Source organism: Hyla sarda, chromosome 2 (genome assembly GCF_029499605.1).
Source record: "Hyla sarda isolate aHylSar1 chromosome 2, aHylSar1.hap1, whole genome shotgun sequence".
Lineage (NCBI taxonomy): Eukaryota > Metazoa > Chordata > Amphibia > Anura > Hylidae > Hyla > Hyla sarda.
The window spans coordinates 177,014,228-177,439,254 of NC_079190.1; the positions used below are offsets into that span (position 1 = coordinate 177,014,228).

General features: G+C 42.5%; 2 protein-coding genes across 19 annotated transcripts; one reads left to right on the forward strand and one right to left on the reverse strand.

Moving 5' to 3' along the window:
* Positions 1-46,790: 46,790 nt before the first annotated feature.
* TUBGCP3 (tubulin gamma complex associated protein 3) lies at positions 46,791-120,560 on the reverse strand. The gene is made up of 20 exons (XM_056560106.1): positions 120,456-120,560; positions 118,515-118,732; positions 117,455-117,535; positions 116,538-116,710; positions 109,159-109,277; positions 100,291-100,416; positions 97,036-97,104; positions 95,219-95,351; positions 94,707-94,873; positions 86,489-86,599; positions 83,519-83,627; positions 81,682-81,871; positions 75,424-75,559; positions 72,642-72,710; positions 66,913-67,048; positions 62,149-62,237; positions 61,918-62,049; positions 60,308-60,448; positions 53,954-54,070; positions 46,791-47,021 (listed from the first exon to the last, which is right to left on the reverse strand). The coding sequence occupies exons 1-20, from the start codon at positions 120,558-120,560 to the stop codon at positions 46,791-46,793; spliced, it is 2,652 nt and encodes an 883-aa protein (XP_056416081.1).
* An 8,966-nt stretch (positions 120,561-129,526) lies between these two features.
* On the forward strand, positions 129,527-397,958 carry ATP11A (ATPase phospholipid transporting 11A). 18 transcript variants are annotated; one of them, XM_056555787.1, is made up of 33 exons: positions 129,527-129,849; positions 141,822-141,949; positions 267,000-267,122; positions 293,023-293,112; positions 298,362-298,442; positions 298,524-298,631; positions 298,816-298,944; positions 301,518-301,621; positions 303,341-303,391; positions 303,493-303,557; positions 305,569-305,650; positions 309,605-309,755; positions 316,468-316,665; positions 320,595-320,768; positions 322,040-322,203; positions 324,304-324,375; positions 326,871-326,944; positions 329,945-330,048; positions 341,084-341,265; positions 343,051-343,302; positions 344,832-345,006; positions 347,208-347,310; positions 348,022-348,167; positions 348,256-348,315; positions 348,431-348,558; positions 357,548-357,683; positions 359,606-359,629; positions 363,955-364,020; positions 366,174-366,277; positions 369,986-370,151; positions 381,353-381,459; positions 382,037-382,101; positions 397,601-397,958. In XM_056555787.1, the coding sequence occupies exons 1-32, from the start codon at positions 129,780-129,782 to the stop codon at positions 382,086-382,088; spliced, it is 3,669 nt and encodes a 1,222-aa protein (XP_056411762.1). In that variant the 5' UTR covers positions 129,527-129,779; the 3' UTR covers positions 382,089-382,101; positions 397,601-397,958. The 18 variants fall into 18 exon arrangements, 12 of the variants coding, with proteins under 12 accessions (XP_056411762.1, XP_056411761.1, XP_056411769.1 ...); XM_056555786.1 differs by lacking the exon at positions 397,601-397,958 and adding an exon at positions 383,667-383,903; XR_008888568.1 differs by lacking the exon at positions 397,601-397,958 and adding an exon at positions 383,667-383,903 and having other exon boundaries at positions 381,353-382,101.
* The last annotated feature ends 27,069 nt before the right edge of the window (positions 397,959-425,027 follow it).

Genomic DNA, 425,027 nt, shown 5'->3' on the forward strand with positions numbered 1-425,027 from the left:
TCAACGATTGAGTGTTTGTTATTTTTTTTTAAATTGTAAATATATCAGAAACCAAATTTAAATAAGTGCCAATTCTTATTCTAGTATGTTTATATTCTGGATGTGACAATATATACGCGCCATAGGGAAGATGAATGAAGAGTGGTTTCATCTAATGAAAACTGAATTGAGGCATGGTCAGACCATTACATGATCCAAATTTCTGACCCTGTGATTTTTCCACGACTCAATATCAGCATGGTTCTTTATAGCATGTTACATTTATACAGTGGGGCAAAAAAGTATTTAGTCAAGGCTCACGTCATCATCCACACAGGCCCAGAGGATCCACCCCCTGCCGTGACCCGTTACAAATGTAAATGTACAGTGGGCAAAAAAAAGTATTTACTCAGCCACCAATTGTGAAAGTTCTCCCACTTAAAAAGAAGAAAGGCCTGTAATTTTCATCATAGGTATACCTCAACTATGAGAGACATAATGAGAAAAAAAAATCCATAAAATCACATTGTCTGATTTTTAAAGAATTTATTTGCAAATTATGGTGGAAAATAAGTATTTGGTCACCTACAAACAAGCAAGATTTCTGGCTCTCACAGTCCTATAACTTCTTCTTTAAGGATACGTTCACACGTACGCAGATTTAATGCCCAGGATTTAATGCACAGGATTTTCTGCTGCAGATTTCAATGTAAACTAAATGACTGAGCACAGCATCTAATCTGCAGTTACAAATCCTGCACATCAAATCTGCGCAGGATTCTGTATGTGTGTGAACTTACCCGAAGAGTCTCCTCTGTCCTCCACTCGTTACCTGTATTAATGGCACCAGTTTGAACTTATCAGTATAAAAGACACGTGTCCACAATCTCAAACACTTCAAACTCCACTATGGCCAAGAGCTGTCGAAGGACAACAGAAACAAAATTGTAGACCTGGGAAGACTGAATCTGCAATAGACAAGCAGCTTGGTGTTAAGAGATAAACTGTGGGATCAATTATTAGAAAATGGAAGACATATGGGGACCTAGTGAATGACCTGCAGAGAGCTGGGATCAAAGTAACAAAGGCTACCATCATTAACATGCTACGCCACCAGGGACTCAAATCATGCAGTGCCAGATGTGTCCCCCTGCTTAAGCCAGTACATGTCCGGGCCCATCTGAAGTTTGCTAGAGAGCATTTGGATGATCCAGTAGAATATTGTTAGAATGTCAAATGGTCAGATGAAACCAAAGTAGAACTTTTTGGTAAAAACTCAATTTGTCGTGTTTGGAAGAGAAAGAATGTTGAGTGGCATCCAAACACCATACCTACTGTGAAGCATGGGGGTGGAAACATCATGCTTTGGGGCTGTTTTTATGCAAAGGGACCAGGACGACTGATCCGTGTAAAGGAAAGAATGAATGGGGCCATGTATCATGAGATTTTGAGTGAAAACCTCCTTCCATCAGCAAGGGCATTGAAGATAAAATATGGCTGGGTCTTTCAGCATGACAATGATACCACACACACTGCCTGGGCAATGAAAGAGTGGCTTTGTAAGAAGCATTTAAAGGTCCTGTAGTGGTCTAGGCAGTCTCCAGATCTCAATCCCATAGAAAATCTTTGGAGGGAGTTGAAAGTCTGTGTTGCCCAGCGACAACCCCAAAACATCACTGCTCTAGAGGAGATCTGCATGGAGGAATGGGCCAAAATACCAGCAACAGTGTGTGAAAACCTTGTGAAGACTTACAGAAAACGTTTGACCTCTCTCATTGCCAACAAAGGGTATATAACAATGTATTGATATGAACTTATTTTATTGACAAAATACTTATTTTCAACCATAATTTGCAAATAAATTCTTTAAAAATCAGACAATGTGATTTTTTTTTCTCATTATGTCTCTCATAGTTGAGGTACACCAATGATAAATATTACAGTCCTCTCTCATCTTTTTGAGTGGGAGAACTTGCACAATTGGTGGCTGACTAACTACTTTTTTTCCCCACTGTACATTTATATTTGTAACTGGTCACGGCAGGTGGTGGATCCTTTGGGCCTGTGTGGATGATGATGTGAGCCGTGCCAGGGAGCAGAGTCTAAGGTGCCACTGGTTTTCACCAGAGCCCACCGCAAAGCGGGATGGTCTTGCTGCGGCTGGCAGCACCCAGGTCGCTACCCCTGGCATGACACATCCACACAGGTTGCTAGGATGTGGTGTGGCACAAAAGGAAACTGGCAAAACATGGTCAAGGTAGCAGAAGGTCAGGGCTGGCGGTGCAGGGTCAGGTAACGGAACAAGGATCAGGAACACAGATATCAGGAACACAGAAACACAGTATGCTTTCTCTAGGGCACAAAGGCAACAAAGATCCAGCAGGGATACAAGGGAGGAGCAAGTACTTATAACAAGAACACAGTTGAATACACTTAATTAAATGAGTACTGACCCTTTAAATGTAAGAGCTCCGGCGCGCATGCACCCTAGGAGGCAGGGGCAAATGCGCCGAAGCTGCCGGAACAGAAAGACCAGGGAGGTGAGTGATGGGTTGGGATTCACATGCGGGCACATGACAAGAGAGCGCCCACGGCTAGCGTGTCTGGCCGGAGCGCAGATGTTACAACATTTATACAGACTATTAAGTGCTTTTACTTCAAGGGATTGTAAAGAAATTGATATTTCTAAAAAGGAAAATGTAAGGTATGACTGTCATCACATTTATCCATTGATGGATGTCATTTACATTAAGAAACCCCATTAAATAAGAACACATTTAACATGTGTGGGTGTCCCGGTACAGGACCTGGTCCTGTCCCTTTGTCTAAAGTCCCCTCAGCCAGAGTCCCTCCATGTCAATAGGGCTCTACTGTAGGGCTAACCCCTAGTCGCCTCATATAAATGGTATTTAATGTATATATATATATATATATATATATATATATATATTTAATATGTTGTATAGGAATACCTCTGTATAGGACCTTAGAGGTCACGTGCCTTTAAATAAATTGTATTATGGTTTAAGGACCTTTGGGTCATGTGATACCCAGAGTTCACTGGGTCAGGACTGAGAGGTTCTGCTGACCAATGAGCTTTGTTTCACCCCCTTAATATATAAGGGGCTGCAGCCACTAAATTCTCTCTCTTAGTTCCGGACTATCAAGTAGCACTAATCTCATATCATCAGCATCAATTCAAGCTAGGCCTGAAGCCTAATACCTGGCAGCCACAAAACCGTGAGTTATTCAAGCTCAATCTACTAAATCCTGTGTGACTACTAGAAACTCAAATCTCCAAAAAATAGTCCCAGCAAACCTGTGAGGAACCTGTACCACGGTTCTCTCTCAAAAGACTTATGTTCCATGCCGTTGCATAAAATATACAGTAAAGTTACTTCAAGTTTGCTTCATAAAATCTGCTGTGGACATTCCATTATTTCTCCCTGCCGTTTGTGGGACGGTTGGCGGTAGGACCATTACATTGAAGAAACCCCACCCTGGCATCACGACATTCAAGGGTTAATACCACCAGACCCTACACCATTACCGCGGCACCCAAGACCCCCACATATGTGTAACAACTTAATTATGAACCTAAAATTTAAATATAAGATATATGTTTTTTATACGTTGTTAGTAGGTGTTGGGAGGGGGTAGCATAGTAGAGGCTGTAAATAAACAATCATGCATGCATGTTGGTAGGTGGTTAGCCAGGTAGGTAGCTATGTTGGTTAGGTAGTCAGGTAGATATCTATATAGGTATGTAGGTAGGTAGCCAGGTAGGTAACAGTGTTGGTTAGGTAGCTAGGAAGATTTGAAAGCTAGGTAGGTAGTTATCCTGGCTAGCTAGCTGCACCCTAAGGGTTTCACCAAAGTGTAGGTATGCCACTAGGTGTACCCCAAGGTTCAGTTCTGGGCCTGCTTTGCTTAACATATTTATCAATAATATAGAGGTTAGGACCAACAGTTCTTTTTCTATCTTTGCAGATGACAACACGCTTTGAAGTGCGCTATAGTCTACAGAAGATGTGCATCTCCCCTGATTAGAAAAAATAAATATCTGTTTTTAGAACTGCCATGGCAGCGCCAAAATGTCATAATAGTGGGACAGTGGCTGATCGTGATCGGTTTGAGGGTGAAGAATCCAGAGTGGGGTCTATAGTGGAGTTAAATCTCCACCTATTACCTTTTACGTATTTTATATATGGAAAAAAAAAGAGACATTACAAAAACTTGTGGTGTTGTCACTTATGATAAAAGCATACCTTATCTAGAGTTTAGGGGGGTTTATTGATCTTTTAAACAAGAATAGTAAATCTGCCTGGGGTCCAGAGTATGTAGAGTATAATAAAAAAAAAAAAGGTAGATTACTGACTTACTAATAGCAGAAAGAACTCATGAAGATTTGTGGAAAATGTGGATGAGAACAGTAAGGATGATTATCATTACTAAAGGCGATATCTTGCACAAATAAAATGTCAGCATGGTTCTTTAAAGCATGTTACATTTATACATACTATAAAGTGCTTTCACATCAAGGGATTGTATAGAAATTGATATTTCTAAAAGGGAAAATGTAACGCTGGACTGTCATCACATTTATCCATTGATGGATGCCATTTACATTAAGAAACACCTTTAACCTGTTGGGGACGAAGGGCGTATGCATACGCCCTTGCGTCCTGGTACTTAAGGACGAAGGGCGTATCCACACGCCCATAGGAATTTTGGTCCCCGCAGCGCGCCGGGCGGGGACCGGACCGGGGTACTGCTGATATCATTCAGCAGGCACCCCGTGCAAATGCCCAGGGGGGTCATTAGACCCCCCATGTCGGCGATCGGCGCAAATCGCAAGTGAATTCACACTTGCGATTTGCGACGATTACAAGCCATACGGGTCTATGGTGACCCGGAATATAAGGGGGATCGCGGTTGTCTAAGACACCTACCATCCCCCTGAAGGTATAGCAGTGAGGTGGCAGGGGTGCCACCCCTCCTATCCCTGCTATTGGTGGTCTAGACGCGACCACCAATAGCAGATCGGAGCAGGGGGGTTAACTTTCGTTTTTCCCCGTCCTGCCCACCCACAATAGGCGGGGCAGGACGGGGCAACCGGCGCCGAAGATCAACTTACCGATCTGGAGGCTGCGGGTGACGGTGATCGGTGGGCGGCAATGACGTGCGGCAGAAGAGGACGGCTCCCTGGATCCTACGGAAGCCGGTAAGTTGCCTAGCAACATCTGGAGGGCTACAGTCTGAGACCATTATACAGTGGTCCCTAACCTGTAGCCCTCCAGATGTTGCAAAACTACAACTCCCAGCATGCCCAGACAGCTGTTTGGGCATGCTGGAATATGTAGTTTTGCAACAGCTGGAGGGCTACAGTTTGAGACCATTATACAGTGGTCTCTAAACTGTTTCCCTCCAGATCTTGCAAAACTACAACTCCTAGCATGCCGAAACAGCTGTTTGATGTCTGGGCATGCTGGGATTTGTAGTTTTGCAACATCTGCAGGGTCACAGTTTGGAGATCACTGTGCAGTGGTCTATAAACTGTAGCCCTCCAGATGTTGCAAAACTGCAAATCCCAGCATGCCCAAACAGCAAACAGCTGTCTCGGCATGCTGGGAGTTGTAGTTAAGTACCTCCAGCTGTTGCATAACTACATCTCCCAGCATGCCCTTCAGCGATCAGTACATGCTGGGAGTTGTAGTTTTGCAACAGCTGGAGGCACACTGGTTGGAAAATACTGAGTTAGGTAACAGAATCTAACTGAAGGTTTTCCAAACAGTGTGCCTCCAGCTGTTGCAAAAGTACAACTCCCAGCATGCACGGTCTGTCAGCACATGCTGGGAGTTGTAGTTTAGCAACAGTTGGAGGCACAATGGTTGGAAAATACTGAGTTAGGTAACAGAACCTAACTGAAGGTTTTCCAACCAGTGTGCCTCCAGCTGTTGCAAAAGTACAACTCCCAGCATGCACGGTCTGTCAGTACATGCTGGGAGCTGTAGTTTTGAAACAGCTGGAGGTTTGCAGGGTACATTCACGGGCAGGTTTACAGTAAGTTTCCTGCTTCAAGTTGGGGCTGCGGCAAATTTTTCGCCGCAGTGCAAACTCCTAGCGGGAAACTCACTGTAAACCTCCGCCAGTGTGAATGTACCCTAAAAACACTACACTACACTACACTAACACATAATAAAGGGTAAAACACTACATATACACCCCCTCACACTGTTCCCCCCCCCCCCCCCCCCCCAATAAAAATGAAAAATGTATTGTACGGCAGTGTCTCCAAAACGGAACCTCCAGCTGTTGCAAAACAACAACTCCCAGCATTTCTGGACAGCCACTGACTGTCCAGGCATGCTGGGAGTTTAGCAACAGCTGGAGGCACCCTGTTTGGGAATCACTGGCGTAGAATACCCCTATGTCCACCCCTATGCAATCCCTAATTCAGTCCTCAAATGCGCATGGCATTTTGGAGCCCTGTCGTATTTCAAGGAAACAGTTTAGTGCCATATGGGGCATCTCCGTACTCGGGAGAAATTGCACTACAAATTTTGGGGGGCTTTTTCTCCTTTTACAGCTTATGAAAAGGAAAAGTTGGGGTCTACACCAGCCTGTTAGTGTAAAAATATTTTTTTTTACACTAACATGCTGGTGATGCCCCATACTTTTTATTTTCGCAAGCAGTAAAAGGAAAAAAAGACCCCCAAAATTTGTAACGCAATTTCTCCTGAGTACGGAAATACCCCATATGTGGGCGCAAAATGCTCTGCGGACGCACAACAAGGCTCAGGAGTGAGAGCGCACTATGTACATTTGAGGCCTAAATTGGTGATTTGTACAGGGGTGGCTGATTTTACAGTGGTTCTGACATAAACGCAAAGAAATAAATACCCACATGTGACCCCATTTTGGAAACTACACCCCTCACGGAAAATGACAAGGGGTAGACTGAGCCTTAACGCCCCACAGGTGTTTGACGAATTTTCACTAAAATTGGATGGGAAAATGAAAAAAAAAAAAACATTTTCACTAAAATGCTGGTGTTACCCTAAATTTTTCATATTCACAAGGGAAAATAGGAAAAAAGCCCCCCAAAATTTGTAACCCCATACCCCATATGTGGATGTAAAGTGCTCTGCAGACAAACTACAATGCTCAGAAGAGAAGGAGCGCCATTGGGATTTTGAAGAGAAAATTTGTCCGGAATTGAAGGCCACGTGTGTTTACAAAGCCCCCATAGTGCCAGAACAATGGACCCCCCCACATGTGACCACATTTTGGAAACTACATCCCTCAGGTAATGTATTAAGGGATGCAGTGAGCATTTACGCCCCACAAGTGTCTGACAGATTTTTGGAACAGTGGTCCGTGAAAATGAAAAATTGAATTTTTCATTTGCACAGCCCACTGTTCCAAAGATCTGTCAAACGCCAGTGGGGTGTAAATACTCACTGCACCCCTTATTAAAATCTGTGATGGGTGTAGTTTCCAAAATGGGGTCACATGTGGGGGGTCCACTGTTCTGGCACCACATGGCCCCTGACTACCATTCCAAACTAATTCTCTTTCCAAAAGCTCAATGGCACTCCTTCTCTTCTGAGCATTGTAGTTCGTCCGCAGAGCATTTTACGTCCTAACATGGGGTATTTCCATACTCAGATCGATGGGGTTACAAATTTTGGGGGGCATTTTCTCCCATTACCCTTTGTAAAAATTGAAAATTTTGGGGGAAAACTGCACTTTAGTGAAAAAAATGTTTTTTTTCACTTACACATCCGATTTTAACGAAAAGTCGTCAAAGGTGTTAAGCCTAACTGGACCCCTTGTTAGGTGCCTTGAGGGGTGTAGTTTCCAAAATGGTATGCCATGTGGGGTTTTCTGCTGTTCTGGCACCATAGGGGCTTTCTAAATGTGACATGCCCCCAAAAACCATTTCAGCAAAATTCCCTTTCCAAAATCCCATTGTCGCGCCTTCCCTTCTGAGCCCTCTACTGCGCCCGCCGAACACTTGACATACACTTATGAGGTATTTCCTTACTCGAGAGAAATTGGGTTACACATTTTGGGGTGCTTTTTCTCCTATTGCCTCTTGTAAAAATTCAAAAACTGAGTCTACAAGAACATGCGAGTGTAAAAAATGAAGATTTTTAATTTTCTCCTTACTGAATGTCATTTTGGATACTTTGAGGGGTGCAGTTTTTATAGTTGGGTCATTTATGGGGTATTTCTAATATGAAGGCCCTTCAAATCCACTTCAAAACTGAACTGGTCCCTGAAAAATTCCGATTTTGAAAATTTTGTGAAAAATTGGAAAATTGCTGCTGGACTTTGAAGCCCTCTGATGTCTTCCAAAAGTAAAGTCATGTCAACTTTATGATGCAAATATAAAGTAGACATATTGTATATGTGAATCAATATATAATTTATTTGGAATGTCTATTTTCCTTACAAGCAAAGAGCTTCAAAGTTAGAAAAATGCTACATTTTAAAATTTTTCATCAAATTTTTGATTTTTTTTCACCAAGAAATGATGCAAGTATCGACGAAAATTTACTACTACCATAAAGTAGAATATTTCACGAAAAAACAATCCCGGAATCAAATTTTTAAGTAAAAGCATCCCAGAGTTATTAAAGCTTAAAGTGACAGTGGTCAGATTTGCAAAAAATGCTCCCGTCCTTAGAGTCATAATAGGCTCCACCCCCAAGGGGTTAAGGGGGTACTCCGGTGGAAAACTTTGTTTTTTAATCAACTGGTGCTAGAAAGTTAAATAGATTTGTAAATTACTTATATTATAAAATCTTAATCCTTCCACTACTTATTAGCTGCTGAATACTACAGAGGAAATTATTTTCTTTTTGGAACACAGTGCTCTCTGCTGACATCTCTGTCCATTTTAGGAACTGTCCAGAGCAGCATATGTTTTCTATGGGGATTTTCTCCTACTCTGGACAGTTCTTAAAATGGACAGAGGTGCCAGCAGAGAGCACTGTGGTCGTGATGTCAGCAGAGAGCTCTGTGTTCCAAAAAGAAAAAAATTCTCTCTGTAGTATTCAGCATTATCAACCTAAAATTTAAATAAAAGATATATATCTGTTTTTAATATGCTGTTAGTAGGTGTTGGGGGCAATAAGAACTAGTATAACATTTATGAGTGATGGCCATCTTTACCAGCAATCATTTGAGTTTGAGAGATTTGAGTTTGATATTGAGCGCGAGAGACCATCTATTACTGCTAAGATTGCATAGGGACTTTCAAGGCAAGTGATGTGGAGTTTGTGGAAAACTGTTTATATTTAATCTTTGCTGCATGTGAAGCAATTATGATAAGGGGGACTATTCTGAAAAGCTGTAGAGCCATTGGCAATACATCTGGATACATCAGTTTGTTACTGTATGAGAAGGAAGATATTTTAGCTCTGTTTTGTTGTAGCTTTAGGAATTCTATAGGAGGGATTTATAAAACCCTGTTTAAAGGAGGAGTAATGCATTGGCCCCTAGAAACCAATCAGATTGCTTTTTCATTTTTAAAAAGATCACTGAAAAATGAATGAAGAAATCTGATTGGTTGCTATAGGCAACTGTACCACTCTTCCTCTACACAGGTTGTGATAAATCTCCCCTCTGTACTCAGTCAACAGTGAAATCTAACTGTAAAATTGAGGGAAGAAGTATTTTGAATACTTAAAGGGGTTATTCAGGACTAGAAAACAGAGCTATTTTCTTCCAAAAACAGCACTACACCTATCCTTAAGAATGTGTTGCCAACATTCCTTTTCTTCTCCACCTGGTTCATCCGCCATGATGACTTCTTCCAGCCAAATCTCTATCTCCTCAGCATCTGCAGGACAAACGTGTTAGACTCCATATTTTTCCAATGCCCTCTCCTCCTCTACGCAATGTCCTCATCTATAGGCCCACAAACTGTAATAATGTTCCCCTTGGTGTCCTGCACAATAAAAGTGGGCAGAAGAGTAGGTCCCCCATTAAGGAAGGTATATCACCCCAGTAGGCAGGTAGGAATATCCCACAGCAGTTAGTTCCCTTATTAGGTAGTCCTGGCCATAAGCAGGTATAAAGGCAATAAGGTTAATATAGTAAATAGATCCTTACGTAGGTAGATCGAAACCCACCAACCCCCAAGTAGGTAAATATGTCAGTAGGTGTATAGCCAGCTTTATAGGCAAGTAGATATGTAGATGGTTTGGTAAGTAGGTAGCTATTTAGGTAAGTAGGTAGCTAGGTAAGTAGGTAACCAAGGAGCTAGGTAGATAAGCAGGTAATAGACGTAAAAGAAAAAGAACATCTGCACTCACCGCTAAGTATCGTTAGTAGCGTCCGGGAGTCCGGGATCACAGGCACAGCATGTCGCAGGAAGCACTCAGAGACAATACCGGTATTTCGCATAAGGATGTTCTGCCGGAGATCGAGTAGGCGGCACTAGGACCGCATGGACTACATTGTCGTCCCCATAGATGGCAATGCATTTCTGAGCAGATCTCCCAAAACATCCACCCAGAAATGCATTGCAGTCTATGGGGGCAGCAATGCAGTCTGCTCGGTCCTAGCACTGCTGGCTCGATCTCTGACAGATATTCTGCCCAGAAATTCTGCAGTGTGAACCCAGCCTAAAGGGTATGAATACTTATGTCAATATTTTAGTTTTTCTTTTTCAATAAAATAGCAAATATTTCTAACATTATATTTTCACATTCTAATTGTGGGTTATTAAGCACAGAATTATGGGGGGAAAGCATCAAAGCCGTAAAATAACACAATGAAAAAAAAGGTTTACTCTACACAACCCAGGTTTTACTATTGAGACTTTTTCTAGGGGTATAGTCTCAATGCCTACTTTCAACACAGTTATGCTGCTATAAAATGTCTAAAGGCTTGCCTCCGAACATACAACCTGTTTATGGGTTTGGAAAGATTTTATATATAAAAGGATCCCTGCCGTCTGGATCATCCCTGTTATGCATTAGAGTGCTTAGCCTTGGACTGTGTGGGTTGACATTTTCTAGACTGTGATGTTATTGAAAATCAGCATCTATACAAGATGAAAATCGCATAGATGGATAGAAAAAATATTGAGTAACCATGCATGTGATGTTCGCAATAATTTGAAATGTCTCTACAGTGGTAACAGCTTCTAAAAGTAACTAACTTCTAGTACACAATGGTTTATATGGGATTCATTCCATGGTTCTGTCAACTGATCTAGAGATATATACAATATTGGTTTATGAAGAGCCACCAGCATGTGATCTACTTATTTGCTTGGTCACAATGGTAATTTATAAAATATTCTTTACAGTACAGACTACACAGGATGCCATTAACCCCTTAAGGATGGACCCATTTTTCACCTTAATGACCAGGCTCTTTTTATTTTTTTAAATTGACATGTGTCTCTTTAAGAATGCTTTTTCTGAGTGGAGCAATTCTGATATCGTTTTTTCATGACATATTTATATAAGTGGTGCATTTTTGTTGACACATGCAGCATTTTTTGTGAAAAACTCCAAAATATTGTGAAAAACTGGAAAATTTCTGGCATTTAAAAACAAAAATATTATGGTGTACACTGTGCGGTAAAAGTGAGGTTATATTTATTCTGTGGGTCAGTACGATTATGGCCATACCCATTTTATATAGCTTTCTAGGTTCTTTTCCTGCCATTCATTTTCCAACAAACGTAACTTTTTTTGGTCCGACGCCATTGAGTGAGGGCTTATTTTTTGTGGGATGAGCTGTACTTTTTATTGGTATAATTTTTGCGATACATGCTACCTTTTGATCTTTTCTATGCTATTTGTACCAAAATTGGCAAATTTTGGCATTCACCGTACGGTAAAATTTACATTATAGTTTTATAGTACATGTCATTATGAATGTGGCAATACCTATTATGTATAGGATTTTTGTTTTTGATGACAATACAGGGCTTTTATTGGGAAGGGGGCATTTTTTTTTTTTTTTTTTACACTTCATACTTTTATTTAAGAACTTTTTATAGAATTTTTTTTACAGGTTATACTATGCTGCAATACATTTGTACTGTAGCACAGTATGACCCGATCAGCTGCACACAGTACAGCCTGTGTGATCCAGCCTCTGGCTGGATCTCACAGGCTTCCTAGTAGGCAGGCAGGAGGTCATGATCTGAGCGTGCTCCCCCTCTCAACACCATAGATGCGTGATCAGGCTTGATCACGGCATTTATGGGGTTAATGCTGCCGGGACCGACGCGATTGTGGCCCCGGCAGCTGCGGCGGGACTCCGGCTGTGATTTAAAGCCGGGTCCCGCCGCTGATCTCCTGCTCTGCCCCTGGCTGTGCAGGAGATCGCTAGGACGTATGCATACGTCCCAGCACGCAAATGTGTCAGGTGAAGAAAAAATACAGTATCAATGGTTTAGCTCAGGCAGCTTGTGTCCAGTCTCGACTGTAATTTGAAAGAATGTGTAATAGACAGCATACAATGTTAGGACATTCTAAAAGAAGAGTTAAAGGGGTATTCCAGGATTTTTTTTTTATTTGACTATGCTACAGGCTGTAAATAGTGTAGTTCATAATATAGTGTCTGTACCTGTGTGTGAAGGGTTTTCTCACAATTCTTTTTTGATTTTCACCCCAATATTTATTTTTAACAGCATACAAAATGACTGTTGTTTCAGATGTTTCCCAGGTTGCAATGCGGCCGAGAACTGACTCACTAGTCAGCTGATGACAGGGAGCCTGTCTGCTTCAATGGGTGGAGCGATCTCTTGATGGAAGAGAGATCAATCTGCTAATGCAACAGCTGTAGGCACCCTGATTGAAAACCACAGGTCTTTTGAATGGATGCAGCTAATTTATGTTTCAATGGGTGGGGTGGCTGATGTGTGGGAGGGAGAACATGGAATTATGGGATTTGTAGGCAAAAGAAAAAAACAAACAGGAAATACCAGTTCACAAAATGTTATCCACAGTGTTATGGTAATCTCACAGCATAGCCATTTAGCCCCAAGACAAGCGGAGATCCTTCCTAAGCATGTCCATTACGGTCTGCCAGGTACGTACTAAAATCACCTAATGGTGGATAACTCCTTTAACATACTATTGAAATTCCTGAAAAGAAACCCCATTATCCTCAGAGAAATTTAGTAATAGGAAAAATGGTCACTAACTTTTAATACAACTTATGCTGATTAAACAGAATATGTAAGCATTAGCCAAAGCGGAATTTACTTTCATTTAAAACTTTTCTGTTTTTCCATTGGAGGGTCTCCATTCTACAAAATTTTCTGTTTACTGTCTGTTGTTAGGTTCAGTCTGTCAAAAAAAAAAATAATGCAGTTGTGCAATTTTGTGAGGCAATATTATTTTATTTCCACAATACGGTAAAACTGACAGGCAAACTTTTGTACTAATGTATGGGTCAGTCAGATTCCAATGAAACCCAACTTGGATAATTATTGTTTTCATTTTATGATAATGCTAACTTTATTGTATAGGACAGACCGATTCGAATGATACCAAACTTTAATAATTATTGTTTTCCTTTTATGATAAAAAAAAAAAAGGAAAACTTGAAAAAGAAAAAAAACTTTTCATTTCTATGTTCTAATTCACATATCTTTTTAATTTTCCACCTATGGAGCTGTGAGCTGTAGTTTTCAACGGTACCACATGCGTGTAATTCTGGCTTTTTCTGGGATTTCATGTGACCAAAAATCAGCAATTTTGGCTTTAGGAATTTTTTTTTTGGTGTTTACGCCTTGACCGTGCAGGATCAGGAATGTAATAATTTAATAGTTTAGTTTCTATAATGCTATTTAATGATATTTTTTTTAATGCTATTGCATTACGTTGATCTATGCTATCTGCGTTTGATTGCTAAGGGCTGCCTAAGGCAGCCTTCAACAATCGCTGAGCCAGGCCCTATCGCCCTACTGGGGTAAAGCAAATAATTTATGAGCTTGTATGCATAAAGCAAGGTTCTTCTAACCACTGGGTATGAGCTGCTAGTCTGATGAAAATACAAACATTGTTCATGTTTCCATTGTTCATGATAGCTCAGGTACTTTTTGACTTTTTAAGGCTATACCTGCACCATCGTGTGTTTTGTCTGTATGATTAATGCAGGTAAAAAAAAAAAAAAAGAGAACACTTCTGAGGAATTCTGGCATGAGTGAATAAACACCAAGATTACATTACTTCTAATGACAGGAATTGTATGTTTTTCTGAGCATTTTTGGCACATTGTTTTAAGCTTATATAACTGATATGTCCTGTTTCATTTGTTGTATGCCTATGATAGTGTGTAAAAAAATAAAAAAATAAAAAAAAGGTTTTTAGCCATCCTCATTGGTATTTTTTAACAGCTTCGTTACAATGTTGTAAGTTAGTTTGAAAACGGTCTGTCCTATAAATTCAAAAAATATCCTTAAAATACTGATGCACATCTATCTATTTAAATATGCATTTTAAGTCATTTGTCTCAAATGAATGATCTTTACTCAAGGCAAAATGACCATTAAATAGCTTAAAGGGTAACAAGGTTTGGCTAGAACTCAAAGGCATTAGAATTAAAACACTTTTAATCTACATGTTTGTAAAATAAATTGAGTAGATTTAATAATTTTGTTTGCACCTAGACCTTGGCTTAAATGTTGCATATTTGTGGAGCAATATGTTGTGTCACCCTTTAGACACATGGGGTACATTTATCATTGTTTGCTTTGGTAATTCCACCACCCGTATAGTCTCCAGCCATCAAATCAACCACATCTATTGCCTTCAGACAGCCACCTACGAACCACTATTGCCTCTAGCCACCCAAAACACCACTCCTATTGCCAGGGGCGGACTGACAACACTCGGGGCCCCCTGCACAGTGAGGCCACGCCCCCTCCCTTTGAGAGGAATTCAGACTAGTGAGCTAAATTAAAAGTGTAATAAAATAATAAATAAAGGTGCTAGACACACAAAAATTAGATGTACATGGTCACAATTAGGTACTGAGTGATATATTAAAAATTATTTTTTTGGGGGATCTGACAAGTAGGCTTTAACGTAGGTAAATTTCCATGACCAATAAAACTGGTATACAAGGAGTAAATATATACCACCACACAGTAACTGGCTAATACCACCATACTGTACTGAATAAAACCACTATACACAGACCAGTTTACTATACAGTATCTGTTTACTATATAAGTGATTATATACGGGACCATATAGTGGTAGATACCAGCAGTACACAGGATGTGTATACCATATAAGTGATTACAGTTACATTTTGGGACTCACAATTATGTCTTTCCGTCCGGATCAGACCGACATGTCGATCTCTTAACATCTGCAGGACAAACATGTCGGACTCTACATTTTTTCAGTGTCCTTCCCTCCTCAAAATCTGGCCATCTATAGGCCTACAAACTGTAATAATGCCCTCCTTGGTGTCCTGCACAGTAAAAAGGCAGGTAGGCAATTAGCCAGGTGAATAGGTAACAAGGTAGGTAGATCCGGAAGCCAGATATGTAGGTAGGTGACTAGCCAGGTAGGTAGGTAGGGGGTAGCCAGGCAGCTATGCATCCAGGTATAAAGTTAGGTAGCCCCCCTTTCCCCATAGGCAGCACAGCAGTTAACCCCCCCCCTCTCCCCATAGGTATAGGGGCAGCAGTTAATCCCCCCCCATAGGTATAGGCAGCAGTTAATCCCCCCCCCATAGGTATAGGCAGCAGTTAATCCCCCCCCCCCCCCATAGGTATAGGCAGCAGTTAATCCCCCCCCCCCCCCATAGGTATAGGCAGCAGTTAATCCCCCCCCATAGGTATAGGCAACAGTTAATCCCCCCGATAGGTATAGGCAGCAGTTAATTCCCCCGATAGGTATAGGCAGCAGTTAATTCCCGCCCCCCATAGGCAGCAGTTAATCCCCCCCCCCCCATAGGTATAGGCAGCAGTTAATCCCCCCCCCATAGGTATAGGCAGCAGTTAATCCCCCCCATAGGTATAGGCAGCAGTTAATCCCCCCCATAGGTATAGGCAGCAGTTAATCCCCCCCCATAGGTATAGGCAGCAGTTAATCCCCCCCCCATAGGTATAGGCAGCAGTTAATCCCCCCCCCCCCCCCATAGGTATAGGCAGCAGTTAATCCCCCCCCATAGGTATAGGCAACAGTTAATCCCCCCGATAGGTATAGGCAGCAGTTAATTCCCGCCCCCCATAGGCAGCAGTTAATCCCCCCCCCCCATAGGTATAGGCAGCAGTTAATCCCCCCCCCATAGGTATAGGCAGCAGTTAATCCCCCCCCCATAGGTATAGGCAGCAGTTAATCCCCCCCATAGGTATAGGCAGCAGTTAATCCCCCCCATAGGTATAGGCAGCAGTTAATCCCCCCCCCATAGGTATAGGCAGCAGTTAATCCCCCCCCCATAGGTATAGGCAGCAGTTAATCCCCCCCCCCATAGGTATAGGCAGCAGTTAATCCCCCCCCCATAGGTATAGGCAGCAGTTAATCCCCCCCCCATAGGTATAGGCAGCAGTTAATCCCCCCCCCCATAGGTATAGGCAGCAGTTAATCCCCCCCCCATAGGTATAGGCAGCAGTTAATCCCCGCCCCCCATAGGCAGCAGTTAATCCCCCCCCCATAGGTATAGGCAGCAGTTAATCCCCCCCCCATAGGTATAGGCAGCAGTTAATCCCCCCATAGGTATAGGCAGCAGTTAATCCCCCCCCCATAGGTATAGGCAGCAGTTAATCCCCCCCCATAGGTATAGGCAGCAGTTAATCCCCCCCCATAGGTATAGGCAGCAGTTAATCCCCCCCCATAGGTATAGGCAGCAGTTAATCCCCCCCCCCATAGGTATAGGCAGCAGTTAATCCCCCCCCATAGGTATAGGCAGCAGTTAATCCCCCCCCATAGGTATAGGCAGCAGTTAATCCCCCCCATAGGTATAGGCAGCAGTCAATCCCCCCCCATAGGTATAGGCAGCAGTCAATCCCCCCCCCATAGGTATAGGCAGCAGTTACCCCCCCCCCCTAGGTATAGGCAGCAGTTACCCCCCCCCCCCCCATAGGTATAGGCAGCACAGCAGTTAATCCACCCTTTTCCCCATAGATATAGGCAGCAGTTAACCCCCCCCCTCCCCATAGGTCTAGCAAGCAGCAGTTAATCCCCCCCCCCATAGGTCTAGCAAACAGCAGTTAATCCCCCCCCCATAGGTCTAGCAAGCAGCAGTTAATCCCCCCATAGGTCTAGCAAGCAGCAGTTAATTCCCCCCATAGGTCTAGCAAGCAGCAGTTAATCCCCCCCATAGGTCTAGCAAGCAGCAGTTAATCCCCCCATAGGTCTAGCAAGTAGCAGTTAATCCCCCCCCCCATAGGTCTAGCATGCAGCAGTCAATCCCCCCCATAGGTCTAGCAAGCAGCAGTTAATCCCCCCCATAGGTCTAGCAAGCAGCAGTTAATCCCCCCCCATAAGTCTAGCAAGCAGCAATTAATCCCCCCCCCATAGGTATAGCAAGCAACAGTTAATCCCCCCATTAGATATAGGCAGTAGTTAATCCCCCCTTTCCCCATAGGTATAGCAAGCAGCTGTTAATCCCCCCCATAGGTCTAGCAAGCAGCAGTTAATCCCCCCCCATAGGTATAGCAAGCAGCAGTTAATCCCCCCCATAGGTCTAGCAAGCAGCAGTTAATCCCCCCCTAAAGTATAGCAAGCAGCAGTTAATCCCCCCCCCTAAAGTATAGTAAGCAGCAGTTAATCCCCCCCTAAAGTTTAGCAAGCAGCAGTTAATCCCCCCCTAAGGTATAGCAAGCAGCAGTTAATCCCCCCCCCTAAAGTATAGTAAGCAGCAGTTAATCCCCCCCTAAAGTATAGCAAGCAGCAGTTAATCCCCCCATAGGTATAGCAAGCAGCAGTTAATCCCCCCATAGGTATAGCAAGCAGCAGTTAATCCCCCCATAGGTATAGCAAGCAACAGTTAATCCCCCCATTAGATATAGGCAGTAGTTAATCCCCCCTTTCCCCATAGGTATAGCAAGCAGCAGTTAATCCCCCCCATAGGTATAGCAAGCAGCAGTTAATCCCCCCATAGGAATAGCAAGCAACAGTTAATCCCCACATTAGGTATAGGCAGTAGTTAATCCCCCCTTTCCCCATAGGTATAGCAAGCAGCAGTTAATCCCCCCCTCCCCCCATAGGTATAGGCAGCATTTAATCCACCCCCATAGGTATAGGCAGCAGTTAAGTCCCCCACCCCTTGAATGGTTAAAGAAAAAATAATTCTGCTCACCTGATGTCCCATGCAGCTATCTCCTCAGCAGCAGGAGCCTGCATCTTCTCTCCTCCACAGTGCAGGCGCCGATGAGTGATGTCATTGGCGCCTGTACTGCGTGCTACATGGGGCAGAGGTCATGTCTCCTCTGTGTAAAGCTGCAGATGCGGCTTAGACAGATGAGACGCGTTCTGCTGTATGTGCGTGTACCACACATACAGGAGAAGGCAGCGCTGTCTGCTGGGGACCGGGCAGAGTGTCCCGGTCCTCAGGGGCAGCGGGCCCTTTACCCGCCTGGGCCTTCGGGCAACATCCGATCGGACCGGCCGGTCAGTCCGCTCCTGCCTATTGCCCCCCAGAATCCCAATCAACCACCAATCTACCCATTCTGAATTACCTGTGAGCAGTCAGCCGGGAAGAGTCTAACACCGCCGCTGCAGTGACATCGAAGATTCCCTCCAAGTATCCTGACCTAAGCATGCCAGCTCCTTTCTGGCGGAAGTGTCCAGCAAGTGATGCAAACCCTTCCCTCCAGGAGGAAAATTCTAAAAAAAAAAAAACTGCACAAAACTAACATTTGCCCACTAGAGTGTGGCAGAATCCTAGGGTGTTTGGGTACCCTACATTAATTGATCACATTATTGTGGATAATTTAATAGTTTAGTAACTGTTGCAATTTTTTGCTTTACAATTCTATTTCAAAATCATTAAAGGAAATCTGTTGAAAATGATTCTTATCACGGGCTGATCTGTGGCCCCATCATCCTTCTTATTCAGGCAGCAGGCTTGGTGCACGGCGGCACTAAAGGAACACAGTGAGGTCCGTGAAGTCAGTGTGCTCCTGGAGGGCCGCCCATGCATCAAGCCTGCTGCCCAAATAAGGATTTTATTGGGAGAATGGAGAAACGAATGGCCTGTGGGAAGTATCATCTTCATAAGGGTTATTTATTTTTCCAATATTTCACAAAAGCTGTTGCTGCATCACAGAAGTTCGGAAACCTACATGAATTGCCTAAGCCAAAGACATATTATACCAGAGTAATTTAGTTAACTTGTACCTTATTAGAGGATGAAAGTGAGTTGACCTGGCACAAAGACTATGACCACCTTTGCAACCATCTATTTACAGTGCATCAGAAGTTTTCAAATAATCTTTATGGAACATTTCCTACCGAATTGCTATTGCTGCTAAAATCTAAAAAGTTCATATTCTCCTACCCAGTGGTACAATAATTATAACTTTGCCATTTATTATGAGCTAATAAATGTGCAATGAAAAGGTTTATAACCATAGATAATATCTTGTGTCAGGTGCGAATAAGCTTTATTTGCAGACAAGGAATATAAATAACTTACTATAATGTCTAATCTAATGTATGAACGTAACCTGTTTGAATCTCTATCAAATTTATAAATCAATAGTTATAAGTGAGAAGCCCTCAGTATTAACTCAGTGACATGTTATTTAGTATCTAGCAATCAATGTTCCATTCAATTGGAATGACATTCACTTAAAGTGCCTGAGGAAAATTTGACTAGTACATATGACATGCTATTTAGAGTTAATTATCCTTTCTTACTCACTATCCTGGAAAAGATCTTGACACATGAAATAAATATAATGTTTCTCTGATGGAATTAGTTGCATCCCAATTATCATCTTGTCTGCTTCATCATCCATGAGGAACCTATTCCGCACCACTGCCACTTTAATAAATGTAGCAGAAGTAAAACAAATTAGCCTGGTTAAATAGCGAAATGGGTATCCATTATATAGTATCAATCGTTTCTATAGCATGGTCTACCAAAAGATCACAAACTAGGGAACAAGACTAGAAAAAAAAATAGGTAGCATTGAAGATATATAGGTAGCATTGAAGATAGAAGTAATGTTCTGAAACAAACCATTTAACACACAGAAAAATACACTGGGCAAATGTCTATTTATATTTTGGGTTACATAAATAAATAAAAAAATAAATTGGCAGCACAAACTGATTAATCGGCCTTTTTGTCCCAGGGCACAGTGTTATAAGCTCCTCTCAGTTGTGGCTGATGCAGACACAGAGAAGGAGGCTGACTTACCTATTAAGCTGAGCCACACAGCCAGCCCCCTTCCCCTAACTTACAACACCAGACATCACTGCCTCTCACCGTCCCTAAAAAAGGACCAAGGGACAAAATCCTAGGCTTAACAGTACTTAAAGGAGAACTCCAGACCATAAAAATTGTCCGCCATAGTGCCGGCAGTAAAAAAATAAAGATGTACATACCTTCCTTCCCCGGGGCCTCCGGTAACTGGCTCCGGTCTCCGCCGCAATCCACTTCCTGATTGCCGGTGGTCGGATGAATCAGCCAATCACCAGCCGCAGCGCAGTCTGACTCGGCTGGCGATAGGCTGAGCGGCAGTGTAACGTTTTCGGCCCCGGCTGCAGGTGCCGGTGTAGTGAAGAATTTTGTGTCCTGAAGCGTTTTCACACTGCGCTCAGCCTATCGCCTGTCGAGTCGGACTGCGCTGCGGCTGGTGATTGGCTGATTCATCCAACCACCGGCAACCAGGAAGTGGATTGCGGCGGAGACCGGAGCCGGTTACCGGAGGCCCCGGGGGAGCGGAGGAAGGTATGTACATCTTTATTTTTTTTACTGCCGGCACTATTGGGGACAATTTTTATGGTCTGGAGTTCTCCTTTAACTAAGAAGCAAATGCAAGATCAAACAGAGAAAGAACAGCAACTGCAAGATACCGAAACAAGCACTAACTGGACAAACTAGGATAGAACAAGGTGAGAGAAAGGACTGCTAATGTCCAGGATGTGCTCTATAAAACTTAACTTTTAATGTCAAAATTTAATGTTATAACAAGTGTCTATGTGTTATGACAAGATTAGGAAACAACTCGGTCTTATTTTAGACATCAACAAGGTGTACTCGGGGCTCTGCAGGGCCCAGCCAGTCCCAAGCCACCTATCACTAGAGGATGCAGTTAATTGCATACCTATAGAGAAAAGTAATGAACACCCACCGGGTTTCTGCTCGCTTGTATATAGCGAACGTCCTCAGGGGGTATGAACAAAAGAATAAATCAATGACCGAGAGGATATAAATTATATAGTTAATCATCCATATCCATCAACTGTTAAGAGAAAGGAACATTTCCATATATGTGCAATAGAGAAGTCAAGTACGTACAAAGTGACATCAATAGCATAATATGTAAATAAATACAGTGACCCAGGAACCTAAAAGAAATTTCTATCCATAATAAAACCTGCAAGGTGTAGTATATGCAAGGTATTTATTCCTGTGGGGAAGAAAATACTATCCCTAGGGTCACTTAAGCACACAGAGGTATGAAGCAGTCGGTATGAAGCAGACTGTATGCAGGCGCAGTCCCGCTGTCAGCGGGAGCCAGAGTTGTCCGGCCGCTCTCTCCTCGTGTGGGGAGCGACGCCATCGCTCCCCACACGAGGAGAGAGCGGCCGGACAACTCCGGCTCCCGCTGACAGCGGGACTGCATACAGTCTGCAGTTCGGCTAACCGTGGACCTGGTTCATACCGACTGCTTCATACCTCTGTGTGCTTAAGTGACCCTAGGGATAGTATTTTCTTCCCCACAGGAATAAATACCTTGCATATACTACACCTTGCAGGTTTTATTAGGGATAGAAATTTCTTTTAGGTTCCTGGGTCACTGTATTTATTTACATATTATGCTATTGATGTCACTTTGTACTTACTTGACTTCTCTATTGCGCATATATGGAAATATTCCTTTCTCTTAACAGTTGATGGATATGGATGATTAACTATATAAGTTATATCCTCTCGGTCATTGATTTATTCTTTTGTTTATACCCCCTGAGGACGTTCGCTATATACAAGCGAGCAGAAACGCGTTGGGTGTTGATTACTTTTCTCTATAGGTGTGCAATTAACTGCATCCTCTAGTGATAGGTGGCTTGGGACTGGCTGGGCCCTGCAGAGCCCCGAGTACACCTTGTTGATGTCTAAAATAAGACCGAGTTGTTTCCTAATCTTGTCATAACACATAGACACTTATTATAACATTTAATTTTGACATTAAAAGTTAAGTTTTATAGAGCACATCCTGGACATTAGCAGTCCTTTCTCTCACATTATTTATGCTGGATGAATCAATCGTTACTAGGGGCATGGCGTAGATCCCCCTATATTGTTCTATGTTTTTTTTGTAATTTTTAGGATAGAACAAGGTATTAGAACTCGGTAGGCAACATTTTGGTAGTGCTGTGACAAAGTAAAATTTGAAGTAGCTTTTTCTGCTGGATGTGGTTTATTATGGTTGCGGTTTATTGTTGGTGAGGTTTGTGGGGGTGGCTTAGTCTTTACAGCCAAGGGCTTACAGCATTAGCTCAGTGGCAGACACACATGTATATAGAATATAAGGGCACTTACAGTAAGATTTTTTCTTTCTTCTTCATTTTATTCATATTGCAATTTTTTCCATTTCTTTCAAAGATATAAAAACAGATCTTCCATCAGTGAGTTTCATGCGCTAGCAGAGATTAGAGACTTATCCTGCATAAATTAGTTCAGCCTTCAGGTGCTCCGGTGGGCTGGAAAAGGTGGATACATTCCTAGGAAAGAGTCTCCTAAAACTGCATCCACCTTTTCCAGCCCACCGGAGCACCTGAAAGCTGAACTAATTTATGCAGGAAAAGTCATCAACTGCCGAGCCGAGAAGTTTGTGATGAATCGAATTTACTGTAAGTTCGCTCATCTCTAGCAGAGATCTTACACGTCATATGGAATCCATCAGGGTCTGATGCGATGTTGCAGGGTACGCCACCTTACTCATGCGTCCGCAATCTTCTGTGTCTATTCCTTAAAAACACACATCCATTGCTTACAAAGTAACAAGTTGCAGAGTAAGGCCCTGTTCACACAATGTAAAAGAACAGCAGTTTTGCGGAAGTTTACAGATTTAACCTGTTAAGGACCAAGGGCGTACCTGCATGCCCTGAGCCCGCTCCCTATCTATAATATTGGGTCGGGCCTCTAACAACAGCCGGGACCCGTGGCTAATAGTGTGCGGCACTAGACGCGGTGCCGCATGCTATTAACCCTTTAAACGCGGCGTTCAAAGTTGATCGCTGCGTCTAAAGTGAAACTAAACTACCCCCGGCTAGCTCAGTGGGCTGTTCAGGACTGCCGCGGTGAAATCACGGCATCCCGAACAGCTGTAGGACATGAGCAGGGTCCCCTTACCTGCCTCCTGGTGTCCGATCGCCGAATGACTGCTCAGTGCCTGAGATCCAGGCATGAGCAGTCAAGTGGCAGAATCATCGATCAATGGTTTCCTATGAGAAACCATTGATCAAAGTAAAAGATCAGTTAGCGCAGTGTCATAGCCCTCTATGGGAGCTATAACATTGCAAAAAAAAAGTGGGGGGGGGGGAGTTAATAAAGATCATTTACCCCCTTCCCTAATAAAAGTTTGAATCATCCCCCGCCCCTATTACCATAAAAAAAAAAGTGTAAATAAAAACAAACATATGTGATATCGCCGTGTGCGGAAATGTCCGAATTATAAAAATATATAGTTAATTAAACCGCAAGGTCAATGGCATACGCGCAATAAAATTCCGATGTCCAAAATAGTGCATTTTTGGTCACTTTTTATATCATGAAAAATTTTTTATAAAAAGTGATCAAAAAGTCCTATCAATGCAAAAATGGTACCGATAAAAACTTCAGATCACGGCACAAGACATGAGCCCTCATACCGCCCCATACACGGAAAAATAAAAAAGTAATAGGGGTCAGAAAATTACAATTTTAAACGTATAAATTTTCCTGCATGTAGTTATGATTTTTTCCAGAAGTATGACAAAATCAAACCTATAGGCCAAGACGGATGAGATCACCAGACGATTTTAAACCTCTAGGGCCAACGAGTCTAGCCCCTAGAGGTCTAAAGATGGGGCTCAGCTAGTATGCACTCTGTGCCTCCATGCAGTTATTAACTCTCCCCCTTGTCACTTTTATGTTCAGAACGCCGGCTTCAGTCAGCTGTGGTTGTGACACCACACCACACACCCTTCATTCTTGTCTATGGAGGGCGAGTGACGGCTGTGGTCGCTCGATTTTTACCGTCACACCCCCTCCCATAGACATGACTCAAGGGGGCTTTGCGTCACCATCACAGCCGCCTAAACCGGTCCTCTGAACATAAATATTCAGAAAGCTGGGGTGTTGGGCTGGAGATACCAAGATCAGACATCTTATCCCCTATCCTTTGGACCAAAAAAAAGGGGCCAGAAAATGACGATTTTAAACGTATACATTTTCCTGCATGTAGTTATGAATTTTTCCAGAAGTATGACAAAATCAATCCTATAGGCCAAGACGGATGAGATCACCAGACACTACAAGGAGATGCTTGAAAGCCTCCGAGAGGAGAAGGACAAGGAGATCCGCACTTTAAGGACCCAGATCTCCAAATTCCAGCATGATATGTCTCGGGAAGGAAGCAGCAGTGATTTACAGATGCGACTGCTGGAACTTTCCCTGGAGGAGAGAGACTCTCTCCTTAAGAGACAGCAAGAGGAACTTTTCAAACTCCGCCAACAGAGAGACTCCTCAAGTGTCACCAAGGAGGTAATCACAAGACAGTACAGTAACCATTACCCCATTCTCCAGATGCTCAATGACTATACCCAAGTAGGGTATCATTTTAATAGTATGGACCTACAGAATAAAGGTAAGGTGTCATTTTAACCAAAAAATGTACTGTGTAGAAACGGAAGCCCCAAAAATTTACAAAATGGTGTTTATTCTTCAATTTTGGCACGCAATGATTTTTTTCCGTTTCATCGTAGATTTTTGGGAAAAATGACTAATGTCATTATAAAGTAGAATTGGTGGCACAAAAAATAAGCCATCATATGGATTTTTAGGTGAAAAATGTAAAGTGTTATGATTTTTTTAAAGGTAAGGAGGAAAAAATTTAAGTGCAAAAACGGAAAAACCCCTGGTCCTTAAGAGGTTAAAGAAAGGGGAGGGGCAGTTTTTAAAACATTTAGAGCTGAAAAACAGCTGATTTTATAGCGTGAACAAGAAGAAACATTTCTCATGATGTCAACATGAAAAGGACTTTGTTTAATACAGGATCTTCAAAAGTAATAGAACAAGCTGCTTCTATAATAACGTAAAAGCTTTTTACTAAGCAGAAGACTATATTAAGCATAGAACCAGTTCACGATCTTGTGGGGGTGGCTTTTCACAGGGTTTTTTCCCCCCTGAATTTTACCTTTATATTATCCTCACGGTAAGGTCATAACAGTTAGGATAATACAGGATACGACAGGATACATTAGGATACAACAGCCATTAAAGTTTTTGTTAAGCATGGTTAACCACTTAAATCCAGACCAGACCTGTTTAATACAGACCCCAGTATCAACCCCCCCTCCCCTGCATAATACAGACCCCAGTATCAGGCCCCTGCATAAAACAGCCCCCAATATCACCCCACAGCTCAGGTCCTTGCATAATACAAACATACAATATCATTCTCCAATGCCCCCCTCGGGGAGTTGATAACTGCACAGTACCATCATGTATCTCACTGAAAGTTCTAGCTGAGCCACGATTTTAAACCTCTAGGGCCAACGAGTCTAGCCCCTAGAGGTCTAAAGCTGGGGCTCAGCTAGTATGCACTCTGTGTCTCCATGCAGTTATTAACTCTCCCCCTTGTCACTTATGTTCAGAATGCCGGCTTCAGTCAGCTGTGGTTGTGACACCACACCACACACCCTTCATTCTTGTCAATGGAGGGTTAGTGACGGCTGTGGTCGCTCGATTGTTACCGTCACACCCCCTCCCATAGACATGACTGAAGGGGGCTTTGCGTCACCAACACAGCCGCCTAAACCGGTCATCAGAACATAAATATTCAGAAAGCTGGGGTGTTTAGCTGGAGATCCCACGATCAGACATCTTATCCCCTATCCTTTGGACCCCAGTAGGGTGGCTGTAGGAGGATGGGGCAGTGACATGGGAGGCAACAGAGGAGCTGTTGGATGTAATTTAGGGTTTGGTTTTTGTAAGCAGCATTCAGTGCAAAAAAAAAAACTGTTCGGGAGTACCCCATTAATTCAAGAAGGGGTCTTGAATTGAGGCATTGGTGCAAGATTCTGAAAATCTGCATATGTTTTACTAATTTATAATTGTAAACAGCTTAATAATTGGGTGTCCCCATATAACCCCTTTAGATAAACATGGTAAATAGCATAATGGATGAAACATAGGAACGATATGAGAAATAGGAATGTTAAATAGAAACATTACTCGTAAAGTGAAGGCAGCCAGAGCATATGTTGATTTATACTTCTGTCTAAAGAGAGTGCATGGCAATGTGTACCCTTTCTTAGGGATCCTGTAAAATTCTATTAATTAGAACAGCTCGAACACTATTCAGCAGTCCAGTAATGTTTATACGTACAGTGCAAACTGTAGGACACATTTAAAATTCAAACAGAATTTCAGCAATTTCTACAAAAACCTAACAGATTCAAATTACATTTCACAGCAAATACAAGTAAATGGGGATATTTTATATTTCCATTCATATATAATGAAAAGAATCAAGTGCATAATGAACATGCTGCAGGTTTTAAAAGGAATCTGTCAGCCCTATATCATGCTCAGCGCTGCATACATGGGAAATAAAACACATGCTACTGGCCTATTAGCTAATAGCTGTTTGCATATATGGGCGGTGTCAAGATGCAGGACAGATACCTCCTCCCTCTCCATCATGAGTGATATACAAGGCTGGTTAATTAACCCTGTAGATGCTAGTGTCAATGCTGCTAGACATAAACCATGGCAGGCTAATGTTTCAGTCCCCTAGTGGGAAGAGTGATAAATATTTTCATTTTTTTTAAATCCCCATAATAAAACACTATACCAGAATTGATCTATTATAGAAAAAAAAAAAAAAAATCGTAAAATCAATCACAAGGTCTCAGCTATCTTAAAGGGATACTCTAGTGAAATTTATTTATTTTTTACTTCAACTGGTGCCGGAAAATTAAACAAATTTGTAGGTTACTTCTATTTAAAAATCTTAATCCTTCCAGTACTTATCAGATGCTGTATACTCCACAAGAAGTTATTTTCTTTTTTAATTTCTTTTCTGTCTGACCAGAGAGCTCTCTGCTGACACCTCTGTCAATGTCAGGAACTGTCAAGAGCAAATCCCCATAGGATGTCAAAGAGGTTTCAGCAAAGAACACTGTGGTCAGACTGAAAAGAAATTCAAAAAGAAAAGAACTTCATGTGGAGGATGCAGCAGCTGATAAGTACTGGAAGGATTAAGATTTTTTTTATTAGAAGTAATTTACAAATCTGTTTAACTTTCTGGCACAAGTGGATAAAAACAAGTGGAGTACCCCTTTAACCTCTTAAGGACCCAGCCAAACCTGGGCATTTTTGCACATCTGACCACTGTCAAGTATTAATATCTCTGGGATGCTTTTACTTTTTATTCTGCTTCCGAGATAGTTTTTTCGTGACATATTCTACTTTATGTTAGTGGTAAATTTTCATCAATACTTGCATCATTTCTTGGTGTAAATTAGAAAAATTGATGAATTTTTATTTGAAAATCTTGCATTTTTTTTTTTTACTTCGCAGCTCTTTGCTTGTATGACCCCATTATAAAAACTGCACCCCTCAAAGTATTCAAAATTAAATTCAGTAAATGTGTTAACCCTTTAGGTGTTTCAGCAGAAAATTCTAAATCTTAATTTTTTACACTCGCATGTTCTTGTAGACCCAGTGGTGTCAGAACAGCAAAAAAAAAAAAAAAAAAACACACTATTTTGGAAACTAAACCCCTCAAGGAATGTAACAAGAGGTCCAGTGAGCCTTAACACCCCACAGGTGTTTGACGACTTTTCGTTAAAGTCGGATGTGTAAATTACTTTTTCACAAGGGGTAATAGGGGAAAATTCCCCCCAAAACTTGTAACCCCATTTATTCTGAGTATGGAAATACCCCATGTGTGGACTTAAAGTGCTCTGCTGGAGCACTACAATCCTCAGAAGAGGAGTGCCATTGAGCTTTTGGAGAGAGAATTTTGTTGGAATAGAAGTCGTAGGCTTTGTGCATTTACAAAGCCCCCCTTGGTGCCAGAACAGTGGACCCCCCACGTGACCCCATTTTGGAAACTACACCCCTCACAGAATGTAATAAGGGGTGCAGTGAGCATTTACACCCCACTGGCGTTTGACAGATATTTGGAACAGTGGGCTGTGCAAATGAAAAATTATATTTTTCACTTTCATGGACCACTGTTCCAAAAATCTGTCAGACACCTGTGGGGCGTAAATGCTCACTGTACCCCTTATAACGTGAGGTGTGTAGTTTCCAAAATGGGGTCACGTGTGTGTGTGTGTGTGTGTTCCATTGTTCTGGCACTATGGGGGCTTTGTAAACACACGTGGCCTTGAATTCCGGACAAATTTTCTCTCCAAAAGCCCAATGGCGCTCCTTCTCTTCTGAGCATTGTAGTTTGCCCGCAGAGCACTTTACATCCACATTTGAGGTATTTCCTTACTCAGAAGAAATGGGGTTACAAATTTTGGGGGGCTTTTTTTTCCCCTATTTTTGCTTGTGAAAATGAAAAATTTAGGGTAACACCAGCATCTTCGTAAAAAAAAAAAAAAAATGTCTTCATTTTCCCATCCAACTTTAACGAAAATTCGTCAAACACCTGTGGGGTGTTAAGGCTTACTATACCCCTTGTTACGTTCTGTGAGGGGTGTAGTTTGCAAATTGGGTATTAATTTTTTTCCGATTATGTCAGAACCGCTGTAAAATCAGCCACCCTTGTGCAAATCCCCAATTTAGGCCTCAAATGTACACAGTGCGCTCTCACTCCTGAGCCTTGTTGTGCACCCGCAGAGCATTTTACGGCCACATATGGAGTATTTCCATATTCAGGAGAAATTGCGTTACAAATTTTTTTTTCCTTTTACCTCTTTTGAAAATAAAAAGTATGGGGCAACACCGGCATGTTAGTGTAAAAAAAAATAAAAAATGTTACACTAACATGCTGGTGTTGCCCCATTCTTTTTATTTTCACAAGAGGTAAAAGAAGAAAAAGACCCCAAAATTTGTAACGCAATTGCTCCCGAGTACGGAGATACCCCAAATGTGACCCTAAACTGTTTCGTTGAAATACGACAGGGCTCCGAAGTGAGAGAGCGCCATGCGTATTTGAGGACTAAATAAGGGATTGCATAGGGGTGGACATAGGGGTATTCTACGCCAGTGATTCCCAAACAGGGTGCCTCCAGCTGTTGCTAAACTCCCAGCATGCCTGGACAGTCAGTGGCTGTCCCGAAATGCTGGGAGTTGTTTTGCAACAACTGGAGGCTCCGCTTTGGAAACGCTGCCGTTCGATACGTTTTTCATTTTTATTGGAGGGGGGGGGGGGGGACAGTGTAAGGGGGTGTATATGTAGTGTTTTACCCTTTATTGTGTGTTAGTGTAGTGTTTTTAGGGTACATTCGCAGTCGCGTTGGTTTACGGTGAGTTTACAGTTAGAAGTTTGCGCTGCGGCGGAAAATTTGCCGCAGCTCAAACTTGAAGCAGGAAACTCACTGTAAACCTGCCCGTATGAATGTACCCTGTACATTCACATGGGGGGGGGGGGGGGCAAACCGACTTCCACCGCCGGTCACACCACAGTGCCCCTGTTCTGCCATGACTACCATGGGTGGGCAAAATGGGGGAAGTGAACTTCAACCCCCCCGATCTGCTGTTGGTCGGTCGCTTCTGACTGACCAATAGCAGGGATAGGAGGGGTGACACCCCTGCCACCTCACTCATCCCTTCAGGGGGATCAGGGGTCTCTTGGACATCCCCAATCACCCTTATTTTCCAGGTCACCGGAGACCTGTATGACCCGGAATCGCCGGTCGGAATTGATCCCCCCCAGAGGTTTGCACGGGGTGCCTGCTGAACGATTTCAGCAGGCATCCCGGCGGGGACTGGAATTCCCACAGGCGTACAGATACGCCCTGGGTCCTTAAGTGGGTAAGTCCTTAAGGGATTAATCTACAATGAAACAAAAAAAATTGTGGGGCAAAAATCGAAAAAAAACAAAATGATATCCAATTTATATAGGTATTGTTATATTTTACTACGTTACATAGTTAGTACGGTCGAAAAAAGACATATGTCCATCAATGGACATATGTCCATCCGTTCATTTTTTTTTTTTAACTTTTTGTACAAAAATTAGTATGCTTAAAAAAGTTGTCCTCTTCTGACCTCTATAACTCTTATATTTCCATAAATGGGCTATAAAGAGGCTCATTTTTTTGCACCGTGATCTGTAGTTTTTATGAGCAATTTTTGATGGGACAATTTGATTGCTTTTTATTACTTGAAATTTTGCGATCGCATGCAATGAACATTACTGTTCCATTGCCCTTTTAGTGCAGACTGCTGAGGCTGCCTGTACTATTGGAGCACCGATCAGACAGGCTGGAAGCAGGTAGGGACCCTGCACTTGATTATGTCATGGTGGTCCTGATCAGCCCCCCTGAGCAGGCCGGTAATGTTATTTTCCTATTTTAGACCCAACTATCAACTTTCACAGTGTCTAAAGGGTAAATACCGGACATCTGCCCAATTGGTGATTACCGGCATTAACCACAGCCGCTGAGCACACTTCATACAATGAGAGCGGGACTAGGATGTACATTTACGCCAATGCGCGGAAGGGGTAAAGGGATTGTCTTGTCTTGTATGAAGGTCCACCAAAAATCGGTAATTACATTTATTAGAAATTTTGTTCTCTCAAATTATAACAGCACCACAGTGAGAGAGGCCCGCCCCAGAGGAATAAAACCTGGAAACAGAAAAAGATTAATATTTTGGATTAGTTTATATAAACAAATATATACAGACACACACAGACAGCAGAAGGCCCCTGTGCAAAGAATGTGCTGCCCCCCTCTCATACATCAATTGTTCAGGAATCCCCCCCCCCTTGCTTCCATTAACCCCCCCACCTCTCCTTCTTCCATTCACCCCTTCTGCCCCTGCTTCCATTCACCCCCCTTGCATCCACTAACCCCCTGCTTCCATTCATCCCCCCCTGCCCCTGCTTCCATTCAAATTCCCCCTTTTCTGGCTTCTGCACCTGCATACATTCAACACACCCCTGCTCCTTCTTCCATTCATTCCCCCCCCCACGCCACTGCTTCCATTCAAATTCCCCCTTCCACTGCTTCCATTAAATTTCCCCCATCCCCCGCTTCTATTCAACCCCCCTCCCTGCTTCTGCCCCTTTGTATTTAAAATCCCCACTCCCCACACTCACCTGTATGCTGTTCTGTACGCTGGCTGCCAGGAAGCGTCCCACATCGTCGCTGCAGTGACATGGGCGCTTCCCTGCCCGGACGCAGGATCCTCTCTGGAGGAAGCATTCAGTGCTGCGCTATTATGCACTGCGCCCACTTTAGAACAGTGAGCAGCGGTGGCGCAGCGCCCCTGCTCAAGTGTGTGTCGTGTGAGGGGGCCGGCTGCCCTTTCAAAGGACGATGGGCCCCCTCACACACTGGGCCCTCCTGTGCAGCTGAACCAGCTGCTGCTATATGCTTCTGCAGTATTTTCTTTCCTGTTGTCTGTATACCTCTAATTACCTCTTCAAAAGGAAATTCTCTTCTACTATTACAGTCGTTGTTATTGTCACCAGGTATAAAGTTTTAGGAGTGTTTTTTTAGGAAATGGAACAGGCTCAAATGAATCAGAGATCAAGGCTCTAAGAACTAGGAACAGGTCCTGAGATGGGGTACAGGGGATTTAAAGGAGTACTCCAGTGCAGTAAAACTTATTCCCTATCCTAAGGAAAGGAGATAAGTTTTAGATCACGGGGAGGGGGGGGGGTGTCTGACCTCTGGGATCTTCTGCGATCTCCTGCATGGCACCCTGGCAGTCCCCAGGAAGGGAGCATGTCGACCCCCGCATGACATGCCCCCACCACGTATCCCTATGGGAGAGCCAGAGATTCTCAAACTCTGTATGTACGGCTCTGCCGTAGAGATACATGGAGAGGGCATGGCATCCGCTGTCAAAATGCCCCCTTCCTAGAGAATACCGTACAGGAGATCATGGGGGCCCCAACGTTTGGACCCCCCCCACAGTCTAAAACTTATCCCCTATGCTTTTTGTGTTAGACAAGATAAAACCAAGTTAAGAACCCACAGTGGAGCAAAGTTTGAAATATTTGGTTTTTGTTCTTGAAATTACCTTGAAAAGTGTTCTGATCCAATGATGATCTGGGAATTAAAAGACAAATCCTAGTGCCAAAACTGACAGTCATCATTGCACTAAACCTAATATACTGAATTATAGTGCGGGTGGAATAGCTGTATAAAGTTATGCCTGCATCAACAATATTCAGTCCACAGTCCGCCTCCTCCTGTTAAAGCCTGCGGATGGGGATAACAGCTCCGCTCCAAGAGCAGAGGTCGGTGCCTAGCTAGAGTGGGGTGTGGAGAGGAGCAGAGCCCCCCCCCCCCCCCCCCCGGCTCTCACATTACAGAAGGGGGCAGAATATTGATGAGGCAGGAGAACTGGGCGAGCTGCTTCCCCGCCTCAATAGAAATGGAATTACTAATGGAAATAACTCTGCAAATACCTAACCTAAATATGTAAAGTTACTCCTCTTTTTACAGCTATTCAACAGCACTATAATCCAATATACTGGGTTTAGTGTGGGTGAAACAGCTGTCAGTTCTCTTTAAAGTACTTAGTGATATCCTTTGTCAAAGCCATTTTTGAAAGAAAAAATATTTCTGAATGTATTAGATCTAGGGGTCTTCACACTATTGAATGAATTTATCCTATTGGTTAAAATAGAGTATTTTCCTCTGATGTAAAAGAATGGGTTCTTCCCACACCAGGAATTTTAGCAGGCTTAACCAACTCCATTTTGGCCATACAGGGGTAATAAAAATAATTCAGATGGTAGCCATTAAAAGAAAACCGAGAAAAATCATTTAAAGCCTCAGCACACTTTGTATGATGAAGCTTCTGAATAAGGACCTACAGTCTATTAACATCCAGAGAGTACATACAATAGGGCGTTTTAAAATGTTCTAGATTAGATAGACCCTGCAGGAAGTTTTAGAAATGGCATTAACGTTTTTCTAATGTAGCTTTACAACCAAGGACAAGTAAATAAACTGTTCACAGTAGCCTATATTTCACCTGCTTTTTATCTTTTAGAATTTGGTACACAGAAATAAAGCATGATGATATTATTTAAATAAAGACAAACATAAAATTCTAATACTTTCAAACAAACAACAACACATGAACAGAAGCTATAACCATGAATAAGGCACAAATTTCGCTACAAAACTGTTCTATTATTTGAAACACTGCATTTGCTCTAACCCATGTACATTAAAAAAATCAGATTTTTTTTATTAAGTGAGTTTTTAAGTGACATAGTAAAACATGAAATGATACATGATTTACATATTACAAAAAGATGAACTAAGACAGTTATAAATAATTACAGTGAAAAAATATACAAAGGTAAAACACTTAATTACTTCAGATCACCGTCACCGATGACACAGCTGTTAATTTCCATACTACAGGAGACAATAGATATTACATTTCTAAGTTAGGATTCATTTTAATGTATATGAACTTATAAAAAAAAATCAAAAGCAAAAAGTAAACATGAATGAGGCATGCACTTTGCAGCAAAGTTTTAGTGGCACAGCACTAATAGAACTTTTAACTTGGGGCAAAACCAATTTTTATTTTGTATATAGTTATTAGAAAGAGGTTACTATTAACCTTTGTGATGCCATTATGTCCTCCAAGCCTCTCATAGGCTGCAGCCTAAACCTGTACTACACCAGCATTACCAAGTGACATTGTCAAGCTAAACCTCAGTCTATTTGCAAAAATATTCCATCTCCAGGCTAACTAAAAGAGTATTTAATAGCGAGATTTCAAATGGTTCATGACAAAGCTGCTGGGAAACAATGAACCAGCCCAGCATTAGGCTGTAGCTTAGAAGACAACTACATATTCTCTCTAATGCACTGGCTCTGAAATATGTTAAATATTGGTGGCATATGCAACATCCTAACTCCGGGCAAAAAGTAAACTTTCTGGGCGAGATTTATCAAACCCTGTGCAAAGGAAAAGTTTCTGAGTTGCCCATAGCAACCAATCAGATTGCTTCTTTCCTTTTGCAGAGGCCTTGTTAAAAATGAAAGAAGCGATCTGATTGGTTGCTATGGGCAACTGGGCAACTTTTCCTCTGCACAAGTTTTGATAAATCTCCCCCTTTGTTTTGCTCTGCGGTATGCTTTAAATATAAAATAATTTCCATTAAAAAAAAAGAAATAAATAAGCAGCCAGTAAACACAAAATTGTAATGTTAAGATGTCAGCCAGTATTCTGAGATTAACAGATCTCTTATATTGAACTTCTTAAAAATAAGATCAATGAAAGAATTCATGGTAACTGCAATATGCTCTGATGATTTCTCTTATCTTTACTTTCAAAAATACTTTAAACACAAAATTATAAAAAAGCAAAGAAAAAAAAAAACACACAAATGTACAGTGTAAACCAGTTGCTTCATAAATTGACTACAATGTATAAAAAAGTAGTTTCCCATCAGTGTGTTGTATACATATGAGGACCCCTACTGTCTCAAATATTAGAAAAACACTGCACATTATTTGGCTTGCTTGTGGTTACTATAGGGCAATATTATGGTCTTAAGAATAGCCTAAATGATGGTTTGTGTGTAGACAACACTTAGTGCACTGAAATTGCAAATACTTAACTTGACGTGTACAGAGTCATCTTGTGTATTGCTGTCCATTAGCATTCCTTAGCAAGCAAAGCATCCATTAATAACAAAAACAACCTCCTGATTATAATACAGATGTACTGTACTCGTTCGTACACTGCAGGCAAGAAATTGCTTCTGGTGGAGGAAAGAGTCCATAACATATCTTTTACCACATTACTCAGACTTGTAAGCTGCGTCGGCCTCTTGCACCGAGAGACATACGAAGTCTTGGTTCTCTTGCTTTATAATGTTCATTGAAGTCCAACCTAAAGCTTAAAAATCTCAAGCTTTCATCTGTACTTGTTGTCAGCAAAATTAGAAACTGCTGAACAATACCCTAAAAGGGAAATAAAAACTGTGTTATAAAGAATCAAATACAATAACTATAGGATATAAAAAAAAACCTTTAAGGCCCCTTTCACACTGCCGGTATGCTCCGGCAAATTCGGCCATCAAGCTCCTTTTTTTAATTTTTTTTTTATTTTTATTTTTTTGCAGTTTGCCGGCCGTAGTTTAGCAGGAGCATGCCAGCAAATAATGGGTTCCGATGGATCCAATTGTATTCAATAGCCACCTTTATTTTCAGAGAGAAAAGCTGGAGAAAAAGACTGTGCAAGCACTATTTTTTCTCCGGCTTTTCTCGATCCTAAAATAACGGGCTTCACACTGCCGGAGAGACGGTTGCTGTACACATGTTAAAATACATAAAAATTGAAGGGAGTATAATAAGCATAAATAACATTAAAAGAGACTGTTTTAAAAGGAGAAAAGACCCTGCACACAAAGGCTTACTACAGTCTTCAAGGAGAGGGAAAGAAGACAGTAGGGTAAGAGAAGCTCTATGCAATATATTAATGCTATGTAAATAAATACATACCGTATTTATCGGCATATAACACGCACTGGCGTATAATACGCACCCCCATTTTAACAGGGAAATTTAAGTAAAAAAGATAAAATGTTAAATAAATGACTTGGACTAAATGCCACATTATCCCCCCCCAACTTCCTTTTCTTCTGCACCTCAGTTTGGTCCCCTCCAGTGCCACATCATTCCTTCCCTTTTATTAGTCCCTGTGCCACATTTACCCCTCTCATCGCCACCCCCCATGTTTCATAATTTCCCCCTGTCATAGACCACCACTAGCCATACAGACATTAAGCCTTTAGTGCCTTCCCCACCATCATTTCCCCGTCTCATCATCCCCCCACCCAGTCTAATCATGTCCCCATCATTCCCCCCACCCTGTCTCATCATCCCCCCCTCACCCCCCCCCCCTCATCATTCTCCCCCCCATCATTTCCCCCTGTCTCATCCCCCCATCATTCTCCGCCCTCATCATTTCCCCCCCTCACCCCCCCATCATTCTCCCCCCATCATTTCCCCCTGTCTCATCCCCCCAATCATTCTCCCCCCTCATCATATCCCCTGTCTCATCCCCCTTCATCATTTCCCCCTGTCTCATCCCCCCCCATCATTCTCCCCCCTCATAATTTCCCCATCTCATTCCCTCATCATTCCTCCATCATTCCCCCTGCCTCATTCCCCCGTCTCATCCCCCCCATCATTTCCCCATCATTCTCCCCCCTCATCATTTCCCCCTGTCTCATCCCCCCATCATTCTCCCCCTCATCATTTCCCCTGTCTCATCCCCCCATCATTCTCCCCCCTCATCATTTCCCCGTCTCATCCCCCCTCATCATTTCCCCGTCTCTTTCCCCATCATTCTCCCCCCTCCATTCTCCCCCCTCATCATTTCCCCGTCTCATCCCCCCATCATTCTCCCCCTCATCATTTCCCCTGTCTCATCCCCCCTCATCATTTCCCCCTGTCTCATCCCCCCATCATTCTCCCCCCTCATCATTTCCCCCTGTCTCATCCCCCCTCATCATTTCCCCGTCTCATTCCCCCATCATTCTCCCCCCTCATCCCCCCATCATTCTCCCCCCCCATCATTTCCCCGTCTCATCCCCCCATCATTCTCCCCCCTCATCATTTCCCCGTCTTATCCCCCCATCATTCTCCCCCTCATCATTTCCCCCTGTCTCATCATTTCCCCGTCTCATTCCCCCATCTCATCATTCTCCCCCCTCATCATTCCCGTCTCATCCCCCCCATCATTCCCCCATCATTATCCCCCCTCATCATTCCCCCATCATTTCCCCCTGTCTCATCCCCCCATCATTTCCCCGTCTCATCCCCCCATCATTCTCCCCTCTCATCATTTCCCCCTGTCTCATCCCCCCATCATTCTCCCCCCTCATCATTTCCCCCCTGTCTCATCATTTCCCCGTCTCATCATCCCCCCATCATGTTCCTCCTATGGCATCCAGTGGTCTTCAACCTGTGGACCTCCAGATGTTGCAAAACTACAACTCCCAGCATGCCTGGACAGCCAACTGCTGTTCGGGCATACTGGGAGTTGTAGTTTTGCAACATCTGGAGGTCCGCAGGTTGAAGACCACTCTTCCCCTTTCATTACTTGTCTGCGCTTCGGCTGTCTTGCGGGGTCAGTGAAGCAGGTGAGTTACGTCCTCTCCCGGCTTCTCTGTGCGGCACGTCACTTTTCGGCGGAGACTAAAGGGAATGAAAAGTGACGTGAGTGATGCCGGGAGAGGACGTAACTCATCTGCTTCACTGCCCGCAAGACCCTCCGCCTGACCTGACCTGCCAAAGCGCAGACAGGTAAGGAAAATAAAACTATAAAAAGCAGCAAAGAGGGAATGATGAGGGAGGGGGGGGGGGGGGGGGGAATGAAGTGAAAGTGAAACTCACTTGTTTTCTCCCGCACTATCCACAGGAACTGATGGATAGTGTGGGGGACGCTGATTAAAAGGTAGGGCTCATTTTAATCAGCGTCTCCCGCACTATCCACCACACCAGTACCTGTGGATAGTGCGGGAGAAAACAAGTGACAGTGGGGGAGGAGACGCCGCTGGTCACTGATTTAAAGTGGCCGCGGCCGTGCTGTTAATACTTAACAAGCAGACGCTGCTGCGGCCGCTTTAAATCAGTGACCAGAAGATTTATCGGCGTATAACACGCAGGCAGACTTTTTGCCTTAAATGTAAGTTTTAAAAGTGCGTGTTATACGCCGATAAATACGGTACATACATACATCATGGGAACCGGCCATCAGATTTTACCCTATATAACTGTTAGCGACAAGTTATATAGGGCAAAATTAGCTTCCTTACCATATCTATAAGTTTTTCATGCTCTGAAGAAAATAAATGTTAAAGTTTTCCCATGCTGTATGTAAATTAGAAACAAGTAGTCCCTGTGGTGGTCTTTATCCTGAGCTAGTCACAGCACTCAAGGCTATGATGCCTACCTTGATATGACAGCCCATGCACCGCTGAAGTCAGAGCTTTGTACCACTAAGAAGCTGCTTCTGGGCTAGCGAGACTTTAGGGAGCAGAGCGGTCACAACAGTGGTGCCCAGGCTGTCAATGATGAGGAAGTAGGTGCGATTACAGCCCGGAGAGACGTGGCTACATCAGGATGAATACCATCAAGGGGACTACTTGCTTCTAATTTACATATGGTGTGGGTCAACTTTAAGACTTCTATATCTCCAGGATCGCAGCCAGCCGTAAACTGATTTTAGGGCAAATCTAATGACCAGTTACTGTCCCCAGCATGCACAGTGAATGAAGCAAGGTTTACTCTCCACAGCTTCACCTGAATACTGCACATTCAAGTCTTCCAACTGTAGAATGTAAATGCAGACAAGGATACTCCGGGACATTTGTCATCGTAAGAGAGTTCCATATGCTTTTTTTTTTTTACTTTAGTTTTGCTTATGTGTGACACATTTATTATACTATCACAGGCTAATAAATTTGGCTCACATAAGCAAAAACCAATAAATCACCTATGAATACCATTTTTTACCACACAAGCAAAAACCAATAAATGACTTCAGAACACCACTTTGTAAAGCCACCGCAAGTCACAGCTGTGGTAAAGTTGTGCAATATATGTGTGTGTGTTACATATTTTTTACCACTCCAAACCCCCCCCCCCCCCCCCCCTAAATGGACTAACTAGAGATGAGCGAATCGAAGCTGACAAACCCGAATTAGTTACGAATTTCAGGAAATAGCACATTCCAATTTAAGGAAAAAGCGTATTCCAACAGCGTTTAACATCCTCCTAGTCACTTCAGGGTTCTCGTGGACGGAGAGCATTGCTTTTTTTCACTGAAAAGGATTTTTACTGCAGCTGCAGGCATTAACCTCCCAGTTACTTTCTTCAGCATAGTATTACAGAGAGGGGCACATAGCTGTGTGTTGCCTCATACATTTCAACAAGCTGCATCAACTTCATAAACCTTAGCAGAGGAGACAGGAATAATTTATCAGCGCAATTCAGTGTCTTTGTTCCACACAAAAATCATCTACTGGTTATACCAGTCTGTAGATGGTATAATAACCAGCAGTCCATTCCTAATAGTCTCTGACAGAGTGCAATTTTGTGTTTAGTACACAGCTTTTTTTTTTGGGCAGCAGCGCTGTTGTGTACTGCTGGTGTTTTACAAAAATATATATTTTTTAAGGGTACTGTAGGGCATTTTTCTGCCCTCATCTGTGCATACTACATACCTACAGTACAGACCAAAAGTTTGGACACACCTCATTCAAAGAGTTTTCTTTATTTTCATGACTATGAAAATTGTACATTCACACTGAAGGCATCAAAGCTATGAATTAACACATGTGGAATTATATACATAACAAAAAAGTGTGAAACAACTGAAAATATGTCATATTCTAGGTTCTTCAAAGTAGCCACCTTTTGCTGTGATTACTGCTTTGCACACTCTTGGCATTCTCTTGATGAGCTTCAAAAGGTAGTCACCTGAAATGGTCTTCCAACAGTCTTGAAGGAGTTCCCAGAGATGATTAGCACTTGTTGGCCCTTTTGCCCTCATTGGGTTCTGGTGACTGTGGAGGCCATGTCATCTGGCGCAGCACCCCATCCTTCTTGGTCAAATAGCCCTTACACAGCCTGGAGGTGTGTTTGGGGTCATTGTCCTGCTGAAAAATAAATGATGGTCCAACTAAACGCAAACCGGATGGAATAGCATGCCGCTGCAAGATGCTGTGGGAGCCATGCTGGTTCAGTATGCCTTCAATTTTGAATAAATCCCCAACAGTGTCACCAGCAAAGCACCCCCACACCATCACACCTCCTCCTCCATGCTTCACGGTGGGAACCAGGCATGTAGAGTCCATCCGTTCACCTTTTCTGCGTCGCACAAAGGCACGGTGGTTGGAACCAAAGATCTCAAATTTGGACTCATCAGACCAAAGCACAGATTTCCACTGGTCTAATGTCCATTCCTTGTGTTATTTAGCCCAAACAAGTCTCTTCTGCTTGTTGCCTGTCCTTAGCAGTGGTTTCCTAGCAGATATTCTACCATGAAGGCCTGATTCACACAGTCTCCTCTTAACAGTTGTTCTAGAGATGTGTCTGCTGCTAGAACTCTGTGTGGCATTGACCTGGTCTCTAATCTGAGCTGCTGTTAACCTGCGATTTCTGAGGCTGGTGACTCGGATGAACTTATCCTCCGCAGCAGAGGTGACTCTTGGTCTTCCTTCCCTGGGGAGGTCCGCATGTGAGCCAGTTTCTTTGTAGCTCTTGATGGTTTTTGTGACTGCACTTGGGGACACTTTCCACCTAGAATGAGACATTTCTGTTTCACACTTTTTTGTTATGTCTATAATTGCACATGTGTTAATTTATAGTTTTGATGCCTTCAGTGTGAATCTACAATTTTCACAGTCATGGAAAAAGAAAACTCTTTGAATGAGAAGGTGTGTCCAAACTTTTGGTCTGTACAGTACATCTAGGTAGTGTACTATTTTGTACCTGTTGATCTGTCAAGGGCCTACAGTAGGGGGGGGGCGTGGCCTGATGGCAAGCTGAGCGGTCACACATTTAGGTGCTCCCGCTGACCCGGCTCCTAATTTCCTGTCCTTGATATCCTGACCCGATCCCAACTTACGTGGGGGCCCCTGTGGAGTTGCGGTTCTTCTTCTGAGTCCTTCGGTGCTGCTTGCGGGAGACGGAGGTGCCGTGGTGCGGAGGGAGAGCCCGGGGCTGTGTGGAGCTGCAGGAAGGAGGCAGACAGTCGGAGCTCAGCGCTGGGACAGCGGAGGTGACGGTGCGGGGCTGCTGCTGTGGAGGGTGCCGGCGAGGAGAGCTGTGAGTCTCTTGTGTGGAGGCCATAGGGGGTGCTGAGTGGTTCTCCCTGGGGCTGTGGAGGAGAGGAGCTGGCCGCCATTGCTGGCCGCTTCATGGGCTGGGCTTCTGGTTGCCTGGGGGACTCCCGTGCCCAGGAAGCACTGGGGCTGCTGAGAAGTGCTGCAGTGTGGGTCTCGGACCTCTATTAACCCTCTGGAATCTTGCTGAGAGGGTGCTGTGGAGCTGCAGTGAAAGACTTTTGCCTCTATTAACCCTCTGAGCGCTCTGGACTTTTGCTGGGGAAGTGCTGTGGAGTTGCCGTGAAGGACTTGGGCCTCTGTTAACCCTCTGAGCGCTCTGGACTTTTGCTGAGGGGGTGCTGTGGAGCTGCGGTGAAGGACTTGAGCCTCTCAACCCTCTGAGTGTTGTGGTGCTGCAGCGCGGGACCTGTGCCTCTCTTTACCCTCTGCGCTCTGGACCTTTGCTGGTGCCCTGCTCTCCCCTTCCCCGAGGGGTTGTCCACATCTGTATTCTGTTGGAGACTGAGTGCACTCGGATTGCTGGACTTTGTGGTGCTTGTAGCTATGGGAGGTCCGAGGGGACGCAACAAAAAGGCTAAACCTGCGGCTGATGCTGTGTGCCAGTCTACAGAGGATGAAGTTTCCTCGAATGAGGGACCTCCTCAGGAGCAGGACTGCCCTGATAGGGCCTCCAGTGCACCTACTCCACTGGTCGCTAAGCTTTCTGCACAGACCGCTAAGGCCCTCAGCCAGTTTGCCCGGCCCTCGGAGGCTGTAGCTGCGCTGTCTCCGGTGTCTTCCCCCCCTATGTTCTCAGGCTCTCCTGGCTCCGAGTGTGGTGCTTCTCCTCATCATTTCTCCTGCCTCGTGGATTCCGTGGACCAGAAGCTCACTCAGCTGTTGGCTGCATTCACCTCTTGTCAAACCCTGATGGTCTCCAAGGTTGAGGAGCTCCGGCAGGACTTTGTGATCCTCAGACATGAGACTCAAAAGCTTTGTGAACGTACTGGGGAGGTGGAATGTAGGGTGTCCACCATTGAAGATACCCTACAGCCTATTCCTGCGCAGTTATCCTCCATGCAGCGACAAATTAAGACTGTGCTGGATAGGGCCTACGATCTAAAGAACAGACTTAGGCGCAATAATATCTGCCTGGTGGGTCTACCTGAAAGAGTGGAAGGAGCGGATCCTGTGGCCTTCCTAGAAAAATGGCTAAAAGAACTGTTGCCGCCTGACAACTTCTCACCCTACTATACAGTGGAGAGGGCACATCGGGTGCCGGCCCGGCCGCCTCCTCTGGGGGCTCTGCCTCGACCGTTCTTGGCAAAGCTCCTCCACCATTGAGATAGAGAAGCTATCCTCAGAGCTGTTCACCTTAAAGGTGAAGTGCGTTTTAACGACAATCGGGTGGCATTTTATCCAGATTTCTCAGTGGAATTAAGTACACAAAGGATAAAGTTCACCGAAGTTTGCCTCCGCCTGAGAACCAAGGGATATCGTTATGCTATGCTGTTTCCAGCCCGCCTTCAGGTGGTGGACGGGTCTACCGTCCACCACCTGAAGGCGGGCTGGAAACAGCATAGGTTCTTCACCTCCCCCTCCCCACATGCCAGGTTCTTCACCTCCCTGTCTGAGGCTCTGCAGTGGGTGAATGCGGCTCCTCCGGACTGAGTTCCTGTCTACTTGGTGCTGCTGGACTTAATTGGCCTTGATATTTAGCTAGTTAGTGTTAGGGGGTAGACCCTAGGTTTAGGCCCGGGGTAGTTTCCCACTTAGGTCCTGTCTATAGTTTCTGGCTGTGGCCTCCTGCTCTGGATTTCCGCTATTTGTATTTGCAGGGGTTCCCAGGGAATGCGTCCATTTTAGTTAGCGGAGGTTGGGGGTGGGTGGGTGTGGAATGGTTAGGTCGCTAGTTCTTGCTACCTCCCGTGGGTTTAGTGTTTCAGGGTCTAGGTCTGCACCAGGTTAGTGCTAGACAGGGTTTTGTTGGGGATGCATTTGTTATGCCTTGCTGTTTCTTTTGTTGTGCTGTTCGTTTTCTTGTTGGTCTTGTTGGGCTTTTGCGTTATTTGTGGTGTGTCAGTTGTTCTGTGGTGTGCATGGGTGTGTGTGGTCCCGATGCTTGGCCTCCCCGCGGCCTGGTCCTCCATTGATTTCTCCTGTTAGTCTGTGACTTACTTTGCCAAGATGGGGACACTGAAGGTGGTAAGTTGGAATGTTCGCCAAGTTTAAGAGAGCCTTGTGTCTGGACTTTGTGAAGTGTCTGTCTCCTCATGTAATTTGTTTACAAGAGACTCATGTTACGGGTCAAAAAGTCTTGGCCCTTAACGGGCCTGGATAGCTAGCGGTTACCATGCGGTGTATTCTACATATGCTAGAGGGGTCTTGGTTTTGATTACTAAGGCCCTGCCATTGGCCGTCTCTCAGGCGGTTTGTGATCATTTTGGGAGGTTTGTTATTCTGCATTGCTCTCTGGGGTCTTTTTCCTTTGTCCTAGTCTCTGTGTATGTTCCCCCTCCCTTTCAAGCTGAGTTGCTAAAACTAATCACTAACAAATTGCTTTCCTTTCCTTCCGACCCTCTCCTCATTATAGGCGACTTCAATGTAGTTTCTGATCCAGTCCTCAACCGCACCACTGCTGCTTACCCTGGTTCTGCTTCGTTTAATGCTTGAAGTTTGGCATTGGGCTTGACGGACCTCTGGAGGTGGAAGCACGCTACGGAGACGACCTTCTCCTTTTACTCGGCGGCCCATAGGTAGTTTTCTCGCATTGATCTGGCGCTGGAATGGAAGGATTTCCTACCGGCGGCAAGAGACGTCTCCTACACCACTAGGTGGATCTCCTACCACTCTGCCATATTAGTTGTGTTGCACCTTGGCCCTAGTCCCCCCTCCCGCATTTGGCGCATGCACCCAGGTTGGTTGGCAGCGCTTGGGGAGGCGCTGGAGGTAGCCCATGCTGATTATTGGGATCACAATGCCTCCCATCCTGACCCGTTGGTTCAGTGCAATGCTTGCAAAGCTACGATTAGGGGGGCTTTCATAGCGGGTGTGGCAGGTCAGCAGAAATTGAGGTCGGCTTTGGAGACTAAATTGCTGCAGGAGGTTGGGGTCCTCGAGGCTGCGTATGTTAGGGATCCGTCCACTGAAAACGAAAGGGCATGGGCTAAGGCTCAGAGATCTCTTTTGGTTGTTCAAAAGGACAGGGTTCAGTTGTGCTTGGCAGCTAGGGAGGCGGCCCAGTTTGAATTTGGGGATAAAAATGGTAAATTGCTGGCTTATCTGGCTAGGGATGCTTGCCCTCCGGCCTCTATTCCCTGTATCATGGGTAGCGATAGGGTGGTAGTGGCGGACCCTCAGATGATTAATGCTGTCTTCAGGGACTTTTATTCTGACCTGTACGGTGCTCCCTCTGTGCCTTTTCAGGGAGAGATCCTTTACTTTCTACAGGGTCTATCCCTTCCAATGCTTAGTAGAGCTCAGGCGGAGGCTTTGGCTGCCCCTCTTACGGTGGAGGAAGTGGCCCAGGCTATAAAAGATCTTCCCTGTGGGAAAACTCTGGGCTTGGACGGGATGGTGGCCGATTGGTACAGGATGAGTGAGGAGAAACTGGCCCCTATTCTCCGTAACTTATATCATTCTATAGCTGAGGTTGATGCTCTCCCAGACTCTATGCGGGAAGCTCTCATTGTGGTGCTCCCTAAACCCGGTAAGGACCCAGTACTCCCGGGCTCCTAAAGACCCATCTCCCTTTTGAATGTTGATATTAAGATTCTGGCTAGAGTTCTGGCCTCTCAACTCAACTGGGTTATTGGTTCAGTCATTCATCCTGACCAAACTGGGTTTATGCCAGGTAGGGCCACTGATGTGAATGTGAGGCGCTTGCAGCTAAACATAGCGGCAGTTGGGGAAGGGTTTCCTACGGGGGTGGTTGTCAGTTTAGATATTTTTAAGGCCTTCGACTCGGTCTTGTGGCCTTATCTCTGGGAGGTGTTTGGTGCTTTTGGGTTCGGTCCCCCGTTCTGTGCTTGGGTTAGTCTCCTGTATGATAGTCCCAGGGCCCGTATCCGTACTAATCTTGAGGTGTCTGCTACCTTTTCCTTGGGGCGTGGGACTAGGCAGGGGTGTCTGCTCTCTCCCTTCTTGCTTGCACTGGCGATAGAGCCCTTAGCTGCAGCCATTCGTAGGGATCCAGGTATATGCGGTATTCCTAGGGGGGTCTATAGTCGAGAAAGTCTCTCTCTATGCCGATGATACTTTGGTATATCTGGCAGATGCGGAAGGCTCGCTACGGTCCCTTATGGACCTGCTTGACAGATTTGGTGCGATATCGGGCCTGTGGGTTAATTGGGCTAAATCCTCCCTTATGGCACTTTCCACTGGGGTCCTTCTCCCTCCTTCCCTCCCAGCTGGCGTGCAGATGGTTCCCCGTTTCAGATACTTGGGTGTGGAGGTTACTCCGTCCCTACTAGACTATATTCCTCTGAACCTGGAGCCCCTCCTGCGCACCACAGTGGAGAGACTTAGAGCATAGTCCACACTCCCTCTTTCCCTAGCTGGTAGGATTAATATTTTCATAATGATTTATCTTGGTGCATTAAGTGGTGCTCTGGGATCCTTCTATTGGCAGGGACGGCCTCCCAGACTCTGTCAGGCCCTTCTTCAGGCTTCAAGGCGGAGGGGTGGCCTGGCTGCCCCTGATGCCTATAATTATTTTCTTGCTTTCCAGTTGGTATATGCAGCGTGGTGGATTGACCTGGATCTGTCGAACTCGGCGACCACCCTGGCTGGTGTGCTCATGGGGTCCTATGAAACCCTGACTAACATGCTCTACAGGTATCACTCTCGCTCTTCCAATCCTACTCCTCTGTTGACAATAGCCAAGGTTTGTTCTGTGGTGTCTGGTAGATTTCCGCAGCCCTAGATATCTCCTAGGACTCCCTTGTGGGGAAATATACACTACCTTACCTACAAGGGTTACAGGAGGCTGGCTTTTGGGGTTCGCATGGTGTAAAATTTGCGATTCATCTGTTTCGGGAGGATCAGGTTTTCTTATCCTTCGCGGACATGAGAGAACGTTATGGCATCCCTGGAAATGCCTTATTCCGGTATTTTCAGCTCAGGCATGCAGTTCGGGCACAATTTGTCTCCCTGTCGTTTACCCCTGTTTTTTCAGAGGGGGAGCTCCTCCTGGGTACTACGGATCTCTCCAAGCCTCTTACCCAGTCATATGCCCTTCTGCAGTCGTTGGGGCCTAGCCCCTTCTCCCTAGCTTTTCTTAAGTGGGTAGCTGATATCCCGGGACTTACTGAGGGACAGTGGAGGGAGGTTGAGGGCTCTTATTACGCAACGGTTGTTAGTAGTAGGGATATGTTGATCCAATCCAGATATGCTCTATGGTTGTATTATACCCCTGCTAGGCTTAAGCATATGGGACTGTCTGTCGGACCTGTGCTTTAGATGCTCCTCGGAGGTTGGCTCTTTCTTGCATGCGGTGTGGGAATGCCCTGTTCTTGCCGTCTTTTGGAGGGAGGTGATGGGGTTTTTGGATGCCCACTTGGAATTCCCATTTATCCTTGACCCTGTGGTATGCTTGTTGGGGGTTGTCGATGGTTTGATCTCTAGTCCCCATAGACACCTGCTGTTTCGTTTTCTGCGCCCGCAAAGTGGTAGTCATGACATGGAAGGATGCGTCCACTACCCCGCTGTCCCGGTGGATATCTTTGGTGAATAAATATGTCCCGCTGTTTCAGGTTTTATATATTAGTCGCCAATGCCCTAAGAAGTTTGATAAGGTATGGACCCCTTGGTTGCTGCTAGATGTCCCGGCTGACCCGCCGGATAGACTGCCTCAGTAGGTCACTTTGGAGTGCTGTTATAACTCGTGTGTTGGGGGGCTGGTACTGGGACGTGTGTGTGTGCTGTGTGTGTGGCTGTCTGTCTGTCTGGGCCTCCTTCGATGGGTTTCGGTATTGCTCCTCTACTGTTTGAGTGCCCTTCAAGCGGTACTTTCCCTCCCTGTTGTGATGCTGTCGCTGTGACCTCTTGGGAGTGCTGTTGTCTGTGATTGTATCTATTGTGCCATGTTAGCGATGTTTGTTATTGAAACTTGCAAAACTTAAATAAATACTTTTTAAAAAATAAAAAAGGGCCTACAGTGGGGATCAAAAGTTTGGGCACCCCAGGTAAAAATTTGTATTAATGTGCATAAAGATCACATAGTCACATGCAAGATATGTCGACAGAAGGTGAAGCGTGGCCAGGGTCCCAATATTGGCACCACGGCCCTGCATCAACATATGCTTCGCCGCCATAAAGCGGCCTGGGAGAACCGTGGCTCTGATGTAGTGGTCCAGCCTGCTGCATCACCCAGTGGCACATCGCTCCCTCTTTCAGCCAGCCAAGGCTCCACCACCTCAGCCGAAGGGAGCTGTGTGTCATATCCTCCTTCTGTCGCTCCAGATGCTCCTGCTTCTACCACTTTTATTTAGCCATTCCGCCAACAATCCATCCGCGAAGCCATGTCCAAGAGACAACAGTATGCGCCCACTCATCCAAAGGCGCAGAAGCTGAATGTGCTTCTGTCCAAGTTGCTGGTGCTGCAGTCCCTCCCTTTTCAAGTGGTGGACTCTGCACATTTCAGAGAAATGATGGCTTGTGCCGAGCCAAGGTGGAGAGTGCCAAGCTGTCATTTCTTTGCGAAGAAGGCAGTACCAGCCCTGCACACTTTTGTGCAAGAGAAGGTTGGCCAGTCCTTGAGCCTGTCCGAGCAGCGCCGACGTCTGGAGCTGTAACTACGGTCAGGGACAATACACGTCCTTTACGGCTCACTGGGTGAATGTTGTTCCTGCACAGCCACAACTTGGACAGGTCACGCCGCTTCCTCCTCCACGCTGTCAGCCCGTTGGTCCTGTGACAGTGTGCGACTCCGCCTCCTCATCCTCCACTGTGTTCTCAGCCTCCACTGCCCGAACAAGTCTCAGTGGCCCTTCAGCATACCATGTGTGCAGGGCACGGCGGTGTAACGCTGTTCTTCACATGGTTTGCCTTGGCGAAAAGAGTCACACAGGGGAGGAACTGCTAAAAGTAATTCGTAAAGAAATCGGAGTATGGCTTACTCCACAAAAACTGTAAATGGGAACCATGGTGACCGACACAGGGAAGAACATCTTGGCCGCGCTGCGACAAGGAAGGGTGAGCCATGCGCCCTGCAAGGCACATGTGTTAAATCTGGTTGTCAAGCAGTACCTGAAGTGTTCCCCCCATTTGCAAGACATCCTAACAATGGGAAGGAAACTTTGCATGCACTTCAGCCACACGTACATCGTAAAGCACACCCTCCTTCAGTTGCAGCGTCAGAATGGTCTCCCCAAACATAGTCTGATTTGTGATGTTGCCACCCTCCATATGTTGGACCGACTGTACGAACAGAGAAAAGCCATCACAGATTTCTTGATGATCCAAGCGGATAGGGGTACTATCCTGTGTAACTGCAATGTGAACCAGTGGCAGCTCATACGCGACACCTGCCGTTTGCTCAGGCCCTTTGAGGAAGCCACATTATACATAAGTCAACAGGTTTACTGGATGAACGACGTCATTCTACTGCTTCATTTCCTACAAGTGTTGGAAACGATGGCTGGTCAGGGCAATAGAGAGGTTGCGCCTACATCTTACGGCCACATGAGCCCTGTGGGGGCTGAACTGGAGGAGGAGAATGAGGGGCACAGTGGAGCACAGTTTAGGTTTCATGAGATGGGTGGTGTTTCTAGTCATCTGACAGGAGAGTAGGAGCATGATCAACTAGAGGAGCTAGAGGGTTATGAGGAAGGCGAGACCCAGACACACCGTGGCAGTATGCAGTGGAGATGGAGGCAGGGAGTCCCTCCGAGTCACTTGCACAAATGGCACGATGCATGCTCAGATGCTCGAGTAGTGACTACCGAATTGTCACCATTCGGCAGAAGGAGGACTTCTGGATCTCCACCTTATTGGACCCTCGCTACCGGCACAAAATGGGGGCCTTTTTTACACCCACTGAGAGGGAGGACAAGTTTCCCTAATACAGAGAGATCCTATGTAGTCAGTTGGCCGATGCCTATCGGCACCATCGTCCATACACTCGCAGGCCTGACTCGGGGGGCCCTCTGCGCTCACCTTCCACTGCCGTGGCTGCTGGAGAGGGGAGGGGTGGCAGGAGCAGTACCAGCTCCATTAGCAGCAGCCTAAGTCTACAGTCGCTGATGAGTAACTTTCTTTACCCGCATAGTGAAGAAACTCATCAGCAGCAGGTAGATATGGAGCAGGACCTGAACAAGCAGGTGGTGGCATACCTTGACATGGCCATGCCAACAAACCTTGAATAACCGCTGGACTTCTTGGCAGCCAAAATTGATTTATGGCCGCAAATAGAGTTTGCCCATCAGAGCGGGTGTTTAGTGCAGCGGTGTCCATAGTCACCCAGAGGAGAACTCATCTGTTCACGAAAAATGTGGAGAGACCAACCTTTGTGAAGATGAATCAGGCATGGATCAGCCAGGATTTCAACTCACCAATGCCAGATGCATCAGAGTAGATTGACCATGGTGCTACACCAACACTTCACAAATATGGATAGTGCCAAACAGATTTAAGGCACTGCTCCCCAGTTACAAACATTCCAGCCACCTTCATCCCCAGGTACTGCCCCCCACCGCACCAATCTGTCACCAGGTCACTTTCAGGACTCCTGATGCTGCTGCTACCACCTCCAGGCTGTTTCATTCAGCCACTATTTTGTCTCATCATGCTTCCGCCAACTCCAGGCTGTGTCATTCAGCCACTATATGGTCTCCTCATGCTTTGGCCATCTCCAGGCTTTACCATTCAGCCACTATATGGGCTCCTTATGCTTTCCCCACCTCCAGGCTGTGTCATTCAGCCAATATATTGTTTTCTGATGCTGCTGGGACTGTCTTGGATATTACCTACAATTTTTTTATGGTAGCACTAGCAAACATACATGCTCAATAGAGATTTCAACATTGATCTTTTAATGTTAAAGGGGTTATCCAGGGGAAAAAAAAAAAAAAAAAAATTATATATCAACTGGCTCCAGAAAGTTAAACAGATTTTTAAATTACTTCTATTAAAAAATCTTAATCCTTGCAGTACTTATGAGCTTCTGAAGTTAAGCTTGTTCTTTTCTGTCTAAGTGCTCTCTGATTACACGTATCTCGGGAACCGCCCAGTTTAGAAGAGGTTTGCTATGGGGATTGGCTTCTAAACTGGGCGGGTTCCCAGTGTCATCAGAGAGCACCTAGACAGAAAAGAACAACCTTAACTTCAGAAGCTCATAAGTACTGAAAGGAATAAGATTTTTTAATAGAAGTAATTTACAAATCTGTTTAACTTTCTAGAGCCAGTTGATATATAAAAAAAAGTTTTTTCCTGGATAACCCCTTTAAGGGTTGTGAAACCCTCTTATGTAGGCATCCTGCTGCCTAATCCAGGCTGTGGGGGAGATTAATCAAAACCTGTGTAGAGGAAGCGTGGTGTAGTTGCCCATAGCAACCAGTCAGATCGCTTCTTTCATTTTTTACAGGCCTCTTTGAGAATGATAGAGGAGATCTGCTATGGGCAACTGCACCACTGTTCCTCTACACAGGTTTTTATAAATCTCCCCTGTGTATTTCAGGAACTACTTGGCTTACTGATGCTGCTGGGCCTGTGCCCAATTTTTTTTTATGCTAGCACTAGCTAACATACATCTTCTATACAGATTTCAATATTCACCTTTTAATGTTGGGGGTTATTAAGCCCTCTTGTGTACTTCTGCTGCTGCCTAATCCAGGCTGTGTGTTTCAGCAACTATATGGTTTAGTGATGCTGCTGGGCCTGTGCCTAAAATTTTTTGATGTTAGCACTAGCTAACATAAATCTTCTATACAGATTTCAACATTAACATTTTATTGTTAGGGGGTTGTGAAGCCCTCTTGTAAACTCATGCTGATGCCTGCTCCAGGCTGTGTGTTTCAGGAACTACTGTGCTTAGTGATGATGCTGGGCTTGGGCCTTAAATTCTTTGATGATAGCACAAAGTAACATACCTCTTCAATAGAGATTTCAACATTGATCTTTCAATCTTGGGGGTTATGAAACCCTCTTGAGTACTGCGGCTGCCTGCTCCTGACTGTCTTTCAGGAACTACTTGGCTTACTGATGCTGCTGGGCTTGGGCCTTAAATTTTTGGTTGTTAGCACTAGCTTACATACATGCTTAATTGAGATTTCAACATTGATATTTCAATGTAAGGGGTTATGAAACCCTCTTCCGTACTACTGATGCATGCTCCTGACTATGTGTTTCAGAAACTACTTGGCTTATTGATGCTGCCAGGCTTGGGCCTTACATTTTGGGATGGTAGCACTAGCTAACATGCATCTTCAATAGAGATTTCAACATTCACCTTTTAATGTTAGGGGTTGTGAACCCCTTTTGTGTACTCTTGCTGTTGCCTGCTCCTGTCTGTGTCATTCAGCAACTACATGGTTTAGTGATGTTGCTGGGCCTAGGACAGGGATCTCAAACGAAAGTTTGTGGCCCGCACCAGGTATGTGTAATTTGCCCGACGCCCGGGACATGCAGTTCTGGGCACCGGGCAGGTAACTTCTTCAGGCATTTAGGCCTGCTTCGGGCAAGCAGCGCAAAAAGCCGAAAGGATTCAATTACCCCGCCCTCCTCCTCCCAGTCTCTGGTTGGCCGGCCGGCTGGAGTCCGATGAGGGACATCGTGCATGTGACATCCCTCAGCAGAACCGAACAGGAGGACATCAGTGACGTCACTCGTCAGGCCGCCGCCGGAGAGGAGAAGCGCAGCGCAGGACAGGTAAGCGTGTCTGTGTGTGTGCATGTGTTCGTGTCTGTCTGTGCATGTGTGGGTGTCTGTGTGTGTGTGTATGTGTGTGTCTGTCTGTGTGTGTGTATGTGTGTCTGTCTGTCTGTGTGCATGTGTGGGTGTCTGTGTGTGTGAAAGCCGGTGGGGGGGGCTCAGGAACGACAATGCTACCTAATGTGGGGAACCTGCTACTACCTACCTAATGTGGGGAACCTGCTACTACCTACCTAATGTGGGGAACCTGCTTCTACCTAATGTGGGGAACCTGCTACTACCTACCTAATGTGGGGAAACTGCTACTACCTACCTAATGTGGGGAAACTGCTTCTACCTAATGTGGGGAACCTGCTACTACCTAATGTGGGGAACCCCCAGAAGTAGCACCCCCATCATCCATCAGCTCATGCTATTACCACACGGGGGTAGGGGGAATGGGGGAGTTGCTGGTGGATGATGAGGGGCGCATAATGGGAGCATTATATGTAAGGGGCGCATGAGTGTGGCATTATATGTAAGGGATGCATGTGGCCCAGCCTCACCCAGCTGCTACCTCCAGTGGCCCCCAGATAATTTGAGTTTGAGACCCCTGGCCTAGGACATTACCTATATATGTTAATGGTAGCACTAGGTACCATACATCTTCAATGGCAAAATTAATCTTTTATTCTTAGAGATTGTGAGGCCCTATTGTCTCCTCATCTGCCGCCAACTCCAATATGTGCCATTCAGACACTATATGGTCTCCTCATGCTTCAGCCAACTCCAGGCTGTGCCATTCAGCCACTATATGGTCTCCTCCTACTGATGCCACCTCCAAGCCTCAAAGTGAGAACTGAAATTTGCTTTTGTAAGCTTGTTTGTAGCTTTTTGCTTACAGCCAAAAGTCGCAAAAAAAAAATCGCTTAGGTGCACATGTGACTTTTTGTGCGACTTTTGTAAGCAAAGAATGAGCCTTAAATCCCTTGCTAAATGTCCCCCACTGTTTTCAGTATTATTACTTTTATCATACATATAGGAACCTTGACCAGTGGTTTAAACATAAGTCTTAAGTAAGTCTTTACAGAGGTAATGTTTAGTTTTTTTTACATATCAGCCTATTTCTCTACTCTGAATTCAGTTAGTATGGTGGTTCGGTTATTAGAAGAGAATATCAGAATATATAACAATAGGCTTTATGCACAATGCATTATTTAGCTCAGAAAGCTGCTTTAAGCTTAGTTCTCTCCACAGACATCAATTTAAAAAAAAAAAAAAAAAACTATGTTCATGAAAATAATACAAATTGTAAAATACATTTACTGAAAATGCACGTGATACAAAATAAGCATATTTTTGGTCTTACCGTAAAATCTCTTTCTCGAAGCTTCTATTGATGTCTCAATATATTGCACATGGCAGACTGCCGGTATCGGCTGCTGCATCCCCCCCGAATTGTTGTTAAACAATGATAAAAGAGCTAAGGAGAACCTTTAAAATGGTTCCTCCATCAGTGATGTAGAAGCAAAAAGGTTTCCCAGTACTAGTCTCTTAGGTACCCACAATACTAAAAGGAGCATTAAAATGACAGTCTGAACCTAGCATCATGTACCACTGAAAGCATCATTTAGTGTATAATGTATAGGACAGGGTTATTACTGATGGTAATTTATTGATTCAATTTGAAGTTTATAAGATTATGCTATGGGTCACTCCTATTTTAAATGTCCTTACCTGATAAAAGTGAGTAAGAATTCGCAATTGTGAACGCATTTTTGGTATGGATTCTTGGAATTCCAAAACCCTTTGGTTTTCTTTATCCTCCTCTTCAGCTGTGACTCCCCATTCACCCTATAAATTATGTTTAGAATACTAGTTATTAGGTGGTTACAGACTCATTGTATGTACTGTACATGCTTATATATTAGCCCTGTAGCTTTAATGTTCTTTAACATAAATTAACATAAATCAATAAAGTAATCAGTAGTGCTATGTGACAGCCATGAAAGTCATTTGCCAATGGATTGCATTTACTAGCTTTAACCCCTTATGGACTAGGCAAATTCAGCTTTTTGCATTTTTTCCCTCAATTTTTTCATCTTTGTATTAAGACCATTAATTTTACCACAAACTATACAGAGTAACTGAGGGGGGAAAAAACTTTATTACGCAGACCAGTAATACCGACTTATGTGTTGTTTGCTTTAATACTTTAAATGTATGTTTTTTTTAATTATTTTTTATTTTTATTTTTTTCTGCCTATAGAGCTGTGTGATGGGGGGGGGGGGGTAATTTTTTGTGTTGTGGTCCCTAGTTTATATTCAAAGCAGGTTGTCGTTCAGCTCACCACCGCCGCCTCCGTGCACGGACTCGTGCGGACACCACGTACACAGTCGAAGTAGAAAGAGATTGTCCAGCACTGTAAGCACGATGCAAAAGATGATTTATTGTAAAATCTCACAGCAAACAGCAACAGGGATCATGAAGTGACGCGTTTCAGCGACCTTAGTCGCCTTAGTCGTATGACTAAGGCGACTAAGGTCGCTGAAACGAGTCACTTCATGATCCCTGTTGCTGTTTGCTGTGAGATTTTACAATAAATCATCTTTTGCATCGTGCTTACAGTGCTGGACAATCTCTTTCTACCTAGTTTATATTCATACCATTTGAGGGTGAATGGGACTGGTTATTTAATTTTTTCTGGAATGTGATTACAAACAAACAAACAAACAAAAAAATGAGCAATTCTGTCATTAACCTCTTCCCGCTATTGGACGTATGCATACGTCCAGGCGAACTACACGTTCGCGCAAATGGACGTATGCATACGTCCAAGCGATCTCCTGCTCTGCCGCGGGCAGCGCAGGAGATCGCGGGTGGGACTCAGCTGTCAATCACAGCCGGAGTCCCACCGCAGCTGCCGGGGCCGCGATCGCGCCGGTCCCGGCAGCATTAACCACATAGATGCCATGATCAGTTCTGATCACGGCATCTATGGTGTTTGCAGGGGGAGCGCTCTCCCCCTGCCCATCAACGGCGGCTCCGCGATAAAATAAGGGGGATCGAGGGTGTCCAAGACACCCTCGATCCCCCTTGAAGAGATAGGAGTGAGGTGGCAGGGTTGCCACCCCTCCTATCCCTGCTATTGATCGGCCGAGCGACCGACCAATAGCAGACTGGGGGCGGAGGGGTTAAAGTTCGGTTCCCCCCCGCTATGCCCACCCATCGGTGTCCGGGCACAGCGGGGGGAACAGTGTAGTAGCGGCGGCAGCGGCGGTCACTTACCCGGCGGAGGCTGTGATCATGGCGGGGGTGGAGGAGAGTATGGCGCCGTGTGTCCGGGAGTCTGTTGCCTAGCAACATCTGCAGGGCGACAGTTTGGAGAGTGGTCTCTAAACTGTGGCCCTCCAGATGTTACAAAACTACAACTCCCAGCATGCCCAGACAGCAGTTTGCTGTCTTAGCATGCTGAGGTTTGTAGTTTTGCAACATCTGGAGGGCCACAGTTTAGAGACCACTGTCAGTGATCTCCAAACTGAACCCCTCTAAATCTTGCAAAACTACAACTCCCAGCATTCAGGAACAGCAAATGGCTGTCTTTGGCAATCAGTACATGCTGAGAGTGGTAGTTCTGCAACAGCTGGAGGCACACTGGTTGGGAAATACCGAGTTAGGTAATAGGTTCTATTACCTAACTCAGTATTTTCCAACCAGTGTGCCTCCAGCTGTTGCAAAACTACAACTCCCAGCATGCACGTTCTGTCAGTGCATGCTGGGAGTTGTAGTTTTGCCCCCCCCCCTCCCATGTGAATGTACAGGTTACATTCACACTGGCGGCGGATTACAGTGAGTTCCCCACTACAAGTTTGAGCTGCAGCCACAGCTCAAACTCCTAGCGGGAGACTCAGTGTAATCCGCCGTCAGTGTGAATGTAACCTAAAAACACTACACTACACTAACATAAAATAAAGAGTAAAACACTACATATACACACGTACACGCATGGTGCTCTCACTTTGGAGCCCTGACGTATTTCAAGGCAACAGTTTAGGGCCACATATGGGGTATCGCCATACTCGGGAGAAATTGCTTAACAAATTTTGGGGGGCTTTTTCTCCTTTTACCCCTTATGAAAAGGTAAAGTTGGGGGTCTACACTAGCATGTTAGTGTAAAAAAAAACATTTTTGTACACTAACATACTGGTGTTGCCCCATACTTTAAAATTTCACAAGCGGTAAAAGAAAAAAAGCCTCCAAAATTTGTAACGCAATTTCTCCTGAGTATGGAGATACCCCATATGTGGGCGCAAAGTGTTCTGGGGACGCACAACAAGGCTCAGAAGGGAGAGTGCACCATGTAAATTTGAGGTCTAAATTGGTGATTTGCACAGGGGTGGCTGATTTTACAGCGGTTCTGACATAAGTGCAAAACAAATACCCACATGTGACCCCATTTTGGAAACTACACCCCTCACGGAATGTAATAAGGGGTACAGTGAGCATTTACACCCCACAGGTGTCTGACAGATCTTTGAAACAGGGTTCTGTGAAAATGAAAAATCCGTCAAAGGCCAGTGGGGTGTAAATTCTCCCTGCACCCCTTATTACCTTCCGTGAGGGGTGTAGTTTTAAAAATTGGGTCACATGTGGGGGGGTCCACTGTTCTGGCACCACGGAGGGCTTTGGAAATGCACATGGCCAAATTCTCTCTCCAAAAGCTCAATGATGCTCCTTCTCTTCTGAGCATTGTAGTTCGCCCCCAGTGCACTTCACGTCCACTTATGGGGTATTTCCATACTCAGAAGAGATGGGGTTACAAATTTTTGGGGGTATTTTCTGCTATTATACCTTGTAAAAATGTAAAATTTGGGGGAAAACAAGCATTTTAGTGTAAAAAAAAAAATTTTTTTTTTTACATATGCAAAAGTCGTGAAACACCTGTGGGGTATTAAGGTTCACTTTACCCCTTGTTACGTTCCCCAAGGGGTCTAGTTTCCAAAATGGTATGCCATGTGTTTTTTTTTTTCTGTCCTGGCACCATAGGGGCTTCCTAAATGCGGCATGCCCCCAGAGCAAAATTTGCTTTCAAAAAGCCAAATGTGACTCCTTCTCTTCTGAGACCTGTAGTGCGCCAGCAGAGCACTTTTCATCCCCATATTGGGTGTTTTCTGAATCGGGAGAGATTGGGCTTCAAATTTTGGGGGGTATTTTCTGCTATTACCTTTTCTAAAAATGTAAAATTTTTGCTAAACCAAGCATTTTTGGTAAAAAAAAAATTATTTTTTTTACATATGCAAAAGTCGTGAAACACCTGTGGGGTATTAAGGTTCACTTTATCCCTTGTTACATTCTTCAAGGGGTCTAGTTTCCAAAATGATATGCCATGTGTTTTTTTTTGGCTGTCCTGGCACCATAGGGGCTTCCTAAATGCGACATGCCCCCCGAGCAAAATTTGCTCTCAAAAAGCCAAATATGACTCCTTCTCTTCTGAGCATTGCAGTTCGCCCATAGTGCACTTCAGGTCAACTTATGGGGTGGCTCCAAGATGGGGTTACAAATTTTGGGGGGGGTATTTTCTGCTATTAACCCTTGCAAAAATGAGAAATTTGGGGGGAGACATTTTAGTGAAAATTTTTTTTATTTTTTTTTCATATGCAAAAGTCATGAAACACCTGTGGGGTATTAAGGCTCACTTAATTCCTTGTTACGTTCCTCAAGGGGTCTAGTTTCCAAAATGGTATGCCATGTGTTATTTTTTTGCTGTTTTGGCACCATAGGGGCTTCCTAAATGCAACATGCCCCCCAAAAACCATTTCAGAAAAACGTACTCTCCAAAATCCCCTTGTCGCTCCTTCGCTTCTGAGCCCTCTACTGCGCCCGCCGAACAATTCACAAAGACATATGAGGTATGTGCTTACTCGAGAGAAATTGGGCTACAAATTCAAGTATAAATTTTATCCTTTTACCCCTTGTAAAAATTCAAAAATTGGGTCTACAAGAACATGCAAGTGTAAAAAATGAAGATTTTGAATTTTCTCCTTTACTTTGCTGCTTTTCCTGTGAAACACCTAAAGGGTTAAAACACTTACTGAATGTCATTTTGAATACTTTGAGGGGTGCAGTTTTTGTAATGGGGTCATTTATGGGGTATTTCTAATAGGAAGACCATTCAAATCCACTTCAAACCTGAACTGGTCCATGAAAAATAGCGAGTTTGAAAATTTTGTGAAAAATTTTAAAATTGCTGCTGAACTTTGAAGCCCTCTGATGTCTTCCAATAGTAAAAACACATCAATTTTATGATGAAAATATAAAGTAGACATTGTATATGTGAATCCCCAAAAAAAATAATATTTGGAATATCCATTTTCCTTACAAGCGGAGAGCTTCAAAGTTAGAAAAATGCTAAATTTTCAATTTTTTCATCAAATTTTGGGATTTTTCACCAAGAAAGGATGCAAGTTACCACAAAAATTTACCACTATGTTAAAGTAGAATAAGTCACGAAAAAACAATCTTGGAATCAGATTGATAAGTAAAAGCATTCCAGTGTTATTAATGTTTAAAGTGACAGTGGTCAGATGTGCAAAAAAGGGCTGCGTCCTAGAGGTGAAAATGGGCTGTGTCCTTAAGGGGTTAAGGACGGACCCATTTTTGGCCTCAATGACCATGCTCTTTTTTTTTATTTGACATGTATCTCTTTAAACGGTAACAACTTTAGAACACTTTCTGAGCAGAGCGATTCTGAGATAGTTTTTTCGTGACATATTGTACTTTATATAACTGGTGCATTTTTGTTGACACATGCAGCATTTTTTGTGAAAAACTTCAAAATATTGTGAAAAACTGGAAAATTTCTGGCGTTTAAAATTTTTTTTTTTACGATGTACACTGTGCGGTAAAAGTGATGTTATATTTATTCTGTGGGTCAGTACGATTATGGTGATACCCATTTTATAAAGCTTTCTATGTTCTTTTTTTTTCTGAGCAAAATTCTTTTATTGCCATTCATTTTCCAACAGCCGTAACTTTTTTATTTTTCGTCCAATGCCATTGAGTAAGCGCTTATTTTTTGCGGGATGAGCTGTATTTTTTAATGGTATCATTTTTGTGCTACATGCTACCTTTTCATCTTTTTTATTCCACTATTTGTACCAAAATTGGCGAATTTTGAGCTTTCTTTTATGTTTTTTTTTTTTCTTTAAGGCGTTCACCGTGCGGGATAATTTACATTATAGTTTTATAGTACACGTCATTACGGACGTGGCAATACCTATTATGTATATGATTTGTTTTTTGATCTTTTTGGGTGATAATACAGGACTTTTATTGGGAAAGGGGCATTTTTTTTTTTTTACACTTCATACTTTGATTGAAGAACATTTTATTTTATTTTTTACAGGTTATACTATGCTGCAATACATTTGTACCGCAGCACAGTATGACCTGATGGGCTGCACACACTACAGCCGGTGCGATCCAGCCTCTGGCTGGATCTCACAGGCTTCCGTAGCAGGCAGACCGGAGGTCATGATCTGACCTCCTGCTGCCATAGAAACCAATGGCGATCCACGATCGTATTGCGGCGCCACCATTTGTGAACAGGAGGAGAGCGCTCCCCCTGTCAACACCAGGATTGATCACGGCATCTAGGGGGTTAATGCTGCCGGGAGCGGCGCGATAGCGGCTCTGGCAGCAGGACTCTGGCTGTGATTAACAGCCGGGTCCAGTCGCCGATCTCCTGCTCTGCCCGCGGCAGCACCAGAGATCGCATATGCATACGTCCATTTGCGCAAACGTGTCGGATGCTTGGACATATGCATACGTCCTATAGCGGGAAGGGGTACTCCAGCCCAAGACATCTTATTGATGTCTGATTGCGGGGGTCCCGCCGCTTGGGACTCCCGCAATCTTTCATTCCACCCCCTCCCATAGACTTGCATTGAGGGGACAGGGTGTGACATCACATGTGGGTGGAGTTGTGTCGTCACGATACTCCTGCCCCGTGGTTCACAAAGAGCTCACAAAGGTGGGTGTGGAATGAAATTTTATGCGATGCAGAAACTGGGCAGTTTGACACATCTTACCTCAGATTCCCGCTGTTTTTTCCTTTCCTCAAACTGTAGTCTTCTCTGTAACTCCTCCAGAGCAGCCCTGTACATAGTTTCCTGAGCATTTTGGAATTCTATTATCTGGTCAAATACAGCACGAAGTTGATTTAGCAGCACCTAAATAAAGACAAATTTATGAGTGAATATTTATATATAAATGTATAATTTAGTGCAACAACAACAATGATTGTCTACACCCAAACCGTTAATAGCTTTTACCAACCAGAATATTTAAAGGGCTGCTATTTTTTTTTTCAAAGTTCCTACACTTTGTTTGAATAAAAGTTTTGATCAGTGAGGACTCCTATTAATCTCAAAGACATGGAAGGAGAGCTCAGCTGAGTGCGGACACCCTCCTCCATTTCTGCTTGGCTTTCCTCAGAGAGGAGGCAGTATATAAATTCACTGAAAGTTTATTAAACTTCTATGAATCTGGGCACCAAATACCTAACTTACCAAAAAAGTTGAATTGAAACTAAGGGACACAGAGCTTACAGTGGTGGGGAATCATAGCACCTGAATCTCCAGGATGTAATGCTTCTGACATTTAATGCAGTACACAAGGTGTGTTTTTAATGTATTTTCCCATGATCTTGCTGAAATTGCTGCAAAAATTGCACCATTTTACAGCTATTTACACAACCATGGTAATATGGTGCCATTTTAGTAGAAATGTTGCTGTGATTTGGGGAAAAACTCATCAAAAATGAAGATATCTCTATGTGAGCACAGCCTCACTACAGAATACAATAGAACTTAAAGGGGTAGTCCGCCCCTAGACATCTTATCCCCTATCCAAAGGATAGGGGATAAGATGTCTGATTGCGGGGGTCCCGCCGCTGTAATCCCCCCCCCCCCCCACCGTGATCTCCCTGCTGCACCCGGTGTTCGTTAAGAGCGCCGGGTGCAGCACCGTCACGCACCTCCCACAGACTTGCGTTGAGGGGGCATGGCCGTGATGTCACGAGCCTCCGGCGCTGCACCCGATACTCTAAACGAATGCCAGGTGCTGCAGGAAGATCGCTGGGGTCCCCAGCAGTGGGACCCCCGCAATCAGACATCTTATCCCCTATCCTTTGGATAGGGGATAAGATGTCTAGGGGCAAAGTACCCCTTTAAAGCACATTGATCATACTATGTTGTCCTGTTAAAGGACAGATAGTAAGGTGACTACTAGCAGAAATGGCACAGTCTAATAGTGATTTCAAATACAGCATTTTCTGGCAGTTTTACATTCATTCAGTTTTCTGAGCCGAATCTAGAAAAGCATCTGGCATGAAGACAGAGGTATCCTTTATATTTCCTATCCTTAAGTCCACTTCTGGCTTTGGCTATGGAAACTAAATGAAACTTAGCGAAAAACAGTCAACTATAATAGGGGATTAGAGCCTAACACAGAATACCGCCTCAATTATTATTATATCATATTATTATTACTTGTATTATATTGTAAAATGTTGCAAATTTATATGGTGCATAATCAACACAGCAAATAGGGAATGTCATATTTCATGGGAATAAAAGCAGAGCATCTAGGATTTTGCATATTAAAAAAAAAAAAAAAAAAAACACAAAAAACTGCTTACCCTTGATTCACTATCAAGAAGACAACGAGAAATTATAGTATCTAAAAACACTTCATGAGCAGCAATGATGTGATCCAAGTCCTGTGCTTGTTGTACTTTATTCCATAACTCATCCCAGGAACATTCCAAAACCTGAGGAATCCATGTAGAAAATCAGTGTATTCAGAAGAAATATAACTAATAAACAAGGTAAACTAAATCTGGAGAAAAAAAAATAACTTAACATTGTACCTCAAATGTGATGTAATACTGCATCTGATGAATGAAATGGACCATTTCTGAAGCCAAGATATGACACTGGTGAAGCACCCCAGATAGCTCTGTAATGTAAATGAATAATACAAATATGAATGAGAAACCGTATGTTTTACATAGATGCTGTCATTCAAACAAACAAGCAAGCAAATATAACAAACTTATTAACATTTCTTTATAAACAAATATTCTTCTCTCTTGTTATCAAACTTTTTCCCCTGCTCAAATCTTCTTATCTGAAAATCAGTTTTGTCCTGTGTCAATACAAGTCAAAGAAGGTGGGAGCTCTGCCCACCAGCTCTGAGAGAACTGCAAATTAGAGATTAAGCCTGTAGAGTAGAAGTTTACTGAAAAATACCAGATACAGTACAAGTTATATAATAAGCAGAAATAGTGCTGGTTCTCATATCATTTTAACACAAAGGGCAGTGCTTTAAAGGGGTACTCCGTTGGAGACATCCTATCTACTATTCAAAGGATAGGTGATAATATGCTGGATCACGGGGGTCCTGCCACTGGATCTTCGGGCTGGCATCGGCGGCATCCATAACAAACGAAGTTTGCAGCTTCTGCGTTTGTGATGTCACGCCATGCCCCCTCCATTCATTTCTATGGGAGGGGGCGTGACAGCTAGTACATAACCGTCCCACCTCCTCCCATAGATGTGATTGGAGGGGGCATGGCAGCTTGCATCGCCAGTCATCAGGCACGGCGCAGAGTTTGCTGCGTTCACCGAATGACAGGGGTGCTGCACCAGAGATGGGGGTGGGGTTCCAGCGGCGAGTGGAGTACCCCTTTAAGCCATATACAGACAGCACTAAGTTCTTTAGCTTTAACAAGAAAACATTATTTTTTTTACATCTCATACAGTGATGACATATAGGATGTAGTTTCTCTGTAGCCTATTTCTGCATATATAATTCTAATAAAGGCACAACCGTCTGCCTAACTAGTTGATCCTAGGTAAACAGTTCAAAAATCTGTTTTACTAATACCACTTCATTAAAGTACTCAGCTGTATTTAGTCTTAATGAATCACTTAGTTGACTTTGACATACATTGAATTTCATTCCACTAAGAACAACACAAAAGAGGAGGATTTTAATCTCTTTTCACTCTGCCCACAGCAGTTCCCTGCCATGACCTACTTAAAATAAAAATACATTCTAACACACTTCCCTACATACACATTTTCTAAAGCCTTAAGGGACAAAAAGATCAGAAGGGATCTGATCCAAATAAACCCACATCATTTTACTGCCAGTAAATCAGTTAAAGGAGATCTGTAGTGCTCTAAACTTTATCCCCTATACGAAGGATAGGGGATAAGTTCTAGATGGTGGGGGTCCGAGCGCTGGGGCCCCCGGCGATCTCCCCCATGGCAATGTACAGGAAAAGGGGTGTTCCGTCCCCACATGACTCGGCAGCCGGCACGCCCCTCCATACATGCGCTCGGACCCCCAGCGATCTATAACTTATCCCATATCCTTCAGATAGGGGATAAAGTTTAGTTTAGAGCACTACATATCTCCTTTAAGTCATAATTACACTTCAGTGCTCCAAATCACTGCTATAGCACTGGCTTAAAGGGGTATTCCAGGCCAAAACTTTTTTTTATATATCAACTGGCTCCGGAAAGTTAAACAGATTTGTAAATTACTTCTATTAAAAAATCTTAATCCTTCCAATAGTTATTAGCTTCTGAAGTTGAGTTGCTGTTTTCTGTTTAACTGCTTTCTGATGACTCACAACCCGGGAGCTGTCCAGCTCCTATGGGGATATTCTCCCATCATGCACAGCTCCCAGGACGTGACATCATCATTGAGCAGTTAGACAGAAAACTTCAGAAGCTAATAACTATTGGAAGGATTAAGATTTTTTAATAGAAGTAATTCACAAATCTGTTTAACTTTCCGGAGCCAGTTGATATATAAAAACATTTTTTGCCTGGAATACCCCTTTAAACAGTCTACGGCTAAGTTTACACTTTTTTTGGGGCAAAAAACGCCAAATCTGCCGCATGGCGTTTCTTCAGTGAAAAAAACGCTGCTGCCAGATGTTAGCTGCAAGTCAATAGGAAAACGCAAAATGCCTTTTCCACATGGCATTTTTCAGTTTGGTGTTTTTTCACTCCTCTTTGGCATTTTCCTGCTTGGCAGTTTTTCAAAATCGCAGCATGTTGAGACTATGGCGTTTTTTCACTGAAATTGTGGTGTTTTTGCTTCCTTAGAAGTCTATGGGAGTGGAAAAATGGCAAGAAAAATGCCAAGTGGGTTTTAACTTTGGTGGTTTTGCAGGCGGTTTTTCTTTTTTTTACTTTAGCGATCCAAAAATGGGTTGGAGATCCCTAAAAAAAAAAAAACGCCAAAGGGGCCAAAAATAAAATTTTCACACAAAGGCAAGAAAAACCTCCAAACGCAGGAAAAAGCCATGACTTTTATTTATTTATTTTTCTTACAGGACAGAACAAAGTGATCAGCTGACGTCTGTTTGTTCTTCAGCTGATCACTGGCCCTATTACACAGAGCAATATTAGCCTGTTAGGCAGATAATCACCACATGCAATACGGACCTTATGGAAAGGCAGCATGTTTCACCACTGCAGATTTCTGCCACCATTCCCTGGCAAATCCACTGCAAAATTGCAATGTTTTACTCGTGTTTAATGCAAATTGAACACTATACATCTTAAATTCGCAATGAAAAGGTGTAACAAGCTCATATGAAGTTAAATGTCAAGGAACATAACACATTCTCCTCCAAAGAGAATGTGTCACCTTCCTTGATATCCAACTTCATGCACTAAATAATATTATACTGGTTGCTTCATACAGGAAGGAAGTAACCGGCAATTCTACTTTGCTAAAATTTTCTTTCCATCACAATCAAGTGACGCACAATATTCTTTTTGGGAGTGGCTTAGATTTGGATGCAACTGGGATGATTTGATTTTTGTTGCCAATTCCCAGCATGTGTGTCAACATTTGAAAATTCTTAGATCAAGCTAAATCCAATGAATTTTCTGTAAACTGAGAGAAGAAAGAAGGGCATAATATCAGATAATAAAAGTGCCAGTAAGCATTTGTTTGGTACTCTTTATAGCAGACAATGAAAAGTAATAAAACAATATATTCCCATTTTCCATCAAGATATATTTCGGATGACACTGTGGCACATGGTATACATTTCATGGCATGTAGTGGTACTTATTTTGGATTCATTTTATGTCCTAGTCCTGTCAAGAGGGGATTATAACAAAAATGGATAGGAGCGTTGTATTACATTCACACATGGCAGTTTCTTCATCCTTTATTCTATAGTGACAGGGAAATGTATAGAACATAATCTTTTGAGTATTAAGCACAACAGACAATGCAGGAGAATGGACATGTCCCTTTAATATTTTAAAGCATACCCCTCATATAAATTTTTTTATTACAAACAATTTACAGAATACCTCAACTTTAACTGTGGCCCAAAGAGCTCCTCCAGCATTTTCATAAATGTTTGTAATATACGGTATTAGGCAATTGTACCTCTTTCTGGCCTCACTAGCCCCCTGAAGCTGAAGCCATACCCTCCTCTTAAAAACAAACTTCTCACTGATGTCATCCAAAACATGTACATTTTTGCCAGTCACGTGGCACACACAGTGAGAGTATATGGCGACGGGACTTGAGAAGACAGTGCCAATCAGGGCTGTGGAGTCGGAGTCGAGGTGTCTGAGTCGGACGAAATTTTGGGTACCTGGAGTCGGCAAACAATGCACCGACTCCGACTAAATTTAGATTGGAATTAAAAAAAAAGCAAGTTTAAATGTCCCAATTCACAAAAAGTTATAATTAATGACTTCTCTACTGTAAGAATAAAGACCAATGCATGCAGTGCCTCACGTAATCGCAAAACGAACACGTTAAGTGACTGAAGAAGCATGCTTTTCATGTGGTTCACTATATGGCACAATTAGGAGCGGCAATACTTATACTTTCCATAGTGTTGTGTTCTGGTGTTACAGGGAACCCATGGGTAACCTAGCCTCTCACTGATAAGGGATTAAGTAAATATGTTTTTTGCTGGACTAGAGACGCTTGTATAAGTGAAGAGAATGGAGGGTCAATAGTTCAAGACTGAAGCTGTAAACCATTGGAAAAACTGCTGCCATTCAGCTAAGGCTATAAAAACTTGTAAACTCCGATTGTTAGCTTAAACTTTAAACATGACTATGGGATTCTACTAGGGAAATCATGTTTTATAATAAATGCACCTTCCTGGATCCTCCCACTGCCCTATCTTCAGCAGCAGATCAGCACACAAAAAGGAGAAGGCAGCAGCTTCTGCCCAACTACCTCTCTCTGCTAGCAGAGCTTAGAAAAACTTGGTGGAACAGCTTCTTGGATTCAACTGTAAGTGTTTATAAATACATTTGCATATTAATACAGAGGAGTCAGAGTCGGGAGTACAAAAGACTGTGGAGTCGGAACATTTATCTACCGACTGGTGCCAATACATACAGCTTATTGCTGTGGCCTGTTCCTGGTTATGTCGGAAGCATACAGTCTCAGCTGATCAAACAAGATCATTGTGCAAGCATTAAAGATCGATTACAAATAACTATACTGTATATATGTAAGAGGAAAAATTATGGTTAGTGGAGGAAGATAGGTATTATAGACATCAGTAAAATAAGACACAAATGTGTAAAAGCAATAATCATTCAGATATTACATTTCTATAACATACCTGGCATACTTTTCAGTAGCTTTGCATTGCACATATGCCCTTTCCATATGTCTGTTAGAATGTATTCCATCCTCTTCGCACGCCACAGAAAGTTGAACACTCGGAGATAGTGACTCATACACTCTCTGGTAAATACCTGGATTTAAATACAGGCCAATTATGACCAAGTACAAGTTTACTACCAAGGACTGCTATTCATATAGACAAATAAAACGTTTCAGAATTAAGTATCTAAAATATCAACCATGCTGTGGTCTATAGAAGACATTAAAGAAACCTTACTGATGATGAGACTAATAAAATGTCAGCAGTTTTTAAGTTGCCTAATCCATGGGGCATCAGGATAGTCCCCCTGGCTTTTGACTGCTTGTCAGCCTTGATTTATAGATCTCTCCCTATATCCAGAGAGAGAGAGCCATCGATCAAGGCTGGTGGCGGGAGCAGAAGCTGCCAGGTACCCCCCTCATGACGTGTGGCTACGGCAGCACATATAGTGATGCCAGGTTGTCTTCATATCATGATACTATGAAAATGCATTGAATAGGGCACATTTTCTTCCCAGAGGAATTCCGGGATAAAAATAAGCCCCATAAAAATACATAAAATAAAAAAGGTTTCTAACTCCTTCCCAAAACGAATCACATCACCTGACACCATCCTATAACATGAAAGGGTTTGACATGGGCTCCACATATCTTTAAATCCTTTGTGATCCTGCATGAATTTATAGCTAAATACACTTCATTGTAAGGCTGCAGGTGACGATTATTTTAATAATCGATTAGTTGTCGATTATTTCATCAATTAATCGGAAAAAAATTCAAAATGCCCCCAAAAAAATATATATAATAAAGTGGTTCAGCTGATTCTACTTGAAAAATTATGTACAATGGCCATATTAAGTTTCTAGCATTTTTGGAGTTTTTTTTTTTTTTTTTTTACGTTTACACCAGTTGCTATACAGAATCATTATTAATGATCCTGTACAGAAACCAGAGTAAACTTGATAATGCCAAATGGGTAACTATCTGAACTATTAAATTTTTTTTTTTATGATTTACTAACATTTAATAGTTTAGACAGTTAGCCATGCGGTAGTATCACATATGTAAAAAAAAAAAAAAAAAAATTGCATTTTTTTTGTATAGCAATAGGAAAAGGGGGAGCTAATTTTTATTGGTGGAGCGGTTTACTTTATTTAAATGTTTATTTTTTTTTACTTTACTCTTTTTATATAGCACTCCTTTACACATGGGGGTATGTCCAGACTGCAGATGACTGCGCATATGTGTATAGCAGTGTATATGTACTACATCCACACTACTTCACCCATGGGGGTATGTGCATAGCATTGCACCCTTGTGTCTGTACTACAGACACAAGGGTGCTATGCTCTGCACATACCCCCATTTATTTCATATCAAACATTGACATAGTGCAGGGAGACGACATCGGCAGGAGGTGTATGAAGAAGACTCAACTAACGTGGTGAGTGCGCTTGAGTTTTTTCTTCGGCTGGTTTTAATACACAGGATAACGTTTTAGAGAAGAGTCATGCATGCTGTTTTTTCCTACCCATTGAAGTCAAAGGGAAGGACAATCCGCTGCAGAAAATATGCAGTAAAATAGGGCACATGTGACCCTACCATCCATAATGCAGAGATGTGGAAATCCTATCACCCGACACATGTAGTTCCGGGCGGCGAGCAGGTGAGTTTTTCATAGATTTCGCCCTGTATCAGGCAAGCAGGGCCGAACCGACTTCCCCCTTTATTTTTATTATGCCAGTGTGAGGTGCAGGAGCAGAGGCAGACTTGCATGGGACACAAGTCTGCACCCCTACACCAGCATTCAGGGTGTATGGAGCGGGCTCCTGACTTAAGCCTGCTTCATACTCAGCGGCCCCCAGCTGATTTCAGTGGCCAGGGGCCGCCGCTAATAGCCCGGCATGCGGCAATTGTCGTGGACGGCTATTAACTCTTTAGATCGCCACTGTCAAAGTTGACAGCAGCGTCTAAAGGGACCTTATAACTCGCAGGGGGGGCGATCCACTGTGGGGGTAGCCGCCCCCTTGGATCTGCATGATTGAGCCTGCCTTGAGCAGGCTCAACCAAATGAACACAGATCAACGGAGTTCAATAGAACTGCATTGATCTGTACAAGGAATCTAATGATTCCTCCTAATAAAGTGTATTTAAAAAAAAAAAAAAAATTTTATAAAAGTTTTAAAAAACACCCATTAACCCCTTCCATATTAAAAGTTCATATCGCCCCCCTTTTCTTTTTCCATATAAAAAAATATGTCAACATAATAAAAATAAAGATATTTGGTATTGGCACAAGCATAATTGTCCAAACTATTTAAAAATAACATTTTATATCTAATACGGTCAATGGCGTTAAGGAAAAAAAAGTGTTCAAAAATCTGATCAATACCAAAATGGTACTGATACAAACAGCATATTACGGCCTAAAAAAAATGAGCCCTCATACATCCCAGTATACAGAAAAAAACTAAAAATGATATAGGGGTCAAGAATTAAAAAAAATTTAAAAGTTTTTTTTTTTTTTATGTTAAATTAGTAAAACATGACGGAAACTAAACAAATCTGGTATTGTTGTAATCAGGCGACCTAAAGTATCAAATTAATATGTAAGTTTGACCACAAGGTGGATGTCGGAAAAAAAAGAAAAACCCCAAATTTGCATTTTTCTTTTTCAATTTCACCTCACAAATATATTTTTTTTGTTTCAGAGCATAAGTTATGGAAAAATTAAAGGTGTCATTACAAAGTACAATTGGTGCCGCAAAAAAACAAGCCTCATGAGTCTGTAGAGGGAAAAATAAGTTATGGCTATTATAGGGCGAAGAGGAAAAAACTAATGTGCAGAAACTAATAAAGACCATATTTATGTACTACTTTGGTTGAAATTATTTTATCTACCAGGACAAGTGGATTTTCATGTGGGACAAGTATATTGTGTTCCGTTGTAGTCCCATGCACGAATATTTTTTTTTTTCAATTTCCACACCCCTGCATAATGTCATTTATACCTCATGATGAACACCATAAAGAAATCCTATAAAGCAAAACAGTCGTCTTTTTTAAAAAAAATTTTTTTAAGGCTTTTAGAATGCAGACATGAAAAAGAAGAAAAAAAAAATACTACATTTTCCTGGAAATGAAGCTTTCTGTGATTATAACATCCTACTGCTGGAGGTTCTGGAATTGAAGACAATAGTGATGAGTAGACAGCTGGGACGACTATTTCAAGTGGAGGGGTCAACTATCAACATAAAATGCTGGATTGCTTAAAATTTTTATTTTGAACAAAAGACTTTATTTTGGATTGCCCAATACGTTTTTTGGAAAGCTCACTAAGATGCTAAACACGAGCTATCACAGGCTTAAACATATACATGCACAAATAAATATATACCATGCAAGTATATTGTGGATACTGTCACACATTTACAACAAACACAAGCAATTTATTCACCAGAAAAAAAAAAAATGTTGCAGACTCTTCCAAAATGTACATACAAATTAGATCAGACCCTAGTACAAACATTCTCAAGTAAAAAGATACCACTTGCTCCTTGAACAAAGCAATATAATAAGTTCATTAGGTAAAATACAGATTTTATGTGATAAAACGCTTTTGAACAATAAACCAGCTATTTTCTAATCAAATCTAATGAATCCTTCATCATATTTTATTTTAAATAGTACAAATATAATAGTACTTAAATACATTTTACAGTGCCTGGCAAATTATTTCAAATTAGTTGATAGTCTATGAATAATGGAACACAATGAATGAACTATTTCATTAAGGACATGCTTAAATCTGAAAGGGAACAAATGAATTATTAAATATATAAGAAATGGTTTCAATAAAAGGCATTTATCTGCATATTATAAATTTAGAAATAGTGAGATTGTAACTGGAGTGCTCACAGATGCCAAGTGATGGCTTTAATCAGAAGTTCCATATTTTTTACAGAGAAAAGGGAGCCAAGCCAAAGAAAGAATATTCTTTTGCATACAATGTCTTGGGTAAATATTAATGAAAATATTGTGAATTTACTAATCTGGACTATTAAAAGCATTTTTACACTTCAGCTCCATTTTTTCCATCATGTTTTGGGATTATGAAATTTAGCGATGACCGCCAAAAAGAGAGAGAGGTCTCCGATTCAGAACTTGCACTTAGGAGCTCTTTATAGAAATCTACAACACTCTGGACTACACAGTCACTCTCCATTAACATTAATGCACTTGTGACCACCACTATTGCAGGGGGTCTGACTTCTGGTACATGTCATTAAACTCATTTTATTTTTAGATGCAGTATACCACTAATTTACTTCAATGGGGCTGTGGAGCAGTACTACACACATTTGCATAGTTTATAGCAGGCCAGTCATTTCATAGCATTTTGGAGAATATGTATCAGCAACTGAGGTTACAGACCCAAAGTTTAGGTTTGTTTTCTTTACAGGTGAGATGGTCTATTAGTATAAATAAAAAAAAATAAACTGTATACCCCAAAGTACTCAATTATATACACATGTGCTGCTATTCAAGCCAGATAGGAAGTGTATAGTATTGTATTTGGTTCAGTGATTCTACATATGGTCTCTATGGTCACACTGTACCCATACTGTCGGCAACAGATCGCCAATCCTGCTTGACAAAAAGACTACATAACAGACCTGCATCCATTGAAGCATGTCAGAATTGTTAGGATCTGTTCACATTTCATAACAAAAATCATGACACAGTGCTGAATCAATCATATGATAGCAGCACACCATAGACCCTTTAAAGTACATTGAGATCTATTAGCTTCTACCAAGACGTGAATCATTTTGCAGGAAAAAAAATGTGATAAACTGAGGTTCCAACCAATGTAGATGTGAACATAGCATTACGGTTTATACCAAGAAACCCAAAAGAGGCTTTAAGTGTTATAAAGTTAGGCTGAAAGTTCCCACTGGACTCCCCCTTTAAAGGGTTACCACAAAAACAAAAATAAAACCAGCACCACACTTGTACCTGTTCTCAGATCTCTATGTGGTAATATAACTTGGCTGAATTCACTTCAATGGAACGGAGCTACAATGCCACACACAACTTTAGGACAGGTTTGGTGCTTTTTTTTTTAGAAGAAATTAGCTCTATTTATCCAATCTTTGATGCGCCCATTAAATTCACAAACACTGGCAGATTTTATGCAGTTTCAAGGTCTATTATATGAAAACTGTAGACTGATTTGAATCAGGGATGTTTGTCAGTCTAAAACATTTATTCTGTTTCACTATTTTGTTTCTCTTCTAGTGTAATCTTTTCTTTGTTTTGGAGTGCCAATGATGCCGACTCATTTCACATTATTATCTAAGGTATGTACCTAATTTTTTTTTATTTTTTTTTAAACCGCAGGCACAATAAAGTGATAGTGCTGGAATTCGATTTATTCATTCATATATTTTCAGGAGAAATAATTTAGGAAAAATATAACACAGTTCTAAAAAAAAAAAAGTTACTCCAGCAATGTCTGTTCATATGGAATACAGGTGTAGACAGGCACGTGACAACATGTGACATAAAGCAGTTGTGAAAAATGACCACATTATCCCAGCTGCAACGTCCCAAAAATTGGTTGGAACGGTGCTACAGTAGAGAGATGTGTTTTGAACAAAAACAATTTTTTTTTTAACTTACTGTGGCAATTGGTCCGTCCACATGATAATCTAAACTAAATACATCCCATCCAGTGTCTCCAGGCGATACCTAAATGAACAAAACATAGGATCTGTTATACATTTGGCTATTAAGGTTTTTATTTAGAGAAAATCAAGTACAAAGGACAATGAGATCTTAGCAGTAATAAGTAAACACGGCATATAGGAGCTCCGCTTTTTTTTCATGATTACCATATTTATCAGCATATAACACACACTTTTAAAGCTTAAATTTAAGGCAAAAACCCTACCTGTATGTTATACGCTGATAAATGTGCTGGCCACTGATTTAAAGTGGCAGCAGCGCCAGCTACTTGTTAAAGGTCACTTTAAAACACTGACCAGTGGCAGCTGCTGCTGGCCCGGATGCAACACTTCTACCCGGCTGTTTATTTTCCCTTGCATGGCCGTGCTCCAGAAGGCTCAGGTCAGGCAGGGGGGGGGTCTTACGGGCTGTGCGGTCAATGAAGCATGACGAGTTAAGTCCCCAGCTGGTTGCTCTGTGAGGCGTCAGGGACGTCACTCATCCCAATCTGCAGCTGCCGCTGATCACTATTCTAAAGTGACCAGCGGCGGCTGCAGTAAATGACGAGTGGAGTCTCTGACGCCGCACAGAGGAGCGGGCAGGGGACGTCACTCGTCAGCACATTGAGCCTGCCAGAGCTTGGCTAGGCAAGGCAAAACAAAAGTAGAGGGGAACGATGAGTCGGTGGGAGGCAGAGGGAAATCACAGGGGAGATGAGGTACAAAGGCAAGATGATGAGGCACACAATGGGATCAGGGGTGGGGGTGTATAAGTGGCACAGGATCTGATAAAGGGGGAGGAATGATATGGCATGGGGGGGGGACAAAGCTGAGGAGGAGGGAGAATGATGTGGCAAATGGAGGGGGATGATGTGGCATTTAGTTCAGAGCTTCCAAGTAATTTATTTTACATTTATTTTTCTTTACTCAAATTTCCCTGTAAAATGTACAGTAAAAATACAGTACTTCATTTTTCTCAAAGTACAACTTCCTCCACAAAGTTGCTTAGGTTAGAGTCACAGGTTATGTTCACCCCAGTATTTCCCAGCCTGTGTGCCTCCTACATGCTGAACGTTGTAGTTGTGCAACAGCTGGAGGCATACTGGTTGGAACACTCAGATCCACGACATACACTGGCCATCTTCCAGATAATGGCCTCAATACAAATAAACTCATCTGAACACAGATTACTAAGAGATTAAATGTTGCAAGAGCTCAAATAATATATGAAATAAAAGCAAGCTGTAAATGCAGAAAATATTAAATTATAAAAGTAAAATTGGCTTCTGAGTTTATATATATGTACATCCATTCAGACTATCCATTCCTGCCATAAAGTAGCACATGAAATTATTAAAATCCTAGAATGAAAAAAATATTCAAAAAAGCCATGCTTTTATAAAGTGCTATTTTTCTGTGATCCAAAGCACATTTTCGGCTATTAATTCCACCAAAACAGATTTCTTTTCTAAAAAAAAAAAACTATGCTCATAAAGCTCTGAATTGGAGCAGCCAATTAGATAGTATGAAGAAAGATTTAAAATACAAACAAAACAAAACAAAAATTTGTTTGACAAAGGCTCAGGATAAACAATATGCGCTATAAGCACAGGGTGGAAACTGATTGGTCTTGTGACATATTTCAGTCTCCTCTTTGTGAAAGGCCCGCCTGAGTTATTAGCTTGCAGGCACTCTCAATAACAAGAGAGGTTTATTTTAAAATGGGGCCTTGATTATTTTGATTTTTACAGTGCAGATGAATGCAATAAATAATGTCTTCTTATTTCTCCTAAATGGCCCCATTTCAATCATCAAAAGAAAACTGAGGTTATTATGTGCTCTGTCTAGCAGCACTTTAGTTGCCTGCTCTAAGGATGTTTATTACTTTATATTGGCATGGGAGGTACTGCTAAATTAAACACTGTAAATGTTTTAGGATGCAGTCATTTGTATGCAATTGCCTAGGTATTAGTCTAGTGCATTTTCACACAATAAAATACAAGAAAATTACATTTGATAAATGGGTATTTTTTGCATGACATACAGCCAATTATTCACCAAAAACATCCTGTTTCTGTTAGTTTAACACATACTTTACTGCAAGTTTAGAACAAATAATTCCGCCATGGCAGCACTGTGTCAGTGATATTTGTACATTTTCTCTACTAAATTCAATGATGCTCTGCTATAGATAATGTACATTATACGCTGCAAAAATACAATACGCTTAGAAATAATAGTAATGAAAAGATTTACGTTTTAATAAAAACACTATTGGATCCTGTCCATCTCCAGCAAATAGAAAATGAAAGCGAATTTCACTGCACCTGCTAAAAACTAAAATTATATTATATTTATATATATATATATATATATATATATATATATATATATATATATATATATATATATATATATATATACACACACACACACACACATTTATTTTTTTGAGAATGGCTGTGTTGCCCCACAGCCAACCAGGTGGGTATATCATTGTATATAAAGGTTAACCATAGCTGGTTTCAAGATGCAACTTCAGCCGTGTTGCTTACCAGCCAACTTTCTCAGTTGCAAGTATGACTTAGGAACGGAAACAAAGAAAGTTTTATACTGTGACATAAAAGAAAACTTAATAACTTCGATTTATTGGCAATTTTTCATTTTAGGCTTCTTAACTAGAATATTTAGATGAATATGACATATTAAATGGGATTTGTTCTACAAATACACATTACCTCTAAAAGCCTGACGTCTAAGCGTTTAAGAATCTCAGGATTGTCAAACTGAGCATTGGTTGCTCTCACTGCAGTTTCAAGTATCCCTGTAAGATTATGTTGGTACAATGTTGTTGCTGGACGTACAAGCTCTGGTCTAGCAGAGGAAAAAACAAAGAATTTAATACAAAGAGTTAAATTTGTTCTTTATGTCAACAAGCATGATAAAGAGAACTAATATTTTCATTTAAAAAGCAGATTTCAGATTCAAGATTTTATTAAGAAGGCTGGGAATATATAGATCGTTCAGCAAGAAGGCTCAACACAATAAAAAAGGAATACAAAGATGTCTATTTAAAAAACATAAATTTAAAAAAAGACAGATACTGAAGACAGTTGCTTTTGTTTTCTTTACCATTATAGAGTGTCTGATTTTTACACCCCCCCCTTAGTATATACACTGCTTAAAAAAATAAAGGGAACACTGAAAACAACACAATGTAACTCCAAGTCAATCACACTTCTGTGAAATCACACTGTCCACTCAGGAAGCAACACTGATTGACAATCAATTTCATATGATGTTGTGAAAATCGAATAGACAACAGGTGGAAATTATAGGCAATTAGCAAGACAACCCCTAATAAAGAAGTGGTTCTGCAGGTGGTGACCACAAACCTCTTCTCAGTTCCTATGCTTCCGGGCTGATGTTTTGGTCACTTTTGAATGCTGGTGGTGCTTTCACTCTAGTGGTAGCATGAGACGGAACCTACACAAGCGGCTTAGCTAGTGCAGCTCATCCAGGATGGCACATCAATGCGAGCTGTTGCAAGAAGGTTTGCTGTGTCTGTCAGCGTAGTGTCAAGAGCATAGAGGCGCTACCAGGAGACAGGCCAGTACATCAGGAGACGTGGAGGAGGGCAACAACCCAGCAGTAGGACCACTACCTCGCCTTTGTGCAAGGAGGAGCACTGCCAGAGCCCTGCTAAATGACCTCCAGCAGGCCACAATTGTGCATGTGTCCACTCAAATGGTCAGAAACAGACTCCATGAGGGTGGTATGAGGGCCTGACATCCACAGGTGGGGGTTGAGCTTACAGCCCAACACCGTGCAGGACGTTTGACATTTGCCAGAGAACACCAAGATTGGCAAATTCGCCACTGGTGCCCTGTACTCTTCACAGATGAAAGCAGGTTCACACTGAGCACATGTGACAGACGTGACAGTCTTGAGACGCCGTGGAGAACATTCTGTTGCCTGCAACATCCTCCAGCATGACCGATTTGGCGGTGGGTCAGTAATGGTGTGGCATTTATTTGGGGGGCCGCACAGCCCTCCATGTGCTTGCCAGAGGTAGCCTGACTGCCATTAGGTACAGAGATTACATCTTCAGACCCCTAGTGAGACCATATGCTGGTGCGGTTGGCCCTGGGTAACTCCTAATGCAAGACAATGCTAGACCTCATGTGGCTGGAATGTGTCAGCAGCTCCTGCAAGAGGAAGCCAGACCTGAATCCGATTGAGCACATCTGGGACATCATGTATCGCTCCATCCACCAATGCCACATTGCACCACAGACTGTCCAGGAGTTGGCGGATGCTTTAGTCCAGGTCTGGGAGGACATCCCTCAGGAGACCGCCACCTCATCAGGAGCATGCCCAGGCATTGTAGGGAGGTCATACGGGCACATGGAGGCCACACACACTACTGAGCCTCATTTTGACTTGTTTTAAGGACATTACATCAAAGTTGGATCAGCCTGTAGTGTGGTTTTCCACTTTGATTTTGATTGTGACTCCATATCAGACCTCCATGGGTTAATACATTTGATTTGATTTCCATTGATAATTTTTGTGTGATTTTGTTCTCAGCACATTCAACTATGTAAAGACGAAAGTATTTCATACGATTAGTTCATTCATTCAGATCTAGGATGTGTTATCTTAGTGTTCCCGTTATTTTTTTTAGCAGTGTATTTCAGTGTCCTATATGATGCTTTATTGGGTAGCAGCAAACACAGAATCAATTACCCATAAAATATTAATCTGAATATGGCACAAGACCTCTGAACCTTCATTAAAGGGGTTATTCGGTGGAAAGGGTTGTGAACTATACACACAAAAAATAAACCTAATAACTGGCCAAAACAGTTACAGTTTTATAGTATGTATGGTTGAGGCTGCTTTCACACTATGAGGTTCTCCCGTTAATACATGTACGTTTGAAACACACGTTAACACACGTTAAACTACCCCATTCAAGTCAATGGGTTTTTTCGTTTACCCTTTGTCACACGTTATAGCCCGTCATGACTAACGTACGTTAGTTGTGACGGGAGAAATAACGTGACATGCACTAATTTTTCGCACGTCACAAGAAACGGGTAAATTAACGTACGTTATTTTTAACATTGAAGTCTATGACCGACATACATTAGTAAATACACCTGTTATTATAACGAACGTTATTTTTACTGAGCATGCTCAGAAAAGGTCACATCAGTAGACTCCTGCAGTGCTGAGGGACTACTACTTCTCCCATCATGGAACAGACTTGTTTCCATGCTGGGAGTAGTAGTTCCCTGGCTGCGGGAGTCTGCCGTTGGCTGGGCAGGTTACATTAGTGTTTGTACTACTACCCCCATCATGGAACAGACTCTGTTCCATGATGGGGGTTGTAGTACAGGCGCTGAAGGATTGATCGCAACGGGTCTCACTTCTGACACCCGATGCGATCAGAGGTTATTAAGTAGGGGAGCAGGCGGCATGGTCCTCAACCCTGCAATCACTATGTATTTTTTACTTTCATTTTTAAATTCCCCGCGGGATCCTAAGTACCGGCCATTCAGGGATCCCCGCAGGGTTTTTAAAATGGACAATGTGAGGGGAAATATGTATATTAAAAGTGTTGTGCGCATGAATAAAAATATGACCCCCGCCAGCGCATTAATAAAAATATATACCCCGCCAGCAATAAAAATATGACCCCCGCCAGCACATTTATAAGTATATATCTTTACCCCCACCAGCGCATAATGTGACCCTGCCAGCGCATTTGTCCTAATTTTCTATTGCAGCCCTATATGTGACAACCAAACCTATTCAGCAGCCACTCCGCCGATGATCCTGATAGATATACTATTCATTCATAGCGCTGGCAGCTGTATATGTATATAGATGTGCTGGGGGGGGGGGGGCAGACATATAGCGTTATCTGCCCCCCACAGCGCTTCTATGTACATATGCAGCTGCCGCGCAATGAATAGTATATCTGTTAGGATCATCAGCCGGGCAGCTGCTGGATGCGCTACTGACTTATATACTTGTCATATATAGCGCATTTGTGCAGCATTATGTATGACAAGTATATATGTCAGGAGCACATCCAGCAGCCGCTCGGCTGATGATCCTGACAGATATACTATTCATTCATAGAGCGGGGGCTGCATATGTATATAGAAGCGCTGTGGGGGGCAGATAACGCTAAATGTCTGCCCCCCCAACACATCTATATACATATACAACTGCCGGCGCTATGAATGAATAGTATATCTATCAGGATCATCGGCGGAGTGGCTGTTGAATACGTTCTGATAGGTTTGGTTGTCACATATAGCGCTGCAATAGAACATTAGGACAAATGCGCTGGCGAGGTCACATTATGCGCTGGCGGGGGGTATAAATATATACTCAAATGCGCTGGCGGGGGTCATATTTTTATTAATGCGTTGGCGGGGGCTAGATATATAGCGCTCTATGCACCAAAACACACACACACACAACACTTTTAAATACATGTCCATTTTAAAAACCCAGCAGGGATCCCTGATTGGCTCTTCAGTACTGGCCATTCAGGGATCCCCGCGGGGAATTTAAAAATGAAAGTAAAAAATACATTGTGATGGCAGGGTTGAGGACCATGCCGCCCACTCCACCAGCTTAATAACTTCTGATCGCATCGGGTGTCAGAAGTGGGACCCGATGCGATCAATCCCTCAGCCCCTGTACTACAACCCCCATCATGGAACAGACTGTTCCATGATGGGGGTAGTAGTACAAACACTAATTTAACCTGCCCAGCCAACGGCAGACTCCCGCAGCCAGGGAATTACTACTCCCATCATGGAAGCAAGTCTGCTCCATGATGGGAGTAGTAGTAGTCCTGGCTGTGGGAGTCTGTAGGCAGGGGTGTTAAAACGTCCGTACATGAAGGATGTTTTGTTAGCATCCGTTAATTCACCCGTTATAAAACGTCCGTTAATACATAATAACATACGTTTATTAACGGGTGAACGTGTAAAAGCAGCCTTAAAAAAATGTTAAAAGAGTATCTGTCGCCAAACTAAACTTTTAATATATTGTTCCTTATGTAATTACAAGACACTTTGCTATTTACTTACTGTTAAAATTCTTAACCTTTATACGTTTTTAATGTGATTGAAAAAACGGCCACTAGGTGGCTCTGTTCTGTTCCCTGCAAGTCAAACAGTTCGTTTGGTCTTTCCCAGCCTGGCAGGAGACCAAACTCAGGAAGTGTGTGCTGAGCATGGAGAGGCACAGCTCTTGCAGGCTTCAGTGACATTGTGTCTGCTGGGGAATGCCCACTTTCTTCTGCCAGGAGCTCACACAATGTGAGCAAGGGGAAAGGAATGATGATACAGAGCTTTTTTTAAAGCTCAGAAAATGTTTTAAAGGCAGGAGGGGTGTTAGAAGTAGTTAGGGAATATAATCTGAGTTAGTTTAGAAAATATGGTTTGATGACAGGTACTCTTTAATAACATAAAAGCCAATTTTTATTAAAAAAATTCTCTCTCGTATGTTATTTTATTAAAAAGATAAGTTTTATTCTTATATTTTTGCTTGTTTTTTTGCTCCTGCTATTGTTTGATCACTAGTATAGTACACAGCAGTACATCTCCAGGGATCCTCATGATGTTCATTTACGTAAATTTGTGGCCAGGTTTTTCCACTTATGATATAAAGTATATCATGGGGTGGAAAGGGGCTAGGAATCAGGAAAGTGGAGTTTGAAAAGTTCTATGAAATGACTATAGTGCAGCACTGTGCACATTTTTTTCAAAATCACCAATTTTGAGTTTGGCACTGAAATTCCTTTACAGAGCGTCTGTTGTCCCCGCTGCTAATAACTGTGCATTAAGAAGTCACAGCAGTAGGCTCTGTCTCCTGCTGCACCCTCCATCCTGCTGCACCTCCTGTCATTGCTGGCATCCTTTCTGCTGCTGCAGCTCCTGTCATGCTCCCTCCTGCTGCAACTCCTGTCATGCTCCCTCCATGAAAAGTTAAAATAAATAAATAAACACCCCCAATTAAAGGACTTGCAGCGGCATTACACTTATCCCCTATCCACAGGGGATAGGGGATAAGTGTTTGATCGCAGGGGGGTCCGACCGCTGGGACACCCCCCCCCCATCTCCCTAACGGGGCGCTGCCATAAGCGCTCTTGGTGAGCGCTAAGGCGCGTAGCGTCGACCTAGAGGTGATGCCCCATCTCGACGGTGATGCCCCATCTCCTCCCCATCCCCATACAGTTCTATGGGGGATGCGGGGAGTCACGAATGCTGTCTCCCCGCCTCTCCCATAGAGATGTATGGAGGAGGCGTGCCGGCCGCATAGTCATGCTGCGGCTGGCATGCCCCCTGCACGGGAGAGCCGCGGCCCTGTACAGGAGATCACAATTCTGATCCTACATGGTTAATGGCATAAACGCAAAAAATAATTTCCAAATACCTAAATTTCAGATTTTTGATCATGTCCCGATAAAAGAAAAATAAAAAGAAAAATAAGTTGGAAAGTGATCAAAAAGTCAGTACTAAGCAAAAGTGGCATCGGCAAAAACAATAGCTCACGGCACAAAGACTTAAAAATTGCGCTGGTTGTTTCAAAAATTAAAAAAAATAATGTCCCCTACCATTTTTAGTTTTATTTTCTTTGGCTGACTCAATACAAATTTGTCAAGCCCTAATGTGAAATAAACTTTTCTTTTCTTTACATCCATTAACATTAATTTCCTTTAATATAAGAAACTTATCTGCGTTGAGACTATAAGATTACATTATAACAAATTGTACTGCATTTCGTAGAAAGTGAAATTCTATTTTACCTTTTGGATATGACCTGGAAAATAAATATGAATTTATAAGCAATAAAGAGGATAGACATATTTTCATCTAATGTTTACATGATGCAACAATCTAACACTAGAAGAATTCCTGTCATTTTGGTAGACATAAAAACATTTTATTACACATACGACTTACTTAAGCAAATCCATAAGATGGCGTATAAAATCTCCCTGTCCCAGCAGGAGATAGCGCCTCATGGCCTGTAAGTGCTCGAGCAGATTGTAGTTCTTGTTAAGGACATCCAGCAGATATTTGCTAGTTTCAAAATATGCAGCATCAATTTTAGTCTGGAACGCATTCTCCAAATCTGTGAATAGGTCTGCGGCTACAGAGGAATACAATTACATCGAATAAATGGAAAGCATTTGTTAAATAACAGATGCTGCCACGCCCCCTCCCATAGACTTGCATTAAGGGGGCATGACATCACCAGGGGCGGAGCCATGACATCACAAACTGCCGGTCCCTGTATCGTGAGTCATCAGCCACGGGGCAAACTTATCTCCGTACAGCTGATGACACGGGGTGCTGCAGAAGAGATGGCGGGGGTCCCCAGCAGCTGGACTCTGCGATCAGACATCTTATGCCCTATCCTTGGATAGGGGATAAGATGTCTAGGGGCAGAGTACCCCTTTAATTCTCTGAGACCTAAATAATGCACCCTATGATATAGCTTAAAAACCCAGTGAATGCTCCCCTAACTTTAAGGGGATTCTGCTGTTTTAAGAGACAGGACAATTATAACATTTTAGATCTTCCAGACTAAGGCTATGTTCACATGAGTGTTGTTCAAATCTGTTATGATAGGTTCATTATTGACCCATAACGGAGGTCAATCAAACTGAATATGAAACTGATGTAAATGGTAAAAGATTTTGTAAGACTTGCATATAAAATAACGGACAGTTAATATCTGTTATTAGCCATTAAAACATCTGCATATGTCCATTAATGTCAGTCATTTTATAACCATGACTTTTTTTTTTTTTTTTTACTTCTGAGCTGATACTGATGCGTGACTGTGTCCTACACAACATGTACTACGCACATGCACAAATTCTGCCAGAACTCAAGCACATGTTTGGTATGTAGATCTTATTAAAGGCATTTCTTCATTATACACAACAAGTTGTACATGTGGTAAAATGTACCACATTAAAGGACATCTGAACAGACTGTACCGTTGTGTACCATGGCCGCAGTCTAGCCTTAGGGCATGTTCACACAGACAAACTGCATTGCTTTCATGCAGAGACAGCACCAAATTTGCACAAAACCATCTCACATTAATTTTAAAGGGAAAAGGAAGCAACGTGTCACTTTTTTGGACCACCTAGTCTGCCCAATATCCTGAATACTATAAAATAGTCCCTGGTGGATAAGTGCCTGATCACAAAGGAGCCCAATCACTAGGATCCTCCGCGATCTCCTGTACAATATACCTTCTCCACAGGAAACTGCTGAGTTTTAACACTTATACTCTATCCACATAATAGGGGATACATTTCTGAATGCAGGGAGCTCCGACGACTGGGACTATCTGTGATCTCCTGTATGACACATCTCCTCCATGCATCTCTATGGGAGACAGGCAAGTACATTACTTTTGTGTCTCCAGCGCTCCTATAGAGATGCATGTAGGGGCATGATGACCCTGCTCCGTGCACAAGGAGAATCGTAGGCACTGTACAGGAGAAGATTGTGGAGGGGTCATAGTGGACACATTCTATAAACTGTGGATAGGGAATAAGTGTTTAAACACTGGGATACACCTTTAAGGATAGTCTTATGCCTATCCCATGCATGTTTTACGTTGCCTCACTTTGAAGCTACTACTGAAATTACTGCGAGCAGGACAGACCTCTGTTTCTAGATAAACAGTCAATAGATGCTAGGAATAGGAGAACAGCTGGTTAGGTGGCCGCAAATTTTACGACTGTTAAATGAAATAATCTTCCTATTTGTGACTTACCATCTTTGGGGGACTCAGCTGTTTTTGTTACTGCCATCATCTTCGCAGTGGGAGTTTGATCATGGCACACCTGATGTAGAAAGTTAATGGATTTCCCAATCAAAAGAACCTGAAAACAAAAGAAAAATAATAAAATGAGTGATTTATTGGCCAATATGTTTTCTTAGGTCAGCCACTATGAATAGTGTAAACAATCAAAGAAAAAACAACTATGTAATAAATAGTAAATACTTTAGTAAGGGGTTTAATACTTTAGTAAGGTTTTCACACACAGTATTTTTTTTAAAGGGGGGGGGATGGGGGGGGGGCAATGCAGTTTTTTGAGCTAAAGCCAGGAGAGGTGTAAGTCCTTCCTTTTTATGCCTCATTCACGTAAATGGTATAAAGATTTTAAATGTTACAGTGACTTTCAATGCCACTACTAAAAGTTTGAGTAAGCCATCAATTTTAAGGTTAATAACTCCTTTTATGATGTCTTCCCATATACAATATCTTGGTGTAACATCTCCTAAAAGTTGTGCTTTTCTCTCAGCCAAGCATGACTGATGAAGGGGCTTCTGTGTTTTGAAGGCTTGTAAACATTTTTCTGGTCAGCCAATAAAAGACATCAAACCTTATATATGTGATAATATCTACTTCTGCATTTACTTTCTTCTTTTAATGTAACGCCCGGAGTTACGTAAACAGCGCAGCTCGTAGAGCTATGTTGTTTGTGCAACTCCCATTTAAGTCACTGGAAGTTATACAAATTACATAATGCCCCTGCTTTAGCCACTTTCGCTTTCTGACCACCTCTGGCCATTGCACACAGGCAGGAGCAAAAATGGAATAAACCTCTTTAACCCCTTAAGGACCAGGCCCATTTTGGCCTTAAAGGGGTAGTCCGCCCCTAGACATCTTATCCCCTATCCAAAGGATAGGGGATAAGATGTCAGATTCCCGTGGTCCCGCTGCTGAGGACCCCTGGGATTGCCGCTGTGGCAGCCCGCTGTCATTACTGCACAGAGCGAGTTCGCTCTGTGCGTAATGACGGGCGATACAAGGGACGGAGCAGCATGACGTCATGGCCCCGCCCCTCGTTACATCACAGCCCGCCCCCTTAATGCAAGTCTATGGCAGGGGCGTGACGACCACCAGGCCCCCTCCCATAGACTCATATTGAGGGGGGGGGCGTGATGTCACGAGGGGCGGAGCCATGACGTAACTATGCTCCGGCCCCTGTATTCCCCATCATTACGTGCAGAGCGAACTCTCTCTGTGCAGCAATGACAGCGGGCTGCCGCAGCGGCAATCCCGGGGGTCCTCAGCAGCGGGACCGCGGCAATCTGACATCTTATTCCCTGTCCTTTGGAGAGGGGATAAGATGTCTAGGGGCGGAGTACCCCTTTAAGGACCAGGCCAATTTTATTTTTTAAATTTCCTTTTTTTTCCTCCTCGCCTTCTAAAATTCATAACTCTTATATTTCCATCCACAGACCCATATGAGGGCTTGTTTATTGCGTCACCAATTTTACTTTGTAATTACATCACTTATTTTACCATAAAATGTTATTATTTATGTGGGAAAATTTTAAAGAAAACCGGAATTTCGCAAATTATGGAAGGTTTTGTTTTCACGCTGTACACTTTATGGTAAAAATTACAAGTTTTCTTTATTCTGAGGGTCAATACAATTAAAATGATACACATGATTATATTATTTTCTATAATTGTACCACTTAAAAAAAAAGATTTCAAACAATTTTAACAAAATTAGTATGTTTGAAATTGCCCTATTTTGACCACCTAGAACTTTCTCATTTCCGTATACGGGGTGGTATGTGGGCTCATTTTTTGCACCATGTTCTGTAGTTTTTATTGATACCACTTTTGCTTATAGTTAACTTTTTATTAATTCTTTATTAATAATTTTTTGACTAAAATGTGACAAAAAAGCTGTTATTTTTGACTTTTTTTTTAACGTTTATGCCATTCACTGTACAGGATAATTAACAATATATTTTGATAGTTCAGACTTCTATGCATGCGGCAATTCCAAATATGTTTATTCTTTTTTTTACGCTTTTTGGGGGTTAAAATGGGAAAAACGGATGATTTACATTTTTTTTTAACACTTTAATAGTCCCCATAGAGGACTATGTATAGCAATTTGATTGCTAATACTGTTCAGTGCTATGCATAGGGCATAGCACTGATCAGAGTTATCAGCTATCTTCTGCTCTGGTCTGCTCGATCTCAGACCAGAGCAGAAGATCCAGGAGACAGCCAGAGGCAGGTGAGGGGACCTCTGGCAGCCATGCTGGATGATCGGATACCTGCAGCAGCGCTGCGAGCGATCCAATCATCCAGTACCGCACTGCTGCAGATGCCATGATCTGTATTGACCACGGCATCTGAGGGGTTAATGGCAGACATCTGCAGATGTCCGCCATTACCAGCGGGTCCCTGGCTGCTGATAGCAGCCGGGACCTGCCATGCATGACAAAGCGTAAATGTACGTCATGGTACGATAAGTACCACCGCACCATGACACACATTTACGTCCATTGTCGTTAAGGGTAAGGTGTCATGTACCGTATTCCGCTGTGTATTACCCACCCATTGAATTCAATAGGTAGGAAAAGATGTAGCAAAATATGGAATGCGTGACCCTACCCTCAGGGTACATTGACACGTACAGGATCTGCTGCAGATTTTGCTACCCATTGACTTCAATGGATAGCAAAATTAGCTGCAGAAAATATGGGGCAGATCCTGTATGTGTGAACCTTCCCTTAGTTGTATTTTTATTTATTTATTTTTAAACAAGGAAGCTTTTGGGTGGCAAATACCAGTAAACCTGAGCACCCATTAAATGTATACTTCATGAGATTTCCAATAGCTTTTCATGACATCTGTGAGTGAATTCTTTTAGCAGTACTTTGTATAGTATAGTGTATAGTGTATAGTATAGTAAATTTTTTTTTTTACCTTTCTAGATTGATCCATAGTGATGAAAGATGGAATCATAGATTTCCTTAGACTATATTTGTCATGCCAAAGTCTGTCTGTTTTTACCGTAGGGTCTGAAGCTACAAAAAACTTCAAATGAAAGAAAAAAAAAAACACTACATGGTCAATATACTGTTGTTTCCTTCACTTCTACACACATAAGTGCAAGTCAAAATCATAAGATAGTCACGTTTTAGAAATAACATTAAATTTAAAAATAAAAAAAGAAAACTGATCTGTGGGCAACTGCCAACTGCTGCAATTTCTATTTGCACTTTTCACAAATGAAGCTCGAAACTTTTTGCCATGAACCAAAATCCCTTATTCTTATAAAAAATGTAGGATGCTTTCGTGCAGGAAAAATTACCTCTTATCCACAGGAGATATCGATCTAGTACAGTGTTTCCAAACCAGGGTGCCTCCAGCTGTAGCAAACCTACAACTCCCAGAAGGGAGTTTTAGTTTTGCAACAGCTGGAGGCAACCTGGTTGGGAAACATTGATCTAGTGCATAAAAATCAGCATGTCCGTCATTTATGTTGTTAGGATTTCAGCTAGCCATACAGTAAAGATTTCAGACAGACATTTTCTGAGCAACTTGCAGGTCATGTGTGTTCCGTGGAGGGTGTAGTAATGGATCATAATGCCATCAACAAGTTGCTAGTCTTTACATTCATCTGTGACCTGGTCTGGGTTCACATTTTGCAATTTTACGTGAACCACTATTTAATTTTTGCCTAGGACTTCATCTGACTATAAACAGAAAAATCCAATTGGGCAGATCAGATCTACCACCAATACTTGGCATTGGAGCTAAAATAGTACAGCATATGGCCAAGTCAGTATGCCTCTGATAGTCTGGGATCTCATGTGATCATTACAGGGGATTCTGTCCCTGCATTTGCGGTGCATTCTTAAGATTTAGACTGTACAAAGGTTCCATAAAACATACATTTTGCCAGTTAAACATGTAGTGAAATTTTGAAGCTTTTATTTCCTCTTTAGGGTACGTTCAAACATACGCAGATTTGATGCGCAGGATTTTCTGCTGCAGATTTCAATGTAAACTTAAAGGGGTACTCCACTGGAAAACATTTTCTCTTAAATCAACTGGTGCCAGAAAGTTAAACAGATTTGTAAATTGCTTCTATTAAAAAAAAATCTTAATCGTTCCAGTACTTATCAGCTGCTGTTAGGATCCACAGGAAGTTCTTTTCTTTTTGAATTTCTTTCTGCCTGACCACAGTGCTCTCTGCTGACGCCTCTGTCCATGCCAGGAACTGTCCAGAGCAGGAGAGGTTTTCTATGGGGATTTGCTTCTACTTTGGACAGTTCCTAAAATGGACAGATGTCTCAGCAGAGAGCACTGTGGTCAGGCAGAAAGGACATTTAAAAAGTAAAGAACTTCCTGTGAAGCATAAAGCAGCTGATAAGTACTGGAAGGATTAAGATTTTTTAATAGAAGCAATTTACAAATGTGTTTAACTTTCTGGCACCAGTTGATTAAAAAATAAAATAAAATAAAAAAAATAAAAAAGTTTCCAGTGGAGTACCCCTTTCATGACTGGGCACAGCTTCAAATCTGCAATTACAGGATCCTGTGCAGATTTGATGCACAGGATTTTTATGTGTGAACACACCCTTAAGGTTAATTAGCTTGATGTCCTTCCTAAAGAAAGAATCTGTACACGTCTCTTAGGCTCATGATGAGGTCTATGTTGTGCCACAAAAAAATACTAATTTCATATCCAACCTCTGGTGTTTGAATTCGTTCAGACCAAAAGGAGACAAAAATTGCAATTTCCTTTTGTACACACAGCTATTACACAAGGAATATATTACTAGTAAGAAATGCTTTAAAAATGAAAATTGCTTTCTGAAAAGAAACATTAAAAATATAGAACTAATTACACTCTGGGAACAAAGTATCTCTGCACCTAGAAATCACAAAGAAAAAAAAACATGAAGGAAAAAAATAGGGTCTTATTATTAGAGAATTTATATTAAAAGGAAAAAAAGAAAAAAAGAACAAAAGCAATCAAGGTTATTATACGTGATGTACTGATGCATGTCCTGTTCAAGGCTGTATGATTTTCATCATGACATGCAGAAAAATTCAAGAGCAAGAAAGATAATTGTACTATGATTTCTCATTAATTATTGGGTAAATGCCAAGGACAAGCAAGTAAAATGTAAATAGCAGTCATTTTCACATGTTGTCAGCTATTAAACACCAAAAACGGCCTTACTGCTTGACATGATTATAGGAAATCATTTACGCCTGAGCAGATAGTTATCCAGAGCGTGCGGGCGAAATCTGATGTTCTGATGGCTCAGACACGAATCAGGAAAACTGTCTGCTTAAGTTGTGACCATCAGGAAAACAAAAAAAAAATTGTAAATATGAAAAGGATGCTCTACAATGGCAGGAATAACCTCCTCTACCCTGTGTGTGTTGAAGGTGAACGCACTTGTAGGTGCTGCACACTGCCATGTCCACCCTAACCCCCCCCCCCCCCCCCCCCCCAAAAAAAAAAAAGTTAATAAGCTCTACCCAACTGGAACGTCCACCTTCGAGAACTATTTTATTATCTATCATTTATCTTGGATACTGGATTTTGGTATACATCACAATTATTAGCAACACTTAGGGAGTCCATGTTCTGAATGCGATTGGTTCCCATCCTCACAGGTTTCACTTTGGTTGGAGTGGTCTCTCATACATACAGGATGGTGCAAAATTATAGCCTCAGTATTCATAACTGAGAGCACATAACACAAATGTATTCACTAGAGATGAGCGAACTTACAGTAAATTCGATTCGTCACAAACTTCTCGGCTCGGCAGTCGATTACTTATCCTGCATGAATGAGTTCAGCTTTCAGGTGCTCCGGTGGACTGGAAAAGGTGGATACAGTCCTAGGAAAAGAGTCTCCTAGGACTGTATCCACCTTTTCCAGAACACCGGAGCACCTGAAAACTGAACTCATTTATGCAGGAAAAGTTATCAACTGCCGAGCCGAGAAGTTCGTGACGAATCGAATTTACTGTAAGTTCGCTCATCTCTAGTATTCACATCAGAAAACACACTAAGTTTTATCCATACAAAATTTCCATTTGTTACACGGCATATGCCTTGGCGGTAGTCCAGGTCTGTGCAGATGCCTGCAGAATATCTCCGGAGATGGACTCCACTTTTTCAGTGATGCTAGGTCTTTTAGATCATGTGGCTGTGGTGGCAGAAGCCCCACAGAAAACTAGAGGGTATTACACTTGTAATCTGTTGTTCTGGCGCAGTTCTGTTAACATCCGAATGAAAATGTGGAGATGCACCATCCTGCCCATATGTACGACATCTTTCTCTCTGGCATAAGCCATTGCTTTATTGCACTGCTCAAAAAAATAAAGGGAACACTAAGATAAAACATCCTAGATCTGAATGAATGAACTAATCATATGAAATACTTTCATCTTTACATAGTTGAATGTGCTGACAACAAAGTCACACAAAAATTATCAATGGAAATCAAATTTATCAACCCATGGAGGTCTGGATATGGAGTCACACTCTAAATCAAAGTGGAAATCACACTACAGGCTGATCCAACTTTGATGTAATGTCCTTAAAACAAGTCAAAATGGGGAACAGGCGGGCCAGTCCATAGCATCAATGCCTTCCTCTTGCAGGAACTGCTGACACACTCCAGCCACATGAGGTCTAGCATTGTCTTGCACCGGGAGGAACCCAGGGCCAACCACACCAGCATATGGTATCACAAGGGGTCTGAGGATCTCATCTTGGTACCTGATGGCAGTCAGGCTACCTCTGACAAGCACATGGAGGGCTGTGCGGCCCCCCAAAAAATGCCTCCCAACACCATTACTGACCCACCGCCAAACTGATCATGCTGGAGGATGTTGCAGGCAACAGAACGTTCTCCACGGCATCTCCAGACTGTCACATGTGCTCAGTGTGAACCTGCTTTCATCTCTGAGCACAGGGCGCCAGTGAAGAATTTGCCAATCTTGGTGTTCTCTGGCAAATGCCAAATGTCCTGCACCTGTGGATGTCAGGCCCTCATACCACCCTCATGGAGTCTGTTTCTGACTGTTTGAGTGGACATACACACATTTGTGGCCTGCTGGAGGTAATTTTGCAGGGCTCTGGCAGTGCTTCTCCTTGCACAAAGGCGTAGGTAGCAGTCCTGCTGCTGGGTTGTTGCCCTCCTACGACCTCCTCCACGTCTCCTGATGTACTGGTCTGTCTCCTGGTAGTGCCTCCATGCTCTGGACACTACGCTGACAGACACAGCAGACCTTCTTACCACAGCTCACATTGATGTGCCATCCTGGATGGGCTGCACTACCTGAGCCACTTGTGTGGGTTGTAGGCTCCGTTTCATGCTACCACTAGCGTGAAAGCACCACCAACATTCAAAAGTGACAAAAACATCAGCCAGGAAGCATAGGAACTGAGAAGCGGTCTGTGGTCACAACCTGCAGAACCACTTCTTTATTGGGGGTGTCTAATTGCCTATGATTTCCCCCTGTTGTCTGTTCCATTTGCACAAAAGCATGTGAAATTGATTGTCAATCAGTGTTGCTTCCTGAGTGGACAGTGTGATTTCACACAAGTGTGATTGACTTACAGTTACACTGTGTTGTTTAAAGGGGTATTCCAGGATTTTTTTTTTTGGACTATGCTACAGGGGCTGTAAAATTAATGTAGTTCATAATATAGTGTTTGTACCTGTGTGTGACAGTTTTCTCACAATTTTTATGTGACTTTCACCTCAATATTTATAAACAGCATACAAAATGACTGTTGTCTCAGATTTTTCCCAGGTTGCAATGCGGCCGAGACCCGACTCACTAGTCAGCTGATGACAGGGAGCCTGTCTGCTTCAATGGGTAGAGGGATCGCTTGGTGGGAGAGAGATCAATCTGCAACTAATGCAACATCTGTAGGCACCCTGATTGAAAACCGCAGGTCTTTTGAATGGATGCAGCTCATTTATGTTTCAATGGGTGGGGTAGCTGATGTGTGGGAGAGAGGAAAATTTAATTATGGGATTTGTAGGCAAAAGAAGAAAACTCAAACAGGAAATACCAGTTTGCAAAAATCCACAGTGTTAATGGTAATCTCACAAAATAACCATTTAGCCCAAAGAAAAGCACAGATCCTTCCTAAGTATTACTGTCTGCCAGGTATGTACTAAAATCACCTTATGGTGGATAACCCCTTTAAGTGTTCCCTTTATTTTTTTGAGCAGTGTATGTCTTACAATGGGCAGTGACAGTATCCTTGGCAAGAAAAGGGACCGTAGACTTTGCACCTGCTTTTTGCAACAGACCCCGTTCTTGTAAAAGTCAACATGCAAAAAGCTTTTTCCTGCTTCAATGTCACCATCTTATATCAAACTATAGAAACACATTTTAAATATGGCTCTTGAAAATTAAAGCTGTGCCGTGATTGGTTTTTATGGGCAACTAAACTTCAGTTCACATACGTTGGCACTCCGCCGGAGTCTATGACAAAGCTCCTGAACAGAGCACCGACGCAGATGTCGGCCTAGCCTAAGTCAATGTTGCTTTCATTTTGAGTCACTGGCAATTTACCCTAATGTTACTTTAACACTAAAGTTGAGTGAAGTTGCAGTGATTCAATTCGTCAAGAACCTCACAGCTTGGCGGTTGCTGACTTCAGCCTGCATAAATTTAGTTCAGCTTTCAGGTGCTCTGTGGGCTGGAAAAGGTGGATACAGTCCTAGGAGAGAGTCTCCAGCCCACCGGAGCCCCTGAAAGCTGAACTCCTCTATGCAGGCTAAAGTCAGCAACTGCCAAGCCGAGAAGTTTGTGACGAATCGAATCACTAACTTCGCTCATCTCTATTTAACACCATCCTTTTTGAATCACTTTGCATATATGGCTGGTATCTATACTGGCGCTTGAGGTCATCTATGCAGTTATGTACAATGAATGCATCTGAACAGACACAGTTTGCAAATTAGTCTGAATTCCAGGTCTAACTGCACATTTCTGAAAGCAGAAATGGTAAAATCCTGATAAGAAATGTTAAGGGTTTTTGCTTCTATACAAATAGGGGAAGATAAATTGTGGGACAGTAAGGGAAGTAATAAAGGGGTTGTCCAGAAAGAAAAAAAAAAAGCTAATTTCTACAAAAACAGCGCCACCCGTTTCCATAGGTATTGTGTGGTATTACAACATGTCTCCATTAATTTCAATGGAACTGAGCTGTAATAACACACATAACCCCGAGGACAGGGTGGTACTTTGTTTGGGGAAAAAATTAGTTCTGGTTTTCTAGTCCTGGACAACCCCTTTAAAGAGCTCAAGCCACCCTGTAAATAAGCATCAATCTCATAGATCCTATTAGCCCAAGCGTTGGGCTGGGAGGGCCAAACAAACGACTGCTGGATCTTTTGTGTGTCCCTTACACAAGGAAATTTGTAGCTAATGGCCTATAATTTTTTAGCGGGTTAAAATGACCAATGAGTGAGCATTTGCTCGTTCATAGGCTGTACTTTAGTCCTATTATACAGGGTGACTTCATTCGGTCAATAGGGCTTGTTTTGTTCGCATGTGGCGTTTAGATTTAAAGAGACTTTAAAAACAATCTGATATTAGTTTTATGCTGCCCAAACCAAAGGCGGCATAAAACCTTCACAGAGACCCTAAACACTGATCAATGATGCACTAGGAATTGATGTATGCGTACAGGGAGAGATCTGTCAAACAGGGCCATGAATTGTCCTAATAACTCAGTTCCTGGCCCAAGTTCTATCTATGATTACTCTTAAATATTACAGAAATTCAGATTGCATCAAAGGTCAATGGCCCAGATTTATCAAACTGTGTGAGATAAAAATAAAAAAAAAATTAGTGATTTTCCCACAGCAACCAATCACAGCTCAGCTACTGAAAGTGAAAGCTGAGCTGTGGTTGTTGTGGGAAAATCTCTTTTTCTCTCACACAGTGATAAATCTGGGCCAATGTGTTTAGGATCCATGGCAGTGCTTCATGCTGCCCTTCATGAAATTAGTTAGTGGTTCACTTTAGGGATTTATATGCACTAAAATACAATAAAGAAGCCTATATAGGCTGTCTCCTAGGCTATGCTTGACTTTTGTCACTTCCCTAATAATGGTTTACTTAGTTCTGTCCTCTATATTATATCCTATGGCACAGAACTAAAAAGTCTATTTTTTATCTCTTAGAAACAGTTTCTCTCATGGGTATAAGTTGTGTATTGTAGCTCATACCCATCCAAGTGGTTGGACTTGGCGATAAACACTCCTTTAAAACAAGATAGCATCTAACACTGGGTTCACATCAGAGAAATCTCTATATACTGAATGCTAGCAAAAGAGTGTTCTAACATCCACTGTGGCATGCTCATCGAGATGAACAGTCTCAAACAGACTATGTTCTGTCTGCCTTACCACAGTTTAGTTTGTGGAACAGTAACATAGTCTACTATGCAATACTGTACCATAAATAAAACTTGGAGAACCTTTGATGTATACAATTGTGACTGCTTCACCACAGTTACCCTCTGTGGGTACACCTCTGTATATGTTTAAACACCTCTTTTGCTGTGTCTTTTTTAACATACATATATGTGCAGCATAAATCAGTTTCCGGATGTATACTGCCTAACACATACATACAGGGCCGATTTATCAATATTGTCCAAAAAGTACCATTTTATATGTAGCAAACTGTGCAGACTATCAGTATGGTACAAGTAGAAAGATACATTTAGCAAAATCTGCTTCATGTTAACTTATGTTTGGCATGCTCAACAACTATTAGCACGATTTTTAAGACTTGTCAGAGGCATAAAGTGGAAAAATTATCAAAACTGTCCTTTTAGCCCATAGCAACCACACACCGCTTAGTTCACTTCTCACATTGCTCTGCTAAAATAAAGCCTGAGCTGGTTGCTATGGGGAAAAAGACAGGATTTAATAAATCTGCCCCAAAGAGTGTTCAAAACACATAATAAATTTGGCGCACCAGATACACCTTTTTTTTGGTGCAATCTGAGCCGATTTGTTTTGTAACTTTTACCATCCTCTTTCATGTACCATAGCAATAGTACAGTGGTACAGCAGAATAGAGATACATAGGATAGACAATATATCACACAACTACATAAATGCACACACATTACCTCATGGTAAGTATCCTCCAACTCTCCATCATATATCCAGCGGTAAAGGAAATTCATAATGGGGTGAGAAACTAAACCAAGAATGTGTTGCACCAAAGATCGCATATACGGATCACCTGATTTAGTGTATGCATGGACTGCAGACGCCAGCTCCCCTCCTTTTCTTCCTAAAACAATATTATAATTTAAAGCATTACACCCATTTAAAAAAAACATTTAGATTGTCAGGGTCTTCATGCTGAGACCCCCAATGCTCTATAGGTATAGCAAGGAGTAGCGCACAGCAGTGTGCTTTACTCCCCTTGGCGCAAAATTTAGGCTAACTTCAGGAATCTGGCTCCATAGACTTATATTAAAGCCCACCTCATGTAATGAAACAGGTTGAATGCAAAGCTGGGAAGTAAAGCACATCATATCTAAAGATCATGGGGGGTTTAGCACAAATATGCAGACCAGTCAAAACTTAATACATTTGTGTGACGTGTTAAAAGCAAAAACACCTTTCATCTTACCTTGACAGTGATCAACAAGTGCTGCAAGAGTTTTTAATCTAATCTTGGGATCATAGGTCCACACTAGCAGACGTCTAAGGGTTAAGCTAGTTTCAAGCCCTAAATTTACACCTTGGTCATCTTCAACCTGCAACTTGATTGGAAAAAAAATACAAGATCAATCAATCACAATCCAGGCGTGTGCAACTAAACAAAAAGGGTATTAGAATAAATAAAAGCTGTATGCTTTTAATTTAACTTGTGTAAGATGCTTACTTAATATTTATATTTAAACTAGCTGAGTACCCGGCGTTGTCCGGTTTTTCCTTCCTAATCCTTTTTGGGGAGGAAAATAAACAAAGGAGGAAGCTTTTGACTTCATATGCAGTCTTCATATATTGTTGTCATATCCCAACCCCCTATCCCGTCCTCATATCCTGTCCTCCCATCCCGACCTCATATCCTGACTCGTAATATGTGTACCAGGTAATGAAATCGCTCCAGCCTAACGGAAATTATATGGGAACATACATTTCCCATTGATTTGCATGGGACTTTCAAAAAAAACCCTGACCCTCACAAATGTTGGTAGTTAAGGGTTAAATTAACTATCCTATATTTTAAGTGGACATATAAGTAACATGTGACCAAGTATTATCGAAATATCTCAAGCCGTTTGGAAGTTATGCTGTAACATATATTTCCCATTGACTTGCATGGGACTTTAATCATAAGCCCCGCCCCTGGCAAATGGGGGTGAATAAGGGTTAAATCAGCTATCCTATGTTTGTTGTTGACATATAAGTGACATGTGTGTCAAGTTTCATGTTAATATCTTTAGCCGTTTATGTATGTTCCACAAAAACTTTCAAATACATACACACACGTTGAGTTTTATAATATATATATATATATATATATATATATATATATATATATATATATATATATATATATATATATATATATATACGGTCAGATTCAAAAACTTTTTATATGTTGTTACTGATGAAAATGAAAGACCTTTTGTAGTATGGTTGTTTAAAAAATGTGAAGGTTTTTTTTTTTAATTTATTTTATTTGAATATTTTTATTAGTACACAAAAAGGAACAGACTTATACAACAGTTTACATTCTTATAAATATCATTGTACACAAACCCACCGCTTGGCGTGGAATAAAAAAAAGAGAAAAAAAAAAAAAAAAAAAGGAGGTAGTTTTATAATACATATAGGTGATAGAGGTATAAAAAATGTACATTGTCAGTATTAGGTACTGAGTAACAATTTTTTTTTTGTGTGGGATCTGACGGGTACCCTTAATGGTTATAAGAGAACACCACTATTGATTAAAAAAATAGTAGAATTTCCCAAAGCATTATTAATTAAATGGGTATTCCGGCCAAAGACATCTTATCCCCTATCCACAGGCATTCATGGACATGAATGGAGGGGGCGTGGTGTAACGTCACGAGGGGGTATGGCAGGAAACTGGAGCAGCAGCCCGGCATAGAAGGAGGGTGCTTCACGGAGATCTTGGGGAGTCCCAATAGCGGGCCCCCCACGATCAGACATCTTATCCCCTATCCTTTGGCAGAAATACCCCTTTAAAGGACACAACCCATTTGATTTTTGCACTTTCGTTCTTACTCCTCGCCTTCTAAGAGACACGACTTATTTTTCCATCCACAGAGCCATCTGAGGGCTCTACTCTTAATTCGCAATGAGACCTTTAATTTTACCATTAAATGTACAGCGAAGCAAAAAAAAAAAATATATATATAATAATAAATAATTATTATTATAATAAAGCTATATATGACACTATATTTCTATTACCTGAGAATGTAGAACAGAAAGAAGCCGGTAATATTCCTTTAATTCCTGATGCAAAGCAGCACAAAAACTCTGTTGGGAGATGCAAAGTATTATAATATTGCCGGCTGTTAGAGTCAGATGCAAGATTAAAAGCAGAAACTGCATTGTGAATCGAAAGGATGAGGGACAGTCAAACAGTAAGGCATTGCAACAAACTACATTCCCAAAATGTTAAAACAAGACACATCAAATTTATGAAGAAGCTGCAGTTTCAGCATCAAGGAGCAATGTGCTGGAACACTTTATGGACTCCAGAATAAATGGCCAAGCCTATAATATGCAGTCATCACAAATATTAAACATTCATTTCATTTTTACTTAAAACAAATATATGTTTCCAATGTTTTAGGTTTAGAAATGGCATTAAAGGGAAAACTGTCAGCCAGTTCACCCACACTAAACCCAATATACTGGGTGATAGTATGGGTGAACTGGAGTCCAACAAGGGGTCACTTACTTTAGTGTGTGCCCTGGCCGTTTGAGTTCTTCCCCCGATAAAGCTCTGTTTGTCCTATCTGTAGTAGCGCTTTGAAGGCGGTCCCCCACATCCATATTTCTTTTGGTCCTGGAGGAATATGATTTGCATATTCATTTCGTTCACATGCCCCCGGAGCACAGCGCTCTGTTTGCAGGTCTCACGTCCTGATGATGTAAGAGCTGTGCGTCCCCGGAAAGCGCTCTGCGCAGTGTTACTCTGCGCCCTCACTACTCCCGTCATCTGGTGCATGCGCAGTTACACTGCGCAGAGCGCTCTCCAGGGACGCACATCTCTTTCACATCATCAGGACGTGTGAGCTGCGTAAAATCTTCAAGCGCATGCACGCTGCAGACAGAGGGGTTCCCTTCTGTGGGCATGTGATGAAAATGAATATGCAAACCATGGGGGCAGGCTTAGGCCCCTTCCTCCGGGACCCAAAGAAATATGGATGTCAGGGGACCGCCTTCAAAGAGCTACTACAGATAGGACAAACAGAACTTTAGCGGGGGACAACTCAGCGGCCAGGGCACACACTAAAGTAAGTGACCCCTTGTTGGACTCCAGTTCACCCATACTATCACCCAGAATATTGGGTTTAGTGCGGGTGAACTGGCTGACAGTTTTCCTTTAACCCCTTAAGGACCAACACAAATAAACCTGTACGCCCCTGAAAGACCAGGCCTGTTTTTTCAAATCGGGGATGTCTGTCTTTATTAGAGAATAACTCTGGTAACGTTTTGCCAATCACGATAATTCTGACATTGTTTTTTGTCACAAGTTGTTCTTCATGTACATAGTAAAAGTAAGCCGATATCATTTGTAGTTTTTTTTTTTTTACAATGCAAAAAATCATGACATTTTTTTAAAAATGACGATTTTTTGCTATTTTAACACTAATAGGTTGCATATATTTATACTTACTGACCAAACTTAGTAAGTATACTGACCAAACTTACTATAGTTTATGAAACTTATACTTTCAGATGCCTACTTTATTTTGACAGCATTTTTTTGTTTTTAATTAACATTTTAAATTAATTAGAAGCCTAACAATTTAACTTGAAATTTTGAACATTTTGAAAATTTGAAAAGCACATCTTTTTTTTGTGTGCTATGCAAGGTTTGCAGATATTTTAAGGTATTCGAACATAGGAACACCCCCCCAAATTACCCAATTATAAAAAATAGACCCCTCAAGGTATTGGCTAGGGGGTACAGTGAGTATTTTAACACCATAATTTTTGGGCAGGAATTATTACAATGTCAGTGTTAAAAATGCGAAATTTGCCTTTTTTCACAAATGCATCATTTGTGGGGCAAATTTTTTGTACATAACTTCTGATATTGCAAGAAATGCACCCTATATTTTATTAAGCTGCTCGGCCAGTGTTTGTAAATACCCCCGATTTGGCCATATATGGTTCCTTGGCCGCGTGGTAGGACCCCAAAGGAGAGGAGCCCCCTTTGGCTTACAGGGCATCATTATATGAATAACTCATACTGCGTTTCTGCAGTATAGGTGTCCGTTGTCATGTCAAAAAAGGGATCCAATGTATATTGTACCGTCTCATTCAGAAATGAATGGAGCTGCTACAGTATACGTCAGCATCGCTCTTTTTGACGTGATGCTGACGGATACTGCGGAAACGCAGTATGAATGGGACGCAGTGTAGGGTCACATAGAGCGCATACGCAGCATATTTCACACCGCGGATGCCCCCGGCGAGATCACTGCTGTGGCTGGGTAGCTCAGTGTGTCCGCTCAGGTTATTGTTATTGGACAAAAGCAACTATCGTTTTTCAATCTACCTTTAGGGTAGGGTCACACGTAGCGCATTTGCGCTGCAGACTCATCCCTAGGGTGAGCCTCTTGCTGTGCCCGTGTGTCCTGCACTGTCTGCTCATAGCAGCAACCCGCTGCTACTCACAGACACACAGAGATCTGCGAGTCACGTGCGCAGTTTACTCACAGACATCGCGGTCACTCCCCCTGCTGTCTGAGCTAGGTCGAGAGCGTCCACCATGTCTGTGAGTAAATTGCGCGTTCAAAAATGCAGATCTGTGTGTCTGCTCATAGCGGTGGGTTGCTGCTACGAGCAGACAATGCAGAACACACTGGCACAGCAGGAGACTAACTCAAGGGATGGTCAGTGGCACATCCACACCGTCAAATACTTTGCAGATGTGCTGTGTGCGACAACTTAAAAGGGAAACTGACAGCAGGGTCATCTGCAATAAACTGAATATACAGGCAGATTGTGCAGGTGATGATGAATTAAATGCTTCTTACCAAGTGATAATCAATGGAGCCACTTAGGAGATATTCGTCTTGTTGGTAAGATTGTTTTTACTTCTTAACTGCATGGGGAGGCGGCTGCTGCTTTATGTGCAAAGCTTTCTTCTGCCCCCTCCACCAATAACCCCCACCCCTTCACACACATTCATCCCCTCTTTCTCAGCAGGTATGTGAAGGAGCAGAGTTATGAGATAAAGGGGAGGTGTTATAGGCCGGAGCGGCTGCCTCCCCGTGCAGTTAAGAAGTGAAAACAATATTACGGACAAGATGAATATCTCCTGAATGGCTGCAGCGATTTTTACCAGGTAAGAAGCTTTTCAATAAGCATCATTCACACTATCTTCCTGTATATTTCGTTTAGTATGAGTGACACTGCTATCAGTTTCCCTTTAACAAAAATAAAATAAAAGCACAGTTAATATTAAATTAATCAAATTTATACCTGTCCAACAAGTCCAAATGCTCGATCTAGGCTCCTCTGATCTGTATATTTTCTTACTTTATTATGAAGCCATCCTAATTCTGCAAGTCTGACAGTAGTATCTTTTAAAGATTTAGAAAGTGCAACCTAAATAATAAACAAATATACAGAACAAAATTATACATATGATTAATTTTACAATTCCCATCATTATAACAGGGACTTCAACTGTTTCCTACATATATATTACTAGCCCCTCGCCTTCAGTTATTAACTAAACCTCAATTTAGAGAAAGAAAGGATATAGACACACACACATATACAGTAGAATCTCCCAATAGCAGACACTTATGGGGGTGGAGGACGTGTCCGTTATTTTGAGAAGTCCCCTATTGGGGGGGGGGGGGGAAGGCTCAAAAGTCTTTCTAGATGATTAAATACTGTACTATACTCATTCCAGAGTGTAATTACCTATGAAACACGATAAGTAGCAATAGCCTAAATAATTTATTTTGCACTGTAATAAGGGCTTTAAAAAAGAAAAAAAAATCAACAATGTAAACAATTTGAAAAAGTAATTATTATAGTACAGAATTTAATAAAGTAATCATACTGTAATACTGTAACAACAAAATTGTTCTTCGGAAGGAAGAAAGGGGAAAATGATGTGGAATAGGGGGTAATAAAGGGGGGCATTATTTGGCACAGGGGGAATAAAGTGGCACATGGGGGGGATGATGTGGCACAGGGAGGTGGTAAAGGGGGGTGATGAATTTGCACAGAAGGTAATAAAGGGGAAATTAAATCCACAGAGGGGATCAAAGGGAGATTATGTGGCACAATGGATAATAAAGGGGGGGGGATGATTTGGCACAGTGTGAATTAAGGGGTACGGGGGGGGTGAAAATGATACGGCCAGCGAACGTAGAGAAGCAGAGGACCACTGTTTAAACAGAGGTCTTCTGCTTCTGTGCTGGGGCTGCAGGGGGTGCAGTGGGGGCCAGGGCCCCTTACTGGGGTATTGGTTGTACCCCCATGATTGGGAGTGTATAGCTTCATGTTGAGGCTGTGAAGAAACTATACCTAGCGAAACAATTGTTGCCTGTGTTACACCTGCTTATAATAAAAGAGCGTTGCTGCAGCGATTTCTTCATGACTTTTCCTCTGAATACATACAAGGATTGCAGATGTACAACACTCACAGGTATGGCCTATATTGCATACTTCTATTGTTGACTTAAGTTGCGCTCTCCCTGCTGGCTGATCAGCGATGATGCTCCCAATGGGTATTGAGAGCTTTTATAAAGATGATGGCCCAGATTTATCAAACTATGTGAAAGAAAAAAAGTGAAGATATAGTACCACAACAACCAATCACAGCTCAGCTAACTAGCTCTGGTAAAGTGAAAGCTGAGCTGTGATTGGTTGCTGTAGGAAAACCACTTTCACACAGTTCGATAAATCTGGGCCGATGTTCCTAACATTAGGCGGTTCAGTGCTATCCCTGAAATAATAAGTGTATCTAAACAAAGTCCCCAAATGCTGGCATGACAGACCATGGCAAATACAAATCTTAGTCTGCGGCTTTCTTCTGTCGCGTTTAGGACTTACAATTTGTGTGACATTCATTCTTGTTTAGTTTCAAGCATAAATCTAAAGCCAAATCATTTTCTGACGTTTTCAAACATAGCAGTTTAAGTGAAATTATTTTTATTGGGGTTCTTAATTCTTCTTCAGTGAATAATAGCTATTATTATTCTACCTATTTACCAATCCCATGGATGTTTCTTGTGTTGGCCAAGCACATGTATGTTATGCGATCCTCTTGCTAACTAAATAACCGGGAGGGTCACATGACTGAAGCCTTGTCTAGACTGATATAATTACCCATAGATGTAGTTAACACCGGTTAACTGCACTAAAAGGTATATGAGTAGAATGCATATTATAAGTGTATGAATTCCTATTGTATAAAATTATTACTATTATTTTTAAACAATTTTCAGAGCCCCATTAAGACTAATTTGAACAAATCATTTACTATAAAGTGAACATTAAAGATTAAAACATTAAAAAGATACAATTACAAACCAAAACCTTAAGCAATGATTTATTTTGACCACTAGATGGCAGTACTGATCTGTAAGAAAATGCTCTAGTTTACAGTAGAATCTCCCAATAGCGGACACTAACGGGGAATAAAAAAAGTGTCCGCTATTGAGAGATTTCCCTTATTGGAAAAAAGGCTCTAAATTCTTCCTAAATTACTGAATACTGTCCTGTACTCACTCCTGAGTGTAATTACCTATGTTAAGCATGATAAAAAGCAATATTACAGTAGAATCTCCCTGTGCCATTTAATCACCCCTTATCATCCCCCTGCCCTGTACCATTTCATCCCCACTCACTTACTCCGTGCCACATCATTTCCCCTTGACCCCCCTGTGTCATTTTTTTCCCCCTTTAATAACCTCTTTGTAAATTAATCACCCCCCCCCCCCCTTATGAAGTGGCACAGTGGGATAAAGGGGGAATAAAATGGCACAGAGGGTGGTATAGAGGGAGTGATGAATTTGCACAGAGGACAATAAAGGGGGAATTAAATAGCACAGGGAGGATAAAGAGTAAATTATGTGGTACAGGGGATAATAAAGGGAAATCAGGGAAGGCGGGGGTAATTGATGTGGCCAGCGGACGTATAGAAGCAGGAGACCAATGTATAGACAAATGTATACCACAATGTATATTAGTCTTCTGCTTCTGTGCTTGTGCTGCTGCTGGAGAGTGCAGAGGGGGCCTGGGCCCCTTACTTGGGTATTGGGGTATTGGCTGTACCCCTGACGGCAGCCCTGTGTACAAGGTAGGGCCGGTACATAAGCCTGGTTGTCCCTATTGGGAGTGTTTTGTCTCCTAATGAGAGTGTTTTGTCTCCTATTGGCAGTGTTTTTTCCCCTATTTTCCCCTTTCGGGTGTGTCCACATCCGCTATTGGGAATGTCCCCTATTCGGAGGGTTAACTGTCCCCTATTGGGAGGTGTCCACTAAGGGAGATTCTACTGTACTGCCATTTTAAATAAAAAAATTTTTTATACATCTATCCTTAACCCCTTGCCGCAAATGGACGTTCATTAACGTTCATCTGAGGCTCCCGAGGTAAGACGCACGCTCAGCAGTGCTGTTTGGGACTGCTGCGGTTAAATCGTGGCATCCCGAACAGCTTGCAGAATGCGAGGAGGATCCTTACCTGCCTCCTCGCTGTCCGATCGCTGAATGACTGCTCAGAGCCCGAGATCCAGGCAGTAGCAGTCGAGCGGCGATAACACTGATCAATGCCATGCTATCGAATGGCAGTGATAAGTGTAGGAAGTCAGTGTGTGCAATGTCCCTATGTGAGCTATAACACTGCAAAAAAATAAATAAAAAAAAAGTGAAAATAAAGTGTTAATAAATATGATTTAACCCCTTCCTCAATAAATGTTTGAATCACCCCCCTTTTCCCACTAAAAAAAACAAAACTGTGTAAATAAAAATAAACGTGGTATCGCCGCATGCGTAAATGTCCGAACCATAAAAATATATTGTTAATTAAACCGCACGGTCAATGGCGTATGCGCCCAAAAATTCCAAAGTCTAAAATAGGGTATTTTTGGTCACTTTTTATACCATAAAAAAAACAAATAAAAAGTGATCAAACAGTCCGATCAAATAAAAAAAATCGTACCGATAAAAACTTCAGATCATGGCGCAAAAAAATTAGCCCTCATACTGCCCCTTATACAGAAAAATAAAAAAGTTATAGGGGTCAGAAGAGGACATTTTTCAACGTATTAATTTTGGTGCATGTGGTTATAATTTTTTTTTGTAGTAAAATAAAATCAAATTAAATTGGGTATACTTGCGAGCGTACGGACCTACAGAATAAATGTAAGATGCCATTTTTACTGAAAACTGCACTGCGTGGAAACAGTGGCCAAAATAAAATTTACAAAATGACTTTTTTTTTTCAATTTTGCTCCACAAATAACTTTTTTCTGGTTTCACAGTAGATTTTGTAGTTAAATTACAACGGTATTACAAAGTAAAATTGTTGGCGCAAAGAACAAGCCCTTATATGGATTTTTAGGTGGAAAATTTAAAGTGTTACGATTTTCAGAAGGTGAGGTGGAAAAGACAAAAGTGCAAAAAAGAAAAAAAGCCAAAGAGGGAAAGGGTTAAAGGAGCAGTCCAGTGGTGAACAACTTATCCCCTATTCTAAGGATAGGGGATAAGTTGCAGATCGCGGGGGGTCCGACCGCTGGGGCATCCCGCGATCTCCTGTATGGGGCCCCGACTGACCGCTGGAAGGGGGCGTGTCGACCTCCGCACGAAGCGGCGGCCGACACGCATCCTCAATATAACTCTATGGCAGAGCCAGAGCGCTGCCTTCGGCAATCTCCCGCTCTGCCATAGCGATGTATTGAGGGGGCATGTCGGCCGCCGCTTCGTGTGGTGTTCGACACCCGCTATCTGGCCGGAGAGTCTGGCCTCTGTACAGAGAAATCGCAGGGGCCCCCAGCGGTCAGAACCCCTGCGATCTCAAACTTATCCCCTATCCTTATGATAGGGGATACGTTTTTCCCCACTGGACTACCCCTTTAAGGTAATCACCCTGAAAATAAATACTGACTGAAAGGGATACTAAGATAAGAAGTATAGTATACATTAAGATTACATTTTACCTCTTAAAAGGGGTATTACATAGCAACATAGTTCATAAGGTTGAAAAAAGACCAGAGTCCATCTAGTTCAACCTATATCCCTAATGAGTCCCTACTGAGTTGATCCAGGGGAAGGCAAAATAACCCTCATACTAGAGATAAAAATTCCTTCCCGACTCCAAATATGGCATCAGAAAAAATCCCTGGATCAAAGTTCTGTCCCTAAATATCTAGTATACATAACCATCAATGTCATTATTCTCCAAAAATGCATCCAGACCCCTTTTGAACTCTTTTACAGAGTTCACCATGACCACCTCCTCCGGGAGACTCACTCACTCACTCACTCACGACGTAGAGGATGCCCCCTTGTTATAGATACAGTCCTGGGTATAAATAGATCATGGGAGAGATCTCTGTACTGTCCGCTGATATATTTATACATAGTTATTAGGTCTCCCCTAATCCTTTTTTCTAAACTAAATAACCCTAATTCTGATCATCATTCTGGGTACTGTAGTCCTCCCATTCCCCGTATTACCCTGGTTGCCCGTCTTTGAACCCTCTCCAGCTCCACTATATCTTTCTTGTACACTTGTGCCCAGTACTGTACACAGTATTCTATGTGTGGTCTGACTAGTGATTTGTACAGCGGTAGAATTATTTCCTTGTCATGGGCATCTATGCCCCTATTGATGCACCCCATGCTTTTATTTGCCTTGGCAGCAGCTGCCCGACACTGGTCACTACAGTTATATTTACTATTAACTAAGACTCCAAGTCCTTTTCCACGTCAGTCGTCCCAAGTGTTCTCCCATTTAATATATAACCCCGTCCCTGATTTTTCCTCCCCATGTGCATTACCTTACATTTATCAGTGTTAAACCTCATCTGCCACTTCCCAGCCCAAACCTCCAACCTATCCAGATTCATTTGTAAAAGTGCACTGTCCTATATAGTGTTAACCGCTTTACATAGTTTAGTATCTGCAAAGATTGCTACTTTACTATTCAACCCCTCTACAAGGTCATTAATATTAAATAAATATATTAAATGGAACAGAACCCAAGACTGACCCCTGTGGTACCCCACTAGTAACAGTCACCCAATCAGAATAAGCACCATTAATAACCACCCTGTTTCCTATCGCTGAGCCAGTTACTTACCCACTTATACACATTCTCCCCCAGCCCAATTCTTCTCATTTTATGCACCAATCTTTTATGCGGCACCGCATCAAATACTTTGGAAAAATCCAGATATACGACATCCAGCGATTGCCCCTGGTCCAGTCTGGAGCTCAGCTACTCATAAAAGCTGATCAGGTTAGTTTGTCAGGAACGATCCCTCATAAAGCCATGCTGATATGGAGTCATACATTTATTTTTATCAAGATGTTCTAAAATAGCATCTCTTAGTTTAACCTCTGTTGTATGTAAATTGTTTGAGGGTTTTCTAACAGGTCTATAATTCCCGGGGTCACAATTTGTCCCCTTTTTAAATATTGGCATCACATTTGCCATGCGCCAGTCCTGGGGAACAGTCCCTGAATATTAAAAATATGGGTCTGTCTATTATATTACTTAATTCCTTTAGAACACAGGGGTGAATGCCATCTGGACCTGGTGATTTGTCTATTTAGATTTTTTGTAGGCGGCACTGTACTTCTTCCTGGGTTAGACAGGTGACCTGTACTGGGGAGTTTACCTTATCTCGCTGTATTTCACCTGCCATTTTATTTTCCTCAGTGAATACAGTGGAGAAGAAATTGTTTAGTACCCCGTCTATAATTTCTTCCTCATCATTTTTTTAAGGGCCTACACTTTCATTTTTGACCTTTTTGCTATTTATCTAGTTAAAGAACATTTTATGGGTTAGTTTTACTCTCTTTGGCTGTCTATTTTTGCGGCTTTTATCTGTATTTGACATATTTTAACTTTTTCTCTATAGCTTTTTAATGCTGCTTAACTGCCATCCTGTTTTAGTAGTTTAAATGCTTTATTTTTTGTCATTTATTGCACCCTTAACATTTTTATTCATCCATATTGGTTTTCTGTTATTTCTGAGGGTATATACATCTTACAGTGAGAATTTAAGATATTCCTAAAAGACTTCCCTTTGGTCTCAGTACAGTGGTCCCTCAACATATGATGGTAATTCGTTCCAAACGACCCATCGTTTGTCGAACCCATCGTATGTTGAGGGATTTGTACCTGTCCCTGCCGCTCCGGACCGCGTCCCGCCGCTCCCGATGGTGACCCCGGGCCTCCGCTGGGCTCTTCTGGTCTTCTCCGGTCCTCCGCTGTCTTCCGCAAGGCCTTACTGGGCCTGCGTAGCGACGTCATTACGCCGCTGCGTACGCCGTTCCTATTGGATGACGGGACGGCGTGCGCAACAGCGTATTGACGTCACTGGAGAGGGCCGAGAAGACACTGGAGGACCAGCGCTGGACCCGAAGGGCACCCCGGAGCATCGTGGAGGGGTAAGTAATACTCACCGCACCACAGGGGGAACATTAAGCTGCTATCCGGCAGCAGCTTAAGCATTTTGGGCTGCCGGATAGCACTTAATGCGATGGCCCCGACATAAAAAAGCATCCTATGTCAATGCTGACATTGACATGCGATGGCCTCCGAGAGGCCATGGTATGTCGATTTGATCATATGTCGGGGCCATCGTAGGTCGGGGGGGGGGGGGGGAGGGGGGTCACTGTATTCTTGTTTTTGAGGAAATTGATAAGAAAACTGCAATTTTGCTAATTTTGGAAGGTTTTGTTTTCATGCTGTACACTTTACGGTAAAATAGACCTGTTTTATTTATTCTGTGGGTCAATACGATTAAAATGATACCATGTTTACATACTTTTCTATAAAAATAAAAAATAAAATAAAAATCGCAAACTTTTTAACCAAATGAGTGTGTTTAAAATCCCTCTATTTTGCAGACCTATAGCTTTTACATATTTTCGTATAAGCGGCGGTATTAGGGCTCATTCTTTTGCGCTGTGATCTGTAACTTTTTTTTTTATACCACATTTGCATATATAAAACTTTTAATACTTTAATTTATTTTATTTGGAATTAAAAAAAAGCAGCAATTTTGGACTTTTTTTTTACGTTCACTGTACGGCATAGTTAACATTATATTTTAATAGTTCAGATATTTACGCACGTGGGGATACCAAATATGTTTATTAAAAAATGTCTTTTTTTTTTATTTTTTTTTTATTTACACTTTTTGGGGTAAAATGGGGAAAAACGTACAATTTACATTTTTATTGGGGGAGGAGATTTTTCACATTTTTTTAACTTTTATTTTTACACTTTATTATTCCCCATAGGGGACATAGCACTTATCAGTGTTATCGGTCATCTTCTGCTCTTGTCTGCACGATCTCAGACTAGAGCAGAAGATCTATGGAAGGCAGCAGAGGCAGGTGAAGGGACCGCCATCTGCCATTCTGGATGATTGGATCGTCGTGGCAACGCTGCGTGCGATCCGATCATCCATTTTAGTGACTGCAGCTCACGGCCTCAGCCCGCGGGCGATCAGATTAGCCATTTTAAGTGCTGCACTGCCGCAGATGCCGTGATCTGTACTGATCATGGCATCTGAGGGGTTAATAGCAGACATCATCGCGATCGTTGATGTCCGCCATTACGAGCGTGTCCGCGGCCGCTAATAGCCGCTAATGTTTATCATTATATATTTCTGCTGACTTTCACCCTAACAGCATTGGTTGAAATTCATAGCATAGGGCCAAATTTACTAAAATTGTCTAGTTTTCAAATTCACACCACATTAGGGTTTATTTGCTCATCGTACTTGATTTATTATCCTGACATGTGACTGTGCCCACTTTGAGCCAAACCGCGACAATCATGTCACGAATATGTAAACAGTGCAATTAAAAGTTGGTTAGAAACATCATGTGAAAAAAAATATAGGAAAACACAAAAAAAAAAAAAAAAACACGTCAGGACATATAAAAAAAATACAAAAAAAAAAAAAAAAGGGGGAGATGACATTGGAATTACCTCAGATCCTAGCTGCATGCAAATGTTCATGTATGTAAAATGTCAGGGGTTTAAGCTGCTTCAAGTCTGTGAAACTACAGTGCTTGATAAGTATTTTGTGTATAGATCATGTGCTAATGTATCACGTAACAATAAGTCATGGGCATATAAGCCTACCTTGCTGTCCACCTTATAGCAGTTTTCAGAATTGCACATTTTGATACACTTCCCATCAATCCCTTGAAACACATACAAAATGTCTCTAACAAGAGAGCTTTCTGTTATTTCCACAGACCCTGGAAAGGAAGAACCAATGTATAATGTCAGTTATATAAAAGACAACAGTGTAAAATAAAGATCAACATGCTTTACGTGAAAAACTTATGAATGACAATCAAAATTATCAGAAGCCTGAACTATGAGGAACTAAAGTACTCAGTCCCTATCCAAAGGATCAGATGTCTAGGTGCGGAGAATCCCTTTAAAAGCAATAGAAGATCAGGTAAAATATTCAAATTACTGAAAGTCATTTCTTTCTAGAATTTGGGAAAAGCCTTTTATCGAGTGAATACTTTTTGACATACGCTTTGAATAAATTGGGCAAGAAACTCTTCTCTCCATCTTTGGCCAGCTAAGGAGATAGGGGACCTATGACCTAGACTGAACAGAATGTCAAACAGACACCTGTATTTTACCTTTAACCCCTTAAGGACGCAGAGTTTTTCCACTTTAGTTTTTTCCTCCTTACCTTTTAAAAAGTCATAACAATTTAAATTTTGCACCTAAAAATCCATATGATGGCTTTTTTTTTGCGCCACCAATTCCCCACCAATTTTTGATTTTGTCGTACTTCTGGAAAAAAATCATAACTACATGCACGAAAATTACGGTAATACATTTAAAAGTGTCATCTTCTGACCCTTATAACTTTTTTATTTTTCCGCGTATGGGGCGGTATGAGGGCTCATTTTTTTGTGCCGTGATCTGAAGTTTTTAGTGGTACTATATTTTTGTATTGATCGGACTTTTTGATCGCCTTTTATTAATTTTTTCATAATATAAAAATTGACAAAAAATACACCATTTTGGACTTTTGAATTTTTTTTACGTGTACGCCATTGACTTTGCAGGTAAATTAATGATATATTTTTTATAGTTCGGACATTTATGCATGCGGCGATACCACATATGTTTATTTATATTATGGTTAGATATTTTTTATATGACATTTGGGGAGAGGGGGGTGATTTAAACTTTTAATAAGGAAGGGGTTAATGTGTGCGTTTATTTTACTTTTAGTCCCCTTAGTGGACTTTTAGGAGGAATAATTTGATTCCTCATACAGATCAATGTGGTTCCGATATGGGGGGAGGGGGGGAAATCCACCCCACTGGACCACCAGGGAGCGTTTAAATGGCCCTTTAGACACCGCTGTCAACTTTGACAGCGGCGATCTAAAGGGCTAATAGCCGGCCGCTAGCTACAGGAATCAGCTGGGGGCAGGCCGGTATGACGCGGGCTCGAGTCGGGAGCCCGTGTCCTACAACGGTTGCTGGCTCAGGATGTGCCGGCTCGACCTTCGTCGGCAACCAGTTAAAGGTACTTCAAAGTAATATAACCCCTTAACAACGCAGCCAATTTAAAGTGTCCCTGCCAGATCACCAAAAAAAAGAAAAAAAAATGTTATATGTTGCTCAATATCTCATCCTGATCATGTACATATTTTTATGTGTATATGACCTATATTTGTCTCAGAATTTGCTTTATTTCTGAATTACCTTAATGTTGTCGACAAGATGCAGGGGGGCGGGTCCTTTCTTTTTCTCAGGTGATAACCATTCCCCCTCCTCCCCCTCCCTCACTCTCTTCAGTAACTGGTCTCGGGAGTGAGCATCTGTAACCCTTTCCTTTCTGGTTTTATGCTACACACACACACACACACACACACACACACAGTGTGCTTACAGCTTTTGCAAAACTACAGCTCCCAGCATGCCCACACATCCTTTGAGTTGTACTTTTGCAACAGCTGGAGGCATATGATTGGTAAAACTCAGATTTACAGCAGTGTTGCTGCAGGTTGTGTTCCTCCAAAATTACAATTCCCAGCACGCCCACACTTCAGCTCCCTGTGTAGGCATGCTGGGAGTTGTAGTTTTGCAACAGCTGGAGGCATACACACATATACACACACATTGACTTCACTTATTCAAACACATGCACATTACTTAGACAACACAGATGTACACACATACATATATATCCACACACACACATACTGTATATACATGCAGGGACAGTTACTTTTTAAACAAAAATTCCTCCATTTAGTCCCCATATTTAGTCACTTCTTTCATCATCTGCTCACAGGCAGCAGTGTACTCCCCCCCCCCCCCCCCCCTTCTCCTCACACAGGAGACTGAAGTATACACAGACAGTGAAGGAGCCGATCACAGCAGCTTTATATCTGCAGACCTGTCAATCATAAAGTGGGTTCATGACGTATATGATGACGAGTGGACACAGCCAGGCTGGTATGTATCCCAGGAGGCCGGGAGTTTTTTTGACTGGCTTTTTTAGTATGAAATACTGAAAAAAAAAATTTATGAAAGCAATTGCAAAATGTATTGGTTTTGCATGCTTTACAACATATCAAAAGATTTTATAATTGACAGTGTCCATTTAAGCCTCAGGAACCCAACCAATTTTCATTTTCTCCTCCTCACCTTATAATAACCCTTTTCCCCCCTGATCTACAAAGCCAAAAAAGAGCTTGTTTTTTGCAGGACTGATGGACCAATTGTACTTTGTGACACCTTTCATTTCACCATAAAATTTACAGCGGAACTATATTATTTGTGAGCTGAAACTGAAAACACTATTTAAGGCTGCATTCACATGACGATTCAGGGATACGGCAGCTGGTAATCAAATTCTTTTGCTGGATCTGGCAGCCGTATCCTGGCCGGACCTGTTCTGCATCCAGTAAATTTTATTAGGCCGGACTGAGTCAGCTAGTGGCTCCAGTCGGTTCAATTATGGACCCTATATCAGTTTTTGTTGTCGGTTTTTGGTTTATTGAAATGAATAGGGTGTGGTACAGTTCGGGCGGGCATACGGCAGCAGCTGAATTTCAAATTCTCGGATCAGACTGAGATATCCCCGAATCATGCTGTGAATGCAGCCTTATGGTAAAACTGACATGTTATCTTTATTCTATGTGTCAAATACAATTACAATGTGAAAGTTTTATAGCTTTTGTTTTATTATACTACTTTTAAAAAAAAAAGTGGAAAAAAAAAAAAACTTTCCACAAATAAAATTTTCCTATTCTGCCCCAATTTTTTTTTTCTTCCATTATTGGGGAATTTTGAGGGCTTACTTTTGGTGTTGTGACCTGTAGTCTTTATCTGTAGATGGGAATATTTGATGTGATCAGAAAATATTTGCCACTCCCTTCTCTTCAACAGCACAGTACACCATACAGGATCAACGGCATTATATTTTTAATAGTTTGGACAATTCTGTATGCATCGATAATTTTATTAATTTTTTTTCTTAGTAAAAGGTGAAAAGGTGGGGGCTATTTTATATTTTTTTAAAGCATTTTTTTATTCACTTTTTCACTTCTTTTTTTCAAGTCCTTTTAATAGCAATCATTAGATTGCTCGGACTGATTAATGCTATTGCATAGCATTGATGAGTTAGATCAGTGATCTGCTGGTGCCTGGGGCAGATTGATACTGATCACGGCATTAAATGACCGACATAATTGTGACTGCTGAAGTTGCTTGCTTCATAACTGCATGTACATTTTTGTCACATTGCACCACGGCACCGGCGGCTGTGACAAAAAAGTACCTCATTGGTCATTAAGGGGTTAAAAGGTACTCAGTCTGTAAAACTATATAAGGGATATTTATGTCATAAAAGTGACAACCAAAAGACTCCCCTTCATAAGCAAAAGCAGAGGCCAGCTAACTAATGTGGTCTGCAGCTAGAGTAGAGGATATGCATAGCGACTGCAACTACAGCTTCTTGCCAGTCCTTAACCCCTTAGGGCCTTCGCCCATTTTCACCTTAGGGACTTTTGCATTAATAACTCAGATGCTTTTACCTTTTATTCTGATTCCGAGACAGTTTTTTCATGACATATTCTAGTTTAATATAATGGTAAATTGTTTTATATTAGTTTAATATAATTGGTAAATCCTTTCTTTGTGAAAAATCCCCAAATTTCATGAAAATTGCATTTTCCTAAATATGAAACTTTCTGCTTGTAAGGAAAATGGATATTCAAAATAAATTATATATTGATTCACAAATGCAATATGTCTACTTTATGTTGGCATCAGAAAATTGACATGTTTTTACTTTTTGAAGACATCAGAGGGCTTCAAAGTATAGCAGCAATTTTCCAAATTTTCACAGAAAAATCAAAATCTGAATTTTTTGAGGGACCGATTAAGTATGAAGTGGATTTGAGGGACTTTTCTGTGAGAAATACCCCATAAATGACCCCATTATAGAAAGCTGCACCCCTAAAAGTATTCAACATGACATTCAGAAAGTTTGTTAACCCTTTAGGTGTTTCACACACATGTTCTTGTAGAGCCATTTGTTTAATTTTCACAAGGGGTAAAAGGAGAGAAATCCCCCCAACATTTGTAACCCAAATGAGGAAATACCTCATATGTGGATGTAAAGTGCTCTGTGGGTGCACTAGAGGCCTCAGAAGGGAATTTGGAGAGTGAGTTTTTCTGAAATGGTTTTCGGGGGGCATGTCACATTTAGAAAGCCCATATGGTGCCAGAACAGCAAAAAAAAAAAAAAATGAAACACCCACATGGCATACTATTTTTGAAACTACACCCCTCAAGGAACGTAACAACGTAACAAGGGGTGCAGTGAGCCTTAACACCCCCCCCCACACACACACACACACACACACACAGGTGTTTGAAAACTTTTCATTAAAGTCGGAAGTGTAGGTGAAAATTCATTTTATTTTTTTCCACTAAAATTATGGTTTTCCCCAAAATGTTACATTTTTACAAGGGGTAATAGGAGAAAATGCCCCCCAAAATTTGTAACCCCATTTCTTCTGAGTATGGAAATACCACATGTGTGGATGTAAAGTGCTCTGCTGGTGCACTACAATGCTCAGAAGAAAAGGAGCTCCATTGAGCTTTTGGAGAGAGAATTTGTTTGGAATGGTAGTCAGGGGCCATGTGCCTTTACAAAGCCTCCATGGTGCCAGAACAGTGGACCCCCCCCCCCCACATGTGACCCCCATCTTAGAAACCATACCCCTCACAGAATTTAATAAGGGGTGCAGTGAGCATTTACACCCCACTGGCGTTTGACAGATTTTTGGAACAATGGGCTGTGCAAATCAAAAATCTGTCAAACACCTGTGCGGTGTAAATGCTAGCTGTACCCCTCATTACATTATGTGAGGGGTGTAGCTTCCAAAATGGGGTCACGTGTGCGTGTGGGGGGGGTCCATTGTTCGGGCACCATGGGGGCTTTTTAAATGCACGTGTCCTTCAATTTGTGAAAAATTTTCAAAAAGCCCAATGGCGCTCCTTCTCTTCCGAGCATTGTAGTTTGCCACCAGAGCACTTTACATCCACATATGGGGTATGTTCTTACTCAGAAGAAATGGGGTTACACATTTTGGGGGGGCTGGTTTCATATTTCCACTTGTGAAAATGAAAAAATTAGGGTGACACCAGCATTTTATTTAAAAAAAAAATCTCTTTTTTTTTCCATTTTCCCATCCAACTTTAACAAAAGACGTCAAACACATGTGGGGTGTTAAGGCTCACTATACCCCTTGTTAATTTCCGTGAGGGCTATAGTCCAAAATGGGGTCACATGTGGGTATTTTTTTGCTTTTATGTCAGAACTGCTGCAAAATCAGCCACCCCTGTGCAAATCACCAAATTAGGCCTTAAATGTACATAGTGCGCTCTCACTACTGGTCCCTGTTGTGCGCCCGCAGAGTATTTTACACCCACATAATGGGTATTTTCATACTTAGGAGAAATTGTGTTACAAATCTATTTTTTTTTCCCCCCCTTTTACCTTTTGTGAAAATGAAAAGTATGGGGCAACACCAGCACGTTAGTGTAAAAAATAAAAAAAAAAATTACAACATCATGCAAGTGTAGACCCCAACTTTAACTTTTCCTAAGGGGTAAAGGGAGGAAAAGCCCACAAAAATTTGTTAGGCAATTTCTCCCAAAGGGAGAAGAAATACCTTACATGTGGCACTAAATTGTTGCCTTGAAATACGACAGGGCTCCGAAGTGAGAGAGAGCCATGTGCATTTGAGGCCTAAACTAGGGATCTGCATAGGAAAGGACCTAGATGCAAGAATTACACTTGCCTCCAATATTACCCTATGGCAGTGTTTCACAAACAGGGTGCCTCCAGCTGTTGCAAAACTCCCAGCATGCCTGGAGAGTCAAGGGCTGTCCGGCAATACTGAGAGGAGTTGTTTTGCAACAGCTAGAGGCTTTGTTTTGGAAACTGTGCCGTAATGTGTATAGGGGTATATGTGTATGTAGTTTTTTACTTTTTATTTTGTGTTTGTGTAGTGTTTTTAGGGTACATTCACACGGGCAGGGGTTTACAGTGAGTTTCCAGCTGGAAGTATTATCTGCATCTCAAACTTGCGGCGGGAAACTCACTGTAAACCCCCAACTGTGTGAATGTACCCTGTACATTCACATGGGGGGGGGGGGGAACTTCAGCTGTTGCTAAACTACCACTCCCAGCATGCCCTTTGGCTGTCCGTGCATGCTGGGGGTTGTAGTTATTCAACAGCTGAAGGCACACTGGTTGCAAAACAGAGTTTGTTATCTACCTCAGTGTTTCACAACCAGTGTGCCTCTAGCTGTTGCAAAACTACAACTCCCAGCATGTATGGTCAATCAGTGCATCCTGGGAGTCGTAGTTTGCAATAGCTGGAGGCACACTGAGTTAGGTAAACTCTGTGTTTCGCAACCAGTGTGCCTTCAGCTGTTGCAAAACTACAACTCTCAGCATGCACTTACAGCCACAGGGCATGCTGGGACTGGTTGTTATGCAACAGCTGGAGGCACACTACTGCAACTCCCAGCATGCCCTTTGGCTGCCTGTGCATGCTGGGGATAGTTATGCAATAGCTGGAGGCACAAAAAATGTGCCTCCAGCTGTTGCATAACTGCAACCCCCAGCATGCACAAACTACCAAAAGGCATGCTGAGAGTTGTAGTTGTGCCTTCTGCTGTGGCATAACAACAACTCCCAGCATTCCCTTTGGTGCATGCTGGGAGTTGTTGCTAAGCAACAGCAGGGGCGGAGCGGGTGCCGTTAGGGACACCCCACAGCAGGAGTACTAATTCGGACAAGTCCTGATCAGGACGATCGTGAGGTGGCACCAGTGCATACGCCCTGCGTCCCCAAGAGGTTAAAAAACAAAAACAAAAAACGAATATAAAAACTCTATAACACGCAGTAAGAGTTATGAGCAGCGCTTTTTAGATTGTCATACAGTGTGGCCATACCGCCTGTGTCGCCCTCTCTTCTTGTTCTTGGCACACCACGGGCAACTGTATTAGGAATTGCTTTCGAGGTAGCATTCTGCAATGTTGGTTGTTGACCAGTTGCCAAGGTCCATGCAAGACGTGTGCCCAACTGCTGGCGTAGAGCATCTCCCATTTGTGTTTGATAAGGCTGTCTGGAAAAATAAAATGCTGAATGTTGTCACATGAAAAGATATAATAAAATATTTACAAATTTCATTTGTGTGAGGTACGATTATATATCTACACACACAGGGGGACATTTATCTGGTGCACGTACGTCTAAGTACTTTTTAATGCGACTTTTGTGGATAGGCATAAAGTTGCAAACAGCATTACCAAAGCAACTTTCAATTTTTACTTTGCAGTGGCTTTATGATGTGCGAATGTCATACATAGGTGGCAAACCCCTTCAAAAAGGCTCAAGTCAACTCCAGGTCTGACCTGGCTTACAATACTGGCAGTGGTAAGCACTTTTTAAAAGTCGCAAAAAAACAGACTTATGTTTTGCCTATGTTCTTCAAATTTATCAACCCCTTGTTGGTATGATAAATATGTTGTACATAAGCAAAATTAAAGCAAAAAAATTAAAAATACCTTCAGAACTCACTTGCCAAAGACAGCAATGATGAATGTCCCTCAAAGTCTTTTTGAAAGAAGACACTGATGATTTACTAAATGTCAAAGCCTGACGTTTATAAAATGTGTTCCTCCTCCTTGACCTATCCTATGCCTTTCACAGAGTCATTTACTCCCTCCTGGTACAAACTGTCAACCATACTTTCAGCGTTTCCCCCTCCCACACCACTTCCTCCCCTCCCCATTTATCTGCTGGGTTTCCTGGGCTTAGTCCTGGGACTCCTAATTATCTCTTATAGTTTTGGCCCAGGATAACTTACAGAATCCCATGGCTTTCAGTACCACTTTTACAATCATGACACTCAGATTTACCCTTAATGCTTTCCAGGATTTCCGAGTATCTGAAATTGTGTATGAAGATATAGATTATAGAGTATACCTTACACACAATTTGTAAATAATTAGTTATCAAGAAGGAGTTCCCTATTCACAGGGTATTCTTGATATTAAGCATCTTTCTATCAGTCCTCTATTGGCTCATGTAAAAGTATCATTGAACATTTCACATAAATTTCCAGGACAGTATTTTTGCTGCAGATTTCAATGTAAGCGAAACAAGCTCTCCTAAGGGGCTCAGAGAATAAGTAAAAAAATGTGGGAGGGGTAGGATTTACTGAAAAGCAACTACAAATAACAACAACCTACAGGTGTGGAGAACCACACCAAAACTGTGAATATACCCCAGATAAAATAAAGTATAATAGACGTATACAAATGATTTCATTGGGATGAAAATGTAAAAAATAAAAAAAATTATTTTATATATATATATATATATATATATATATATATATATATATACACACACACATATACATATACATATACATACATACATACATTATATATATATATATATATATATATATATATATATATATATATATATATTACCACAGACTCAATTCGTAAAAAATACATGAAGATTAAAAAAAAAAAATTATACATATAAAAAGGTGGATACTGGGGTGAGAAAGCCTGTATACCGGAGAATAAGTATAGATAATGCAAAAAGGTCTCAATGCTGCTAGTGAATTAAAGGTGAAATGGTTATCATGCACATCAATGGAATTGCACACACAGGGAAGGACAGGACAAAAAAGGGGAGCTGTATATATCCCCAAAACAAATTGTGAAAATGCCACGGTGAAAGGGTTAAATCACACTCCACTCAGTGTTTGGTGAAAAAGAAAGAAGAAAAGAAAACATGAAAAATATATAGAAGTAATGATAAAATGGAATCAATCACGAGACACTGGTGAAAATATAAGTGTATATACAACATAAAGGAAAAAATAAATAAAAAACTTGATAGCTTACCCTGGAACAAATGACTGTGGTGTAGGAGTTGGCCCATTTAAGGAATACATCCCTAAGCTGCCTATTCCACTGCTTCCCAAATTGGCAGTATTTTGTGCAGATGGTATACTACGATCCTGGTAGTTTAACTGTAGGCTCTGTGGCCTGGCATAGTAATACGGTGTAGAGTGTGCATCACGTGGCAAAGCCTGAGCAAACAAAGATGGATAGCTGGAAACCTAAGATGAAAACAACATAATGTTACAGCTTACAACATTATTTCGACATAAAAACATGGAAATAACAGTAAAGATAGGAGAACCTGCATAACTCCTCAGGGCTGGGACCTACTATGTGACTTTTCTTAAATGGGCACTGTCAGATCCAAAAACTTTTGTTACTGATGAAAATGAAAGATCTTTTGTAATATGGTTGTTTAAAATGTTTTGAATATTTAATAAAGAAAACGTCTCCTGAATATCCCACCACTAGGGGTTCCCATACATACTGGAACACTAATCAGTCCTGCAGCAGCATCAGGCATGTCCAGGAGTCATGGACAAGGCTGCATGAGCAGACACACCAATCACCTCTCACCACAAGGAGGGAGACGCCCCCTTCCCTTAAGAGCATATCTAACACTGTGAGCTAATGAAAAGAGGTATTTTTATAATAAATATATGTTTATAGGTGATAGCGGCATAAAAATTAAAATGTACATGGTAAGGATTAGGTAATAATATTTTATTTTTATTTTTAGGGGGAGGGGATCTGAAAGGTATGCAGTAGGCAGTCTACTGATAATAAACACTATACAGTGGTCCCTCAACATACGATGGTAATTCGTTCCAAACGACCCATCGTTTGTCTAATCCATCATATGTTGAGGGATTCATGCAATGTAAAAAGTGCATTTAATACTCACCTGTCCCCGCCGCTCCGGACCGCGTCCTCACCGCTCCCGATGCTGTCCCAGGGGCTCCCGATGCTGTCCCGCTGCTCCTGCATCTTCATCGGGATCCTCCGGCTTCTTCCGCATCTTCTCCGGTGTCCGGGCCTCGCTTTCTGGTGACGTTATTACGTTGGTGCGCCGAGACGGCGTGCGTAGCAATGTAATGACAACGCCGGAAAGCGAGGCCCGGACCCCAGAGAAGATGCAGAAGACGCCGGAGGATCGCAAAGTGGACCCGGAGCAGCGGGGATAGGTAAGTGAACCTGTCCGGGATGCTTACACTGCTATCCAACAGCAGCTTAAGCATTTTGCGCTGTCGGAAAGCAGTTGGGGCCATCGCATTAACTGCTTTCCGACAGCGCAAAATGCTTAAGCTGCTGTTGGATAGCAGTGTAAGCATCCCGGACAGGTTCACTTACCTATCCCCGCTGCTCCGGGTCCACTTTGCGATCCTCCGGCGTCTTCTGCATCTTCTCCGGGGTCCGGGCCTCGCTTTCCGGCGTTGTCATTACATTGCTACGCACGCCGTCTCGGCGCACCAACGTAATAACGTCACCAGAAAGCGAGGCCCGGACACCGGAGAAGATGCGGAAGACGCCGGAGGATCGCAAAGTGGACCCGGAGCAGCGGGGATAGGTAAGTGAACCTGTCCGGGATGCTTATACTGCTATCCAACAGCAGCTTAAGCATTTTGCGCTGTCGGAAAGCAGTTAATGCGATGGCCCCAACATATAAAAGCATCGTATGTCGATGCTGACATCGACATACGATGGCCTCTGAGACGCCATCGTATGTCGATTTGATCATTTGTCGGGGGGTTACTGTATTATACAAAATGTACACTTCTGGCAGGTTTCTAGCGATCTTCTGACAGTTTCCCTAAATTATATGTTTTACTTTAAAACATCATGGCTGTAACAATAGTGTTATTCTGGGTCTCTGGCAGGGGGGGGAAGCACGATAAAATCAGTATGTCTACATGCACCCTTAGGATTCTTACCACTCCATACCTTGCTTGGCTGTTTGCGTGGATCTTCGCTTAAACTAAGCAAGAGGTAGAGAATAGACCACCTGTTCTTTAATACACCCTTGAAGAGAAGCCAGAAAAAGCTCATAAATCCTTCAACCAATACAATGGATGTAGCAAATCAATCATTTCCACCCCTTTTCATAGAATCCACATATAGTTGTATAACAAAGAATACTCCAATGTACACTACAGAAAAACCCAAATAAGAAAAATGAACATAAGTTGTTGCCAACATCATAGAGAATATTACTAATCCAAGTAGGGCTGCAAATATCAATTAAAGAAAAAACAATAGGAGAGTAGAAGATCATTTCTAAGTTAGATAAGAGAGGAAGTTAAAGAAGCACTCTGGGCTTTTTTTTTTTTTTCCGTTATTCGTTCAGCATAGGCTATTATTAATTAATAATGTAGAAGTTATTGGCCCTCATTTATTATTCTAAACCCGACTTGTTTTGTCGGGTTTTTTGGGCGCATCTTTGTCTGCGCCATGTCGCAGACATCGTGCGCCAGTCTGCGACACGATGCAACATTTTTTCCCTACGGACCCAATGTGGATTCTCCCAAACCACCCAAAAAAGGGGCGTAACCTGACATTTCTGAGCTTTCCCACGTATTTATAAAGGTTTCCAACCCGAATTTATTGAATTGTTGTGGATTTTTTCCCGACAACTCAGAGGAGTTGGAAACCAAAACCTACAAAACCCACGTGCGACAAACAGGATGCGACATAATAATAAATACCAGGGGGAAAAAGCAATCGGGTAAGAAAGCAAGATAGACTTACAACCCGATTTTCTAAGTAAATGAGGGCCATTGTGTATGCCTTTGAGATTGGCTCAATGTGGGTTTGCAATTCCATACTGAAATAATTCTGTAATGCAGGTTACAATTCCCATGAATCCTCTTATTGAGGGTTTTTATGACTGCAGCTGGTCATCTAATTAAAAAGGGGTTTACAGTATTAGAAAAAACAGATATTTTCTTAAGAAAAAACAGCACCACACTTGTCCTCGGGTTGTGTGTGGTATTGCAGTCCAATTCCATTGAATTAAGCAAAGTTATAATATCAAACACAACCCGAGGACAGGTCTGGTGTTATTTCTGGACAAAGCAAAGTTTTTTTTTTTTTATTCCTGAATAACCCCTTAACGGTACATTCACATAGACAGGATCTGCTGCATATTTTGTGCAACTGATTTTGCTAAACATTAACTTCAAAGGATAGCAAAATCAGCTGTACAAAATATGCAACAGATCCTGTACCTGTGAGCGTACCCTAAAAGAGTTATGTAGTATAAACAGAACTTAAAGGGGTATCTAAAGCATAGGGGATAAGATGTTTGATCATTGGGGTCCCACCGCTGTGGACCCCCACAATCTCCGGTCTGGAAGCGGCAGCGTCTGGAATACAAAAGCTTGGAGCTTCCATGTTTGTGACGTCATGCCATGTCCCCTCCATTCAGGTCTACATGGGAGGGGGCATGACTGCTAGTACATTGTCATCATGCCTCATTCATTCCATAGACATGACTGGAGGCTGTAGTCGCCGGTCATCCGGCACGGAGCAGAGTTCGATCTGTGCACGGATGACTAGGGTGCCGTGCCGGAAATCTCTGGGGTCCCCAGCTATCCTTTGGATAGTGGATAAGATGTTTTTTGGTGGAGTATCCCTTTAACCATTTGTAACGCTTGCATCCAAGTCCACCCCTATGCAAATCCCTAATCTAGGCCTCAAATGCGCATGACACTCTCTCACTTTGGAGCCCTGTCGTATTTCAAGGAAACAGTTTAGGGCCACATATGGGGTATTTCCGTACTCGGGAGCAATTGTGTTACAAATTTTGGGGGGCTTTTTCTCCTTTTACCCCTTATGAAAAGGAAAAGTTGGGGTCTACACCAGCCCGTTAGTGTAAATAAAAAATAAAAAATGTTTACACCAACATGCTGGTGTTGCCTCACTCTTAATTTTCACAAGAGGTAAAAGGAAAAAAAAGACCCCCAAAATTTGTAACGCAATTTCTCTTGAGTACGGAAATACCCCATATGTGGACGTAAAATACAGTTCTGACAAATGCAAAAATACCCACGCGTGACCCCATTTTGGAAACTACACCCCTCACAGAACGTAACAAGGGGTATAGTGAGCCTTAACATCCCACAGGTGTTTGACGAATTCCCATTAAATTTGAATGAAAAAAAAAAAATTACCTTAAATTTTTCATTTTCACCAGGGAAAATAGGAAAAAAAGCCCCCCAAAATTTGTAACCCCATTTCTTTTGAGTAAGAACATACCCCATATATGAATGTAAAGTGCTCTGCGGGGGCACTACAATGCTCAGAAAAGAAGGAGCCCCATTGGGCTTTTGGAGAGAAAATTTGTCCGAAATTTAAGGCCACGTGTGTTAACAAAGCCCCCATGGTGCCAGAACAATGCACCCCCCCCCCCCCCACGTGATCCCATTTTGGAAACTACACCCCTCACGTAATGTATTAAGGGGAACAGTGAGCATTTACACCCCACAGGTGTCTGACAGATTTTTGGAACAGTGGTCCGTGAAAACGAAAAATGTAAATTTTCATTTGCACAGCCCACTGTTCCAAAGATCTGTCAATGTAGTGTAAATGCTCACTGCACCCCTTATTAAATTCTTTGAGGGGTGTAGTTTCCAAAATGGGGTCACATGTGGGGAGGGGGGTCCACTGTTCTGGCACCACGGGGGTTTTGGGCTTTGTAAAGGCACATGGTCCCCGACTTCCATTCCAATCAAATTCTCTCTCCAAAAGCTCAATGGCACTCCTCTTCTGAGCATTGAAGTGCGCCAGCAGAGAACTTGACATCCACACATTGGGTATTTCCATACTAAGAAGAAATGGGGTTACACATTTGGGGGGCATTTTCTCCAATTACCCTTTGTAAAAGTGATAAATTTGGGGGAAAACTGCACTTTAGGGAAAAAATTTTAATTTCATTTACACATCAGACTTTAACGAAAAGTCGTCAAGTATCTGTGGGGTGTTAAGGCTCACTGCACCCCTTGTTACGTTCCTTGAGGGGGTGTAGTTTTCAAAATAATATACTATGTGTTTTTTTTTGTTTTTTTTCTCTCTGTTATTGCACCACAGGGGCTTCCTAAATGTGACATGCTCCCCAAAAACCATTTCAGCAAAATCCCATTATTACTCCTTCCCTTCTGAGCCCTCTAGTGCACCCACAGAGCACTTTACTTTCACATATGAGGTATTTCCTTACTGGAGACCGCTAGGACCCCCCCCCCCCCCCACACACACACGCGAGCTACCATACAGCACCCCAGCTCCCCTCATGAACGGAGGGGTGTTGACCACGGCACAAAGCTGTGGTCAACAAGACCCTCCATGCATCTCTATGGGAGAGCTTAAGATACAGCATTTGGGTATCTCCAGGTCTCCTATAGGGATGCATGGAGAAAGAGTGTTGACCACAGCTTTGTGCCGTGGTCGACACACAGCATTCATTCAGAGAGCCAGGGTGCTGGGTGGGTGATCATAAGGGTTCCCAGCAGTTGGACCCCCCATGATCTGAAACTAATCCTGCAGATAGTGGATATGTTGTGTTATACTGGACTACTCCTTTAAGCTGCTAGAGCTGGAGTTCACCTAGGTAAATCCTGGTGATTATGTGCAATTTTGATGTGTTTTCTTCTTTAAAGTGCAGTTTTTACAGAAATTTTGCCATAAGACAAAAGTGATAGGACATATCGCGATTGAGTTATCTTATGAAGATTTATAATCTTAAGTCTGTGCTCCATCATTCAATCCTTACTGCATTTTAAATTTTTTTTGTCACAAACTTTAAATGCATTTTTGCTGTGCTTTTTCAAAATCAAGGTAGACATTACATGTTTTACTGTAAGTTGCAAAATCGTGGTTAAGATATCCAAATTTTTGACACAATGTTGGGAAAATCACAGCAAAAACACAAAGAACAAATGCAGCAGAAAAAAAAAAAAAAAAAAAAAAAAAAAGAGTGTGAACACCGCCTGGGAAGTGTATAACTACTATGAAGGAGATTTATCAATCATAGTAGATTATTTTTTTTTGCATAAAAAAAAAGTTGCACGTACTTGCGCACGGGCAACTTTCCTTTACATGCTGCGACTTTTAGATTTTTGCTTATTCCAAAGCGTATTTCTGAAATCTGCTCATGTAGTAATTTTTTTTTGACTTTGCAGTGGTCATGTATTTATCAAATGCGATAGCCGCTATTTATGAAGAGAAAGAGTCGCATCTCCATCTAAAAGTCGCTTATGTATTCCAGGTCCAACCTGGCTTACAGAAAGTGAATACGTCTGCAAAAAAGGACATAAACACCCATTTTAACAACTGTTCTTGTTCTTCATCATGAAACAACGCTACTACATTAATGGTAATTATAGAAAAAATGTATTATATAACTAATTATTAATTTTAAGGTTGAAAATAAACACTGCACACCTTGTTAATTTTAGGACACGTACATGGTGGTGTACCCACTACATTTTAAAATTCATGTGTTAAAATAGAATAAGGCACAATATAGTTGTGTAAAAGTTTTTACAGACTACATAAATAACCCATATGTGGCACTATAATTTTTCCTAAAAAAAAAAATGTGTGTGGCTTCACTATTGTTTATGTGCCTGTTGATGCTGCGCTGTCTTTCTTCCTGATGTAAACTCCGGCCTCAGCGCAGCGACGCAAGACTCCACCCACCCCCCCATCACTCTCTAGCAATGCTACTTGTAATAAAGGGTAGATAAAGAACTTCGGGTATTAACATAAGGGAAAACTTTTCTGCTTTAAAAAATGCATTTGTAAGCGGGTTTCCCGGGTTTTGCTTACATGCGATTTATTTATCATGGTTGTGCGGCTATTTGATAAATAGGTAGCATGTAAGCAAAAGTAAGTTAAAAAAAATTGTCATATAAAAGCCATACGTTTGATCCCATTTATACAACAGCACCATACAGATCTGGGAGGGGTCTGGGAGCTAGCAGGAGGGGGATCTGAAAGTGGATGATGTCATTCTGCAGTTCATAAAAAGTCAGCTGACCCAGGAATGACCTCCTCTGACAAACATTAAAAGGGGTACTCCGCTGCTAAGCGTTTGGAACAAACTGTTCCGAACGCTGGAGGCGGGAGCTCGTGATGTCATAGCCATGCCCCCTCAATGCAATTTTGGACTGTTCACCATATGGGATCATTGAGGTCACATTTTTATAGTTCAGAGAATTCTGCACAAGGCAATACTTTATATGTTTATTTTTATATATTTGGAGAAAAAAAATGGGAAAAGGGGGGCGATTTTCCGCTGACTGATTCCTATGGACCACACTAACATTAACAAAAACCCTACTATGAAAAACTATACCAATAGTGTATGACCATCATTAGAGTGCAGAGACACAAACTTCTGCTTTAGAGCAGAGGTACATCAAGTACTATTTTGCATGACAAACCCTATTATCCCTCAATCTGATGAAGTAATTGTTATTTCGGTCACCGAATCAATAGTGTATTTAACCTTCAGTTTGAAACACAAGCAGCTTAAAAAGCTTGTATGTGAAAAAAGTTCAATAAATGTGTGGCACAATAAACCACATGCTCCTAAAAATAAACCTTCACTGCTCAGGGTAGGCCATAATGTTAAAAATCAAATAAATAAAAAAATCTATTCCTTACAAGTTTCCAATTATCAAGGATGCTAAAAGGGTTTAATGGTTCAAAAATAACAACAGAAAACCCACTGCTTTTATAATGGCAGCTCTGCCCTTCCTATGTCTCCATAAAACATTGCCTATAAGACTTACACTGCAGAAAAATGGAATCTATAAGCCTTTCAACACATCAAACCCCCAACATTTTAAACAAGTTAAAGTGCTTGAACATTTTAATAACCAAAATATCAAAACAAAACATTCTAGCCTCCTTTATATCCCATTTTACTGCATAGCATTGACTAATACCAACATTATACAACAATTTCTGCAGTACACATACAGACCCATGTAATTATTCTGCTGGATTATTTGCATTCATTGGAAAAGGAATTTCACTATTAAAATAACTATTGAAATTAATGTAAGAAAAGGTCTGTACAGAACATCAGCATATGTCTACATTAGTAATATAGTGCAAAGGGTTGGAAAAAGACCAGAGTCCATCAATTTCAACCTATAACCCTATTGAGTTCCTGCCGAGTTGATCCAGAGGAAGGCAAAATAACCCTCATACTAGAGGTAAAAATTCCTTCCCGACTCCAAATATGTCAGAATAAATCCCTGGATCAACGTTCTGTCCCTATAAATCTAGGATACATAACCTGTAATGTTATTATTCTCCTAAAATGCATCCCCTTTTGAACCCCTTTTGAACTCTTTTTCCGAGTTAACCATGACCACCTCCTCCGAATTCCACAGTCTCACTGCTCTTACAGTAAAGAACCCCTGTCTGTTCTGGTGTAGAAACCTTCTAGAAACAGTCCTGGGTATAAATAGATCATGGGAGAAATCTCTGTACTGTCCCCTGATATATTTATACATAGTTATTAGGTCTCCCCTAAGCCTTCTTTTTTCTAAACTAAATAACCCCAATTCTGATAATCTTTCTGGGTACTGTAGTTCTCCTATTCCCCTTATTACTCTGGTTGCCCGTCTTTGAGCCCTCTCCAGCTCCACTATATCTTTCTTGCAAACTGAAAAGATTGTTACTTTACTATTCAACCCCTCTACAAGGTGATTAATGAATATATTAAATAGAACAGGACCCAAGAAGGACCCCTGTGGTACCCCACTAGTAACAGTCACCCAATCAAAATAAGTACCAATAACCCCTTAAGGACTCTTTGCATTTCCATTTTTTCCTCCTTACCTTCTAAAAACCATAACGCTTTCAATTTTGCACCTAAAAATCCATATGATGGCTTATTTTTTGCTCCACCAATTCTACTTTTCAGTGACATTAGTCATTTTACCCAAAAATCCACCCTGAAACGGGAAAAAAAAAAAATCATTGTGCTACAAAATTGAAGAAAGAATTTCATTTTGTAACTTTCGGGGGCTTCCGTTTCTGCGCAGTGCATTTTTTGGTCAAAATGACACCTTCTCTTTATTCTGTAGGTCCATACGGTTAAAATGATACTCTACTTCTATAGATTTGATATTGTTGTACTTCTGAAAAAAATCATAACTACATGAAGGAAAATGTATACGTTTAAAATTGTCATCTTCTGACCCCTGTAAATTTTTTATTTTTCCGCGTACGGGCCGGTATGAGGACTCATTTTTTGCGCAGTGTTCTGTTTTTATCGGTACCATTTTTGTGTTGATCAGACTTTGATCGCTTTTTATTCATTTATTTATGATATACAAAGTGACCAAAAATACACTATTTTGGACTTTTTTTGCGCGTACGCCATTGACCGTGTGGTTTAATTAATGATATAATTTTATAGTTCAGACATTTACGCACGCGGCGATACCACATGTAAATTTTTATTTACACTTTTTTTTATGGGAAAAGGGGGGTGATTCAAAATTTTATTAGGGAAGGGGTTAAATGACCTTTGTTAACCATAGGGGGCTATAGCACTGCACACACTGATCTCTTATGCTGATCCCTGCAAAGCCATAGCTTTGCAGGGATCAGTCAGATAGGGGCTCGATTGCTCAAGCGTTTACTTTCATTTTCAGACGCAGCGATCAACTTTGATCACCGCGTCTGAAGGGTTAACAGCGCGCGGCGCAACGATCGGTGCCGCGCGCTGTTAGCTCAGGGTCCCGGCTATCGTTAGTAGCCGGGACCGACCCGGTGTGATGCGGTGTGATGTGGGGTTTTTCGCACCGGGACCGGGCTCAGGGTGTACTGGTACACCCTGAGTCCTTAAGAGGTAAATAACCACCTTCTGTTTCCTATCACTGAGCCAGTTACTTATCCACTTACATTCTCTTCCGGCAGAATCCTTCTCATTTTTTGCACCAACCTTTTATATGGCACCGTATCAAATGCTTTGGAAAAATCCAGATATACGACATCAAGCGATTGCCCCGGTCCAGTCTGGAGTTCACCTCCTCATAAAAGCTGATCAGGTTAGTTTGACAGGACCGATCCCTCATAAAGCCATGCTGATATGGTATCATACATTTATTTTTATCAAGATACTCCAAAATAGCATATCTTAGAAAACCCTCAAACAATTTACATACATTCTGGGCCTCCACATGTGTGTAGATTCTCTATCATAAAACTATTTTAGAGGTCTGCCATTATCACGGGCAGCCAATGAATTGGGGGAAGGGGGTCCAGATATAACTTCAAATTTATTATTGTAGTGTAAAATCAATCCAGCAATTAGAGGTAACAAACACTGGATCAAACGCGTTTCAGTCACATAGACCGGTCAAACACGCTGAGAAACCGACAACAGAATTTGCAACTTTTAGACGCCACGATAAAATTTGATCGGCGATGACCAGCATTAGTTGTGGGTTCTGGTTGTTGATAGCAACCAAGTACTCACTGTGTATGAAAAGCGCTCAGCTTCTGAGCGTGCTTCATACAGTGGTAGCCGCCAATGAATGTAAACATACACCCATAGTCGTTAAGAGGTTAAGTAAGCCAACGGTAGGTTTGAATCAGACCTATGACTAAGGTCCACCTGATCGAAATGCATCAGATCCGGTGTTCATGTTACCTCTAGTTGCTGGATATAGGGATTTTATACTACAATAATAAAGTTCAAGTGTTATCTGGAACACCCTGGATGGGGTATTGGCTTTTTGCAACTGTTGTTTGTTTGGCCTCACTTTCACCTATCCGTGCTGGATGGTGCATCTAGAATAAGAGGTGAGAGCTGGCAGTGGTGTGCAATTGTACATTCGTCAACTAGGAAGAATCCATGGTAAGGTTTCTGGGTGTGTGGTGCACTGCTGTGGGCTACAGTAATGGGCTGGATGCGGCCCCTGATGCCTCTACCTGACTTCTCCTCTGTGACCAGTAAACTGTATGGGACACGGCTCATGCACTTACAAGCGAGTTGTGCACGAGCCACATACCATGCAGTTTACTGGTCACTGAGGAGAAGTCAGTAAGGGGTGGTCAGGGCTGCATTCAGCCCATTACCAAAGGCTCAGCTGGGGATACAGCCGTCTGCTGTATGACCATCACAGTTCAACAACAGGGTGGATATGCCAGTCACTGTCCAGAAAAGACAAGGGTGGACCCGAGGCTGCTGAAGGTGGCCTACAGACAGGAGATGACCCTCCCTGTGGAGGAAGTGGAGCAGAGATGAAAGGATCTGTGCCTGCCCCAAGCTCAGCTTCTCAACATCCCGGAGCTGGACCACAAGGAGAGAGAGGTAAGGTTGATGAAATTCCTTCCCCTGGCCTGCCGTGCCCTTCATGAAATTCCTTCCCCTGGCCTGCCGTGCCCTTCATGAAATTCCTTCCCCTGGCCTGCCGTGCCCTTCATGAAATTCCTTCCCCTGGCCTGCCGTGCCCTTCATGAAATTCCTTCCCCTGGCCTGCCGTGCCCTTCATGAAATTCCTTCCCCTGGCCTGCCGTGCCCTTCATGAAATTCCTTCCCCTGGCCTGCCGTGCCCTTCATGAAATTCCTTCCCCTGGCCTGCCGTGCCCTTCATGAAATTCCTTCCCCTGGCCTGCCGTGCCCTTCATGAAATTCCTTCCCCTGGCCTGCAGTGCCCTTCATGAAATTCCTTCCCCTGGCCTGCAGTGCCCTTCATGAAATTCCTTCCCCTGGCCTGCAGTGCCCTTCATGAAATTCCTTCCCCTGGCCTGCAGTGCCCTTCATGAAATTCCTTCCCCTGGCCTGCAGTGCCCTTCATGAAATTCCTTCCCCTGGCCTGCAGTGCCCTTCATGAAATTCCTTCCCCTGGCCTGCAGTGCCCTTCATGAAATTCCTTCCCCTGGCCTGCAGTGCCCTTCATGAAATTCCTTCCCCTGGCCTGCAGTGCCCTTCATGAAATTCCTTCCCCTGGCCTGCAGTGCCCTTCATGAAATTCCTTCCCCTGGCCTGCAGTGCCCTTCATGAAATTCCTTCCCCTGGCCTGCAGTGCCCTTCATGAAATTCCTTCCCCTGGCCTGCAGTGCCCTTCATGAAATTCCTTCCCCTGGCCTGCAGTGCCCTTCATGAAATTCCTTCCCCTGGCCTGCAGTGCCCTTCATGAAATTCCTTCCCCTGGCCTGCAGTGCCCTTCATGAAATTCCTTCCCCTGGCCTGCAGTGCCCTTCATGAAATTCCTTCCCCTGGCCTGCAGTGCCCTTCATGAAATTCCTTCCCCTGGCCTGCAGTGCCCTTCATGAAATTCCTTCCCCTGGCCTGCAGTGTCCTTCATGAAATTCCTTCCCCTGGATGTTTGCTGTGCGAAAAAGGGGGGTCAAGGGGGCATGGGGTTTCGTGGTAGTCTGTTGGTGGCGCGAATGGCACTAGCACAATCACTACAGCCCCTTCAAACAACTGATAAGACCTCCAGATGTTGATGGCCTACCTGGGGAATAGGTCATTAACTTTTTAAGGGTGCATAACTCTTTAAAAGTTAGGAGACTGGAGTAAAGTCAGCAGCAAGAACAGAATACAAAGCAAATTTAAGTGTAACTTACTGCTCAATATTTTATAAGCAACCAGGCATCATGTTTACAGGTGAGGCCTCAGACAGCTATCATTCCATTGTGTAAATATATTCACCAGAAGGACAATGGCTGTAATACACAACCACACTGACATTACCCTTGCCAGGATCAGGGAAAACTCTGATTTCAGCAACTCACCTACCTGTTCAGTGACACAGCCAAAAAAAAAAAAAAACACAAAAATAAAATGATTGCCTAAGCTAGCATTACTCTAGAGACCATTTCCGTAAAGACAAAAGGTCCTAAGAGACATCTGTAAGAGCTGCCTGTTCATATATCAATACACAGACATAATAAACTATCATACATTAATATGCCAGTATATTGTACTAAACAAATTAAATTAAAGTGTATGTCCAAAGCTGCTCTCCTGCCCAGATCTGTGCAGAGACACAAAGCTGACGCTGGGCGGTAAAGTTGCCGAGGCTACCATATGACGCCTAGCAAGTTCCATTTATCAGAAAAGGACTCGTGCATAGAACTCTGTGGGCGTCATACAGTTGCATCGGCAACTTTACTGCCCAGCTCCAGCTGTCTCCCTCCACAGCGCTCTGTGCAGAATGGAAGGGAGAATAGTGACGGACTAACTTAACATTTCTTTATCAGGACCCTATATTACTGCTCTTTTGCAACATTACAAGTTATGTGTTCTTGAATTCTGCAATGAAGTACTCAAATAAATTCCTGCAGTGATTTAACTGATTCCCAAAGTAGACAGTATTTTGCCTTAAACTCAGAACAAAGGAGACATTACAGCATATGTAGAAGTAGGACAGTGGTCTGGAAAACCATTATATCAGTTAATCTAAGTGTCATCAAGTTTTTCCCTCTTACCTGAGATTGGAGCTTTCTGTGAAGCTCGGAAAACAGAGCGCCATCTGCTTCTCTTCTCTGCCTCACAACTGCAATAAAACAAACTATTACTCAGAAGAAAGGATCAAGGATTAACCCCCTAAGGACCAGGCCAATTTTATTATTGAGTTTTAGTTTTTTCCTCCTCGCCTACTAAAATCCATAACTCTTTTATATTTTAAATCTACAGACCCATATAAGGGCTTTTTTTTTGCGTGACCAATTGTACTTTGTAATGAAACTTCTCATTTTACCATAAAATGTACGGCGAACCCCAAAAAAAATTTTTTTAGGGAGGAAATTTAAATGAAAAACACAATTTTGCACATTTTGGAGGGGTTCGTTTTCACACTGTACACTTTACAGTAAAAATGACATGTGTTCTTTATTCTGTGGGTCAATACGATTAAAATGATACCCATGGCTAGATACTTTTTTTTTTTTTTAGCGGTACAAAAATATAAAACTAAACTTTTTGTACAAAATCAGTCATCTAATATCGCCCTATTTTGACCACCTACTTTTTAATTTTTCCGTATATAGGGTGGTATGAGGGCTCATTTTTGCATCTGTACTTTTTAATCAATACCACATTTGCATACATAAAACTTAGATAATTTTTTATAAAAAATTATTTTTTTTATAAAATGTGACTAAAAAGCAGCATTTTTGGACCTTTTTTTATTTTTTATGTTTACACCGTTCACCGTACGGGATCGTTAACATTATATTTTGATAGTTCGGACATTTACGCATGCGGCGATACCAAATAGGTTTATAAAAAAAAAAATGTACGCTTTTTGGGAGTAAAATGGTTAGAACGGACAGTTTTATTGAGCGAGGGGATTTTTCATGTTTGATTTAAACTTTTTTACACTTTTTATGTCCCCATAGAGGACTATTTATAGCAATCACTTGATTGCTAATACTGTTCAGTGCTGTGCATAGGGCATAGCACTGATCAGTATTATCGGTGATCTTCTGCTTTGGTCTGCTCGATCTCAGACCAGAGCAGGAGACAGACAGACTGAGGCAGGCGAGGGGACCTCCGTCCGCCATTACAGATAATCGAATCCCCGCGGCCCATACGATCATCTATTTTAACATGCGCACTCCCGCAGATGCTGTGATCGCGGATGTCGCCCATTGCCAGCGCTCCGATGCTCGCAGTCATACACAGGACGTAAATGTACGTCCTGGTGTGCTAAGTACCGCCGCACCAGGACGTACATTTACGTCCGTGGTTGTTAAAGGGGGTTGTTGGACATACATTTGTTTATACATACAGTGGTGCTTAAAAGTTTGTAAACCATTCAGAACTTTCTCTAGGTCTGCATAAGTTTGACAAAACTAAAAATCTAATTTTAGTCCTAAAAGTAGATAGAGAAACAAACCTAAGATATTATTGGGAAAACATTTTACAATATTGCATATCTGTAAGTGGCAAAAGCATATGAACCTTTGCTTTCACTATCTGGTATGCCCCCCCTTGTGCAGCAATAACAGCAATATTCCTGGAAATTGTTGGTTAGTCCATTTCTCTATACAAAACAATTTCAACTCTCTTGCTGGTGTGTTTCCTCCTATAAAACACCTGTGAAAGATAAAAGAAGCAATCTGATTGGTTGCTATGGGCAACTGGTCAACTTTTTCTCAGCACAGGTCTTGATGGATCTCCCCCAGTGTGTGTTTTCACAAGACTCATTTTAAGGTCTGTCACAACCCAGTTTGGTTTGTGTTAACAATTCCTCTTCCAGGTCAGGGGGGGGGGGGGGGGTCATTTGGCTATCCACAAATGATTTGCTACTCAGTTCTTAAACTGTTCCTATTGATGTGGACGTCAGGTACCTCATTCTCTCATGGACAATCTGATAATTAGCCTCATTGACCTTTCTCTTCATGTGGTTCAGGGTACAGTGGCACTATGCGGGTACCTGAATTTTACATAGGATCATACCCTTGATATTTCTACAGGTGGCTTTAGTCTCTCTTATGCTGAGATGAAGAAAGTGAAACTATCTTGTCCAGTTGCAACTGTGTAATTCCTGGTGACTAGTACATGCCTCTGTCAAGGATTATAGGTTTTTCTCCTCCACTCAAGGTTTCTACAGTCGCCTGAACAACATTCTGTTTCAACATAATGCCCCCTCTTGGTTCTCCTCCTCTTCCACTGGGGATATTCTGTCATCTAATCTTTTGCTCCCTCTAATATCCATTCCTGACGCAGTCCGTATGGTCGTAAAAGTTGGAAGAATCCCTACATTAGGATAATGCATGTGCAGCTGATCTATCACTATTGCCAACTTTGTGAGGGATCACATGCTTTGTACCCTCAGTAGGAAGTGCTTAAATGCGTCTTCAGGGGAGTCATAATTAGTCACGGCTCTCGACTTAAAAGGGAAAAGGCCCACTCTTTGCGACAAACTCTACTCAAAGTCTCTTCTCTTAAGCTCTCTAAGGTGAAACGCCTGTTGGAGGCCTCTTGGGGTTGTTTGCTTCAGGCAGGCTGAAGAAAATGTTATGAATATGGAAACAAGAGTGGGCATAGATTGCCAGAAAATTATTATGAAATAGACTTGAGCAATTCCATGCATTAAAACCCCTTCAGGCTTGATCGTCTATAACACTGATGCAATTACATCTTATTTCCATTACTTCTTTTCTGATCTTTATAATCTCCCACCCACCAAGTTGCCTCCTCCCCTTCTCCACCTTCCTATTTCCCTCAACTCCCTCTGGATTCCCCTTAAGTTCTGGAAAGTCCTTTTTCACTAGGGGAATTCTCTTGAATGATAAAAGGATCTTTCTAGTCCAGATGGCTACACCTCCCAATTTACAAAACCTTTTTGGACTCTCTGACCCCTCACATGCTGTAGGCCATTAGTTTTGTGTCCCCCTCCAACCCCCTCCCATTTGCCTCCACCATGGCACATGTGGTGGTTCTTCCTAAACCTGGAAATGATTCTCAATCCTGTGTCAATTGAACACTGGGTGAGATTCATCAAAACTTGTGCAGAGGAAAAGGCGACCAGTTGCCCATAGCAACCAATCAGATCGCTGTCATTTTCAAAAAGGCCTCGGAAAAATAAAAGATGCAATCGGATTGGTTGCTATAGGCAACTGGTCAACTTTTCCTCTGCACAGATCTTAAAGAATCTCCCCCATTGATCTTAAGATGTATTCAAAATAATTAGATAACTGCTTAAATGCTGTCCTACGTTCCCTTATAAATCCAGACCAGGTGGGGTTTGTGCTGGAGAAGGAGGCCAGGGAGAACATGAGCAAGACATTGGATATAATGCATTATGCACAGTCCAGAAAAAAATCCTGATTATTCTCTTCCTTGATGCAGAGATTGGATTTTCTGGCTTTCCCTGGCACAAACCCTACAACATATTGGCTTAGGCGCTCGCTTCTCCGCTAAGATCCTGGCTAGAGATGAGCGAACTTACAGTAAATTAGATTCGTCACGAACTTCTCGGCTCGGCGGTTGCTGACTTTTCCTGCATAAATTAGTTCAGCTTTCAGATGCTCCCGATGGGCTGGAAAAGGTGGATACAGTCCTAGGAGACTCTTTCCTAGGATTGTATCCACCTTTTCCAGCCCACGGGAGCACCGGAAAGCTGAACTAATTTATGCAGGAAAAAAGTCAGCAACCGCCGAGCTGAGAAGTTCGTGACAAATCAAATTTACTGTAAGTTCGCTCATCTCTAATCCTGGCACTTAAACAGTCTCCAGCTGCCCAGTTTAAAATTAATAGTTCTCTGCAGGATACTGTCCCTTGGGCATAAAAACCAAAAAACAGAATATAGAATCAGCGATACAATCATAACCTCAGTAAAGGGAAAGGGATTTATGGGTCATTATTTCAGCAAACTTACAGGTAGGCAGACAATGGCATATAGCAGGCAATGGTAGCAGAATGCTTGGGTGTATAGGAAGAGGTATATCGTACAACACTCATAGAAAGATAGAATAGACCCAGCACTGGCACCAGTGAGAGGAAGCGCAACCCTCCGGCTCTGCACAGCCGATCCAAATACTCCAAATACGGCATGCTGAAGTGGTGGTGCTAATACGCTGAGCACATATACAGGTAGTCCAACATAGCAAAAGAGAAGAGTACGAACAGAGCACTCACTAGAGACCAAGGTAGTGGAACAAGATTTCTTTACTCATACTTCATGTAAGGCAAACGGGAGGCAGGAGATGGACCGAGTGGGGGAGCAGACGCGTCTGCTCCCCCACTCGGTCCATCTCCTTCCTCCCTGTGTGCCTCACATAAAAGTACAAATAAAGAAATCTTCTTGTTCCACTACCTTGGTCCATGGTGAGTGGTCCGTTCATACTCTTCTCCTTTGCTATGTTGTATAAAGAGAGGTATTTGCAGTGGAGAGGTAAGTGCTTATGCCGCTGTACAGAGCACTGGTAAGAAATCACTTGGAGTATTGTGCGCAGTACTGGAGACCGTATCTCCAAAAGGATATAAATATGTTGGAGAACTTTCAGAGAGGAGCTACTAAACTAGTGCACGGATTGCAGGATAAAACTAGATTCAGGGCCAGCCCTACAATGGGTCCCGCTGGGTCCATTGGACACAGGCGGCAACTTCACCTATACATCATCGGTCGGGTGAGATGAATATAACGCTGGCCTGCGGGTCGGGTCTGCATCATAACCAGAAGATCCCCACTGCTATCAGCAACTGATATCTGATGGTAATGACGAACATCGGAGTTGGCTCTAGCGTCTGTCATTTAAATGGTTACATGGCAACCACAGCATTTAAACATTAAATGGCTGTAATTCCTGGGGTCTAGGGGGCCCATCTGCAGCTCTGATGTAATGGTAGGCTGCAGAAGGGTTGCTGGGGAAGAACGGGTATTGACCCTTTCTTCCCAGTGCTCCAAGGATCGGCAATTACTGAAGACTACCTTTGGCAGCCCTAAGCAATAGAGTGCCAGAACATAGAACAATGTAATGCAATAGCATTTCATGGATCTATGTAATCTACTGATGGCTTATGACAGGCCCCATATAAAGTGTTTTAAATATGTTAAAAAATGTTTTTTTTAAATATAACCACCCCACCTCAATAAAAGTTTAAATCACCCCCCTTTTCCCAATAAAACACTGTAAAAAGAATAATTAAAAATATATTTGGTATCGCCAAGTGCGTAATTGTTCAATCTATTAAATTAGGATGTTCCTGATGCTGCACGGTAAATGGCGTAAACGCAAAATTTGCTGATTTTTGGTCACATCACGTCTCAGAAAAAAAAGTTACAAAAAGTGATAAAGTCATAGATTTGCAAAAGAAGTTTCGTTACAAACTTCCGCTCGCGGTGCAAAAAATTATCCCTAACATTGCTCTGTAGGTGAAAAAAAATAAGTTCTAAGGGTCAGAACATGGCATTGAACAAACTCTTTTTTTACCTTATAACGTATCATTGGTATCATTGGAATCATACTGACCCACAGAATAAAGATACCATGTCATTTCATTCTGGACTCTGGGCCAGTCCTGGTTATTTCCTAACATCTATAGCTTGGAAGAAAGACAAGACAGAGGGGACAGAAATGCTTAAATGCATAAAGGTATCAACACCAAGGAGAAGAGTTTATTTAAGAGAAGAAAAACTACCACAAGAGGACATAAATTAGACGGACAATGGTTTAAAGGTAATATTGGCAGATAAGAACCATTTGGCCTATCTACTTGTACACGTACGTAGATTTGATGCGCAGGATTTGATGCACAGGATTTTCTGCTGCAGACTACGTAGACTTGTAATCTTCAGTTATAAATCCTGCGCATCAAATACGCATAGTATCCTGTACATGTGAACGTACCCTCACTGTATTTGCAGCTACCACTTTTACAGGAAGGCTATTGCATGCATCCACTACTCTCTCATACTTCTATTTGTATCTTTGCCTTCTCTGATAGCTCGCCTGTCTGAGTTTGGAACATGGCCCAACTTAAAGATAAATCTCTCCAAATCTGAAGCTTTGAATGTTTCGTTGCTTGGACATTTAGTGAACTCGCTCCATTCCTCCTTTCAATTTGCCTGGCCCTCCCATCATATCACATCACATCATCTGACATATCTTAGTTGTTGCATCCAAACTATTTTCTTTTGCCAACATGTACCTGTACAAATCTTGCTTCTTGGGACCGCAAAGAGTTCTCCTGGATTGGCAGAAACAGTATCCTTCTCGGCACTTGAACTTTTAGTGGTTCATATGGCATAATCACTGTACTCTACTTATATATGTATTTATCTTCTTAGTCACTTTAGAGCCTTTGTTTCAGGCTGGACATACTATTTTGGATATCAATAACTATTAGGTACTATAATACAGTACATGTATCATAGTTGATTTCCCTCCTCATACTTTATGTATAGTTCTTGAGGTTTAACAACTTTTTTGTGATTGCCATTTTCCTAAAATATATTGTGACAATGCAGGCTCTGGTTTAGTCATCTTTTCATGTTATGTATATATTCCTCCTTTTTAATAAAATATGTGATCATTTTAACTAATTGAAATAAATATTTAAGTTTTATTAGAATTGTTTCAGTGGCTCAATTTTTTCTAAATTTTTTGGTATCTGAAATTGAAATATTCAATATATGGAGGACAAAGAGAAACTGACAGCTAGTTCACCCCACTTAACCTAATATACTGGGTTATAGTGTGGGTGAACAGCTTTAAAAACAAATGCTACTCACATTTTTGAGCTGAATATTTCCAGAATTCTAGCCATTTACATGTTCAAATCTATTGTGCTCCTGTGCGCAATGGAGGCAGGGAGTCAGCTGGCCAAGCTCTCCTGCCTCCTCCATATTCACTGCCCGGGCTGCCCTTCTCATGGATATGTTAATTTTTTCACTAGCCTGCCAGTGAGGGGTTAGCACACTGCTCACCAAGCTAAAATAGCAGTGATGTCTTTTTGGAGAGCAACATCTTTTTCCTTGCAATGTTGCTATGCACACCAACATTGTTGAGTGTCCTGATGGTGAAGTCATGAACATTAAAGGCTTTCCATGAAAAAAAAAAAAAAATAATGGCCTATTCACTTCTTTAGGAGTTCAGGCTACAGCACCTTGGTGCCACTACTACACAAAAGTACAGGGCCAACTGTTTCCAGCCCTGTGCTCTCTATATTGTGGGCATGGAACAGCTGATCAGTGGGGGTGCCAGATATCAGAACCCCCATTAACTACAGATAGGCCAATAGCAATTTTTCCCCTGGAAAACCTTTTTAACAGCATGACAGGCTCTATTTATACACAATCTGACTGTGGAGTCCAAACCCTTAAGAGATCGTTTCACAACCTCTTCCAGCCTGATAAGTACCAACTCACTTCAACTAATGTACCCCACATAAGGAGACAGGGTGTTCATTTTAAACTACTGAGCAAAATCATCTGCAGCAGAGTTAAATACGCTGCGTATTCTCAGATGATTACACACAGGGCAAGCGTTCTCAGTGCAGATTGGAGGCGGGGCCGCATGTCACAATCACGCCGGAGTGCGGCTCTGCCTCCAATCTTTACTGAAACACACATGGCTACCAGGCGGCAGCCCTGCGTTATGTTCCTCTGAGAATATGCAGCATATTTCCTGCTGCTGCAGAAAATTTTGCCCAGCATGAAATACGCTGCGTGAGCAGTACCTGGCACCGTAGCCTTAATAAACTTTAATAAAATGAAATTATGTAGTGAAAAGTGAATCACACGAGTTAAAGGGGTTCTCCAGGAAAAAACTTTTTTTATATATATCAACTGGCTACAGAAAGTTAAACAGATTTGTAAATTACTTCTATTAAAAAATCTTAATCCTTTCAGTACTTTTTAGCTGCTGAAGTTGAGTTGTTTTTTCCTTTCCAAGTGCTCTCTGATGACACGTGTCTCGGGAACTGTCCAAAGTAGAAGCAAACCTATTCTACTCTATGCAGTTCTCGAGACAAGCAGAGATGTCAGCAGAGAGCACTGTTGCCAGACAGAAAAGAACATGTCAACTTCAGCAGCTGATAATTATTGGAAGGATTAAGATTTTTTAATAGAAGTCATTTACAAATCTGCTTAACTTTCTGGAGCCAGTTGATATATAAAAAAAAAGTTTTTTCCTGGAATACCCCTTTAAAAATACTCCCTAGACACCAAGTCTTAAAGGAATAATCCGGTACGGACTATTCTTATTCTATCCTGCCTGGTCTGCAAAAAAAGTGAAAATAAACTTTCACTTACCTTCCTACATTCCCCTGGAGCTCCGCCTCAGCTGATCGGTCGGCCGGGCTGTCTGCTTCCTACTTCCTTTAGCCTGGAACGTCACACGGTGCTTCAGCCTATCACCGGCAGCAGCAATGTCCCTCCTCAGCCGGTGATAGGCTGAAGCACCGTGTGACGTTCCAGGCTAAAAGAAGTAGGAAGCAGACAGCCCGGCCGACCGATCAGCTAAGGTGGAGCTCCGGGGGAACGTAGAAAGGTAAGAGTTTATTTTCACTTTTTTTGCAGCCCAGGTGGGATAGAATAAGAATAGTCCGTACCGGATTATTCCTTTAATGTATAGGTGGGAGACACCATGCCACCAAACCTCCATATGGTTAATGACGCCAACGTATACTGCTCCCTTATAATGCAGGTAGCTGCAGACTGCATGAATAGACTGATGTTGTGTATTTTTAAAAATCCTGCCTTTTTAATTATTTTATAAATATACTGATATAACCCATGGAAACTATTCAGAGGTCCTCAGAAATCTCCTTTGTTCATCCCATGATTTGCTTCTACAAAAATGTATTGTAAAGATCAGACGTTGATAAATGCCCATTCTCCCTGCTTCATAGCGCCAGTCTCCAGTGCAAGAACCACCACTGTAAAATCCCATTAATCAATTAAACACCCAATTGTCACCCCACTAGAGTCAAATACCTGACTCTAATTTTACCTTCAAATTATCTTCTAATCATAAAGGTTTACATACTTTTGCCACTCACAAATGTGATATTGGATAATTTTCTCAATAAATTACCTATTCCAATATTTTTTACTTTTTCTTTTTGTCTACTTTTAGGACTGTGAATATTTTATGCAGTTTTAAATAAAAATGATACAGAAATATTGTACATTTGCTGTAACTGGAGGCATGTTAAACATAAGGAAATATGTCACTCACTTATCCTAACCCCCTCCCCCCACAGCTGCTGAACCAACAGCATTTTGTCCCCACTCATTCCTGGTTCCAAGAGGAGTCATCCGAGCAGGAACTGCCTGCACAGCCAATCATTATGGAACCAAAAACAGAGACCAAGGTCTAGGAGTTGGCAGAAGGGCAACTGCCAGGGATCAGGATAGGTGACTATGACTTAGTTTTCCTAAACTAAGAATAATAAATAAAAATTATAGAAAGTGCAAACATCCAATAACTTTCTGGTAATCTACAAAGTAACATGTTGCACATAAAAACTCCTATGTAACTGCTCAAATTGCGATCTGATCAATACCTGCATTTTCTTATAATATTCCGACATAACACGGGGGAAAGAAGCCACAAGACTAGATTCAGGTGTAAGTTGGTAATTGACAGATCTTGTATTATAGTCATCATGAAATGCAGCGGCCATGTACACTTATTCTTGCTATTTAGTGTACAGTGTATGGTGACATCACCAGGGCACTTACCTTTGGTATTTAAGTAGTGGTAACGCTATGTTTTCTTTTACCATTCCCTGCCCTTCACAGAGCAAAAAATATATACATATATTTATATATACAGCCCCTTATAATTCACACTTACATTCCTTCTTAATTTTTTCAGCAACAAGAAATTCATCCCGTTCAACAGTTGGAGCAAAATTACTTCCTATTACACGGACTGCATACTGGAACTGCTGTGCTACATCCGCTGTGGATGAAAGAAAACAGACACAATGTTATATCTATTGTGTAAGTAGGAAAATAATATTTTAAATAAAAACATTTTTCCATTAATTCTTATTAGGCTGGGTTCACAGAACGTTTTTTGCAATACAGTTCTCGTATACGTTTTCAATTTGAAACCCGTATGGAACTGTACTGAAAACCGCATTCATTGACTCTCCATTAAAAACCGTATGCCGAAAGATGCATCAATTGTGTCCGATTTGCATCCTGTACGGTTTTGTCAGTTTTTTTCCTGTACCCAAAACCGTAGCCTTCCACGGTTTTTGGTCCGGGTGAAAAACCGTATTGAAACGTATATTTTTTTATTTTTTTTTTTTAAACATGGGAGTCAATGGGAACCGTACAGAACTGTATGTGCGTACGGTTCCATCCGGTTTTTGACTTTGCACAGTTTTTTTTTCTTGGAATTTCAATCAAACAAGTGAAACTTTATTCATAATGGAAAGAAAAGTAAAAAATGTATACGGTTTTTCTTAAAAAATGGATGCAACCAGACATCATTTTTCAAACCGTATACGGTTTAAAATTTGTACACACGTTTTGATACAGTTTAGTCAGGTTTTGAGGAATCCATTTTTTTTTTTTTAAATCAAAGACTTGATATGGCAACTGTATTGCAAAAACTTGGTGTGAACCCAGCCTTAGCTGGAAGGGGTACTTTAGTGAACCCAATTTACACCTATTGACAAGACTGAAGATAAGTGTCTGAACCCCAAGCATCCAAACACTGGGACCCACCCACAATGAACTTACCATACCCGAGTGCTCCAGCCCCTACCCTTGGAGACAAGCAGAAGAACTGTCCAGAGCAGCAGCACATCCCCATTGCAAGCCTTTTCTGCTCCCGACAGTTCCTGACACGGACAGAGGTGGCAGCAGAGAGCACTGAGGTCAGACTGGCAAGAACTACACAACTTCCTCTGTAATATACAGCAGCTAATAAGTACTGGAGGGATTAAGATTTTTTAAATAGAAGTAAATATACAAATCTGTATAACTTTCTGCCACCAGTGGATTTGAAAAAAAATTAAATAAAAAAAAAATAAGTTTTCCACCGGAGTACCCCTTTAAATAATACAGCCTTACCAAACCCTCCTCTAGGATGATAGTCTCAGGCATCACAATGTGATCTCCCCTACAGCTGTCACTCAAGAGCAGAGGAAAGGTCATAACTGGTTTTATTTTCAATAAATACTGGAAAAGACAACAATGCACATTAGTTGATGTCATTTGAGGCTTTCCACTTTATAATGCATTGTTACTTTGGATCTATGGATGGTGTTTAGCAACCAGGAGGGTTACCGGATCCACAATTATACATAATTTATTAGCTGAACAAACTCAGATACCAAATAGAAACAATGATACCTTTGTATTTACCTGTACTGTACATAAGCCACAAAAATAAGGCGAATTTAGAAATGATCACAACAGTAAGAGCAAGGATAGACCAGACATTGCCCACAAACATAAGCAGTATCATTGCCAGGAGCTGGTTAATAAGTAAACATTAAGTTACTAAGAATACAAAATGACGAAACACATAAAACTCCTAAGATCACAGCTGCACCTCTATCAACTATTACTTACAAGGGAAAACTATAGGAGTAATGTACAGCCGAAGGATTTTGTCTATTTTTATTTTATTTATTTTTTTATTATAGAGGCCCACCCTGTGATTGGCTAAGCGGCATTTGACGTATCCGGACCAGCCCTGGTCTCAGCTGCGCTCTTCTTCCTAGTTCTGGGGCCCAATACGTCAGAATTCTGGTCAGCCATTAACCAGCTGAGTTGGGACAAAAGGCTGTCCTGGCATGTTAGGCGTTGGAGTTCTGCAGTTAAATTATACTTTACCATGATGTTGGTCTAGCGGTAGGATGTTTAAAAGTCCCGGGCAATCTTCGCAGCCTGAGAGTAACACATCCAGGAGAAGTCCCATGCAAGCCTATAGGACTTCCGGTAAATCGCCTGAGTTACTTTCAGGCCGTAGAGATTCCCCAGGAGTTTTAAACATACTGCTGCCAGACCAACATCATGGTAAAGTATAATTTAAGTGTATGGCGAGCAGGTGCGGAGAATAGTTAGTGGGAAGGAAGGGAGAGGGGAGAGAAGATTTATTGCATGAGAAGTCATCAGTGCAGTGGCAAGAGAAGGGCATGGTAGTGCTGCTAAAGTGGGGAGTGTAGGGAGGACGAGCAGCCTCTCACTGCTGGGGTTTCAGCATACTATCTGCCACCCAGCTTTCCCAATCTCCTAAAGAGTGTTGCTCTTTCACAAGGTTTAGGTAGGAAGACCAGGCACTCAGCTAGTATGTTATAATGCTGCCAGTACCAGAACTGTCAGCGCTGCAAGGGGAGCATGTGTGCTGGACTCATCTTGTCCCTGGGATAATAGCTGTCATGGTTTGCAGAAGCCCGAGCCAACGCTAAATCAGCAGAATGGTTGTCGTGTCGGACTAACCTATCTGTTTGTATTATTCCTATTTCTCGGAAGTCTAGGCAACAACAAATAAGACGACTACATGGCTTCTGCGGTGGCTGTCACCCAGCTCTCTCAGACTCCTGAATAGCATATGTTCAGCAATATAATTTTTTGCATAACTAGACAGATTAGCAAAAGTGGGTCTGAAGAAGCTGGACAAGCACTGGAAGCAGTAACATTCACAGCGACCTGGATCTCCTACTTCTATTTTCAGTGTTTTATCCACAATTTAAAGATGAGATCATTGAGAATTTGTTTACAAAAAAAGGTTGAAGTTGAATTACATCTGTATACATATGAATGGCGTGTATTGGCAGAAAGCATGTGGGTTTCTAATAACCCCATTGAGATTTTCAGGAAAGTTACTAAATATTACTACTACAACCAAAGAATAAGTTGGCCAGCACTATTAATTCAGCTTTTCATGTTCTATCTATATACTCATGTTTTATCTATATCTTTGTTCTAGCAGTTTGCTGCTGTATTCTCCTGTTGTTAAATATTACAACTAGAGATGAGCGAATCTAATCTGATAAAGTCAAATTCGTTCCAAATTTCATGAAAATTTCGATTTGGACCGAATCCGGACTTTGACTCAATTCTAAATAACAAATTTCTTCCTTAGCGACATCCCTGCGATCGTCCTGTATAATGTATTGATGCGAGAGGCTTTCTCCTGCGCTCACATCTCTGCAATAGGTAGGATGATCGCATCGAGTGTCAGGAGTGACACCTGCTGTGATTTGTCCTCAACTGCAGGTACTTCTAATCCAAACATAAAGCACACTCTGCTCAATGTTGGGAGCTGTAGTACCTGCATTAATAGACAGATCGCAGCGAGTGTAACTTCTGACACCCGATGCGATCGTCCTGTGTAATGTATAGATGTGGGCAGCCGGCCGCTCTTCTCTGGCCCCTTGCACTGCCGTATCTATACACCTATTCATATTTCCCCAGAGAGTTGTGATTGGCTGGAACCATCCAGCTCCCTGCGGGAAATATGAATAGGTGTGTGTGTGTGTGTGTGTGTGTGTATGTATATATATACATATACATATATATATATATATATATATATATATATATATACATATATATACATATACATATATATATATACATACATATACATATACATACATATACATATACATACATATATATATACATACATACATATACATACATACATATACATACATACATACATATATATACACACACACACACACACACACACACACACACAGCAGTACAGGGGGCCATAGAAGAGTGGCCGCCCGCATCTATACATTATACAGGAGGATCGCAACAGGTGTCAGAGGTGACACGAGAGATCTTTCCATTAGTACAGATACTACTACTCCCATCATGGAACAGTGTGTTCCATGCTGGGAGTAGTAGTACTACCTAAAAAATAAATCAAGTTAAAAAACACACAGACACACACACACTACATTTTTATTATTGTTGGCTAAATTTTTTGTGCACTGCCCGCCCACATAAATTGATCTGTTTCAAAATGTATTACAATTTCGTTATAATAAAGATAAATTCCGTTAAATACAATTTTTCCATCACTACATTATCTTTAAAAAAAATATATAAAAATTTTAATGGTACCCTACGAATTTTTTTTTTTTTTTAAAGTTCATATTTTCTCCATTATTGCTTCCTAAATGGACCATTCTGTGTAAACTTTCATTTTTAAATTCCCCGCCGGGAGCTCTGAATGGCTGGCACCAAGGAGCCATTCAGGGCTCCCGGCGGGGTTTTTAAATTACTACTTTGTCCCCCAAATGTATGCCCCCCCATGCATGTTTATAATCATTCATTGGCCCCAGTGTGCTTATAATAATTTATTGGCCCCAAATTGTTTATAATATTTCACTGGCCCCAATGTGCTTATTCCCCCTCCTGCTGCCTGCTCCTCATCTTCTTGAACCAGTGGCAGTGAATGAATGAAGCCAGCATGTCACGCATGTAGGCTTCATTCATTCGCCGCCGCCATGTCCCCGCTGTTGCCCTGCTCCTAGCACAATCAGCGCACCGCCGGGACAAGTCTATTCTCTGCTGCTCATTTCTGTACCCAATGGTGATGAGCAGCAAAGCATGTCAGCTTCAATCATTCAGTCAACACCACCGGTTCCCGACATGTCCCGCTGCTGCCCTGCTCCAAGAAGATGAGGAGCAGGCAGCAGGAGGGGGAATAAGCACACTGGGGCCAATGCATTATTATAAACACACTGGGGATAATGCATTATTATAAACATGCATGTAGGCATACATTTGAGGGACAAACTAGTAGTTTAAAAACCCTGTCGGCAGCCCTGAATGGCTCCTCGGTGCCGTCCATTCAGGGCTCCCAGCGGGGGATTTAAAAATGAAAGAGTACCCAGTAGTATGTACATCGCAGAGGAGCGGAGCCTGACGCTCGTTCCCCTGCTTTATAACTGCTTATCGTATCGGGTCAAGTGAGACCTGGTGCGATCAATCCCTTATCCCCTGTACTACTACCCCCAACATGGAACAGACTCAATTCCATGATGGGGGTAGTAGTACAAACACTAATGTAGCCTCCCCAGCCACCTGCAGACTCCACAGCCAGGGAACTACTAATCCTATCATGGAAAGAAGTCTGTTCCATGATGAGAGTAGTAGTAGTCCCGGCTGCGGGAGTCTGACGGCGGCTGATACTAACGGATGATAAACTGATGCAAATGGATGTCACTAAATGGCATCCCTTTGCATCAGTTTGCATCCATTATTAGAATGGTCCATTTAGGAGGCAATAACAGAGAAAATATGAACTTACGCGATCCAAAAAAAAAAGTGATGGAGATATCCTATGAAATTTTATTAAAAAAAGGTATCATAAAAAAATGTAAAATAAGATACAGTAGTGATGGAAAAATTGTATTTAACAAAATGTATCTTTATTATAACGAAACTTTAATACATTTTTAAATAGGGATCAATTTATGAGGGCGGGCAGAGCCCTAAAAAAATGTAGCCGACATTTTTTAGGTAGTACTACTACTCCCAGCATGAAACACACTGTTCCATGAGGGGTGTAGTAGCACCTGTACTAATTGACAGATTGCCCCGGGTCCATTGTGATCCTTCTGTATAATTTATAGATGCGGCGGCCGTTCTTCTATAGTTCCCTGCACTGCCGTATATATATACACATCTATTCATACTGCTAAATGTGACTTTATCCCTATGGAAACCAGAGGCAAATACAGTTCTCTCACCACCAGCTCCTAATGTAGTGCGCTGTGATTACACCTATCAGATGGCTGTAGTCTGTAGAGGGCGCCTTTCTTTTCATAGGTATATGGCAGTGGTTTCCAAACTGTGGACCTCCAGCTGTTAATAAATCACAGCATGCTGTGCAATAGTCGGAGGTCCACAGTTTGGAGACCTAGGGTATAGAGCTGCGTTTCTTAACCAGTGTACCTCCAGCTGTTGCAAAACTACAACTCCTAGCATGCCTGGACAGCTAATTCTGTCTGGGAATGCTGTAGTTGTAGATTTGCAACAGCTGGAGGCACCCTGGTTGGGAAACACTGGTATAGAGTAAACAATTGGTTTATGTAGTAAAGAGGGGGAAGGGGGGAGCCCAGTAGACTGGGGCAGAGGGCACTTAGTGAATAAATAGAGTATACTCTAGTCAAAACAAAACCACATAAACTATACCAGTCATTGCCATAGCAACCAGTCAACTGTCATTCCATGGCACTGACATAACCAACACATGCTATACATGGCACTGCCATCTTCTATAGATAGGTGACATGGGCAGTGCTGACACTACATGATGATATTCAGCCTCTAGATTCTGACTGACAGATCCAGCCACTCATGACAAGTGCACCAGGTGCGGCCCACATTACCTTCCCCCTTGCCAAGTATCCGGCAGCACAGGTTCTGCAGCAGCACATTGGGTGACTTCTGGTCCGGGGTCGCCATGGCGGAGGCTGCCGGTCACCGTGCTCTTTCCTGGGCTTGTAATTTTGAGGGAGCTCGCCCGTTAACGGTCACTGCAGAGGCGCCATTTTAACAGAACCCGCCGAAAGCTGCTGTTAGTTCCCACAATGCTCCTCTCTGTGTTTGTGGTGACAGCAGCGGCGGGGGCAGGAGGGCTGCAACGGTAATATGTTCCCCCAGTGTCTCTGCACTATGGTTCCTCTCGTACTGGGCCGGGTACATACAGGACAGCGTATGGCGGCATTGTACGGGGCACTCTGACCGAGATATATACAGTATATACGGGGCACTCTGACCGAGATATATAGTATATATATGTATATGGCGCACTCTGACCGAGATATACAGTATATATGGGGCACTCTGACCTAGATATACAGTATATATATGTATATGGGGCACTCTGACCGAGATATATAGTATATATATGTATATGGGGCACTCTGACCGAGATATATAGTATATATATGTATATGGGGCACTCTGACCGAGATATACAGTATATACGGGGCACTCTGACCGAGATATACAGTATATACGGGGCACTCTGACCGAGATATACAGTATATATATGTATATGGCGCACTCTGACCGAGATATATACAGTATATACGGGGCACTCTGACCGAGATATATAGTATATATATGTATATGGCGCACTCTGACCGAGATATACAGTATATATGGGGCACTCTGACCTAGATATACAGTATATATATGTATATGGGGCACTCTGACCGAGATATATAGTATATATATGTATATGGGGCACTCTGACCGAGATATATAGTATATATATGTATATGGGGCACTCTGACCGAGATATACAGTATATACGGGGCACTCTGACCGAGATATACAGTATATACGGGGCACTCTGACCGAGATATACAGTATATATATGTATATGGCGCACTCTGACCGAGATATATACAGTATATACGGGGCACTCTGACCGAGATATATAGTATATATATGTATATGGCGCACTCTGACCGAGATATACAGTATATATGGGGCACTCTGACCTAGATATACAGTATATATATGTATATGGGGCACTCTGACCGAGATATATAGTATATATATGTATATGGGGCACTCTGACCGAGATATATAGTATATATATGTATATGGGGCACTCTGACCGAGATATATAGTATATATGTATATGGCGCACTCTGACCGAGATATACAGTATATATGGGGCACTCTGACCTAGATATATACAGTATACACGGGGCACTCTGACCGAGATATACAGTATATATGGGGCACTCTGACCGAGATATATAGTATATATATGTATATGGGGCACTTTGACCGAGATATATAGTATATATATATATGTATATGGGGCACTCTGACCTAGATATATAGTATATATATATGGGGCACCTTGACCTAGATATATAGTATATATATATATATATATATATATATATATATATATATATGGGGGACTCTGACCTAGATATACAGTATATACGGGGCACTCTGACCGAGATATATAGTATATATATGTATATGGGGCACTCTGACCTAGATATATAGTATATATATATATATGTATATGGGGCACTCTGACCTAGATATATAGTATATATATATATGTATATGGGGCACCTTGACCTAGATATATAGTGTATGTATATATATATATATATATATATATATATATGGGGGACTCTGACCTAGATATACAGTATATACGGGGCACTCTGACCGAGATATACAGTATATATGGGGCACTCTGACCGAGATATACAGTATATACGGGGCACTCTGACCGAGATATACAGTATATACGGGCCACTCTGACGGAGATATACAGTATATACGGGGCACTCTGACCGAGATATACAGTATATATGGGGCACTCTGACCGAGATATACAGTATATATGGGGCACTCTGACCGAGATATACAGTATATATGGGGCACTCTGACCGAGATATACAGTATATATGGGGCACTCTGACCGAGATATACAGTATATACGGGGCACTCTGACCGAGATATACAGTATATATGGGGCACTCTGACCGAGATATACAGTATACACGGGGCACTCTGACCGAGATATACAGTATACACGGGGCACTCTGACCGAGATATACAGTATATACGGGGCACTCTGACCTAGATATACAGTATATACGGGGCACTCTGACCAAGATATACAGTATATATGGGGCACTCTGACCGAGATATACAGTATATATGGGGCACTCTGACCGAGATATACAGTATATATGGGGCACTCTGACCGAGATATACAGTATATACGGGGCACTCTGACCGAGATATACAGTATACACGGGGCACTCTGACCGAGATATACAGTATATATGGGGCACTCTGACCTAGATATACAGTATATACGGGGCACTTTGACCGAGATATACAGTATATATGGGGCACTCTGACCTAGATATACAGTATATACGGGGCACTCTGACCGAGATATACAGTATATACGGGGCACTCTGACCGAGATATACAGTATATACGGGGCACTCTGACCGAGATATACAGTATATACGGGGCACTCTGACCTAGTTATACAGTATATACGGGGCCCTCTGACCTAGATATACAGTATATATGGGGCACTCTGACCTAGATATACAGTATATATGGGGCACTCTGACCGAGATATACAGTATATATGGGGCACTCTGACCTAGATATACAGTATATATGGGGCACTCTGACTGAGATATACAGTATATATGGGGCACTCTGACCTAGATATATAGTATATATATGTATATGGGGCACTCTGACCTAGATATATAGTATATATATATATGTATATGGGGCACTCTGACCTAGATATATAGTATATATATATGGGGCACCTTGACCTAGATATATAGTATATATATATATATATATATATATATATATGGGGGACTCTGACCTAGATATACAGTATATACGGGGCACTCTGACCGAGATATATAGTATATATATGTATATGGGGCACTCTGACCTAGATATATAGTATATATATATATATATATATATATGTATATGGGGCACTCTGACCTAGATATATAGTATATATATATATGTATATGGGGCACCTTGACCTAGATATATAGTGTGTATATATATATATATATATATATATATATATATATGGGGGACTCTGACCTAGATATACAGTATATACGGGGCACTCTGACCGAGATATACAGTATATACGGGGCACTCTGACCGAGATATACAGTATATACGGGGCACTCTGACCGAGATATACAGTATATACGGGGCACTCTGACCGAGATATACAGTATATACGGGGCACTCTGACCGAGATATACAGTATATATGGGGCACTCTGACCGAGATATACAGTATATATGGGGCACTCTGACCGAGATATACAGTATATATGGGGCACTCTGACCGAGATATACAGTATATATGGGGCACTCTGACCGAGATATACAGTATATACGGGGCACTCTGACCGAGATATACAGTATATATGGGGCACTCTGACCGAGATATACAGTATATACGGGGCACTCTGACCGAGATATACAGTATATATGGGGCACTCTGACCGAGATATACAGTATATATGGGGCACTCTGACCGAGATATACAGTATATATGGGGCACTCTGACCGAGATATACAGTATATACGGGGCACTCTGACCGAGATATACAGTATACACGGGGCACTCTGACTGAGATATACAGTATATATGGGGCACTCTGACCTAGATATACAGTATATACGGGGCACTTTGACCGAGATATACAGTATATATGGGGCACTCTGACCTAGATATACAGTATATACGGGGCACTCTGACCGAGATATACAGTATATACGGGGCACTCTGACCGAGATATACAGTATATACGGGGCACTCTGACCGAGATATACAGTATATACGGGGCACTCTGACCTAGTTATACAGTATATACGGGGCCCTCTGACCTAGATATACAGTATATATGGGGCACTCTGACCTAGATATACAGTATATATGGGGCACTCTGACCGAGATATACAGTATATATGGGGCACTCTGACCTAGATATACAGTATATATGGGGCACTCTGACTGAGATATACAGTATATATGGGGCACTCTGACCTAGATATACAGTATATACGGGGCACTCTGACCGAGATATACAGTATATATGGGGCACTCTGACCTAGATATACAGTATATACGGGGCACTCTGACCGAGATATACAGTATAAATATATGGGGCACTCTGACCGAGATATACAGTATATACGGGGCACTCTTACCTAGATATACAGTATGTACGGGGCACTCTGACCGAGATATATAGTATAAATATATGGGGCACTCTGACCGAGATATATAGTATATATGGGGCACTCTGACCTAGATATACAGTATATATGGGGCACTCTGACCGAGATATACAGTATATATATATGTATATGGGGCACTCTGACCTAGATATACAGTATATATGGGGCACTCTGACCGAGATATACAGTGTATATATATATATATATATATATATACGGGGCACTTTGACCGAGATATACAGTATATATGGGGCACTCTGACCGAGATATACAGTATATATATATATATATATATATATATACGGGGCACTCTGACCGAGATATACAGTATATACGGGGCACTCTGACCGAGATATACAGTATATATGGGGCACTCTGACTGAGATATACAGTATATATGGGGCACTCTGACCTAGATATACAGTATATATGGGGCACTCTGACCTAGATATACAGTATATATGGGGCACTCTGACCGAGATATACAGTCTATACGGGGCACTCTGACCGAGATATACAGTATATATGGGGCACTCTGACCGAGATATACAGTATATACTGGGCACTCTGACCGAGATATACAGTATATACTGGGCACTCTGACCGAGATATACAGTATATATATGTATATGGGGCACTCTGACCTAGATATACAGTATATATGGGGCACTCTGACCGAGATATACAGTATATACGGGGCACTCTGACCGAGATATACAGTATATATGGGGCACTCTGACTGAGATATACTGTATATCTAGGTCAGAGTGCCCCATATATACTGTATATCTCGGTCAGAGTGCCCCGTGTATACTGTATATATGGGGCACTGTGACCGAGATATACAGTATATACGGGGCACTCTGACCGAGATATACAGTATGTATGGGGCACTCTGACCGAGATATACAGTATATACGGGGCACTCTGACCGAGATATACAGTATATATGGGGCACTCTGACTGAGATATACAGTATACACGGGGCACTCTGACCGAGATATACAGTATATATGGGGCACTCTGACCTAGATATACAGTATATACGGGGCACTCTGACCAAGATATACAGTATATATGGGGCACTCTGACCGAGATATACAGTATATATGGGGCACTCTGACCGAGATATACAGTATATATGGGGCACTCTGACCGAGATATACAGTATATACGGGGCACTGACCGAGATATACAGTATATATGGGGCACTCTGACCGAGATATACAGTATATACGGGGCACTCTGACCTAGTTATACAGTATATACGGGGCCCTCTGACCTAGATATACAGTATATACGGGGTACTCTGACCTAGATATACAGTATATATGGGGCACTCTGACCGAGATATACAGTATATATGGGGCACTCTGACCTAGATATACAGTATATATGGGGCACTCTAACCGAGATATACAGTATACACAGGGCACTCTGACCTAGATATACAGTATATATGGGGCACTCTGACCGAGATATACAGTATATATAGGGCACTCTGACCTAGATATACAGTATATATGGGGCACTCTGACTGAGATATACAGTATATATGGGGCACTCTGACCGAGATATACAGTATAAATATATGGGGCACTCTGACCGAGATATACAGTATATACGGGGCACTCTGACCGAGATATACAGTATATATGGGGCACTCTGACCTAGATATACAGTATGTACGGGGCACTCTGACCGAGATATACAGTATATATGGGGCACTCTGACCTAGATATACAGTATATATGGGGCACTCTGACCGAGATATACAGTATATATATATGTATATGGGGCACTCTGACCTAGATATACAGTATATATGGGGCACTCTGACCGAGATATACAGTGTATATATATATATATATATATATACGGGGCACTCTGACCGAGATATACAGTATATACAGGGCACTCTGACCGAGATATACAGTATATATGGGGCACTCTGACCTAGATATACAGTATATATGGGGCACTCTGACCTAGATATACAGTATATATGGGGCACTCTGACCGAGATATACAGTATATACGGGGCACTCTGACCGAGATATACAGTATATATGGGGCACTCTGACCGAGATATACAGTATATACTGGGCACTCTGACCTAGATATACAGTATATACTGGGCACTCTGACCGAGATATACAGTATATATATGTATATGGGGCACTCTGACCTAGATATACAGTATATATGGGGCACTCTGACCGAGATATACAGTATATACGGGGCACTCTGACCGAGATATACAGTATATATGGGGCACTCTGACTGAGATATACTGTATATCTAGGTCAGAGTGCCCCATATATACTGTATATCTCGGTCAGAGTGCCCCGTGTATACTGTATATATGGGGCACTGTGACCGAGATATACAGTATATACGGGGCACTCTGACCGAGATATACAGTATGTATGGGGCACTCTGACCGAGATATACAGTATATACTGGGCACTCTGACCGAGATATACAGTATATACGGGGCACTCTGACCGAGATATACAGTATATATATGTATATGGGGCACTCTGACCTAGATATACAGTATATATGGGGCACTCTGACCGAGATATACAGTATATACGGGGCACTCTGACCGAGATATACAGTATATATGGGGCACTCTGACTGAGATATACAGTATACACGGGGCACTCTGACCGAGATATACAGTATATATGGGGCACTCTGACCTAGATATACAGTATATACGGGGCACTCTGACCGAGATATACAGTATATATGGGGCACTCTGACCGAGATATACAGTATATACGGGGCACTGACCGAGATATACAGTATATATGGGGCACTCTGACCGAGATATACAGTATATACGGGGCACTCTGACCGAGATATACAGTATATACGGGGCCCTCTGACCTAGATATACAGTATATACGGGGTACTCTGACCTAGATATACAGTATATATGGGGCACTCTGACCGAGATATACAGTATATATGGGGCACTCTGACCTAGATATACAGTATATATGGGGCACTCTAACCGAGATATACAGTATACACAGGGCACTCTGACCTAGATATACAGTATATATGGGGCACTCTGACCGAGATATACAGTATATATGGGGCACTCTGACCTAGATATACAGTATATATGGGGCACTCTGACTGAGATATACAGTATATATGGGGCACTCTGACCTAGATATACAGTATATATGGGGCACTCTGACCGAGATATACAGTATATACGGGGCACTCTGACCTAGATATACAGTATATACGGGGCACTCTGACCGAGATATACAGTATAAATATATGGGGCACTCTGACCGAGATATACAGTATATACGGGGCACTCTTACCTAGATATACAGTATATATGGGGCACTCTGACCGAGATATATAGTATAAATATATGGGGCACTCTGACCGAGATATACAGTATATATGGGGCACTCTGACCTAGATATACAGTATATATGGGGCACTCTGACCTAGATATACAGTATATATGGGGCACTCTGACCGAGATATACAGTATATATATGTATATGGGGCACTCTGACCTAGATATACAGTATATATGGGGCACTCTGACCGAGATATACAGTATATATATATATATATATATATATATATATATATATATATATATATATATACGGGGCACTTTGACCGAGTTATACAGTATATATGGGGCACTCTGACCGAGATATACAGTATATATATATTTTTATATATACGGGGCACTCTGACCGAGATATACAGTATATACGGGGCACTCTGACCGAGATATACAGTATATATGGGGCACTCTGACCGAGATATACAGTATATACGGGGCACTCTGACCGAGATATACAGTATATACGGGGCACTCTGACCGAGATATACAGTATATATATGTATATGGGGCACTCTGACCTAGATATACAGTATATATGGGGCACTCTGACCGAGATATACAGTATATACGGGGCACTCTGACCGAGATATACAGTATACACTGGGCACTCTGACCGAGATATACAGTATACACGGGGCACTCTGACCGAGATATACAGTATATATGGGGCACTCTGACCTAGATATACAGTATATACGGGGCACTCTGACCAAGATATACAGTATATATGGGGCACTCTGACCGAGATATACAGTATATATGGGGCACTCTGACCGAGATATACAGTATATACGGGGCACTCTGACCGAGATAAACAGTATACACGGGGCACTCTGACCGAGATATAAAGTATATATGGGGCACTCTGACCTAGATATACAGTATATACGGGGCACTTTGACCGAGATATACAGTATATATGGGGCACTCTGACCGAGATATACAGTATATACGGGGCACTGACCGAGATATACAGTATATATGGGGCACTCTGACCGAGATATACAGTATATACGGGGCACTCTGACCTAGTTATACAGTATATACGGGGCCCTCTGACCTAGATATACAGTATATACGGGGCACTCTGACCTAGATATACAGTATATATGGGGCACTCTGACCGAGATATACAGTATATATGGGGCACTCTGACCTAGATACACAGTATATATGGGGCACTCTAACCGAGATATACAGTATACACGGGGCACTCTGACCTAGATATACAGTATATATGGGGCACTCTGACTGAGATATACAGTATATATGGGGCACTCTGACCTAGATATACAGTATATATGGGGCACTCTGACCAAGATATACAGTATATACGGGGCACTCTGACCTAGATATACAGTATATACGGGGCACTCTGACCGAGATATACAGTATAAATATATGGGGCACTCTGACCGAGATATACAGTATATACGGGGCACTCTTACCTAGATATACAGTATATACGGGGCACTCTGACCGAGATATATAGTATAAATATATGGGGCACTCTGACCGAGATATACAGTATATATGGGGCACTCTGACCTAGATATACAGTATATATGGGGCACTCTGACCTAGATATACAGTATATATGGGGCACTCTGACCGAGATATACAGTATATATATGTATATGGGGCACTCTGACCTAGATATACAGTATATATGGGGCACTCTGACCGAGATATACAGTATATATATATATATACGGGGCACTTTGACCGAGTTATACAGTATATATGGGGCACTCTGACCGAGATATACAGTATATATATATATATATATATTTATATATACTGGGCACTCTGACCGAGATATACAGTATATACGGGGCACTCTGACCGAGATATACAGTATATATGGGGCACTCTGACCGAGATATACAGTATATACGGGGCACTCTGACCGAGATATACAGTATATACGGGGCGCACTGACCGAGATATACAGTATATATGGGGCACTCTGACCGAGATATACAATATATATGGGGCACTCTGACCGAGATATACAGTATATATATATATATACGGGGCACTTTGACCGAGATATACAGTATATATGGGGCACTCTGACCGAGATATACAGTATATATATATATATATATATACGGGGCACTCTGACCGAGATATACAGTATATACGGGGCACTCTGACCGAGATATACAGTATATACGGGGCACTCTGACCGAGATATACAGTATATACGGGGCACTCTGACCGAGATATGCAGTATATACGGGGCACTCTGACCGAGATATACAGTATATATGGGGCACTTTGACCAAGATATACAGTATATATGGGGCACTCTGACCGAGATATACAGTATATATATGTATATGGGGCACTCTGACCTAGATATACAGTATATATGGGGCACTCTGACCGAGATGTACAGTATATATATATATGGGGCACTCTGACCGAGATATACAGTATATATGGGGCACTCTGACCGAGATACACAGTATATATTTATACGGGGCACTCTGACCGAGATATACAGTATATACGGGGCACTCTGACCGAGATATACAGTATATATGGGGCACTCTGACCGAGATATACAGTATATATGGGGCACTCTGACCGAGATATACAGTATACTGTATATTGGGCACTCTGACCGAAATATACAGTATATATGGGGCACTCTGACCGAGATATACAGTATACTGTATATGGGGCACTCTGACCGAGACATACAGTATATATGGGGCACTCTGACCGACATATACCGTATATATATGTATATGGGGCACTCTGACTGAGATATACAGTATATACGGGGCACTGTGACCGAGATATATATATATATATATATATATATATATATATATATATATATATATATATATATACATACATGGGGCACTCTGACTGAGATATACAGTATATATGAGGCATTCAGACCAAGACACAGAATATATATATATATATATGGGGCACTCTGACCGAAATATACATTATATATGGGGCATTCTGACCGAGACACAGTATATATGGGGCACTCTGACCGAGACACACAGTATATATGGGCCACTCTGACCGAGACACACAGTATATATAGGGCACTCTGACCCAGATGCACAGTATATATGGGGCATTCTGACCGAGACACACAGTATATATACGGGGCACTCTGACCGAGACACACAGTAAATATGGGGCACTCTGACCGAGACACACAGTAAATATGGGGCACTCTGACCGAGACACACAGTATATATGGGGCACTCTGACCGAGACACACAGTATATATAGGGCACTCTGATCCAGATGCACAGTATATATGGGGCATTCTGACCGAGACACACAGTATATATACGGGGCACTCTGACCGAGACACACAGTAAATATGGGGCACTCTGACCGAGACAGTATATATGGGGCATTCTGACTGAGACACACGCAGTATATATGGGGCACTCTGACTGAGACACACGCAGTATATATGGGGCACTCTGACCGAGACACACGCAGTATATATGGGGCACTCTGACCGAGACACACGCAGTATATATGGGGCACTCTGACCAAGACTTACAGTATAAAAGGGCCCTATGACAGGAATACGGTATATGGGGCATTCCGACTCCTGATTTTCTAAAAATCATAATGCTTTCAGTTTTCCACCCACAGACCTATTTGGGGGCTTGTTTTTTGCAGCACCAATTTTACTTTGTAATGAAAATAATTTCACCACAAAATCCACAACAAAAAAAAAAAATTCTTTGGGCAAAGTTGAAAAACACCATTTTGTCACTTTTGGGAGCTTCTGCTTCTCCAAAGTGCACTTTTCAGTAAAAATGACACCTTATCTTTATTATTTAGGTCCATACACATTGATGGTTCTTAACAAAAATATATAACTTTTTGTACGAAAATTAGTATTTTAAAAATTGACCTCTTCTGACTCTTTTATTTCTATGTATACAGGGAAGTGTGAGGGCTCGTTTATTGAGCCATTATCTGTAGTTTTTATCGGTACCATTTTTGTTTTGATGGGACTTTTCGATGGTTTTTTTTCTCCTTTTTTTTAGGGGATACAAAGTTACCAAAAATATGCAATTCTGGACTTTTTTTTTTTACATGTACACCATTGAACGTGCAGTTTAACTAACGTTATTTACACACGTGGCAGTACCACAAATCTTTTGTTGATCCTGGCATCTAAAGGGTTAATGGCAGGCATCAGCTCGATCAGTGATGTCCGGCATTGACCCTGGGTACTGGCTGCTGATAGCAACTGGAACCCACAGGGTATGAAGTGTGCTCAGCTCGTGAGCACGCTTCAAACCCTGGTAACAGGACAAAGGTGTACAGTTACGCCCTGCATCCTTAAATAGCCACTATCACCAAAACTATATATATTTTTTAAAACAATAGAGCCATAGAAAATAAGTATATCTCTAATACTATTTAATTATTTTTTTCCATAGTTTCCCTTAGAAAACTGCTCCTATAAAAGTGGCCCCTAGAGATCCTCATAAAATGTCCCACACCTATTACTATTGGGAGGCCTTATACGCCTGTGTGGGCTCCCTATGTGAAGATCTCCGAACACAGAGAGCTGGCAGTGTGTGAGCTGCTGTGATTGGCTGAAATGAGGCCACACCCCCTCACCTCCCCAACTCTCAGGAGCATCGAGTGAGAGAAGGAGAATGATTCAGTGCACAGCTCCATCCATAGCATGGAGCAGAAGTGTGACAGCATGTTCAGCCTTATACAGCATCATGTACGCCAGTAGTAAGGAGATGGGGAGGGGGCTTGTTACAGTGCGCCAGCCCAGTATTAAGAAGATTACATGAGTAGGACAGCTGACAGCTCAGTGACACAGTGAGGGAGGAAGTTTAGTCATGTACAGTAAGGGCAAGAGAGGGACATGCCCCCTGCCTGTGAGAAGATTAAAATTAATTGTGAACTGATATAAGCTGATTTTAAAAGAAATACAGAAGCTAGACACATAAAAGTTATATGTACAGGATCAGGACGAGGTACTGAGTAATATATAACTTTTTTTTTTTCTGTGATATGATAGGTACGCTTTAACAGGTTAAATGAATTGGTCCCAAGCATGTCACAATCATTTCAACATTTGTGTTCTAAACCTGTACAGAGAGTAGAGCATAAATGAAAAATCCCCCCCCATGATCCTCACTTAGGGTATGTTCAGACTATGGATTTGGAACGGAATCTCTGCGAGCAGACCACCGCGAACGCAGATTCCATTTGGCGGCCGCACTGCACCTTCACCATTGACGGCTATGCAGTGCTCGAGGACTTCCGCTCAAAGAAAGAACATGTTCTTTCTTTGCGCGGATCAATTGTCTGAACTGAGCAGTGTGAACGGGTCTCGCGGAAGACCTATTCACACTAATGTTAGCAGTTCACACCATGGAATTCCAACGCGCAATACGTAGAGTGGACATACCCTTAGACTTCTGTCAGGCCCAAGGCCTGAGTATGGAACCATACATGTGTATTATAATTGTATTTGTATATAATGTATAATCTAAGGCATGGGTGAGGGCTCATTCAGATGGTGTATTTGTTTTTGTGTATTCCAGTTTTATTGGGGGGTCTGTCTGCCTGTGTTATACTTCTTTTGAAGTCAAAAGCCTTTGTAGCAGCAGGATATGAGATGTCTCTGGTCCCATCATAAAATCTAAATCGGATAAGGGACCCGGAAGAGAGATGTCCCCTTCCCTCCTAAAAAGCCACTATAAAAATGAGATGCTGGACAAACCTTGGAGGAAGCCGGTGGCAAAAGCTGACAAGATCCTAAGAACAGCTGGAATCTCACTCACAAGGACTGCTATACCATTATGCTGTAAGGACTTTTCTTTTTGTTTCTGAACTTGTCTTGCGGAACTCTTATATATTTTTGTACCTCTATGTCATTTGTTTATTTTATACCTAGCACTATGATACCTTTTTCAGATTAAATGTTTAATTAATCAGCTCTGATATTTGATCTCTAAATATAGGAGCTCACCTTTCTGAAGGAAGCTCTGGTGAAACACGTTTATCAAAGGTTTAATTTGGTGACTTGCTGTGACTAGTAGTGGATACCCAGAGGTCCGGTGGCTTTAACCCCTGCACCATCACACTCTCTCTAGCGTATTAGCTGGACCCATAGGGTGTGATCGTGACAACTGGGGGCAGCGTCAGGATATATTTAAAGATTTTTAGTGCTTGCTGGATTTTACCTGTAAGGAAATCTTAGCACTTAAATAAATTACATACATATTCTTGTGTGTAAATTCCAAAGACAGAGTTCAGTGCTGGTTTAACTCCTTAAGGACGCAGGGCGTATCCATACGCCCCCATGTCCTAGTCCTTAAAGGAGTACTCCGGCGCGCACTTTTTTCCTTTTATCCCGTCCGGGCTGCAAAATAAAAGAAAACACACTTTCTCTTACCTGCCAACGAGCCCCCAGAGCTCCGGTACACTCCGGTACAGGTGTTTGGTCCCCGGGCTGTATTCTTCTTACTTCCTGTTAGTCCGGCACGTCACACGAAGCTTCAGCCTATCACCGGCCGCAGCGATGTCTCGCCTCGGCCGGTGATAGGCTGAAGCTCCGTGTGACGTGCCGGGCTAACAGAAAGTAAGAAGAATACAGTCCGGGGACCGAACACCTGTACCGGAGCTCCGGGGGCTCGTTGGCAGGTAAGAGGACGTGTGTTTTCTTTTATTTTGCAGCCTGGATGGGATAAAAGGGAAAAAACTGCGCGCCGGAGTGCTCCTTTAAGGACTCAGGGCGTATGGGTACGCCCTGCCGCTCGCCGGACAGGAACCGGACCGGGATGCCTGCTGATATTGTTCAGCAGGCATCCCGGCATATCACCCAGGGGGGTCCTAAGCCCCCCCCCCCCATATCGGCGATCGCCGCAAATCGCGTGTCAATTCAGACGTGCAAGTTGCAGTTATTCCGGGTCAATCGGGTCTCTGGTGACCCGGAAAAAAAAGGGTGAAATGGGGCTGTCTGAGACAGCCCCATTCACCCTTACTCAGCAGGAGTGGGGTGGCACAGGTGCCGCGTCACGATCACGTGATTGATCGGTCTAAACGACCGACCAATCACGGACCTGCTGGGGACAGCGATCGGAGCGGAAGTTGGCGCTGGCGGGGGTCTCCTACCTTGCCCTGGTCCGGCGGGGGTCCCCTACCTTGCCCTGGTCCGGCGTGGGTCCCCTTAGGATCGGTGGCGGAGACAGGAGCAGCAGGATCGGTCCTTGCAGCAGGATACAGCGGCGGCGGTTCTGGCGGCAGGATACAGCAGGAGGTGAGGCCTGTTCACCTCCTGCTGTTGCTTAGCAACAACTCTTGGCATGCCAAGCCAAAGGGCATGCTGGGAGTTGTAGTTTTGCAACAGCTGGAGTTCCAACTACAACTCCCAGCATGCCCTTTGGTTGTCTGTGCATACTGGGGGTTGTAGTTATGCAACAGCTGGAGGCACATTTTTTTTCTATGAATAAGTGTGCATCCAGCTGTTGCATAACTGCAACTCTCAACATGCACAGACTACCGAAGGGTATGCTGGGAGTTGTAGCAGTGTGCCTCCAGCTGTTGCAAAACTACAACTCTCAGCATGCTCTTCGGCTGTCAATGCATGCTGATTGTTGCAGTTTTGCAACAGCTGGAGACACATTGGTTGTGAAACAGTTTGTTACCTAACTCAGTGTTTTGCAACCAGTGTCCCTCCAACTGTTGCAAAAATACAACTCCCAGCAAAACACAGAGTCTGTTACTTAACTCAAAGTGTTTCACAACAAATGTGCCTCCAGCTGTTGCATAGCTACAACTCCCAGCATTTACGGTCTGTCAGTGCATGCTGGAAGTTGTAGTTTTGCAACAGCTGGAGGTCTGCCCCCCCCCCCCCCCCCCCTCCTATGTGAATGTACAGGGTACATTCACACTGGCAGGTTTACATTGAGTTCTGCTGCAAGTTTGAGATGCAGCACATTTTCCGGGGCAGCTCAAACTCACTGTAAACCTCCGCCTGTGTGAATGTACCCTAAAAACACTACACTACACAAAATAAAAAGTAAAACACTACATATACACATACCCCTACACAGTTCCCCCCCCCCCCCCCCCCCAATAAAAAAAAATCTTGTACGGCACCGTTTCCAAAACGGAGCCTCCAGCTGTTGAAAAACAACAACTCACAGTATTGCCGGACAGCCACTGACTGTCAAGGCATGCTGGGAGTTTTGCAACAGCTGGAGACGCCCTGTTTGGGAAACACTGCCATAGGGTATTTTTGTGGCGGATTCAAATCCCCAATATAGGCCTCAAATGCGCATGATGCTCTCTCGCTTCGGAGCCCTGTCATATTTTAAGGAAACAGTTTAGTGCCACATATGGGGTATCTCCATATTCGGGAGAAATTGCGTTACAAATTTTTGGGGGCTTTTTCTCCTTTTACCCCTTATGAAAAGGTAAAGTTGGTGTCTACACCAGCATGTTAGTGTAAAAAAATGTTTTACACTAACATGCTGGTGTTGCTCTATACTTTTAATTTTCACAAGCGGTAAAAGGAAAAAAAGACCCCATATGTGGGTATAAAATGTTCTGCGGATGCACAACAAGTGACACCAAAAAGAGAACCATACCACAAAATAAACAGAGAAGTAATAGATTGTAAAAAATAAACTTTATTAATGCAATTTAGTAATAAAAAATAGATATTAGAATTAAAACAAAAAAAGTAGTAGCAATAGATAGGCACTAGTGGACATACAAAGATATAGGACAATGGTAGGACCCAAATACATCAAAATATACAAGTATAAGGAGTAAATGCCACAGTAGCTGGTAGGATACAAGAGTAATACCTGCCAAAAGTATACAATAAAGGGTGCCAAACCATACCTACACCTGAACCCCAACAGGCTCAGAAGTGAGAGCGCACTATGTACATTTGAGGTCTAAATTGGTGATTTGCACAGGGGTGGCTGATTTTACAGCGGTTCTGACATAAACGCAAAACAATAAATACCCACATGTGACCCCCATTATGGAAACTACACCCCTCATGGAATGTAACAAGGGGTATAGTGAGCCTTAACACCCCACAGGTGTTTGACAAATTTTCTTTAAAATTGGATAGGAAAATGAAGAAAAAAATTTTTTTTTACTAAAATGCTGGTGTTACCCTAAATTTTTCATTTTCACAATGGAAAATAGGAAAAAAACGCCCCCCAAAATTTGTAACCCCATTTCTTCTAAGAACATACCCCATATGTTGATGTAAAGTGCTCTGCAGGGGAACTACAATGCTCAGAAGAGAAGGAGCGACATTGGGCTTTTGGCAAGAGAAGGTGTCTGAAATTGAAGGCCATGTGTGTTTACAAAGCCCCCATAGTGCCAGAACAGTGCCCCCCCACATGTGACCCCATTTTGGAAACTGCACCCCTTACGTAATGTAATAAGGGGTACAGTGAGCATTTACGCCCCACAGGTGTCTGACAGATGTTTGGAACAGTGGTCCGTGAAAATGAAAAATTTAATTTTTCATTTGCACAGCCCACTGTTCCAAAGATCTGTCTAACGCCAGTGGGGTGTAAATACTCACTGCACCCCTTATTAAATTCTGTGAGGGGTGTAGTTTCCAAAATGGGGTCACATGTGGGGGCGGTCCACTGTTCTGGTACCACGGAGGCTTTGTAAACACACATGGCCTCCCACTTCTATTCCAACCAAATTCTCTCATCAAAAGCCCAATGGTGCTCCTCCTCTTCTGAGCATTGTAGTTTGCCTGCAGAGCACTTTACATCCACATATGGGGTATTTCCATACTCTGGAGAAAAAGCCTCCCCATTTCTTCGATTACCCCTTGTGAAAATGAAAAATTTGGGGTAACACCAGCATTTTAATGAAAAAAAATAAAAAAAAATATTTTCACGTCCAACTTTAGCAGAAATTTGTCAAGCACCTGTGGGGTTTTAAGGCTCACTGTATGCCTTGTTACGTTCCTTGAGGGGTGTAGTTTCCAAAATAGTATGCCATGTTTTCTTTTTTTTTTTTTTGCTGTTCTGGCACCAAAGGGGCTTCCTAAATGCGACATGCCCCCCAAAAACAATTTCAGCCAAATTTGCTTTCCAAAAGCCAAATTTGACTCCTTCCCTTCTGAACATTGTAGTGCCCCCGCAGTGCACTTGACTTCCACACATGGGGTATTTCCATACTCAGAAGAGATGGGGTTACACATTTTGGGGGGCATTTTCTCCTATAACCCCTTTTAAAAATGTAAAATTTGGGGGAAAAACAGCATTTTAGTGAGAAAAATTTATAAATTAATTTACACATCCGACTTTAATGAAAAGTCATCAAACACCTGTGGGGTGTTAAGGCTCAGTGGACCCCTTGTTGCGTTCCTTGGGGGAGGGGGGGGGTTCCAAAATAGTATGCCATGTGTTTTTTTTTTTTATGGTCCTGGCACCATAGGGGCTTCCTAAATACCCCCAAAAAACCTCTCCAAAATGCCATTGTCGCTCCTTCCCTTCTGAGTCTTGTAGTGCACCCACAGAGCACTTGACATCCACATATGAGGTATTTCCTTACTCAAGAGAAATTGGGTTACAAATTTTGGGGGGCTTTCTCCTTTTACCCCTTGTAAAATTTCAAAAACTGGGACTACAAGAACATGTGAGTGTAAAAAATGAAGATTATGAATTTTCTCCTTTACCTTGCTGTTATTCATGTGAAACACCTAAAGGGTTAACACACTTTCTGAATGTCATTTTGAATACTTTGGGAGTGCAGTTTTTATAATGGGGTCAATTATGGGGTATATCTAATAAGAAGACCCCTCAAATCCATTTCAAAACTGAACTGGTCCCTGAAAAATTCTGATTTTGAAAATTTTGTAGAAAATTGCTGCTGAACTTTGAAGCCCTCTGATGTCTTCCAAAACTAAAAACATGTCAACTTTATGATGCAATCATAAAGTAGACATATTGTATATGTGAATCAATATATAATTTATTTGCGATATCCATTTTCCTTACAAGCACAGAGTTTCAAAGTTAGAAAAATGCTAAATTTTCATTTACAGGATGCAAGTAACAATTAAAATTTACCACTGTGTTAAAGTAGAATATGTCACGAAAAAACCTTCTCGGATTCAGAATAATCGGTAATAGCATCCGAGAGTTATTAATGCATAAAGTGACGGTGGTCAGAATTGCAAAAAAGGGCTGAGTCCTTAAGGGGTTAACAGACATACAAAAAGAGTGCAAGACAATTCTGCCCTCCCCATCTCCTGTTTTACCTTCTCTGTCTCATCTTGGATATATGGAGACATATCACAAGCAGTCCAACCCTGCACTGGAGCTAATGTGCGAAGAAAAGGAGATCTCTACTGTGGGAAAGAACAAGGAATAACTTATTGCTGATCTTGTGGAGTATGATGCCCATGCAGAAGAGCTGAGTGACATGAGACAAAGTCCTACAGCTTGAACTGCCATCCAAGGACTGATATCTCCTGGGGAAAATAGCAACATTACTCCCTATCAGGACAGTCCTCCACATGAGGCCTTGGAGTTTCATATTAGCATCCACATTCCCAAGGTGTTGTAAGGTAGTCCGCATAAGAGTCCAACTGCTTCTCCAGTACCAAACTGCAGAGAGAGAGAGGCACGAGCTGCAGAGAGAGAGGCACAGGCACAGGCCGCAGAGAGACCACAAACCTTGCTTGGAAGATTTCCCCATGTTTGAGAAAGATGGTGATCTGGATGTGTTCCTGAGGGGGTTTGAAAAGGTTTGCCGGCAGTTCCACCTAAGGAACAGTGGGTACGATACCTAACCCCACAGACGTGAGGGAAAGCTTTGGATGTGTTTGCTTCTCTTCCTCTGAAAGTGACCAGGACTATGATGCAATAAAATCTGCCCTGCTAAAAAGATTTAATCTAACTCCATAGGCTTATCGGAAAAGATTTCGGACTTTGCAACAAAGCAACACAGAAAGCTGCAGTGAACATGCAAGTCAGATAAGGACTGCATTCAGGTAATGGACTGGGGGCCTACAAGTCGCTACTTATGAGGCCCTGGAGCACTTGATGGTTCTGGATCAGTTTCTCCAAAGACGGAACGTTGAAGCCAGAGAGTGGATTTTGGACCGCAAGCCCAAGACAGCAGCGGAAGCAGCAGAACTAGGAGATGACTTTGCATATAACCGGGCACCAACAGCAAAGCGTGGATCTGCACAAGCAGGAGCAAGTACCTGGAGCGGAGCCACACAACCACAGAGCACCACTAGGCCAGACGGGAAATTCTTGCCATCATCACCAAAAGCAACAAATGCAAAATTTTCAAATTTACAAGATTCTGGAGCCTCATTTACCTTGGTGCGGCCTGAAGTGGTGGATACAGAGGACATCATCCCTGGAAGAACCATGGCTTTAAAAGGAATTGGAGGTGTGCGACCTGCTGTGCCCATGGCCTGTTTGTACCTGGATTGGGGTACAGGCATATGAAGTATCCAAGCAAGATACAGCTCACTCCTGCAATGCGCACACCTGTGTCTCGGACCCGCCGGCACCGCCCCGGCTTCCACAGTAAATCCAACACAAACGAATGTCCAGCACTTGGTATGCGAATAAAATAATTTTCGTTTATTGAAGTTGCACAGGACAAACAGGTACAAGTGGTCTTTCTAGAAAGACCACTTGTACCTGTTTGTCCTGTGCAACTTCAATAAACGAAAATTATTTTATTCGCATACCAAGTGCTGGACATTCGTTTGTGTTGGGGTACAGGCATAGGTTTGTGGGAGGTGGGGGTCTCTGAGGACATCCCTGTTAATGTTCTGCTGGGGAATGATTTGTGTCGGATGCTCTGTCATTATGCTCCGGAGGACACTACCTGCACACCTGATGGGCTAGGAGAGAGCCGGTTCGTTCTGAGGTACTTTGTGAGACTTTAGGAGACACTGAAATGTGATAACTGGGAGGGAGTGCAGGGGATTGATAAATGTTTATCTGTGACTGAACCAGTGATAATTTCCAAAAGTGAAATGGGGTGTATTGTAAAATGTGATGACAATGAATTACCAATGCCAAAACCTAGTGGAGATGGGCTAGGGGGGGGGTTTGGTGTGCCCCTGCCAACAGAATAACCCTAGGGGGTTAAATATCCTCTAAATCACATGTGCTACAAATATTTAGTAAAACTTAGCTTTTATTAGTCTAATCTAAATGTAACAAAGGTGAGAAACACACGCTTTAAAATTACAATTCCACTAGTGTCATTTAGGTATCTGAGAACCAGCACTTGGGGTCATGGCCGATATGCCATCAAAGGCTCCCAACTGTGATATATGAGGATTTCTAAATCCCTCAGCGAGTGCCAAGCTAAACAACCCTATATCTATTTATTCATTCCATGTTGCTAGATTCGGGGACATGCCTCCCTCTCTTGCATACCAGGCAATATGGGCACTATATTGGATTGTTGTATATCACGATGAGATGGTATCTCCCTCAGGATATTGATACCACTGCTTACATGTAGTTCTCACATGAGAATACTCGTGCCATTTATATATGTGGCTCACAGATGGAAATCACTGTTGGATTGCTACTGGTGGCTGCACGGCAAAACACTGGCCGTAACCTGCTGTGCACCGCTATAAGGCTCACTGGCCTAATCTGACCCTACCTAATTTTTCTTATTTCCCTTTTAGGTTTATTTATGACATAGTGGAATTGCAGTTAAAACTATACACTGTCACCCCCCGAAATGTATCGCCACTAGTGTGGCTTTATCAAGGAGATGGACTGACAGCATTGAATGCTGGAGAGGCAAGATCTCTCTGCCCCATCTTAAGGGAGAGGTGTCAGGCTGAAGGCCTAAGTATGGAACCATACATGTGTATTATAATTGTATTTGTGTATAATCTAAGGCATGGGTGAGGGTTCATTCAGACGGTGTATTTGTTTTTGTGTATTCCAGTTTTATTGGGTGGTCTGTCTGCCTGTGTTATACTTTTAAAGTCAAAAGCCTTCGTATCAGCAGCAGGATATGAGATGTCTCTGGTCCCATCATGCTATCAAAATCAGATAAGGGACCTGGAAGAGATATGCCCCCCACCTGCTGGGATCAGAGGGGGGGGGGGAGTTTTCCCTCCTAAAAAGCCACTTTAAGGGTACATTCCCACACGGCGTATTTGCTGCGTATTTGCTGCTGCGTATTTTATTTTCTCTGTTGAAGTCAATGGGTAGGAAAAAACGCAGCACCAAATACGCAGCAAATACGCAGCAAAATACGCCGTGTGGGAACGTACCCTAAAGATGAGATGCTGGACAAACCTTGGAGGAAGCCGGTGGCAAAAGCTGACAAGATCCTAAGAACAGCTGGAATCTCACTCACAAGTGCTGCTATACCATTATGCTGTAAGGACTTTTCTTTTTGTTTTCTGAACTTGTCTTGCTGAACGCTTTTATATATTTTTGTAACTGTATGTCATTTGTTTATTTTATACCTAGCACTGTGATTTTCAGATTAAATTTTAAATAATCAGCTCTGATCTTTGATCTCTAAATATAGGAGCTCACCTTTCTGAAGGAAGCTCTGGTGAAACATTTATTAAAGAGTTAATTTGGTGACTTGCTGAGAGGTCTGGTGGCTTTAACCCTTGCACCATCACTCTCTCTCTCTACCGTCTTGGCTGGACCGATAGGGTGTGATATTGACAACTGCTTTTTCTTATTTCTTGTAAAAAAAAAAAAACGTTTATGGAGTAACGCATATGCATTTGTCTGGGATTTACTGTTTTAGCAGAATCCACAAAAATATTAAATATGTTGTTCAATGTTTTTGCAGATGCCAAAAACAGGATTTTCACAGCAGATGTTGCTGCTGCGGAAATTCTGCCGTGTGAACAGGACAGCAAAATCCCATTGAAATCAATGGGACTCTGGTGCAGAATGTAGTCACACGTACAGTATCCTGTGCATATTTAATGTGCAGTATTTGAAGTTGCAGATTTTATGCTTCCGATTTTAATGTAAACTAAGTGACTGAACACAGCATCAATACACAGGATACTATATGTGTCAATACACACTAAAGGTATTTAGGCATCAAATTCAAAATCAAAGTAATTTAGAAAAAATATTTGTATGATGAACATTGCAGGTACACATTCAGTATAATATATCTATATACAGTGGGGCAAAAAAGTATTTAGTCAGCCACCAATTGTGCAAGTTCTCCCACTTAACCCCTTAAGGATTCAGCGTTTTCCAGTTTTTGCATTTTCGTTATTTTTGCGCCACCAATTCTACTTTGCAGTGACATTAGTCATTTTACCCAAAAATCCACGGCGAAACGAAAAAAATCTTTATGTGACAAAATTGAACAAAAAACGCCATTTTGTAAGTTTTGGGGGCTTCCGTTTCTACGCAGTGCATTTTACGGTAAAAATGACACCTTATCTTTATTCTGTAGGTCCATGTAGTTAAAATGATGCCCTACTTATATAGGTTTGATTTTGTCTTACTTCTGGAAAGAAATCATAACCACATGCTGGAAAATTTATTCATTTAAAAATGTCCTCTTCTGGCCCCTATAACTTTTTTTATTTTTCCGCATATGGGGATGTATGATGGCTAATTTTTTGCACTGTGTTCTGAAGTTTTTATCTGTACCATTTTTGTTTTGATCGCTTTTTATTAATTTTTTAATGGTATAAAAAGTGACCAAAAATACGCTATTTTGGACTTTAGAATTTTTTTACGTGTACGCCATTGACTATGTGGTTTAATTAACAATATATTTTTATAGTTTGGACATTTACACACGCGGCGATACCACATATGTTTATATTTATTTTTATTTACATAGTTTTTTTTAAATGAGAAACGGGGGTGATTCTGACTTTTATTAGGACATTAACATGGCACTGATCAGTGTTATAGCCGCTTGACTGCTCCTGCCTGGATCTCACGCCGCTTGACTGCTCCTGCCTGGATTTCACTGCGGCGGTCCCGAACAGCACGACTGAGCTGGCCAGATGCTTTCGCCACGTCTGAAGGGTTATTACCGGGCATCACCGCGATCGGTGATGTCCATTATTAGCCGTGGGTCCCGGCCGTTGATGGCCTCCGGGACCAACCCGATATGACACGGGGTCACCGCTTGACCCCGCATTATATCGCGGGAGTTGGCACAGGATGTAAATATACATCCTGTGTCCTTAAAGGAAATCTGTCATCAGAATCACCCGCACTAAACCTGTTACACAGGCTTGTAGTGCGGGTGATCCTGATTAAAACGCTTCCTACCTGGTTAAAAATGGTTCAGCGGTTCTTCAGATATCTTTATTTTTAGTTTTCTGTTATTCCCTGGCTTGGGACTCAGTGGGAGGTGTTATCATCTCGGACTCGGCTACACGTCATTCTAGCTGGGCGGTGCGGCCGCCCGGCTCATGAATATTCATGAACTTATCCACGTAGTCTAACTCCTTTTTCTAGGTCTGGTGGGGAGGGCCGCGCATGCGCCGCGTTCCGTACACCCGGAAGCGGCGTTCTCCCCCCGGCTTCACTCGAGCTGCGGCCCAATACAAGTAAGAAGACGGGCTGCATGCGTGAAAAGCCGGGGGGAGAACGCCGCTTCCGGGTGTACGGAACCCGGCGCATGCGCGGCCCTCCCCACCAGACCTAGAAAAAGGAGTTAGACTACGAGGATAAGTTCATGAATATTCATGAGCCGGGCGGCCGCTCCGCCCAGCTAGAATGACGTGTAGCCGAGTCCGAGATGATAACACCTCCCACTGAGTCCCAAGCCAGGGAATAACAGAAAAATTAAAAATAAAGATATCTGAAGAACCGCTGAACCATTTTTAACCAGGTAAGAAGCGTTTTAATCAGGATCACCCGCACTACAAGCCTGTGTAACAGGTTTAGTGCGGGTGATTCTGATGACAGATTTCCTTTAAGGAGTTAAAAAGATGAGAGGCCTGTAATTTTCATTATGCATATACTTCAATCCATAAAATCACTGTCTGATTTTTAAAGAATTTATTTGCAAATTATGGTGGAGAATAAGTACTTGGTCAATAACAAAAGTTCATCTCAATATATTGTTATATGCCCTTTGTTGGCAATGAAAAAGGTCAAACTGTAAGTCTTCACAAGGTTTTCACACACTGTTGCTAGTATTTTGGCCCATTCTTCCATGCAGATCTTCTCTAGAGCAGTGTGATGTTTTGGGGCTATTGCTAGGCAACACAGACTTTCAACTCCCTCCAAAGGTTTTCTATGGGGTTGAGAGCTGGAGACTGGCTAGGCCACTCCAGGACCTTGAAATGCTTCTTAGGAAGCCACTCCTTTGTTTCCCGGGCGGTGTATTTGGGTTCATTGTCATGCTGAAAGACCCAGCCACGTTTCATCTTCAATACCCTTGCTGATGGATGGAGGTTTTCACTCAAAATTTCACGATACATGGCCCCATTCATTCTTTCCTTTGGCCTTAGTGGAGTTTGGAGTGTGACTGTTTGAGGTTGTGGACAGGTGTCTTTTATACTAATAACAAGTTCAAACAAGTGCCATTAAAACAGGTAATGAGTGGAGGACAGAGGAAACTCTTAAAGAAGTTGTTACAGGTCTGTGAGAGCCAGAAATCTTGCTTGTTTGTAGGTGACCAAATACTTATTTTCCACCATAATTTGCAAATAAATTCTATAAAAATCAGACAATGTGATTTTATGGATTTTTTTTCTCATGTCTCTCATAGTTGAGGTATACCTATGATGAAAACTAGAGGCCTCTCATATTTTTTAAGAGGAAGAACTTGCACAATTGGTGGCTGACTAAATACTTTTTTGCCCCACTGTATATAAAAGGTTTATCATTGATCTACCCCTTTACAATCATGTACAATCATGTCAAAAATGGCACTTCTGAGCCTAGGCGGTAATAGGCTGGCGTTATTTAGGCTGGAGAGGGCCAGTAACAATGGTCCTCACCCACCCTGGTAACATCAGGCTGTTGCTGCTTGGTTGGTATCTGGCTGATAATGAAAAAATGGGGGAACCACACACGTTTTTTTTATTTATTTAAAATAAAAAAAACTCATTGGGTTCCCCCTATTTTCAGTATCAGACAGATACAAACCAAGCAGTAACAGCCTCATGTTACAATTTTTGTTATTCCAGAAAATGGAAAAATAAAGAATTGCTAAAAATAAAAAACACAACACATTGAAATAAAAATGTTATTTAAAAAAACACTCTCCCACAGCCCTTGTTAACCATTTTAAAATTATACCCTACTTATATAGGTTTGATTTTGTCGTACTTCTGGAAAAAAAATCATAACTACATGCACGAAAATTGATACGTTTAAAATTGTAATCTTCTGACCCCTATAACTTTTTTATTTTTCCACGAACGGGGCAGTATAAGGGCAAATTTTTTGTGCTGTGATCTGAAGTTTTTATCGGTACCATTTTTGTTTTGATTGGACTTTTTGATCGCTTTTTATTCATTTTTTATGGTATAAAAAGTGAACAAAAATATGCTATTTTGGACTGTGGAATTTTTTTGCGCGTACGCCAGTGACCGTGTGGTTTAATTAACAATATATTTTATGGTTCGGACATTTACGCACGCGGCGATACCACATATGTTTATATTTATTTTTATTTACACTTTTTTTTATGGGAAAAGGGGGGTGATTCTGATTTTTATTAGGGAAGGGTTAAATCGTGTTTATAAATGTTTTTTTTTTTTTTATACAGTGTTATAGCCCCCTCTAGGGGTTGTAATATTGCATACACTGATTGCAGGTACTGTTCAATGCATTGCCATAGGAATGCATTGATCAGTGTTTTCTGTGCTTGATTGCTCAAGTCTGGATTTCAGGCTTGGAGCAATCAAACGCCGATCGGACAGCCGGGAAGAAGGTAAGACACCTCCCGCTGTCCTCTCAGATGTTCGGGACGCCGCAATTTCACCCGAACAGCTTCGCTGAGGTAACCTGCAGTGTATTCTCCCGTTTTAGACGCAGCAATCAACTTTGATCGTGCTGTCTAAAGGGTTAATACTGAGCATCAGCCCAATCGGCGATGTCCGGTATTAGCCACGGGTCCTGGTTGCTGATAGCAACCAGGACCCCGCAGATACGAAGCGCGCTCAGAAGCTTCACAGATCGGGAGCCGCTGGTCGTTAAGGGGTTAAAGTCCCATACAAGTCTATGGGAAATATTTGTTACAGCATAACTTCCCTACAGCTTGAGATATTTTTCGATAATACTTGGTCACATGTTACTTATATGTCAAATAAAAGTATATAATAGGTAAATTAACCCTAACCTACCCCCTTATTTGAAGGATGGGGTCTTCGTTTCAAGTGTAATGCAAGTATATGGGACGTCTGATACTTTACTCCATAAGCTCCTCTCTGCATCTCCTGGTGAGTGTGTCAGTCTGGCTGGAAAGCCACACCCTCCACGCATGCCACGCTCTATCTTGCAAAGACATGCCCACCTTTTAAGCTACACCGCTTTTATTTTCATCTTACAAGGTTTTTACACCAGCTCAGATGGGGGTTCTTTACTATAAGAGCAGTGAGAATGTGGAACTCTCTCCCAGAGAAGGTAGTCATGGTGAACTCTGTAAAAGAGTTCAAAAGGGGCCTGGATGCATTTTTGGAAAGTAATAACATAATGATAATATCAGCAGAGCTGACTAGGTGTTTATAAGCAGAGTAGATGCTGTGAGAAAAGCTAAGATGACTGAAAGACTGGCTGAAACAAGCTTATGCATAGAAGAGACAGGTCAGGTTCCAGGGAATGAAATTAAGGCAAAAGTCTAGTAAACAGGCAGGGTCAGGAACACAGGATCAGCAAACATAAAGGCTTTATAGACCTAGCAATGCTGAAAATACAACCTTGCTGAGGCAACAGGTGGGGCAGGTTTATGTAGAGAGTGCCAGGCAAGGATTGGAGAAGAATCCATTAGTGAGTGCACACTGTCTCTAGACAGTGCTCGTGGACAGACCCTAGTGGACAGAGTGGAAAATGAATCAGGAGACGCTCCAGAGCAGGAAGCACAGCAGACACATGGCACAGAGAATGTCACCTGACACTCGTAAGAACCAGGACACAGGGGGAGATTTATAAAAATCTGTCCAGAGGAAATGTTGCTGAGTTGTCCATAGCAACCAATCAGATTGCTTCTTTCATTTTTGAACAGGCCTGTAAAAAAATCAAAGGAGCAATCTTTTCCTCTGGACAGGTTTTGATAAATCTATCCCATGGTGTAAAACAATCAGATTTTTTTTTTTTAAAAAGCCAGTTTCTCAGTACACCTCTCACTTGAGGTAGAAGATGGAATTTCTGGTAACTAGCAACATGGCCAATTTAGGGTGTCCTATCTTTGTCCAACAAATGCTAGTCATCCCAGAAGGTGTATACCTTATATATCAGAACGCTACTTGAAAGTGGATCATTAAACTGTAAGTGGCTTTTTGTTAGACCAGTATGATGGCCTTTCAATTCTCCAATGACATCATTTGTTAATATAAAGTTATTAAAAGGGTATGGTCAGCTTAAGTTATCACCTTGTTTCCACCCCAACCTTTGCTTAGCTGTACAGCCTTTACTACAAGGTGATCCCAAGGTCTCGATTCCAGAATAGTCATCAGTTGGCAACCAGATGTAGCAGCATCAACAGGACCCAGGCATTGACGGAGAATGGGTACATGGTCATAGAACAGAAGGGTAGAGTCTAGAAATAGGCTATGATCTAGAACCAGGAACATGGGGAGAGATTTATCAAAATCTGTGGACAGGCAAAGTTGTCACGTTGCCCATAGCAACCAATCAGATCGCTTCTTACATACTTAACAAGGCCTGTGAAAAAGAAAGAAGCGATTTGATTGGTTGCTATGGGCAACTGGACAACTTTTCCTCTGCACAGGTTTTGATAAATCTCCCCCATGGAGTACAAGGTGTAGTATGCAAAAGTCAAGAGACCAGAAACAAGAGACCTGGAGATTGAGCCCATGGTAGCATGTCAGACAAATCTGAATCAAGATTTGAATTATAAGCTGTGTGTTGACTCTTAGACCATGAGTGAGAGATATGGCTGGGCTTAAATGGCAGAAGAAATAATTATTTAAAGGGGTAATCCACTGGAAAACATTTTCTTTTAAATCAGCTGGTGCCAGAAAGTTAAACAGATTTGTAAATTACTTCTATTTAAAAATCCCAATCCTTCCAGACACTTCTGTCCATGTCAGGAACTGTCCAAAGCAGGAGCAAATCCCCCAAGAAAACCTCTTTTGCTCTGGAGCTGATGTGGACAGAGGTGTCAGCAGAGAGCACTTGTGGTCAGGCAGAAAGGAAATTCAAAAAGAAAAGAACTTTCTGTGTATTATACAGCAGCTAATAAGTACTGGAAGGATTGGGATTTTTTAGTAGATGTAATTAACAAATCTGTTTAACTTTCTGGCACCAGTTGATTTAAAAGAAAATATTTTCCAGTGGAGTACTCCTTTAACCTAGCGAGAGCCCAAAAACAGTGTACAGATATTCAACAGACAAGAACAACAAAGAAACTTAGCTGTGCGGACCAAGCCCATTTTGACCTTAACCCCTTAAGGACCAGGCCATTTTACACCTTAGGTCCAGAGCGTTTTTTGAACATCTGACCACTGTCACTTTAAACATTAATAACTCTGGAATGCTTTTAGTTATCATTCTGATTCCGAGAATGTTTTTTTCGTGACATATTCTACTTTAACATAGTGGTAAAATTTTGTGGTATCTTGCATCCTTTCTTGGTGAAAAATCCCCAAATTTTATGAAAAATTTGAAAATTTTGCATTTTTCTAACTTTGAAGCTCTCTGCTTGTAAGGAAAATGGATATTCCAAATAATTTTTTTTATTCACATATACAATATGTCCACTTTATGTTTGCATCATAAAATTGAAGAGTTTTTACTTTTGGAAGACACCAGAGGGCTTCAAAGTTCAGCAGCAATTTTCCAATTTTTCACAAAATTTCCAAACTCACAATTTTTCATGGACCAGTTCAGGTTTGAAGTGGATTTGAAGGGTCTTCATATTAGAAATACCCCACAAATGACCCCATTATAAAAACTGCACCCCCCAAAGTATTCAAAATGACATTCAGTCCGCGTTTTAACCCTTTAGGTGTTTCACAGGAATAACAGCAAAGTGAAGGAGAAAATTCACAATCTCCATTTTTTACACTCGCATGTTCTTGTAGACCCAATTTTTGAATTTTTACAAGGGGAAAAAGGAGAAAATGTATACTTATATTTGTAGCCCAATTTCTCTCGAGTAAGCACATACCTCATATGTCTATGTAAAGTGTTTGGCGGGCGCAGTAGAGGGCTCAGAAGCGAAGGAGCGACAAGGGGATTTTGGAGAGTACGTTTTTTTTAAATGGTTTTTGGGGGGCATGTTGCATTTAGGAAGCCCCTATGGTGCCAGAACAGCAAAAATCCCCCACATGGCATACCATTTTGGAAACTAGACCCCTTGAGGTACGTAACAAGGAATAAAGTGAGCCTTAATACCCCACAGGAGTTTCACGACTTTTGCATATTTAAAAAAATAAAAATAAAATTTCACTAAAATGTGTGTTTCCCCCCAAATTTCACATTTTTGCAAGGGTTAATAGCAGAAAATACCCCCCCAAACATTGTAACCCCATCTCTTCTGAGTATAAAGATACCCCATAAGTTGACCTGAGGTGTACTATGGGTGAACTACAATGCTCAGAAGAGAAGGAGTCATATTTGGCTTTTTGAGAGCAAATTTTGCTCGGGGGCATGTCGCATTTAGGAAGCCCCTATGGTGCCAGGACAGCAAAAAAAAAAAAAAACACATAGCATACCATTTTGGAAACTAGACCCCTTGTGGAACGTAACAAGAAATAAAGTGAGCATTAATACCCCACAGGGGTTTCACGACTTTTGCATACGTAAAAAAAAAAAAAAAAATCACTAAAAGGTGTGTTTTCCCCCCCAAATTTCACATTTTTGCAAGGGTTAATAGCAGAAAATACCCCCCAAAATTTGTAACCACATCTCTTCTGAGTATGGAGGTACCCCATAAGTTGACCTGAAGTGCACTACGGGCGAACTACAATGCTCAGAAGAGGAGTCATATTTGGCTTTTTGAGAGCAAATTTTGCTCGGGGGGCATGTCGCATTTAGGAAGCCCATATGGTGCCAGGACAGCAAAATAACCCCCACATGGCATACCATTTTGGAAACTAGACCCCTTGAGGAACGTAAGAAGGTGTAAAGTGAGCATTTACCCCCCACTGGTGTCTGTCATATCTTTGGAACAGTGGGCTGTACAACATTTTTAATTTGCACAGCCCACTCTTCCAAAGATCTGTCAGACACCAGTGGGGTGTAAATTCTCACTGCACCCCTCATTACATTCCATGAGAGGTGTAGTTTCCGAAATGGGGTCACATGTGGGGTTTTGTTTTTTCTGCGTTTGTCAAAACCGCTGTAACAATCAGCCACCCCTGTGCAAATCACCTCAAATGTACATGGCGCACTCTCCCTTCTGGGGCTTGTTGTGCCCCCCCAGAGCACTTTACGTCCACATATGGGGTATCTCCGTACTCGGGAGAAATTGCGTTACAAATTTTGGGGGGCTTTTTTCCCCTTTACCTCTTGTCAAAATGAAAAGTATAGGGCAACACCAGCATGTTAGTGTAAAAAGTTTATTTTTTTTAACTAACATGCTGGTGTAGACCCCAACTTCACCTTTTCATAAGGGGTGAAAGGAGAAAAAGACCCCCAAGATTTGTTAGTCAATTTCTCCCGAGTACGGCGATACCCCATATGTGACCCTAAACTGTTGACTTGAAATACGACAGGGCTCCAAAGTGAGAGCGCCATGTGCATTTGAGGCCTGAATTAGGGATTTGCATAGGGGTGGACATAGGGGTATTCTACGCCAGTGATTCCCAAACAGGGTGCCTCCAGCTGTTGCAAAACTCCCAGCATGCCTGGACAGTCAACGGCTGTCCGGCAATACTGGGAGTTGTTGTTTTGCAACAGCTGGAGGCTCCATTTTGGAAAGAGTGGCGTACCAGGCGTTTTTCATTTTTATTGGGGAGGGAGGGGGGCTGTGTAGGGGTATGTGTATATGTAGTGTTTTTTACTTATTTTATTTTGTGTTAGTGTAGTGTAGTGTTTTTAGGGTACAGTCACCCGGGCGGGGGATTACAGCGAGTTTCGCGCTGCGAGTTTGAGCTGCCACGCAAAATTTGCTGCATTGCAAACTTGCAGCCTGATACTCACTGTAAGCCCCCTGCCCATGTTACTATACCCTGTACATTCATTGCAAAACTACAACTCCCAGCATGCATGGTCTATCAGTGCATGCTGGTAGTTATAGTTTTGCAACAGCTGGAGGCAGACGGGTTGGGAAACACTGAGTTAGGAAACAGGCAATGTTTCCCAACCAGTGTGCCTCCAGTTGTTGCAAAACCACTACTCCCAAACATTCTCAGGCATGCTGGAAGTAGTAGTTCGGCAACATCTTTAGAGCCAGATGTTGCCGAACTACAACTCCCAGCATGCTTGGAGTTGTAGTTTTGCAACATCATGAGGACTACAGTTTGCAGACCACTAATACAGTGGTTCCCAATCTGTGCCCTTCCAGATGTTGCAAAACTACAACTCCCAGTATGCCAAAACTGTCCAGGCATGCTGGGAGTTGTAGTTCTGCAACATCTGAAGGGCCAGATGTTACAGAACTACAACTCCCAGCATGCCTGGACAGTAAGAGCATGCTGAGGATGTGTAGTTTTGCAACATCTGGAAGGGCACAGTGGTCTCCAAACTGTGGACCTCCAGATGTTGCAAAACTGCAACTCCCAGCATGCCCAGACGCCAAGGGCTGTCTGGGCATGCTGGGAGTTGTAGTGTAAGGGGACCAGATGGAGCAGTCCAGATCGCTTTACGGCGGTCTGGACTGCTGCAAAGGTCCCGCGCCGCCGCCGAAGATCAACTCACCTGTCGCCACCGCCGCCGTCTCCGCCCCCGGGATCCTGGTCTTCAGGGACGAGGTAAGTACTGGGGCCGGGCCCCAGCACTCCCCGTCCCCCGCCGCGTCCTCCGGTCTTCCTCCCGTTCTCTCCGGACTTCCAGGGGCCGGGCAGGGCGGGAGGAAGTAACCACCCCCCCCCATGCGATTGGTCGGTTAACTAACCGACAGATCGCAGGGTATAGGAGGAGGTGGCAGGCTTGCCACCTCGCTCCTATACTTCAGCATGGTCCTGGCTGTCTGTGACAACCGGGATCATGCAAAATTACCGGGCGGTCGGGTCCCAGATCAGCCCGGTATCGCCGCAGATCGATGTTGTGATTTCAGCAGCGATTTGCGGCGATCGCCGACATGGGGGGGCCTACATGGCTCCCCTCGACGTTTGCCCTGGATGCCTGCTGAACGATTTCAGCAGGCATCCGGTTCCGATCTCTGCCCGGCGGAGACCGCAATGACTCAGGACGTATGCATACGTTCTTGGTCGTTAAGTACCAGGGTCCCAGGTTAAGGTCCAAGGTTAAGGACCAGGACAATTTTATTTTTGCATTTTCGTTTTTTCCTCCTCGTAACTCTTTTATATTTTTATCCACAGACTAGTATCTTGTAGGGCTTGTTTTATGCACGACCAGTTGTCCTGTGTAATGACATCACTCATTTTACCATAAAATGTATGGCGCAACCAAAAAAATACTATATGTGTGGGGAAATAAAATTAAAAAAACACAATTTGCTAATTTTGGAAGGTTTCGTTTTCACGCCGTACAATTTAAGGTAAAAATGACGTCTTCTTTCTGTGGGTTAATACGATTAAAACGATACCCATGATTATACAATGATTTTCTATTATTGTTGCGCTTAAAAAAAAAATCACAAACTTTTTAACCAAATTATTTAAAATCCTTCTATTTTGTCGACCTATAACTTTTTCATTTTTCCATATAAGCGGCAGAATGAGGGCTCATTTTTTGTGCCATGATCTGTACTTTTTATTGATACCACATTTGTGTATATAAAACTTTTATAATTTTTTTTTTATTTTAATAACGTGACGAAAAAGCATCAATTTTGCTTTTTTTTTTTTTTTTTACATTCACGCCGTTCACCGTAGGGACCAATAACATAATATTTTAATTAGGGATGTCCCGATACTGGTATCGGTATCAGGGCCGATACTAACCATTTGCATGGTATCGGGGACTCGTTTAATGTCCCCGATACCATGCCCGATACCGGGTGCCGCTCTGCTGCCCCGTTCTCCCGTCCTCCGGTCCGCATCGTGTCGTCCTTTGGAGGAGCATGTGACACACACATCACTCTGCCTCCTCCCCTGTGCCCAGCGTAATGATACGCAGGAAGCAGAGTGACGTATATGTCACATGCTCCTACATAGGACGACACGATGTGGACCGGAGGACGGGAGAACGCGGCAGCACCAGCACCTGACCCGAGGAGGTGAGCTGCCTGTAAGGAGGGGGCTGCTACTAATGTCTAAGCGGGGGGCCCTGCTGCTGTCTAAACGGGGGGGCCCTGCTGCTGTCTAAAGGGGGGGCCCTGCTGCTGTCTAAAGCGGGGGCCCTGATGCTGTCTAAAGGGGGGGCCTGCTGCTGTCTAATAGGAGGGGCTGCTGCTGTCTAAAGGGGGGGCCCTGCTGCTGTCTAAACGGGGGCCCTGCTGTTGTCTAAAGGGGGGGGGCCTGCTGCTGTCTAAAGGGGGGGCTCTGCTGCTGTCTAAAGGGGGGGCCCTGCTGCTGTCTAAAGGGGGGGCCCTGTTGCTGTCTAAAGGGGGGGGGCCCTGCTGCTGTCTAAAGGGGGGCCTGCTGCTGTCTAAAGGGGGGGCCTGCTGCTTTCTAGAGGGGGCCCTGCTGCTGTCTAGAGGGGGGCCCTGCTGCTGTCTAAAGGGGGGCCCTGCTGCTGTCTAAAGGGGGGGCCCTGCTGCTTTCTAGAGGGGGGCCCTGCTGCTGTCTAAAGGGGGGCCCTGCTGCTGTCTAAAGGGGGGCCCTGCTGCTGTCTAAAGGGGGGGCCCTGCTGCTGTCTAAAGGGGGGGCTGCTGCTGTTTAAATGGGGGCCCACTGTCTAAAGGGGAGCTGTGGTCTACGGGGGGGTTGTTACTTATGTCTACAGGGGGGCTGCTACTTATGTCTACAGGGGGGCTGCTGTCTACAGGGGGGGCTGCTACTAATGACTGCCAGGGGGCTGCAGCTAATGTCTGCAAGGGGATACTACCTACTATTAAAGGCAATCTTACAGCAGAGTCACTAACTTGAATTTATAGGTAGATAGTGCAGGTGACCCGGTTTCTACCGTTGCTCACCATGTGATCATCAGCGCAGTCGCTCAGGAGACATCGGTCTCGCCGCCAATGCAAATTCCCTGTCCTGTCCAATGGAGAAGAGAGTAATCTTGGCTCATACTACAGCAGCCGCCTCCATTGTACACAACAAGGACCCACATATTGTACGGTAAACAGTGCCAGAAACCGGGTCACCCTGGTGTCAGATTCCTTTTAAAATATAAGTACTCGTACTTGGTATCGGCGAGTACTAGAATTAAAGTATCGGTACTCGTACTCTGTCTTAAAAAAATGGTATTGGGACATCCCTAATTTTAATAGTTTGGACATTTATGCACGCGGCGATACCAAATATGTGTATTCAATTTTTTTTATTTTATTTTTACACTTTATGGGGGTAAAATGGGAAAAAAGGACATATGACATTTTTACTGGGGGAGGGGATTTTTCAGATTTTTAAAACTTATTTTTAAAACTTTTTTTTTACTTTTTATCCTTACATTTTAATAGTCCATAGGGCATAGCACTGATCAGTGTTATCGGTCATCTTCTGCTTTGGCTTTTACGATCTCAGACCAGAGCAGTAGACCCTGGGAGACGGGCGGAGCCAGGTGAGGGGACCTCTGGACACCATGCTGGATGATTGGATCCCTGCGGCAGAGCTGCAGGCGATCTGATCATCCATTTAAAGTACCGCACTGAGGCATATGCCGTGATCTGTATTGATCACGGCATCTGAGGGGTTAATGGCGGACAACCACGCGATCGCGGATGTCCGCCATTACCGGCGGGTCCCTGGCTGCTGATAACAGCTGGGACCTGCCGCGCATGACGAGAGCACCGGTCCGGTGCTCGTGGTCTTAGTGGAGCGTAAATGTACGTCATGGTGCGTTAAGTACCACGGCACCATGACATACATTTACGTCCATTGTCGTTAAGGGGTTAAATACAGTAGGTCATGTTGTAGAATATCCAGACTTGTAATAATTCGGGCTCAGTGGTGTCTGCCAGGATAGCGAATTCGCAATAGTTGAAAAAACAGACAGACAGAGTCAGTGGTCCAGCAACTGATTTATTCCTCCAGCATAGAAAGAAATCCCTGCGGGAGGTCAGTGTCCGCTTTATTTATGTACATAACAAAGAGGGAGGGGTTACAGTAGCCACTCCCACATATACAGTATCAGGTGTCACACCTACAGCCATTGTATCAAAGGTACTCCCACAGTGGACACAGACAAGTTGCAATATGGTGATCCAGGCTACACACTGTGCACTGAGGCCTATATGTCACTGACCACCAACACATCTGGCTGTGCCAATAGCCAATAACGACAAACCACATTGCACAACATTACGCTCACCATGAAGGCAATGTGACAAACCAGAAAATATTTCCACGACAGTCACTTTTAACAAATGTCTCCCAGTTTCTGTAATGCAGGAAGACACTGTTTATGACAAAAGAGTTATACCTTTGCCATACTTTTAGCAGCAGTGCAGTGAAGGGTACTGCAGTATCCAAGTTCACTTGTGCACATAAGCACCACAAATGCTTAAAACAGATGATCAGCATGGGTGCAGGGAGTTGGAACACACCCATTTAATATTGCTGGCCTATCCTAAGGACAAGTAATGAATTTTACAAGGTTGCATAACCCCTTTAAGGTTTTTAGTGGACATGCCAGCTACTTTCCCACTTTGCTTGCAGACCCCACCACATTTAAGACAGATAAAACACCTATCCAACTGCATCTAAAATACAACCTCTTGAATATTTACTACTTATTGATCTCCCTGCCAGAGCAATCCCACTCTCATATTTACAGAGCTAGGAGCAAGTTTTCTAGACGGATTAAAGGGGAGTTATCAGTCAATACATTCTGCGTGCAGCACTTATAAATATACTGTATCACATCTATATAAATAGATAAAAAAGATGAATCTGTGCCCAAAATACTTTTGTTATGATGTAATGTTTTTAAGCAAATTATAGAACAAATGAAATGGAGGGGAAAAAAATCACAGGGTAATCATGTGCCATATACTTAAGAGGTGATGTTACCTAGAGCTACTTATAATTCCACCAACTCTGCCCTGCTCTGACTGTACACCAGGACTCAGATGCCACTGTGCAGATAAAGCAACTGGGCCATGACCCCAACCAGCAAGGTAATAATTAGAGGTTAGCGCTAGCTGATTTTGGGGCTAATGCTAAGCCCCGGCTTAGTAATGGATTCTGTCTATAAGACAGCTTCCACTACTAACCCTGAAAATTCAATTATAAAAAACAAGACACATTGAAAAATATGTTATAAAAAAAACTCCCCCACAGCCCTCGTTAACCATTTTATTGAAATAAAACAAAAAACCCTGGTCATCATCGCAGTCCACCGAATGTGACGTAGTCCTCTGCATTCAGGTATCTGAAATGAGAAGAAAAGAAAAACAAGAAATATGGGTTAGTAATTTTTTTTTTTGCTCTCCCCTGGAAAGAGCGCACATAATGCAGTGTGTTCATAATAAGGGAGTCTCCAATTGTTGCTAAACTACAACTCCCATCATGGGGGCTGTAGTTAGGCAACAGCTGTTTGGGAACACACTGCCAGAAAGGCTCTGTTCCCATTATGCCCATTCTGTCCCTCTGCCCTTGGACTACTACTCCTATCATGGGACAGAGCCTGTGAGATATGCAAAATTAGCATTTTATCATTGATCAAAATGGATTGTATATATGTAAAAACCATCGCCATTTTTATCAGGATGGAGAAAGGTCATTGACAATACTTTTATAATACATAGGTCACTACTAATAACCATGAATTCTTTTTAAAAAAAATCTCTCTTTTTTGAGTTGTGTATTACAACATATTGTAGGAGTACATTCATATACCATATCTGCTGCGGATTTGGTGCTGCAGAATCTCCTGAAGATTTTGCTGCATATTTGATATAAAAATAAATCGCATCAGATCTGCAGCATCAAATCCTCAGTGCCTATATTTATTGTAAATGTGCCCTAAGGGAGAATTCAATTAACTCCTTGAAAACACAGCCAATATACATTTTTGAGGTTATGTATTTTGTACTTTTGATTGCTTATGTAATTGCAATGCATTGACTTGATTTTTCTGTGCTCTGCTACCATACCCTGCGTACAGTAGGCTGTACATACAGATCTGTCATGGCACACACCGAGGCCTTTAGAAGGCCTCACTGTTATCAATGATCTGTATATAGTGCAGGGAGCACAACAACAGTGATCTAATGGTAACAGCCCATGATCAATGTAACCAGTAACACTTAAAGGGCTATTCCAGGCCAAAACTTTTTTTATATATCAACTGGCTCCGGAAAGTTAAACAGATTTGTAAATTACTTCTATTAAAAAATCTTAATCTTAATCTAATAGTTATTAGCTTCTGAAGTTAAGTTGCTGTTTTCTGTCTAGCTGCTTTCTGATGACTCACGTCCAGGGAGCTGTGCAGTTCCTATGGGGATATTCTCCCATTATGCACAGCTCCCGGGACATGACATCATCATTGAGCAGTTGGACAGAAAACTTCAGAAGCTAATAACTATTGGAAGGATTAAAAATTTTTAATAGAAGTAATTTACAAATCTGTTTAACTTTCTGGAGCCAGTTGATTAATAAAAAAAAGTTTTTGCCTGGAATACACCTTTAATAAAGATCATTTAACCCCTTCCCTAACAAAAGTTTGAATCACCCACCTTTTCCCATAAAAAAAAAAACTGTGTAAATAAACATATGTGGTATCGCTGCATGTGTAAATGTCCAAATTATAAAAATATATCGTTTATTAAACCGCACGGTCAATGGCGCACGCGCAAGAAAAATCCAAAGTCCAAAATCGCGTATATTCGTCACTTTTTATATCATGAAAAAATGAATAAAAAGTGATCAAAAAGTCCGATCAATACAAAAATGTTACCGCCAAAAACTTCAGATCATGGTGCAAAAATATCGCCCTGTACGCGGAAAAATAAAGTTATAGGAGTCAGAAGATGACAATTTTAAATGTATAAATTTTCGTGCATGTAGTTATGATTTTTTCCAGAAGTACGACAAAATCAAACCTATATAAGTATGGAATCATTTAGGTAAAGAGGAAAAAACCAAAGTACAAAAACGGAAAAACCCTGAGTCCTTAAAGGGGTACTCTGGTGGAAAACTTTTTTTTTTTTTTTTTTTATCAACTGGTGCCAGAAAGTTAAACAGATTTGTAAATGATTTCTATTAAAAAATCTTAATCCTTCCAGTACTTGTTAGCTGCTGAAATTCTTTTATTTTTGGAACACAGAGCTCTCTGCTAACATCACGAGCACAGTGCTCTCTGCTGACATCTCTGTCCATTTCAGGAACTGTTCAGAGCAGCATATGTTTGCTATGGGGATTTTCTCCTACTCTGGACTGTTCTTAAAAGGGACAGAGATGTCAGCAGAGAGCACTGTGCTCGTGATTCAGCAGAGAGCTGTGTTCCAAAAAGAAATTTCCTCTGTAGTATTCAGCAGCTAATAAGTACTGGAAGGATTAAGATTTTTTTAATAGAGGTAATTTACAAATCTGTTTAACTTTCTGGCACCAGTTGATTTAAAAAAAAAGCGTTTTTTGAAAGAAATTATCTCTGTTTTTCTATTCCTGGATAACCCCTTTAAGAGAAGACACAGAATATACACTGCTCAAAGGGGCCACTTAAACAACACAATGTAACTCCAAGTCAATCACACTTCTGTGAAATCACACTGTCCACTCAGGAAGCAACACTGATTGACAATCAATTCCACATGCTGTTGTTCAAATGGAACAGACAACAGGTGGAAACTATAGGCAATTAGCAAGACACCCCCAATAAAGTAGTGGTTTTGCAGGTGGTGACCACAGACCACTTCTCAGTTCCTATGCTTCCTGGCTGATGTTTTGGACACTTTTGAATGCTGGTGGTGCTCTCACTCTAGTAGTAGCATGAGATGGAGTCTACAACCCACACAAGTGGCTCAGGTAGTGAAGCTCATCCAGTATGACACATCAATGTGAGCTGTGGCAAGAAGGTTTGCTGTGTCTATCAGCGTAGTGTCCAGAGCATGGAGGCGCTATCAGGAGACAGGCCAGTACATCAGGAGATGTGGAGGAGGCTGTAGGAGGGCAACAACGTAGGAGGGCAACAACCCAGCAGCAGGACTGCTACCTCTGCAAGGAGGAACAGCAGGAGCACTGCCAGAGCCCTGCAAAATTACCTCCAGTAGGCAACAAATGTGCATGTGTCCACTCAAATGGTCAGAAACAGAGAGGGTGGTATGAGGGCCCAACGTCCGCAGGTGGGGGTTGTGCTTACAGCCCAACACCATGCAGGACGTTTGGCATTTCCCAGAGAACACCAAGATTGGCAAATTCGCCACTGGCGCCCTGTGCTCTTCACAGATGAAAGCAGGTTCACACTGAGCACATGTGACAGATTTGACAGAGTCTGGAGATGCCGTGGAGAACGTTCTGCTGCCTTCAACATCCTCCAGCATGACTGGTTTGGCGGTGGGTCAGTAATGGTGTGGGGTGGCATTTCTTTGGGGGCCGCACAGTCCTCCATTTGCTTTACCAGAGGTAGCCTGACTGCCATTAGGTACCGGGATGAGATCCTCAGACGCCTTGTGACACCATATGCTGGTGCGGTTGGCCCTGGGTTCCTCCTAATGCAAGACAATGCTAGACCTCATGTGGTTGGAGTGTGTCAGCAGTTCCTGCAAGAGGAAGGCATTGATGCTATGGACTGGCCCGCCCATTCCCCAGACTTGAATCCGATTGAGCACATCTGAGACATCATGGGGGATATTTATCAATGTTGCCTATGTCCCGCATCAATATAGACCAAACTACAGAGGGTTAGGCCGGTCTATTGTGCGCCTAATTTATCAAAAGGCACAAGGCTCTTGATAAATTCTGTGCACAGACTTCATGATCTATTCTTTAGTCTGTATTTAAACCTGCTCCAACATGGTCTGACATTTCGGCGTACTTTCAGCTTGTCGCTGAAAAGTCGCTTTTGATAAATTCAGCACCAATGCATTTTCCAATGCATTTCAGTCTAAAATAGACTAGCATGCATCATGTTCTAAAAATCCTCTAGAGCAAAAGTCGCAAAGAAGTCGCACATATTTAGACTGCGACTTTCTGTGTGACAAATTTAGACAGGAAAAACTAGTTTAAATCCTTTGATAAATATCCCCCCATGTCTCGCTCCATCCACCAACTGTCCACAGACTGTCCAGGAGTTGGCGGATGCTTTAGTCCAGGTCTGGGAGGACATCCCTCTGGAGACCATCCACCACCTCATCAGGAGCATGCCCAGGCATTGTAGGGAGGTCATACGGGCACGTGGAGGCCACACACACTACTGAGCCTCATTTTGACTTGTTTTAAGGACATTACATCAAAGTTGGATCAGCCTGTAGTGTGGTTTTTCACACTGATTTTGAGTGTGACTCCATATCCAGACCTCCATGGGTTGATACATTTGATTTCCATTGATAATTTTTGTGTGATTTTGTTGTCAGCACATTCATCTATGTAAAGACGAATATATTTCATAGGATTAGTTCATTCATTCAGATCTAGGATGTGTTATCTTAGTGTTCCCTTTATTTTTTTTAGCAGTGTATCTTCTTTGCATGTCTGTAGGCAGACTCTACTGAGGGAAGCCCAGTGATGTCATTGCAGGCTTCCCTTACAATGAATGCAGAAGCAGAGCTTGATATGAGCACTGGTGGGTTTTCAGTGACAGGGAACTGATCAGTTCCCTGTTGCATTAGAGGATTGGGCTGTCAGGGTCTGATGACCTGAACTTAAAGAAGATGTCCAGTGCTAAGAAATGTATCTCCTATTCCCAGGATGCCACTACATGCCAAATAATGTTGTTTTGGCCTCTGTACAGTTGATATCAGCCGATGCATTTGCTGAATCACATGACACATACATTTGTATCATTCCAAAGAGCAGAATTCAGTAGAAAAATATTTTTGCTGCATGTAATTTTTTATTTTTTTTTTACATGGGACCCTATGTATGTCTAATGGCTCTTAGTTGCATCTGATTTCGGAATACATTGGAGGTATACATTGGGGAATCTCTATACATCCTACTAACAAGACACAGGCTCATATTTATTAACCCCTTAAGGAACAAGCCTATTTTGGCCTTAAGGAGGCCAATTTTCATTTTTGCACTTTCATTTTCTCCTCCTACCCTTCCAAAAATCATAACGCTTAAAATTTTGCACCTACAGACCCATATACAGGTTTATTTTTTGCATCACCAATTGTACTTTGTAATGAAACAAAAAATAATAATTCTGGGGTGAAATGAAAGAAAAAAAAACGCCATTTTGTAACTTTTGGGGGCTTCTGATTCTATGCAGTGCACTTTTCGGTACAAATGACACCTTATCTTTATTCTGTAGGTCTATACAGTTACAAGGATACCCAATATATGTAGGTTTTATTTTACTATTTAAAAAAAATAAACGACATGCACCAAAATTAGTATGCTTAAAATTGTCCTCTTCTGATCCCTATAACTTTTTTTATTTTTCCTCATACGAGGCTATGTGAGGGTGGTAAGGGCAGTCCCCCCCGTCCACTTAACTGATCGGGACCCGCGATCAGCCTGTGAGCACGCTTCAAACTTTAGTAATGGGACCAGGGTGTACAGGTACGCCCTTGGTCCTTAAAGGAAATCTGTCACCAGTGTTACCTGCACTAACCTGTTGGTACTGACAGGTTGTGCAGGTGACACTGGTTACAACAGTACTTACCTTGTCCCGTTCCATGCGGTCGTTCTTTGGTAATCCTCTCCGGCTTGGGGCATGGGCGGAGCTTAGTGACGTCACAGCTGTTCTCTAGCAGCAGAGAAGTCACTAAGCTCCGCCCATGCCCCAAGCCGGGCGCGGAGCTGAAGCTACCGGAGAAGATTACTGAAGAACGACTGCACGGAACAGGACAAGGTAAGTACCGTTGTCATCAGTGTCACCTGCACTACCTGTCGGTACCAACAGGTTATGCTGGGTTCACACTTCGTTTTTCTAGAGAAAACTATTGCAAAAAAACGGATGGAACCATATGGGAAAAAGTTAACCGTATGCGTTTTGAAACCGTATACTGTTTTTAAAAGTGCCTACGCGATTCTGTTCATTTTTATTTAAAAAAAAAAGAACATATGGATTTGAAAATTGTCCATTTTCTAATGGGAGAGGTGTTGGTTGGGGACTTTAGGATGCAAATGCGCATGGCCGCGATGTGTGAGTATTCTGCACATGCGCACGGCAACTCGCACATCACAGTGTGTCTGCTTGTAGCGGCGGATTGCCACCCCCAGTAGGCACCTGTAAAGGCAGCATAGAGCGGTCCTTCAGTGGTGGATCCGCAGCATAATACGCGTTGGGGATCCGCTCGTGTGAAGGTACCCTTGGGGTGCGTTCACATGCTTTTTGTTTTTGCCGGTTTTCCTCTGCGTATTTTAAAGGGGGCGGGCTCTTCTCGGCTGTCTGCAGCAGATTTTCCACGGAGAAATTTGCCCTGCGGAAAATCGCCGCAGTCAGTAGGGACTGCGGCGGATTTTCCGCAGCGTAAATTCCGCCACGGAAAATCTGCTTCGGACAGCCGAGAAGAGCCTGCCCACTTTCAAATATGCAGCGGAAAACCCGCAAAAACTAAAAGCGTGTGAACGCACCCTTGGGCTACATTCACACTGCCGGCTTTCTCTGGCAGTGTGAAGCCCGTCAATTTAAATTGTGTGAAGCCCGGTGCCTTTATAATGGGGTCCATCGGGACCAGTTATTGGCCGTTATGACCTGTCAGAATTATGAATGTCAAACTACAAAATAAAAAAAATAGTAGTTTGACGGCGGTATTTGATGGGGCATACTGGCAGTGTGAAAGGGGCCTAAGGGTGCGTTCCCACGTGGCGTATTTCACGCTGCGCAAAATTTACGTCAGCAGCGGGAAATACGCTGCATATTCCTCGCTCACTATACACACAGGGCTTTCCGGCGGTAGCCCTATGTGTGTAGTGAGTTTTGGAGGCGGAGCCACGCGTCACAGTCACACGGCCCCGCCTCTAAAACTCACTACACGCATAGGGCTGCTGCCGGAAAGTTCTGTGTGTATAGTGAGCAAGGAATACGCAGCGTATTTCCCGCTGCTGATGTAAATTTTGTGCAGCGTGAAATACGCTGCTCACACGCCAGGTGGGAACGCACCCAAAGCCAGTGTTTCCCAACCAGGGTGCCCCCAGCTGTTGCAAAACTACGACTTCCAGCATGCTGGGAGTTGTAGTTTTGCAACAGCTGGAGGCACCCTGGTTGGGAAACACTGGTCTAAGTCATTTCTGATTCTTGGAAAAACCTAACACCCACAGGGAAAGCTTGAAATAAATAAATAAATCTATGAACAATAGGTGCCTATAAATCTGGCAAAGTCACACAGGGTTCTAAAATACACAACATGTTCCTGGCATGACATGACATGAGGTAACCAGGCCACCTTGTCCAAACAAGCTCCAGACACAATCTAATGAGATATTTGGGGAGATTTATTAAAACCTGTGCAAAGGGAAAGTTGTCCAGTTGTCCATAGCAACCAATCAGCTCGCTTCTTTCATTTTTAACAAGGCCTCTGCAAAATGAAAGAAGCACTCTGATTGGTTGCTATGGGAAACGGGGCAACTTTTCCTTTGCACAGGTTTGGCTAAATCTCCCCCATTGTTCAGAGAGGCAGCCTGGCCCTGCTTTCTGGAGGTACTATCAGCCCAGCCTGTCAGTCAGGACATAAGCCATCCAGGAGGGGTCACATGGGAATGCATCCTAAAATAAACACATGACAGAGTGCACCTATAGTGTCATTCATTCTTATCTCACATTGTATCCAGATCTGTAAACAAAATATAAACAGCAGCATCTAATCCAAACACGAGGCGCTGGGGATGGCATCTCTGCAGCTCCCCATCATTTATTTGGAGGCAGCTGGATAAGATAAAAATAGCTCAGGATGCCAGTACTAGAACAGATTGATGAAGAGGAGGGGGTGGAGTATAGTGACAGGAGGGAAGGGGAAGGTGGGTGGAGTAGTCAGTAAAGAATTACTTGCAGGGAGGGATCAGAGACAAGGGGTATAGCCTTAGAGTAGTGTTTCCCAAGCAGGGTGCCTCCAGCTGTTGCAAAACTACAACCCACAGCATGCCCGGACAGCCTTCGGCTGTCCGGGCATGCTGTGGGTTGTAGTTTTGCAACAGCTGAAGGCACCCTGCTTGGGAAACACTGCCCTAGAGCGTGGAGAGGGAGGCACCGGCAGAGAGCTGACTGAGAAGGAGGGCTGATAATACATGAGAGGGGAGGGGGTGTGAACGAGCACTCAGCAACCGATCATCAAAGAGAAACAAGCAGCATCTAGTAGAAGGAGCCACAGGAGGGGGCATGCTGGGTGCTGCTTGTACTGACACGGCCAGCCAAGAGTGCCCACCACTACACCTGCAGATCACCACCCGGGGGCACCCAATGCCCCGCAGGCAGCCCGCCATACCCACACAGGAAAGAATGTAGCTACTCGCCTCTTGCAACACCGGTCTCACTTCTTAAATAACACAACCCCATGTGCAGCTTCCCCATCCATTGGGACTTAGGAAAGAACCTGCAGCTTCTGCTTCCACATCCTGATCGCCCGAGACTAGCGACGAGATCGGTTGTGTTGACCCTGTGTATGGATGTAGAAAGTAAGAAGTAGAGAGCAGGCTCTCGAGGAAAGAGGGGAGCAGGCTCTGGAAAGAGGGGAGCAGGCTCTGGAGGAAAGAGGGGAGCAGGCTCTGGAAAGAGGGGAGAAGGCTCTGGAAGCTCGAGGGGAGCAGGCTCTGGAGGAAAGAGGGGAGCAGGCTCTGGAAAGAGGGGAGCAGGCTTTGGAGGAGAGAGGGGAGCAGGCTCTGGTAAGAGGGGAGCAGGCTCTGGAGGAGAGAGGGGGGCAGGCTCTGGAAGATCGAGAGGAGCAGGCTCTGGAAGATTGAGGGGAGCAGGCTCTGGAGGATCGAGGGGAGCAGGCTCTGGAGGATCGGGGGAGAGCAGGCTCTGGAGGATCGAGGGGAGCAGGCTCTGGAGGATCGAGGGGAGCAGGCTCTGGAGGATCGGGGGAGAGCAGGCTCTGGAGGATCGAGGGGAGCAGGCTCTGGAGGAAAGAGGCGCACGAGGTGTCAGGGCATCTACTAGCCATGGACTGCAGCCTGCTGAGACGCCTCATCAACAGATATGTAAGTCCACGATTGTTTACTATGTGTCTTCTCCTTCTGAATGCCAGGAGACCAGGCGATGTATTTATTCCAAGGTGTATATACCTGTAGATGACATAGCTCTTTAAACTTTCACTAACACTCCATACTTTATGACAGTGTTTCCCAACCAGTGTGCCTCCAGCTGTTGCAAAACTACAACTCCCAGCATGCCCGGACAGCCGAAGGCTGTCCGGGCATGCTGGGAGTTGTAGTTTTGCAACAGCTGGAGGCACACTGGTTGGGAAACACTGTTTTTATGAGAACTGGAAGTACAGTATGTGCACAATGATGGCCGAACAAAACACATTTGCCTTTTAACTCTTTAGGGCATGCATTTCTATATAAAACCAGGGAGCTACTGGAAATGACAGACTGAGATCTGTTGAACCTGAAGACGTTATATGTGTTTCTCTTTTTATTTGAATTGCTGCATGCTTTTGTAAGTTGCTGGCTATGAAGCAGGCTTCCGTTTCCTGAATGATACTTCTGGCTGACTGGTTTTGTATGACATGTTAAGTATGTAGGTGTTAGACTTATACATAAGACCTGAACAGGTAGAAACATGCACCAATACATACTTCGTTACATCTCTTTGAGGACAGACACCAAAATAAACTGGGTATATGTACAGTATGTCATGTGTATAGGTTCTTTCAGATGAAATTTGGTTTTATTTTAAAGGGGAGATTCATCAAAACCTGTGCAGAGGAAAAGATGGGCAGTTGCCCATAGCAACCAATCAAGTTGCTTCTTTAATTTTTGAAAAGGCCTCTGAAAAATGAAAGAAGCAAGCTGATTGGTTGCTACGGGCAACTGGGCCAACTTTTCCTCAGCACAGGTCTTGATGTATCTCCCCCTATAGTGTACTTGCGGAGAAGTAAGATTTGTCCGTCACGTGACCTGCACAGGATGTCTCACTGTATAAGGAATGCATCATATGGTTTCTGTCCTAAATCTAGATATGTCACATGATGACCAACACTTCTTGATGGTTGGATCGGATTTAGGCTGCATTCACACCACGTTTTTGCAATACAGTTCCCGTATCAGGTTTTTGATGAAAAACTGATTCCTCAAAACCCGGACTAAACTGTATCAAAACGTGTGTACAAATTTTAACCCGTATACGGTTAAAAACCGTGTACGGTTTGAAAAATGATGTCCGGTGGCATCCTTTTTTTTTTCTTAGCAAAAACCGTATACGTTTTGAACTTTTCACTCCATTATGAATAAAGTTTCTCTTGTTTGTTTGAAATTCCAAGAAAAATAAAAACTGTGTAAAGTCAAAAACCGTATGGTGGGAACCGGATGGAACCGTACGCACATAAGGTTCTGTACGGTTCCCATTGACTCCCATGTTAAAAAAAAACATATACAGTTTAATACGTTTTTTTTTACCCGGACCAAAAACCGTGGTAGGCTATGATTTTGGGTACGGGGAAAAAACGGACAAAACCGTACAAGATGCAAAACGGATGCATCGTTTGGCATACGGTTTTCAATGGAGAGTCAATTAATACGGTTTTCAATACGGTTCCATCGGTTTTCAAATTGAAAATGTATACGGGAACTGTATTGCACAAACGTGGTGTGAATGCAGCCTTACGTAAAAGATGACATAATTATTTCATGATACTATTACACGAGTATCCTTTGTATCAATATTGGCCCAGATATATGAAACTGTGTGAGAGAAAAAGTGGAGTGATATTTCCACAGCAACCAATCACAGCTCAGGTTTCACTTTACCAGAGCTCGTTAGCTGAGCTGTGATTGGTTGCTGTGGAAAAATCTCTCCACTTTTTCTCTCACACAGTTTGATAAATCTCCCCCATTATGATTGTGTAATAACAGAACATCTGCTTACATCAGTCTTTCCCAACCAGGGCGCCTCCAGCTGTTTCAAAACTACAACTCCCAGCATGCCCGGACAGCCTTCGGCTGTCCGGGCATGCTGGGAGTTGTAGTTTTGCAAGAGCTGGAGGCACCCTAGTTGGGAAACTCTGGCCTACATGCTCAGGGTATTCTCTCAGACTGGAATTTGAAATGTTTTGGTGAATTCCAGGTAAAGTGAAGTGTTCACAACAATATCACAGACTACAGAAACGTCCCCCTTCCTTTCAAACAATACACCCTTGTGTCCAAAACTAGTGTAGCCTCTGTGTACAGCCAGAATGAGATGTGACTGCTCACATGGTCCTCCAGGTCTCATGACTTGTATTACTGGCAGGGCTTTGTTTTACCATTTTTTTTTTTTTTTTAAATATGTCTGATATATAGTAATTTTTATTTTATAGTAAGGCTGCATTCACACGGCCGTCTGGACCCGTCCCGTTCTTCTCCCGTTGAAAATAAAAATGGACAATAACGGATGCAAATGAATGATATCTGTTTGTATCAGTTTTGATCCGTTATTGGTCAGTTAATAAACAAAAAAAAAATGTTTTTATTGTTCTGAGCATGCTCAGAAGTGAAAACGCATCAAAAAACGGATGCAGACGGATGATATTAAAGGCTCATCCGTCTTCCATAGACTTCAATGTTAAATTTACTGTATCCGTTTTTTTCTTCAGTTTTTTTGATGAGAGAAAAAATACTGCATGCACCCGTAAAAAAAAATAATAATAAAAAAAATAATAATAAAAAAAAAAAACGGAAATGAAGGCAGATGGGCGCAAACGGATGTGAAAGGATTGTAAAAAAAAAAAAATCCCATTGACATCAATGGGATTATTTTACAACCGTTCGTAATCCGTTTACAAGCGGCAACAACGGAACCTAAAAGGGGAAAAAAACGGGGACAGACGGTCGTGTGAACGCACCCTTAGGGTACGTTCACACGAGCGGATTTACAGCGTATTTTATGCTGTGGATCCGGTGGTGAAGGCCCACTCTGTGCTGGCTTTACATGTGCCTGCTTGTAGCGGCAATACGCCGCGACGATCAGACACACTGCAGCCATGTGCGCGGCATACTCGCACATCGCGGCTGCTCTGAGCTAGACAGAGAGCTCCCGCGAAGTGCGAGTATACTGCGACTCGCACATCGCAGTGTGTCTGCTCGTAGCGGCCGCTGTGAAAATCCGCTGGTGTGAACGTACCCTAATACTGTTTTGATATTCTGTTACCTGTTCCTTTTTTTTTTCAAATTAAAAAGACAAGGACAAGAATTAGGGTCTGATGCAGCCTCTACACCCCATGATTAGTCTAGTTATCTGAGCTAACTGTTGGATTGGTATAGGGGAACTTATTTAAGAAAACACATGCTTGATGTGTTCTCGTGTAAATTTTATGGAACAGGGCCCCCAATGTTTTATGCCATGTACTGTAAGTCCCATTTAGTTTTAAGTAATGGTTGGAAAAAAAAAATTCAAGTAGAAAATGTTAAAGGGGTTATCCCTACCGTGGTCGACCACGTTTTTGCCTGCGGTCGGGAAACCGCATACGGCGAAAACAAAGCCGACCGGAGGCTGCGGTTCACTCCGGTCGGCTCATAGACATACATTAAATACGGTTCCCGAATACGGCTGAGTGCGGGCGCCGCGATTAAGCCCCGCCCCCCCTCCCAACCGTATACGGGAGCCGTATTTAACAAAACGTGGTGTGAACCCAGCCTAACACTGTCCTGTGACTAGGACATGTCTAGGGATACTCTGGTGGAAAACTATTTATTTATTTATTTTTTTTTTTAAATCAACTGGTGCCAGAAAGTTAAACAGATTTGTAAATTACTTTTATTTAAAAAATCTTAATCCTTCCAGTACTTATTAGCTGCTGAATTCTACAGAGGAAATTCTTTTTGGACCACAGTGCTCTCTGCTGACATCTTTGTCCATTTTAGGAACTGTCCAGAGCAGCATATATTTGCTATGGGAATTTTTTCCCTACTCTGGACAGTTCTTAAAATGGACAGAGATGTCAGCAGAGAGCACTGTGGTCATGATGTCAGCCGAGAGCTCTGTGTTCCAAAAAGAAAACCATTTCCTCTGTAGTATTCAGCAGCTAATAAGTACTGGAAGGATTAAGATTTTTTTAATAGAAGTAATTTACAAATCTGTTTCACTTTCTGGCACCAGTTGATTTAAAAAAAAAAAGTTTTCCACCAGAGTACCCCTTTTAATATTAGGGTGGGTGTCACAATGTTACTAGTGCATATGGACATAGCTCCAGTAGAGAGCCCTTATTGAGGGGTTGCTCAGAGATGCTTCTGCACACGTGGGGGGAATTCATCAATAATGGTTTTCATGTGTATGTTTTTACCCCCTTTTTTTTTTTTTTTTTTCGGCTTCATTTTTGGTTGTCCAGGTTCAAATCCATCATAAGGTGTACGTATGCTCCTTGATCAATCTGGTTTCATGTAGTATAATGCGTCCACCCATTCTTTTTCTCTGTCTTTTCCCACTGTAACCATATTGAAATGACATTGGCACTAGGAATGCATTGTACCGCAGTGGCGCTGACTTACTATTGTAAACCCGACCCATTTTGGCGCATAGTGCCAGAATTTGTGACCAGAGAATTCAGAATACCAGAACAACTCAACATTTTACTTAAAATGAAAAAGGGTTGTGGCATCCACAAAAAGAGTCATGGCGGTTGAAAGGGCGTGTCCCTGCCATTTTCAGAAAAATCCCAACATATTTATGTTTCCAGAGAAACCACACAAGAACCCCACAGCTAAGTGCAGATGTAAAAGAAGAAAACATAGGGAAACATTGGTAAATACTAGAGGTGAGCGAACTTACAGTAAATTCGATTCGTCACGAACTTCTCGGCTCGGCAGTTGATGACTTATCCTGCATAAATTAGTTCAGCTTTCAGGTGCTCCGGTGGGCTGGAAAAGGTGGATACATTCCTAGGAAAGAGTCTCTCCTAGGACTGTATCCACCTTTTCCAGCCCACCGGAGCACCTGAAGGCTGAACTAATTTACGCAGGATAAGTCATCAACTGCCGAGCTGAGAAGTTCCTGACGAATCGAATTTACTGCAAGTTCGTTCATTTCTAGTAAATACCATGGAAAAATAAGATGGAGGTCAGAGCAATATGTCGTCACTATCTGTAATAAATGTCAAGTTTTTCATGTCTGATACAGGCCTGTAAAATTTACTTAAAGGGGTCCGCTGCTCAGCGTTTGGAACAAACTGTTCCTTGTGACATCGCGGTCGCCCCCCACCCCCTCAATGCAAGTCTATGGGAGGGGCGTGAAGGCTGTCATGAGGGGGCGGGGCTATGACTTCACGAGCTCCTGGCTCCGGCTCCAGCGTTCGGAACAGTTTGTTCCAAACTCTGAGCAGCGGAGTACCCCTTTAATCTGTAGACTGGAGCTGGAGTTTACTGGTGGGATTATCCATTGGGGATTTTCTAAGCTTCCATAATGATTTTTTTCTGTCTAACTGGTTTGCTGACGTGATGCCCAAAAGGCTTAGGCTATTTCAGCAAGATCATGGACCATAGATGCCAGCACCAGTTCTCTGAACACGTGGAAATCCGTCATTGTCCCTCATAGTAAATGAAACTGAATATCTCTGTATATTATCAGCAATTGATGCTATCAAGTACAATGTGACACTATTATACATTATGAATATATATAAATATCTGATGGTCTTAGTAATTGTAATCGAAGCAAACCTTTGGCTACTATAATTTCATGGCTCTGTTCACATATTGTAATGTGTTATACGAAAGTCTATTTGTTAATAAATAGTGAGCATGCCCATGATTTGCAGCTGTAAATAGGAAATAATGACCAGAATAACAAAATCTGACTGTTAGGGTTTGTTCACACGACCGGATTTCCTTTCAAACTCGCAGCATGTTTCCTGCTGCAGAAGTGGATTCAGCTGTAGAGGAAATACCAAGGAAGATGTTATTCTTCCCCTCCGGTTGAATCCGCTTCTGCTTTTGGCACACTTTCGGCTGCAGAAATTCTATAGAGTATCTGTTACATGTATTCCTACCCTTAGGGCTTGTTGGAGTTCTGTTTGCTGTATGTGGCACCCAAAGCATTGATGTTTGGTGCATGCGGATGTGCACGTCTCATAGACAGCAATGCAGTCCGGCAGAATGATTCTCAAAGAACATGTTCAATCTTTGAGTGGACACCTATTCCACTGACGCAATTTCGCTGCAGTGATTCCACCATATGCACAGAAGAGCAGAATCCCATTGAGAATAATGGTACTCTGCTGCAAGCAAAATTCCACCAGCGGAATTTCTGAAGTGTGGATGGGCCCTAAATGGACAATAGTTGTAAAATACAAAGAGTGGTTATTTGAGAATAGCCTCCAAAGTCATTTTAAATCAGCGAAGCTTCAAACAGAAACAACTTTTGTTTGCCCCTTCATTTTTCTCCTCCGTGATGCAGTTAGTTGTGCTCATAAGTTTACATACCCTTTCAGAATTTAAGATTTCTTAACCATTGTTCAGAGAATATGACTTTTCTTTCACTCATGGTTAGTGGTCGGCTGAAGCCATTTATTGTCAAACTGTGTTTACTCTTAATCACAATCACAACACAAACTACCCAAATGACCCTGATCAAAAGTTTACATACCCCAGTTCTTTATACCGTGTATTGCCCCCTTTAACATCAATGACCGCTTGAAGTATTTTGTGGTAGTTGTGGATGAGGCTCTTTATCTTCTCAGATTGTAAAGCTGCCCATACTTCCTGGCAAAAAGCCTCCAGTTTCCCTAAATTTCTGTGTGTTTGAGGTCTCCCCAGAGTGGGGGTGGGGTCTGGAGACTGAGATGGCCACTCCAGAACCTTCACTTTATTTTGCTGTAGCCAATGACAGGTTGACTTGGCCTTGAGTTTTGGATCATTGTCATGTTGGAATGTCCAAGTACATCCCATGCACAGCTTCCTGGATGATGAGTGCAAATTGTCCACCAGTATTGGTTGATACCTTACTGCATTCATATTGCCATCAATTCTGACCAAATTTCCTGCGCCTTTTGTAGCTCACACATCGCCAAAACATCAGCGATCCACCACCATGTTTCACAGAAGGAATGGTGTGCCTTTCATCATAGGCCTTGTTGACTCCTCTCCATATGTAGTGTTTATGGTTGCGTCGAAACAGTTCAATTTTGTGCCAGATGGTTTGAGGCTTGTCTCTGTGCTGTTTGGCATATTGTAAGCAGGATACTTTGTGGCATTTGTGTAGTAATGGCAATTCCGGCAACTCGACCATGCGGCCCATCTTTCTTCAAGTTTCTCCTTATTGTGCATCTGGAAACAGCCACACCACATTTCAGAGAGTCCTGTATTTCATCTGAAGTTATTTGTGGGGTTTTCCTTGCATTTCGAACAATTTTTCTGGCAGTTGTGGCTAAAAGTTTAGTTGGTCTACCTGACCGTGGTTTCAAAAGAACTACTTCTTAATTAGAGTTTGAACACTGCTGATTGGCATTCTCCAGTCCTTTGATATTTTCTTATATCCCTTATATCCCTCACGCCCCCTCCCATAGACATGAATGGGGGGGGGCGTGACGTCACTAAAAACACACTACACAACACAAAATTCAGTGGTCCCACTTTTATGTTTTAAGCACATAAATATATTCATAGAATGGCCACACAAAAATAGTGTGTATTCCATCTCTCCATACTGACTGCTGCATTGTGGTAAGGTGAAGAATCGAGGCCACGATGCCTAATATTAATGCTCCTGATGAAACTATTACTGAACTTTATTGAAGGTATTTAGAAATTTCACAAAATATAATTAGAGTAAAATGAATACAAAGTCCAGCGACAGACATACTGGAAGGTAGTCCCTGAATGTGCTGAAGTTGCCATAGCAACAGTGGCAGGTAGTGTATGGGGAATGGAAAGGGTCTCTGTTTAAACCCTAGAGAACAGTGATACAATTAATAATTAATATGTTACTACATTTGTACAGGAAGTCTATTTAAATATTCTATCTAGCAGACATTACTTGATCTACTGAGCGACTGCATTCAGCTGATTGTGTTACACACTAACTGCTATGCAAGTAACACACTTTTCCAAACATGCTCCTCAAATCCTTCTCCCTGTAAAATATCGGAAGAGTGAGTTATAGTTTGTTTGTAAGTATGTTAAAGGTTATCTGTCACTAGTTTAGATATAATCTACATAGACAGATTAAAGGTCTTTTTAGGTAAATTACTGTACCTTGCACTAGTCCTGAGTTAAAGGGAAACTGTCATCAGTGTCCCCCGCACTAACCTGTTGGTACAGGCTGGAAGTACGGGTGACACAGATGATAACAATACTTACCGACCCCTGATCCGTGGCCACGTTCGTCAGTTATCATCTTTAATGCGGCAGCAGGCTTGGTGCACGGCAGGGACATGCTGACGTCACTGCTGCCGCTTTCCGCTGGACCCTACTGCGAGCAGGCTTGGGGAAGCAGGAGTGGGGATGTCAGCATTGACGTCATGCACCAATCCTACTGCTGGATTAGAGAAAATAACAAACGAATGGGACCACAGATCGGGGAATGGTAAGTATTGTTATAATCAGTGTTACCGCACTACCAGCCTGTACCAACAGGTTAGTACTGGTGACAGTTTCCCTTTAACCCCTTAAGGACCAAGGACGTATGAGTACGTCCTTGGTCCCGCTCCCGTGATATAACGCGGGGTCCCACGGGGACCCCGCATCATATCGCGGCGGGCTCGGCGTCATAGTGAAGCCGGGACCCGGCCGCTAATAGCGCGCGGCACTGATCGCAGTGCCGTGCGCTATTAACCCTTTAGCCACGCACTCCAAGCTTAGCCACGTGGCTAAAAGTGAAAGTAAAAACTGCCAGTTAGCTCAGTGGGCTGTTCGGGATAGCCGCGGCGAAATCGCTGCATCCCGAACAGCTTACAGGACAGTCGGAGGGTCCCTACCTGCCTCCTCGCTGTCCGATCGCCGAATGACTGCTCAGTGCCTGAGATCCTGGCATGAGCAGTCAAGCGGCAGAATCATCGATCACTGGTTTCCTATGAGAAACCATTGATCAATGTGAAAGATCAAGTGTGTGCAGTGTTATAGGTCCCTATGGGAGCTATAACACTGCAAAAAAAAGTGAAAAAAAAAAGTGAATAAAGATCATTTAACCCCTTCCCTATTAAAAGTTTGAATCACCCCCCTTTTCCCATAAAAAAAAACAACACAGTGTAAATAAAAATAAACATATATGGTATCACCGCGTGCGGAAATGTCCGAATTATAAAAATATATCATTAATTAAACCGCTCGGTCAATGGCGTACGCGCTAAAAAATTCCAAAGTCCAAAATAGTGCATTTTTTATATCATGAAAAAATGAATAAAAAGCAATCAATAAGTCCTATCAATGCAAAAATGGTACCGTTAAAAACTTCAGATCACGGCGCAAAAAATGCGCCCTCATACCACCCCATACGCAGAAAAATTTAAAACTTATAGGGGTCAGAAGATGACAATTTTAAACGTATAAATTTTCCTGCATGAAGTTATGATTTTGTCCAGAAGTCCGACAAAATCAAACCTATATAAGTAGGGAATCATTTTAATCGTATGGACCTACAGAATAAAGATAAGGTGTAATTTTTACAGAAAAATGTACTACGTAGAAACGGAAGCCCTCAAAACTTACAAAACAGCGTTTTTTTCAATTTTGTCGCACAATGATTTTTTTTTTCCGTTTCACCGTAGATTTTTGGCGAAATGACTGACGTCATTACAAAGTAGAATTGGTGGCGCAAAAAATAAGCAATCATATGGATTTTTAGGTCCAAAATTTAAGAGTTATGATTTTTTAAAGGCAAGGAGCAAAAAAACGAAAGTGAAAAAACAGAAAACCCCTCAGTCCTTAATGGGTTAAGTTTGGCATGAAAATGAGTAAGCTGTTGGCCAACATTATGACCTAGCATGCATATTTAACTCATTTTTATTTCAATGGACAGCAGCTTTAAGTTGACTATGCTCATGAGATATCTGTTGGCAAACCCTTATTTAGCGGATAGCTATGTCTCTCAATTCCCCTATATAGATATACATTCAGCCAGAATGTTTGTGTTCAGATTGGGAATGGTGGCTGGCAGGTCTGGGTGTCATTACTCCCAAAATAAATAAACAATAATAATAATTAGGGCTGGGCGGTATACCGGTTCACACCGAATACCGAAATTTTTGTGCCTCACGATATGAATTTTAACCCATAGCGCAATACTGGTTTGGCCACTCCCCCTCAGGAATGAATTAATCAACCCAACGCTGTGCTGTCCTTACATCGGGGAACTAATCCTATGTGACCTGCGAGTGCTGTTCTGCCCCCCCCCCCCCAATTAATTATTAGCCCAGTGCTGTCCCCATCAGGGTACTACTCACATGTCACCCCCATTTGCTGCCCTCCTCGTCCTGTTTGTTTGTTGGCTGTCCGGGCATGCTGGTAGTTGTAGTTTTGCAACATCTGGAGGTCCGCAGGTTGGAGACCACTGCTCTATACTGTGCGGTATCCCTATGCCCGGGCTAAAAAAAGTGAACAAAATAAACTTTAACGTGCCTCCTGTTGGTCTGGTACCGGCCTCACTTGTTTCCTGGGGACGGGAACGTCGGACAGCCGTCAGCCTATCACCGGTTGCAGTGATCTTCCGCCTCGGCCGGTGATAGCCGGCTTCTTACATGACAGTGGGCTCAGGCTGAACATCACTGCGGCCGGTGATAGGCTGACAGCTCTCCGACGTTCCCGTCCCCAGCATAAGGCCGACGTAAGTGCGTTTAAAGTTTATTTTGCGTACCTTTTGCAGCCCGGGCATAGTGATACCGCACAGTATAGAGTGCCAGCGCTGGCAGCCCGCAAAAAACAGGACGAGGAGGGCAGCGCTTGCGGGTGACGTGTGTATTTACCCAGATGGGGATGTGGGCTGATAATTAACATGGGGGGGGGGGGGGGGGTTAGGAAATACCGTTATATACAGTGGAACCGCCAAAAGTTTAAAAAATACTGTGATACACACATTTGGTCATACCGCCCAGCTCTAGTAATAATAATCTATGAAATTTGCCCTAGAAGGTTGCCACTGAGTAAATGTTTTTATTCACTCTTTTCTTTTGACCTACTCACAATTTATTTATTTATTTTGGAACCCTGTTAGGCTGCGCTGCATCCATAGTGGGGCTTCTTGAACTTTTTTTTTGGTTTGATCTACCCCTTCCCATAGTTGTGTATGCACTTGTTCAGTGAGTAAGAAACTGACTCTAACCTTTGAAATGCGTTGACATCAGTTACACTTTAGGAGATGTTTATTGTTTATCATGTTTTGTCATTGTTGTGTTTGAATAAACAAGTGCTGGACTCGCCTACTGTTTCTGCAAGCTGGAACACTATCCAGCAGGGTTAATCCTTCCTTGCCTTGTCAGGTAAAACACATTGGATCCTGATCTACACGCCAAAGCGGTGAGCATGGTGTTTTGCATTTTTTTATTGGACCATTTTTTCCAATCCCACTTCTAGTTTTGGAAGCACAGATTCGTGACCTAGGATTCTACCTGTTCCCCACCACAAGTATGGCTGAACTCTAGTGACCCTGACCCTGTATCCCTGATTGTTTCCTGGAGTTTAGAGGGGAATACGATTATATAGTTGGCAAGCACTGAAAGATACTCCAGCTGCCATTTCAACAAGTTGTCTTTAGTTGCCAGAGTCTCCTGTATCAGGCTTTTACTATTTGTTAAATAATAGAACAGTTTTGTAAAAAAAAAAAAAAAAAATACCAATTACAATAAGACCTGATTGTCCACAACCCTGTATTGCAGTTGTAAAACCTTACATTGTGGTTTGCGCAGATTACTGTAGGTACATTTTCCCAGAATATCATTAGCAAGCAAGTTAATTGAATTCACAGACGGACTTCTGCTATTTCAGTCATGTTTTTCTAGGGAGCTGTCTAACTACACATTGATAAAATGCTGGTTTTATTTACTGGTGCTGCTGAATAATCCCCTTGCTGATGTAGAAAGAGGATTTGCTGTAACCTATTTTACACAGAGGATTAAGGACAATTAGGTTCCTCTCTAGATCTCTAGAAGATGTGGTGTACAATCCCCTACTGCACTGTACTATGGCAGTGTTATTAAGAGTGCTGCACAATCCCTGGGCTGATGCATTTTAATGTCACTGAAATAAATATGTGTGTAAGGTAAACATTTCCCTCTTTACAGCTGCACTATGAGTCTGCACAGCTGGAACACATGAGCTTTCAGCACTGTGGCTGGGCTCACACTGTGGCATTTTGTTGTGTTTTTATGGCTACTTACACACAGCCATTTTTTTTTTTTTTTTTTTGACGGCCATCATTTTGACGGGGCAGAACGGGCAATAGCGGGTCCGTCAGGCGCCGCTGTTTTTCAGCAGGAGTAACAAGAGAAAAAGACGGCGCAAGCAGTATTTTTTCTCCCGCTATTCTCCCCGGCGGCTGTCACACTACCGGGTGACAACGGTAGTGTGTAAGTAGCCTAACATCTTACTTTTTTGTTCTGGTTGAGGAGTTCCTATGTCTCTCAATGTGACTTCATTAACCACAGAAACTGCATGTTAAATGGGTACTCTGGCACTTAGACATCTTATCCCCTATCCAAAGGATAGGGGATAAGATGCCTGATCACGGGGGTCCCGCCGCTGGGGACCCCCGTGATCTTGCACGCCGCACCCCGTTTATAATCAGTCCCCGGAGCGTGTTCTGTCTCGCCCCCTCCCATAGGTTTTCATTGAGGGGCGGAGCCCTGACGTCACACGTGGCGGAGCCGTGACGTCACACGGGGCGTCACACAATGCTCCGTCCCCGTGAACGAAAGTAATCAGACCCGGAGCGAACACGCTCCGGGGACTGATTTTAATGGGGTGCGGCATGCAATATCACGGGGGTCCCCAGCGGCGGGACCCCCGTGATCAGGCATCTTATCCCCTATCCTTTGGATAGGGGATAAGATGTCTAAGCACCAGAGTACCACTTTAAGGGTAGGCTCATGAATGCCGTATTTTGCTGCATATTTTCTTACCTAGTGAAGTGAAAGGGTAGCAAAATCAGCTGCGTATTTTGCTACCCATTGACTTCAATAGGTAGGAAAATACGCAGCAACAAATATGCTGCAAAATGCAGCACATGTGACTCTACCCTAAAAACGCATAGTGTGAAGACAGTCTTCCAATTGGCCAAGAAGTCCTGGATGTTCTAATTGAATACAATTGGGGGGGAATTGATCAACTGATGTGCACCTGCAAAAAAGTGCTTGCAGTGTGTTTTTATTGTGCGCAATGATTATCATCTAACTTTGAGATATTGTTATGTTGTCTCCATTGGCTTCAATATTTTTCTTTTTTGTGCGCTTCCAGGGACTGGTTGATGTACTTAATTAATCACTTGCGCAAAAATATTTTTTGCGCACGTGTACTCCAGTGACCAGCTGGCATTGTAATGTATATGAGCTTTTCACCCTTCTTGGCACTAACCAAGGGCTTACATTTGCACAAATGTATGAAGTCACATGCGCAAGATAATACATTTTGTACAGCACCTAGGATAACTCCAGGCCACAGTCTCGGTGCTGAATGTAGGCTACAGATGTTGCAGGCCACCATCGCCTTCAAATAGGCACCCAGAGGTACCGTAGGGTAGGGGGAAAGTTTGTTTGTGCAAATGTATGAAGTCACATGCGCAAGATAATACATTTTGTACAGCACCTAGGATAACTCCAGGCCACAGTCTCAGCATTGGAGGTAGGCCACTGATGTTGCAGGCCACCAGCGCCTTCAAATAGGCACCCAGAGGTACCATAGAGGGGGAAGACAAAGGGGAACATCTCGGACAGAAGACAGGAGAAATAAGCCTTGCCCCCTAACATCCTTTGATGATTGCCATTATCGATTCTAATCGATTTTATGGATAAATCGTTGCAGCCCTACACTCAATAATAGAATCTGTCACTGGACCCCTAAGACTAAAAATGCAGGGATTTCAATTAATAAGTTAAAAGTTATATTGAATATTTTCTAACAAACTTCTATATCAATCTTCTCAGAGCTTTCTGCTCTACAACATGATGCTGATGGCGTTTTCATGGTGACAGGTTCCCTTTATGCATTGTTATATGGAAAAAAACTGAAGTCTTACTACATGAAACGGTGTGTAAGCAAAGAGAACAAAAAGGTGACCTGTCGAAAGGCACTCTTGAGAAGACGAAAATATGCTGTACAAACATGTTTATACTTGTACAAGTAAAGGGAATGTATCATCAGAAAATGTCATTATTTCAAACAGACTTTTTTTTTTTTTTATATTTCTTTTAAATAAATGTGTGAAGTTTTGATTTCTTTCTATGTATAATTTTTTTAACTGGCGATTAGAACAGCCCCAATGGACTGACACATCTTGTTCTATGTAGCTAAGGCTGCATTCATACCATGTCTGGGGCAATTTCAAAACTTCCTCCTGCCAGACCGGAGCAGTACCCCATTTCAGTGAGGGGACCGGAATCAGCTAGTGTCACCGCTTGGCTCATTATCAAACCATATCGAGTTTCTAAACTGGCTTGAAAAGCGCTGCAGACCATGGTTTTCAATCCAGTTAAAAAAACTACATGCGGTGGGAAAATGAGCCAACCAGAGTCTATAGCTGAACCTGGTCACCTCTTTGAAATAAACTGGGTACGGCTCGGGTCTGGCAGGTTTTGAAATTCCTCTCCTGCAGTAACCCCCAAACATGGTGTGAATGCAGCCTAACATGCCAGCTTTGTTGTGTAAACTGGGACAGGGTCAGTAGAGTTTTGGGGGATTTAGGCTGGATTCACATGGCAGAATTTTGCATGAATTTATAGCCCATTTACTTCAATGGAATTCCTGCAGCAGAAATTCTGCTGTGTGAATTGGACAGCAGAATCCCATTAAAGTGTATTGGCTATAAATTCATGCTGAATTTTCATGCAGAATTCAATGCAGAAATTCTGCCGTGTGAATCCGGCCTTAATGTTTTCTCTACATGTCTACAGATGTTGTACATCTGGAGACATAGATAAGGCAGGATCTCAGTACATAACAGTAAGGTTCTTTATATATTTTCCCTGCCATCACTCCCTGGACACTGTATTGGTATATGACATTTTTCTGTCAATGAACACCCACCCATTCATTTAGGAAGAAAGTGGCCACCCTTTTAATTTGTCTAGACAAGCAATACAGGAATGAAATGTATGTCTAGCAAAGTTTTTAAAATTAAATAAAAAGCTACAACATACAAATAGCAAACACATTCTATCTATCTAAAGGGGTTATCCAGCATAAGGTGATTTTAGTACGTACCTGGCAGACACTAATGGACATGCTTAGGAAGAATCTGCGCGTGTCTTGGGGCTAAATGGCTATGTTGTGAGATTACCATAACCCTGTCGCTATCTTTTTGTGACCTGGCATTTCCAGGATCCCTTGTTTGTAAGTGTGAGGTCACTTTTCTACCTCCCACACATCAGCCACCCCACCCATTAAAACACACCTGTGATCCCTTCCATGCAGTAGACCAGTGTTTTCTGACCAGGGTGCCGCAAGTTGTTGTAAAACTACATTTCACTGCAGAATGATCTCCTTTCCACCCAGTAGTCGCTCCACCCATTTAAGCAGACAGGCTCCTTTCAACACCTGACTAGTGATGTAATGTCTTGGGCTGTACTGTAACCAGGAAAAACCTTAGACGACAGTCATTTTGTTTGCTGTTGAAAATAAACATTGGTGCAAAAATCCCAGAACATTTGTGAGACCACCATGAAACACAGGTACAGACACACTATAATGAACTACACTAACTTTACAGCCCTTGTAGCATAGCCAAATAAAAAATATCCTGGAATACCCTTTTAAGTAAAATCAAATCAGGTATAAGAGGCAGTCCTTTAAAGGGATTGTCTGGTTGTTTTAACATTAAAAACTGCTCAGGTTGGCAGAAATAAAAAATAAAATAAAAAAATAAAAGTAATGCTGCACAGAGCTTTCTGTTTTTAATGCTGAAAAATAAGAAATGGCAATGTGTTGGCATGGACAGCAGGAGTCTCTGGGCAGTGGGATTGCCACTATTGGAATGGCATTGGCAGAGGGATTGATTTTTTTTTTTTTTTTTTATTTACTTTTGCTACCCAGAGCATATGGACATATTTTTCTTGACAACTCAGAAGTAATGTTGGGCCTATTTTTTTTTAATATTACAACAGTACTAACAACAGACAATATAACCCGTGTCTCAATATATTTACAGTAAATAAATGTAGCACTAAAGGTTAACTCTCCTTTATCTTCTTAACAACATTGGACATAAAAGTACATCCTGATTCCTGGATACTTAACGTAGTAGTACAGTGATAGTGAAACATGTAAACAAGAGAATAATTTTAATCACATTGACCCACAGAATGAAGAGAATGTGTCAGTTTTTACCATAAAGTGCACTTACGAAAACAACACCCGTCGTCTCCCCATTTTCTAAATTTGCTTTTTTTTTCTCAATCCCCCTCTAAACAAAAAAGTATTTTTCGTTGGCCGTACATTTTATGGTCAAATGAAAGGTGTCATTATGAAGTACAATTGATTGTTCAAAAATTAGAGCTGGCTGTGTCCTTAAAGGGGTTATCCACCATAAGGTAATTTTAGCACTTACCTGGCAGAACTGGGTATTTCCTGTTGGATTTTGTTCTCTAAACTACACATCCCACAGTTCCATGCTTGAAAGTTTGAGGTCACTTTCCGTCCTCCCACACATCAGCCACACCACCTATTGAAACACAGTGTATTCTAACCAGGGGGCCTACAGCTTTTGCAAAATTGAAGCAGGACAGGTTCCCTCTGATCACCTGACTAGTGCTGTCAGGTCTCAATGCACTGCAACCTGGGAAATCCTGAGACATAAGTAATTTTGTATGCTGTTAAAAATAAATATTGGGGAGATATTCACATAAGAATTGTGAAAACAACACAGGTACAGACACTATATTAAGCACTACACTAACTTTACAGCCCCTGTAGCATAGTCAAATAAAAGAAATTCCTGGAATACCCCTCTAAGGCCAAAATGGGTTGTGTATTTAAGGGGCTAACATAGATTTTTTTTTTTTTTTGTATTTGTTATTTTGATTTATAAATTCTGTTGGCTAAAATCTGATTACTAGTGCCTTCTTTTTACTGCAGTGCTATATAACATTGGTATTTGATAGCTGTGCAACCATGGAGAAATGGAGTAATTATACTTGCCAATCCCACAGTGCTCTCTTGCAGGTGCACTAGAAACTATAGTCTCAGGTGAAAAGAATGAGGTCATCGGAACACAACACTTTCATTCTTGAAAAATTAAGCACAAAAGCCTTTTATGCTTAGTTTACGTATGTCTAGATTTAGATTGGTTTTTCTCCTTGATGCAGATCAAATTTTGTGATAAATGCCAGAGAAAAGATAGGGAAAGGAAGAAGGAGTAGAGTGTTCAGGTGATGGTGAGTATTTTAGTTACAGTGACATGTACAACACAAAAGTTACAGCAGCAAACAAAGTCCTTAAATATATACAGTGACCCCACGACCTATGATGGTAATCCGTTCCAAATGGACCATCGTTTGTTGAAGCCATCGTATGTTGAGGGATCCGTGCAATGTAATGTATAGGACAGTGGTCTTCAACCTGCGGACCTCTAGATGTTGCAAAACTACAACACCCAGCATGCCCGGACAGCCGTTGGCTGTCCGGGCATGCTGGGAGTCGTAGTTTTGCAACATCTGGAGGTCCGAAGGTTGAAGACCACTGGTATTAACGGTTATACTCACCTGTCCCAGCCGCTCCGGACCGTCACTGCTCATCACCGCTGCCCTGGATGTCGCCGTCCATTGCTGTCGCCGCGTCCCCGGGGTGTCCCCGACGCTCCAGCAAGGCCTCTGCTTCCCTGGCATCCTCGCTCTCCGTCGCACGCCGCTCCTATTGGATGACGAGACGGCGTGCGCAGTGACGTGATGACGTTGGAGGAGAGCGCCGACGATGGAGGGGATCCCGAAGAGGACGCGCCGGAGCCCCGAGGACAGGTAAGTGATCGTCAGCAGACCACACGGTGCACCGTAAACGGCTATCCGGTGGCAGCTGAAGCAGTCTGTGCTGCCGGATAGCTGGGGCGACATACAAAAGCATTGTATGTTGATGCTGCCTTCAACATGCGATGGCCTCTGAGAGGCCATCGTATCTTGAAATGATCGTGTGTCGGGGCCATCGTAGGTCGGGGGGTCACTGTATTATACTTTTCAATATTGGCATAGTAAAAAATGGAGGTTCTTAGCATATTATCTGATCAGATAGTGTGTACCATTCCACCACATTAAGATGACCTCATCAGGATGGACCCTACACAATAGACATGCCTCTATTGGGATAGCAGTAAGCCTGCAAATTATGTGCCTGGAGGATTCAGTTATTCTCTGCTAAAAAAAAACATCAATGAAAATTGGTGGAGTGAACAACCAAAATGTAGGTAGCCAACATACAAAAATTTTTTTTAAATCATCATGTCCACATAGATCTGCAGACAGAAATCAGTGCTTATGAATACCTCTGGATGGGGTCCAAAACATGGAAGCCATACACATTTTTTTTGTTACACCTTTTCTCTGGCGATTTATTCCCTCATTTTAGCTTCCAAATACTGAAGTATAAAGCTGTTGGACAAAAGTGGCCTAATATTTTTCTGCATACTAAAATACATTCTGAACTGACCTGAAGTACAGCATTATATTAAACTATATTTAAGATGTGTAGGTTATATTCTAACTTGTGGTATATATGTGTGAGCTATCTAGGCAAGGCAGATCTAGTATTCAACCACACCCAGTACACGTTGCGTAAAAAGGAGAATCTTATATATCTAACTAACAATATAACTAAGATTTTCAGCACTCGATAGTCCTGAAATTCATGTGAAAGTACAGCATTTGGTTTTGACAACTTCTGTTTAGGGAATGCGACCGGACCAGAATCAAAGAAATATATTTTCCTATGTACTTGGAGCATTTAACCCCTGGAGGACAAAGCAGTTTTTGCCTTTAGGCCATGTTCACACGGCGGAAAATGTGCGGAATGTCTGCCCAGAAAACACAGGCAGACATTCCACATATTCACATGTCACTTGGCCCGATCGTAAATGTGCTGTCTCAGTGCACTTTTGGACAGAATCTGCAGAAACAATGAACCTGTTCAGACTGAGGTCTGATGAAGTATACCTTGTATACAAAATGGCTGTAACCACTGACGTCTCCAATGTCCTCGTTACCCTTCCCATGTATGTATTTTTTACTGCAACTACACTAAAGAAATCCCCAAATTCTGGGGAGGGACGTCCATTTTTTTTCTACATTTCTGTTATGAAGTTGGTGTTTTGTTCTACTCCCTAGGTTTGAACACCCCAAATGCATGGACTTACTGTTTTACCTGAGCAGCATTACTGTTAAAAGCCTAAACCTTTCTTGATTGCATTGGATTTGTGCAGTGCCGAATACATCTGTCCAATAGCATGTAGAAAGTGAAAAGAATGCACTCACCTCTGATGAACTTGTAGAACTTTATTCGATAAAAGCAAACATGGTACAGCAGGTAGAAACCGAGGAGCAACCTCACAGCTGTGCGTTCTTTTCACTTTCTACATGCTATTGGACATTTACTCTGTATTAAAGATAGGGCTGGGCGGTATACCGGTTCATACCGAATACCGAAATTTTTGTGCTGCACGATATGAATTTTAACCCATACCACAATACCAGTTTGGCCCCTCCCCCTCGGGAATTAATGAATTGTCAGCCCAGTGCTGTGCAGTGCTGCGGGGAACTAATGATATGTGACCCACCAGCGCTGTTCTGCCCCCCAATTAATTATTAGCCCAGCACTGTCCCCATCGGGGTAAATACTCGCATATGTCACCAGCAAACGCTCCCCTCCTCGTCGTCCTTTTTGTTGCGGCCTCCGGCGCTGACACTCTATACCAGTGGTCCTCAACCTCCAGATGTTGCAAAACTACAACTCCCAGCATGCTGGGAGTTGTAGTTTTGCAGCATCTGGAGGTACGCAGGTTGAAGACCACTGCTCTATACTGTATCCATATGCCCTGGCTGAAAAAGGTTAACAAAATAAACTTTAACTTTCCTGTCGGTCCTGACCAGCTTCCTAGGAAATGGAACGTCGGAGAGCCGTCAGCCTATCACCGGCCGCAGTGATGTTCCGCCTCGGCCGGTGATAGGTTGAGCGCACTGTCATGTAAGAAGCCGGCTTCTTACATGACAGTGGGCTCAGCATATTACCGGCCGAGGCAGGACATCACTGCGGCCGGTGATAGGCTGATGGCTGTCCGAAGTTCACGTCCCCAGGAAGAGCATAAGGCCAATGTAGGAACATGCGTTAAAGTTTATTTTTGTTTACCTTTTGCAGCCCGGGCATAGGGATACAGCTATAGAGTGTCAGCGGCCGCAACAAACAGGAGGACAGCGCTTGCGGGTGACGTGAGTATTACCCCGATGGGGACAGCGCAGCGCTGGGCTAATAATTAAAAAACATTTTTGTGGGGGGGGGGGAATACCGTCATATACAGTGGAACCTCCATGAGTTACAAAAATACAGCCCTAATTATAGAACGGCAACCCTGTGTTAGCCCCAGATCAGGTGAAGCCACAACCATCTATATAAGACGTGTTCATACAGTAGCGGTGGCGGATGTATCTTCACTTTGCTCCGAATACATCTGTATCTATTTTCCACTATCACCATACATATTACTAATACTGTTACTGACCAAGTCCTGTATATTGGGACCAATATTAACAGTAATCTAGTATAAAAAGAGGATTAATATCCCAATACATATTACCATCATACTGTTACTGACCAAATCCTGTATACCAGCACCAATATTACCAATAATTCCAGTGTACAAGGAGAAAATATAATCACCATATGTAACCCCACAATACTGTTACTGACCAAATCCAGTATACTGAGACCTATACTACTAATAATACCAGTACAAAAAAGAAAAATGGTCAGCACTTCCAAACAAAATAAAATATGTGCACAGGTTTACACTGCTAATTTTGTTTATTACCAAAGAGACGAGGTACAAATAATACTGCCATATCATTACCACCACTATATTGTTACTAAATAAAATCCACTATAAAAAAGACCAGTTTCCATATAGTTGTAGAGAAGACCTTTACACGTGATCTGCAGACCATACACTGTAAGTGATTACAGTTACATCTATTGACTCACAGGTGCCATTTTCTCTGATTGCAGTCTTCCCTTTTTTCTTTTCTTCTCAATCAGGATCAGACCACCTTGTCTTCTTCCAGCCAAAACTCCTCTCATCATCATCAGCAGAACATCTTAAAAGGGGTTATCCAGGAATAGAAAAACACAGCTACTTTCTTTCAAAAACTGCTCCCCATCTGTCTCCAGGTTGGGTGTGGTTCTGCAGCTCAGTTGCATTGAAGTGAATGGAGCCAAGTTGTAATACCACACCCAACCTGGAGACAGATGTGGAGCAGTTTTTGAAAGAAATTAACTGTGTTTTTTTTATTCCTGGATAACCCCTTAAGGACCCAGGACGTACAGGTACGCCCTGACATCCTGGGACTTAAGGACCCAGGGCGTACCTGTACGCCCATGGGAATTCCGGTCCCCGCCGGGCGAGCACCAGACCGGGATGCCTGCTGAAATCATTCAGCAGGCACCCCGTTCAAACCCCTTGGTGGTCCTTTGACCCCCCATGTCGGCGATCGCCGCAAATCGATTAATTCAGATCGGCAATTTGCAGCGATTCCGGGTTAATCGGGTCCCCGGTGACCCCGAAAGAAAGGATGATAGTGCCGTCCGAGATGGCACCTATCACCCTTTAGCAGCCGGAGTAAGGTGGCACTGGCCGACCAATCAGGACTCCTGCTGTGTGGGTGTCCCTAATGGCACCCGCTCCGCCCCTATTCCAGAGGGCAAGAGCAGGTGCTGGGAGTCCTCACCTGGACCTGGGGCTCCTGATCCCTGGCATCGGTGGTGGGATTGGGGCTCCAGGAGTGGAGACGCCGGCGTCAGGCAAGATCCGGCAGAGCAGCAGCAGGAGGTAAGGCCGTGCCTTCTGCTGTTGCCTAGCAACAACTCCCAGCATGCACAAAAGGGCATGCTGGGAGTTGTTGTTGTTATGCAACAGCAGAAAGCGCAACTACAACTCCCAGCATGCTGGGGGTTGCAGTTATGCAACAGCTGGAGGCACATTTTTTCTATGAAAAAGTGTGCCTCCCTCCAGCTATTGCATAACTACAACCCCCGTTATGCACTGACAGCCAAAGGACATGCTGGGAGTTGCAGTAGTGTGCCTTCAGCTGTTGCATAACTACAAGTCCCAGCATGCCCTTCGGCTGTAAGTGCATGCTGAGAGTTGTAGTTTTTCAAAAGCTGAAGGCACACTTGTTGCGAAACACAGAGTGTGTTACCTAACTCAGTGTTTCACAACCATTGTGCCTCCAGCTTTTGCAAACTACAACTCCCAGCATGCACTGAAAGACCGTACGTGCTGGGAGTTGTAGTTTAGCAACAGCTGTGGGCTCACTGGTTGTGAAACACTGAGTTAAGTAACAAACTCTGTGTTTTGCAACCAGCGTGCCTCCAGCTGTTGCATAACTACAACCCCCAGCATGCACGGACAGCCAAAGGGCATGCTGGGAGTTGTAGTTTTGCAACAGCTGAAGTTTCCTCCCCAAGTGAATGTACAGGGTACATTCACATGGGTGGGGGTTTACAGCGAATGTACCCTAAAAACACTACACTACACCTACATAAAATAAAACACAACATATACATATACCCCTACAAATTTTTCATTTGCACAGCCCTCTGTTCCAAAAGTCTGTAAAACGCCAGTGGGGTGTAAATGCTCACTGCACCCCTTATTACATTCCATGAGGGGTGTAGTTTCCGAAATAGGGGCACATGTGGGGGGTCCACTGTTCTGGCACCATGGGGGCTTTGTAAACGCACATGGCCCCCGACTTCCATTCCAAACAAATTCTCTCTCCAAAAGCCCAATGGCGCTCCTTCTCTTCTGAGCATTGTAGTGCGCCCGCAGAGCACTTTACATCCACATATGGGGTATTTCCATACTCAGAAGAAATGGGGTTACAAATTTTGGGGGGCAGTTTCTCCTATTACCATTTTCTCCTTTTATCAGGAAAAAAAACTGCATTTTAGTGGGAAAAAAAATATTTACACATCCGACTTTAATGAAAAGTCATCAAACACATGTGGGGTGTTAAGGCTCAGTGTACCCCTTGTTACGTGTCTTGAGGGGTGTAGTTTCCAAAATAGTATGACGTGTTTTTTTTTGCTGTTATGGCACCATAGGGGTTTCCTAAATGTGACATGCCCCCCAAAAACCATTTCAGCAAAATTTGCTTTCAAAAGCCCAAATGTGACTCCTTCTCTTCTGAGCATTGTAGTGCGCATCCACACATGGGGTATTTCCATACTGGGGTTATAACTTTTGGGGGGGCATTTTCTCCTATTACCAATGGTAAATTTGGGGAAAAACATGCATTTTAGTGGAAAAAAAAAAAGATTTCATTTACACATTTGAAAAGTCGTCAAACACCTGTAGGGTGTTAAGGCTCACTGGACCCCTTGTTACCTGCCATGAGGGGTGTAGTTTCCAAAATAGTATGCCATGTAGTTTTTTTTTTTTTTTTTGCTGTTCTGGCACCATAGGGGCTTCCTAAATGTGACCTGCCCCCCAAAACCATTTCAGCAAAATTCACTCTCCAAAAATCCCATTTTCCCTTCTGAGCCCTCTAGTGCACCCACAGGGCACTTTCTGTTCACAGGGCTTTTTCTCATTTTACCCTTGTAAAATTCTAAAACTGGGTCTTCAAGAACATGTTAGTGTAAAAAAAATTGAGATTTTGAATTTTCTCCTTCACTTTGCTGCTATTCCTGTGAAACACCTAAAGGGTTAACAAACTTTCTGAATGTCATTTTGTATGCTTTGAGGGGTGCATTTTTTATAATGGGGTAGTTTTTGGGGTATGTCTAATATGAAGGCACTTCCAATCCATTTCAAAACTGAACTGGACCCTGAAAAATTTAGTTTGGAAAATTGCTGCTGAACTTTGAAGCTCTCTGATGTCTTCCAAAAGTAAAAACATGGCAACTTTATGATGGAAACATAAAGTACACATATTGTATATGTGAATCAATATACACTGCTCAAGAAAATAAAAGGAACACATCCTATACCTGAATGAATGAACTAATCATATGAAATATTTTCGTCTTTATGTAGTTGAATGTGCTAACAAAATCACACAAAAATTATCAATGGAAATCAAATTTATCAACCCATGGAGGTCTGGATATGGAGTCACACTCAAAATCAAAGTGGAAAACCTCACTACAGGCTGATCCAACTTAGATGTAATGTCCTTAAAACAAGTCAAAATGAGGCTCAGTAGTGTGTGTGGCCTCCACGTGCCTGTATGACCTCCCTACAACGCCTGGGCATGCTCCTGATGAGGTGGCGGATGGTCTCCTGAGGGATGTCCTCCCAGACCTGGACTAAAGCATCCGCCAACTCCTGGACAGTCTGTGGTGCAATGTGGCGTTGGTGGATGGAGAGAGACATGATGTCCCAGATGTGCTCAATCGGTCAGGTCTGGGGAACGGGCGGGCCAGTCCATAGCATCAATGCCTTCCTCTTGCAGGAACTGCTGACACACTCCAGCCACATGAGGTCTAGCAATGTCTTGCATTACGAAGAACCCAGGGCCAACCACACCAGCATGCGGTCACACAAGGGGTCTGAGGATGTAATCTCGGTACCTAATGGCAGTCAGGCTACCTCTGGCAAGCACATGGAGGGCTGTGCGGCCCCCCAAAGAAATGCCACCCCACACCATTACTGACCCACCGCCAAACTCTGTCATGTCTGTCACATGTGCTCAGTGTGAACCTGCTTTCATCTGTGAAGAGCACAGGGCGCCAGTGACAAATTTGCCAATCTTGGTGTTCTCTGGCAAATGTCATACATCTTGCATGATGTTGGGCTGTAAGCACAACCCCCACCTGTGGATGTGGGGGTCCTCATACCACCCTCATGGAGTCTGTTTCTGACCGTTTGAGTGGACACATGCACATTTGTGGCCTGCTGGAGGTTATTTTGCAGGGCTCTGGCAGTGCTCCTCATTGCACAAAGGCGTAGGTCCTGCTGCTCAGTTGCTGCCCTCCTACGGCCTCCTCCATGTCTCCCGATCTACTGGCCTGTCTCCTGGTAGCGCCTTCATGCTCGGGACACTACGCTGACAGACACAGCAAACCTTCTTGCCACAGCTGGCATTGATGTGCCATCCTGGATGAGCTGCACTACTCACCACTTGTGTGACTCCCCATTAGAGTGAAAGCACCGCCAGCATTCAAAAGTTACCAAAACATCAGCCAGGAAGCATAGTAACTGAGAAGTGGTCTGTGGTCACCACCTGCAGAACCACTCCTTTATTGGGGGTGTCTTGCTAATTGGCTATAATTTCCACCTGTTTTCTGTTCCATTTGCACAACAGCATGTGAATCAATGCTGCTTTCTGAGTGGACAGTGTGATTTTACAGAAGTGTGATTGACTTGGAGTTACATTGTGTTATTTAAAGGGGTACTCCGTGGAAAACTTTATTTTTTAAATCAACTGGTGCCAGAAAGTTGAACCGATTTTGTAAATTACTTCTATTAAAAAATCTTAATCCTTCCAGTACTTTTTAGGGGCTGTATACTAAAGAAAAATCCAAAAAAGAAATGCATTTCCTCTTATGTCATGACCACAGTGCTCTCTGCTGACCTCTGCTGTCCCTTTTAGGAACTGTCCAGAGCAGCATATGTTTGCTATGTGGATTTTCTCCAGCTCTGGACAGTTCCTAAAAGGGACAGCAGAGGTCAGCAGAGAGCACTGTGGTCATGACATAAGAGGAAATGCATTTCTTTTTTGGATTTCTCTTTAGTATACAGCCCCTAAAAAGTATTGGAAGGATTGTTTTTTTTTAATAGAAGTGATTTACAAATCTGTTTAACTTTCTGGCACCAGGTGATTTAAAAAAAATAATAATAAAAAAAAGGTTTCAACGGGAGTACCCCTTTAAGTTTTGCCTTTATTCTTTTGAGCAGTGTATCATTTGTTTGGTATGTTCATTTTCTTTAGCAGAGAGTTTCAAAGTTAAAAAAAAATTCAACATTTTCAAATTGTTCATCAAATTTTGGAATTTTTCCCCAAGAAATGATGCAAGTATCGACATAAATTTACCACTAACATAAAGTAGAATATGTCATGAAAAAAAAAATCTCGGAATCAGAATGAAAAGCAAAAGCATCCCAGAGTTATTGATGCTTAAAGTGACAGTGGTCAGGTGTACAAAAAATGCCTGGGTCCTTAAGGGATTAAACTGCGCATTTTTCCAGTGCCCTTCCCACCTCTTCACAATCTCATTTATAACCCCCCAAACTGTAATAGTGCCTCCTTGTTTTCCCACACAGTAAAAGTGGAGAGGTTAGTAGGTCCCTAATTGAGTAGGCAGGTAATTCCTTCATTAGGTAGTTATGTTCCGCAGTACTTAGTTCCCTTTTTAAGTAGCTCCCTCAGTGGGTAAATACATCAGAAGGTAGGTAGGTAGATCAAGTCCCCCCCCCCAACCAAGTAGGTAAATACATTGATACACAGGTAGCTAGCTATTTAATTAGGTATCCAAAAATTTCCAAAGGAGCAGCACACCATGTAAGTCAGGGGGTGCCAGCAGCAAGGGAGCCCGGTCAAGGAAATTCACACATCCAATGTAGTAAGCCGCGGCACTCAGTAGATAAGGTGCAAATAAAGTGGTTTATTCCATACTAATGCAAAGCGACGTTTCAGCTGCCATGCAGCCTTTATCAAGCATGATAAAGGCTGCATGGCAGCTGAAACGTCGCTTTGCATTAGTATGGAATAAACCACTTTATTTGCACCTTATTTATTGAGTGCCGCGGCTTACTACATTGGATATTTAATTAGGTAGTTACCTAGTCAGGTAGGTAGCCAGGTTGGTAGTCCGTCAGGTAGATAAGCAGATAGGTAGGTAGATGGGTAGAAATTTCCGAAGAACATCACACTAAAGGAAAACTGCAGGGTGTGCATGCAAGCATATGAGTCTTGGTCAGAGGCTCACATGGAAAATTGCAGCACACCAATGGTAAGATGAAAGCAAGAGCTATTTTTCAACAGCCTTATGCTTGATAAAGGCAGTGAGAGGCTGCTGAAACATAGCTCTGTAACACTACATGTCATGGCATAAACTCACTTGCTTTCATCTTAAAGGGGAATTCCAGGAAAAAACGTATTTTTATATATCAACTGGCTCCAGAAAGTTAAACAGATTTGTAAATGACTTCTATTAAAAAATCTTAATCCTTTCAGTACTTATGATCTTCTGAAGTTAAGGTTGTTCTTTTCTGTCTAAGTGCTCTCTGATGACACATGTCTCGGGAACCGCCCAGTTTAGAAGAGGTTTGCTATGGGGATTTGCTTCTAAACTGAGACGGTTCCCAAGACACGTGTCATCAGAGAGCACTTAGACAGAAAAGAACAACCTTAACTTCAGAAGCTCATAAGTACTGAAAGGATTAAGATTTTTTAATAGAAGTCATCTACAAATCTGTTTAACTTTCTGGAGCCAGTTTATATATAAAAATTGTTTTTTCCTGGATAACCCCTTTAACATCAGTGTGCTGCAATTTTCCATGTAGGTAGACTGCTAGGCAGCTGTCTAGCAATGTAGCCAGGTAGGTAGGTATTTGAGTAGGTAGCCAGGTAGTAGCTGTTCCCCTAGTATCCAGATATGTCTGCTTTGTGCCAGGTTAAAAAAAAAAAAAAACAAGCCAGCAGAACATCTGGGCTGTGACATTCTTTCTCTGGGTTGGGATAAAAGGTCACTGCCTCCTGTCACTGTAAGCCGCAGATCCAAAACGCATGTGTACATAAAGCTAAAGTGGTGCCTACCCACCTGGGGATCCAGGGCAAGTGTTCTGTGCCAGACCCAGGGCTTCAACCCCCTTAGACCCCCCCCAGTGATGCTCCTGCTATTAGTGGTTATGATAAGTGTGTTATTCTTTAAAGGGTTTCTTTCAAGGGTTACTTTTGGATCGCAATTCTGATACCATCTACAATTGATAGTTATAAGCTAGGGAAGTTGGGAAGTGTGTGACTTTGTGCCTGACTCCCCAGACAGCTCGCAGATCCAACCTTTTTGTCAATATTAACTTATGCAGACAAAAGGTGAGATTTGATTGACATTTGGGGAGTGAGGCGTGGACGAACTTCCCCCACTTATCACTATGAATTGCAGTGTGTCTCAGGAGTGAGACCTGGTGCGATCATATTCTTTTATCCTAGTTAGGCTAGGTTCACACTACGTTTTGTACTTACAGTTCCCGTATACGGCTGGGAGGAGGGGGCGGGGCTTAATCGCGGCGCTCGCACTCAGCCGTATACGAGAACCGTATTTAATGCATGTCTATGAGCCGACCAGAGTGAACCGCAGCCTCCGGTCGGCTGCATTTTCGGCCGTATCCGGTTTCCCGACCGCAGGCAAAAATGTGGTCGACCGCGTTTTTGCCTATGGTCGGGAAACCGCATACGGCAGCCAACCGGAGGCAGCCGACCGGAGGCTGCGGTTCACTCCGGTCGGCTCATAGACATGCATTAAATACGGTTCCCGTATACGGCTGAGTGCGGGCGCCGCGATTAAGCCCCGCCCCCTCCTTCCAGCCGTATACAGGAAGCGTAAGTACAAAACGTAGTGTGAACCTAGCCTAACCCTTTAAGCTGTACATTTTTGTGCATGACAAATGAAATGAGAAACTTGTAAACCTGGAGGAACTATAATATACATACCATGACAGATCCTACTCAAATTTTTATATTCAGCTAGAATCCTGTACAAAACAGAACAGTTGAGGCCTTTATGGCCAACACCTTACCCCTATGTACATCTGTGGTTTATCAATAGCAAATAACCTTTTAAATGTGGGATTAAGATATTTGACGCCAATGATTGTGTCTGAAATGTGAATCCAGGCCATTACACTTTGTTTAAAACATATTACCAGAAATATGAGTCTGCAGTACCATTATGCCTGACATGAGAAATAGCCACTTCATCCGTCTGTATTTCACTATGGCTATAGATGAGTGCGTTTCAGAATTGCATTACATGGGGAAACTAGCAAAAGCTAGCGTCAAATGGAGTCTGAAATAGTTCTGCCAATCAGCAAATATTAACTATCTCTCTCTAGTAAACCTTGTTGGAATATCATTTGACTGCTGCCAACAATGGTGGAATACAACGATAAGTTTCCTGTTTATTATAGTCCTAGCTGTTGACATCCAGCATGTAAAGTTGTATGCAAAACCTTTGTTTACCATACTTTCACGCTATATTTTAGGGTGTGTTGGTATTTCTTTCCTATATGGGTATATTAGGTTAACTTTTACTTAACCTTAAAGATCAAGTATTTTTCTTAAAGCGTTCCTGTCAGATCCCACAAAAAAAATTGAAATAGAATATGTTACTTAGTACCTAATCCTGACCATGTACATCAAATTTTTATGCCTCTAAGGCTATGTTCACACATCAGAATTTCCGCATGGAAATTCTGTGTGTGTTTATGGCCTATTATCTTTAAAGGGGTACTCCGGTGCGTACACATCTTTTCCCCTATCCAAAGGATAGGGGATAAGATGCCTGATCATGCACGCGGCACCCCCTTTGTAATCAGTCCCCGGCGCGTGTTCGCGCCGGGTCTGATTACGTGCGACTACAGGGCCGGCGGCGTGTGACGTCACGCTCCGCCCCTCAATGCAAGCCTACGGGAGGGGGCGTGTCAGCTATCACGCCCCTCCCATCACCCACACTATACCCCAGTGGATTGGTTTTAGTGTGGGTGAGCAAGATGTCAGTTTCCCTTTTAAAAGCCCAACTAGAAATAAATGTAATGTCATTTAAACAAATGTTCTTATGAACTTTTTCCTGGTCAATTATGTCCAGGGTACACATGGGTGTCAGTTCTGTCAAGTAAGGTCTACATTCCAGGTGATAAACACTGCATAATAGCTGACCTATAACAATTACATACTGTGAGACAGAAATCAGAGGGTCCCAGTGCTGAATCATACCCATCCAAATCAGTGGTTCCCAACCTTTTTCAGCGCAGGGAACCCCTCAGAATTATTTTTTTCGCAGGGGTAACCCAACTGAATTTGACGAGCAAAAAAACAAAAAATAAACGTTCTGTTCTCTTCTCCGAGTCGTCATAACGATTTCTCCCAGCCACAATTCTTCACAGTTAAACCTGCAAAACAAACGTATTAGGCTTCGCACTTTTCCTGCATCAGCCTCCAGATTCCCCTTTTACACGTGAAGAGGAATACAGGGGTGTATAGGTGTAAAGGGGTAACAGAGGGGTGTAGAATAGTGTACATTTGAGACAGAGGGGCGTAGAATAGTATACATGGGTGACAGAGGGGTGTAGAATAGTGTACATGGGTGACAGAGGGGTGTAGAATAGTGTACATGGGTGACAGAGGGGTGTAGAATAGTGTACATGGGTGACAGGTGTGAAGAAGAGTGTACATGGGTGACGGGTGTTGCGGGGTGTACATGGGTGACAGATGGTTGTAGAAGAGTGCATATGGGTGACAGAGGGGTGTAGGGTGTGACAGAAGGGTTACATGGGTGACTGAGGGGTGTACATGGGGTGCATGGTGTGACAGAGGTGTTACATGGGTGACAGATGGTTGTAGAAGAGTGTACATGGGTGACGGGGGCATAGAGGGTGACAGAGGGGTGTACATGGGTAACGGGTGTTGGAGGTGTAGAGAAGTGTACCTGGGTTTCAGAGGGGCGTTGAGGGGTGTACATGGGTGACAGATGGTTGTAAAAGAGTGTACATGGGTGACGGAGCGTATGGGGTGAAAGAGGGGTGGACAGGAATGACAAGCAGGTAACAGAGGGGTGCTGAACATGGGTGACAGGGGCGGACAAGGTGGACATGGATGACAGGAAAGTGGACAAGGGTGAAAGGGGGTAACAGAGGAGTGACAAAGGGGGGTGGACAAGGGTGACAGAGTGAAGAGGATGCATTAATTAAGCTGAGCTGTTTTTCAATGTCCTTCTGCAGGGGGCCGGGAGGATGGATAGTCCTGGGGCCGGGAGGATGGTCTAAGATGATGATCCAGGGGCCGTGAAGATGGTCTGCGCACCTGTGACTCACTCACAGCGCAGTGCGCACGTACACACAATGCGCATGCAGGCTTCCCTTCCCCAATGCGGCATTGTGATTCACAGGCGTGCAGGCCAGGGTGGAAGATGTAAGAAATTGCCGGAGCGTAGCGGTACCCCCTGTTGGGAATCACTGGTCCAAATGCTGTATACACTAGAGAAGGAGGGGCAGGGAGATTTTTCTCTTCCTGTATCTTGTGTGCATGGCCCATTCTCCTCTCCATCCGCATGTAATGACACAGCACTGCAGTCAGTAGACAGGGGCAGGGCCATTGGTTGTCCAGGCATGCTGGATGTTGTAGGTTGGCAACAGTTTGGGAAACACTGGGTTAGTGTATCTTACATGAGACATAACAGTGTAGTGGCAGGAGGGGCCTGGTTGCAGTTGCGACTGTAGCAACCAATATAGCTAAGTCACTGATAGCAATGGTGGTCAGGGAACACTGTAATTCTTCAATAACCTATCGTATGTGGTAGTCCAGGTTCCCAGCCAAGAAGCTGAAGTCTACTCATTACTAGTGTTGCTCGCGAATATTCGCAATACGAATTTTATTCGCGAATATCGCATATTCGCGAATATAGCACTATATATTCGTAATTATGAATATTCGTTTTTTTTTTGTTTTTTTTTCACAGAACACATCACAGTGATCACCCCTCTCTGCTTCCAGCTTGTGTGGTGTAAAGAAGGCTCTAATACTACTGTGTTAGACTGGTGTGCAAATTTTCGCATATGCGAAAATTAGTATATGCTAATTTTCGTATATGTGAAAATTAGCATATGCGAATTTTCGCATATACAAATTTATTTATGCTAATATTGTTTATGCTAATTTTCGTATATGTTCATTTTCGCATACGCGAATTTGCGCATATGCGAAAATAAATGGAGAATATTACGAATATGCGAATATTCGCGAATATATGACGAACATTCGTCCATATATTCGCGAATATTTGCGAATTCGTAATATGGCCTATGCCGCTCAACACTACTCAGTACTGGGCTTATGAAAGATTGTACACACTTGCAATGAAAGGCAGTCAAGAAACTGGAGCTCTGCTGGGAGAAAGTCTGAGGTCTGCAGCCTCTTCTGGGACATGAGAGGCCTATTGTTTTGGTTGGGTGACTGCTAGGAAGTGACCTGTATAGCTAGTGAATATTATATTTAGCTAGCATCATGACAAGCAGGATTGATTTTGTATTTTTGTGCCTGAATGTGAAGATTGTATTTTATTCTACAAATAATGACAGGAGAAGCCCTCTTTTAAACTTTACTATGGTGTCACTGTCTCTGACTTCTATTTAACACTATATGCTATCCTATCACTATGCGCTAGTCTCCCACAGTGTATGTATGTGTATATATATATATATATATATATATATATATATATATATATAAAATCATGTCTTCAGCTATTTAATATGTAAAGACTTTTAAAAAAGTATTTATTTTATTGCATACATTGTGATGTACATAGTTCTTCTGGAATCTTAGCTGATAAGGACTGGAGATGTTGCTGGTCAGCCTGTGCACAAGTGCAGATAGTGGAGGTGGGAGCTGTTATTCTTGCCATTGGTCCCAAAATATTGCTTTTAAAGGAGTACTCTGGTGCAGACTACTCCTGCTCCGTCCTGCCCGGGCTGCAAAAAAATGAAAATAAACCATCACTCACCTTCCTGGGTTCCCGCGGAGCGCCACTACAGCTGATCAGTCCTCCGGTCCATCTTCTTCATACTTCCATGTGAACGAAGCGTCACATGGCGCTCAGCCTATTATGGGCCGAGGCAGAACATCGCGGCGGCCGGCGATAGGCTGAGCGACATGTGACACTTCGTTCACACGGAAGTATGAAGAAGATGGACCGGAGGACTGATCAGCTGTAGTGGCGCTCCGCGGGAACCCAGGAAGGTGAGTGATGGTTTATTTTCATTTTTTTGCAGCCCTGGCAGGACGGAGCAGGAGTAGTCTGCACCAGAGTACTCCTTTAAGGATATAACTAGAGATGAGCGAGGTTAAAGTGATTCGATTCGTCACGAACTTCTCAGTTCTGCATTTGCTGACTTTATCCTGCATAAATTAGTTCAGCTTTCAGGTGCTCCGGTGGGCTGGAAAAGGTGGATACGGTCCTAGGAGAGTCTCCTAGGACTGTATCCACTTTTTACAGCCCTTCGGAGCACCTTAAAGCTCAACTAATTTATGCAGGCTAAAGTAAGCAACTGCCGAGCCGAGAAGTTTGTGACGAATCGAATCACTGTAACTTCGCTCATCTCTAGATATAACCACAACTATGTAAAACTAAGATATGGATAATAAACACCTAAACCGCTATGCATCTATGTCACACTGTGCAGATTCTCTTCTATAGCAGTCTTCATATATAAACTTAAAGTGCACCTGCCATTAACAAAAACATTTGATATAATGTAGATAACACTATTGTACATTGATTAAAAAATGTGTATATTTTTGGGTAAAAAAATGCTGTCCCTTCTTGTCCTCAGTGCACAGAGCCCTGCTTGTCCTGCCTTCACTTCCTGTATTTGGACTCCTCATAGAGACATACAGACAATAGCTGAAGAGACAAAAATATACACCAATGTACACTGCTCAAAAGAATAAAGGGAACACTAAGATAACACATCCTAGATCTAAATGAATGAACTAATTGTATGAAATACTTTTGTCTTTACATAGATGACATAGACAAAATCACACAAAATCAAATTTATCAACCAATGGAGGTCTGGGTATGGAGTCACGCTCAAAATGAAAGTGGAAAACCACACTACAGGCTGATCCAACTTTTATGTAATGTCCTTAAAACAAATCAAAATAGGCTTAGTAATGTGTGTGGCTTCCACGTGCCTGTATGATCTCCCTACAATGCCTGGGCATGCTCCTGATGAGGTGGCAGATGGTCTCCTGAGGGATGTCCTCCCAGACCTGGACTAAAGCATCCGCCAACTCCTGGACAGTCTGTGGTGTAACGTGGCGTTGGTGGATGGAGCGAGACATGATGTCCCAGATGTGCTCAATCGTATTCAGGTTTGGGGAACGTGCGGGCCAGTCCATAGCATCAATGCCTCCTTCTTGCAGGAACTGCTGACACACTCCAGCCACATGAGATCTAGCATTGTCTTGCATTAGGAGGAACCAAGTCCAACCGCACCAACATATGGTTGCACAAGGGGTCTGAGGATCTCGGTACCTAATGGCAGTCAGACTACCACACCATTACTGACCAGCTGCAAAACCGGTCATGCTGGAGGATGTTGCAGGCAGCAGAACATTCTCGCATGTCTGTCACATGTGCTCAGTGTGATCCTGCTTTCATCTGGGAAGAGCACAGGGCGCCAGTGTTGAATTTGCCAATCTTGGTGTTCTCTGGCAAATGCCAAACATCCTGCACGGTGTCGGGCTGTAAGCACAACCCCCACCTGTGGAGTCTGGCCCTCATGGAGTCTGTTTCTGACCGTTTGAGTTTACACATGCACAATTGTGGACTGCTGGAGGTCATTTTGCAGGGCTCTGGCAGTGTTCCCCCTGCTCCTCCTTGCACAAAGGCGGAGGTAGGGGTCCTGTGGCTGGGTTGTTGGCCTCCTCCACGTCTCCTGATGTACTGGCCTGTCTCCTGATAGCGTCTCCATGCTCTGGACACTATGCTGACAGACATCAAACCTTCTTGCCACAGCTCGCATTGATGTGCCATCCTGGATGAGCTGCACTACCTGAGCCACTTGTGTGGGTTGTAGACTCCGTCTCATGCTACCACTAGAGTGAAAGCACCTCCAGCATTCAAAAGTGACCAAAACATCAGCCAGGAAGCATAGGAACTGAGAAATGGTCTGTGGTCACCACCTGCAGAACCACTTCTTAATTGGAGGTGTCTTGCTAATTGCCTATAATTTTCACCTGTTGTCTGTTCCATTTTCACAACAGCATGCGAAATTGATTGTCAATCAGTGTTGCTTCCTGAGTGGACAGTGTGATTTCACAGAAGTGTGATTGACTTGGAGTTACATTGTGTTATTTGTGTTACCTTTATATCTTTGAGCAGTGTATATTACAAATATACATATAATGGTACTATCTACATTATATATAGTCATGGCTGTAAATGTTGGCACCCCTGAATTTTTCTAGAAAATCAAGTACAGTATTTCTCACAGAAAAGGATTGCAGTAACACATGTTTTGCTATACACATGTTTATTCCCTTTGTTTGTATTGGAACTAAACCAAAAAAGGGAGGAAAAAAAAGCAAATTGGACATAATGTCACACCAAACTCCAAAAATGGTCTGGAAAAAATTATTGGTACCCTTAACTTAATATTTGGTTGCACACCCTTTGGAAAACATAACTGAAATCAGCCGCTTCCTATAACCATCAATAAGCTTCTTACACCTCTCAGCCGGAATGTTGGACCACTCTTCCTTTACAAACTGCTTCAGGTCTCTCTTATTGGAAGGGCGCCTTTTCCCAACAGCAATTTTAAGATCTCTCCACAGGTGTTCAATGAGATTTAGATCTGGACTCATTGCTGGCCACTTCAGAACTCTCCAGCGCTTTGTTGCCATCCATTTCTGGGTGTTTTTTGACATATGGTTGGGGTCATTGTCCTGCTGGGAGACCCAAGATCTCGGACGCAAACCCAGCTTTCTGACACTGGGCTGTAAAGTGCAACCCAAAATCTGTTGGTAATCTTGATATTTTACACATTCAAGGCACCCAGGGCCAGAGGCAGCAAAACAACCCCAAAATATAATGGAATCTCCACCATATTTCACTGTAGGTACTGTGTTCTTTTCTTTGTAGGCCTCATTCCGTTTTCGGTAAAAAGTAGAATGATGTGCTTTACCAAAAAGCTCTATCTTGGTCTCATCTGTTCACAAGATGTTTTCCCAGAAGGATTTTGGCAAAATGTAGTCTTGCTTTTTTTTTGTCTCTGTGGCAATGGGGTCCTCTTGGGTCTCCTGCCATAGCGTTTCATTTCATTTAAATGTCGACGTATAGTTCGCGCTGACACTGATACTCCCTGAGCCTGCATGACAGCTTGAATATCTTTGCAACTTGTTTGAGGCTGCTTATCCACCATCCGGACTATCCTCGTAAACAACTTTAATCAATTTTTCTCTTGCGTCCATGCCCAGGGAGATTAGCTACAGTGCCATGGGTTGCAAACTTCTTGATAATGTTGCGCACTGAGGACAAAGGCAAATCTAGATCTCTGGAGATGGACTTGTAACCTTGAGTTTGTTGATATTCTTCTACAATTTTGGTTCTCTTCTCCTCTTTCTGTTGTCCATGCTCAGTGTGAGACACACAGACACACAATGCAAAGACTAAGTGAACTTCTTTCTTTTTTATCTGCTTTCAGGTGTGATTTCTATATAGCCCACACCTGTTACTTGCCGCAGGTGAGTTTAAAGGAACATCACATGCTTGAAACAATGTTATTTATCCACAATTTTGAAAGGGAGCCAATAATTTTGTCCAGCTTATTTTTGGAGTTTGGTGTGACATTATGTCCAATAGTAGTAGTAGTCAATATGACCTATTTAACTGTAATGCAAGAATTATTATTGTTTGTATGGAGTTAGGCTGGGTCTACACTGCCTTTTTTTTGTGCGTCACATCTCTACATCGGCATCCTGTAAAAATGGGGTGTTAATGTATACCAAGGTGCACAGAACTTGAATTGTCCAAAGTCAGCTGCTGAATACTTTTAGACTACTTCTAGCTCATACACAGTGTGCCATACTCATTATTTTTTTTCATGCATGAGGATGCGGTATATCGGAAGCCCTAGTCCGAAATGAGAGAGGCCCCCCATTAAATCAAACCCTTCGCCTTCGCCAAAAAGGAACCCGCAAGGTTCCAGGTACAACCGCTACTCAGGGACTGAAAGTGCTCCTGGCAAACAACTAGACGTTAGCCAGGTTGTCACCAAGGAGCCAGTAAAACCGGTTTGGCATCACTGCCAAAGCAGGGATACCCAGGGCATGGCAGGGAGGTGAGGAACCTAATGGCCACATACACCTCCCCTAGGCTGGCAGGAGGAACACCCAGAAGGGCTACCGCACACTGACCAATTCTGGTGTACATAAAAAGAACACAAACGTGAGCACAGTGATAATAAAAGTGAATCGGCACAGTGTAATACTGCCCGAATATCCGTCGGATCTATAAAAATTCATCTGCAGATAAACAGCCCAAAGGCTGGAACCCTAGAGGCGAGTGCTCTGAAGCAGGGGCACCTAAGGGTGCCTAAGGAGGCCCCAAAGCACAACTGCCCCATAAGAGATGAGCGTTGTAATTGGCACATGGGGACCTGTTGCAGATTTTGCATCGGAGCCCAGAAGCTGCAAGTTACGCCTCTGCTCTGAAGAGAGATAAAAAAGTGCGTGCTATGTGCCATCTTTCAAGTGGGGTCATTACTCCCAAGTCCATTCCGGCACCCTGAAGTCCCCACTCCCAGGGCACTTTTGCACCTCGACTACCTGAAGCTTAGGGCCAGATCCAGAGGATACAGGTCACATCAGGGTCTGCCGCCAGGCCATATGGCTGACCCTGGAACACCTGTCCCACATGGTTTGGTTCCCCATCCTGCCTTGGTGGTCTACCACACCAGATTATACCACGGAGTACAGCAAAATAAATGTGTACCTGCGGAAAGTGGACCAAAGATAGTCACGATCTGACTACACTTGAGCCATGTAAAAGGACCTGCTGTTCTGAGCCTCAGTATATGTCAGCATCCCTTTTTTGATAGGATTCTGGGGTAAAAATGAATAATGAAGTGTGACCCAGCCTTACCCTCTCTTTAATTAAAATAGTTTTCACTCCAACCTGCACATCAATTCCATTGAATGTATCCAGCCGTAATATTTTGCTGCATGTATTTATTTATATGTTTATTTATTATGGTATTTATAACAAACTCCCTTTAGAAATGTGGTAAGAGATGTTAGGAGAAACAGTAGAGTATTTCCACTACATTCAACCAACCTTCCATTTAATCCGCTGAGGTACTTGTTCTATAAATAAGTTCATTGATCCGGAAGAGAGCAGACAAAAAACTCAAGTAAAACATTTGCCAATTATGTATCATAAGGGAAAAAGCATTCCTTTCTGGCTTCAGTAATGAAGGTTATATGTCTACATAGTTTAACATTCACCTCCATTTTGGCTTGGGTCATAGAGTTTTGGTTTTGTAGTTATAGATTAATATCTTCTGCATGTAGGCAGCCTTCCATATTGTATGGGCACTTACTGTGTGACACTGAGGGATAACTACTAAAAAAATAAACACCATTAAACATTAAAATAGCTTTACTACAAAATATCACAAATATCAAATTCATACACAAACAAATGATTTAAAACCACAAAATGGCACCATTTCATCCCTGATTATTGGTAAAATCAAAAGATCACCTACACAGTATGCACTATATATATATATATATCCAGTGTTCTGTACAACTCCTAGTAGTATGTAGAAAATGCAGTAAAGCACAATTATGAACATTTGTAGTAAATAGAAATGCATATACCATAAGTGATAATACTCTGTTAGATCAAGATGGATGTGATGCTTCATCATTGGTCACTGTGATGGATATTCTGCTATGCGGGACTTGTACACTTAAAAGGGTATTCCGACTTTATAAATCTTATCCCCTATCCTTTGGATAGGGGATAAGATGTATAAAGCCGGAATACCCCTTTATCGTCTATTCACATGTACAGTATTTTGCGCAGATTTGATGCGCAGGATTTTCTGCTGCAGATTTCAATGTAAACTGAATGACCTGAGCACAACTTCTAATCCTGCGCATCAAATCTGCACAGAATACTGTACGTGTGTATAGACCCCTAAGGTAGAAATGAAGTTGATTATTAAAATTGTGGCCGGCATTTATCATTGTAGTGTAAGTGAAGCATTTTTCTACACCTTTTTTCTGTGCTGGTAATGTGTAGGAGAACCAAATTTATTAAATGGTCTCAGAGCATTTTGATAAATTTTGCGCAGGTCACATTTTCAGAAATTTCACTCTTCACATACACCAAAAATCTTATCCCCTATACTTTGGATAGGGTATAAAATGTATAAAGCCGGAATACCCCTTTATCGTCTATTCACACGTACAGTATTTTGCGCAGATTTGATGCGCAGGATTTTCTGCTGCAGATTTCAATGTAAACTAAGTCTGGGCTGGTGTAGTTTTAGAGACTTTTCAGTGGCTTTGCGCCTTTTTTTGCGCCTTTTCACAAAACGGCACAGTTCATATAAGCCTTCTATATCACATGTATTACCAAAATCAGTGGATTGCAACTCAAAATCAGCAGAAATGTGTAAACCAAAAGGTGCAAAAAACCCTGCTTGCCCCTTTTTTGCGCCTTTTGTAGACACAAAAAAATGATAAATATCGGCATGTATTTTTTGTTGGTAATGTGTAGGTGCATATTTGGTGAACTTAGACAAATCTAACACGAAAGCATAAATAACAATATAATATATCACAGTAGTTTCTTTTAGCAGCAGCTGCCTTCTTGTCATATGGAAGGCTGCTGGTAATGTGAAGTTACAATACATTCTATAGGCCCTTTTTTTTATTATGGAGATTAGCACCAAGAGCGGTAAGCAGAGCGGACTCAGAACAAATAGAGACAGTGACACAACATATACAGTCAAGAACAAAGCTTGCCTGTGGTTATTTTTGCATCCCGAAAAGAAACTTTTCTTTACATTTTCAGCAAACTAAAAAATAGATCCTGCTATCCGCCTATGTAGGCAATAGTCCTACCTCTTGCATGGCCACTCCAAAATTGGCCATAAACATCAGAGAAATATTGGCCAAACCCACTCATTTGAGTTTGGCAGGTCAACCACCTGATGTGTATGGCAGCCTCCTGACTCCAAGATGGCATTTGTTGGGCAAGAGAAGGATTAGGGTTATGGATTTCATCTACCTGATCTTGTTGTTCTCAGGGAGATAGGCCACCATCAGAGGTGTCTGGCAACAGCTTTCTACCCTCTTACCAGTTAGAAAGGGAGGATTCAAAGAGAGAGTTCAGCTAGAAGCTATTTTATTTGTTCACCCAGTTTAAGTGGCACTGCCTAGGCTTCTGCTTATTACCGTATTTATCGCATTCCCCCTCCCTCATCATTCCCCCTTTCCTGCTTTTTATAGTTTTATTTTCCTTACCTGTCTGCGCTTCGGCAGGTCAGGTCAGACGGAGGGTCTTGCGGGGTCAGTGAAGCAGATAAGTGACGTCCTCTGCTGGCTTCTCTGTGCGGCATCACTTAATTTCCTGTAGTTGCCACCGAAAAGTGACATCCGTGATGCCGCACAGAGAAACCGGGAGAGGACGTAACTCATCTGCTTCACTGACCCTGCAAGACAGCCGAAGCGCAGACAAGTAAGGAAAGGGGAAGAGTGGTCTTCAACCTGCGGACCTCCAGATGTTGCAAAACTGCAACTCCCAGCATGCCCGGACAGCAGTTGGCTGTCCGGGCATGCTGGGAGTTGTAGTTTTGCAACATCTGGAGGTCTGCAGGTTGAAGACCACTGGATGCCATAGGAGGAACATGATGGGGGGATGATGAGACAGGGGGAAATGATGAGGGGGGGGATGAGCCAGGGGGAAATGATGAGGGGGGGGGGAATGATGGGGGGATGAGACAGGGGGAAATGGTGAGGAGGGGATGAGACAGGAGGAAATGATGAGGGGGGGGAATGAGGGGGGAATGATGAGGGACATGATGAGACAGGGTGGGGGGATGATGAGGGGGGTAATGATGGGGGACATGATGAGACAGGGTTCGGGGATGATGAGACAGGGTGGGGGGATGATGAGGGGGGAATAATGGGGGACATGATGAGACAGGGTGGGGGGATGATGAGGGGGAATGATGGGGGACATGATGAGACAGGGTGGGGGGATGATGAGACAGAGGGAAATGATGGTTGGGGGGAGGCACTAAATGCTTAATGTCTGTATGGCTAGTGGTGGTCTATGACAGGGGGAAATGATGAGACATGCTTTTTTCCTTGTCTGCTACTGATGTTGTGAACCCTCTGCAGCCAACCACGGAGTACACACAAACGAAAGAAAGTAGAGGATGGCACTACAGGCTTCTACACAATTAGCCTTCCTGGAGGTACAGGTGCGATTCCCAGCAAAATCCACTTTCAGCGGTGCTCTAATCCTAGTAGCAAATAGCATTGCACAATGGTCCCAATAGGAAAGAAAGGTGGCTGTCACTCACAAGTGGGATGCAAAAACTTGATTTATTCACTTACATAAGTCGGGCGCTACCCGCCCGACTTATGTAAGTGAATAAATCAAGTTTTTGCATCCCACTTGCGAGTGCCATCCACCTTTCTTTCCTATTGGGACCATCAACCACGGAGTACAGTGAATCTGCAACATCATCAACAGAGCAGGGAGAACGCGTCATCCCAGTTAGTAAACATGGGCGTTGGGGCAGAAAGGAGTGTCGGCACTAGACTGAGCAAAGTGAGCCTACCGCAGTTTATTGTTTGTTGACCTAGCAGGCTGTAGTTTAGTTTTTAAATAAATCAGAATACCCCTTCTAAGGGTTGCACACTTGTTGCTTAATGCTCCAAGCTAATAGTACAAGTCCTGGCCTGAGAGAGATAAGATCTATCTATAGGAGACACGGTCACAGCAGAGGCAGTAGGCCTCAAGTGTCTGGTATATGAGATTATACATCTAGCTTGGCATTCCAGCTGGTCACTTGCAGGGTGGATAGTGTTCAGTGCTGGCTCTCTTCCCTTCCTTGATAGCTATCTATCTAACATTTGCTATATGCTGTATTTAGATCAGTGATAAACAAGTTTTTTCTTGATCTTTTTGTGCATTCACACTGACCTATTCTCATTCTAGTTCTTCAGAAATGAACAAATCCTGACCGTTGTCATCATAAACTTGTAATCTGACGTTTAGATCCATCTGTTATCAATCTGGAATTTGGGCAAAATGACTAGGATTTATAAATAGTTTTCGGATCAGAGTCTCTTGTAAACATGCCTTGACAGGATTAAGTCTGGAACAAGTAGGCCCTAAGGGCAGTGTAGTGGTAGCCATTGGTTTAATAAGATGGGCATATCAGTGTTAGCTTTGTGACTATGTGATGAGAACGCTTTTGACACGGGTCCTCTGTATCTGCTCTAAGACATTACTTATCTTCCTTTTTCCCTTCTCAAAGAAATCTTTGCTTTCCTTTGAGATTTTATGTATGCTGGAAACAGCACTGTTATATCTGTTGTAATTCTGTAAAGGCAGTCCCCCCCAATAAAAATGATATACAGTGGTCCCTCAACATACGATGGTAATCCGTTCCAAATGGTCCATCGTTTGTTGAAACCATTGCATGTTGAGGGATCCGTGCAATGTAAAGTATAAGACAGTGGTCTACAACCTGTGGACCTCCAGATGTTGCAAAACTACAACACCCAGCATGCCCGGACAGCCAACCAACGGTTGTACTCACCTGTCCCCGCCACTCCGGACCATCACCGCTCGTCACTGCTGCCCTGGATGTCGCTGTCCATCGCTGTCGCCGCGTCCCCGGGGTGTCCCCGACGCTCCGGCAAGGCCTCTGCTTCCCCGGCATCCTCGCTCTCAGTCGCCGCCATCACGTCGTTACGCACGCCGCTCCTATTGGATGACGGGACGGCGTGCGCAGCGATGTGATGACGACGATGGAGAGCACAGACGATGCAGGGGATCCCGAAGAGGACGCGCCGGAGCCCCGAGGAAAGGTAAATGATCATCAGCGGACCACACGGGGCACCGTAAACGGCTATCTGGTAACAGCTGAAGCAGTCTGCACTGCCGGATAGCCGTTTATGCGATGGCCCCGACATACAAAAGTATCGTATGTTGATGCTGCCTTCAACATGCGATGGCCTCTGAGAGGCCATTGTATCTTGAAATGATCGTATGTCAGGGCCATCGTAGGTCGTGTACATTAATTCAGATTATATCCAGTTTTATTAGCTGTCCAAAATCTGCTAGTTCATATTGTTGGAAAGGCCATTTGCACCACTAACAACTGTAAATACTCATGTCTAGTCCCAAAACATTTGACCCAGTGTCCCCATCAGAGTTACAGCTACAGTGTCCCAATAGCCATGGCTGGTACAATGCCAAGCCACAATGACATCTTATAGAACTGACAACCACTGTGTCCTGTAATACAGTATTACATGCCAGGTATGTTGACTGTGAACAGTGCCCCCATAACAATGAAAGCTACCATAATAGCGCTCCAGGACTGACTTCTCAAGTGGTCTTTTTTCTACCCACAAAACTATAGATTTAAAAATTGTATAATGGCCTTTTCTGTAGCATAAAAAGGGTAAACATCTGAAAAAACATTAAAGGAAAACTGTCAGCTTGCTCCCCCGGCACTAACCAGCGGTACTGGCTGGTAGTGCAGGGAACGCTGATCAGTTTGATGCATACCATGCCCGGATCCGCCGCGCCGTTCACCCGTTATCTTCTTTCTTCTTCATATACAAATTAGCTGCTAACTGGCACAGGCGGGGTTACTGCCTTCATCTGGCACTGTGATGTAATCGCCGCCCGGATTATGAATATTCATGTTCTCCCTTATCATCTCCCTCTCCTCCCTTCTGATTTCAGGACTCCACTGCACTGAAGCGGCTTCCGGGTGTAGACAGGAAGCCAACAAATGCACAGAGGAGTCCTGAAATCAGCGGGGAGGAGAGGGAGATGATGAGGGAGAAAATGAATATTCATAAGCCGGGCGGCGATTACGTCACAGTGCCAGATGAAGGCAGTAACCCCGCCCGTGCCAGTTAGCAGCTAATTTGCATATCAAGAAGAAAGAAAATAACGGGCGAACGGTGCGGCGGATCCGGGCATGGTATGCATCATTCTGATCAGCGTTCCCTGCACTACCAGCCGGTACCGCTGGTTAGTGCCGGGGGAGCAAGCTGACAGTTTTCCTTGAGGGTGCGTTCACATTCTATTACTAGCAACCGGTTTCCCGCTGCAGGAATGCCGCTGCGAGTTATGCTACCATTGATTAATTTAAATGGGTCCTCAGACAGTCGGCAATAGTGTCAGATTTGCGGACTGTCCGCGGACACATTCAAATGAATGGTAGCTTAACTCACAGCGGGTTTCCTGCAGCGGAAAACCCGCTGCTAGTTACTAGTGTGTGAACGCACCCTTAAAGCATTTTGTTTTTTAAAATACTGAAATGCATGTAAAAAAAAAAAAACTGCTGAAATTTGTACCCAAAAACTGTGTACAGTTTGAGAACAACTTCTTTGCCTAATAAGTTAACATATGTGGACATTACATAGATACGTGCTGATTCATATTTATATGTAATACAGTGGTCCCTCAACATACAATGGTAATCCGTTCCAAATGGATCATCATTTGTTGAAACCATCGCATGTTGAGGGATCCGTGCAATGTAAAGTATAGGACAGTGGTCTAGAACCTCCGGACCTCCAGATGTTGCAAAACTACAACACCCAGCATGCACGGACAGCCAACGGCTGTCTGGGCATGCTGGGAGTTGTAGTTTTGCAACATCTGGAGGTCCGCTGGTTGAAGACCACTGGTGTTGGAGGTTATACTCACGTGTCCCACCGCTTCGGACCGTCACCGCTCATCACCGCTGCCCTGGATGTCGCCCTCCATCGCTGTCGCCGCATCCCCGACACTCCGGCAAGGCTTCTGCTTCCCCGTCATCCTTGCTCTCCATCGACGCCATCACATCGCTACGCACGCCGCTCCTATTGGATGACGGGACGGCGTGCGCAGTGACGTGATGACGTCGATGGAGAGCGCCGACGATGCAGGGGATCCTGAAGAGGATGCGCCGGAGCCCCGAGGACAGGTAAGTGATCGTCAGTGGACCACACGGGGCACCGTAAACGGCTATCCGGTGGCAGCTGAAGCAGTCAGCGCTGCCAGATAGCCGTTTATGCGATGGCCCCGACATACAAAAGCATTGTATGTTGATGCTGCCTTCAACATGCGATGGCCTCTGAGAGGCCATCATATGTTGAAATGATCCATCCTAGGTCGGGGGGTCACTGTACTTTGTTATACTTCTCTGTTATACCGAATTCAATAAAAACGATTTGAAAACAAACACATAACCCATGTCTGCTGGAGTGGTGATGTCTTTTGAACGGCAGCTTGTAAACCTCGGAGTGATGGCTGCCGATGTATCATGGTCTCCTTTTGCTCGGCCTTTATTTAATAAGATAAAATCCAGTCTTAATCCAGCCGCTATATTTACCAATCACAACCCTTTAATGGGAGCTTTCACATCAATCCAGGGAATCGATGAGCTGCCTGTTTGCCTTTTAATAGATTTCATTCTATCGCTGAATCAATAAGGGAACCGTTCAGGCATTTTGTAGCATTAGTACATTTTGTAAATGTATTTTGTGGGATATTATGATGATGATCGGCACTTTATAGTCGCCAATGTGACCTTAAGAGAATTATGTGGAGAAGTGTTTTATTTAGCTTTATATTTGCTCCACTGAGTAATATCGTGAAGCTTTATAATACCCGAGTTGCTTTGAAAATGTTTAGGTAAAGATTTCAGAATGTGGCTGACATAAAGAGCACGTTGAGATATTGTGAACTGTCCTCGCCACAACTATTTAATGTCCCACACTCATCTGAAGCAATGAATCTTCAAGCTATTTCTACAGCATAGATTGTCTATGTGCATTAGGAACGTAAAATGTTGTTATATAATGAGGCAACCTGGCTTCCAGATGATAACACAGTTTACATTATTGTGGTGTCCCGGTACAGTATTGCATACAGTACCTAGTGTAGAGGTCCCCAAAGTCAGAGTAACTATGTTCAGGTAGGGTTCCTCAGGTGGGACAGCCCCTAGTCGCCTCTCCTAAAGTTTATTTTTGATAATAATAAATTTATATAATTAATAATTATATATATTCTATAGTAATTAGAGATGAGCGAACTTACAGTAAATTCGATTCGTCACGAACTTCTCGGCTCGGCAGTTGACGACTTTTCCTACATAAATGAGTTCAGCTATCCGGTGCTCCCGTGGGCTGGAAAAGGGGGATACAGTCCTAGGAGACTCTTTCCTAGGAATGTATCCTCCTTTTCCAGCCCACCGGAGCACCGGAAAGCTGAACTAATTTATGCAGGAAAAGTCATCAACTGCCGAGCCGAGAAGTTTGTGACGAATCGAATTTTCTGTAAGTTCGCTCATCTCTAATAGTAATGTATAGTACTTACCTTGTTCAGCGTCGCAGGACCTTCGGTCATGTGACCATGCTAGTAACCTATATGGTATGTTGTAGGACCTTAGGAGGTCCTTGGGTCACGTGTTACCCACAAATCTCAGTAATGGTGATTGACATCAGTATGGACCAATTAGCACTAGTCCAGCCCCTGCGTCCAATTATTGATCTCTTGGGTTGCTGCTCTCGTGGATGCCGGACTAACAGGATGGTGCTATGCAACTTTCAAAGACACACTAGGCCTCAAAAACCAAAACCGGAACCAAAACCGTGAGTTCAAATCTAAATCCCTGCTAATGCTAGCGTGACTACTGGACTGCAACTAACCCCTAAATCCAGTGGAGCAACGCATAGTACTAAAAGACTCTTAATGCTAAAGTCCCAACCTTTGTCAATCATCAAGGAAAAGCTGTTGTTATACCCAGAGACTGTTATAATATTGAAGCTTGCAGAAAATCTTCAGTAAACGTTAATGCTGTTTCAGAAACTCTCCGGTTGTGGACAATCTATTCTTCTTATCTACCTCCCTATCGCTCTTGGGAAGCGTGGCGGTAGGAAAAGCTTTATTGAGGAGCCCTCACCCTGGCGTCACGAATAGCAAGGGTTAACAAGCACCCTTTAATTACCGCACAGCTACACTCCCCATACCCTACATCCCCCAGGCTATCACATTATTAGTTCACATTTATTATATCCATTTGTTTTTGCATCTATAAGTATTTATTTTATTATTGTGCACACTTAGCATAACTAATGCACAAATAATTATAAAAATAAATAAAGTATATACAGTGATCCCTCAACTTACAATGGCTTCAACATACAATAGTTTCAACATACAATGGTCTTTTCTGGACCATTGTAAGTTGAAACCAAACTCAACATGCAATGCTACGGACAGTCTAGATCTGCAAAACATGTCAATGGCGGGAAGAACTGACCAATCAGAATGGGCAATTTACTGGTAAAACACCTGTATTACTGAAGCGTATGCACTGACTGGTGTCTGATAGCGCCCCCTACAGTAGAGGGAGGTATTACATGTTCTGTACTCTTTACCTGTACCAGGGTTACCTGCTCCCTTGGACACCAGGTGAGAGCGACTCCATGTTACTTTTTTAGGACCTTGCGTGTACTGTACAGGACCCCGAAGAAGATCCTGTCCTCTACATAGACCAGTGTTTCCAAAACAGGGTGCCCCCAGCTGTTGCCAAACTACAACTCCCAGCATGCCCGGACAGCCAAAGGCATAGACAGTGATTTACAGCTCCCAGCAGCTCTTTATTACTTTTATATGTAGGGATTTGCTTTATCTATATTAATTATCTACTTATTTTTCTTTAATCCTCACTTTTTCCTATTTTTAGATGACATTTTGGGGCTTTAGAACCAATTACCAGGTTTCCATAGAGTTCTGGTCTCAACATACAATGATTTCAACATACAATGGTCGTCCCAGAACAAATTAATATTGTAACTTGAGGGACCACTGTACTTTTAAGTGGTACTAGCCTAATTTGTGTCATGTCTGATATGATATGGTACACAGTAAACAATACACCCCTTTACGTCATGAAGTAATCACATCAGAAAGCAGATCTATTTCTTTTAGTGATTTTCTAACTCACACCTTCATATATTATGGATTAGTATACACTGTATACTATGCAGTATCAAGTTTTTAATACTCAGCAGAATCTGGTAGACACTGTCAAAAGAAGAAAAAAAACATTTAAAACCCGTTATATAATAATACAGATAAACAAAACAGATATTGCAAAATATTAGGAGGAATGAAAAAAAAAAGTTGAGCCTGAAAGAAGTATTTGTATTCATACCTTGACCTTTTAACTCTTGCTTACTCAAGGCTATGGTTTTACAAAGTTCTTAAAGTGCAGCATCATATTGGAGATACTTTAAAGGGGTTCTCCAGTGGAAAACTATTTTATTTTTATATTTTAAATCAACTGGTGCCAGAAAGTTAAACAGATATGTAAATTACTTCTATTTAAAAATCTTAATCCTTCCAGTACTTATCAGCTGCTTTATGCTGCAGAGAAAGTTCTTTTCTTTTTGAATTTATTTTCTGTCTGACCGCAGTGCTGTCTGCTGACACCTCTGTCCATGTCAGGAACTGTACAGAGCAGAAGCAAATCTCTCCTGCTCTGGACAGTTCCTGAGATGGACAGGTGCTCATATATGCACTGTAATATTATGTATCACCACAAGTTTGTATGTATGAACATAAACCCTGGTGTATTGTGTCCAAACATCCTTATTCATTAAAATCTATTAATCATTTATTTTTATTACTTAGTAATTTCAGTGAAATTGTGATTTATACACTTGATTTGTTAATTAGATATCAGATTGGTATCCCTATTTAATGTGTGAGATGCACCATTTGTACTGAGCTTGAGAAAGACCAGGCGATCTGGTTGAAACGTTGCTGTGTGACATTCATGTATTGATCTTCACGTTTTTTCAATGATTTGTGTGTTGCGCATATATCCTGCGCATATGTTCTAGATAGATAGATAGATATGGATGACATTTTCCCATAAAAAGTATTTGTTGGATATGTTTCTATGATAATTCTAAAATCATTTTGAGTTTGTAGAACATTTAAAATACCATACAGTAGAGTGGTCCCTCAACATACGATGGTAATCCGTTCCAAATGGACCATCGTATGTTGAAACCATCGTATGTTGAGGGATCCGTGCAATGTAAAGTATAGGACGGTGGTCTACAACCTGAGGACCTCCAGAGTAGTTTTGCAACATCTGGAGTTGCGCAGGTTGAAGACCACTGGTATTGGAGGTTATTCTCACGTGTCCAAAGGTTAGGGGATAAGATATCTGATCACGGGGGTCCTGCTGCTGGGGACCCCCGCAATCTCTCCTGCAGCCCCGTCACGCCCCCTCCCTTAGACTTGCATTGAGGGGACGGGGCATAACGTCATGAGGGGCGGAGCTGTTACATCACAATACTCCAGCCCCTGTATGATGAGTCATCACACACGGAGCAAACTTAGCTCCATGCAGTAATGACTCGGGGGGCTGTAAGAGAGATTGCGGGGGTCCCCAGCGGCGGGACCCCCGTGATCAGACATCTTATCCCCTAACCTTTTTGATAGGGGATAAGATGTCAAGGGCGGAGTACCTTTTTAAAGTGGAAATAGGAAGAAAAGTGCAGGGTTTAGTTGTCCATGAAGAGCAGGGGTGTATAATCTGTCACTGTATGCAAGACTCTCCCTATAGAATAGAAACACAGCTGATTGCTTGTGTTACTGGATGAATCGCCGGGATAGGCTCTGTGGACTGCACCTTACATAGCACAGTAAGCTATGCCGTCTTCATTACTCAGGATAAAGGAAAAATAGCATAAACAGGGTCAGCTCGACTCTTTCTGTAATCTGGGACAAATGCCTATCTGATATTTGTGCTATTTCCCTTGGATATGCATTGAGTGTTGAAGTTGGAAATTCCCCTTAATGGTCTATTCACATATACAGGATCCTCCGCAGATTTGATGCGCAGGATTTGTAACTGCAGATTAGAAGTTGTGCTCAGTCATTTAGTTTACACTGAAATCTGCAGCAGAAAATCCTGTGCATCAAATCCTATAGCATATTTCAATGTAAACTAAATGACTGAACACTGCATCAAATCCTGTGCAGCAAATCTGTGCAGGATACTGTACATGTGAATACACCCTTAAAGATGAAAATAATACTTCTTAGTTAATATGTTACATTTTCAATTTCTTCTAGACTTCATGATAAAACACATCAATCAAATACAGAAACACAGAATTTAGATTTCAAACTCCACAACCATCGAGATTTAAAATACAACTGTAAAACTAATGTAATAAAGCCAAAATTGTAAAGTTAATTAAAAATCAAAGAGTCATATATATATCAGGATATGGGTAAACTAACGAGAACTCATCAGGGACCAGGCACAAGTATGAACATCAGTACTTACACTGAGTGATGTACATTCCTTTAAAATGGGATGGACTGTGTTCCTCTCCTAGAAACAATTACGGTATATAAAAAAGCTATTAGACCAGAAATGTTCAGACCATTTCTAAGCCTGTTTTTGAGTTTGGAGAATGTTTTACTAATGGAACAGTTTTGGTTAAGAATAGATACAGTGGGGGGAATTTATCATTGTATATAGAGCTGTTTTGGGCCTATTTTTTTGTGCAAAAATATGCGCAAGTGTTTTTTTTGCGTCTTTTTTTGCGCACATTTTGATAGAATTTTTCATCGCCTTGTCTACAGTTACGTTTACCGTACCGGGAGACGGGAGCACTGATTGGTGAATAGCTATTGACCAATCAGAGCTCCCATGTCCTGGCAGCGGGGATTATGAATTATGACAGCTGTATATAGAAGCCGGTGGCAGGGCAGTGTAGACGCATGTAACGCCGGCTTTTACAGTTTATAAATGCGGATCGCAGCGGGTCTCTGCAGAATGACCTGGTGCGATCTGCACCTCAGCCCCTGGACTACAACTCCCATCATGGCCAGAGTCTGTCCATGATGGGAGTAGTAGTTCTAAAAGTCCTGCAGCCGGGGGATGTGCAAGTGCCATCCCTCAGCAGCGCCGCAGTACTACAACTACTCCCATCATAGGACAGACTCTGTCCCATGATAGGAGTAGTAGTCCAAGGGCAGAGGGACAGATCTCTGTTCACATTATGCGTTTTGCATAATGGGAACAGAGCCTTTCTGGCAGTGTGTTCCCAAACAGGGAGACTCCAGCTGTTGCTTAACTACAGCCCCCCATGATGGGAGTGGTAGTTTAGCAACAATTGGAGGCTCCCTGTTTAGGAACACGCTGCATTATATGCGCTTTTCCCAGGGGAGAGCGCAAAAAATTTACTAACCCTTATTTCTTGTTTTTCTTTTCTTCTCATTTCAGATATCTGAATGCAGAGTACCATGTCAGATTCGGTGGACTGCGACGATGACCAGCGTTTTTTTTCTTTTTTAACGAGGGCTGTGGGGAAGTGTTGTTTTTCAATAAAAAATTTTTTTCAATGTGTCATGTTTTTTTATAATTGAATTTTCAGGCTTATTAGTGGAAGCTGTCACATAGACGGAATCCATTACTAAGCCGGGGCTTAGCGTTAGCCCCAAAATCAGCTAACGCTAACCTCTAATTATTACCCCGGTACCCACCGCCACAGGGGTGCTGGGAAGAGCTGGTACCAACAGGCCCGGAGCGTCAAAAATGGCGCTCCTGGGCCTAGGCTGTAAAAGGCTGGCGTTATTTAGGCTGGGGAGGGCCAGTAACAATGGTCCTCGCCCACGCTGGTAACGTCAGGCTGTTGCTGTTTGGTTGGTATCTGGCTGATACTGATATTTTTTTTGTTTTGTTTTTTATAAATAAATTTAAAAAAAGTGTGTGGTTCCTTCATTTTTTCAGTATCAGCCAGATACCAACCAAGCAGCAACAGACTGACGTCACGAGGGTGAGCAAGGACCATTGTTACTGGCCCTCCCCAGCCTAAATAGCACCAGCCTGTTACACCCTAGGCCCAGGCGCACCATTTTTGACACTCCGGGCCTGTTGCTACCGGCTCTTCCTGGATCCCCTGTGGCGGTGGGTACCGGGGTAATAATTGGGGGTTAGCGCTAGCTGTTTTGGGGGCTAACACTAAGCCCCGGCCTAGTAATAGATTCTGTCTACAGGACGCCTTCCACTACTAAGCCTGAAAATTCAATTATAAAAAACACAACACATTGAAAAAAAAATTTTATTTAACAAAAAACACTCCCCCCACAGCCCTCGCTAACCCTTTTATTGACATTTAAAAAAAAGCGCTGTTCATCGTCGCAATCCACAAAATCTGACATAGTCTTCCGCATTCACGTATCTAAATTTCAAAGAAAAAAAACAACAAAAAGTTTAGTACATTTTTTTGTTTCCACACACCAGCAAAAACGCTAGGAAAAAAAACGCAAGAAAAACTGACAAAACACAGGAAAAAGCTGGGACAGTTTTTCTGGTGTTTTTTATGATGGACAAAGAAACTCAATGGAATCCTGGCCTCAAAGCAATAGAACAAAATCCTTACGTCCACTTTTCCTGTGAGGTAGAGAAGGAGTGTACGGTAGAGCGAGGGGGGGGGGGGGGGCGTTTCTATATTTGCACAAGATTTATCAAAGGAGTGCACAACCTTAGTAAATTCTGAGCAAGAGTGTACAATAGACAAGAGTGTAAAGGGGTAGAACTGTGTCTACAATAGACACCTAATGATAAATCTCCCTCAGTATCCTTAAAAATATTTTTCTCTTACGAGTATAGTGTTAACATATTAGTATTAGACATATTCCAGGTAATTGGGACAGCATCTGTTTGGGAATAAAATTCTGTTAAAGCCCCAATCACTTCATGTTTTTGGTCTCCCTCTCGGGTATACTTAAGAATACTATCAAACTTTTATACACTGCTCAAAAAAAAAATAAAGGGAACACTTAATGTAACTCCAAGTCAATCACACTTCTGTGAAATCACACTGTCCACTCAGGAAGCAGCATTCATTCACATGCTGTTGTGCAAATGGAACAGACAACAGGTGGAAATTATAGGCAATTAGCAAGACACCCCCAATAAAGGAGTGGTTCTGCAGGTGGTTACCACAGACCACTTCTTAGTTCCTATACTTTCTGGCTGATGTTTTGGCCACTTTTGAATGCTGGCGGTGCTTTCACTATAGTGGTAGCATGAGACGGAGTCTACAACCCACACAAGTGGCTCAGGTAGTGCAGCTCATTCAGGATGGCACATGAATGCGAGCTGTGGCAAAAAGGTTTGCTGTGTCTGTCAGCGTAGTGTTCAGAGCATGGAGGCGCTACCAGGACATAGGCCAGTACATCAGGAGACATGGAGAAGGCCATAGGAGGGCAACAACCCAACAGCAGGACCGATACCTCCGCCTTTGTGCAAGGAGGAGCACTGCCAGAGCCCTGCAAAATTACCTCCAGCAGGCCACAAATGTGGATGTGTCCACTCAAACGGTCAGAAACAAACTCCATAACGGTGGTATGAGGGCCTGCCTTCCACAGGTGGGGGTTGTGCTTACAGCCCAACACCGTGCAGGACGTTTGGCATTTGCCAGAGAACACCAAAATTGTCAAATTCGCCACTGGTGCCCTGTGCTCTTCACACATGAGAGCAGGTTCACACTAAGCACATGTGACAGACGTGATAGAGTCTTGAGATGGCGTGGAGAACGTTCTGCTACCTGCAGCATCCTCCAGCATGACCGGTTTGGCAGTGGGTCAGTAATGGTGTGGAGTTGCATTTCTTTGGGGGGGCAACACAGCCCTCCATGTGCTTGCCAGAGATAAATTGACTGCCATTAGGTACCGAGATGAGATCCTCAGACCCCTTGTGAGACCATATGCTGGTGCGGTTGGCCGTGGGTTCCTCCTGATGCAAGACAATGCTAGACCTCATGTGGCTGGAGTGTGTCAGCAGTTCCTGCAAGAGGAAGGCATTGATGCTATGGACTGGCCCGCCTGTTCCCCAGACATGAATCCAATCGAGCACATCTGGGACATCATGTCTCGCTCCATCCACCAACGCCACTTTACACCACAGACTGCCCAGGAGTTGGCGGAAGCTTTAGTCCAGGTCTGGGAGGACATCCCTCAGGAGACCATCCACTACCTCATCAGGAGCATGCCCAGGCATTGTAGGGAGGTCATACGGGCACGTGGAGGCCACACACACACACTACTGAACCTCATTTTGACTTGTTTTAAGGACATTACATCAAAGTTGGATCAGCCTGTAGTGTGGTTTCCACTTTGATTTTGAGTGTGACTCCATATCCAGACCTCCATGGGTTGAAAAATGTTATTTACATTGAACATTTTTGTGTGATTTTGTTGTCAGCACATTCAACTATGTAAAGACAAAAGTATTTCATACGATTAGTTCATTCATTCAGACCTAGGATGTGTTATCTTAGTGTTCCCTTTATATTTTTTTGAGCAGTGTAATTCTAATCTATTACACCTCAGCGTACGGACAGATGACATTCACCTTAAGACTCCTTAGGCAGATAACACTGAGAAAACCTCTGATTTAAGACGTCTAAGGATAGTTGGGCTGTCTATCCCTGTATACACTAGACTATCCAGAATTAGCCGACAAATCTCTAATGTGTGTCGCCAGCTTAAAGGGGTTCTTCAGTTCACAGCATAAATATCTCAATTCATTCTAAATAAATGGTGGCCATTTTTTCATCCAAAGGGGACATGGAATGGGAGGAATGACAGCATGAACAGTGCAATTTGTACTGTGGACTGGAGAATCAATTTAAAGGGGTTATCCGGGCAAAATAAATTGTTCTGTTTTGTCCACTCTACTTCTAATTGTGGGGATTTTTTTTCTAATGCGTTTTTCTTTTCTTCTGTTTTTAACAACATTTAGTAATATGCTTTTCAGCAGGACTCATGGACATAGAAGATAATGGTCAGGAGCTGTCCCATTAAGATAAATTGCACAGGGTGGGGGAGGCTGTTCTTGGTACAACAGCGATTGTATGTCTCTATCTTACTGGTGTCACATTTCACTTTACTCCTAGTTTGTTCTGTGAAGAAAGGCATTACTGGGAAATGATCTGTACCGAATAGGGAGTCTCCGCTTAGTTTTAGGCTAGAATGGAAACTTGAAGATTTCAGGATTATAAAATCTAAATGGACAATTAGAAAAAACACCAAACATTCTTAAAAAATATGTTTAACATAAAACCCTGATTTAGACAATAGGAATTTTCTGACGACACACTCCTTTTAAGTAAATGTTTCCATTGTAATATCCTAAGAGTATGTTCCCACATTAAATTCAATGGGTAGAAAAATCAACTACACAAAATATGCAGAAAAAATATGCAGCAGATCCGGTGTGTGTAAACGTATCCAAAATAGGTTTGGCCGATATCATCGGCCGATAATCACGATTTTGGGCATTATTGGTATCGGCAATTACCTTGCCGATAATGCGCCCCGCACCTACTAAGGAGGAGAGAAGCAGGAGGAGAGAAGTGGGTGGCGGTGGCGGTGGCGGTCTCTGGCCCCAAAAAAGCCGCTACAGTTCCTTGATTTAAATCACTCACTTTAAATAATTGATCTACAGCGGCTTCTGTCGGGCCGGGGGGAGGGGGGGGTCTGTCGGGCCGGGCGGCGATGGGTGGTGAAATAGCCGGTAACTTATACCAGAATATCGGTATAAGTTATCACTATCGTCCGGAAAGTCCACAGATTATCGGTATCGGCCCTAAAAAATCAATATCGGTCGATCCCTAACCCAAAATATACCCCAAACCAGTGCATCCAAGTTAAAGTTAAAGGGGTATTTTCTATTTTATTTAATTTCCTCTGACCTTTCGCAGTATTCCATGTGACAAGAGACAATGGCCCTCATTGTTTTTGCAAACCCGACCTGATTTGTTGGGTTTTGCGCCAGATTCTGTCGCATTGCGCCAGAAATTCTGTCTGTGCCAGAATTGAAAAAAACGCGTCTAACTCTCCATTTTGCTAGGAAAACCCGAAAAGGGGGTGTGGCTGCCGGGAAAAGGGGACGTGGTCTCTTCACAGAAACCCAACATATTTATTAAGATTTCCACAGAAAATGTGGTGGATTTGAGCTGAGGAAAACCAGACAGATCAGAGCATGTGTAAAAAAAAGCAAAGTGTAGGGAAAGTGGAAAATGTAGGGAAACCTTAGTAAATACTGTGGAAAATAAATTGTAGGGAATTAAAACCCACAAAGAAACCTACACAACGCTCTTAGTAAATGAGGGCCATTATGTTAAACGGGTGTGGCTGTGCAGCAGTGGGTGATTGGATAGCATTACGTCAGTAAATTCCTTCCGCCATGCTATCCACCCACCCACTGCAGCATAGCTGTGCACCCTGGGGACCATATGACTTATGACAGATTGGCCCTGACTTACTATTGTAAACCCAACATGTTTTGTTGGGTTGCGCACCAGCTTCTGGCGCATTGCGACAGAATTTGTGCCAGAATTGAAAAAAAAAATCAAACGACCAACTCTCCATTTTATTGAGAAACCGGAAAAAAGAGGCGTGATCTCCAAGGAAATGGGTGTGGCTATTGAAAAGGGGGAGTGTATCCATCATTTTCACATAAACCCAACATATTTACTAAGGTTTCCACAGAAAATGTTGTGGATTTGAGCTGAGGAAAACCAGACAGATCAGAGCATGTGTAAAAAAGAAAAAAAAAGAAAAACCTAGGGGAAAGTACAAAATGGAGGGAAACCTCAGTAAATACCGTGGAAAAAAAATTGTAGGGTGTTAAAACCCACAAAGAAAATTACACTCCACTCTTAGTAAATCAGGGCCATTGGGGGGAAATTTATCAAAACCTGTCCAGAGGAAAAGTTGCTGAGTTGCCCATAGCATCCAATCAGATCACTTCTTTCATTTTTGAAAAATGAAAGCAGCGATCTGATTGGTTGCTCTGGGCAACTCAGCAATTTTTCCTCTGGACAGGTTTTGATAAATCTCCCCCATTGTCTCTGGCTGCATGTAATGCTGGGAAAGGTGAGAGACAACAGTAACATTAAAGGACTTGCACTACAGCACTTCCAGGTGTCAGTACAGAGGTAATAGAAGAATATGACAGTATTATAACTTGACATCACAGGCTCAAAACCTAAAGTAAATTACTTTTGGGCAGTCAGCTTCCCATTTTCAGACTAAAATCTGACATATTCAGCCTACAACTGTATCTTGAATAAACCAAAAGGAAGGGATGGGGTAATGTAGTGCTGCGTGTGTAGTTTAGCTATTATTCTGAAATGATCTGAAAACCATTAACTTAACTTATTCATGGAGAAGTATTTCTAAAATATTATATCCGTTCCGCCTATCTGCTGCTTTGTGCACGATCTGTAAAAAGAAAAGTCTGTGTAGACAGAATTTGGAATGTCATTATTATGGGAGAAAATCAATTTTATGTATTTTAAAGACGACCTCGCAAATGGCTGTCATTCTTTATGCTGATCCGGCAGGGGACAATATTGCTACTATTAGATTCTGTACACTTCAAATGCTGTATAAGATATTTATCTCTGCACCTACACTATTTTTATGGTCCTGAAACTCAATGGGGGAGATTTATCAAAACCTGTGCAGAGGAAGAGTGGTGCAGTTGCCCATAGCAACCAATCAGATTGCTTCTTTCATTTTCCACAGGCCTCTAAAGCAATCTGATCAAAACCTATGCAGAGGAAGAGTGGTGCAGTTGCCCATAGCAACCAATCAGATTGCTTCTTTCATTTTCCACAGGCCTCTAAAGAGGCCTGTGGAAAATGAAAGAAGCAATCTGATTGGTTGCTATGGTCATCTGCACCACTCTTCCTCTGCACAGGTTTTGATAAATCTCCCCCAATATGTTTAGTTTTCCCTGTGAAAACTGTGGGAGTTTAGCTCGGTAGTGATGGGCAAACATTAGGCTGCATTCAGGTGGCTGCAATATGGCTCTTTATGGGTTATATGGAATTAATTAATGAGATTGTATTAGTATTAAAGGGGTATTCCAGGCAAAACCTTTTTTTTATATAGATCCACTGGCTCCGGAAAGTTAAACAGATTTGTAAATTACTTCTATTAAAAAATCTTAATCCTTCCAAGGATTTATTTTTCAACTATATCTACCAAGTCTTGCCTTGATGACCCAAAACTATATGTCATATCAAAATAATCATACTGTAAGGGAACCCCTTTAAAGGGGTATTCCGCTGCTAGACATCTTATCCACCATTGCAAAGGATAGGGGATGAGATGTCTGATCGCTAGGTTCCTGCCGCTGGTGCCCCCTGTGATCTCCCGCAGCGTATGGCATTCTAAACAAACGCCCGGTTGCAGTGGTCATGACTTCACGGCCACGCCCCTTGTGAAGTCATACCACACCCTCTCCATTCATGTGTGGTGTCCCGGTACCGTATTACATACTGTACCTTGGTTGGGGTCCCCAAAGTCAGAGTTCCTAGGAACCGTGGGGTCCTCAGGTCTAGTCCTCCCTTAGTCACCACTTAAATAATTAATATATTATTCGGTTAAATGTAAATAAATGTATACAAAAAGTGTACTTACCTTGCGCTAGCGTCGCAGGACCTGCGGGTCATGTGACGATGCTCTAGTCTCTATGGTAGTTAAAAAGGACCTTTGGGGGTTCATGGGACATGTGATACCCACAATGCCTTGTACAGCTGATTGACAGATGGTGTGGACCAATCCTAGAACGGCCAGCCCCTGCCCATATAAGGGAGCTGCGGCCATTATTCGGCCTCTTGTGTTGCTGTCACTGAATGAGGTAGGACCTCCGCAACTTTCAACGACAATTACCAGGCCAAAGCCTTGCGGCCTCGGCTGAATTACACAGTGAGTTCTTCTAAATTCCCCGCTAATGTTGGCAAGGACTCTGGACCTAAACATAACCCTAAATCCAGCGGATCTGCACATACTAAATCCCTACAAGAACTTACTAAAAGTCCCAACCAACGGTCAATCTAAGCTAAGCTGTTAATGGACTCTGTTACAAAGACTGTTCTTATGTTCGCATGTTACAGAAAACCTTCACTAAAGTTTACTCAAGTTTTCAGCGAAGCTCTGGTTGTGGACAATACTTTATTGTTTAAAGTTTACTCAAAATCAAAGTGGAAAACCACACAACAGGCTGATCTAACTTTGATGTAATGTCCTAAAAACAAGTCAAAATTAGGCTCAGTAGTGTGTGTGGCCTCCACGTGCCCGTATGAGCTCCCTACAATACCTGGGCATGCTCCTGATGAGGTCTCCTGAGGGATGTCCTCCCAGACCTGGACTAAAGCATCCGCCAACTCCTGGATAGTCTGTGGAGCAATGTGGCGTTGGTGGATGGAGAGAGACATAATGTCCCAGATGTGCTCAATTAGATTCAGGTCTGGGAAACAGGCAGGCCAATCCATAGCATCAATACCTTCCTCTTGCAGGAACTGCTGACACACTCCAGCCACATGAGGTCTAGCATTGTCTTGCATTAGGAGGAACCCAGGGACACCCGCACCAGCATATGGTCTCACAAGAGGTCTGAGGATCTCATCTCTGTTCCTAATGGCAGTCAGACTACCTCTGGCAAGCACATGGAGGGCTGTGCGGCCCCCCCAAAGAAATGCCACCCCACACCATTACTGACCCACCGCCAAACCAGTCATGCTGGAGAATGTTGCAGGCAGCAGAACGTTCTCCACGGTGTCTCCAGACTCTGTCACATCGGTCACGTGCTCAGTGAGAACCGGCTTTTATCTGTGCAGAGCACAGGGCGCCAGTCACGAGTTTGCCAATCTTGGTGTTCTCTGGCAAATGCCAAACTTCCTGCATGGTGTTGGGCTGTAAGCACAAACCCCACCTGTGGACTTCATGCCCTCATACCACCCTCATGGAGTCAGTTTCTGACCGTTTAGACAAATGCACATTTGTGGGCTGCTGGAGGTCATTTTGCAGGGCTCTGGCAGTGCTCCTCCTTGCACAAAGGCAGAGGTAGCGGTCCTGCTGCTGGGTTGTTGCCCTCCTATGGCCTCCTCCACATCTCTTGATGTACTGGCCTGTCTCCTGGTAGCGCCTCCATGCTCTGGACACTACTATGACAGACAAAGCAAACCTTCTTGCCACAGCTCGCATTGCTGTGCCATCCTGGATGAGCTGCACTACCTGGGCCCCTTGTGTGGGTTGTAGACTCCATCTCATGCTACCACTAGAGTGAAAGCACTGCCAGCATTCAAAAGTGACCAAAACATCAGCCAGGAAGCATAGGAACTGAGAAGTGGTCTGTGGTCACCACCTGCAGAACCACTCCTTTATTGGGGGTGTCTTGCTAATTGCCTATAATATCCACCTGATGTCTGTCCACTCAGGAAGCAACACTGACAATCAATTTCACATGCTCTTGTGGAAATGGAACAGTGTGATTTAACAGAAATGTGATTGACTTGGAGTTACATTGTGTTGTTTGTGTTCTATTTGTTTTTTGAGCAGTGTATACAGTATGGTAGGATTTACTAAGTAAACCCCCAAAGTCTACAATTGTTCTTGATTCATCAAGAGATGCTCGCATCCTGATAGAACTAGGCCTTGTGCGCCTATGGGTCAACTCACACGGCAGAATTTCCACCTCAAATGAAAGCCCATAGACTTCTTTTGGATCCAACACTCCCAATTACACTTCGAATTTCCGCTTGCAGAATTTTGCTAGCGGAATTCCACAAGCGGAAATTCAGAAGTGTGAATGGGCGTCTGGAATCCCATAGAAATCTATAGGCTTTAATTTGAGGTGGAAATTCTGCTGTGTGAATAGACCCTATGAGTGAAATCTACAACAGCTTTGGCTTGATTTCATTGCAGGTAAAACGTACACCTGTGTGCAGACGAAAGTTTTACTAAATCCCACAGGCATAAATGATGACAAATTTCCCCCAAGATACATAAAATCCTCAGTTAAAGCATTAGATTAAATTCCTCAACAACCTTGTAAAAGCTTGTTATCAAATTACAGAAGTTTCTGACCACAGGTAGTAGTACAACAATTGTACCTCTAGTTATAAAGAAAACTTCTGACTTGTTAGGCTGGGTTCACACTACGGTTTGTAACTACGGTTCCCGTATACGGCTGGGAGGAGGGGTGGGCGAGGCTTAATCGCGGCGCCCGCACTCAGACGTATTTGGGAACCGTAGTTAATGTATGTCTATGAGCCGACCAGAGTGAACCGCAGCCTCCGGTCGGCTGCTTTTTCGGCCGTATGCGGTTTCCTGACTGCAGGCAAAAACGTGGTCGACATGAAAAGTCACATGCAGTGTGATAAATTTAACGCACATACTCGTATGGGATTTTTGATGTAGTATGCAAGTTTTAAAAGTGAACAAATTGCTGGCATTCATTTGTGACACTTTGAGTCATTTTGCGACATTTCTTAGAATCTCTTTGAAGTCGCACATGATAAATTCACAAGCACTGCAAAGTCAACCTGTCACCAAACTAAACTTTTAATATATTGTTCCTTATGCACTTTGCTATTTACCTGCTGTTAATATTCTCAACCTTTATGTTTTTAATGTGATTGAAAAAAAACGGCCACTAGGTGGCTCTGTTCTGTTCCCTTTGCAAGCCAAACAGTTAGTTTGGTCTCCCCCCGGCCTGGCAGGAGACCAAACTGAGGAAGTGAGTGCAGGGAACGGTAGAACAGAATGCAACCCCCCCATGTCGCCGATCAATTCAGATCGGCGATTTGTGGCGATTCTGGGCTGATCAGGTCTTTGGTACCCGATCGCCCGGAAAATAGGGATAATCGGAGCTGTCAGAGACCATCCTGAAGGATAGGAGTGAGGTGGCAGGGGTGCCACATCCTCCTGTCACCGGCGAATCACAGGGCAAGTGCGGGGGGTGGCAGTTAATTTCCCCTGCTCTGCCCACCCCTGGAAGTCTGGGCAGAGCAGGGGAAGATGGTGGCGACGGCTACAGGGGCCAGCATGGCGGGGGGGGGGGGGGGCAGCGGCAGTTACCTGATCACCAGCGGCAGGCAGCGGGCACCGGCGCAGGCAAGTGGATGCAATTGCAGTGGTGGTGTCAGATGCAGCAGTGAAGATTGCCATAAAGTGATCTTCACTGCTGTTTCTAGGTGTTTCAAATCTACAACCCCAAGCATGCCCAGACAGCCTTTGGCTGCTGGGAGTTGTAGTTTTGCAACATCTGGAGGGCCACAGTTTGGAGACCACTGTGCAGTGGTCTCCAAACTGTGCCCTTCTAGATGTTGCAAAACTACAACTCTCAGCATGCCCAGACAGTCCAGGCATGCTTGGAGTTGTAGTTCTGTAACATGTGGCCCTTCAGATGTTACAGAACTACAACTCCCAGCATACCTGGACAGTCTTGGCATGCTGGGAGCTGTAGTTTTGCAACATCTGGAGGGCTACAGTTTGGAGACTACTATACAGTGGTGTCCAAACTGTAGCCCTCTAGATGTTGCAAAACTACAATTCAAAGCATGCCGAGACTGTCCAGGCATGCTGGGAGTTGTAGTTTGGCAACATTTGACCCTTCAGATGTTGTCGAACTACAACTCCCAGCATGCCTGGGCAGTCTGGACATGCTTGGAGTTGAAGTTTTGCAACATCTGGAGGGCTACAGTTTGGACACAATTATAAAGTGGTCTCCAAACTGTTCTCTTCCAGTTGTGCCTCCAAAAGCCAAATGTTACTCCTTCTCTTCTGAGCATTGTAGTTCGCCCGCAGTACACTTGCGGTCCACACAAGGGGTATTTCCATACTCCAAAGAGATGGGGTTACAAATTTTGGGGGGCATTTTCTTCTCTTACCCCTTGTAAAAATGTAAAATTTAGGGAAGAACCAGAAGTTTAGTGAAAAAATTCATTTACTCATCCAACTTTACCAAAAAGTCATCAAACACCTGTGGGGTGTTAAGGCTCACTGGACCCCTTGTTACGTTCCTTGAGGCATGTCGTTTCCAAAATAGTATGCCATGTGGGGTTTTTTTTTACTGTTCTGGCACCATAGGGGCTTCCTAAATGTGACATGCCCCCCAAAAACCATTTCAGAAAAACTCACTCTCCAAAATCCCATTGTCGCTCCTTCCCTTCTGAGCCCTCTAGTGCACCCACAGAGCACTTGACATCCACATATGAGGTATTTCCTTACTCGAGAGAAATGGAGTTACAAATTTTAGGAAGACTTCTCTCCTTTTACCCCTTGTAAAAATTCAAAAACTGAGTCTACAAGAACATGCCAGTGTAAAAAATGAAGATTTTGATTTTTGTCCTTCACTTTGCTGCTATTCCTGTAAAACACCTAAAGGGTTAACACACTTACTGAATGTCATGTTGAATACTTTGAGGGGTGCAGTTTCATTTGGGATGTCCATTTTCCTTATAAGCAGAGAGTTTCAAAGTAAAAAAAAAAAAGCAAAATTTTCAAATTTTTCATAACATTTTGGAATATGTCACCAAGGAATGATGCAAGTATCAACAAAAATTTACCACTAACATAAATAAGATTATGTCACGAAAAAACAATCTTGCAATCAGAATGAAAAGTAAAAGCATCCCAGAGTTATTAATGCTTATAGTGACAGTGGTCAGATGTACAAAAAATGCTCGGGTCCTTAAGGTGAAATTGGGCTGGGTCCTTAAGGGGTTAAAGGGGTATTCCGCTGAAAAAAATCTTATCCTATATAAGATGTTTGATTGCAGCGGTCCTGTCGCTGTGGACCCCTGCGTTCTCCGCTGTGGCACCCCGTCATTCGGTGCAGGGAGCGAACTCCACTCTGTGCCCGATGACTGGCGATGCCAGCTGCCACACCCTCTCCATTCACATCTATGGGAGGAGGCATGACGGCTATGTACTAGCAGTCATGCCCCCTCCCATAGACATCAATGGAGGGGGCATAGCGTGACGTCACGAAGGTGGAAGCTGCAAACTTCGGCATTTTGAACGCCGCCGCTACCAGCCCAGAGATTGCAGGGGTCCCCAGCTGCGGGGCCCCCGCGATGTAACATCTTATCCCCTATCCTTTGGATAGGGGATAAGGTGTTTAGAGTGGAGGACCCAGGGGTCAAGTCCTGGGGAAAAAAAAGTGCGAGACCCAAGATTTCCACTCAAGGGCTGGTACTGCTAATGGGAATGGTGTTCCTGCTGTGGGAAAAGTGCAGGAACTCAGTTCTCACGCGTTCCTGCAGGACTTGAGCCCTGGGAGTACCCCTTTAAAGTTAACAAGTTTGACAAAAAAAACATTTAGGCACAAAAAAACATCGATGCAACAAACTTGAGACTTTTTAAAAGTTGTAAAAAAAATGCTGGATAAATCTCCCCCACTGTACTTTGCCTAAAACCTCAGTTCCGTACCCTTCAGTAGGAGCTAACCTGCAGTTACCCGACACCACTACTACACAATGTATGACGCCAAGGCTTCTGACTCCCTACACTACACTTACAGCTAGCGCCATGGCTCACCCAAACAGCTGATCAGATAAGGTGCTTGGTATTCTATATTTGGAGGGATGACCCTCTAACATGTCAGAGGTGTGATAGGTGACTATTTTTATAGAAATACATTCAGGAATTATTCAAAACTTTTGTTTTGTAAAGTTTCCCTTTATCTCCTTTCTATATTTCTATATCAAAAACCATTCAGTGTCACGATAATGGAACAATAGCTTGACTAAAGGTAGCATACACTTTTCCCAATAGTGTTTACAGAATACAGACAACAATCAATGACTAGGAACCAAACATATACCGTATATACTTGAGTATAAGCCGAGTTTTTCAGCACGATTTTTCGTGCTGAAAACGCCCCCCTTGGTTTGAACTCTCCGCCTGTCAATCCTTTATCAGTGGTCTTCAGCCTGCGGACCTCCAGAGGTTGCAAAACTACAACTCCCAGCATGCTGGGAGTTGTAGTTTTGAAACCTCTGGAGGTCCGCAGGTTGAAGACCACTGCGGCCTTCGTCATCATCCAGACCCCCCCTTTAGTTTTCTACTCCCCTCCCCTCGGTGGGAAGGAAGGGTGAGCTGGTCCGGGCCATCTATGCTGAAGGGACCGTCCGGTGGGGAGGGTTAGTCGTTCTGGGCTGTCCATTTTCACCGGGGGGACCCTCTTCTTCGCGCTCCGGGCCTGCCCCGGACTGGTGACGTTGCCTTGACGACAACGCACAGGGACGCTGATGGGGGTCTGTATGATGGCGGGGGTCTGGATGATGACGGGGGTCTGGATGATTGCATGGGGGGATGATGTATTTCCTTCCCTAGGCTTATAGTCGAGTCAATAACTTTTCCTGGGTTTTTGGGGTAAAATTAGGGGCCTCGGCTTATATTCGGGTCGGCTTATACTCGAGTATATACGGTACTGTACATCTTTGTTTTAAAGCACTAATCGATAGTTTTATGTCCCAGACAGACTGTACTTTAAGAGGTATTTATTTTATTTTTTTATTAAAACAATAGTTTCTGAACAAGACAGTTTATGCTACCATGTCAGCTGTTACATAGTTACATAGTTAGTACGGTCGAAAAAAGACATATGTCCATCAAGTTCAACCAGGGAATTAAGGGGTAGGGGTGTGGCGCGATATTGGGGAAGGGATGAGATTTTATATTTCTTCATAAGCATTAATCTTATTTTGTTCCAGGAATGTATCTAATCCTGTTTTAAAGCTGTTAATTGTTCCTGCTGTAACCAGTTCCTGAGGTAGACTGTTCCATAAGTTCACAGTTCTCATGGTAAAGAAGGCGTGTCGCCCCTTGAGACTAAACTTTTTCTTCTCCAGACGGAGGGAGTGCCCCCTCGTCCTTTGGGGGGGTTTAACCTGGAACAGTTTTTTTCCATATTTTTTGTATGGGCCATTAATATACTTATATACGTTTATCATATCCCCCCTTAAACGTCTCTTCTCAAGACTAAACAATTGTAACTCCTTTAATCGCTCCTCATAGCTAAGATGTTCCATTCCCCATATTAGTTTAGTCGCGCGTCTCTGCACCCTTTCCAACTCCACAGTGTCCCTTTTATGGACAGGTGCCCAAAACTGAAAAGCATATTCCAGGTAAGGCCGTACCAATGCTTTATAAAGGGGGAGTATTATGTCCCTGTCCCATGAGTCCATGCCTCTTTTGATACATGACAATATCCTGCCGGTCTCAGGACCTAGACCCCTCAATGTCAGACAGCAAATTTATAAGATACTATTTGTATAATAAATGTAATTTGTCGGTTGTGGAGAGCTTTGTAATGGCTTTTAAATGATTTTTTTTGTATTTGTTTTAAAATAGAATGATTTACATTACGCTGTTGTATAGGCTGTAATGCTTCTGTTTATCCTGTGCTCGTGCGCGGAGTGCTTTCTGATGGTAACTGATATGCACTTTTTGTCTGACTCCCTCCCGGAAAGCATTTTATTGCAAACATTAATTTCTTGTTTACAAGTGCAAGACGGTCAGGTCAAACAGCATGTCTCTTCTGATAGTCGGAGCGGGGTAATTCGAGCATTGTGTCTGCTTTCCTCCCAATTGTTATTGTACACTGACAAGATGTCATACGGTAATGGGAAACGGCGTGTCCTGCTTATATCTCCTGTTAACAGGCCAGGTAGCTTTGCCCTTTTTGTCAGTCATACCATTGTAGACTATACATTAACATAATGTATCTTTACAAAGGTGCATTTAAATTATTCATATATTTTATTATATACACTGAATGGCTATGATTTCTCATTTTTTTTATCGATGGAGACAATTGTATTGATACTAAACTATATTTTCATGGTATTTTATTAAAGGAAAACTGTCAGCCTGTTCACCCACACTAAACCCAATACACCGGGTTATAGTTTTGGTGAACAGGAGTCCAATGAGGGGTCACGTACTTAAATATGTCCAGTAGGTCCTGAGACATGTCCTCCAGAAGATCCTCTGCTAAATTTTGTGAATCACATGCAGGGAGCAGGGCTTCATCATTCCTAAATTGGAGTCACAGAAAATGAATATGTAAATTGAGTGGGGCGGAGCCCCGTCTCCTGTGCGCGATTTACTGAATTCAGCAGAGGATCTTCTGGAGGACATGTCTAAGGATCTACTGGACATATTTAAGTATGTGACCCCTCCTTGGACTCCTGTTCTCCCACACTATAAGCCGGTGTATTGGGTTTAGTGTGTGTGAACAGGCTGACAGTTTTCCTTTAATTTTGTTTGATTTTATTTTTTTCAAAAACAGTCTCCACATATTACTAAAAGAAAATAAACAAAACTGCAAGGCAAATTTACAGGCCTTGTGGTTAGTATAAACAAAATCAAGATATAGGGCTTTTACTCTTTGGTTCACTGAATAGTCAGATGGGTGGGAACTTCACTTAAAAAAGGAGTCTAAGGGCTAGGTCCAGGCCTTGTGAATATGAGACTGAGGCTTTGTGAATGAAGCTTGGGAATTGTGAATATGAGGTTAAAGGGTGTTGAATCAGGCTTAGGGTCTATTTATATGGCAGGATTTCCTCATGCTGAATTCTACCTCAAATTAAAGCCCATAGACTTCTTTGGGATTCCGCACTCCCATTCACACTTATGAATTTCTGCAAGCGGAAATTCAGAAATGTGAATGGGAGTGTGAATAGAGTGATAGGGTGTTGATGTTGATGGTGGTGGTGGAGGGGGTTTCACATCCCGCTGAATCTGATTTATTACCCCTCAATCTCATTCACACCATGCGATTATGATCCTGAGGGGCTGTGTAACAGCCTCAGGAGTTGTAAATATGAGTCTAAGGAGGTGTGAATTAGGCTCATGCCCACCAGGCCTAGCATTCACACATCTTTGTGAGACCAAGTTTACACCTACCCCACTATTTAGGGACAAGTGCAGATAGTCAACCAAATATAGTAAAATACCTATATCATGGTAATAGAAGGGTGTAGCAACAAAATAAAATTAGCTTTGGAATCAGAACACCAGAGGCTAACAAAAATAATGAAAACTAATTTTTTATCCTGATCACTTGTCCACTTTAACTGCTAGGAATGTTTGCTTGTCTTTGTATTCAGCATGTAGCTAGAGCATTATGGGCAATTTTTTTGCCTGAACCCCTCCCCCAGCTTGTTTATCAAATGATCATGTGCAAATATTGCTGTTGGTTCCTCCCCACCTTTACCTAAACTCCACATCCATAATGCCTCAGAGGCGAATTATGCTCTCAATTGTATCTCGCATATTTATCGAACCCACACAATAATAGTGCTCTTCTTAGTGCCTTACACAATAATAGCATTACCACATAGTAATAGAGCCCCCTATGTGCCTTCACAGACTAATAATGTCCCTCTTTGTTCCCCACACAATAAAAGTGCAAAAATAATCCCTAATGTTTTCTGTGCCCCCTACACAGAATGTAAGCCCCCATTTGTGTCCCTATACAGTAGTAGTAGTGTGCCCCTTTTGTGCTCCCATACAGAAGTTTATTTCATGCACTCATATAGAAGGTAGGTACACCCCCCCCCCAAAAGAGTTGGTAAATTGCAGGTGGGCAGGTTGACCTCCCCATGTTTAAGTAGACAGATAGGCTGTGCACCCCACTTAATAAGGATTTCTGTGCTGCCAAAAAGTAAAGAAAAAAACATAATGCCCCCTTCTCCTTGTCTTTAAGCTAAATACAGTAGCTGGACCATCTTCAGTTTCTACACGACCCAGTGCAGGTTAGCTGTTTCAAACCTCTTATGCCACAGCCTGTGAGTAAATTATAAAACTGGGAGCCAATAATTCAGTGCCCCACCATCATTCTCACCTACACTTGTGCCCTAAGAATGTGCCCATGATTCTCAATGCTAATGTTGTTACTACCAGGCTCACTTCCCTGCTAAACCCAATCCCAGTCGCCATTGCCTACATTTAAAGTGAAAATACGAAGAGACTAAGAAATTGAATAAAACATTGATTGCTATATTTATTCTTGAGACATAGCAGTCTAGTTTTGGCCTCACAGACTTTATGTCCCCTAACTTAATAAAAAATTAAATTAAAACATAATTTGATTAAATGCCATGGAGAATTGATGTCTTGAGTTTGAAGGAACTACTTTAAAAGTAAATAGTAAACCATAGATTAATTAAAAATGGAGATGTAATCATGGATGTTGGTGAACAGGACACTACAACAAGCCATTTATTTTTTATGGATAAATTTGTCAAAAGTAGAGTTTGTATCTGGAGAACCTTAACTGCTTGCCATAGACATGTTTATTAAAGGGGTACTCCGCACATAGACATTTTATCTTCTATCCAATGGATAGGGGATAAGATGTCTAGGGGTGGAGTACCCCTTTTAAAGAGGGATTTTCACTGGGAAGTTTCAAATATTCATGAGGTATGCCGTACTCTGAGTTAGAGCTGGGCGGTATGACCAAAAATGTGTATCACGGTATTTTTATAAGTTATGGCGGTTCTACGGTGTTTAACGGTATTCCCCCACCCCCAAATCATGTGACCCGTGGGCACTGCTTCTCTAACACCCCCGCTGGTTTATCAGCCAAGGACTGCGCTGTCCCCACATCGGGAACTAATCATGGTACCCGCAAGCACTGCTCTCCTCGTCCTCCTGTGAGTTGCGGGCCGCCGGCACTGGAAATCTGTACTGTACTACCTATTCCTGTGCCCGGGCTGCAAAAATAAACTTTAACTCACCATCCTACGTTCCCCTGGTAATGGCCTCACGCTGGGGATGGTCACAGAGCCGTCAGCCTATCACCGGCTGTAGCGACGTCCCGCCTCGGTCAGTGATAGGCTGGGCGCACTGTCATGTAAGGAGCCGGCTGGCTTCTTACATGACAGTGCGCTCAGCCTATCACCGGCCGAGGCAGGACATCGCTGCGGCCGGTGATAGGCTGACGGCTCTATGACATTTCCATCCCCAGCGTGAGGCAGTTACCGGAGTAACGGGGGAATGTAGGAAGGTAAGTTAAAGTTTACTTTGTTTATTTTTGCAGCCTGGGCACAGGATTATGTAGTACAGTACAGAGTTCCAGCGCCGGCAGCACGCAACTCACAGGAGGACGAAGAGAGCGGCGCTTGCAGGTGACATATGATTAGTTTCCCGACCCTACTAATAGTTCTCTTTTCTCCACTTATAAAACCCAGAGTCTGGAGATTGGGATGGGCAGAGGTCTTCCTCAATCTTACATAAATTACCCAATTTACCCATAGTGATCTGTGTTAACAATATTACAATCATTTGCATCCAGCAGTTTTTAGAATGTACAGGAAATGTTGACATGCTTCACTATTCTCTGTACAAACCTCAGAGGCTTACTATGATAACTGCTCTAGGGTTTCTCCTCATGTTTCTTTTTCTTCAAGTCATCTATGAAGGATTTGCACAACGTGCATGCTGTGTGAACATAGCCTAATACCACTGTGCCTAGTGTGCAGGCTGCAGTAGGCGTTACAGTAAGCAGAGTTGCTATAAACCCTCATGTCGAATCTCATGGGAACAGGCAACTGACCTGTGTGCCAGCTGTGCAGACACAACCAATCAATGGCCTGAATGCTAAAGGGACATGTATATAGATAAATGGAATCGATAGGCTCTGACAATATTGTAGCCTTTTTTGTTTTTCCTAGTCAGGGTTACTGTTTATTGGGATCTGACCAGACATAACCTTGGACACACTACATTTGCAAGCTTGGAAGAGTAACACAGTTGTTGCTGCAAAAATGATTAGTTTGACATTGCTGTTTTAAAATTTCTTGGCTCTAACAAATGTACAAAAAATGTGCAAACTGCAAAATTAGGGGTTCATTTTAGAATATATTTAATCAGAACTATTGGTTTGGTGCAGTCAGTGCTAAAAAGTGCCATTAGGCTGCGTTCACACGGCCGTCTAGACCCGTCCCGTTCATCACTCGTCAAAAATAAAAACGGACTTTAAAAAACAATTTTAATCTGTTTACAAAAACCTACAAAAATTAGCCCGAAAGTAACCAAAATTCAATCTTTATTAATCAATACAATCAGGTAGAAAAACACCCATAAAATCCCCCACCCTTAAAATTCCCCCCCAACAAAAGCCAAGCAGGATAACACCGGGATATATTACAAGGATCACAATATTGCCAATAGTACAAATATGTGCACACTAATGAAAAAATATCTTAGGTCAGTACTTTACCTGATTGTGACATGCTGACAATTCCCAGATGGTTGTCCTGCTACCTCGACACGTGTTTCGGGCAATCCCTTTCTCAAGAGGCGCTCTAAATCCGTTTACAGCCTGCAAGAACGGAACCGAAACAGGGATAAAAAAAAAAACGGGGACAGACGGCGTTCACACGGCCGTCTCTCCCTGTTTTTTTACCCCCGTTTTGGTTCCGTTCTTGCAGGCTGTAAACGGATTAAAATCGGTTTAAAAAAAATCCCATTCATGTCAATGGGATTTTTTTACAATCCATTTACATCCATTTGTACCCGTCTGCACTCATTTCCGTTTATTTTTGAGGGCAGAAAAAACGTCTCATGCTGTTTTTTTTTCCCGTCAAAAAAACGGATACAGTAAATTTAACATCGAAGTCTACGGAAGACGGATGAGCCTTTAATGTCGTCCGTTTGCATCCTTTTTTTCAATCCGTCTTTTGATCCGTTTTTACTTCTGAGCATGCTCAGAACAAAAACATATTTTTTTTTTTGCTTTATTAACTGAACAATAACGGATCCAAACGGACAACATCCGTTTGCATCCGTTATTGTCTGTTTTTATTTTTAAAGTCCGTTTTTAATTTTGCCGGGAGTAGAACCGGACGGGTCTAGACGGCCATATCAACGTTAGCCTCTGAAGTTTCTAATAGTATGATTTTATTTGTTTTTCTTATGACGTGTTCTCTGAATTCAGTACAGAAATATTTACATCTTCTTTAGAATAACAAGCTCATGCCGTAAACCCTTGTTGTTTTCTAGTGTGCTGGAGAAGAAAATTGGGTAGACAATCGCACTATTTATGTCGGTCACAAAGAGCCTCCTCCGGGCACTGAAGCTTACATTCCTCAGAGGTATCCAGATAACAGGATCGTCTCCTCAAAGGTAATCTTGTTTACTATTGTAGAGCTAGTCACCTGTGTAGTTACCTGGCTTACCTACCTGCCATAGCTGCAGCTGCTTATTGTTGATGCTCTAAGCTCTGTGTGGCTCAGCATCGCGGTCACTTGTGCTACACAAAATGTCATTTTCTTCTGTCTCTTATGATCTGAGGGAAATTCGAGGGTGACAAGTGGTGATGGACGACTATCCTAAGCCTGAGATTCTGGTTTGTTTTGGTCATTTGTATAATAAAAAAATGATATTTTCAACAGTCTACAGTATTTGCTGTATATCTCTATTAAAAAGAGAATAAGAACCAAAAATTAAGAAACAGTTTTATGGATATTAAAAACTGAGGAAAATGTCACAGGAAATATATAAACAGTGACCCCTCGACCTACGATGGCCCCGACATACGATAATTTCAATATGCGATGGCCTCTCAGAGGCCATCGCATGTTGAAGGCAGCATCAACATGCGATGCTTTTGTATGTCGGGGCCATCGCATAAACGGGTATCCGGCAGCGCAGACTGCTTCAGCTGCCACTGAATAGCCGTTTAAGGTGCCCCGTGTGGTCCGCTGATGATCACTTACCTGTCCTCGGGGCTCCGGCGCGTCCTCTTCGGGATCCTCTGCATCGTCGGCGCTCTCCATCGTCGTCATCACGTCGCTGCGCACGCCGTCCCGTCATCCAATAGGAGCGGCGTGCGTAGCGACGTGATGGCGGCGACGGAGAGCGAAGATGCCGGGGAAGCAGAGGCCTTGCCGGAGCGTTGGGGACGCGGCAACAGTGATGGATGGCGACATCCCGGGCAGCGGTGACGGTCCGGAGCAGCAGGGACAGGTGAGTACAACTTCCTCTACCACTGGTCTTCAACCTGCGGATCTCCAGATGTTGCAAAACTACAACACCCAGCATGCCCGGACAGCCCTTGGCTGTCCGGGCATGCTGGGTGTTGTAGTTTTGCAACATCTGGAGGCCCGCAGGTTGTAGACCACTGTCCTATACTTGCACGGATCCCTCAACATCTGGAGGTCCGCAGGTTGTAGACCACTGTCCTATACATTGCACGGATCCCTCAACATGCGATGGTTTCAACAAACGATGGTCCGTTTGGAACGGATTACCATCGTATGTTGAGGGACCACTGTGTGTATATATATATATATATATATATATATATATATATATATATATACACTGTATATTAAAGAGGGAAATTTATTTATGAGGTTTAGGTAGTGACAGCTAATCTTACATTCACAACTAAAACTAATTGAGAGCTTCAGTAAAGCCTGATGTAAATAACAATTCTCCTCTATAAGGGGGAAATTTATCTAAACCTGTCCAGAGGAAAAGTTGCTGAGTTGCCCATAGCAACCAATCAGATCACTTCTCTCATTTCTGAAAAGGCCTCTGAAAAATGAAAGAAGTGATCTGATTGGTTGCTATGGGCAACTCAGCAACTTTTCCTCTGGACAGGCTTTGATAAATCTCCCATCATGTTCAAGCATTTACAGTGTGTCAGTGGTTTGAGGGGACTGTTCCAAATAGGCTGCCTTGTGTATACACATGAGATATATATATATATATATATATATATATATTAGTATTTATATAACTTATATTTGTCATTATTCACCAGTTTTCTCCTTTGCCCTGATCACATCTCCAGCATGGTTGGAGACTTACTGTTATGATGTCTCCCATAAACTACACACCGATTGAATCCTGGTCCCCTATCTCTCTTTCTGCCACAGAGATTTTACTGTGTGAGTGGGACAGCGGAATCCCATTAAACATAAAGGCCCTGATTTATCAATCTGTCAGACAGAAACTGGAGTGATTTTCCCAAGCAACCAATCACAGCTCATGTTTTATATCTTAAGGAGCTCTGGTAAAATGAAAGCTGAGCCGTGATTGGTTGCTTAAGAAAATCACTGCGGTTTCTGTCTCAGACAGATTGCTAAATCTGAGCCAATGTTCTTTAAATTTTGTCAGAATTATCTGTGGAATTCCACACAGTAGTTCCGCCGTGTGACCTAATGGAGGGAGAACATGGGGAATTCAAAGAGTGTATTTTTGTGTGTGAATGAACAAAATAACATTGACGAAAAAAGGGAATATCATAGGGCATAACCATGTGTAACAAATTAAAGTTTAGCACTTTATTATAGATAGGATTATAAAAACTAAGCCTAATATTTGAATGCCACAATACATATTAAGGTGAGACAACCCAACTTTCTTATTATTATGGTGTGACTTCTGATTCTCCCTTAAAGGAGTACTCTGGTGGAAAACATTTTTTTTTTTTAAATCAACTGGTGCCAGAAAGTTAAACAGATTTGTAAATGACTTCTGTTAAAAAATCTTTACCCTTCCAGTACTTTTTAGCAGCTGTATGCTATAGAGAAAATTCTATACTTTTTCAATTTCTTTTTTGTGTTGTCCATAGTGCTCTCTGCTGACACCTGCTACCCGTGTCAGGAACTGTCCAGAGCAGCATAGGTTTGCAATGGGGATTTTCTCCTTCTCTGGACAGTTCCTGATATGAACAGCAGGTGTCAGCAGAGAGCACTGTGGACAAGACAAAAAAGAAATTAAAAAATAACAGAATTTCCTCTGTAGCATACAGCTGCTAAAAAGTTCTGGAAGGATTAAGATTTGTTAATGGAAGTAATTTACAAATCTGTTTAACTTTCTGGCACCAGTTGATTTAAAAAAGTTTTCCACCGGAGTACCCCTTTAACGGCACATGTTGGGGTGAAAGGAGGATTAGCCATGTTTAAATTCCCTTCTCCCTATTGTGTACACTTGTATACTTCACTAAACTAAATATGCATGTACTATTGGAGTCAGGAGGAATAGCTCCATGCCAACAACTTATGAAATACACCTTGGTGCCAGAAAGTTAAACAGATTTGTAAATTACTTTGTTTAAAAAATCTTAATCCTTACAGTACTTATTAGCGGCTGTATATACAGTGCTCTCTGCTGACTCCTCTGTCCCGGTCAGGAACTATCCTGAGCAGGAGAAAATCCCCATAGCAAACATATACTGCTCTGGACAGTTCCTAAAATGGACAGAGGTGTCAACAGAGAGCACTGTGGACAGACAGAAAAGAAATCCAAAAAGAAAAGCATTTTCTCTGTAGTATTCAGCAGCTAATAAGTACTGGAAGGATTAAGATTTTTTAATTGACGTAATTAACAAATCTGATTGAATACAAGTAGAAACAGCAATGCTGAGCACCAGCGGCAAGCAGATCAATCAGTAACGGTAGCCGGTATAAATGGACCTCAATCACAGTATACACGTGCATGCGGGGGGTGCTATCCTGAAGTGCATATAGTGCGGTACAACATCATATCCAAGTAGAAGAAAGATGCACTCACCCCGTGTCTGTATAAAAACACTTCTTTTATTTTGCAGTGTGGAACAAAGCAAGACCCTGACAGCTTGTGTAGGGATAAGGTGCAGGACGCTTCAGACATCTAAGGTGTGACAGCCGTTTCACCCGCGCATGCGGGCTTCGTCGGGTGAAACGGCTGTCACACCTTAGACGTCTGCAGCGTTCCTGCACTTTATCCCTACACAAGCTGCCAGGGTCTTGCTTTGTTCCACACTGCAAAATAAAAGAAGTCATTTTCTACAGAGTGAGTGCATCTTTCTTCTACTTGGATATAATTTACAAATCTGTTTAACTTTTTGGCACCAGTTGATATAAAACAAAAACATTTCCACCGGAGTACCCCTTTAAGATTTTTATTAGCTTTTGCTCTCATTGAGCTGTCCCTATTGTTCCTTGTTATCAGGAATTTCAGAAAGGTCAACAAGTGGCAATAAATAAAGGTAATGGCTTCATCAGAAACCTAATCTACACTTCCTGCATTTCGGTATTTGTGCTTGTGAATACTGTTGGTACACTTTACAATAAAGAACATTTGCTGTTAGTATTAGACATGAAAAGACCAGTGTGTGAACAGATGTAACAAAGGCTTTATTCTCCGCCCTTGTCTTTATGACGGGCCCCTGATTTATGTTGTTCCTAAACTTTATCATTAGAGAAATTATTGATTATGTAGAATAAGTTGTCCAGTGTTAATGAGATACTTTCCTATTGAAGCTAATGAAAACCGGTGCAGCTGCATGCTCAGCTGTTTGCTCCACTACTATTAAGTCCGCTAGCCATGCATAGGTAATCAGAAAATCACCGTCTTTAGCCAATTTTATTTTATTTAATCTCCGTTGCATGGAAATGTTTATTAGATTAGATAATTACATTTGGTTTGAAAAAAAAAAAAAAAAAAACACTGTAATGAATTTATTACTGAGAACTTCATCCAGGCATCCGCTAACATTAGGCATTATGACCGTATTGTATTGTGCATATTAGCATTATCTAGCATTAGTGATCATTATTAGTTAATGAAATAATCGGAGTGCTGGTTTAAATTACTGCCAATCAGCTGTCATTTTAGGACACAGACTGGAGTTTTAGAATTTTCTACAAGAGGCTTTCATCAGCTTTTGGTTTACTTTTTACTGCATCGTTGCTGACTGTAAAGATGTCATATTTGATGAAAATGATTCATTTTTATAGAACTGGAAAGTTTGCTGGACTACAGGAAACTCAAGACCAACCAAAAAAGCTAAAATTTAACAACTTTTATTAAATCCAGTTAAAACCTATAGTTACTATAAAATGGATACAGAGTCATCGGTCTATAATACAAAAAGACTCAAAACTGCTGATTTTATTATAATAATAATGCTTTATTTATTGTTGTCCTTAGTGGGATTTGAACCCAAGTCCCCAGCACTGCAAGGCAGCAGTGCTAACCACTGAGCCACCATGCTGCCCTTAACATACATCTGCTATGCATGGTTGCTAAAATGGACAGAGATGTCAGCAGAGACCACTGTGTTCGTGATGTCATCAGTGTTCCAAAAAGAAAGGAATTTCCTCTGTAGCATTCAGCAGCTAATAAGTACTGGAAGGATTAAGATTTTTTTAATAGAAGTAATTTACAAATATGTTTAACTTTCTGCCACCAGTTGATTTAAAAGAAAAAAGGTTTTCACCGGAGTACCCCTTTAAGTGGACACTTCAAGGGCTTATAATTACTTTTTCCTACAGTACATAACAATTGGTTTCCTGTAGTCCACAAATCACTGATATATGGAACATAAATCCAATTTAGCTCATTACTAACTCAAGACCAACCAAAAAAACAAAAATTTAACAACTTTTATTAAATTCAGTTAAAACCTATTGTTAGTATAAAATGGATACAGAGTCATCGGTCTATAATACAAAAAGACTCAAGACAGGGTAGATCCCCTCTAGGGTCGATCCCCTATTTAACACCCTTATCAAACCCGACGCGTTTCCCCGTGGGTTAAATATATCCACGGTTCATCAGGGGCTATAATTAAACCCCGGACACACCAGGAGAGCCTTCAAGAAACGTGTGAGGGAGCATATCTGTGATATTGAAAATCAAAGAGATACTCCCCTTGCTCTACATGTTTCTGAGGAACATGGAGGTAATGTGGGGGAAATCTCGTTTTGTGTTATGGAAGTTGTCCGGAAATCCCCGAGAAAGGGGAAATGGGATAGAAAGATATTACAAAAGGAGGCAGAGTGGATCCACAGGTTAAAGTCAGTGACACCACAAGGACTAAATGAGCAACTATCGTTTAGTTGCTTTATTTGAAATGTTAATACGTCTCCAGCATTCAAGTTAATGCATCCTGTTCATTTTATATTGAAGGCCTTAGTCTTAGGGATACTTAGAGTAACGACATTTGGCAATTTTATCATATACAGACCCTTTTCTCTGTCTGAGTGAGTTAGCTGTAATAATCGGCTCTAATGAGTATAAATCAGAGTTATAGTGTAACTTGTATCGATACCTTTGAGGGTGGGGAAATATAAAATTACACCCCAGTATATCATAGTTTTATATTAATACCTATATGCAAGTTGGCTAGGTTGGTGTGGAGAGGAGCAATTAGGTTTTAAAGCCCTCTCGCTTCTATATGTACAGTATTTAGTATTTGGTATTTTTGTGAGTCAATGTCACTATTTGTGCTTCATTTGTGATCATCAATGGCCCCTATACTCGAATTATTGTAACTAATTACCTCCTTGTGTCTATAACGATATAGCGAAATTTGGATGAGTCATTGGATTATACTTAACCATTGAGTCAATCCGAAGTAGTGAAACACAAATAAATATGGTGTGGAACGCACATAGTTCATTTGACACGCAAGTAACCATGAGAGGGAGGTGTGGAACGCATCAGTTCATTTCTGATGCGGAAACCGGAAATAGAGATCTAAGTAGGATCGAGGCGTGGAACGCAAGCAGGCCAGACATTGACACGCGCTCATGATACACGTCCGGAAGTGACGCAGTTGGCGTCCTTGGTCCGGTGCGTGTATCAACACATGGAAGGAGGCATATATAAGGAGCAGGTGTGCTCCGCATAGATGCCGCCAGCCTGGATCGGTGTCTGGTATGGTCATTATCCGTACCCGGATCATGGTGGAGGTGAGGATTATTTTCGCTTTCTTATTGTAGAGTTTTTGTACCATCTGGCTTTATTACAGTGTATGTTCTATTCAGACAGGATAGACATTAAGCAAGCAGGGGAGATTTACCTGTGTGGATTTGTGGCAGTCAGGGATATATTGAGGTAAGAATGAGCTCTGCTTATCTCTGTGGTACCATGTTGTGGTTTTTTCTATAGATCCCTAGTAATAATACAGTTTGTGTATACTACCTTTTTTTCTTCAGCCTCTCTACTGTGAAGTATAGGAAGTATGGGAATTATTATTGGTTACATAATCCCTCACATAAAGGAAACCTATCTTTAAAGGTAATGTTGTATTGTCACCTTACTTGGTACCTAATAGTATATTATTATGTGGTCTTATTGACGAGGGGTCTGTCTATCTCTAGTGTGGATTCTGTGGGAGCTATAACAGTACCCAGTATATATACACGGAGGTAAATTGAACGTAATGGCACATTTGAGTTAATATGCGATTTTAATTAATAAATTATAGTTCATCAATTTATATTATTGTATTTTCTTAAGCTAATAGGGGCCATTGCTGAGGAAGAAAATAATTGTACTTATTAGCCTATTTTATATCATATGGGCGTTCTTTGATGTACTCTGACATTCAGGTACTTTTCAAAATTACTCTATTCTCTATGTTTAATGGTCTTTGTATTTGTATCTGCATTCTGCTATCTGGTTTCTTTTGCTGTATGTGCTTAATGTGCCTGAGCCACATGTCTGTTTATTATTTATTATTATTTTTTATTCTTAGTCTGTCTGCTCTGAGTTTGTTTGTTTATCAACAGCCATATGTCTTTTTGTCGTTTTCCTGCCTGTTTGCTTTTTGCTTTTCAGGAAGTGGCACTAAACCTGGAGGTCATATCAAGGACCTTGGGTCTATTGGCTATCAAGACACTATTGGAGATTATCCATAAAGAAGAATCCCACAGAAACTATATCGTACATTTATTAACCCTGCATGCTTTGTGTTTTATGTTTTCTTCCTGCCTGTTATACATTGAATGGAATAAGTTATAAGATATACTCCTCCACTGTGTGTCTGGGGTTTAATTATAGCCCCTGATGAACCGTGGATATATTTAACCCACGGGGAAACGCGTCGGGTTTGATAAGGGTGTTAAATAGGGGATCGACCCTAGAGGGGATCTACCCTGTCTTGAGTCTTTTTGTATTATAGACCGATGACTCTGTATCCATTTTATAGTAACAATAGGTTTTAACTGGATTTAATAAAAGTTGTTAAATTTTTGTTTTTTTGGTTGGTCTTGAGTTAGTAATGAGCTAAATTGGATTTATGTTCCATATATCAGTGATTTGTGGACTACAGGAAACCAATTGTTATGTACTGTAGGAAAAAGTAATTATAAGCCCTTGAAGTGTCCACTTAAAGGGGTACTCTGGTGAAAACCTTTTTTCTTTTAAATCAACTGGTGGCAGAAAGTTAAACATATTTGTAAATTACTTCTATTAAAAAAATCTTAATCCTTCCAGTACTTATTAGCTGCTGAATGCTACAGAGGAAATTCCTTTCTTTTTGGAACACTGATGACATCACGAACACAGTGGTCTCTGCTGACATCTCTGTCCATTTTAGCAACCATGCATAGCAGATGTATGTTAAGGGCAGCATGGTGGCTCAGTGGTTAGCACTGCTGCCTTGCAGTGCTGGGGACTTGGGTTCAAATCCCACTAAGGACAACAATAAATAAAGCATTATTATTATAATAAAATCAGCAGAGAGAACTGTGGTCATGATGTCATCAGAGAGCATTCCAAAAAGAAAAGAATTTCCTCTGTAGTATTCAGCAGCTAATAAGTACAGGAAGGATTAAGATTTTTTAATAGAAGTAATTTACAAATATGTTTAACTTTCTGCCACCAGCTGATTTAAAAGAAAAAATGTTTTCACCGCAGTACCCCTTTAAAGGGGAACTCCACTGCCCCAGCATTCAGGACATTTTGTTCTGAACGTTGGCTGCTCTTGCTCTCTCCTTTGGTTAAGGTTAGTTCCATGGTTCATAATGCTTTATAGGACAATATAGCGAGGGGTTGTCCAACGGAATTATCAAAAATCAGTGTATATATAGGCAGGTGGGGCCTTTTTGTTGACACATGCAGCCTTTTTTGTGAAAAACTGGAACATTTCTGGTGTTTTTTCTTCATAGTTTTTTTATGGTGTTTACTGTTCGGTAAAGTGATGTTATATTTATTCTGTGGGTCGGTACAATTATGGAAATACCCATTTTATATAGCTTTTTATGTTTTTTCCTTTTCTGATCAAAATAATTTTTTTCCCTTTTATGTGTTATCACTTTCCGACAGCAGTAACTTTTTTATTTTTCGCCCGACGCCATTTAGTGAGGGCTTAATTTTTGTAGGACAAGCTGTAATTTTTATTGTTATTATTTTTATGATACATGCTACCTTTTGATTTTTTTTTTAATTACACTATTTGTACCAAGATTGGCAAATTTAGCGCTTTTTTGTTTTATTTTTTTCGGTGTTCACCATGCGGGATAATTTACATTATAGCTTTATAGTACACGTCATTATGGATGTGGCAATACCTAGTATGTACAGTGCCATGCAAAAGTATTCACCTTTCTTGACTTTTTTTCATATTTTGGTACATTACAGCCTTAAGTTCAATGTTTTGTTAATCTGAATTCTATGTGATGGATCAGAACACAATAGTATAAATTGGTGTAGTGAAATTAGAAAAATATATAAATAAAACTATTGTTTAGAAATAGCGGTTTCCGAAACTGCAGACGCAGCTACGCATAGAATGCAGGCTGCTACAGGGAGATAGTGGTGGGCCCCCGCGATCAGACATCTTATCCCCTATCCTTTCGATAGGGGATAAGATGTTTTGGCCCGGAATACCCCTTTAACTTGTCTGGCGCAAATCCAACACATGACATCATCCAAAGAACACCATCCCCACAGTGAAACATGGTGGTGGCAGCATCATGCTTTATTTATGAACCGTTTCTTATTTTATTTTTCACTTTTTACGGGTTACACTATGCTGCAATACATTTGTACTGCAGCACAGCATAACCTGATGAGCTGCACACACTACAGCCTGTGCCATCCAGCCTCTGGCTGGATCTCACAAGCTTCCATAGCAGGCAGACAGGAGGCCGTCACGCCCCCTCCCATAGACTTGCATTGAGGGGACGGGGCGTGATGTCACACGGGGGCGGAGTCTTGACGTCACGAACTTCCGTTCCCGTGGACGGGACCCAGACCCTCCTGCGTGTCCAGACAAGAAACAGGTGGGTGCCGCATGCTATATTGCGGGGGTCCCCAGCGGCGGAACCCCCTCGATCAGACATCTTATCCCCTATCCTTTGGATAGGGGATAAGATGTCTAGGGGTGGAGTAGCCCTTTAAAGGGGTTATCCGCCATAAGGGGATTTTAGTACGTACCTGCCAGACAGTAATGGACATGCTTAGGAAGGATCCGTGCTTGTCTTGGGGCTAAATGCTTTGTTGTGAGATTATCATCTTTTTGCGAACTGGCTATTTCCTATTGGAGTTCGTTCCCTCAAACGACAAGTCCCATAATTCCTTGTTTGTAAGTCAGCCACCCCACCCATTAAACACACATGATCCTTTTCATTCAATAGACCAATGTTTTCTAACAGGGTGCCTCCAGCTGTTGCAAGACTATAATTCTTGCAGAATATTCTCCCTCCCACCCAGCAGTCACTTCACCCATTAAACCAAAGACAGGCTCCCTCTGAACACCTGACTAGTGATGTAATGTCTCAGGCCACACTGTAGCCTGGGAAAACCTGAGATGAAAGTAATTTTGTGTGCTGTTAAAAATAAACATTGGTGCAAAAATCACAGAAGAATTGTGAGCCCACCATCACACACTGGTGCAGACACCATATCATGGACTACACTGTAGCATAGTCCAGGGGCGTTGCTAGGTCTCCAAAAGACCTGGGGCTAGAGCCCATAGCCAAGCTACACCCCCTAACCAAACTCTCAAACACTCCCATAGCCACGCCCTAACCACACCCTCAGACACACCCCTAAGAGACTGCATGAAGCATTATCAGGGACATTACTACTTCATTCTGGTGATCGGTGGGTGTCCCAGCAGGCGGACCTCACCTATCACCTAGCTATCCCCTATCCTGTGATTAGGGGACCATTTAACATTTTGGGAATACCTGTAAAGCTGCTTTCTCTGTTTTAAAGACCTGTTATAATGTTCCATTAAGGAAACCCTTAAAAACGTTCGTTAAACGGCCGTTACAAAATCCCAGTCAAGTCTATGGGATTTTGTGATTAGCCGTTATGACCTTTTGATGCCCGCTATGAATAATGGACGTTACCGTATTTTTCGCCGTATAAGACGTCACCCACCACCCCTGCTATGCAAGTCTATGGGAGGGGGCGTGCCGTCACAGAAAAGAAATTCAAAAAGAAAAATAACTTCCTGTGTATTATACATCAGCTGATAAGTACTGGAAGGATTAAGATTTTTTTAAATGGAAGTAATTTACAAATCTGTTTTAACTTTCTGGCACCAGTTGATTTAAAAAAAGCTGATTTAAAAATAAAAAATAAAAAAAAATGTAGCTAGAAAATAGCATTTTTCTAGATTTTACATTTTAAGCTCGTACAATAAATAGTCATGCCGCACCAAATTAATGATTAATTCACATCTACAATATGTCTATTTTATGTTCCCATCATTTGATAAACATTCGTTTACTTTTTTAGAATGTTAGAAGGTTTATAAGTTTAGCAGCAATTTTCCAGATTTTCACGAAAATTTCCAAATCTGATTTTTCAGGGACCAGTTCAGTTCTGAAGTGGAATTGAAGGGCCTGTATGTTACCCCCATAAAATCAACCTGTTTTAAAAACTGAATCCCTTAACCCCTTAAGGACTCAGCGTTTTTCAGTTTTAGCATTTTCATTTTTTTCCTCCTTACTTTTTAAAAATCATAACCCTTTCAATTTTCCACCGAAAAATCCATATTATGGCTTATTTTTTGCACCACCAATTCTACTTTGCAGTGACATTAGTCATTTTACCCAAAACTCTGGGGCGAAACAGAAAAAAAAAATAATTGTTCGACAAAATTGAAGAAAAACGCAATTTTGTAACTTTTGGGAGCTTCTGTTTCTATGTAGTGCATTTCTTGGTAAAAATGACACTGTATCTTTATTCTGTAGGTCCATACGATTAAAATGATACCCTACTTATATCGGTTTGATTTTGTCGTACTTCTGTAAAAAATCATAACTACATGCAGGAAAATGTATACGTTTAAAAATGTCATCTTCTGGCCCCTATAACTTTTTTATTTTTCCACATATGGGGCGGTATCGGGGCTAATTTTTTGCGTTGTGATCCAAACTTTTTATCGGTACCACTTTAGTTTTGATCAGACTTTTTGATCGCTTTTTCTAAAAAAATTTATGGTATAAAAAGTGACCCAAAAATACGCTATTATGGACTTTGGAATTTTTTTTGCGTGTATGCCATTGACTGTGCCGTTTAATTAATGATATATTTTTATAGTTTGGACATTTACGCACACGGTGATACCACATATGCGTTATATCGCGTCACCCAGTAACTATACGTCCTGCGTCGTTAAGGAATTAAGGACACAGGGCGTACAGGTACGGGCAGCCAGGACCCGCGGCAAATGCCGGGCAACACTGATCGGGCCGATGTCCAGCATTAACCCTAAACTGAAAGTAAAACTCAACCGGCAGCTCAGCGGAGCTGATCGGAACTATCGCAACAGGATCGCGATGTCCCGATCAACTTACTGGACGCTGGGAGGGTCATTACATGCCTCCTCGTCGTCCAATCGGCAATCTACTGCTCCATGCCTGCATTGCCATGGTATAGCCTCCTAAATAAAAAAAAATTAAGAGAAAAATAAATAAGAGAATAAATGTGAATAAGCCCCCCCCCCCAATAAAAGTTTAAATCATCCCCCTTTTCCTATTTTTTAAAATAAAATAATGTAATAAAAAAAAATTATCATATGTGGTACCGCCACGTGCGTAAATGTCCGAACTATAAAAATATAAGGTTAGCTAAACCGCACGGTCAATGGCGTACATGTAAAAAAAAAAATCTACGTCCAAAATTGTACATTTTTGTTCACTTCATTTACCATAAAAATATTAATGAAAAGCGATCAAAAAGTCCCATCAAAACAAAAATAGTACCGATAAAAACTACAGACCACGGCGCAAAAAATAAGCCCTCATATAGCCCTATATGCGTAAAAAATAATAAGTTATAATTTTTTTAAAGTGGTAAAATAAATAAAACCTACATAAATTGAGTATCCCTCTAACTGTATGGACCTACAGAATAAAGATAATGCGTCATTTTTACTGAAAAGTATACTACGTAGAAATGCAAGCCCTAAAAATTTGAAAAATTGCGTTTTTTTTCTTTTCATTTCACCCCACAAATATATATTTTTTTGTTTTACAGCAGATTATGTTCTAAAATAAGTAATATCATCGCAAGTACAATTGGTGACGCAAAAAACAAACCCTTATATGGGTCTGTAGGTTCAAAATTGAACGCGTTATGATTTTAAGAAGATGAGGAGGAAAAAACGAAAGTGCAAAATCGAAGATTGAAAGTGAAAACGGGTCCTTAAGGGGTTAAAGTAGTCAGAATGATATTAAACAGCCCTGTATAATCGGCAGCCATATTGCGGCCAGTCACTGCAGCCTTTCACTGCAGAGAGAGAGATAGGGACAGACAGCAGTGTGTGTTGCACAGAAAAGCTTTTTTCCAGCAGGGATTCACCTCCCAGTCATATCAGTGTTCTGTTGCACAGAGAGGGACAGAGAGCAGTGTATGTTGCACAGAAAAGCATTCTTACTGCAGCAATTCACCTCCCAGTTACTACAGCGTTCTATTACTGAGAGGGACAGAAAGCAGTGTGTTGCACAGAACAACAGTGATTCACCTCAAGCTCAAATGCTGCCTAGAAGCACTGATAGGGAAGGGAGTTAGATAGAGAGAGTGCAATTTTTGGTGTAGTACACAGCGACTGCGTGCTGTAGCACTGGTTTGTACTGCTGGTGTTGTACACAAATACTTTTTTAAGCGTACTGGAGCGCATTGTCCTCCCCTCGTAAGTGCATACCACATATGGACATATAAGTGGTGTACAATGTTGTTGCTGTTAAAGTCTCAAGGGCCTAGATACTTTGAAAGGCCAGGCAAAAGTACTCACCGCCTTGTGTCGTACACAAATACTTTTTTAGGGTACTGTAACGCATTGTCTTCCCCTCATAAGTGCAAACCACATACGTGCATCTAATTTGTGTACTGTTTTGTTCCTGTTAGGCCTCTTTCACACTAAAGGTATCATCCTGCCGTTTTTTTAACCCTTTTTTTTAAGGCTGTAATAACTTATTTTTTTAACATCAATTTCGCATAGACTTCAATGTTAAATTTTAACGTCCGTTTTTTCACCATTATTTTTGCTGGACCAAAAATTAGTGCATGCACTGTCTTTTGTGCCGGTAAAAATAACGGACATTAGTAAAAACAGACATACCTGATGCAAAAGGAAGGTAAAAAAATCCCATTGACATAAATGGGATTTTTTGATGGCCTTTTTCAGGACTTTTTGCCGGGAGTAATAACAGAGGTTTTTACAGGATGATACCTGTAGTGTGAAAGGGGCCTTAAAGTCTCAAGGGCCTAGATACTGTGAAAGACCAGGCAAAAGTACTCACCGGTTGGTGTTGTAGACAAATACTGTTTTAAGCATAGTGGAGCGTTTTATTCTCCCCTCATAAACGCACTAAGTATGTCAGGCAGAAAAGTGTCAGGACATGCACAGAGGAGTGGCAGAGGCCTAAATTCATCAGGCAGAGTTTGCAGCAGACTAGGGGTGAGTGGCAGCAGGGGTTTCAATGAGAGGCCTGAGCTCACAGTATCAGCTAGCAGTCGTATCTCGACCAGCAACCCATCTGCCGTCATCGATTGGTTAACACGGTCATCCACTTCATCACAAGTGACATCTGACACCCCTAGTCAACAGTCGGTGGGTTCCTCAGACATAAACCTCAGTTGACATGGCCCGGGAGCAGTCTCTGTCCTCCCATTGCCTCTGTCCTATGCTGTTCCTTCCGCCACAGAAGTATCTTATGCTGTGGGTTTAGCTCGACTATTTAGTGAGGAGGATCTAGAGGATAGTCATCAGCTACTGCCCAGCCAAGAAGTGGAGGAGACATCTGCCGCTTCCTTTGCTAGGTGGGCAAGCAGTGATGAGGAGAGTGGCATGTGGAGGTGGTGTTGCGAGCATTCAGGCTCCTTAAGCAGACACTGTTGAGGAACCTGAGGGGGTCTGCAGTGACGTGCAGACACAACTCGATGATTATGAAGCTGATCGCACTTGGGTGCAGAAGGGGCTTCATCGTCATCATCATCAGGAGAAGAGGGTTTCAGGTTGCCCGTGAGGCAGCAGCTGAGCCAGCAAGGTGATAGCATGGTTGGCAGTCAGCATGGTGGCAGAAGTGGAAAGTCTGGAGCCAAACGTGCCACCTGCTTTGCGGCAGCCTACCTTCCCGGGAGGTAGTGGAACAGGGGTTCCTGGTGTCGGCGTCAGTAGCAGTCAACCAGTGCGGATTGTTGGTGGGAAAATCAGCTACTCGATGGTGTTGCAGTTTTTCATCAAGCATCCGGAGGAGGTTACCATGGCCACATGCAAGATGTGTCAGCAGAAGGTGAAGCGTGGCCAGGGTCCCAATGTTGGCACCACGGCCCTTCATCAACATATGCAGCGTCACCATAAAGTGGCATGGGCTCCGATTGTGGTGGTCCAGCCTTCTGCATCACCCCAGTGAAAGTGGTTCCTGCACAGCCACAACAGCAACTTGGAATGGTCACGTCGCTTCCGCCACCACGCTCTCAGGTCTTGGTCCTGTGACAGTGTGCGACTCCGCCTCCTCATCCTCCACCATATCCTCAGCCTCCACTGCAAGGACAAGTCTCAGTGGCCCTCCAGCATACCATGTGTGCAGGACACGGCGGTGTCACACTGTTCTTCACATGGTTTGCCTTGGCGAACGGAGTCACACAGGGGAGGAACTGCTAAAAGTCATTCATGAAGAAATCTGAGCATGGCTTACTCCACGAAAACTGTAAATGGGAACCATGGTGACCAACAACGGGAAGAACATCTTCTCTGCGCTGCGACAAGGAAGCCTGAGCCATGCTCCCTGCATGGCACACGTGTTCAATCTGGTTGTCAAGCCGTTCCTGAAGTGTTTCGCCCCCATCTGGAAGACATCCTAACAATGGGAAGGAAACTTTGCATGTACACCAGCCACTCGTACACCACAAAGCACACCCTCCTTGAGCCTTGAGCTGCAGCGTCAGAACGGCATCCCCCAACATAGTCTGATTTGCGACGTTTCCACACATTGGAATTCCACTCTCCATATGTTGGACCGACTATACGAACAGAGAAAAGCCATCACCGATTTTTTGATGATCCAAGCGGATAGGGGTACTCCCCCTGTTTAACTTAAATGTCAACCAGTGGCAGCTCATACGTGACACCTGCCATTTGCTCAGGCCCTTTGAAAAAGCCACATTATTAGTCAGTTGCTAGGATTACGGGATGAACGACGTCATTCCACTGCTTCAGCTACTACAACATGTGTTGGAAACGATGGGTAGTCCGGGCACTGGAGATGTGGCGCCTACATCTCATGGCCAGATGAGTCCTGTGGGTGCTGAACTGGAGGAGGAGGGGCACAGTGGAGCACAGTTTAGGTTTAGTGAGATGGGCGGTTTTTCTAGTCATCTGACAGGAGAGGAGGAGCAGGAGCAGCTAGAGGAGCTAGAGGGTTATGAGGAAGGTGAGACACAGGACCCAGACACATTGTGGCAGTATGCAGTGGAGATGGAGGCAGGGAGTCCCTCCGAGTCACTTGCACAAATGGCGCGATGCATGCTCGCTTGCGTAGTGACCGCCGAATTGTCACCATTTGGCAGCGGGATGACTTCTGGCTCTCCACCTTATTGGACCCTCGCTACCCGCTCAAAATGGTGGCCTTTTTCACACCCACTGAGAGGGAGGACAAACTGTCCTACTACAGAGACATCCTACGTAGTCAGTTGGCCAATGCCTATCTTTGCCATCGGCCATCCTCTCGCAGGTCTTACTCGGGGGCCCTCTGGGCTCACCTTCCACTGCCATGGCTGCTGGGGAGGGGTGGGGTGTCAGGAGCAGTAACAGCTCCATAAGCAGAAGCCTGAGTCTACAGTCGCTGATGAGTAGCTTTCTTCACCCGCATAGTGAAGCAAATCATCAGCAGCAGGTAGACCTGGAGCAGGACCTGAACCAGCAGGTGATGGCAAAGCTGGACTTCTGGGTAGCCAAAATTGATTTGTGGCCGCAACTAGCAGAGTTTGCCCTGAAAAAGCTGTCCTGTAGTGTGCCATCAGAGCGGATGTTTAGTGCGTCAGGGGCCATAGTAACCCCAAGAGAACTCATCCGTCCACGAAAAATGTGGAGAGACTGACCTTTGTGAAGCTGAATCATGCATGGATCAGCCAGGATTTCCACCCACCAATGCCTGATGTAGATTGACCATGGTGCCACACCAACACTTCACAAATATGGATAGTGCAAAACCTGTTTAACCCCTTAAGGACCACGGGTTTTTCCGTTTTTGCACTTTCGTTTTTCCCTCCTCACCTTTTAAAAGTCATAACCCTTTCAATTTTGCACCTAAAAATCCATATGGTGGCTTATTTTTTGCGCCACCAATTCTACTTTGCAGTGACATCAGTCGTTTTACCCAAAAATCTACGGCGAAACGGAAAAAAAAATCATTGTGCGACGAAATTGAAGAAAAAAACGCCATTTTGTAACTTTTGGGGGCTTCCGTTTCTAAGCAGTAAATTTTTCGGTAAAAATGACACCTTATCTTTATTCTGTAGGTCCATACGATTAAAATGATACCCTACTTATATAGGTTTGATTTTGTTGTACTTCTGTAAAAAAAATCATAACTACATGCAGAAAAATTTATACGTTTAAAATTGTCATTTCTGACCCCTATAACTTTTTATTTTTCCGCATATGGGGCGGTATGAGAGCTCATTTTTTGCGCTGTGATCTGAAGTTTTTAGAGGTACCATTTTTTATTGATCAGACTTTTTGATCGCTTTTTATTCATTTTTTTCATGATATAAAAAGCGACCAAAAATACGTTATTTTGGACTTTTGGATGATATATTTTTATAGTTCGGACATTTACGCACGCGGCGATACCACATATGTTTATATTTATTTTTATTTACATGGTGTTTTTTTTTTATGGGAAAAGGGGGGTGATTTGAACTTTTATTAAGGAAAGGGTTAAATCACATTTATTAACTTTTTTTTTACACTTTTTTTTTTTGCAGTGTTATAGCTCCCATAGGGGGCTATAACACTGCACACACTGATTGCCAGGACTGTTCACTTTAAAGCCATAGCTTTGCAATGATCAGCGTTATCGGCGGTCGATTACTCAAGCCTGAATCTCAGGCTTGGAGCAATCAATCGACGAGGGGACACGCCAGAGGCAGGTAAGAGGACCTCCGCTCGTGTCCTTGCTGATCGGGACACCGCATTTTCACTGTAGTCCCAATCAGCCCCGTTGAGCAGCCGGGCAGCTTTCACTTTCGGTTTAGATGCGGCGTTCAATGTTTGATCGAGATCGCTGCCGCGCTATTAGCCCTGAGTCCCGGAATCAGATATATGCCGGGACCGACCCGATATGACACGGGGTCACCGCGTGACCCCGCGTTATATCGCGGGAGCCGCCCAAGGACGTAAATATACGTCCTTGGTTGTTAAGGGGTTAAGGTGCTGCTCCCCAGTTACAAACATTCCTCGCTATCAGACCACAAGTAAGTATTGAGGATATGCATTAGCCAAAACGTAACTTTTCTTAGGATAAAATTTATGTACAATGTATGGTCCGTTGTAACAGGTGGGGGTAAAAACTTCCCCTGTAAGGCCCTACTCTCGCATTATTAATTCCCTTCTAGGCAAGTGCTACTCGCCCTAAAAAGGGCGGCCCCACACAGTAACCTCTCCCTATTTCCACCTACAAACACTGCCATTTCCCAGGGTTTTTAGGTGGAAATAGAGTTTCCTGTGTGGGGCCACAATTTATAGTGCGAGTAACACTTGCCAATAAGGGAATTTAATAATGCGAGAGTAGGGCCTTACAGGGGAAGTTTTACAATGGACCATACGTTGTTCCCTTCCACCTTTTTAGAGGTCTTTGCATCACATCAATACTTGGTGGTGTAGGTGGCACGTTTTGTTTTTTGCACACCTTTCCTTTTGTTTGATTTAAAAAAAAATGTGGGTCCATATATTTTATCCTAAGCATATTATAAAAAGTAACGTTTTACGTAATGCATGTCCTCAATACTTACTTGTGCACACTAACACTTTTACAAGAGACCATTTTCTCCTGCCTACCTTCCTCAGCTTCTATTCTGATCCTGCCACCTGCCTGATGCCACACACAAGTTCTCCTTTTTTTACCCACCTTTGTCACCGGGTACTGGTATTGCCACCCCCCGCACCACTCATGTGTAACAAGGTCACTTTACGGACTCCTGATGCTGCTGCTGCCACCTCCACCATATGTTCTCCTCATTCTGATGCTACCTCCAGGCTGTCTCATTCTGCCACCATAAGTTCTCCTCTTGCTGCCGCCAACTCCAGGTTGTGTCATTAAGCCACTAAAGGGTTTCATCATGCTTCTGCCACCTCCAGGTTGTGTCATTAAGCCACTATATGTTCTCCTCATGCTGCCGCCAACTCTAGGCTGTGTCATTCAGCCACTATATGCTACCGCCAACTCCACGTTGTGTCATTCAGGCACTATATGGTCTCCTTATGCTGCCGCTATCTCCACGCTGTGTCATTCAGGCACTATATGGTCTCCTCATGCAGCTGGGACATTACCGACAAATTTTTATGGTAGCACTAGCTACCATTAACCTTCAATTAAAATTTGAAAATTTATATTTTAATCTTAGGGATTGTGAGGCCCTATGGTCTCATCATGCTGTTGGGACATTACCTAAAACATTTTTATGGTAGCACTAGCTACCAAAAAACTTCAGTTACAATTTGAAAATGTATCTTCTAATCTTTGGAATTGTGAGGACTTATGGTCTCCTCATGCTGCTGCCACCTCCAGGCGGTGTCATTGTGTCACCATATGGTCTCCTTATGCTGTTGGTACCTTAGATTAAACTTTAACAATGTTCATGTATCTAAAATCTTCAATTTAAATTTTACAAAATATCTTTAATCTTTTCTATTGTGAGGCCCTATGGTCTCGTCGGGCTGCTGCCACCTGTAGGCTCTGTCATTGTGCCGCCATGTGACTCCTTGTTAGATTGGGTTTTGTGGTCATACAGTATTAGTTTAAAGTAAACGCCAGAACATGTACCGACAGACCAATAGCAGCGATCATCGGCCGGGGACCACTACGATTGGTTCCTGGCCGTCTTCAGAGAGGCTTGGCTGTGCAGTACAGCCAAGCTCAAGAAACTGTCCGGCGCCGCTGTGACAGTTTTATTTCCATAAGGTAAACATACATGGTGATGCTGGAAGTCATCCCTAATCTCCATGTACATGTACCTGATTTTGTGGGAACAGGTTAAAGTGCAATTGTCACCAAAATACGAGGTACAGAGCTGCTGGCTCCATTAGTTAGGGCATAGCAAAGGCAAACAGGTGGTACCTTAGTATCCTTAGCCTGCAGCTTGTAAACTTTTATCTGTGGCTGTTTTGTATTTCGGCTAAACAGTTGGAGGGGCCGACCAGCCTCTCCAAAAGTTTGGCCGAGGTACAAGACAGCCTGAATATACAGTAAGTTTGCACCCTACAAACAAATGAGCAAAGGTGCCGTCTGTTTGATCTCCCTATGCCCTAACTGCAGGCATCATTAGTTAGGGAATAAGGAGATCAAACAAATGGTACCTTTGTTTTCATTTGCCCGCAGTGTGTAACTTTCCTGTATATCAAGGCTGTTTTGTACTTCAACTGAACAGTATTTTGTTGTTGGTGTATAACAGATTGTTAATACACAATACATGTAAATAAAATATTGGGTGAAAAAAATATATATTTCTGTAAAAATTACATATTTGAAGGTTTCATGTTGTCATACACACAATCACCAGCCTTAGGCTATGTGCACACATCGTAAGAAATTGAAAGCTTTTTTGATTTTCCTACATCTTAATAGCTGTTTACGTTTTTTTTTTTTTTTTTAAGAGAGAAATTTTTTTGCTTGATATTGGAATTGTTATTTTTATTTTATTTTGGCTTTTAAGGAGAGTTTCGTACACAGTGTTTGATGGCAGTTTTCATGTCTGGAAGTGATTGTTTTTTAAGCCAAATCCAGTGGATTCAAAAGAAATGGATAATAAAAATAAGACCTTACCTTTCCCATTCTCCTTCTTCCTGGATCCACTTCTTCATTGGTCTATATTTGCACCCCATTAAGATATCCAGCCTGTATTTTTTCTCCAGGCAGTATTGTTTTCCAAACTTTATGGAAATAATAATAATGGTTTCTTCGCCCTACAATGAATTGTTGATCACTAATTTTCCTTAATTTCAGTATTTCGGTTGTATTGGGTACACAACCTTATCCGACACCGGGACTTGTTTGTTTAGTTCCCCCTTTTATTCTTTGCAAATTCCAGTATTTAGCTGAACTTGGATTCATTTCTAGTTTTATCTTTTTCTTTTTGGATTCTGAGATCTTTTTGAATTCTGAGGCCTTTTGACCTTCCTGACCTTACATTGTCCAGTACTGTGAAATCAATTGATGGGTTTAGCCACAATGGTTAGAAGCACTTCCAGAGTTATTGCTGTTTGTCTGTTAGATTGAACAAAGACTTTCAAGGAAGAGAGGGCTTGTACGGCACTGACCAGGACCAGAAGCGTAAGGTAAAAACAGCAGGTTTATTGGGATTTACCCACAATGCAACGCGTTTCACCGCACCTGGGCGGCTTCATCAGGCATGACAACACAAGTAGGGGAGGAGTATATATATTAAATAAAATTAACTCTTTCATGACATATTCATACTATAGAGCTAATTAAAATACAGGTGGCGCTGAAGCCTCGAGCAGTTCAATACTCGAACCAACTGCACCACCCACATAAAAAATATATATTAATAAGTCAAACAATATATAAATATATAAATTATAAAATACACATATACATAAACAATAAACAAATAAATAAACACATACATGTGTGCATAATTCAGCAGACATTTATCCGGACCTGAAAGGTTCAGAAAGAATTCTAATTATATTTAATTTTCATATGTAATATATCTATATAATCATTTTGTATTAGATGAAAATTATTTGTTTTGTCAAAACTATATCTAGTAATATTCCAGACTACTAGCGATCTCTTTTTACATGTAATGTAGTCATGGGTATTTTCCCACATGTCAACCGTATATATCACAGATGTATATATAAATACATAAAGAACTTTTAAAAATATTGTAACATCAAAAATAATCATTCTCCTTTAAATATATAATATAAACTATAAAAGAATTTAACAATTCTACAATTTTTAAACATATCCAGAATGTATCCGAGTATAAGACCGAAAGGGTAGCATCACTAAACGCTGTGTGTGAATGGGGTTTAACGGACAATAGAAATGAATAGTATGAATATGTCATGAAAGAGTTATGAATATAGTATGAATATGTCATGAAAGAGTTAATTTTATTTGATATATATACTCCTCCCCTACTTGTGTTTTCATGCCTAATGAAGCCGCCCAGGTGCGGTGAAACGCGTTGCATTGTGGGTAAATCCCAATAAACCTGCTGTTTTTACCTTACGCTTCTGGTCCTGGTCAGCGCCGTACAAGCCCTCTCTTCCTTGGAAGTCTCTGTTCTCTCTAGTTCTGTGATTGGGAAGGCTGCAGACCGGGAATTATTACCCCTCCACGCTTACCATTGTTGTGTGTGGGGACACGCAACCACCGATGGTAAGAGTTTCTAGTTAATATACTAGATTACCCGAAGGTGGTTTTACGCTATGGAGCGTTCTCCTTTTTTCTCTTGTCTGTTAGATTGACCTTTATTCAAAGTATAGTAATGATATTGCATATTTTGCTATACTCTGCTATGTTACCTTCTGAAATGTATTCTTGTACTACCCACTGTATATTTATAACATGTATGGACCTATTAAATAAAAATGTACTTGTGTTTAAGGGGTAGTCCGGATTAGGAAAATGTATCCCCATCCAAAAAAGGAAGGGGAGGATCCGATCTTCTGCATGGCATGGGGGTCGACACACCACTTCCATGCTTCTCTATGGGAGAGCCAGAGATACATGAGTGCCATACAGTCCCTCTGAACAGTCATTATATTGAAGGTTTTCCAAATTGAATAATTTTCCAGGGTTCAGGAAAATGACAGTGGCCCAGATTTATCAATTTGCCTGAAACTAAAACGGTCTGGTTTTGCTCATGGCAACCAATCAAACAGGCTTGGACAGGTTTACCTTACCTTAAATACTGATGGTCATCAGTATCAGTTGAAGGTCAGACTCTTGGAACCCCCTGACAATAATTCGATTAAAGAGGCCACAGTGCTCACACATGTACAGCCGCCTCCTCATCGCTTATCAGCTATATAGACTGTTATCAAATGAACGGCATTGTGCTTAGTAAGAGATGATGAGGTCGCAGATTCAGTCAGCTGATTGGTTTGATGGCCAGGAGTTGGACCCCCAGTGATCTGATATTGATGACCTATCCTAGGCATAGGCCATTAATGTTTCAGTCTTGGAAAACCTGTTTTGCATGTAAAAGCATTATGACCGGTTTCTCACAAGCGTCCTACGTGTGCATTTTGTGTCCGTATGATGAGTGGCTTATCTCCCATGGATCAGGCATGTTGAAATCTTTGTAGGGACACCCCCATACACTCTTTAGATGACTAATGTGTATGGACATCTACAGATTAAAGGAGTACTGTGCTACATACTGTGCTACTTTTCTTTTTATCCCCTATCCACAGAACTGTGGCTTAGTACAGGATAGGGGACAAAAAAATAAAGTAGCAGAGTACTCCTTTAAGTGGGTTATCACCATGATCCCTATTTATATTGACATCATAGAGGCCTTAATTTAAAGCATTGCACACAGGGATCAGCTCATTGTCAAGTCGGCTTCAGTTTATTTACAGGTTGTCATGATGAGACAACCCCTATAGTTAATTTTATTATTGTTAAAGGCAAATTCCATTTTGTAAAAACATATTCCCTATCCTGTGTGTGTCCCACCTCAGCCTGTGATTGGCAGAGCGGCTGTCACTTCTATGACCAGTTTGTTTTTTAAGTTATGGCCCAGGCTCAAGTTATGGAGATCACAAGGGTCCCAGCGGTCAGACCCCACGATCAGCAACTCATCGCCTATTCCTGTGGACAGTGCTTTAGATTAAGGGGTTTCTGTGTATACAAACTGGAGTTCCCCTTTCAGAAAGACAGTGCTGCATGGGAAAACGTTTGATGCTTTTATGAGTGTTTCCCCCTAAAATTTAAATAAAAAAATTATCTGGAAATATAGATTCAGCTGTTTCTTGGTTATCTTGGTCTTTGACACATGTAGCATGTGCAGGGTAATAAGCAAAGATGGCGGCCATTAAAGCGTTTTTGTGATAGTTACCAGCCAACTATTAACAGGGCCTGAATGGAATGTAAAATGACATTATAATTCTTATAATATGCTGGTAGCATTGAATTGTGAAAACTCCAGGGGATATTTGGCTTTGTGGCTTCTGTTTGAAGTTAAAATTTACAGATTCCCAGGATAATCTAGAAACTGATTAGAATAATTCACAGATGACCCTGGATCTTACTTACAGGTTCATGTAAAAAAATAAAATCCTTTTTAAGTTTAAAATGTTACATTTTTGAAGTGTATTGTAATTTAGCAAGATGTAAGTGATTTACTGAATGCATACATAAGAAATGCCAGAGATTTGTTCTATGATAGTGTGCAGTCAGTCTGCCATATTAGGGTGTGTAACCACGAGTGCATTGACCTAGATAACACCACTTAAGATATGGCAGTGCAGAAACAATAAAATCTATTGCTGGACCCTATACAAGTAAATTATAGAGTGGTAAGAGTTAAAACACTTCTCAGTATGAAAGCATGTAAGTGTTTACCTTCCTAGATGGCACAGTACATTGTATCAGTACTCAGTGTTGGTAGGTGCTCCCATTCCTATTGTCTGATACTGCAGTTATGTGCACATTATTTTAGGGTCCTTTGTTGAACCGGGAAAGTGACAAATAAGGGATAAATAAACAGTGGTCCCATTTTAAGAGAAAATGTGAAACTATTAGTATGTTTAGTTTGCTGCTAAAGAATTTCCATGCAGTGCTGCAGGTTTATTGATGAAAGAAGTGTGTTTTATGGTACGAGATGAGATATGTCTGTGTGTAAGGAAGCGCACCATAATTCCTTCCATTATAACAGCAATAGACATAGTTCATTTATTCACAAGCTTCATGCAATCCATAGTTTACAGTGGGCCGAATCCACATACTTATTATGGCTCCCAGCTGTTCTTTTGATTCCCTCTCAGAATGTCTACATAACGTCTCCGATACAAACACACATGCTTAGAAGCTTAGTCACACTGCATAGAGCCTCTCGTATATGGGTAGTGAAGACATTTTTGCCATGGTTTAGGACAGCCAGTACAATTGGGGCACTAGAGGCGTCTTCTTCTCAATAGTATTCAATACAATATGTGGAGATTCTAAGGTGGAATCAAACAAACAGGGGGGGGGGGGGGGGGGCACTATAACAAATTAGACACAGGTATTAAAAAAAAAAAAAAATCCTTATCCAATTGATAATCTTTAATCTAGAGCAACCCCTACAGTTTGATGGCTTCTTATGATCTTGTATTGTAGCCATAGTTCTATTGATTTGTAAAACTCCCTTTAGGGCTGTCCACACTAGGCACATTCCAAGGCCCATGTGGCCTAGAGGGCATATTTATCTGGGTAAATTCTATACGTTTCTCAATCAGTAGTAAATGCAAAACCGGTTGAACCATTGATCACAAATTTTGAATTCTTTACATAATTGATGTTGGTGTTACATTAATCTTGTGTATCAAGCCAAATACATTAATACATGTTTTGTGTTGTTTTTTCTGTTCCTTCAGTATACATTTTGGAACTTTATACCGAAGAACCTATTTGAACAGTTCAGAAGAATAGCAAATTTTTACTTTCTAATTATTTTCCTTGTACAGGTAAGTTTTTGGGTGGCTTTTAACATTTGTACTATTAACATTGTACTTATATTGTACTATTTTTTTTGTGCCACACAGTAGGGTTTTATGTTGAACTCGATGGACTCTTCTCTTTTTACAACCTTACAAACTATGTTACATTATTCTTATATCAATTTCTGTGTCATATTTAGAAATTAAAACAATGAAAATGAAAAAAATTGGCTTCATATTCTTTTAGCAATGAAAGAGGGCATGTAGAGGTCACAGACTGGGGCTGATCATCCCGGTGGCCTCATTTTAAAGGAGCTGTTCTCTTACAACTGTGTTTTAGTGTTAATGTTTTATGCTATAAGCCTTGTCCAACACACTTGGTAGAAACTAGGGATCGATTATCGGCCGATAATCACAATTTTGGGCATTGTCGTATCGGCAATTAACTTGCCAATAAGCCGATAATGCCCTGCCCCCCGCACCGCCCCCACCGCACCGCAACCGCCCCCCACCCTCGCCCACCCTCCGAGTCAATGAAAAAAAAATTAAACTTACCCGTAATGGGGGTGGTCCGGGCCATCCATCCTTCCTGTAGTGTCCGGCGGCATTCCGGGTGGAGGGTGAACCGGTCCGGGCTGTCCTTCTTCTCCAGGGGTCATCTTCTCCACTCCGGGCAGGCTCCGGCCTAGTACGCTGCATAGACGCCGCCACTACAGGAAGGATGGATGGCTCGGACCACCCTGACAGGTAGGGGGAGAGAAGCGGGTGGTGGCGGCGGCCTATGGCACCGCAAAAGCCACTGCAGTGCATTGATTTAAAGCGCCCGCTTTAAATCAATGCTCTGCAGCGGTGTCGAGGGGGGATAAATAGCCGATAACTTATACCGGAATATCGGTATAAGTTATCGGCTATCGGCCCTAACCTCCACCGATTATCGGTATCGGCCCTAAAGAACCGATATCGGTCGATCCCTAGTAAAAACTTACAGAAAATGATTTCTGACCTTTAGACTTCAAAAACTACACATTCCAGTTTGGTTTCCTATCAGTATAGTAGATTACAATAGGAACAATCCATCTGTAAAAAAAAAAAAAAAAAAGTATGTTCCGGAAAAATCATTACAATAGATTGCCTGGAAGGTATTGAAAGTCTCTTATGATTCTGGTAACTTAACCACAATATTTTGATAATTTTCCAATTACTCAATATCTACACTTATGTTTAGATGGGAATTTTGATCATGTAAAATGGAACATCACTTGGTTTGTAAAGAACTATAATGGGACAAGAATAAATGTTGGGTCACAAGCAATGATCTTTGATGTTCTGTGCATTGCATGTTGATTGACATACTTTCTGGGAAAGATCATAGATTTTCTTTTTTGGGATGCAAAATGTATCGTCGTCTGGAACACTGTAAAGAACTTAACTCTTCACAAGATGGGACAGTAAATGTTATAATGATAATTAGCAACATTATTTTTTTAATGATCTATTCAGTAAATATTTCATATATTCAGTATATATTTGATGCATAGGATTTGAAGATGCAAATTTTATGCTGCAGATTTCAATGCAAACTAAATGACTGAACACAGCATAAAATCTGCAGCTTCAAATCCTGTGCATTAAATATGTGCAGGAGGCTGTACGTTTAAATAGACCCTTGGCCTCAGTGTCATCTTGGAAGTTTAACTTCCAAGACAGGGGGTGCAGCTATTCTATCATTGCATGTGGGCAAAACACACATCCATTGCTTAAAAAGTAACCAGTTGCAGAGTAAGGCCATGTTCACACAACGGAAGAAACAGCAGTTTTGCGGAACTTTACAGATTTAAAGGAAGAGGAGGGGCAGTTTTTAAGACATTTAAAGGAGTATTCTGGCTTCCGCACCCTCCATTCATGTCTATGGGAGGGGGCGTGACGGCCGTCACGCCCCCTCCCATAAACATGAATGGTGGGGGCGTGGCTGTGATGTCACGTCCCCGTCTCGGGGGCAGCGTCTGGCACAGAATGCTGGAGACTGCACCGGGGTCCCCAGCGGCGGGATCCCTGCGATCATACATCTTGTCCCCTATCCTTTGGATAGGGGATTGGATGTAAAAAGCCGGAATACCCCTTTAAAGATGAAAAACAGCAGATGTTATAGTGTGAACAAGAAGAAACCCTTTCTCAGGATATCAACATGAAGGGACTTTGTTTAATACATGATCTTCAGATTTAATAGGACAAGCTGCTTCAATAACAATGTAAAAGAGCACTTTACTAACCAGTAGACGATACTAAGAAGTAGAGGAGTAGACAGGAAACTCTGTCTACGATGGATTTTTCACTGAGCATCAAATACAGTGTTTCTATTAATGTTGCCGGAATTCCTGTGAAACGCCCTCTGCTTTGTTTCTTAATACAAGAGATTAAACAGTTGGGATGTAAAGTTACCTACACGACTGACCAAGATAGCTAGACCGTATGAATCCTTATGTATATGGTTTTATGCTTTATGAAATATGGATGGCCAAATCAGAATAAAGCTATTTCTATTTGAAGATTATACTTTGAATAAGTGGCTACCAAGGTAATGAACAAAAAGAAAGGAAGAACATAATCTAAATTTATTGTACATATTGTGTAACACCAATAAATAAAATAATGAACCAAATAATGGAGATCTGTTCCTGTCAATTAAAGGGGTTATCCTTTCCAGCACCTTCTCATTTTTTACACAATAACCCTTATCAGGGATCACAAATACCCTTTTATCCTTGTCCCCCACTATAAAGCTTAACTTGTATTAGCATATGGTAAAATCAAACACAAGATGACATTCTTAAAAATACCAATATTGCCAATGTGCAATTGTAAAGTGTCTTTAGTGCATCTCTGGTGCAACTGACCTTCAATCGGACAGTAAAAAGTTTATTGCACAGCGTTCCTGGTGCCTCTGCTTTCAGATTAGTAAGTCTAAAATGCCCCAGCCCCCTGCCCTTTATGTGAGGTGTTATTGATAGTGGCTTCAAATCCTTTAAAACGTGGAGAAAAATAGCCCCTCTGACATGAATTGCCCCCAAGAGCTCCATCAGAGATCCAGGCCAATGGCACTATAGGCTGTAGATACTTCACAATAGCATGTTGGCAATATTTGTGTTTTTAACAATATTATGTTTCATTTTACCAAATACTAAGTAAGTTTATGGTGGGGAAAATGGATAAAAGGGTGTTTGTGATCCCTGAAGGGTTCTTGTGTAGTGTTCGTTTATAACTTACCTTTGTCTCCACTGGGGTATTGTGTAGTTTTGTCAAGTAGTGATAGTTGCCTTGATGCTAATAATGACCCCTTTGGTTTCCCAGACAGTGATAGTACCTCACTTTTTTGCCCCACACAGTAATTAGGCCCTGCAAACAGCAATAGTTCCCCCTTCAGGCCCCACACTATAAATGTTCATCTTAGTGCCTCAGACAGTCATGTCCCTACACAATAATAGTACCCTTTGGTGCCCAAACATAATGCTTCCGGTATTGTCCCAACACAATAATAGTACCCTTTGGTGCCCAAACATAATGCTTCCGGTATTGTCCCAACACAATAATAGTACCCTTTGGTGCCCAAACATAATGCTTCCGGTATTGTCCCAACACCATAGTATTCCATGGTTGTGCCTCCACACAGTATTAATCCACTTTTGTGCACCCATACAGTAATCCACCTTTGTGCCAAATTGTAAGTATTTTCTACAACCTCTTACCCACACAAATAATGACACCTTTGTGCCAGGAAAAAATCTAATCTTACTGTTCCCACAATGAGCTGCTGGGGCCTCCGTCTATCTCTACTTCCTGCCATCATGTGAAAATATAGCGGTAAAGTGAGATCATACTGCAGCCTGCAATGTGCGCTGACTTCCGCAGCATGACCCAAATGTCTTGTAGGCTGTAGGCCTAAGGCTGTGTTCACACAGTGTTTTTCAGCCATTCATTGGTAGAAGTGCATCTGCAAAATTGCATCTGCATTTTCTTAACATTAATGTGCTCTATGTAAGTCTGTTGGACAGAGGTTGTCTGTGCACACAATATGTAAAAATGCGGTTACATTTTTGCAGTCGCATAAATAAGTGACATGTCACATATTTACGCAGTTTAAAAAATGCGGGAACATAGCCTGAGGAAACCTGTAGTTTATGAGAGTAAGGGAAGAGAACCTGTATCACTCTTCATTGAGAATCTATTGGTTTCTAGATATGGTGCACCCAGTAATTTTTCTATGTTTCCATAAGAATAGTGTCTGACTTAAAGGGGTACTCCAGTGGTCAACAATTTTTTTCAAATCAACTGGTGAAACAGATTGGTAAATTACTTCTATTAAACAAATCTTAATCCTTTCAGTACTTATCAGCTGCTGTATGCTCCACAGGAAGTTTTGAAGTTCTTTCTAGTCTGACTACAGTGCTCTCTGCTGACACCTCTGTTTGTGTCAGGAACTGTCCAGAGTAGTAGCAAATCCCCATAGCAAACCTATCCTGCTCTGGACAGTTCCTGACATGGACAGAGGTGGCAGCAGAGAGCACTGTGGTCAGACTAGAAAGAACTAACTGCCTACACTATTAGATGGCTTTTAGAACAGGGAGACGCATGGTACCTTTCATATATCTTTCTGTGCTTGAATTACGTCTAAAAACGTAAATTATCTGATGCTAAGCTCAGACAGTTCCCAAGCTCCTGTAGTGCTGAGGGCTGAAACACCTCCTCGTTCCCCTTCCCATCCCTGTCCTTGTTTGACAATCAGTCAGGGTTTTTTCCCTAAATCTTGTAGCGGTGTGCATACCAATTGTGCACATTTGTGAGATTTGAGAACAGGGCTTGGCTTCCAACTGACTAACAAGCAAGGGATAGGGAAGTGAGGGAGGAAGAGTTCCAGCTCTCAGCACTACAGGGGCTTGGGAACGCCTATTTGACTCTTTGAACCAGAGAATAAATATTTTTCTATGTTATGGAAGCACCGACCGATATATGTTGGGCCCCAATATGTCTCTTCTTGTCCTTAGTGTCAGCAGTATTAAGCAGGAAGTGCAGCTGACAGATTCCTTTAAAGGGGACTTGCCACCATCATATTTAATATAAAACTACTGGCACCATGGTGTAAATCTCTTAACATAAACATACATGGCCATGTGAATAATATTTCTCCTCCTATTTTACTTTGTCTGCAGTGCATGCCATTGAAAAGAAGTAGTCATTTAACAATCTTATTTTCTTTGACTCTATTTTGTGGTGTCTTGCAGCTTATCATTGATACCCCAACCAGTCCAATAACTAGTGGCCTGCCACTATTCTTTGTCATCACTGTGACTGCAATAAAACAGGTAAGTGATTATGGTAACTCTTGAGATCCAACGTTTTATAATGAATGCGCATATCCTGTAACTTTCTTAATCTTATTTAAGGGCTATGAAGACTGGCTAAGGCACAAAGCTGATAATGCTATGAACCAGTACTCTGTCCATGTTATCCAGCATGGTAAATTAGTCCGAAAGCAAAGTCGGAAACTTAGGGTAAGAGTCAGTTTGTTATCGTAATTTCTGTACAGTAATAATGGGTCATGTCCATACTGCTATGCATTCTTATAATGTTGGACTTGTATGGTATCTTTTTGTCATATATTTGATAGGATTTGATATTGATAGCATAGCCAGCATACACTTTTACCTTATGACACCTCTCTCTACCCCTGTCTAGGTTGGAGACATTGTTATGGTTAAGGAAGATGAAGCTTTTCCATGTGACATAATACTGCTTTCCTCGAGCAGGGATGATGGTACATGTTTTGTTACGACAGCTAGCTTGGATGGAGAATCCAGTCACAAAGTAAGCAAAAATGTCTTTCTGTATTATAAGGATGATATTGGCTGCACTATATTAATGGGATACAGTATACTATATTGTGTGTGTTTATTTTTTATTTGAAATGTGAGTTTTATGCTGCCCAAACCACGGCCATAGGCAGTGCAATGTGTATCAATTCCTCTCAAGTGCTCGGACATTTCAGAGAAATTGTAGTTTAAAAATGTAGCTGGGACCCGATAAGTAGTCAAGGGGGGGGGGGGGGGGACCTATACAGTTGCTTCCCACGCGACCAGCCTGTGTGACATGTCTTGTCCTATCTGTGTATAGGAAGAGATGCTTCACTTTGTGCTGGCAGAGCAAGGAGTAGCTGCTGGGACCTGCCCCCATGACTAGTTATTTTGCCCCCAAGACACATTTTAGACTATGATATCTTTGAAATGCGTGAGCGTATCAGAGTGATTTATAGTGTCTCAACAATGCTCTGCCTGCATCATTTTTTTACTACCTGCAATTTGGGCAGCGTAAAACTCTGAAAGTTTCCCTTTAAATATCATATCTCATTTTATGCATATAGAATATTCTCCACATAGAACATATTATGTTATGTTTTACCAAATAGATCAAAGGGCTAGTTAGATTATATAGAATTACCCCCAAAATGTACTGTTGTCAGTCTGAAAATGATCATTCAACGGAAGCTTGACAAACCATTTATACGGTATGTAAAGTTTATCATCTTGGGAAGCCTTGGGTGACCAGTATGTCCCCTATTATAACTCCCATGCAGCATGATCTACACCTGAATAACAGATCTTACTAGTTTTTGGAATAATAATCATCTACTGATCAAATACTGCAATGTACATTGTCCTTTTTATAGAAACCTCAAATGTTAATGTTAAAAAGGGTTAGCTTTGTATCATGGCAAAATATGTTTTTCTTGTGGCTGCTTATTGAGCAACTCTAACACATCACTTCAACTCATTGCCATAAACAATATAATCCAAAATATATCTAACTATATCTAGTAAAAGTTATATTTATGCTCATCCTGAGCACCATTTATTACTCTTATAAGTTCTTCATACAAAATATAAGCCTCCTTGTTCTGTATCCTTTTTTGTAGTCCGCTTTCTCTTTGGATCTTTAGATTCCCAGCAGTATCTGCATTGGTTACCTTAAAAGTTTTACTATAAGCAAATTAAAATAAGAAACTACTGAGCCTTTTAGCATAAATGTAATGTACGGTGTAATTGTAATTTTAGAAAACTTTTGGCATGTCATAGACTTTCTATGAAGTCTGTCTTCTGTAAGAGTGAGACAGCGGGAGAAACAGTATTAAGCTGCGTCTTTCTCCCTTCTGGTTCTAACGATCAGTGGGGGTCTAACCACCCAAGCCCAAAACTTTGAACATATCTCTGTTGCTGCCAGGCACTTTTGGCACACGAATACAGTTAACTCCAACAAGTACAGTATAATGCAACTAGTCACAGCCAGTTTTATTTTCTTCCAAAACGGTTCAAAAACAAAACCTAGTCCATCTGGCCACGGACTATACAGACGGCAGCTAACTATCCAGAGCTGAGCCTACTGCACCGATCCTAAACAAAACTTTCAACATTTGGTTCCACACATGTAGCTTTTCCCAGTGAGCTGTCTGTTCTTTTATTGCATTGCAGGCGAATTAGCCACAGTCCTGCCGAATACCTGGAGTGGCTAAGCAGAGCAGGGAAATACACTTTGCTGCTCTCTGGCTGCTTTGAAGTGGTACTCCACTGTCCTAACATTGGGAACATTTTGTTCTGAACACTGTGTGCAGGCTGCGGGGTTGTGACTTCACTCCCACGCCCCTTGTGATGTCACGCCACACCCCTCAATGCAAGTCTATGGGAGGGGGCATGGCAGCTGCCTCGGCCCTCCAATAGATTTGCATTGAGGGGGAGTGGTGTGACATCACAAGGGGCGTGGGCGTGACATCACGACCCCCACCCCCGCAGCCCACACCCAGCATTTGGAACAAAATGTTCCAAACGCTTGGGCAGTGGAGTACCCCTTTTAGAACATGTAAGACCGGAACCTGGGTGAAATTTACACTCCTTCCACCACTTTACCCCTGTTTTCTGAACTGACAGTATAAGCTTATGCATATTTAACATTTTAGACACAAGACACACAGGTCATGAGATAAATTATAATAAGTCTACTTAGAAGAACACTGTTCCAGTATAAGCACACTATTATTTCTTACTAAGCTAGTCCCCTCTGGACAGCTTTGGTTTTGTACGTGTATAGGGGCAACAAAGTGGGATTGCTTCCCCTACAACACCTTTGAATAATGCTTCAGTGACTTTGCATTTTAATCTTCTGTACTGTACTTCTCATACTAATCCTAAAAACAGGTGCAGCCATAGACAACTGTCTTGTGATATAACCTATGATGACACGGCTCATTACACCAGATACTGTCCCAGAGGGTAACAAGCTGTGCATCTGCTGAGACCTGTACTGTCTTCTGCAGTCTTGTATGGGATATAACAGTTGACGCATTTCATTAGATACATATATACTGACTACATTTTTGTTTCCTAAACTAGACGTATTATTCTGTACAAGACACAAAAGCATTTCACAATGAAGAAGAGATGGACACATTGCACGCCACCATAGAATGTGAACAACCTCAGCCAGATCTTTACAAGTAAGCATGAATGTCATTGATTAATATCAGCACTGAATGGTTGCAGGGTAGATCAGTATAAATACCAAAAGAGAACGATAACTTCAATACAGTAATTGGGGAGTTAGAAAAGTAAGAGGCAGATGTGGAAATAAAAAAAATAAAAAATCTATTGCTTTAAATACACTGTATTGTAAGGCATCCCATAAATTAAATCTTGAAATGTATCGTATTTTCGCCGTATAAGAGGCACTTTTTCTTCCCCAAAACTGGGGGGGGGAAGTTGGTGCGTCTTATAAGGCGAATACACACCTATCGCGGCGGTCCCTGCAGCCATCAATGGCCGGGACCCGCGGCCAATACAGGACATCACCGATCACGGTGATGCCCTGTATTAACCCTTCAGACGCGGCGATCAAATCTGACCGAAAATAACACTTACCCGGCTGTTCAGTCGGGCTGTTCGGGACCGTTGCGGTGAAATCGCAGCGTCCCGAACAGCTTACAGGACACCGGGAGGGACCTTCCTGCCTCCTCGGTGTCTGCTCCGTGCCGGGATCCCCTGCATGGCCGGCGCTCTCCTTCGTCGTCATCACGTCGTCGCGCACGCCGTCCCATAATCCAATAGGAGCGGCGTGCATAGTGGCGTGCATAGCGACATCATGGCGGTGACGGAGAGTGAGGATACTGGGCAGCAGAGACGTTCCGGAGCTACGGGGACACCCCAGGGACGCGGCGACAGTGGTGGAGGGCGACATCCAGGGCAGCGATGACGAACGGTGACGGGTCCGGAGCAGCGGGGACACGTGAGTGCTACCTCCTATACCAGTAGTCTTCAACCTGCGGACCTCCAGATGTTGCAAAACTACAACTCCCAGCATGCCCGGACAGCCAACGGCTGTCCGGGCATGCTGGGAGTTGTAGTTTTGCAACATATGAAGGACCGCAGGTTGAAGATCACTGTCCTATACTTTACATTGTATTTGGTTCAGAATCTTTATTTTCTACATTTTTATCCTATAAAATTAGGTGCGTCTTATATGCCGGAGCCTCTTATATGACGAAAAATACGGTATATACCTGTACCTACTAGGTCCTGAAGGTTGGAAAATAGGAATGATACATCCCATAGTGCTTCTGTTAAAGTGACAGCCACAATGCTCTTATTACTGTGCCCTCTACAGTGTTAACAGACACATTGCCCTCCATAAAAATACATCTACCTTATTCCCCTTATAGTAACTACTAGAGATGAGCGAACTTACAGTAAATTCGATTCGTCACAAACTTCTCGGCTCGGCAGTTGATTACTTATCCTGCATATATTAGTTCAGCTTTCAGGTGCTCCGGTGGGCTGGAAAAGGTGGATACATTCCTAGGAAAGAGTCTCCTATGACTGTATCCACCTTTTCCAGCCCATCGGAGCACCTGAAAGCTGAACTCATTTATGCAGGAAAAGTCATCAACTGCCGAGCCGAGAAGTTTGTGACGAATCAAATTTACTGTAAGTTCGCTCATCTCTAGTAACTACACAGGTATAAGTCTGCTTGGGATACGCAATGTGTAACTATTTCTGCCGGGACAGCAGGACATTGCTAGTGATCATGGATTCTTGCATTGAATCTGCTACATGTTGGCATAAGCTGCCCTCACTGCTGCTGTTGGTATGAGCTAATGTATGAATTTATATCAGTCTTTTTACTTTGCTCACTTGTTTTACTTGATGCTTATGTTGTTCAGATTTGTTGGTCGGATCAACATTTATAATAAAACTGAAGACCCCATTGCCAGGTTAGTTGATATACTTTCCTTCATGTCATTTTCTTTCCATTCTGGAGCGATTGTGTTTGTTTATCACATCTTTTTATTACATTTTTATTTGTCTTTATCAGGCCTCTGGGATCCGAAAATGTGTTACTTCGTGGTGCTACATTGAAAAACACAGAAAGAATCTTTGGTAAGCAATAGCAAAATGTAGAGGAGTCACATAGCCACCTGGAATGCAGTATTGCCCTATTTAAAGGGGTATTCCAGAAAAAAACTTTTTTTATATATATATATATCAACTGGCTCCAGAAAGTTAAACAGATTTGTAAATTACTTCTATTAAAAAAATCTTTATCCTTTCAGTACTTATGAGCTTCTGAAGTTAAGGAGGTTCTTTTCTGTCTAAGTGCTCTCTGATGACACGTGTCTCGGGAAATGCCCAGTTTAGAAGATGTTTGCTATGGGGGTTTGCTTCTAAACTGGGCGTTTCCCGAGACACGTGTCATCAGAGAGCACTTAGACAGAAAAGAACAACCTTAACTACAGAAGCTCATAAGTACTGAAAGGATTAAGATTTTTTTAGTAGAAGTCATTTACAAATCTGTTTAACTTTCTGGAGCCAGTTGATATATAAAAACAAAGTTTTTTTTCCTGGATAACCCCTTTAAGTGAATGGGCCCAGCTGCAGTCCCCAGCACAGAAAGGTGACCGGGAGCACATATGGGCATGGAAAACTCAGAAGAGGATACAGCACTAAACCAGAGCCATGTTCCCTCTATTCTCACAATTGTTTGGGGTCCCGAAGGTTGGAGCTTCATTGAACAGAAAGCGATGCCATATTCTACTGAGGAATACCCCTGTCAATTTAAAAGATTTTTAAAAGCTTGCCTATTTTTCTTGGATTAACCCCTCAGTGTGGTGAAGGGTGATTTGTGGGATTACACTGCTGCTATTGAGACCCTGAAATTCCCCAACATAGTGAACAGCTGTTTCACATTCTCTCTGTTTCAGGGGGCAGGTCAAGAGCATGGCTGTTTACCAGTAGTACACAAACAGGCACTTCCTTAACCTTACAGCACCTTCTCCTCACTGATATGCTATGACATAATGCTGGTAAAAGTGCACTTGACTGACCATGCTGGCACTGTGCTGGAGAATGATTTACAGGACACTGCTATATAGATGGCCTGTGGGGAAGAAGGGTGTTACTAATGCAATGCAAGGTGTTATGTGAGCAGAAATGAAAGAAACAGCAGCAACACAGCAAGAAAGAGATACAGAAAACACTAAACTACTTCTGCTGCTGGTAGTAAAAAGATGCCAAAGGGGGGGGGGGGGGGGTTTACATTCAGAAGGAAGCACATACAGTAGTGGGAACACAAGGGGCAGCTGTCCAGAACTTTATAAGTGGTCAGAGAAGAGTGGGAATCCTTGCTTTCCTTTCCATTTATAGTGCATATTCTTTGGAGGAGACAGACAGGCTCAGCTTATATTCATATAGTTTAAGCTTTCTCTCTCTTTCCATCTCTCTCATACCAAAGACGGACTAAACTAAGCTGGACTCAAGCAAGTTGTTTTAAAAGGATAGTGGATAAGATGTCTGATTGCCGGGGTCCTGCGGCTGGAGACCCCCGCGATCTCCCTACTGCACCTGTCGTTCGTTTAGAGCGCTGAGTGCAGCACTGGAGGCTCGTGACGTCATGGCCACACCCCGCTCGTGACATCACGGCCACACCCCCTCAAGGCAAGTCTATGGGAGGGGGAATTGCATTGAGGGGGCATGACTGTGACATCACAAGCTGGGTGTGGCTGTAACATCATGAGCCTCCACCCCCATTGCCAATCATCCGGCACGAAACAAAGGCTTTATAATATAAGCCAAAAAACTTTAGATACGCACACTGATAGTTGTAAAGCTGCAAAGCAAGTTGGAAAAGTATAATTTATTTATCTATTTAGCTCTGGCAAGAGGCCAATGAACCAAACTTACAAAGCAATTGTGTGACTGAATAGATCATAAAGGTTGGAATGAGTTTTCAAACCAAATGCGACAATGCATTGATAACAGTTCGGCGCAAACATATAGATGGAGAAGAAATAGTTCTAAGATTTCACAATGGCGATTCTGTGGTAGTTCATTGAGTAGATCTTCAATGCTCTCAAGTAACAAGCTCCCTTTACACTTTTTTTTGTTATTCTAGGTGTTGCTATATATACTGGGATGGAAACCAAGATGGCATTAAATTACCAGTCCAAATCACAGAAGAGATCTGCTGTTGAAAAGTAAAATGTTCTTATCCATTATTCATAAGGGTAACAATGTAATGTGGAATGACACCTACTAAATGTCAGGCATACACTATTGTATTTCATAGTTGTGCTTTTACATAAATGACTTTTCTGGTTATTACATTAAGTACAAGATACTTGCATTAAATTAATATTATTACCAATATTCTGGAACCACTTTTAAAATAAATGACTTTTATTTTTTTTTGCTATTCATATATATATATATATATATATATATATAAAAACAATTTAGTTATGGTCTATATGTAGATTGAGGAGACAACCCCTTGTAGAATGCATTACTCTCAGAAATCAGCTGTTTGTCTTGGGTTCAGCTACCTGCAAACGGAATCGATATGCTGTGAGTTGCAATAAAATAAAAGATACCACTTCCACAGTTAATGGCATTTCATAAGCTATAAAATAATTTTTTAAATAAGTGCAAGTGTCCCGGAAACAAAGCTGAGCAGCTGAAGTGCCACAACATTACCCACCTCCTGGGTCCCCTTTTTCTCCTTGACCTGCATAGTTAAACAGAACTCAGCTTACATTGCCAAGCCCTGTCTACAGATTGTGCGCCTGAAATGTGCTTACTAATAACAGCACTGGTATCTTGACAGTGCCTGCTTTGGGCAATGGCATCAGTACATTACTGTATATGTGCGATACTAGTAAGACAACACAGGCATGTGATATGGAGACAGCCAAGCCCTGTATATATATATATATATATATATATATATATATATATATATATATATATATAGTCGTGGCCGTAAATGTTGGCACCCCTAAACATTTTAAAGAAAATGAAGTATTTCTCACAGAAAAGGATTGCAGTAACACATGTTTTGCTATACACTTATTTATTCCCTTTGTGTGTATTGGAATTAAACCCAAAAAGCTAATTGGACATAATGTCACATCAAACTCCAAAAATGGGCTGGTCAAAATTATTAGCACCCTTAACTGAATATTTGGTTGCACACCCTTTGGAAAAAATAACTGAAATCATTCGCTTCCTATAACCATCAATAAGCTTCTTACACCTCTCAGCTGGAATGTTGGACCACTCTTCCTTTGCAAACTGCTCCAGGTCTCTCTTATTGGAAGGACGCCTTTTCCCAACAGCAATTTTAAGATCTCTCCACAGGTGTTCAAGGGGATTTAGATCTGGACTCATTGCTGCCACTTCAGAACTCTCCAGCGCTTTTGTTGCCATCCATTTCTGGATGCTTTTTGACGTATGTTTGGTGTCATTGTCCTGCTGGAAGACCCAAGATCTCGGACGCAAACCCAGCTTTCTGACACTGGGCTGTACAGCGCGACCCAAAATCCATTGGTAATCCTCAGATTTCATGATGCCTTGCACACATTCAAGGCACCCAGTGCCAGAGGCAGAAAAACAACCCCAAAACGTAATTGAACCTCCACCATATTTCACTGTAGGTACTGTGTTCTTTTCTTTTGTAGGCCTCATTCCGTTTTTGGTAAACAGTAGAATGATGTGCTTTACCAAAAAGCTCTATCTTGGTCTCATCTGTCCACAAGACATTTTCCCAGAAGGATTTTTGCTTACTCAAGTTCATTTTGGCAAAATGTAGTCTTGCTTTTTTATGTCTCTGTGTAAGCAGTGGGGTCCTCCTGGGTCTCCTGCCATAGCGTTTCATTTCATTTAAATTTACTTTTCTTCCTCCCTTTTTAGTTTAGTTCCAATACACACAAAGGGAATAAACATGTATATAGCAAAACATGTGTTACTGCAATCCTTTTCTGTGAGAAATACTTCATTTTCTTGTTCAGGGGTGCCAACATTCATGGCCATAACTGTATATATACCACAACAGTGGTGCAGCACTCCAAAATTGCAAAAAATTGTGAATTTATTTCCTCATGTCAAGCAAAAAATAGCAACGTTTCAGCTCCTCAATGGATCCTTTTTCATGCATGGTGATACATCAAAACAAGGGTTTTTCTTTATACCCAGTGCAATCAAAAACAGTAATCAAACTATAATACATGAAAAGCATGATAAATAATATACATCCTGTGCAAAAAGTGTCCAATACATGTGCATTTATTAGTACCTCAGTTCATAATAAAGTGCATGATATTCACATTATGTGCTATTAAAAACAATAAGGCCTGTAATACAGTGCTCCATATTAATGACCAATAATAATTACAGCTGTGAAAATATACAAACAAATAATACACATTAAAACATTAGGAGCCGCTCACCCGCTCTGCATGTCCAAGATGGCGATGCCGGCTTGTAAACCATTCTATTGAGCATGCGTGAGTTCACCTCACATACTGTGTATCTAGACTTCCGGGGCACGTGATGCGCCACCTGATCCCGCGTCACATGACAAGTCATACAAAGTATCGCGTTATCAATGTGCCTCCCGGTCTCAGTGGGGTGAACTCACGCATGCTCAATAGAATTGTTTACAAGCCGGCATCGCCATCTTGAACATGCAGAGCGGGTGAGCGGCTCCTAATGTTTTAATGTGTATTATTTGTTTGTATATTTTCACAGCTGTAATTATTATTGGTCATTAATATGGAGCACTGTATTTCAGGCCTTATTGTTTTTAATTACACATAATGTGAATACCATGCTCTTTAATATGAACTGAGGTACTCATAAATTCACATGTATTGGACACTTTTTGCACAGGATGTATATTATTTATAATGCTTTTCGTGTATTATAGTTTGATTACTGTTTTACTGTTTTGATTGCACTGGGTATAAAAAAAGAAAACCTTGTTTTGATGTATCACCATGCTTGAAAAAGGCTCCAGTAAAAATACATTCTCAATTTTTTGCAATTTTGGAGTGCTGCGCCGATGTTGTGGGATTTACCTGGACTGTGATCGAGTTCGGGCGCTGGCACCAGAGACCAAGTGGTGAAGTAGTGCATTGCTTTTAAGAAACTATATACATATATTTATTTATTTGTTTGTTTATTTGTTTAAGTCTGTAACAGTTGAAAGCTCTAAGGGCAGGTTTACAAATGTACAGTCTTCCCATTGCATTTCCTAACAGCTTAGTACAGAAATGCAGTATTACTCTATCACACTGTGGCAAATGTGTGTTACTTTTTGTTTCTTTGCCCTGTAGTGGAAAAAGTGGGCAGCATATACATATAAATGGGATGTGGGATTTTCTAGAAGGGACAAAAAGCTCAAAAAATCCAGTTTCTATGCAGTCTCTCCATTATCCATTGGGTAGTCATACACTGATACAAAATGTCTTCAATTAATTTCCCCAAGGCTTAAAGGGTACCTCTCATCAAATAAACTTTTGATATATTTTAGATTAATGAATGTTGAATAAGTTTCCAATAGCATGTTAATGAAAAATATGCTTCTTTCTATTGTATTTTTCCCGATCAGTCCTGTCAGCAAGCATTTCTGACTCATGCTGGAGTCCTAAACACTCAGAGCTGCCAGCCTGCTTTGTTCACAGCCAAACAGGCTGTGAACAAAGCAGGCTGGCAGCTCTGAGTGTTCTCCTTTGTGAACAAAGCAAACTGGCAGCTCGTAGTGTTTAGGACTCCAGCATGAGTCTGAAATGCTTGCTGCCAGGACTGGTAGGGAGACCCCTAGTGGTCATTTCTTCAAAGTGGAAAATTAAATAGAAAGAAGCATATTTTTTAATAACATTCAATTGTAAAGTTATTCTGCATACATTAATCTATAATATATCAAAAGTTTTTTTTAAGAGAGGTACCCTTTAAAAACGTATGTAATAATTTCTTATAGATACACAGTTTATGACTCCTATGTGTTGAAAAATTGATGTTTCTGTATAAATTCTACCATACACATTTAAGACAAGGATACCGCCAAAGATTAATTGACTGATGATCTTTCCCCTGTTTATGTGTTAATGTTGTTGTCATCAAGAACATAACCTAACATGTCTTCCTTCTAGGTCAATGAATGCTTATCTCATTGTGTACCTGTGTATTCTGATCAGCAAAGCCTTAATAAACACTTTGCTAAAGTATGTGTGGCAGAGCGAGGCTTCCCGCGATGAGCCTTGGTACAACCAAAAGACTGACTCTGAAAGACAAAGGAATCTGGTAATGATTAGAATTCATTTTTCCACATCTTAGCTTGAACAAAAGGGAAAATTGTATATTAACTTTTTATTATATGGAATAGAGAGATACACTAGGCTTAAAGGGGTACTCCGACCCTAGACATCTTATCCCCTTATCTGATCACAGGGATCCCGCCGCTGGGGACCCCCGTGATCTCGGCTGCGGCACCCCAGACATCTGGTGCATGGAGCGAACTTCGCTCTGTGCCGGATGACTGGCAAGGCGGGGCAGAGGCTCGTGACTCAATGCAAGTCTATGGGAGGGGCATGACGGCCGTTATGCCCCCTCCCATAGACTTGCATTAGGGTGCATGGCGTGACGTCATGAGCCTCCGGGGCTGCACTCAAAGCTCTAAACGAACGCCGGGTGCAGCAGGGAGATCGCGGGGGTCCCCAGCAGCGGGACCCCAATGACCAAAGGATATGGATAAGATGTCTAGGGGCGGAGTACCCCCTTTAAGCAGAAATATGCCACAGGTGGCTTTCCAGATTACATTGATGCCCATTAGAAGTGTCTTCTCAGCAGAGTGCATTCAATGGTCTGTGAAGTTCTGCATGCACTTTATAATAAAACCGAGATTATAAAGTAGTGTAATTAATATTTTATGCTTATTTTTCTATGAGAACAATACTGGCTTGTAGATCTTGTAGAAGGATTGATCATTCCATTGACTTGTGTGCGATGTTCTAGGATGTCATGTAGTACTGTATTTACTGTAACCATAAGTGCCACATTTAAGTGTTATCGATCTGCATTCTTTCTGGATACATTTTAGGACTGTAGAAGTATTGTGATGGTAGTTCTGATGTGCTGATACATATAACATCTGATTAGCTTCATTTTCTGCAAAGAAGTGGCCATTAATGAATAGTATCCTGTGCACTAGTTTCTATTAAGAAACAAAATGCATGACACAGAAATCATGGACTGTGAAAACATAAAAACGTGCACAGCTTTACAACATTTTTATGGGTGCTGTCATAATAAAACAAACAAAAAAATCCCATTTGATATGTCATAGAGACGTATTAAAAATATTGATCAGTTTGTCTCTGAGCATTCAGGACCCGGCCGATCAGTATAAAGAGCCGCGAGAAGTGCTCGCCACATGACTATGACAGTCTCTTAGGGTGCATTCACACCACGTACACACCACGTTTTGTACATACGGGTGCCGGATCTGGCGGGGGGAGGGGCAAACCGGGCGCTCCCGTACCCCGGCCAGATCAGCCCGTGACTCCATTTACTTTAATGAACCGACCGGAGTCAAATGGTGACTCCGGTCGGCTCAGTTTTGACCTGTATGCGGTTTCCTGACCGGACTTAAAACCATAGTTTACTACGGTTTTGGGTCCGGTCCAAAACCGCGTTCGGGTCAAAACTGAGCCGACCGGAGTCACCGGCAGGGCAGGAAGCGTGCGTCTACACTTTTCTCTCCCTGTTGTTTTAGTGATTGGTTAGGATCTAATTACTCAGACCCTGACTGATTAAAACTTTTGATATGTCCTTAGGACGTGTGAAAAAAAAATTGTGACGACAGGTACTCTTTAGCAGAGTTTTTCTGGGCTCAGAGGTATTTTTATCAAATTCCTCCTAAAGCAATGAAAATAAAAATGCAGCTATAGTCACCTGCCCCCAATCCCACTAGTTGCTGCTCTGATGCTGCCCGTTCCCAACATCTATCCTTTTATTTCTGGCTCCTGTGGTGCTTTGTTTGACCAGAAACTACCCACTAAGCCAGTCATTGTACTTAGTAGGCTATATCTGGTCGAACGAAATGTCACAGGAACCAGAAAGAAAAGGACAGAAGTGGAGACCGGGCAGAGTCAGATTAGAAGCTGCAGGGATTGGGGGCTACCACTCCCTCACTTGGTGGGAAAGTAAACCTGCAGCCTTCACTGGGGACTTTACTGAATTCAATGTTATTATTATAGAGCTACTTCTATAAGAGAATACAGGGGAGATGTATCAAAACCGGTGCATAATTGGAGCAGTTGCCCGTAACAACCAATCAGATCTCTTCTTTAATTTTAAAAAGACCTCTGAAAAATGAAAGAAGCAATCTGGTTGCTATGGGCAACTGCACCACTTTCCCTCTGAACATGTTTTGATAAATATTCCCCTATATCAGTGGTCTCCAACCTGCGGACCTCCAGATGTTGCAAAACTACAACTCCCAACATGCCAGGACAGCCAACCGCTGTCCGGGCATGCTGGGAGTTGTAGTTTTGCAACATCTGGAGGTCCGCAGGTTGAAGACCACTGCCCTATATCTTTACTACAGCCCCATTACTGGGACACTCTGCAGGTCCAAGTGGAGATGTGGGGACCACCGTGCAGAGTCAGAAGATAATGGGGTACTCCCATAAAGTACCCCATAGCAGTTAAAGGGGTACTCCGGTGAAAAACTTTTTTTTTTAAATCAACTGGTACCAGAAAGTTAAACAGATTTGTAAATGACTTCTATTAAAAAATCTTAATCCTTCCTGTACTTATTAGCTACTGAATACTACAGTGGAAATTCTTTTCTTTTTGAAACACAGAGCTCTCTGCTGACATCATGAGCACAGTGCTCTCTGCTGACATCTCTGTCCATTTTAGGAACTGTCCAGCGTAAGAGGAAATCCCCATAGCAAACATATGCTGTTCTGGACAGTTCCTAAAATGGACAGAGATGTCAGCAGAGAGCACTGTGCTCATGATGTCAGCAGAAAGCTCTGTGTTTCAAAAAGAAAATAATTTCCGCTGTAGTATTCAGCAGCTAATAAGTACATGAAGGATTAAGATTTTTTAATAGAAGTAATTTACAAATCTGTTTAACTTTCTGGTACCAGTTGATTTTAAAAAGAAAAAGTTTTTCACCGGAGTAACCCTTTAAAGAATGCATGCTACATGGAAGTTGTAAGAATGCCGTCAGAGTTGCTTATACCTGCCTGTTACTGCCTAAAAAACAAGGAAAAAGAAGGACACCTTATTTTGTGCAATCACCTTGTATAGTGACACCTTTCAATAGAGATAAAATATAAACTGTGCTGTTTGGCAAATATTTGTTTACAGTCATGCAAACACATGAAATGTGTCTAAAGGTATCCCAAAGGGTTAAACCCATAGATCAGACTAGTGACTAGCAAGCCTAAAGGACAATTAAAGGAGGTTTTGACATTAGAGAGAAATGCTATCTGAATCCTAGATTTAGTATAGTTTATTATCTCTATGGTTAGTAGAGGACACCTCATCCTTCCCTCCCGCCTTTCTTCAGCATTCTATTTTTCTTGTAGCTGTCACCCGGCACAATTATCCTCGGCTGCCCCACTTTCCCTCTGCCGCACTCTGTGTGCTTGCTTTCCTCTGCTCTGCTCTCTTTCCTTCTCAAGGTTTCTTGCTCTCCTCCTGTGTAGCTTTTATTTCATTAGTGTTTATTTTAGAAACATTCTTGTCTTATTTGTTCTCTTCTCTGTTGCGTACTCCTTGGTTCTATATATAACTCCCATTCCTAATGTTAATTGATGTACTTCTGTGCAATTGTTTCTAAACACGATAGACGAGATTCATAAGAAGTAGAACAAATAGTAACAGTATAATATTGCCCTAATTCACCAAATATGTACCTAATCTAATTTCTTTTAAAGGAACACTCCAGTTCAAAACCTAAAAAAAACTACAATTGGCATAATGTGGTACCCACTTAAAAAGATGAGATGCGCCTGTAATTTTCATCATAGATATACCTCAACTATGAGAGACATAATGAGAAAAAAAATCCATAAAATTACATTGTCTGATTTTCAAAGAATTTATTTGCAAATTATGGTGGAAAATAAGTATTTGGTCAATAACAAAAGTTCATCTCAATACTTTGTTATATACCCTTTGTTGGCCATTACAGAGGTCAAATGTTTTCTGTAAGTCTTCACAAGGTTTTCACATACTGTTGCTGGCATTTTGGCCCATTCCTCCATGCAGATCTCCTCTAGAGCAGTGATGTTTTGGGGCTGTCGCTGGGCAACATGGACTTTAAACTCCCTCCAAAGGTTTTCTATGGGGTTTAGATCTGGAGACTGGCTAGGCCACTCCAGGACCTTGAAATGCTTCTTACGAAGTCACTCCATTGCCCAGACGGTGTGTTTGGGATCATTGTCATCCTGAAAGACCCAGCCACGTTTCATCTTCAATGCCCTTGCTGATGGAAGGAGGTTTTCACTCAAAATCTCACGATGGATGGCCCCATTGATTCTCTCCTTTACACGGATCAGTCGTCCTGGTCCATTTGCAGAAAAACAGCCCAAAGCATGATGCTTCCACCCCCTTGCTTCACAGTAGGTATGGTGTCCTTTGGATGCAACTCAGCATTCTTTCTCCTCCAAACACTGCAAGTAGAGTTTTTACCAAATAGTTCTACTTTGGTTTCATCGGACCATATAATCTCCCAATCCTCTTCTAGATCATCCAAATGCTCTCTTGCAAACTTTAGACAGGCCCGGAAATGTACTGGCTTAAAGAATAACTCTAGGATGTACAACTTATCCTCTACACTAAGGATAGGGGATAAGTCTTAGATCACGGGGGCTCCGGCCGCTGGGGCCCCCCGTGATCTCCCGAACAGAGCCCCGGCTCCCTGCATGAAACAAGCATTTTCGATCACAGCACGAAGCTGCTGCCGACACGCCCCCTCCATACAGTTCAATGGCAGAGCCGAAGAATGCAGAAAGCTGCGCTCCGTCTCTGCCATAAAACTGTATGGAGGGGGCGGGTCGGCCGCCACGTCCAGCGGTGGTTGAAAATGCCTGTTCCATGCAGAGAGCCAGGGCTCCATTCAGGAGATCGTGAGGGGCCCCAGTTGTCGGATCCCCGGGTTCTAACACTTATCCCCTGTCCTTAGGATAGGGGATAAGTTATACATCCCAGAGGTATCCTTTAAGCAGGGGGACACGTCTGGAGGGGGCGGGTCGGCCGCCACGTCCAGCGGTGGTTGAAAATGCCTGTTCCATGCAGAGAGCCAGGGCTCCATTCAGGAGATCATGAGGGGCCCCAGTGGTCGGATTCCTGGGATCTAACACTTATCCCCTATCCAGCGGTTGGACCCCCCGCGATCTCCCGAACAGAGCCCCAGCTCCCTGCATGAAACGAGCATTTTCAACCACAGCACGGAGCTGCTGCCGACACCCCCCCTCCATACAGTTCTATGGCAGAGCCGGAGAATGCAGAAAGCAGCGCTCCGGCTCTGCCATAGAACTGTATGGAGGGGGCGGGTCAGCCGCCACTTCCAGCGATGGTTGAAAATGCCCGTTCCATGCAGAGAGCCGGGGCTCCATTCAGGAGATCGTGAGGGGCCCCAGTGGTCGGATCCCCGGGATCTAACACTTATCCCCTGTCCTTAGGATAGGGGATAAGTTATACATCCCAGAGGTATCCTTTAAGCAGGGGGACACGTCTGACACTGCATGGTTTCAGTCCCAGACGGCATAGTGTGTTACTGATGTAGCCTTTGTTACCTTGGTCCCAGCTCTCTGCAGGTCATTCACTAGGTCCCCCCATGTGGTTCTGGGATTTTTGCTCACCGTTCTGATCATTTTGACAACACGGGGTGAGATCTCGCGTGGAGCCCCAGATCGAGGGAGATTAACAGTGGTCTCGTATGTCTTCCATCTTCTAATAATTGCTCCCACCGTTCATTTCTTCACACCAAGCTGCTTGCCTATTGCAGATTCATTCTTCCCAGCCTGGTGCAGGTCTACAATTTTGTTTCTGGTGTCCTTCGACAGCTCTTTGGTCTTGGCCATAGTGGAGTTTGGAGTGTGACAGTTTGAGGTTGTGGACAGGTGTCTTTTATACTTATAACAAGTTCAAACAAGTGCCATTAATACAGGTAACGAGTGGAGGACAGAGGAGACTCTTAAAGAAGAAGTTACAGGTCTGTGAGAGCCAGAAATCTTGTTTGTTTGTAGGTGACCAAATACTTATTTTTCACCATAATTTGCAAATAAATTCTTTAAAAATCAGACAATGTGATTTTATAGATTTCTTCTCTCATTTTGTCTCTCATAGTTTGAGGTATACCTAAGATGAAATTACAGGCCTCTCTCATCTATTTAAGTGGGAGAACTTGCCCAATTGGTGGCTGTCTAAATACTTTATATATATATATATATATATATATATATATATATATATATATATATATATATATAAAATGTGTGTGTTTTTTATTTATTTTTTTATCTGCCCAATCTTTTGTTTCTATTATTCTATTCTATTTCTATGTAACCCCAAAGGTGGCTGCTTCTCTACCAAATATAAATAATGTGCACATGAGAAATTAGCATTGATTCCCAAAGTAATAGGATAGCCATAGGCTGGCAGCATCGTTCCACCACGTATACATTTCCATGTATTGACCAAACTGTTATTTATAACAATTGATCTTTCAAAGTTCAAAGTGTATGTAAAATTTTAGCTAAGGACAATGGGGGAGATTCATCAAGACCTGTGCTGAGGAAAAGTTGACCAGTTGCGCATAGCAACCAATCATTTTGCTTCTTTCATTTTTCAGAGACCTTTTCAAAACTGAAAGAAGCAATCTGATTGGTTATCATCTCTATTTTGTATTTGTTCCAGCTGTCCTAGTGTGCAGTTCTGTTGTTCTAATATTGTTTGTTGAGTTGTAAGAAATGTCTGTTTTGTGTGGTTTCAGTTTATCAGAGCTTTCACAGACTTTCTGGCTTTCATGGTCCTTTTCAACTACATTATCCCTGTCTCAATGTACGTCACTGTGGAAATGCAGAAATTCCTGGGTTCTTATTTCCTCACCTGGGATGAGGAGATGTTTGATGAGACAACTGGAGAAGGCCCACTTGTGAACACATCAGATCTGAATGAAGAGCTTGGACAGGTGAAGCATCATAAATATAGTAAAATCAGTATTTCTTTGACGTAGATAGACTAAGGCTGTGTTCACACTGCTTTTATGTGTACATATATAGTATACTTTTATACACTTCGGAAGGAACAGACGCTAAAAATGGATTCTGTTGTCATACAGGAGAATCTGTTTCCCTATGACTTACATTATAAAATTAAAACAGATTGCAATGTATACATTTTTTGTTGTTGTATATAATAGTATATTTGACCATGTTTTTTGTATACAGCAAAATTAAATCCAAAAGAAAAGGAATGTCTAGCGCCAGTTCGTGGAAAGGAACTTCTTTATTTAGTTGCCATGGGAAACAACAGGAACTCAAGCAACGTGACGCGTTTTGGCCCGCAGGGCCAAAACGCGTCACGTTGCTTGAGTTCCTGTTGTTTCCCATGGCAATTAAATAAAGGAGTTCCTTTCCACTAGTTGGCGCTGGACATTCCTTTTCTTTTGCATGTTATGTGGATGAGTCCTGGTCCAGTCCGAGCGTAAGTTCAAGGGTGAGCTGGACACACCTGTTTCTAAGCAAAATTAAATGTACTGTAAGGGAAATAGTGAAATATAAACAAGTGCTGTGTGAACCCAGCCAAATTCTTGGGGGAGCCCCCCCTGCGATCGTTATGCCCCTGGGAATGGTGCTGTTTTCAGCGGTGCGTAACTGTGACATTTTTAGCTTCTGAGGAGCGATTTTGTACTGCCCTGTTGTGTTTGGCACTGTTGGAGAGGTATGTTGTGCTGCATTGAGGTATTTTGTGCTGCATGGTATTATCTCTTTGCTGGTAAGACCTTTGCAAGAAGAAGAAAAAAATTCAGATCCTTTGCTTACAGGCTTTGTGTACTAGCCTTTAACATAATATGGATCTGCAGTAGCACCATATTACGGCTAGTATTCCATCAATACCTCATAAGTATTGCATCTGTATAATAGATCAGTAATACTGATGAGCTGGCTTCTAGTAAGGATATTGAAATGCATAAGACAGTCTTTTGAAATGCAGATGATGCAGTACTGATGACATATGCTTAACATGTGAGATGTGATGTAGTTTGAACACTCTTTATAGACTTCAATTGAATTTTCCATACATGAAACAGATAAAAGTAGCATATGTTGTGTTTTTCAACATTTGCATGCATTTTATATGCTCGTGTGAATAGCTCCATAGATTAACATTACTTCCATAAAACAAACCGTTAAAAATGGACATAGTACTTGCAAAAAGCATTTGCGTGAAAAATGGTGCTAAGGAAAAATTGAATAGTTGTCAATAACAACCATTTAGGTTGCTGCTTCTTTCAAAAACTTATAGGCAGAATCTAGTTTTGGGTAACTTCTACATATTTATGTTAGCACCAGTTTCGATACATCCCGATAGTTTCGTGTTTTTTGTTGTTGTTTGTTTTGTGCCTGCTACAGAATGTTTCATACATACACATGTACTATTCTTGCTGCAGCAGTAACAGTCTTCTACTGCTCAGTGTGCAACTGGAGCTGGGTAAAGCTTTGTTATCTTAGCTAAGCCTAACCCAAAATTTTGCTAAATTATTTTTGTAGGTTTTATTTAAATGAAACATTTACAACTACTGTATAGCTTGGTGGATCGATGATCATGCATGATCTATTGTGTATGTCTTATCTATAATCGATGGTACCATGGTTTAATATTGTTCACAATAAGGATGAAATTCAGCAGAATCCGACTGACAGCAATGGGACTCTGCTGCACCAAAATTTCTGACCGGAATTTCGAAGCAGAATTCCTTTTGGAAATTTCGTAGTGTGGATCCAGCCTAAGGCTAAGCTTAAGTCGTAGGCTGGGTTTACACTACAGAATTTCTGAGAGGAATTCTACTTTGAAATTACGTTCAGAAATTCTGGTGCAACAGAGTCTCCCATTGCTGTCAATTGGTTTCCGCTGTACAGTGCACACAACAGAATTTCAGCACCAGAGCTTTTCGCTGGTTAAATTCATCCACCCAAAAAAATTAACTTGTCAGCTACCAGCAGAATCTGAGAATATTTTTGACAAGGCTTCCAAAGTGTGAACCCAGCTTTGCATGTCTCAAGGAGTCACAAGCTTGACAGCCTAAAATAAGTGTCTGCACCCTTTAAAGGGGTACTCAGGTGGAAATATTTTTTTATTAAAATCAACTGGTGCCAGAAAGTTAAACAAATTTGTAAATTACTGTATATACTCGAGTATAAACCGACCCGAATATAAGCCGAGGCCCCTAATTTCACCCCAAAAAACCAGGAAAAGTTATTGACTCGACTATAAGCCTAGGGTGGGAAATACATCATCCCCCCTGTCATCATCCAGACCCACATCATTAACACCCCCGTCATCATCACCCTGTCATCATCCCCCTCGTCATTATCCCCCCCCCCCTTTATCATCACTGCCTGTCAATCCCTTCATAAGTGGTCTTCAACCTGCAGACCTCCAGATGTTGCAAAACTGCAACTCCCAGCATGCGCAGGGACGTCACGGACGTCTGCTGCGCACGGACGTCCCTGTGCGTCGTTGTCAAGGCAACGTCACTAATCCGGGGCTGGCCCAGAGTGGAGAAGAGGGCCTCCCGGTGAAGATGGACAGCCAGGAACGACTAACCCTCCCCACCTGACGGTCCCTGCAGCATAGATGGCCTGTAACAGCTCACCCTTCCTTCCCACCGAGGGGAGGTGAGTAGAAAACTAAAGGGGGGTCTGGATGATGACGAAGGCCGCAGTGATCTTCAACTTGCGGACCTCCAGATGTTTCAAAACTACAACTCGCAGCATGCCCGGACTGCCATCGGCTGTCCGGGCATGCTGGGAGTTGTAGTTTTGCAACATCTGGAGGTCTGCAGGTTGAAGACCACTGAGAAGGGATTGACAGGTGGAGAGTTCACTCGAGAATAAGCCGAGGGGGGCGTTTTCAGCACGAAAAATCGTGCTGAAAACTCTGCTTATACTCGGCTTAAACTCGGAGTATATACGGTACTCCTATTTAAAAATCTTAATCCTTCCAGTACTTATCAGCTGCTGTTTACTAGAGAGGAAGTTGTATAGTTCTTTCAGTCTGACCACAGTGCTCTCTGCTGACACCTCTCTCCATGTCAGGATCTGTCCAGAGCAGAAGCAAATCCCCATAGCAAATCCATCCTGCTCTGGACAGAGGTATTAGCAGAGAGCACAGTGGTCAGACAGAAAATAACTATACAACTTCCTCTGTAGTATACAGCAGCTGATAAGTACTGTAAGGATTAAGATTTTTAAATAGAAGTAATTTACAAATCTGTTAAAATTTCTGGAGCCAACTGATTTAAAAAAATTTTTTTCCCACTGGAGTACCCCTTTTAAACTAATTTACCACACTTGGCATACAGCCGTATTAAAAGCATCATGCTGTATACTTCTATAGTTGAGTTGCAGTCGCTGACCAATTTTCTAATAGCGGTGGTACATCTGCTTTTGAGGGTGTATCCATAGCCACATGGCTACAAGCAGCTGCTATTTACGTCTGATTGTGTGCACTGTTTGTAAATACACAGGGATGTTGATATTGAGGAAGAGAGGAGTGTGTGGGAATAATTAGCACCTTCTGTTTGGAATCTTCCTAATAAACGCTCTGTTGCCATTCGCTTTAGCTGATCTTAATAGTAGGTCTTTATATACTCAGACAATACAGTCACGCACAGTAATTGGGCTCACGTCTGAACCGCTTTTAAGTCGGCAATTATAAATTTCATTCATAAAAATATGCATCAATGATGCCTAATAAGAAAGGAGAGCGCAAAATACAATAATGATAACTTCTATGTTATAGTTTAACTTTATGTTTGATGTTTTATTGATGATGACCAGTAGATCACTTTTAAGTATTTATTTCCTTTATTTATCTGCTTGTATGGAACTATAGGTTGAATACATATTTACAGACAAGACTGGGACTCTAACCGAAAACAACATGGAGTTTATTGAATGTTGCATTGAGGGTCATGTGTACATACCACACGTCATCTGTAACGGGCAGATCCTTCCTGACTGTATGGGCATTGACATGATTGATTCGTCACCGGGATCTGGAGGAAAAGTATTGCTTTCTTTTCTTTATTTAATATACATATATCCAATTGCATGAAAAGAGAAATGAGGTGCACTCACCACAATTGCTGCTTCATGTGTGTATCTATTCACATCCAAACAAATGAACAGTGCAGGGAGACGACAAGGAGAGGAGGTGAACAAGGGCTACGGACCCGTCTCGCGCTACAAACGCTTCATAAGGCCGCGAGCGGCCTTATGAAGCGCTTGTAGCGCGAGACGGGTCCGTAGCCCTTGTTCACCTCCTCTCCTTGTCGTCTCCCTGCACTGTTCATTTGTTTGGATGTGAATAAAATACACAGATGAAGCAGCAATAGTGGTGAGTGCACCTCATTTCTCTTTTCATGCATGGATTTATGGACTGTACTTTCATGCTATTATAAGGTTTGCACCACCACCCATTGCCTTGGAAGTTAAAGGATTTATCCAGGAAAAAACTTTTTTTTATATATCAACTGGCTCCAGAAAGTTAAACAGATTTGTAAATTACTTCTATTAAAAAATCTTAATCCTTTCAGTACTTATGAGCTTCTGAAGTTAAGGTTGTTCTTTTCTGTCTAAGTGTTCTCTTATGACACGTGTCTCAGGAACCGCCCAGTTTTGAAGAGGTTTGCTATGGGGATTTGCTTCTAAACTGGGCGGTTCCCGAGACACGTGTCATAAGAGAACACTTAGACAGAAAAGAACAACCTTAACTTCTGAAGCTCATAAGTACTGAAAGGATTAAGATTTTTTAATAGAGGTAATATACAAATCTGTTTAACTTTCTGGAGCCAGTTGATATATAAAAAAAGTTTTTTCCTGGATAACCCCTTTAAGCTGCGGGATTGTGTCCACCAATTAGACATCCAACAGGTGCATGTTATAGCCAGTGCCAGGCTGTCTCGTTCTTCTGTGCTATTGACTAATATACATATATGTTTGTTACCGACGCAATGGTAGTACCCAGATAGACGAGTACAGTATGGGTCTATATAATTATACTTACAGTATTACTGATCCATACCACACAAATACTGCTTCTTACCACTTGAATGAGGCCTATGACTGGGTTCACATGTCATGTTTTGGCTCATTTTGGTCAGTTTTTTTTTAACCAAATCAGAAGTGGCTTTATGTTGAGCATAGAATTATTACCAAACACAATACTACACAGTAAAAGGGTTCTTAGACTTATTAGACTTGGTGGCACCATATGGAGTAGAAACCATTAATAAAATATTAATCCTTTTTTGTTTCTTTTTTACTTTATTATCCTAGGAGAGAGAAGAACTTTTCTTCCGTGCGCTCTGCCTATGCCACACTGTGCAAGTCAAAGATGAGGACCATGCTGATGGTGAAAGGAAATCTTGTCAATCTAGCAAATCCAGTGTGTACATTTCTTCCTCTCCTGATGAAGTAGCTCTTGTTGAGGGTATACAACGGTAAAGATTTATTTATGAAAAAGTGTATTCTCATGTATTACTAAAATCAGGTCTTACACATGTTCAGTTTAGTAAATATCTGCACTGTAGAGGATTGAGGCACATAGGCTATCCTATTTGAAAGTTTGGATAGTATATTTTGGAATGCTTCTATTCAGCTATATCTGCTTTGGAGACACCATCTCAGATTCTATCCAAAACCCCAAACAATAGAAATGCAGCATTCAGGATTTTCCTTCCAGTGAAAGGATGGACATTTTGCTGAAAACCCGATAGACCAGTAATTTGGGTCCATTGGGCACTGTTCCAACGTGGAGTTATTTCTCCATTATTATTTTTTTCATTATTATTCTGCTCCATTGACAGCGAACATTAAAATAATGTTTTTTTTTACAGCATTTAGAAATATGCTGTGGTTCTAAGTTGCCCATCTGTACCCATTGATCACCCTTCTTCTGTAAAAGCTGCATGTTAGTTATATTATCTTTGCAACGCTTTCATGTGCGATATGGTACAAGTATTTAAGTTTTATGGGGTCCTGTACGAGTAATAATTCCTTTATAGCGCCAACATATTCCACAACTCTGTACAAAGATTCTCATAGCCCGATGTCGGGGCACGGCAAGTACACATTTTGTTACTTTTAAATGGGCCCTGTCATTTGCAAAACATTTTATATAATGTAGATGATAATATATGTGGATTTGTAATATACATTGGTTAAAAAAAAATTGTATATTTTTGGGTGAAAAAAGCTGTCACTGCAGCTATTGCCTGTGTGTCTCTGTGAAGAGTCCAAGTACAGGAAGTGAGGGCAGGACAAGCAGGGCTCTGTGCACTGAGGACAAGCAGGGGGCTCTGTGCACTGAGGACAAGCAGGGCTCTGTACACTGAGGACAAGCAGGGCTCTGTACACTGAGGACAAGCAGGGCTCTGTACACTGAGGACAAGCAGGGCTCTGTGCACTGAGGACAAGCAGGGCTCTGTACACTGAGGACAAGCAGGGCTCTGTACACTTAGGACAAGCAGGGCTCTGTGCACTGAGAACAAGCAGGGGGCTCTGTGCACTTAGGACAAGCAGGGCTCTGTACAATGAGGACAAGCAGGGCTCTGTACACTGAGGACAAGCAGGGCTCTGTACAGTGAGGACAAGCAGGGCTCTGTACACTGAGGACAAGCAGGGCTCTGTACACTGAGGACAAGCAGGGCTCTGTACACTGAGGACAAGCAGGGCTCTGTACAGTGAGGACAAACAGGGCTCTGTACAGTGAGGACAAGCTGGGCTCTGTACAGTGAGGACAAGCAGGGCTCTGTACAGTGAGGACAAGCAGGGCTCTGTACAGTGAGGACAAGCAGGGCTCTGTGCACTGAGGACAAGCAGGGCTCTGTGCACTGAGGACATACAGGGCTCTGTACACTGAGGACAAGCAGGGCGCTGTACACTGAGGACAAGCAGGGCGCTGTACACTGAGGACAAGCAGGGCTCTGTACACTGAGGACAAGCAGGGCTCTTTACACTGAGGACAAGCAGGGGACTCTGTGCACTGAGGACAAGCAGGGCTCTGTACACTGAGGACAAGCAGGGCTCTGTACACTGAGGACAAGCAGGGCTCTGTACACTGAGGACAAGCAGGGCTCTGTACACTGAGGACAAGCAGGGCTCTGTACACTGAGGACAAACAGGGCTCTGTACACTGAGGACAAACAGGGGGCTCTGTGCACTGAGGACAAACAGGGGGCTCTGTGTATTGAGGACAAGCAGGGGGCGCTGTGCACTGAGGCTCTATGACATGTCTCCGCCTCACACAGCAGGCTGATTGACAAGCCGGGAGCCTTCACAGTCCTGCTTGTCCACCCACACTTCCTGTATTTTGTCCCTGCCAAGACACACAGGCAATAGCTGCAGGGACAAGACAGTATTTTTTTACCCAAAAATGTACACCTGTCTTAACCAAGGTATATTACAAATGTACATATGTTATTATCTACATGATGTAAAAAGTTTTTGCAAATGACAGGTACCCTTTAAGCATCCATCAGGGGAAATAAAGTTGTAAAGTTTTGGACGTATAAACATGTGACCTGTCTTTCTTCTTTTAGACTTGGCTATACATTTCTGAAACTAAAGGACAATTACATGGAAATCTGTAATAGGGAAAATGACATTGAAAGGTATGGTACTGGAGTCAGCAGATTCACTGGTCACAATGATATGAAATTGCTAGTGAATTATTATCTTTAGTCATATAGGAAATAAAGAAATCTAATGAAAATAAATATACGATGGCTGCAGCTGGACATGTAATTTTACACTTCCCTAGTTCTTTAGCACTGATCCATGTGGACTTTATGGCTTATGTTCAGCAGGATCCATGAATAATACAGCAAATGTCAGAGACTCATTCAGAAATAGAAACCATGAATCTAGGTTAAGCTGCTGAGGCATTTACTATAGAGACATTAATACGTTATAATGGCTGATGCTCATTGACCTGTGCTAGCCAGGCTACTGTACAAAGGGGAATACATATATATACTTAATAATAAAAGTTTTAGGAGTATATTAAACTGAAGAATGTTCTAAAATAGAAACTTGTAGCTTATAGTAAACAGGGATGATTGCATCGGACAGGTGACCTTTCAAGGTATCCTGACCACACTCTTCAAGTCTATACATTTAAAGTATTTTTGTTATTTAATACAACTTTTCACATCATAGAGACAGGAGAAAAGTTTTTATTGTTGACCTCTGGGTGCTTAGATCCCCAATGATTTCTAGAACGAGAGGGAGAAGGGGTCAGCTAAGCGACTGTCTCTTGTGCGTCCCCTTGCGAGAAGACAAAGGCTGCATAGACTTTCTATAGAATCTGTCTTCTGCCAGCAAGAAGAGAGATGAAGAGAGAAGTGCTTAGTTAAGCGCTTCTCCCCATTCGTTCTAGTGATCTCAGCACCCCCGCACCCCACCAATAAAAACCATTGACATGTCGGTCTATTTTTAAATAAAAACAACACTTTAATCCACTTCTGTGAATTGGGAAAAAGTTTATCTAAAGCGGAGTGCCAATTTAAAGTTACAGTGCTTTGTGGCTGTGGCATAGATGAGGCTAGTTATATTGCCACCACCATTTTCACTGTGAAGTCTGTAGATTAGCATTTAGAGTTGAAGACCATATGTAGAGGAGGCTTTGGTTAAGGCCCATATATCTTACAATCACAGATATTCATGTTGGCGATTGGTGACATAATCGCTCTAAGGGAATTCATAGAAGTTGCAAATAAGTATTTCTACAAAACGCCACCGGCTAAATATTTGATTTAAATGTGTGGATCTTCATATACTGCAATACACACCTGTAATAGATAGTTGGCGGATTAGGTGTGATTAGAGTAGGGGTTTACCGAGTAGCCAATTCAAGCTTCCAACATGATACCCACCCAGTTAATGAATGTTCTTCAGTCAGTCGGAATAACTGTTTAGGTTTAAGTGGTTGCCTGACTTATTAAAAAATATGGCCAGTGCCTAAGATAGAGCTAAAGAACCTCTCTTTTCCCCTTTCATCCTAATCGCTGGCTTTGTTAACAGCAGCCAGTCACTGGCCTCACTGGTCTTGTGGTATATACCTCTGAGGCCAGTGAGTGACTGCAGTGGTGACGTGGGTATACAGCACATCATTGCTATAGCCTTGTAAGGAAAAAAAGGCCGCAAGAACCAAAGCACCAGAGCTGGACAAATCAAAGGATAAAAAGGGGAATATAGATTTTATTTTCCATAGTAGCTCAATCCTAAACACTGGCCAGTATTTTATATAAGTCATTTTTGTGCATGCCTGGACATTATCATTCACATCTACCAATCATCTGCTTGTGTAAATGGACTTTTAGACCTTCTTCACTAATAAGCCAGCTGGCTGTAAGATTTGGTGTCCAGGGCAGATTTATTGCCCCTGAGGCATTGTTAATCAGAGCAACATGTACCTATTATATTAAGGCCCTGTTTACATCTGCATTGTGGGCTCCGTTCGCTGATTCCATCTGATGCATGCACCGAAATTTCTGTCAAAACAATAGACACCATGGGGGAGATTTATCAAAATCTGTGCAAACGGAAAAGTTGCCCAGTTACCCATAGCAACCAATCAGATCGCTTCTTTCATTTGGCAGAGGCCTTGTTATAAATGAAAGAAACAAGCTGATTCTTTACTATGGGCAACTTTTCCTCTGCACAGGTTTTGATAACTCTCCCCCCATGACAGTATGTAATGGACCCCATTATAAGTCTTTGTGGTCCATTATGTGCTGGCGATATGTGTCATGCACTGCATCCAGCACCATAGCCCAGATATATTGCCCATAACAGCCAATCACAGCTCAGCTTTTATATATTAATGAGCTCTGGTAAAATTAAAGCTGAGCTGTGATTGGTTGTTATGGGCAAAACCAGGGAGTTTTGGTTCCAGACAGAATAATAAATCTGAGCCAAGTCTTGGTTTCCATCATAAACTGACACCACAACACACAGCCTTAGTTGGCCTACATGTAGGATGTTCTGTAAGGGCTGCCGATAACTTCTGTTGGTTTATAGCCCTATCCTGAAGTTGGTCAAACATGAGGATATGACTAAGTAACCAAATAACTTTTTGTTACTTTCTTCTCTTGTCAATTCACAGATTCCAATTGTTACAAGTATTGACATTTGATTCTGTACGAAGACGTATGAGTGTCATAGTGAAATCAGTCTCAGGTAGAGAACTAATGTTGGACTAATCATTGTTGACATGGTATTTTATCACTTTGTGTAATGTTTCCATGCATAAAGATATTGTTCTGTTTCTAACAATGTACTAAAAAGTGCCGTCCCTCTAGGCTGAATGATGTGTCGGATGACATCATTACTGAATGTATTAGTCATGTCTTCCTAAAGACTAATGGAATATGCAGGCCAACATATCCATTATGCCCTTTATGTCTGTTTAATATGGTGGTTTTGGTTAACCCCAACTCAGCCCTAACCTAACTGTAATTATTGGTGTGGAATGTCTACTCTCTCTGTCTGGAATGCAGATTAGCAACGTAGCAGAAAAGGGCGTACATACTACAGTGCGTAGCGGCACTCCCATGTACAGCGGGCACAGTTTTCAAATAGATTAATAGCCACAAGATTATGCAGATAAACAACAGCTTTACCCGCAGAACAGTAAGCCTATTAATATTATGCTTTGTGGACAGTCTACATACCCCTGTTAAAATCCCAGGTTCTTGTGATGTTAAAAATTGGACAAAGATGAACCATGCCAGAACTTTTTCCACCTTTAATGTGACCTATTACAAGAACAATTCAATTTCAAGACAAACTGAAATCTTTGAGGGGGAGAAAAAAAATAATAACACACTATAACCAGGTTGCATAAGTGTGCACACCATTAAACTAATACTTACAATCTTTTTGGGTAGGAATCTATTAGCATGGCACATCATGATGTGGCAGTATTTGCCCAATCTTCCTTGCAAAAGCGCTCCAAATCTGTCAGATTGTGAGGACATAATTCCCTCCACCCTGACTAAGGTCCTGGTTCCACAGAAGAAAAACAGCCTCAAAGTATGATGCTGCCACCACAATGCTTCAATGTGGGTATGGTGCTCTTTGGGCGATGTGCAGAATTGTTTTTTAAACCCCTTAAGAACAAAGCGGGTTTTGGCCGTGAGGGCGAGTCCAGTTTTCATTTTTGATTTTCATTATTTCCGCCTTGCATTTTAAGAGCAATAACTCTTTTATTTTTATAAGAAACTGGATGTCCAGCGCCAGGATTCGTGCAAAACAGATTCTTTTAATGCTTAAAATGCCATAACAGGGGTCAATGTGACGCGTTTCAGGTGCGTTAGCACCCTTAATCGTACATTGTACTTAATGTACGATTAAGGGTGCTAACGCACCTGAAACGCGTCACATTGACCCCTGTTATGGCATTTTAAGAATTAAAGAATCTGTTTTGCACGAATCCTGGCGCTGGACATCCAGTTTCTTTTTTGCCTAAGTGGTGCTGCCTCGCACAGTCCGTGCGCCTGGGGCCCTGGAGGGTGAGCTGAGAATTCCATTACTTCTTTTATTTTTATAGTCTCAGACCCATATAAGGTTTTTTGAGTGAGGAGTTATACTTTGTAAAGAAAAATTCCATTTACCGTAAAATATATAAAATATATGACAAAAAAATGATAGATATATATATCAAATTTTTTATTTATTTATTTATTTATTTATTTTTTGGGGGGGGGGGAGGGAGTCCACACAATTTTGCAACATTCAAGCAGTGCATTTACAGTAATGTTCTATTTATTCTGTAGGTCAGTGCGATGCTCATATGTAAATAGATTGTTGTACTACTTTACAAAAAAGTCAACATTTTTGAACAAAATTGAGTATGCTTAATATTGTCCTGTTCTGACCTCTAGAACTTTATTTTTCCGTATATGGGGCTGTGTAATTATTTTTGCACCGTAGTAGTTTTTATCGGTACCATTTTTGTTTTGATGGGACTTTTTGATCGCTTTTTATAAAAAAAAATTCGGATATGATGTGACCAAAAACAGCAATTTTTAACAAGGCCTCTGCAAAATGAAAAAAGCAATCTGATTGGTTGCTATGGGCAACTCAGCAACTTTTCCTCTGGACACATTTTGATAAATCTCCCCCTACATAATATTAGTTTTAACATTTTTGCATGCGGCAATACAATTTTTTTTCAATAATTTATAACCTTTTTTTATTTGTAAAATGTGAAAAAGGAGGGGTGATTTAATTTTATTTATTAGTGGAGGGGCTTATTTACATCTTTAACACATTTTTTTTATAACTTCTTCAATCCATATAGGGGACTATTGTATGCAGTCCTTAGATTGCTAATTCCTCCTCCTCTAGTAGAGTGCAGGCATGTTGGAGTCTTAAGTATTTTATACATACAATGCTTTATAGTTCTTAAAGGGGTACTCATGTGGAAAAAAAAATTCAAATCAACTGATGCCATAAAATTAAACAGATTTGTAAATTACTTCTATTAAAAAATCTTAATCCTTCCAGTACTTATTGGCTGCTGTATACTACAGATATACTTCAGAGAAATTAGAAGCCTGACCACAGTGCTGTCTGCTGACACCTCTGTCCATGTCAGGAACTGTCCAGAGCAGGATAGGTTTTCTATGGGGATATGCTTCTAATCTGGACAGTTCCTGACATGGACAGAGGTGTCAGCAGAGAGCACTGTTGTCAAACTGGAAAGAACTTCGTAAATTTCTCTGTAATATTCAGCAGCTGATAAGTACTGGAAGGATTAAGATTTTTAAATAGACGTAATTTACACATCTGATTAACTTTCTGGCACCAGTTGATTTGGAAAAAAAAAATTCCACTTGTTTCCACCGGAGTTCCCCTTTAACTACTGTTGGTGATTTTCAGGGATACTTTGTTGTTTGATTATGATTTGTTTTTCCTGGAGCGGCTGAGGAATTGCTTTGCTCATACCACACCATTCTTTGTATAAAGCTTGGGTGTGTCGTTATGTTACACATAATGAAAAGTTTACAGTTCTGGCCTTGGAGCAAATGATCCTGAACTGCACTCAGGGGTTAGTCATTAAGGTGTGAAAGCAGAATTGTATTTTTTGTACACTTTTGACATGCCTCGAAGCATTACTCATTCACTGTGTTCCCAGCTAGGGGGAGATTACTCACATTCCTTCTTTGCTTACAGGTGACATATTCCTATTTTGCAAAGGAGCAGATTCTTCTATATTTCCCAGAGTCAGAGAAGGGAAAGTCGATCAAATTCGATCCAGAGTTGAACGCAATGCTGTGGTAATGAATAATGAATGCTTATTTTCTGTTATTACATGTTGTTAAAGGGTTGCCCTTTTGTTGGAAAAACATCTAAATGTTTATATATATATATATATATAAAAAAAAAAAAAAAAAACAATAAAAAAACCACTTCACTTTTTCAGTACCTTGCTTAGATGCTTTGGCGTTTTCCCCGCCATTCTTTGTTTGCAAGATGTCAGCGATAATGTGCAATAGTGGTCTTAGTGCCATAGAATTGCTACTAGCTCTAGCTGCTTATGTGCTTATGCTGGACAGATCACAGGGTGCCATACTGCTGAGATTCCCAGTGATCAGCTGAAGTCAGTAAGCGAGCCTGTTGGAATGTTTTCAGTTCCCTGTATCACCACCACCAGGAAAAATAAAGAATTATAACATATATACATCGATCAGCCATAACTGTAAAACCTATTTGCCTATTATTGTGTAGGTTCCCTTCAAGCCACCAAAAAATACCTTTTAACGCTTCACAAGACATCTAAAGAGGTATCTGGCACCAAGACGTTAGCAGCAGGTCCTTATAAGTTAAGAGGCAGGAACAGCACAAATGCATTGACCAAACCATTACACTGTACAGGGGTCAGCGTGAACACTTTGAGTGGTCCGCCGCTAAGCAGCCCCATACATGGCAGACTAAGATGCACCATGTGTTCTGACACCTTTGTATCATAGCTAGCATTAAAGCGTTACTGTCATTTGTAAAAGCTTTTGATATATTAAAATCTTAGATCAAACCGAGTCTCTGGTCATGTGAGTAATAGCTGACTGAAGTGCACAGCAGCACTCTTCACTGCCTGGGTGGCTGTCCAGTTCAACTTTTTACTCCATAGACTAATGCAGCAAACAAGTCTGATTTGTTTCTGCTTCCAACACACCAGCTTTATGAACTGACTGATCTGATCGCTTGCTCCATAAAATATTCTATCATCATCGGTCCCATTATCAAGATAGACCTGTCTCACAATACTGACCTAAAATATGTACATAATACAGATGAACTGGCATCAATAGGACATCAGTAATGTTTCAATAGTGCATCTGATTTCTGAACAATAAATACAAATGGGCTGTTTTCTAGGCTGGTTTTACACAGTGGTTTTTGCTTACAAATACTGATGCAAAATACTGAGCTAAATACTGTTGTGTGAAATTAGCCAGGCTAGAAATTGAGCTACACTTTGAAAAACTAATGCAAAGTAGATAATATACTACCAAAATACAGATGCAATACAGATAAAATATAAAAACACATATAGATGCATAGATACGTTAATCTACTTTTATTCACCAATGTGAATAGCCCCATATATTATCATTAGCTCTGTATCACGGTCCACATTAAATCGATGTCCTACAGATACAAAATATACTTGTGTGAAAGCGGCTATAATCAATGTTATCTACTTCACCTCTCGGGGGGTTATGTATTATGGCGGATCAGTGTTTGGTAGAAATATTCCTACAGATTTCTATTTATGTTTGTATAGCAGTCAATATAGTACTGTATATTTTTCATAAATATAAACATTATTGTATAATACATTTTTATTTCTTGTTTTGAAACAAACTGGGAGACAGAAAACACACAACTGAAATTCTATAGTCTAGGAAGGAAATATGCATAAAGATATGTGCATGAGAAAATGATACGAGCCTAATGACACAAATAGATTGTAAAGCAATTCACATTGGGATGTGGCCAGTGGTTTATACCTGCTACATGTAACATGATCCTATAATTGTTGCGAGTAGTCACAAAATAGAGCTGTTGGCAAGGGAAACATTGGAGGCTATTAGCAATGCCCATATTACTCATGCTGCTCGTAGGAGCATGAAACTACATTACAGTGGTCATAGATTGTGTGATGTAAAATATTTATTTGAAAGCTTACCTGTTCTTTTCCAACTTTTTATATAATGTAGATAAAAATATTTTATGTATATTTGTAATATACATTGGTTAAAAGATGTGTATATTTTTGGGTGAAAAAATGCTGTCTCTGCAGCTAATGCCTGTGTGTCTCTGTGCAGAGACAAAAAATGTGGGAGGATAAGCAGGGCTCTGTACACTGAGGACAAGCAGGGCTCTGTACACTGAGGACAAGCAGGGCTCTGTACACTGAGGACAAGCAGGGCTCTGTACACTGAGGACAAGCAGGGCTCTGTACACTGAGGACAAGCAGGGCTCTGTACACTGAGGACAAGGAGGGCTCTGTACACTGAGGAAAAGCAGGGCTCTGTATGCTGAGGACAAGCACGGCTCTGTATGCTGAGGGCAAGCAGGGCTCTGTACGCTGAGGACAAGCAGGGCTCTGTACTTTGAGGACAAGCAGGGCTCTGTATGCTGAGGACAAGCAGGGCTCTGTACACTGAGGACAAGCAGGGCTCTGTACACTGAGGACAAGCAGGGCTCTGTACACTGAGGACAAGGAGGGCTCTGTACACTGAGGAAAAGCAGGGCTCTGTATGCTGAGGACAAGCACGGCTCTGTATGCTGAGGACAAGCAGGGCTCTGTACGCTGAGGACAAGCAGGGCTCTGTACTTTGAGGACAAGCAGGGCTCTGTATGCTGAGGACAAGCAGGGCTCTGTACACTGAGGACAAGCAGGGCTCTGTACACTGAGGACAAGCAGTGCTCTGTGCAGTGATGACAAGCAGGGCTCTGTACACTGAGAACAAGCAGGGCTCTGTGCAGTGAGGACAAGCAGGGCTCTGTGCAGTGAGGACAAGCAGGGCTCTGTGCAGTGAGGACAAGCAGGGCTCTGTGCACTGAGAACAAGCAGGGCTCTGTACACTGAGGACAAGCAGGGCTCTGTACACTGAGGACAAGCAGGGCTCTATGCAGTGAGGACAAGCAGGGCTCTGTACACTGAGAACAAGCAAGGCTCTGTGCACTGAGGACAAGCAGGGCTCTGTACACTGAGAACAAGCAGGGCTCTTTACACTGAGAACAAGCAGGGCTCTGTGCAGTAAGGACAAGCAGGGCTCTATACACTGAGGACAAGCCAAGTTCTCTATGCACTGAGGACAAGCAGGGCTCTGTGCACTGAGGACAAGCAGGGCTCTAAACACTGAGGACAAGCAGGGCTCTGTACACTGAGAAGAAGCAGGGCTCTGTACACTGAGAACAAGCAGGGCTCTGCAGTGAGGACAAGCAGGGCTCTGTGCACTGAGAACAAGCAGGGCTCTGTGCAGTGAGGACAAGCAGGGCTCTGTACACTGAGGACAAGCAGGGCTCTGTACACTGAGAACAAGCAGGGCTCTGTGCACTGAGGACAAGCAGGGCTCTATACACTGAGAACAAGAAGGGCTCTGCATTGAGAACAAGCAGGGCTCTGTACACTGAGGACAAGCAGGGCTCTGTACACTGAGGACAAGCAGGGCTCTATGCAGTGATGACAAGCAGGGCTCTGTACACTGAGAACAAGCAAGGCTCTGTGCACTGAGGACAAGCAGGGCTCTGTACACTGAGAACAAGCAGGGCTCTTTACACTGAGAACAAGCAGGGCTCTGTGCAGTAAGGACAAGCAGGGCTCTATACACTGAGGACAAGCCAAGTTCTCTATGCACTGAGGACAAGCAGGGCTCTGTGCACTGAGGACAAGCAGGGCTCTGTGCACTGAGGACAAGCAGGGCTCTAAACACTGAGGACAAGCAGGGCTCTGTACACTGAGAACAAGCAGGGCTCTGTACACTGAGAACAAGCAGGGCTCTGCAGTGAGGACAAGCAGGGCTCTGTGCACTGAGAACAAGCAGGGCTCTGTGCAGTGAGGACAAGCAGGGCTCTGTACACTGAGGACAAGCAGGGCTCTGTACACTGAGAACAAGCAGGGCTCTGTGCAGTGAGGACAAGCAGGGCTCTGTACACTGAGGACAAGCAGGGCTCTGTGCACTGAGAAAAAGCAGGGCTTTGTACACTGAGAACAAGCAGGGCTCTGTACACTGAGAACAAGCAGGGCTCTGTACAGTGAGGACAGGCAGGGCTCTATGCAGTGAGGACAAGCAGGGCTCTGTACACTGAGGTCAAGCAGGGCTCTGTGCAGTGAGGACAAGCAGGGCTCTGTGCAGTGAGGACAAGCAGGGCTCTGTGCAGTGAGGACAAGCAGGGCTCTGTGCAGTGAGGACAAGCAGGGCTCTGTGCACTGAGAACAAGCAGGGCTCTGTACACTGAGGACAAGCAGGGCTCTGTACACTGAGGACAAGCAGGGCTCTGTACACTGAGGACAAGCAGGGCTCTATGCACTGAGGACAACCAGGGCTCTGTACACTGAGGATAAGCAGGACTCTGTACACTGAGGACAAGCAGGGCTCTGTGCAGTGAGGACAAGCAGGGCTCTGTGCAGCGAGGACAAGCAGGGCTCTGCATTGAGGACAAGCAGGTCTCTGTGCAGTGAGGACAAGCATGGCTCTGTGCAGTGAGGACAAGCAGGGCTCTGTGCAGTGAGGACAAGCAGGGCTCTATACACTGAGGACAAGCCAGGTTCTCTGTGCACTGAGGACAAGCAGGGCTCTGTGCACTGAGGACAAGCAGGGCTCTGTGCACTGAGGACAAGCAGGGCTCTGCAGTGAGGACAAGCAGGGCTCTGTGCACTGAGAACAAGCAGGGCTCTGTGCAGTGAGGACAAGCAGGGCTCTGTACACTGAGGACAAGCAGGGCTCTGTACACTGAGAACAAGCAGGGCTCTGTGCAGTGAGGACAAGCAGGGCTCTGTACACTGAGGACAAGCAGGGCTCTGTGCACTGAGAAAAAGCAGGGCTTTGTACACTGAGAACAAGCAGGGCTCTGTACACTGAGAACAAGCAGGGCTCTGTACAGTGAGGACAGGCAGGGCTCTATGCAGTGAGGACAAGCAGGGCTCTGTACACTGAGGTCAAGCAGGGCTCTGTGCAGTGAGGACAAGCAGGGCTCTGTGCAGTGAGGACAAGCAGGGCTCTGTGCAGTGAGGACAAGCAGGGCTCTGTGCAGTGAGGACAAGCAGGGCTCTGTGCAGTGAGGACAAGCAGGGCTCTGTGCACTGAGAACAAGCAGGGCTCTGTACACTGAGGACAAGCAGGGCTCTGTACACTGAGGACAAGCAGGGCTCTGTACACTGAGGACAAGCAGGGCTCTATGCACTGAGGACAACCAGGGCTCTGTACACTGAGGATAAGCAGGACTCTGTACACTGAGGACAAGCAGGGCTCTGTGCAGTGAGGACAAGCAGGGCTCTGTGCAGCGAGGACAAGCAGGGCTCTGCATTGAGGACAAGCAGGTCTCTGTGCAGTGAGGACAAGCATGGCTCTGTGCAGTGAGGACAAGCAGGGCTCTGTGCAGTGAGGACAAGCAGGGCTCTATACACTGAGGACAAGCCAGGTTCTCTGTGCACTGAGGACAAGCAGGGCTCTGTGCACTGAGGACAAGCAGGGCTCTGTGCACTGAGGACAAGCAGGGCTCTAAACACTGAGGACAAGCAGGGCTCTGTACACTGAGAACAAGCAGGGCTCTGTACACTGAGAACAAGCAGGGCTCTGCAGTGAGGACAAGCAGGGCTCTGTGCACTGAGAACAAGCAGGGCTCTGTGCAGTGAGGACAAGCAGGGCTCTGTACACTGAGGACAAGCAGGGCTCTATACACTGAGAACAAGCAGGGCTCTGTGCACTGAGGACAAGCAGGGCTCTGTACACTGAGAACAAGCAGGGCTCTGTGCAGTGAGGGCAAGCAGGGCTCTGTACACTGAGGACAAGCCGGGCTCTATGCACTGAGGACAACCAGGGCTCTGTACACTGAGGATAAGCAGGACTCTGTACACTGAGGACAAGCAGGGCTCTGTGCAGTGAGGACAAGCAGGGCTCTGTGCAGCGAGGACAAGTAGGGCTCTGCAGCAAGGACAACCAGGGCTCTGTGCATTGAGGACAAGCAGGGCTCTGTGCAGTGAGGACAAGCATGGCTCTGTGCAGTGAGGACAAGCAGGGCTCTGTGCAGTGAGGACAAGCAGGGCTCTGTACACTGAGAAAAAGCAGGGCTCTTTACACTGAGAACAAGCAGGGCTCTGTGCAGTGAGGACAAGCAGGGCTCTATACACTGAGGACAAGCCAGGTTCTCTATGCACTGAGGACAAGCAGGGCTCTGTACACTGAGGACAAGCAGGGCTCTGTGCAGTGAGGACAAGCAGGGCTCTGTGCAGTGAGGACAAGCAGGGCTCTGTGCAGTGAGGACAAGCAGGGCTCTGTGCAGTGAGGACAAGCAGGGCTCTGTGCAGTGAGGACAAGCAGGGCTCTGTGCACTGAGAACAAGCAGGGCTCTGTACACTGAGGACAAGCAGGGCTCTGTGCACTGAGAACAAGCAGGGCTCTGTGCAGTGAGGACAAGCAGGGCTCTGTGCACTGAGAACAAGCAGGGCTCTGTACACTGAGGACAAGCAGGGCTCTGTACACTGAGGACAAGCAGGGCTCTGTACACTGAGGACAAGCAGGGCTCTGTACACTGAGGACAAGCAGGGCTCTGTACACTGAGGACAAGCAGGGCTCTGTGCACTGAGGACAAGCAGGGCTCTATACACTGAGAACAAGAAGGGCTCTGCATTGAGGACAAGCAGGGCTCTGTAAACTGAGAACAAGCAGGGCTCTGTACACTGAGGACAAGCCGGGCTCTATGCACTGAGGACAACCAGGGCTCTGTACACTGAGGATAAGCAGGACTCTGTACACTGAGGACAAGCAGGGCTCTGTGCAGTGAGGACAAGCAGGGCTCTGTGCAGCGAGGACAAGTAGGGCTCTGTGCAGCAAGGACAACCAGGGCTCTGTGCATTGATGACAAGCAGGGCTCTGTGCAGTGAGGACAAGCATGGCTCTGTGCAGTGAGGACAAGCAGGGCTCTGTGCAGTGAGGACAAGCAGGGCTCTGTGCATTGATGACAAGCAGGGCTCTGTGCAGTGAGGACAAGCTTGGCTCTGTGCAGTGAGGACAAGCAGGGCTCTGTGCACTGAGAACAAGCAGGGCTCTGTGCACTGAGGACAAGCAGGGCTCTGTGCACTGAGAACAAGCAGGGCTCTGTACACTGAGGACAAGCATGGCTCTGTACACTGAGGACAAGCAGGGCTCTGTACACTGAGGACAAGCAGGGCTCTATGCAGTGAGGACAAGCAGGGCTCTGTACACTGAGGACAAGCAGGGCTCTGTACACTGAGGACAAGCAGGGCTCTGTACACTGAGGACAAGCAGGGCTCTGTACACTGAGGACAAGCAGGGCTCTGTACACTGAGGACAAGCAGAGCTCTGTACACTGAGGACAAGCAGGGCTCTGTGCACTGAGAACAAGCAGGGCTCTGTGCACTGAGGACAAGCAGGGCTCTATGCAGTGAGGACAAGCAGGGCTCTGTACACTGAGGACAAGCCGGGCTCTATGCACTGAGGACAACCAGGGCTCTGTACACTGAGGATAAGCAGGACTCTTTACATTGAGGACAAGCAGGGCTCTGTGCAGTGAGGACAAGCAGGGCTCTGTGCAGCGAGGACAAGTAGGGCTCTGTGCAGTGCGGACAAGCAGGGCTCTGCATTGAGGACAAGCAGGGCTCTGTGCAGTGAGGACAAGCAGAGCTCTGTACACTGAGAACAAGCAGGGCTCTGTGCAGTGAGAACAAGCAGGGCTCTGTGCACTGAGGACAAACAGGGCTCTGTGCACTGAGGACAAGCAGGGTTCTGTACACAGAGGACAAGCAGGGTTCTGTACACTGGGACAAGCAGGGTTCTGTACACTGAGGACATCCAGGGCTCTGAGCAGTGTGGACAAGCAGGGCTCTGTACACTGAGGACTAGCAGGGCTCTGTGCACTGAGGACAAGCAGGGCTCTGTGCACTGAGGACAAGCAGGGCTCTGTGAACTGAGGACAAGCAGGGCTCTGTGCACTGAGGACAAGCAGGGCTCTGTGCACTGAGGACAAGCAGGGCTCTGTGCACTGAGGACAAGCAGGGCTCTGTGCACTAAGGACAAGCAGGGTTCTGTGCACTGAGGACAAGAAGAGCTTTGTGCAGTGAGGCTCTGTGACACGCTCCCAGCTCACACAGCAGGCTGACAAGCTAGGAGCCTGAACAGAGCCCTGCGTGTCCTGCCCTCACTTTCTGTATTTTTTCCCAGTTGAGACACACAGGCAATAGCTGCCAGGGACAAGACAGCATTTTTTTCACCCAATATTTTTAACTTATGTATATTACAAATATACATACGTTATCAGGGATGTGGAAATCCTATCGCCCGACGCCCGGGACATGTAGTTCCGGGCGCCGGGCAGGTGAATTTTTCATACATTTAGCCCTGTATTGGGCTAGCAGGGCCAGACCGACTTTATTTTTATAACGCTGGTGTGAGGTGCAGACTGACTGGAGGAGCGGGCGCATAATTGCATGGGAAACAAGTCTGCACCTCACACCGGCGCTCAGGGTGTATGGAGTGGGCTCATGACTCCATACCCGGAGGCCCCCGGCTGATTTCAGATGCCGGGGGCCGCTGCTAATAGCTCAGCATGCGGCGATCGCAGCGGCCAGTTATTAACCTTTTAGATCAGCTGAGTCTAAAGGTTTCTTATAACCATTCCTGGTGGTGTAGTGGGGTGGATTGCCCCCCCCCCCCCCCCCGCAGTGCGATTGCTGGGGGCGATCCCCTGTGGAGGTAGCCGGAGGGCTTACCCCTGCATTCATGGCTGCCCCCATATATCTGCATTTGATTGAGCCTGCCTTGAGAAGGCTCAACCAAAAGAACACAGATCAATGGAGTTCAATAGAACTGCATTGATCTGTATGAGGAATCTAATAATTCCTCCTAATAAAGTGTATAAAAACTAAAAATTTTTTGAAAAAACACAAAACACCCATTAACCCCTTCCATATTAAAAGTTCATATCACCTCTCCTTTTCCCATTTTCCGTATAAAAATAAACATTTGGTATTGGCGCATGCGTAATTTTCCGAATTATTAAAAAATAACATTTCATATTCCGTACGGTCAATGGCGTTAATGTAAAAAAATAAAAAATAAATCACAGAATTGAGTTTTTTTATTTTTATAACTTCTTATCCCAGAAAAAATTAAGTAAAAAGTGTTCAAAAATTCCTATTAATACTAAAATGGTACCGATACATATAGCAGATTACGGCCCAAAAATTTAGCCCTTATACAGCCCGGTATACGGAAAAATAAAAATGTTATAGGGGTCAGGAATTTTTTAATAAGGAAAATAAAATATTTGGTACTGGTTTAATCATGCCAACCTAAAGTATTAAAATAATGTGTAAGTTTAACCACAAGGTGAAAGGCCAAATAAAAAAGAAAACCCCCAAATTACGTACTATTTTGATTAAAATTATTTTATCTACCATGACAAGTTCTCCGTTTTAGTCCCTTGGACAAGTAGTTTTTTTTTTTTTTTTTTTCCACACCCCTGAGTTATTATCTACATTATCTAAAAATATTTGTTTTTGCAAATGACAGGAACGCTTTAACTTCTCATAGTTACAAAACTTATTGTATATAACATTTAGGGTATGATCACATAGGGCACATACGCTGAGGATCTTTAATCCAGATTTGTGGATGGAAAATTTGTAGCTTTTCCGCAGGGAACTCTCTAGTGGAATATCTTTACCAAAATGGGGATTTATTGTGATTTACTGTTGCAAAAAAAAAAAAAAAAAAAAAAAAAGGAAGATAATCAAACACTGTGTAATTCTTTGACCAGTCAGTTTAATGCCAGATTTAACAGTGACTCAGGCTGTTTGAAAATCTGGTGCCTCTTAAAACTGCCTGACTTAAGTTTACATTGTGTATTAGTTGTCTTAGTTTTATGCCAAGAATGTACCCCAAAAAGTGTATTTTTTTTGGCAGATATAAGCCACACCCTCTTTTTTGTTAAGTCTTTCCCCCCTGTATCCATAAAGTGTCTAAAACACATTGAAAATGTAATGAAAGTCATGTAAGTCAGTTTTACTTTTCTGTATATTGCACCAAAGTTTTGGCACAGACAGATTTATCTCCAGTGGTGACTTAAAATTTCACAATTGTGGATTTTACTAAAGATCCAAAGTATTTTCTTTTCTATTAAAATAAATTAGAAAAATCTCTAGCATAGTCATAACATAAATTGACTTGCTGCAAATTTAAACAAGTGTTAGCCGCAGATTCTAAACCGTTTGTGTTTTTTCTTTTCATTTTTTTGCATCATGCCGATGAGATTTGTACTGTAATCCATTGTGAATTAAACTGTATGAACAGACCCTAAGGAATCTATTAAAATAAGTAAATATAAAATATGTATGTATATAGATATACAATAGAAGTCATATAAAATAGTGGTTAAGGCTCCATTTAAACTTAAAAGCTTTATTCTTAACTCCCAATGAATGCAGCTGTATACTATACAAAGGCATTGGTCATACATAAGTTTCATGTAGAAAAAAGATATATACTTTGCTTTATATGTTCTTTGAAGGATACCTCTTTATTAAAAAGTGTATTCAGCTGCACTGTTTTACACCTAATAAAAAGGTATATTGGCACATACCTCTTATGTCAAAACTATGTTAAAAAGAACATTGTTTTAGTATATATCAGGCTAACAGGACCCTACAAACACATTAGCCATATGTGTCCGGATTATCCATGCATACATTCAGCATATATCAACAACTCTTTTAGAGCACATGATCTTATTTCGAGGAACACATTAGAGTCAATGCTTTATTTTTCCAGTATGGATTATGGTACAATAGCTGAATGCTTGCTATGGGTAACAAGGCCTTTTTTCTCTGAGACCGTTTTGGTACCTGAGGCTATGGTGTTTTAACAATAAGGTACAGAGACTGTTCAGGGAGGATTATGTGGTATAAATGTCCCAGCCATTGTATCTAGCTGGAGGTCAGACTGTAGCTGGAATCATGTGTACATTGCTATGCTATTGTTTCTGTCGTATACTTACCAAAGCAACCCTGTGTATGGTTTTCCTAGGAGTGGACTAATGTTTTTCTTTTCCTTTTCATCTCTGCAGGAAGGCCTGAGGACTTTATGTGTTGCATATAAAAGGTTTTCACAAGAAGAGTATGAAGCTGCTGAAAAGTTGCTGAAGAGTGCACAGCTAGCCCTGCAAGATAGAGAGAAAAAGCTGGCCGAGGCCTATGAGCAAATAGAGCAGAACCTCATCCTACTGGGCGCCACGGCAGTAGAAGACAGGTTTACTGACACACTATTAATGTTCCCTCCTAATACTGGATTGAAAATGAGTTTCTGGTTGATTAAAATTGATTTGAGGCTTCATACAACTATATAGAAACAGCAGTGTGAGAGCTGTGTCCAACCATGTTGTTTAGTAAACAAAGCTGTTAGTGATGCAACGAAGAAGAAATAACTACATGAACCAGAGGTGTAACTTAAAGGGGTATTCCGGGCAAAAACATTTTATCCCCTATCCAAAGGATAGGGGATAAGATGTCTGATTGCGGGGGGGAGGGGGGTCGAAATTGGGACCACCCCAGGATCTCCCTGCAGCACCCGCATTCTATGCGGGAGCTGCGTCTCCAGTTTCAGAAACATTTGGGTTTCCGGGACTGGGGACGTGACATCATGCCACGCCCCCTCCATTCATGTCATGTCTATGGGAGGGGCGTGCTGGAGGTTTCCGAAACTGGTGACGCAGCTCCCGCGGGCTGCAGGGAGATGGCGGGGGGTCCCAGCAGCGGGCCCCCCGCGATCAGACATCTTATCCCCTATTCTTTGGATAGGGGATAAAATGTTTTTGCCTGGAATACCCCTTTAAATCTTCTGGGCCCCTGTCACATTCCAAAACCAGGCCCCCTACCTACCGTGTGCAATTTATAATATTTGGTGTCTTTTTATGAGGCAGAGGCCTCAGATGCAACTACTACCTTTCCAGCTCCTATAGCTACAACCCTAATGTGAACATGTACATTTCATTGTTACATAGTTAGGACGACGAAGAAAAAGTCCATCAAGTTCACCCAAGGAAATAAAGGGAAGGGGTATGGATGAATAAAAAGCTTTGGCCCAGATTTAAGGTTAGGTTCAGACTACGGAATTTCCGCCTGCAATTCCGCTTTGAAATTGCAGACGGAAATTCCGCTTGCTAAAATGTACTGTATAGTGAATGGGTTTCCGTTCACAAATTCAAACTTCGTAATTTGTGAAGCGGAATTTGTGAACGGAAAATCCGCTTGGAAATTTCCGCCTGAAGAATGGCGTTGCTCTTTCTTCAGGTGGAAATCCGCGCCGAACACATTGCAGTCTATTGGAGACTGCAGTGTCCGCGCGGTCCTAGCGCCTACTGATTCAGTCAGCGCTGGCCGCACTCGGAATCTCCGGGTGGAAATTTTCTGCCCGGAGATTCCGTAGTCTGAACCTAGCCTAATTCTTAGACAGTGTAAACGTAGGCTAGATAATCTAAGAATGCACCAGCTCTATATCCGTAGCTCAAGCTGATAAATTTGACCATCTTTAGACTGTCTAGACCAGTGGTCTCCAACCTGCGGACCTCCAGATGTTGCAAAACTACAACTCCCAGCATGCCCGGACAGCCAACGGCTGTCCGGGCATGCTGGGAGTTGTAGTTTTGCAACATCTTGAGGTCCGCAGGTTGAAGACTACTGGTCTAGACAGTCTAAAGATGGTCAAATTTACACTCACTAAGTTTAGACTAACTTTTTGTTGGCTTAAACTGCACCAGAATCTTGCTCCAGAATTCTAGCACAACTTGAGCCATGCCACTTTTTTTTTTTACCAAAGCCATGGCCTGTTTGTTGGACATGGCTTAAAATTTGTTTAAAACTTATAATAAATGTGTTGTAAGTCAGGTAAGCCATTTTTGGTGCAATTTGTGCCAGAATTCTGCTGCCTTTTTATTAGTAAATCTAGACTATTATATTAAACTATTTTACATTGATAACTATAGTAGATTCATACTATGTACAATGACAACTAGACATATGTATCATCTCTCCACAGACTCCAGGAAAAAGCAGCTGATACAATTGAAGCTTTACAGAAAGCTGGCATTAAAGTATGGGTACTGACAGGCGACAAAATGGAGACCGCTGTTGCCACCTGTTTTGCTTGCAAACTGTTCCGAAGAAACACGCAGCTGCTGGAGCTGACAACAAAGAAAATAGAGGAGCAAAGTTTACATGATGTGCTCTTTGAATTAAGCAAGACTGTCCTCAGGCACAGCGGAAGCTTAACCAGAGACAATTTCTCAGGGTATGTAAAGTGTATTGTACAAGTGACGCAACATGGTGTATACCAGAAAAGAGTAAGCAGCACACACATTGTTAAAGGAGTATTCCAGAGAAAAAAAATGTATACATCACTTTAATAAAGTTATATTACTTAGTAATATAGTGTGATAGCCTGGGGGATGTAGGGTATGGGGAGTGTAGCTGTGCGGTTATCAAAGGGTGCTTGTTAACCCTTGCTATTTGTGACGCCAGGGTGAGGGCTCCTCAGTAATGCTTGTCCTACTGCCACCCTTCCCAAGAGCGATAGGGAGGTAGATAATAATGTCCACAACCGGAGAGTTTTCTGAAACAGGTATAACTTTTACTGAAGATTTTCTGTAAGCTTCAATAACGTAACAGTTTCTATGCACACAAGTGCTTTCTTTGGAGATTGATAAAGGTTGGGACTTTAGCAATTTAGAGCCTTTAAGTATTATGCGCTGTTCCACTGGATTTAGGGGATTAGTTGCGGTCCAGTAGTCACGCTAGCTTTAGCGGGGGTAGATTAGAACTCACAGTTTTAGTTCTGCTGAGGCCGTTAGGTTTTTCAGGCCTAGCTTGTCTTTGAAAGTTGCGCAGATCCGTCCTGCTAGTCCGGCATCCACAAGAGCAGCAACCCAAGAGAGCGATAATTGTCTACAGCTCCCTTATATGGGCAGGGGCTGGACTAGTGCTAATTGGTCCATACTGATGTCAATCACCATTACAAAGATTTGTGGGTAACACGTGACCCAAGGACCTCCTAAGGTCCTCCAACATACCACAGAGGATATTATCCTGGTCACATGACCGAAGGTCCTGCGATGCTAAACAAGGTAAGTACTATACATTATCCTAGATATATACTATTATTACATATATACAGTTGTTAGCATTAAAGAATTGGACTTAAGGAGAGGTGACTAGGGGTTGTCCCACCTGAGGGACCCTACCTGAGCGTAGTTACTCTGACTTTGGGGACCTCTACACTAGGTACGGTATGTAATACGGTACCGGGCCACCACAATAGCTTATTAAAAAATACATAATTTTTGTGTTATATACTTGAGAAGTAAGAGCAGACATGGTGCTACCAATATTTCTGCCCTAGTTCCCGCTTGCTCAGTTCCAGCGCTGCCGCGGACACAGCACTAATGACACATAGCAATTAATGTAGTAGTATATAGAGTACACTGGTGTCTGTAACTAGCAGCTTCTATCAGAGTGAGCAATGTTTTGTGTACTGAGTATACCAAAGTACTGTAGACCCTAAATGGGGCAAAATTAATAAAAAAAAATTTGGAAAACACATAAGCTTTTTAAGTTATTAGGTCACTAGTTGCTATTATTGAAGCAACAAATGTTTAGTGTGTAAATATATATTGGCATCAGCTTGTTCTATTGTAAAATAACCTAATAAAACCCTCTCAATTGTCGCTACCTGCTCCAGTCTAGTCTTCATTAGCCAAATGACAGTAACAGGTGACTGCTACATCCAGTTTATACTGTTTGTTTTTCTCCTAAACGGTGTAGGTTTTCAACCGATTTCCAAGACTACGGATTAATTATTGATGGAGCCGCACTTTCATTATTAATGAAACCCCGAGAAGACGGGAGCTCTACCAATTACAGAGAGGTTTTCCTAGAGATCTGCAGGAACTGTAGTGCAGTATTGTGCTGCCGAATGGCTCCTTTGCAGAAAGCACAGGTATTTATTGACCTCAAGGCCACGTGCATTTATAGTTATGCATGAAGCCTGCATATTACTGTGCACAACAATGCCCCAGAGCACAGTACAATCCGTAAGCACAGACCATTCTATACAATCGGGTTTAGTTTCCAGCTCATGCAAAAAACTATTTCGTTTTTCTTTAATGAACTTTTTGTATAATTGTCCCATAAAAGCTGCAGTCTTATTCCAGCACCGATTGTACTACAAAGATTGATTCCCTTGCTCATATATGTACAGCAGCTGTATGATGTCCTAGTTAAAGGGGTACTCTGGTGGAAAACTTTTTTTTTTTTTTTTTTAATGAACTGGTGCCAGAAAGTTAAACAGATTTGTAAATTACTTGTATAAACAAATCTTTATCCTTCCAGTACTTTTTAGCAGCTGTATGCTACAGAGGAAATTCTTTACTTTTTTTAATTTCTTTTTTGTGTTGTCCACAATGCTCTCTGCTGACACCTCTGTCTGTCTGTGTTAGGAACTGTCCAGAGTAGCATAGGTTTGCTATGGGGATTGTATCCTGCTCTGGACAGTTCCTGATACGGGCATCAGGTGTCAGCAGAAAGCACTGTGGACAACACAAAAAAGAAATTCAAAAAATAAAGATTTTCCTCTGTAGCATACAGCTGCTAAAAAGTACTGAAAGAATTAATATTTTTTAATAGAAGTAATTTACAAATCTGTTAAACTTTCTGGCACCAGTTCATTTAGAAAAAAAAATTCCCAGCGGAGTACCCCTTTAATCTAAAAGGCAGGAATCAGCTACAAATGTACTACTATTATGCCCCGGTGACTTAAAAGGAATGTATCACCTAGCTTTTTTTATTTACTGATTGAAACTAGACACTGAAACATTTCCCTTTGTTCTAATATGTTACTTTTTATGTGGGTTAACATTTTGCCTGAGCAGTTTTTTAACAGTTTAGAATTTAGAGAAATGCTGTGCTATAAGCCCCATGGACATAGACAACAATAGACGGATGTCTGAACATTTTCAGTGGCCATTCCACAGGGAGAGGGAGACTGAGCCCTGAGCAGCTATTGTGTGGACCTCCTGTTATCTATACACTGGTGTCACTGTCTATGATAAGGAGGACACTGCTGGAAAGCCATAGACACATGTGCATGGCCAGACTCAGGATAAAAACTAGCCCTGGAAATTACTGTATAATACCAGCCCCATGGCATAACGCAACACCTCCGTGCCCACATAAAGTAGCTAGGGCCACCTCTGTGCCGACTTATAGGAGCTAGGGAAACCTCCGTGCCCACATAAAGTAGCTAGGGCCACCTCTGTGCCGACTTATAGGAGCTAGGGAAACCTCTGTGCCGACTTATAGGAGCTAGGGAAACCTGTGACCACATATAGTAGCTAGGGAAACCTCTGTGCCCACATATAGTAGCTAGGGAAACCTCTGTGCCCACATATAGTAGCTAGGGAAACCTCTGTACCCACATATAGTAGCTAGGGAAACCTCTGTGCCCACATATAGTAGCTAGGGCCACCACTGTGTAAACATACGATAACTTACCAGCCTACCTGTGCTCCAGCCTACTTAGCAACCTTCTTCTGGTCTGCTTTACACTACTGAGCTGGTGCCCCAGCCCGGTGGCAGGATGTAGTGACCCTGAATGCTGGTCTGTACGGCATAGTTATAGGTGGGAGGGGCCTCTGCCCGGCAGCTGGAGCCTAAAATAAGAACGGTACAGGTTCGTGGAGAGAAGAGGAGAGCAGGGGCAAGGTAATGGCAGCTTATAACCATGCTATATTAGGAGGAGGGGCTTTAGCCTCTGCCTCCTATTTCTGTTTTATTATCTGCCCGGCCATTTGCTTTCATTGTGGCCACGCAACATACATGGACCAGCAGTGCTTTGGTCATAGGGCCCTCTTGGGCACTGCTGGGCCATCCCACAAGGTGGACAGCCTGTAAGGCATTTCTCCAGCAGGCCAGTCTGGCCCTGGTAGTGTGCGTGCCAAGAGATAGTAAATGGTAAAGGTATTGCACAGACAATTTTGGGCAAAGCTGCCTATGTATTCCCCATAAGACACAACAATTTACTACTCTATAAAGTGTACCACTTTGGTCAAATAAGTTTATCCTTTACCATATAACGACCTAAACTATGTAATAAGAACATATATAATTCTACTCTATAAGCAAATGTTCTCTATGTTGCAGATTGTCAAATTAATAAAGACATCCAAAGAACATCCGATTACACTCGCAATAGGAGATGGTGCAAATGATGTCAGCATGATCTTAGAGGCACATGTTGGAATTGGTATGCCAATCTTATTTCCATTATCCATTGCTTCTAAAGCCACGTTAGATGAATTAGAGGAGATTGTATAGTCTGTACATGCTAGGATCTAATCTGTTCAGCATCCGAAGCATCTGTACAGCTGGGAGGCAAATCTAAAGACAAGTGTTGTTACTTTTTACTTCCCTCTCATTAGGGTGAAAACACACAGCTTGCCGGCAGCATGAAACGCAATATGTCAGCAAACTTGTGCGCTGATTGGCTCCCGCATTCCGGTCACATGCAGCTGGCAGCCTGTGTGTTTTCACCCTAAGGCCATGTACACGCACCATGAAAAAGGCAGGTTTATTTGCTTTCTGCCCTCTCTTTGGGCTGTTTATGGATAAAAAATGTTTTATAGCAAACAAAACTGCGTTTTTTAGCCATTAATGACTGGAAAAACTGTCAATTTTATGCTGTGTGAATTTGGCCTAAGGTTGAAAACACAATCAGGTTGCGTTTTAGTTGCATTACCGTTTCCAATACTGCAATGAAATTCTTGTATTACTTGCTATTGGAGACTGATGTGTGCTGCAGTGCAACCTGATCGTGTGTATTCACGTGTACAGTATCCAGTGCAGATTTCAAGCAGATCATTGTTAACGAAATGACTAAACACCGCTTCAAATCTGCCGCTTCAAATGATGAGGGAAGGCTGCGCGGGTTTCCTGACTAAACCTTTCTGCGTTTCAGGTATCATTGGAAAGGAAGGACGACAGGCAGCCAGAAACAGCGACTATGCAATCCCTAAGTTCAAGCATTTAAAAAAGATGCTGCTTGTCCATGGTCATTTTTATTACGTTAGAATAGCAGAGCTTGTCCAATACTTTTTTTATAAGGTGAGGACAATCCCTTCCAGACTATAAAGGGTGTTGCACAGCTTGGAGCAGGTCCCTCACACCATAACCCTTTGTGCTTGCCTTTCAGAATGTCTGCTTTATTTTCCCTCAGTTTTTATACCAGTTCTTCTGTGGATTTTCACAACAGGTCAGTGATACAACACATTATATATATATCCTGTAGATCTTTTTGTTACTTTACATTTTTCTTATAACTGTGCCCAACCAAGAATTCCTCATCCTGCACTTTTGTTGTCTTACAGCCTTTATATGACACTGCATACCTGACACTGTACAACATCAGCTTCACGTCACTGCCTATCCTATTGTATAGTCTAATTGAGCAACATGTCAGTATGGAAATGCTGAAAAGAGACCCAACACTATACAGGTATTGTACAGTCGTCCCTCAAGTTACAATATTAATTGGTTCCAGGGCGACCATTGTATCTTGAAACCATTGTATGTTGAGATCAGAACTCTATGGAAACCTGGTAATTGGTTCTAAAGGCACCAAAATGTCATCCGAAAATAGGAAAAAGTGAGGATTAAAGAAAAATAAGTAGATAACTAATATAGATAAAGCAAGTCCTTACATATAAAAGTAGGAAAGATCTGCTGGGAGCTGTAAATCACTGTCTATGTCAGTGTTTCCCAAGCAGGGAGCCTCCAGCTGTTACAAAACTACAACTCCCAGCATGCCCGGACAGCCAAAGGCTGTCCGGGCATACTGGGAGTTGTAGTTTTGCAACAGCTGGGGCCACCCTGCTTGGGAAACACTGGTCTATGTAGAGGACAGGAGCTTCTTCGGGGTCCTGTACAGTACACGCAATGTCCTAAAAAAGTAATGGAGCCGCCCTCACCTGGTGTCCAAAGGAGCAGGTAACCCTGCACAGATAAAGAGTACAGAACATGTAATACCTCCCTGTACTGTAAGGGGCGCTACCAGACATCAGTCAGTGCATACGCTTCAGTAATACAGGGGTTTTACCAGTGAATGAACATTTTGATTGGTCGGTTCTTCCAGCCATTGACACGTTTCACAGATCTGGACTGTCCGTAGCATTGTATGTTGAGTCTGGTTTCAAGTTACGATGGTCCAGAAAAGACCATTGTATGTTGAAACTATTGTATGTTGAGGCTATTGTAAGTTAAGGGATCACTGTATATAGATATAGAATGTGCAAGTGTATTTTTTTGGCTTAATGTAACAAAGTAGTGAAGCCTTCTCCGCTTCCTCCAGGGGCTCATTAGCATGTAGCTTCTGTTCTGCTTGATAGAGGATGTATACCGCCTTATACACATCAGCCCCCTATTGGTCCCAGCTTGCAGTGACCAACTGTACACCACAGCCTTTTCAAGTCATAAGCACTGATTTAGTAGTATTTTATTATTGTTAGTATAATGTCTCCGCTGTCTCGTGGACACAGCTTCACATCAAGTTTATACCGAATCTCAAGGAAAGACACGCTGGTTTGCTTAACTGATGTAATCTTTACTGAGATATAATGAAAGTGCGGTAAAACTGTAAAACAAACATATGAAAGACAAATGTAAGCATGGCTATTCAAGTGCCTTACATTATGCATAGCTAATACATAGATAGGGTCTAACATGTGCTCACTTACTACACACTGAAAACACATTATCTATCTACAAATGCCGAGCATCTCTCTACACAAGATAACTAGCAATTCCTTACTCACAGGCTTTGGTATTTATCAGATTTGCAGTCTGTATTAGCTTTAAGAAGTCCTGTGGATCTGGTCACTGTGGTAGCTGGAGCTGGAATGAATGAGACATGCCGGAGCTAGCCCTATGTTTTAGAGAGAAGGCCCGCCTCTAGGCTTCAAGAAAATGGAGGGTCTTAAAGGAACAGACCCTGCTGCGTGCGAAGCATGTAAAATACATTGCGAAGGCAGCACACTCCCCACCTGGCATACTTTTTGTTATGCCACTAACCCTTGGACAGGAGTAAAACTACTTCAGAAATTGGTCTTGCATACACTTTGGGAATGCCCTGTCTAACAATCCTAACTTCAACCTTTCTAACTCTAGCATCACTACTAGGATCAGTCCCCACAATGAGTCCAATAGGCCACTCGTTCCTGTGGGCCTGAGAGTCTTTCAGTAAAACAACGTCTCCAACTTGTAAATTGGGCTTGTCATCTTGCCATTTCTTGCGTGGCTGGAGTGTCACCAGGTATTCCTGTCTCCATCTCTTCCAGAAAATGTCCGCAAGACTTTGAACTTGTTTCCATTGCTTGGTGTACAAGTCCTTGAGGTCAAAGTCTCCTGTGGGGGCTGTCACTGGTTCCATCTTCTGAGTCAACAGCATTGCAGGTGTCAAGACTGCCGGCATCTCCGGATCTGTGGACACTGGAACCAAAGGTCTGGCGTTCATAATGGCCATGACTTCAGCCAATAGCGTAGTCAAAGCTTCATGTGTGAGGCGAGTAGACCCAACCTTCAGGAGCATGGCATCCAGAATGCGACGAGCTACTCCTATCATCCTCTCCCAGGCTCCTCCCATATGCGATGCGTGAGGAGGATTAAAAGTCCAAGTGCATCCTTGGTTTTGAAGATAGGAACCTGTTTCAGAGTCTGTAGAAATGATCTTCAACTCTTTGCAAGCCCCAATAAAGTTTGTGCCACGGTCTGAACGAATCAATTTTGCTGGTCCTCGGATAGAGAAGAATCTTCTCAAGGCATTGATGAAACTTGAAGTGGATAAAGATTCAATCACTTCAATGTGAACTGCTCTGGTACTCAGGCAGGAGAACAGAACAGCCCAACGTTTACTCTCGGCACTGCCTCCTCTGGTCTTGCGAGAAGAGATGTTCCAAGGGCCAAAAACGTCTAGACCTACGTGAGTGAATGGAGGATCTGAAGAAAGTCTGTCCGCAGGTAAGTTTGACATCTTCTGAACTTCAAGTTTCCCTCTAATCTTCTTGCAGGTCACGCATTTGCTGATCACACTGGAGACTAGTCTCTTACCTCCTATGATCCACAACCCTGCTGACCGTACCGCTCCTTCAGTGAAGTGTCGACCTTGATGTGCGACTTGCTCGTGATAATGTCTCACCAGAAGAAGAGCGATGTGATGATTTTTGGGTATGATGAAGGGATGTCTCTCTTGGATAGTTGTATCTGCTGCCGACAAGCGACCTCCAATTCTTAACACTCCATCTTCGTCGAGGATAGGGTTCAACTTCTTTAGCGTATTGTGTCGAGAAATCTCTTCCTTTTTCATAAGGCTTTGGATTTCTTCTTTAAAGACTTCCTGCTGGATGCATCTGATGATCGTGACCTTGGCTTGTTCAAGGTGGTCATTGCTATGCTGATCAGTATTGGTAGCTCTGCAGGAGGATCTGGCTAGACAGATAAGTTTTCCGATTGCACGGGTCAGCGACTTCCAGCTAGAAAACCTTTCAAATCTATGAGCGCCCAGACTGTCTCTTGTAACTATAGTCCTACAAACTGTCACTTGAGGTCTTACCTCTTTGTCTTGATCTGGTTCTATGAGCTGAAAGGTCTCTACCTGAGTATTTTCTTTGGTTTCTGGTTTACGAAGAAAGGATGGACCTACAAACCAGTTAGTTTGCTTGAGCGCAGCGGCTGGCACTAGTCTTGTCCCATGATCAGCGGGGTTCTTGTCAGTGCTGATGTAATGCCACTGTTCTGGACTTGTAGACTTTCTGATACGTGTCACTCTGTTGGCCACGTATGTATAAAATCTTCTTGAAGCATTGTGAATATATCCTAACACAATCTTGCTGTCTGTATAAAAGTTCATTGCATGGATCTCGATGTCCAGTTCTGTTGTAATCATGTCTGCCATTTCTACAGCTAAGACAGCAGCACAAAGTTCTAGACGTGGGACAGTGTGAGCCGGTCTGGGAGCCAGCTTAGATTTTCCCATGAGGAACCCGACATGACTTTGTCCCTCAGTGTCTATTACCCTAAGGTAGGCGACATATGCGATAGCCATAGTGGAGGCGTCAGAGAATATGCATATTTCTCTTCTCTTTGTAGCAGACAAGGAAACAGATACGTATGGTCTAGGGATGTTGAGTTGTTCAAGCTCTAACAATGAGTCTTTCCACAACTTCCACTGCATTTCCTTCTCTTCAGGTAGAGGTACGTCCCAGTCACTTTGTTCTTGCTCAGTAGTGATCTGTCTCAAAAGAGCTTTGCCTTGCATGATGATGGGTGCTACGAACCCCAGGGGGTCGTAAAGACTGTTGACTGTAGATAGGACACCTCTTTTTGTGAATGGCTTCTCTTCTCTGGAGACCCTGAAGGTGAAACTGTCAGTCTTCAGGTCCCAACTAATCCCAAGACTTCTTTGCAAGGGTGGTGATTCTGTTCCTAGATCCAAGTCTTTGAGGTCTTTAGCACGGTCTTCCATTGGAAATTCTTCCATGACTCTGTTGCTGTTGGAAGCTACCTTGTTCAGTCTTATGTTGGATTCTGCCAACATTTCTCTTGTACTTTTCAGGACGTTGATAGCTTCTTCGTTGCTGGAGAAAGAAGCAAGTCCATCATCTACGTAGAAGTTCTTCATGACGAACTGTGTGGCTTCTTGACCATGTCTTTCACCTTGCTGTGCTGCTCGTCTCAGGTTGTAGATAGCTACAGCTGGAGAAGGGCTGTTTCCAAACACATGTACCTTTATCCTGTACTCTGTGATTTCTTTGTTAAAGTCATTGTCTGCATACCACAGGAACCTTAAGTAGTCTCTGTGATCTTCACAAACAAGGAAACAGTAGAACATCTGTTGTACGTCTGCTGTCACTGCTACGAGTTCTTTTCTGAACCTGATGAGTACTCCAAGGAGTGTGTTGTTCAGGTCAGGTCCGCTGAGAAGGACATCATTTAGTGAGATGCCTTTGTGCTTCGCACTAGAGTCAAATACTATGCGTATCTGGCCTGGTTTCTGAGGATGGTACACCCCAAATATTGGTAAGTACCAGTGTTCTTGGTTCTCTTGTAGTGGTGGTGCCTTTTCAGCTTGATCGTTATCAAAGATCTTCTGCATGAAGGCTTGGAAGTGTTTCTTCATATTTGGCTTTCTTTGTAGCATGTGCTGCAACGAGGTGAAGCGTTTCTCTGCTTGTACCTTGTTGTCAGGAAGGCGATGGCGTGGTGACCGGAAGGGTAGAGGGGCTACCCAGCTGCCTGATTTGTCTCTGAAGACTTCCCTGTCCATAATCTCAAGGAAGAGAGTATCTTCCACCGAGGGTGCTAGCTTGTCGTCATCTCGTGTTCTTTCAAACACCTTACAGCCCAGTTCATCTGTATCTCCAGTTGAGGCTAAGTCTTCCATGCACCTCTGGATACTCCGATGATGTGTTGGGTTAACAAGTCTCTCTTTAATGTGTAGACTGTTGGTACATGGGCAAAGACAAGATGTACGACCATTCTGTAACAGATGTGTTCTGTAGACATTCACCTTTTCTGGTTTGTGGAGTCCGTCTAGACATACTTCTCCAACGATGACCCATCCGAGATCAAGGCGTTGTGCAAATGGTGCATTGTGTGGCCCATTGTACTGTTCTCTGACTTTGTGCACTCTGAGGATATCTCTCCCAAGTAGAAGGATGATTGCAGCATCTGGATCTAGTGCTGGTATCTGGTCTGATATTCGCACCAGATGGGGGTGATGACGAGCAACTTCAGGTGTGGGGATCTCTGACCTGTCGTCTGGTATCTCATCACATTCTATGAGGGTAGGAAGAGTCACCTTTGTCTTTCCATCTAATGACTCAATGATGTAGTTGCTTGCTCTTCTCCCTGTTGTCTCTACAACTCCAGAACAAGTCTTCAGGGTGTATGGAGTTGGACTTCCTTTGTCACCGAAGAGGTCAAAGAACTCTGTTTTTGCCAGAGATCTGTTACTCTGTTCATCCAAGACTGTGTACATCTTGATTGCTTTTTCTCTGAAGCCTGCAGGATACACCTTGACTAAGCATATTTTGGAACATGATCTGGGGCGGCCCTGCTCTGTACAGATCTCAGTACACTTTGAGGTTACTGCTGGCGTTGTACTCTCGCCTTGCTCCCCACCATGATCTTCTTGAGTTGCTGGAACTTCTTGTTTCCATGGTGGTGGTCCTGGGTGCAGTGCTGACAGGTGTTTGTCACTGTTGCACTCTGTGCATTTTATTGTTTTTGTACAGTCTTTTGCAAGATGCTGAATTGAAGAGCAACATCTGAAACAAATGTGATTGTCTTTAAGGTAAGCTTTGCGCTCTTCTAATGTCTTACTTCTGAAACTGCGACATTTTCTTAGTGGATGAGGCTTGTTGTGGATTAGACATATTTTGTCTGGCTCCTCAACTTTCTTACTTGCGCTGTCTTCCTGATTGACTGCAGACTCAGGCGAGACTTCTGTCTTCCGTACAGAAACTGTTGCTCTGCGTTCTTTGTAAGGCGTTGGATGTTTTTGCTCTACCTTTGGGGAGCTTGCAGTTCTCTTGTTCAGGAAAGCAAAGCTTGGATCATTGCGTGTTTCAGCTTGGTCTACGATGAATTCAGCAAGGAAGGCGAATGGTGGAAATGCGACTCGATGATCTTTCTTGTATCTTGATGCTTGAGTGACCCACCTTTCTTGCAAGTTGAAAGGAAGTTTCTCGATTATGGGATCAACTCCACGTGCTGTATCTAAGTATGAGAGACCTGGCAGATATCCACTAGACTTAGCGGCTTCTATTTCTAAGAGTAGGTCCCCAAACCCTCTCAGCTTTTGATTGTCTTTGTTTGTCATTCTTGGATAATTTTCTATCCTCTTCAGAAGAGCATCTTCAATCACTTCAGGTGACCCATAGCAGTGTTCTAGTCTCCTCCACACCATTGCAAGTCCTGCTGTTGCGTCATGAACATGTACTGATCTGATTCTTTGGGCTTGCTCAGTGGACTCTGGTCCTAGCCATTTGACGAGCAGATCAAGCTTTTCTCTGTCTGTCAGATCTAAATCTTGAGTACCGCTTAGGAAAGATGACTTCCAGGCCCAGTAGTTTTCTGGACGGTCGTCGAATTTCATGAGACCAGCGCTCACTATCTCACGGCGCATCAGGAATCTTGCTACCTCTGTAGCTCTTGCTGCATCTGGTGAATACTTCCTGGGTGTAAACTCAGGGTATGGCTGCGGCTGGTAAGGCTGATGAGGTACTTGACTAAGTCTGCTTTCTTCTCCTCTGTTGTAAGTCTTTCTGCTATAATCCAGACTTGTATTTGCTTGAGGAGGGAGTACATCAGCATCCGTTTGCACTCTTGTCAGGTTGGCAGATTGGTCTCTGAGGATGTGACCACTTGACTTCCTACCCTGAGGTTCTGATTCAGTCTTGCAGTGTTGCGTATAATCAAAGTTGCTTATTGCTGGTGGAGTCAATGATGGCCTTGATGTGTCATTGAACTGCTGGTCAGTGTACATGGTTGCTTGTGACTGTATGTACTCACGGGTACGTTGGCTTGCGCTGAGGGGTGACATCTGGGTTTCTATGTCAGCGAACTGAGCTTCGGCAGCCCTTGTGAGAACTTCTGCCTCGGCTAAGGCTGCTGCAGCGTTTTTCTGCTGTTGCAGTAAGTGTAAAGATGCTTGCACTTCAGCTTTTCTTCTAAGTGCTTCAGCTTGTTCTTTCATCAATTCAGCTTCCTGCTTTGCATAGGACGCCATTGCACAAGCTGCCTCTGCTTTCGCTCTTGCCTTAGTTGCTATGGCGCTAGCGGATGACAGGCTGGTGGTGCTTGAGTGTCTAGAACTATGGCGTTTAAATCTTGATGCATCGGCGCTAACCGAAGTTAGATTTGTTTGACTGGACGCTCTAGACAATGTTGTGCACCTAGATCTACTTCTTTGCAAGGTGTCTTCCTCTTTATAGGAGCATTGAGGGTTAACTGTCAGAGTGCTGTTCTCTGGGTTCTGCATCTTGATTTAGCTGGCAGCGCAGATAATGATGATGACTGGACACAGCACAGCGGTGTTATAGCACGTGAGAGAATTAGTTTCACTTTCTAGTGCTTCGCGCCCTTACTCCGACACAGACTGCAGGGCACAGGATTTATGAGTCTTTTTTACTGTTGCGGACGATTCAAAGCTGATTAACTGCTTCTGATAACGTTTTAAAAGCCTTTTTACTATAATGTCTCCGCTGTCTCGTGGACATAGCTTCACATCAAGTTTATACCGAATCTCAAGGAAAGACACGCTGGTTTGCTTAACTGATGTAATCTTTACTGAGATATAATGAAAGTGCGGTAAAACTGTAAAACAAACATATGAAAGACAAATGTAAGCATGGCTATTCAAGTGCCTTACATTATGCATAGCTAATACATAGATAGGGTCTAACATGTGCTCACTTACTACACACTGAAAACACATTATCTATCTACAAATGCCGAGCATCTCTCTACACAAGATAACTAGCAATTCCTTACTCACAGGCTTTGGTATTTATCAGATTTGCAGTCTGTATTAGCTTTAAGAAGTCCTGTGGATCTGGTCACTGTGGTAGCTGGAGCTGGAATGAATGAGACATGCCGGAGCTAGCCCTATGTTTTAGAGAGAAGGCCCGCCTCTAGGCTTCAAGAAAATGGAGGGTCTTAAAGGAACAGACCCTGCTGCGTGCGAAGCATGTAAAATACATTGCGAAGGCAGCACAGTTAGTATAATTTTTATTGTTATTATTGATTTGTTTCTTGAATGCAAAATAAAGCAACATTCTAAATAGCGTTTGTCAGAATTTTACTACCATGCCGCTGCTACTAAGGGGAAGATAGACAGACAGACTCCCCAGCCTCCTGCTTGATCTCACTGATCTGCACTATAGTCTTTGGAGCACATCAGTTGGATCAGGCAGTCGGCCGGAGAGTGAACTGCGCTGCAGCAGGTTTCACTTGGCCATAACTCACAATAGTAGCGGGTCTCAGCACGATCTAAACTTTGGACATGTCTGAAGAATACTTCAGAAGCTAAACTAAATGCCAGTGACACTTAAATCATTATGATAATAAGAGTGCTTTAAAAAATCCCCTAAATACTAACACAAAGGCCTAAAAAAAAAAAAACATTTTAGCTAAAGAATAAAAAAAAATGATGGCTGCTAGAATGCAAAGAACTCTGCCTCATTGTTAAGGGGTTAATGATTTTGTGATATATGTAAGATGCTGCATCAGTGAACTGTGTGGCTTCATATGTCATGATGTCACCTGTCTCTGCAGCACTAGACTGTACTATATATATTGAGACGGGTTATTAAATCACAATGAGAAAGTAGTTTCCTAATGAAGTCTATATAAATCAGTGAGTGTATGCGTTACACAGCCAGGAATGTAATGGGCAGCATTTAACAAACTATTCTCTTTTTCCTACATAGGGACATTGCAAAGAATGCACTACTGCGTTGGCGTCTGTTTATTTATTGGACCTTCCTGGGGTTGTTTGATGCCGTCGTATTTTTCTTTGGGGCTTATTTTCTGTTTGACAATGTCACTGTGACTAGCAACGGGCAGGTAAGGGCTTGGAACATCTATGGTGGTAAATCAATATTCTAACAACCACAGACCAGCAAGACACAATGGAAAGAAGTGGAATATTTACATGCATATTATACATGATCATGGGTTTTTGTTTGTTGGGGGTTAGATGTATGCTGCAATGTGTCTTTTAGCATTTATTTTATTTTAAACGGGAAAGCAATTATAACATTGTGTTTAAAGATGTATTCCAGTTTTAGACATTTTATCCCCTATCCAAAGGATAGGGGATAAGATGTCTGATCGCGGGGGCCTGCTGCTGGGACCCCCCGCGATCTCCCTGCAGCATCTGCATTATGTGCGTAGCTGTGTCTCCAGGCTCAGAATCCGGAAGTTTTCGGGACTGGAGACATGACTTAACACCACACCCCCGTTACGCCCCCTCCCATACACATTAGTGGAGGGGGCGTGGCATGACGTCACGAGGGGACGTGGCGATACATCATGTCTCCATTGCCGAAAACTTCCGGTTTCTGAGCCTGGAGACGCAGCTCTGCACATAATGCGGGTGCTGCAGGGAAATCGCGGGGGGTCCCAGTGGAGCGACACCGCGGTCAGCCATCTTATCCCCTATCCTTTGGATAGGGGATAAAATGTCTAAAGCTGGAATACCCCTTTAACTGTTTAAGGCAATTTGAACTAGATATGAAAATCATATCATGTGGCTGTGTTCTCACTGCTTCTTGCTTTGTTGGTTACTATTATTATAATTGATAATACGCTATTTCTACATTATGCTTTTTCATCATTTGTTATTTTTAAACCATTTTTAACTTATTGGGCCTATATTTCAAAGCAAAAATATTTTTTATTTATATGGAATTGAAGCCAATGATTTTGCTACTGGAATAAATGCTCCATGTACAGTTTCCCGTCCTTTACCAGGTCATTAGGAGATAGTTATGAGATCTTGTGTACATATTTTATATGTAATAATACATATTTAAATAGAAAAGGTCTACCAAATATTGCTAGTGTCATTGTTCAGTAGCACTATGGCAACCCAGGTGCCACTAGTGTACAACAGTACAGTGGTCCCTCATGTTACAATATTAATTGGTTCCAAGACGACCATGAAACTATTGTATGTTGAGGCCATTGTAAGTTGAGGGATCACCGTATATGCAGTTATATAGGGGGCTTAAACACAACTGGTTGGGAAACAATGCAAATTTGTTAAGACCAAGACACCAATATGAACACATACAAAACTGCCAAAGACCCAATGAATCTAAATCCATTAGTCAAATAATCTTACTGAATAGTCAATTGATTTATCACAACTCCCATAAAGGGAATAATAAAATATCAATAATAACTAAACCTGCAAAAACAGAATATAAGGTGTTCCCAAAGACCATTGCACAAATAATAGAGAATAAATAAAAGTGACTGTCAAGAGGCAAAACTAAACAAAAGAACAATGCTGGCAAAACTATCTCTGAATAATATACTGTATCTAGAAACAATAGACGCATAAAAAAAAAATACTGCAGAGTAGATAAAAGCTAACAGTAAATCAGGCGATAAAAGGACATTGCCTCAAATGTGGCATTTTGCCACATTACTCCAGAGCCCTGCTGTGCATTATGCCCAAGCTTCTTCTTGGGGTACCAAGGTGGTGAAGAGTAGACCTCATAATCCCATTAGGTAAAGGACAGAGTTTGAAAACGTTACACTCTATAATAAAGAACAGTACAGAGGATTCCAGTTTGACTCACCAATGTGTTGACCATGTGCACCTACTCTAGTCACTGGCCATGTTTATCACTGATCCTGTTTTGCATTGATATGTAGACCCCAGTTTATATATTTTCTTGTTTATTTTCTTGTGCCTGTTGTGCTGTGCATTTTTATGTTTCTATTTCTTTTGCTTTTGCCACTGTTGCTTTCATCAGATCTTGACAACCAACACGTACATGGTAAGAATTTGCCATTTTAGTATGCTGTGCTTTCCATCCACTTTTATTAGGTGCTTCTAGCTCTAAAATCTTTTTGTGTCTGGCTCCAATAGTTTCTTCTGCCTAAAAATGTTTTATTGTGTCTAGCTTTATGAGCAATGAGCAATTTATTGTTAATATTTACATTAGAGTAGTCGTATGACATTGCTTTATCAGTTCCAAATAAACAATATACCGTACAGCCACTCTGCCAAGTGTAAAGGAGGAAACACTACTTCAAGGGGTATTTTGGCAATTTAATTTTTTAACTTATAGATTGCTTGAGCTGTAGAAAATAACTATTCTTACCTCCTCCTGGTCCGTTGTAGGTCCTACTGCAGCTCCCGATTTGTCTGCTTCTAGTCCTTCACTGCTCCTGTCTTCTGCCTGCTTCCCAGACAAGTGCTTAGAGCAGGACCTGCCCGCTCAGTCAGTCACTGGACAAGGTTGATCTTTTTTCTACAGCCCCAGAAATCTATAAATTTCTTTAAAATGGCCAGGAAATTAGGCTGACAGCACAAAATGTTATAAAATGACAGCTACCGCTCACCTGGTAAACCCACCAGTACTTCAGGACTGATGCTACAGTGGTCCCTATGGTTTACTTTTCCTGCAGTAGTGACATCACATACATCCATGTGACTTCTACAGCCAATCACTTAGGGCTGGGCGGTATGGCCAAATATGTGTATCGCAGTATTTTTGGAATTTATGGCGGTTCCACGGTATATAACGGTATTTCCCCCCCACACACACACACACACACAAAATTAATTATTAGCCCAGCGCTGTACTGTCCCCATCGGGGTACTACTCACGTCACCCGCAAGCGCTGCCGCTTCATCCTCCAGTTTGTTGCGGCCGCCGACGCTGACACTCTATACTGTGCGGTATCCCTATACTGTATCCCTATGCCCGGGCTGCAAAAGGTAAACAAAATAAATTAACAGATGTTTAGACATCGGCCTTACGCTGGGGACGTGAACATCGGAGAGCAGTCAGCCTATCACCGGCCGCAGTGATGTTCCGCCTCGGCCGGTGATATGCTGAGCCCACTGTCATGTAAGAAGCCGGCTTCTTACATGACAGTGCGTTGAACCTATCACCGGCCGAGGCGGAACATCACTGCGGCCGGTGATAGGCTGACGGCTTTCTGACGTTCCATTCCCTAGGAAGCTGGTCAGGACCGACGGGGAAGGAGAGTTAAAGTTTATTTTGTTTACCTTTTGGAGCTCGGGCATAGGGATACAGTATAGAGCAGTGGTCTTCAACCTGCGGACCTCCAGATGTTGCAAAACTACAACTCCCAGCATGCCCGGACAGCCAATGGCTGTCCGGGCATGCTGGGAGTTGTAGTTTTGCAACATCTGGAGGTTGAAGACCACTGGTATAGAGTGTCAGCGCCGGCGGCCGCAACAAACAGGAGGATGAGGAGGGCAGCGCTTGCGGGTGACATATGAGAGTAGTACCCCAATGGGGACAGCGCAGAGCTGGGCTAATAATTGGGGGGGGGGGGGGCAGAACAGCGCTCGCGTGTCACATATGATTTATTCCCCAGCGCTGGGCTGACAATTCATTCATTCCTGAGGGGGAGGGGCCAAACCGGTATTGCGGTATGGGTTAAAATTCATATCGTGCAGCACAAAAATTTCGGTATTCGGTATGTACCGGTATACCGCCCAGCCCTACAATCACTGACCTCAGTGGTCTCTCTCCATACATACTAGCATCATGGCTGAGACCAGTGATTGACTCCAGGTGGATCTACAGCATGTAAATGCTGCAGGAAATTAAATAGAGACTGAGACCACTAGACGGTTGGTGATCCAGCTGCAGAGAATGTAACAGGTGAGTCATATTTTTTTTATTTTATAACATTTCCTGCTCTTGGCTATCAATTTTAATGTCCCGGAGGCCCTTATAAATTCTTAATAATATGACTTTGTTAACCTATATTTATCCTAAATTACCGTATTATGAAGGTCTTGTCCTGGAATAGTCATTGGGTCGATGTTCCTGGCTTGCGGGGCAGATATGCCGTATGACCTCACTTTTTGTGTATATGTGGTGCAGTGATGTTTTGATCTAATGTATTGTCTTACTGATTGGGTTTGCTGTGTGTTTTGATGATGTCTAGCAATGATATCACATTGGCAATATTTTATATTATGTGCATTATGTCTTATTGCACTTGCTAAGTAGTACTTTGGCCAGATGTGAGAACTGTTGTTGAATGTGTAGAATCTGTAATTGTATTTTCAATAGACATAAATGGTGCATTAGAATTAGAAGGAAATAAAGTTACTAGTTCGGTTAATTTAATAAAATGTATATCTTAATAGAAACACAGAATCCTAGATTTATTGCATCTATATAAACAATTACATATTGAAAAAATATATATACACTTGACTTTGGTTCTTGTATCTGGGGTCCGTTTTATGATATTATTGTTATTATCTGTAATGGCATATTTGTCCTTAAAGGGGTACTCCGCCCCTAGCATCTTATCCCCTATCCAAAGGATAGGGGATAAGTTGTCAGATCGCGGGGGTCCCGCGGCTAGGGACCTGGGATCTCTGCTGCAGCACCCTGCTATCAATACAAGTCTATGGGAGGGGGCGTGGCGGCCATAACGCCCCCTCCCATAGACGTGCATTAAGGGAGCAGGCCGTTACGTCAAGATGCTCCGGCCCCTGTATCGCTGGTCATTACGATAATGGCCAGTAATGATAGCGGGGTGCTGCAGCGGAGATCCCAGGGGTCCCCAGCGGTAGGACCCCCACGATCTGACATCTTATGCCCTATCCTTTGGATAGGGGACAAGATGCTAGGGGCAGAGTACCCCTTTAAAGGGGTACTTCTCGCCCCCTCCCATAGATTTGCATTGATGGGGCGTGGCCATGACATCATGAGGGGCGTGGCCGACCCCGCAGTGCAAAAAACAGCATTCAGAACATTTAGTTCCGAACACTGGCCAGTGGAGTACCCCTTTAAAGTTTACGTGCATCCATTTTATACATGCTTTTTAAAGGGATTGTTGGATTGCGTTATATCGTATAAACGTATTTGTCTTAGGGTAATGTTACCCTCCTGAGGACATTGCTATTGCAAAGAAACATGCAAAGGGGGCATGTGTGTTGTGTTTTTTGGCAAGTGGAGGCTGATGTGAATGTACACCTAGTAACAACGCAGGTTGCCAGGTGGCTACAAGGTTCTTCATTAGGGCTTATGTCTAATGACATACTTACATATACATGAATCACATCATACCTGATCTCTTTTTATTAGTGTGACATACATTATCTTTTACATTTATTACTTCATAAAAGGAACGTTTTAAGGGTTGGATTTGTAATAGGGGTGTCTTTGGTCCCAGGATTTATGCAGTGGTCTGGTGGCTTGTCACGCTCTATGCTATCTCATAAAGAGGGGTCCTAAACACCCGGACAGCAAGTCATATATGTGTGAGGTGACACTTTGCAGCAATGGGTATACTGTACACATATGACTGTCTATGAACATTACTATAGATTCAGTCCCTCAGAGGCTTTCAGTATTCTAAGAAGGTTATTAGCACAATCTGAAACTGAGTAATAGACAATTTCTGTGGGCCAGGTTTAGTTTTTGGTGGTCACATTCCACTTGTTTTGCCCATCAAATACATTGCTCCCTGTAGATTTCTCCATTTAACAAATAAACATTGTAAAAAAAACTTTAGCGAGATGAACACATTTCCAATTTTAATTTTGGGTCCTATTTGTAAAATTTGGTCAGAATCAAGTGCCCCGATTGGCCTGAAAATGGGCTTGTATCCAATCTTTTTACTGCCAAAACAGCGTAACCCCAATCCTAAATTAAGGTACGCGGTAGGAATAGGGTCTTTAACCCTTACCTAGTCCTTCAATTCCTTATCTCCTGATATTAATTGACAACTTTAATAGAACTACTTATACGAGACAAAAGGCATTTCAGTAAACAGCATCTGAATGATGAAATGCATATTAATAGTGGAATGACTGTGGGGATCTGCATCGATAAGGCTAGGTTTCCACACAGGTTTGGAGTACTACCACTGCAGTTTTTGAGCCAAAATCAGAAGTGAATCCAGTAGAAAGTAGAAGTATTGGTCATTCCTTTATATTTCCATTCCTTTTGAATACACTTTTGACTTTAGTTTAGAAACTCCAATGGCAGTTTGTTAAAAAGCGCCAGAAAATAACCTGTGTGGTCAGCATACAGCATCCTAAATCGTATGGGGCCCAAACCCATTTAGTAACTTCTTTCTTTTGTGTTGTATTAACTAGATGCTGGGAAACTGGACCTTTGGAACACTGGTCTTTACTGTCCTGGTATTTACAGTGACACTCAAGGTAATGTGTGACTGAAAATGAGAAAAATGATGAATGTAATACAATTGGGCTTATTAGTGGAAGAGGCAATAAGATAGCTCCTTTAAAAATGTATATATATATTTTTTTTAACCATAACTGCAGTTTACATTTTAGTTAGATATCTTACTGTCTAGATTGAATTTCCACATGTATTATAACAACATAGGATTGGGGTGGGTGGCGTATGGTTGAGGAGGATGAAATGACCTTGAGAGTGGTTTATGGAGGTCTGGTAAATGTTTAGAGCTGTTATGATCTGTTGTCATCAAAAATTTACCTATTGTTTATATCAAGTTTTTATGTTAATCATATGTTGTTTTTTTAAAGAAGTTCTGGTGATGTTTTTAATAATTTTTCCGTTTACTATCTATAATACAAAATAATCCTGAAATCTTGTCGTTTTCCTTCTGACCACTAGACTTGATATTAAGCGGAGACTTGATATTCTGTACAGATCACTTCACTGACAGAAGAGTGGGGAAAGACAAGATCTACCACTATTTACAGTAGCTGAAGCTCACATCGCAGCCTCTCCCTTGCCTGTAGAATGACCTCTGCACAGGTCACAGAGTATGCCCAGAAACCTCTCCTATTAAAGGGGTATTCCAGGCAAAAACTTTTTTTATATATATCAACTGGCTCCGGAAAGTTAAACAGATTTGTAAATTACTTCTATTAAAAAATCTTAATCCTTCCAATAGTTATTAGCTTCTGAAGTTTTCTGTCTAACTGCTCAATGATGATGTCACGTCCCGGGAGCTGTGCATGATGGGAAATTATCCCCATAGGAACTGCATAGCTCCCGGGACGTGACATCATCATTGAGCAGTTAAACAGAAAACAACAACTCAACTTCAGAAGCTAATAACTATTGGAAGGAATAGGATTTTTAAATAGAAGTAATTTACAAATCTGTTTAACTTTCCGGAGCCAGTTGATATATAAAATAAGGTTTTGGCCTGGAATACCCCTTTAATGTCAGTTGGTCAGCTCCAGGTCACTGTTTCTATGTCCATGGGGCTTGCTGTAAAATATATCTCTAAATGCTGTTAAAAACAATCCAGGGAAGAGCCATCCCCATAATAATGTGTTAGAAATAAAAGAAGACATTTCAGTATTAGTGTTGCTCGCGAATATTCGCAATTCGAATTTTATTCGCGAATATCGCATATTCGCGAATTCGCGAATATAGCGCTATATATTCGTAATTACGAATATTCCTTTTTTTTTTTTTTTTTTTTTTCACAGTACACATCACAGTGATCATCCCTCTCTGCTTCCAGCTTGTGTGGTGTAAAGAAGGCTCTAATACTACTGTGTGAGACCGGCGTGCGAATTTTCGCATATACGAAAATTTGCATATGCTAATTTTCGCATATGCGAATTTTCGCTTACGTTAATTTTTGTATATGTAAATTTTCGCATATGCTAATTTTCGCACGTGTGAATATTCGCATATGCGGAAATAAAACCAGAATATTATGAATATGCGAATATTCGCGAATATGACGAATATTCGTCCATATATTCGCGAATATTCGCGAATTCGAATATGGCCTATGCCGCTCAACACTATTCAGTATCTGGTTTTAATTAGTTAAAAAAAAAAAAAATGTGTGTGTGTATATATATATATATATATATATATATATATATATATACACACACACATATACAGTCTAGACATCCCTGAGTCTTTTTGGTCCTTGTGAATAAAGTTAAGCATAGCATACCCTAGTGCAGTGTTTCCCAAACAGAGTGCCGCCAGCTGTTGCAAAACTACAACTCCTAGCTTGCCCGGACAGCCTTTGGCTGTCCGGGCATGCTGGGAGGTGTAGTTTTGCAACAGCTGGAGGGACCCTGGCTGGAAAACACTGCCCTAGTGGGATATCTACCAATGATTTTCAAAATGCTATGTAGCAAAAAATCTATATTGGATGGGACAGGGCTGAGAGTGCACAATGTTTTAATCTATAAGGTGTATTGAGCATCATGTGTTGCTAATGTAACAACAGCAAGTGAATTTTTTTATGGTAACATTTACTAATATATATATATATATATATATATATATATATATATATATATATATATACACACACAACCTAACATAAGTTTCTTGCTGTTTTCAGCTTGCACTGGATACACAATACTGGACGTGGATAAACCACTTTGTCATTTGGGGATCACTTGTTTTCTACATAGTTTTTTCATTGCTCTGGGGAGGAATTGTCTGGTGAGTCTAGTAACACGGTGCTGGCATTTCTAAAACCATGCTTACCCTTTAGTTCTGGCATAACCATATCTAGACGTGTCTAGGAAGTGACTGCCAAGCATCTCCACCAATCCTTTATGGAGCACATCTGCATGAATAAGAAAACCATATAGAACTGTGATTTGCTGTGAATGACGTCTTCAATTCATATCACAATGTTAACCACAGAATAACCACAGAATAACTTAACCTGTGTTAAAGGAGATATCCCGTGCATCAAAATCTTCTGCCGTTACACCCATGTTGTTTAATATTCTGGCCGCCCCCGCGCATTATGGCAGAAGATTTTTATGCATGGGATATCTCTATTAAAAACAGAACTTCAATTGTTAAAATACTTGTGTGCATTCTAAGTCTGTATATTATACAATAAGTCATACTGAAAGTTACAGCTCAAGACTTATGTTAGGGTAGAGCAGTCAGTAGATCCCATCATTTTAAAGGAGTACTCCACCGTGAAACATTTTTTTAACCCCTTAAGGATGCAGGGTTTTTCCATTTTCATTTTTCCTCTTCACCTTCTAAAAATCATAACGCTTAAAATTTTGCACCTAAAATTCCATATTATGGCTTATTTTTTGCGCCACCAATTCTACTTTGCAGTGACATTAGTCATTTTACCCAATAAATCCACTGCAAAACGGAAAAAAATTCATTGTGCGACAAAATTGAAGAAAATGTCATTTTGTAAATTTTGGGGCTTCTGTCCCTACGCAGTGCATTTTTCGGTAAAAATAACACCTTATCTTTATTCTGTAGGTCCATACGGTTAAAATGATACCCTACTTATATAGGTTTGATTTTGTATTACTTCGGAATAAAATCATAACTACATGCAGGAAAATGTATATGTTTAAAATTGTCATATTCTGACCCCTATAACTTTTTAATTTTTCTGCCTACGGGCCGGTATGAGGGCTCATATTTTTGCACCCTGATCTGAAGTTTTTATTGGTACCATTTTTGTATTGATCGGACTTTTTGATCGCTTTTTATTCATTTTTACATTATATAAAAAGTAACCAAAAATACACTATTTTGGACTTTGGAATTTTTTCCGCGCACGCCATTGACTGTGCCGTTTAAGTAATGATATATTTTTATTGTTCGGACATTTCCGCATGCGACGATACCATATATGTTTATTTTTATTTACACATTTTTTTTTTTATGGGGAAGAGGGGAGTGATTCAAACTTTTATTAGGGAAGGGGCTAAATGATCTTTATTCCCTTTTTTTTTTTTTACACTTTTTATTTGCCGTGTTATAGCTCCCATAGTGGCTATTACACTGCACATACCGATCTCATACACAGATCATTGCTGTGCATTGACACGGCAAAGATCAGTGTTATCAGCGGTCGATTGCTCAAGCCTGGATTTCAGATTTGGAGCAATCAATCGCCAATCGGACGCGACAGAGGCAGGTAAGAGACCCTCCTGCTGCGTCCTAGCTGACCGGGATATCGAGATTTCACCGCGATGGTCCTGATCAGCCCTACTGAGCTGCCGGGAAGCCTTTACTTTCATTTTAGACGCGGCGATCAACATTGAATGCTGCATCTAAAAGGGTAATTAGCCCAAGGTCCCTGCTTTCATTAGCCTCCGGGACCGACTCTGTATGACGCGGGATCACAGCGTGACCCCGCGTTATATACAGGGGCCGGGCGCAGGGCATACAAGTACGCCCTGCATCCTTAAGAGGTTAAATCAACTGTTTCCAGAAAGTTAAACAGATTTGTAAATTACTTCTATTTAAAAATCGTAATCCTTCAAGTACTTATCAGTTGCTGTATGCTCCACAGGAAGTTCTTTTCTTTTTGAATTCCCTTTCTGTGTGACCACAGTGCTCTCTACTAAAACCTCTGTCCATTTTAGGAACTGTCCAGAGTAGGAGCAAATTCCCAAAGCAAACCTCTCCTGCTCTGGACAGTTCCTGAGGTGTCAGAGGTGTCAGCAGAGAGCACTGTGGTCAGACTGAAAGGAAATTAAAAAAGAAAAGAACTTCCTGTGGAGCATACAGCAGCTGATAAGTACTGGATGGATTAAGAGTTTTTAATAGAAGTAATTTACAAATCTGTTTAACTTTCTGGCACCAGTTGATTTTTTTTAAATGTTTTCTAGTGGAGTACCCCTTTAAAGGTTATCTTTTAAAATGAAAATTTTCTTTATGTCTGCCGTGCTGTGTGTTCTGAGACAAGCAGATTTCTTTTTGCCAGCCCCGCCAGCCTTGACTAATAGATCTCTCCCTACACCCAAAGAGGGGAGATATATCTATTAAGGCCGGTGGGGCAGGAAGGAAGACACAGTGGACCCCCTTGCTGACTTGTGATTCAGACAGCATGAACATGATGACAGGTTCCCTTTAAGATATGCATGTCAGTAGTGTAAAGTTGTAGTATGAGGGCCTGAAGATCACCCCACTGTTATGTTTCCATTTTAACTTGAAATTGCATCATTGACTACACAATACAATGTATATTATTTCGTTTTACAGCTATATTGCTTGTTTGCCTATAATGTTTCTGGTCCGCATTATGCCTTTGAAGAATAGATTTTGCTGTAGCCTTTTAACAAGGCACTTTTTTTGGCAGTAAAGTTCCATCTGATGTCTGGCTTTGAATACAATGCATGAGGGATGTATTTTAATGATTAATGCTTACTGTACTTTAGCCGGCATGCTATTATTCTACACCGGCATTGTGTTTCAGGTGGTTCATGTCTGCTCAGTGTCTGGGACCTGCTGGTGACGGCGATGTGAACTATACTCTTATTCAGGAATATGTTGAATACTTTTCTGTCAACAAAATTATTACAGAAAAACAAAAAGTTGCAAGCTTTCGAGGCAGAGGTCCCTTCATCAGGCGGGTTCACAAATGAATGACAAAGTGATGTACAGGACATTTAATGTTTTTTTTTTGCAGATAGAATAGTCTCAAAATAGGCATGTTTGATCGTTGGGGGTCTGATACCTGGTACCTCGGCCGGGCATCTGTTTGCCAAAGTCACAATGCTTACAATACGCAAGTACCCAGAGACCGTAAACTCTGTACATTTACTGACGTGAATGAGAGCTGAGCTGCATAAACTCAGTATGGCCACTACTTAGGGTGCAGCTTTATTTATGATGTATTGCAGGTACCCCAGCTGATCGTCCAGTGGCCAGGTGTCAGACCCCCATTGTTCATATAGTGATGGCCTATCCTGCGAATAAGCAGTCTGTAAAAATACTCAAGAGGGAATTTATCATTGCTTTTACCCTGTTTTTGTGGTGACCGAACACCGTATTTACCACAACACAAATTAAGGTGTAGAAAAATCTAGAAAAATCGTTCACTGATCTATCCTTGATAAATTCCCCCCAAGGACCCATACCTTGATTTATGACCTATTGCACAAACAACACTAGACACTTCTATACCACAGCAAAAGTGATATAGGAATATTTGCCCTATTATCATTCAGTGTATCTAATCCTCTGTATTTTGTCTTAAAATAATTTTTCCATAGTGGTGGAAAAGCACAGAAATTGCATGTAAACAGGGTTACAGAAACTTCAGATTGTTGTCAGATTTCTCATGGATTTCGATATGAAATTTTTTATGAAAAAATAACATTTAATCACCATTTGGCTATTACTAATTGGCTAATATGTTTCTTCCTATTTCAGGCCTTTTCTGAATTATCAGAGGATGTATTATGTGTTCATGCAAATGTTGTCGAGTGGTCCTGCATGGCTGGGCATTATACTTCTTATTACAGTCAGTCTCCTCCCTGATGTGCTCAAGAAGGTCATATGCAGACAGTTATGGCCTACGGAAACAGAAAGGATCCAGGTAATATATCTATGTACTAATAGTTGTTGTAACATTTAAATTGGATACTATATAGTCATTATTACTGGAGCTCTACAGTAAGGCCCTGTTCTCATCATGCTTTGAAGCGAAGTCACCGGTATACAAAAGTCATTGTGACGTATACTGTGAAATGGCCATATACTTTAAGAGGCCAAATATAGTACATTAGTGCATGAATTCGGTCTGTTCCCGAAACAGATACATTTGCCGTTGAGTCCTGTAAACAAAATGTATACATTTGGGAAACATAACAAATGCAGTCACTAGTAGACTAAGTTCAGTCTCATAAAGTTAATGGCGGAGCCATAGACATGCAGCTGTACATGTTACAGTACCAGCAACTTAGTCGCACAATTTGTTGTGATAGGGGCAGCAAATATTGCCACTGTAGACATTATTTAGATCTTCTTTTTTCTGTGTTTGTATAAAGAAAATTTCTCTAACCATTTCTTTACCTGCACTTGAGGTATTTAAGCTAACAACCATACTTACCTTCTATGCATTAGACAATTTATTATAGTAAATTGATGTTTAGATATTATTATGTGCTTCTAGTCTCCATGGTCTATAAGTTTATGTATTTATGTGATTTGTAACCAATGTCTGTACTACGGAAGAAAAGCTCAATATTAACTACATGTATACTGCTTGTATATTATGTGACATTCCTGATAACAATCTAAGACCAGTTAAAGGGGTACTCCGGTCGAAAACTTTTTTTTTTAAATCAACTGGTGCCAGTAAGTTAAACAGATTTGTAAATTACCTCTATTAAACTACAGAGGTAGTTAGCTGCTGTATACTACAGAGGAAATTCTTTTCTTTTTGGATTTTGTTTCTGTCTGACCACAGTGCTCTCTGCTGACACCTCTGTCCATGTCAGGAACTGTCCAGAGCATGAGAAAATCCCCATAGCAAACCTCTCCTGCTCTGGACAGTTCCTAAAATGGACATAGGTGTCAACAGAGAGCACTGTGGTCAGACAGAAAAGAAATCCAAAAAGAAAAGAATTTCCTCTATAGTATACAGCAGCTAATAAGTACTGGAAGGATTAAGATTTTTTAATAGAATAGATCAATTACAAATCTGTTTAACTTTTTGGCACCAGTTGATTAAAAAAAAAATGTTTTCCACCAGAGTACCCCTTTAAAATTCTCTATAAACCAAGTGCTGTGGGTACATTTGTCATAAAAAGTGCCCACAGTATATATGTACATTACACATTAGGATCAATGAGAACATATCCATTTACGTGTTATTGAGCTTTTATTACATATTAGACTAACCTGCATTAGCATTGCTTTAGTGTTTAACGAAACATCCCTTGTGTTTCTTTCTCCTTTGGCTTCCTTCCTATCCTGTCTCCTACCTGCTTTGCGTAAATAACTGCTCCCTTGCTTACACATTGCACGTGGGCACCTGCTGCCACCTTCTGGGGAACTCAGACTAAACAACCGTGCCTTTCTGTTGAGCAGTCCACCATCTTTATGCTTTCTCAGACCACGACCAATATAACTTTCTAATGGACCTAAAGGTGATACTTTTTTCTGACTTTTGCATGAATTTCTGGGCTTTATTTCTATGTTTCTATACGTGGCTTACTTTGATCCCTTTAACAATAACTACCTGTTTAGACCAGGAGCCGTTTTAAGCTATACTTGGTATATTATGCTACAGTATTAAAGGGGTATTCCGACTTGTTTAAAAAGATTGTGATGAGTTTTTTTTAGCAAAAGGTACACTGACAACTGACAAAGATACACTGATAGTTTGGTTAGGCAGCAATGAGATTGCCTGGCCACTGTATCACTCCCCCCTGGGCTTGGTGTTGTGACAATGGTGGTCGCTGCCCTGTTTTATGCCAATGTTAGTTCAGAGACTCACTCTTATCAAGTGGCCTTGACGTGGCTAGTGGGCTTGCACGTTTTGATCATAAGGTACACAAACAATCTGTTTTTTTTAAATAATGCTGAGAAGCAATTAGATCATAGTACAAGTTGTGGATGTACGGCCATGTCTGTTTCTCAATTTTTTAGTTACTTTTTTTTATGTTTTCAAGCAGACTGAGAACATTTCTTATTCATTTGGAATACCCTCTTTAAAGGAATACTGTAATGCAAAATAACTTATCCTTATCGCTCAGTTATGGATCGCGGGTGTCCGACCGATGGGACCCCCCGCAATCTCCTATACGGGTCCCGGCAGTCAGCAGAAAGGGGACATGTCCATCCACAGCATGACAGGGTGGCCGACACGACCCCCCCATGTATCCCATGAGACACATGGAGGGGGCGTGTCAGCCTCCGCGCCATGCGAGTACGGAACACTCCCTTCATGCGGACTGCCGGGGCCCCATACAGGAGGTCGTGGGGGGTCCTTCGGATAGGAGAGAAGTTATTTTGCACTACAATATTCCTTTAACAAAATAAATATGGTGAACTGTAATACCAGATATCTCAGATTTTGTGTGACATAATTAATTTACAGTTAAGAGCTAAAAAGGCACAAAATAACTATGGTTTTAGTAGTGATGAAGCATTTTACTTCTTGCCCGAGATAGGTGTTAAGTTCTGAAAACCATGGAACACAGGGTAGCTAGGTTTTATAGTAAAGCATAAAGTTGTACCAGCACCAACAGAAAAATTGCAGTCCATAGCAGCTATTGCATAGTCCCACCCTGATGCCCTAGTCATGCAACAGTCATATTCTATAGCAGTCTTTGGATAGTGACATTTTTTGTCAAAATCCGCCATGTTTTCTCCCCACCCATATGCTTGTTTATGGAAAGCTAATGCCAGAATTATAGGTACTATTGATCAGCTGATGTACACGTTTATATTATGCTATATGGATATACCGTATATATTCGAGTATAAGCCTACCCGAATATAAGCCGAGGCCCCTAATTTCACCTCAAAAACCCAGGAAAAGTTATTGACTCGACTATAAGCCTAGGGTGGGAAATACATCACCCCCCCTGTCATCATCCAGACCCCCGTCATCAAAACCTCCGTCATTATCACCCTGTCATCATCCAGACCCCCGTCATCATCCCCCTGTCATCATCCCCCTCTTCATCATACCCCCCCCTTCATCATCACCGCCTGTCAATCCGTTCAATCAGTGGTCTTCAACCTGCGGACCTCCAGATGTTGCAAAACTACAACTCCCAGCATGCTGGGAGTTGTAGTTTTGAAACATCTGGAGGTCTGCAGGTTGAAGACCACTGCCGGGCCTTCGTCATCATCCAGCCCCCCCCCCCCCTTTAGTTTTCTACTCACTTCCCCTCGGTGGGAAGGAAGGGTGAGCTGGTCCGGGCCATCTATGTTGCAGGGACCGTCCGGTGGGGAGGGTTAGTCGTTCCGAGCTGTCCGTCTTCACCGGGAGGCCCTCTTCTCCGCTCCGGTCCGGTCCCGGACTAATGATGTTGCCTTGACGACGACGCGCAGGGATGTCCCTGTGCGTCGTCGTCAAGGCAATGTCACTAGTCCGGGGCCTGGCCGGAGCAAAGAAGAGGGCCTCCCGGTGAAGACGGACAGCCCGGAACGACTAACCCTCCCCACCGGACGGTCTCTGCAGCATAGATGGCCCGGACCAGCTCACCCTTCCTTCCCACCGAGGGGAGGTGAGTAGAAAACTAAAGGGGGGGGGGGGGGCTGGATGATGACGAAGGCCCGGCAGTGGTCTTCAACCTGCAGACCTCCAGATGTTTCAAAACTACAATTCCGGGCATGCTGGGAGTTGTAGTTTTGCAACATCTGGAGGTCCGCAGGTTGAAGACCACTGATTGAACGGATTGACAAGCAGAGAGTTCACTCGAGTATAAGCCGAGGGGGGGCGTTTTCAGCATGAAAAATCGTGTTGAAAAACTCTGCTTATACTCGAGTATATACAGTAGCTGGCAGTCTGTGAATGTCCAGCCGCTAGTTATTTTATATCCTCTATTAGCTCTTATGTTGATGTGGATTTTGAGAAAACATGTATTAGACAAGATAGTTTATTTTCACATGGGGTAAACCCTCCTTGTGAATTTCACTCAAAAAACCTGCTGCAAATTACAGTGCAAATGTGCCCAGTGTCAACATAGCCTATTATTTATACCTGTTGACCCTTTTGTTTCCTCAGAGATATAGAGTACCACTGGTATCTGAAAGCCGCTCTCCCTCTGTGCTACTGAAATAACATGCTTGCTCAGCCAGACTGGAAGTGCATGTTAATGATTGAGTCAGACTGATAGTTATAGGACAAAGGAGCTGTTCATCCATGAGCTATCTAATGTGGGTGGTTACCTTCAGGCAGAAAATATACATTTAAAGGAAAAACAATCTTTAGTACAGGAATAAAAGCTATTAGAAAAAGGACCATTTTTGTCATTATTTGCACCACATGTGGATTTTCATACACTACTTGGGTGTGTGTGGATTATTGTTTAATGGCTCTCTTCCAGTGTAATCCATCAGCTTGTGATCATTGCCGGTGGGAGGAGCAGGCTTGGAAAAAACAACAGCAAAATCTTTGGAGGATTTATATGCCTTTGAGATTCCTTTTATTTTTGTCTGCTTCTATTATTTAAAGGACTCAAGTATTCCAAACAGCTGACGGATTATCATAGCATGTAGGGCACTAGCACGCACTCTACCTTTTATATTGGCTACTGTGGGGATACAATGATGAGGGTTATGCTAGGTGTAGTAGTGCCTGATGTTTGTGTCACATAGCTGAGTGGTGCTAAACCCCTGTTCCTCTGTGACCCATAACTGTTTTTCTAAACAAAGCTGCTCACACATACAAAGCACAGGAATGATACTTCAAGGTCTCTAAGAAAAACAGTTAATTAAATACAGCTTTAGGGTAGGGTCCCATACGCCATATTTTTCAATGGGTGCCGTGACTTCAATAGGTAGGAAAATAGGCAGCAGAAAATATGCAGCAAAATATGCTAGATGTGACCCTACCCTTAACGTGGTAGAGCTTAGAATTCAGTAAAATGTAGATTTGGTCACTATCCCTTGAAATATTGCTTTGATAACAACTTGGCTGAATGTTAGAAATCTTGAAATGCGGTAGCACGCGTACATTAAAGGGGTTCTCCGGTGCTTACACATCTTATCCCCTATCCAAAGGATAGGGGATAAGATGCCTGATCGCGGGAGTCCCGCAGCTGGGGACCCCCGGGATCATGCACGCGGCACCCCGTTTGTAATCAGTCCCCGGAGCGTGTTCGTTCCGGGTCTGATTACGGGCGACTACAGGGCCGGCGGCGTGTGACGTCACGCCTCCACCCCGTGTGACGTCACGCCTCCACCCCGTGTGACGTCACGCTCCGCCCCTCAATGCAAGCCTACGGGAGGGGGTGTGATAGCTATCACCCCCCCCTCCCGTAGGCTTGCATTGAGGGGCGAAGCGTGCATCACACGGGGGCGGCGGCGTGACATCCTTTGGATAGGGGATAAGATGTGTAAGCACCGGAGAACCCCTTTAAAATAACTTCTGCAGCTGTGTGTGCATTAGAGGGGTACTCCGCACCTAGACATCTTATCCCCTATCGGATAGGGGATAAGATGTCTGATCTCGCCTGTAGCACCCCAAACATCCAGTGCGCGCAGCAAACTTTGCTCTGTGCCAGATGACTGGCAATGCAAGGCGGAGGCTTGTGAAGTCATGGGAAAGCTCAATTCGTGATGTCATGGCCACGCCCCCTCAATGAAAGTCTATGGGAGGGGGTGTGACTGCAGTCATGCCCCCTCCCATAGACTTGCATTGAGGGGGCGTGGCTGTGACATCACATGCGGGGCGTGGCAGTGACATCACGAGCCTCCAGCGCTGCACCCGATGCTCTAAACAAATGCCAGGGGCAGCAGGTAGATCACGGAGGTCCCCAGCAGTGGAACCCCCACGAACAGACATCTTATCCCCTATCCTTTGGATAAAGATTTTCACAGGTGGTTAACTGACTGAATTGTATTTTACGCATTTATTTTTGTCTGGAAACCTCCAAAATAGAAGGTGGCCATTTTTTGCTGAATAGGGACGAAAATACAAGCGTAAGATAAGTCAGTACATTTTACGATGTGTAAAGTTAGCCTGAGAGCGACAAATTAGCACAGTGGAGCAATTGCCAGGTCCAGCTCCTAAAATTATGGAAGAAAACAAAGTGTTCTTTTCTGCACTTCTGCCAGCCCTTAAAAGCAACAGAGGAGCATTAAATATGCAAAATGAAATCACACAATAGCTACAAGCTCTGAAAACTTGTTTGACTTGCTGACCCTGCTTCACTGCTGCCCCTGCCTCCTTGCTTCCACTCCCCTAACCAATAACAGCAGCCAGCATGATAAGGATATCCTAATATTAGTCCCCGTGAAGTCTTATGACAGTGATGCTGTTTTGGGTGCATTCCAAGTGACCGCACTAAGTTGATGTCCTGCTCCAAATTAGATAATGCATGCATGGAGAGAGAACCATTTTGACCGAGGCTTGTGTCAGTATGTGTTTTTCTCTCCGTGCACGTATTATATAATTTGGAGCAGGACATTGACTTAGAGCAGTCACTTGGGCACATCCAAAACAGTTTATTCATAACAATGCCAGTAGACCAGTGCTCACTACTTCAGGTGTTATTGTTATAGATGTTGCCACAACTACAGGGAAGGAGGCGCAGGCTGGCTCCCTGCCTTCACTGTGCTCTCCCGCCTTCTCTGCCCGCTTTCTCTCCTTCCCTGTGCCCTGCCTCCCTTTTCCGCTCTGCCCACTGTCCGTTGTCCCTGTGCTTGGTCCACCCCGTGATCTGCCCGTCCTTCCTGTCATCTCTCTTCTTTGCCAAATCCACTTTTGTTTAGCCCCAATGCCCACACCGCACACTAGAAAGGTAAGCTAGTGCGTGCAGCATTGTGTAACGTCGGCACAGGGAGTCCCAGGTGCTGGGTCTGAGGCGAGAGAAAAGGCAGGCCAGCTGCAAGGGGGCGCCATAATTGTACAATGGCCCCATTGCGTACGCCCCCGACATTCATGCATGTTCAGATCTTAGTATTTTTCCTCATCCTTACAGAAGATATTGAAACAAAATGTGGAGATTGAAAGGAGACTTCTGGAAGATTCCAATGCTGTTGACAGATAAATTCCAGCAAATATTCTGAATAGGTAACAATAATACATAGGTGTGACCATAGTGTATTGGATATTTTCCTTCTGGTGTGGTCAAACTCTAGACATTTCTCCTCCAAACATTTTTCTGTGGGTGACATCTGTTTTTTACAAACATTTTATGCTATTTCACATTAAATGTTGAGCATTCTTTATAACCTGAATACAGTAGCCACATGATAGTGTGTCTCATTTACTATAGTGCAATATTGCTTCCCACTTTAGGCATCACAATTACTCTAATCCTATAAACGTTACACAGCTCAGGAAAAAGCAGGATAAAAGCCTCATCAGGCTGCTGTTGACAGATCTGTTTGTAACCATCTCTATCTAGATCTTCCAAGGGGGTTTCCAAGGAAAACCTAAGACGGCCTGTATAACAAAATACATTATACTCCTCTGGTCCAGCACCGGTGCTCCTGTCTGCCACGGAGCCACTGTTTATTTAGCCTGACTGTACCCTCTTGGCTCTGCTAATGATGTTCTGAAGCCATGGAGGCTGCAGTGGGTTCAGAAAGTCATCAGCAGAGCAAAGAGAACTGAAGTTGGCATGGTGAGGATGGCATTTTAATATTTTACACACCTAGCCAGCTGTCATTTATTGTTTATTTAAATCACCTTGCTTTAAATGGCCTGGGGGCAGAATGCTTTAAATTTTTTATTTAATTTTTTTCAGATTACATACATTTTTACCTGTTATCATAGTTTTAAAAATGTTTTTTGTTTTTTTTCCTTGTCAAGAAATTTAAAAATGTTTTTCATATTTTCCACTGTTGACATCAGAGGGAGCTAACATTAGAATCTGGTGAAGGCAAGCAACCTGTAACTTGGCTGCTGCAAATTTGGCCTCGCCCCTCTCTTTGCTGGTGACCTCATACCTCCCTATTGTGTCAGTGTGCAAAAGGAGGGGGAAGTTTTTTTTAATTTTTTTATTTTTTAAACATTGGCCCAGATTTACCAATCTTTCTGCCACAACGAACAGTGAAAACGTAGATGGACAGACTTTAAATTCACCAGATTCATCAAGGTATCAGGTGTGAATCTTGTGAATCTGAAGACTGGCAAATGTAAGTTTACACCAACTATGCTGTATCGCCACACATCCAGGGGGAATACCGAAAAGGCAAATGCTTCATATGTACGGACCACAAAACAACGCCAATAAGCAGAAAACTCCATGTGCTTTTCTCACCCAATGTGGCAACAACTGCAGCATAAGCGCTACATATATGTTCGTATAATTGAATCAGTTATTTTATTACATAAACAATATACTTAATTTTATTATACACATTGGGCATCAAAAAGTCACTAATTTGAAAATAAATGGATGGAGATTAGCGTAAAGTGCAATGGACTTCCGGCCTGGCTTATCTTGTATCTGGAATTTTTTTTTATTGTATTAATGTTATTGCATTGATCCGCAGATTAAAGATAACATGTCATACTGCAAAGTTTTTTTTCTCCATTGCAGCCCACGAATATTTTCTTTCTTTTTCAAATTAAATTTTTAGGTAAAATGAAAGGTGTCTTTAAAAAGTACAATTGGTCCTGCAAAAAACAAACAAAAAAAAAACAGGTCCTCCTATGGCTCTATATGTGTAAAGACAAGAGTTACAGCTTTTATCTCAAGATTAGAAGTTACACAGATATCACTAGTTTAACCCCTTCCTGCCCTTGGGATGTATGCATACGTCCAAGTTGCCAGCTAGTTACCGCAACTGGATGTATGCATACATCTTAGCGATCGTCTTCACAGCAAGATGTGCTGCAGGAGATCGCCGACAGGACCCAGCTGTCAATCACAGCTGGGGCCCTACCGCAGCTGTCGAGACCGGGATGGCGCCAGTCTCGGCAGCATTATGGGGCATATCTGGGGTTGACAGGGGGAGGGGGCTCCCCCCGTCCACCAACGGCAATGCGATCACGGAATCCTGTTGGTTGCCATGGCAGCAGGAGGCCAGCTGATAGTCTCCTGTCTGCCTAGTACAGCAGTCTGTGAGGTTCGGCCATAGGCTAGATCGACAGGCTGGTAGTCAGTGTAGTACTGACTGTTATACTGTGCTGCAGTACAGATGTACTGCAGCATAGTATAACCTGAAAAAAGTGAAAAGTTAAGAAAATAAAGGTTTTTAAATAAATTAATATTTTTTATCACCCCAAAAAAAAAAAAAATGTCCAAACCTATACATAATAGGTTTTGCTACATCCGTAATGACTTGTACAATAAACTGATAATGGTATTTATCCCGCAAGGTGAACACCGTAAAAAAAAAAAAAAAAAAACAACAACCAAAAATGCTACAGCTCGCCCCGCAAAAAATAAGCCCTCACACAATGGAGTTGGACGAAAAATAAAAAAAAAGTTATGGCTGTCAGAACATGACAACACAAAAAAGGACAAAAAAGGATTCTGTTTAGAAAAGGAAAAAGCTATATAAATTGGGTATCGGCATAATCGTATCGACCCATAGAATAAAAATACCACATCATTTTTACCATACAGTGAATGCCATAAAAAAAGAATTAAAAAAAAAACACCAGAAATGTAAAAATTTATCATAATATTTTGGAGTTTTTCACAAAAAAATGCTGCATCAATCAGCAAAGATTTACCACTAAAATATATATATGTAAAGTACAATATGTCACCAAAAAATTATCTCCTAATTGTCACTAAGTCAAAGCATGTCAGAGGTATTACTGCTTAATGAGACACAAACTAGATTAGAAAAATTGGGCTTGGTCATTAAGGTGGCGTCTTTAAGGGGTTAAGGAGCACAAACATTGACTTAAAGGCAAAATTGCTTTCAAAGGTGGTGCTAGATAACTGCTTTGAATATCTTTCTTTGCAGTATAACTAGTCCTTTATTTATGTAAACCTTTGTTAATTTTGGGTTTAGGAGATCAGTGGTTGTCACTGACCACCCACCAGACTTCTAAGCTCAGAGTATACAGAAGTTAAAATGAATAAATTATGTACTATACTGAAAAAAATATTCTTCCCAAAAATATGCTTATCAATGGATGCATCTTTTTTTCCCTATAACATGATGCCTACAGACTGAATGACATTTTCAACATGACAGGTTCTCTTTAAAGGAGAACTGTGGTGCAACACTTTTCCCTTCCCCTGTGCCCAGGCTGCAAAAACAAAACAAAAAAACTTGAACCCACCTTACTACGTTCCCCCGTTGCGCTGATATCGGCATCTAGTACCTCCAGTGCTGGTTTGCATTGTGCTTCTTGGGCTAAGTGACTGTCATGTAAGGAGCCCGGCCCCCGCCTTCTCCCTGCTGCCCTGGCTCCTTACATGACAGTGTACTCAGCCTATCACCAGGCGAGGCGGGACATCAGTGCGGCCGGCGATACGCTGAGCTCAGTATGAGTCACCAAGCCCAAGAAGCAGGAAGCAGACCAGCACCGGAGGAACAGGACACCGATATCGGCACAACGGGGGGAACGTAGGAAGGTGCGTTAACATTTTATTTATTTTTTTCAGTCTTTGCAGCCTGCGCACAGGGGAAGTGAAAAGTGTTGCACCACAGATCTCCTTTAAACTATTTCAATGTTCAGTGGTTAAAGGGGTTATCCAAGCAGCAATAATTTTCTTAATTAGGACCAGCAGGGGTGGTAAAAAAAGAACAAAAAACAAACACTAACTCCTCCGTCACTGCCGGTATCACAGAGCTCCTGTCTCTGCTGTGTTGGGGTTTGTGGATATGACATTATAGGCCTGCTTGGTCAATCAGCAGTCACAAACCTGTCCTGCCACTGACTGACTGACTGAGTGGGCCAATGACGTCACATCCCCAAACCCAGAAGCACAGCGCAGCAGGGACCGGCCCTCTTTGACATTGATGAAATGAGATCTGTCAACAGCAGGGCTAGCATTTTCCCCCTCTATTGCACAGAGTGAAAACTGTACGAAATGACTATTTGGCTGACTGTATACTCAGGATATAAATAAGAGTATAAATTTTGTCATAATCTTTGTTTGTAAAGTGTTTACCGTCTAAACATTCTCCTTCTTTCCACAGAATGCTTCCAGCCTGTCTCAGGACCACGTTTGTGAGTTCACACCTCTAGCCACCATGCAGAGCCCAAATTACCAAAGCAACGAGTTCAACAACGCTGCAGCCAGCAGGTCTAATTATTATTCTAAAAAAGTCATGCTTACTCACTGGCAAAGCAATGAGTATTTCAAACTTCCATCCCTTTTTGGCCATTCCAATACCCGCTATAGCTCCAGCATGGGCTCATACCTCAGCAGGTCAGGCTTGGAAACATCCGTGTGACCCATCACCACTGCAAGCCTTTACAAACTCTTTATTTTTTTATTTTAGAATTTGAAAGATGCAGCAAAATGATTGTCTAGTAAAACTGTAGCCCCTCAGATGCCTACTCGCTGTCTGACCACAGGGGGTTATTGGCTCCCCTCTGGGCCTATGGGGCTGCCGGTTCTTTTTTTTTTTTTTTTTAGAACACTGCAGCAAAGAACAATTTTCACAGTCTGGTACTGTGTGACTGATAGCACTGTACATTTCCCGTTCCCAGTCCAGAGATTTATGTGGTTTATTAGTCACGTTTGCTTTTATTGTTTTCTACTACTGATTTGTGTGTGGATGATTTTTACTACATGTTGTAGTTATCTAGTTGGAGCACAATATGTCAGCTAACTGAAGATCCTCCTTTCTCTTTCTCTCCTCTGCTGGTACCAAAAGAACAAGCTGGTGTTTCTCTTGTGCTCATTTCTTTTCGAGAAACTCTGTCTAACGCTCATTTCATTGTAAGTTGCCAAATATGTTCATGTAATACCTGTGTTTTCCCAGTAGTTTTCCCCAGGACTTCCTAAATGTGTGCCGTGTCCTGTGACTTTCTTACAAGCCGTGCATATTTAGAAATTCTGTAACTTTGGACAATGCTGAAAAAAAACATATCATGAAATTATATGAAATCCAAATGTTTAAGGTAGAAAAAAAAAAGATATGGTTCAAAATACATTTTACATGTTGTGTAAAAATATTTTAGCGAAAGTACTATGTCATTGTCTGGATAATGTTTATAGCAGGGCTAATGTTGTCAGATTTGAGTGATCATAATGCTGGATTCAAGGACAATTTCTAGTCCGCTACATATCTGTAGTTTGCCGATTTGAGCCTTTGCTCCCTATACCGTAATGCTGTGTAGTAAAGCGGACATATGTTGCAATAACCTTAGTTACGCGTATGTGTGATGAACAATATAAGACCAGATTTGGAGAGAGGATATTGCAGAACAGAACAGTGTGACTGTGCAGTTTATTGAGCGTGTGATGTACCGTATTTTCCGCCCTATAGGACGCACCGTCATATAAGACGCACCCAATTTTAAAGGTGCAAAATCTAGAAAAAAAAGATTCTGAACCCAACAGTGATCTTCAACCTGCGGACCTCCAGATGTTGCAAAACTACAACTCCCAGCATGCCCGGACAGCCGTTGGCTGTCCGGGCATGCTGGAAGTTGTAGTTAGGCAACATCTGGAGGTCCACACGTTGAAGACCACTGGATAGGAGGTAATACTCACGTGTCCCCGCCGCTCCGGACCCGTCACCGCTGCCCTGGATGTCGCTCCATCGCTGTCACCGCGTCCCTGTGGTGTCCCCGACGCTCCGGACGTCTTCTTCCCCGGGGTCCATGCTCTTCGTCGCCGTCATCACGTCGCTACGCACGCCGCTCCTATTGGATGACAGGTCGGTGTGCGCGACGACGTGATGACGTCGAAGGAGAGCGCCGGCCATGCAGGGGATCCCGGCACGGAGCAGACACCAAGGAGGCAGGTAAGGTCCCTCCCGGTATCCTGTAAGCTGTTCAGGACGCCGGGATTTCACCGTGGCGGTCCCGAAATGCCCGACTGAGCATCCGGGATAGTGTCACTTTCCCTTCAGACGCGGCGGTCAGCTTTGATCGCCGCGTCTGAAGGGTTAATACAGGGCATCGCCGCAGTCGGTGATGTCCTGTATTAGCCTTGGGTCCTGGCCGTTGATGGCGGCAGGGACCGCCGCTATAGGGGTGTATTCGCCTTTAAGACGCACCAACTTTTTTCCCCCCAGTTTTGGGGAAGAAAAAGTGCGTCATATACGGCGAAAAATACGGTACTTACACTGTGTGTAGCAGAATGTTATATGTCTATAGAGGTGTAGTGCATACATATACATCTATGGTTTTATGTACCCATCTATAGCACATTAACACAAGCACATGGAGCTGTCTTCCCCAATATCTGCTTTTGAGGGCCAAAATACTACAAGTACAATAAGAAATTGTAAGATAATTGCTTCTTCTCCACAATTTACTTTATCATTACATCCCCAGAGGACGACTACTAGATCAGGCAACCAGAATCTGGCTCCTATACTATGAATTTGCTTGCAACAGCCTCAGATCCCTTCCAAATAAAGCAGGGGGGAACCTTTTCCTGAATATGACCCAACTGTGATAAAAGCTAGATACATCAAATGACAATTCTGTAAAATGCCTGTGTCGCTGAAAACTATTTTTCACAACATCTTAATAAAAATGTATTTTCATGGACTTTTTTTAATGAAAAATCTTTCATACTAAGTGTGAATATATACAAAGGAAAATCTATCTGACCTATATGCTCCCTGGTTAGGAGTTTTTTTCATTTCAAGTATTATGTTAGAAAAAGTTTTATAATTATTTGCCGGTTCCTATATTTTTGGGCCACGTCTGCTTTCTTAAATGTCTGGGTTCTGGTAGCCAACAGTCTGCTTAAAAGACCACCCTGAAGGATTTAAGTGGCTCCTGGAATCTCTGGGGTCTGTATTTTTGTGTTCCCTCCAGTGATGTCCAATGACTGTCGCGAAAAAGGTAATAGATGGTATGGGAGGATTACAGGACCCAGACAGGTTATCAAGCTGGGGGTTATTTAGTTTAGAGAAAAGACGTCTTGGGGGCGATCTGATTACAATGTACAAATATATATGAATGGACAGTGCAGTGGTCCCTTAAGTTAAAATATTAATTGGTTCTGGGACGACCATTGTATGTTGAAACCATTGTATGTTGAGACCAGAACTCTATGGAAACCTGGTAATTGGTTCTGAAGCCCCAAAATGTTCGCCAAAAATAGGAAAAAGTGAGGATTAAAGAAAAATAAGTAGATAACTAATATAGATAAAGCAAGTCCTAACATATAAAAGTAAGAAAGATCTGCTGGGAGCTGTAAACCACTGTCTATGTCAGTGTTTCTCAACCAGGGTGCCTCCAGCTGTTGCAAAACTACAACTCCCAGCATGCCCGGACAGCCTTCGGCTGTCCGGGCATGCTGGAAGTTGTAGTTTTGCAACAGCTGGAGGCACCCTCTTTGGGAAAGACTGGTCTATGTAGAGGACAGAAGCTTCTTCAGGGTCCTGTACAGAACACGTAATGTCCTTAAAAAAAAAAAAAAAAAAAAAAAAAGGAAAATGGAGCCGTCCTCACTTTATGGGGATAGAACTGTTGATCCAGGGATTTATTCTGATCGCCATATTGGGGTCAGGAATGAATTTTTTCTCTGTCATGGGGCAATTGACATCAGCCTCATGTTTTTTATTTTTATTTGCCTTCCTCTGGATCAACACAGCAGGGTTTTAAGTTGAACTCGATGGGCTCTTGTCTTTTTTCAACCTTACAAACTACTGTGTTTCCCCGAAAATACACCCTACCCTGAAAATAAGCCCTAGCTGGATTATCGGGGTGGGCTCTACCCCGAAAATAAGACCTATGCAATGCCCGGCTGCAAATATTAAAAAACAAACTTTAACTTACCTTCATCCTCCGTTGCCCCATTGCTAAGGAACCAGCCTCAGGGTCTGTCTGCTGTTCTTGCTGCTTCCTGGTGTTGGGACGTCTCAGAGCCTTCAGCCTATCACCGGCCGCAGCGATATCCGCCCTCTGCCGATGATAGGCTGAGCGCATTGTCATGTGAGGAGCCGGCCGGCTTCTTACATGACAGTGGGCTCAGCCTATCATCACCAGAGGCAGGACATCGCTGCGGCCAGTGATAGGCTGAAGGCTCTGAGACGTCCCAACACCAGGAAGCAGCAAGAACAGCAGACGGACCATGAGGCTGGTTCCTTAGGAACGGAGGACGAAGGTAAATTAAAGTTTGTTTTTTAATTTTTGCAGCTCGGGCACAGGAATGCAAAGTACAGCGCAGCGGCTGATAATTATTTGGCAGGGGGTAGAGAAGCAGCGCTCGCGGGTGACATACGGTACGAGTAGTCCGGCACGGGGGGAGTTGGGGGGCAATGTATTTTGTTCAATGTACATAATACATAAATAGGCCCGTAAATAAGCCCTAGTGTGTTTTTTGTGACTAAAATCAATATAAGACCCGGTCTTATTTTTGGAGAAACACGGTATGTTACTTCAGAGTATATTTAACATTACATTTACGAATTATATCACATATTCTTTTTTCTTAAAGTGTTCCTGAAATAAAATAAAAAAAACAATTGACATGTTGCTCCTGAGACTCACTGCGACCGTGAGTCAGAAAAGTGGGCAGCATTGTACACCGCTCCCGAGCCCGGGGCTGAGTGATCCGTACATTTCTCTTCATAGACTCTCTGGTATCAACAAGTTTGACATACTGTTCAGTTGACCGACCTAAAGTAACCTCCCAAGGGCTCTCTGTATGATCACACTCTTTCTATTGCTTTGTTAAAACCATTGAAAACTAATGTGTTAATTTTAAAAATATAAATTTTACATAGGGTGGAGAACCTACGTAGATTATTACACACCTGTTGGGATCACTTTTAAAAGTTTCTTACGAAAGCCATTCCATAATTATCTCCTCTTTTTGTTTCCTCAGTTTTCCTTTTAGTTTTTTATTTGTTTTTGTTTTTTCTATATCAATACTGTCCTCTTTCTTACATGCTTCTTTCACTACAGCCACAGGATCATTTTTCAGTGAAAAATCCATTTTCAATAATTTTCGCCTTTTTTTCAGTTGTGTTTTATTCTCATCAGCTGCCTAATAGTAATATAAATGTTCCCACTCTTTTAATGTTAATTGCTATAGTGTAAATAACCATTTGCATCTATCGGCTTCAAGAATGTCTAACTTTCTTTACTGATAGTTTGTGTGAATTCTAAAAAGCTTAAAAATTCTATAAAAGATTCTAGAAAACCCTGCCGTATCATTACTAAGTCATCAATATATCAGGTAAAAATTTGCACTGATGGATAAAATTAAATAAATTAGTGCATTTCGCACCTATTACTGTACCAAGATGCTGTATATAAAATTAATTTCCAACTATAAAATTATTAGCCAAATTACATTTAAACTGTCCGAGATAAATAATTTTTGTTTGTCTGGGGGATGTTAGAATATAAAGAAACAACATCTAGGGTTACTAAATAAAAGTCGTCTTGCCATTTAAAATCTTCCAACAGTGTTACTTATTGTCCAGAATATCTTATATAGAAGGGTAATGAGAGTATATAAAATATTCTCCGAACCTGCATATCAGAGAATCCATTCCCATATTGTACGGTTTCCCCGGTAGACGGAGGAATTGATGGGTTTTCTAAAACTATATTTTTTTCTGTCTTACATAAATCACCATCTTAAAAACCTTTCTCATCAATCTTTCCACTTTCCTACTTCTTAAAAAAAAAAAAAAATTGCAGGGTCCTCCCTTAGTTTATTTTAATACTTTTCAACGTTTTAAATCCGTAACAATTCTTCTATGTAGTATTTCTTATACATTATAACATTACCCCTCCCTTGTTTATTAAGAAGAGCAAATAATGTTCACTGTGTAGACTAAAGGAAACTAATATGTGGATAATCGTATTGGAAACGAGGATGGAGCTGTATATGAGTAGCCACTAAATGCTTTAAGCATGTTTTGTTGACCTGGAGAATAAAAGTAAGAGGATATTTTTTTTTCTGAGCCTTCTAGAGAGGTGAATTGCTTTAGTTTCTACAGCTAAATGTTACATTCAGTATGATACTTGACACTAGGGGCTTTCAGAAACATCATCTTGGTGTAAAAATCTTAAAGGGGTACTCCGATGGCAAACTTTTTTTTTTTTTTAAATCAAGTGGTGCCAGAAAGTTAAACAGATTTGTAAATTACTTCTATAAAAAAAAAATCTTAATCCTTCCAGTACTTATTAGCTGCTGAATACTACAGAGGAAATTATTTTCTTTTTGGAACACACAGCTCTCTGCTGATATCACAAGCACAGTGCTCTCTGCTGACATCTCTGTCCATTTTAAGAACTGTCCAGAGTAGGAGAAAATCCCCATAGCAAACATATGCTGCTCTGGACAGTTCCTAAAATGGACAGAGATGTCAGCAGAGAGCACTGTGTTCCAAAAAGAAAATCATTTTCTCTGTAATATTCAGCAGCTAATAAGTACTGGAAGGATTATGATTTTTTTTAATAGAAGTAATTTACAAATCTGTTTAACTTTCTGGCACCAGTTGATTTACAAAAAAAATAAAACTAAACATCTTTCCACCGGAGTACCCCTTTAACCTTTTAACAACGCAGGACGTAAATGTACATCCTGGTGATGTGGTACTTAACGCACCAGGACGTACATTTACGTCCTGAGCATAACCGCGGGCATCGGACCGAAGCCGGCATCATGCGCAGCAGTTCCCGGCTGTGGATCGCAGCCAGGGACCCGCCGGTAATGGCGGACACCCGCGATCCCACGGATGTCCGCCATTTACCCCTCAGATGCCGTGATCAATACAGATCACGGCATCTGCAGCATCGCGGTCACTTAATTGGATGATCGGATCGCCTGCAGCGCTGCCGCGGCGATCCGATCGTCCTGCACGGCAGACGGAGGTCCCCTCACCTGGCTCCGCTGCCTTCCGGGAGTCTTCTGCTCTGATCTGCCTTCCCGCCGACCAGAGCAGAAGATGACCGATATTGCTGATCAGTGCTGTGTCCTATACATAGCACTGAACAGGATTAGCAATCGAATGGTTGCTATAAATAGTCCCCTATGGGGACTATAAGAGTGTAAAAATAAAGTAAAAAAAATGTGAAAACCCCCCTCCCCCAATAAAAACATGAAGGGGAGGAGGAAAAAACGAAAACTTAAAAATAAAATTGTCTTAGTCCTTAAGGTCCAAATGGGCTGAGTCCTTAAGGGGTTAAAGGGGTTTCCCCATCTCCCTGTTGCTACATCTGATTCACAGCCATGCATATTGAAAAAGAAAGTGGTTAGGAAAGAATGGGGTTTATTACTAAGAGTGGAGTGTAGTTTTCTTTGTGGGTTTTGATTCCCGACAGGTGTTTTCCCAAGGTATTTACAAATTTTTCCCTACATTTTGCACTTTTCCCTACATGTTGCTTATTTTACACATGCTCTGATCTGTAGGGTTTTCCTCAGCTCAAATCCACCACATTTTCTGTGGAAACCTTAGTAAATATGTTGGGATTTTTTAAAACTGTTGGGGACACGCACCTTTTGTTGGGACCATGCCCACTTTCTTCCGTGGGGGCCTCCCCTTTTCTAGTTTTTCTTGTAAATTTTTTTTTTTTTTGGGGGGGGGGGTTTGGTCGCAAATTGTGTCGTATGGAACATGGAATATGGATAAAAAAAGAGTCTGGATCACGTTAATAAATAAACCCCAATGTGTGTTATGTCATAATGGTATAATACATACCCCAGAGTCAGACCCCGGTATCAGGCCCCCAATATAACACATACCACAGGCTTTAGGTATGATACAGACACCAGAATAAAACTTTATTAGCCCACCCTGTAAAATATTAACCCTATAATCGGATGCCAGTAACAGTGCCATGTATAGTAAGTATAGAAGCCAAAATATGTTCCCACTTGCAGTCCCCCTGTATAATATATACCCCAGTATCAGTACACCTGCATAATAAATACCCAATAATCAGTCCCCAGTATCAGTGGCCCTGCATAATAAATCAAAGAATCAGACACCAATATCAGTGTCCTAAGTAGATTACATTCTGCATTTTAAGGCTCTAGGTATAATACAGACCCCAGAATCAGCCCCAGTGTATAATATATAGCCCATAATCATACCACAGTATCCATACCCGGTATAATATATATCCCAGACTGAAGTATCAGTGCCCCTGTATAATACCCTATATTCAGACCCCATTAACTGTATCCCTGCTGATATATAGCCTAAAACCAGACCCCAGTATCGGTGCCCTAAGTAGAATATATACCACAGTATCAGGCTCTAGGTATAATACAGACCCCAGTATCAGACACCCTGTATAACATATCTCTCATAACCAGACCCCAGAATGAGTGCCCCTGTATATTATAAAACACATACGTAGATACAATCACTTGTATACAGAGACTTACAGTTCACTGCAATCACCAACTCCTTCTTCTCAAACTCAATCCAGAGCTCACTTTAAAAATTGAGGACCTCAGGATCACATGATCACAGGTTCTCCTATCAGATCAAAATTTTGCCATGCGTTTTGAATCAGTTTTATTTTAGGGAAAACGTATACCTCAAAAAAAGACAAAACTATGCAATCGTGTGCTCAATATGGTTTGTATTGACTACAAGGTTATAAAACGATATACGGTTTTTATAAAGGACACAAAACCCTATGTAGACAAAAAAAACAGGATACAAAACCATGGTTGACTTCGGTTTTGTGCACAGAAAAAAAGGAAAAAAACTGATAAGTACAAAAACACAACCGGATACATCTTTTTGTGTAAGTTTTTATATGGATGGTCAATGTATAGGGCAAGCAATATGGTTGTATGCGGATTTCAAGTACAAAAACTGATTCAAAACAGTATGATGTGAATGCACTTTAAGAATAATAATAATCTGTGTACATGGGCTTGATACACATCGCAGTTCTGTCCCCATATAGACAGTTATATAGACAGGAGTCATGCGGCCGTCCATACTGATCTGATGATCTATACACATAAGGTGATCGGGCAGGGAAGCCAGCGCTGATACGTGCTGCGTAGATCCTGGCCAGCTGAAACACTCTCCTACTGCGTGCAGTGACTTCACAAGCCTGACCACTAGAGATGAGCAAACTTACAGTAAATTCGATTCGTCACAAACTTCTCGGCTCTGCAGTTGATGACTTTTCCTGCGTAAATTAGTTCAGCCTTCAGGTGCTCCGGTGGGCTGGAAAAGATGGATACATTCCTAGGAAAGAGTCTCCTAGGACTGTATCCACCTTTTCCAGCCCACCGGAGCACCGCAAAGCTGAACTAATTTATGCAGGAAAAGTCATCAACTGCCGAGCCGAGAAGTTCGTGACGAATCGAATTTACTGTAAGTTCGCTCATCTCTACTGACCACTGCTTCAGGAGCAGCGCTGTAACTGGTAACTTGGACAAGCAGTCAACAATTGTAGAAAAATGCCAATAAATGGAAAAGGATTCAAGTCGGGTAAATAAATGTATTTGGGAAAAATATTTCTTTTTACAGAGTACTACAAGGATTAATATGATCTATCAGTTGGGAATACCTATTTAACATCATAAAAATCTATGAGATACAAAACATCCTGGACTTCGTGTATTAAGGTATCACAGCGAAACCTTTGCCCAATAATGTTACATTTGTATCTAGTGTTTCTTGTTGTATAAGGGGTATAGCACCCCTCATATATAACGTTTCTTGTTATGTTATAGTATAGGACTGCTAAATAAACAGAAATGTAGAATACAAAGTGATAACCAACATTAGGGTGCGTTCACACGGAGTAATTCAAGAGGAATTTACTTGAGTAATTCCTCTTGAATTCTCCGCTCCAAATTAGCGCACATTCCCTCTGCCCATTGACTTTAATGTTATTTCCGCTGTCCTGTTCACACTGCGGTAATTCTGCTATTCCGATGCTGAATCCCTTTCCGCTTGAAGAAAGAACATGTTCATTCTTCAAGCGGAATCCGCTAGCCGAATCCAATAGAAGTCAATGGTAAAAAAAAATTCTGCTCGACATCGTTTTCAAGCGGAATTCAGAAAAGTAGATTAAATAGCCTCTTACTTCATTCCTCTTCATTTACGCATTGAAAATTCCACTCGAATTCCACTTGATGGAGAAGGCAACAATTTCCTGACCGAAATTATTCCTCCTGAATTCCTCTCGAATTACTCAGTGTGAACGCACAGAAGTAGAAGAGGTTGTCTGCACAGTATAATGATCAGCTCATTGCCTCAGGCTCTGCATCTGAATCCCCCCACAGATCGGCCATTATCAGCCGGCACTACCTCTTGGGGTACAATTACACAAATATCCACCCAGAGAAATTCAGGGTCCGGAATCCCAAGTGCAGCGGGCAACACATATATATCCATCAGTGCTAGGACGGTGCAGTCTGTACAGAATTCCGCCAACAGAAGGAACATGTTCATTCTTTCAGGGGGTCCAGAATCTGCAATTTTCGCAGTGTGGAGGGGTAAATGGGAAACCCATTCACAACAAGGTTACATTCATGCAGTGTAATAACCAGTGTGAATGCGACCTTCCCATACATCAGAGTAGTGTTACATGGCGGACAGTCTAGTGAAAGTCTGCTTCTGTGATGTATGGACAGAACAGCACAGGACTCCCCTATATAATGTGTATATATATATATATATATATATATATATATATATATATATATATATAATGTTCATTCTTTATTATCATGCATTTATGAATTGGCGCCCTATAGATTTTAGTAAATCAATATGAAACATTTAAAGGAAGATGCCAATGTGGTGTAACGTGTGGTGAAATTGTAGCTTTCAAGGAATTTCTAGGCTGAAAAGGGTTAATAAATCATTGTATTGCTTTACATGGATGAGATAAGACTCAGAAGACCATTTCCTCCTCTGTAGTTACTGAACACTATATTTGTTATCTTATCGATATTTTCTCACCTACTAGTAATAACAGGCGTCTCGGCTTGTTTGTACTTCTATGAAATATTTACTACACTGGATGTTGACTTTATGAACTATGAATTGCAGTAGGTGTTTCCTTTAGGAATGGTGCAACATTGTCAGCCTTAATATGAGGCAGATTACATGTTGTGCAGATCCAAATGGTTTACTCCTTTCTTTTGCTGGTTACTGTTAACATACATTTTGTTTGTTTATGCTAGTTAAAGGGGTACTCCGTTGCTCAACGTTTGGAACAAACTGTTCCGAACGCTGGAGCAGGCACCGGGAGCTTGTGATGTCATAGCACCGCCCCCTCATGATGTCATGCCCCGCCCCTCAATGCAAGTCTATGGGAGGGGGCATGATGCTGTCACGCCCCCTCCCATAGACTTGCATTGAGGGGGTGGGGCGTGACATTAGGGGGCGGGGCTATGACATCACAAGCTGCCGACTCCAGCGTTCGGAACAGTTTGTGAAAACCTTTTTTCTTTTAAATCAACTGGTGGCAGAAAGTTAAACATATTTGTAAATTACTTCTATTAAAAAATCTTAATCCTTCCTGTACTTATTAGCTGCTGAATACTACAGAGGAAATTCTTTTCTTTTTGGAATGCTCTCTGATGACATCACGAGCACAGTTCTCTCTGCTGACGTTATTATAATAATAATAATGCTTTATTTATTGTTGTCCTTAGTGGGATTTGAACCCAAGTCCCCAGCACTGCAAGGCAGCAGTGCTAACCACTGAGCCACCATGCTGCCCTTAGCGTACATCTGCTATGCATGGTTGCTAAAATGGACAGAGATGTCAGCAGAGAGCACTGTGCTCGTGATGTCATCAGTGTTCCAAAAAGAAAGGAATTTCCTCTGTAGCATTCAGCAGCTAATAAGTACTGGAAGGATTAAGATTTTTTAATAGAAGTAATTTACAAATATGCTTAACTTTCTGCCACCAGTTGATTTAAAAGAAGAAAGCTTTTCACTGGAGTACCCCTTTAAGTATATGGACTCCTCCTGTTGCAATGCAGAAGCTGTGCAGAGATGTATTGAGCCAGCCATATGTCTCGCTATCTGTTGTTCCCCTCTCACACCATGCACATAAGCTGAGGCAGAGAAACCCCAACATGATGGCCTCTCCTCCCCTCCCTTGTACTCACACAGGCTGAGGCTGAGATACTGTAGGTGCATCCCCCATGTCTAGTATTGGCTGTTTTACATTAAACAGAACTACCGTAGAAGAAGTTTAATATGTTTCCAAAGAGCTTTATAACCATGCCCGCTAAGGAAGAGGGGCTTGGGAGGCTTATTCCATGGTAACTTACATGGTTATGGTATATGGGGTTTATAGGAAGCCCAAAAACCATTTGACCCAAGCAATATGACTCACAACAAGGCCTTCTTAAATCAAACTCTAACTACCAGAAAAAAGAACACAGGAAAAAAAATTGTGAATATATCGGCACCGGCAATAAGGAACTACACAAATATGTCCAGAGAGAGGAAGGGGAGGTCAATGACCCAGCGTGTGTTCACTGATGGTGCATCACGTATAGGACTCAAATAGATACTGCAAACATGTAAGAGGTAGAAAACGGAGCACTTCGTTTTCTACCTCTTACATGTTTGCAGCGCCTTCTTAAATCACATATCAAAGTGTGATTGGTTTCATTTAGCCCTCCTCCTTGTTTGATCCAGCATGGTTTCCATAGATTCCACTAATAAAAGCTAAAAAGCACAAAAGAATAATGGAGTAATATATGTATTATTTAAAAACAAATCATCAGCTCCTTTATCTACATGCCAACCCACAAGTTTTGGAGCAAGGTGTTTTAAGGCGTTGTTTAGTTTAGAAAACCCAATTTTATATATCTTAATAGAGCGAAGCTCCAATAATGCTCTGGTGGCAGAATATAAGCAGCAGGAAATCTCCTGGCAACTTCTTAGTCCAAGATTTTCCCGAGATTATATCGATCAGGATACAGATTTACCAAAAGTCCCATAGATTACAGCTGGATCCATACATATAGGGGCTCTCTGCTGCCACCAGTGTTTATGTTGTGAACTGTAGGGCTGCCCATTCCCTGGTCCCTGCATGTCCGCTGTGTTCAAGAACTGCCACGAACACAATGCGACTGTCATACAGCCAACCCCCCCCCCCCCCCCCCCCCCCAGGAGTTGTATATTCAGATGCATTACTGAGGAGGGTTGTCTGCCACTAGTGCTGTGGGTGCGCAGCCTCTAGAGCAAATGGTGTTTACAAGTAATTACTGTTCACTCTGTTATAGGCCGCCACCCACACAGAGCCTATTGGCAGACAGTGTATTGTTTATTCTAATGTATTAGAATATACGTTATTTAGAGGGGAGCTCTGTGTCAGTAGCATTGGACCCGTGGCAGCTCTTGAGGAGAGTGAGCGAGTGGCCTGCAGGTTCTGTGTCTGCTCCTACTGCTGCTACTCAACGTGTAAATGTAAATATAAAAAAAGTTATACATTATTTTATTAAAGAGTACCTGTCATCAACAAAAACTTTTACTATGTTGTTCATAATCATTAATGAAGAGATATTGTAATATATCTTCATTAAAAAATATTAATATTTATACCAGTTTTTTCATTTTATACTTTTGGCCACTAGGGGTCACTCTTCTATGCCTGGTCTGCAGGTAGCTTCCTATGCTTTTCATAGTAAGTGTACAGCTTTTAGGACTAATGCTGAAAGGGCACTGGTCCTTCCACAGGAAGTTCAGTACTCTCAGCTCAGGACTCGCTCCCAGCCTGTGAGCTGAGAGCACTGAACTTCCGGTGGAAGGACCAGAACCCTTTCAGCATTAGTCCTAAAAGCTGTACACTTACTATGAAAAGCATAGGAAGCTACCTGCAGACCAGGCATAGAAGAGTGACCCCTAGTGGCCAAAAGTATAAAATGAAAAAACTGGTATAAATATTAATATTTTTTTATGAAGATATATTACAATATCTCTTCATTAATGATTATGAACAACATATTAAAAGTTTTTGTTGATGACAGGTACTCTTTAAGTTTATTAAAGCAGTTTATAAAACATAAATATCTAACTTTTTTAGAATACCCCTCAAAGGCTCAAACAAGCCTGGTCCATTAAAGGGGCAGTCTGGCAATTGGTCCTAGTTAATATCATAGTCTGAGCCTCCTCTTCTTTCTAAAGTATTCTTAGATACATATAGCATATCAAAGCTTTAGGAATGTTATTATTGGTGGGTGGGTGGGTGGGTGGTTGGTAGGTTTGCAAAAAAATAAAAAATTGCTGTAGGAATCTATCTGGATTATGATGATTGTATGGACCGGCGTATTGGTTGTCATATGAATGAAGGAGAGTTTACTGGCATCTAATTGAGTTGGAGAAAGGAAGAGTATCCCAATTTGGATGATGGCGTCATCATCACCAGATTAGGAATATAATCTAATTATGAGAAGATATTAAACAAATATCAGACATCAGCTCAGACGTCATCACAAACAAGTTGCATCCAAACCAGACTAGTAATTATTGAATAAAAAGATTTCCAGAGCCACCAGAATTATTCTTGTAATTCTGTCCTTTTACCTTACGGAACTGCAAAATAATATTGACTCTCATGAGCACAAAATAGATTGCCATGTATTATTATTTGGGCATTTTATTTTAAGATATCTTCTGGTACTTCGAAGGCCGGGTTTACATCAGGGTTAGGCTATGTTCACACAGCGAAAGGTCCGTGCGGAATTCCGCAGGAATATTCCTCACAGACATTCCGTTGCAGAGTCCCATTGATATTAATGAGATTCTGGGGATTAATGGGGATTTCCAAGGCAGATGTTTCTGCCCCGGAAATCCCGATTCTGGCGTTCGCAAAAAGAATAGTCTTGTCTATTCTTTTTGCGGATTTAGCTCGGAAATGCATTGCTATCTATTAGATGGTGCATTTCCAAGCGGTCCTAGCTCCTGCCGGTTATCCAAATATGTGGAATGTCCACACATGTTTTCCATGCAGTCATTCTGCACATTTTAAGCCGTGTGAACATGACCTTACAGTCTGTTTAGGGGAGATCCATTCTCTGGTTTGGTTCAAATGAGTGGAGTTGAGCGGAGAAAATAATACTGTAGATCTGTTTTTTTTCCCCGCTCAATAGCCCTGATTTACTAACGTGATCCCGACTCTGTTTATCAGGTTATGCGACACAATTTGTGTCGCACGTCCTCTGCAACACTTTGTGCAACACATTTTACTGGTAAAAACCCAGTATTTTTTTAACCCGACTTAAGGGGCGTGGTTTGCATAATTAGAGGTGTGTTCCTGACATTTTCCTGAAAACCCGACAGTTGTATTTAAAAACCCACCAGAAAAATAGTGAATTACTGAACTTGAAAACCCGATTGCCTTGAGGAGTGGGGAATCGGTTAAAAAGTGTGTGTGTTTTTTTGAAAATCCTGTTACTTTGTCCCCTTAGTAGCTATTTATATTACATTACATTTTTTTTATTGTTTTTTTGGGAATTTCACTTTTTTATTTTTAAATCTTGGCTTTCATTTCCTTTATTTATTTATTTATTATTATTTTTTTTTTACTTACTTAACCCATTAACGAACATGAATGTAAGGTTACGTCCTGGTGCAGAGTTACTTTATTTTTCCTGTGCAACACTTTTTTTTTTCTCTGTGCGTCAGAATTTGATATCATGCGACAGAATTTTCGATGTGTGAAACATCGGGGGAAAAAAATAACACTCTGAAAATAACCCGACACTCTTAGTAAATCAGGGCCAATTTGTGCAAAAACACAGGACTCACGGCACAGCCAAAAACACATTGTTGTGCAATGGATGTCCAGATCGTATGCAAATGTGAACCAGGCTTTAGTTGTATAGACTTTTCTATTAATGTCCAATATTAACATAAACTTCTGACGATATATTCCACTTCCTTGCTACTAACTCATCCAACAAAAAGTATATTTTACAATAATGTTAAAAGGACTACATACTGTATTTAGAAGCCCATGAGTTGGATGTCATAAGATGTCACCTGTTGAGTCCGTTTTTTTTATCTTAATGTCTGTTCTCTTGACTGAAATGATGGATCTTTTTTACAGCTAATATTATCTATCACAGCAGTTTTATCATCAATACAAACAATGACTGGATAGCAGATGTTCTAGTGAACAGATCTTGATGTATTTATTACTTTGTTGGTAGTCTTCATTAAGTGCTGTACAGAAAACCCATTGTGGCTGTTGGATTCCTGTAGATGTAGCTTTAGATGTAGGACATAAGCTGTCGATATTATGTCCCCTAAAGTCAAAAATGATAACTGTACTTTGCTTTCTTGCAGCTCTGTCCTCTCAACCTCATATGTCATAAGAAGAGGGTATTCTCTTATATGTTCAGAGATTCAGCGTATCTGCTAACAAAGCCTTTTCACAGCATTCTATACAGGTTTGATATACAACACCATGCTGGTTGGCACCCAGCGCCAGGAGCATATGGCCGATTATTACAGTGCCATTGAAGACTACCGGAAGAAACCACCTACAAGCGATATTTTCGGATGACAGCCAGGCCACTCGGTTTGTCACGTTATCATGAATCATTTACTAACTCTTCTGGTACTGATATAAGGAACACGTATAAACAGTTACTTTTTTATGTACAGAAAAAATTTATAATAAATGAATCTGCTGCTCTTTATACTGGTCTGTGATCATTCAGAAATAATAGAAGATGCATTAACTGTTTGTTGCAGAAATAGAAGAACATTCTTTTGAAAGAAGAATAATGTAATTTCACATTACCCTTAAAAAAAAGGGATTTTCTGTTGTTGTCCTAGAAAGATCCATAAATATAGGAACTATTTGGGGCCACTACATTTTTTTCATATACACATATTGTGCACCAACACAATAACCTAAACATAATAGAGGTCATTGGATTTTTTTTCCTCAGCAAAACCTCAGGGAAATGTCAATATGTTTTACAGAATCATTACATTTAGACACTTAAGTTGTTTTTGCAGTATGAAAAAAACAGCAGAAGAAAGCCAGATACATTATTTATCTAACTATTAAAGGGGTACTGCACTGCCCCAGCGTTCAGAACATTTTGTTCTGAACGCTGGATGCGGGCTGCGGGGGTCGTGACTTCACAGCCACACCCCTCGTGATGTCACACCATGCCCCCTCAATGAAAGTCTATGGTAGGGGGCGTGCCATAGACTTGCATTGAGGGGCATGGCATAAAGTCACATGGGGCGTGGCCGTGACACACTCAGCATTCAGAGCAAAATGTTCCGAACGCTGGGGCAGCGGAGTACCCCTTTAAAGCATTGTTGTAAGGCCGCGTCTTTCACCCTCCTACTGGTTATCCTGAGCTGTGCTTGTTCAATGTACTATACTATTTTGCCTGAGCTTTAGCAGGAACTGGGGGCAGGGTAAGCTGCACAGTAAAAGTTCATGTCCCTGTTATTCCATTCCTTTTTAATAAAATAATACAATCAAAAAGAGACAGTGGCGCTTATTTATTATTGGATTTATTAAAGTCTGAGAAAATGCATTTCACTCTATTTATTAATGCCAAAGTTTCCTTTTTTCTGAGAAAGTACACACTCTTATACTATTTAGGTGAAATCTAGATGGGACTTTCCCCTTTTTCACAATCCGAGTCATTTAAATTGTCCGCCATGACTTTTGAATCTTTTTCCACTGATCTTTTACTTTCCTCTTTGGTCACAATGGGCGCACTTTCACACAGCTATCGCACCAAATGTTCCCAACATTTAAAGATCACATTCAAGAATATTAGTGGGAACACACACATATGTTTATATTCACACTTTTTGGTTATATCATTCTATCCCTCCCCCTGACACTATGCTTTCACTGGAGAGCCACTTGAACCGGTTATCCAGGAATAGAAAAACAGCTAATTTCTTTCAAATTCCACTCCCCGTCTATCTCCAGGTTGGGTGTGGTATCACATTTTGGCTCCATTTACTTCAATGGAACTGAGCTGCAGAACCACACCCAACCTGGAGACTGACAGGGAGCGTTTTTTTGGGAAGAAATTAGCTCTGTTTTTCTATTCCTGGATAACCCCTTTAACTAGTACATGGATTGCAGGAGAAAACTTACCAGGAAATGTTAAAGGACCCTAACATGTAGAGCTTAGAAGAAAGAAGAGACAGATGATAGAAACTTTTATATACATAAAGGGAAACAACACGGTAAAGGAGGAGAGCATATTTAAAAGAAGAAAAACTACCACAAGAGGACATAGTTTTTATATTAAAGGGGCAAAGGTTTATGCAGTAAAATCAGGAAGTATTTCTTTACTAAGAGAGTAGTTGATGCATGGAATAGCCTTCCTGCAGAAGTGGTCGCTGCAAATACAGTGAAGGAGTTTAACCCCTTAAGGACCCAGCCAATTTTCACTGTAGGACCTGGCCATTTTTTGCACATCTGACCACTGTCACTTTAAGCATTAATAACTCTGGGATGCTTTCACCTTTCATTCTGATTCCGAGATTGTTTTTTCGTGACATATTCTACTTTATGTTAGTGGTAAAATTTTGTCGATACTTGCATCGTTTCTTGGTGAAAAATTCCCAAATCTGATGAAAAAATTTAAAATGTTTCATTTTTTTTTACTTTGAAGCTCCCTGCTTATAAGGAAAATGAATATTCCAAATAAATGATATATTGATTCACATATACAATATGTCTACTTTATGATTACATCATAAAGTTGACATGTTTTTACTTTTGGAAGACATCAGAGGGCTTCAAAGTTCAGCAGCAATTTTCCAATTTTTCACAAAATTTTCAAAATCTAAAATTTTGAAGGACCAGTTCTGTTTTGAAGTGGATTTGAAGGGTCTTCATATTAGAAATACCACATAAATTACCCCATTATAAAAACTGCACCCCTCAAAGTATTCAAAATGACATTCAAAAGGTTTGTTAACCCTTTAGGTGTTTCACAGGAATAGCAGCAAATTGAAGGAGAAAATTCTAAATCTTCATTTTTTACACTGGCATGTTCGTGTAGACCCAGGTTTTGAATTTTTTTAAGGGGTAAAAGGAGAGAAATCTTCATAAAATGTGTAACCCAATTTCTCTTGAGTAAGGAAATACCTCATATGTGTATGTCAAGTGTTCGGCGGGCGCAGTAGAGGGCTCAGAAGGGAAGGAGCGACAATGGGATTTTGGAGAGTGAGTTTTTCTGAAATGGTTTTTGGGGGCATGTCCCATTTAGGAAGCCCCTATGGTACCAGAACAGCAAAAAACAAAAACAAAACACATGGCATACTATTTTGGAAACTATACCCCTCAAGGCACGTAACAAGGTGTCCAATGAGCCTTAAAGGGGTACTCCGGTGAAAACCTTTTTTCTTTTAAATCAACTAGTGGCAGAAAGTTAAACATATTTGTAGATTACTTCTATTAACCCCTTCCCGCTATTGGACGTATGCATACGTCCAGGCGAATTACACGTTCCGCGGGCAGCGCAGGAGATCGCGGGTGGGACTCAGCTGTCAATCACAGCCGGAGTCCCACCGCAGCTGCCGGGGCCGCGATCGCGCCGGTCCCGGCAGCATTAACCCCATAGATGCCGTGATCAGTTCTGATCACGGCATCTATGGTGTTTGCAGGGGGAGCGCTCTCCCCCTGCCCATCAACGGCGGCGCCGCGATAAAATAAGGGGGATCGGGGGGTGTCCAAGACACCCTCGATCCCCCTTGAAGAGATAGGAGTGAGGTGGCAGGGTTGCCACCCCTCCTATCCCTGCTATTGATCGGCGGAGCAGCCGACCAATAGCAGACTGGGGGCGGGGGGGTTAAAGTTCGGTTCCCCGCGCTATGCCCGCCCATCGGTGTCCGGGCACAGCGGGGGGAACCGTGTAGCAGTGGCGGCAGCGGCGGTCACTTACCCGGCGGAGGCTGTGATCACGGCGGCGGTGGAGGTGAGTATGACGCCGCGTGTCCGGGAGTCTGTTGCCTAGCAACATCTGTAGGGCGACAGTTTAGAGAGTGGTCTCTAAACTGTCGCCCTCCAGATGTTGCAAAACTACAACTCCCACCATGCCTTGACAGCTGTTTGCTGTGTTGGCATGCTGGGAGTTGTAGTTTTGCAAGATTTAGAGGGGTTCAGGCTGGAGATCACTGACAGTGGTCTCTAAACTGTAGCCCTCCAGATATTACAAAACTACAACTCCCAGCATGCCCAGACAGCAGTTTGCTGTCTTAGCATGCTGAGATTTGTAGTTTTGCAACATCTTAAGGGCCACAGTTTAGAGACCACTGTCAGTGATCTCCAGCCTGAACCCCTCTAAATCTTGCAAAACTACAACTCCCAGCATTCAGGAACAGCAAATGGCTGTCTCGGCATGCTGGGAGTTGTACTTGCGTGCCTCCAGCTGTTGCATAACTACATCTCCCAGCATTCCCTTTGGCAATCAGTACATGCTGAGAGTTGTAGTTCTGCAACAGCTGGAGGCACACTGGATGGGAAATACCGAGTTAGGTAATAGGTTCTATTACCTAACTCAGTATTTTCCAACCAGTGTGCCTCCAGCTGTTGCAAAACTACAACTCCCAGCATGCATGTTCTGTGAGTGCATGCTGGGAGTTGTAGTTTTGCCCCCCCCCCCCTCCCATGTGAATGTACAGGTTACATTCACACTGGCGGCGGATTACAGTGAATTCCCTGCTTCAAGTTTGAGCTGCAGCAGCCGCAGCTCAAACTTCTAGCGGGAGACTCGGTGTAATCCGCCGTCAGTGTGAATGTAACCTAAAAACACTACACTACACTAACATAAAATAAAGAGTAAAACACTACATATACACACGTACACTGCCCCCCCCCCACCACCACCCCTTCCCCCCCAATAAAAATGAAAAACGTATCCTACAGCAGTGTTTCCAAAACGGAGCCTCCAGCTGTTGCAAAACAAAAACTCCCAGCATTTCCGGACAGCCATTGACTGTCCAAGCATGCTGGGAGTTTAGCAACAGCTGGAGGCACCCTGTTTGAGAATCACTGGTGTAGAATACCCCTATGTCCACCCCTATGCAAATCCCTAATTTAGGCCTCAAATGTGCATGGCGCTCTCACTTTGGAGCCCTGTCGTATTTCAAGGCAACAGTTTAGGGCCACATATGGGGTATCGCCGTACTCGGGAGAAATTGCCTAACAAATTTTGGGGGGCTTTTTCTCCTTTTTGGGGGGCTTTTTTTCCTTATACCCCTTTTTCTCCTTTTACCCCTTATGAAAAGGTAACCAGCATGTTAGTGTAAAAAAAAAACATTTTTGTACACTAACATACTGGTGTTGCCCCATACTTTAAAATTTAACAAGCGGTAAAAGAAAAAAAGCCTCCAAAATTTGTAACGCAATTTCTCCTGAGGACGGAGATACCCCATATGTGGGCACAAAGTGTTCTGGGGACGCACAACAAGGCTCAGAAGGAAGAGTGCACCATGTAAATTTGAGGTCTAAATTGGTGATTTGCACAGGGGTGGCTGATTTTACAGCGGTTCTGACATAAGTGCAAAACAATAAATACCCACATGTGACCCCATTTTGGAAACTACACCCCTCACGGAATGTAACAAGGGGTACAGTGAGCATTTACACCTCACAGGTGTCTGACAGATCTTTGAAACAGGGGTCTGTGAAAATGAAAAATAAAATTTTTAATTTGCACAGCCCACTGTTCCAAAGATCCGTCAAATGCCAGTGGGGTGTAAATTCTCCCTGCACCCCTTATTACCTTCCGTGAGGGGTGTAGTTTTAAAAATGGGGTCACATGTGGGGGGGTCCACTGTTCTGGCACCACGGGGGGTCTTTGGAAATGCACATGGCCAAATTCTCCAAAAGCTCAATGATGCTCCTTCTCTTCTGAGCATTGTAGTTCGCCCCCAGTGCACTTCACGTCCACTTATTGGGTATTTCCATACTCAGAAGAGATGGGGTTACAAATTTTGGGGGGTATTTTCTGCTATTATCCCTTGTAAAAATGTAAAATTTGGGGGAAAACATGCATTTTAGTGTAAAAAAAATATATATTTTTTTACATATGCAAAAGTCGTGAAACACCTGTGGGGTATTAAGGTTCACTTTACCCCTTGTTACGTTCCCCAAGGGGTCTAGTTTCCAAAATGGTATGCCATGTGTTTTTTTTTTTCTGTCCTGGCACCATAGGTGCTTCCTAAATGCGGCATGCCCCCAGAGCAAAATTTGCTTCCAAAAAGCCAAATGTGACTCCTTCTCTTCTGAGACCTGTAGTGCGCCAGCAGAGAACTTTTCATCCCCATATTGGGTGTCTTCTGAATCGGGAGAAATTGGGCTTCAAATGTTGGGGGGTATTTTCTGCTATTACCTTTTTTAAAAAATGTAAAATTTTTGCTAAACCAAGCATTTTTGGTAAAAAAAAAATTTTTTTTTTTACATATGCAAAAGTCGTGAAACACCTGTGGGGTATTAAGGTTCACTTTATCCCTTGTTACGTTCCTCAAGGAGTCTAGTTTCCAAAATGGTATGCCATGTCGTTTTTTTTTGCTGTCCTGGCACCATAGGGGCTTCCTAAATGCGACATGCCCCCCGAGCAAAATTTGCTCTCAAAAAGCCAAATATGACTCCTTCTCTTCTGAGCATTGTAGTTCGCCCGTAATGCACTTCAGGTCAACTTATGGGGTACCTCCATACTCAGAAGAGATGGGGTTACAAATTTTGGGGGGTATTTTCTGCTATTAACCCTTGCAAAAATGTGAAATTTGGGGGGAAACACACATTTTAGTGAAAAATATATTTTATTTTTTTACATATGCAAAAGTCATGAAACACCTGTGGGGTATTAAGGCTCACTTAATTCCTTGTTACGTTCCTCAAGGGTTCTAGTTTCCAAAATGGTATGCCATGTTTTTTTTATTTGCTGTTTTGGCACCATAGGGGCTTCCTAAATGCAACATGCCCCCAAAAAACCATTTCAGAAAAACGTACTCTCCAAAATCCCCTTGTCGCTCCTTCGCTTCTGAGCCCTCTACTGCGCCCGCCGAACAATTTACATAGACATATGAGGTATGTTCTTACTCGAGAGAAATTGGGCTACAAATTCAAGTATAAATTTTATCCTTTTACCCCTTGTAAAAATTCAAAAATTGGGTCTACAAGAACATGCAAGTGTAAAAAATGAAGATTTTGAATTTTCTCCTTTACTTTGCTGCTTTTCCTGTGAAACACCTAAAGGGTTAAAACACTTACTGAATGTCATTTTGAATACTTTGGGGGGTGCAGTTTTTGTAATGGGGTCATTTATGGGGTATTTCTAATATGAAGACCCTTCAAATCCACTTCAAACCTGAACTGGTCCATGAAAAATAGCGAGTTTGAAAATTTTGTGAAAAATTGTAAAATTGCTGCTGAACTTTGAAGCCCTCTGGTGTCTTCCAAAAGTAAACACTTGTCAATTTTATGATGAAAATATAAAGTAGACATATTGTATATGTGAATCCAAAAAAAATAATATTTGGAATATCCATTTTCCTTACAAACAGAGAGCTTCAAAGTTAGAAAAATGCAAAATTTTGCGTCCTAGAGGTGAAAATGGGCTGTGTCCTTAAGGGGTTAAACAATCTTAATCCTTCCTGTACTTATTAGCTGCTGAATAAAACAGAGGAAATTCTTTTCGGAATGCTCTCTGATGACATCACGAGCACAGTTCTCTCTGCTGACGTTCTAATAATAATGCTTTATTTATTGTTGTCCTTAGTAGTATTTGAACCCAAGTCCCCAGCACTGCAAGGCAGCAGTGCTAACCACTGAGCCACCATGCTGCCCTATACATGGTTGCTAAAATAGACAGAGATGTCAGCAGAGAGCACTGTGCTCGTGATGTCATCAGTGTTCCAAAAAGAAAGGAATTTCCTCTGTAGCATTCAGTAACTAATAAGTACTGAAAGGATTAAAATGTTTTAATAAAAGTAATTTACAAATATGTTTAACTTTCTGCCACGAGTTGATTTAAAAGTAAAAAGGTTTTCACCGGAGTACCCCTTTAACACCCCACAAGGTGTTTCATGACTTTTTGTTAAAGTTGGATGTGTAAATGATTTATTTATTTTTTTCCACTAAAATGCTAGTTTTCCCCCAAATGTAAAATTTTTACAAGGGATAATAGGACAAAATGCCCCCCAAAATGTATAACCCCATCTCTTCTGAGTATGGAAATACCCCAAGTTTGGACGTCAAGTGCTCTGCTGGCGCACTACAATGCTCAGAAGTGAAGGAGTCACATTTGGCTTTTGAAAAGCAAATTTTGCTGAAATGGTTTTTGGAGGGCATGTCACATTTAGGAAGCACCTATGGTGCCAGAACAGCAAAAATAAACCCACATGGCATACTATTTTGGAAACTACACCCCTCAAGGAACACAACAAGGGGTACAGTGAGCCTTAACACCTCACAGGTGTTTGACGACTTTTTGCTAAAGTCGGATGTGTAAATGAAAAAAAAAAATTTCACTAAAATGCTGGTTTTCCCCCAAATTTTACATTTTTACAAGGGGTAATAGGAGAAAATTACCCCCAAAATTTGTAACCCCATTTCTTCTGAGTATGGAAATACCCAATGTGTGGATGTCAAGTGCTCTGCTGACGCACTACAATGCTCAGAAGAGAAGGAGCGCCATTGAGCTTTTGAAGACAGAATTTGGTTGGAATAGAACTCGGGGGCCATGTGCGTTTACAAAGCCCCCCCGTGGTGCAAGAACAGTGGACCCCCCCACGTGACCCCATTTTGGAAACTACACCCTTCACAGAATTTAATAAGGGGTGCAGTGAGTATTTACACCCCACTGGCGTTTGACAGATCTTTGGAACAGTGGACTGTGCAAATGAAAAATGACATTTTTCATTTTCACGGACCACTGTTCCAAAAAGCTGTCAGACACCTGTGGGGGGTAAATGCTCACTGTACCCCTTATTACATTACGTGTGGGGTGTAGTTTCCCAAATGGGGTCATATATGGGGGGGCTCCATTGTTCTGGCTCTATGGGGGCTTTGTAAACACACGTGGCCTTCAATTCCGGACAAATTTTTTCTTCAAAATCCCAATGGCGCTCCTTCTGTTCCGAGCATTGTAGTGCACCCGCAGAGCACTTTACAACCACATATGGGGTATGGTCTTACTCAGAAGAAATGGGGTTACAAATTTTGCTGGGCTTTTTTCCTATTTTTCCTTGTGAAAATTAAAAATTTTGGGTAACACCAGCATTTTAGTGAAAAAAATTATCTTTTTCATTTTTCCATCCAACTTTAATGAAAATTCGTCAAACACCTGTGGGGTGTTAAGGCGCACTAAATCCCATGTTATGTTCCGTGAGGGGTGTAGTTTCCAAAATGGGGTCACGTGGGGGTATTTTTTTTTTTTGCGTTTATGGCAGAACCGCTGTGAAATCAGCCACCCCTGTGCAAATAACCAATTTAGGCTTTAAATGTACATAGTGCACTCTCACTCCTGAGCTATGTTGTGCGTTCGCAGAGCATTTTATGCCCACATATGGGGTATTTCCATACTCAGGAGAAATTGCGTTACAAATTTCGGGGGTCTTTTTTTCCTTTTAACACTTGTGAAAATAAAAAGTCTAGGGCAACACCAGCATGTCAGTGTAAATTTTTTTTTTTTTTACACTAACAGGCTGGTGTAGCCCCCAACTTTTCCTTTTCATAAGGGGTAAAAGGAGAAAAAGCCCCCCCAAAATTTGTAACGCAATTTCTTCCGAGTACGGAAATACCCCATATGTGGCCCTAAACTGTTTCCTTGAAATACGACAGGGCTCCGAAGTGAGAGAGCACCATGCGCATTTGAGGACTAAATTAGGGATTGCATAGGGGTAGACATAGGGGTATTCTACGCCAGTGATTCCCAAACAGGGTTTCTCCAGCTGTTGCTAAACTGCCAGCATGCCTGGACAGTCAGTGGCTGTCCGAAAATGCTGGGAGTTGTTGTTTTGCACAGCTGGAGGCTCCGTTTTGGAAACACTGCTGTACAATACGTTTTTCATTTTTATTGGGGGGGGGACAGTGTAAGAGGGTGTTTATGTAGTGTTTTACCCTTTATTATCTGTTAGTGTAGTGTAGTGTAGTGTTTTTAGGGTACGTTCACACGGGCACAGGTTTACAGTGAGCTTCCCGCTAGAAATTTGCGCTGCAGCTCATACTTGAAGCAGGAAACTTACTGTAAACCTGCCCGTGTGAATGTACCCTGTACGTTCACATGGGGGGGCAAACCTCCAGCTGTTTCAAAACTACAACTCCCAGCATGTACTGACAGACCGTGCATGCTGGGAGTTGTACTTTTGCAACAGCTGGAGGCACACTGGTTGGAAAACCTTCAGTTAGGTTCTGTTACCTAACTCAGTATTTTCCAACTAGTGTGCCTATAGCTGTTACAAAACTACAACTCCCAGCATGTACTGATCGTCGAAGGGCATGCTGGGAGATCTAGTTATGCAACAGCTGGAGGTACGCAACTACAACTCCCAGCATGCCGAGACAGCTGTTTCGGCATGCTGGGATTTGCAGTTTTGCAACATCTGGAGGGCTACAGATAGAGACCACTGCACTGTGATCTCCAAACTGTGGACCTCCAGATGTTGCAAAACTACAAATCCCAGCATGCACAGACAGCAAACTGCAGTGTGGGCATGCTAGGAGTTGTAGTTTTGCAAGATCTAGAGTGCTACAGTATAGAGATCACTGTGCAGTGGTCTCTAAACTGTAGACCTCCAGCTGTTGCAAAACTGCAAATCCCAGCATGCCCAAACAGCTGTCTGGGCATGCTGGGAGTTGTAGTTTTGCAACATCTGGAGCGCTACAGTCTCAGACTGTAGACCTCTAGATGTTGCTAGGCAACTTACCGGCTTCCGTTGGATCCAGGGAGCCGTCCTCTTCTGCCGCACGACATCGCCGCCTGCGCCGGTCCTCCGTCGTTTCCCAGTCCTGCCCAGCCTATTGTGGGTGGGCAGAACAGGGAAAACGAAAGTAACCCCCCCCCCCTCGTCCCCGATCTGCTATTGGTGGTCGCGTCTAGACCACCAATAGCAGGGATAGGAGTGGTGGCACCTCTGCCACCTCACTCCTATCGCTACAGGGGGATCGTGGGTGTCTTAGACAACCACGATCCCCCTTATATTTCGGGTCACCATAGACCCGTATGACCCGGAATCGGCAAGTGAATTCACACTTGTGATTTGCGCCGATCGCCGACATGGGGGGGTCTGATGACCCCCCCTGGGCATTTGCACGGGGAGCCTGTTGATCGATATCAGCAGTCACCCCAGTCCGGTCCCCGCGGGGGGACCGAAATTCCCACGGGCGTACAGGTACGCCCTGGGTCCTTAAGACCCAGGTACAGAAAGCATATCCATATGCCCTAGGTCCTGTACGGGTTAAACATGCATGGGATAAGCATAAGGCTATCCTTCATATAAGATAAGGCCAGGGACTATTGATAGTATTCAGAATATTGGGCAGACTAGATGGGCCAAATGGTTCTTATCTGCCGACACATTCTATGTTTAGCAAGCAAAAAGCAGGTATCAGCCAGTGGTAAGCGAAGTCATTCTTTATTGGAACCGTGCATAGACGAAGTGTCACGACCCGAAGCGTGTCCACGACTCCTTTATGTGCTCTGTTGCATGTTTTACTTGGCTGTGCCGCGAGTCCAGTGGCTTTTAGTTGGTTCCAATAAAGAATGACTTTGTTTACCACTGGCTAAAACCTGCTTTTTGCTGGCTGTTCGTTTGGAGTTCCACCCGTGTTGGGGATTTTTGTGAGCGGACCATCTCCACTACATTTTATGTTTCTATGATTGACATACAGGTCTCGAAGCCCAGCCCTGTATATCAATCATGCAGAGCGGGGTAGTAGGGCGAGAAGGTGTGCTACTGCAGCTCAGCACCACCCGTTTGAATTTTCATCTGCTAACAAAAAAAGGAACCACAACAAACAACGATAAGCAAAGGTGTGGTTAATTTTATCCCCATGGCACCTTTCTGCTAGGACCTGCAGCTCTATATGGTAAGGGGAAGATAAAGATTTTAAAAGGGTTAATATGCCAACTGAGCGCTCACATGACCCACAGCAATGAATATTCATATTGAGTCGGCGGGCCCGCCTCCAGCATACAATTTACTGAAGATGGATGTCGATCTTCGGAGGGACAGATCTCCGGAGTGCAGGTACAGTCATGGCACCCCTGCCATTTTTCAAGAAAATGAAGTATTTCTCACAGAAAAGGATTGCAGTAACACATGTTTTGCTATACACATGTTTATTCCCTTTGTGTGTATTGGAACTAAACCAAAAAATGGAGGTAAAAAGCAAATTGGACATAATGTCACCCCAAACTCCAAAAATGGGCTGGACAAAATTATTGAACTTGGTAGCAAAAAAAGAAAGAATTTCTCCAAAAACAGGCGCTTCTCCCAATAAAAGGTTGTTATCAGCACCAGCAGGGTTAACAGGTGCTGACAAGGTGTTGTTGCAAGGTTGGCGGGTTACACCCTGCTGCCTGAGTGGCTAGCTACTGATTGACCACATGTGGATATCCCTATATTACCAGGCATCAGTCACTGGGAAGATGCCTGTGAAACTGGTCATTACCTGAGTAGCTAGCATTTCCTTATTCCTTGTATACCCGGCAACTTGACTTCTGGCTTCCTATCTGACTTCTCTTTTGTTATGGCGATTCGGCACCTCTTCCCACTCCTGGCTAGACTCGGTTTGACTGACATTGACTTTGTGTGTATGTTTAGTTTGTCTTTGTTAGTTGCTTGTTTCCCTGTTGCTCCTGACAACTGACAGGATTGTATTTTATTGTGTTGACATTTGACTCCCCTCACTTATTTAGGAAGGGATTGTCGACCAGTTGCCGGACTATCATTTAGGATAGGCGGACAAGTAGGCAGGGACAGGGGCGCCGGTGAGCTAGGCGAGCACTCCTTCCCTGCCCATACGTGACAGTTGTCTTTATTCCATCATGGTAAATCTAAAAGATTAAAAAGCACTTTCAACACGTTTCTAGCTCGGACCGAGCTCTTTATCAAGACCTTGCACGTCTTGATAAAGAGCTCGGTCCGAGCTAGAAACGCGTTGAAAGTGCTTTTTAATCTTTTAGATTTACCATGATGGAATAAAGACAACCTTTTATTGAGAGAAGCGCCTGTTTTTGGAGAAATTCTTTCTTTTTTTGCTACCAAGTTCTATATCTGTCTGCCGACTCCTCTGGAGGATCGGGTGCTCCAAGGCTGCTGACCCGCTATCTGATGAGCTGTTACAGAGGTTATGCTCTAAGCATAACACATTCCGGTGAGCATAATATTATTGCCAACATTGCCTGCATTTTTAATGGTATTTCACTAGGATTGCGCTCCTCCTGTTTTTTTGTCTCTATAGTACATTGGACAAAATTATTGACACCCTTAACTTAATATTTGGTTGCACACCCTTTGGAAAAAATAACTGAAATCAGTGACTTCCTATAACCATCAATAAGCTTCTTACACCTCTCAGCCGGAATGTTGGACCACTCTTCCTTTGAAAACTGCTCCAGGTCTCTCTTATTGGAAGGGTGCCTTTTCCCAACAGCTATTTTAAGATCTCTCCACAGGTGTTGAATGGGCTTTAGATCTGGAATTATTGCTGGCCACTTCAGAGTTCTCCAGCGTTTTTGTTGCCATCCATTTCTGGGGGCTTTTTGACGTATGTTAGGATTGCGCTCCTCCTGTTTTTTTGTCTCTATAGTACATTGGACAAAATTATTGACACCCTTAACTTAATATTTGGTTGCACACCCTTTGGAAAAAATAACTGAAATCAGTGACTTCCTGGGCTGTACAGTGTGACCCAAAATCCGTTGGTAATCCTCAGATTTCATGATGCCTTGCACACATTCAAGGCACCCAGTGCCAGAGACAGCAAAACAACCCCAAAACATAATTGAACCTCCGCCATATTTCGCTGTAGGTACTGTGTTCTTTTCTTTGTAGGCCTTATTCCGTTTTTGGCAAACAGTAGAATGATGTGCTTTACCAAAAAGCTCTATCTTGGTCTCATCTGTCCACAAGACATTTTCCCAGAAGGATTTTGGCTTACTCAAATCATTTCGGCAAAATGTAGTCTTGCTTTTTTATGTCTCTGTGTCAGCAGTGGGGTCCTCCTGGGTCTCCTGCCATAGCGCTTCCAGGGGTGTGGAAATTTTATTAAAAACTACTTGTCCACGGGACTAAAATGGAAATCTACTTGTCCCTCATGAAGATCCTCTTGTCCCGGCCAATTTTCGCTTTTACGCTCTCGTTTTTTCCTCCTCGCCCTATAATAGCCATAACTACCTACTATAATGATACCTTTTAATTTTTCCATAACATATTCTCTAAACCAATATATATATATATATATATATATATATATATATATAATTTAGGTGAAGTGAAATTTGAAATAATAAAACATAATTTGGCAGATTTGGTGGTTTTCTTTCCTACGCCACATAAGCGATACCAAACATGTTTATTTTTATTATGTTTGCATATAGGAAAAGGGGGTGATTTGAACTTTTAACATGAAAGGGGTTAATGTGTGTTTTAAACTTTTATTAAAACTTTTTATTTATTAATTAATTTTTTTACACTTTATTAGACTTATAGGAGGAATCATTAGATTCCTCATACAGATGAATAGAGTTCTATGGAACTCGTTGATCTGTGTGCTCTGTGATCCATTGATAGAGCCTGGTCCAGCCAGGATCTATCAATGACAGAGCAACGGAACAGCAGGGAACAGAGGTAAGCCCTCCGGCTACCTCTATAGTGGATCGCCCCCCTGCGATTACACTGCGGGGGGGGGGGGGGGGGGGGTGATCCACCCCACTAGCCCACCAGGGAGCATACACATGTCCCTTTAGACGCAGCTGTCAGCTTTGACAGCGGCGATATAAAGGGTTAATAGCCAGCCACGGCGATCGCTGCATGCTGGTTATTAGCGGCGGGCCTCCGGCTACTGAGAACAGCTGGGGCTGCAGAGTATGGAGCGGGCACGAGTCCAGAGCCAGCTCCATACAGACTGCAAAGCGCCGCATGCCTGCAGATAATTAAGCCACGCCCCCTCACCCCCCCTCCCAGAGGATGGAGAGCGTGAGAGCGCAGCTCTGCATAATACAAGAAGACGGGGAGAATGAGGACATACACAGCTCCTCCCCTCCCCCTGCTCTGTAAACACAGGATCTAATTTATCACGGGGAGATTTCAAGTTTGCACGGGGGAAACACAGAGTCCGATTTTTTCACGGGTTTGAATTTTTCACCTCACAGACGTGCAGTGAAATAATCAAACCCATGGCTCTGCCCTCGCTCCTCCCCGCTCTGCCCTCACTATGCCCTTTTAGCGGAGAAAAAACCCCTGACATGCACTGAGTAACAAGGACCACATTCAAAGTCAATGAGACCTGTCGGGTTTGGTTGATGCTCGCTGTCACAACCTGCTTCCTAGCCCCGTTATCAGCTGTTATAATGGAGCTCCCTAATTGAGTTCCAAAACGCTGACGTGAACATAGCCTAAGGCTGCTCTGATCAAACACCTTTTTACAGTTTCCTGATACAGCCTTCCGTTCCTGAGATATAAGGGGTTATAATTTAACTGACAATTATACAGTCAGGGGGTGTACATATTGGACATTGAGGGGTGTGCATAATAGACACCCCCTGACTGTAAAAATCCTGTTCATCACCTGATATTCACTCCTAATATTAAAATAAAGTTACACCTGTTTGATGGATTCCCTGAATTATCAGACAAAGTATAAACCCATATCTTGGTAATGGAAGGGAGTTTCAAAAAACTGTATAATGGTGTGTGGTCAGCTTATTCTAAGCTATTTAGTAATAATTCAATATAAATGTATTTGTTTTGGCCACTGGTCATCTTTAGGGTACGTTCACATGTACGCAGAATTGATGCGTAGGCAGGGCCAGATTAAGACTGCCTGGAAGAAGAAGCACTTCATTATGATGCCCCCCCCCCCCCCCCCCCCCCCCCGACAGTCCCCCTTCCACTGAGATTTGTTGCGGGCCTGTCAAGTAAGTAACAGACTGAGACCAAAAATAGGCCTGGGCATATTAGTTACATATATAGTTACATAGTTAGTATGGTTGAAAAAAGACATGCGTCCATCAAGTCCAACCAGGGAATTGAAGGGAAGGGTGTAAGGGGATAAGGGGAAGGGATGTAGCTTTATAATTCTGCATAAGCATTAATGTTATTTTGTTCCATGAATGTATCTAATCCTGTTTTAAAGCTGTTAATTGTTCCTGCTGTGACCAGTTCCTGAGGTAGACCGTTCCATAAATTCACAGTCCTCACGGTAAAGAAGGCGTGTCGCCCCTTTAGACTAAACCTTTTCCTCTCCAGACGGAGGGAGTGCCCCCTCGTCCTTTGGGGGGGTTTAACCTGGAACAGTTTTTCTCCATATTTTTTGTATGGGCCATTTATATACTTATATACGTTTATCATATCCCCCCTTAAACGTCTCTTCTCAAGACTAAACAATTGTAACTCCTTTAATCGCTCCTCATAGCTAAGATGTTCCATGCCCCATATTAGTTTAGTCGCGCGTCTCTGCACCCTTTCCAACTCCGCAGTGTCCCTTTTATGAACAGGCGACCAAAACTGAACAGCATATTCCAGGTGAGGCCGTATCAATGCTTTATAAAGGGGGAGTATTATGTCCCTGTCCCTTGAGTCCATACCTCTTTTTATACATGACAATATCCTGCTGGCTTTGGAAGCAGCAGCCTGACATTGCATGCTATTCTGTAGTCTGTGATCTACAAGTACACCCAGATCCTTCTCTACCAGTGACTCTGCCAGTTTAATCCCCCCTAAGACATACGATGCATGCAGGTTATTAGTACCCAGATGCATAACTTTACATTTATCCACATTGAACCTCATTTGCCAAGTGGATGCCCAGACACTTAGTCTATCCAAGTCATCTTGTAACTTATGCACATCCTCTATAGACTGTACTGTGCTACAAACCTTGGTGTCATCTGCAAAGATAGAAACAGAGCTGTTAATACCATCCTCTATATCATTGATAAATAAATTAAACAGCAGCGGGCCCAGTACTGAACCTTGGGGTACACCACTAATAACCGGGGACCAATCAGAGTACGAATCATTGACCACCACTCTCTGGGTACGATCCATGAGCCAGTGTTCAATCCAGTTACAAACTAAAGTTTCCAAGCCCAAAGACCTTAACTTACCTGTCAGACGTCTATGAGGGACAGTATCAAACGCTTTGGCATTAGACTGTCACCTTTTTTTAAATTTATTTTTAGGTGGGTGTCTCAGGAGTCAGGCCTCCGTTAAAATAAAATGGGCTGCATGGTCTAAAATCACTTCAGTTCAAGTCACTCTTTCCTGCTGTTGCAAAGCTACGACACCCATTATGTCTGGAGAGCTTCAGGCATTATAGGAGTTGTAGTTTTGTAACAGCTGGAGCCTCAAATTGGGGAACAGTGTAAAAATCCATTATTACTGCAAAACTTAGACAAGAGATCTAATGGGACAGTCAGGAGAATACACAAACATAAAATGACTCACAGGAGACGTCTTCTCTGTTGTCTTTCCTTTTCTTCTTCCTCTGGTCCAGACGCCAGGTCTTCTTCCAGCTCCATCTTCCTCTGTAAAGTTCGACACCTGGACATCATTGGTTCCTCACTTTGCCAGCCGATCCTCATCCTCTGTATAAAGACAATAATCATTATAACCCTTCAAGAGACTGTGCTTCCTAAATATAATACTGCCAAACCCTGTGTACCCTGTATATTATACTGCCAAACCCTGTGTACCCTGTATATTATACTGCCAAACATCATGCCCTCTAAAAATAATACTACCACACACTGTATCTTCCGTAGTGTGCACAGAGCAGCAGCATCCCATTGAAAAAAAGAGAAATTCTGCTGGCGGAAGTTCGTAGTGTGGACGAGCCATAATTCCCCCAGTCCCCTCTGTCCTCTGCCAACATTAGGTGCAGTACAGTTCCCCCACATTAGGTGCAGTACAGTTCCCCCACATTAGGTGCAGTACAGTTCCCCCACATTAGGTGCAGCACAGTTCCCCCGCATTAGGTGCAGCACAGTTCCCCCGCATTAGGTGCAGTACAGTTCCCCCCACATTAGGTTGGCAGTACAGTTCCCCCCACATTAGGTTGTAGTTCCCCCACAGTAGGTTGCAGTTCCCCCGCATTAGGTTGTAGTCCCCCCACATTACGTTGGCAGTATAGTTCCCCCACAGACATACAGCCTCCAGCCATATACAGTGTATGGCTGGAGACTATGGGGGAGATTTATCAAAAGCTGTGCAAAGGAAAAGTTGCCCATAGCAACCAATCAGATTGCTTCTTTCATTTTGCAGAGGCCTTGTTAAAAATGAAAGAAGCGATCTGATTGGTTGCTATGGGCAACTGGGCAACTTTTCCTCTGGATAGGTTTTGATAAATCTCCCCCTATATGTCTGTGTACTGCCCCACTTCAGTGCTCCGACCACCGCTCCTCTGGTCCGGGGTCATGATCTACTGCTATGGCCTAGGGACCATAGCAGTAGGTCCCGGGACCGGAGGAGCGGTGGTCGGAGCACTGAAGATGACGTGCAGGTAACTTACCATGCGTGCATCCTCGCTGCTCTATTCCTATGGGCACACGCACGGGACATCAGTGATGTCCCTGCGTGCGCTTCCTCCCGGCGGCCCCTGCGTTTTTAAAGTTAATGCAGGGCCGCAGAAAGGTAACCGGGACATCCTTGTATCCCGAAAAGATCTTTCAGGACACAGGGATGTCCTGCTGAATGTGAGGGGGGGGGGCAGGGGAGGGGGAATTACAGTATTTATCTGCGTATAACGCGCACTGGAATATAACACGTACGCTCATTTTCACAGGAAAATTTGAGGGGAAAAAATAAATGTAAAATAAATGACTTGGAAGCTCTGAACTATATGCCTCATCATCCCCCCAACATTGATTCCCCTTGATCCTCAGTTTGTCCCCCCCTTCTTCCTCCCCCTTTTATCAGCCCCTGTGCCACATTTACCCCCCCCCCCCCGCCTCCTTTCCCTTGTTTTCCCCTGCTCATCATTCCCCCCCTGCTCATCATTCCCCCCTGCTCATCATTCCCCCCTGCTCATCATCCCCCCCTGCTCATCATTCCCCCCCTGCTCATCATTCCCCCCCTGCTCATCATTCCCCCCCTGCTCATAATTCCCCCCTGCTCATCATTCCCCCCCTGCTCATCATTCCTTCCCCCTGCTCATCATTCCTCCCCCCTGCTCATCATTACCCCCCCCTGCTCATCATTACCCCCCCCCTACTCATCATTCCTCCCCCCTGCTCATCATTCCCCCCTTCTCATCATTCCCACCCCCTGCTCACCATTCCACCCCCTCTTCATCATTCCCCCCTGCTCATCATTCCCCCCTGCTCATCATTCCCCCCCTGCTCATCATCCCCTCTCTCATCATTCCCCCCTGCTCATCATTCCCCCCTGCTCATAATTCCCCCCTGCTCATAATTCCCCCCTGCTCATCATTCCCCCCCTGCTCATCATTCCTTCCCCCTGCTCATCATTCCTCCCCCCTGCTCATCATTACCCCCCCCCCTACTCATCATTCCTCCCCCCTGCTCATCATTCCTCCCCCCTGCTCATCATTCCTCCCCCCTGCTCATCATTCCTCCCCCCCTGCTCATCATTCCTCCCCCCCTGCTCATCATTCCCCCCTGCTCATCATTACCCCCCCCTGCTCATCATTCCTCCCCCCTGCTCATCATTCCTCCCCCCTGCTCATCATTCCTCCCCCCTGCTCATCATTCCTCCCCCCTGCTCATCATTCCTCCCCCCTGCTCATCATTACCCCCCCTGCTCATCATTACCCCCCCTGCTCATCATTCCTCCCCCCTGCTCATCATTACCCCCCCTGCTCATCATTACCCCCCTGCTCATCATTACCCCCCCTGCTCATCATTACCCCTCCGCTCATCATTACTCCCCCCCCACTCATCATTACCCCCCTGCTCATCCATCATTACCCCCCTGCTCATCCATCATTACCCCCCTGCTCATCATTACCCCCCTGCTCATCATTACCCCCCTGCTCATCCATCATTCCCCCCAAACTTAGCATTACCCCCCTCTGCCTCATCATCCTCCCCCACTCATAATCCTCCCCTGCACATTGCTCTCCCTTCCTCCTGCTTTTTCTATTTTTCATATTTCCATACCTGGCCACGCTCGGCAGGCTCAGGTAATGGGTCGGGTCTTGTGGGCTGTGACGAGTGACGTCTCCTGCAGGAAATGATGAGTGACGTCCCTGACGCTGTGCAGAGGAGTAGCAGGAGACGTCACTCGTCACAGCCCACAAGACCCGACCCATTACCTGAGCCTGCCGAGCGCGGCCAGGTATGGAAATATGAAAAATAGTAAAAGCAGGAGGAGTCCGTGCCCACAGGAGCCGCCGCTGGTCATTGTTTTAAAGTTTCCGCGGCCGGGCTACTGATCTTTAACAAGCAGCCGGCGCTGCGGCCACTTTAAAACAGTCCCGTCGTGTATTTTTTTCCCCGCTATTCTCGCTGGGTTTCCTGACAGACATCGCACTCCTGTGTCACGGCGGCAGTGTGAAAGAAGCCTAAACATGTAATATTTTGGACATTTGGTCTTTTTGAATTCATCCAACATAGAGAAAAACTATGATAAAAAGGTTTTACACATTTTTCAGTGTTTTGGACATACTCCATTTTTAAACTAAGATTACCAACTAGAATGAAGACCAAACACTAACCAAAATGCTATGTAAAATTGAAGCCTTAAAGGGTTAATAGCAATAGCTGTAAAATATCCAGGTTTGCTAACAGCTTGTTGGAACTGGAATGGGTAACACTGGGTTACAGCAGCTACTTATGGTTTTTTCTTACATGAATAGCCATAGTGCTGTCATGATATTAGTGCTTAATAATATATATATATATATAATCATATAAATACCAAACTGCATTTCTAAATACAGTAGGTAGGTATAAGAGAACTGGTCACAGAATGGAGTTATTTTAGATTAGGGCATCCGTACAATGGAATATGTGACAAAAGCTATTTTCCAGCTCGATTGTTGACACTCAGCAGTCAGATTTGTGTCCTACCGCCAGATCATATGCTCTTACACATGATGTACATGGATCATTATAACTAGCCTTTTATATTGTTGTCTTGCTCACAGAAGAATTCTCAGTACAGCCCTTCAGTTTGATGTTACTTTAAGGCTAAAAATACGTAAAACAACAAAAATATGGCTTTTTTTTTTACTATTGAATTCAATTATAAAATATCCGTTAGTTTACAATGAGTTTAATTTAGTGTCCATAAGTGATACAGATGGAAAATAAGTGCAAAAGACTTCTTTTGGGCTGGTTACATCCGTCTGTATTTTGGCATATACTTTGGGAGTTTTGTGAATGTAAATGCTCCCAAAAAGTCTAATTTGCAAAAATTTGTCTTTAGTTTTTGATAAAGCCCAAAAATGTAGAGTTTAAAAAATAAATAAATAAATAAATTGTCCAAAAGAAAACAAAAGTCAGTTAAGTTAGTGATCTCTTCATCCGTATTCGTTTGATTGGTAATGAATGTTAGATTTTAGGGAGGCTCCCTGATCAGGTTTTTAATAATAGGCCCCCTATATGAATAACAAAGGTATGCATGCTAAGTGCCCACCATGTCAAATACTGTGGAAAATCATTCCTCAAACTATACCCACATAAAATAAAAGTTGACACATGAGGTGACTTTGTTTGGGCCATTGAAATGAATGGCATCAGCTGCTCTCCTCTATGGTATACGTTGACATCCTGTTCATCCATGGGGGGTTCTTGTGACGGATGCCCTAAGGAAGTGTGAACCTAGCCTTACCCCAGGGCACAGAAAAATATCATTATTTTGCAGGTGACCCATATTCTTCCCTACTACCTTGTATCACTTTGACACTTCTTTTATCTAAACATTGTTGCAGATCAAGAATACCAACTTAAAGGGGTACTCCGCTGATCAGCGTTTGGAACAAACTGTTCCGAATGCTGGAGCCGGCGCTGGGAGCTCGTGATGTCATAGCTAGAGATGAACTTACAGTGATTCGATTCATCACAAACTTCTCGGCTCAGCAGTTGCTGACTTTATCCTGCATAAATTAGTTCAGCTTTCAGGTGGTCCGGTGGGCTGGAAAAGATGGATACAGTCCTAGGAGAGAGTCTCCAGCCCATTGGAGCCCCTGAAAGCTCAACTAATTTATGAATGATAAAGTCAGCAACTGCCGAGCCGAGAAGTTTGTGACGAATAGAATCACTGTAAGTTAGCTCGTCTCTAGTCAAGCCCCGCCTCCTCATGGCATCACGCCCTGCCCCCTCAATGCAAGTCTATGGGAGGGGACGTGACGCTGTCATGCCCCCTCCCATAGACTTGCATTGAGGGGGCGGTGCTATGACGTCATGAGCTGCCGGCTTGTTCCAAACGCTGAGCAGCAGAGTACCCCTTTAATAGCAACTCCAGAAAACAGTGGTCTCTTGTAGCAGGATAATCCAGTTGAGCATCTGTGTGATGTATGAGAAAACAAGTCTGATCCATGGAGACCCCACATCACCACCTACATGTCTTGGTGTCAAATTCCACAGGAAATCTTTTGCACGGGTGTCAAACACAAGGCCCGCAGGCCGAATCCAGCCCGCCAGACCTCGTCATGTGGCACGCGTAGCCGCCGCCAGCCTTCCCCAACGTCTGCCCTCTAGCAATCCTCCTTAGGTCCTCCTGGTCCTTCGCCTCTATGGTTGTATGCACGGAACCTCAGTGACGTCCCGTGCGTACAACCATAGAGACGTGGGAGGACGCTCTCCGGCCGGGGCCTGGTAAGTGACCGGCGGCGCGTTATCTTCTTCTCTTTAGCGTTCCGGTCACCGCTCGACTGGTCCTGGCACCTACTGCTATGGTCCATAGGCCATAGCAGTAGATTTTGTCTTCAACTGGACAGTCAAAATCCACATCAAATTCCCAGCAAATCTGCAGGAAGAATACACAGCATGCAACCAGCAAGTTTCTCTGCATAGGATAAAAAACATAAGTGTCAGATGTCAGGGGACTGACTGCAGGGACCCCTTGTGATATAAAAAATGGGGATCTGAGTCGATCCTTTGAATGGAAATATCTGAGAACTGTACTTTGCTATCTCTGGAGATCCAATAGACAATAAATGGAGTGGTCTCGCGCATGCAGGAACTGTCAGTTTATTCTGACGGAAACTTGGATCTCGTCTGTCTTTATTTCTTATGGGAGTACTTTGTTGGTCTTTATTATGGGGGTACTGTGTCTGTCTTTATTTATTATAGGGGAACCTGTGTCTGTCTGTTTCTTATGGGGGTATTGTGTCTGTCTTTAATTCTTATTGGGGTACTGTGTCTGTCCTATTATGGGGGTACTGAGTCTGTCTTTATTGACTATGGGGGTACTGAGTCTTTCTTTATTGACTATGGGGGTACTGAGTCTGTCCTATTATGGGGGGTACTGAGTCTGTATTTATTGAGTATGGGGGTACTGAGTCTGTCCTATTATGGGGGGTACTGGGTCTGTCTTTATTGACTATGGGGGTAATGAGTCTGTCCTATTATGGGGGGTACTGAGTCTGTTTTTATTGACTATGGGGGTACTGAGTCTGTCCTATTATGGGGGTACTGAGTCTGTCTTTATTGACTATGAGGGTACTGAGTCTGTCCTATTATGGGGGGTACTGAGTCTGTCTTTATTGACTATGGGGGTACTGAGTCTGTCCTATTATGGGGGGTACTGAGTCTGTTCAATTATGGGGGTACTGAGTCTGTTTTTATTGACTATGGGGGTACTGTGTCTGTCCTATTATGGGGGGGTACTGAGTCTGTCTTTATTGACTATGGGGGTACTGAGTCTGTCCTATTATGGGGGGTACTGAGTCTGTCTTTATTGACTATGGGGGTACTGAGTCTGTCCTATTATGGCGGGTACTGAGTCTGTTTTTATTGACTACGGGGGTACTGTGTCTGTCCTATTATGGGGGGGGGTACTGAGTCTGTCTTTATTGACTATGGGGGTACTGAGTCTGTCCTATTAGGGGGGGTACTGAGTCTGTTCAGTTATGGGGGTACTGAGTCTGTTTTTATTGACTATGGGGGTACTGAGTCTGTCCTATTATGGCGGGTACTGAGTCTGTTTTTATTGACTACGGGGGTACTGTGTCTGTCCTATTATGGGGGGGGGTACTGAGTCTGTCTTTATTGACTATGGGGGTACTGAGTCTGTCCTATTAGGGGGGGGTACTGAGTCTGTTCAGTTATGGGGGTACTGAGTCTGTTTTTATTGACTATGGGGGTACTGTGTCTGTCCTATTATGGGGGGGTACTGAGTCTGTCTTTGATTATGGGGGTACTGAGTCTGTCTTTATTGACTATGGGGGTACTGAGTCTGTCCTATTATGGGGGGTACTGAGTCTGTTCAATTATGGGGGTACTGAGTCTGTTTTTATTGACTATGGGGGTACTGTGTCTGTCCTATTATGGGGGGGTACTGAGTCTGTTTTTATTGACTATGGGGGTACTGTGTCTGTCCTATAATGGGGGTACTGTGTCTGTCCTATTATGGGTTGGTACTGAGTCTGTCTTTATTGACTATGGGGGATTAGTGATGAGCAGCATATGCCATATTAGAATTTGCGATATTTTGCAAATATATGGAGGAATATTCGTCCTTTATTCTCAAAATTTGCATATTCGATATATTCGCAGTTATTTTCGCTTTGCGTAAATGCGCATGCACATGTGGATAACTATCTACCTATCTATTTCTCTATCCCTCTATCCATCTATTCCATATATATCTATCTCCTAATATTCTTGGTTTATACAGAAGTGATAATGGGTCTATGACATTTTTCATTTTGAATATTGTCATGTCATATTCTCAAATATCATCACTATCTATCTACCTATCTAATTTTAGTGACGATATTCATGAATATTCGCTCTCCAGTCTAATACAGTAAATAGTATAGGAGCCTTCTTTAGACCACAAGCTGGAAGAAGGGAGGAATGAGATCACTGTGACGTGTTCTGTGGGGAAAAAAAATTTATGAATATTTGTAATTGCGAATATGCAAAATTTGCGATAAATATTAGAGTTGCGAATATTCGTGCTTAACACTATGGGGAACCTACATCTGTCTTTATTATGGGGGGGGGGACTGCATATGTATTTATTTTGGGGGTACTGTGTCTGTCTTTATTTATTATGGGGAAACCTGTGTCTGTCTTTATTATAGGGGGACTGCACCTGTCTTTATTTCTCATGGGAGTACTTTTTGGTTTTTTATTATGGGGTACTGTGCCTGTCTTTATTTATTATGGGAGGACTCCATCTGTCTTTATTTCTTATGGGGGGACTGCGTCTGTCTTTATTTCTTATGGGGGGGTACAGCGTCTGTCTTTATTTCTTATGGGGGGGTACAGCGTCTGTCTTTATTTCTTATGGGGGGGTACTGCGTCTGTCTTTATTTCTTATGGGGGGGGTACTGTGTCTGTCTTTATTTCTTATGGGGGGGGGACTGTGCCTGTCTTTATTTCTTATGGGGGGGGGGACTGTGTCTGTCTTTATTTCTTATAGGAGGACTGTGTCTGTCTTTATTTCTTATAGGAGGACTGTGTCTGTCTTTATTTCTTATGGGGGGTACTGTGTCTGTCTTTATTTCTTATGGGGGGGACTGCGTCTGTCTTTATTTCTTATAGGAGGACTGCGCCTGTCTTTATTTCTTATGGGGGGTACTGTGTCTGTCTTTATTTCTTATGGGGGTACTGTGTCTGTTTTTATTTCTTATGGGGGTACTGTGTCTGTTTTTATTTCTTATGGGGGGGGACTGAGTATGTCTTTATTTCTTATGGGGGGTACTGTGTCTTTCTTTATTTCTTATGGGGGGGACTATGTCTGTCTTTATTTCTTATGGGGGGACTGTCTGTCTTTATTTCTTATGGGGGGACTGCGTCTGTCTTTATTTCTTATGGGGGGTACTGTGTCTGTCTTTATTTCTTATGGGGGGGACTGCGTCTGTCTTTATTTCTTATGGGGGGGGGGGACTGCGTCTGTTTTTATTTCTTATGGGGGGGGGACTGCGTCTGTCTTTATTTCTTATGGGGGGTACTGTGTCTGTCTTTATTTTTTATGGGGGGGACTGTGTCTGTCTTTATTTCTTATGGGAGGACTGCGTCTGTCTTTGTTTTGTGGTGCCTTGGGGGGGGGGGGGGGGGTGTATGGCAGTTGGGGTGTTGCTGTGAGGTATATCACAGGTATAATTAACTCTTGTCAGTCATGATGCCAGGGTGAGGGTTAATACTGTGATGCTTGGCCTATCGCCACCCTTCCTAAAAGCGATAGGGGGATGTAGAATAAATGCAATGTCCACAACCAGAGCTTTGCTGAAAACTTTCGGAAACTTTACTGAAGATTTTCTGTAACATGGGATAACAGGAACAGTCTTTATAACAAATTCTATGTACAGCGCAGCTGAGATTGACGTATGGTTGGGACTTTTGTAAATTCTTTAGATTATTAGGATTTTGTAAGCATAGATCCTGGATTTAGGGGTATGTTTAGGTCCAGTGATCCTGCTAGCATAAGCGGGGAAGTTGTAAGAACTCACTGTTTTGTTTCAGGCGAGGCCGACAGGCTGTGGCCTAGTAGCAGTCGTTGTAAGTTGCGGAGGTCTGTCCTCATGAAGTGTCAGCAACCCAAGACAGCATCTATTGGCTGAAGCTCCCTTATATGGGCAGGGGCTGGCCATTTTAGGATTGGTCCAGACCATCTGTCAATCAGCTTTACAAAGTTTCATGGGTAATCACTAGTGTTGCTCGCGAATATTCGCAATGCGAATTTTATTCGCGAATATCGCATATTCGCGAATTCGCGAATATTCGCGAATATAGCAATATATATTCGTAATTACGAATATTCATTTATTTTATTTTTTTCACAGTAAACATCACAGTGACCACCCCTCTCTGCTTCCAGCTTGTGGGGTGTAAAGAAGGCTCTAATACTACTGTGTGAGACTGGCGTGCGAATTGTCGCATATGCGAAAATTAACATATGCTAATTTTCGCATATGCGCATTTTTGCTTATGCTCATTTTGGTTTATGCTAATTTCCGCATATGCGAATTTTCGCATATGCGAAAATAAAGCGTGAATATTACGAATATGCGAATTTTGCGAATATATGACGAATATTCGTCCATATATTCGCTAAATATCGCAAATTCGAATATGGCCTATGCTGCTCAACACTAGTAATCACCTGACCCATGAACCTCCAAAGGCCCTTTTACCTACCATAGAGTACTAACCCGAATCACATGACCTAAGGTCCTGCGATGCTATGAAGGTAAGCATACATATAATATACAGCATTTACATATAATTTACTAGAATATTAACTATTTGAGGGGTGACAAGGGGTGACTAAAGAAGCGGAACCCCACAATTCCTAGGAACTCTGACTTTGGGGACTCCTAACCAAGGTACCGTATGCAATACGGTACCGGGACACCACAGTTTATTATGGGGGGACTGCGTCTGTCTTTATTTCTTATGGGAGGACTCCA

Excerpts from the sequence above, each read along its gene's own strand:
- ATP11A (XM_056555784.1), top strand. The coding sequence starts at position 129,780 with ATGAAAGGATCTGTGCCTGCCCCAAGCTCAGCTTCTCAACATCCCGGA. Across the intron at positions 320,769-322,039 it reads CACCGGGATCTGGAGGAAAA|GAGAGAGAAGAACTTTTCTT; the intron begins GTATTGCTTTCT and ends TTATTATCCTAG. Across the intron at positions 348,316-348,430 it reads TCTGTGGATTTTCACAACAG|CCTTTATATGACACTGCATA; the intron begins GTCAGTGATACA and ends GTTGTCTTACAG.
- TUBGCP3 (XM_056560106.1), bottom strand. The coding sequence starts at position 120,560 with ATGAGCTTTTTCTGGCTTCTCTTCAAGGGTGTATTAAAGAACAGGTGG. Across the intron at positions 118,733-120,455 it reads CACGCAAACAGCCAAGCAAG|GTTTCCAGCTATCCATCTTT; the intron begins GTATGGAGTGGT and ends TTTTCATCTTAG. Across the intron at positions 81,872-83,518 it reads AGCTGAGTCCCCCAAAGATG|CCGCAGACCTATTCACAGAT; the intron begins GTAAGTCACAAA and ends ATTCCTCTGTAG.